Source organism: Heterocephalus glaber, unplaced genomic scaffold (assembly GCF_053883595.1).
Source record: "Heterocephalus glaber isolate CG9 unplaced genomic scaffold, H.glaber_assembly_v1.0 deba00001613, whole genome shotgun sequence".
NCBI classification, from domain to species: Eukaryota; Metazoa; Chordata; class Mammalia; order Rodentia; family Bathyergidae; genus Heterocephalus; species Heterocephalus glaber.
The window spans coordinates 38,028,635-38,605,350 of record NW_028258384.1 but is presented as its reverse complement, the minus strand read 5'-3'; the positions used below and the strand labels follow the sequence as shown (position 1 = coordinate 38,605,350).

Genomic DNA, 576,716 nt, shown 5'->3' with positions numbered 1-576,716 from the left:
TCCTGATTTTAGTGTGAAGGATTTCAGTTTTTGACCATTTGGTATGATATTGGCTGGGTTTTTTTTGATAGATGGCTTTCATCAGATTGAGGTAGAGACTGTCTATTTTGATTTTTTGTAGGGTTTTTATCATAAATGCATGTTGGATTTTGTCAAATGCTTTTTCTGCATCCATTGAGATGATCATATGGCTTTCGTCCTTGGCTCTATTGATATAGTGTATTACAATGATTGATTTGCATATGTTGAAACATAGCTTCATCCCTGGGATGACTCCCACTTGGTCAGGGTGTATGATCTTCTTGATGATCTTCTGCACGCTATTTGCCAGTATCTTAGCAAGGACTTTTGCATCTATGTTCATTAGTGAGATTGGCCTACAGTTTTCTTTTTCAGTTGTGGCTTTCTCTGCTTGGGGGTTCAAGGTGATGCTTGCTTCCAGGAATGAATTTGGGAGTATTGCTTCCCTTTCAATTTTGTGGAAGAGTTTAAGCAGTAGTGGCCTCTCTAAATGTCTTGTAGAATTCAGCGATCAAGCCATCAGGACCTGGGCTTTTCTTGGTTGGTAAGATTTTAATTACATTTTCAATTTCATTGATTGATATTGGATTGTTTAGAATTTTTAGGTCTTCTTCATTCAACTTTGGTAATTCATATGTGTACAGGAATCTGTCCATTTCTTCTGCGTTTTCTATCTTATTGGTGTATAGGTTCTCAAAGTAGGTATCGATGATCCTGTGGATTTCTTCTGGTTCTGTTGTAATTTCACCCTTTTCATTCCTAATTACATGGATTTGGGCCTTTTCTTTCCTTTTTCTGATAAGGTTGGCTAAGGTTGTGTCAATTTTGTTGATTCTTTCGAAGAACCAACTCTTGGCTTCATTGATTTTTTTTTTCTATCTTTCTCTTAGACTCCATTGCATTGATTTCTCCTCTGATCTTTATAATTTCCTCTCTTGTATGAGCTTTGGGTTGTCCTGCTCTTCTTTTTCTAGAACTTGGAGTTCAGCATCAGGTTGTTTAATTGGGCTTGTTCTGTTTTCCAAATGTGAGCATTCACTGCTATGAATTTCCCTCATAAGACTGCTTTCATTGTGTCCCATAGATTCTGAAATGTTGTACTGTCATTGTCATTTAATTATAGGAACAGTCTGATTTCTTCTTTTATTTCCTTTGTGACCCATTGGTTATTCAGAAGTATGTTGTTCAATTTCTATGTGTTTATGAAGTTTTTGTGGTTTCTTTTGCTATTGATCTCCAATTTCATCACACTATGGTCTGATAATATCCAGGGGATAAGTTCAATTCCTTTGCACTACCTAAATATGTTCTATGAGTGAGTATATGGTCTATTTTGGAGAACCACCCATGTGCAGCTGAAAAGAATGTGTATCCTGATTTGGGGGAGTGAAACACTCTGTAAACATCTGTTAAGTTCATTTACTCAAGAGTTTGATTGAGTTCTAGTATTTCACTGGTTGTTTTTTGTCTAGTTGATCTATCTATTTGTGACAGTGGGGTACTGAGGTCCCCCAGTACAATTGTATTAGTGCATATATGACTTTTCATGTCCATTAGTATTTCTTTTATATAGTTGGGTTCACTAGTGTTTGGTGCATAGATATTTATGATTGTCATCTCTTCCCCTTGGATTGTTCCCTTTACAAGGATGTAGTGTCCTTCTTTGTCTCTCTTAATCAGTGTGGGTTTGAAATCCACTTGATCTGCAAAGAGGATAGCTACTCCTGCTTTTTGGGGGGTTCTTGTGGCATGGAGTATTTTTTAAACCCGTTAACTTTCAGTCTATGAGTTTCTTTTTGAATTAAGTGTGTTTCTTGTATGCAGCATATTGTTGGATCTTGCTTCTTACCCCTTTCTGCCAGTCTGTTTCTTTTGATTGGTGAGTTGAGACCATTAATATTGATGGTTATAACTGATACGTACTGAGTTATCATTGTCATGGCTTTTTCCTTTTGTTTGATTCTCCCCCTTTGCTTTTAATTTTGTGTTGTGCCTGAAGCATTCATTCTGCTGTGCTGCTTGGGGTTGTGATCCTCATTCCCCTTTCCTAGGATTTTGTCTAAAATTTTTTGGAGTGCTGGTTTGGTGTTCATGAAGTTCCTAAGGTGCTCTTTGTCATGAAAATATCTTATTTCATCATCAATTTGGGAAGATAGTTTTGCAGGGTACATCAATCTGGGTTGGAGGTTGTTTTCCTTTAGGGCTTGAAATATATCACTCCAAGCTCTTCTTGCTTTGAGGGGTTCTGATGAGAAGTCCTCTGTGATTCTGATGGGCTTTCCTTTGTATGTGATTTGTTTCTTTTGTGTAACTGCTTGTAGAATTTTGTTCTTCCATTCGGTTTCTGGAATGTTAATAATTATATGTCTATGTGTAGATTTCTTTTTGATTAAGGCTAGTTGGAGTCCTATATGCCTCACTTATCTTTATGTCAAATTCTTTTCCCCTGCTTGGGAAGTTTTCTGCCATCACTTCTGTGAACAGGTTTTTTTGTCATCTGCACTCTCTCCTGTTTCTTCATTGACTCTGATCAGTCTTATGTTATTCTTCTTTGCATTGTCTAGCAGCTGCTGGATTGATTTCTCATGGTGCCTTACTATTTTAAAGAAATTTTTCTTTTCCTGGTCACTAATTGCAATCTTATATTCTATATCTGAAATTCTGTCTTCACATTGGTTCATTCTGCTGCATAGACTTTCAGTGGAGTTTTTAATCTCCTGGAAATCTGTTTGGATCTGTTTTATGGATTCCATTTATTATCTCTCTGGTGTGAGAAACTGAAAGTGTAAATAAGGACTAAAACCTATAATAGATAATGTGAAGTAGGAAAAAAAGGGGCAAAAGGGAAGGGGAAGTGGGAGGGGTAGGGGATTGGAAAGAAGGGAATGGAATTAATATGAGAAAATGGAAAACTGGAAACAAAGTCTTGGTAAATAGAGAGGGATGGAGGGGTTGAAGGGTGCACAGAGAAATGGTGAAAAATAAGAACCAAGAGAGATTATATAAAGGTGTAAATTTCCAATGATGCATGTCATTATATTGTATATGTTAAATGTACCAATGATTAGAATGAATAATTGATAATGTGAAATTGGAAGAAAAGGTCCAAAGGGGTAGGGGTAGTGTGAGGGGCAGGGGAAAGGAAAGAAGGGAAAGGAAAAATTATGAGAAATGAAAAATATGGAAACAAAGTCTTTGTAAATAAGGAAGGGTGGAGGGGGTGAAGGGAGGGCTAGGAATTGGGAAAAAATAAGCACCAAGATGCATCATGTAAATGTACAAGTTCCCAATGAGAAATGTAAATGTGTTGTATACCTAAAATGCACCAATAAAAATTTTTAAAAAGACATAAAAAAACCCAAATACTAACAGACATGAAAAATCAAATAAGCACTAATACAATAGTAGTGGGGGACCTCAATACCCCAGTGTCACAAATAGATAGATCAACTAGACAAAAAATAAGCAATGGAATGGAATACCACAATTCATTTGAACTCTTGAAAAATGAACTTAACAGATGTTTACAGAGTGTTCCACCCCACAATATCAGAATATACATTCTTTTCAGTTGCACACTGGTCATTCTCCAAAATAGACCACATACTCACTCATAGAACATGCTTAACTTAGTGCAAGGGAATTGAAGTTATACCCTGCATATTATCAGATCATAGTGTGATGCTATTGGAGATCAATAGCAAAAGAAACTGCAAGAATTTCATAAATACTTGGAAATTGAGCAACACATTTCTGAATAACCAATGGGCCACAGAGGAAATTAAAGAAGAAATCAGACAGTTCCTACAATTAAATGACAATGACAGTACAACATTTCAGAATCTATGGGACACAATGAAAGCAGTCTTATGAGGGAAATTTATAGTAGTGAATACTCATTAGGAAAACAGAGTGAGCCCAATTAAACAACCTCATGCTGAATCTCAAGCTTCTAGAAAAAGAAGAGCAGGACAAATCCAAACTCGTACAAGAGAGGAAATTGTAAAGATCAGAGGAGAAATCAATTCAATGGAGACTAAGAGAACCATACAAAAAATCAATGAAGCCAAGAGTTGGTTCTTCAAAAGATTAAACAAAATGACAAACCCTTAGCCAGCCTTATCAGGAAACAGAAAGAAAAGGCCCAAATCCATGCAATTAGGAATGAAAAGGGTGAAATCACAACAGAACCAGCAGAAATCCATAAGATCTTCAATATCTACTTCCAGAACCTATATGCCAAAAAGATGGACAACACAGAAGAAATGGACAGATTCCTAGATACATATGAATTACAAAAGTTGAATGAAGAAGACCTAAAAATTCTAAACAACCCAATATCAATCAATGAAATTGAAAACATAAATAAAACTTACCAACTAAGAAAAGCCTAAGTCTTGATGGCTTCACTGCTGAATTCTACAAGACATTTAGAGAGGAACTACTGCCACTACGGTTTAAACTCTGCAATGAAATTGAAAGGGAAACAACACTACCAAATTTATTCCTGGAAACAAGCATCACCTTGATCCCCAAAGCAGAGAAAGACCCAAATGAAAAAGAGAGCTATAGGCCAATCTCACTAAGGAACATAGATGCAAAAATCCTTGCTAAGATACTGTCAAATAGAATGCAGAAGATCATCAAGATGATCATACAGCCTGACCAAGTGGGATTCATCCCAGGGATGCAGGGATGGTTCAACATAAGCAAATCCATAAGTGTAATACAGTATATCAATAAAGCCAAGGGCAAAAACCATATGATTATCTCCATAGACGCAGAAAAAGCATTTGACAAAATCCAACATTCATTTATGATAAAAGCCCTACAAAAAATTGGAATGGACAGTCTCTACATCAATCTGATAAAAGCCATCTATGAAAAACCAACAGCCAGTATCATACTAAATGGTCAAAAACTGAAATCCTTCACACTAAAATCAGGAACAAGAAAAGGATGTCCAACATCACCACTCCTGTTCAATATAGTTTTGGAACCTTTAGCCACCAGAATTAGACAAGAGAAAGAAATAAAAGGAATAAAGGTAGGAAATGAAGAAGTCAAGTTGTCATTATTTGCAGATGACATGATACTCTATATAGAAGACCCTAATAATGGCATCAAATGTCTTCTAGACTTGATAAACAAATTCAGTAAAGTAGCTGGATACAAGGTCAACACAAAAATCAATAGCTTTTCTGCATACGAAAAACAGACTCACTGAGAGAGAAATGGGGCAATCAATTACTTTCACAATAGCATCCAAAAAACTGAAATACCTAGGAATCAACCTGACGAAAGAAATCAAAGACCTCACCTCTGAAAACAATAGCACTCTGAAAAGAGAGATTTAATATGATATCAGAAAGTGGAAAGACATCCCTTGCTTGTGGATAGGAAGAATCAACATATTGAAAATCCCATACTTCCAAAACTGCTATATAGATTCAATGCAATTCCAATTGAAATCCCAGCAACATACTTCATGGACCTTGAGAAAACAATCCCAAAATTGATTTGGAACAAGAAGATACGTAAAATAGCAAAAGCAATTCTAGGCAACCTAGACATGGCAGGGGATATCGCAACCCCCAACTAGAAACTATACTACACAGTTACTGTGATAAAAACAGCACGCTACTGGCAGAGAAACAGACCTAAGGACCAGTGAAACAGACTAGAAGATGCAGAAACCACTCCAGACACACTCAGCCACCTCATCTTCAACAAAGGAGCCAAACACCCTCACTGGAGGAAAGATAGCCTCTTTAATGCATGGGGCTGGAAGAATTGGGTTTCAACTTGCCAAAGATTAAAACTAGACCTATATCTCTCACCATGCACTAAACTAAAATCAAAATGGATTAAAGAGCTAAATATTAAAGCAGAAACACTGAACCGGCTGGAACAGAGGTTAGGTAGAACTCTTGAAGACATTGGTGTAGGAAAAGATTTTCTGAAGAAAACCCCAGTTGCCCGTGAACTAGCACAAACAATCAACAAGTGGGAACTCTTCTTCTTAAAAAGCTTCTCCACAGCAAGAGATACCACCAACAGTGTGAAGAGACAACTCATAATGTGGGACAAAATTTTCACCTGCTGTTCCTCAGAGAAAGGTCTACTATTTGGAATGTATAAAGAACTTAAAAAATCAGACCTCCCAAATTTAAAGACCCAGTCCAAAAATGGACATCTGAAATGAACAGACATTTCTCAGACAAAGAAGAAGAAATAGCAAATAAACATATGGAAAAATGTTCAACATCACTAGTCATTTGAGAGATGCCAATGAAAATAACTCTGAGCTTCCACCTCACTCCAGAAAGAATGGGTGCTGTCATGAAATCAAGCAATAACAAATGCTGGTGGGGCTGTGGGGAAAGAGGAACACTGTTCCACTGCTGGTGGGAGTGTAGACTGGTGTAACCACTGTGGATATCAGTATGGGGATACCTCCAAGAACTAGGACTAGCGATCCCATTTGACCCAGCTATTCCCCTGCTCGGTATCTTTCCCCTAAGGAATTAAGAGAATCATACCACAGTGATATATGTGCACCCATGTTCATAGCAGTACAATTTGTAATAGCTGAAACTTGGAAGCAGTCCAATTGCCCATCAACTGGAGACTGGATAAAAAAATGTGGGTTTAAACAAAACAAAACAAAACAAAACCAAAAAAATGTGGGTTTTTAGAAAATAAATGGAATACTACTCAGCCATAAAACCTGAGAAATTAGAGACATTCATAGCTAAATGGATGCACACTGAGGTGATACTCTTAAGTGAAATAAATAGGGCACACATGTGTAAATACCGAACAGTTTCTGTAGTGTGAGAAACAAAGTGTAAATAAGGATTAAAAGGTATAGTAGATAACTTGAAATAGGAAGAAAAGGGGCAAAGGGGAAGGGGGAGTGGGATGGGTAAGGGAAAGGAAAGAAGGGAATGGAATTAATATGAGAAAATGAAAAAATGGAAACAAAGTCTTTTTAAATAGGGAGGGATGGAAGTGTTGAAGGGAGGGCAGGGGAATGGGGCAAAAATAAGAACCAAGACAGATTATATAGAGGTGCAAATTTCCAATGATGAATGTTATTATATTGTATGCCTAAAATGTACCAATAAAATTAATTAAAAATATATTGAGTTCAGGATGTCATTATATTATATGTTGTTTAACTTTTTCCATCAATGTTTTTTAGTTTTCAGTGTATAAATATTCAATCTGTCTGCTAAACTTACTCTTAAATATTTTATTATTTTGTATAATCTTGTAAATGAAATTGCTTTCTTTAGTTCATTTTGGGATTTTTTTTATTGCTAGAGTGTGGAAAGCCACTTCTATTTGACCCTATACCCTGCAACTTCACTGAATTTGTTCATTAACTTTAACTTCAGCAGGTGTATATGTGTATGTATGTGTGTGTGTGTGTGTGTATGTGTAGATTTGTTTGGATTTTCCATATATGATCATGTTATCTACAAATAGAGATAGTTTTACTCTTTCTTTTCTAATTTGTTTGCCTGTTATTTATTTTCTTCCTTAATTGATCCATCTGTATCTCTAGTACAATGTTGAATAACAGTAATGAAATTGGGCATCTGTGTCTTGTTCTTGAGTTTAAGGGAATATTTTCAGTCTTCCAACACTAGGTACATTGTTGATTGTATTTTTCATGAATGATTTTTATTACTCCTATGTTGAGAAAGTTCCTTTCTGTTCTTAGTTTATTAAATTTTATCAGTAAAAGTGATGAGACTGCCAAATTACATTTTCTGCCTTAATTGAAATAATCATGTGGTTTTATTCTCTCTTCTGTTCATGTCATATATTTCATCGATTAATTTTCCTAATGTTAATCCATCACTGCATTAGTGAGATACATTTCACATGCTTCTGGTATGTTGTCCTATTAATATGCCATTAGATTTTGCTTGTTTTTTATTTTTTTATTTTAATTTTCATTAGTATGCAGTATATAATGTTTATGTTTACCATGTGGAGTTGGCACATATATATATAACACATCTTAATTATTAATTTAAACTACTTCCCCTCTCATCCATCCCTTGATACTATTCTTTTTTTGGAAAGGATCTATCTCCTTGTTACCTATTATCTTTTATTTTGCTCTTTAATTTATTTATATTTGCAGTTTATCATGTAAGAGAAATCATGTGATACTTAAAGTTGTGTGTCTGATTTATTACACTTAATATCATACTCTCCATGTGTATATATTTTCCTACAAGTGACTTAAGTTTATGCTTATTTATGGTAGAGTAGTACCCCATTGTGTACAAATAACACATTTTGTTTACCCATTCATCTGTTGTTGGACATATAATCCTTTAGAGGATTTTGTTATTAAGGATTGTGCTGCTACAAACATGGGTATGCATGTATCACTATAATATGATGTCTTTAACTCTTGGGAACATACCTGGAAGAAGCATAACTGGATCAAATGGAATTTCTATTTTAAGTTTTTGAAAAATATCTATACTGATTTCCATAGTGGTTGTTCTAGTTTACATTCAGACCAATAATGCAGAAGAGCTCCTTTTCCATACAGCTTCTCCAGCATTTGTTATTATTTGATTTCATGATAATAGCCACTTTTTCTGTAGTAAGTTGGAATCACAGTATTTTTTAAATATTATTCTAATGGCCAGAGATGTTGATCATTTTTCCATGTGCTTATTGGCCATGTACTTCTTTTGAGAAGTGTTTATTCATTTTAGTCGCTCTCTTAGTTAATTTTCTCACTGCTGGGACAAAATACTTGACATCAAGTTAATAGAGAAAATCTTACAGTCTGTAGAGGTTTCAGTTCATAGTTGGCTGGGTCCAAGACAGGATGGCATGGTAGAGGGGGCATCGCAGTGGAGCAACAATTCATGGTGTGGCAGGTAGAAGACAGGAACAAGAAGCAAAGCAGCAGGCTGCAGCAGCAAGCCTTCCTTCCTTCTCTCCCTTTATATCCCATACAGGCTATAAGTCTATTGATTGATGCCACCCACACCCAGGATGGGGCTTCCATTATCCACACCCAAAACTATGCTAATTCCAATCAGTTGACTAATTTAGTGTCACACACACCTAATCCCAGTATAACACATCCTAGATTCAACCAGCTCCAAAAAGCTCTACCTACAATTGCATGAGGCTTTGGGGGAGGGAGAATCTAGATATGGGCCATAATAGTTGCTCATTTTTTATTGCTTCTTTTATTTGGGGGGATTTAATTTATGTGAGTTCCTTATATATTCTATATAATAGTTCTCTGTCCCAGGAATAGCTGACAAAATTTTTTCCCATTCTGTAGTTTTTCTCTTCACCCTGCTGGCTGTTTCCGTTTCTGTGTGGAAGTTTTTAAATTTGATATGGTCCTATTTGTTGATTCTTAATGTTATTTCTTGTGCAGGTGGGGTTATTTTGAGCAAGTCCTTGCCTATGCCTGTATCTTCAGGAGTTTTATCTATTATTTCTTCCAAAAGATTAAGTGTTTCTGTTTTAACATTTAGGTCATTGATCTATTTTGATTTTATATTGGTACAGGATGAAATATAAGAGAAGATTCTGACTTAATCTGCATGCAAATAGCTGATTTTCCCAGCACCATTTGTTAGAGAGGTGATCTCTTCTCCAGTGCATATTTTTGGCTTCTTTTTTTTATCAAGTATCTTCTAAATGTGTCTGGGGTTGTTTCAGCATGGTCTATCTATTTCATTAGTTCACATATCTGTTTTTATGCCCATGCCATGCTGGTTTTCATTTCTTTCTTTCTTTTTTAAAAATCACTGTAGCTTTGTAATATAACTTGAGGTCTGGGATTGTGATGCCTACTGCTTTGATCTTGTTGCCCAGGATTGCTTTTGCTATTCTGGGTTTCTTCTGGTTCCATATGAATTTCAGGATTGTTTGTTCTAGTTCTGTGAGAAACGCTATTGGTACTTTGATTGGGATTGTGGTAAGGCCATTTTAACAAATATTAGTTCTGCCTATCCAGGAACAGGGGATAGCTTTCCATTTTCTGATGTCCTCTTTGATCTCCCTTTTCATAATAGTGAAGTTTTCACTGTAGAAGTCTTTCATATCTTTGGTTAAGTTAATTCCTAAGTATTTAATTTTTCTTGATGCTGCTGTGAATTTTTTTGGGTGTTTATTTTGCATTCTGCTACATTACTGAATTTGGTTATTAATTCTCAGATTTTTGGTGCAATTGTTTTTGTCTCCCATGTAGAGGTTCATTCAGCTGTGAATAATGATAATTTGAGTTCCTCTTTTCCTATACATATCCCTTTTATTTCTTTCTCTTGCCTGACTGCTCTGGTCAATGTTTCAAATACTATATTGAAGAAGAGTGGTGATAGTTGATGTCCTTGTCTTATTCCTGATTTGAGAGGGAAAGCTTTCAGTCTTTTCCCATTTAATATGATGTTAGCAGTAGGTTTGCCATAAAAACTTTTATTAGATTGAGATAAGGTCCTTTTATTCTTATGTTGGATTTTGTCAAAGGCCTTTTCTGGTTATTTTGAGACGATTATGTGATTTTTGTTCCTGCTTCTGTTTATGTAATGTATTATATTTATTGATTTGTATATTAAACCATCTTTGCATCTGTGAGATGTAGCCTATATTTTCATCATGTATATGCTCTTTTTGATGATTTATTGTATTCTGTTTACAGTATCTTGTTGAGAAGTTTTGTGTCTTTGTTCTTTAAAGTGATTGGCCCAGGTGTTCTCTTTTTTAGTTGGGACTTTGTCTGGTACTAGGATCAGGGTAAAGCAAGCTTCCAGGAATGAGTTTGGAAGTATTCCTTTCCTTTCAATTTCATCAAAGAGTTTGAGGGCTATTGGTGCCAGATCTTCCCTGAATTTCTTGTAGAATTCAACAGTGAATCACTGGGCCCTGGGTTTTTCTTAGGCAGTATATATATTTTTTTATTACTGCTTCAATTTCTTTGCCAGTTTTTGGATTATTCAAGTTTTTGTATCTTCTTTGATCAGCTTTAGTAGTTCATATTTACCTAGAAATCTATCCATTTTTCTGAATTCTCCAATGTATTAGAGTACAGGGTTTCAAAGTAGTTATTAATAATCTTCTGGATTTTGGTGGTATCCATGGTAATTTTGCCTTTTTTCATTTCTAATTGCATTTACTTGAGTCTTTTCTTTCCTTTTTGTTTAGATTGGCTAAAGTTTTTTTACTTTGTTTATTGTTTCAAAGAACCATGTCTTTGATTCATTGAGTCTTTGTAGTGTCTTTTTAGTCTCAATTACATTAATTTCTGTTCTGATCTTAATAATTTCCTCCTCTTAATAACATCTTTGTATTTGTATTGTTTTTGTTTTTCTAAGACATCGGGGTACATCATTAGATTATTTTGGGGGGCTCATTCTGTTTCCTGATGTGCCTACTAGGAGCTATAAACTTTCTCCTTTTATTGTTTCAATGTGTCCTATAAGATCTGGTATGTTGTTTTGATTCTATCATTTGATTCTAGCATTATAATTTGATTCTAGCAACTGCCCAATTTCTTCTTTGATTTCTTTTTGTAACTCATTGATCTTTCATGTATGCATTGTTTAATTTCCATAATTTTTGTGGTTTCTTTTACCATTGCTCTCTGGTTTTATTGTGCTGTTATCTGATAATATTCATGGGATAATTTTGATTATTTTGGGTTTACTTAAGCAAGCTTTATGGGCTAGTATGTGGTGTATTTTGGAGAAAGTTCTGTATGATTCTGAGAAGAATGTGTATTCTCTTATTGTTGGGTAGAACATTCTGTCAGTATCTATTAAGTCCATTTGTTTAAAGGTTTGATTCAACTCTGGTATTTTTTAGTTGATATCATTTCTATTTGGTCTCTTTGTAAAAGATAGGTGTTGAGGTACCCCACTATAATTGTGTTGATAGTTATCTGATCTTTTATTTCCAGTAGTTTTTGTTTTATAAAGTTGGGTGTGGTGGTGATTGGTATACATATGTTTATAATTTTTATCTCTTCCACGTTGAACTGTTTCCTTAGCCAATATGTAATAATCTTTGCCTCTTCTAATCATTTTGGATTGAAGTCCATGTCTGTGTTTAGGAGTCTGCTGTAATTCTAATGTGTTATTCTTTACAAGTACTTTGTTGGTTTTCTCTAATAGTCATTTATTTATTTATTTATTTATTTATTTATTTATTTATTGGTACCAGGGGTTGAACTCCGGACCTTACGTTTACAAGGCAGGCAGTGGCACCACTGGGCTAAATTCCCAGCCCTCTAATAGTCTTTTAGATTCTGTCCTTTCACTTGACTTCTGGAATGTTGCCTATGCTGTGTCATGGAGAGGTTTTTTTGATCATAGCTATTTGGGGTTTTATATACTTCACTTATCTGTATTTTTAGTTCTTTTCCTATATTTGAAAAGTTTTCTGATATTATTTCTGTAAATAGGGTTTTTATGCCATTTCTGATATCTTCTAGTTTTTCACTAATTCCTTATACTTTTCATCAGTCTTGTGTCATGCATGTTGCAGTTGTTGGATCCATTTTTCATATTCTTTTATTGTTCTTAAGATATCTCTGAGTATGGCTTTAACCCTATTTCTGTTTCTGACACTCTTTCCTCACATTGGTCACTTCTGTTGCCCATATTTTCAATGAAATTTTTAATCCCCTGGATTTTTGTTTGGTATCTTTTCATGGACTCCAACTTTTTGCTAAACTGGTCATTCATGTTTTGTCTTGTTCTATTTAGCTCAGCTATTTTTTTATTAGTGTCTTCTCTAAACTCACTGTCTGTTTTATTTATAAAGTCTATATCTTCTGTGAGCATGTTGAGCACCTTATTGATCTGACATTTTAAAATCTCCTCTTTTATCAATTTGAATAATTTAGCTTTATGTTTTTTAATTTCCATGCCCCATGGACTATATTTGGGGGAACTGGGAGTTCTTGGAGGCATTTTGTTGCCTGATCTTCCCATATTTCTATTGTTTTTTATGTTGAAGTTTGCAGATTGACTATAATGGAATGACTTTGCTGCTGTTATGGAGATCTCTTTAGTGTCTGCTTTTCAGTGATGCCCTCTGGGTGTGGCTAACTATAGGCCTTTTCCTCTGTCCCATGATCCAGCCCCTTCCATTAATTTAGGAGGGCAGGGTGCAGTGTAATTTATTTGTTTCTGCACTCATGTTTTTTTGTATGTGAATGCTGGATCCTGCCCTGCCTTTCCTGCCAGTCATGGTCATCAATGGTGTCTTACCTATGGCTGTAGTCACTCTGGAAATTCCACTTTCTGTCTTTCTGTGCACTTCAAGTCACAGTTTCTCTGCTTAGCTTTATGGCCTGTAGCCTTGTGAGGTCCCCTCACCCTCACGCCCATGCCAGAGGCCCCACTGTCTGTATAATTGATTGACAATGTTTATATCTATATTTATGTGGGATATTTATCTGTAGTTTTCTTGTGATACCTTTGTGTGGCTTTAGTATTAGGGTAAAACACTGATCTCATAGAATGAATTACCATGTGTTTTTCACTTTATTTTTTGAAAGAGTTTGAGTAGGATTGGTGTTAATTCTTTTTTGAATATTTGGTAGAATTCATCTGTGAAGCTATCTGGTCTTGGACTTTTCTTTTTGGGGCTTTTAAAAATTATTACTGATTCAATTTTTTATATTTTATAAGTTTAAGATTTTGTTCCTTGAGTTAGTTTCAGTGATTTATGTATTTCTAGGAATTTGTCCATTAGAGCTAAATAATATAATTCCTTGCATATCAAATAAATTTTGATAAAGGCCAAGTTTTCTACTTTTTCTTTTGTTACTTATTTTTATTGTCATGTCTAGGAAATCTTTTCTTAACTCAAGATAATGAGATTCATTCATATGTTTTCTTCTAAGACTTTTATAATTTTAATTCCTACACTTAGGTTTATGACTGATAGGTCTCCCACCACCTCAGCAGCTATTATGTATAGTAGCTGCCCTCTTCCTATGGTGCCTTGCCCCCTCCCCTGTGTGACATCATGCCAAGATGGTTGCTCCCACCAAAGAACAAACCCTTCTTCCCAGTATGCCCCTGTTCCCACCTAGAGAGTAACCTAATACTCGCTCACCTCCTACCACCTAGTGACGTCACCGGCTCCTCCATTCCCTAGTCACTACCTCAGTCAACCCCACCTCAGCCCCTACAAACCCCACCCCAGTCTCTATAAAAGACTCTCCCTACCCCGGCCATATTGCTTTTGTCTCTCCTTTGTTCAGAGACAGCCCGGCAGATCTATTCCCCCAATAAAGGCTTGTTGTGGCCTGGTCTGGTCTTGGTCTTCGGCACTTTTACCTGACAATGACCCATTTGATCAATTAAATTTTTGTGTATGGATTAAAAAAAAGGTTGAGGATTATTGCTTAGTTTATGTCTACATATAACTATCCTACTGTTCCTGTGTCATTATTGAAACTAATATGATTTTGATGTCCATCAGTTTCCCAAACTTGCTGTAGGCTTTAGTATCATGGAAAGGGTGTTGCAGGGAGAATTTTAATTTTCAGTTGGAGGAGAGTAGAGTACAGCTATCTGAGAAAGGTCTTACTTCTGGGACAATTCTGAACAAGGCAGGACATGGTGACATTTCTCTAAGGCCTCAACCCTTATCCATAGGGCAAAAGGGTGGCATTTGTCTTCATGTTGGCATTTAGTGTGCTCCATGCTGCTATCCAACTGTTTGAAAATTGTTTAATATGCAGCAATCTCAATAAACTGAAGCCTGAGCTGCTCATAACCCCAAGCACAGACCGTTTTCTCTTCTCTCATTCTATTCTCTCAGGACTCTATCCTCTGCTTCCCAAAGTGGCTACAAATAATCTGGAACATCAACTCAAATTCCATAGGTGTTGTTGATGGTGTTAGAGGTAGCAGTAAAGCCAGTAGTAGTAGTAGATTATAGGAAGAGGTAGGGAGAAATAAAGCTGTACTTGGAAGGAGGTGAAGAGGAGGAAGAAATAGGTAAACTAGAAAGTAGCTAGGAATGAACAAAAGTCTTAGCACTGAGACTTTAGCTTTTGCAGAGGGGAGAGACAGAGAACTTCAGGAGTGTAACATCTGGCTATGACAACATTTAAGTTGCAGGAAAGTCAGAAGGATGGTGCAAGGAAGATAGGCACTCAGATACATTAATGTAAGGAAAATTTAAAAAAGAGTAGACTCCCATCTCACTGCAGAGAAAATTCAAGATATATGAACATAGGTGGGGTACAATTTCTTCTTCTCATGCAAATATTGCTCAAATCCTCTTGGGGATTAACTTACATCCCTTAGGCCTTGTTAGAAGACCAAAGCCACTAGGATACTCCTGCCTCAATGTAATTTGTCCTTGCCCAGATAGCATGTGTAGGGACAAAAGGAACAGTGACAGGCCTATGGAAAGGATAATTGGATAAGAGTGTATATTTAAGTTGCATCACCCAAATTTGACCCTGGGTGTTAGAAAAATCACAAGCTTTGTAGCCAGACAGACATGGATTTGAATCTTGTTTCTGCCATTGTACTTTTTTTGTGTTTTTGGACAGGTTAGTTACTTTCTCTGAGCTTTAGTTTTTTTTCTCCCTGCAAATTGCAGATTATACATACCTTCTAGGATGTTTGTGAAAATTAAATGAGAGAATGTCAGCGTACTCTGCACAATGTCTGATTGATACACTAGGTTCCATTATGTACTAATTCCTACCATTAGTCTCTGATCACTCACTGCATTTAGGTACAAATTCAAACTCTCTTGTTTGTAAAAGCTTTGGGCCAGTAATCTTACTTCTGAAAATTTCCCTAGAGGCAACAAGCCAGAGAAAAGAAAATATTTTATAGCCAAGGATGATCACTGGGTTTGTTAATAATAAACAAATCTGAGCACCCCAAATATAAAGGAATATTATTTATTTAAAATGACACTCATGAAGAATTTTTGTAACATAGTGACCTGTTTACATTGTAGTATTAAGCTAACAAAATTTATGTATTCAATTCTATGTACAATTATGTTAACTATGTTGAAAAAATCTGTATAGAAAAAATACTGAAGTGAAATATACCACAATGTTAATCATAGTTGCCTTTGGGTAGAGGGCTAAGTAACTTTAAAATTTTTTCTGCCATGTACATAATATTAATTTTATAGTGAAAAAATTAATTGCAGAATAATTTTAAGAGGGTTTTAAGGAAGATAGCAACTAGAATGATTTATAATTACATAGAACAATATGGATAAAGCTTAATGTTGAGCCAAAGAAACTAAATATAAAAGACAACATAGCAAATAGTTCAGCTTCTTTAAAGTACAAAAACAAGCAAAGCTAATTTATAGTATTAGTAGTAGGGATAGTGGTAACCTTGGAGGGGAGATAAGTAATAACTTTTGTACATGTCTCCTTTAGCCCAACATTGAATTTAAGAAATTCATTGTGTGCGTGTGTGTGTGTGTGTGTGTGTGTGTGTGTGTGTGTGTGTCTGTGTTGGGGGGGCTTAATGACTGAAAGGGGACAAAAGGGGGTACTGGAATCTGGTAATATTGTTTCATGATCTGAGTTTGAGGTGTGCTCAGTTTGTGAAAATTTTTCACCCTTAGAAATGGTATGCTTTTCTTCATATGTATGTAGATAGATGATAGAAAATGCACCTGGTGAATGCAAATCATCCTCGGTGTCCTTGCCTCAGGAAATCTTTAGAACAAATGAAAATTTGTTTTGGCCACAAGATGGCAGCATAAGTTGCTTGCAACTTCAGTGCAAACATTTTTAAGAACCAAATATTTGGTATATTTATTATGTTAGTAGAAAGGAACTTACATATTTTATACCCTTACCTCTAATTTTCCAATGAAAACAATAATGCCATAGAAGAAGAATTTGCTCAAGGATACATTGCTGATTAGAAGGCAACCTAGGCTGAAAATTCAGATTTCTGGGCTAATGCCTTGCTCTGTCACACTTATAAACCTCCTATTTTCAGCTTTAGATCCTTGCAACCATGCTCTGAAAGAGGAACTTTACCAAGAAGAAACTCTCTCTTTTTCTATAATTTTAGAAGGCAGATGTCTCAGATGAAATAGAAAATTCATGACTAGAACTAGCAGTATTGACAGGCGGCAGTGTGAAATTTCCTTACATGGGCTTTTAACAATATCACCTGGCCAATTCTACCTAAGCTGACTTAGGCTTCTACTTCCACTGACGTGAAAGATAAACCAGATGGGACCTCACCTCCATCTTCCCCTCTCTTTCTCTCTTTCAGTTTCTCCCTCCTTTCTTTTATTGGGATGGGTTATCCATATTTATAATTTTGCTTTTTAATTTTTTCTTAGGCGAGGAACATTGAAGTCAGTTCCTGAAAAACTGAATCCCAGCCATGCACAAGGAAGGCATAGTAGAGATTCACTAAGGAAGCTGCAAAATATTTGAATTACAAGGTAAAGGGAGTCAAATTTATCCTTCTATTTCTCTCTGCTCTCTTGCTAAATTGATGAAGAAATTTGCATCTGAGTCTCTTCAAAAGAACCATTAAAGATTCCCTGGCATCAGTCATATTTCAGAAATGACCAAAATGACCCCTAATAACATAACATGATTGTCAGGCTGTCCTGCAGCCCACTGACTCTAGACTCCAATTGTCTCCACTGCTTCCTCAGGTCCTGCTTCTTGTAGGTAAAGGACACAGGCAGAAAAGCTTATTAGAGCAGAGCCTCTGGTTATCAGAACTCTTGGCAGAAGAGAGGAAGGTTGTGGTTGATTTCCTTTTCTGGGTAACTAAGGGATAAACAGAAAAAGCACTGTCTTAACCTTTGTGGGAGAAAATCTTTCTAACATATATACCTCTTTTCTATGTCAGAAGTAAGTGAACCAAAAGAACATGGTAAAAGCAGATCCTTTTACTGTGTTAGTCATCATTTTGCTCTTCGATGATCATTTTCCGGGGCTGGAAATGGTAGTTGGCGTATAAGGACTTTGGAAGTAGTCCATTTCCTCATTTTACCAATGAGGGAACTGAAGCTCTGAGAGGGAAGTAAACTCTCTATAATCATAAAGGTCACGGAGCTGGGAAGCTGTAGAATCAGCTTCAGTTGAGCTTATATCTTCTAAAATCAGGAAAGAAAATAGTCTTGCTTAATTTGAAGGTCCTGGCTAGGTTAAATAGAAGGCATGCTTCCCTGCTTTTCATCTTCTTTGGAACTCTACCAGCCAGAACTCTACTGAAAAAGTAAAGGATTGAAGCATTTTTTGGAATCATTTGGACTAAAACCCCATTGCATAGCTATAGCCTTTAAATATATGTGGTATGGCTATAAAGTAATGTGACCAGTTTCCACAAACCACACAAGAAAATTGGGCACACCATTACATATTCATACTGCATACTTTGGATTTTCCATAAATAAAGGGGGTAGGAAATCTAGAAATAACCCCCAAACTTGTTTTGAAACCACTTTATACCTCCACTTTCAGAAAACCTTTTGCAAAAGATCAATAAGGAGAAGCAAAATGATTTATCCATGTCTTCAAATTTTTTCTTTTTTCACCAGCCTGTTTATTTCATCATCTTCTGGTGCAAATACTGAGGCAAATGGCAAAAAAGTCACAAGGAATAGGGGTTATATGGAGATGACAGATGAGTGAGAGAAAAGATATAAATAACAGAACACTGGCCATGATGACTACGCTTTAAGTAAAATAGGATTGGTTGGCTTCTTTTCCTACTTATGCCCAGTAGCCTTGATACTAAAGGTGGAGGGTCGGTCCAAGTCCCAGCAGCACTGCCTTCACCTGAGAGCTTGTTACAAACAGAATCTTAGGACCTTATAATATATATAATATAATATAACTTAAGGGAAGATAATGAAATGCACATACATGAGAGAAAAGCTAAGAACAGTTGTGATGGCAGAACTAAGTCAATTGTCACTTCTCAATGGTCTTTTACAAAAGATTTCCAAGTGATTTGTGTGCACATTGAAGTTTGTGAGGCACTGATGTCGAGTACAGTAAGAATAATTCTAGAAAAGGAATTGAAAATCAGGTTTCTCTCTTTGATTCTGCTACTTAGTGGTTTAATACATTTACCCAAGCTACATTTCCTTTCTGAGTTTTTCATGAGTAAATTGAAGAAATTTGACTAGAAGACCTCTGAGGGTCTTATGCCCAAAAGCTCTAGAATTTTAATGAAGAGTGGGGTGGATGCTCTCTTGTAAATACCTCTCCTTCCATCACATAAGTGAAATTTATGACTGAAAACCAGGTGAGAAGACATTGTGTTTCTTGGCTACTCACAATTCTGCCTTTCAGTTTGCCCCAACTATACTGGCCCTGGCAAGGATTCTGAGATGGGGTGGTCATGGCTGTGGACATTCCCAGTTTTTCAGATTAAGCCTAGGTGAAGCAACAAGAAAAGGCAGTTGTGGTGGTGATGGGAAGGAGCCAACATCTGAAGCCATTTCCCTGGAGTTAGAGCAGATAGAAGTAAATTCTACCCTCAGTGTTTATTTACTTGGTTTTGTTATTCCATTTCTGGGATAAGGTCAAGTTGACTCTACTACATCTGAGTGTTTGGCTGTAGCCTTACTTTTGAAAATGAGCTAAAATGAAATGGGAGAGGAGCATCACCAGAAAGTCTATGTTCCATAGAAAGAGGGAGACTTCGGTGTGGTATTTTGTGTTTCTCTCTGAAAAGATGGAGGGAAAACAACCAAAGTATTTTACCTACTTTCAGGATTTTTTTCTTACCAGCAACCTGTCCTTCAGAGGACAGCAACGGAGTGTTCTATCCTTTAACTCAACACTGACATTATGTATCTGAATATAGCATAATATTACTCAGGTTGAGGTATGAACCTACAGACTGGCCGCCCTTCCAGATTGCAGTTGCAAATGGTAGCTTGTCTCTCTTACTTCTGATTGACTATAAATCAGGAGTTCCTACTATCCCCTCCTCAGGTTCAATTAATTTGCTAAAGCATCTAGCATAACACAGAGAAACTCTGCACTTATACTTACTGACTTGGGATATTAATAAATGATACAATAAGGGATACAGATGAACAACCAGATGGAGAGATAGGACTTATGATAAAAATATGGTTAATAGCTAAATTAGAAAAAGTATTACAGTAAAAATGTTGCCTTTAGTCCACCTCAAAATGCTTGCTCTTACATGTTTAAGTAAATGTAAAAGAATAGAAGTTATCCTGTGTATATTATCAGACCATAGTGCAATAAAATTGGAGATCAATAGTATAAGAAACCATAAAAACCCCACAAACACATGGAAATTGAATAACACTCTCCTGAACAACCAATGGGGCACAGAGGAAATTAAAGAAGAAATTAGACAGTTTCTACAAGTAAATGATAATGCCAGTACAACATAAAGGAATCTATGAGACACAATGAAAGCAGTGCTACGAGGGAAATTCATAGCAGTGAATGCTTGCACTAGAAAAACAGAGTGAGTGCAAATAAACAACCTAATGCTGAATCTTAAGCTCCTAGAAAAAGAAGAGCAAGACAAACCCAAAGATCATACAAGGGAGAACATTATAAAGATCCAGAGAAGAAAGCAATGCAATGGAGACTAAGAGAATAATACAAAAAATCAATAAATCAAAGAGTTGGTTTTTTGAAAGAATAAATAAAATCGATAAATCTTTAGCCCACCTTATCAAAAAAAGGAAAGAAAAGGCTCAAATCCACGCAATTAAGAATGAAAAAGGTGAAGTCACAACAGATCCAGCAAAAATCCAGAAGATCATCAATACCTACTCTGAGAACCTATACTCTAATAAAGTGGAAAACAGAAGAAATGGACAGATTCTTAGATGCATACAAATTGCCAAAGTTAAATGTAGAAGATAAAAAAATTTGAAACACCCCAAGTACAATCAGTGAAATTGAAAAAGTAATGAAAAATTTACCAACAAAGAAAACTCCAGGTCCTGATGTCTTCACTGCTGAATTCTACAAGACATTTAGAGAAGAACTATTGCCATTACTCTTTAAACTCATCAAGGAAATTGAAAGGGAAGCAAGGCTTCCAAATTCATTCCTGGAAGCAAGTGTAACTTTGATTCCAAAACCAGGGAAAGACCTAACCCAAAAAGAGAACTACAGGCAAATCTCTCTAATGAGCATAGTTGCAAAAATCCTCAACAAGATACTGGCAAAGAATACAAAGGGTCATCAAGAAGATCATACACCATGACCAAGTCAGATTTATCCCAGGGATGCAAGGATGGTTCAACATACATAAATCGATAAATGTAATACACTATATTAACAGAGTCAAGGACAAAAACCATATGATCATCTCAATAGATGCAGAAAAGTCATTCAACAAAATCCAACACCCACTCATAGTAAAAAAAATACCCTACAGAAAATTGGAATAGAAGGTCTTTATCTCAGCCTGATTAAGGCCATCTATGAAAAACCAACAGCCAACATCAAACTAAGTGGTCAGAAACTGAAAACTTTCAAACTAAAATCAGGAACAAGACAAGGATGCCCACTATCACCACACCTATTCAATATAGTTCTGGAAATATTAGCCACAGCAATTAGACAAGAGAAAGAAATAAAAGGAATAAAAATAGGAAAAGGAGAAGTTAAAGTGTCATTATTCACTGATGATAAGATACTTTACAGAGAAGACCCAAAAAACTCTGCCAAAAGACTTCTAGACTTAATTAACAGATTCAATATAGTAGCTGGATGCAAGATAAACACTCAAAAATCAACAGCCTTCTTGGACACAAACAACAGACTCACTGAGAGAAAAATTAGGGATCAATCCCTTTTGCAATAGCATCCAAAAAAATGAAATATTTAGGAATCAATCTAACAAAGGAAGCAAAAGACCTCTACACTGAAAACTTCAGCACTCTGAAAAAAAGAGATCGAAGAGGATATAAGAAAATGGAAAGACATCCCTTGTTCCTTGGTAGGAAGAACCAATACAGTGAAAATGGCCATACTTCCCAAACTGCTATATAGATTTAATGCAATGCCAATTGAAATTCCAACAATATATTTCACAGAGCTAGAGAAAACAAACCAAAAATTCATCTGGAACCAGAAGAGACCTAGAATAGCAAAAGCAATTCTAGGCAACAGAGACATGGCAGGGGGTATCACAATCCCCAACTTGGAATTATACTACAAAGCCACTGTGATAAAAAAAAAAATAGCATGGTACTGGCAAAGAAACAGACATGAGGATCACTGGAATAGATTAGAAGATGCAGAAACAACTCCACACATACTCAGTCACCTCATCTTTGACAATGGAGCCAACCACCCTCACTGGAGGAAAGATAGCCTCTTTAATAAATCGTGTTGGAAAAACTGGATTTCAACTTGCCAAAGATTAAAACTAGACCCATATCTATCACCATGCACTAAACTAAGATCGAAGTGGATTAAAGATCTAAATATTAAGACAGAAGCACTAAACTTGCTGGAAGATAAGTTAGGTAGAACTCTTGAAGATATTGGCATAGGAAAAGACTTTATGAACAAATCCTCAGTACCACGGGAACTAGCACAAAGAATCAACAACTGGGATCTCATCTTATTAAAAACTTCTGCACTACAAGAGAAACCACCAACAGAGCTAAGAGGCAACCTACAAGGTGGGAAAAAATTTTTACCAGCTGTTCCTCAGACAAAGGTCTACTATCTAGAATCTATAAAGAACTCAAAAAAATAAGATCCCCTAAATTTAAAGACCCAATTCAAAAATGGGCATCTGAAATGAACAGACATTTCTCAAAGAAGTAAAAGCAGCAAAGAAACATATGAAAAAATGTTCAACATCACTGGTCGTTCTAGAGATGCAGATGAAAACAACACTGAGATTCCACCTCACCCCAGAAAGAAGGCCTGCTATCAAGAAATCAACCAATAACAAATGCTGGCGGGGTTGTGGGGAGAAAGGAACTTTTCTCCATTGTTTGCGGGAGTGTAGGCTGGTGCAACCACTGTGGAAATCAACATGGAGATACCTCAAAAATCTAGGATTAGAGGTCCCATTTGACCCAGCCATTTCTCTACGGGGTATCTTCCCAAAAGAATTAAGAGAATCATACCACAGCGATATATGTGCACCCATGCGTATAGCGGCACAGTTTGTAATAGATAAAGCTTGGAAACAGCCCAAGTTTCCATAAACTGGAAACTGGATAAAGAAGATGTGGTTTTTTAATAAAATGGAGCACTACTCAGCCATAAAGAATGAGAAACTAGAGACATTTATAGCTAAATGGATGCATATTGAGGCCATACTCTGAAGTGAAATAAATAAGACACACATGTGTAAATATCAAATAGTTTCTCTGGTGTGAGAAACTGAAAGAGTAAATAAGGTTTAAAATGATTAAAATGAATAATTGATAATGTGAAATAGGAAGAAAACATCCAAAGAGGTAGGGGAAGTGGGAGGGGAAGGGGAAGGGAAAGAAGGGAAAGGAAAAATTATGAGAGAAGGAAAAAATGGAAACAAAGTCTTTGTAAATAGGGAAGGGTGGAGGGGGTGAAGGGAGGACAGGGAATGGGGAAAAGATAAGAACCAAGATACATCATGTACAGGTACAAGCACCCAATGATAAATGTAAATGTATTATATACCTAAAATTTACCAATAAAAGAATTTAAGGACAAAAATACTTGCCCTTGCTTCGAACACCCTTATCCTTTTTTTCTGTTACTCTCTCAAGCAGTTCTGGAAGTCCTCTTTTTTATATATATATATTAAATTCTTTTATTGGTACATTGTAGGTATACAACACAATTACATTTCTCATTGGGAATTGTACCTTTACATAATGCATCTTGGTTCTTATTTTTTCCCCATTCCTAGCCCTCCCTTCACCCCCACCACCCTTCCCTATTTACAAAGACTTTGTTTCCATTTTTTCCACTTCTCATCATTTTTCCTTTCCCTTCTTTCCTTTCCCCTGCCCCTCTCACTACCCCTACCCCTTTGGACCTTTTCTTCCTATTTGCATTATCGATTATTCATTCTAATCATTGGTACATTTTAGGTATACAACATAATGACATTCATCATTGGCAATTTGCACCTTTACATAGTCTCTCTTGGTTCTTATTTTTCACCCTTGTCCAGCTCTCCCTTCAACCCCTCCAGTCCTCACTATTTACAAAGATTTTCTTCCTATTTTTTCATTTTCTCATATTAATCCCATTCCCTTCTCTCCTCTCCCCTAGCCCTCCCACTTCCTTTCCCTTTGCCCCTTTTCTTCCTATTTCACATTACCTATTATACATTTAGTCCTTATTTACACTTTCAGTTTCTCACACCAGAGAAACTATTTGGTATTTACACATGTGGGTCCTATTTATTTCACTTAAGAGTATTGCCTCAATGTGCATCCACTTAGCTATAAATGTCTCCAATTTCTCATTTTTTATGGCTGAGTAGTACTCCATTTTATAAAAAAAGCACATTTTCTTTATCCAGTCTCCAGTTGATGGGAATTTGGCCAGTTTCCAAGTTTTAGCTATCACAAACTGTGCTGCTATGAACATGGGTGCACATATATCACTGTGGTATCATTCTTTTAATTCTTTTGGGGAAGATCCCCAGCAGTGGAATAGCTGGGTCAAATGGGACTTCCAGTCCTAGTTCTTTGAGGTATCTCCATACTAATTTCCACAGTGTTTGCACCAGTCTACACTCCCACCAGCAGTGGAGCAGGGTTCCTCTTTCCCCACAGCCCCACCAGCATTTTTTATTGGTTGATTTCATGACAGCAGCCATTCTTTCTGGAGTGAGGTGGAATCTCAGCATTGTTTTCATTTGCATCTCTCCAATGACCAGTGATGTTGAACATTTTTTCATGTATTTATTTGCTATTTCTACTTCTTTGTCTGAGAAATGCCTGTTCATTTCAGGTGCCCATTTTTGGATTGGGTCTTTAAATTTGGAAGGTCTGATCTTTTTAAGCTCTTTATAGATTCGAGATAGTAGACCTTTGTCTGAGGAAGAGCAGGTGAAGATTTTTTCCCACATTGTGGATTGTCTCTTCACACTGCTGGTGGTTTCTCTTGCTATGCAGAAGCTTTTTAAGAAGAAGAGATCCCATTTATTGATTGTTTGTGCTAGTTCATGGGCAACTGAGGTTTTGTTCAGAAAATCTTTTCCTACACTGATGTCTTCAAGGGTTCTACCTAACCTCTGTTCCAACTGGTTCAGAGTTTCTATTTTAATATTTAGCTCTTTAATCTATTTTGATTTTAGTTTAGTGCATGGTGAGAGATACAGGTCTAGTTTTAATCTTTGGCAAGTTGAAGCCCAATTTTTCCAGCACCATTTGTTAAAGAGGCTATCTTTCCTCCACTGAGGGTGTTTGGCTCCTTTGTCAAAGATGAGATGGCTGAGTGTGTCTGGAGCTGTGTCTGCATCTTCTAATCTGTTCCACTGGTCCTCAAGTCTGTTTCATTGCCAGTACCATGCTGTTTTTATCACAGCAGCTTTGTAGTAGAGTTGCAGGTTGGGGATTGTGATACCCCCTGCCATGTCTCTGTTATCTAGAATTGCTTTTGCTATTCTGGGTCTCTTCTCGCTCCACATGGATTGTTTTCTCGAGGTTTATGAAGTATGCTGCTGGGAACTCAATTGGAATTGCATTAAATCTATGTAGCAGCTTTGGAAGTATGGCCATTTTCACTATGTTAATCCTTCCTCCCCAGGAGCAGGGGATGTCTGTCCATTTTCTGATATCATCTTCAATCTCTCTTTTCAGAGTGCCATAGTTTTCAGAGAAGAGGTCTTTGATTTCTTTCATTAGGGTGATTCCCAGGTATTTCAGTTTTTTGGATGCTATTGTGAAAGGAATTATTTGCCCTATTTCTCTCTCAGTGAGTCTGTCATTGGTGTAGAGGAAAGCTATTGATTTTTGTGTGTTGACCTTGTAACCAGCTACTTGACTGAATTTGGTTATTAAGTCTAGAAGACTTTTGGTGGAGTTCTTGGGGTCTTCTATATAGAGTATCATGTCATCTGCAAATAATGACAATTTGACTTCTTCATTTCCTATCTTTATTTGTTTTATTTCTTTCTCTTGTCTAATTGCCATGGCTAAAGTTTCCAGAACTATATTGAACAAGAGTGGTGATAGTGGACATCCTTGTCTTGTTCCTGCTTTTAGTGTGAAGGATTTCAGTTTTTGACCATTTAGTATGATATTGGCTGTTGGTTTTTCATAGATGGCTTCTATCAGTTTGAGGTAGAGACCATCTATTCCAATTTTTTGAAGGGTTTTTATCATAAATTCATGTTGGATTTTGTCAAATGCTTTTTCTGCATCTATGGAGATAATCATGTGGTTTTTGTCCTTGGCTCTATTGATATAGTGTATTACATTGATTGATTTTCATATATTGAACCATCCCTGCATCCCTGGGATGAATCCCACTTGATCAGGGTGTATGATCTTCTTGATGATCTTCTGCATTCTGTTTGCCATTGTCTTATTAAGGATTTTTGCATCTATGTTCATTAGTGAGATTGGCCTATAGTTCTCTTCTTCAGTTGGGTCTTTCTCTGCTTTGGGGATCAAGGTGATGCTTGCTTCCAGGAATGAATTTGGGAGTATTGCTTCCCTTTCAATTTCACTGAAGAGTTTAAACAGTAGTGGCAGCAGTTCCTCTCTAAATGTCTTGTAGAATTCAGCAGTGAAGCCATCAGGGCCCAGGCTTTTCTTAGTTGATACATTTTTAATTACATTTTCAATTTCATTGGTTGATACTGGGTTTTTCAGAATTTTTAGGTCTTCTTCGTTCAACTTTGGTAATTCATATGTATCTAGGAATCTGTCCATTTCTTCTGTGTTGTCCATCTTATTGGCGTATAGGTTCTGGAAGTAGGTATTGATGATCATCTAGATTTCTGCTGGTGCTGTTGTAATTTCACCCTTTTCATTCCTAATTGCATGGATTTGGGCCTTTTCTTTCCTTTTTCTGACAAGGTTGCCTAAAGGTTTGTCAATTTTGTTGATTCTTTTGAAGAACCAACTCTTGGTTTCATTGATTTTTTGTATCATTCTCTTAGTCTCCATTGCATTGATTTCTCCTCTGATCTTTATAATTTTCTCCCTTGTATGAGCTTTGGGATTGTCCTGCTCTTCTTTTCCTAGAAGCTTGAGGTTCAGCATCAGGTTGTTTAATTGGGCTCATTCTGTTTTCCAAATGTGAGCATTCACTGCTATGAATTTCCCTCGTAAGACTGCTTTCATTGTGTCCCATAGATTCCGATATGTTGTATTGTCATTGTCATTTAATTGAAGGAACTGTCTGATTTCTTCTTTAATTTCCTCTGTGACCCATTGGTTATTTAGAAGTGTGTTGTTCAATTTCCACGTGTTTATGAAATTTTTTGCTTTTCTTTACTATGGATCTCCAATTTCATCCAACTATGGTCTGTTAATATACAGGATATAACTTCAATTCCTTTGCACTTACATAAACATGTTCTTTGTGTGAGTATGTGGTCTATTTTGGAGAATGACCCATGTGCAGCTGAGAAGAATGTGTATTCTGATTTTGTGGGTTGGAAGACTCTGTAAACATCTGTTAAGTTCATTTGTTCAAGAGTTCGATTGAGTTCTAGTATTTCATTACTTATTTTTAGTCTAGTTGATCTATCTATTTGTGACAGTGGGGTGTTGAGGTCCCCCACTACAATTGTATTAGTGCATATATGACTTTTCATGTCCGTTAGTATTTGTTTTATATAGTTCGGTGCACTAGTGTTTGTTGCATAGATAGTTATGATTGTCATCTCTTCCTCTTGGATTGTTCCCTTTACAAGGATGTAGTGTCCTTCTTCATCTCTCTTAATCAGTGTTGGTTTGAAATCTACTTGATCTGCAAAGAAGATAGCTACTCCTGCTTTTTGTCGGGTTCTTGTTGCATGGAGTATTGTTTTCCACCCTTTAACTTTCAGTCTATGAGTTTCCTTTCGAATGAAGTGTGTTTCTTGTATGCAGCATATTGCTGGATTTTGCTTCTTGACCCATTCTGCCAGTCTATTTCTTTTGATTGGTGAATTGAGACCATTAACGTTGATGGTTATAACTGAAATGTATTGACTTGTCATTGCCATGACTTTTTCTTTTAGTTGGGTTCTCCCCCTTTACATTTAATTTCTTGCCATGCCAGATGGGTTCATTCTGCTTTGCTTCCTGGGGTTGTGATCCTCAATGTCTGTTCCTAGGCTATTGTGTAAAATTCTTTGGAGTGCTGCTTTGGTATTCATGAAGTTCCTAAGGTGCTCTTTGTCATGAAAGTATCTTATTTCTCCATCCATTTTGAAAGATAGTTTTGCAGGGTACATCAATCTGGGTTGGAGGTTGTTTTCTTTTAGGGCTTGGAATATGTCACTCCAAGCTCTTCTTGCCTTGGTGGTTTGTGTTGAGAAGTCTGCTGTGATTCTGATGGGCTTTCCTTTGGATGTGATTTGTTTCTTTTCTCTGACTGCTTGGAGAACTTTGTTCTTCTGTTGTGTTTCTGGAATCTTAACAATTATATGCTTATGTGTAGATTTTTTTTTGATTAAGGCTATTTAGAGTCCTATATACCTCACTTAGCTGTATGTCAAGCTCTTTTCCCCTGCTTGGGAACTTTCCTGCCATTATTTCTGTGAAGAGATTTTTTATGTCATCTTCACTCTCTCCTGTTTCTTCATTGAGCCCAATCAGTTTTATGTTATTCTTCTTTGCATCATCTAGCAGCTGCTGGATTGATTTCTCATGTTCCCTTATAATTTTGAAGCAATTTTTCTTTTCCTGGTCACTAATTGCAATCTTATCTTCTATATTTGAAATTCTGTCCTCACATTGGCTCATTCTGCTGACTTTCAGTGGAGTTTTTCATGTCCTGGAAATCTATTTGCATCTGTTTTATGGATTCCATTTGTTTCTTATGTTGGGATTCCATCATGTTCCTGAGCTCCTCTCTAGATTTATTAATCATGTCTTGCATTAGGGTCACAATTTCTCCTGTTATCTGAGAAACTATTTCTGATTTCATTTTTTCCAGATCCCCTTTTGTTGCCAGTTCAGTGGGTCCAGGTGGTTGAGTATCAGAGTGTTCCATCTCATTTCCCTTTGAGGTTGCTGTAAGTGATATGAAAGTCTGGTTTTGAGACTTATTTACTTGTTTTCTCATTTTGACTGGGGCAGGGGGCTGTTAGCACCTGCACGGATTACCTCCTCTGAGTTGGGAGAGGTGGGACAGGGGCCAGGAGCAGCAGTAGGGATGGTGACCCAAAAGCCCTTTCCTGTGGGCTGGGAGCAGTGGGAGGGATGGTGGCCGGGAAACCCCTTCCTCTGGACCAGGAGCATTGGGATGGTGGCTCAGAAGCCCCTACCTCTGGGCTGGGAGTGGTGGGAGGGATGGTGTCCCGGAAGCCCCTTCCTCTGGGCCAGGAGCAGCGGGACAGAAGGTGGCCCAAAAGCCCTTTCCTCTGGTCTGGGAGCAGCGGGAGTGATGGTGACCGGGAACCCCCTTCCTCTGGACCAGGAGCAGTGGGACGGCTGCTCAGAAGCCCCTGCCTCTGGGCCGGGAGCAGCGGGACTCAGTACCTTGGTCTGGTGTTCTGGTGTCCTCTGTGTCTTTGTAGTGTGGAACCAGGTGGCTGCCTGTCTGCACCGGGGTGATTCGGCGTATTCCACGCAACTCAGGACCTCAGTAGGGCATGCACAGACCTCTGGAAGTCCTCTTTGTGGTGTCTTTTCATGACTGCCTCAATGTCCTGAGTCAACTCAATATATTTATGGAAATTTCTGTCAAATAAAATCATTATTCTGTGTCCTCATCCATCTTAATCACTAGATATGGTACCACATGACTTCTGGTTCTTCCACAAAGTTAAACCATGAAAGATAAACTGTTGAATCAATTCAAGACATTGAGGAAGCCAGAACAGTGCAATGAAAGACAAAAAAGAGGACTTCCATAACTGCTTCAGAAAGCAGCAAGAATAAGATAAGTATTTTTGAAGCAAGCAGAATATTTGAGGGGTATTAGTGGCAATGTGTAATTAACTGTAATAAATTTTTAAAAATTTAAACATCACCATAGGTTTTGATCACACCTCATAGGGCAAAGAATGAAAGGGTTCTGAGCACAGGAGCTTCTGTCTCTGTGGAGCTGGGGTATGCCACTCTCCTCACAGTTGTTTTTGCCAACTAGAAACTCTCTGAGACCTGTCTTTTTAGGGCACTGTGTGTGTGTGTGTGTGTGTGTGTGTGTGTGTGTGTGTGTGTAGGCTTCCTTACATAAATATCATTGATTATGTCATTGGTCATAGCTGATCAACTCAGCTCTTCCCTCCTCCTGGGAAATTAAGAAGTGGGGCTGAAAGTACAATCCTCTCATCACACTGCTGGTTCCCCTGGCAACCAGCTCCTGATCCAGTGGCTCTCCACAAGCCCCCACTCATCAGTCAACTCACTAGCATACAAGAGACATCCCTTTGGAGATGCCAATGATTTTAGAGCTATGTTCCAGAAACCAGGGACAGAGAGCCACTACATATTTCTTATTATATCACACACTTACATCTTAATTAACCATCTGCATATCAATTCCAGTCACAACTGCCTCATAATACATTACCCTGATGCTAGTTTGGCTGGATGATTGTTTTGTTCCTTGTGGTGTAAATTGAGGTCACACAAGTGCGCTTAGCTGATGATTGGTATAGTCTGAAAGATTAAAAATGGCTTCACTCCCAGGTCTGATACCTTGGGGGAATGAACATAAGTCTGGATTAAGGTAGATGGCATTTTCAGAGTAACTAAATGTCTTACAAGGAAACTAGCTTCCCTCCAAGTGGATTATCTTAAAATAGAACCAGGTGGAAGTTGGATAACATTTTATAATCCAATGTCAAAAATCAACGTGTCATTTCTACCATAATGTATTGGTTGAAGAAGTCACAAGTTCACCTTGATTCAAAGGGAGGAAATATAAACCCACACTGCTCAATGCGAGTAGTACTAATGAATTTGTGGCCACTTAAAAAAAATCTCTAAAATATTTAGGATATAAATTTACTAAGTGGTCCATACAAAAGGGCAAGCACAGCAAATGCTGAAGATGTTCTTTGGTTTTCTCTCCTTGTTCCACATCATATCTTAAGTTCACTGGATTGTAAAACTTTGGCCTAAAAGGAGAAATAAGTGAGGACAAGAGAAGTCATAGGAAAAAAGAGGGCATTCTCTCTGTGTCTCTCTCTCTGTGTCTCTCTGTCTCTGTCTCTGTCTCTCTCTCTGTCCTCTCTTCTCTTTTTCCCCACCTCCTTCCCTTTTGCACCCTTCTCTGTCTTTCACTCTTTCTGTGTTTTTCTATTTCTTTTTCTTATCTAATTTCCCCAACTTTCTCCCCTCCTCTCTTTTCATAAGACTTAGATAGATTAAACCACACGTTGTCTCCTTTCCCTCTGAGCTGCCTCCTGATCCTGCTTAAATTGAAAGAACTAAGGAATGTGGCCTTACTGCAATAGCCTTCTGGGGTCATGGAGGGAAAAAAGAGCAAATGATGCAGAAAAAAGGGAATCCAAGAAAGCTAATAGAAAGTGAAGGCTTGGTTCCCTTAGGCCTGTTCTATTTATATTCCCCATATTCCAGCTTATTAGGTTAGACTTACTTGGTGGCTCTGTGGACACCAGAACTCTATTTTATTCTTGACCCACACCAAAATTTTACTCTCTGATTTTGGGTCCCCCACTTTCCTACCTCCCCAGAGTTACAGTGTGTGCCACTGTAGCTATCATTATGACTTACTCTGTGCCAGGCACTGTGCCAAACACTTTGTACCCATTATTTGTTTACGCTGCATAACAACTCTGAGGTATAGAATATTACACCCAAGTCACAGGTGAGGAAACCAAGATTCATTGTGCTAAAATAACTCATTCTGACTCAAAGTTGGTATAATGCAGAACTTAGGTTGGAACTCAGGCAGTTTGACTTTCAAAGCCTGTAAGTCACAATCATCCTGTGTTTTACTCAGCTGAGCAAACAGTTCAATAACAGTGTTCCAAAATCCTTTACATCATTGGGTGTAGGGAGATATGTATGTGTGCTCCCTGGGGTGGGGGTTTCTGGTTATTAGGGCACCTCCTGTTATAGCACTTGGCATTGCTGTTGTACTTTTATAAATAGGACGTTAGTAGGAAAGCAATAACACCCTCTTACAAGTGGATAGCAGATTTGCCTGCAGTGGCTGACAGAGGCTGTGCAAAGATGAGTCCTTGTGAATTCAAGTGACTTTTCCAAATTCTGTGACTACCTGGTCTTACCTTTTATCTTCTTAACTTTCTGCTTTTGCACTCTTTAATTGAGTTCAATCTAAGGACAGTTACTTTAATACTGAGGTTAGAAATCAGACTGCTATTAATTAACCACATTATTTGGTATAACATTTTTTCCTTATAAGTTTGAATTTAGGCTTACCTAATAGACCAATAAATCATTTTAAAGATATTTTTGTAACTTGAGTCACTTCACTTTAACACTGATAAATAGGGATTATTAGGAATCACATTCAGGTTGAGATTAGCACCTATAATTAATCTTAAAATCATGTGTTCATCAGGTACCTGTGGATTAAATCACAGGCTGGGCCAATTTTAAGCTAAATGTCAGTCTGGAAAATAAATGTAACTATTATCTGAAATGCAAATCTTTGTATAGGTATTTTGTCATCTATTTAAGGAAAGGTAAAAACAAAAAATATATGACATATACTGTTAACTTGAGTCCTTCAGAAGTGCATGAAATCCTTTGCAATACCTTATTCAGCCATGTGTTTGTTCTCTTTCTCATTCAGTATAAAGTAGCTTCCAATTTGCTTAGAAAAGAGTTTACTAGAAACATAGAATGTTGAAGTGGGAATATATCTAAATAAATTTGAACACTGTAGGAAGAATTTTTAAAAAGAATTGCAATATGTGATGATCACCTTTAACACCTATGATTAGACTTGATGGGTTTTCCAGCAATGAAAATAAAGCTCTAAAACCAAAGCAGATTTTTAAAGAAAATTTAAATCAACCTTATCCACTATATAGTTTCTCTAAAAACCTTACCTTAAAAAGTAATTTTGAACTAAAACTACATAAAAATTCCATTGCTACTTTAATGTCATAAAATACAATATGAATACTAGTAGTTTAAAACAAACTGGTGTTGGGGTTAGAGAAAGAAATTCCAATTCCAGTCCAAAGCTTTATTTGCCAAGTTTTCTTAGAATGAATTTTACCAAGTTATAAGTTCTTGTAAATAAAATCTATGATGGAAATATTGGAAGACTTTGCCTAAAAGTGGGACTATTGGATGCTACTGTGATGCTACTGTAATGTAATAAATTATTAAATTGTTGCAAAGTGCTGTTTTTGCCTTAAATTTTTATTTTGTGTGTCTTGAAAACTATAATATTAAAGGTATTGAGATTGTGCAAATGCTGGGCACTCCTGGCATGATAATCTGTTTTTATTTTCACAACATTGTAATATAACTGTGCAAGTGTGTTTATTAAAAGGACACAAACTAAAAAAATAGTTATCATAAAGCTACATAAGAACAATATTTTTATAGTCAACACAACAATTGTTAGGGGCTACTTGCAACTAACTGGAATAAATAACTAACATCCATAAAAACAATGTTTAAGGGAGATTAGCTAAAAATAACAATGGCAGTTAACATTACCAAAAGCTTACCATGTGCCACTAACATAATATTTTATCTATATTAACTTGTTAATTACTTACAGCAACCTAGATGATAGGTAGTATTTTTATCATATTTTATCACTGAATAAAATGAGGCATAGAAAAGGTAATTAACTTGGTCATAGTGAAACTCTGACTGACAAACACAGAAAAATTTGAACACAGGACACTTAACCCAGAAGTCCATGCTTTTAACCATTATGTAATATACCCTCTTTTGATTGTATCTGAACTTGAAAGTTGAAATTATAGACACTATTAATCTTTCTGGGAAGATAAAGTTATGTAGCCCTCTGTAAAGACATGTATTAAATATCTGAGTCTAAGAGCTATTTTCGTAAAAGCCATGCATAACCCGGAAAGAAGATCATTTTTCACTTGTTCAATAACAGTGATTTGCACATATTAAATGTTTGACAATTAATTTCTGGTTGATCTTATTTTACTGAGTCAGTTCTATGCAAAGAGGTTTAAGGTCATTTGAAAGAGTAAGCTAAATAAAAACAAAATTATTTCCTTTTTGCTCAAATTTGTTAAGAATCATTAATTAATTAGGCTGTTACTAAGCATTTGGGAAAACATAAGATGTGAAAATAGCCATCAGTAGCTCAATAGCTCCCCTAAAGACTTCATCTTATTATATCTTATATTTGCCCTTTTCCTCTAGAAAGGCTATCTTTTGATATCTGATCCCTTAATCCTGGAGTTCTTAAACAATGAAGTTAGTCTTGTTACCAACTCTTACTTCTACTGCTTGTCTAGGTGTGGTCCCTCACATGAAGATGGCTCTCTGTCTTGCCATATTCCATTCATCCTATATGAACGGTTACAGCTGCCAACTAGCTTGATAGAGGAATGAGGTTGGGAACCCAGGATGACTGCAGCTTGGCTTTCATTCATGTCTGTCTTCAACAAATGCCAACTGTTAATAGTTTATATCCAGATGTCCACCTAAAGCCTCATGCACTCATAGGTGGAGGTTTGACAGGTGATTGGATCATGGAGTGAACAATACTCATTAGTGGATTAACCCTCTGAAAAGTTTATAGCTAAATGTGACACTGGGAGGTGGAGCTTGATTAGAGGAGGCAGGTCCCTGGGGCATGGACTGGATGGGTATATCTCCCTTCTCCTCCACTCCTCCCTTCACCCTCTCTCTTCTTCCTAAATGCCATGACATGAGCAGCGATTCCTCTGCTATGCACCTCTCCATGATGTCCTGCCTTGGAACCACCAGACTATAGACTGAAATCTCTATGAAATTTGAGTCAAAATAAACTGCTCCTTCTTTACTTTGCAGGTGTTGCCTATTGTGTCCCAGCAACAAGGAAAGTGACTAAGATAGCAGCCAATCAGCCTTCTACGTTAAGTAGAAATACTTCTTTCTGATTTTAAAGGTCTTTTATATCTTCCCCAGTTTAATCCAACCTCATCTCTCCCTGTACCTTTATAAAAATCTGCGAGGTAGACCTCTGTCTTCAGAAATCAGACCATATTTATTTCCATGCCTTTGTGTTTTATCATTCAGTTCTTCTTTCATTCTACTCCCATTAGTACTTATGCCAACCAAGCTAACACTTCATGGTATTCCTGTAGCAGATTCCATTATCTCATGTATCACCTTCAAGTTCTGAACTACATTGTGAATGAATATATTTGATAAAAACTCATACCAAACTGCTGTAGCCCCCTCTATCCCTTTATATGAAGGATAACTTTGACTGTCTTTCCAGTCTTAGCTTTTCATTAATGTCAGTTGATGTCTTTCTTCAAAACCCAGATTTATACTATCTACCCCCAGAAAACAAAAAGTACATAGAAATGAATGAAAACAAAAACATAATATTTCAAAAATTGTAGGACATAGCTAACACAGTGCTGAGAGGGAAATTTATAGTACTAAATGCATGGATTGCAAAAAAGATCTCAAAGCCAAAACCAGCAGAAGGAAAGAAATAAAGATAAAAGGAGAATTAATTGAAAGAAAAACAATGGGGAAAAATCAATACATTTGGCAAATGCCTAGCAATACTGAATCAAAAGAGAAAACAAAGGATATTACTACAGGCTCTGCGTCATCAAAAGGATAATGAGGGAATACTAAGAGAAACTACATACATAAATCTGGTCACTTAGACAAAATAGACCACTTCTTTGAAAAACATAAAGTACCATAATTCACCTAGTACACAATAATTTATATAGCCTTATAATTAGTAATGAAATTGAATTATTGATTTTAAAACTCCAAAAAGAAATCTTCAAACCCAGGTAACTTTACTGGAGAATTCTATCACATTTTTTAAAAAGAACAAACATAATTCTACATAGTCTCTTCTAGAAATTGAAACAGGGAGTACTTCCCCATTCATTTTATGAAACCAGAATTATAGGCAGATAGGCAGACATGAACGGTGAGGGATGGTAGGGGGAGCTGAATTTTCCACCCTGGCAGAATATCTGGCAGTAACTATCTGGAATGCCCTTCATTTGGCCTTCTTCATTCATAAATATGAAGGAGGAGGGCATAGAACACCCTAAAGGTGGGAATGTCGGGGGAAAAAAGGAAGCAGAACAAAAGAGCTCATCATCATTTACACTCTAGTGATGACCGGCTTGTCTTAAAGCCATATCCTGCTTTGTAATAAAACTTTGCTTTCTCTAAACCAAGAGTTTGCTTGCACATGGCCTCTCATTGCTTGAGTGTGGTACCCAGATGAATTCTTCTCCCTGGATTGCCAAGAACCAGGACAGTGACATTTTTAGTACTGAAGCCTGGGATCCGGGATCCTCCTCCTTATCTAGAGTCTGGTAAGTTTAGATGACCATGCTACCCTTTGCTCTCCCAGGATCCCTTTCTGTCTGGGTTTCATATACTATTCTGAACCTTCTGAGATGCTAAGTTTGTTTTTCCTGTCCTTTTCCATGTCTATGTTGTAGCCAGACTCATAGTTTCTTTTCTGCTTTTAAAGATCCCTCTAGACAAACCTCACAGTTGATCTGGACCCACAGGTTTCATAACAGACCTTATGTTGTCATGTTTTGCAGCTCCTTGGCAGTCAAAGTGACTAGATCGACTAAAAAAAAGTGACATTCGACTAAAACCTTGGAGTGTTACAGTTGAATGTGTCAATAATAGTCTAGATTCTTGTGTATGATGAGGAAAGAACTGACAAGTGTGTATCCAGTAGTAAGTAGTAAGCAGCTACGTTTATTGAAGTTCATGAGAAGTTGTGCTCTGTTCAAGTCCAAGCCAACAAAGGTATAACACAGACCAAGAAAGGTTCTGGGCCACAGAGAAACACTGCACACAGGTCAAAAGTAGCAAGAGAAACAGAAAAAAGGGGGGCCAATAAATTTAGTTTTCACAATTTAAAGGTCAGACATCTCTGCTTCAGGTGCCTTCTACTAAGTCTCTAGGTGTGATTGACAGGAATGATTGACAGGGTGCTGAACCATCTTAGAGGCTCAAATACATGCTTATTGCAGAATTCACTGTGATCTTAATTATATTTATGAGACAGTGCATATTTATGAACCTGTAATGAGATGGAAGTAGAATAAAGGTGACCAGAAGGTCAGGCTAGGAGATCCAAAGTGCATGTGCAGTGTCCCAGAGCATCAGCCATCTCTTAAGATTTTGTTATTTTATTCTCTACCTCTGTTAGGACAATGGAACCATGAATAATCATAGATTGCTGTGTAGAATTAAATGAAGAGAAGGGGGTGACTTGCTCAGCTCCATTGTTTCTAAGTGTACTAAGAGGATCAAAAATCCCTACAAGTTGAGGAGCTTCCATCGGTCTAGGGCAACAGTTTCACAGCCTGTTCATATAAATCCTTGGAGAGTATCAGACTACTCTTTAAAAAGTCTCTTAAGGCTCCAAAAGATAAGTAATGATTGATAAGAGGGCCCTGACCCATCCCATTTTGGATAACTCTCTTTATAAGCCTTCTGATCTTGATTCTCCTTTGGTGCCTCTTGACTGGCCAACTCCCCAGAGGGTGGAGCCATTTTCACTACCATGCCCTGTGCGAAAATAAAATCAGCATCCAGGGCTTACCTGGAGGTTTTATGTTCCTCTCTAATTCAGTTTCCTCTAGTTTACTCTTAACCTCCTTGTTCATTTTGTGCCTTCATGCCTAGCAGCTGTAAACCTGCAGATGACTTTGAGAACAAATGGCTACCAACTGGCACCAACAGAAAAATGCTTTTGAGATCTCTGGATTGACTACCCACCAACACGGAGCAAAGGGTTTAACTCCTGCCTTGTGGTGCCTTCTCTCAATAAGAAGTAGCTAGATGACTTCATTGCTCCATACTCTAAAGAATCAGGAGCTACTACTCCTTGAAGGGGGATTGAAGAGATAGATAGACATGAACCGTGGGAGATGGTTCAGTGAGGCTGAACTTTCCCAAAGGAAGTCATCATTGTTCACACTCTGGTGATGATCTGGCTTGTCTATGAGCCATATCCTGCTTTGTAATAAAACTTTGTGTCAGGCTTGATTTGGCCATGACCTGGTTAATGAATATGTTGTTTGATTCTAAGCTACATTCTTAGCCTATACAAAAACCCAGAGCCCTCAGCAAAAACACACTGCTCCTTCAGGTGACTAAAAATCAGAGACAGGCTGTGCTGTCTCTGCCCAGATGCAGGCTGTGCTGTCTGCAAGCAGATAGAAGACAGAACGGGATGCCACAGAAAAGAAATAAGACTACAAAGTACAGCACAATATCTTCCCAGCACCAGGTTACCTGATAACATCCAGCACTGCATGGACCCCAACCACAAAAATTTGCTTCAATCCCTGTACATGGCAGACGTGCCAGAGCTCTTCCTCAATCCCCTATAACGTTCCCTGGTTTTTCTTTGTTCACCACTGATTGCCTCTCACCTTCAGTTGACCTGCACCCAGTCTATGCCTCCTTGCCTTCCACTAGCCTGTTCAGCGGTCTCATTCCTCCGCCCTTTGTCACACTTTGCTTTCTCCAAACCAATACTTTGCTTGCATATGGTCTCTCATTGTTTGAATTCTTTTCCTTGGGGTGCCAAAAACCAGGATGGTGACAGAATTACACTGACACCAAAAGAAGGCAAAGATTCTTCACAAAAAGAAGAAAGACAATTACAGGTCAACATTCCTTATGAAGTAAAATTCTTTAAAAAATATAAACAAATAGAATTCAGTAATATATACAAGAATTATACATCATGATGAAGGAAATTTATTCAAGTGTAAAAACAACTACCTAGGTTATTGTAAAAGTCAATAGCTTTTCACTTTTTTTTTTGGTACCAGGGACCGAACTCAGGACCTTGCGCTTGCAAGGCAGGCGCTGTGCTACTGAGCTAAATCCCCGGGTCCTAACTTTTTGGGTTTTTAATTCCTATTTATTCCCTGTGTAATTTTTAAAAATGAGTTAATGAAGTAATAATTATAAATCTATATTAATATATCTGTATTAATATAGAGGAAAAAAAGAAATCTCAAAAGTGAATAGAAAAATAAAGAACCACAAAAAAGCAGTAACTGAAGCACTAAAGAACAGTAAGTTTTAAGATATGAAGAAGACAAAGCAAAATGACAGAAATAACCTTTTCTTTATCAGTAATTACTTTAAATGTAAAAGGTTTTAACTCTACATTAAAAGACAAAATTAGCAGAATGTATTTAAAACTTGATACAGTTTAGATATGCTATCTACAAGAGACCCACTTTAGATCCAAAAGCTGTTGACACATGAAACAAACTAGATGAATCTCCAGAGATTTATGGTGAGTCAAAAATGCCAATACCCACAAAAAATGCACCTTCTTTTTCATTTAAGGAATCTGGGTGATAGGAACACACGATCTTTCTCTACTACTTCTTACAAATTCATGTAAATCTATAGCTATCTCAAAATGAAAATATAGGGCTGGGGATTTAGCTCAGGGGTTTCGCCACCTGCTGTGCAAGTGCAAGGATCCAAGTTCAATCCCTGGTACAAAAAAAAAAAAAGAAAAAGAAAATATAATTTAAAAATCAGAATGTAAAGAAAGAAAGAATTCTGGATGGCAACATACAATCTCTGGGATAGGAATATCTTGGCTTTTATTTTTTCCTTTGGCATTTAAAAGATTTTTAAAATTTGTCTTATATGAACTGTGTTATTTGTGCATTTTTGATGTTATTTCTATAGATAAATGTGGGAATTATGGAAGTAGTTCTTCCTTCCTTTCTCTTGTTGTCTCCTTTCCACAAGATTCCCATTTCCTTAAGCAGTCTCCCTGAAAGATTCCCAACTCCACTTGACCCCACCCCTACCTGCATTTTAGATTTATATTTACACTGTACAGTCTACCTACCTTATAACAGGGATCAAACCTTACATGAAGGATAGGATCTGTGAATGGATTTCAGGCTTTAATTTAGGTAAAAGGACAAGGATAGGACTTGGAGGATTAATGGCGAGGGTACAAGGGTCTTTGCTACATCCCCGATAAAATACACAATATGTAACATCAGAAATGGAGAAGGGTTACTGGGATTTCTTAATTTGCTCTTCCACACACAGCTTTAAAAATGAATCCAGAAATAGGCATCTGCTTCCCTTTTCTTCTTTAAAAATGCTGATTCTTATCTTCTGAGGAATGAACATCTCCATCTCTCCTAAACAATAAATCAATGCCCTAAAATTCATTTGAAAGATGCCAAGTGTTGCAGTTGATTAATTTTTTAAAATTTCACTTTGCTCTTCCTTATATAACACTGAAAGTGTATGTTGTGTTTCAGTTTTGCACTTGAACTTAGCCAAAAGGCCGAAAAGTAATGTGTTTCAGTTCTAAATGAGAGCTTCTGACTTGGATTCTTGGAAGATTTTCCTTGTTATTTACTTATTGTTTTTTGGAGGAGAAGTTTTCAGTTAAAATTTTCTAGCATTTAACCAAGCTTTTGAACAAATGGACTTAATAGATGTCTACAGAATATTCCACCCAACAAAATCAGAATATATATTCTTTTCGGCTGCACATGGGTGATTCTCTAAAATAGACCACATACTAGTGCATAGAATGTTTAAGTAAATGCAAAGCAATTGAAGTTATCCCCTGTATATTATTAGACCACAGCACAATTAAACTGGAGATCAATAGCATAAGAAACAGCAAGAACTTCACAAACACATGGAAATTGAATAACACTCTCCTAAACAACCAATGGATCACAGAGGAAGTTAAAGAAGAAATTAGACAGTTTTTGCAATTAAATGATAATGCCAGTACAACATACAGGAATCTATGAGACACAATGAAAGCAGTTCTATGAGGGAAATTCATAGCAGTGAATGCCTGCACTAGAAAAACAGAGAGAGCGCAAATAAACAACCTAATGCTGAATCTTAAGCTCCTAGAAAAAGAAGAGCAAGACAAACCCAAAGCTCATACAAGGGAGGAAATTATAAAGATCAGAGCAGAAATCAATGCAATGGAGACTAAGAGAACAATACAACAAATCAACAAAACAAAGATTTGGGTTTTTGAAAGAATAAATAAAATCGATAAGCCTTTAGCCAACCTTATCAAAAAAAGGAAAGAAAAGGCTCAAATCCATGCAATTAGGAATGAAAAAGGTGAAGTCACAATAGATCCAACAGAAATCCAGAGGATCATCAATAACTACTTCGAGAATCTGTACTCTAATAAAATGGAAAACACAGAAGAAATGGGCAGATCCCTTGATATATATGGATTACCAAAGTTGAATGAAGAAGATATAAAAATTCTAAACACCCCAATTACAGTCAGTGCAATTGAAAACGTAATGAAAAATTTACCAACAAAGAAAACTCCAAGTCCTGATGTCTTCACTGCTGAATTCTACAAGACATTTAGAGAAGAACTAATGCCACTATTATTTAAACTTTTCAATGAAATTGAAAGGTAAGCAATTCTTCCAAATTCATTCCTGGAAGCAAGTGTTACCTTGATTCCAAAACCAGGGAAAGACCCAACCCAAAAAGAGAACTACAGGCAAATCTCTCTAATGAAAAAATCCTCAACAGGATACTGGCAAACAGAATACAGAGGGTCATCAAGAAGATCATATACCATGACCAAGTCAGATTTATCCCAGGGATGCAAGGATGGTTCAACATACATAAATCAATAAATGTAATACACTATATTAACAGAGTCAAGGACAAAAACCATATGATCATCTCAATAGATGCAGAAAAAGCATTCAACAAAATTCAACACCCATTTGTGATAAAAACCCTACAGAAAATTGGAATACATGTTCTTTATCTTAACTTGAGGAAGGCTATCTATGAAAAACCAACAGCCAACTTCATACTAAATAGTCAAAAACTGAAAACCTTTACACTAAAACAAGGAACAAGACAAGGATGCCCACTACCACCACTCCTGTTCAATATAGTCTTGGAAACAGCCACGAAATTAGAAAAGGAAAGAAATAAAAGAAATAAAGATAGGAAAAGAAGAAGTTAAAATGTCATTATTTGCTGATGATATGATACTCTACATACAAGACCCAAGAAAACTCCACCAAAAGTGGAGACTTAATTAACAGATTCAGTAGAGTAGTTGGATGCAAGATAAACACTCAAAAATCAATAGCCTTCTTGTACACAAATAACAGACTCACTGAGAGAGAAATTAGGGAAACAATCCCTTTAACAATAGCATCCAAAAAAATGAAATATCTTGGAATCAGTCTAACGAAGAATGCAAAAGAACTCTACATTGAGAACTACAACACTCTGAAAACAAAGAGATTGAAGAGGATATAAGAAAATGGAAAGACATCCCTTGTTCCTTGGTAGGAAGAACCAATATAGTGAAAATGGCCACACTTCTAAAACTGCTATACAGATTCAATCCAATCCTGATTGAAATCCCAACATTATATTTCACAGATCTAGGGAAAACAATCCAAATATTCATCTGGAACCAGAAGAGACCTAGAATAGCAAAAGCAATTCTAGGCAACAGAGACATGGCAGGGGGTATCACAATCCCCAACTTGAAATCATACTACAAAGCCACTGTGATAAAACAAAAAACAAACAAACAAACAAAAAAACAGCATGGTCCTGGCAAAGAAACAGACCTGAGGATCACTGGAATAGATTAGAAGATGCAGAAACAACTCCACACATACTCAGTCACCTCATCTTTGACAACGGAGCCAACCACCCTCACTGGAGGAAAGATAGTCTTTTCAATAAATCCTGTTGGAAAAACTGGATTTCAACTTGCCAAAGATTAAAACTAGACCCATATCTATCACCATGCACTAAACTGAAATCGAAATGGATTAAAGATCTAAATATTAAAACAGAAACACCAAACTTTCTGGAAGATAAGTTAGGTAAAACTCTCGAAGACATTGGCATAGGAAAAGACTTTATGAACAAATCCTCAGTACCACGGGAACTAGCACAAAAAAATCAAAAACTGGGATCTCATCTTATGAAAAAGCTTCTGCACTGCAAGAGAAACTGCCAACAGAGCTAAAAGACAACCTACAAGGTGGGAAAAAATTTTTACCAGCTGTTCCTCAGACAAAGGTCTACTATCTAGAATCTATAAAGAACTCAAAAAAATCAGATCCCCCAAATTTAAAGACCCAATTCAAAAATGGGCATCTGAAATGAACAGACATTTCTCAAACAAAGAAGTAAAAGCAGCAAAGAAACATATGAAACAATGTTCAACATCACTGGTCAATTCTGGAGGTGCAGATGGCAATAACACTGAGATTCCACCTCACCCCAGAAAGAATGGCTGCTATCAAGAAATCAACCAATAACAAATGCTGGAGGGTGGTGGGAGAAAGGAACCCTTCTCCATTGTTGGTGGGAATGCAGGCTGGTGCAACCACTGTGGAAATCAATATGGAGATAACACAAATAACTAGGATTGGAAGCCCCATTTGATCCAGCAGTTCCTCTGCGGGGTATCTTCCCAAAAGAATTAAAAAGAGTCATACTACAGTGATATATGCTCACCCATGTTTACAGCGGCACAGTTTGTAATAGCTAAAACTTGGAAACAGCCCAGTTGCCCACCCACTGGAGACTGGATAAAGAAGATGTGGGTTTTTAAAAAATAAAACAGAGTACTACTCAGCCATAAAGAATAAGAAACTAGAGACATTTATAGCTAAGTGGATGCACATTGAGGCCATACTCTTAAGTGAAATAAATAGGACACTCATGTGTAAGTACCGAATAGTTTCTCTGTTGTGAAAAACTAAACGTGTAAATAAGGATCAAAATGTATAATTTATATTGTCAAATAGGAAGAAAAAGTCTAAAGGAATAGGGGAAATGGGAGGGGTAGGGGCAAGGAAAGAAGGGAAAAAATATGAGAAAAAGAAAGAAACGGAAAAAAAAATTGCAAATAGGGAAGGTAGAGGTGGTGAAGGGAGGGTAGAGGAATGGGGAAAGTATAAGAACCAAGATACATCATGTAAAGGAACAAGATCCTGATAATGAATGTAACTATATTGTATCCCTGAAATGTACCAATAAATAAACTTTAAAAATTGTTTTCTAGCATTTTATTGGGAAATTTCAAAGATATGTAAAAGTTGAAAGAATTTTCAGTAACATGTATGCTTATCACCTAGATTCTGCAATTTACATTTAATTTGTTTTATCATATATTTATTCATTATTTATCCATGCTATGTATTCATTCTTCAGTTCGTCTTATTTTGTTGCAGACGTGAGCACATTAACCACATTGCTACCCATGCCATTGGCTAGAGTTCAGTAATTGACTAACATTTTTTTCTCTGATATGAAATTTACATACAACAAACCACAAATCTTAAAGTGGTACATTGTCTGAGTTGACATTTACATTTAACTGTTAATTCAGATCTCAGTCAAGATGTAGAAAATGATGATCTTCATAAGAAATTTCCCTCATGCCCCTTCCTGACCATTTCCCACCCCAACATCTTGCAGAGCTGTCTAACATTCTGATATTTTTACATTATAGCTTAGTTTCTTCAGTCCTAGAATTTCATCTGATACAATCATATAGTATGTGCTCATTATAAAAGGCCTCTTTTACTCGGCATGATACGCTTGAGAGTAATCTATATTGTGTGCGTCAGTATTAGTCTATTGTATATTGTGTATTTCATTGCATGAGTATATCATAGTTTATTCATTCTCTTATTGATAGACATTTGCTCTGTTTTCAGTTTTTTGCTATTGTGAATAGAGCTTTTATCATCACTTTTTTGTGGAATTAATGTACCTAATTTGAGGAAATACTGTAAGGTGGTGATGGTGAGCCTTTTAGAGCTTTCAGTAATAACAAATAGCCAGATACAGCACATGTGCTATAGGTTTGCCACCAGTTACAGAACTGGAGAATGGAGGTGGAGAATATAGTTGTTCCCCACATGGTGACCTGTGAACTGGATTGTGGGTTAATAGTGGTGGGTTCTTTGAGATGATATCAGGCCCTACCCTCCTCTTTGCCCAGCATACAGCTATCCCAATGTCATTGGCTGCAGCTCCTCCCAACTCATAAATTGCCCCTTTGGAGCATCCCTGACTGCCTCAAAAGTTGCTTTCAGTGTTTGATTTAGCCTTCCAAATCTCAAGTGAGTTGATTTTTCTAATTGCCCACTAGCATCACCCTAGTGTGACCTTCCACTTTGTTTAGTGTGGACAAAGGCAGTAGCCACTCATTCAGCATCTCCATTTCCATTCTTGGTTGTCCTCATTACTTTCCCATCAGTGGGACAAAATACCCAACACCCATGACTTAAAGGAGAGGAGCTTTATTTTGGCTCATGGTTTCAGTACATGGTTGGCTGTTTCCAAGGCTGAAATGGCATGGTGGAAGGACCTGGGTGGAGGACAGATGCTCATCCCATGGCAGCCAGGAAGCAGTGAGAGAAGGAAGGAGCCAACAAGGAGAATACACCATTCCAGGTCATACCACCAGTGACCCATCCCAAATCAAGTTCCACCTCCTAACAGGACATTCAACTACTGAATTCATCAGTAGCTGAATCCACTGATGGTATAGTAGCTCCATGATCCAATCACCTTCCATACACAGGAAAATTTGGAGGACATTTTAGATATAAACCATAACATTGGTTATATATTATGACAAAATTACTGTGCAATTTTATTCTTTTTAAATTTTAGAATATAATAACGTAAAATTGACTTGGGGGCACATAGTTCTATGAATTTTAACATTGTGTTTGAATTTGATTTTTAACAGAAATGTATGCATTGTCCATAGAACACCAGCCCAGCCTGTCTGATTCAGTTCTGTTTACTGTTTTGAGTAATTATAAAATTATTTTGCAAGTCGTAGGTAATTGACAGATATGAAACTGTTATGTATGATAATTTTCATTGGCTTTCTCCTCTCTGTGGAAAAAAGATTTTCCTCAATTTACCTATATAACCATGTACTTTTATCACTTTTACTTTGAATCAATTGTAACATCTATTTACATTCTTCATATGAGTAAAATAAATCTTTAAAGCTGTTCATTTTTATATCTGTGTAAAGGTATAGTTTTTCCATTTTCTCAAAATTATATTTTTATCCATTTTTTACAATAAAATAAAAAAATTTTTGGTACCATTGAATTCATCCTCTTAAAGTGTACAATTCAGTGGTTTTTAGTATATTCACAAAGTGCAGTGTCAGGACTTAGAAAATGATATCCCAAAATGTGGCCAATTGGCATATTTGAGTGTTTTATTTTCAGCTGAAGCTATCTAAGAAACCAAAGAAACAGGAAGGTCTCTTTTCCTCTTCCTGCCCCCATTCTTTGGAAGAGGGCCTTAGATACTCTCCCTCCCTTTGTTCCTTCTTCCCTGGCATGTGCCATAAAACCCATGAAGATCACTCTCACCTTCCTCCTCCCTGAAGATCTGCATGTGACAGCTACCCACCCTACACCCATAGGAAAGGAAATGTTCTTATCTCTAAAGACAGAGAGATACAGAGAAGAATCTGAAAAATCAAAAAGCCTTGCTGAAATTCTACTCAGTTCATGACCACGGGATCATACCTCTTTTTTGTTTTCATTAAGTTTATTGGTACATTTCAGGTATACAATATAGTTATATTCATTATCAAGATCTTGTACCTTTACATGATGTATCTTGGTTCTTATTCTTTCCCCATTCCCCTACCCTCCCTTCACCACCTCTACCTTCCCTATTTGCAAATATTTTTTTTCCATTTCTTTCTTTTTCTCATATTTTTTCTTTTCCCTTCTTTCCTTGCCCCTACCCTTTACATTTCCCCTATTCCTTTAGACTTTTTCTTCCTATTTGACAATATAAATTATACATTTTGATCCTTATTTACACGTTTAGTTTTTCACAACAGAGAAACTATTCTGTATTTACACATGAGTGTCCTATTTATTTCACTTAAGAGTATGGCCTCAATGTGCATCCACTTAGCTATAAATGTCTCTAGTTTCTTATTCTTTATGGCTGAGTAGTACTCTGTTTTATTTTTTAAAAACCCACATCTTCTTTATCCAGTCTCCAGTGGGTGGGCAACTGGGCTGTTTCCAAGTTTTAGCTATTACAAACTGTGCCGCTGTAAACATGGGTGAGCATATATCACTGTAGTATGACTCTTTTTAATTCTTTTGGGAAGATACCCCGCAGAGAAATGGCTGGTTCAAATGGGACTTCCAATCCTAGTTGTTTGAGGTTTCTCCATATTGATTTCCACAGTGGTTGCACCAGCCTGCACTTCCACCAACAATGAAGAAGGGTTCCTTTCTCCCTACCACCCCTCCAGCATTTGTTATTGGTTGATTTCTTGATAGCAGCCATTCTTTCTGGGGTGAGGTGGAATCTCAGTGTTGTTGTCATCTGCACCCCTAGAATTGATCAGTGATGTTGAACATTTTTTCAAATATTTCTTTGCTGCTTTTACTTCTTTGTCTGAGAAATGTCTGTTCATTTCAGATGCCCATTTTTGAATTGGGTCTTTATATTTGTGGGGGTCTAATATTTTTGAGTTCTATATAGATTCTAGATAGTAGACCTTTGTCTGAGGAACAGCTGGTAAAAATTTTTTCCCACCTTGTAGGTTGTCTTTTAGCTCTGTTGGCGGTTTCTCTTGCAGTGCAGAAGCTTTTTTATAAGATGAGATCCCAGTTGTTGATTTTTTGTGCTAGTTCCCGTGGTACTGAGGATTTGTTCATAAAGTCTTTTCCTATGCCAATGTCTTCGAGAGTTTTACCTAACTTATCTTCCAGAAAGTTTGGTGTTTCTGTTTTAATATTTAGATCTTTAATCCATTTCGATTTCAGTTTAGTGCATGGTGATAGATATGGGTCTAGTTTTAATCTTTGGCAAGTTGAAATCCAGTTTTTCCAACATGATTTATTAAAGAGGCTATCTTTCCTCCAGTGAGGGTGGTTGGCTCCGTTGTCAAAGATGAGGTGGCTGGATATGTGTGGAGTTGTTTCTGCATCTTCTAATCTATTCCAGTGATCCTCAGGTCTGTTTCTTTGCCAGGACCATGCTGTTTTTTTGTTTGTTTGTTTGTTTTTTGTTTTATCACAGTGGCTTTGTAGTATGATTTTAAGTTGGGGACTGTGGCCCCCTGCCATGTCTCTGTTGCCTAAGAATTGCTTTTGCTATTCTAGGTCTCTTCTGCTTCCAATTGCATTTTTCAAATATTTTTGACCACAAAATCTTCTTTTTTCTTGTTTTTAAAGAATGCTTACTAGAATTCACATAGTTCACACTGGGAAATACTGGCCCTATCCACATCTCTGCTTTCTGATATATATAAGCCAAAAGAGTCATTTATCCTAGGCCGTGTCTTAAAGATATGGGTGGCATCTGGAGTACAGTTGCAAAGCCTGTGCCATTAGAAAATTTCTTTTAAAATCTAATGAAAATTTTTCATACATAAGTTTTATCATCTCATCTAGTCTTACAGCCCTACCAGAAATAAGATGATTTTGAGTTCTGATGCAAAAGCAGTTGTTGCATATTCACTGAATACTTATGATGTGCAAGAATCGAATTTTAAGACATTTGCCTTACTAAAATTTCCATATTTCTGTGCTCTTATTCTTTGATATTTCCCTGCCTCAGACCTGAATAATCCTGATTTTTCAAGAAATGGCTACAATATAAGGCAGTAACACATGAAAGAGAACACAGTAGTGCTAAGGTCCTTATATAGAAATCTGGAGAGCAGCAGCGGGGTGTTGGGAGGGCCTTAACTGGGTAAGATATACAGTTGAGGATGTTCACTCAGTCTATATAGATAGCTTAGGCTTTGCTGAGCCAACACATTCCAGAGAAGAAAGATGATCATTTTTTCCACATAGAGGTATGCTATTAGCTCTGAGCTTCCTGGAAGCCAAGCAAATATGGAGCCATGTTAGTTTAAGATTGCTACATATTGATACACACAGCCTCAGGTGTGAGGATAGTACCTCCTTCCCATTTAGTCTCTCATCTTTCTTTTCTGTCTTATTGTTTGGCCTGACCTACTAATTTCAGTTTGGATACTTCCTTGTTCTTTCAAACATACTTGATATAAAGAAGCCAGTTAGTGACATATAGAGAGTTTGAGGAGAAATCTGTTAATATTTATCTTGCAGGCATAAAATTTACTTCACATAGAAAGATCTTTGTGTTGTTTTTGAACTTTCAAGCTTTCAAAGTTAATCATCACAGACTTCATTAATCAAATTCTTATATCAGCCTAAAAGGTTTTGGGACTTCTTTTCCAACTCTATCTTCCATGAAATTCTAGAACTGTTTTGTCTTGTCTCTTTCCTACTCTCTCTTATTCTCCACTGATTCATTTCAAAAACAGCCAGTTGTTGGATTTATGAATTAAAATGCCTTAAAGAACTTGCAGATTTAATTTTCACTCAACAGAGTTGAAGGCAGAGAGCTACAATTTTTAAGAATCCTAGTTTGGCTATCTGAGTCTGGCCCCCAGGCAGATTAGGCCAAGGTTTTGGCCAAGTGAAATTTCCAATTTTCTGAAAGAAAGGACTAGCACATTGCTCACTAGAGCATTCTGAACTTGCCTATGGAATCTTTTTGTTACCGTGCAATTTCCTGTTGGTTATAAATGAAACCTTTCTAGTTGTTAATGCAGGCTGTGAAAATTTTCTTTAAAAGCATGTAATTAATCATAGGAGGTGGGGTGGGGATTCACTAAGCCTGAGTTATAGAAGAGAAGCTGGACAAGGCACTAGGACCTAGAAGGCATCTATCCACCCTGGCAGGAATTTCTTGCTTGGAGCTCAGACAACAAAGGCATAGAGAGATTGGTTTTCTTTCTCTCAGCATCTCCACCCAACCAGCAGAAAACCGGTGAGTGGGGCTTTCAACTGATTTTCACGCAGAATGTAACAGATGTCAAGTGGGAAAAGCACAAGGCAAAGGGCTCTTGCTCTCTCTTTCTCTTTCTCTCTCTGCCTCCCCTCCCCTTCTCTTCTCCTTGTTTGACTTATTCTATTGGATTTTTTCCTTAAGGCTGTACCTGGAATTTTCCTTTGGAAAAGTGAGTTTGATGTTCCTTTGTTTTCACTATGATGTTAATTAAGAACTTCTGATCCTAAAGCAAAGCAAAGCAAAGCATTATTGGCACCCCTGGGGAAATGCTTGCTACTTGTCTAGAGGAGGTGGGGTCTTACTACTGCAGGTTGTCTGACACAGACAATGCTGAGCTCAGCATAGGTCATGGTGACATTGGGAAAAAAAGGGGAACTGAGCCTGGAAATCCTACCAGGAACTAGTCCTCCTTTATCTCCTGTCCCTCTAGTCTTTTGCAAATATCTTGGTGTGGCAGTGTGTAGCAGCTGAAGCTCGCTTGCTTTGTGAGTCCTTTTATTCCCATCTGTGAGATGCATTTTAATAATTTGGTTCTTAGGATGTCAGTACCTTTGCTAGTATTTGGGGCTTTGGTTGTATTTGGTTTCATGTTTTCATTGTTTTGTTGTTGTTGTTGTTGGGTGGGGTCAGCAGAAGGGGGAAATCAAATCCTGACAGCTGATTATATTTTGCCTCAGTGAATCCACCTGGGCAATAGACACGTTTGGGGTAAATTGCCAGCATTGTGACAGCAAAATGCCGCTTCAGTCAGGGTAGAAACCCAGAACAATGAAAGGTGTGCTTGCTTGTAAAGGTCCCATATGCTGTTCAGGAACTCATCTGGGAATCTTTTGACAATTCAATTATTCCATTAAAAGGTGTTGTTGCTTTGGTGGGGAGATGATCAAACACCTGGGGTGGGAGGATTGTGACCAAATGGTACCAAGAGGAAAGCAGAGCTAATAACTTGTTAAATAACTGATTTTTCTAATCCTTTTCCAGCTTGTTTCTTATGAATGTCGGATAGCTGCACCAGCTTGGTGGGGAGAGGTTTTGATGAATAGCACAAAGACACTGGTTATTCCCTGGAGGCTGTCCCTTTAAAAGAGAATTCTAGTTTATTCTGGGGTAGGGGATGCACACATTAGAGTAAGAAAAAGGATTTGGAATAAAATTAAAACACTCCCCTTCATAGACATTGCACTGAGATGCAAAGACTGCTTCCCTCTCTGGAGATGCTAACCTTGGCTAGCTCCTTCTGTTCTCTTCAAGGGGAATTTTGTCAGGCTATGGATTCATTTACAACTGTTAGTCATGTGTGCATGTGTGAGGAAACAGATGCCAGTTTTAATGTATTTAGCCCGAAGTTACAATTTGGTAGGAGCCACTGTCAGTAAGTTCCAGGATTTAAGCTTTTTCAAAATCCCTCCCTATCCTCTGTTTGGAACAGTGCCAAAAGTGCCTCCCTTTCTGTCTCTCACTCCCCACCCCCGCAACCACCAGCACCCCTGCCCAGCCCCTCCTTCTTCTCTATTAAGATCAATATTCCTGCAGGTCAGGGGCAAGCAGCAGATGGGTCACGGGTTTTTTTTTCAACCAGTTCTTTTCATAAGCAGCAGATTGTAGGTCTCGATCTGGCTAATATTTGAATTCTTTTCTCTCCCCCACCCCCACTCCTTTTTCTTTGCCTCTCCTTACCCCTTTCTCCAACACTTAGGTCTCTGAGGTTCCACCAAAATATGGAACTTGATTTTGGACACTTTGACGAAAGAGATAAAGCATCCAGGAACATGCGAGGCTCACGGATGAATGGGCTGCCTAGTCCCACTCACAGCGCCCACTGTAGCTTCTACAGAACCAGAACCTTGCAGGCCCTGAGCAATGAGAAGAAGGCCAAGAAGGTACGTTTCTACCGCAATGGGGACCGCTACTTCAAGGGGATTGTGTACGCTGTGTCCTCTGACCGTTTTCGCAGCTTCGATGCTTTGCTGGCTGACCTGACTCGATCTCTGTCTGACAACATCAACCTGCCTCAGGGAGTGCGTTACATTTACACCATTGATGGATCCAGGAAGGTCGGAAGCATGGATGAGCTAGAGGAAGGTAATTCAAGTAGTGGGTGGTAGCCCTTGGTGGGAAATGGCATTGTGGTTATAGTTACATTCTCAGATTTCACCGAAAGAAATTAGGCAATGTGTCTTTCCTAACAGGCTGATTGACACTCAGACTTCTGATTCTATAGGCATCAACAGAACCATGAGCCATCCTACTTTATAGCTTCACTCTACTGGGGTTTGAAGGTGGATGGTGGTGATAATGTATTATATTTATCTACCAGAGTATACAAAGGAAAGTCTGATTTGTGGTGTTTAGATCTTGTTCATAAATAACTCTGAGTGGAACTATCAAGGCAGACCCTGAAATCATTAGGAGTGTAACAAGGAAGGACATTTGGTTGGATTAATAGAGAAAATATGCCCAAATTGCCTTTAAACTGTTGAAAAATGATTTGTAAATTGTAACTCATTGGAGATATGCACCCTGAAAGCAGGACTTCCTGGATATATTCACAAGATATGTACTTTTAGGTAAGTGGTTGCTGCTCAGCTGTTGCTTCTTTTTTAAAAAGCCCACTTCAGGGTGTGTCCCTGAGGCTGAGATCATTGGAAGAAATACCAAAGGAAGCTGTAGGTATGACTGGTATTTTAATAAGGATTGTTCCTATTAGAGTGGAACTGACTCATTGAACCTCAATCCTTTTAAATCCTCTCTAGGTTTTGGTATTCAACTGGATTTTTTGAGTAGATTGTTGAAAATCCTGACAACCTTTATACTCACCTGAAAATAGGGAAAATCCCAGCTTTTACCCAAACTCACATAAACATAAAGTCTTTGTGGTCACTTAGACTATAGAAGGATTTTGTTAGTGTTCTACATTATTAAATAAATTATATCGAAGGTAATTTCCTATCCTTTAAATTGGTGGGTATAGTATGTGATCAACTTAATATGATACAGTGCTTTAAAGGACACCAAGGAAGGATAGTAATGAAAATGCTACTCCTCAGACCCTTCCTCATTATTCAGCCCTCTTGCCTCACTTCCTCTAGTTCCTAAACAAAGGTGAGTTTAGCATAGACAGACTGCTAGGAAACTCAAGTTATGAAATGGCCAAGAAAATGCAAAATAGCACATTTAATGATTTGGTTTGAGTACCCTGGCTCCACTTCACTGCTTCTAAGGTTCTTGTACTCCTAGATAAAGGAGCACAAAGGTTTCCCTTCCACAAGACCCTGTTTCCCTAGCTGTTGTTTCTCAAGTGTCAGGCGAAGTGGTTGGGGACAGTTACTTATAGAAGACAGTGACCCTAACATTGTTGTATCTAAATCTCAGGGTTCAAGTCCTAGAGTTTTCTTCACAGCTGACCTTGAAAAGTAGTGCTAAGGAGGCTTGGATTATTTGATTATGTGCAAAATAGACAGTCAGAGGTTAATCCTAGGTCATTTCTGACTATCAAAGACTAGTCATTCGAGTGCATATCTTGAAATAAAGATGAGTCAGAGCAAACTGGAAGGACTTGAGACTAGGCTGAGGGAACTGTCCAACAGAGTAATCAATAGGGTGTGTGCTTTTTGTCATTGTAAAATCCATATCAGTCAAATTTGAAGGAATTCTCTGTAATAACTTTCACAAACAAAGCACCCTGTTTATCCGTTATGTTTTGCTTTCCACTAGTTATGATCTTAGGATGCTAGAGAATTCTGAACCAAGTGACAATGCATTCAGAACAAATATTAGAACATTCTTGCATCTGATATAAAAGAAGTATTATGTATAAATTTCTCTCCAAATCTATTTTTATTTTACATACTGATATTTTTCCTCCCAGATGTGTGTGTGTGTGTGTGTGTGTGTGTGTGTGTGTGTGTGTGTGTGTATTGGGAAACAGTTGGTGATAATTTCAATTCAATATAAATATATTATAAATATAATTTTGAAAAGAATGCAGCTTTCTTTTCAATTGACTTCTCTTAAGTTCTGTTCAATTGAACTCACTCCTCTCATGTACCATTCATGAGTGCAGTAGTACTTACTGGTGAATTCCTGGACAAAGTAGAATGTGAATAAGTTTTAGTTACATTTATTCATATGTAATCTACAACTACAAATCACAGTGGATGTCAATGCTTTTCCATGAGTATTCCAATGAGTATTGCCCATACTGTCAAGGAAACTCAGGGGTATCTCTGGGATAATGTTGGTAAATATGATCAATTTTCCCACTGCTACTGAGCCAAATGGGAAAGGCAACTGGGATAAGAAAGATACAAAAAATGAGTCTTGTACTGTTCTATTTTGACCTTTAGGACTATTCATCAAGAAAAGAAAGACAAAACTCTCTTTCTCTTTGTTTACCTTTAGAAAAGGTTGAATAAAAGATTAAAAATTCATATATATTGTTTCCTCTTAGGCTTCAAATTGAAAAAGTTTGGAAAATTTCCTGAGTGAAGAATCAGGAGGGCCAGGGATTTAGCTCAGTGGAGTTGCGCCTGCCTCACAAGCGCAAGGTCTTGAGTTCAATCCCCAGTACTAAAAAAAAAAAAAGAAGCAGGAGACAGGAGACTTGGGTTCTATTCTTAGAGGCAGCATATTATAATGGAATAAAGAAATCTTTTGAATTAGATTAAGTTCAAATCTGACAGCTTCTAGAAAGCATTAGAAACTCTGAGCCTCGATTTTTCACATATAACTGCTTTGAAAATAAAGTAAGACAATGGACATGAAGTGTTTACTGTTCTTCTGGCACATAGTAGCACTCAATAAAGGGTAGTTTTATTGTACGTATCTGTTTGGTTTACCGCTTGTTAGCTAAGTGATCATAGGTTTGTCCATATCATCAATGTGACTAATATTTTCTCTTCTTAAAATAATTATTTTTAAATGATGTTATTAAGGTATAATTTGCACACTATAAAATTTACCCATTTAAGTTGCAATTCAGTGATTTTTAGATAATTATGCGGTGCAACTATCACTATAATGTAATTTTAGATCGTTTTCATCTCCTCAAAAAGAAATTCTGTACCAATTAACTGTCATTTTCCATTTCCCCAACTTCTCCATCCCTAGGCAACCATTTATCTACTTTACGTATCTATAGATTTGCTTATATTGGCCATTTCTTATAAATTAAATTATACACTATGTGCTCTTTTGTGCTTCTTCCTCTTAGAATGGTTTCAAGGTTTATACATGTTGTACTGTGTTTCAGCATTCTCTTCCTTTTTATTGAGGAATAATATTTCCTTTTATGTATAGACCATGTTTTGTGTGTCTCTTATGTGTAATATTCTTAACTGTAAAATGAGACCAGCAACAATTTGCCTTCTTCATTCATTAGGGTGATTGTAAGGATAAAATAGATATGTATGGAAACACATTGACAAGATAAAACTTTTGTTTTTATTGTTAATGTAAAAATAATAACACTGAAAACCATAATAATGATAGGAATGATGATGCTAGTGTGGAATTGTAATGCCTTGTGTTTCCCAAATGTGCCTGCTTTTCAAAACTTTTCAGAGCTTTAGAAAGAATATAGATTTCTGGGCCACACTTCAGAAATATTAAATTAGATTCCCCAGGGGTAGGGCTTTGGAATTTGTGTTTACAGATCTTGAGTGATTCTTAAGAGCACTTAAACTTGGGAAATAATAGATTTGGTGAACTTGATGATACCTTTTGGCTAACAAAAGTGTTAGGAATTTCTAGGAATCCAGAAATCCTTGTTTTTGATTTTTTGCTTTGTAGATCTTAAAAGAAAAATGGAACATAGAACATACTATGTTTCCAAATGGACACATTATTAAATATTCAACCTAAAATAAAATGAAATAAAAGGCACTTGGTTAATAATCACTCTGACTTTGTGGTATCCCTTTGTCTTGTGCCTCTAGTCAACTGCTTGCTACTACAGGCTGAAAAGTGTCAAGGAAAGCATTTTGAACCTTCAGGTTTCTGATTTCAGCTTTTCCATAGCTCCTTGTGTACACCAAGGTTCTTAGCAACACCACCTAGGATGTGGCCCTCATTAGCCGTATCCCAATAAATCAATGGATGAAATCCACTGGTGATATTGCATTTTGTCTTGTCTTTCTTTTGTCTTTCCCTGTAGAATTGTTCCTCATTCCATTATATCCTGTCCAATCCTTTCTGCACTTTTTGTATATCTAAGAAGCTAGATCCATTTTAGGAGGGTATATTTACAAACCAGTTTTTGAGAATGCAAATTGACACTTGATCTCAGCCAAAAGGCTGAGAAGTGGTTGTGAATGCAAATTGAGGCAAGTCTGAGCATTATTATGCAAACCATGGGACAGAATATTTATAACCAGTGCAGTCTTGGAAAATCTGATCTGTATAGTAACACTGACCCAGTTCCTTTGCCTCAGCTCTTTTGTTCCAATGGAATGAAATGACCTTTTCATTAATTTATTTTCTAACTACTAAAGCAAGTATATTGTCAAGAACAAGGACTTAAAGATACCTGAGAGGTGTGCATTATTAATAGGTAATACAAAAAAGTATCATTTAATATAATAAAATACCATTTAATATTTTCTTTCTTGAGTTAGGAAGCCCTGGAGAAGAAGACAAAACCCAGGTAAAGCAATTTCACAGTGAGAAGATAAAAATTTATTTAATACTTTTGAGAATACAATCCTCTTAAAACTGAAGGAGGTAGACATTAGATCATTTTGAGCTCACATCTTGTTGCATTCTGCTCTTTTAGCGCTCTTCGGTGACTTCATTTCTTTAACTCCTCACTCTAAAGCAGGTTTTCAGTTCCAGCAAATTGTCGCTTTGGTTGACTCTGAAACCAGCTCTCCTAGCTTCCCAGTGGTGGGATGTAGCCCCGGGAAGCTGTGGCAGGGTAGGAACTCAGCCGTGTAAAGGTGCAACACACTTCCCAGGGGCTCCAAGTGCCAAACAGCGAGCCGTGTAGGAAGCTCCAAGCCCTAACAGTAGATATTTCAAATGTTTGCAAAATCAGAACAAAGAAGCCTTAGTCTAGTAAAGCAGCATATTTGATGCCTTTTTAGTAAAAGAGAAAGGTTCTTGGTGGTGGGCACCTATTTCTTTAACATTTGATTACTGTAACGCCTTTATTTCCTCAAGTCTGTTTGAGATGGAAAAGAGAAGAAAATTTCTTCTTATTAACCTTTAGGCCTAGAAGGGACTCAGTTATCATCGAGTAAAATAGCTTCAATTTATGGATGAAAGAATTGAGACTCAGAAGGATTAAGTGCTTTGCCTGAGGTCACACAGCTCCTAAGTACCTGTTGAAATTTGAATCCAGGTCTGCCTGACTCCCAAGTCATTCACTATTGACCACCATAAATATCCTGCCCTCATGAGCCTCAGCAGTAGCTTTGCTGGTTATTAGCTATAGAGTCCCAGCATTTGGCATTTGCAACAACTGGAAGCCTCCTTCCAAGGAGCAGAAGGTCTTTGAGGCAGTGGATCCCAGCAGAGCTGGGTTATAGAGTGATCACAACTCAGGTCCTAGAGGGCTGATCTTGCTGCTCTCTCTTTTCCTGTCTTCAGCTTCAATTCCTCCTCATTCTTTTTCCTTTTTCTCAGCATTTTGTTCATCCTTAGGCAAACACCTTCCTTTTATTCTCCATTTCTTCATATGAGGAGCTTAATAATAATAGGAATTTATAAAATGATTACTATATTTCTCAGCACTTTGTATTTATCATCTGATTTGTGCCCCCACAACAATCCTAATGGTAAATATTATTATTAGAACCTCTACTTTGCAGATAAGAAAGACACGGTAGTCATAAGAGGCTAGGTGACTTACCCAAGGGTACACAACTAGGAGGTGTTGGGGACCCCATTCTGACTGACATCATATCAGCTGTTCTTTTTCCATTACTCTGTATTCAGGCCAAAAAGAGAGTGCAGTGACTAAAATGTACCCTTGGAAGGTGTTCAACATAGATTTGGCTGAAGAATGGGCCCTTTGGCGACTTCTTGGGTGCCATATGATACCATAGTTGTTTCATCATGTCCATTTTCATCTGGGGGTAGTTAATCATATTCATAGTTCAGAGGCTTAAGAGGTTTAAGAGTTAGGGGCAAAAAAGAGTCCAGAGTCCTAACAGGTTTACACAGCTGACTCTCTAGAAGAGACTGTGGATGAGTGAAATCACAAATACATAGCCTTGCACATTTCCATACCACCAGTTGTCTGATAGATGTTTAAAGTGCATGACAAGTTATGGAAAACATTTGACTCAAGGCAGCGTCCTCTTGGAAGGTGCCCATGACTTTGGGGAAGTGCTAAGGAAAGAGGTTGTTTCTAGTGTGGGGGAGATGTTGGTTGTGAATATATGGAAGAATTGAAAGGGCCTCTTTATGCTTTTAAGTCACAAATTGAAGACCCTCGCCTTCAAACACTTGAGTAGGGTTCGATTGGCCAACAAATAAGCCAGAGAAATTCAGGTGTCTCTTAGCTGGTGTTTTTGGCTCTTCTGTCTTGGATGTGCAGGTGTGTACCAAGTAAGGATGGTGCTTGTGCTTACTACAAACCTCCCCTTGGTTCCCTGTCAAAAGAGAACACTAGTGGCTTTTGAGTCTGAGGGCAACTTTGGATGTTGCTCCCCCTCGCTCTCTGCACATATACATAAATGTTCTCAAAAGTGCCCTAGAGACTCTGACTGAATCTTCTCTTAGCACCAACTGAGAAATTTATTAATTAACATAACTTGAAGGAACTGATTTGCTACAGCAATCAATATTTGCAAAAGGAGGGAATTATCAGCCTAGTGTTTCTGAATGTCTCTATGTGGTTCTCCTGCTGAGATCAAGGGAAAAAGAAGAGCCATCAGATTATAATTATGTTTAATGCTCTCTTTGTACTGGCTAGGGTTTATTTATTTATTTACGGTTATTACTGATGGCTTAAGACTGATTAAATCACAGTATTTCTGCAGTTCAACCTCTGGGTGAACTTCTGTATACTGGGAAGCTAGAGTGTTTTACTCTACAAATACAAATTTTTTTCAATATTCTCTCCCCCAGGCTGAGCCTACCTCTTCCTATTTTCTTCAGCTTCTAGTCCCAGGTGTCCAACCCCTTCCTCTTGCCTCCGGCCCCTGCATTTCTTCTCCTTTATTAGTCATTTCCTCCAGCCCAAGGAAAATGTAAAACTTATGCTAGATCCCTCCAATCCATATATCAGGCTGTATAATGTATCTTCACATCTTTACCTCATTACTTGTGGCAGTCAAGGGGAAGGAAGCATTGATGAAGATGGCCTCAAGTGCACAGATCTAGGGTGCAGGATTTGGGAAGCTAGAGAGATGCAAGGGGGTGGCAGAAATATAAGAGTATTTTTGAACCAAGAGCTAGATTGCAAATACAAAGAATTCTGTGTGTGTGTGTGTGTGTGTGTGTTGAATGTCTGCGTGTATAATTGTGTCTTTTACTGCTCATTCCACCTGTGCACACGCACACACACACACACACACACAGAGTTCATATTTCAACATTTGCTTAGCCAAATATTATGTTCAAAGGATGGACTGACTTCTAACCAAGTATGTAGTATACACCTGATATGCAAGGTTACTTGGTTCATTTTAATTTGGAATGAAAACTGTATTAACTTTGAAAGTTCTCCTTGGTTCATAATATAACAAAAGAATGGGGCTATGAGCCCCCAAACAGTACAGGAACATTAGTAAACAGGGACATGTTAAAAGTGTTCCAGTAATGCCTCCAAATGTTAGCAAACATCCTAGTATCTTCATAAAACCACATTAAACTTGAGAAATCCACTTGTTAGATTAAACTTAAGAGTGTTCATTGTCCTTAGAACTCTTAACTGTACAGTGTTCTTTAATAGGTGTGCCATTATATTGAAACATGTTTTGCTGATCACTTTTGAATTTTAATGATCCAAATTGTGAGAGAGCCCATTTAGGAATTTTACCTGAAATTGGTTATTATCACCATTTCTCAAAAGGTCTTACCCCAATCTCACTGTGTATTAGTTTGGTTAGAGTCCATGTATCTGCTGTTGAACTAATCACCTAACCACTTATCTCTTCCCTTAGGGGAAAGCTATGTCTGTTCCTCAGACAACTTCTTTAAAAAGGTGGAGTACACCAAGAATGTCAATCCCAACTGGTCTGTCAATGTAAAGACATCTGCCAATATGAAAGCTCCCCAGTCCCTGGCTAGCAGCAACAGTGCCCAGGCCAGAGAGAATAAGGACTTTGTGCGTCCCAAGCTGGTGACCATCATCCGCAGTGGAGTGAAGCCTCGGAAGGCCGTGCGTGTGCTTCTGAATAAGAAGACGGCTCACTCTTTTGAGCAAGTCCTCACTGATATCACTGAAGCCATCAAACTAGAGACAGGGGTAGTCAAAAAACTCTACACTCTGGATGGAAAACAGGTAAGTATCTTTTCAAAGTACTCATAATTTTTCTAAATCTTTAGATAACCATCTTATACCTAAGCCATTATTTCTGCTTGAGAGACTCGTCTTCTACATCTCATTATCCCTACCTGATATTATATGTCTTATTTGGAGAAGAGGTCTTATCAGCAGGAAAAGGATTGGACCAGGAATCTGAGACCTTGAGATTCAGTCTTCCTGTAATTGACCAAGTATAATGATCATTTAGCTTCAGCTTCCTTACCTGTTAAGAAAAAAATACCTAAAAACTAGATCCGGTACTTATGAGTACAAATTTAGCTGTTATATGATGCAAAGATATTCATACATATAACTGAAGATGAGATTTGCCCACTCAGTTTTTCTTAGACACCCTCCTGTTAGTGTTCTGCACCCAGTTTGATGAAAGGAGGTTGAAGTGACCCTCATATGCTATGAAAGGAGTCAGATATGGGAGAATCATTGAAGCCTCTGGTTCACTGTCTTTGCATTACACCGAAGCTTATTTTTCTCTCTCACTTCTCCATGCAACATAGCTCTCTTAATTTGGTTCCACTGATGGTTTGTGTGAGAAAGGGACTATTTCAGGATCCTAAAATTAGACCAAGAAAGATGCTGCCATCTGTTCTCCTCCAAATCAGGTTCTTTATGTCATTGGTTATACTACTGAAGTGCCACCTATATTAATATCTGAGAAAGAATGCAGCCAGGCGCCTCCATCAGACAGATGCACCCTTCTCTTGAACATAAAGGCCTGTAAATATATGCCAAACAATGTTTCAAGGGAATTGGACAGTGGCTAGATCTATTGACTCTAAAGTGAAGCTTGGTCCCTTATCAGACAAAATAAGTATGGATTGTTGTCAGTCCATAATTCTACCTCTTAACATGCCTTTGGTGTTTGAACAACTATACAGATTCTAAAAATGAAGATTCACTATACATCAAAATGACTGATGATTTCTCAAATGCAGAACCATGTCTCCTTTCATAATTTCTAATCTATAAGATCCAAGATTTTAAGTTTTAGGTCACTCATACCCATATATAGTTGGCAATTTTGGTAAATTTGTGACTTCGATTTATTTCCTATTGTTTTGTGATCTGAAATCTCATCTGGGAGAAATAGGACAGAGGAATTTTAGAATCATTGGATCTCAGGCTAGACAGTGAACTTAAAGACATCACATTTAATTTCCCACCTAAGGCAGGCATGTCCTCTATAATTGTTTCATAAGCTTGCCTAATCCAATGTGATTTTTAGAGAAATTTTCTTTGTTTTGGGCATGAGTCTGCTTGCCTTTACCTTCAGGCTCTCCAAGTAATACAGAAAAAGTACAAATTATGTACATAAGATTGAAATTCAAGAGGTTTTGTTTCTAGTCTTGATATTGCCACTTACTAATACCACCTTGGACTAATCACTTAACTGTGCTGAACCTCACACTTCTCCTTTGCACAGTGACTGATCACACCGCTCCTGTTCATGTTCACACCATTCTTGTGAGGATCAAATGAAATAGTGGATATGAAAGCACTCTGTAAATTAAAACACATGTACATTTGCAGACATTCATCAATCATTTAATTCATCATTAAATGAGATTTAAGGCAATTTACCTATATATTAACCCTCTTCCCTCCATCCAAAATGTTTCCAACATTTTGTGGAAATATATACCATTCCTTGCATTCTTTGATTGTTTCTAATCATATGTAAAAGGACACTTCCACCTCCTAGGTAAGGGATCTCCAGTCCAATGACAACTGGATTTTCAAACTTAGCAGGCAATGAAGGTAGCAAGCCCTCTCCAACACCTTCAATCATCAGTCTTTGTTTCTTTGAGGAACGCTCTATAAAATACCAGCATATGATATGGTGTGTATATACAGAAACCAAAGGGATGACGCTTAATGAAGCAGAACAATGCCCTTTCCAGCATCTGCACATCTGTATATACATATCCTTCTTTTTAAAATGTCTCCCTCTGCCCACCCTGACCCCAGAAGGTCATCTGGTTTAAATGTTATTTTATCTTTGAACAGCTCTGTTTCCATTAGACATATTAGAAGCAGTCCTAACTTTCTTTTAAATGAATGTTCAGCTCCTAGCACACTGCAAAAGCTCAATGAATGTTTGTTGACTGAACTAGCTGACATAAAGAGATTCTCACAGGGCTCAGGTAGAAGTTCTGAGAAGCTCTCCTCTTTCAATGCCCCAGACACTATCCTCATGTCTATCAGAAGAGATTGGGAATTTCCAAAGGAGCACACACTCCACCTGGGCAGCTTCCATCTGCTATTTTACTTGAAAGTCACTGAGGTCAGACATTTAAAGCAATATTTCCTGAAGTGTATTCTAAAGACAATTGTCTCTATCTCCCCACTCCAGGGAGCTCTTCAGAAAAGGGTTCTAGAGTCAAATCAGTTTGTAAAATGTTACAAATTCTGTGCTTTTCTTAGAAATTCACAGTGCTCTCGGCACATTAAATGTTCTGAGAAGTCTTACATCAAAGAAACCTTTGGGTTTAATTATACCCAGGATTTTCCCAACCTTATTTAGCCACAGTTACTTTAAATGAGAGAGAGAGAAAAAGAGCGAGCGAGAGAGAGACAGAGAGACAGAGAGAGAGAGAGAGGAAGAGAGAACAAAGAAATGTTGTTCACAGAAGATACTGAATGTTAGCAGCTATTCTAACCTTAATGTAAGATTGGTATGCATAGGGTAACGCATAACTCAAATACTATTATGTCATTGCAGCATGGACATTAAATAATAGATTCAACCAAATCAAGTAGCTTTGTCCCCTTCATTTAAGCAGTAATCTGCTAAAAGAAGCCAGTTTATTGTATCAAATTTATTGCTACTTCTGCTTGCTTGTATACTAGTTCACTGATTAGCCTATGTTGATTAACAGGCAGTCTGTAGATATGGTTCTCTTATTTTTCTTCATTTTTAATGTTTGAGTGTGTTTTGGGAGTCCTTAATCTTTTGGAGGCTTACGTTTTTCTGGTATAGGAGATTAATTTCCTGACCTCTTGCCTCTGAGATACGTATTTATAGTCTATATAGATAGGAAAGCTAACCATAGCTAGTATGAAGAGGTCCAAATTGATTTCTCTCTTCAATAAAAATTTGCAAATGGAATAAGGAGTAGTTGGTAGAGATCTGGTTAGTCCCACAAGCCAAATGGATTTCTATGAGGTCAAAGAGGCTATGATGGAGCATTGGGCAGCATTGTAATGCAAATGAGGTTGTTCTTGTGATTCTTTGGCTTCTGGAGTGGTGTGGTGTTTTGAACAAAATTACTCAAATATTAATTTCCATAATCAAGCTACATATTGACCTTCATTCATAAAGCTCATATATATATGTTTATATATTGAAAACCAAATTTCTGGTTCCCTTGATAGTAGTTGTTCAATAGATACAAAGTCTAGCCTTACAATCAATTCTGAAAGAAAGCATGAAGCTTCTGTTGGAGGTGCAGAGCTTTATTCACAGGCTACCAGCTCTGGGGTATCATACCCAGGAATACAGCTGGTCCTCACACTATCCATTTTCATACTACACCAATGATTGCCATCTCTAGGTTCAGTTTTATCCATACCCAGGATCTGTTAAAAAAAAAACAGATTTGTTGTTGCCAAAAAATATATACCTGAGACACAACAAGTAAGGAACAAGTATGAACTCAATAAGATCATTTCATTTCATGTTTTTGTCTGCACTTTTCTAGTACCAACTACTTGGATAAGGGATTATAGGTCGCAGAGTAACAGGAGAGGTGTAAGCTGATTACAAGTTTACCCATAGCACTGGATCTCTAGAACAGGAGGTTTAAAGAAATGTTTGAAGGGGCAACCCACTTTCTAGTCCCCCTTCTGTCTCTCTTAGACAGAAGCTATTTTTCTCTCAATAAATTTTTTCTACTCTTAAAAAAAAAAAGAAATGTTTGAAGCATAATAGGAAGATGACAGCATGAAAGATATTTAAGCTGCTACTAAATACTATAAAAAAACTTGATACTTTCATCTTACTGTACAAAATAATTGGGTGCTGTGAGCACAAAGGTAACAGCAGGAAACGCAAAAATACAAATTGGATTTAACCTCGGATATGTTCAGTGCATATGCCAAGATGGATGTCTTTCCTCTGCTCCTATAGCCAGTTTTCCTCTTCTTTATTACCTCTACCTTGTCTAGTCACATCTGGTCTTGTACTTTTTGGCCTCCAGCTGTCCCAAAGCCAACCTCTCTATCCCCCTGTCATGTGTTATGACCCTATAATTTCAAAAAGATCAATAGAAAAGGCCTTGTGGCCACTAATTATGCCCCAAGAGGGAAGTCACTTATCACTGACCTTCACGCGACAAAATCAAGTCTGGGAAGGTGATGTTTATATTACTAAAATTCCCCATCCTCAACTATTCACGAATTCCAAGAGATGGGCTTTAGAATAATGGACTTTGAGCAAGAAGTAAACAAGAACAAAAGTGGAAAGGCAGGCTGGGCTCTGTCAAAAGAGACAGCTTACAAACTATCTCCCCATATATGTTTGTAGATTTTTCACTTTAAAGCAAAGGCTTATGATGGGGTCAACCAAGTTAAATATACTGCCCTCTGGAAATAAAGGAACAAGTGTAACCTGACAATTATTTCTTCAGTAATTTATCCTGTGAGAGTTTTGTTGTTATGGAGATGCTCCTGGATCTGAGCAACAATGGAAGGACCTTAGCCATTTTGATCAAAAGCATTGGCTTAGTATACTAGTCTTTTATACTGACTAGTCTTTCACTGTTTAAATTTAGAAAGTGGAAAGGGTCCTAGATTGGAATTTAGAAAATGAACTCAGATCTTCACTCTGTTTTCCACTACCTATGTGATATGGGGCCAAGCATTTATCTTCCTGGGATATGTTTCAAACTGAGCCTGTATTTGAGGGGACCTTGGTACTCATAGTATTCATTTCAGAGTGTTGCTTCTGCCTAGACATTTTTTCACCAAGATATTGTTCTCAGTGTGCTCCACCTCCATATGCTCCTATAATTGCCAAGGTGATGTACTACTCACCTTGGCAGATATGTTGTTTTCTAGGATGGCCCCAAAATGGTATTTGCCCAGGACTTATATTCAAATCTTTCTTACTATCTGTGATGAGAAAACCAAATAATTTTTTCAAACTTGTAATTGTGATTTGACTTTCTTTTCTTTCTAATGTGGATGTTATGAACAGTAGAAGGTAAAAGATTCACAAATAAGACAAAAGGCAGGCTGCTAGAATTATGACAAACTTTTGGCAGTGCCATTATTAAAGCATCTCCACCACAGTAGTGCTAGTTTCAGTGCTGGGGAAGGATGTTTATTAGTGGGGATGACCAGCACTAGGAAAAAATGCGTTGCTATTTCTTGAGTACCCTGAAGAGACTCATTAATTCAAGAATGATCTTTCCAGGGATATAGACGATTCCATTACCAGCTGTAGAAGTGACTGGCCTCTTGTTCTTAGTTGTTTATTTTAATCTTTTCATTATTATTGTTCCCTCAAATGTCACAAAAAGCATTGTTTGCAAAAAAATTTTTGAACAGCTTTATTGAGATATATTCCCCACACCATGAAATTTACCTATTTAAAGTACACACTTCAATGCCTGTTAGTATATTCAGAGTTCTACATCCATTAGTATGATTAATTTTAGAACCTTTTCATCTCTTCCAAAAGAAACCCTATAACCTTTAGGCACCACCCTCCAATCCCCTGATTCCATCTATAGGCAATCACATATCTACTTTCTTACTCTATAGATTTGCCTATTCAAGACATTTAATAAAAATAGAATCACACAATATATAACATTTCTTCACTTAGCATAATGTTTCAAGGTACATCCATACTTTAACACGCATCAATGTCATTCACTTTTATGGATGAATGATACTCCATTTTATGGATATACCACATTTTTTTATTTGTATGTTGATGGAAATTTGAGTAATTTCTATCTTTTGCTATTATAAATAATGTTGCTATGATATTGATATAAAGATTTTTAAGTGGGAAATATCTAAGAGTAGTATTGTTAGGTTTTATTGTATGTTTGTGCTTAGAATTTTAATAAACTGTCAGATTTCCAAAGTGGCTGCACCATTTTCCATCCTCACTAGTAGTGTACAAGAATTTCACATCCTCACCAACACTTTTTGTCTATCCTTTTTAGTAGAGCCATCCAAATAGGTATCAAGTGATAATTTAATGTGATTTTGATTTGCATTACCCTAATGTCTAATGATGTTGAACATAATTATACATGCATACTGGATACAAAATGGATAAAACAGGTCTATTCAGATCTTTTTAATTGAGTTACTAGGGTTTTTTTTCCCATTAAGTTTGTTGGTACATTTTAGATATAAAATACAGTTACATTCATCATTGGGATCTTGTACCATTACATGAGTATCTTGGTTCTTATTTTTTTCCCCTTCCCCTGCCCTACCTTCACCCCCTCCACCCTTCCCTATTTGCAAAGGCTTTGTTTCCATTTTTTGCTTTTCTCATATTTTTTCTTTTCCCTGCTTTCCTTTCCCCTGCCCTTCCCACTTCCCCTACTCATTTAGAACTTTTCTTCCTATTACACAATATCAATTATACATTTTAAAATTACAATATCAAGATCTAGAAGACATTACCACAGATTTTACAGAATTTAAAAGGATATAGAAAGCATATTACAAAAATCTGTTTTGAAATAAATTTGACAACTTCTAAGAAGTACCTTAGAAGACAAATTAATGAAACTAACTCTGGAGGAAATATAAAATTTGAATAGCACCTATTAACGAAAGTATATTCCTAGCTTGAAAACCTACCTATATGACAATAGCAGGCTCATATACATTTTAACTGATAAATTATATCAAACATTTAAAGCAGAAAAAAGAAGGAACACTTCTATCCTCATTTGAGGAAATCAACATTGTGCTAATCCTAAAATTGGATAAAGATAATAGAAGAAAAAAGTATGAACATAGATAGAAATTTGTTTAACAAAACAAACTATTAGAGGTCAGATCTGGAACTATGTAGAAAGTGGTGCTATTATAGGGATGGCAGTGTTGGTTCAGCATTGGAAGATCCACCCCCAAAAGTCATCATTTTAACAGAGGAAAGGAAAAAGGCATATGATCCTGTCACTAGTTGGAGAAAAAGTATTGGACTAAATTCCACAGCTGTTCATAGTTAAAGCTATCAGGAGACTAGAAGTAGAACAGAACCTTCTCAACACACTAAAGACATGTACTCCATACTTCCAGCAAGAATGCCTTATATGAATGGAGAAGATACAATGCTTTCTCCTTAAGGTGGGGAACAAGGGCAGATATGCCTACTCTTCATCTGTCCATTAAACTTTGAAACATAGGTCTAAACCAAAATAGTCTGGCAATAAAATGACACAACTAGGATAGGATTGGCAAGGTAAAAGCAAAATCTTTATATGTAGATGAAATTATCATCTACAGAGAAAATACGAAGAAATCTCTAGGAGCCCCTAGAACTTGTATTTGAATTTAGCAGGATTAGAAAACACAAGGTATATATAAAAATTCAGGTCTATGTATACTTGCTATAAATGAAGAATTGGATATTGAAATTTAAAAGTTATGTAGGAGTACAAAGGACCTAGAAGAGTTAAAAAACAAAAACAACAAACAAAAAACTAACAAACAAAAAGCAGTGTTGGAAGACATTTAGTACCTAATTTTAAGACTTCTTCTAAAGCTACAGTAATCAAGGCAGTGTTGGGGTAAGGAAAGACATACAGATCATTGGAATAAAACAGAGAATCTAGAAATAGAACCACACATATATGGTTCACTGAGTTTTGAAAGATTATTTAACATTAGCATTTTATAAAATATAAACTCAATTCAAGAGCCAAGGAAGAGATAGTATTTTCAGCAAACGTCACTAGAACACCTGGTATCCGTATATAAAAAATTAACCTCAACCCTTTATTTCCATACATAAAAACAACTTGAAAGGATCTATGAACCTAAATATGAAAGACTAAAAATATAAAACTTTAAGAAGAAATTATAAGGGAATATGTTTATGAATTTAGGGTAGGCAAGAACATCCTAGGATACAAAAATCATGATGTATAAAAGAAAAAAATTGATAAATGAGATTCCATCAAAATTTAGAACTTTAAAGGACATAGTTAAAATGAAAAGTAGTCCTTAAACAGACCATATTTTCAATGCATATAACCTATGACCAAAATATATAAAGAACTCTAACAGCTCATTAATAGACAGCCCAATTAAAAAGTAGACACAAGAAAATGATAAATAGCCAGTACAGCACAAGGAAAATGTGCAACACTAGAACCAGAAAAATATTAATCAGTACAATAACAAGATTGAGTTATACACTCATTAGGAAAATGAAGTTAAAAGTTTTAAAAGCCTTGTCATGACTTTTTCTTTTTGTTGGATTCTCCCCCTTTGCATTTAATTTGTCCCGCCCAATGAATTCATTCTGCTAGGTTTTCTGGGATTGTGATCCTCATTGTCTTTTCCTAGGGTATTGTCTAAAATTTTTTGGAGGCTGCTTTGGTATTCATGAAGTTCCTAAGGTGATCTTTATCATGAAAGTATCTTATTTCTCCATCAATTGTGAAAGACAGTTTTTCAGGGTACATCAATCTGAGTTGGAGGCTGTTTTCCTTTAGGGCTTGAAATACATCACTCCAAGCTCTTCTTGCCTTGAGGGTTTGCATTGAGAAGTCTGCTGTGATTCTGATGGGCTTTCCTTTGTATGTTATCTGTTTCTTTTCTCTCACTGCTTGTAGAAGTTTGTTCTTCTGTTGGGTTTCTGGAATCCTAACTATTATATGCCTATGTGTAGATTTTTTTTGATCAAGGCTAGCTGGAGTCGTATATGCCTCTCTTATCTATATGTCAGGTTCTTTTCCCCTGCTTGGGAAGTTTTCTGCCATCACTTCTGTGAACAGATTTTTTTATGTCATCTGCACTCTCTCCTCTGTCTTCATTGATTCCAGTCAGTCTTACATTATTCTTCTTCGCATCGTCTAGCAGCTGCTGAATTGATTTCTCATGTTCCCTTACAATTTTAAAGCAATTTTTCTTTTCCTGGTCACTAATTGCAATCTTATCTTCTATATCTGACATTCTGTCCTCACATTGGTTCATTCTGCTGCGTAGACATTCGATGGAGTTTTTAATCTCTTGGAAATCTGTTTGTATCTGTTTTATGGTTTCCATTTGTTTCCTATGTTCGGAGTCCGTCATGTTCCTCAGCTCCTTTATTTTTTTATCTGTGTCCTCTCTAGATTTATTAATCATGTCTTGCACTATGGGCACAATCTCTGCTGTTATCTGAGAAATTATTTCTGATTTCATTTTTTCCAGATCCTCTCTTGTTGCCAGTTCAGGGAGTCCAGGTGGTTGAGTATCAGATTTTTCCATCTCGTTTCCCTTTGGGGTTGCTGTAGGTGATCTGGAAGTCTGGTTTTGAGGCTTGTTTATGTGTCTTCTCATTTCCACGGGGGGGGGGGGGCTGCTGACACCCGCACTGCTCACCTCCTCTTCCCTGGCAGAGGTGGAATGGCAGCCTCGGAGCCTCCTCTTGGGCGCTGGGTTTGGCTCACCTCCTATGCCCTGGGAATGGTGGAATGGTGGCCTGGGATCCTCCTCCTGGGTGCTGGGATTGGCTCACGTCCTCTGCCCTGGGAGCTATGGAATGGCAGTCCAGGAGCTTCCTTCTGGGTACTGGGATTGGCTCACCTCCTCTGCCCCAGTTTTTTTTTGTTAAACCCAGGGCCTTCACACTGAAGTGCATCTTTAGCCCTTTTTATTTTTTTATTTTGAAATACGGTCTTGGTAATTTAGAGCTAGGTTTAAACTTGCATTCTTCTGGGCTCAGCATTCCACAGTGCTGGCATTACAGGCATGCAAAACCAAACCTGGCTTACTTATTAATTTTCTTAATGTTGAGTTGTATGAGTTCTTTATATATTCTGGGTATTTATTTGTTTATTTATTTATTTATTTATTTATTTATTTTTGGTGCTAACAATCTAACCCATGGCCTTGTGCACCCTAGGCAAAAATTCTACCATCATATATTCTGGATACAAGTCTTTTTTCACATATGTACAAACGTCTCCTCCCATTCTCTAGCATGTCTTCATTTTCATGACTGTTTTCATAACTTTTCAAGAGAAAGAGTTTTTCATTTTGATGAAGTTCAGTTTACTTTTCTTTTATGTATTATGCCTTGTCTCATATGTAAGAATTATTTACTTAATCCAAGGTTTCAAAATTTTTGTCCTATGTTTTCTTCCAGAATTATCATTTGAGCTCTTATATTTGGGTCTCTGATCCATTTTGTATTAATTTTTGTGTATGAAGTGAGTTAAAAGTCATGGATCTTTTAAGGGGTGGGTTGAAAGGGGACACATAGATATTTGGTTTTTTAGCACCATTGTTGAACAAAAACCATAAAGCAATATATTTGAATTTGAAGTTAATTGGAAATTTAGAAATGCCACTGGGTTATATAATGAAATGCTTTTAAAGTTACTAGAACTTCTAAAAAATGTGGGTGTGAATGAATGTTACAAAGGAGCTTCTTCTCCATAGGTGCTCTGGAACAAGAGCTCACTGTAAGTCCACATCAGTGAGGTTGGCTAAGCCTCCTTCAGTAGGAAAAAAAAGACCTTGATAAGAGAGGCTAAACAGGACTATTTTTCCTTGACAATGTCCCCTATGCTCTAGACTCCAGGGGTTCTGACTCTGACCCAATCAAACCTGCCTGTCCTATGTCATATTTGCTCAGGGTGATACTATCCAGGGTTGGGAGATGGGAGTAGAGGGATCTACAGAATTGTTGGTGTTACTAATTGTTAGCATAACAGCTTGAGATATGGTTTACATACCATATGCTTAGCCCTTTAAAAGTGCAGAGTTCAGTGATTTACACAGGTATGTTAAATCATCACCCAATCAGTTTTAGAATATTTTATCACCTTTTCTATTCTCCAACCATAAGAAACCAGTAACTAATTTCTATTTCTATAGATTTTTCTTTTCTGAAGATTTCATATAAATGTATAATATAATATGCAGTTTTGTTTTTTCTTAATTTTTACTTTTTATTAGTTCGTGCTTGCAGTACATAATAATAACAGTTCTTGTGGGAAATTTATATATGTACATAGCATATCTTAATTCTTTTTTTATCTCCTTCCCCTCCTCACTATCCTCCCTCTTTCTACCTCTTGGTCCCCCCCCCCCTTTTTTTGCCAGAGATTTATCTCCTTGTGTCATATTGTCTATCTTATATTTTACTTTTTATTTGTATTTTGGTTTTCTCATATAAGAAAAACTATGTAATATTTAAGTTTGTGTATCTGATATATTTCACTAACATTATGGTCTCAAGGTACATCCATTTTCCAACAAACTGTTCAAATTTGTCCTTCTTTATGGCAGAGTAGTACTCCATTGTGTATAAATACCACATTTTCTTTATCAGTTCATCTGTTCATGGACATATAGGCCACTTCCAAGATTTAGCTATTATGAATTGTGCTGCTATAAACATGGGTATGCATTTATCACTGTAATATGATGTCTTTAACTCTTTGGGGAAGACAAGTAGAAGGAGAATAGCTGGGTCAAATGGAATTTCTAGATTTAGTTTTTTAAGGAGTCTCCATACTGATTTCCATTGTGGCTATATTAGATTATATTCCTACTAACTAGCATTTGTTATTATTTGATTTTTCTGATGATACCCATTCTTTCTGGAGCAAGACTGAATCTCAGTATTGTTCTAATTTCAATTTTTCTAATGGATAGAGACATTTAATATGTTTTCATGTACTCATAGGCCATTTCTATTTCTTCTGTAGAAGTATCTATTCATTTCAGTTGCCTACTTTTTGATTGGGGATTTTATTTTGGGGGCTCAAAGTCTTCTGTTCTAGGTTTAGTCTTCTATCCAAGGAATAGCCAGCAAAATATTTTTCCCATTCTGTAGGTTGTCTCATCACTCTGTTGCTTGTTTACTTTGCTGTGCAGCTTTTTAATTGGAAATAATCCTATTTGTAGATTCTGACTGGTATTTCTTGGCCACTGGTGTTCTTTTCAGAAAGTCTTTGCCTATGCCTGTTTTCAAGAATTTTATCTATTTTAAACTTACAGGATGTTAAGTGTTTCTGTTTTAACTTTTTAAATCTTTCATTCATTTTGATTTTTTAAAAATTCTTTTATTGGTACATTTTAGGTATACATTTACATTTATCAATGGGAACTTGTACCTTTACATGATATATCTTGGTTCTTATTTTTTCCCCATTCCTCTGCCCTCTCATCACCCCTCCACCCTTCCCTATTTACAATGACTTTGTTTCCATTTTTTCCTTTTCTCATATTTTTTCCTTTCCCTTCTTTCCTTTCCCCTACACCTCCCACTTCCCCTACCCCTTTGGACCTTTCCTTCCTATTTCACATTATAAATTATTATTCCTCTGCTGTGTATCTTCCCAAAAGAATTAAAAGAATCATGCCATAGTGATATATGCACACCCATGTTTATAGTGGCACAGTTTATAACAGCTAAAGCTTGGAAACAGCCCAATTGCCCATCAACTGGAGATTGGAAAAAGAAAATGTGGGTTTTTAAAAAAATAAAATACAGTACTACTCAGCCATAAAGAACAGCAAACTAGACACATTTATAGCTAAATGGATGCACATTGAGGACATACTCTTAAGTGAAATAAATAGGACAAACGTGTAAATAGTGAATAGTTTTTCTGGTGTGAGAAACTGAAAGTGTAAATAAGTATCCATTTTGATTTTTTAAAAAACAACTGTATTTCTAACTGCATTTATGTGGGTCATTTTTTACCTTTTCTTGATAAGCTTGGCTTATAATTTGTTTATTTTATTTATTCTTTCGAAGAACCAGCTCTTCAGTTCATTGATTCTTTGTATGGTATTATTTTTTTCTTTTTTTTACTCTCAATTTCATTGATTTGATTTCTGATCTTTATAATTTCTTTCCTTTTTCTAGCTTTGGATTTGGATTATTCTTCTATTGTAGGACCTTGATGTACATCATTAGTTTATTTATTTGGACTCATTCTATTTCTCTGATGTGGACAGTCACACAAACTTTCACTGTGTCTCATAGCTTCTGATATGTTTTACTGGCATTATTGTTTGATTCTTGATGATGTCCAATTTCTTCCTTGATTTATTCTGTGACCCATTACTTATTCAAAAAAGTATTATTTAACTTTCCCATGTTTGCAAAATTTTTGTGGGTTCTTTTGCCATTGATTTATACTATCATTGTGCTATGATCTTATAATGTACATGGAATAATTTTGATTCTTTTGCATCGACTTAAAACTGCTTTATTGGCTGGTATGAGGTCATTTTTTTTTAGAAAGTTCCATGTGCTTCTGAGAAGAATGTGTAGTTCGGTGGAACATTCTGTAGATTACTTCTTTTTTTTTTTTAACATGCCTTGGAGATTTATTCTTTATTTTTAATTTTTATTTTTTTCCCCATTAACTTTATTGGTACATTTTAGGTATAAAATACAGTTACATTCAACACTGGGATCTTGTACCATTACATGAGTATCTTGGTTCTTATTTTTTTTCCCCTTCCCTTGCCCTCCCTTCACCACCTCCACCCTTCCCTATTTGCAAAGACCTTGTTTCCATTTTCTTCCTCTTCTCATATTTTTTCCTTTCCCTTTTTTCCATTCCCCTACCCCTCCCAATTACCCTGCTCTTTTAGGCCTTTTCTTCCTGTCACACAATATCAGTTATACATTTTTAAAATTACAATATTAAGATCTAGGAGACATTACCACAGATTTTACAGAATTTAAAAGGATATAGAAAGCACATTACAAAAATCTGTTTTGAAATAAATTTGACAACTTCTAAGAAGTACCTTAGAAGACAAATTAATGAAACTAACTCTGGAGGAAATATAAAATTTGAATAGCGCCTATTAAAGAAAGTATATTCCTAGCTTGAAAACCTACCTATATGACAACAGCAGGCTCAAAAACATTTTAACTGATAAATTATATCAAACAATTAAAGCAGAAAAAAGAAGGAGCACTTCTCCCCTCATATTAGGAACTCAACATTGTGCTAATCCTAAAATTGGATAAAGATAATAGAAGAAAAATGTATGAACATAGATAGAAATTTCTTTAACAAAACAATTAGAAGTCAGATCTGGCAGGATGTAGAAAGTGGTTTTGTTATAGGGATGGCAGTGTTGGTTCAGCATTGGAAGATCCACCCCCAAAAGGCATCATTTTAACAGAGGAAAGGAAAAAGCCATATGATCCTGTCACTAGTTGGAGAAAGAGCATTAGACCAAATTCTACAGCTGTTCATGGTAAAAGCTATCAGGAGACTAGAAGTAGAACAGAAACTTCTCAACAAATTAAAGACATGTACTCCATACTTCCAGCGAGAACGCCCTGTATGAATGGAGAAGATACAATGCTTTCTCCTTAAGGTGGAGAACAAGGGCAGATATGCTTACTCTTTATCTGTCCATTAAACTTTGAAACCTAGACCCCACCAAAATAGTCTGGCAATAAAATGACACAACTAGGATAGGATTGACAAGGTAGAAGCAAAATCTTTATATGTAGATGAAATGATCATCTACAGAGAAAATACTAAGAAATATCTAGGAGCCCCTAGAACTTGCACTTGAATTTAGCAGGATTAGAAAACACAAGGTATATATAAAATTCAGGTCTGTGTATACTTGCCATAAATGAAGAACGGGATATTGAAATTTAAAAGTTATTTAGGACTACAAAGGACCCAGAAAAGCCAAAAACGAAAACAAAAACAAAAATAGTGTTGGAAGACATTTAGCACCCAATTTTAAGACTTCTTCTAAAGCTACAGTAATCAAGGTATTGTTGGTGTAAGGAAAGACATATAGATCATTTGAATAAAACAGAGAATCTAGAAATAGAACCACACATATGTGGTCCACTGAGTTTTGAAAGATTATTTAACATTAGCATTTTATAGAATATAAACTTGATTCAAGAGCCGAGGAAGAGATAGTGTCTTCAGCAAACGTCACTAGAATACCTGGTATCCATATATAAAAAATTAACCTCAACCCTTTATTTCCATACATGAAAATAACTTGAAGGGATCTAGGAACCTAAATAAGAAAGCCTAAAAGTATAAAACTTTAAGGAGAAATTATAAGGGAAAATATTTATGAATTCAGGGTAGGCAAGAACTACCTAGGATACAAAAAACATGATGTATAAAAGAAAAAAACTTGATAAATGAGATTCCATCAAAATTTAGAACTTTAAATGACATCTTAAATGAAAAGTAGTCCTTAAACAGACCATATTTACAATGCATATAACCTATGACCAGAATATATAAAGAATTCTTAGAGCTCATTAATAGACAACCCAATTAAAATGTAGACATAAGAAGATGATAAATAGCCAGTATAGCATGAGGAATGGTGGGAACTCTAGAATCAGAAAAATACTAATCAGTACAATAATAAGATTGAATTATACCCTCATTAGGGAGATGAAGTTAAAAGTTTTAAAAGCCTTATCATGACTTTTTCTTTTTGTTGGATTCTCCCCCTTTGCATTTAATTTGTCACACCCAATGGATTCATTCTGCTAGGTTTCCTGGGATTGTGATCCTCATTGTCTTTTCCTAGGGTATTGTCTAAAATTTTTTGGAGTGCCGGTTTGGTATTCATGAAGTTCCTGAGGTGCTCTTTGTCATGAAAGTATCTTATTTCTCCATCCATTTTGAAAGATAGTTTTGCAGGGTACATCAATCTGGGTTGGAGGCTGTTTTCCTTTAGGGCTTGAAATACATCATTCCAAGCTCTTCTTGCCTTGAGGGTTTGCATTGAGAAGTCTGCTGTGATTCTGATGGGCTTTCCTTTGTATGTTATCTGTTTCTTTTCTCTCACTGCTTGTAGAAGTTTGTTCTTCTGTTGGATTTCTGTAATCCTAACTATTATATGCCTATGTGTAGATTTTTTTTGATCTAGGCTAGCTGGAGTCCTATATGCCTCACTTATCTGTATGTCAAGTTCTTTTCCCCTGCTTGGGAAGTTTTCTGCCATCACTTCTGTGAACAGTTTTTTTATGTCATCTGCACTCTCTCCTCTTTCTTCATTGACTCCAATCAGTCTTATGTTATTCTTCTTTGCATTGTCTAGCAGCTGCTGGATTGATTTCTCATGTTCCTTTACAATTTTAAAGCAATTTTTCTTTTCCTGGTCACTAATTGCAATCTTATCTTCTATATGTGAAATTCTATCCTCACATTGGTTCATTCTGCTGCGTAGACATTCGATGGAGTTTTTAATCTCTTGGAAATCTGTTTGTATGTGTTTTATGGATTCCATTTGTTTCCTATGCTGGGATTCCATCATATTCCTCAGCTCCTCTATTTTTTTATCTGTGTCCTCTCTAGATTTATTAATCATGCCTTGCACCATGAGCAAAATCTTTGCTGTTATTTTAGTAATTATTTCTGATTTCATTTTTCCCAGATCCTCTTTTGTTGCCAGTTCAGAGAGTCCAGGTGGTTGAGTATCACAGTGTTCCATCTCATTTCCCTTTTGGGTTCCTGTAGGTGATCTGGAAGTCTAGTTTTGAGACTTGTTTATGTGTCTTCTCATTTCTATGTGGTGGTGGGGGGGTGTGCTTCTGATGCCCAGGCCGCTCAGCTTCTCTGCCCTAGGAGCTTGGGATGGTGGTGGGGGAGCTTCCTTCCAGGTGCTGGGACCGGCTCCCCTTCTCTGCCCTAGGAGCCTGGGATGGAGGTGGGGAGCTTCCTTCCAGGTGCTGGGACCGGCTGAGCTTCACTTCCCTAGGAGCCTGGGATGGCAGTGGGGGAGCTTCCTTCTGGGTCTGTAGATTACTTTTTATGTCCATTTGTTTGAAGTTTTGGTTCAACTTTGATATTTCTTTGATTTTTTGGTCTAATTGATCAGTCTGTGATAGTGAATTATTGATGTTTCCCACTACAATTATGTTGATTTTTATGTCTATTAATGTTTGTTTTCTGAAGTTGAGTGCACTGGTGTTTGGTGCATATGTTTATAATTGTTATCTCTTATTGTTGAATTGTTACCTTAACCAATATGTAGTGACCTTCTTTGCCTGTTATGATCAGTTTTGGCTTGAAATCTACTTTGTCTGAAAATAGGATAGGCTACTCTGTTTTCTTTTTTGGATTCTTGTTGAATTGCATATTGTTTTCCATCCTTTCATTTTTAGTCTATGAATTTCTTTCTGGATTAAATGTGTTAGCTGTATACAGCATGCAGTTGGTTTTAAAAAAATTCATTCTGCCAATCTGCATCCTTTGTTTGGGAAACTGAGATCATACTCATTGAGAATTATTACTGGAAGGTACAGTATTGACTTATTTCTGCCACTACATTATTTTCCTATTTTTGATTCCTTTTTTTCCCTTCCTGTTAACTGCTTACTCTATGAGGTATATTCATTCTATTAGACCTTTTGACATTGCTAGCTTCATTGTCTCTTTCTAGGATATCCTTGAGAAATTGTTAGAGTGCTGATTTGGTGCTCATGAATTTCTTAAGGTGTTCTTTGTCATGGAAAGGCCTTATTTGTCCTTTATTTTTGAGAGACAGTGTGGCAAATGTATCAGTCTGCATTAGAAGTTTTTTTTAGGAGGGTGGGGCAGAGCTTGAAACACTATTCTCAGCTCTTCTGGCCTTTAAGATTTGTGTTGAGAAATCTGCTACATTTCTAATAGGTTTATGATTATAAGTGTTTTATTGCTTTTCTCCAACAGAATCTTATAAGATTCTGTTCTCTGTTGGACTTCAGGGATTTTGACTGCCCTGTGTAATGGAGAGGTTCTTTTGTGATCATGGCCATTCAGGGTTCTATATGCTTCACTTATCTGTAAGTTAAATTATTTCCCCATATTTTGGAAATTTTCTGCTATTATTTGTATAAACATGTTTTGTGTCATTTATGCTATCTTCTGATTTTTTTACTAATTCAAATTAATCTTAGATTAGTCTTCTTTGCCTCATCTAGCAGCTGTTTGATTCACTTTTCATTTTTCTCATCCTGTATTTAAATTATCTCTGAATAACTGGTCACCACAATAGTCCTGTATTCAAGTTCTGACACTCTGCTTTCACTTTGGTTGCTTCTGCTGCCCATACTTTCAGTAGAATTTTTAATCTCCTGAATTTCTGTTTGGTACCTTTTCATGGACTCTAATTCTTTGTTAAACTGCTCATTTGTGTTTTGTAACCTTTTATTTAGTTCAACTAGCTTTTATTAGTGTCTTCTGTAAAATCGCTGATCATTATGTCTATTATCTGTTTAGTTATATCTTCTCTGAGCTCACTGAGCACCTTTTGGATCTGGGTTTTTTTTTTATCTCCTCTTTTATCCTTTTGATTAATTCAGCTGTATGGCTTTTGATTTCCTCCCCCTTGATGCACCATGAATCAGGATTAGGGGAGTTGAAAATTTGTGGAGGCATCTTGTTGCCTTGTCTTCTTGTATTTCTGTTGTTTTTTCTTTGTATTGTCATTTGCAGGTTGGTTATAGTGGAAACACTTTGGTGCTAGCATGGAGACATGTATAATTAGTGTCTGCTTTTCAGTAGAGCACTCTGTGTGCTGTTAACTATAGCCCTTTGCCTCTGTTCCAAGATTCAACCACCTCTGTTTATCTGTAAGTGGAGGCTGCATTATAATTAATCCAGCACCCTGTTCTGCAGGAAATGGCCACAATATTGTTGATTACACAAAGGCAATGCAGATATTGGCATACAGGGAAAAACAATTAATAGCAACAACTATGCTACCCTGGCAAAATCCATCAAATCAACAACAATAGTAGCATCAAAGACAAACTGGATATTTACATACCCCAAGAACTAGTAATATACCATCCTTAACCATAGAAAAGAAATATATAGTTATAGTATAAACATAAAGACAAACCAAATGTGACATACAGTAAATGTGTATTAAATTCAACATTTAAACCTCCATTAACAATAGAAAACTATTCAACAGTAATATCATAGTTAATTGTCTAAAGATTAATAAAGCTTAATCATTATACTAGTAAAGATAAGAGGGGGTAGGGAATAGGAGAATGAAAGAAGTAAAATTTGAAAAATCAATCAATGGAAGATGAAGAGGAGAGAAAAGTGCCACAAAGGATCCTATTGAGTAAAAGTAAATTACTAGAATTAGATGAAAGTAGCAGAAAAGAACAAACACAGGAAAGAAAAAATAAGAAAAAACCAGGAAAATAAAAGAAAAAAGACAAAATAAGAAGGAAAAAATTGAAGAAAAAAGGAAGCCCCACTCCCACAAATAACCAATGAAGAAAAAGAGAAAAAAGAAGAAATTAAATAAGCCCCTAAAATAAAATAAAATGCAAGTTCTCTGTATTTTTGAATGAGTGATTTATTTTCAGGATCTGCAGCCTTAGAATCCAGCAAGTCACAGTTTTCTCTGCATACCTTTATGACCTGTGGGTTTGTGAGGTTCCCCCACCCCACCTCCACTCCAGAGGCTCTTCTGTCCATATATTCTAAACCATGGCAACTGTTCAAGCTGAGTTGTGTCCTCAAATTAGTAGATGAGGAAAGCAATCAGACTACTGGTCTCTGCTATATGTAGGCAGCAGAGTGAGTATTCAAGCAGATCATTGGACTTAATGCCAGAACTTTCAGATCCAGCCATTTCTGAAAGCTGCATTCACCAATCCTGGCTCCTCACCATGGAAGGTGGGGCCCGGTGTCATTCCCAGCCTGAACTTGAACTTCTCAGGGGGTATGTCTAGCCTGCACCCTCTTTGCAGTTATCTCTTGTGGCTGTCTCTTTACTAGTCATGTAGGGGAACACTGGTAACCCTGAAGATCTTGAAGTGATGATGTTCTGTAGTTGTTCTATGGCTCAATCTTGAACAATTAACCTTTGTCTAAAATAGCTCCTAATTAAGCCCTCCCAGGCACTGCACTGGATTTCTTCTTCAACTCTAGCCTGCCATGAAGGAGTCACTTTCAGAGTAAACTCTAAGCTGTTTTTGTATTTTATAATAGCCATGGGCTTTTCTTGGGGCTAGCATTGCTGTTACAGTCTGCCAACTCTCCGAGGCTTAACTTCTGTCCCAGTGTATTGCCCTCACTCAAAATCAGGTCATTTGTTGGTTGGTGCCTCTGTTGCCCTTTGCCAAGGGGAAACAAAATGTAGAGTGGGCTTGGAGTTGGTGAGTAGCCATGGGCAGGGCACAGAATTCATGGGAACAGAGTTGGCTAGGGGCAAATGCCAAGGGAGCAATGACTTTCATGTGTGGTCCTTGGGTGATATGTAGTCTTTTGTGACTGATTTCTTTCACTTAGCATAAAGTTTTCAAGGGTCATCCATGTTCTATCATGGATCTATTTATATTTTGTTCCTTTTAATGGCTAAATGATATTTAACTCTATGTTTTTATTTTTCCATTCATTGTTGATGGACTTCTGGGATGTTTCCTCTTTAACAGATATGGCCATTAATAATTGTGCAGCTATTAGCATTTGTGTATGAGTTTTTGTGTGGATGTATATATTTGTTTCTCTTGAGTATATATATACTAATAGAACTACTGGACATCGAAGTGTCTTAACCTCCTACCCCTAGCCACTAAACTCCTTTTCCTAAACATATACCTCAAGAAATGCTCCAAATAAACAAACTCACTTTCTTTTTCTGTGTAGATATTTAGCCTGGAGTGCTTTTCTAAGTAATACAGAAGGAAATGTGAAGGTTCTCTTATTACCTTTTCTTAACTCTAAGAAAATCCTACAAAATCATTTACTTCTTTTTATGTGTCCCTTCTATTTTCAGAATCAATGCTGTTTTCTAAATAGTAGAGTCTTCCAGTTCCATTAGTCAGACTCTCCTCAAACCACCAAAATTCCTTATTTTCAACCTGGGCAATTTTTCTCTACAGAAGACACTTGTAATATCTAGAGACATTCTTTTTGCTTAAATTCTTTTATTGGTACATTTTAGTTATACAATACGTTTACATTGATCGCTGGGTGCTTGTACCTGTGCATGATGTATCTTGGTTCTTATTTTTTCCCAATTACCTGTGCGCCCTTCACCCCCTCCACCCTTCCCTATTTACAAAGACTTTGTTTCCATTTTTTTCTTTTCTCATAATTTTTCCTTTCCCGTCTTTCCTTTCCCCTTCCCCTCCATCTTCCCCTAACCCTTTGGACCTTTTCTTCCTATTTCAAATTATCCATTATTCATTTTAATTCTAGAGACTTTTTTTTTCTTTTCCTTTTTCTTTCTTTTTTTTTTTTTTTTTTGGTACCGGGGATCAAACTGGGGTCCTTGCACTTGCGCAGCTAGAGACATTTTTGATTGTCACAGTTAGTAAAGAGATCCCACTGATATCTAGTTGTCGTAGGCCATGGGGGCTGCTAAAACATCTTACAATACACAGAACAGCCTCCAAAACAGAATTGTCAGGCTCAAAATTTCAGTGGTCCTATGGTTGAGAAACCCTTCATGAAAAGTAAAGTGTAAGGCAGACGTGGTAGAAGATGAAGCTGAAAGGAAGGCAAAGGGCAAGATCTAGGAATGACCTCAGAAACTGTTAAGTAGTTTGGATGTTACCTGGTGGGAATAGAAGCCATTGCAAGATTTTAAGCAGGGGAATAACATCAGACGTGCAATTTTAGGTAGTTTGTTGTTGTTTTGGTTTTGAGAAAAACAAAACTGGCAGGAGGCTGTGTGGTACAACACAGGAAAGAAAATAGAAGGCAGTGGTAGTGGAGATTTAATAAAAGGAGAAAATAGATGCAAGAAATATTTGTGAGGCAGAAGCTGGAAAATGTAATGATTAATTGAATTTTATGGTGTATTAGTTTTATATTGCTGTGTAATTATCACAAGCACAGCAGCTTCAAACAAGACTCCTTTATTATCTCACAGATGTGTAGGTGAGAGTTAAAGTAGGCTGGGCTTGATTCTCTCTTAGGGTCTCACAAAGCTGAAGTCTAGGAATCATACAAACTAGGCCCTTATCTGGATGCTCTGGAGATGTATATATTGCCAGGCTTATTCAAATTTGGAGCACATTTCAATTCCTTGTGACTGTCAGTCTGAGGTTCTCTTTTCCTGTCAGTTCAGAGCTATTTTCAGCTTCTACAAGTCTCCCACATCCTTCTCCCATTGTACTCTCCATTTTCAAGTCAACAGGTTCACCACATCCTTCTTATACTTAGCGTCTGTCTGAATCCCTTTCTGCCACCAGCCAGAGAAAACTCTGCTTTTACTGGGCTCATATTATTGGTCTCAAGTGTATAATCTCTTCTTTGACTAACCCAAAGTCAACTATAAATAACCTTAACTACATCTAAGAAAACCTCATTTTGCCTTGTAACATAATATAACCATGGGAACTACATCTCATCATATTCATAATTCAAGGAGAGGAAAGTATATGAAGGAAGGTTGATTGGGATCATTCTTAGAATCCTGCCTACCATAGGTGAGGGAGTAGAATTCAGGTGGCTGTGAGGATTATGGCTAAGGTATATGGGTGGACATTGGAACCATTCACTGAAGTTGAGAAATACAGGTAAAGAAGTGGGGTTTAGATATTTTCAGCCTGGGGTACATTGCTACATCTAAGTGGAAACTCCAGAAGTTAGTGGTATATATGGCTTTGGAGCTCAGAAAATTGTTCCAGGCTGGAGATAAAGAGGTGGGATTTATCTGCAAACAAGGTAGTTAAGATCAAGCAGGCAGATGAGCTTACCAAGAGTACATGTGAGAAGTTATCCCAGGAAAAGACTCTGGAAGGATTTGAATTGAAAGAATGACTGAAAGGATGAGCCCATTTTGTTAGACAGAACCATGAAGGAATATATTAAGATGTCCAGAGAGGATAAGAGCATAGTTTTGAAGTAGGAATTGGGCAGCTGTGTCAAATGTAGCAGCCAGGGTCTGTTTCTGATGATGACATAGGCTTGCAATGCAGAAAAATCCAGGGGATTTGAATAGTCATTATTGCTGGAAACAAGAAGCAAAATTCTCCAGTGGAGTGGAGGGCAGGGACTGGCTCAGTAATCCCCCAGCAATGACTAAGCAGGTGGAGCCATGGTTAGGTCAAGCTATGGGGATCCCGAACTTTTTTGGCAACTCCTCATGGTCTATCAAAACTTTCCTTTCCAGTTTCCCATTTTATTTCTGCTAGCTCTTGTGTTAAACATGGTTGGTTGCTAAAATGCCTTTCCTGCATAACTTATTCATGTATGTCTTTAATATATAGAACTAGACTGGTCCAGCAGTGCTCGTCTTGTCTTATCACTTAAAGCCCTGTCACGTATCAGTCTCTTTCTCTCAGAGCCTTGAACTTAGCTTAAAAATTCAGTTGGTCAGGATCTAGCAAATTAATCCTTGGCATAATATTAGTGTCTATCAATTTAGAGCACATTTCCCAAATTGTGTTCATATAACACAAATCTAATCATTGTTCTTTAGTGAAACAAGTTGATTAAAATTACACAGTATATTTTCCTCTTAGAAAACGATTCCTGGAAGCTCTCTATAAAGAAACTTGCTTGGGTTTCCCTAGACCAGTATTCCCCAAACCTTTTTGAATACCAAACCTTAAAAAAAACTGGGACCATATGGTAGAATGTACTTTAGGGATTATTGGCCTCTGCCTCAGGTATGTATTTGCATTTTAATTAGAGAATCTTGAAAAGAAAGAAAATCTCCAGGAGGCAAAGGAGTAATTAAATTGAAAGAAAATGGGGATCATTGCATTTTGACAGGACTTTTAAATAGGAGCAAAAAGGCCTTTGTAGATGTACTCATAACCACCATAAAGGTAACACCTACTTATGCATGAGCAGGGCAGGTCTTGAGAGCATCAAGCTCTGATACAGACTATAGAAGGAAAAGGAAAAACTGAACAAAATGGGTATTATTTCTAGAAGACACTCCAAGAGTCCTCCGAAGTTGTAGGAGATTAGAAAAATCCTTTAGGTCGTTGGCATTAAACTTTGACTCCTCTAACCATGGTGTTAAAGAGGCAGCAACATTAATTGCTAACTCTTAAACCTTCACATTTGATTTAGTTCAATACAAACCAGCACTCCTTCCACTGCTACATGCTGCAGAGTCTCACTGGAGGAATCTGACAGGTTTACTAGTTAGACTTTACTTTTATAAGTAGTGCTTACTATTTATATAGACTGCACACTTTCTGTGCAGTCTGTGCTTCTCCAGCTGGCAACAATTTGACAAATCCTGAATGGCTTAACCAGCATCATAATAATATTTCTCATCAGAAGTTTTGGCCCCAAGACCAGTACCTCCTGAGGTCTCTATGACGGCATACACACACTTGTGCCCTTGTTTCTTTTAAGTATTGGCTGTCTCATCTGATGAAGTTATATATAAATATTTATATTTCAGGACATTTCTGGTCTTATTCACCAGAGATGTTACAGCCTTGATTAAAAAAAAAAAAAAAAAAAACTTCCCTCTGGCAGTATTTGCCTTCACAGTTTATTTAATATGGCAGTTGATAGGTGAATTTCCTCTTGCTGTTTGCAAAAAGGATAGAGCCATGCCTTGGTTAGAATTTCAAGTGTTTGACTTGTCACCTGCTGGGAATTGATGTTTGCATTTTCCCAGATTTTCTTAATTAAAATAAGCAGGGTTTCTCTTGTGGGCTGGCCTACCCTTTATATTTTGGATCTTCAAGAATAGGTAATAGACTTGGAATGCAGTAGTGGGTCCTTGGCACTTTTGTTTTGTGGATTCCTTCCATTTAAAAAAGGCACCACTATGTTACTATAAAAAGGACTATATTAATATTATGTATTTAAACATCTTCTTCAACCTAAAAGTTCATTTTTGTTTCCGATTTTAATAGGAATTAAGTCCTTCTGTGGGCCCATAAAAGTATCCTGGGCCTAGGCACTGGGGCTACTATGTCTAATATATACCCACCTCTGTAAATGCTGGGCTAGTCTGATGCCTGGGCTCATATCGTGAGCTCACATGCACTAAGCAGTGAATAGTAATGCTATGATTGAAGAGCCAGTCTAAGAAAGCGGTACCTTGTTGGATCTACCAACTAATAATTAAAATATACTGCTGAGTGTAGTGCTGCATGCCTGTAATGCCACTGAGTGAGGGTGAGTGAAGCAGGAGGATGACAGGTTGAAGCTCAGCCTGGGCAATTTAGCAGCTTAGTGAGATCCTATCTCAAAATAAAAAGATACGGGGAGGTAGCTCAGTGGGGAGACCCTAGGTTCAATCCACAGTAACACACACACTCACACACACACGCGCACCCACACATACACATTATACCAACAGCATACTACCACTACTCCTGTTCTAACATCTTTTACTCATGATGCAAAAAGCAGTCAATAGTTGGCATTTTCTCTGGTTTGGTAGGGCTCCAGTTTGGGAATAGAGATCTGTCTCCTCAGCATCTCCCACGCGAGGCATCTGAGATTGATGGATGGTATCATTAATTTCCAGGCTGAAATTGCTTCTGTCACTTAGCCTGCAGCCCTGCAGAGAGCATCTATGAAGGTGCAGTGGAAATTGATTAGCAATGAGATGAATTACTGCAATTCATCCAGAGAAAAGAGGGTGGGGCTGATTTTAATTCTTGTATATTTTTAATGGTAGTTAATATAGATGTCTTTATCTTGACCCCAACCATAATCTTCCTTAGCAATAGCCACTCACCCTGGCATAGGGTTATGAGTGTTAGTTATCACTGTTGTTACATTGATTACTGGAGAGTTTATTGGCTGATGGTTGCCCAATAAAGCCCACCTAGAAGCTGGCAGTGGTTGGGATTCGCGATGAACTGACATAGAAGATAAAAGTTAAAATGGAATGCTCTTATGGGGTTTTGCTTTACATAACCAACCTTGATATTAGAATTTCCTCCAGCTGTGACTGTGGCTAGCACATGGACTCTAGAAGCAAGAGCTGACACTGAATAGGCTAAACTATTCTCACATGCACCCCCATTTAGCTTAACAACACTGAGTCTGGTTCAGTTCATTGAATGGTATGGAGTTTGGCTACTCCACAGGGACCTTGTGGAGACTTTGAAGTTAGACAACAATCACTCCCCATCTCTTCTTGCAGAGCAAAAATCTAGTTAAATCAATAGGTTCCCATCCCCCAGCTGAATGTGGCTGGATGTGTCAAGGATGACAGCATCTGCTCCATACTGCCCCTGACCCTGTCAAATCTCAGCCTGAAACAGAACAGAATGGTATGGGGTAGGTAGTTTATGTATGTAACACATAGAGCAGAAATGCAAAATTACAGACCCTGGAAATCCTCAGACATAAAGCAAGGCTAGTTGGGATATAAAACAAGAGTAATCATAGTGAAATATAATTAGAAAGAATTAAGGCTGATCAGAGTTTCCAGGCACTAGGAAATGTGCCTTTGGATTAAAAAGGACAACTTGATTTTCCATTAGTCACAATACAACAAATCAGAGGTCACCAAACTACAGATTATTTTTAAAAAGAAAAATATGCAGCAGAGACCACGTAGAATAAGAAGACCAAATTTTTTATTGACACATAATAATTGTACATATTTATCATGAGAGTGTATTATATATGTATGCCACATCAAATCAGGGAAATTAGCATACCCATTACCTTAAACATTTATCATTTCTTTGTGGTGAGATCATTTAAAATCTTTTCTTCTAGCTGTTTTGAAATACATACTACATTATTGTTAGTTATAGTCATCCTACTATGTAACAGAACACTAAACTTATTCTTCCTGGTCAAAATATTTATTATATGGATTGTGATAGAGTTCTCTAGAGAAACAGGAACAACAGGACATACATAGGGAGATTTGTTTTGTGGAATTAGCTCACATAATTGTGGAAGAGTGTTAAGTAGCTTTCTGTTGCTGTGACAAAATAATTGAGAAAATCGGCTTACAGGAGAAAAGGTATACCTTGACTAATGGTTTCAATCCCTGGGCAGCTGGCTTCATAGCTGTGAGTCTGTGGTGATGCAGAACATCATGGTAGAAGGGCATAACAAAGCAAAGCTCCCCATCTCATTGTGGCCAGAAGCAGAGAGAAAGAGAAAAGTGCTAGAAATATGATATACCCTTCAAGGATGAAACTCCAGTGACCTACTTTCTCTAATGAGATCCCACTTCCTAAAGTTTCCATCAACTCCCAATATCCCATTAAGTTAGGAATCCATTAATAGATCAATCCATTGATCAGGTCAGAGCCTTCATGACTGAATCACTTCTCAAAAGCCCCATATCTGAATACTGCTGGATTGGACACTGTCATAATTACTGTTCTCTGGTTGCTAAGACAAAATACCCAACACCCAAAGTTAAAGGGAAAAGGATTTATTTAGCTTATAGTTTGTAGAGGTTTCTGTCCATAATCAGCTGGCTCCAAGGCAGAGTGGTACATGGCAGAGAGGCATTTCAGAGGAGAAACAGTGCATGGTGCCCACACAGTAGCAAAAGCAACAAGGGAAACTTAATAATGTTTTTCTGCCCCTTTTATCTCATCTAGACTACCAGGATTAGGGCAGTGCCAAACCAATCAGCGTACTGGCTGACTCTAGATTCAGCCACCTCTGAAAAAGCCACCTATGACACCATGAGCCTTTGGGAGACATCTAGACCCAAACCACAACAGACTAAGCCTTCAACAAATGAGCTTTTGAGGGGAACATTTCAGACCCAGACCATAATAAGAGGCTAGCAAATCAAAATTTGCAGGGCAGGTCAGCAGGCTGGAGACCTGGAGAAGAGTTAATTTTTCAATCTAGAGTCCAGAGTTATGGCCTTTTACAAAAACATTCACCAATCCTTGCAACTCAGGAAGGAATAGTAAAAATGAACCTTGTACAACAGACTCAGAGATGTTTGTTTTGTCACTAAAAAGCTGAGCAATCTAGACTAAACCACTGTTCCTTATTGTGGATCTCAATTTTGGGGGGGGTACAATAGGCTCACAAAAAATTCCTTCCACAATCAAAGCATGTTACGTATTCAATCCTCCCTATACTTAAATTTCCCTGATTTCATAATTCAAATTTAGAAGATTCCAAATAGTTAAGCTGAAGTTACTTACATTAATGTCTAGAAATAACTACACTAGCAAGGGTTTCAGACATCAGTAAGTATTAATTATCTATAATATAAAGATAAAAAAGCCCAACTTTTTCCATTGTTATTTATTTTATTAATAGTAAATTCCATTAGTTATAAATGACTCTATAGTCCTTTATAATCATAAGTACAGATGCATCTCTTACTGTACTGCATATAAAGTATTATAATAGGTACTTTGGGGGACACCATGGGTATCAGAAAACAAAGTACCTAGTCCTGAGATGCTTATAATCTAGTTAGAAAGAGTTAATTTTTCAATCTAGAGTCCAAAGAGCATGCTCTAGAATAAAATATTTTAAAATAATATATGGACAACTGTTGGAGAAAGAGGCATTGTCTTGTATATGGATGTATCCTTAAGACCCAGAACAATGCCCATAACCTGGTATATGCTCAGTGTGTACTGTATTTTGAATGAATGAATGAATAAATGAATGGAGGGTAACTTAATTAGTAGTAAATACTAAAGGAATGCATGCACATTTAGATCAAGGCCAGGTGGAAACTAACTCAGATGGGCCTTCTAGTAGAGGAAGAGGTATAGTTAGCTCAACAGAAGATGGCAGTAGCCCAAGGGTGATATTTTTGAATTGTTGAATTCCCATAATGGTATACAGACTAAAGTCTGTGTTAAGAACCATACAGTTTCTGACATTATGTAAACTAACAGGAGCTTTAAATATAACCTCAGGTTTCCAGTAGAAAGACATAGTTGAGGCATCATCATCCACCTTAGAACTGATTTAATTGTTGACATTTGGCAGTCATTAAACCACTTGATGTGCCTCCATTCCCTTACCCATGAAGTGCAAATGATTTCTAGACTCAGAATATCAGAGGTAGGAATGATCTTAGACCTCATTAAATCCAGTGAGTTTCATTCAGGCTGCTCATTAGAATCCTTGGGGAACTTTTAGAAGACCCAATATGTAGGCCTGAACCCAGACAAAGTATATGAAAATCTCTGGAATTGGGACTCAGATGTCAGAATCAGTATTTTTACGAATCTCCCCAGGCAAGTCAACATCCATCCAAGGTTGAAAATCATTGTTTTACTCTACACTACTCATTTTATAGATGAATAAACTGAAGCCCAGAGTAGTTAAAGGACCTTGCTCAAACTATCTCATGGGGCCATAAAGGATAACATTAATTCATAAAACTTAAGAGCTAAAAGGGACATTAGATGTCAAAACATTTGCAAAAGTCCTCTGAATAACATAAGCTATTCATTTGTAAGGAATTATCATGCCAACAGAATGAGAAAATATTAATTAACAACCACATGAAGTATTTCCTCTGTCATCAAATTACACTAATAGGAGAATGGATGAAGCTCACATTCTTTTTTCAATTTCTGGTCTCTTTGAGTTATAAAATGCGTAAGTGTTCCCCTTCAAAAGTTGGAATATGGGTTATTGGACTGATTTACTGGCAATGAAGATGACATACAATGCCTTGAAAATTCATAATTTTTCAAGAAGAAACCTAAACATATTCTAAATATAAGAGCACGTGGAACCCTAGCAGGGGATGTTGTTTAGCTTAGTTCTCACATACTTCTAAGCTGTATCACCTGTTTGGTAGCATACTCATGCTTGGGAGTAAAGAAATGAAGCTTAGCAATTTTAGCCTGGTATGAGGCATTTCTGCCTGAGAGGGCCCGCCTTTGCTCCTGCCTTGAGTGTCTCCAGCTTGCACTGAGCTTGTGAATGCCACATGTTGCAGAGGATGAAAATCCAAGATAATTTCCATTTAAGATCCATGTCTCCAGTCTTACTCTTCATATTTAACCAAATTCACTCTTTGTCACTCATTCTATGCAAAAGTGGAAGGTTGAGCGTTAAGTGCATTTTCTAGTCCCCCTGATTAGTTTCATGTTGCTGAGTTATATTTGTCCTTTGTTTCAAAGATTATTTTGTTGAATCATTTCCTGGGGGGCATGATAAAATGTAAGGTAATGCCCCTTGCATGCCCATAGCCCACCTGTTTTGCGGTTTTTCCAACTCACAAATCTTGTTTCAATATCAATTATACTGAGAATACTAGAGTTTATAATTTCATTGTGTAATTATTTTCATGTGTTCCATCTATCTCCCTAACAGATCCTATCTTGTATTTTCTTTTATCACCTACATCCCAGTATTTTAGCATATTTTTTAAATAAAAAAGTCAATGCTCAGGCCACTTGTTTGAGCATCTTCCAGTTGCTTAATACCTTTCAAAATCCCAGTAAAATGCTTCTCTGCTGAACTCACTTACTACCCAGGGAAATTGCTAGAAGGATAAGATGCGGTTGTGTGTGGGAAGGGGTCGAGGTGAGGGACTGTGATGGAAATATGTTGAGGCATCACTAGTTTACAGCAATATTTCCTAAACGTGGCTTGTGCCTCACAAACAACTGAAACTGAATCTCTACCTGAATAACCTGGAAATCCATAGTTTTCAAAGTTCCCCAAGTAATTCTGATAAGCAGTTCTGGAAACCATTCCTCTTGATGTTCTCTCAGTGCATCTCAAATTTTAACTTATATACAACATTTTGTATTTCTAACAAGTTCTGAAGTGATACTGATGCTGCTGGTTAAAAACCAGGAAAGGCCAAAAGGTAGTGGTTTTCATGTGTGGTTTCATCGGCCAGCATGGGCAGCATTGCCTGGGAACTTGTTAGGAATATGAATTCTCAGTTCCTGTTTGATTTACTGAGTCCACAACTGGGGTAGTGCCCAGCAATCTGAGTTTCAGTAATCTTTGTGGGTGATTCTAATGATTGCAAAGAATGAGAACCACTACTATAAATAATATTATTAAAAAGATACTGGGTAGTGGTATAGTGAATTTGAAAAACTTGAATTCAAATCAGCTCTTTCACTCAGTTATCCCTTATTCTCTCTGGACCATGGTTTTCTCATCTATTAAACAAAACCAAAAATAATGTACACTAATTCAAACATTTATTCTGCCAGGAATTTCATCAGGTTTTGGGAACATATTAAGATGAATATGATATATTCTCAGCCCTGGAAGAATTTACCATTTCCTTGCCTAAAACAAAGAGTATTGTGGATCTTAAATGAGATTGTATATATGAAAATGTTGTGTGAATTATAAGATATGTTGTAAGTGTTAGTTATAATTCTAATTAAAACAATCAAATCTTGCCCCCCTTTCTTACATTAGGTTTCTATAGTAGTTCTCTATAGTATTCAAATTCTAGAAGACATTTCATTGGTAAAAGCTGAAAGGAAGGAATTGAATAGTAGTAAAAATATTTTATACTTATCTTGCACCTCAAACTTTTAGGAGTCCTTTTACTTTTATTATCTGTTTTAATGGTCACCACAACCCTATGAAGAAACTCGCGTGAAAATGATTGTATCTATTGGACAGATGCCAAGTCTGATGTTCCATGATGTGAAGAGACTCACCCAAGGTCACAGAACTGATGAATAACAAAGCCAGAACTAGAATTCAAACCCCTTGGCTCCTAGGACATTGTTTTTCCCTGTAAAATCCTGACTGGCTAAGTAAAAGTCATTTCCAAGATTCACTATGTACTAATTAGGTTACTGCAAGCACAGATGTGAAACAAGCTTTGCCTTCTTTGAAAATCTTAAATCTGTTAAAGCATACAGCAACCATCAGAGAGACAGAGCTAAATTCCTCTGTTTTGAATTCCTATATATTGAAAACCTTATCAACTGATAGCAGTCAGTTGGATTAGATGTACATTTCAGCAATCAAAGGCTTGCATTAGATAGCTACATTAAAAAACCAGAGAGGGGCCGGGGATTTAGCTCAGTGGTTCCAGCGCCTTAGAACCTACATCTTTTAATACAGACTGAAATAGAAGGCCTGTTTTCCTCTGCTCAAGTTTGTTTTTTTGATGCATAGCCCAATTTTCAGAGTAAGTGGATGTTGAAGAATTTCAGCTTTGGACAGCTACAGTTACTGGAACTTACATCTTAGTACAGACATTTCCTGTTTGCAAATAAATGCCAGAGAATGACATATTCTGCTTCAACAGACAACATTGCAGGATTAAATAGGCTTTTTATTTTTTAAAAAAGGGGGATTTCTCTGAAATAAGTTCTGCACAGAGTTGTCATCTTCATAGAACAGATAGAACAAATGACTGCTTGCTTGGGTATCGAGAGCAAGTCTGAACTCTTCTGTGCCAGCCTCTCCACTGTCTCCCATAACTACTTTATACTATGCACATTGTCCTTCCATAATACTATGCACAGATAATTCTCTACCTCCAAAATTCTTTTTGAAGTTCCTTGAATATATATATAGTCTCATGGACCACATGCTTTATTGATACTGTCATTCAACATCGTCTCTTATCCAACCCTTTGGACTATATTTTGTATTTTCCAAATAGATTTTGATCCAAGAAATAAATGCTATACAAATACTTTAAAACCAAATAAATTCAGCTAAAACAAATACAGCTAAAAGCATAAGGACATCAAAAAGACACAGTCAAAGATCTTTCTTAGTAAGTTTGAAACACTGCAAAGAGGACAAAAGGAATTATGTTCCAAGGAGAAACTGAGCATAATTCTTTCAAGAACCATTTAAATTTTTCTAAGAGATAAAGCAAGTATGGGCTGGTAAAAATATCTTTGACTGTTAATCAGAAAGGCTGGGTTTTAGTTGCAGCTCTAATATTATAGGTTGTTCAACCTATACTTAAACTTTCAGGATGTCAGTCTCCACATTTATCAAATGAGGGAAATAAGCTTACTCTAAGTAAATCATAGATTTTAAAAGGTAGTTTCCCAAAAGGGTGAAATCATGACTCATCCAGATAAAAAAATAAAAGTGTTCAAGATTTGAAACTGATAACCAATGAGAGAAACCAGCTGATGCTATAAACATGTTCAGAAGAGAATCGATAGCATTATTAAGATGACAATACTCTGAAAATTGATCTCCTGATTCAATTAAATCCTTGTCAAAGTATTAGTTGGCTTCTTTGAAGAAAGTGATAAACATATGCTAAATTTAATATGGAAATTCAAGGCATTCAGAATAGACAGAATAGTCTTGAACAAGAACAAAGTAGAAGCACTCACACTTTCTGATTTCAAACATATCACAAAGTTGCCACAATCAAAAGAATGTGGTGCTAGTATAGAGATAGAAATGTAGTTCAGTGGATAGAATAGAGAGTTTAGAAATAACCTATCACGTTTATAGTCAATTAAACAAACTGTGCTATACCCAGGCAATTGAATATTATTCAGTCATAAAAACTAATCAAGTATTGATACATGCTCAAATTGGATGAACTATGAAAACATACTAAATGAAGGAAACCATATATAAAAGGATATATATTTCATGACTTCATTTATATTGTGTCCAGAATAAACATGTGCATAGCCACATGAAGTAGATTAGTAGTTTTCTAGGATTAAGAGTTTTGGGGAAATGGGTTTTACCTCAATGGATGTAGGGTTTCTTTGGGGGTGGTAGGAATGTTCTAAAATTGATTGTGATGATAGCTGCACACAAATGTGAATATATTAAAAATGAATGGATTTTATACATTAGTGAATTGTATAGTATATACATTATATCTCAACAAAGCTGTTATTTTTAAAATAAGCATCTGTATTAAAGATATCCAAACTCAGTAATATAATTAATGCATGAATTAAAATTTATGTTTATCAACTAGTCTCCCATTTTGTGCTACTGTGTTATGGCACTCAAAGGGCAGACCAACCAAGAAAGAGAGCGGCACTCAGAGAATTGAAAAGAAAGGCAGGTTTATTCACTAGTGGGCTTAGTGCAAGTCACCTTCCAGAGTCTAAGCCCCAATTCTAAATTTGTTTTCATTTTTATCTTGCTCTTTAGGCAGGGCAAGGATGCAAGCAGAATTTTCCAAAAGCAGAACTTAGCAAAGGATAGGAAGGTGGAGGTAATGTTGCTTTTACAGTTATCTTTAAGACATAGGGAGGGAGGCAGCTGTGTTTCAGCAGTTCCTTTTTGGGGCACAGTGACCTTCGTGGGTCTAGAAGGAGGGGCAAGCCTTGAGACCATCAATCTCTGTCGAGCTTTGAGATTGTTAGTCTCTACTTTGTCTTTTGTTTTTTCATTTCAGCTGAAACAAAATACTTGAGGTTGGATAATCTTTTAGGAATATAAATTTATTTTCTCACAGTTCTAGAGTCTGAGACTACAAGATGAAGGCACTGATGACAGTTTTGGTTATCTGATGGGAACTGCATCCTCCAGAATAGAGGAACACTGTGTCATCACATGGTAGAAGGGCAAGAGGGCTGAATACTGTATGAAGCCCCTCCCTTTGTTGTAGTACTGGGATCTTCACACTGAGCTACATCCCCAGCCTTTTTTTATTTTTTATTTTGAGACGAGGTCTCACTAAGTTAAGTTGCCTAGGTTGGGCTTCACCTTGTGATCCTCCTGCTCCAGCCTCTCAGACTGCTAGGATTACAGGCATACAACATCATGCCCAGATTGAAGCTTCTTTTCTAAGGATCTTAATTCTCTTCAGGAAGGGAGAGCCTTCACTGACTAGTCACCTTTTAAAAACCTTCTCTCTTAATTCGATCACATTGGCAATACTTGAATCTCACAGGAGCTATACTGGAACCAGAGCAGCAGTCAATTCCAACCTTAAGGTCAGTGGACTTGGAGACAGAGGCAAAATGGATGCTTACTAGACAGAAAACTTGGGGATAGTAGTAGGGTAAGCTATGGTAGTAATGCCCCCTGATGAGGCTGTCCTTACCCAGATATAGGTACTGGGTTACTACCTAGTTGCCTATATTAGGAAGCTGGTTATCCTTTATGGGCAATTGACTGGATATGAAAAATAGTTTTTGATTATATTAAAAATGATGTTAAGAGACATCATAAACCAGTATTTTGCAGTATTGTGTATAGAACATCTATATAAAAACCCATGTGGGAAGCTTGTTAAAACTGCAGATTTCCTGGTTCAGGGATTTAGCTCAGCGGCACTATGCCTGCCTTGTAAGCGCAAGGTCCTAAATTTGATCTGTGGTACAAAAAAGAAAAAAAAATGCAGATTTCCTAGACTGTACCCTGCTAAGGCAGATTTGATAGAGAGTGGGACTCAGGACTCTACATTTTAAGTGGCTGACCAGATAATTCACCAAAGTACTAATGTTTGAAACCCACTGAGCTAATACTTCAATGCTGGCAAAATGCAGATGTTCTAAATACTGGTTACATATTCTAAATACCTGGAAAGTTTTAAAATTACAAATGATGGGCTCCTTCCCAGACTAATTAAATTAGACCTTTTCTATAGCTTTCCAATATCTTTGTTTGACTTCTATGCTCCTTGATTCCTTGATGCCTTCCTGAACTTGACCCATCTGTCTGGTCTCAATAATTGATTTTGGAGGCTCTCCCAGGTCAGGACTGCTACTATGCTAGACCTCTACCTTTCATCCTGAGTCTTTCTTTGGTCACCCAATGCTGTCTTCCTACTGCTGCCCACGTGTTAGCACATTGTCAAAAAGAAAAGTTTCCAGTTGTTCAGAGCAAGCCAGGTCCTTTTAGCTCTTTGTGCCTTAGATTCCATGGTTATTTTGTGAAGACAGGTGTTCTAGTGCAGAGAGAGAGAGAGAGAGAGAGGAAGAAGAGGAAGAAGAGGAAGAAGAAAAAGAAGAAGAGGAGGAGGGAAAAGAAGGAATTTAAAGAGGTAATTGAAAATTGAAAATGTGCTCCATTGTTAAAGAATAAACGCCATGTGCACCACACAGAGCATTTGACATCTCTGGGAAACATTTTCATCCCTATCCTCCCTCAGTGCTCTTATTTTCATATGTAGAGGTGGCTGCTGTAGCAGGTGGAGGTGACAGAAACCTGAGCCCCAGCAGTCTGATTTGGCAATTGATTCTTGACGGGAAGGGGCTTCGACTCCTGCTTATTTTCTTTCACTCAAGCATATTAGACTCCAAGACAAACCTCAAATTGATGCATTTCCCACTCCACCATTCTTCTCCTGGCTCCTTTTCTATAAGTCATGTTTTCAGTGTTTAGAGTCTAGCAGCTGCAAGGACTGGTTGCTAGGTAACAATTTCTCAGCACAAAGAACCCTCAGCTGGGAAGGTCAGGCCTGTCAGTATGAAACAGCTGTACAGAATTTTTATTTGTCTTCCTTTTGTTTTGGTTAATCACAGGGCATGCAACCAGAATCAAACTTTTCATAGAAATGAGAAATGCGGGAGTGTACCAGTTCAGCTGCTGTTTTTTTTTTCCTGCTCTTCAAAACACAGCCTTTCTACTCTGTCTCAATAGAGCCCCAGAAAGGTGGGCAGGCTGGAAGTGGAGGAGGGAATAAGAGGGGTTAAGTGTTCCTCACCTTCTTTGCGCCTTGGCCAGGGAGGCCATAGCGGAAGCATAAGTTGAGAAGTGAACTCCCTGCTTTCAAACTGACTAGCAGTTTCTTAGGATTAGAGTTGCCAGATTAAATGCAGGATGACTTGTTAAAGTTTAAATTCAGATAAATAATGAGAAATTCAAATTTACAAATTTAACTGGGCACCCTGTATTTTTATTTGCTAAATCAGGCAACCCAAACTAGTGAGCAATAAATTTGGCATGAATATTGTGTGGGATTGATACTAATAGAGTAATGAAATTGGGGACAGAGATAATTCTAGTGCCATTATAAAGAGTTAGGCTTCAGCCCTGGCTTGGCTATGTTTGACCAATATGTTAGAAGCTGAAGTCAGATGGAGTTTTGTGTGGAATCACATAAAGAAAGGGCACAATCCATTTTTATTGTTCCTTTCCCTTTTGGTTATTCACTATTGCTAGTCTAGTAATTAAACTTGAGTGTGGTCCATGGTAATAAGCACTTGACTACAAATTAAGAGTCTTGGATTATAGGCTTGCATAGGCTTGCATGTATGGATGTATGGATTCTTTTTTTTTTTCCCCCTGTGGTACCGGGGATTGAACTCAGAACCTTGTGCTTGCGAGGCAGGTGGTAGAACCACTGAGCTAAATCCCCGGCGCATGGATGTATGGATTCTTAACCAGATGAGTGACCTTGGACAAGTCACTGCTCTTTTGAGACTCAGTTGCCTTTTCTACACCATAAAGGAATTGGAATAGAGAATGGTTTCTCAAGTGTGGGCTCTCCTTCATCAAAAGTATCAGCAAGCCTGGGAATTTATGAAAAATGCAGACTATCAGGCTACAGCTTATAATTTCTGAATCAGAAAGTGGGGTTTGGGTCCTACAATCTATGTTTTAACAGTCATCCTGTTGATTCTGATGCAAAGTCACATTTTAGAACTCCTGAGCTAGAGAATCTTCAAGAACTATTTCATCCCTTACTTTCACTAGTTCTGAATACTGATTGGCAAGTCCCAGAAGACAGCTGGTTGTTTGAAATGACATATTCTCTTCATTTTCACCCTTCTCAGGGATTTATTTCAAGTTAGTTTTGTGTGTATCTGTGTGTATATCTGTTATAGTGCAGAAGATTCCCTTATATCTCCATCTCCACTTATTCTTTTTTTTCCCATTAAGTTTATTGGTACATTTTAGGTGTACAATACAGTTACATTCATCATTGGGATCTTGTACCATTACATGAGTATCTTGGTTCTTATTTTTTTCCCCTTCCCTTGCCCTCCCTTCACCCCCTCCACCCTTCCCTATTTGCAAAGACTTTGTTTCCATTTTTTTCCTTTTCTCATATTTTTGCTTTTCCCTTTTTTCCTTTCCCTTACCCCTCCCACTTCCTCTGGTCCTTTAGAACTTTTCTTCCCATTACACAATATCAATTATACATTTTTAAATTATATTATCAAGATCTAGGAGACATTACCACAGATTTTACAGAATTTAAAAGGATATAGGAAGCATATTACAAAAATCTGTTTTGAAATAAATTTGACAACTTCTAATAAGTACCTTAGAAGACAAATTAATGAAACTAACTCTGGAGGAAATATAAAATTTGAATAGCACCTATTAAAGGAAATATATTCCTAGCTTGAAAACCTACCTATATGACAACAGCAGGCTCATATACATTTTAACTGATAAATTATATCAAACAATTAAAGCAGAAAAAAGAAGGAACACCTCTCCCCTCATTTTAGGAACTCAACATTGTACTAATCCTAAAATTGGATAAAGATAATAGAAGAAAAAAGTATGAACATAGATAGAAATTTATTTAACAAAACAGACTATTAGAAGTCAGATCTGGCAGTATGTAGAAAGTGGTTTTGTTATAGGGATGGCAGAGTTGGTTCAGCATTGGAAGATCCACCCCCAAAAGTCATCATTTTAACAGAGGAAAGGAAAAAGGCATATGATCCTGTCACTAGTTGGAGAAAAAGTATTGGACTAAATTCCACAGCTGTTCATGGTAAAAGCTATCAGGAGACTAGAAGTAGAACAGAACCTTCTCAACAGATTAAAGACATGTACTCCATACTTCCAGCGAGAATGCCTTATATGAATGGAGAAGATACAATGCTTTCTCATTAAGGTGGGGGACAAGGGCAGATATGCTTACTCTTTAACTGTCCATTAAACTTTGAAACCTAGACCCCACCAAAATAGTCTGGCAATAAAATGACACAATTAGGATAGGATTGGCAAGGTAGAAGCAAAATCTTTATATGTAGATGAAATTATCATCTACAGAGAAAATATGAAGAAATCTCTAGGAGACCCTAAAACTTGTATTTGAATTAGCAGGATTAGAAAACACAAGGTATATATAAAATTTCAGGTCTGTGTATACTTGCTATAAATGGAGAATTGGATATTGAAATTTAGAAGTTATGTAAGAGTCCAAAGGACCTAGAAAAGTAAAAAAAAAAAAGTGTTGGAAGACATTTAGTACCTAATTTTAAGACTTCTTCTAAAACTACAGTAATTAAGGCAGTGTTGGTGTAAGGAAAGACATATAGATCATTGGAATAAAACAAAGAATCTAGAAATAGAACCACATATATAGTCCACTGAGTTTTGAAAGATTATTTAACATTAGCATTTTATAGAATATAAACTCATTTCAAGAGCCGAGGAAAAGATAGTGTCTTCAGCAAACGTCACTAGAACACCTGGTATCCATATATAAAAAAATTAACCTCAACCCTTTATTTCCATATGTGAAAATAACTTGAAGGGATCTAGGAACCTAAATAAGAAAGCCTAAAAGTATAAAACTTTAAGAAGAAATTATAAGGGAAAATATTTATGAATTCAGGGTAGGCAAGAACTAGCTAGGATTAAAAAAAGACATGATGTATAAAAGAAAAAAATTGATAAGTGAGATTCCATCAAAATTTAGAACTTTAAATGACATCATTAAAATGAAAAGTAGTCCTTAAACAGACCATCTTTACAATGCATATAACCTATGACCAGAATATATAAAGAATTCTTAGAGCTCATTAATAGACAACCCAATTAAAAAGTAGACATAAAAAGATGATAAATAGCCAGTATAGCACAAGGAAAGGTGTGCAGCTCTGGAATCAGAAAAATACTAATCAGTACAATAATAAGATTGAATTATACACTCAGTAGGGAGATGAAGTTCAAAGTTTTAAAAGCCTTGTCATGGCTATTTCTTTTTGTTGTATTCTCCCCCTTTGCGTTTAATTTGTCATGCCCAATGGATTCATTCTGCTGGGTTTCCTGGGGTTGTGATCCTCATTGTCTTTTCCTAGGGTATTGTCTAAAATTTTTTGGAGTGCCAGTTTGATATTCATGAAGTTCCTGAGGTGCTCTTTGTCATGAAAGTATCTTATTTCTCCATCCATTTTGAAAGATAGTTTTGCAGGGTACATCAATCTGGGTTGGAGGCTGTTTTCCTTTAGGGCTTGAAATACATCATTCCAAGCTCTTCTTGCCTTGAGGGTTTGCACTGAGAAGTCTGCTGTGATTCTGATGGGCTTTCCTTTGTATGTGATTTATTTCTTTTCTCTCACTGCTTGTAGAATTTTTTCCTTCTGTTGGATTTCTGGAATCCTAACTATTATATGCCTATGTGTAGATTTTTTTTTTATCAAGGCTAGCTGGAGTCCTATATGCCTCATTTATCTGTATGTCAAGTTCTTTTCCCCTCCTTGGGAAGTTTTCTGCCATCACTTCTGTGAACAGTTTTTTTATGTCATCTACCCTCTCTCCTGTTTCTTCATTGACTCCAATCAGTCTTATGTTATTCTTCTTTGCATTGTCTAGCAGCTGCTGGATTGATTTCTCATGTTCCTTTACAATTTTAAAGCAATTTTTCTTTTCCTGGTCACTAATTGCAATCTTATCTTCTATATGTGAAATTCTATCCTCACATTGGTTCATTCTGCTGTGCAGACTTTCGATGGAGTTTTTAATCTCTTGGAAATCTGTTTGCATCTGTTTTATGGATTCCATTTGTTTCCTATGTTGGGATTCCATCCTGTTCCTCAGATCCTCTGTTTTCTTATCTGTGTCCTCTCTATATTTATTAATCATGTCTTGCACCATGAGCACAATCTTTGCTGTTATCTGAGTAATTATTTCTGATTTCATATGTCCCAGATCCTCTTTTGTTGCCAGTTCAGAGAGTCATCCAGGTAGTTGAGTATCAGATTGTTCCATCTTGTTTCCCTTTGGGGTTGCTGTAGGTGATCCAGAAGTCTGTTTTTGAGGCTTGTTTATGTGTCTTCTCATTTCCACGGAGGGAGGGGGTGCTTCTCGTGCCCATGCAGCTCACCTTCTCTGCCCTAGGAGCTTGAGATGGCAGCGGGGGAGTTTCCTTCCAGGTTCTGGGACTGGCTCAGCTTCTCTGCCCTAGGAGTGTGGGATGGCAGTGGGGGAGCTTCCTTCTGGGTGCTGGGACCTGCTTAGCTTCTCTGCCCTAGGAGTGTGGGATGGTTGCGGGGGAGCTTCCTTCTGTGTGCTGGGACCAGCTCAGCTTCTCTGCCCTAGGAGCGTGGGATGGCGGCGGGGGAGCTTCCTTCTGGGTGCTGGTACCTGCTCAGCTTCCTGCACTTATTCTTGTAGCCTTTCTTATTTTAATGTGCTCTCTCCTCCTTAGGCAACTTTGGCAAGAACTTCTAAAAGTCATTTTGTTAGCAGGCTACTGTCAAGTTAAAGGTTTCTGCAAGCATCAGCAAGGACCTGACTGCATCATGCATGCTTACTCTCACTACTAGAAAAAGGACAGTGTTTAAGGGAGTGTTATTGTGCAGGGTAAACTGGCTAAGGACACATTTCAATCTGCTCTAGTCACTTTGAACCATGATTGCCTTCAACTCTGTTTTATTTCCTTAGAAACCTGATGTGTTTCCAAAAGACCCTCCACTGCCTCATTCCTGATTCTTCCTATAAATCATTATAGAACCCCACCCACACGGTCTTATAAAATTCAGATTACTAAAGGAAAGAAGCAAAATCAAGAGAGGAAACTCAGAGACCTAGTGAGTCCCATAGCCTTCTTCCCACAATAGCGGGCACCCAGTAGTGTTGTCCATGGTGCTGAACATGGTTGTGGATCCAAACGTTTGTGGGAAATATGTATAGGCAAAGGAAGAGAAGCTGGATTATTGTAGTAGTCTGTCCTTTGCTTTCTTTGTTTCCCAATGGAGACAACCTAATGAATTTGACAATCAAATCATGCCACTTAGTAAAGATGACCGTGGATATATTATGTTGCTTTATAGGTCAGTGCTTTTCTCTGTTGCTTTTTTTTTCTGGAGAGAAAGGTGCTCCTAACTTGGGTAACTTTTTTATTATGACAGAGAAGATTTTATGTAAAGTGTATATTTCCATAATAGCAAGGGATCATCTCTTAAATACTGCACTGAAAATATAAATGAGAACACTAAGATATGAAGTTAAAAAGACAAAGCCTTGAGTAAGACTCACAAATCATCTTAACTAGCCTCAAGTGTTAGGAGACCAACCATACTGCTTAGGCTACTTAGAGGAAGCTGTTTTATTTTGAAATTTTGAAATAATAATAACTTCTCAGGAAGTTCTACAAAAGTAGAGCCAAAATGGTCCTATTTACCTTTCTCCCAGTTTCTCCCAATAGTAACATCTTACAAAAGAGTATCCAAACCAGGACATTGATAGCATAATCTTATTGAGACCTTATTAAGATTTCACCAAAGTTGCATACATTCATTTGCATTTGTGTGTATATACACAGTTCTGTGTACCAAAAGAAGTTTATCTTGTGTGGATTTGTGTGACCACCTCTATTAGTCAATTTTTTATTACTACAACAAAATACTTAGCACAGGCTACTTAAGAAGAAATGGAGTTTTATTGTTTACATTGCAAAGGTTTGAAATCCAAGATCTGGAAAGACCTATTGGTTTAGCCTTTAGTGTGGGTGGCAGATGGTGTACCATGGTGGGAATGTAGGTAAGAATAAGCAGACAATGGGACGACCAAGAGTATGGGAGAAGCCAGCCTTGCTCCTTTTATAACAACTCTCTTTTGGATAACTCAAGAGATCCCATGAGTATTACCTTACAATACCATACCTCCAATGACTTAATGACCTCCTACCAGGCCCCACCTCCTAAATGTCCCACCATATCTCAGTAGGGCCACCTTAGGGATCAAGTACCCAACACACAAATTTTGGGGGAACATAAACCATATTCAACCCATAACACTACCAGCATATTCAAGATAAAGAACTGTCCTATCACCATAAATATCACTTGTGCTACCTCTTTATAGTCATACTCACCCCCTTCTTCTCAACCCCATCTTTAACCATTGGCAACCACTAATTTATTATCTATCTCAAAATTTTGTCATTTCTAGAATGTTATATAAATGGACTCATAGTATGCAACATTTTGAGATTGACTCTGATCTGTCATAACTTCCTTGAGGGACAAGATAAGTTGTTGTATGTATCAGTAGTTTTGTCCTTTTTGTGTGGTAAACAATATCTAAGAAGCCTAATAAGAGGAGGTGAGGCAACCCATGTATTAACAATAGTAGCAAGCTGCTATTACCCCTCCTAGGACTGGAGAAACAAAAAATTAGTGTCACCAGAGCTCAGGGACAGGGTCACCTGGTACCAGCCGGAAACATGGCCAGGTTTCCCATGAACTACACTTATGTAAGAGGTATGACCACTACAGGGTATATGACTTGAGATGGGGGTGGGGAGGGTGAAGGTTGACATGTACTTTGCCTTCTCCCTTTCTCAAACCTTCCATTCTTCCTCATTTGTTTTCCATTGACTAAATTCAATGGCAGCCAGATAATATGGATTCCCAATATAGGTAACCTGCAGCAGTTACCTTCTGTAAAACTGAGCATATCAGGGGGCAGAAAGGGGTGGATCAGAGGACAAATAGGCCCAAGGCTTGCACAGTAGCATTCAGTGTTCAACTTTATAAATAATGCGACCCTGATTTTCTAAGTGACTGTACTAATATTGTATATCCCCAGAAGCAAAATTTAAAGTAATCCTATGGATTCTATGTTCTCTAATCCTTGGATTGTCTATGGATCTGTTAACAGAAAATTTTTTATTTTTAGACAGGGTCTTGCTATGTAGTTCAGGCTGGGATTAAACTCACTATGTAGCCCAGGCTGGCTTTGAACTCAAGGTGATCCTCCTGCTTCAGCCTCCCAAGTGCTGGGATTACAGGAGTGTGCCACCATAGCCAGCAACAGAAAGTTTCTTTCTGTTTTTTCTTCTTTTTAAAAAAATTCTAATCTGTTAGTACATTTGTGTAGCATATGCTTACATTTCTTGTGTGGAGTTGGTGCATGTACACAACACATCCCACTTCCTTTTTTTCATCTCCTTTCTCTCCCTCCCCTCTTTCCATGCCTTGACGCGCTTCCTTTTTGCAGTACTTAATGTTTCCATTCCTTGTGTGGAGTTGGTACATGTGCATAACACATCCCCACTCTTTTTTTCCCATTCCTTATCTCTTCCCTCCCTCCTTCCATCTATTGGCCCTTTTCCCCTTTGAGATCAGTCTGTCTTCCTACTTCCTACCATCAAGTTTCCATTTTACTCTTTATTTTTACTCTGGGTTTCTCATATAAGAGAAACAATGTCATATTTAAGCTTGGGTGTCTGATTTATTTCACTAACATGCTCTCAACTTGTGTCCATTTACCTACAAGTGACTCAAGTTTATCTAATGGAAAACTTCTTAAAGGCTGCACTGAACTGGGCAGATAGTGGGACCCAGAGAGCTAGAAGGAATAGTCCAACCCTAACATGCCCTTCAGTCATGCTCAGTGCCTCTTGGTTTTCTTCACCTCCTTTGAGGTTCTCATTATGGCATGCACTTTACTTTAATAACTTTTGGAGAAACTCTTGTGTGTCTACAGTGGTGTTTTATTGTGTAATTTTATGGACACTACAATCACTTCGGGGATCACAGGAGGAAAAAGACTGAGGGAGAGCATCACTATTATTCAAAGGCATTTGGACTTGTCTATGAGAGAACAAGGCAGAATGCATCCAATTCCAAATGTTTTTAAAATCTCATATTCAGTTATAGATTGTGATGCTAAATACATTTCTAAGTCTCTGAGACCCTGCTTTTCACCTATAAAATGGATACAATAATACTGAAAAGGTATACACTAGGCACTATTCCTATTTCATGAGGTTATTATGAAAATTAGAATTGTTGTTAAGTACCTGGTGCATAGTAGGCATTAAAAAATGGCATCTGTTGATATTACTAATAACAAATTTACTCTATTTCCAAGGAGCCCTGAATTCATTTGGACCACACATGGTGGATCAGACTCTCCTATTGGCCAGGAGTTGATCCTGTGTAGTGTTACCTCTTAGCATATTTGATAAATATAACCCAAGGATCATAATTATTTCTGAAGACAATAGTAAATACAACCAATTCTTCCCATTTATTGATCCAGTGAACACCATTTTTATGTAGTAATATCCCTGAATGAGGATCAGAGCCATCCCTAAAATACATTAATCTGCATTTAGAGTCAAAGTATCCACACAGGTAAAATCTCTGAAAGGATTGGGCCAGAAAGTCACTGCTGGACAATACATATATAAATGTCTTGTATGTCTTCTGTAAAATAAAGAACCAGGGAAGGGATGTCTTGCAACTTGGTCTTAGTTCCTCTGCTTCTTCAGTCCTATATCTAGGAGTACACAGCCCTTCTGGGGTCAGCAGGATAATGATGGAAAGGCTAGTCTTGCTGTGTTTTGTGCCATAAGTCCAGTAGCTGAAAATGTCAAATTAAAGCAGTGTAAGGACACTAACTCCATAGGTTCTATGATAATAAAACATTGCTCTCCCTAATAGAGAACCTCATTTTATTGCAGCATAGTATCAGTTTCTCACTAGTGGAAAAAAATCTCTTAATCTCTGATTTCATCATAATTCCAAGCACTTGTTTTGCTAAATTACCAGCCATTTCACTTCTCTGGGGGGAAGGGTCCCTGATAAGCCTTGATATAATGAACAAAATGAAGCTTGGCAGTTTAAAATTGCTGTCTGCCTGCTAAACTGAGATTCCAGAGCCTTGAAATTGATTTACCATCCATGTGTAGGCTTCCTGGTGGTGATAAAAACCAAAGTTCTGTTGTTTTCAACTGTCATCATGCTTCCTCCTTATGGCTCAGTTATAGAGTTTACTGCTAGATATTCATCTGCTACTCTTCCCAGAGCATGCCACTCTCTTCTCTTTACCAGCCAACTCATTTCACCCAGCCTGGGAGGGTAGGCAGTTAGACTGAGTGGCCAAATAAGGAGGCTGAGGATAAAACAGCTCCATGTGATGCTGCTTTACTTTGGAGAAAATGGCCCCCAATGTACGTAAGCAGCCACCTTGAATGGGGTATGGATAATTGCCCAATTTAATAGGATTTTCATTGGGGGGAAGGGTAAAATAATGTGGCCTGAGCAAGCCTCAGCCCTGCCCATTTTCTGATTCTGTGAAGATGTTAATCATGCTGCTCTTGGCAAGTCTGTCAGAGCTGAAGCCAATGATGTAACTGATTTTCCAGCAAGCCCTTTGTCTGAGTGACTGCAGCACAGCTGCAGCACAGAGCATCAGGGAGCCGAATGCATTAATGGGAAAAAGAGCTTTGCCCACTTCTTTCTTCCAGAAGGACATTGTCACTGGGGAGGTTTTTGTGTTGGTCAGCACAACTGTGTAGGGGTCTGTGTTGGTGATTTATCTTATTGCAGGTGTTTTTCAAAGTTTGATGCAAAGGGCATTGTTAGGAATACAATAGATACAAATGCTCCTGCCAAGGTGTGGATCAGCAACATTGGGCTGCTGAAATTTCTAAGCATTTTTTTCCTTTGTGTCATTGGCTCTATGTCTTCATTTGGATTCTGCAACTGAATAGATTATACAATTATATATATGTATATATAATATGCATATAATAAATATATAGCATTTTTGGTCTCTAACTGTGGCATACATGAGAAGGAAGTGTGGAAGTGTGGGGGTTAAAAGTGTGGGAACGTGACCCTTAGAGTAAAGCTTCTTAGGGATTATATTGTGGCCCTTCCAATTACTAGCTGCATGATTCTGGGTAAAACAATTTTTTTTATTCATTAAGTTTATTGGTACATTTTAGGTATACAATACGATGACATTCATCATTGGGAATTTATAACTTTACATGATATATCTTGGTTCTTATTTTTTCCCCATTCCCCTGCCTTCCCTTCAACCCTTCCACCCCTCCCTATTTACAGTAAGGGAAAGGAAAGAAGGGAAAGGAATAAACATGAGAAAAAAATATTTTTTGAGACAGGGTATCACTATGTAGTTTAGATTGGTCTCAAATACATCATTGCCCAGGCTGGCCTTGAACTCAAGGTGATCCTCCTGCCTCAGTCTTTTGAGTGCTGGGATTATAGGCATGCACCAACACACCTGGCCAAATTACTTTTTCTAAGCCTCCTTTTCCTACCTGTCATGGAGATCATAACACTAGAGAAGATTACATGAGCTAATCCAGGCCACTGGTTTAGTGCCTAACAAATTGTATACCTTTAACGTTAACTATTTTAGTTACGTTTTCTTAAGTCTTCCAATCAATCTTGTGTGGTAGCTGCTATTATGATACCAATATTATGAGTGAAGATATGGGAACTTATACAGGTTACCTTGCTTACAATCTCAACAGATAGCATTGGCTGAGCTGGATTTGGCACCAAGCTTGCAGACACCAGAGCTGTTTGCCAAAAGGCAGTATTGCCTCAATTACAAAGTGCTAAGGATCTGGAATATAATATGGCTGTCTCCCTTTGAGGGGCTCCTCTCCCGGTCTACAAATTGCAATTACGTGGCAAAAAATCAGAACAGAACAGTGATTGCCTCTCAGGGGATGGGGAATGAGTGTTTACTGGGAATATGCATGAAGGAATTTACTCAATTTTGATAAAGCTTTGCCTTATGCAAGTTTATGCATTTATCAAAACAGATCAAATAGCACACTTAAAATTTCTGCATTTTGCTCTATATAAAAAGTTACTCCATAAAAGGAAATTCAAACAAATATTGAACTCAAATTAATGATATGTCTGAAGAAGTGTTTACATGTAACCTATCAAAGGTAAGATGGACCTATATCTTTCCTCTTTATCTACCTACCAAATTCTTCCTATCTCCAGTCTCACCCTTGCTAAGATCTACGATGTGACTGCCTATTCTGAGAAGCTAGTAAGGAGAGATGGCTGCAAATAGATTAATGTTTCTTGAAGTTAGTGAGGCCCTCAAAATCTGAAGCTAGATGCTAATGTGGATGAGAATTTTAGGAACTAAGCATATCTGGAAAAAGTAGTCTTATTTTTCATATCCCTGGTTCCCAGCACAATGCCTGGCTCAAAGTAGATGACTGAAATATGTTGGTTGAACCACTTGACAAATTACCCATTCCTCTATAGATAGCTGCTAGAACTGCAAAGTAAAGTTATCTACCAAGGCAGGACACTATCATGGACCCTGCCTGTTAAAGCTGAGAAAGAATTCACTTGAGCAACTTTGCATCTGAATGGATAGCTTTAAAATGGATTCTTCCTCTTCGAATACACCCTCTTCCTCCACTCCTAGATGGCAAAAGGATCCATTTAAATACTCACTCTTGTAAGTTAGAAACTTATAAAGCAAGGTGAGTTGAGTGTATGTGTGTAGGAAGCAGACACTTTACCTGTTCTTAGAAACCTTTGTGGTAAAAACTGAAGAGCCAGTTTCTGGAAGAAGGAACTAAGCCTGGGAAAGAGAGACCATCCAACATACTGGCTTAATCTACTGACAGTGTCTTTTTACCCCCTACCTTTGGGTTTTGGAAATGTGTGCTAATAAATGACATGATATAATGTGTGCCAGACATAGGGTCACCCATATTCCCCATATGCCATGTCTTGGGCCTACCATGGTGCCTAAAAGGGACGATTTCATCAACAGGGACAGAAACACTGAAACGAGAGATACAAGGTAGGAATTGGGATTTATCCTAAATTTTTCAACTTTTCATAAACCTATTTCTATGCTCTTGTGTCAAGTTGCCAGTAACCCCAATTGTTATCAAATTGCTCAACATTACATTTTTTTCTTGGAGAAAGTAGCCAGGAAATACTTGAATAGTGAACAACAAAAAGCTAGGTCCCCTAAGATAAAATAATAATAGAATCATTAATAAAGTGTAGAGCCTGAGACTACCCCAGTGTTCTAGAAGCTTTTTAAATTAGATAGGCCACTGAGAAAACTGTTGCTTTTTACAAAGAGTTGCAGGACCTGAGGCCTGAGAAAATTGGATTTTTTTTTTCATTGAAATGGAGACAATGGTTTTGGAAGAGGTAGTGTTAAAACCAAAGTTCTCTCATATGGCTATGTGGCCAATGACTTTTTATGAACCCACTACAATCGATGACACAGTTGCAACATAAATGGCAGGACCATTTTAATAAACTATTTAACAAACAGAAATGGCAGGGCCTAGTACCCAGAACCTGTTTCTAGACCTGAGGTAATGCTAGTTGGATATAGAAGTAGTATGCTTTCAAACATGTGTCACAGTTCATGACTGTGGCATGGCACAAAGGATGAAAGATTACTTGGAGTCAAGGTTCAATTAAAACTCCAAGAAGGCCCAGAGGGACTGCCCTTAACCAAGACCTCTCAGCATGAGAGAATCTCATAAAGACAGCCTCAAACTGAAGTTTCTGTGGTTTTTTATTGAAAGAACTAGGAAGCAAGGATAAAGGACACTGGTGCAGGAATTCATGTAGGGGAAAATGGAAGGACAGGGTTAGGTCAGGGTGGTCTGTTACATAACTGACCTTAGGGCCAATCTAAGTGATAAAGCAGGAAATGAGCAGGTTGAGGGTCAGAGCATTCATTCCTTAAGGCAATGTGTTTTGGTTCTACTTGGACTTGTGGCCCTGTAGGCTATCTTTTAATCTCTAATCATGCATTCCAGGAGGTTTAGGGGGGGGGTGGCTCCAAAAGTTCCTTTCCTCTGCATATCTGTCTCACACATACCTCTGGCCAGTGCCCCTCACAAACATGGTAAAAAAATTCTTCCTCCTTCCAATTTGTGACTTGAAATGCCTTAGGATGAATTGGCACATTTAGCTATTATTACTGTTTAGGTCTTACTGTGAATAAGAGTTCTAAGGAGTAGGTCATGATAGATGGACTAATCTGGGAAAGGACTCACTAGTGGGGGAAGCCCTCACTACTGGGGGCTAATGAAATAAATTTGACATTTTCTTGATCTTGCTCTAGGCTTCCCTTGTATGTGCCTATGGCCAGCGATTCCTGGAGTTGGAAATGAAAATTGAGACACTATTGCCCAGAATTGTAACATCGACCCTAAAGAACTGCTGAATACCTTATTATATAGCACATTGTTCATGATTTGTTACTTTGTTTGGTCCTACTAGTGCTAGAGAGACCCAGGACAAGGGAGAGACTACAGGAAGAGAAAAGGAATAGGCATTTGGTAGAGGTATCAAATATGTATTTCATAGCAAATCATTATCTCCATTGGGTGCCAATTGGAGCTAGTCCAACAGATCCTGGGTACAATAAAACCCTAATTTTAAAGAAAGTATTGTGGAAATTCCTCTGATGGAACTTGTCTCACTTTTCAGAGTACCATCAGTTATTTGCAAAGCATAACAATATCCTGCATGGTTCCCTTCCCTACTAAGAAGAGATTTTATCATCTCTCCAGATTTTACACCAGGGTCACTCTCACTTGGCTCCACTTTTTGTGTCTGCAGACATCAAATAATCAGGGAACATCTTGTCAGGAGAAGGCCAGATGGGCAGACAGGGAAGCGATCCAGCCCCTGAGGAAATGAAATGTTCAACCTATCTCTGCTCCTCCATGGCACTGGGAAGTGAGGAGCCAGACAGACAGAGACACAGTGGGAGGCACTGCCAATTTTGCTTAGAGCAACAAAAACCTAGGCAGATGAGCATTCTTTGGAGTTTGAGGGGAATAGAGAATTTAAATTTCCATTTTGTAAGCTCACATGATGAAATCCTTTAACACCTTCCTTATGCACTGCAAATGAACTCATTTTTCTTGAACTGAAGTTTCAGAGGCAGAGCCTCACATACAATTTGCCCTCTCCCATACCTTTGCAAGTGGGAGGCTAAGTGAAATACTGAAGACATAGGTATAGATACCAATACGTGGTCTAACTAAGTGTTCAAAATTAAGGACTGGAGATTATGTAGTAAATAGAAACATTCCAGAGTCATTTTTGCATCCCCAGAACCTAGTACAGTGCTTGATATGTGGTGACATTAAATCTTTCTTAAAGAGTAGGCCAGACATCTGACATTCACCTCATCCAACCCCTTTAGAATATCAGGATATTAGGGTCTCTGTCTCTTGACTTCATCAGGCAAGTGCCATCCATTCCATGACCTTATATGCCATCTGGATTGACCATGCCTTAGGACTCTGACCAATGTCTAAGTAAAGCAGACAAGGAAGAAGAAAGCACTATTAGCAAAACAACCATGCATTTGATTTGATCCTGAGGTGAGCTCTTGTTGGCTTCCTCTTCTCAGCCTTGACCTTTGGCCCCATGGCTTGGAACCACAGCTGTGTTTCTAGGCTGATTACTTTCCATAGTCTTATTGAGTTTCTATGCTCTGACCCAGGGTCTAGGCGTTCGTTCGTCCACAGATATCAGGGGAAGAGGTTTGGCTTTTACTCTTTAATTGCTTTTGTAATGATGAATCACAGTGCAGTTCTGGATTAAGAAATTCCAAACAAATTTATTTAGAAAAGGAGCAATCACAAAACAAGGTTAGATAATCAAGGAATAGGTTGGATATATACAGATCAGGATCTGAGTGTAAAATAAAGATAGCACACTGCCATTAAGTTTGGAAGCATGGAATAGGTTATAAAGATTTGTATTGTGACATTATGCCAATTATATTTTCAACCAGTGGTTCTCAACATAGAGCAATTTTGCCCACCATTGAAAACACAAGTGCCCACAGACATTTTTAATTGTTATAACTGTAAAGGTGCTACTGGTGCCTAGTGAATAGAGGCCTAGGATGCTGTTAAACATACCACAGTGATTAGGACAGCCCCCCACAGCAAGGAATTATCTGACTCAAAATGTCAAAAGTGCCAAAGTTGAGAAACTTTGTATTAAACAAAGGAGCAAGATACAAATTATAGATCACAATTATATAAATTGTGTAGATGAAATAGATTGGAAGGTTACATAGTGCAGTAATAATAGTGGCTACATCTAGAAAAAAGATTATGCATCTTTTTCTCTGGCTTATAAATTTTCTAATATAACTACATGAAAATTAAATTAAATTAAAAATTTTAATTATGTAATATGGGACTCATCCTGCTTGTAAAATATTGTAGCATGACAGATAGGACTGAAGACCACTTTAAACAACCCTCCATCTCCTACCTCAGTCCCCTCCCCAGAAGTAACCAGTTTTGTGGACCTGGCCTTTAAGAGCTTTATCTATGTTTTTACACAATACTATGTGCAGCTATAAAAAATATGTACTAGACATCCATTTAGTAGCAGGATTGTATGTGCTTCCTTGAACACATTAGTAAAAGGCAGCTTGAAGTAGGTATGGGGATTCAAAATTGCTAGGCTGTGGAAAATGCATATTTATAATTTTATCAACTGCTACAAATTGCCTTCCAAAGAGCTCAGTAATTTTATCTTCTGACACTTGATACTTATCTGTAGTTTGGTGGGTTTTTTTTTTTTTTTGCATTCACCAGTCAGAAAGTTAAAAATAGCACCTTGTTTTTTTAGTTTGTCTTTCCCTTATTACTGATGAGATTGGGTGTCTCTTCATGTATTTGTTGATCCTATCATATGGTCTCTTCTGTGAATAGTGATATTCACCTCCCTTACTCACTTTTGTATCACAATACCTAATATTTTTAAGAACAAAAGAGAGTAAGATCAGGTTTGTATAAAAACACAGAAGTCAGCATACCTAGAATCATGTTTGTCCTTCCTAGTCAGATCCTGAGTCCCAACTAGACAAAAATGACCCTTGTTTGCCATTACTAAGAATCCTTCAATTTAGCAGCAATATTAGCAAACAAATTAGCTAGGCCCATTCCTGCCACTGTTCCATGTCTCTCTGGACCATGAGCCTTTGCTGTGACAGCATCTTGACACTAATGAGCCAGCAGGTACTGCCAGTCAGATTCACTCCAGTCATGTACAAATCTGATATGTGGTAAAGCATAAAGGACCATGAAAGGCAGCATATGAGCTGGATGGTAACTGTGGCCTGTGCAAATGGCAATTAGGACCATTAAATTTCACTTAATCTTCACTAAGAACACCAGTTGTCTAGCCCACATGAAAGAGCCAAAGATGGATTTGGGTGATTGTGAACACTGCAAATAAATTGTTTCATCAATTACTTTTTCTCCACCTTGGGTATAAACTCAAAATGGCATGGCAAAAAAAAACAAAACATACTATATGATATGTAGTGACTAAAGAGTAAAACTGCATAGGAAAGCTTCTTCAAGACTCTTCACTCTTATTTGAAATCAGTATCTTGTAGGGCATGCACCTTTGTGAATAAAATGATTAATTTTGTTATGGTGAATTTTAGTATCAGAAGAAGGGGTTACAAAGATTCCCCCAAAATCAGCCTTTGGCCAGATTGGGTATGGCTAAATTGGGGCATACCAAATCGAGACTTTCTGGTTCCCTCTGGTGCCTTGGTTTACCCTATCCTTGGCACTTTCAACCATGTTCCCTTGAAGCTGTGTTCTTAGCTAAAGGACTGTGGATTTAAAACATTGCAAATCTTTGCAAACATGTCATTTGTCTGCCACCTTTCCCTCCACATTTTCTGCCTGTTTACCCTCTCAGTTGAGTTGTGTTCTGTGGTGGAGCAGACAATCTCAAAAATATTCACGCCATTTCCAGAGGGATGTCCAGGAACAGGGAGAGCTTTCTGCACATTGGCCTGAATTTAGACATATAAGGCTTTTTTTGATCATCAACTACTATGGTGATGGTCTTCCTTTCTAAGTGAGTGGGGGGTCAGGTGGGAGGTAGAAAGAAAGATAAGTGGTTTAAATCATGTTCTTTTGCTACATGTGCCAAGTATCTCACCTCACTTTGGTAGCCTTGCCACAGTTCTAACTTTACTTTTATTTTGGTGACAGTTTTGTTAATATCCATCTTCTATACTACCCTGTCAACAACATGGGATCAGAAACCACATTTCTTTTTGTTAATCAGTGAATCCTCAGTATTTAGCACAAGTGTGCATCACATGCTAAGTGCTAAATAACATTTATTGAATAAATAAATAAATGATTGTGGCTCTGATGTCCTTAGAATGGGACAAGGCCAGGTATCCAGGCAAGAGGAGGGATAACAGGTATTTGGAGGGATAGGGCATCTCATCATCTCTCCTCTCTCACCATAGGGAGACATCTCACTCTGTGACTCCACAGTCCACCTTTGCATTAGGCTGTCCCCAACCATGGGCATCCATTGAGTTTTAAGCAATATCTTCACATAGGAGGTTGAGAATGACTGAGAATGAAGCCTGCTTTTGAAAGTGTACTCTTTTCCTATGATCTAGTAGCTACTGTCTTCTCCAGGATTGATGCCCTTTAACAAGCACAAGCCCATCTTGCTCCTGAGAACCTAGGGGGAAAACTGTACCGGGCAGTTATGAAGCTGGAATGATAGGAGAACTGAACCTACAAACATCTTCAAAGACAAGAAGCTTATTGCTACTTAACATCTTTTTAAAAAAATAAGTAATATATTAGTCTATTATCATTTTTAGGTGATTCTAGTGATCCAAATGTATATAGAGAATATATGACAGCTCTCTCTTTTCACTTTCATCATTCCCTTTTCTATTTCCAGAGGTGACTATTGTTAACTATTTAATGTGTATCCTTCCAGCCCTTTTTTATACAGTTATATCTGTTGTTCTCAACCCCAGCAGTTCCCTGCCTCCTCTGGGGGGACATTTGACAATGTCCAGTGAAACTGAGTTGTCACAGCTGGGGGTAGCATGCTACTGGCACCTAATGGGTAAAAGCAAGGGCTGCTGCTAAATCTGTTAAAATTATCAGGACAGCTCCCCAGCAAAATGAGTTTTCTGGCACCGAATGTTAATAGAAATAAGACTACAAACTCTGATTTATACATATAGAAATATACACATACATATTTTCTTTTAAAGTAAACAAGATCACTCAACCTTAGAGCAAAACCCTGAGCTGCTTTTGCAATTCACAATAGCCGTGGGCTCCTCTTGGGGCCCATGCCACCAGCTCAGTCCACTGCTGTTTCTCCCTAAAGCTTCCAGCCTTGGGCACATAATTTGCTTCTGTGAAACCAGGCTCCCCTCTCCATGAGATGAAGTCTGGGAGAGAGTCCAGATATTTTCATTTTTTTCTCTGCATTGTAGTTCATCTCTCCAACTTCTCTGTAGCTTCTAATTTTCCTGTCATTTCCTTCCTTGGTCCTGGTGATCTAATTCACTAAGTTATTATTTTCCAGTGTCTGGATTCTGGATCTCAGAGAGGCTGGATTTTACTGCCAATCTCCACTCTGCCATTTTCCAAGAAGCTACTACATCTTTTTGTACAAAAGTTTTTAATTTATGCATAATAAAATTCATTATTCTTTTGTTTTATGGAGTCTATATTTTGGGTCTTGCTGAAGAAGTCTTTCTTTATTCAAAGATGATTTAAAAGTTTTTCTGTTTTCTGGAAATTCTTATTGTTTTCCCTTTTGTCTTCCTCTCTGTTTTTTGTGTCTTTGGTATAATCTGGGTACAGCCTACCTGTTTTTCCAAATAGATAGGCAGTGTCTGAATCCAATTAATTAGATAATTCTCTCTCCACTCCTGTCACCTTGACCAAATACTAAACTCCTATACACATGCTTGTGTTTCTGGCTCTCTATTCATCCATAATCTCTATTCTATGGACTTATTCCTTTCTGTTCCTGGTCTACTACCTACTCTGTTTTAAGTGTGATAGTCTATATGATGTCTGGTATTGTAAGTCTCACTTGATATTTTTTTCAAAATATTATTTGCTATTTTTATACATTTTCTCCTCTAATGAGCATTATACTATCAATTTTCATAAAAGTTCTGTTGAGGTTTTTATTTTGACTGCTTTGAATTTTATATCTAATTTCAGAGGGTGAACCTCTTTAAAATATGCTAAAACTTACAATAGTTTTTGATTCTTCAGTAAAGATTGTATAAGTTCTTGCTAAACAGATGCAATGCATTTCTTGTACATTTATTTGTAGGTGTTTTATAATTTTGTTTGCTATTGTGAGTGTGGTATTTTATCACACTTTTATAACTGACTATTGCTGGAGCATAGGAAAACTATTACCTTTGTATGTTGATCTTGTATAGGCCACCTTGTTAAACTCTCTTACTGCAGCAATTTTAAACCTCATTTTCTGAATAAGCTAGCACACACTGTGAAAAGAGTGATAGCTCTTTTGTTCTGTTTTGTAGAATTTACCTCATTTTTTGTTCTTTTCCCAAAATTCTTACTTTATAAGTCTACATATTTAAAAGTTCCTTATGTTCAATCAAAATTTGTTTTGAAAATTTTCTATCCAGAAGTCCTACTTCAATTTTATACAGCTAAAACAAAATAAGACCATTTTTTATAGGATAACACTTCAAATATTTGAATATGTCTGTCATGATCACATCCTACCTTGTCTTCTGTTTTCCAGTATACATAACTCTTGTTTCTTTACATATATTACCTTTAATATATGGTGTGATTTCCTGTATCCATTCCTACCTTTGCTATCTTTCCCTAAATGAATTCCATTTTGTCAATGTCTCTATCAAACTACGGTATCCAGAGTAGAAGAAAATTCAGATATTATCTGAGCATTGCCAAATACAAAGAACCTAATTCCATTAATTGGCACACAATGCTCCTATCCATGTAACTCTAAGATTGTAATGTTAAAGCTAAATGGCTTAAAATATCATATTTTTAAAATGGAGTCCTTCTGTAATTTAAAATGGTTAAAAGTAGAATTTCTTTCATTGAAATAAAAAGAAGAGGAAAGTTTATAGAACCTTTATTTCACCTTCCTTTTTGTCCCACAATGTAGCCCAAGAAGAATCCAAAGATCAGAAGAAAGTAGTTTTAAAACCATGAACTGAGTCCAACTTTTTCAGAGGATAGAGTAGCCCAGAGAGGACAAATCACATACTAAAGTCATATAGTTAGTTTGTAGAACAAATGGAACTAAACTAGGATTTCCTAAATCCCATTTCAGATATCTTTTCACTATTTCTCACTATTAGCCTTTAGTTTAACGATTCTAATTAAACTTGAGATCAACTAAAATCCTATGGCTTCTGTTAATATCCATTTTATTTCATCTTATACAATTGAATTTTGAAAATGTAATTGTAGAGTCTTACATTCATTAAATATATTAAATATAATCTCTCCAGATTTAGAAACATTAAAAATCATTTACTTTGGCCAATCAGCCATGCCTTTTAAATACTTTTCAAAGTTTGAATGTCATCTAACATCAGTCTTTTCATTGATTTTGGTTTTCTAGTACAGCTGTTCAATTAAGTTATAACTCATTGTATCGATATTCAACCCCTCGTTCTTTAGTTTTCCAACAAATGTACAATCAAAGCCTCACTTTTAAAAATTCAAACTCAAATGTTATGGCATTTCTTCTCCTTTACCAGGAGAACTCTAACTCAGTTATTAAAACCCATTTCAAATGTCACTTCTTCAGTGAAATGTTCCTAAGTACTTAGTTCCCATCCTTGAAGCAGAATGGTTAGGTCCCATTTCTGTACTATAACATAATTATAATACCTAACATGCTTCCTATACTATGTTGATGAATTCCCTAAATGTCTTATATATTTTCTGTATCCCCAGGTCTTGAGCCTGGAAAACTTATTGGACTATTGAGAAAAGCTGTGAGGTTGAGTAGCGACTCAGTGGCAAAGAGTTCTGTGAGGAATTAATGATTTCTTTCATGGATTTATGAGGAGGTGTTTGCCAACCCTGATCTAGAGCACAGTCACCACTCAAAATATATTTCTCAATGAACTTTACCCACCCAAGGTGTCTAGTAATTTTATCAGAAAAAAAATTAGCTGGGCCTGGCTTGTATCAACCTTTATTTGGATTTACTGATTAGAATTTCTCTTGAGTACACAAAACTTATTCTAATAATCATTTTTAGATTTTTCTTTGTATCATCATCAAGTTAATTATTGGTTTATATTTCCTGAGATATGCTTCTTTCCTTTTGCAAAAAATTAGGACAAAATTTCCTTGTCTTTAGCCTTCTGGCACCTCTTACATTTTCCAAGAACTTTCCAGGTGGTGGTGACTCATTTGGAGAAAATGGCTTCTTTCACTCGGACCTTTCAACAGCATTGTTTGTAATGGTCAGGGGCCATGACTAGGAAAGCTGTTTCTTGGAAAAAGTATATTTGAATTGGGCAAATCTGAGGCTGAAGTCAGGATGGCCAATAAATGTGTTATTGATAGAGGGCTGGCGTAGAAAGAGAGCCAAGTCTAGGAAGGCAGTTTTCTCTGAACCATGGCCCAGCAAGCATTTCAGATGGCCCTCCCTGTCTTCCTTTCCCCTTCTCTTGGCTCTGTGTTCTCCTCTTTGCTGTACTTTTTCTCCTCTGAGCAGAATTTGGATGGCTAAAGTGTAGCCTCAGCACAAAAATGACCAGAATCCACATTGACTTTGAGTTCCCAGTTAGGGCCTAAGCCAGTAACTGTTAGTGACAGAGATAATGAGCAAAACAAGAGCCAATTTCAAGAAATTAAAGATACTAGGTTAATAATTGATGCATTTCCAGCTGATTGAAAAAGGTAAGATATCACCTAAGTTAATATACAAAAATATAGTAAAATAGTGATGCATTGCAATCCTAAAAGCAACAGACTTTTGTGGATCTACTATGTGCATGATTTTGTGCAAGACACTAGGAAGATGCAAAGACATTATCCTAAAAATGTTGCAATAATTAAATTTTTCCACCTTAATAAGAGAATGATAAACAAGGATTCAGTTTTTAAAAGCCTTTTCTTTAACAAATTTTGGAACAAAAATATAAGTGAAGTTTTTAAAAGACAGGCCTCCAATGACCTGAAAGTGAAATGCTTCCAAATTCTCTGTTCCAATATGTGTTAGTTAAATGATTCTTGTTCTACTGTAAATGTGAAGAAAATGAGATTGAAAAGACTGTAGCTTATCTCCCACTCAGTAATATGGATTGCAACACGCATTTCCATTATTGAGACTGGGAAATTTCATCATGCAAACTGAGTCCAGCTAAGGTTCCTGTCCCTTCAGTGTAGATCCTACAATTTACTTGGGTAAGAGCTACAGGAGGAAAAGACTTTTGACCCACTAAGGTATTGTTCTGTTGCTATAAACCCACTGAAAGTTGGGCTCCTTGTTCTAGCAGACCGCGCAAGGGGGAAATAGAAACAGGCACTGCTTTGCTCAAAGTGGAAAGGTTTGAGTTGAGCTCTTTCCAGGGGATCACACTGGTTGCCATTTCACACAGTCTATTTCTGTCTTCCTGTACACATCCCTCAATTTGCATTCCTGTTGAAACTTGCCACTAGTCCTGCCTCTCTGTGTGGGAGGTGGAATGGATTTGGAGAGTAAAAAGAAAGGCCTTTTTCTGAGAGGGAGAGTACAGAGCTTTCACTAGCGGTTCCTCCCAGATGTCTTCAGAGAAGCATTTTTTCTCCTGGCCTCTGTGAGGTTGTTACACAAACTCTCTTTTAGCCCAGACCCCATCCTTAGTTCTTTATGTTTTTAACTTTTGGCTGAGCTTAAACCCATTTGGCTCATTAAAAAAAGTGATTGGCGTAATACAAACATGAACTAAATGGATGTGGAAATATAATTCTAATTTACATGAAGAGGGTGATTTGGAGTGACCATCTCCAGTATTTTTCACTAGATTTTAAGAGTCATGAAAGGTCTGCTAATAAAACTGTATTCATTCAGACTCAGTTCTGCTCCTCTCTAGGCATCTGTATCCTGCTCATAATTTGGGGAATACCTAGAGAGGACCATAACAACTGAGCTCTCTACACAAATTGCATTATCAAAAATTGCATCAACCAATTGTTGTTCACTGCCAATGTAATAAACCTAGACTTTACCTCCATTCTTTTTGTTTGTTTTTGAGGCAGGGTCTCACTGTGTAGTTCAGGCTGGCCTTGAACTCACTATGTAGCCCAGGCTGGCCTCAAATTTGCAGCAATCCCCCTCCCTCAGCCTCTCAAGTACTAGGATTACAAGTGTGTCTCACTACACCTCATTCTTAAGGAAAAAACTTTTAACTGTATATGGGCACAATCTTAACAGGCTCAAAAGCCAATTGATATAAGTCAAAACTTGGAAGAGCCAAGCAATTTTTGTGATTAAACAAGGTCTAAAAGATAACTTATTTGAATATTAAATGCAGGATATATATACAAGAAGAGAATTAAATTATGACAGAAGCAAATCAAGTGAGAAATTTCTACCAGATAACAGCTTCTTGAGGACAGGAACTATCTCTTATTCTTCTCTGGGCCCCTAATAGTCATCATGGTGGGTGAATTATCATGGAAACTAAATAAAATATATTCAATAAATGAATGAGTTGAGAAGAATTTCTTGACTAGAAGATTGATTCTAGAGTATATTAGTGATTCTAGAAAGTCTTTTCTTGTAGGCATTTTGTAAAATTATAATACTAATGAAAAAGATAGATACTACTGTACCCAGATTGTAGAAGTCAGGTACTCTGTAGCGACAAAAAATACAGTGGATCTCTCTCTCTCTCTCTCTCTCTCCCCAGATCTTTCTCTATCTCTTCTTCCCTCCTTCCTTCTCCCTTTTGTACTCTACCTCTCTTTCCCTCCCTCTCCTGCTTTCTCACTCTACCTCTCTTTGTCTCCCTTTCTCTTTCTTCCAAAACAAGATTTGCTGTATTAGCTTTCCTTTATCTCACCATCTTTGCCTTCATTTTCCCTCAGGTCACATATCTTTTGCAAAGAACTTATAATAATTTGTATTCACACAATACTAGTGACTCTTTCAAAGCAGTTTCATATGCACTATCTCTTTCTGTTCTAAATTGGAAAAAGCCCACTATGAGGCAGTGAAAGAAGCATTTGCTCCATTTTTCAGATGAAGAATCTGAGATGTAGACCATTTAAGTGGCCTGTCAATGATCACACTGTTCAGTGCGACTAAATCAGGGCTAGAAGTCAGTCCTTTATCTCGAAGAACCAAGTCTTAAAATTCAGGAATGGAGATTTGTTAAGAAAATAGCTATTACTTAGATCTACTGCCTTCATGGTCATACTTTTTGTTCTTGTTTCAAAATCTTTCTTTGTACTCCTTTTTAGACATATGAGGCTAACACTTGAGAAATGGACAAACCAGGCATTATCTCAAATGGGGGAGGGTCTCAATTTAATCTCATCTTTCTTGTTCAAATACAAAATTGATGTTTAACTGGCTCTAAAACACCATTGTGTGGGATACCTTTCGATATCTGCTTAAGCCAGTAGACCCAGAAGTCTCTTGAAATGTGTTGTCCCAGAATATATCTTCTCTCTCACCCTTTTTTTTTTCCTTAACAGTCACAGCAGGAAGACCTCTTGTACTAGTTGATAGTTCATTGAGTCATTTCTTTGTTGGTGCTGGCATACTCCACACAGAGCTTCAAGAGGCAGCAGGTCCAGTAATTACCAGCCCAAACCCTATTTAGTTTCCCCAAATGGAATGAGTAAAGTAGTGTTGTAGTGAAATCATGGATGAAGTTGGACCTCAGAACATGGGAAGTATGCCAGGACTAGAAGAGCTTGCAAAAACCAGAGGTCTAGGCAGGCTGTGAGTCATTAACCAGACAAGCAGTTAGGAAATAGAAAATAGGTTTGTATTGGGGTTAAAGTAAGGCCATGGGTCAAAAAGTACATAGCACTGGAAAATAGTAACAGCACCCTGAAAAATGAGATAAATTCTGCCTCAGCCCAGAAACCTACTGAGATAAGGCTGATTCTAGGAGCAGCCAGCCTGGGATCCAAAGGTGGAAGCAAGGAAACCATCTTCAGAGATGGGGAGTAGAGAGCATGGTGATCAGATCTACGATAATTTTTTTAAATTTTTTTGTTTTATTATTAGTACAAATTTACAGTATATAATGATTATATTCCTTATTGGGAGTTAGTACATGTACATGGCACAATTTAATTCTTTTTTCAATCACCTTCCCCTACTCTCCCTCCTCTTTTCTCCATCTTGATTCTCTTCCCATTTAAGAAAGATCTATCTCCCTACTTCCTTTTAGCTATCTTTTATTTTGCTCTTTATTCATACTTTTAGTTTCTTGTAAGAGAAATCATGAAAGATTTAAACTTGTGTGTCTTATTTAAAGTAATGACTTATGGTCCCAAATGCCCCAGGGTATGGCTTCTCAGCCATGCCACTATTAATGTTTTGGTTTGGATAGTTCTTTGTTGTTAGGGGCAATCCTGTGCATTGTAAAATATTTAAAAGCAGCCCTGCTGACCTCTACCCACTAGATGTTAGCTAACATACTGCCCCAAGTTGTTCCAATCACACATGTCTCTAGATAGTATCCTATGTCCACTGAATGGGGGATGATTGGAGACAAAATAGTCTTTGATTGAGATCCATTATTCTAGAAGCTGTGAATTGTGGAAATGTACTGATCTCCAGTCTTCTAGGATTTACTAACTTCTCAATGATCTTCAAATCAGGGAAGCTAAGGTATCTGGTATAGGCATTTGCAATCTCATCCTTCCCAGATGTTCCTTCACATCTGGTGCCTGGCTCATTACTTCCATTAGGCACCATTGCAATTTCTAAGAGTATTGAACTTTAAGAATTTTTCTCAAATCCCATTTAAGTGAAAACTGAAGGGTGGATCTGGTCATGGTTTTCATTTTTGAGCACTCAATAGCTGACTTCCATGCAAATTGAAACAAATGTCAAAACATTTCTTTTTTTACAATTGAATTCTGAAATATATGTTGAATTTCTATTTTATTATCACTTACCTTGAGCTTGTCATTTCCATTTTTTCCTCTACTTTTTAAAAACCGTATTGTTTACACTGGATGTATTTAGTTGATGAAATGATACACCCAGTGTTCCAGAAAGGAGAGAAAAGAGAGAGAGAATATGAAATTTTAACTAAGGCAGTTTACCAACTGCTGGGTCTAAGAACCTCTGCTCTGGATAGTAGTATAGAGAATATTGTTTTAACTTACCTGTCTTCTAATTCACCCTGTCCCTTTGCAAGCCAGTATACTTACTGTTTTCTGAAAATATGAGAAAGAAATCTATGTATTTTTCTCTCTCACCATTGCCCTTGGGTGGATTTTTATATCTAAGGAGTCCTCTGAAGGCCTCTCTAAATAGCTTTGTAAACTGAAATGCAGTACAGAAAAGACAATATGATATACTAGAAATGATTCTAAGACCCAAAATCCAAATTAAAGTTCCAACCTCCATTTTTCTTTTGGTAGAGATTTGATCTTCCAAATTATCTAAGCTTGACTGAGCCTGTTTTCTTGCTTATAAAATAGTATGCTTGTGTGGTAACTCTACGGTTCAGATGAGACAATGGGGTAAAAATTGCACAAAATGTGCAAAGGCTTTTACAAATGTAAAATGATGTTATTATCATTATCATTATTATTATTATTTAATTGCTACTGGCACCCCATCTATATTCTACACTATACCAATAATTCGTTCTTCTTGCTGTAGTGGCACATGTGCTCTCCAGGCCTTCCCTCCTAGAGATACTCTGCACTATTCTACCCTGATCTGTGCTCTCAAAGCTGACCCATATCCACAGATTCCCTTATCTTCTGGATTCCAGTTGTGTTTGGCCAGTGAAGAGCACTGGTAGGTAAGAAAGAGTGAATTAGGCTATCTATTCCTTGGGATCCTGCCTGAGAGATTGCTGTGCATCCTGTGACTAAAGGTCACAGCCCCTACCATGGCATCCTCTCCATATGACTGTCGTACTCTCTCCTTCCTTCTAAGTTCGGGTCACTGCTACTTCCCTTCTCTCCTTCAGGTCTAAGGTACCAGTGGATCCCATTATTATTATTTCTAGTATACTGTAATATCTCCTGTGATTTCTCTATACCCTGTGCATATTTTTGTAATCAATTCTCTTTATTAAACTCTAATCAATTTATCCACTCTTTAATGTTGATGTGCTTTCTACAGAGACTCTGATAAGCCTCCTTCAAACCTCTTTCAAACCTCTTTCTTACCAAACCTCTTTCTTTGTTTGCCCCTGATGCTTTTTCAGGTACTAAAATATATACTTACAAAGGAGGAGATATTATGTAAGGAAATGCAGTAGGTTTATGACCATTAGTGTTCTGTAGAAAATTAGCTTCTAAGTTACCATCTTATGACATTTACAATAGAGCTGAATGTCCCTTACCAACTGAGCAGTCATGTTTTTTGAGGAATATTTAGAGGCCATGACTTTCATGCTTACTCTATCCTGCAAAGTTAGTATCCTTGCTAAATTCCAGCAACCTGGGATACAATGGTCTGATGCATACTCGAGTCTCTAGTTTGCTATAAATCAATGTGCACTCTTTTGCTTCCCTTGGATCCAGTTCGCAGGGAATGAGCTTACATCCTTTTGCTTCCCTTGGACTGGAGTCTAAGGAAGCCTTGTAAGGGGGGTACAGTTAAGCTTCTGGGATTCCACAACAGCTGCCAGTATTCTGGCCTGAGTGTCTCTGCTCTTTAACCATGTCCAACCCAGAATGTTTTGTAGATGATCAGAGTTAGGAGAGACATCAGAAATCAACTACTCCAGAAGCTCTTAATGTAGGATCTTATAAATGAGCTTCAGGGAAATCCTTAAAACCCCCAGAATTTATGTGGAAAATTAGATATCTATACCCATGTGTACATTTGTCTGGAAAGAAGATTTGCAGCTTTCATCAAATTCTCCAAAGAATTTTCAACAGAAAGAAGACAAAAAGCTCAAAAGTTTCCAGACCAGCATCCTTACCATACACTGGAGGTAACTAAGACCCAGAGAAAAGGCACTGAGTCAGTGGCAAATTTGAACTTAGAATGTAGATATTAACTTTCATTTTAAAAACAAGTCTTCTTTTCCTCTACTGAATTCTAAAACTATAACATCCCATGCTTTATATGTAGCATATACCAGATAACTGTTACATGTAATAGATAACTGCAATGGTTCCCACAAACATATTCTCTTATTTTAATTGACTTTACTAAACAGAGCCAGGAGTTGTGAAGGGCCCAGGGCCAATCATAAAGCTTATTGGTGCCAAGGGATCAAGCACCACCCCATCTTTCCACCCCAGTACTCTCTGATGAATGGAGTTCTGTCTCATCTCTGTTTCTCTGAGCCAACTTATCCCCAGGGCCCTGTGGAAGGGCAGGTGTCAGTCCTGGGCATGGACTCAGCAGCCCAACTCCAGCGCCTCTGCAGCTGTTCTCATCCATGAGAGGCCCCCTGTGGGAGCTGCCACAGACGTTTGGATAAATGGCAAAGAAAAACTACGGATAAAACATCCTTGAGCATTGAGGGGGTTGCCAGGCTTCCAAGGCGGTTGGCACTTCTAAACTTCGGTTATTAAATCATGATCAGATCCTGGTAAAATATGGTAGAAAGTCTTATTCCTTCCCAGATCCTCTCTATGCCCCCTCTTTCTCGTACCAATGGCATTTTCATGCTACTTAGAGTCACCCACCAAGGTCTCTCCTGTCTATAAGATATAAGGTCTTTGCTGTATATCTTAGGTATCCAGTGTATCATCGCGAAATAAGCTATTTTGAGCTCTAGTATCAGATCTGTCACCAATTAGCAATATGACCCATAGAATTCACTTAATTTTGATGGGCTTTTAAGCTTCATTTATTTAAAATGAGGCTAATGAACCAAATGAGGTAATAGATGTGAAAGAATATGACAGATATAAAACAGCAAAAGTTATGTAGAGTCATCATAGCCTTTCACCATTAAAAGATAAATTATTGTAAAGGTCAAAACAGATAAATTTGAGGACCAATATTTCAACTGTGATCTGACTGCACAGATTAAGTCTAACTCTGTTGTCTAGAACACATTTAAAAATGGAATGAGTAATGTCACCATTGGCTATGAGGCCAAGCAGACCAATGGAAGGATCAGTTGACAGAAACACAACCTATTCCTAGAGGTACTTTACTACTGAGAGGCCTAGAAGAAGGATTTCTGAGGATCAGTCATTCTTCCCCAGAAAGGATGGAAAAGGACCTGATTGGGACTAGTGCTGGTGAATTCGAGTCAGCCTCAATATGACTTGTTATAGGAATAGGTAAACTTCTGCAGAGGGGTTGGGAATTCCCAGAGAATGAAACAAATAGTGGGTTCAGGATCTCAATTCCTCCCTTGCCGATCAGGTGACATTTTCCTGTGGCTCGAGGAAGCTAAGCACTATGAAAGCAAGACAAAGGAAATCTGAGACACAGTCAATGTTCCCAAGAAATGGGTACTTTGATAAGTGAAAGAGGCAGAAAGGACAAAACCACTAAGAGAGCAAGATGCTTAGAGAAATGGTCTTTGGTTGAGGGATGGATTGACAGTGTATTGTTTTTAGGCAGATAATTAGAAAACAAATAGATCCAGAATTTAATAAAGAAGTCAGTCTTCAACCTTTGTGACTTTCTTTTCCATGTGATGCAGAAGACAATGATCACTAGCAGTCTAGAAGCAACGTTGTTATATTGCAATGTCCTTAATTAAGAATTAAGATTTAATTGTATTTTGTAGACTATTCTTATGCTTAACAATTACTGGTGATAATAATATTTTAAGTGTATGACTTTTTACCTTTGAACTAAGTGGGGATAAAATGTTGAAAAAACAGATGAAGTCTCCACTCTTAGAGAGCTTTGCTTCTAGTGGTCTTGGTAATAGTTCTCGTTAAGACTAGGCACTAAGGAAGATCTCTCTGAACAGGTGAAATTTGACTTCTGCTTTTGCAAGCTGGAAGACTGAATATTCTAAAAAGCATTCCTGCTTCATACAACTAAATCCTGGATAAATTGTAATTAAACATGTTTTACATTTCTCCTTTTTAACAGCTTTATTGATATATATAATTCACATACCACAAATTCAACCATTTAAAATGTGTAACTCAATGGTTTGATATTTTATACTATTGATATTTTAAATTTGGTAAAATATGTATAACATAAAATTTAACATTTTAAATATATATAAAACTCAGCAGCATTAATTATATCCATACTATTGTTCAATCAATGTCTAGTTACAAAACTTTTTTACTACCTTAAATAAAAACTGTATAATAATTAATTAATAACTATTTATTCTTCATTCCTCCCTCCCCCTAGAACCTGGTAACCTCTAATCTACTTTATATCTCCATGAATTTTTCTGTTCTATAATTTCATATAACTGGAATAATACAATATCTATGCCTTTGTTTCTGGCTTATTTCACTTAGCACAATGTTTTTAAGGTCTGTGTTACAGCACATATGAGAATTGCATTCCTTTTGTGGCTGAGTAAGATTTCATTGTATGGATATATTAAATTTTGTTTATCCATTCATCTGCTCTTCTGCTGATGGACACTTAGGTTGTTTTTATCTTTTTGCCATTGAGAATTATGCTGTAACACTGACATCTATTTATGCCTCTGTTTTCAATTCTTTTGTATATACACCTAGGACTAAAACTTCTGGGTCATATGGTAATTCTATGTCTATTTTGTAATGAAACTGCAGCAAACATTTGTAAATGCTTTGCTAATCTTGCAGAAAAGAAAGGCATGAGAGAGGAGAGGAGCCAGAAATTGAAACAGAGTAACAGAGAGTTTGTGAAAGCTTGGGCTTCCCTGGAGCTAAAACCCTATAGTTGGAAACAGTGCTTTGGATATTAGTAGAAATGTAAGACATGCAAGGTCTTTGAAAGGTGAGAAGCCTAAAGTTGTAACCCCCACGTTAACCAAGGACCCTTAAAAGGGGATATACATTAATGAAATAGTAGAAAAAAGGGCCTGACCTGAGGGTGGTAGCACAGACTTGTGATCCTAGCACTTGGGAAGCTGAGGCAGGAGGATTGCCATGAGTTTGAGGCCAGCGTGGGATACATAGTGAGTTCAAGGCCAACCCAAGCTGTATAGTGAGACCCTGTCTCAAAAAACAAAAAAATCCCAAAAAACTAACTAAATAAATACCTGACAGCTAAAGAATCCTATGAGTAACCTTGTTGGTCTCTGTCATAACTTTGGGGTGGAAAACAAAATAAACAAGATCATTACTATTGCTATTGCTGTGGCTGCTCCTCCTGAAGTATATTCTTGAGAGTTTGAAACCTAAAGCTCGCTTTTAAACAAATCTGAACCTCAAGTTTGTATTACTCATGTGGCAAGAAAAATGACAGCAGAGAAATTAAACAGGGGTTTCACACTGTTAGTGCCTCCCTAGGACTTTGCAGAAGCAAATTTACATCATGTCTGGAGGACAGCATTCCCAGTCAGGCCCCTTAGGATTCTCAAAGATTTAGTCTGACTGTAAGCTTATAATAGAAGAGTTACCAGACACAAGGAAACAAGTCACTATGAGAGAGAATTAGTAGAAAACAACAGATTCAGAGCCCAAAGGACTTTAAATAGTAGAATTATCAGAGTCAAGACATAAAACAACTTTAGTATGGATTATTTAAAGAAACAAAACATGGAATCAAAATGGAAAGGGGAAAAGAGATGATTAGCAATGACCAGGAAATTTTGGGAAAAATTCATAAAGGGTTTCTAAAAATAAAAATCATTGAGCCAGGTGTGATGGTGCATGCCTGTAATCCCACCACTCTGGAAGCTGAGGCAGAAGGATTGCTGTGAGTTCAAGGACAGTCTGGGCTACATAGTGAGTTCAAGACCAGCATGAACTACGTAGAGAGACTCTGTATCAAAAAAAATCATTGAAATTTGTTAAATAAGTGGGTTAAAGAACAAATCAAACACATCAGAAGAGAGAAAGACTGAACTGGCAGATTTGAAGACATTTTCCAGAATATAGCATCAAGAAATAAGACCTTTGAAAATGTGAAAAGAAGATTAAGAGACAGAAAGATAGAATGAAAATGTCTAGTCTAACATACACCTAATTTTAAAATGACCCAAAAATAAAGACCTGAGAGTAACAAAAAGTTTGAGAAAATTTACTGGTAAATATATAAGCAAATCTAAATAATATAGAATATATAAAATATTTTAAATAACAATGACTAATTTGTTTGGTTAAAAAAGAGCACAATGGTGAAGAAGAATCAAGATGTAATGTACCTATGTACCAATTCCCCGTGATCAATGTATTTATCATGTATTGTAAATATATGCTAATAAAAATATGCTACTAAAATGTACACACACAAAAGAGCACGATAACATGTAAGTTCAGAGTTAAATGTATCATACTTTATATTTAATTATGAAGAAAATCTAGTCCTGTGAATATAAATCTAGGTAGAGAATCTTCTAGGTTGAGGGAACTCTAAGCAGAAAAGGTCTTAACATGTTGAAAGAAGAGAAAGCAGTCCAATGTGTCTGGAGCAAGCTACCATATGTAATATAAGGGGCTGGATAATAGAAAGCCAAGATAAAAAAGTTTAAATTTTATTCTATCTATGGGCAGGTTTTGAAAGATTTTAAGCAAAAGAGATATACCTGATTAAAATTATAAAATACAGCCTGATGTAGCTCAGTAGCAGTAGTGCTTGGCTAGCATGCATGAAGCCCTTGGTTCAATCCCCAGCACCACAAAAAAGAAAATGATAAAATATTACTCTGATTGCTGTCCAGAGAACAGAATAGCTGCATGGGGTGGGGGGTGCTGTCAAGAGTGAACATGCGGAGACAGACTAGGTATGAGGCTATTGTAGTATAGATCAGACTACGATAGTGACAACAGAGAGTGAGAAAATAGACTCAAAATGATTGTCAAGTTTCAGTTTAGGCAACTGGGAGAATTGTGGTATCATTTATTGAGATGAGGAAAGCAGATGGGATGTTGGATCTGGAGGGGGGAAATAAAAGTTCAGTCTGGGGCACATTAAATTTGGGATGCCTATCAGATAACTAAGTGGAAAAATTGCCAGGCAATTGAATATATATGTCCAGAGTTCAGGGATAAGAAGGATCTGGAGATATCAATGTATCAGTCATCAGAATATGGTGTGTAAAGTCTCAGGACTGGAGTAGATCACCTAGTAAATACATAGAAAGAAAGGAGGAGACCTGCAAATTGAACACTGGAGCTCTCAAATAATGAGAAGTCTGGAAAAGAAAGAGAATCCAGCAAGGGAGACTGAAGTAGGAATAAAACCAGAAGAGTGCAATATCCCAGAAGTTAAGAAGGGAAAATATTTAAAGACAAGGATTTGATCAACTTATGTCATGTTGCTGAAGGGCTGAGTAAGATGAGGCCAGAAAGCGATCATTTGATTTGACAACATGGGAGTCATTTACCTTGACCAGAGCAGCCCTGCTGGAGTGATGGAAATGGAAGCCTGATTGAATTGGATTGAGAAGAGAATCAGAGGTGTTGGAAAAACATAAAACATGATAAATGTAGAATGACTTTGAAAGCAGTAAAAATATTATAAAATTTAAGTAGATTGTTATTATTTCAGCAAAGATTTCAAGGAAGTTCAGAACACTGAATAAAGAAAGGAGCACTGCAGGATGAAGAAGCTGCTTGCTCAGGCAAAATATTGTCATGAGAAACCTATAAGAAAAACTTCAAGATAACCCCAAGAAGATCATTTTGATAGGAAGGCCAGAGTTGTCTCAGAAACATAGCTGAAGCTCACCAAGCCAACTCAATGCCAACCTCTGACTGGAGCCAGACCAGGACTGGCAGGCAGGAAATGTTCCAGAATGAGAGTGGCAATAACTTTTAGAAAAAGCCTCATCTGTAATGTTTACTGACTCTTAAATTAACTCACTTTTCAAAGCTTGCCAGCCACTTTCTATGAGTAGGACACAGTGTTGGCAACACTGGAAAGTCGGTGTGGTTTGTCTACCTCTCCACAGGGGTTCCCTCTTGTTCATCACTGGGGCCACCCCTCCCCACAGACCCTCCTTGTCCTCCACTTCACTCTGAATTATATCAGTAGGCAATTGTATGTTTTGTCTGTGCAGTAGGTTGGCAGATGGGTCTGGACAATTGCGTGCACACAGCTTTGGAGGGTCAGATTGTCTGTTGCTATAGTTAACAACATGCATCTTCTTTTTTCCAGGGCTATTAAGAAAAAGGCATATTCCTGCCTCTCTGCCTTTGTTCATGTAGGGGCCTGAAATACCTCCTTTCTTCATCAAGCTCTGCCCCACACATTCTTCAAGACTCAGTTTTTGTGTCATCTTCTCTGTGAACCCTCCCCCAATTCTTGTAATTACAATTTTTCTTTTTGTCTTCTGTGTTTCTCCTTGCTTTTTGTGTCTCCAGAATAGTGCTAAGAATAGCTTGTCTTATGTTCTAATCATTTGTGTTGTTCTAACTTGCTTATTATGTTGTCAAATCTTTGAAGACAGGGCCTTTTACTATGCATTTGTGTATCTCTTTGCCTCAGTAAGTACTTAAAACATCAATACTGGTGGAATTGGACTTTCAGTGAAAACGTTTTACATGTTGAAAATGAGTCTTGTAGGTTTATACATATGACCTTACTTCTTGAGGTAATATTTCTTTCTGACTAATTAGGTAAGTGAAATGTAGAATCTACTAGTAGCAGGGATGTACAAGAACTAACTTGACAGGATCTTTAATATGTGAATAAAGAATCTAATCAAGCCTAAATCAAGTCACAGAGTGAGTTTTCCATTTGAAGCTAATAGATTCAAACTGCTGCTACACAGTCTTCTGTTGTCTCCATTTCCTGATTTGTACTTCAGCATTTAAGTCATTGGACAATCCACATAATATATGGTTCACACTAATGCACAACACTTGCTGGTTTTTTTAAAGAGCATTGAGTTAATGGTTCCATCTTAATGTGAGTTGGTTTTATTGATTTTGTGCTGGCACTTGATTAATTATAAAGACAGGTGTCATGCTTTTCTGTTCTCTCTTCTCTGACTTAATACCCAAGTATGACTCATACTGAAGCTGATGTCAACAAGACCTTTTGCTCTCTGAGGATGCTATCATTGGCATCATACTGGTTATTGTATTTACTACTTTTGTTGCTGTCTCATGATGGAGATTTTTTCTCAAAAGAACTAATTTGTAAAATCATGCATTTGCAATGTAAGCCAGATGACCTTTGTATCACATTACCTCCACAGAGTTTTATTTTCTTTTATTAGTACATGTTTTCAGTACATAATTATTACATTCCTCACGGGAAGTTGGTACATGTATATAAAGCATCTTAATTATTTTTTTCATCCCTTTCTCCTCTCCCTCTCCCCTCTTTCCATCTCTTGGTCCCCTTCTGATTTGAAAAAGCAAGCATTAAGTGAGTGTAAGTTCTGTGAGAATTATTCTTTACACTTCATTCTCTTCCTCACCTCCTTTTTCTTCTTCATCTTCTTTCATTTCTTCTTCTCCATGTCTTCCTTCTCTATCACATACTCAGTTGCCAGTAATAAATAAGAATTTTCTTGCCCATAAATTAAAAATAGGATTGATAAAGAAACTTATTTTTTCAACCATGTAAAATGTTCTAATATGTATAGGACAAATGGAGGCTCTCCTGTCTAGGCTATATATAAGCCTTTGAAGTCAGGGCCTTAGGAAGAGATGTTCTCTCAGACAACTGAATTGCTTTGTCCTGAATTGAAGCAGGACACCTAAATTCTAGTCTCAACTCTGCCACGAGCTACTTGTGCCTCCATGGACTACCTGGATATTTTGCATATTGGGTTTCTCATATTTAAGACACAGGAAATTCTATTTTCCCGAACCTGTAACAGAAATGTGGGTTGCTGTGTCACAGTATCCAATGTATCTGGGACAGCCATGTAAGCGCATACAAAATGCAAAATTGTGTACATTTGGGAGCCAGTAAAATGTGAGGTGGGAGGGCTGGAGATGTAGCACAGTGGTACAGTGCTTGCCTTGCCTGGGTTCCATCTCCAGTACCATAAAAACTACTGAATAGCTGGATTATTACATGAATGTGTTTGAAGTCAGCTACAACATTGTGAGTTTGTCAGAAGCATTAGGGGACTTTCTTAAAAGCTGCCCAGAGGAAGAGTTCTTCGAAGCCTTTTTGCAGAGCTTGGATAGAGGTGGAAAGCAACCCCCTACCAATCAGTAAGGTTTTGTTGTCCTACAACAAGATATCATAGTATGTGACTGAAATGTAAAAATCATTGATTTCACCTAAATTTTAGCATAATAATATGAGGAACAATCTCCTTTCTTGTTCATAAATTTGTGCTTTTGTTACTTCTCAGAGCGTCTGAATGCTAATATCTATTATCTGCTACAATTGATTCCTTATTCTTCCTTTTCAGTCTTCTTGTAAGTTTACAATGCTTCTGAATGTTCCTTCTTATTCCTTGCAGAAGTTGAAGCAGAAATAGCCTTAGCTAAATTCTGATTATGTCATAAGCTTTATACCAGGATCTATGGGAAGATATAGACGGAGGGATAAGTTTGGTCTTTATATTCAGTAATCTGAAATACATGGAGAGGACTTAAGTGAGTACCCACAGAGGCACAAATAGGGCTTGAAACAAAGTAGCTGTTGCCAGAGACAACTAGTAGAGAGTGAGGCTTCCTTCCATTGTAAGCAAAAATAAAGGTAGCTAGTCAGGCTCAAGGGCAGCCTTGAATAAGAAGACATGGCAGAATTCTTCAGGGTCAAGGAGGTAGCAGGGAATAAAACAATGCAGAGACACTTGGTGTATCAATGCTAAGGACTCCAGATTTTATTGAAGCAACATCCAAGATTTTAGCAGGGAGTCTGCAGCAAGGCTCAAGCCATGTAGCTTGTTATTGGATCTGTTAGTATCATATGCTACCTGAATAATAGGCAGAATCCACATTGGATCACTTAGATGTGATTAACAATAGCTTTCATGTCACCTAAAGATTCTCCATTCATAAGACTAAACTGAAATGTTTCTAAGTAACTCACTCCATGGGACAGTGAGCTTCATGAAATCATAGTCTGTGTCTTATTCATCTCTGTCTCCCTAGTGCCCAAACATTTGTGTTACTGAATGATTAAAAGCACAGTTTTTGAAGTCAGATAGATTTGTGTTTGGATTCATTGCTTCCACTTGGGCAATTTACTTATTGTCTCTGGGTCTCAGCTGTCTCATCTCTAAAACAGTGATGACAATACTAGCATCCTCTAGGGTTTGTTGTGAGGGTAAAATGAGATGACAAATTTGGAAGTACTCAGCAGAATGCTGTCACAGAGAAGTTTTCAACTAGTGGTAGTTCTGGTTGTCATTACATGATTGTGGCCAAGTGGGTTTAAGAAATGTGTTCATCTATTTGATAAGGTTGGGACTCTAGACTGGGAAGAAGCTTAATAAGAGTGACCCTGGAAGTCTTCTAAATCTCCCTTCTCTCAGCATCTCATAGATGTTTGGGAAACTGAGACAATGAGGGATAATCTTTAAGCATCTTTCCCTTTGTGTAAAGATTGCAATCATCTTAGCTGGGGGACAAGGGATTGTATAGACCTTGGGTGCAAGATGATGTCATTAATATAAACATTTTTTAAATGTAACATATTGCTCTCTGCACCCAGCAAGATGTGCCTTGGGAAGCTTAGAATGATTGCTTTGAACACTTACAAGCTAAGGAGTAGGATAAGGATGTTTTGACTCTCCTGGGGTTTCGCTGATGTGTTGGAGTAATTAGCAGATGTAATTAGGGAATCTGAGAAGTGGAGAGACAAAGAGAGTCACCTACATTCCCAGGACCCTCATTTCTTTGCTCAGAGAGGGGATTGGGGATACTGTCTCTACCGTGAAGAAGCAGCAATGCGTAGGATGTCAAAGGACAGGAAAGGTCCTTAGGAACATGGCTTTACCAGAAAAGACTCAAAGTTATATGACTCATTGCTCTTGATGAAGTTTCAACTGGTCAGCACAGTTTCCTCCTCCTGATTTCTCAGTGAAGAATGTTATTCTGTGATACTACCAAGTTCTGGGCTTACTGTTAGCAAAAATCCAGTTGTTTTGTGTGTGTAAAGCAGTTAAGAAATGATGTCTTTCTTTTAGAACAAATGTGCCTGAAGAGAATGATTTCCACCTCTAAATTATCTGCAGGATCTATCCACTGAAAGCTGCAGGAAATCTTTCTCATCTGCCTTGGCCTAGACTCCTGGCCCCAAAGTTGGGCCAGGAGTGCTCTGTCTTTGAGGCTCTGAGAAAAGGTAACATGTGCAGGACCGTCTGCTGGCTGACTTCCATTCAGAGGAGGACATTCCATTTGCACATGGTCTCAATCTTACTCTTGATCAGATGGAAACAAGATACCACACATGACATGCAGAGAGACGATGGCACCTTCATTTTCACTCACTGAGTTGTGGTGCCAACTATGAGTGTGGAAGGTGTTCTGAGAAAAAGAAGATCCTTGGAGGCTGGAAGTGATGGCTTAGATGTGAAGCTTTTCCCTTTACCAATGTGGTATGACCTTCATTGTCACAAGAACATCAAATATCAATCCAGTGTTTCTGCTTTCTACATAGGTAACCTGTCTCCATGATTTCTTTGGTGATGATGATGTGTTTATTGCCTGTGGTCCTGAAAAATTTCGCTATGCTCAAGATGACTTTTCTCTGGATGAAAATGGTAAGCACAATCAGTGGGTTTTATTGCCCCATTGTTCTCTCTTTTATCCTTTAGGATTTCCATGGATGTATGTGGCCTGGAGAACATCCAAACATAGTCCCTCAAGGGCAGATATTGTGTTTCTCTTGTACATTTGGACACATGGATCATTAAATGAGAGGTTGACTGGATGTCCCAGAAGCCCAGCCTCCAAACTCAATAAAATTCACCATCTGTCCCGATAGCAACCATATTTCTTAAACCACATATTACATCACCTGAGCTAACAAGCACCATCAGACCACAGGAAGGAACATTTGGTGTCAGAACTTGGAAATTGTACCTACACATTTTTATAGTCAATATCTTCTAGCTATTTGGCCCATGTTGATGGTTCCATTTTAGAAAAAATTTTGTACTATATTCTTAATATCAAATCCATTTTGTACCTTTGAGCTTGCTGTCCTATTCTCCCTGCTTTGTGATTCAGGATTCCAGACGATCCTTCATCTCAGGAAGGACCTGAGCATTTTCCCTTCTTATCTACCTTTAATTAATTCTAAGCTTCAGGTTTAAGTTAAACGTAAATTAGCTCAAACAGTAACAGGATTGGGATGCTATATAATGAAAAGATACATTCAAAATATTTTCCATTTAGGAGGAATAAAATGTGAGAAAACCAAGAGGAATTTTTCTAGTATATACTTTATAAAAAGCTCAAGTGACAAAGACCCTAAAAAGGTGGCATTTGTGCTATTTTCCCTTTGTTTTTATGACAAATGACCATAAAATAGCTAAAAAATCCAGACTGTATCCAATTTCCTATGCCTTCTACATATTCAGCTCTGGCAGAGATCACTAAACATCATCAACCAAAACAAGAAGTAAAACAAACAAAAATGGACTTTCTTCTCAATTCAGTTTTCTAAAAAGCTCAGTTAACCAGAATAACACTTGATCTTTCTGGTTAATTTAAATTTCAGTGTACTTTTAACTAGTAGGCAGCAAGAAGTTGTCTAAAAAAATGACTATCTTGCTTATCCTACTTACCCAGCTGTTTTATTCCACTTTGCATATCATAGCAAAAGGTTAGGAAAAGTGTAGTGGAAAGAACACTAGACCGGGACTCAGGAAGACTTAGTTTCTAGTCTTATTCTGCAACTTTCTTGCTTTATAGGTCTAAGCAAGAGGCCTAATTAAGGTTTTGTATTCCCATCAGCAAAATAAGTATAATGATTTTCCTAATATATTAACACCATCAGTGCCTCAAATTATTATAGCAGGTGATGCTGAGTGACATGCATAGAAAGAGTGCTCCAAATGTGTCAAACTGGGACTCCAAATGTGCAGCAAATGCAGGAATATTTGGCAGATTCCCATAACCCATGAGTATTCTCAAATTATAAGTGGTAGAGTCATTGTTGGCCCATTTATTCATTAAATCAACATAAGGGATTATGATAACATGCATTAAAATAGAAAAGAACTCTATAAATGCAAGATAGTGCTGGTGGCAGTGCTTATTTATGTAAAATGACATGAAATCATAAGGTGAATGAATATAAAATGTGTGGCATATAAAAGATAGTTATTAACTTCCTAACCATTCTTTAAATTACTCGTGGATGTTTTATCTGTATAGCTGTACCCTCCAAGATGTCAAGCTCTATTGCAAAGGAATTAAACATTATATCCATAGGTTCTATTCTAAGACACCTATACAGTATTTCTCAAATGATTTTGTTGAATTATTACCTACTTGACCTGTTTCTGAAGTCTTGCCTTTATTCCATAATCCAGTGACTTAAGCACTTAGATTAGCCCAAGTGACTTCTGAAAGTTTTCCTCATGTCTCCCTCCACAAAGCCATAGTTCTTACTAACAATGAGCACCACCTTTTAGTCCTGAGACACTTAGGTGCTTTGGCCTGTGGTGATTATTCCAATTCCCCAAGGCTAGTAACATGCTGAGCCTCAATTCCACCCTCTACTAAGATGTCAATATCCTCTTTTGCTCCAGAATGCCGAGTCATGAAGGGTAACCCATCAGCCACAGCTGGCCCAAAGGCATCCCCAACACCTCAGAAAAATTCAGCCAAGAGTCCTGGCCCTATGCGCAGAAGCAAGTCTCCAGCTGACTCAGGTAACGACCAAGACGGTGAGTGCTCTTCTCTTAACTGTGCACGCTCACTTCATTTATGGAGGCTGATGCCCTCTGCATGCAGAGGAATGAGTTTCTCATGTTCAGTCACCCTTGTGTCTCCATGAACTCCAATTCTGTCATTCCAAACACTAGAAGAGCCAAACTTGTTTGGAGTCATGGAGGCACAGCTGCCATCTTTACTCTACTCAAATGGATGCAGACCAGAAATCTGTCCTATTTGTCATGCGTTCTGTAATGCTTATTGTCATGGGGGGTTATTATCACTGTCATTATTTTCAACATCATCCAGTAAAAATACATTCAATGAAATGAGACAAATGTAATTCTGAAATTAAAAATCAGAATCTAGGACAAGAAGGTAAAAATACACATTCAAAATACCAACATAGCTGATACACTTAAGCTTCAGATTAATGAGATGGCATAGCAACAACGACAAAAAAGACAAGTACACTATGTGATTACAGGCATACAATTTTTTTAAATGAGAGATAAGATAAATTGAATCATTCTCACAATGGGAAAGAAAGCACAGATTAGGTTATGAAACCATGCAGAGATTTATCATAAAACATTTAGTGGACTGTGAATAGTCTAAAAATTGTGGTCTATGGATTATTGCCAACACATGAACTGTTTTTTATCAGTCTGTGATGAGATTAGAACTTCTGCCAAATGTAACTTAACTATGCCACTAAGCAAACCATTTAGATCAGCTGACTTTCTTTTCCAAAGCATTATTTCACTAATGAAGTCAGCAATGTGTTGATTTATACTCTGCCAGAAACTCTTTATCTTGTCTTCAACCTGCAGTTTGAATGGCACTGCTCTAAAAGAAAATGTCTTCCTTTTTTTTAAATGACAAACTTTAAAAGTAAAGGCCACAGAAGTCCAAGTTCAGAAGCTTAGTAGACCCATGCACAGATAATTTGAATTTTTCACATTAAATTATGTGGTTCAGAACACTTATAGGTTTGTCCTCCCAAGGCTCAGAGTTCATCATGAGAATTCTTCTAGCCAGAAAGCTTTTGGAAAGTATAAGAACCCTTTAATTTGGGGTAATTTGAACAGTTTATTGACTTTGAAATGCATATGCCTAGAAAACCAGCCTATCCTGCCTGCCTCATACTATGAGGGCTATGTATATCACCAGCCATCTCTTTATTCTCAGGCAAAGGAAACTGAAGTGTTACAAGACAGCCCAGGCTTTTCATATTTCCATGTCTTTGAATACCCTGTTCCCCACGCCTGTAATGCCATCCGTCCAATCTACCACTCCACTTGAAAACTCACATTCATCCTTCAAGACCTCATATAGAGATAGTCTTTCTGTTCTGTGCAATATCATAGCATGCTACTCAAATCTCTGGGATTGTATTCACCATACTGTGTTTTAAATTGTGTGTTTATTTGTCTACTTCCCCAACTAAATACTGAGCCCCTTGAGGGCAAGTTTCCACATTCATTTTTATATCCTCAGTGCTGAGCATAGTTCCTGGCCCCTAGTAGGTGCTTAAGTAACATTTCTGAAAGAATAGATTCATAAATGCACCTATTTCACCAAGCATGCTGCTAGAGACCCAGTGGACATTTAGGCAATGTTTACTGAAGGAATGAAAATACATGTTCTTTGATGACCTTTTGTTCGAGTGCTCAGAAGAGCACATGAATCTATCTAAGCAAGTTTATATTGCTAAAATTATAGTGATTCAGATTTTAACAGTGGAAATGAGAATGAAATTATGTGAACAGTTTCTAAACAGAGACTTAACGAATTTTTAAACATTTGTTCAGGATTTACAAAGACTGGCAATAATTGCTTAATTAATCATTTTTCAGAAATAGCAATATTGTGGGGACTTCTAACTGTTATTCCTTATATCTTGGTGTGAAATAAACTACTCTAAACTTAGTGGCTTAAAATAAGCTTTCATTATCTCACAGTTTCTGTCAGGCAAGGATTTTGGAGTGGCTTACTCAGGTAGTCCTAGCACACTTCTCTCATCATTGCAGTAAGGATTGGGGGGAAACTTCAAATATCTGAAGGGTCAACTGGGACTGTAGAATCTACCACCAAAATGAGTGTTGGTCGGGTCTCTCATTCAAGTGAATGATTCAGGAGAATGAAAAAGAAGATGCAGGGCTTTTTATGATCTAAACTCCAAAGCCAATGTTGTCATTTTTTCTTTATTCTAATGATTAGAAGCACTTCCTAACTCTAGCTTACATTTGAGGGGAGAGGAATTAGGCTCTACCCCTTCAAGGGAGATACTAAATAATTTGTGGACCTATTTTTAAAGACATGTAACTTTACTGAAATCCTCAAATGGCATCAGCCTGAAGTGAATAGATTGTCTCTGCAAACTATTCTGTTGACTACCCAGCACATAGGAACACAACCACCCAGAATTAAATACTGTTTAAGGACCTGTCAAATCATTGATCTCCAGTATGTTGCATATAGGACTTCCCTTCTACAAAATATGTGCCTCACAAACAGAGACAGAACAGGGGCACACTAAGACTAGATGATTATTTGTCAAATTGAAAAGTTATAGTAGATCCTAATCCAGGCCTGGGTAGGCAAGATATGCACTTGTTATTCAGAACTACCTTGCTAAAGAAAGAGATTAAGAATTTATTCAGATTCACAAGGTAAATAGAATACTCAGCTTGGGGTGGGGATGGGACTTGACTTGGTAGATATCAGATTCACAAACAACTCTTATTCCCTATCACCAATCTAGAGTGACATTCTCAGTAGAAATAATTGAAATTCTTATTTTAGTTAGTTCTTGAATATAAACGAAGCTAAGCCCTAGTCTAGAAATCTTCATAGCTGTTTCCAGAATGTTTTGGCTCACCTTGGATATAGCCTCCATATGGTTTCATCCCCAAACGGTAGGACCATCCATATAACATGACCGTGCGCATCCCATAACAATTTGGTTAGAGCCAAGTCCAAGGCATGTCCTCAGTGAACATTCCATAGGGAAAAAGCTGATCTCAGGCAAAATGGTAACTTAGGTGAGGTTGGGGTTTATGGTGCCCATTATCTCCCTTCTACCTCCACCTCACTCAGAATCATTCCAAGTTGAAGTGGAGAGGGATAGGATATGGAAAAAGAGACATTTCTTTAAGAAAGCCAGCTACACCACTTCCTAGTTTTGTGAGTTGAAGCAAATTGCTTTTCTTCTCTGAGATTTGACATACTCTTTGGATAAGCTGTAATTTGCATGTCTATAGATAAGAATAATTCTCTATTGTTATCAGTTATTTACAATGCACAGATTTATAAAGTAGCTTTCACAAGATCAGAATCAGATAAGGAGAATAATAAGCTATAGAAAATGTGTAGTTTTCAGTTGGCATAAATTTCTTCTTATAGAAGATCCAGAGACGGAGGGAAGGCAGAGAGGGGAAGGGAAGGAGAATAAAAAGAATTAAGATATGTTAAGTACCCATATCTACCCCTAAGAAAAGTGTAAACATTCTGTACTACAAACATGTACTAATAAAAAATTTTAAAAAATTCTTACAGACATTTGAGGTTTAAGAAGAAAGAACCATTTCATTAAAAAGTCAAGATTTTTCTGAGCAGTTAGCAAGGGACATATCCAGGTTAGCATACATTTATCCAAAGAATAACTGTGTTGAATGGGGCTGAATATCTTTGTTCTTTTCTAGGACATGCAAGTAATACTACCCCATTTCCATCTTGTATTAATCTGCCTTTGATCTGAAACTTGTGTATGGATCCACATACATTTATTCAAGTTGAATGACTAGAGGTTGTGGAAGATAAGCCATTTCCAGGACATGTTAACTACCTTCATCTAAAGGCAAAAGAAAGCCAAAAGTGTTCTTGTAACAAAGGAAACATTGGCTCAAGTTCAGATAAAGGAATATTTTGATGTTCTGATTCATTAGAAAATATAGGTATACACACACATTTTTGGTTCAGTTTATGGTTCAGTTAATATCTGGGTTAAGTTTGACTTGAAGTATACTAAATTGTTTCTATGATGCTATTTGGTCTGTAATTTGTGTCATAGTTTGATTTCTCAATCTTTAAGTCTTCTTGCTGGTCTGCCCCATGAATAAATCAAAATTCTACTTTCCCATCAAATTTAATTCCCATTTCTGCTAGGATTGAGTTTGTCTCAAATAGAATGTCCGGTGCTAAACCCTAAACTCAAATTAAGAAAGGATTTAGTTGTCTATATAGTATTCCTGTAAGAAGCTCATTCTCTCTGAGTGGAGCTGATGAACTTTTAGAATCCAAGTAGTCATATTAGCCATGTATGTGTTTAAAACAGGCCAGGAAACTGTGGTAAGCAGATAAAATCTGAGCCTACAATAGTTCTACATAATATCTGAAAAATGTTTGTGCAATGCTACATTTTGATTAACCTAAAATTTGCCATTTTGATAGGCAAAGTTAAACCTTGCTTTAAAACTAAAGACATTTCTAGTCTGTCTCTTTTCCCATTTCAGTCATTATAGTGTTAATATTTCCTTTATGCAACTTTCCCCTCAATTGAATTGAGTTGAATTAAAAGGACAAAATAGGTAGTTGCTGGCAAGAAATAACTTCTTTTTCTTTCTTTTTAAGAGCCCCCAAAGAAGCTAATCACCACCCCCCAGGCTGAGAGGATTGTAATGTGATAATTAGTTTGCTATTCTTCAACAGTAAATCATTGTAGTAACTCAATGTTTTCCAACTCTCTACTCCCCCAACTCATGAACACCTATTCCTGAAACTCAAACCTTCCCTGTTCCTAACCTTCCAAGTAGGGATGGGTTCTCTACCAAAATATCACCCATAGGGAATCCATGAGAGAACTGTATCCCAGAGTCCTTCTCTGAACCTGAGCAGGCTGTTTTGGGTTGCCCAAGTTGGAGAGATCTGGCTGTTCTGACCTTCTTGAGTGTGAATTTCTAGTCCAGTTCTGTCCAACAGAAATATAATGTGAGTCACAAACCCAAGCCTTGTATGTAATTTTAAAATTTGTAGTAGTCATATTTATAAAAATTATAAGAAACAGACTAATTTTGATGCATTTTGGCAATAGATTAAAATATTACTGTCTCATCATGTAAGTAAAGGTAAGAAATTATTTAGATATATACTTTCTATGAAATTGAGTTATAATTTACACTTATTAGGACATATGAATTCCAACAATCTCATTTCCAATGGTCAATAGCCCCATGTAAATAGTGATTGTTATATTAAACAGCACAAGAATATCTTTCTTCTCCAGCTAAGCAAGGTTCAAGATAATAATCCTTCACATGAATTAAATGCTGTGCACTTTTCAAAACGTTTCCATTGCCTCCATTGTCCTTCATAATAGCACCACAAATTAGTTTTGAAAATTATGATTATCCAGTTTTCTTTAGATTACAAAACTAAGAGACAATGAGGTTCAGAATCTTGATGTTTTCTTGGTGTCACATAACTATTCAGCAGTTAAGAGTTAGAAGCCAGCTCTCCTTGCTTCCAAGCAAGCATTCTTTGCCATGCGTCACTGACATAAGGCAGGGTGTGGCAAGTCCAATGTCCTGAATGCTGAGGTATCTTTTTGCTAGTCTTCGTTTTTCTGCTTCCTTCACCTTCTCCCACCTCCAGGCCAGGGATGTAGGAGGGCAAGGAACGGTGTGATGTCTATGTCATTCTATTTGTACGCCATTGACTACAGTACTGCAAGTAATTAGGTGCTTTATTTCCAGTGTCCTCTCCTAGACATTCCACCTTGTCACTCCAAGGAAAAGTGGTGCCCTTGGCAGAGCTTTAGGAAGATTAAAAAATAACCTGGCCCCTTCCCACAATCTGATTCTTTCTAAAACTGCAGCTCATGCCCAGTTTAACTGGGAGAACTGCCATATGTCTCAGACAACTTCTGGGTTGTCATTAGAGAATCCCTTAGGAAGTGGTTGGAGCAAGCAGTATAGTGAAGGCTGCTGTGCACTCTGCAATGCATGGGATGCAGTGTTGCCTCCCCTCAACAGGAGTCCAATCAGCCTGCCAAAGCTGAGGATTTGCATTTAAACATAATTGAATCTCCAAAGTTTTGGTGGAGTATGTAGTAGTGCTAAGTTCTTTGAGGAAAAACAATTACACAAATGCTTTGTCACTGAGAAGTTATATTTTATTTAAGGAACCGGTATACATATAAATTTAAATTTTTCATTTAAAATACCTATATGGCTTATATTATCTGTACATATGTTAACTAATTTAGTCTTTACAACAAATTTATGAGTTAGGTACTGTCATTCTCATTTTATAGATGAAAAATAATTGAGACATATAAAAGTTGAGTTACCTGACCAAGATCCCAATTGTTATACCAGACATGTGTTCTGAGAACAGTAACTTCGAACAAGAAATAAATATTGACTGCATCATCAAGCCTGAGAAAACAATCTTGGCACTTCCAGGCCCCTTACATTTATCTGTATCTTGAAGGAAACTCATCTGTGTCAAAATATTGCAGGATTGGGTACATAAATTTGTTTTGCAATAGGCAGGAATCTTCCTCCCTTCTCTCATTGCTGTCAAAGACTGGTTATAATCTATTGATTGAATTTGACCTAAGAAACAAATTAATGACAGAATTATTGAAGAATTGTTTCTGAGCTCTTGGCTCTTGCTTCCCTGATGGATAGATCTGGGGAGAATGGCAGAGGCTTCTCTACCAAGATGAAACAATTAGCCAAAGCAACCCAGACACCCTGCCTAAGGGCTCTTTGGGATGGATGTGTAAAAATAACAGGGTCTGTTTCTTGGCCTTTTTCTGAAGTAAACTGGAGCCACTTTGACTTGTCTTGGATGGCATTCCAGAAAAGTTTCCTGTATATGTAAAGAGGAAACAGGGTGTCTTTGGACTGGAACGAAGGAAAGCTTAGAGCCTCTCAATATGAGAAAATGAGGAAGTAGCTGAATTATGTATTTTGTCTCCTTCTGCAACACATTAGGAAGTTGGAGAGTATGAGATAGAAAATGAATCACTAAAAGATCACAGAGGGAGGTATGTGATATGCTAATCCCTAGGGAATCTTAAAATGGATTCTACGAGCAAATCCTAGAAGCCACCATCCATGGAAGAGAGGTAGAGTTTGTATTCTGGAAGCAACTTGTACCCTCTATGAACCTCTATATCTTTGTTGGTTAAAAGAACACTAATAATACCTGACCACCATTTTTTAGGATTATTTTAAAAAATCATATGAGTTTCTGTTTTGTAAAAATGTTTTCAAAATAACTAGAAATACAATTGCAATGATTAAGGGAGTTATGAAATTATTACAGATTTTTAGTAGGCTGGAGTTATTTTCGGTGAGCAATATCATAGAAAAGACATCAAATCAAATGATTAATTTTGAGTTGAGCTCAAATATTGGAATTAGGATGGTACTCTGCCTATTTGTCTTACCAGGGCTCCTGTTTGGGCTTGTCCTGTTCAATTCTGACAAGAAGGGCTGACAGAGCTAAGAAACTAAAGATGAGTATTGGGGCAAGGACAGACATAATTATTCAGAAAAGCCATTGAGTCAAGAAAGTGCAGGGCCAATCTTGGCAAGGGACTACCATAGCTGAAGGGAATCAGCTAAGGGAAAGTGACAGACAGGACACAGATACCATCTTTCCAGAAAGCCCCATGGCTAAATATATGCCATCCTGGGTTCTCTGTCTTCTATTGTTTTATGGCATTGTGTGAGTTACCAGCCAGATTGGTGAATGAAAAAAGCTCTTGCTAACCACTTTCTAATCTAAACCAGATCAAAGAGAATAGAAGCCTTGAAGATGGGTGTCAGCTCTGATATCTGCTTCTATCTTCTTACTCCTTTCTCATTTCTTTGCCACAACTTTCCTGCTCATCCCTAGGCTATGCCGCAAAACTGGCAAAGGAAACAATCTTAGGAGTAATTCATTTTTAAAAGGAAAGATTTATGTAGCAAAATTGCAAACATAATTTTGGAATCACAAAAACCTACATTTGATTTCTGACATTGCTACCTCTAGCTGGAACAAGTGTGTAAAGTGTGTGTGTGTGTGTGTGTAGAAGGGAGGGAGAGAGGGAGACAGAATGAGAGAGAGAGAGAGAGAGAGAGAGACTCATCATAGACAATTAATAGTATTTCCTTATTTTTATTGATGATATTGACAAAGTAGACTAGGAGACTGAAAAGATTTTGGCATACCTTGTTGCAAAGGGGGAAACTAGCTGTACAAAGTAAAGAAAGGAAAGGGAGAATTTGGATTATGTATAAATAAAAGGAGAGAACAGTGAGATAGTACTGTGGTTCTGAGTTGGGAAATGAGAGACATGTCAAAGAGGAAGGAGACCTCCCCTCCCAAGGCATTTCCAAATTACCAGAGAACTAAGGAATGTTTAGTAAGTAAGAATAAAGGAAAAATAAAGAATATTAAACAGTGGTACCATTTCTATTTCCTCTCAAAATGAAGTGTGACAGCCTTTCTACATGGGCTTACCAATCCAAGAGCACACAAAATTCATCAGACCCCATTTGCATTATTCATGCTTCTTCTTTTACTTGACATTTATATGAATTAGATCCAGAATCCATGTCTAATGGCACCCTTCCAGATTTTTCCCAAAATCTAAGGACAAAATGTGTATATAAATATATTTTTATCTAGGCTGTAAATATAGGGCTGCCTTCAGGTTGGAAGGAATCTACTTTTTCCTATGTATACCTATGTTTTCTCATTTCCCTATGTCCATCTTTGGATTTCATTCCATTACATAACTCTGGGGAAGTATGGAAAAGTATCTGCATTTTTTCAACAGTGCAGTATGGGGCAGTTAAATTATCAAAAACTGATTTCAAAAATACTTCTTGAATGTTGGTGACAAAATACAGTCCATTATTTACAAATAGCTTACAATTGATTCTGTAGGGTAGGGCATGAAGAGCATATATACACATTTACATATATGCAGAGAATAGAGCAAGACATATATGAAAATTAGTACCCCTAATTTTATGGGGTAAAAGAGTTTCACAGAATATTCAGAAAAGATCTGGAAGCTGAAGAAGAGCCTATATTTTCAGATCTGTAGCCAACACATTGAAACTAAGATGCAGACATGCTTGTGGCTACTAGTTTTCCATGTTTTGCAATGCCAGTGGGTTCAATATCAAATAAGTGTGTAGAAAAACAACAGTTTTAATACTGGGAATACAGTAGCTACCCTTCTGTGGTGTGGCTAACGAATGCTGGGGAACTAGAATCAGTGAAGGATATAGTGCCCCTGTGGAACAAAGGGCCAAAACTTACCCAGGGATGGCCATATCTATTAGATCTCAAGGCTATGGTCAGAAAAGCTCTACTATGTCTGCTTTCACAGGTCTCTAATATTTCTCCTTATCCTGAATGTTCTTGGCCAAGTCCTACTGGGAAAGTCCTCCAGCACTGTCAGTGGTCCGTTAACTCTTCCAACTATTAACTCCTTCATTTTCTATTAAGAGTAGTTGTGGGCCCCCAGACTTTTGCCTTTCCTAGAATGCCTCCTTCATTCACCAGAAAGCCCTGGGCATTGGCTCACACATTCTCTGTGATGTCTGACACACATCCTGTTCTTTTGGGTGGCTTACATAGTATGTCAACATAACATTCTCAGTTTATTTGGCCCCTATGTTCTGATCACTGTATTCCTTCTCTATATTCCCACATTGTCATAGTTAAAGGCACTATCACTTATGGACTACTGTAATGTCTTCTAAGCAGCTTCCTTGCTTCTACCCTTAACCCAGCCCAGCCTACCCCAGTCTTCCCACAACAGCTGGAGTAATAGTTTCATAAGGCAATTGATTGCATCACTTTCAGTTTAAAACCTTTCTGTGACTCTCCTTCAGAAATCAAACCCAAACTTCTTAATAGGCCATACAAAAAAAATCTTCCTGTGTACTTATGCTGTCTCCATCTCCTTGAACTCCCTGTCTATGCTTGAGCCACTATGAGTTACTTGGACTCTATATAAACACATTGTATTCATCCACACTTTCATGTCTTTGCCTGTGCTGCTTAGAATACCCTTTGTATTCTCTTTGCTTACCTAGATTGAATTCATCCTTTTAAAAACCAGCTTTATTAAGGTAAATTCACTGAACATATAATTCACTCATTTAAACTGTACAATTCAGTGTTTTAGTTTAGCCAAAGAGTTGTGCAACAATCACAATTTAATGTCAGAATAACTTTTTCTCACCCAAAGAAGCCTTATCTCCATTGGCCAACACTTCCTATCTCCCTGCAACTCCTCTTCCACCCAGTCAGTCCCTGGCAACCTTTAATCTATTTTTGGTCTCTATAGATTTGCCTATTTCAGACTCATCTCTCAAGATTTCTTAAGTGTTATCTCTTCTTGTTTGTTTCCCAGTACCTTGACTTCAAAGTCTGTCCTCTGGACTCCAGTGATACCCTAAGCATAACTCTGTTCACACTTACTCTGCTGTATGCTTGTATGCCTTCCCATAGTAAGTGACTTACTCATCTCTGAAGCCCCAATATCTAGTATTCTGCTTGGCTTATATGTAGTGCTCCATCACTACTGGCTAAATGAATGAATGACAGGGAGGAAAGCTTGTCAATGAGTGGGTGAGAGACAAATGAATATACACATAAAGCCACAGAGTGTGTACCTTAAGTGCCCATGTTTTACATGTTTTAGCTCTCTTGCACTTGGATAAACTCAGTAATCACCACACTGTTGTCTCTTTCATTTCTACCATTAATCTAAATGTTCCAAAAGCTAGGGAAACATTACCAGAAGTGATGCAGAAAAAGTATATTCTCAGGAAATACTCATTATACAGCAGTTTAAGCTTTATCTATGGGACTAACAGTGACATTCTTAGACAACCTTTATACCTATGTGTTTCAATTTTCTATTTATTCTCTCTTCTTTCCCCCTCCCTTTCTCTCTGTGTCACTCTCTACGCACCCTTTACATATTTTGCCTTTCTTTTCGATGTAGATTTCAGAATGTTCCACTTTAACTATATGGGTTTTAAGATTTAAAAATACTTTAGAACATGAATCCAGTTTAAAAGCTGTTTAATTGTTCCATTTCAATGCAACACATTTCTCTTTTATTTTGACTGGATTTCAAAAAGCTCCTTAACAATGGAATATAAAACAATTTGAAAACACAATGGAATAAATATGAAGATGCTAAAAACTAAACCATCTCATGTTCAGCATTTTGTTTACTATAAACACATAGGGATGTATCCACCATTGTTACCTTTCTGTGTCTGTATGCCTTTCTTCCTGCCCTCAACTCTTACAATCTTTACCCTGTCTTTCTTGTCTCCATTTACTCTCTTATTCTCTTCCCTACCCCATTTTTTCTGTTTAAGCCCTTCTTTATGTTTCATTATTTCTTCTCCACTTTCTTTTTCATTCTTCTCGTCCAGCCTACTTTTTTTTTCTTTTCTATTTTTTTCTCCCAGGACAAGGAAGCAAAGGAAGAGATGGTGAGCAGGAAAAGAAGGGAGCAAGATTAACAGGGGGGTTGTCCTGAACCTATACCCTTATCTGCCATCAAATGGGATGTGCCCTTACCCAAAGCACCCATATTTCTTCCCCATTAGTGTAAGGCATACAACATCCCCATACCTCATTTTTATCCTCTTAAAAATTAAAGAAAAATAATACTTTTCCAGACTACCTCCCAGAGGTTAGGGTCAAAACCTGGGAATGAATATAAAAAGGCTTGAAAAGAAACAGATGCATGTGATTGGGAAGCACTCTGGGGAAAGGGTAGGAGGATGAGCTTTGCACTTCTAGAGGATCTGACTGAGGACTGCAGTTCTTGCCCTTTTGAGGAATGTGTTTCTTTGAACCTTTGTTCTGCTCATCAAATCACTTGGTTGTCTTTGTAGCTTGTTTGAATGTTCTTAGTGTCTTCAGAAGGATAGGATAACTTGCTCCTTTGTATGCTGTTGATTTTTATCCCTTCCTTTTCTCTTGCCTTGGGCTAGCAAACGGAACCTCCAGCAGCCAGCTCTCTACCCCCAAGTCTAAGCAGTCTCCCATCTCTACGCCCACCAGTCCTGGCAGCCTCCGGAAGCACAAGGTATTATGTCTCTTATACCTTACTAAATCCCTTTGCACTCAAAGTTTCTTGAATGGCTGGGTGGAGGTTTTCTCTTCCATTCTACTTCAACAGCACATTGAAGAGGTCAGAATTCCTTTTCATCTGATTCCATTAGCTTCAAGTCCTGAGAATCCCAGCAGGGATCAAACTTCTAGTCTCTTTTATTCATTACTCTCAACCCTGCTTTTCAAAACTTCTGGTTACATTCTGGTACCTCTTCCAAAAGAAAAAAGTACAAAGGTCCCAAGTACCTCTTCTGAAGTAACTGTACAACTAAATTATAACTCTGGGCTTGGGTAGGTTGTGGCCTGTCTCTCCAATTCAGAGACATAGCACCAGTAGTGTTGAGGGTAACTTATGTTGCCAAATGGACATAATGGACATCAATGAAAGAGTACTCCCAGTTTTACTATGAACTCTTTGTTATCAGGCATATTTTGGTGAAGTGTATGAAGAAAAAGCAAAAACATATTGAAGTAGACTTGAGAACCATTTACTCCTAAGCTGTCCCAAGTAAATATATTATTAAAATAATAAAAGAATAGGAGCTGCGGTGTAGCTCAGTTGTAGAGTGCTTGTCTAACATGCATGAGGTCCTAGATTCCATCCCAAGCATGGCAAAAAATGACAATCATAATAAAAGTGTACACATTACCTAGTCCCACTTTACAAGCAGACAAGCAGATTTCTACCCAGAAATCACTCCTCTGTAGAAAATCTGGGACGGCCACTGCCTTAAACTTCTTATACCTAAGGTATAGGAAGGATGTGATTTTTCCTGTAATTACCACACTGTAAAGCAGTTTTCTCTAACATTTACTTGTCTTCTCCTGGCTCACAAGATTTGGTGTAAAATGGGAAAAGAGAAGAAACTACCAATATAGCTAAATCCATCACAAATCCAGAGATGGTCAGAGCTAGAAGACCTCTTAGATGGAGATAAATTAGTTTCATTTGATCTTTTCAGTAATCTTATGAGGTTGTCATTTTACAGGTGAAAAAAATGAGACCCAAATGGCTAAGTTACTTACTAGAGCAACATAGTGAGCTGTAGGTCTGGTTCTCTCATGTCATCACCAGTACTATGCTGGAGTCAGTTCACACTAGCTCTTTTCTAAGTCTGTATTTGCTAACATGTTAGTGGCTAGAACTTGTCCATGGTTGGAATATTTAAACCATGGAAATTAGCATTTCCCACAAAATTAAGTGTTAAACATTTAGCAGCACACCACTTTCTCCATTTTCATTTCCTTTTCTCTACATCAGACTTCTAATTTCCTAGTTAATCTGGCCATTGTCTGCCCTATCATTCCTAATGCCTGTTCCATGGCTTTAATAACCTCTTCAACTTCTGATATTAATACTGACCAGAGCTTTCTGATCGTCCTGCTAAGCTATTTGACTTCAAGATTTACTGAACTATCTCTGTAGACTATTACCTGGAGATTGTGAGATGGATGAAAAGTGCTTTCCCAGTCAGCTTTCAGTTATGCTTTGCTGAGTAGAAAAGCTTATTAATATGCACATTCTAAGATGGGAGTAGTCTACCTCTGTTGTCCCAGTGTTTGGAAAGAACTTCCTATACTACACTGCTTCTTATTATATCTTTGCCCTATTCCTTTCTGCTCCCCCCCTTCCTCCTGAGAATATCATCTACCTAAGTACTTTCCATGAGTACCCTCCCCAAAGGGCTAGAGGCAGCTTGGGCATTTGTTCTGCACTCTTCACTCATTCAGCTTTGCAACTGATATGACTAGTTCATTTAGGCTGAGGACTCCTCATCCCTAAGCCCATTGAGGTGAGTGTTAGCATTATTAAACTATTTCTCCTAGTTGGGCTTGCAGGTACTTGTGGCCTGTTTGTTTTCTGACTTGATTCTAAAAAGTGATTTCAACTGTTGAAGAACTAGATCAAGTTCACAAGTGGCAGCACTGTCAGAGCCTCACTGTTTTCTTCACTGTAGAATTTTCAGCTTATCATTTCATTTTTTTAAAAATTACTCTTTCTGAAGACAGTTAAGAAAACAAACATCATCAAGTAATAAACTATACCATTTTCTAGAGCACACTTTTAGAATAAAATAAACAGATTTTGGTATAATATTCTACTTTTAAAACTTGTTATTTTTCAACCATTTCAAACTTACTGAAGAGTGGCAGGAGTAAAGACTTCTGTATTCTCTTTATACAGACTGTATTGTTATTTGTATTTTGCCCCATTTATTTTTTTATGTTCTCTGTGTGCGCATGCATATATATATATATATATATATATATATATATAATTACATTGTATTTTACTATTTTTGGAAACATTGGAGATTAAATTGCAAACAGCATGCCCCTTTACCCCTAAATACTTCAGTATGTATTTCCTAGGAACAAGGACATTTTTTCTCATAACTATGCTATAAGTGTCAAAATCAGGAAGTGTAACACTGACAGAATACTATCAAATATTCTACAGTCCACATTTAGATTTTGCCAATCACCTCATTTATGTTATTTGCCAGTATCTAATCTAGTATTATACATTCCATTCAGTTACAGTGTCTTTTTAATTCTCTTTACCTGCAAAATTCTGAGACTTTCTTCATCTTTCAGTACAGTATATTACTGAAGTAAAGAGTACAGGCTAGTTACTGGGTAGAATGTCCTTCAGTTTAGACTTGTCTGATGCTTCCTTGTGATTTGATTCAGGGTCTACATTTGAGGCAGGACGATCATATGAATGTTACATCCCTCTCCATGCATCCTATCAGGAAGCAATAGCCTCATATTTACACCACTAGTAATGACAATTGAACTAATTTTTCTCAATAAGCTAAAATGTGTCTTGTGACCTCTTCTCAATCCCCTTGGGTCACAGGTCCCAGCTTCATACTCCTCTTTTTGCACAGCCTCATGAGCCTTAGCACCTTCAATATCCCTGGGCAGTGGGCCTGAGCAGGTCTCATCTGAACTTCCATCCAAGTGGACCTGAAAGGTGTGAGTCATGATGGAGACAGGAAGCAGGTGGTTAAGGCCATGACTTTCCTCCTGCACAATTGGAAACAAACTTGAAGTCCCAGCAGCCCTTTGGTAAATTTTGATGGCTGTGGCAGGGCCCTAAGCTGTAATCAAGACTTTTGGCTTCTCCTGTTAAGCAGCTCATGGAGAATCTTCTTTAAAATGCAGCTGCAATGGGGTTAGCCAAAGTCTGCACACTCAAGTGCTACAATATGGACACAAAGTAAATCCTCCAATTGTTAATGAGAACAACATTTTGCATTTCTATACTGCTTTAACTTTATGCATAGTCATTTCCTCATTTACCCTTGTGATATCCCCCGAAACATGATAGGGCAGATAGTATTCCCATTTTACACATGAGAAAAAAGAGGTGCAGAGAGTCAACAAAAATTTATTGAGAACGCCCTTGGAAGATAGTATCATATTAAAAACATTCAAAAATACCTAGAAACACAGGGAAACTTTCATTTAAATATTTTTCCAAGAATAATGATTGTACTCATTACTGTAAATTTGGAGGCATTTTGCCTGCAAAGTTTTGGAGATTGAAGGAACATATATTTGACATATTGTCTGAACTAACATATTGTCTGAATGACTAAATTATTTAAACAACATTTTCCTCTGTTTCCAGATTTCTTTTGTCCTCCTAGAAGTGGTTGGAGAGATAGTTTGATGAATAAAGCAGAGGCTACAAGCACAACTAACTGTAATATAAATGGCTTTGGATACCGTAATCAAGAGCTAACAAAAGGACTGCAGAAGTGCAAAGCAGGGTGGGAAAGACATTTGACTGGGTGGGAGGAGATAGGGAAAGCTTTCCACAGAAGTGACATTTAAGTGGGGCCTTGAAAGCTAAGTTTGGATGGCTGGTGAGAACAGGCATTCCAGCTTTAAACAATAGCAAGAACAAAGCTACACCAACATAAAAGTGCAGCGCACAGTTGAAAAACAGCAAACCCAAAGTGGAAGCCAGCTTTCTTAAAACTCCTCCCTGACTTCCTTTGGACTATAAGCTCCTTGGACCAGAAACCAACTTTTTGTTTTCTCTAACTCAATAGTATCGCCAGCACAGCTGTATTTGTTACAAACATTTTGTTCTGTAGGTCTCCAAGGGACTAAGCAAATGAATTTCAGGTGCAAATTATTTGTATTGTTAAGCAATATGCGTGTTTCTGTATTTCTACATATCAATCAACAAAAATAGAATGTTGCGATAATTCCTTTTCCTGACCATTTTTCTACCCATACAAGAAAATGTGTTTTGAACATGAAGTAAACTGTAGGTCATACAAAAGTTCAGAAGGTCATACCTAGGCCTAGTTTTGTGGATTCTTTCCACATCCTGCATCTCTACCCATTTTAAGTCACAGCAGCTGCCAAGTGGCATCTCCTCACTATTCTATTCTTTGCCTAGGCCTTTGCCTGCTTCCTTCGAGATAAGGCCTGGAATATTATCCTCATATAAGTATTTCCACCAGCCAACTCTACTAAAGTGTCTATTACTCAAACAATTAAGAGCAGAGGTGAATGTTGAAGCCCATTGTTTCAATGTGGTGAGACTCCAAGTGGCCTGCATATTACTAAAAGCTCTGCCTGAAAAATACTCAGGGAGTTCACTAACTTGACAGTGTCTGTTTCATTTCTCATGCTTTAGTGCAGTGAAAGAAAAAAAATGCAATTCTTGAAGAATTTTTCTGTGTGTGTGGTGGTGATACTTAAGATTGAACAAATGCCCTTTGCACTGAGCTATATCTTAAGCCTATATATATATATATATATATACATATAATTTTGAGACAGGCTTGCCCAGGCTGGGCTCGAACTTGTAATCCTTCTACCTCAGCCTCCCAAGTGGTGGGATTATAGGCACACACCACTGCCTGTGGTCTGGAGTTGTATTTTATAGAATCTTTCAAGCTAAAACTAGAGCTAAAATGAGTGTTGAAAGTCTTATAATCCATATGTTCTTCAATTTTCAAATGTAGAAACCAAAGGCCCTGAAACAAGAATGTGAAAGTTTAGGCCTACAATCTAGGCCTCATGATTCTATTTTTTTTTTAATGGTAGCAAAGTTTTGTTAAAGGTAGGAAAATAAACAGGCTCCAAAGAGTAAGTTTGGGCCAAGTAAAAGCAGGAAAAGAAGTACACCTAACAGTATGAGGGTGGGCCACCATATAAGAGAGAACACAGTGACAAAAACTCAATGTTGACTGCTTTTTTAATCACCCACTCCTCAAGATGGCATCAGGTCAGGTCTAGGCTACCCTATCGAAAACCTGCTCAAGTTCTCTCAAGAAGTTCATGAACAGGGTTTTGGGAACTGTTCTGTGCATGTGTTCTGGGCTCTTGTCATGCCTCCTTTGCCAGCCAGTTTTAGTCACGCTCTACTTTCTTGTCTCATTTCCCTCTGAGAGACACATATCCCCATAATTCTGTATGGGGTTCTGAGTGAGTGGAGGTATCTGTCTTCTATAGCTTCTTCCAGCTGGAAAAGGTTGTAGACTCTACCTACTGGGGATTATGTGCTCTCCTACTACCTTGGCCTATTGTGGCTCAACTGGCTGGGTTGAAGAGAAAAACTGTTAGAAGACAGTGAGAAAAGAATTAGCGACTGTTGAGCTGCCTGTTTGATGGGTGAAAGAAAGTATCTTTACTGTTATTTTGGGGATGTAGAACCCAAATATGAGGAACAGGTCAGATATCTATGCTCCTTGTGGAGTCCAAAGTATGGCAGCGAGAGAGGTTAAATAAATTATTGAGAGCCTGAGAGCCATAGCCTGAACAAGATGACTCACATAAGGGATCTAAGTGAAAACGGGAGCCTCGATACAGGTGCCCATCTAAGCTGTGGTAAATTAGGGTCATTAGTGACTCTACTTATTTGCACCTGGAGCAATACTGGAGTCTCGCTTTCTGAAGAGGAGCCTCAGGTCTTCCAGAGGTTCTCAGGAATAGCTTTTTTCTTAGTCCTGTGAAAATTCTGGTGACCATTTCCCATGTAGGATTTTTATAGCTTGTCACTGCATCCTTGAGGAAGGACCAGAATGGGTTCCTCAGGAAATAGAAATTAAAGATAAGGATTTGAGAGGTTGTAGCACTGCCCTTCTTGCCTCCCTATCAGCCTTTTGATTTCCCAAGGAGACTTTAGACTTGTCTCCTTGAGATCCCTTGCAATGAATGACAGTGTAGGTCTCATGATTCTTGATCCTGTGCTTCTTCTATGGTAGTGAAGCTTAATTATATGCAGGTTTAACTGGTGAAATTCATCAACAGTCACAATAGAGTCATACAGTAAAGCTACTATAAATCAATCTCTTATACACATTATTATATCCTGGACATTACTGTATTCATTGTATGTATATATTCTTGTGTATGGCTGCATTCTCAGAAATTATCTGAACATCTTTTCATCAATACAAGGGCCTTGTAAAAGTACACTCAAAAATAACATCTTATTGAAGTATAATTCATATACTATACAATACACTTTTTGAGGTGTTCAGTTTAGTGGCTTTTAATATAATCACTAAGTTGTGCGGCATCTACCACTATTTAATTTTAGAACATATTTATCACCCTTCAGTGAAGCCCCATATCCTTAGCAGTCTCAGTTCCTTCTCTTTCCACTAGAACCCTGGTAACCACGAATCTACTCTCTGTTTCTAAGGGTTAGCATATTCAGAACATTTCATATAAATTTCTTTCTGAGACTGTATTAGCTGCATCCCATAAGTTTGTGTTGTGATTTCATTTTCTCTTATCTCAAAGTATTTTCTAATCGCCCTTTTCATTTCTTCTTTGACCCTTTGATTTCTTCTCGTGTTAATTTCTACATATTTGTGAATTTCCCAGGTATCTTTCTATTATTGCTTTCTAATTCAATTCCATTATAGTTAAAGTACATACTTTTCATGATTTTAATCCATTTAAATGTATCGAGACTTGTCTTACGATTTAGCATCGGACCCATACTGGAGAGTGTTCTGTGGGCACTTGAGTAGAAGTTATGTTCTGTTGCCCTTGGGTAGAGTATTCTATAGATGTGTGCTTGTTTATGGTGTTGTTCAAGTCTTCTATTGTCAATCTTCTGTTCATTTCTATTATTGAAGGCAAGGTATTGAAATTTTCAATGAATATAGTTGAATTATCTAATTCTCTTTTAAATACCACCAGATTTAGTTTTTCTCTCCTTTATTTTTGGTACTGGGGATCAAACTCAGGACTTTGTACTTTCAAGGTAGGTGGTGGCACCACTGAGCTAAATCCCTGGCCCTCTCCTTTTTTGCGGGGTACTGGGATTGAACTCAGGACCTTGTGCTTGCCAGGCAGGCATGGTGCCACTGAGCTAAATCCCCGGCCCTAGCTTTTGACAGCATAAAGTTGGATCCTTCTTTTAAAAAATTCATTCTGCCAATCAATCATTGTCTTTTCCTTTTCTTTCTTTTGCAGTGCTGGGAATGGAACCTAGGGCTTTGTGCATGCTAAGTAAGCATCCTATCACTGAGCCACACCCACAGTCCCCCACTGCTTTTTGTGTGCTTAATGTAACTAGTAGTAAAATAGCAATTGCATCTGCCATTTTGCTATTTTCTGTATGTCTGATACTTTTATTCCTTTATTACTCAATTCTTGCCTTTTGTGGTAAATGCATATTGTTTAGTGTACCATCTTAATTCCCTTGTTGATGGTTTTATTTTGAGGTTTTTTTTTTTAGTGGTCACCTTGAGGATTACAATATCTTAGTACAATCTATGCTAGCTTAATACCAACTTCATTTAAATTATATATAAAAATTTTGCTATAGTGTAGCTGTTTCTTCCTTCCTCCTTTGTGTTCTTATAGTCATACAAGTTACATCTCTATATACAATAAATTAATCAACACATGTTTATAATTACTTGTTCATGCAGTTGTCTTTTGAAGTAAACTGGACACAGAAAGAAAAATGCTATGTGATCTCACTTATATGTAGAATCAAAAGGAAGGAAGGAAAGAAAGGAGGGAGGGAGGGGGAGAGAAAGAGGAAGAAAGGAAGGAAAGGAAGGAAGGAAAGGAAGGAAGGAAGGAAGGAAGGAAAAATATACAGAGATGCAGAATAAAACATTGATTACCAGGGGGACTGTAAAGTTGGAGGGCCTAGGAAGATGTAGGTGCAAGGATACAAAATAGCATGATATGTGGAATTCACAACTCTAGAGATCTAATGACAAAATGAAGACTATAGTTAATAATAGTGTACTGTATTGGGAGTAAGTACATTTTAGCTATTCTTGCCACACACAAAAAAAGTAAGACCATAAGTGTTAATTTGCTTCATCATAGTAATAATCTTATTATCTATATGTATCTCATAACGTCATGTTTTAAACCTCAAATATACACAATTTCTTTTTTGAGATCATCAACTTTCTTTTATTTTTTTGCTTTGAAACACTTTTTTCCCATTTCTATATTTCTTTCTTTTATTGTTACATGTTTTATTAATACATGTTTGTTTATTAATACATGTTTATTAATACATAATGTTTTCATTCCTTGTGTGGAGTTGGTACATGTACATATACATATTAATTCCTTTTTTATCCCCTTTCCCTCCCCTCACTTTGCCTCTCAATCTCCTTCTAATTTGAGAAAAATCTATCTCCCTACTTCCTATTATCTATCTTTTATTTTGCTCTTTATTTATAATTTGGGTTTCTCATATAAGAGAAACTGCCATATTGAAGTTTGTGTGTCTGATTTATTTCACTTAACATTATGATCTCAAGGTGTATCCATTTTCTTACAAATGATGCAAATTTATCTTTATGGCAGAGTAGTACTCCATGGTATTTTAATACCAAAGAAAATAGTTACAAAATTAAGTTTATGCAATCTCTGGAATTACTTATGAATTGATTTTTACTTTTTTATGTGAGTTAGACTGTCTAGTGCCTTTTCATTTCTGAATACTTCTCTTTAGTATTTCTTGTAGGACAGATCTAATAGTAGTGAAGTCTGAGCTTTTCTGGGATTATCTTCATTTCTCCTTCATTTCTGATAATTTTTAATTAAAAGGATAATTTTGTTTGATTTCCTTAAATGCTTTGGTTGGATAAGTCTTCTAGATTTTGCTAATGGGCTCTGTGAATGTGTTGGGGCATGACTTCAGTGCTTTGCCAGACAGTTACAACTCTACTTTTGGTTTTCACTTGCTGCTTGCATAGAGCCTCAAAATCAGTCAGAGACCAAGGCCTTCTGTTTTTGTTTTTGTTTTTCTTTTTGAAAATAGGCCCAAAATCTACCCAATCCTCAATGTGTGCCTGGCCTTCTATATTCCCAGGAATATGTGTTAGAGTTTTCCATAGACCCCTGCAGACAGTTAATTCCACAGCTTTTCCTCATAAGGTTTCTAGAAGTTTTATTTGCTTCAACACTTGCCCCAGATTTAGGCAGCTGCGATTTTTAAACAATTTCAACTTGATTAATGCCCCTTGAAAATACTGTTCACAGTGAGTGTGTTCTGAGTCAAGTCAAATAAAAAAGAACCCTGCAAGCAGGACCTTCCAGGGAGAGCCAAAAAGGTTAGACAGTGACAGTTCTCTGAGAATGAACCCTGAAATGTATCCTACAGTATCGCCTAGGTTGCTATTTTCACAGATGTGGGAAGTAGCTTGTTTTCAAGACTAGACCAGCTTTCAAGCTGGAGAAAGGAAGAATGAAAATAGGACAAGTTAAGTCACCAAAGATCTTAGTATTCTTACAAGATTCAGCCATTTGAATAAACATTTCTTGGATTATTGCAAGCTTTGGTTCATTTCCAGAGTTCTGAAAAAGTTAATTTCGCCAATGTTATTGCATTTATGGAGGATTAGATTTTCAGTCTTACTCCACTTTTCTGGAAGTCTGGAACTCAAAGACATTTTCAACTATGTTCAATTTTCACTTTACTCAAGTACTTGAAAATAAAATCCTTCAGAGATTGAACTCTATTGTCTCAATTCAATTTTACAAGTATTTGTTGCACTTCTTTACATTTCCTTAGCATTGTACAGTAAGTCTCCAACTTACCAATGAGTTTCATTCTGGGAGAACTTTTGTAAGTCACATTCCTTCATAAGTCCAACAGAGTGAGTCTTATACACCTTTGACAAAACTATACAATGTGTATTGGTTTGCGCTTCCTAGCAGTCCCTTCCATACCACCACTGCTTATTCCTCTTGTTTCTGGGAATCCTGGGCTCTGATTGAGCACTGTACTACTATACACTATTGTGCTGTACAGTGAGCACACAACAACACAGCTGTGACAATGTTCAGCAGATACATGAGCTACTTCTGCGATTTGTTCACATCTACCGTTTGTAATGTGAGGAGGTCTGTTAATATCTGTGAAAGTTTGCAATTCAATGTTTGTAAATTAGGGACTTACCGTACTTCCTACCGGTTCATCTATCATATAATTAACTTTTGCTTGTTAGTTCAGACCAAGGGTGCCAAATCCTGCTGTGTCCTGAGTATTTTTGTATAGATAGCACCCTGATATAAATATGGTTTTTGTGTCTTTAAAGGGTTGTAAAAGAAACAAAACCCAAACAAATGAAGAATATGTGACAGAGAACATATATGACCACCAAATAGAGCCTAAAATATTTAGTAACATTTTACAGGAAAAAAAAATGCTACACTCGGGCCAGGGATTTAGCTCAGTGGTTCCGGCGCCTGCCTCACAAGCGCAAGGTCCCGAGTTCGATCTCCGGTACCAAAAAAAAAAAAATGCTACACTCTGATTTATAATGAAGGAATAATGGCATGGTGATGACACATGAATCTATTTGCTACAATTGCCTTTGTTGTGTTTTTTAAGCATTCACTATTTCACTTAGAGTTCCAAATTACAGGCTCAGAGCTGGAAGAGGCATTACACATTATCTAAAGTTTAGATTTTACTGATGAAAAAACCAAGGCTTAAAGAATTTTTCATCTAATTAGCCAGTTCTAAATCCTCAGATTTCTGAATATGTTTTAGCCATCTTTCCATTCTAAGTTGCCTAAAAGTTTTCCAGTCCTATCTTTCTCAGCAAAAAGCATTCCTAATGTTAGATAAGTAAGTCCTACTTCCTACTCTTCTTTAGTTTCACTTATTCCTTTATCTCAAGGGAAAGCTTTGTTCTTCAATATTCTTGGACAGTCCACTACTGAAGTTCTTTTTTTTTTGCCTCATTATACTAAAGGGAAGAGTCTCTTAAATATCTATATAGTTGATTCTAAATTTTTCTCCTTGGCATCTTGCTGATAACATGTGTAAACATAGTGGTTTTCAAATTGTGCTCCATTTGGGGATGAGGAGAAAGGTGGAACTGAATAAGACTCAAACTATTTCACTTCTGGTTCAATTAGAACAACTATACTTTTCTCATGAAGTGGGCTTCCAAGCAAGATTTCATTTGAAACCAGGCATGGTGGTGCATGCCTGTAATCCCAGCACTGGGGAGGCTGAGGCAAGAGGATTGCTGTTTGAGGCCTGTCTGGGCTACATAGTGAGTTCAGGGCCAGCCTGAACTACGAAGGGAGACCCTGCCTCAAAACAACAACAACAACAAAAAGATTTCATTTGAATAGAGGACTTAAATAGAGGAGATAGACGTTGAGTGGGAGGAGGAGGAGGAGAGAGAGAGATTTGAAAATCATTTATTTAGACCATGGATGAAGTCTACCAGGAACCACAAAGATTTCCAAATAAATCTCAGGGAACACTGAGAAAAACTGATGCTGTATCATTCTATCTCCTGGAGATAGAGATAAGGCTTGAGACCATAGTGGAGCTAGGAATCCCAATTCCTTGTGAGAAATTGAAACATCAGGAAATAGGCTGGAAGTGGGTAGATATGATACATATTCTCAGTTAACCATGTGCTGAGAACTTGGCAGTTCTCTGAGAACCTGAAAAGAATCCACATATGTATTCACAATTGACTGACAAAGGTGTAAATGTCAGTCAATGGAGGAAAGAAAGCCTTTTCGCTAAATGATGCTTGAACATTTGGGTATCATAGGTAAAACAAAGAAGCAAACAAAAACCTTGACTTAGAACTCATACTGTATGCAGTGATTAACTAAAAAGTGGAATTTACTTAAATGTAAAACATTTAGAAAGGAAACATAGGAGAAAATCTCCATAACCTTGGCTAGACAAAGAGTTATAAGATTTACCCACAAAAGAAAGTGAATAAATTGGACTTCACTAAAATAAAAATCTTTTGCCTTGCCAAAGACCATACAAAAGGTATGAAAAGACAAGCTCTATAGCTTGCAACCCATATGTCTAACAAAAAATTTTTTTGAAGAATATAAAAATAACATTTTTTTTTTGGTACTGGGGATTGAACTCGGGACCTTGCGCTTGTGAGGCAGGCAGTGGAACTACTGAGCTAAATCCCCAGCTAAAAATAACTCTCAAAACTCTACAGCAAGGAAAAAATGTAATCAGGAAATGAACAAAAGACATGAGGAACTATTTCACTGAGAAAGAAATACAAATGTCATTTAGGTACATGAAAAGATATTTTAACATCATTAGTCACCAGAGAAATGCAAGTGAAAACCACAGTTAGAAATCATACAGATCCACAAGAACAGTAAAAAAGTAGTGAAAGCACCAAGACTGGTGAGGATGTAGAAGCACTGAATCACTAATATTTTGCTAGTGAGAATGGGAATGGTACAGCTATTTTGGGAAATAATATGACAGTCCTAACAAAACTAAATATGCATGTGGGCCAGGGATTTAGCTCAGTGGTTTCGCTGCCTGCTACGCAAACGCAAGGACCCGAGTTCGATCCCCGGTACCAAAAAAAAAAAACAAAAACAAAAAACTAAATATGCATGTGAAACAACCTAGATTCAATCCCTACCATCAAAAAACAAAAACTAAATTATCATATGACTCAGAAATTGTACTCTTGATCATTTATCCCAGAAGAAATGAATATTTTCATTTACACAAAAACCTGTATATGGATATTTATAGCAGTTTAATTTGTAATAGCCCAGAATGGGAAGTATGCCACGTATGCTTCAATGGGTGAATGCTTAAGCAAGTTGTGGTACATTTACACCATGGAATACCACTCAACAATACAAAAGAGAGAACTGTTGACACATGCAGCAACTTGGACAAATCTTCAGGAAATTATGTTGAATAAAAAAGGTCAACCTCAAAAGTTTACACAATATAAGATTCCATTTATAGAACATTCTTGAAATGCCAAAATTATAGAGATTGGAAACATTATTTGTTGTCAGGGCTTAGACACAGGGGAAAGATGGTTGTAGCTATGCAAGGTTGTAGTTATCAGCAAGGGAGCTTTGTGGTAAAGGTGAAGCTTTGTATCTTAACTGTGGTGGTGGGCATACAAATGTGCATGTGATAATATTACACAGAACTACACACACATATACACACATATGTACACACACAAATGAATGCATGAAAAATTGCAAGATGTTAGCTTTGGGAGAAATTGAGTAAAGGTTATACTAGTACCTGAGTGTCTCCCTATATGTGTTTCAACTTCTTAGGAATCAATAACTATTTCAAAATGGAAAATACTAATTAAAAACCTAAAACAACTTTTCCAGAGCTCAAGGTGTCAAGAAAAGGAAAGTTAACAGTGTTTCTTCTCTTCTTATAGGATCTGTACCTGCCTCTGTCCTTGGATGATTCAGACTCACTTGGTGATTCCATGTGAAGGGGGAGAGTATTCAGTCCAGAGTATAAACCCAAGCCTACCGTGACAGTACGGTACTTTTGCTCAAGTGTTCAACAGGGCTATTGGTGCTTTCAAATTTTTATTTGTTTTTGTTATTTTTCAAAACACACTGTAGTATGTTGGGTTTATTTTCCTGTGATTTCTCCGCTGGGCCACTGATCCACAGTTATGAATTAAGAGAGATAGATTGATAACCATCCTTTGCGGTATCTTTCCAGGGATGCAAAATGTGCTAGTCCATGACTTTTCTACTGAATGATCAGACACCTTCATTGTCTTACTTTGCTCATACACTGTAGCCTTCCTTCTGTTGAGGGCTGTTTACCTGCACAGCATTTAAAGTGTTTGTAAGGGGGAAAAAACTCATTGCCAGATCCAAGAGTGGCAAACACAAGTGCCCCTTGTCTCTGGAACTTAAAATTGCTGGAGGATCCCAGGAGGATGTCATGGTAGCTCCCCAGCCTTGCTCTTCACTCCTGATTGAGCCCCAATTTGGTGTCTAGCACCAACTCTGGCTGTCAAAGGGGAGAAACACCAGCAACTTAAGATTGTGACACCAGATGCTTAGAACTGTGGCGTAGGGTTAGCCAAAAGAGGTGAGGCAGAATTGGGAAATTCAGATATTTCAGTAGAGTTTGTAAAGCACAGTGAATTCCTGGTCAACCTCTCTAATAGGCCAATTTTGGAATCAATAAGCAATTGATGAGTTTGGGGTAAAGGATGTCATATAACTGATCCCTCTAGGAGGCTAACATACTAAATCATTACATGAACTGAATGGTATCCATCTATCTCTGTTCTATTGAATGCCTTGTAAACAGCCAATACTGAAAACACTGTGAGAATTTGTTTTCAGGTCTGACACCTTTCAGTTGCTTTTTATAGCAAGAAACCAATATCCTTTTTATATAAACTCATGTCTGTATTTCAGGAGCAAACTCTTCAGGCTCCTTTTTTATAAACTGGTGACTTTTCCTTTGTCTAAAAAACACATGCAGAAAATTTACCAAAAAAATACAGAAGAATAATGTAGTTTAGAAATCATGCTGTCACTGCCAAACAGAAACCTCCAGGAGAAACAAAGTGAATACCAGAGGCCAATTCAATAGAATCAGTCTTTTGATAGCTTTTTAACAGTTATGCTTATATTAATAATTTCAATGTGGACCAGGCATTCTTCTTATATTTTAAATGAAATGTTATGACATATTTTAAGCAACAGTTTGTATCTGTAATCCTAATATTTCATACTGAAGACACAGAATCCTTTCACTTGTCTTTAACATTAGAAATTAGAAAGGATTTCTCTTTATTAAGGACTGATCATTAGAAATAGTTCTCAGTCTTTGAGATACAGGTTCATATCACTGCTTTTAGTCTGTAATCATGACTCATAATGGTAAAGACAACTACATTTAGGTAAAAATCATGCATGCCAATTCTGTGTTTGCTTTTTAGCAGATATAGAAGATTTCCTTTATTTCTTTGTAATTGTTCGGATATTTTGAAAGATGCAGCATTTGAAACCAAGCTCTTGTTTGGCTACTGAATGATTTACAATTGTCCCTCCACTCTAAATGGAATGAGCTTGCTGTGTGTGTGTGTGTGTGTGTGTGTGTGTGTGTGTGTGCAGCTGCTTCACAATTAGGAAATACTATAGGACAACCCAACATGGCTCAGTGGCAACTTGGTGGCATTGCTGATATGCAAGTAAGAACACAGGGTGGAAGGAATAGCTAGATGCCCCTCAACACATTTCAGATGTCCTTAGTTACCAGAAACATTTCTGGTTCAGGAGAAGTGAGATGATGCTAATACTGGTTTCTGGTTAAACTTGTAATTGGAGAGCCACAAATTGCAAAGATGTCCTTTTGCCCTTTCCTTTATTTGTGAGTGGATTTGAAACCATTAATCCTATTTTACTTAGCCCTTATTTCATTCTAGAAGCTCAGGGTTTTTGTAGTCCCTGAAAGAACAGTTTGTAATTAATTGGGAAAAATGGTACTTGGGATTGGGGGGATCTAAATTTCAGGCTAGACTCCTACACAAGAACCCCAATGGTCTTTCTCAAGATCTCATTTAACTCCATATATTTATTTGAAGATGAGAAAATGGAGACCTGGGCACATTAATGACCTGGTGGAATGGTAGGAGCAGAAGAAAAATCCAGGCTTTGTTATGCCCAGGTTCCACACTAGCTCTCGGAACATTTTCTTACTTGTGACATATGTGTCACCAGAAAATACTAAACATGATTTCTTTAGAATAATTTTTGATCCAATAATCCAATACTCTCCTATACCAATAGTACATCTTCCATCTTTCTTTTAATCCATTATAAGGAATGTTTCTGTACTTCCACTTCAGGTGGGCTCAGTATAATTCAAAATTCAAGTCTACAATAATTGTATTTTGAATTGGTCAATTTTTAGTGCAATTTTTTGTGCACAGTTGAGCTCCTTCACCCCTATTATTCACTACCAAATTTACCCAATCCAGTTTTACCACACCTGTTTCATTGTGTTGACTTATGCACAGTCAGAAAACAACAAATCAGCAAGCATTTGCCACCACTCATCATAACTTCTCCCTTCCTCTACATACCCATCACACACACATACACACTCACACACAAACACACACACACACCCCATCTTCTGCTTGTTCCTACCTCTTGAGTTTTCTTCCCTACACAACTAGAAATAGAGACAAAGAAGAGGAAATGTATATATATGAGGGCTGGGCTGAACAAGTAACTTCACAAGTAGTGTTAACTAGAGGTAAATTGAGAGAAAAGCTCCTTTTCATTGTTTTGGAAAGGATAGCCATTAGCATGACTGCTTTGTGTCCTTATGGACTTTAGTATTAGCCTAGACTGAAGCATATAGTTTTTTAGCTGGAAGGAACCTTAAAAATACATCATCTACTCCAAATTCCTCATTTTTCAGGCCAGGAAATAGAGATGCAGAGGTAAAATAATTTCCCTAAGGTCACACAGTTGGCCAAAGGCAGGGCTGGGATTAGAACCCACATCTTTTTCCTCTTATTCCAGGGTCTTTCCCCACTAACCAGTATTGCCTTCCACTAGGCTCCTGAGAATTCTTTCCCAGGGTCACGTAGCATCTTGGAGCCATATGCTGCTGTCCTGATCTCAGTGGGAAATCTACCCCAAACCTAATATGGTCCTTTCTCCCTACATTCACAAGATCTCCATCTACATGGGCTGCAGATGTTCCCAGAGAGGGAAGAATTGAGAACCAATAAGAACAATGATCCGTCCAGCTCAGGGATCACTGCCCCCACACCTTGAGGTGCCCCTCAATAGACTCTAATTTCCTGCTCTGTCAAAATGTTATGGAAGACTAACACCCCTATCAGCTCACCTCATGTCATCTCATACTTGCTGGCCTTCCCAGGCTATAGGAAAGTTTCTTGTTTCTAAAGCAGGGAAAGCAGAAAGGAAGAATAGAATAATAATTTTATTCATCCTGACTTTCTGTAGTGGTTTTTCAAACTAGAGTGGCTACCATTACTACTGGTAATGATTTCTTTTAAAATATGTAAGTAAGGGCCAGGGATTTAGCTCAGTGGTTCTGGCGCCTGCCTTGCAAGCGCAAGGTCCTGAGTTCGATTCCCAGTACCAAAAAAACCAAAACAACAACAACAACAACAAAAAAAACAAAAAATAAAATATGTAAGTAAGACCAGCTAGATAAAATAATTGGTCTTGCTGTGTTTGCCCTCATTCACAGTGTCCCCATAGCCATCTTGCCCTAATGGGGACAATTTCCAGGTATAACCAAGGGTTTGTGTATAAAATGTACCCTGGCTGATGTTAAACACTGGCTCCTTGTATTTTCACTAAAACAGCAAGCATACCCATTTTCTTGTGTACACTTCTCCTGTGGCCTTCCATGGCAGAAGCCAGGGAAAAAAGGTCTTAGCATGTAGTTTTCTCTGCAGCAAGTCTTCTCCAGATCTAAAGTTATTCATCAATTGAGTTCTAAGAGACTGCCTACTAGGCTTTTCCCACTCCTCAGGTATTTCTTTCACCTTCCTGCTTCTTCTCCCCAGTCAGAAGTAACTAAAGAATCTTAAAGGAAATGTCAAGTTATCTCTCAGATTCTTCTTAAAATCACCCCATCTGAATTTTAGACCAGCAATTCAGTGCTTGCCTTCGACAGTATTGTGTCTTCATCCCTAATGTCTATAATATACCGTGTAGAAATGTCCCTAGTCCCTTTCAGATTTGATTCTAAATGGAATTTCTTTAAACACACACACACACACACACACACACACACACACACACACACACACTTCCCTGAGATGGGAGAATAAGCCTGCCCATATCCTCCAAATGAGCTCCAGCACAGTGATGGGAATGTTTCAAAGAATCATCCTACCTAAGAAACATCTTTGTCAAGGGACTTCCCTAGACAAAATCAGTGGGACAGTGTGGTGTGGGTGACCTGTTCCCTATCTTTTTTCCAAAAGGAAGAAGAAAGGAAGCAAAAGTGACTGAAATCTGTTTTGGTCACATGGGGCCATTTGGATCCATGACTAGGTCTCACTCATGTTTTGCCCTCACTGCATTACAAGATTTGGATTTTAGGCTTAGACTAATTTCCTAAGTAAATCATCTGTGGTTTGCAGCTCATCTGGGGCAAAGAAGGGGCTGGGATCCTATGCTTTGGAACATGGAACTCAAAGAGGGCAAAGACTAATGGTATGTTAGGAGTGATCTGGACCCTCTTTTGTAGCAATGGAACCTTGGAAATGGAGACTTTCCTGAGTCTCCAATATGGAATTTAGAAGTTTTCACATCCTCACCTGCCCTTTGAGGGCAGCCCCATCTACTGTTGTGTAGCCCCAATCCATTGTTCTGTGAATCCATGCAGATTTCCCTCTTCCTTGTAGGCATGACTACTTGGAGCAAGAACAGTTCATTGATTCTTCATGTCTACCTTTTGGTTGGAAAGGCACTGGGTTCTCTAGCTTTTGGTGGCCCATACCAAGTAGACTGCTCTTTTACAGCCCTTAAAGGCTGCAGTTATGTACTAAGACAATATAAGACATTTCTTAAAAATGAATTTACAATTTTATTCTTCCTCTGTCTTGCAGAAAATACTATTAGAGTATGTAAAAGCCTAGAGATTCTTGTTACACCATAGCCAAGGCACAAATGTGGGGAGGAAAATGAATTTTTAAACCAACAGAGCACTGACTCCAGTGAAAATCCTACTATGGGCTGAGGCTGTCAGCAGCTCCTAGCCCCTTCCATTTTTTTCTCATCAGAAACTAGCAAACTCTTTCTCCATAAGCCTGTCTTTCAGTATGCCTGAGTAAAGAATATAACCCCTCCTGTTCCTTCAGGAGAAGGTGCCTTTCCACTCTATCTCTCCTACCCTGGTTCCCAGAGCTCGCTTTCATCCCCAGGGTCTAATGTGATCTTTACACCAGCCTCTTGGTGATGCTTCTTGCTTGTTTTCTTTGTTAAAAATCTATGCACATCTCATACTTTGGCCAAGCTAAGTGTGGCATTTAGCTCACATTTGACAAGACTAATTTTGTATCCTTTAGTTTATTGACTTCAACTTCTTCTGGGATTAAAGGCAATTGTTTCTTACCTTGAATGCCTGGGGCTAGGTATAGGGAGTATAGAACTCCTTTTGGGATTAAAACATCTTCCTGTCCCCAATTAGAAGGGCAGGTTAGTTGGGAGAGTTCAGATGGCACAACAGAAGTCAAAACAAACACCTTGTAAACTAAGGCAGACTTGAAGGCATAGAAATGTATTGTTTCTGGAAAATAATCCAAGGGAATAAACGGCTTTTTGCCACTCTGCCTCCTAAGCATCTCTTTTCTTTTCTTTCTCTATCTAGTTCCTTATAATTGTTCTCTGTCTATACTCTATGTTATCACTCTCTTTCCACAGTGCAGACATCCACTCTTCATTCTATGCAATTATTATCTCTTAATTTTTCCTCTTTCTCCTAGCCTTGGCACTGAGGGTATGCATCTTCTTAGCCTGTGATTTTGTCTTGGGATTGAAGAGAATTTATTTTCAGATTCAACCCACCCTGTTCCTATCCCATCCCAGTCAGATATATATTGCTGGGGATCAACCCAATCCTGGCCCTTTCTTCTTTGCCATTTTCAATCTCAGCCTATCTTCTCAACCATTTCCTTTAAGCTCATGTATCTTTGGGTTTTGTCCTTCCAAGCACTGTACAGAATATTCTGTGGTTCCTTTTTAGTCTGCCATTTTGTGGAGCAATGAAGGTGCTCACAGATTGTTAGCTGAACAGAAAAATCCATCCACGAATTCATATCAGCTAGATGCTATTAGTTGATTTATTTACTTTAGTCATAGTTTAAAAAGCTGCACTATAATATAAGGAGAGACTACAGGTAATTGCTCCTGTCATTTGGTTTGGCTGGGTTGCGAGTGGGGAAAATGGAAAAATCTGTTTAAACTTTTACCGCAACTTATTAAATAAGCTCCCTGTAATAACCTTATATTTTGAGTTTACCAGCTGTTGAGTTTTTAAGATAAATTGGTCAGCAATTGGAGTTTATTTAAATGAAAATGGTATTTAACCAATCCATACTATACAAAGAAATTCACTTAATTGCAATGTATTTTTCCTTCAGTTAGGATACTTACCTAAACATTTTACTTTGACAACAACTGTTCATGATCCTGCACAAGCAGTTTACATATGAGCAATTAGTTGGTCTAAAGAAACAGCTTCTAGGTGCTAATTTTACAACAGACTCTATAGCCTGGGAATGTCATTGCTTGGCAATACCATATGGAATGCCAAAGTCTCTAACGACTTTTCATTTTAAGCTCTTTTAAAGGGGTTTGAGCAAGTAAGAGATTATGCCAGAATGTCTCCAATGGATGGTCCTGTAATATATTGCAGCTTGAAGCCAATGATCTCTTATGACTTGTACACAACTAATGCATGTTTTGATTGAATTTTGCATTCTTCACATGCAGTAAGTTCTTTAAAACATTTTTGGTCACATTTTTGTGCCATTAATCTTGTACAGAAAGTGCTTTTCTGGCCATTTTCAAAGAGGGAACGTTTAAAATGGGAACAGCCCACCCTTTCTGCCCTATAGCTGTAGTTAGACTTAAGTAACTGTAGCAAAACAGCTGTAATTGGTGGTTGTAGTGTTAGAAGTGTTAGCTTGCTAGTGACTAGCTTTGGAGAGTAAATGCATGGTATTATACAATCACATTTCTTAAATAACTCATTTTAACCTCTGAAAAGAATATATTCTTCCTTGTAGCCCCTCTTCCCTTTGCCCCTCTCTGCTCCCAGGTATCTTACAATTGTAAATAACTGACTAACGGGCCAATAATTCTCACCAAGAAAAGTCAGCAAAGAACAAATAAACCAAAAAGGGAGAGAAAGGCTTTTCTCAGCAGTCTCTCAGCAGTTATTGACCATTTCTCAAGGAATGACATGATGATCAAAAATTCAGCTCCCCTCTGCATCAAAAAATCACTGCCAAATTGGGAGTGTCTTTGGTCCTTGGATTACATTACAGAATTGAATAATTCTCAGAATTGCACATAATTCAAAGACAATAGACAATGATGTCCCAGTAGTTTTGAGGAATTTGGAGACATCAAAAGGCTCAGCTTGATCAATGACCAATACTTATGTGAAACAAGAAAAGGAAAAGAAAAAAATGCAACAAATACTTAGGGGTTTTAGCCACCCCTTTAGAATAATAATTATAGCCAGAAACAGCAAGGACATGATGGGTTTATATGCATTGCTGTCTATTTCCCAGGTAATGCCTAGCCCACTCTTAGACTGTGATTCAAAGGCAATATTTCAAGGAGACATTCTCCTTTTTGGTTTACTGTTCCCCATTGGACTGGTGGGTTTGGTGAGGCCCAAGTAAACTGAATGGAAAAAACCCTTTTATTTCCTGTGCCTGGTAACATCCCTCTTCCCTTTCCCCCTCCATAATTTGATGAGGGCTCTTTGGTCAGAGGACTTCCAGGTTGTCTAGAGAAGTTACCCATTTGTGTAAGGTGTTGTGAACTGTGAATCCTGCAGATATGCGGTGTTCAACACTGGGCAGCCAAAGAGCTGCTCTTGCAATCATTTTGGCTCTCAACCCCCGTTCTCCATAGCATTCTCATTTCTGTGTACATTTGCAAGATGTATGTAATGTGATTTTCAAAAAATAAACCTTGATTTCAATATTTTTGGCTGATATTCTCTTTTTTAAACCATCAAGTCAATGATTGTATAACCACAACATAATTAACCTGGCAAGAAACAGACATCATATTGTCTAACCTCTCAATTTTATAGATGAGGAAGCTGAGGATCAACGTATAATGGAAAAAATGTAATTAACAGCACAGCATATTTGTAACATGTAAGCTCTTGACTCTCCCTCCAAAGTTGAACAGGAATCAAATAACCTGTTTTGTATATAAAATGCTTTGCCCAAAGTCATTCTGTGTCACTATGATAGGTGACAACTTCTAGTGTGTTTTCTAAAACACAAAAAAAGACCTGCAATTCATTTAACAGTCTAATCTTCCTTCCTCAATAGGTTGATAGTATAACTACTACCTTGAAGGAAGAACACATATATCTTGCTCAGCCTTAGGCACAAATGATTAAATATTTTTCTCAGACTGTTTTAATGAGATCAAGAACACAAGGAAGTAGGCTTGGGAAGAAGTTGATGTAGAGGGTGAGAAGGAAGGGCACAGAAAGAAGAGGCTGGAACCTTGAGAAATGCTTTGGCCAATTCTGTGAGAGCCAATCCTACAGCTCCCACCTGACCTATGTTTGGAGACACAAAGATGCCAACATCCCCGAAGCACTCCCAAGGACTGAGGTAAGTAGGAATTCCTCTTCCATACAGTATGTTATCAATTAGCCTCATAGCCATCACTCTGGTGAAGATGAATATAATAGATGGAGATAGGGCTGCATTAGTTACTTTTCTCTTGTTGCTGGGACAAAATACCTAACACCCAAAGTTAAAGGGGGAGGGATTTATTTAGCTCACAGTTTGTAGAGGTTTCAGTCCATAATCGGCTGGCTCCAAGGCAGAGTGGCAGATGGCAGAGAGGTGTTGCAGAGAAGAAACAATTCATGGTGCCTACATGGTGGCAAAAGCAACAAGGGAAATTTAACAGCGTTTTTCTGCCCCTTTTACCTTATCCAACTAGTTAAGGTGAGTGGCACTCACACCCTTAATCCTAGTGCCCTTAGGCCTAGCATTGCACCATGAATTAATCACACACTCAAGATTCAATCACCTCTGAAAAAGCCACCTATGACCACATGAGGCTTTGGGAGACATCTAGACCTAAACCATAACAAGGGCTTCTTACTGTTCCTCATCTAATCAAAAGTTGGATGTAACAATCAGACTGGTTTGGCTTCTGCATAAAAAAAATTTGTAATAAAAATTTCACCAGACTGTGGTTGGAGGAGAAAACTAAGGACAGTGCAGTTGCTTTTTTTGGTAGAAATAATGTACTCCATTTAATTGATTACCTTTTGTTTTGATATTATATCATTTTCACCTTTTGTAATTAAAAATATCCTTTTTGTGAAATTGTGGCTATGGCAGAAGATGGGTATGTATTTGTTTCTCAATGCCCAGATGAGGCAAATTTTCTTAGTATGTTAGTAATATGGAATGGTAAGTTTTGTTTTGGGAAATTTGTACATGCACTTAACATATCTCAATCATTTTCAATCTTACTACCCCCTCCTCTCTCAGTCCTCCCCCTTTCCCCTTCTCCCTCTCCAAAAGTCAACCTTCTAGTTTCCTGTCATCTCTCCTTTAATTAATTTTTTTCAGGCTTCTCATATAAGAGAAACCAGACCACTGGAATAGAGCAGAAGATGCAGAGAAAAACCCATATACATACCATCATTTAATTTTTGACAAAGGGGCCAAAAAATACACTAGAGGAAAGACAGCCCCTTTAACAAATGGTGCTGGACAGCCTGTAACCCCAGCTCTCAGGAGGCTGAGGCCAGAGGATCACAAGTTCAAGGCCAGTCTAGACTACATCGTGAGTCCAAGGATACCCTGAACTCATAGCAAGACTTTGTCTCAAAAAATTCCATATACATAAACATTGATCTGAAAAATCTAATGTTACCTAAAGAACCAAGATGCAAGATTGTTCATTATAACAGTTATACAATAAAATGTAAAAGTGTAGGGAACAGGGGAAGGGGACGTTACCAGAACCTCTGCAGTGAGTCCTGGTCTCCTGCGAGCCACGGCAGCACACGGCCAATTACAGGAAAGGTAGAAAAATGAGACTGAGAAAAAGCTGAGCTTTGGGTCTGATCAGTGCTGCTCAGGGCAGCAAAGACAAAAGCCCCCAGCTTACTGCACCTTTTATTCAGTACATCGGGAGAAACAAAGGTAACAAATGGCTTGCAGAGAGTTCAGTACATCCGCGTAAACAAGATGGTAAAGGTCCAAGAACAATGAGGAACTGAGTGGATGTTTTGTTCCTCCCAGGATGTTTTCAGCTCCCAGGATGTTTTCAGCTCCCAGGATGTTTCTTGTCCTGGAGAATCACAGCATCACCGGATCATTGAGGTCTCAGTTGTGACCGGAGGCCAAAATGCAATTATGTCTCGGAATTCCATAGCTGGGCTGTAGGCAGGAGACTTAGGCTAACCAAATGATTTTTCCCTAAAATTATGTAGCATTGCTCCCGACATAAAAGGATGCATATCACTTATTGATAAATGGAACAAGTGCATGTAAAAACAGATGAGAAAAGTACAAATGTATAAATTTGCGAGAAAAGGGAATTAAACTGGAGATGGACATGAAAAAAAAAACACAAATGGTGCTGGTAAAATTGGATATCTGCATGCAGAAGATTGAAACTAGATCACTTTCTCTCCTCCTGTACTAAAATCAAATTAAAATGGATCAGAGTCTTATATTTAAAACCAGAAACTTTGAAACTACTAAAAGTTAACATTGGGGAAACATTTGAAGCCATAGGCACAGGCAAAGACTTCCTGAATAAGACTCCAGTAGCACAGGAAATAATAGCAAGAGTAGACAAATGAAACTATATCAAATTGAAAAGGTTCTGCACAGCAGAGGCAAAATCTAAAGTGATTTATCCTGAGAAGGTTCATTCAGTTCAAATGTGTCTATCTTTATTTCTTTTCTTTTTCACTTCTGATGATCTGTGAAGTCTAGAAGTTTAGCGACCACTGGTTTAAACTGAGAGAATGGAGAAATAGAGACACCAGTATGGAGTGCGTTGTAAGAAAACAGGAGTTTTGTATTTGAAGGAAGTTCTTCCCAAGAGCACTCAGTATTTACTATTTCCCTCTCTTCTCTCTCTTCTCAGCTTCTCTGAGTTCCTCCCTCAGACTCCCTTTAGCCTTTTCTGCCTACAGTGTGAGCAGTGGTGCCCACATTACTAAGCAGCTCCACCTAGGAATTTGTCAGAAATGCACATCTCCTAGCCCAACCCCATATATATAGGACTCTGGGTATGGAGTCCAATGCTTCTGTGCAAAGAAGCCCTCTAGGAGGACTCTGAAGCTGGAAATGGTGGTTCATACCTATAATCCTAGAACTCTTGAGAGGCTGAGGCAAGAGGATGTAAGATAGAGCCCAGCTTAGGCAATTTAGTGACTTAGTAAGACTCTGTTTCAAAATAATTTTGAGAGGGCCTGAAGGCCCAGGGTTCAAATCCCCAGTGCCACAAACAGAAAAAAAAAAAAAAAAAAAACAAGGTTCTGGCTCTCTTTCTTGTTTGGAAACTCTGCTCTAGTGAATTCTACTTCCTTTACCCCGGGACTCAGTGAGAATTTATGTAGCATGTGTGATCTCATGGGCTATTTGAGTTAGAGTTTGCATCCGTCCCCAAAGGAGAGACTCAAGAAACTGTCACTTCTAGCAAGATCTTTATACATTTAGTTTCTTGTGGGGAGAAAGACAGCCTTTTCAAGCTTGAGACAAAACTTGTGTAGGTACTAGAATAGAGGTTCACAGCTGTTGCAAGAGTCCAGATGGGAACAGAAGGAGACTGTGTTAAGACCAGAGCTGGGGTAGGGTGGGGTGGGGGTGGAGCGTGGAACCGTCAATATTAAAGTGTCAGAATTTGGTGGGCAAATTGGATACAGGGAGGAAAGAGAAAGAGAGAAAGCCTTGATCTGAGCGATTCAGCCCAAGCTTCTCCCATTCCCAGACCGCCTCTGCTCTGAACAGCTCAGTAGCCTCTCACACACCTCCTCTGACTTCAGCCCTGGCTCTGCAATGCTCATTCACACTTCACTCTTGCTCACAGATCTACCCTTCTTTGCCTGCCTAGAAAAATACCCTCTGAATGCCCTTCCACATTTTCTCCACCTGTTTAAACCTCAAATGTAGCCAAACCCTACCAGCAACAGAACTGAAGGCATATTTATAAGAAAAACAAACCCAAACATAGAGAAAAACTGGCAACTTTCTATCCTGAACTTTCTAGGCAGTCCTGATCTTATGTAATTTTTTCCATTTCCAAATAAAGAAGATTTGTTAAACATATATCTAAAAGTGATTTTGTTTTTCTACCTTTCTAAAAAAAAAATGTATCACAAAGCAGAAAACATCCTTCGTCAGGCCACACATCTGCACTGAGAATTTGGAAAATGGGATTCCTTTCAGGGCAAAGCTTTCCCCAAGTTTCCTTATCAACTTATCTGGCACCTCCCTTTTGCAACTCTTTGCTAGTGTTGGAGAGGTTATGCACCCTTCATTTCCAACACCCTCTTTTCAATACTCTTAGAGGGTTTTTTTACATTGTTTGATTATATCAAACCTGATTGCTTTGAGGAGATTGAGTAAGCAGGTAATTTCTGTTTGAATACTGGAGGCTACTGATTTTCTCCAATCAAGAAAACCTGGCTACAATATTGTAATCTTTTCCCCCCTGCCTGCACAGCCCTGCCTGCCTATGTCAGTATGATTCTGACATACTTCTGTCAACTGAGAGAGGTGTAAATCCTGGAGTTTTGATTAAATGCCCCTATTTATTCTCCCCAGAAATGATCTGGTGCATACAGAATTGCAGAATGTCAAAGGTAAAAGGTCCTTTATAAACCACTTGGCCTGTGTTTCTCAAACTTCTCTGGGGATATAAGTCACATGGAATACGTATTACAAATACCATTTTCAGGACCCCCTCTCAGTCCCACTTCGTTGGTGTCTCAAAGAGAGCAGCCTGGAAAGCTGTATAGTGAACAAGAGCCTTATTGATAATTTCATCTGGGAAATTTACTGCAGCTTCCAAACTTTGCTGAAGATAGCATCACCCAGGAATCTTGTGAAAATAGTCTAATTTAAGAGAGTTGGTATGGGGCACAGATTCTGTATTTCTCATAAGCTACCCACTGACGTTCCATGTTTCTGGTCTGTGGCCCATATCTTAAGTAGCAAAACGCTAAGTTCAAACCCCTCATTGTTCAGAAGAGGTGGAAACAGAGGCTGATGGAACCATTGAGACACTTGATTAGAATCAGAGATGGTTAGCATTGGGGGCTCCTGTCTCCTGGCCCAGTGCTCTCTGCATATTACCAGGTTGCCCATCACCAGCAAGCACTTAAAGCCACCCAACTGCAATAGCACTGTTTCTAATCAAGAGCTAATTAGAAAAATGATGCTTTCTGGAAAGGAAGCAGTCCTGCTTGTCTCAGTAATGAGTGTGGACACACTGGCAGGGAAAAGACAAAGGGTGAGGGAAGGGACAAAACTTATGTCTCATCTTAACTGAAGAAATGAGCCAAGGTCCCCTTACAAGGAGTCGGGTGGGGGGAGAAGTATAGGTTATGCAATGTCCTCCTACATCATCCAGGAGAAAAATACTAAATTAAACAGACAAAAATCCATCCTTCAAAGCCTTATAGAAGTGCTATGAAGGAGCTGGTACAAGGAGCTGAAAGAACTCCGAGGAGGGGCAGCCTAGCTTAGGGAGTGGGATGATGAAGGCTACTAGATATTGGAATTAGTATAATAAAAGATGAATGAAGAAGAATGAGTGAATAATTACCCCGCCTAGAATAAATCTTTATTTTAATGGTCCCCTTCAAGCACAGGTTTCGCTGGGGAGGTGAAACTTGAGCTGAGATTTAAACAAGTTGGAGTTTGTTAGGGGAGAGATGTAGGGAAGGACAAGGGCACTTCAGCCAGCAAGACCAGTTTCAAGAAAGGCAAAGAGGTATATTCCATGTCTAGTGTGTCCAGACTCAAAAAAAGGGTCCAGTGAGATAGAAGAGCCTGAGTTGTGGAGTGCAGTGAAGTGAGTGGATGGAAATGATGTTAGTGAGGTCAAGTAGGACTCATTCCCTTGGCAGGTATGAAGGATGTTCTGTGCCAGGCACTGCCCTATGCTCTACGAAGTAAATGGACACACCATAGATGGCTATTACTTAAAAAAAATGAACAAGTATTGGCAATCATATAGAAAAATTAGAACACTTGTGCTCTTCTTATAGGAATGTAAAACAGTGCAGCTGCTATGGGAAACAAGATGGCAATTTGTCAGAAAAATGGAGATAAAATTACCATTTGACTTAGCAATTTTACTTCTGGGTTTATCCAAAAGAACTGAAAGCAAGGACGCAAACAGATATCTGTACACACATACTCAGAGTGGCATTGTTCACAATAGCCAAAAGGTGGAAGGAGAACAAGTGTCCCTACTCAGATGAATGGATAAATGAACTGTGGGATATATGCACAAAGCAGTATTATTCAGTCTTAAAAAGGAAAGAAATTCTGATACCTGCTACAACATAGATGAACCTTGAACACATGATGTTAAGTGAGGTAATCTAGCCACAAAATGTTACATACTTGTATGATTCTACATATATAAAGTGCATAGAGCAATCAAATTCATAGAATAGATAGTTAAATGGTAGCTACCAGAAGCTGAGGGAAGGGGAAAATAAAAAGTTGTTTAATGAATATAGAGTTTTAATTTTGAAAGATGAAAAAGTTTTGGAAATGTTTTACAGCAATGTGAATATATTTTAAACTACTGAACTAAACATTAAAATGGTTAGGATAATAGGTTTTATGGCAGGTGTATTTTATCATAATTAAAAATTATATGAATTCTTTATAAAAATGGAGGCTGAGATCCATGTTTCCAGGAGGAGAAAGCATCCTCAGGCAACATGAAGAAAGGGGATGATTCTGTGACCAGGATCCTTTTCCCAGCATGGCCAGTCCCTCCTCTTTTGTTTATACCCAGTGGATATGTTGAGTAGATTCTGTGCATGTTCATGGAATGTGCATTCTCAGAGGTACTGGATGAAGTCCATCAATGAGGAGAAAGGTGTGCACAGTTTGTTACAGTTCTGTAGGTTATAAGGAGCTCTGTGCATATCCACCAACAGTATAGCTGTGTAGATTTCAGGCAAGGCCCTGCTTCCTCTAAAATGTTCTTTCAAGTCACACGGAACACGCCGAATCAGCCAGCTGAAGACAGGCAGGTCCGCACATGCCCTACCGAGGTCACGAGTCATGCGGAACACGCCGAATCAGCCTGCACCCCTGCAACAATCCACTGGACACCGCCACCCCCACTCCTCTGTACAGCCACCTGGTTCCACACTACAAAGACGCAGAGGACACCAGACCACCAGAACACTGTACTGATTCCCACCACTCCCGGCCCAGAGGTAGGGGCTTCTGAGCCACCATCCCACTGCTCCTGGTCAAGAGGAAGGGGATTCCCGGTCACCATCCCTCCCGCTGCTCCCAGCCCACAGGAAAGGGCTTTGGGGCCACCATCCTTACCGCTGCTCTCGGCCCCTGTCCCACCTCTCCCAGCTCAGAGGAGGTAATCCGTGCAGGTGCCAACAGCCCCCCCCCGCCCCGAGTTGAAATGAGAAAACAAGTAAATAAGTCTCAAAACCAGACTTCCAGATCACCTACAGCAACCCCAAAAGGAAATGAGATGGAACACTCTGATACTCAAACACCTGGACCCACTGAACTGGCAAAAGGGGATCTGGAAAAAATGAAATCAGAAATAATTTCTCAGATAACAGGAGAAATTGTGCTCCTAGTGCAAGACATGATTAATAAATCTAGAGAGGAGCTGAGGAACATGATGGAATCCCAATATAGGAAACAAATGGAATCCATAAAACAGATGCAAATAGATTTCCAGGACATGAAAAACTCCACTGAAAGTCTACACAGCAGAATGAGCCAATCTGAGGACAGAATTTCAGATATAGAAGATAAGATTGCAATTAATGACCAGGAAAAGAAAAATTGCTTCAAAATTATAAGGGAACATGAGAAATCAATCCAGCAGCTGCTAGATGATGCAAAGAAGAATAACATAAGACTGATTGGAGTCAATGAAGAAACAGGAGAGAGTGCAGATGACATAAAAAATCTCTTCACAGAAATAATGGCAGAAAACTTCCCAAGCAGGGGAAAAGAGCTTGACATACAAGTAAGTGAGGCATATAGGACTCCAAATAGCCTTGATCAAAAAAAATCTACACATAGGCATATAATTGTTAAGATTCCAGAAACTCAACAGAAGAACAAAGTTCTACAAGCAGTGAAAGAAAAGAAACAAATCACATACAAAGGAAAGCCCATCAGAATCACAGCAGACTTCTCAACACAAACCATCAAGGCAAGAAGAGCTTGGAGTGACATATTCCAAGCCCTAAAAGAACACAGCCTCCAACCCAGATTGATGTACCCTGCAAAACTATCTTTCAAAATGGATGGAGAAATAAGATACTTTCATGACAAAGAGCACCTTAGGAACTTCGTGAATACCAAACCAGCACTCCAAAGAATTTTACACAACATCCTAGGAACAGACATTAAGGATCACAACCCCAGGAAGCAAAGCAGAATGAACCCATCTGGCATGACAAGAAATTAAATGCAAAGGGGGAGAAACCAACAAAAAGAAAAAGTCATGGCAATGACAAGTCAATGCGTTTCAGTTATAACCATTAACGTTAATGGTCTCAGTTCACCAATCAAAAGAAATAGACTGGCAGAATGGGTCAAGAAACAAAATCCAACAATATGCTGCATACATGAAACACACAATTCAAAAGGAAACTCATAGACTAAAAGTTAAAGGGTGGAAAACAATGCTCCACGTGACAGGAACCCGAAAAAAAAGCAGGACTAGCAATCCTCTTTGCAGATCAAGTAGATTTCAAACCAACACTGATTAAGAGAGACGAAGAAGGACACTACATCCTTGTAAAGGGAAGAATCCAAGAGGAAGAGATGACAATCATAAATATCTATGCACCAAACACTAGTGCACCCAACTATATAAAACAAATACTAACGGACATGAAAAGTCATATATGCACTAATACAATTGTAGTGGGGGACTTCAACACCCCACTGTCACAAATAGATAGATCAACTAGACAAAAAATAAGTAAGGAAATACTAGAACTCAATCGAACTCTTGAACAAATGAACTTAACAGATGTTTACAGAGTCTTCCACCTCACAAAATCAGAATACACATTCTTCTCAGCTGCACATTTGTCATTCTCCAAAATAAACCACATACTCACACATAGAACATGTTTAAGTAAGTGCAAAGGAATTGAAGTTATCTCCTGTATATTATCAGACCATAGTGTGATGAAATTGGAGATCCATAGCAAAAGAAACTCAAAAAATTTCATAAACAGGTGGAAATTGAACAACACATTTCTGAATAACCAATAGGTCACAGAGGAAATTATAGAAGAAATCAGACAGTTCTTTCAATTAAATGAGAATGACAATACAACATATCAGAATCTATGGGACACAATCAAAGCAGTATTAAAAGGGAAATTCATAGCAGTGAATACACATATTAGGAAAACAGAATGAGCCCAATTAAACAACCTGATGCTGCACCTCAAGCTTCTAGAAAAAGAAGAGCAGGACAACCCCAGAGCTCATACAAGGAAGGAAATTATAAAGATCAGAGGAGAAATCAATGCAATGGAGACTAAGAGAATGATACAAAAAATCAATGAAACCAAGAGTTGGTTCTTCAAAAGAATCAACAAAATTGACAAACGCTTAGCCAACCTAATCAGAAAAAGGAAAGAAAAGGCCCAAATCCACGCAATTAGGAATGAAAAGGGTGACATTACAACAGACCCAGCAGAAATCCAGAGGATCATCAATACCTACTTCCAGAACCTATACGCCAATAAGATGGACAACACAGAAGAAATGGACAGATTCCTAGATACATATGAATTACCAAAGTTGAACGAAGAAGACCTAAAAATTCTAAACAACCTAATATCAACCAATGAAATTGAAAATGTAATTAAAAACTTAACAACTAAGAAAAGCCCGGGCCCTGATGGCTTCACTGCTGAATTTTGCAAGACATTTAGAGAGGAACTACTGCCACTACTGTTTAAACTCTTCAATGAAATTGAAAGGGAAGCGATACTCCCAAATTCATTCCTGGAAGCAAGCATCACCTTGATCCCCAAAGCAGAGAAAGACCCAACTGAAAAGGAGAACTATAGGCCAATCTCACTAATGAACACAGATGCAAAAATCCTTAATAAGATACTGGCAAACAGAATGCAGAAGATCATCAAGAAGATCATACACTCTGATCAAGTGGGATTCATCCCAGGGATGCAGGGATGGTTCAATATACGCAAATCAATCGATGTAATACACTATATCAATAGAGCCAAGGACAAAAACCATATGATTATCTCCATAGACACAGAAAAAGCATTTGACAAAATCCAACATGCATTTATGATAAAAACCCTACCAAAAATTGGAATAGATGGTCTCTACCTCAAACTGATAGAAGCCATCTATGAAAAACCAACAGCCAATATCATACTAAATGGTCAAAAACTGAAATCCTTCACACTTAAATCAGGAACAAGACAAGGATGTCCACTATCACCACTCTTGTTCAATATAGTTCTGGAAACATTAGCCACGGCAATTAGACAAGAGAAAGAAATAAAAGGAATAAAGATAGGTAATGAAGAAGTCAAATTGTCATTATTTGCAGATGACATGATACTCTATATAGAAGACCCCAAGAACTCCACCAAAAGTCTTCTAGACTTAATAACCAAATTCAGTCAAGTAGCTGGTTACAAGGTCAACACACAAAAATCAATAGCTTTCCTCTACACCAATGACAGACTCACTGAGAGAGAAATAGGGCAAATAATTCCTTTCACAATAGCATCCAAAAAACTGAAATACCTGGGAATCACCCTAATGAAAGAAATCAAAGACCTCTTCTCTGAAAACTATGGCACTCTGAAAAGAGAGATTGAAGATGATATCAGAAAATGGACAGACATCCCCTGCTCCTGGGGAGGAAGGATTAATACAGTGAAAATGGCCATACTTCCAAAGCTGCTACATAGATTTAATGCAATTCCAATTGAGATCCCAGCAGCATACTTCATAGACCTCGAGAAAAAAATCCAAAAATTCATTTGGAGCAAGAAGAGACCCAGAATAGCAAAAGCAATTCTAGGTAACAGAGACATGGCAGGGGGTATCACAATCCCCAACCTGCAACTATACTACAAAGCTACTGTGATAAAAACAGCATGGTACTGGCAAAGAAACAGACCTGAGGACCAGTGGAACAGATTAGAAGATGCAGACACAGCTCCAGACACACTCAGTCATCTCATCTTTGACAAAGGAGCCAAACACCCTCACTGGAGGAAAGATAGCCTCTTTAATAAATGGTGCTGGAAAAATTAGGCTTCAACTTGCCAAAGATTAAGACTAGACCTATATCTCTCACCATGCACTATACTAAAATTAAAATAGATTAAAGATCTAAATATTAATATAGAAACTCTGAACCTGTTGGAACAGAAGTTAGGTAGAATTCTTGAAGACATCAGTGTAGGAAACGATTTTATGAACAAAACCTCAGTTGCCCGTGAACTAGCACAAGCAATCAACAAGTGGGATCTCTTCTCATTAAAAAGCTTCTGCACAGCAAGAGAAACCACCAGCAGTGTGAAGAGACAACCTACAATGTGGGAAAAAATCTTCACCTGCTCTTCCTCAGACAAAGGTCTACTATCTTGAATCTATAAGGAACTTAAAAAGATCAGACCTCCCAAATTTAAAGATCCAGTCTGAAAATGGGCATCTGAAATGAACCGACATTTCTCAGACAAAGAAATAAAAATAGCAAATAAATACATGAAAAAATGTTGAACATCACTGTTCATTTGAGAGATGGAGATGAAAACAATGCTGAGATTCCACCTCACCCCAGAAAGAATGCCTGCTATCATGAAATCAAGCAATAACAAATGCTGGCAGAGCCGTGGGGAAAGAAGAACCCTGCTCCACTGCTGGTGGGAGTGTAGACTGGTGCAAGCACTGTGGAAATCAGTATGGAGATACCTCAAAGAACTAGGACTGGAAGTCCCATTTGACCCTGCTATTCCACTGCTGGGGATCTTCCCCAAAGAATTAAAAGAATCATACCACAGTGATATGTGTGCGCCCATGTTCATAGCAGCACAGTTTGTGATAGCTAAAATTTGGAAACAGCCCAAATGCCCATCCACTGGAGACTGGATAAAGAAAATGTGGGGTTTTTTTATAAAGTGGAGTACTACTCAGCCATAAAAAATGAGAAATTAGATACATTTATAGCTAAGTGGATGCACATTGAGGCAATACTCTTAAGTGAAATAAATAGGACACACATGTATAAATACTGCATAGTTTTCTCTGGTGTGAGAAACTGAAAGTGTAAATAAGGACTAAAATGTATAATAGGTAATGTGAAATAGGAAGAAAAGGGCAAAGGGGAAGGAAGTGGGAGGGCTAGGGGAAAGGAGAGAAGGGAATGGGATTAATATGAGAAAATGGAAAAATAGGAACAAAATCTTTGTAAATAGGGAGGGCTGGGCAAGGGTGAAAAATAAGAACCAAGAGAGATTATGCAAAGGTGCAAATTTCCAATGATGAATGTCATTATATTGTATACCTAAAATGTACCAATGATTAGAATGAATAATCGATAATGCAAAATAGGAAGAAAAGGTCCAAAGGGGTAGGGGTCGTGGGAGGGGCAGGGGAAAGGAAAGAAGGGAAAGGAAAAATGCTGAGAAATGGAAAAAATGGAAATAAAGTCTTTGTAAATAGGGAAGGGTGGAGGGGGTGAAGGGAGGGCTAGGAATGGGGAAAAAATAAGAACCAAGATGCATTATGTAAAGTTACAATTCCCAATGAGAAATGTAATTGTGTTGTATACCTAAAATGTACCAATAAAAGAATTTAACAGCAACAACAACAAAAAAAGTTATTTCACTGCAGCGCAAAGACACAGTAAACCACAATTCAAAAAAAAAAAAAAAAAAAAAACAACAAAAAAAAACCTGTCCACCCATTAATGGCACTTTGTAAGCAGGTTAATGTATAACACTTTAGAAAGCCAAGCAGGGAGCATGTTTGCTTTTCCAGCAGAAACCATATCAGGGGTGTCACATGCTAATAATCCCAGGATTCTGTTGTTATAGGCTTTGAATCTGCAGCCAAACTTTGGCGTGGAAGCCAGTGATTTCCCATCTTTTCACTACCAAGGATCTCTTTTATTATTTTCCCTCCATGGGCTGCACAATTGGAAAGATTTGTATTTAGCAAAACTACATTATTTCTGAAACATTCTACTTTCCCAATTTTTTACTCATTCTGAGCTTTTAATCCACAAGAGATAAACACATCAAGCTAATATAATTTCAGTCAAAAGCAAAGAAACATGATATTTTACTTAGCTCTCTGTGGTTATATCTTGGCTAAGTATACAGTTTCTATGCAATATTTTTTAACACTGAGAACTACATTAATGGAACCAGTTACTACCCTCAGAGATCCATAACTGAGAACTGCCAGTAGAAGTTAGTGGAGCATTGACAGGATGACTATCAGTTTAAGAAGCTTTGAAGTCCACAGACCACAAGTAGAATGGAATATATTCACTATGATATCTCCCTGCTTCATTTCATTACTTTGAGTTTAATTTTCCCATGTAAAGGAAATGATGAAATGGATCATGTTTAAAGGAACAACAACAAAAATAAAACCAGATGTTTACCTGGCATCTACCTAGGTGTTTTCTAGTATGACAGGACAAGTCTCAGACACAAGGATCTACCTCTTTCAAGACCTGACTTTCTGGCTGGGGATTTAGCTCAGTGGTTCCACCGCCTGCCTTGCAAGCACAAGGAACCGAGTTTGATCCCCAGTACCAAAAAAAAAACCAAGACCTGACTTTTCCCCAAACTAATGCACCCTCCCTCAGATCAGAGATTTTATGTAAGAAGGTATCTTAGAGGCTTATCTAAGTCACACATTACTTATCACAAAATACACATGGACACATCTATGTGGTTGTCTATGCTGCAATATTCGAAGCTCTCGAGGTCATGAGGCTTATCTGAGGTTTTTCTGTATCTCTGAATACCACCAATCAATGTAGTGCAGTACCTGGCTAAATGAATAGTTCAATTAATGAGAATAAACTAAACTGTGAGCTCCTTGAAAGAAGAGTGTCTTATTTATTTCTGTGTTCCCAATGCCTGACACAATGTGACCACTCAACAAATGCCCAAGTGAAGACAAATGGATAGATTCCATTATCAAAGGGCCAGTACCCTGAGATAAGACAGCCAGTTATTACAGGCACACAGGTCAGGGGCTACAAGTAGAATCCCTTTCCCCACCATTTATATATAGCCATCCAGTCCTACTCTGTCTTTAGCTAATTGTTGGTTACCATGTTACTTTCTGTGAGATTCAAAATAACTTTTTTCTTCCCCTACCTCATCACTTTCCCACCTTGCCATTCCTTGCATACATAGGTCCACATGAACTAGTCCAATGAAAGGACATGGGTCAGAACCACAACACTCCATTTTGGAAAGGTTGCTGGCCCTTGCTCTAAAAGAAGCATAGAATGGACTCTGAATGAATGCAGCCTAGACATGTCTTTCCCTGTGGTGTCACTTGGTGTAATTTAAGAAGAGGCATTCCCGCAGTTGTTACACTTAGGCAAGTGTGGGGAATGAAACAGTTGTCTGTGACTGATTTAAACTGGTTTTTGACAACTGTGCTCTGGATTGAAGTGTCCCATCTGTTAATTTTACTGTCCAAGGGAATGTGAATATGAGCTCCAATAGCAGCAGTGTCAGTTCTGTGGAGCCTTTGACAACTCAGGAAGAGCTTCTATCCTCAAACAAAATTGGACATTTTTTATATCTAAGTGCTGTTAAATTAATAGAGTTATTTCTGGCAGGATCTTGGAATGCAGGAAAAAGGTAAGCAGAACGTAGAAGGGGCATTAAAGGAAATGGGGGGAACATCTTTTCAAATAGTTAAGAAATAAGCAAGACTATCCACATGCAAAGGTCACTAAAAGGCCCCCTTCTCAAATTCATGTCCCTAACCCCGATTTCACCCCTTCCACATCCCACTATCTCTAAATTCAAGGTCCCATTACAGCTTCTGCTTCTAGCAAAGTCACTGAAGGCTCTCATTCATATTTCAACATCATTAAGACATTATTGATTATCAGCATTCATTCTGACTTTGTCTATCAAGTTTGTGCTTAGTAACATGAGGGAAAGTATAGAGTTTGGATCAAGAAAGGAAAGAGGACTAGTAGTGAGAGAAAAAGATGCTTCCTAGGGAAGGTAGTGCCGGATGAGATTAAGTCAGTGAAAGAAGGTAAAGACTCTGTTGGCAGAGGAGCAGAATAGAGCCAGTGAAGTCCAAGGAGAAGGAAGAGCAAAAATGGAGTTAATGGGACCCAGGCTCCACAATTTCACCATAGGTGGAGATGTTCACCACCTCCATTCAGAGGAGCTTGACATGAAAGCAGTTTCAATCATGTTACCTACTCTCAGTGGCAGCCTTCCCAGCTGCCCAGTTTACTAATCCATGACTGTCCTTATCCTATATTTGGCTAGGCAGGCTCCTGTGTCTCCACATATAGGCTTGCAGAACTTATGTAAACGCCTAACTCCAGATTTAGGCTCTGCCCAGTCTGATCTCATTATTTGTCAACACATAGTCTGAGGCCCAGCCCTCCATTCCCTCCTCACTATTCTTCTCTGAAGCCCACCCCAGCACACATCACATTTATTCTTGACTCACGATCTTAAACTCTCCAGAGCTCTTTCCCCATGCCTCGAATGCCTGCTTTCTCTGAAAGCACTATTACCCTTCCAGATCTGGATCAAGTTTCGTCTATTCTATAAAGGAGTGTTATACCATTTAAGTTGGTATAAAATTGTCACACTAATCTTAGAAGAGTTTCTGGATGTTTGTTTCTGTGGGTGTCATGCTCTTCTGGATGGACTGTCTCAGGCTTAGAAGCCTCCAGAGAAGGATAAATAGAATGAAGGAAGAAATTCATTGAGACTACCATCCAAAGTTGGGTCCAGCAAATCATGGCAGCAGGGCACAATGGGTGTGGCCAGGCCTTGTCAGGAGAAAACTTGGGTTTGAATATTAGCTCTGCCTCTGGGAGACCCATCTTACTATTAGAAAAATTAAGCAAGATAATATACAAGAAGCACCTTGCACATGATAGGTTCTCAATGTGAGATGAGTGAGAAGTACTAAGGCAGAGTTTTCTTCCTGTGCTTGGAATATCAGCTCACTTGGCACACTCTGCCTGTGTTCATTGTCTGAACCTGTCACTCCTAGGGCTTCCCCACAGTCCAGAACTCTCATCACTGTATAACCTTTTCACTTTGTTACTTAATTCAAAAAGCCAAGATTTAGCCAGACCTTAGCGTGGCAGCAGACCTCTTGTGTACCATGGAAACACGTATCAGGTCTGCACTCTCTGGGCTTGGGTTTTCTTGTTGGTGATGTACTGTACTCTACTATCTTTTGTCACTCCCATCTCCTACTTACTTCTCCCTAGCTTCATCTTATCAAATCTAGGTGTAAACTTCAAGGCCTCATTCAATGTTCTCATAATCATGAATCCTCCATCCATGCTCTATCATCTCTAATACATCCCACATGTATTCACACTTAATTCCACTACAAAGTGTGTAGTACAAAATGGGAATGTTTTATTTCACTTTGTATTGCTTCCCCCAAGCAGAGTGGAAGCAATCCAATCTGAGAGCTAGGGATAATCATGTTTTTTTTTTCTTTTCCATATCCTCACATTCTATGTATGATACTACGTATGTACTATGTATGATAGCACTGGTGCTACAGAAGCAAACTTGAAATAGTACTTGCCCTCAATATGAGGCAAATACCTGGCTAAGTATGGTAGCAGAGGCCTGTAATCACAGTACTCTGAAAGGTTGAGGCAAGGTGATGGTAAGTTGAAACCCAGCTCAGGCAACTTAATGACTTAATGAGACCCTATCTCTATCAATTAATCAATCAATCAATAAATAAATAGGGCTGGGATACAGTGCAGTGCAAAAGCACTAGGTTTAATTCCCAGTGCCACTAAAAAAAAGACAACTTAAATAAAGAGTTGAACATTTGAAAGGAGCGCTATACCCTTTGAAGTAGCTGGCCAGGGGACAGTATTCAAGGTGGAGAAAAGAGCATGTGGAAAAGTCCAGGGAAAGAAAAAAGCATGACATATTCTGAGATGATTGAGTACAGTATAGTGCACACTCTGGCACGTAGCAGAAAATAAGGCTGAAGGTGAAGTGAGGCCTTCTCTGCAGGGCTTGGAAACAACGGAGAGGCAAAAGATGTTCTTCTATTACAACAGTAATCATATACTTTATTTCAGTTATTTTCCCACTTGTCAGCTTACTCTAAAACAGTGGTTCTCATCTGAGGATATTTTTGCACCCTACCCAGGTGACATTTGGCCATGTGTGCAGATGTCTTTGGTTGTCACTTCTTGAATAATGGTACTATGTTCTAGTGGGTACAGACCAAGATATTGCTAGACATTGGACAAAGCACAGAATGGCCCCTCACAACAAAGTATTATCCAGTCCTATATGTTAGTAGTGCTGAGGTTGAGAAACCCTGTCCTAGAACAGTATTTGATTCTTGAGGGCAAAAACTGTGCCTGTATCTTCATGATCCAGCAGGTTCTTAGATGTCATGAGTGCTTAACTGCTTAATGAATATTAAGTGAATGAAAGGGTGGCTGATATAAGATCTTTTTCTGGAAAAGTATATATCTGAATAGTCACTGCTGGGCCAGGGATTTAGCTCAGCGGTGCCACCACCCTGCCTCACAAGTGCAAGGTCCCGAGTTCAATCAATCTCCGGTACCAAAAAAAGAACTGGCAACTGAATAGTCACTGCTCTAGTTACCTCTTTCCCAGCATATTTCCTGCATGTCTGTTTCCACCTATTAGAATGTAATTCCATAAGGGCAAAAACTCTGGCTTGTTTATTGTTTTCACTCCAACATCTGGGTGAATAATTGGCAAATATTAAAAGTTCATAAATATTTGTTAGACTTAACGGTTGGTCATGGGGATAGAAGACAGGGAAAATCAGAGTTTGAAGTAGGTGAGAGTCTTCCTTCCTCCCTGTTAAGATGCAGAAAGGGGAGACTGACTATAACTTGGTATGGATTTCTTTGAGTTTATTCTGCTTGAGGTTCACTCAGCTTCTCGAATTTGTAGGTTTATGTCTTCACAAATTTGAAAAATTCATAGCTTCTCTTTCTCCAAATAGATTTCCAGCCCCATATTCTCTACTTTCTCCTTTCCGTACTCCATTGGTATGGATGTTAGGATTTGTTATTGTCCCACAGATTCCTGAGTCCCTATTCCCTTCTTATCAGTCTATTTTCACTAGTATTTCTTAACTTTGGATAAATTCCACTGATCTCTCTTCAAGTTCACTGATCCTATCTTCTTTTATCTACTCCACTGATGGGCTCATTTGCACGTATTTTTATTTCACGTATGTGTTTTCCAGTTACATAATTTCCATTTAGTTCTTTTCTATATTTTGTGTTTCTTTGCTGAGATTTTCCATTTTTTATTTGTTTCAAGGGAATTAGTAATTGCATGTTGAAATAAATTAGCCTTGCCTCATATCACCTCGTCCAGCCTATTTGCTACTAGGTGGGAGTGGAGGTTAGGCTTACTGTTGGACTGACACTATTCTGATGGGAGCATTGGAGCACCATTTGTTTTTGCCAAGCAAGATATAGATCAGCTCCCCAATCAGCCCTGCTGAAGCCCCACAGGAGTGGCATGCAGTTGTTTCACTGATATTTAGCTGGAGTAGGATGAGTATTGTTAAAAAGATTTTCCATTGTTAACTTGCACTTTTCTCGGTTTTATGGCTAAGAATTTTGTGACTTTTCTTGGGACAAGCTTGACCATACTTGCTGAAAATTCCAGGTTGGAAGAATTTATAACATGATGTCTGAGATATACAAGAAGGAAAAAAAAACCCAGAGAATTCAAGCTGTGCTGAGGTGCTTTAATTATCTTTTCCCAAACATTCGATCTTCCTGTGTTCGTTTGTCCAGAAATTTTTAGTTTCAAAAAGAGAACATGGGCTGGGGATGGAGAATGGGACTACTCTATCTTGGTCACAATTGCAAGGGTCATACATTTTTAACTTTACTTCTTTCAGGCATCCTTCAGGCCAGCTACCACCTGCTGAGAGAGGTTTAGAGATGCATGAAAAGTTATCAAACTGGTGGTCATTCTGAGATGTCTTACCTATCTACCCACCATGAGAGTTTCAATGTTTTCATATCTATGATTCTATTTGATTTTCACAACAACCTAATGAGAAAACTACTATTGTTATCTGCATTTTACATAAGATGAAACTGACATACCAGAAATTAATTAACACCCAACAGTAAAGGTGGCATTTCAGCTCAGTCCTCAAGACTGTGTTTAGTACTGTGTGTTGTACACATTCAGAATGACCATCAGCCTGTGCTACTTCACACTGGCCTCCTTTTTGCCAGAGGGTACCAGAGTTTTCCAGCCTACCTTTTCCATTTTACATTTGATCTATACAGCTGCTGTCTAGTCTATTAGTCAATGGATAGTTTTGAAGTACCCAGGAGTGTGACTACACAGTGACTAGGTTCCAAAGAGCCACTTGGGCTTCAGTTATCTCAGTCAATGGAGACCAGGAAGGAGGGGCTAGGAAGGCGGTGATGTGGTGGTCTGTGCTCTGTAGATGTCATAGTTGTAGAGATTTAACAGAAACGTTAACTGGAGCCAGGACTCGTATAGTCACACAGTACACTGTGCTTAGAGGAACCTCATTCCTAATTTGATGTTTTGTATTTGCTGTCTTGAAATTCTTAATACATTGTGAACAAGTGACCCCACACTTTTGTTTTGCACTGCACCCCCAATTATTATCTGGCTGGGGTCCATTATAGATAGGTTTCTGGGAGCAGAGTTCATTCTCCCAACAAAGAGCAGAGGAACTTGCAAAGTTATATCCTTGAATTAAAGGTCCCAAAGCCTGAAATCTGTTCCTTCGAATTTCATGCCACAGTTCCATTTCCTTGTACTCAGTCAGGCTGAGTGACATGTGCTGCTCCCTGTGCAATGGTGTTTCAGAGCTGAGAGTTTCACCACCATCTTGTCTCCAAACCTCATCTGAATTGCTCAGACCCACCACCATTATAATTTCATCTTTAGAAAAAGATGTTTTGGAGAGAATTTGACTTATAGAAATAAACTTCCATTAATATCTGTTTGTTTCTTCTTTGTAAGAGAGAATCTCTGTTGTCAATCTCTTGTACTCTGAGTACTTTGAAGATAACGATACACAGTGTATTAACCATTGTCATTCTTTTTTTTTCTCATGAGCTGTTTAATCTTGTAATGAAAGACAAAATGGTAAGAAGGGATAAGCCAAAATATTCATTTATCATTAGAGAAGGAGAGAGAAAGCACTGAAAATTTTGCATTATTTTTCTTAAAACCAAATGCTGGGGTAGCATATTTAAAAACTAACCAACAGCTCAGACATTCTTTGAGTTTAATGCATAATTACAATGGTCACATGCACCTCTTAAAACTAAAAAGTAAAAAGTTATTCCTAAAATCATGTGTCAGTAAAACTTGCCTGGAACTTGTTATACAATATACACAGCATGTATACTACTTGGTAGCACAAAATTTCTCAGAACACACATGAAAAATAGAATAATTTATATTTATAAAAAATACTATTTTATGAACAAAACAACTGAAACTCAGAAAAAAGTGATCAGAATATTATAGGACAACTAATGCCCTGTTTCTCAAAATCCTTTACAAAAGGAGGTAGATTCATAAATTTATAGTTCAAGGTCTGGTATGTTACTTTTTTTCCTTTTTCTTTTCATCTGCTTCCAGTTTAAGCTTAACTTCTTCAGCTGTAAGGGCTCCAAGTTTCTTATTCTTTGCTTTCTTAACCTTTTCCTTGATGGTAGCCACATCAATTTTAGTTTCAGTAGAAGCTTCCTTAGGTTTTGCAACTGGCTTTTCTTTAGGTGGAATAAACGCTTTATTTCTTTCCTCTTGTCTCTTACTGATAGCTTCTGCTTGTTTAGCCTTTATTGCTTCCATTTTCTGTCGCTTCTTCTGATTTGCCTTCAAAAAAGTATTCACCAGTAGCCAATTCTTTGTCAATCTGACTTTCTGGCTGTGGTGGTGGGAATGGTGTATACTCTTTCTTACAGTTTTCTTCTTTGGTTCTTTGTGTTTATTCATATTTTTGTGTTTGAACTGTGGCAAAAATCTTTCCCAACTTTGTGATTGTAATTCAGAATCTTTTGCCAACTCTCGTTTAATCATTAAGGTTTTCATATTATAAATTGGATGAATATTCTTCGTGGTATCTAGAACTACTTTTCAAACCTCTTTTAAGCCACTAAAAGGTCTAATGGCTGAAACTGTGTTTCCCTGAACCATAATGTAACAATTTGTTAAGAGTTCCAATGCCTTCAGAGTAGATCCTTTGGGACCAATAAGTCGTTGTCTTCTCTTTACAAATCTTTCTTTATTTCTTACTAGAGAACCTATTTTAATGATGTCATATGCAATATCATCCCGAAGAATTCATACTGCCTGTTCAAATGAAACGCTTCTTGCTAACAGTTTTATTAGATCTCTGGCCCTGATGATGATGTATGGATCAAAAGTCTTCTTTGTAGTACAAACAGTCATGCTGCCCTCAGTCAGGTCCAGGGTTGCATTAATGTGATGTTCATTTAAAGCCTTCTGCACCAAAGGCCAACACTCTTTCAAGTAGGCCTCTCTATATTTAGGGAACAAAGTTGCAAAACTACTCTCCTGCAAGAGTCCTCTGGGATTGTCCTCTTTAGAAAAAGCTGGTTCCTTCCAACCATCAGGAACAGTGAGGAGTTCTGATTCATCTCGGTTCCTGGCTTCGGTTTCTGGCTGCGAAATTCATTTTTCTCAGGTGCTGCAGACGTCCCGTTCTTCGAGGAGGATGCCATTTTCAAACTGCTTCCAGTCCACCATTGTCATTCTTTTACTATTTTAGTGTGAGATTTTGTTTTATTGTTTGATAAAATTAAAAATGGAAAAGAAAGAAATAACCTTTCTACTACATATCAAGTCTCATAAAAATTTTAATGACAATTACATATTCACGTGCAGTTGTAAGAAACAGTAGAGATCCTGTTTTATCTTTTTCTCAGGTTTCCCCAGTGGTGACATTTTGCAAAACTCTAGTGTAATAGCACAACTGGGGTGCTGACCTTGTTACTATTCACCCACATTATTCAGATTTCTCATTTTACTTATACTCATCTCTATGTACATGTTTAATCCTATAGAGTTTTATCATAATAGGTTCAAGTATCCACTAGCACAGCCAAGAAGTAAACAGTGCCACTATCTCAAGGATCCCATGGTGTTCCCTTTTTATAACCACACCTACCTCCCTTCTGCAACCCCTATCCTAAGCCCTTGGCAAATACCAATCTATTCTCCATTCCCAAAACTAGGACATCTGGGATGTTTTCAGTTTGGAGCAATTACAAATATCACCTTCATTTCTGAACATATATTCTCATCAATTCACAGCCACATAAGTGCTTAATAAAGCAAGATTTATGTTTTTAAAGTCATTGAATCTGTATTAGTCAATGGTTATTTTCAGGTTGGAGGCAATATTGTTTAAGGGAAATCAGAAGATTTATAGAGTTGGAAGAAGTATTTTTATTATTTGTGGGAGCAAGAGTTACTGAGCTACATCCCCAGTGTCTTTTAAATTTTTTTATTTTGGGACAGGTTCCCCCTAAATTGCTAAGATACCCAGGCTGGGTTTGAAATTGCAATCCTTCTGCTTCGGCCTCCCAGAGTGCTGGAATTACAGGCATGCACCATCACTCCAGGATGGAAGAATTATTTTTCTATTTCCTTCCTGTGTGGCCTGAGGTTGGTTACTTAACACTCACCCACATATGTTCCCCTGTGGAAAAACAGTACTTCTTCCAGAGTTGTTTTTGTGATGAATAAATGAGATAGCACATGAAGGCTCCCATTGCTTTGGAGCTTTTCATACCATAATTTCTTCTTTCTTGGATCCAATTGAAGACAGAGGAGTCTAAGACAATGAAAATCAGAACTGTAGATTTTTTTAATGGAGTTTTAATACTCCTAAGTTTTTACAACAAGGGAAAAATAGGAAAAGAATGATTATACAAGCAGGCATTATAATTAGCTTAATGAGGCTTCTAAAGACCTCTGGGAGGGAACTGACAAAACTTCTTTTAACTAAATCACATAAGACTTTCTTCTATCCCCCACTCTCTCTCTCAAGGAGGAAAGGGCTTAATTAGTTTAGCAATTCTTTTTTTTCCCCCAAGATCCTCTTAGCTCAATTTTTCACAAATCCAAAATTAGTGGAAAGAAGATGAATGACATTTTACATGGACTGAAAAAATAAATCCCCCCATGTTGAAAATTTTTCTAATTGTTTGTTTTTGGCCCCCTCCCATTTTACCCTCAGACTTAATGACAACTCAAGACTGCCTCCTTCCATTTTTTCCTAATTCTATAAGCCTTTCCAGCTTTCAAAGGGCTATTTATGGATATGCAGCTCTGACAGAGATACTGTAATTTTCTACCAGACTGCCTCATTTCTCAAGTTTTGAAATACCAGAAAATAGTTTTACTTGATTTTCTAAGTGTCTAGGGAGGTGAGGGGGAGTCCATCTCAAGTATCTTGTTAAGTTGCTACTGACTTTCATTCTGAATGTCTATAGAATTCATTGTAAAGCATTTACTCTATACCTACTTGGTTTCTGACCCTATGCTTCACACTGTGGAGAATGCAAAAGTGTAGAAGTCTGAGCTGCTGCCCTAAAGGAGTCTGCAGTCTGAGGAAATAAAAGCATATTTACAAAACATTGGAAAATAATGAGCTAGAACCCTGAGTTATACAATACTAACTCAACGTGAGATGGTTATTCAGGGAGGTTGGATCAACCAAGGAGGAAGAAAGCTTTCTGGAAAAAGGAAGATTGCAGAATCAAAGAATATGCAAGACCTGGATAAATTGAAAGGTGAAAAAGAATAGTCATGGTAAGGGGAAATCTTGAATAAAAATATGGAATTAGGGTTCAATCATGCCAGGCATTAAACATCCACTTAGAATGAATACCTGATCTTTGTCTAGCCCTGAGAAAGGGGACACAAAGTCCAGCTAGACTGATGCCAAGTAGTGCAGAAACTGATTCCTTGGTAGAGAAAGGGTCTTGATGACCAAGCAGAGCAGTACGGATTTGATATAGTCAGAAATTATCAACCATGCTAATCATTTACTTCAGCAACTCAGGACAGAGGTTTCCTTTGACTAGCACTGAGAAAGCAGAGCCCTTTAGATGACAAGGCAGATGAACTGCTTCCCCTGATTAGAGGAGGTTCTACTGAAGGCCCAGTGTGGCATACTTTCATGTTAAGCAGGCCAACAAGGAAGACATTTGACTTGCCCCCTCCCAAAATATTGGATGAACTCCACCCATACTGGTTCCAGGCTATTTGGTTTGGAAGCTGACAGTCCATCCTCTTAGAGGCTTCTGTTCACTCTTTTACTGGCTTTGGGGGATTGTAAATTCAAGAGTCAGGGACTATAGTTAAGCTGACCAAAACCAAATGGCAGTGTCCCACATTGCTGAGCTATATTACACTAATGTACACCTCACCACTATCACTGGAACACCAGGTGCAACTGCCCCTCCCCTGCAAAGGAACTCAGTTTCATAGTCTTGGAAAGAGCCTAAAATAGGGGAAATAATTTGGCTGGGCATAAAGCTGGAAATTAATAGAATTAATCAGAATGTGTAGCACCTTGGAGACAGCAGCTATGAACCTGCTCCACAAATCCTAGGCTATTGGATGAAAATGTTCCTTCTCACTATCACCACAGGCTTTTCAAAGAAGTCAATTTAAGATGAATTAAATGTACCACTTTACACATATAATGGAACAAAAAGTAGTGCAGACTGAACACTACCATGAAATTAAGTGATTGTTGATCTTTAACTCATTGAGGGCTGAGGTCATGTTTCTTATTGCTCACCATTATATGATGAACCAAGAACCTAGCATAGGATCTCACACAAAATAGGAGCTCAGTAAATGCTTGTTGAATGAACAAATGAGTCACAGTAATAATAAGAGCAAGTAACATTTATTGAGCCTTACTTATAGGCCAGACACTGTTCTGTGTACTTTACATGTATTAATTAGCTCATTTAATCCTCAAAACAACTCTCTAAAATAAGCCTATTATCATTCCCACTTTATAGAGCAGGAAAACAAGGATCAGAAAACTGTGCCTTGTCTTAAGATACATAACTAATAAGCAAAATAACTTGAATAGCTTTTAAAGGAAGGCAGGAACACTCCGGTTCTCTCTTGACCATTTATGATCTCCATGTTCATAATGATCCACCAAGTAAACTATGAAGCAGACCCAATATCCTTTATTATTATACATTATTTCCCCTTTCTGGAGTGCCACTTATGCTCAGAAGCCTCCATTACCATCATCAATATATGGAAATATCACTTCTTTCTTCCTATTGGAATTATAGTCATTCTTCAAGATTCCCTTCAAATTTCACCTCTTTGATGAAGCCTACTTTGAATATTATTAAGGGAGAGGAACTCCCTCCCAGTTTGGAGCTAAGATGGCACAGCACTCATTTGGTACCTGAAAGCTACATAGAATTATGGTTAAAAGCCAGACTTCAAAGTCAGGGAAGGTGAGATTTACATACCAGCTCTGCCAATTTGCTAAGAGTGTGACTTTGGGCAAGTTACTTAACCTCCCCATCAAGGAGCGTGATCTTTGAACTAGAAAGAGAATTAAATCCCAAGATAGGTGAAGAGATAATAAAGGAGTACTTAGCAGCCTTCAATGAGTTCAAGTTTCCAGGCCTAGACAAATTACGTCTGAGGCTACTGAGAGAATGTACAGCTGTAATCACAGCACCAGTCTCAGTAAATTTGAGAGAATTATGCCAAAAGGAAGAGATGAGAGATCCAAAGAAACAAGTAAATATCCTAATTTTTAGTAAAACGTGGTGATATTGGAGGGTGCACAACATAGATCTTTGAAACTGATTATGCTATTGATCATTGGCAGAAGTATAAAATGTGGTCATTTTTGAGGCTTTAGAAAGGGAGCAGAAATCAGTAAGGGTAAACCTGAGCTCACTAAAAGCAAGTCATGGCTAACTAAGCCCATTTCCTTTTTGAAAAGGTATCTAGAAGTGGCTGGGGTCGGTGTGTGTGACAAGAATATCATAGCATAAAATGTAAAACATTTGAAAAAGCCTTATATATCCTCATAGAGAAGATGAAAAAACAGGAGCTGGGTGGTAGTTGAAGTTACATGGATTGTTTTGAGTTTGAACATACTTATTAAAAGTGATCATAATAAGGGAAAAACTCTAAGACTATGCTGCAGTATTCTGTATTGTATCCTATCTCATTCAATATTTTTAGCAGTCTGGCTGATCAAATATGCAAGTAAAATATTTGGTGTGGTAGTCTGCATTTTCAAAAAGGGTAATATTGCATTTGAGGGCAAAAACTGGTACTTGAAGGATAAAAAATACTCTTTTTTTATATAGAGAATACAGATATATGTGTAGCACATAAACATGTTTAGAGTACATCTGTGGTATCAAAATGTTTAAGAAATGTAGTCAGTCAGGAGCCTGCCCAGAGAGGAGCTGCACAGGCATGTGGGCTGCCGCCAGAGGCCCACCATTCCATCAGTGAGTGTGTGTAGATCCTGGGGAGCAGATGTGTGGCTCAGACCAGTGTGGCTGCAGGTGTTCCCAGCCAGGGCTCCACCCCAACCCCAGAGAGTTGGGCACACCTGCCCAAGCCAAAGGCCCACCTAGAAAGGTGCTGCATGGGCACACGGGCTTCAGCCAGAGGCTAGCCATACCATCGGCCACAACCAGGGACCTGCCTGGAGAAGAGCTGTACAGGCAGACAAGCAATACCCAGAGGCTCACCCCAATACCATTGATAAGTTCATGGAGACCCTAGCCAAAGCCTGTACAGACAACAGAAACTGGGGTGTACACCCCTCAATGAAAGGTCCTCCCAGACAATAGCTACATAGGGGTCCCAGTGAAAGGAACACCTAGATACCAACTCAAGTGTGCTCAGACCCCAGCCAGAAGCCCACCCAGACAACAGGTCAGCTCAGAGATCCAGAAGACCACCACTCTGAACCCAGTAATTGGTGTACAGGTGAGCAGCAGAGTAAAGGCTGCTTGGTGGCTTGCTGAGAATTCAAGATCAATGGGTGAGCAAAAAATCGCCTCAACAAAGACACAGTAGGCTGCAACTGGTGAAATGAGAAGACACATAAATAAGTCCCAAAACCAGACTTCCAGATCACCCAAGGGAACCCCAAAGTGGAACAAGATGGAACAACCTGATACTCAACCACCTGGACTCCCTGAACTGGTAATAAAAGGGGACTGGGAAAAAATGAAATCAGAAATAATTTCTCAGATAACAGCAGAGTTTGTGCCCATGGTACAAGACATGTTTAATAAATCTAGAGCAGACACAGATAAAAAAAATAGAGGAGCTGAGAAATATAGAATCCCAACATAGGAAACAAATGGAATCCATAAAACAGATGCAAACAGATTTCCAAGAGATTAAAAACTCCACTGAAAGTTTACACAGCACAAGGACCCAATACAAGGATAGAATTCGATATAGTAGATAGGATTGCAATTAATGACCAGGAAAAGAAAAAATTTCTTAAAAATAATAAGAGACCATGAGAAATCAATCCAGAAGCTGCTAGATGATGCAAAGAAGAATATCAGAGTGATTGGAGTCAAGGAAGAAACAGGAGAGAGTCCAGATGACATAAAAAAAAACTGTTCACAGAAGTGATGGCAGTAAGCTTCCCAAATAGGGGAAAAGAACTTGACATACAGATAAGTGAGGCATATAGGACTCCAGCTAACTTTAATAAAAAAAAATCTACACATAGGCATATAATAGTTAGGATTCCAGAAATCCAACAGAAGAATGAAATTCTACAAGCAGTGAGAGAAAAGAAACAAATCACATACAAAGGAAAGCCCATCAGAATCACAGCAGACTTCTCAACACAATCCCTCAAGGCAAGAAGAGCTTGGAGTGATGTATTTCAAGCCCTAAGAGAAAACAGCCTCCAGCCCAGATTGATATACCCTGCAAAACTATCTTTCAAAATTGATGGAGAAATAAGATACTTTCATGGCAAAGAGCACCTGAAGAACTTCACGAATACCAAACCAGCACTCCAAAAAATTTTAAACAATATCCTAGGAAAAGACAATGAGGACCACAACCCCAGGAAGCACAGCAGAATGAATCCATCAGGCACAACAAGAAATTAAATGCAAAGGGGGAGAATCCAACAAAAAGAAAAAGTCATGACAAGGATGAGTCAATATATATCATTTATAGCCATCAATGTTAATGGTCTCAATTCACCAATCAAAAGACATAGACTGGCGGAATGGGTCAAGAAGCAAGATCCAACAATTTGCTGCATAAGAGAAACACAGTTAATTCAAAAAGAAACTCATAGACCAAAAGTTAAAGGGTGGAAAACAATATTCCATGTGACAGGAACCCCCAAAAAGCAGGACCAGCAATCCTCTTTGCAGATCAAGTGGATTTCAAACCAACACAGATTAAGAGAGACAAAGAAGGACACTGCATTCTTGTAGAGGGAACAATCCAAGAGGAAGAGATGAAAATCATAAATATCTATGCACCAAACACTAGTGTACACAACTATATAAAAGAAATACTAATAGACATGAAAAATTATAAAAGCACTAATGCAGTAGTAGTGTGGGACCTCAATACCCCCAAATAGATAGATCATCTAGACCAAAAATAAACAATGAAATACTACAACTCAATCAAACTCTTGAACAAATGAACTTAACAGATGTTTACAGTGTTCCACCCCACAAAATCGGAATACACATTCTTTTCAGCTACACATGGGTCTTTCTCTAAAACGACCACATACTCGCTCATAGAACATGTTTAAGTAAGTGCACAGGAATTGAAGTTATCCCCTGTATATTGTCAGACCATAGTGCAATGAAATTGGAGATCAATAGCAAAAGAAACCGCAAGAATTTCATAAACACATGGAAACTGCACAACACACTTCTGAAAAACCAATGGGTCACATAGGAAATTAAAGAAGAAATCAGACAACTCCTACAAGTAAGTGACAATGCCAATACAACATATCAGAATCTATGGGACACAATGAAAGCAGTCTTAGCAGAGAAATTCATAGCAGTGAATACTTACATTAGGAAAACAGAGTGAGCTCAATTACTCAACCTGATGCTGAGCCTCAAGCTTCTAGAAAAAGAGGAGTAGGACAAACCCAAAGCCCATAGAAGGGAGGAAATTATAAAGATCAGGGCAGAAATCAATGCAATGGAGACTAAGAGAACAATACAAAGAAATCAATGAAGCCAAGAGTTGGTTCTTCGAAAGAATAAACAAAATTGACAAACCCTTAGTGAGCCTTATCAGGAAAAGGAAAGAAAGGCCCAAATCCATGCAATTAGGAATGAAAAGGGTGAAATTACAACAGACCCAGCAGACATCCAGAGGATCATCAATACCTACTTCCAGAACCTATACACCAATAAGATGGACAATACAGGAGAAATGGACAGATTCCTAGATACGTGTGAATTACCAAAGTTGAACAAAGAAGACCTAAAAATTCTAAATGATCCAATATCAATCAATGAAATTGAAAACATAATTAAAAACAACTAAGGAAAGCCTAGGTCCCGATCACTTCACTGCTGAATTCTACAAGACATTTAGAGAGGAACTACTGCCACTAATGTTTAAACTCTTCAATGAATTTGAAAGGGATGCAATACTTCCAAGTTTATTCCTGGAAGCAAGCATCACCTTGATCTTGAAAGCAGAGAAAGACACAATCAAAAAAGAGAACTATAGGCCAATCTTACTAATGAACACAGATGCAAAAATCCTTAATAAGATACTGGCAAATAGAATTCAGAAGATCACAAGAAGATCACACACCCTGACCAAGTGGGATTCATCTCAGGGATGCAGGGACGGTTCAACATATGCAAATCAATCAATGTAACACACTATATCAATAGAGCCAAGGACAAAAACTGCATGATCATTTCAATAGATGCAGAAAAAGCATGTGACAAAATCCAACACACATTTATGATAAAACCCTACAAAAACTGAAATAGATGGACTCTACCTCTATCTGACAAAAGCCATCTATGAAAAACCGACAGCCAATATCATACTAAATTGTCAAAAACTGAAATCCTTCACACTAAAATCAGGAACAAGACAAGGATGTCCACTATCACCACTCTTGTTCAATATAGTTTTGGAAACATTAGCCACAACAATTTGACAAGAGAAAGAAATAAAAGGAATAAAGATAGGAAACAAAGTAGTTAAATTGTCATTATTTGCAGATGACATGGTACTGTATATAGAAGACCCTAAGAACGGAATCAAAAGTCTTCTAGACCTGATAACCAAATTCAGTAAAGTAGCTGGATACAAGGTCAGCACACAAAAATCAATAGCATTTCTGTACACAAAAAACAGACTCACTGAGAGAGAAATGGGGCAATCAATTTCTTTCACAATAGCATCCAAAAAAAATGAAATACCTAGGAATCAACCTAACAAAAGAAATCAAAGACCTCTACTCAGAAAACTATAGCACTCTGAAAAAAAGAGATTGAAGGGGATATCAGAAAATGGAAAGACATCCCTTGCTCCTGGGTAGGAAAAATCAACATAGTGAAAATGGCCAAACTTCCAAAACTGTTATATAGATTCAATGCAATCCCAATTGAAACCCCAGCAGCATACTTCACAGACCTGGAGAAAACAATCCAAAAATTCATTTGGAACAAGAAGAGACCTAGAATAGCAAAAGCAATACTAGGCAATAAAGACAACATAGGGGGTATCACAATCCCCAACTTGAACCTATACTACAAAGCTACTGTAATAAAACAGCATGGTACTGGCAAAGAAACAGACCTGAGGACCAGTGGAACAGATTAGAAGATGCAGAAACATCTCCAGACACACTCAGCCATCTCATCTTCGATAAAGGAGCCAAACACCCTCACTGGAGAAAAGATAACCTCTTTAATAAATGGTGCTGGAAAAATTGGGTTTCAATTTGCCAAAGATTAAAACTAGACCTATATCTCTCACCATGCACTCAACTAAAATTGAAATGGATTAAAGATCTAAATATTAAAATAGAAACTCTGAACCAGTTGGAACAGAGGTTAGGTAGAACCCTTGAAGACATCGGTGTAGGAAAAGATTTTCTGAACAAAACCTCAGTTGCCCGTGAACTAACACAATCAACAAGTAGGATCTCTTCTTATTAAAATGCTTGTGCACAGCAAGAGAAACCACCAAGAGTATGAAGAGACAACCCACAATTTGGGAAAAAATTTTCACCTGCTGTCCCTCAAACAAAGGTCTACTATCTAGAATCTATAAAGAACTTAAAAAAATCAGACTTCCCAAATTTAATGACCCAATCCAAAAACAGTCATCTGAAATGAACAGATATTTCTCAGACAAAGAAGGAGAAATAGCAAATAAACATACGAAAAGTTGTTCAACATCACTGGTCATTCTAGAGATGCAGATGAAAACAACACTGGGATTCCACCTCACCCCAGAAATAATGGCTGCAATCATGCAATCAACCGATAACAAATGCTGGTGGGGCTGTGGGGAAAGAGGAACCCTGCTCCACTGCCGGTGGGAGTGTCGAATGGTGCAACCACTATGGAAATCAGTATTGAGATACCTCAAAGAAGTAGGACCGAAAGTCCCATTTGGCCCAGCTATTCCCCTGCTGGGCATCTTCCCCAAAGAATTAAAAGAATCATACCACAGTGACATATGTGCACCGATGTTCATAACAGCACAATTCATGATAGCTAAAACATAGAAACCACCCAAATACCCATCAACTTGAGATTGGATAAAGAAAATGTGGTGTTTTTTTTTTAATAAAATGGAGTACTACTCAGCTATAAAGAACAAGAAACTAGAGACACTTATAGCTAAGTGGACGCACATTGAGGCCATACTCTTAAGTGAAATAAATAGGACACATGTGTATATACCGAATAGTTTCTCTAGTGTGAGAAACTGAAAGTGTAAATAAGGACTAAAAGATATAATAGATAATGTGAAATAAGAAGAAAAGGTGCAAAGGGCAAGGGGAAATGGGAGGGGTAGGGGAAAAGAAAGAAGGGAATGGAATTAATATGAGAAAAAGAAAAAATGGAAACAAAGTCTTTGTAGATAGGGAGGGTGGAGAAGTTGAAGGGAGGGCAGGGGAATGGGGAAAAAATAGAACCAAGATGGATTATGTAAAGGTGCAAATTTCTAATGATGAATGTCATTATATTGTATACCTTAAATGTACCAATATAATTTTTTAAAAAGGGAATGTAGTCAGAAAAATGTCTAAAAAAGGCTCTTCGGGGGTACAAAAATGTAAACAAATGGGAGTTGAGAAAGGGTATAGATTGAACTAAACAATATAATCATTTCACCGCCCAGAATCTAAGTTAAATTAAAAGTCAATTGTACAAGCATAGAATCAGCCACACAAGTGTAATTCATGCAAGAAACCACAGAAAGTTTTAATTAAGCTACGTGCTACCCACTGAGGAGGTTTATGCTTAAAGCACAACCAGAGTGGCAAAAGATCTGGAAATTATATCCTATGAGAAATGGTTTAAAAGAACTCATAATATTTATCTCAAAGGAATAATGATGGGGTGATCTGATAGATACTCTAAAGTATGGCCATATAAAAGAGGAATTCAAAATAGCTTGTGTGAAATTATTTTTACTTAATGTAAGGAAGATGCCTTTAACTACTGGGAATGCTCAAATATGGAATAAATTCCTTCATGGAAGGATAAGTTTTCCAAATTATCAGGAAGATATTTCTGCACTGATCAGAAAGGTAGATATAGCCACTAGGTCTCCTTCTAATTAGCAGATTTTATGTTTTCTTACTTATTTTAAAGTTATGTAGGTTGAAAAGATGTCTGAAGATGAGCTCAGTCAAAACATTTTCACTTAGTTTCAAAGCCAAAATTCAGGAATATTTGGTTAAGAAATCTCTCATTTTTGAGCCAATTTGGGTACCAATATTTAAAGCCTTAATTCTCCTGGACTCTGGAATGTTGTTTTACCTCCTAACTCTGGCTTGATTTCCATGTTGCTATATAGGGCACAGAGAGAGCTATGGGGAAATGTCAAGACCGAGGATTCAGAGTTTGAGTTCCATGAATCTTCAGGTCTGTTTCATGAAAATATTGGTATTGGGCCAACAAAATGGAGAGCATATTTCCTTTCCTTGTTAGGCTCTACCTTGCTCACTTGTTCTGGTTCTTCCCGTCTCCCTCTCCTCCTCCTTCCTTCCCTCCCTCCCTTCCTTCTCACCATCTCTTAAATCTTCAACTAGCCAGAAGCAGAGTTGTTTCAGGGGTTGGGGCAAAGGGTAGTAATTTCAGGTTCAAAATGAACAGCATGCTCACTGGGAAAGTGGGTGAATAAGATGGGAGCCTTTATAGTTTGTGAACATGAAACTAGGAAAACTATTTGAGATTCACATCCCCAGAATTGTGTCCTGATGAACATCGCAAGATAAAAGGGACGGACCTTGGCTGGGATGTAGCATAGTTTTAGTAGGGGTCTGAACACCCCACTGAAGCCTCTTGGATAGCCTTTCAAAAGCAAACATAATTATTTGCTCTGCTTTTCATATAGTACTGCTGGGCAGAATCTCAGTTGTGCTGCTGCTAGAAGTTAGGCTTTTTACAGCTACCATGGAATCATACTCCACTTGCCTCCTTCTCTCTGTGATTGGCCAAATGTTACCTGCTCTTTCACAAAATGATCTTTTCTTTCCTGAACCCCGTTAGGTGCTCTCTTACCCACACTCACTCACCAAAGTCCTCATCACTATCAGATATTCCCACAAGGGTCATGTCTGCAGCCTAGCTCATATGAACTTTGCCAACATGTTAATATTTTTCTCTGCATGTTGTCTGTCAAGTAATATCCATATCTGTCATATTAACTCTGGGACAGAAGTCAGAAACCTAGCAGATCCTCTCCTTGAAAGTCCTATTTCTCTTTGGAACAGAAAGACCTTTCAAACGTGGCTTTCTGGGTTTTCCAGTTTGCTGGTGGGTGGATCTGGAATGGGCATCCCATCTGCACATCTGGCAGGGGAGCCTTCCAGATTTTCCTCGTGACTCAGGATCAGTTTCTGGGTGGGGCAAAGTCTCCTGAAGTTGTTGCAAGGCGCCTCCCCCTGTGAGTGGAGCTTGGTACAGCTCAAATAGTTTTCAGGTTAAGAAAGCCAGAATCTTTGTTCAGCTGCACTGACTGAACAGACTTAGTGAAGTTACCTGGCTAAGAGCAGTGATAGCAGCAGCAGCAGCAGCAGCAGCAGCAGCAGCAACAGAAGCAGCAGAGCTCCTGAGATAACTCAGGTGAGTAGAGAGGGTATTCATAAACTTAGCCTAGAGTTGTCTTTGCTAGATAACTTAGCATCTAAGAGGGGTGAAGGAACTTCAACTTTGCAGTCAATCAAATTTGTGGCTGTAATTTTATAATCTGTATCAGATGTGTGCATGTTAATTACAGTTTGAAAACTTCAGAAAAAAAAGGAATTTTTGGTTGGTGGCTTTCAGTGTGGGGGGGTAATTGTGGTTATCTGGCAATAAGACCTTGGGAGGCTATTTGGTCAATTCTGTGTGTATGTGGGAGTGTGTGTGTGTTTGTGTGCGTGTGCACACATGCACATGCATACTTTTTGGTAAATACTTGGTAAGTGAAGACAGTTCTGTGACAGGAATGTGAGGCGAGAAAACTGGATGACTGTCAGGGCTTCATTCTAGCTTCAGCTGACCCACAGCTATTGGCAAATTACTGAAAAGCAGGCAAAATCTTGGAGCCACACTTTATGCAAAAGGCCTGGCAGTGGGGTGTGCAGACTGTACGCTGTTGCACAGGAGGGAGTGGCAGCCCAGGCCGTCTTAATTCCTTGTCTGCACAACCTCAAGGGCCCTTCTGCCCTGGTGACAGGTTGATCTTGGCTATTCCACTGTCAGAACCTAGCCTTGTTTTGTTTCCCTCTTATTTTAGCTTTGGTTTAAATTTTGATTTGTAATTGACCCCCCTACACAAAAGCACACACACACTACACTATGTTAAGGGCTTCACTGGGCTAGTTGACTGGAGGGTCAGGAAAAAGAAATGGCTGTGAATTGCAATTGAAACAATTGGTTCTGATGATTTAGAACTCTAAGTTTGGTGAAAAGTCCATAGGAAAATTCGACAAATTCTGCTGTTCTGACAGTCACTTCTGGCTTTAGGTTAAAGCATCCTGGTTTGTATTAATGTTTTATTTAAATTCAGTTAATGCTTTATTTGTTAATCTCTGTTGTGAAATTAAGGACACTTTACAGTCTGAATGAATAAACAAAAACATTCTTTGGGGACTAATTAACTCTTGGATTTCTCTGGCAGTTGTGTGTGTGTGCTTGTGTGTATGTGCAATCATGTGCACATGTTTGTGTGAGTGTGAATACTTTGGATTTGAATAGCATTCTTTATTAGTCTTCACAGTCCCTAGCAGTCCAGGGAAAAGCCTAAACACTTATGTGGTCAGGAATAGGTTAAAAAACAGGCTTTTCATAACCTTGGGAGTTTTCAGCCCCTAAATTAAGAGCAGAAATAGCCCCTTTGTGACCCAAAACAGTGTTTCTTTGATTAGCCTTGATTTGAAATCATCTCACCTTCTGACAGCTCACAATTCAAAAACAAAAGCCCTAAGCACATTCTTGCAAGAAGAGGACAATGAAAATTCTCAAAACCAAAGTCTTGCTTAAACTTTTGGATTTGCATGCTTTCTTCCACCACCACTTTTTTGAAAAAGAAATTACGGTGAAGAGTCAGTAGGTTCCAGTTTTAGTGCTGACTCTGTCAGTGTATAATCTTCCACAAGTTCCTTCACCTTATAATAAAAGAAATTAGTCATACTAAATGGTTTTCTGAACGTCCTTCCAGCACAATATTCTATAAAACTCAAAATTAGATTCTCAAAGTACTGTAAAATTTAGACTTATAAGATGGGCTTATTCAGCCAAGAGGGTAAGTCAGCCAAAACAGAGGTGGAACAGGGAGTAGAGAATGGCAGAGGGGCCATTTTATATTGGTCTTTCTAATGTCAGTGTGTGTCTTATTTTAAGCATATGATCAAATGTCCTCAGTTTCTACTGAGGACAGAAAAGGGGTATAATTTGCTAAAAATGAGTTTTCTAATACCACTACCCTATGTTAGCTTTATCCTTAGCAATTACAAAGAATCCTCACTCATAAGCGTACTTAATTTCATGAGATCTTCCCAATAACACCCTGAGGTGGGCAAGGCAGCCTTCATGTAACCCTTTGCTTATGGTGAAACTGAGAGATAGAGATGTTAGGCACCTAAGTGGCGTCACTCTTGACTGCTTGTGCTCATTTAATGATTTTGAATTGCCTTTTTATTTTATTTTATTTTTGCTTTTCACTGTTCAACAATGGAATTAAAAAGAAATTATGTTTTCCTTTTTTCTCTTTAAATTTCTTTGAACAGAATCTTCTCTGGGCCTGGTACGTGCATCTATATAAGCTGGTAGGCTGGGTCAGAGGACCTTTGTGGTCCTTCTCAGATTCTAGATTATCTGGCCAACAGTTTGAATCTAAACAGCTGCATCTAAGTTCCCTAAGAGATGCATATCTATAGATGTAAGCTATGACTCCTCCTGTGTAGCTTTCTGTGGAAAGCACTGTTCTCTCTGTAACATGTGTATGTTGAATTTTTATCACTTCTTCCTATCCAAGTCACATTTCTCTCACCATACCACCACCTACTATGGGGATAAAGAACACTGAGTATGTCTAAATTGTGCCTAGCTCATGCCAGGGTAGAGTTGGGGCTCCTATACTTAATTTGTATGTAAAATTTTAGTTGGTTTTACTTCTGATTCTTGTAAAAATTACATAACAAGGATGAAAGCCACTAGGGAAAGGGAAAAACTAGCCAGGGACAATACCCCAGAGCCATGTTCTCTTCCCTTCTCCCCCTCAGGTGCCCTCACTTTCTCTTCTACTCACCAAAATCTAAAGTGATTTGTAATCCACCACCCCCATTTCCAAAATCAGATTTCTTAGAGCAAAGTCTGGTTTCTACTCAAAAGCTGACCTCTAGGTAAATAAGCAAATACTTTTGCCCCAAGAATTTGCCTAGCTCCCCGATCCCTTCAATCCTAGTGAGAAGCAAACATTCCCTCTCCCAGCTGCAGCTTTTTACTCCACGTGGCAGGCTCCCTGGACTTATGGGAATTCCCAACTCTCCATCTTCTGGGTCGATCCCTATCCTTGCCTTGGTAGACATGGTATTCCTCACATTTTTTTTCTCTAGGCAGTGGGCCCAAATTCAAGTAAGGCTGCTTAAGAATATGACCTCAGTGCTAAACCCCATACTCTGCCTCACTTAGCCACATACACCACTAGCCTTCAAGCCACAGGGTCTCTCTTCATAAATGTCTGTATTTCCCTTGTTATCCAGAGTCTCTCTGGATTATACTCAAAGTCCTAGCTTTTATTTTGTCTGGCAACTTTCCTAATATGTGGTCTTTAACTTAAGGGCTCCCCACTCCTTGTCACCATTAGGTGCAGTGAGTCAGTAAAGGAGCATGGTCTTCAGCAACATTCCTCTTCTCCAATAGAGAAATTGTTTATGACAATCCCTTACAAATTTCTGGGTTTCCAGAAGTTTTCTGATGATTGGTGATGAACCCCTGGATATAAAGTGTTCGGATTCTCCATGGTCATCAAATCATGGAAATAAAGAACCTTTTCACTATCCAGCATGGCAATAAATTCTAGGCAGAATACCTCAAAGTTGAGCATCATGTTTTCTTTGGAGGGTTTCCTCAATTGAACTAACAAATCTTTTCTTTAAAAAATGCAGTGACCAAAAGAAGCAACATGGTGTGATGGAAAGCTGCACACCAAATCTGGCAATACACAGACGGGGGTTTTGAGTCAGCCCTGCCAGTTTCTAGCTGCTCTGACTGCCATTTCTTCAGGTAGAAAATGAAAGACACAGATTATGTCTATAAAATATGGCTGCTATGAAAAGATTATTAACTAAAATGTAAAATACAACATGTTTCAACAGTAAAGTGCCATACACTGATTTGCTACTTAAGACATTTATCCATTCAACAAATATTTCCTGAACAATGTTTGTGTACTCAACTCTGTGACAGACCATGAGAGGACTTCAGTGTATATCTTGCATTCCTGGAGCACTTTCTGCTTATTTAAAACTACTTTTACTTACCCATCTCAATCAGTAAAACCACAAATTGTCCCAATGAGAAAATTAAAGTACAAAGAGACCGAAGTAGTAGAGCAAATGGAATACAGTTCTCCTTTTACTTAGTCAGAAATAGGGGTCATTTTACCATGTAAATCCAGCAGAATGGGAGTCTACAATTGTATTCTAATGAAAGTTCAGACTCATAGCCTGCTGTTCTCTATTTAATGAGTATTCCCCAAATATTGGTACCCTCATGCAAAATGCAGTCTATCAAGGTTTGACCTATTCATACCAGTTATGCATTTTGTTTTTGAATGAATCTACTGGGATCATACTGGTTTTTAAAATCAAACCTAACATTTTTTTTAAATTGACACTGCTTCTGTCTGTACTAGGCCCTCTTTACAACAGAAATGTCCTTTTCAGACTCTGGCCTGCCTCACCCTTTGACTGAGTAGCAAGGGAGACTTACAAGAGCAAACAGCTTTCCCAAGAATAGGAAATTCCCATTTATCCAGAATGCTCAGGAACTTGGAAGTTCTGGCAAATTAAGTGTCCTAATTGCCTTAGACTAACCTGCATTTACAGTCCCCAGACTCTGGCAATCCACCAAACCTTCTAGGGAAAGCAAGAGGCATGGTGGTGTTTCCTCCTAAGTTGGAGAGCACGTGAAAATTGATGTCTATTTGTGAGTTCTAAAAGAGGAGACTGAACAAACATTTGGGTTGGCTCTGATGCTGCGTAACTGAAAATTATTTCTGATATTACCCGTGCCTTCAAATACAATACACTAATATTTAAAACACATGAGCATACTTAAATCTGATAAATGGAAAGCACTTCAGTATTTTGCAGTGTCCCCATGGTCCCCAATTTAAAAAGCCACTGTTAATTAATAAGGCTATGGAAAAATTGTGGTTATGTTCAGCTTCTTATTCCCTGAATTCAGAGAAAGAGTTTGTTTTTTGTATATATATTGTACATATCATTGATGAAATATTGCAAACATTTACATTAACATTTTTATGATTTTCAAATGGGGAGATTTCTTTACCCAGGGGGAACTTCAATGTGATCTTGAAAGGATATGAAAGGAGACAGTACAGAAGTCTAATATTATACTTTTTATAAAATATTAACTGTCTCACAGAGAGCTTGTGCAGATACTTTTAAAAGTGCTAATGGAAAAAGCTAGGTTTTTTTGTTTGTTTTTGCAAATTTTGTCCATTTTAAAACCTCCTGTGCTTATAGAATATAGACAGTCTTAAAGTATATTTTTTAAATCATTGACATCATGAAAATTTTACAACTCTCTCATTATTATTGAATGTCAGGAGAGAGTCATTAAAATCATTACACATCTATCTTTGTGAATCAAATAAGTGCATTAAAAAGCCTATTATCCCCCCAAAACTATTTAAAATCAAATTTACCTTTCAGATTATCTTTCTACAAACCAGTTGTTAAGGGAGAATTTGAGTGAGGGGCACTCTGACAGACACTATCTAAAGAGTCACTACATTCAGTCTCTGTTTAGCCATGTGAACTTTTTTTCTTTCCTTCTTTTTTAAGAAAAGAAATCAACAGTGTGTTGCAATGAGATAAGAATCTATGATCCACCAAATTAGTGTAATTGAATTTTGAGGTCTGCCTTTTGATTTCAGAGTCTGCAAATGATTGTACAGTAGACTTTGAAGAAAAAAAGCCATGTACTCTTTCTCTCTTTCCGTGTCTTTGAAGGCCATCTGCTAAGCTCTGTTCCTTGCATTAGGCTTTTTGGCCAATAGTAAAACATGCAAAAGACTTCAAATGATAAAAGGGACTTACGTATGTCAAAGGACTTTTAGAATTGAAAGGGGCTGCTTCTCCCCTTGTGGACAAAGTGTGTGATTCTTTGGACCAAATTGTTCTGAACATAGTAATTAGTTTTTCTTTATCTTAAAATTTAAAATTGTACTCTGCCTTGAACTGTTCCTGGCTAATAGAAGATTTCCCTTTAAATTATAATGACTCATGCTTAACTTTCAATCTTCACATCTTTGTCTATTTTCCCAGTGAGCTTTAAAATTCATACTGCCCCATTTGGCAGAAAAAGAAACTGAAGGCCTAAAATGATTAGATGCCTTTCACAAGGCTCCATATTAATTAGTTGTACAGCTTGGTCCCTTCTTTCCTTGAAAATGGTGACTATTTCCTTTAAAGATAAATTTGAAGCATCTAGCTCTAGGAAAAAGTCATTGGGATGACTGCTGTTTGGGTAATTTTAGGTAATCTTTGAAAAATCTGAGCACTTCTTACTCCAAAGGCATTAACAATTTTTCTTACTCTAGGCATAATTTGACACTATGGGTCCTCCTCTGAAGCTCTTCAAAAATCAGAAGTACCATGAACTGAAGCAGGAGTGCATCAAAGACAGTAGACTTTTCTGTGATCCAACCTTTCTGCCTGAGAATGATTCTCTTTTTTACAACAGACTGCTTCCAGGAAAAGTGGTGTGGAAACGGCCCCAGGTAACTTCCTCACCACCCCCTTTCTCTTTCCTTGACCTCCTTTATCAAAACCTTGCTTAGGCCTGGGATGTAGCTCAGTTGCACAGTGCCTGCCTGGCAAGTGCAAGGTCCTGAGTTTGATCCCTTGTACTGAAAAAAACAAAACAAAACAAAAAACTTTGACCCACTCCATTACAGGGAACTACTGTATAGACCAATTTTGAAGTCAACTTTCTTCCTGCCTCTATCCATTTGTTTGTGTCCCTCTATCTCTCTGTCTCTGTTTCTCTATCGTTTTCTCCATTTCTTCTTCTAACTGTATTGAGGTATAATTGACAAATAAAAAATACATGTACATTTATCATGTAAAACATAATGTTTTTGTATACCTAGACATTGTGAAATGATTACCACAATCCATCAATTCACATAGAAATAACTTTAAAAGAGGAAATTTCATGGATCTGTGTTCTGGGCTTTAAGGAGACTAGAATTTTAGTCAAATTTGTCACATTAATAATTTTTAAAAAGAGCAACAACAGAAGAGAAGATATATCATCCTTATTATATTTGGAAGTTCATTTAAGTAAATATGGTAATTCAAAAAGGAACTATACTCTTGTCTCTTTACTAAGTTTACTAAGCAACTTAAAAACAATCTCACACTAGTGAGGAGAAAAGCTCCTTAAAAAGTGAGCATAAATGAACTCTACAGGGAGAAGATGGATTTTGCATGGTGGAGGGGAGTCTTCTTTGCTGCTCTTTGAATATCATCACCTGTATCATTTCACAATTGGCCAGGTAGGCTCTGCGTAGAACTACAGCTTTTTACCACTTATTAATAGTAATTATTAACAGTTGTCATGGTTCTCTGTGGAATGTAGATACATTGTGTCTCAAAGCAAGTCACAAGACCCCTTTTCACAAGCACTATATGAGTGGGAACTCAGTGTATAATAAGATATAATGATAAAGTCTGGAGAACAAGTATCAACTTTGCTATATCCAAAGAATATAGCTGGATAGAAGAATATTCTAGCTGGGCTTCTTTGAAATGTGGATGACAAGATGGATAGGCCACAGAGGGATATTGTGAAAAGCGAGTTCTTGAGCCTTCACAAAACTCTGAAGACATTTTACAGTATTTAATAAGATATCTCTCTGTGTCTTATAATAGAACCACCTCAGTCACTAACTCATGTTTGCCTTCTTTAACAAGCCAACTACCACTCTTTGTGTTGTGTGTGTGTGTGTGTGTGTGTGTGTGTGTAGTACTAAAGACTGAACCTAGAGATGCTCTACCATTGAGGTAAATTCCAAGCCTCTTTTATTTTTATTTTGAGACAGAGTCTTGCTAAGTTTCCCAGACTGGCTTTGAATATGTGACCCTCCTGCCTCAGCCTCCTTAGTACCTTGGATTACAGGTGTGCTCCACAGCAATTATCAATTTTTATTTGAATTTCCACATTTTGTACTCCCAATGGAGTTCCAAGAACTACTTCAGTTTATGCTGGTTGCCACCAGGTGGTGCCAAGATACATTAGTTACATTAAGTGTGTTGTTTTGTATACAACTCAAAAATCATATTTTAGTGATCCTTCAAAAAGAATGATAGCCATTGAAAGTGTGAGACTGGGAATTGGAGTGCTGCTTATTGGTAGAGTGCATGCTCAACATGAACAAAGCCCTGGGTTCAAACTCTACCAAATAAATAAATGAACAAATAAGGAAGATGATAAAGAAAGCGAGACTAGAAGTTCTTTCCATCAGATCTGTGTCTCTAGTTCTTGAGATCCTTGGAGATCATTTTGCTATCCTGTAATAAAAATCTGAGAAACATTAGCAGAATTCATTAGCCACTATTTGAGTATGCACAAAGTAAGACTATTTTCTTCTAAAAATATATCTAGAAAATTGAGATATTTTGTCTGGGAGCCACTCTGATGAGTCATAATGAGGGGTATCACTGTATTGTGATGCTTGGCTATGAATGAAAGGACACCAGCAGGGTAGAAATAGCTGAAAAAGGAGCAGAAAATTGAAAGAGGTTTATTGATGAGTGTCTTTACAGAATAGGACAGACTTGAACATATTTATAGGCTAAAGGATAGACAGTAAAGAAGAGGTTGAAGAAGATATTGAAGATACAGGAGAGAGAAGTAATATGGTCCTGGAAGAGGTGGGAGGAGGTTGGGTGAAGCAGCAAAATTGCAAGTCAGGATGAAGCCATTCTCCAGACATAAGTCAAGCAAAAAGTGCTTCCTGTGCTGGCCAGTCTTTAAACATATCCTTCCCCCCTCTCGAGTCTCAGCCCTTTGTTCTTTACCATTATTGTAAAATGACTGTGGATTTAAACCTAGATGAATTACCTGGGGTGGAACAAACTTAATAACCAAAACAATAGTCCATTTTTTTCTCTGAGGTAAGTGATACAGGAATGATATAGGGGATGAAGTAGGACCTCTGAATGATATAAGGGAAATATTATAATTCCCAAGCTGTTAGATGTCTGATACACTGAGTTTGTGTTCTCTAAAATCAAAGAATGAATTCTAGAAGTAACAGAGGGTCAAGAGTAGGAAATGTTTATTGAAAGGATAGCTCCTGAGAGTCAGGAGGGCTCTTGAATGGGTAGCCAAGGACCCCATTTTTCAAGGCAAGTTTTATAGAGCAATGGGTACAACGTGGGTTAAAGCTATGAACAACCAATTAGATTACAAGGCAATAGTGATCCAATGGGGGAATAAGTCATGTAACAAGTGTACGTGGAAAGAACAAAGAGTTTTTCTAGGAAATGATGGGTCTAGAGGTCTTGATCACCCACTGGGGTGATTGATGTCTAACTAGATTCATTAGGCCAAGTGTTACCTCTTATCTTGTCCTTTGGGGAAATATGCAAGCCTGGTCATTTCATCTTTACCTTGAGGCTTGGCCTCTAACAGATTTGTCTCTGACCATGGTTGTAATGTGTTTTTATCTTTTGTGTTGACTCTGTCAAGGGCCCAGTCCTATCTGACTGCCTATAATATTTTTACCTAACTTAGCTGTCTATAATATTCCCCCCTCTGAAAAGTTATCCCAAACTGCTATGGGGGGACAGGAGACAATGACCATTCTGGCTACTTCAGGCTGAAAGGGCTGTAGTTGTGATCGAGAGTCAGAGATACTGTCCAAAGTGTCTATCTAAAGGTCCTCAATAGACATCAGGCATTCTTGACTTGGGTAAGCATATAGCTTTAAGACTGGAGGAAACAAGGTTAACAAAACAGTTAAGTACATATGGGCCAAATAATAGGATCAACAAGACTATCATGAATATAGCCAACAAATGTTTCCACTAGGAAGAGCCAGTAATAGCCTTCTACACAGGGATATAGAGAAGGTCCAGGGAATTTCAGAATCTGACATGACCTTAACCTGTTGTTTAATATCTTGAACAGCCATTAAGATATTAGCAGAAGTATTAGGAATTTACACACAATATTTATCTTTTACAGTTGCGCAAGTACCCCCTTGTGTTGCTGTCAGAATGTCTAAGACCATCTGATTTTGGAGGATGGCTTGCCTTATTAATTTTATTTCTTCATTTAGGAGAGAGAGAGACTAGTTGAGGTGTTGTTTAATGCCTGTTGAGTATAGTTAGTCAAGGTCTCAATGTGTTCTATGGCATCTTCTAATCTTAGGAAAGGGACAAAGACAGAAGCCAAATGATCATACCAGTGAAACACACTTCTAGACCATCGATGTTGTAGACAGTGTAAATTTGTAAGTTTGTTGATATTTTTGACACTCTTGCCTTGTAACCACACAAATCCCAGAGTGCATCTCCTTATCTATCCAGGGGATAGCCAGGGCCACAAATTGCTCCCACAGGACCAATGAGTGCCACTGGGGGGCTTCCCATCTAATTCTAGGGCAATTAATTCTGTTGCAAACCAGTCTTTGATTTGTAAGGTTATAGTGTATATACATTGTTCTGGGGATGTCCATCTCAATTATTTAGTAGAGTTAGGCTGATAAGTATGGGAATATTTTTTCTGTTCCCAACATAAGGGGACCTTTCAACTACATTGTTCTATATTTGGAGCTAATCATATATAATCATCTCATATCTGAAAGTAGCCATCTTGATATCTCTGATTGTTGGCTCTGATCATAGGACCTTTATTTTTACTTAATAGAAGTTTTACTAGTGTCTGTAGAGAGGCTTTAGTGGAATTTTTTAAAAAAACATTTGATTATGTCCAGGATCATTAAAAGTGAAGTTTATAGGTCACTCAGTTACCTTCTAACAGTGGGCTAAGCTATGAACCACTGAATTTTTTTGTGTGTCTCATCAATGTAGTCTTGTAGCTTATTCTAATCATCTCCTTGAAGTGGGGATACCTACCAAAGAAGTCCTGATGTACTTGACAAGGGGAGCAAGCCATATATCTAGCAAGATATCTGTTGTAATGACTCTGCATATTCCTATGCCCACACTAGAAAGGAATTTCACTCTTCTTTAAGTTGTGAAGTAATTAGTAAAAGGGCTAAGAGCAACACCTTAGGTTACTTATCTGAAGACTTGACTTTCTTTTTGAACAAGAATTTTGAGTCTTCTATGGGTTTACAGGAGTATTTGGATGATTGTTCACACTCAGTGAGAGTCTGGTTCCCAAGGCTTGAGTCAGGTATGGTGTATGTAGGAGTCTCGGCCTGCTACCTTAACAGCTGATGGAGTTGGCAGGATCACAGTATATGGTTCTTCCCAAGTTGATCCTAGGGAAGGAGATGATGAGGGAAGAGACCTACCAATATGAAGTCTCTGGGGCTGAATATAGGATTTCTTTTCTCTTTAGGTTGAGCTTCTGTTAGCTGTTGAAGAATCTGTTGGAATTTAACCAGTAAGGTGGTGTATTTTAATAAGACATCTATTTCTCTATCAAAGAGAAAAATCATTAGTGAGAAAAGGGAATCTATAAAGCATTTTAAATGTATTGAGGCTTAGAATTTGAGGTGTATTTCTTATTTTGATAACAGCTAATGGTAGTGAAGCCAATGTAGATGAGTTTCCTGAGCCATTTTGTGAAGATTTCTCTTTAGGGTCTCATTTATTTTTCTACCTTTCCTGATGATTGTGGCCTCCATGTACAATGAAAGCAATAGAAAATGTCAAGTGCCTGAGAGACACCTTGTGTAACTGTTGCTTTAAAATAAGGCCCATTATCATTCTGTAAACTCTTAGGAAGTCCAAATCTGAGGATGAATTTTAAGATCAAAACTTTTACCATCTCTTGTGCTTTTTCTGTTTTATAAAGAAAGGCCTCAACCCAGTTAGTGAAAGTATCTACCCAGACCAATAGGTATTGGAGCCCCTTTTTATATCTAGCTTTTAGTAATATAGTATTGTTTTTATACCTCTTTTGTTTATATTTTCTGCCAGGTGTTTAAGATCAAATTAAAATGATAACTGTGTTAATTAAAATTAACCTCTTGATATATATCAAGGTCAGGTAAGTCTTCTTGGGCATTGTTTTTGGAACCATGTACAGAGCCTCTCAGCTCCTCTGTTGGTGTCAGCTGCCAGGATGGGTCATGGTCTTTCTTGACCATGTTATTTTCTGTGAAAGCATGGGAGACCTTTCTCTCCTGGTGACCCTCCTTTGGCATACTGTACATTTGTTGATTTCTGTCCTCTGAGGTCTAACAATCTCCCTGCTCAGGAGGTTGGGTGACTCACCAAAGTTGTAGGACCCTGTAGAAAAGGTTCTCTCATGTCCTGGGTCCTCATTGACCTTGAAGGGCCAGGGCCAAAATATTGACTATTCTCTTAGCCCAGTTACCTCTGTAGTTCTTGTCTCTAAACTTTAGTTGTTGAACACTCAGAAGAGAAGAACAGTTATATCAGTATTGTAGTGGGAGCAGTGAGCTTAACTATTATAATTTAATTTGGATATCAAGCACTTTGAAATATTAAGTACAGCCAGAGGACTGTTATTTTTATCAATTATGGTTGTTTTAGAAGTTGAACCCCTATGGAATGTTAACAGTCAACAATTATAAAGTTTTATAGAGAAAACGTATTTTAGCATGACAATCATGGTATTATCTTTGAAACACATTTAACTGTCTATCTTAGTATGGAATAGCTTTTTAGTTAATCATCTCTAGTACACAAAGAAGTTCTCACCTAATTTGTTATCCTTTAATAAGATGTCATCGAAAAAGTGTATGACATTGTCTGGACTACTCAGTGTCCAAGCATCTCTAAGTGTAGTGACACATATATAGCATACACAACACATATGCATTTTTTAAAACTATCATTTGACTGGTGGTCTCATGGTGGTTTGATATATATCTCTTATCACAAGTAGCTGGAGCACAAAAGAGAGGCAGATAGCTGAGTTCTAAGAAGAAGGTTATCATTCTAAACAATACTAGTTTTACATCTTAGAAGACCTGTATACTCAGAAGGCATGAATACATTTAGTACATCATGAGATTAGCAATAATGAATGACATAGCTATATGGAAACCTTTGTCTCAATTTAGTTTTGTACTATGGGTATCTTTTAATATGAAAATATTGTTTTACCCATAGAAAACTTAACCTTTTGGTGGTAACCAAGGTAAACATAATACAATAATATGTTTAGCAATGTTTATTGGGGTGTATCTCTCATAAAACTATGGAAACTATTGGGGTCTCATTAGTGGATAAAGGCTGCAATAAGATGTTTCCAGGCAGTTGCTCCTTTATTCACCAAGAGGGGTCCTGTCCAGCAGTTTTCCCAATCTTATGGGGTTTCTATTTAATTGTCTTAACAAATTTTAGATGACCTATGAGAACTGGATGTTAACAAATAACATTATTTTTGACCAACAAAAGACTTCCAAGATATTGTACACAGACAACAATATGTATTGTATTTGTAAAACCAGACTTGGCATCATTTCGATCAGCTGGCAACCTGGGTGGAAGCATGTCCTTAACTCTAGTGACACTTATCTACAAGCCAACTTATAGACAATTTTTTTTTAATCCACAAAAGGCAAAAAAGAAAAGTGTTGAGTTTAAATGAAACAGCTGTAAGTGTTGTAACTAGCTATAGATTAGACACACAGATGGAGAAGCACACATAAGATGATTAGTTTATAAACCAGATGGTGCTCAGATGAGTTTGGCCAAGCTGAATTATAATATCACTTTTATTCTTTTAGATTTGTAACTATAAATAAGGTTAGTCAGAACTTTTATAGATCAATTAACAGAGGTCGCCTGTAATAAGAATTTGAAAGAATAAATACCTTTTACTCTGATATTTTTTCTGCATTCCATTTGGTCTTAAGAATCTTGGCAACTTTGTGCTCTCTTCCTTCATTCAGTCTCCAGTTCAGTCATCTCTACATCTTTTGTCATCTACTTAGACCTTTTTCTTCTAATAGTATTTGTGGAACTTTTCCTCCTCAGCAAGGGGCAACCCCAAGGCAGCTTTTATTGCTTTTTTTTTGGGGGGGGGAGTACATTTTAAAGGAGTAAGAGATTTTGACATTGAGTTTCCCATATCTGAAATGCAAGAAAAAGAACTGGCATCCCAATAATTTCTACTTGATTTCTATATTCTCAAGGCATTCCCCGAGGTGACTCAGCCCTAGGGCAGGTGGCTGCCTTCTGGAGAACAACCAGAAGATAGCATGGGTCCAACTATCCACCCTTTTACCAGCACATGATCCTATTTTCCCTGGGAATTCGAGTTTTTAACTCTAGCAAGTGTTTCCAAAAGCACAGGTTACAACTGATTTCAGCTGTAACAATCATTTAAAGAAGGAAGCATTGCTGGCAACACAATAATCAAGAGATCTAAACCACTGTTTTCCAATTATTTGAAAAAGAGTGAAGAAAATAGATCAATGAGCAAATTAGAGCACTTCTCAGCCTGTGAAAGAAATCACCTCCAGAGACAGATAATGGCTCAGGAAGTTTACTTCAGGCCTTAGGGCACAGACCCCAAGGCATTTATATTATCTATCTAATCACCTGAGCAATCTTCTACAGCAGCAGGACAAGGTTAAGATTTATTCAAAATCCACTCTAAAACTTTATGTCCCTAAATCTGTAACACATTTATGAAGTTCACAAGTCAAAACATACTCATGACTCAGCAATCACAACTTACATGTTAGTAAAGGCACACTTATCAGTTTGTATATGTGTCTGAATGAAGAAAAAGGCTGACTAAACCTCTTTCTTACTCCTAGTTGGCATATGTAGAACACAAATGTAAATCACTTCTTGGAAAGCTGTTCTCTTCTATGACGGGCAGGTCATTGTTACAAGCTGCCTTAGCCTGAGACCCCCCATGGAGAGGTGTGGTCTAATGATAAGGTAGCCAAGGAGTTCTAAAGCTAACTCCCAGTGAGTTTGAAAAAAAAAAAATTAGGGTATTTCTCAACTTGGACATTTGTCCTAGAGAAGATTTGTCAGGGTATCTGGTGAGCTGTTTTCATCTGTCTAGCTTACTAGAAGAGAGAGAGATGTCCAAACTTGTGGCTCAACTCTTAACAGAGGCTTAGGAAAAGCCTCTAACAGCATCATCTCAGGTCACTCTGAGATACAGGCTACCTGAAGATCACTGAGACAGTTACCTCTCACTTCACTGAGGAGTGTAGGCAGGGAAGATGGATAAGTGGAGACTTCTGCTGGTTACCCAGTTGGGCTGTTGGGACCCAGCTTCCACTGAGGAACCTTTGGGTATCTGCCAGAGAGTAGCCCTGCCCATGATCCCTCAGTTGTCCCCTCAGCTTCCACCAGTTCCACACAACCAGAGATTTGTCTCTGTAAAGTAATGCAGCTGCCTAGGTGGCCAACATTACATCGGCTTCAATAGGGATTGGCCAGAAGGTGCTGGGGAAATCTGTCCTCTGCCTTAAGGGTGGTAGCTGTCCTAAGGGCATTTAATTTAGATGGCAGAGTAACCAGTTTGTTTTAGCATTCTATAAGAGACAGGTAAAAGCCTGAGCTATTTTTATCTAAGATGATTTCCCTGTCTTCAGTGTTAACAAATGCTCATTTTCTATGGGCTCAACTTAAAGGTTCCTAGTTTTTGAGTAGGAGGGAAAGGTTGGGACACTTTAGGGTTCCTCTCTCCCTAATTTTATATACCTCTAAAACAGAAAGCACAAAATGGCAGGAAAAGATCAGAAATGAGATCAGAAAAAGGAAGTCCTTCTTCTCAAGCTCATGGTGAGTTATTGAGATAATTTGTCCATGAGTCATCACTCTCAGCCTGGAAAGGTGACACTGGGGAATCTCAAGAGCTAAGATTGCCTCCTCACTAGTGGAAGATCAGGCCAGAAAGGAAACTGAGGTAGAAGAGGCTTGACATTCTCTCTAGGGGTGATCGGGGCCAGTTTGTCCCAGTGAAATGGGCTATTGCCTTTTAACCAGCAGATAGGGTCCTGTGATTTATTAAAAGGCATGAATATTTCCTAAATATGAACTAGATTTCATAAAAAAGACTCATTTCACAGCATTTTCTAAATTTACCCTGTAGTTAGTAACAAAGTCCACTAGATAGAGATCTAACATCACTTTTCTTTAGAGCTGTCTAAAGCTAGCAAACCACAGTCAAAGCAAGAAACAGGTAAAGTGAGTCTAAATGCAGTATATACAAAACAGGAATATAAGACCTTGCCTCCAAAAATAAAATGTCTTATCAAAAAATATCCATGTTCTCAACTTAAATTTACCATCATTTTAACAAAAGACAATGCATAAAAGAGAACTAAGACATAAAAATTCAAGGCATACAATTTTTGATTACCTAAGTAAGTCATAATCCAGAATCTATGAAACAAAAAGAAACTCTTACCTCCTTCCAATTATCTCTTATTTCGGTGCAACCTCCAAGATGACACAGGGATGATATAGGAGATGAAATAGGGCCTTTAAATGATATAAGGAAAATATTAGCATTCCCTACCTGTTAGATGTCTGATACACCAAGTTTGTGTTCTCTAAAATCAAAGAATGAATTCTAGGAACAATGGAGGTTAAGAGTAGAAAATTTTTATTCAAAGGATAGCTTCTGAGAGGCAGGAGGGCTCTTGAATGGGTAGCCAAGGACCCCATTTTTCAGGGGAAGTTTTATAGAGCAAAAACCAGATGGGTACAACATGGGTTAAAGCTATGAACAACCAGTAAGGTTACAAGTATATTCGCTTAGGTAATAGTGATCCAATGGGGAAACAAGTCATGTAACAAGTGTACATGGAAAGAACAAAGACTTTTTCTTTTTTTTTTTTTGGTATTAAATTCTTTTATTGGTACATTGTAGGTATACAACACAATTACATTTCTCATTGGGAATTGTACCTTTATATAATGCATCTTGGTTCTTATTTTTTCCCCATTCCTAGCCCTCCCTTCATGCCCTCCACCCTTCCCTATTTACAAAGACTTTATTTCCATTTTTTCCATTTCTCATCATTTTTTCCTTTCCCTTCTTTCCTTTCCCCTGTGCCTCCCACTACCCTTACCCCTTTGGACCTTTTATTCCTATTTTACATTATCGATTATTCATTCTAATAATTGGTACAATGTAGGTATACAATATAATGACATTCATCATTGGAAATTTGCACCTTTACATAGTCTCTCTTGGTTCTTCTTTTTCACCCTTGCCCAGCCCTCCCTTCAACCCCTCCAGCCCTCCCTACTTACAAAAATTTTGTTCCTATTTTTCCATTTTCTCATATTAATCCCATTCCCTTCTATCCTTTCCCTTAGCCCTCCCACTTCCTTCCCCTTTGCCCCTTTTCTTCCTATTTCACATGACCTATTATACATTTAGTCCTTATTTACACTTTCAGTTTCTCACACCAGAGAAACTATTTGGTATTTACACATCTGTGTCCTATTTATTTCACTTAAGAGTATTGCCTCAATGTGCATCCACTTAGCTATAAATGTCTCTAATTTCTCATTTTTTATGGCTGAGTAGTACTCCATTTTATAAAAAAAACCACATTTTCTTTATCCAGTCACCAGTTGATAGGCATTTGGGCTGTTTCCAAGTTTTAGATATTACAAACTGCGCTGCTGTGAACATGGGTGCACATATATCACTGTGGTATGATTCTTTTAATTCTTTGGGGAAGATGCCCAGCAGTGGAATAGCGGGATCAAATGGGATTTCCAGTCCTAGTTCTTTGAGGTGTCTCCATACTGATTTCCACAGTGGTTGCACCAGTCTACGCTCCCACCAGCAGTGGAGCAGGGTTCCTCTTTCCCCACAGCCCCGCCAGCATTTGTTATTGGTTGATTTCATGATAGCAGCCATTCTTTCTGGAGTGAAGTGGAATCTCAGTGTTGTTTTCATTTGCATCTCTCGAATGACCAGTGACGTTGAACATTTTTTCATGTATTTATTTGCTATTTCTACTTCTAACAAAGACTTTTTCTAAGAAATGATGGGTTTGGAGGTCTTGGTCACCCACTGGGGTGACTGATATCTAACTAGACTTCATTAGGCCAAGTGTTACCATTTATTTTGTCCTTTGGGGAAGTATGCAGGCCTGGTCATTTCATCTTTATCTTGAGGCTTGACCTCTAACAGATGTGTCATTGGCTATGGTTGTAATGTGTTTTTATCTTCTGTGTTGACTCTGTCAAGGGCCCAGCCCTATCTAACTGCCTATAATATTTTTACCTAGCTTGGTTGTCTATAATTGTTCTTTACCTTTATTGTCAAATATCTGTGGATTTAAACCTAGATGGATTACCAGGGTAGAAAAAACTTAAAACTCAAGACCATAGCCTATTTTTCCTCTAAGGTAAGCAATACCCATTCTATGGTGAGGCAAGGAAAGGGGGGAAGGGAAGGAGTAGAAAAAGGAATTGACATTAATGGCATGGCGACTGTGGGTCAGATATTGTGTTTGGAGTTTTCTATACATTTTTCTCCTTTATTTATTTTTAATTTTTATTTTACTTATTTCATTTCATCCTTATTACCACTGCCTAGCAAGGTAGGTAGTTTAAAATCACTTTAATGTGACTTTTTGTGCCTGGTTTAAAAAATAGCTGTAGATATGTTCATTTTAGTGTTGAGGGATCTGGGTCTCTGAGAGAAGGTAAGGATTTGCTCAGGGTCAGACCACTAGCAAACTAAAATCTCAATCTAGATTTCACTCCAAACCCATATGAGTTTTCCCTCTCTTGTGTTGTCTTTTTTTTTTTATTTTTGTACTAGGGATCAAACTCGGGTCCTTGTGCTTGTGGGGCAGGCAGTGGAACCACTGAGCTAAATCCCCAGCCCCTCTCTCTTATGTTGCCATGCCAGAGAAATGGAGTCATTTGGTTTCCTTTTTTTTTTTTTTCAAAATAGGTAGCTTCCTTTTAGTCAGTTCTCACGTTCTCCCTTACTGTGTTGATGCTGTACTTCTCTTCATTAACCTATACTCTCCTTTTTGAGGACACTGTGTGAGCTTAGTCATATTGTGCCCAAAGGGAGAATCATTTGAGAAACATTTACTGACCAACTGCTCTATGATAGCCTCTGTACAAGTTACAGATATGGCCTGTAGTAAGGGCTTCCCATTGTAGTTGGGAAGGTGGATATTAAACTATTGAAGAGTTAAATAATAAATGAATGCTGGATATATGAAATACCATTTTATGACATATAAAATATAGTGTTTTCAAATAATGGGAGATCTTCATAGATTGGAATGGTTGGGGAAGGGGCCTCTCATGGGAAGCAGGAGAAAAAACAAATTCTGGACCATTCTCTGAGTCTCTTCCCAAACTGTGGAATCCTTTCCAGCCAGAATGAAGCCAAGCATGTAGTCAAAACCAAGCTAAGAGACAGTATTTGGCCTCACTGAATTGGCTCAGGAAGACCATATGGGTTGTTGCCTTCCTCTATCTCACTGAAAGGTTGAGATCCTGGTTTGCAGGGGAGCTTACAGGCATCTTGTCCCTTGGCATGCCACATAGCATCACACTCATCCAAGGCAATTTTCTGAAGTTTTCAAAACAGCAGAACATGAGCAACCCAGTATTTTCTGTCTCTTTCCTCTTGTATTGAAAACTGCAGCCTTCATATGCCTCTCTACATGACTCCAGAAAGGCCCCCCCGCAACACACATACACCTTCATGGTGGAAAGAGTAAGTTCCCCTCCTTTCCACATGTCACTTCCTTGCTCTATTTTAAGGAGCCTCTTTAGATATACAGGGATTGTTTGAGTGTTTTACAGTTGCTTAGTGGCTAATCATCTTCCCATACCTCGAAAGGAAAATCTTTCTCCTCAGATCTTCTAGTGATCCAATGGCCCCAGCTATTATCTCAGCTCTCAGAGTACTTGGGTATATTGCCCAAGACCATGTGCTCCTGGACTTTTCTGTCCTTCTGGGTCCTTAATTCATAAAGTCTTCGTAAATTGTAAGGGTTGTTATACTAAGTTAGCAATGTGATTGGAAGACAGCACGTAGGGTTCTTAGGCTGAAATTTGTCTGCCAAATTCTCACAAATAATCTCTTTTCCAGCTTTTTCCAGCCACTCTGGCTTTTTTCCTGACTGATTCATATTTACCTACAATAGTGTCTTAGTATCAGACATATTCAATCCCCGATTAGAATGGAATGAGGCCTCATGGAAATGTGCACAGACAGCTATTGGCAGGGCAGGGTGGGGGAAGTGGCACCTTCATAAGATCTTCTATCCAGTCTCCTGGTCAAGTTTTGAGTCCAGCCTCTTACCATTGCCCTGGCTCAATTTTCCCTTGAGGAACACCCTCTTTTGGGCTATTTCACTATATTGTCTAGGGGGCAGTGATGAGATTCTGGATTAAAACATGGTAGTAGGAATGGAAGAGAAATGTTGATGACTAGAACTATCAGAAGCAGAATATATAAACTTAGGTAATATTTAGTAAATGAGGCAGTGATAAAGGAAGAGACACTTCCATCTACCAGCTGAATGGAACACTTTGATATAGTAGTTTGGACCTTGATTGTTTATGAATTTCTTTTTTCCCCAGAGGTCATGTCCTTCCATAGAAGTAGTCCTACATGTTTTCTAATGTTTACACAATCCAAGAAAGTTTAATAAGCCATAATCTTTCTCTGTTCTATTTACTTTAAATTTTGCATTTAAAACTTTTTAGCTTAAAGTACAATTATAAACCATAAGATTCACTTGTTTTAAATATGCAGTGAAATTATTTTTAGTAAGTTTACAAACATTACTACAACTCAGTTTTAGACTATTTGGATGACTCCAAGGAAATGTACATGTACATTTTTCAGTGATTAAAAAATAAATATGTAGTAACTTGGTTGGTAGATTGGAAGTGGAATTTGAATTTAAGGTCTTATTTGCAGGCTCCATAAAAATTTTCCTTAGGGGGATTAAAAGGAGAATGCTTTACTGATGACAAAAACTTCAAGCAGAAATTAAAATTCCCAGTAGATAAAGTGGACTTCTTAAGGCACTGATGCAACATTGGTCCCTGAGCCCATGTCCACCTATAAATACCCCATCTGGAGATGTATACAATTTCTTGGGATAAGATAATAACTACTCGGACCAGCTCACATTGCCTTCAGTTCTCAAATGGCAGTTCTGTGCAAATTAGCCTCTAAGCCTCCTGGAACTACTTAGACTCTTGATGTAGTTGTAATGTACCTACTACAGGGCTACCTTGCCCTTATTCCTATTACTGCTAGGTTGTATGTAGCACTTCTGAAATTGCCTTCAAAACTCAGGGGCCTGGTTTTCTGGGTAGTGTTTCATTTCATTGTTTTTCCTGAGGTTTGCCCTGGACCTCAGTGGTTAATTGTCAGAAAATTTCACCAGTATAAAACACTGCTGACTATTTGAATGTGATCGATGCAAAGGGAACTACATAGACTGACCTATTTAGCACTGCCCTTTCCCCCAGAAGTCTCTAGGAAGGGGACAAGGTAAAGATAATTGAGTGGTCTTTCAATGGTTAGCTAAGAAAACATATTTCTTAAAGGAGTTGCTTTGATTACAGAAGGTTTTGGCTCAGGTCTGCAGGTATATGGAGACTGTTCCAGTTTTACTCATGCTGTTCAGCTTCCTAGTTGTGTGTGTTTCTCCCTCAGAAATTATTTTGCCCTGAAAATCAGTGCAGTTCACGGATCACTTCACCCCTGCCAACACAGCTGGGAGCCATTAATGGCTCAGTACCTCTCCCTCCCACATACACACTCCCAAGCCACCCAAATGTGGATATGTGAGCTGTGACCTCTCCACCAGCCTCACTCTACTACTCCAGCGCAGCTCAGGCTGAAATGTCCCATCTGCACTCTATGTCTGAGCTCTGAGTTACAGAAAAATTTCTCCAACCTTCCCTCCTTAACCCCAACAGGAAAATATCCAGTGTATTCAAAACTAGAGGAAAAGTCACTTAAATGCCCTTTTTAGTATTTTCAAATTATCACCAAAATGTCCATGAACTGTTAGATTTGCACTATTTCATTACCCTTATAATTTCTAACACCTTGGTTGCTTTCCAGTCTTTTAATGCCTCACTTTCTTAAAGAGGTAGAAGATATGGCTTAATAAAGATTTGTCTCCTATGTTTTACAGCATGTTGCATACATATAGTGCAAGCTTGATTCATATTGGGTGGATTAAATTAAGGAGATCAATGCTCATTAGTGATATTTAGCTAGGAACATCTTCCAAATAGTGGAGTGCTAAGCAAAGGGACATACAACACTGAGATGGAATACTGAAAGAGGCGATAGCACCTTTGTCCCTGGGAAGCTACATAATATTACCTTTTATGTGGGGGCCTTTGATAAGCCAACATGCAAAGGGATGAACTGGCTAACGTCTTGAGATTCTGACTCTAACAGTTATGAAGAATGAACAATTTTTATCCCTAGATGTCCTACTAACTAGGTAATCAGAGTGGCAAGCTGTTGCTTGCTCTTCTCTGAGCCTGTTTTCTTCTGTATATAAATAAAGAGGTTGACTAGATAGTCTCTAAATTTCTTCTGGTGTTGACATTCCACTACTCTTATCATGTTTTAAAATTAATTGTTATGTAGATATGATGTACAAAGGATGGTAAGGCAAAACTAGGAAATAAGGGCTTTTTGGCCCAAATTTATATTCTACCATGATTGCACACACACACACACACACACACACACACACACACACAATACATAAACACATCTAATTCAGGTTTTAGGAGAATAATCATTCAGTCTTTCAACTTGAGCTCTGTTTGTGTTTTTTTCACTTATGAGACCTTTATGTATTAAGTAGAAGTTGACATGTCAAAAGTATTGGCGGAGCCCAGAACCCTGGTATGAAATGAGCCTTGCAGAAATTCAAGACACCGTAAAGTAAATCCTACCAATGGTAACTACACAAAACTAGAAAATAATTTATGTTGCTAATCTAAAAGCACAATTTTTACATATTAATGTTCACTTTTTATTTTCATGGTAAGAAACTATGGTATATATCATGTAGATTGAAGAAATCACTGTATAACTTTACATCTTGCTTCAAAAAATATCAACTTCTGACCTAGGGTGGAAAAACTATGCTTAATTTCATTTTAGAAAAAGAAAAGACACAAAGAGGAGACAAAGAACATCAAGATCTAACTGAGCCAACATAACTGCTCTATGCTCAGTAAGTTAAAGAAAAAAAAGCCAGGCAGGTAACAATCCATTAAAAAAAAAACCTTGAAAGATAGTAATGATGAGACACCAGACATTCATCTTAAACAAAAATAGACCAGAAAACTCAAAGCTGACAACACATCTAGCCATCTCCATTTGGCCAAGTTTTGTCTAATTAATCTTCAGTTTGAATTTGTCCCTGCCCAGAATGTCTTTTTCTTTCCAGAATTATTTTGGCTTTTAAAGAATAAAAGGAATGTATCATTCTGTAGACCAGACCATTCATCAAGGAGGATTATGTCCATTAAAACAGAGTTGAGGACCAGAAAAATATAGCTGTCTCTATTTAATAATTTTTAAAAGGCTATATGTCTAGATTTTCTTTCCATTTAAGACTAGGGTTTATTTCTGCTGGGTTAGCAGAATGTCAAGGTATTGGCCAAGAGTCTCCTCCACAAAACTTTCCCCATTCATCAAGATTTTATTTGTATTTCCTGCCTTTGAACTCTGCAAGTGCTCATACTCTGAATCACACAATTATATTTTCAGTTATATGGTGTCATGCATGCTGTTATGCCTTTCTCCACACCCATCTACCTGTTATCTCTTGACCTAACTAGTCAACTCGAGCTTTACCACCACTGTGATATTTATTATACTATCAGGGAAAATTTGGTGATCTTTCCTTTATTGACACTGATTATACTTGAAAATAGTTCCACTGTACCCTCATCACATTTTGCCATAATCATATTATTGGTGTCTCATTTTTCCTACTCACAGTGGGAATGGCAAGCTAATCACATATTGGGATGAAGACATACACATACACTACACTTCAAACAGATACTGCCCCCCCCCCCACTATGGGAAAAGTGTTGAAATGCTCCTGGGCAGGATCTATTAACAGCTCCTATTAATGCTGCTGTCATGTGTATTTATCCAAAGATGACAGAAAGTCTGGTTGCCACTGAAACTGCTGTTGCCTCTATTTTGTGTTAAAAAGGGGCTCCTACAAGGTCTTCTCGCTCATTTTCTTAAAAAGGAAAAAACACTAATGTTCATCTCCAACACATTTTTTCACTTAAATCCAATTACCCCTCCAAGAACAAGTGTTTCAGAAAACTCATCCTGAAAAAATATGGTCAGAATGAAATGTGCTAATCTTTAGTTCTCATCTTTCAAAGTTCACTGCTGCGGTAAAAATTCTTCTAAACCCCAATGATAAGGGCTCACCCACCAATACATGTCATACTTCATCACTGCAGCATCTCTTTCCATTTCTCTAGTCATTTCCCCACATGATCCTTTTCTGTAGCTAGATATCTACTGTTTTATGTTTTTCCTCAGAATCCCCTCAACCTGCCCTTTATCCTATCCATGAAAATTCTAGCCATCTACCAACCATAAACTCATTTCCTCTGTGATGTCTGTCCTGCTAAGCTCAGTTCACAATGACTCTGAAAGCTCTTCCCAGACTCTTATGTAACCAATGATTGCATTCATAGGACATCTGCGATGACCCCCATCTGATTGTAGGCAACATCAGCCACCACCAGCTGATCCAGGGAAGACTGGGGCACAAGTTGATGGTTCCTGCATTTTCCTGTTTGGCTGTCCAGGAATCTCACTGGACAAAGGTATTGTCCCTTATGCAGGACCTCATTCAGCTTCCAGCTTCTTGTCTTCTTTAATAACTTCAAGAAAAATGAGCTCAGAAATTTCTTAGGTTGTTCTATTTTCTGAAGTTACAGTTATTAACTAGTGACTTTCCGCCATCTCATTATAAGAAATTTCACGATCACAGTAAAGTGAATTTTACAACCAACATTCATGTACCTACACAGATTCTACTATTAACATTTTACTCTAATTTCTTTGTCATGTATATTGGTTGATCTTTCATTGTCATTTGCAGTGCTTTAACTTAGTATTTCATTCCGTATACCTATTGAGGTGTAAAACCAGTAAGGAGCCACGAAGTGACTAACACATACATGCACAGCAGAAGAGGTGAGAATAATGGAAATAGATCCTTGAAAAAGTTCTAATAAATTATTAATAGTACAAAAATTCCTTGACATTTAGGTAGAATTTAAGCCAATAATGTGCTAATGTGATTTGGGACAGTTTTAGAATATTAATGTGCAATTAATATATAAAAAAGAATTTCCTAAATGTAATTTATTCATAGTGTGAATAAAGTCTATATTCTATACAGTCAACACAACATTTCTAGAATGTACTTTTTTTTTTTTTTTTGGTACCGGGGATCAAACTTGGGTCCTTGCGCTTGCGCGGCAGGCGGCGAAACCACTGAGCTAAATCCCCGGCCCTAGAATGTACGTTTTTAAAACACTACATTGGCCCTTGTATTTTTATTGGTTTTATCTTTTTAAATGCCTCTTTATGTGTTTAGATATGCAATTATGAATATACTTGTATAGTCCTTTTCTCGTCTAGTTTATAGATTATCTGTGGGAAATATTCAACCCCTGACTGGCTGTCCCAGCCATCCTGTGTGTATTCAGGGCAGGCATGGCAATACCATTCTCAGCAAAAATGAACTGGGGAAGCAGAAGGTGTAGACAAAAATGCCCTACTTAGGACTTTCCAATCTAGATCCAAACCAGATGTATTTGGTATCCTTCCTTTTGCTGTATAGTTTTACTAGGAGTTAATTGTAATCTAAATATCTGAATATGGTCTATTGAATAACACAGGATTGAATGTTCTTACCTGTTCAGACAATTCCCAATCATAAGGAACAGGAATGGGATCCTCGAAAACCAGATAAATATGCTGGAATATTTCGCTTTCGTTTCTGGCATTTTGGAGAATGGATCGAAGTGGTGATTGATGACTTGCTGCCCACCATCAATGGAGATCTGGTCTTCTCCTTCTCCACTTCCATGAATGAGTTTTGGAATGCTCTACTGGAAAAAGCTTATGCAAAGTAAGGGGGGATTGACTAGTCTGTGGTCAGGGTACATAAGGAAAGGAAAACCACATTTGTCTTTGGGAGCTCATTCTCTCCCAACCCACGTGCAGATGCAAAATTGGGTTGGATCCCAGCCAGATGTAAAGCATTGCTTTGAGCCTGGGCCTGGCCCTCCAAAATCCTATACCAGAGAGAAGTCAGTCATTTTCGTTTTTCGTAGGTCTCGTGGGTTTCTAATCTGCAGATCATTGGTAATTAACACCTCCTTTTTTCCTTGTCTAATATTTGCTTATGGAAATAAGTTTCTGCATGGACTATCCTTGACCAACATAGCTTAAGCTTAGAAATCTCTGACTGTAATCTTAAAATATCTCTCATTTCATATCTAGAGAAAGAATAGCTGGTAAAGCCTGGGCAAGGACTGTTTTAATTTTGGGGAACATGATGTCTTTGACCTGGAAAAATAATTTTACAAAGATAACATTACATATTTCTCCCCAGGCTGCTAGGCTGTTATGAGGCCCTAGATGGTTTGACCATCACTGATATCATTGTGGACTTCACGGGCACATTGGCTGAAATTGTTGACATGCAGAAGGGAAGATACACTGAACTTGTTGAGGAGAAGTACAAGCTGTTCAGAGAACTGTACAAAACATTCACCAAAGGAGGTCTGATCTGCTGCTCCATTGAGGTTTGTATTCACCAAAAAAACCACTCTATGCTTGCTTCTGGCAGAAGAAACTGCAAAATTTGGTAAGGAACTCTGCCCTTAACATGGAGATACATGAAAAGCCATTGATGGAATTCTGGAAGTTAACATAGGCATTGCACCCTGGCGAGGGGACTGAGGAGCTTTAATTTTTTATCCTGTTGAACCAGTCATTTCTCTGGAAGCCAGTGCAGCAACCAAGCTGGTGTAAATAACCTCTAGTAAATTATTCCCCTTTTCAGAGCTCCTGGATGTTGAAGTTATATAGTAGTTGGTTGTTCAAGGAATGAATTTTCTCCACCAAATTTTATTACAGTTCATATCAATGTAGTGTAGTCGGTAGTTTGAGTCTGAGTTGCTTTAGTGAGTTGTTATATTGTATTTTTTATTCCTTCTCCTGCACTTGTCTTTGTGATGGGTTGGTTTTCAGGGTCAAATTTCCATCTCTGTGGGAAAACTAGCTTTAACCATGATGGGATAAACCAATCAAGGAAGAAGGGTAGTCGGGATTTTGGTCTCCTAATTCTTATACCCTTATGTGTCTTTCTTTGTTCTCAGTCTCCCAGTCAGGAAGAACAAGAAGTTGAAACTGATTGGGGCCTACTAAAGGGTAATACCTACACCATGACTGATATTCGCAAGATTCGTCTTAGAGAGAGACTTACAGAAGTCTTCAGTGCGGAGAAGCTGTACATGGTTCGCCTGAGGAACCCTTTGGGAAAACAGGAATGGAGTGGCCCCTGGAGTGAAATGTGAGTGGCATTCCACATTCACTGCTACATCTCCAAAGTTCTGTAGTTCTCCCAAACCCATCCCTCAAGACTGCTAGTGGGCATTCAATGTTCAGTGACATCTGTGAGCTCTTGTCAGGCATGGGGTCTGCAACAAAGTCAGAGGTAAGATAAAGTAGGCCTCATCCTCGTGCATTCCATTCTTTTGACAGCCTGTTTACCATAGGAAGTCAATTGTAAACATAATGGCTTATCTTTTTATTCTTTATTTGCCTTTAGTTCTGAAGAATGGCAGCAGCTAACTTCAGCAGATCACAAGAACCTGGGGCTTGTTATGTGTGATGATGGAGAGTTTTGGTGAGGAGAGGTTTACTGCATTAGGGGAGTTACAGTTCTTAACAGGATATGTAAGTATGAAATAATGTCTTTATTTTTTTCCTGCACTCCTTCCATTCAGGATGAGCCTGGAAGACTTTTGCTGCAACTTTCACAAACTGAATGTCTGCCGTAATGTGAACAACCCTGTTTTGGGCCATAAGGAGCTACATTTGGTTCTGGGATGCTGGACTGTGGATGATGATCCGCTAATGAACCGCTCTGGAGGCTGCTATAACAACCGTGATACTTTCTTGCAGAATCCCCAGGTTTGCATCAAATGACTTTCCTTTTCCCCCAAGTAATACAGCCAATAGAAACCTAGGTCTCTCTTTGATGGTCTCTGGAGTATTTTTAGCATCAAGTCTTCCATTTGTAGATGTATAATATTCATCAATTAGAATCCCTGGGGATTGGCTCAGATTCTTATAAAACACAGCAGACTGTCTCTTTGAAGAGACATACCTTAGCAACATTGTCAAAACTGTGTTACCTTCTCTCCATCCATATTGCTTGGTACAACTCTTTGACAATCTCTGCTTCCTTATGATGTTCCCACACTGGAGAGAGAGAGGATCTGCTTCCAGATGCTATCTCAATGCTTTCTCATTTGTCTTTACTGCCCAATTGTTTTCTTGTATACATATTTACTATATTCATCCTCTTTCTCATGCAGATGACTGGCCTGAACCCCATCACTCTGCCTCCTTTTTCTCATCTAGAATCAGGTCACTTTTCTCAGGATTTGAATCAGTGCCCTGTCAATGACTCCATCCCATCCACCTGCCATTCCAATCCTATTCCAGGTGACACATCAGCGGTCAAGCCTAGGCATACCGTGAAATTAAAAAATCCAAATATTCAAAGCCAGAATTTATAATAACCTGGATAGTTTTATCCACAAATGTGCTAATAAGCAAACAAGCCCTATGGAGATAAGAATTCTGACTATATTGCTGCCTCACTGCCCATGGGTGGTCTCTTTGCATGGATTTCATTGGCTAGGCATTTTGGAGAACACTATGGTTGGTGTGCTGATTTACCTAACTCATACTTTTCTTGCACCCCTTTCAACTTAATTATCCCTAAAGAAAAGAAAGCTCTGTTACCCTTGTCCACTTAACCCCCATCTGCAGCCATAGAAATGTTTCAAGTATCAGGCACATGTGCCCAACTGGGGAATGGCTTCTGTATCCATATGCATAAGATTGACTTTGGAGGCTTTGCTTCTGCATTTGTTTTCTGTTTCTTTTTAATTAAAGGGATGGAGGGACACAGAGATACATAGAAAAATCTAATTCCTTTTACTTTTCTCTCCCAATAGCACCATGATTCCCCAAATAATGTTTAAAAAGCTCTGGTACAGGCCTTTAATTTCCCTAAAGTGAGATGGCAATGCATCAATTCCACGAGGAAATGTATCCACAAGCCACATGTCTGGCCTGGCACTATGAGGCTATCCCAGGGCAAAGCTGCAGGATCAAGTTGAATGAAATAAAGATGCTTTCTGTCTTTATGAATTCTAAAGTTTTTTGTATACATATATTTAAAACAAGATAATAATAATAATCCAATAACTTATCAGGAACTTATTAAAATAAAACATACCCTCTTTGGCATCAAAGGCCCAAGAATGAAGTTATCTCTCACCACATGCTGAATGTGCTGTGTGATGGGAGAAGCAAGTGTAATGTTGTAGACTTAGCAAGAGAATGATTTATCCAAGGCTACCTTGTCTGGTCAATAGCAAAGCCCAGAAAACAAAACCAGGCTCTACTTCACAATGTAGCATTTTCTTCCCTGAAAGTTAAGCTGGATTACCTGAAATAGGAGTGCTAACTCAGTTCTTTGTTGGCCCCTTTCCCTTAGTACATCTTCACTGTGCCTGAGGATGGGCACAAGGTTATCATGTCACTGCAACAGAAGGACCTGCGCACTTATCGCAGAATGGGAAGACCTGACAATTACATCATTGGCTTTGAGCTTTTCAAGGTAAGAATGAGTATTTGGAGCAAGGAGAATGAAGGCAAATAGAGTCAAAATTAGTCAAAATTTAGAGTAAATGGAATCATGCAAAACTCAGAAATAAGGAAGGCAGAAGGAGGACCTTTCAGCACAAAAACTATGATTTGAGCAAAATGGAATATTCCATCCTCTTACATTTCTAGGTGGAGATGAATCGCAAATTCCGCCTCCACCATCTCTACATCCAGGAGCGTGCTGGAACTTCCACATATATTGATACCCGCACTGTGTTTCTGAGCAAGTACTTGAAGAAGGGCAACTATGTTCTGGTCCCTACCATGTTCCAACATGGCCGCACCAGCGAGTTTCTCCTGAGAATCTTCTCAGAAGTGCCTATTCAGCTCAGGTTCAGTATCCTTGGGAAGCCCTTCAAACTCCTGTTCTCTGCTTTAGCCTCCTAAACCTTTGACTCATCTCTCTATAAATACTCTTAATGGGACAAACTGTTCCAGTCAGACCTGATTAATTGAAATGATGGCGGTTGGAATACACAGTATTTCTCAAAGTGGGGTTATAGGAAATCCCTAGTGAAGGTCTGAGTTTCAGAGTTCTCAGCTGTCATTTAAGGGGAACAGGACTATAGTCTAAGCTCTTCACTTACATTTTGTCTTCTATCCTCTGACTGACTTTGTCTTTTTTTGTTGTTGTTTGTTTGTTTTTTTGTTGGTACCGGAGATCGAACTCGGGTCCTTGCGCTTGCACAGCAGGCAGCCAAAACCACTGAGCTAAATCCCTGGCCCTACTCTGTCTTTTTTTTAAACAGCTGGTACCCCTCAGTGCTTTTTTATTATGTTCTCAGTGCTGGGTCACCAAAGCTACCATTTTACCTGAGCCCCGCCTACTGTCATTATCTGCTGGTCCTTAAAGAAAAGGTGAAATGAAACCACACTTATAAAATATAAGCCGTTTATGAGAAGGAATAGGCTAGGTCACCCAAAGTCTCATACTTTTCAGCAATGATGTCTGCTTTGGCAAAGCCATCTCATCAAAGGATGTTCATCAAGTGACACATGGTTTTTGCTGTTCTAGGGAACTGACTTTGGATATGCCCAAGATGTCCTGCTGGAACCTGGCTCGAGGGTACCCAAAGGTAGTTACCCAGATCACGATCCACAGTGCTGAGGGCCTGGAAAAGAAAAATGCCAATGAAAGTAAGAAATGCAGGGCTTTCTGTGAAAGCAACTTTCAGTTTCATATATTGCACGTATGGATAGAAAAGATGATAAGAAATTAATTTTTCCAATGATATTTTTAGTCTAGAGAAGTCAAAATAGGTGTCAACCATGGAAGAAAATGGGATGCAATCTTCTTTGGGCAAGGTCTATGCAATACTTATTTTTATATTCTTACATGAAATATAGAGAAGGAAAGGTAAGAATAAACAAAAATGTTAAGTTCTAGGTCATTCTGGTGTTTGGTGTTATGTTAAAAGTCTCAAGTTTGACTTCAGGAGATAGTTTCTTGCCTACCAAGAAAAGGAACATTAACCACTGTGTTTAAAAATTGTCACTTTGTTCCAGCTGTAAACCCATATTTGGTCATCAAGTGTGGAAAGGAGGAAGTTCGTTCACCTGTCCAGAAGAATACTGTACATGCCATTTTTGATACCCAGGCCATTTTCTACAGAAGGACCACTGACATTCCTATTATAGTCCAGGTAAGAACATGAACATCGGGCTGGGGATTTAGCTCAGTGGTTCTGGTGCCTGCCTCGTGAGCGAAAGGTTTGGAGTTCGATCCCCGGTACAGAAAAGAAAAGAAAAAAAAAAAGAACATGAACATCAACTCCTATGAGGGCTCATACACTGTACCAGATACTAGATTATCTCAAGTACCTCACACATGTTTAAGATGCAGAACAAGGGTTATTCTGGTTTTTGTTTGTTTTGTACTCAGAAACACTTCTCACCAAGCACAGACACTGACTTGCTTATTCATTTTCAGCCTAAATCCCTTGCATTTAATTTATGATAGGTAGAAGTCCATAAGCTTACGGGTACATTTGTTAATACGTGTAGTGTAAAATTCCATGAGAGGGAAGAATACAACATTTCAGAAGATGTTTACATTGCTAGGTCAGGATGGACCACTGTAGTCTTCTCATTAGATTGTAGATGTCTCTGGGAGAGGGTCTGTCTCAGAGAAGGCTGCTCTTCTTCACTCCCTTGATTTGTCTCTACAGGTCTGGAACAGGCAAAAATTCTGTGATCACTTCTTGGGGCAGGTTACTCTGGATGCTAACCCCAGTGATTGCCATGAGCTGAAGTCTCTCTACCTGCGTAAAAAGGGTGGTCCAACTGCCAAAGTCAAGCAAGGCCACATCAGCTTCAAGGTTATTTCCAGTGATGATCTCACTGAGCTCTAAACGTCCAATTACAGAGAATCCTGACAGATAGAGTTTTCCATCCTTTTATTTTTAGGTCAGGTGCCAGGTCTTAACTAAGATTTATAATTATTGAAGGAAGGAAATTCACAATAATTTGCTTTTCTCTAATAACTTCTCATACCTCCTGATCCAAATAGCAGCAATAGCTACATAACCTATGTACCTCCAGCAAATGGGCATGGAGAGATGACAGTCAAATCTGGAGATCATACACATGTTTGCCAAGAAAAGATCTTTGGGCATTCCGGGAGTGAGATTCAGGCAGGACAATAATGAGAGCCTGGACACCTTACAGATGTCTTTGCTGTTTTCAGTTGTCCAATACATCTTTCCTATAGGACATGTTGAGGGAGGAGGGATGATCAAGGCCAAGCTGGTCTAGCCTGGCATCCCAGCTCCTGACTGACACTACAGACTTTCCAGCAGCATTTCACCTAGCAGCCAAAGCCAACTTCAAGGTTCCCACCCTTACCCCAACCATCACCATCACCACCACCACCACCTCTGGAAAGTGTAATCCTGCCCTCATCCAAGTCACCCCCCCCCACAGTAAGTTTTACCTTCATGTTGAGCAAGCTTCCTAGGTGCTTAATCAAGAGCTGGAGTTCAATGAGGCTAGACAGTGAGAAGGGACTGATATTGAGCTCAACAGAAGCCAGCTGTATGTCATAAGAGGGAAAAGTGCAAGAAACTGCAGTGGGAGACAAAGTCTTGGTCCCCCACCATCCACACACACCTACACTCACACATGTGAATGTGGGAGCGCATGAACTACCGTTAAGGCTGTCAGTGGGCAAAAGTGAGGACAAGTTAAGTATCACACACTCCGAAAAGATGAGAGGATCCACCCATGAAGAGTACAGCCAGTTTGGGGCCCCTGACTGCAATGTGAAACCTCTTGCTGCTGCTAGGTTTACAAATAAGCCCCCTGTGCTGTGCCTTCGAATACAGGTACTGAAGGCCCCATGTGGGAGCTTGAGACTTTAGGTCCCAGCCCAGCCTCTTCAGGCTTTTCCCTCAGTTGGGAAGCGTCACGCCTTATGGGAAATTTTCTCTAGTCAGTCATTATAGAATGTTCTTCCCTCTATCTTCATCTATCAATATTCTACCCTTCCTTTAAGGCTCAGCATAAATGCCACCTCCTCCATGAAACCCTCACTACTCCTATCCCCATACCCTAACATCAACAATATTTCAATGCTTCTGCAATGATGAAAAAGAAATGTAGTCATAGTACTTAGTCTAGTCTGGCACGCACTCATTTTAAAAATATGTTTTGTAGTTTTTTGTTTTTCACTTCACTCATTTTCTACCACATTTTCTGATCTGTGTAACTTCCACAGTGCCTTCACCAAACTGCCTTAACATAAAGCAAATCACAATAAAGTTCATATTCAATAAATTGACCAGTCTAGACTTCAATTGATGCCACAAGAGAGATGACCAAAATGACCATCTGTTGAGACATATTTTGGAGTTATGGTAAGTGCAGGATTGGGGGAGAAACTTTGTAAAACTTGAGAGCAGGTAAAAGTCTGATAAATTCAGAGAAATTGGCTGTACTTTGATGGTGTAGTTTTTCATCTCTGTGGTGGGATGGCTGGGAGAATTGAGAGGGTTTATCTTTCATTAGACATCCAGGAGCAGTTGAGTGATATATGAGGTTATTTTACTTTGAAACCCCTCTGGAATGGACTCTAGGTCAAAGCTAATGGTGGCCAGACCTTTCAAGGGAAGACTTCTCAACAAGAGAAAACACCAACTGCTCTCTCCCAACATTTCCTTCAGTAACTTGTTTACACCCTATCTGCCATCTGCCCACCCTAGGGTAGGCTATGGAGGAACCAACTCTCATTCCCCCTTGAGCCTTGCTTCTTGACATGAAAGAATGCCTAGGCAAAGGAGGGAGCTCCAAGGGAGTAGCTCAGCAAAACATTTCTCAAACACAGCGCTCTCCCCCGCCGCCCCGCACCACTAGCCTAATGTGTAGTAGGAATTTACATATTGTGTGTTTTTGTTAGAAATGAAGTAGCCCATACAAATATTGTAATCATTTTATATTGTCACCAGATGGCACTATGATATCACAATTAAACGCAAAGACACTGCTACTTTTTTTTTTAAAGGGTGAGAATCTTTCTACAAATTACAAAAGGATAGGAAAGGAACTAACACTCTTTGATTATCTGCTGCATGTCTGACTCCATGTTCAGTGCTTTATACACATGGTCTCATTTGAATGTCCAAAATTGCTGTCATTATTCCTAGTTTTCAAAGATAATTAAGTTAAGGAAGAGAGAGTTAAAATAACTTGCTCAGTTGCTCAGCCAGTGAGTGACAGATTCAGGATAATGTCTTTTGACTCTTGAATCTGGGCCTTTTCCATGAAAAAAATGCTGCGCCCCAGAAAGCAGTGAGGTCTCATCTACATCTGTATTATCAGCTGTGTATCCACAGTTCTGTACAACAACTGTGCAAAGTGAGAAAGGTCTGGCCACCACAGCTTTGACCTAGAGTCCATTCCAGAAGGGTTTCAAACACCACATGTTTTATCTCAGAATCTTTACCTCTAACTTATGCTTCATGTATGTATATAATGTATGAATAGAATTGGCTTTCTGAAAAGGAATCCAATGCATTTATACATACCACATATGTATTTGATACAATGTAAATGAATCTCAAAATAATTATGCTGAGTGAAAGAAGCCAGACAAAAAGGAATACATAGTACTTAATATAAAATCCACAAAATGCAAACCATTCTATAGTGACAGAGTACTATATATTGGTTTATTTGGAGGAAAGAGAGGGAAGAAAGAAAATAAAAGGGTCTGAGGAGTATACTGATGATTGTGTTCATTGTTTAGAACTGCTCAGTTCTTGATTGTTGTGTTGGTTACACGACTACATGCATTTTTTATATTAAACTGAGTTTTACTGTAAATAAATATTTAAAAAACGAAGCCTCATAAACACTTCATACTCTCCTACTGATCTTTTGAAGTTTACATAGGTATATCTAAATATATTAAGAACTCCACTAGACAGTGCTTAGGATATTTGTTTCTAATAGTCACATATATTTTAAGAGGAGGAAGATAATCATTTTTTTAGTCAGATATTCATTATTTCTATTTCTCTATCTTCATTCCCAAAGTTCCAAAATTCTCTCTGGTGTCATTTATGCTCAGCCTGAGAATTTTGCTTTAGTGTTTCTTTTAGAGCTGTTGATGAATTTCCTAGTTTTTCATCATCTAAGAATGTCTTCATTCCTAAAGAATATTTTCATTGGTTATAGAATTCTGGCTAAGTAGTTATTTTCTTTCAGCAATTTAAAGACATTGTTACATTATCTTTTGGCCTCCATGGTTTCTGATGAGAAATCTACAGTATTTCAAATTATTGGCACCATATATATTATGTGCCATTTTTCTCTAGGTGCTTTCAAGATGTTTATCTTATTTATTCATTCATTCATTCATCCATTCATTTTTTACTTTTGAGACAACGTCTCACTATGTTACGAGGCTGGCCTCTAACTTGCAATCCTCCAGCCTCAACCTCCCAAATAGCCAGGGTTGTAGGCATGCATCACCATACCCATCTCAAGATTCTTTTGTTTTTGTTTCTGATGTTCAGCAGTTTTATTATCTGCCTGGGAGTGACTTTCTTTAAATTTATCAAGTTTGAGGTTCACTGTGTTTTTCAATTTGTAAATTAATATTTTTGATAAAATTAGAGAATTTTGTGCAATCATGTATTCAAAAGTTAGTTTCTGCACCAATTCCTTTTTTATCCATTTGGGACTTTAACGACATGAAGGTTAGACCTTTTGATGCTGTCCCAGAGATCTTTGAGGCTCCGTACAATTAAAAAATTTTTTATTTGGCATAATTTGTAATTTTTAAATTTTACATCTGGTGAATTATTTGATAGAAATAAGCATAGGGCTGTATTGGATCCTAAGAAAGTACACCTAGTCCTAAAGATTTAGTCCTAAAGATTCTAGAGAAAGTTTTACTTAATGTGAATCCTGGTGGATAAATACATTTAGCCAAATGAATAAGGGAAAGACCAACAGTTAGTTACAGGCCATGAGAATAAGGTATGCAAGTGTGTGGACTTACAGTAAAGTATGGAATGTTTGCAGAAAAACTATAATGGTTGGAACATGTGATGCAAATGCAGGAGAGACAAAATAATTCTTGAGAAGTAAATGGAACAAATCATGATATATCTTGATAAGGATTTTTTAAAAATTAATTTATCCTGAAGACAGTTGGGAAACAGAATTTTTTTTAAGTATGAATAGTCCCTTTTTCTTATTTTTGCTTTTATGAATTTTCTTCTGTTTCTGTAATGGGTATCACTTTTTATCATAATAGCTTTATTGAAATATAATTTATATAATTATATAATATATCAATTTATAGTGCAAAATTCAATGGAGTCTAATACGTTATACAGTTGTGCAATGAACACCACAATCAATTTTAGAACAATTGGATCACTTCCAAAAAAAAAAATCCTGTATCTTTTAGCAGTTACCTTCCACTTCTTCCCAATTTTCCTTTCCCTACCCCAGGAAAAATCCTAATCTACTTTGTTCTTTATGGATTTGCCTATTCTGGACATTTCCTATAAATGCAACCATATAATATATGGTCTTTTGTGTCGGGATTCTTTCACTTAGAAGTGTTTTCAAGGTTCTCCATATAGTAGCATGAATCTGTACTTCATTTGGATAATACTCCATTGTTTGGATATACCACATTTTATTCATTCACTCACCAGTTGATGGAAATTTGGGTTGTCTCCAATTTTCAATTTAAAATAATGTTGCTGTAAATATTGTGTACTAGTTTTTGTGTAAACATGTATTTTCAATTCCCATGGGTATATAACTAGGAGTGGAATTTCTGGGTCATGTAGTAACTCCACGTTTAACTATTTGACTAACGAGAAGAGTGTTTTCCAAAGTAGTTAAACAATTTTTGGATTCCCATCTGCAGTGTATGAGGGTTCAAACTTGTCTAAAAACTTGTCCATACTTTTTAGCATATGTCTTTTCGATTCTTCCATCCTAGTGAGTGTGAAATGATATCACATTAGTTTCTGTTTTTAAAATAAAATTTGCATATATTTTATGTATGTTGTACAACACAATGCTTTGATGTACATATACATGGTGAAATGATTACTAAAATCAAGCAAATTATATACAACTACTTTTATAGTTATCTTTTTTTAGTGTGAACACGTGAAATCTCTCATATACAGTATACATAACTATAGTCATTATTTTATACATTTGATAATTACACTTATTCATTATGCTAAGTGAAGTAAGATGAATACTGTATAGTCTCACTTATATGTGAAACTAAAAAATGTCAAATATCTAGAAACAGAGTAGACTGGTGGTTACAAAGCTGGGAAGGTTGGAAAATGGGGAGACATTGCTTAATGTCGGTCATCTTTTTTAAGTACCTGTTGGTCATTTATACATCTTCTTTGAAAAAAGTTCTTTTTTAGATCCTTGCCAACTTTTATTTGGGTTATTTGTCTTTTGGGGTTGTTGGTGTTATATAATATACTCTGTATATAAGCCATCTAACAGATATGTGATTTTCAAAGCATTTTCTCCAATTCTGTTGGTTACCTTTTGTATTTCTTGATGGTGTTCTGTGAAGCACAAATGTTTTTAATTTTGTGATGTCAAATTTATCTATTTTTTCTTTGTTACTTGTGGTTTTGGTGTCATATCTAAGAAATCATTTCTTGATCCACAATCACAAAGATTTATGCTTATGTGTTCTTCTAAGTCTTTTGAAATTTTACCTCTTATGTTGAGGGGTTTGATCCATTTTGAGTTATTGTTGTGTATGGTGCAAGCAAAAGTTCAGATTCATCTATTTGCATAAGGTTATCCAATTGTGCCAGCACCATTTGTTGAAAAGATCATTCTTTCCTCACAGAGTGGACTTGGAAGGCTTGTTGAAAGCCAATGCACATCAAATCTGGGATTATTTCTGGACTCTCAATTCTATTCATTAGACCGATCTGTAGGTCTATCCTTATGCTAATGCCATGCTGTTTTCATTACTGTAGCTTTGTGGTAAGTTTTGAAATTGGGAAGTGTGAGACCCCAACTTTGTTCTTTTCTTTCAAGATTGATTTGGTTATTCTGGGTCTGTTGCATTTCCTTGTGAATTTTAGAATCAGTTTGTCAGTTTCCGCAACAAGCCATCTAGGCCCTTGTTAGGAATTGCATGATTCTGTATATGAGTTTGGAGAATATTGTCATCTTAGCAATATTAAATAATATTGAATTTAAAACAACATTAAAATGAATATGAGATTTCTATTATTTTTATGATAAAAGCAAAACAAACATTATTTATAAAATGATGATGGTACATTAGCCCCTTTTTAGCTCCACCTCTTAACTAATGTTCCATTTCCTTCTTTGTTGTTTTTAGGTGATCCTTAAGAAACAGAAACAAAGACTTTGTTATAAGAACAAAAAAGGGGCAGCTCTGATTATTCTTTGTTTTGTAGGCTCACTCTATGTACAGTCTGAGAGTGGGTAGGGAAAGGGAAATATTTATCAAGAGCATAGTGTTTGCCAAACCCTATGCCTTGTATTTCCCCACAACATGGTCTCTCATTCAAACTTATGAAAACATTTTACATTGGTATTATTATTATTCTAGTTTGACTAATGAAGAAGTGAGAGATTGGGAAGGTTAAGGAATTGGACGGAACTCACAGGTATTAGGTAAAGAGGCAGAATTTGTATGAAGGTTTACTTAATTCTAGAGTGCTCGACATTCCCACCTGTCCAAAGTTCTAAGGCCACTGAGAATAGGAAAATATCTCTTCAAATGCCTTCCTTGTTCTGATACCCAGGCCTTGCAGAAGGATCTCATATTCTTTTTTTGAACTCTTTGGCTGTTGAGTTGTTCCCAGATTATCGTTTCTCATGTGAAAGGTCACAAGAAAAGTCCATAATCTGCATCAGAATGCTTATCTAAGCTGACTTGTACCCTGGCACAGTTCATCTCTGTAAATGAGCTCTATGCAGAGAGAGCATCGCCTTTTATTCCATTGCTGGACTTAAAGCTAGACCAACAAAACTCATATTTTTTATTTCAGTACAGAAATGCTTCTCTCCTGCTAAACCACTTGGAATATAATTCCCAATGACAATTGATAATAACTCATCTTACTGTAAAATGAAATATCTCTGAGTCTAGCTCTGCACCACTGGCAGATCGTGTCCAAGAACACTAAATAAATCAAACCTCTTTAGTTGGTAGTTGAGAACCATGCCTTTCTGAGCATCAAAATAAGAGAGTTAGTTAGCTTTACCTTCCAAGATGGGGGCTGATCTGCAGGAACTGGCAAAACAAATCCAAATCCCACAAGATGAGGAACACTGTGTGATTTTTCTGTGATAGACAATGCAAAAATTCCTCCTCCTCCTCATCTTTCTGTGAGTTCTCAGTCTCAAAAATAACTTTAACATTGGGATTTTATGCTTTTAATACAGAATTATTGTAGGGAAAGTTTGCACTCACAAGCTGCAGTTGGTATTCTTCACTACCTATTTTTCATTCTCTTCTAGTTAAAAGATCATCAATTTTGATTTTTAAAATAAATTTATTTATCATCTATCATCTATCTATCATCTATCTATCTGTACTGGAGATTGAACCCAGGGCCTCATGTATGGCAGACAAGCACTCTGTCACTGGTCTACACCCCTAGCCCCAATTTTGATTTCTTGATATAACTTTCATTTGTGGTTCCCATATCTCTCTACAAACCTATAAGCAGGGACTATCTTCCTGTTCAAGAAGTATTCAGGAAACTCTTGAGCTTGAGGGGATGCTCTACATGAGGGAATGCACTGGAAAGCCAAAGGCCCACCCTGATGATGTTGGAGAGTCCATAAAAATTTGCTTTTCAGCAACAACACTATAGCAGCATTGTGAATTAAAAGGGTGCAAAAAGTGGAAGCTGAGGGACCACTTCCTTCAGACTGTCATTATTTCCTGGATTCCTGTATTATTCTCCAGTAGTAGTGTGGACAAAGAGACAGAGATAGTTTAAGAGGCAATTATCACATTCACTACTGGACCCTCGTTTCTTGCTGCCAGGTGGCTCTGATTTGATTTAACCCTTCCTGTAACTTGAATCATTGGTGGTACATATACGACTTTCCCATCAGGCAGCTTATACTGCTTCTCAGGAGGTCTTTGATTACAATAATGCAAAGAAAGGAATTGACTTAGCAGACTGTATGTAATCATATTATGGCTCCTTAAGGAAAATTTTAAAATTGTATAAAAAATTGTAATACAGCTAATTTGTGGTACAGCAGTTGTAAATATATATCATATACACCAGCAATGGGGTACTTGTAAGATTTCTTGTTAAAATTTAGAAAATTAATTACTGATAAACTATTAATAAATATAGATTTCTTTTAATTTAATGAAATAAAATTGATTATAATAATTTTAATTGGTATAAATAGTGTAAATTAACATTTATATTGGGGCAGTAATTATTCAAATTCAAGCAATTAACTAGATTTGGTCCACTTATAAGTTTTTTATTAATTTTACTAGTAAAAAGAATGATAAAAATGATTAGACCCATTTGTACCACCAGTGTCATAAGCCACCCAATGGGACAGTCATGCAGCAAGAGAACTTGGTAAGTGATGAAATGGGGTAAATAAAATGAGGGGAAATTGAAGGATGATGCCTCAATTTCTGACTTAGGTGGTGATAAGAGAATGTGAGGAGAGGAGCTGATATAAAAACGATCATGAGATAATGTATTTAGTTTTGGACAACTTGAAAGTCAAGTGTCTTTGAGACATATTACTAGAGATATTGAGTAGATAATTTTCAGTAGTTTCTGGGGCTTATAGAAGACATATGCTGGAGTTATTAATTTGAGAGTCATGATATAGGTAGAAGCTAGAGACAAGGGTGTGAATAAAATAGACTACGGAAGCATCCCAGGGAACACTCACATGCAAGGAATGAATAAGAGCAGGAGAAAACTAGCTGGAAAAGTGACAAGAACAATGGCAGGACAATGATCAGACAAGAACAGTCACAGAACTGAGAGATGACAGAATTTCAAGAAAGAATACTCAACGTTTACTGAGTGAGCTGGGCATGGTAGCCCGCGTCTATAATCCCAGCACATGGGAGGTTGAGGCAGGAGGATCTCCATGAGTTTGAGGCAAGCCTGGGGTACATAGTAAGTTCAAGGCCAGCCTGAACTACATAGTAATACCCTCTCTCAAAAAACCAAAACAGACAAACACCCCCAAAAACCCCACCACCACCACCACCACCAAACAAACAACAAAACAAAACATAAAAACCCAAACCGAAACAAAACAAAAAAATTCACCCAGTCAACTAAGATTTATTGAGTTACCACTATGTGCCCTGGGGAGCCTGCATTAGTGGAGCTTACTTACATTCATCTGAGAAAAGTCAGACAATAGGCATAGTAAATAAATAAATGATTGAATCTGGAAGAAGTTGATAGGTGTTATGAGGCAAAGGACCAAAGAAAGCAGTTCAGGAGTTCTGGTGGGAGAAATCCAGTTTAAAGGGGATGATCAGGATAGACCTCATTGAAATAGAAAAACGTGAGCAACATCTTGAAGTGAGTAAGAGATGAGGATGTGAATTTCTAAGAAAAGAGTGTCCCATCAGAAGAGGGCACCACAGAGGCTCTGAGTCAAATGCATTCCTGAAATGTTTGTGGAATGACGTGGAACCAATGTGTCCAGAGCAGAATGAGTAAGGAGGCCAGAAGAGATGAGGTAAGGGAGTAGTATACACAGTGGTGGACCTTGTGCATCTTCATTACAAGGATTCTGTCTTTAATTTGAAAGGAATATGGGATCATAGGGTTTTGATCTATGTTGAATGCAGCATTGAGGCTGTAGCTCAGTGTGTGAGTGTAGAAGCAAGGAAATCTGTTAAGAGGCTATTACAACAATTCAAGAAGAGGGGATGATAGCTTGGATCAGTTTGGTTGCAGTTCACTGGTGGTGAACTGGTGGTGGGAAGTGGTCAGATTATACATATGCACTACCATAAAGTTTCTTTCTTAAAGTTTCAGCTTTATTGAGGCATAATTTAAAAATCATGAAAATTACAAGGTTTTAATTGGGGTGCATACTTACCCTGTCTGCATAGCTCACAGTTCACCAAACACCTACTTGGATTTGTCCTACACAGGACCATAAGATCTCTAACAATGAGTAAAGTATTACACAAGAAATTCTTCTGTTTTTCAATCTGCGGCCAAAATTCACTCAGAGTAGTGACTACTACTGAAGGCATTCCAATCCACAATGATTTTTTAAAAATGCTAATAATATATAGTAGTATTGTATCACTGCTCTGTGGCAGAATAGGCACATTGATAGGTTAATTTTTTAAATTCTTTATAAACCTTGATGTATTTTTATTATCTTTTTAAATTGATGAAGCCAATGCTTAGAAATGAAATGTTGCAAATCTAAAATCTAAACTCTAAATTCCATATTTGCCCTAAGGACAATCCATAGCTCAGAGGCGAGAGCAAAAGATACAGTGAGAACCAGCATCAAACATTTTTGCGACAACTGTTGTAGGAATGATGACTTTACTCTTATAATTTTACTTTTGTTGCAAAATCCCACTGCCCAGAGACCTTCTGTATGAGGGAGACATTAGGAGCTGTAGAAACTTATGAAACTGATATAATATGCTGGACTAGTTGAAAACTACTAGAAACATGCAGGTTGGCTTCCAAAGCATTTTGCAATAACCTTGAATGGAATAAACACAATTGTTTTGGTAAGAGTGTGTTGATAGAAACTGTTGAGGAATTAAGAGTCTCCCTAGTGAGTACAAAATGGCTGCCCTGTCTATTGCCAGGGAAAAAATGGGGCAAATTTATCCCTGTGGGCAACAGTGTATACTCCAGTCAATAGGAAATTAAAGAAAAGCTACCAGGCCACCATCCAAATGTTGGCTAACAAAATAAATGCCCCTCAGGTAGAGTTCATTCATTAATTCTCAGACACTTAAGAGGTTGAGGAGCTGCAGGTGCCACCTCAGCTCTAGCAAGGTACAATGATAAGGGACAAGATAACTGGAAATTATTCACTATGGTGCATATGTGGAGGTGTGCTTCCTCAAGTGTAACACCAAGACAGCAGAGGAAAAGCTGGTGGAAAACCTGAAAGCCTGAGGAAGTAAGGTGAATTCAGTTGGGTACATGGCATCCTATGGGTCACTAAGCCTGTAACTATGTACTGAGTCTCACCTTTCCCATCGGCAGAACAATGGCTTGTGGAGGGTTGTAGAGGGTAGAAATATCCTGAGAGCATATTGTTATATATGTACTTTTGATTCAGATGAAAACCAGTTTACCAAACACAGTACAATGAAAATCAAAACAAAAGTCATTGCTGAAGGTGGTAATGGACCATAATACCAGGGATTAAGATTTCATGGAAATAGTTTGGTAATTCCTATTGGAATGCTAGAGAAGTAACTGTATCTTGTTTAAATGAATTGAAATGTCTGAATTAAGTCAGCTACATCAATTTAAGTATGAAAGGAATTTTAACTCCATTTACTAATATTTGTTCAGGATAGTTTAAAAAGAAAATGTGGAAACCCTGGGGGAGCTAGTAACTTGTATGATGCTAGTAACTTGTGATCATTAATGATGGTGATCATTATCAAGAGCCTTTTTCTGTAATATAACATTGCTAGAACTTGACATTGCACTCTTGTCTTTTCAAAGCAATTAAGTTTTATATCTTGTGAAATGAAAAACATTCTTATGAATTTTAATCTTGCTTGACATCATAAGTTAAGGAGCCAGTTGGTCCATGTCTACAGGGGAGAACTCCTAACCAATATTTGAATCCTCTGCATCTCTAGTGAGACCCCAGAGGTACCCCAAGAGAAAGTTGAAAGTCCTGCTATGTAAGGTGGTAGAACTGGTGACAGGTGAAATAAGTTTAATGAGGAACTTTTTGATACCGAGTTAACTGGGAGGTTGGTGGTAGAAATGGGGTGGGATGTAATATCATATGTATCTTATCTGGTTAGTGTGACCTCTGAAATGTCACAAGGGAGGTGCTGTCTACTCCATTGGTTTTCTTATGCAAATTTTGTTGACATAAGTTTATGTCTACATATAGTTGCAAGAGATATTTCATTTTCAATTCAACTCTTTCTCCTCAATGGAAAGATAGTCTTGCTTCTTAGTTTGTGGGAATATATCTCTCTAAGATGTAGGACCAGCGTACTACAGGTAAAATGTTAAAGTCCATGAATAATAGGGCCAAACTGTCATTTTTCTTTTATTACTCCAAGGTTGGCTACTTGGAAGAACATGGAGAGTGTATAAAGCAATAGCTATAGCAAAAGCTGCAAATTAATCTCTATGGGAGTTGGTGGGCTTAAAAAGAGCTGGAAAGCATTGACCAGACAAGCCCCAGGAAGGGAGAGGGGGAAAATGAAGACAAAACTTTCCCCTGTTCCAATGAGTGTGAAGAACTGAAAAACAAGCAACAAAATGGTTCCAAAATGTAACTGAATGGTTTGATTTCATAGTAGGGGTTTCTGCTCTCAGGTAAGGAAAAGTAATAGGCTATGAAACTGCAAGTGAACAAGTTACTCCAGTGCCCCCACGAAGAGCTCTACTGGCACCAGTGAGTGGTGTGGATTTTGTGGACAGGGATATGTAGAGTGGCAAATAGAGTAGTAGAGTTATTGGACAATGACTCTGGTCCAGGCTTAGCTGAGGGCAATAGTAGCAGTGGTGCTTAATATAGCTCTGTGGGAAGCCATCAGATGCCAACCAATGTGTATGTGTGTGTGTGTGTGTGTGTGTCTGTCTGTCTGTCTGAGGCTAAGGCCCCTCAGAAGATTCAGAACAATCATAATTTGGAGAACACTTCTGGTGTTAGCCCCTCGCACTGTGACAGGTGAAGGACTTAGACAAGGTTAAAGTTCCAACAATCAAGCTAGTAGGGCTGAGCTGTGAAATAATCTGTCAATCATTGGTTGGACCTTGTTCCTCCAAGCTATTGTGGTAACAGGAAATGCCCTTTAATTTTTTCTTGTCTGAGGGAACACATTGGTAATTTGCTAAAACATAAAAAAGTATTTCTCATTCATATAATAGGGGTAAAAAATAGTTGCAGAAAACCTGCCAAGGAAGGGTGTGAGGCTGACAGCAAGGCAATAAAGCACTTTATGCACATGGGCATCAGAGATTTTGGCTAAACTCTAGTTGTTAGGATTCTTATTCACTTGCCTGCTTTTACATACAATGTTTCTTTTATTTTCAACATGGAGAGGTACAATAAAAAAAACTAAAGCTTGTGCATAAGTACTGTGAACCAGAAAACAAGCAATTAACATTTATTTGATAAAACATATAATACATTTATAGGGTATACAGTACCAGTATGTATCCAACTACACAAAGGTACAAAATTATACATACATGCTCCAGAAGGAGCACTATGGCCACTGTACAAGTAATATTGGTGGAATAAACCTCCAGCTTGCTAAATCTGGTGTTTTTGAGTGTTAAAGATGCAAGAGAGTGAGCGACAAATTTGACTTCAACAGGTGCACCTAGCAGCTTTCAATGAGCTTTACAGTCATTGAGTCACATTTAGAGGTGATTTTTAATAGAAAATTTATCTTTAGTAGAAATGTCCACAGTGCCTGTTACATAGCAGGAGATCAATCAATACTTTTTAAAGCAACAACTCAACAAGTGAATGAAAGTTCTCAGTGATGTGGGTTTAAAATCTCTTCTGTATCCTGAAGCTCTTCATACCAGATATTAGAAAAAACTAAGTATTATCCAGATGGCTTTATGTATTCAGAATCTTCCAAGTAGAAAGATAATCAAAGTTAAATTATTTATTGTATCTGCATTCTTTTGGGGATTTTCTTCCATCTACCTTTGGGATCTAGTAGGCTTGTGCCCTGCATTGAGCATGTATATTTGTCTTTGAGCTAATCCACATAAAAGCCAGATGGAGACCCTATTATTTAGTGGCAGAATTTGTAGGGCATTTTCTGTATGTCTCACAAGGCCGAGCATTTGCTTACCTTTATGCCCGAAAGACAGTGCTGCCCTCTGACCTGCAAAGTTGCAAAATGGCCAACGCCAAAGTAGTGAGTGGAAAGGTGACAGAAGAGAGAAGCACCAGCTTATTGATATTTGTCATTTTTATTCGCAATACTTTAGGTCCAAGTTTCAAACTGCAATATTTTTACACTCAAGACACAGTCATGCACAATCCATATTTCAATTTTCTATTGCTTCAACCACAATTTAAAGTAATGATATTGGAAACAAAAATCCTTTAAAAAGATTGTATGCTGAGGGCAGAAGGATGGAACCATACCATCAGCAAGTCTACAAAAGAAATAACTTACTCAAAAATCAAACAAACAAAAAGACCATAAATACCTTTAATCCAAAGTTACAGAAGAATTTCACTACACATGGGTTTACAGATAACACATTTTGACAAAAGTAATGCACAGCCAAATGAGATACAATTCTGTGAAACAGTGAAAATGTAGATCCTCCTCTATTTTACCTCGATGTTAGGCGTATAATTCTAGTAGACATCAATACCCTTATAATCTGGCTCCTACTGGCTCATGTATTCATATTTAAAACTCAATCCATTAATGGTTATTGGATTCTTTTAGAGCTCTTATTGTCACAAATGAATATAGTTTATGCGGGTCCATAAAGCACACAGCGCACAAGCACACACATTGAATTTGAATTTCGCCCTCGGGGCTGGTTGGCACTCTGCTGTAGGCAGGCAATTGGGACCATTCACTAACTTCCAGTTTACCTTCTTTCCAGCAGCATACTCACACAACTGGCCAATCACTGTAGGAGCTGTCATTGGAAACACTATCTTTGACTTCCAATAAGTAAATTTGTCAACACTTCTTAATGCCAAAAGCATATATTTGCTTTTTCATTTCTCTCTGCAACTTCCAAATGCTTAAGTCCACTCTTTGTAGTCTCTGCCATTAAAATGCATGAGATCTGTCATTTTGTGCCATTTATGAATTTAAATCTATAAGGCCTAGCCCTGCTTTACAGGAAAGGAGAGGCCCAAGCACAGTTCTATTTTAGCAAATATGACAGTATATTTCTGCTCTCGTAGCAAATACTGACCACAGCTTAATGAAGACCAGATTTTACATACAGAATATTTGGAAAATAAAAACTGGGAACACTCAACAGAGAAAAAAACATTAAAACAAAACAATTGTGAATAAATTGGAAGGCTGCCACGAGTTTTATCAACATTTTCTAGTATTATTAACTTCACTTACTTGAGTTTTTCCATCTTACATAATTCTAGTATTTGACTACACCATAAGAGATCCAGGCTTAAGCATGTGATATTTGCCATCAGTTTAGCAAATTTAATTTGCAAAGCAACTTACTATACGACGGAATATAAAGCTTTGGGAAAGATCTTGGAGAGCAGCTAGTATGATACCTTTATTTTACAGATGAGGAAACAGCAATAGAAAAGTTAAGGGAGTTTCCCAGGGTCATGCAGCAAGTTATTCCTGAAGCCTATATTAGAATTCAGGTCTCCTTTCTAGGCTAATATTCCTTCCACATCTGACTTATTCTCTAGAATTACTGATAACTTTCTTTTAGGTACTAAACCACCTGAACATGCTACCTGCTTTACTGTTAGTATTATGGGATAGAATTCACCTGATGGCAGTTTCTGAAGGAGACTCTGATGGCACTGACTAGATAACTTTATCTTGCAAGTTCCACCAAATTAAGTGTCAGTAAATGCTACAAGTAGTATAGTATACTTATATGCAGAGGCGTGCACACGGAGGTGATATCTCACTTCCCGCATCTGCAGATTCAGATAGATACTCTTTAATATTAAACAGATATTCCAATGCATGAGAAGTTGGGTTAGATTCATTTGGTTACTACAAAGGAACAGGAATGTGGCTCAGAAAAGAGTGAAAAAGTGAAAGCTAACCAACAGAAAGATTATAGTAGAATAAGTCTTTTATGAAAAACTCTTTCACAGAAAAACAATTCCATTATTTCCAAGGTCTCATTTATTTCCTTATCAAGCCACATGCAAATATATGTTCAGAACTGCATGTTAAGTTCACTCAATATCCGAGGCCCATTAGACTGTCAGTTTACAAATGCTGGATTTCAGTCTTTTGCTCAGAGACTGGGAGATGTTTGGTTTGTACCACTGGCTATGCCTTTATTTAATTGACTGTTAATGACAAATAGCTCAGAAAATGACCATGAAAGTCAGCTGCAGATGGCAGGTCTAAGACTTCTATTTTACACTTAAAATGGCTAATGAAAATCCTATGAGTTTTTCTAGGTATAGAGTCCGCTTTTGATGATAAGTAACATATTGTTCAAGTCCTCACCTAAAATTTCTTGGCGAGTTAGAAGGACATTCCTCTCTTTTAGTAGATGGTCTCCCTTTCTCTTAAAATTACAATTACTGCATACAGCCTATAATTAAGCAGTGCAAAAGCACCCGGAGCCCACCTCAAGTCAGAACTAATAGGACTGTAACTGAATGTCACTAGACAGAGACAATCCTAAATATTTGTCTTATTGATTTCAGAATCAGCTTTTAATTGCAAGTCATAATTTCTCTTGACCTCAGTGTGACTTGATCATTAAAAGAAGAATCCTACCCGAATGATATAATATCTTGTTGAGCAAGGAAATGATTGGAAATGGGGACTTTATGCTTTTATTCTTCTAAAATTCAACTTGAAAATTTGCTAAAAAGACCCAGAAAAGTGGTACCTGAAACAAATGTTAATCAAAGGGGCTAAACAAATGGTCACCCCTTCTATCTAAAGTAAACAAGATAGACACTTAGATGCCATACCAAAGCAGAGGGCAGCCTGTTTTAAAGCAGAAGAATGTATTTGGAATTATAGTAGGGACATCTCCCTAGCTTTGACATAGATAACAGTCTCCTAAGAAAGCATGTGCCATACCTGAGCATGTGCCAACCTCAGCACGCAGGCAAGTATAAAGCCTATGGAATAACTGTAACTAGCAAATATCTGTGCCCTGCATGCTCTGGGCTCTGGCCAGAAGGCTTGTCCTTCTGGAGTCTTCTATGTTTCTAGAATTCCCTTTCTGATGTTTATTCACTATAAAGTAAAATTAAGACAACATCAAAGAAAATTTCAAAAAGAAAATCACATAATCCCGCTGCCCTAACACAACTGATTTCCATTATCTGTGTACCCAGTCTTTGCCCATATGTACATTTATTTTTATATAGTTGTGGTCCCTATTTATGGTATTTAAAACTGATTTCATAGAATCTCTGAGAACTGGCAGCCTCATTAGAAATAGCCCACTGAGCAAAGGAATATAGTTATTTACATGATCTTTGAGCTGAGAAATACTCTTTATAGACAAACATCTCAAACTATCAAAACAGTTATACAGACAACAGGAAGCAATTTTGTATTTCTTTTTCTTTTAGCAATGGAATGTGTTTCACAGGGGAGGGATAGATGTGAGGATCAGGTGGTTAAACTCAAACATTGGTGTGCAATTCACAAGCCTGAAAGAAATCTGAATAACACAATTAAAGAATAAATACTTGAGTTAAATTTTCTCATGTGACATGGCCATCCAGTAGCCAAAATGGAACATGGACACACAAATATTTACAGTGACACATAGACAAGATCAGGAAGAACGAAGTCATTACCCAACATGGTAAGTGATTTGAGGGGACTCTGTCATCCCAAAATCCTTATGGGATTATGACAACGCACCGGATCCTTGCTACAACATCAATGTTCTTTTCTTTCTTAAATAAATAATCTCTACTGTGCTTCACACCCTTCCCTGACTTTCACATTGCCCTACTCCTATCTCAGGACATTTTGGAATCAACATTCGATGCTGTGCTCTCATTATCTTGGGGCACACTAGCAACATTAAAGATCTGGATAGACTCACCTGTGTCAAGATGAGCTAAAAAAATGCAAGGAAAGGAAAGAAACTATTAACCATCTGGAGTCCAAGTTGAATCAAATGTACCAAATGTGAATCCTTCAGCATCATTTTGGCATGAGAAACAGCTTCTCTCTAATACTTATTAGAAATATACAGAACTCTTCAACACAGGGAAGGGGCTTTAGAAGCTGTTCTCATCTGAAAATTTACATAGATACAAATAAATTCGTAAGAATAAAGCCTACTAGGATATGTTATCATCAAGTCTTGTACAAAGTGTTGATAAAGTAGTACCTGGCTCCTCATTGTAATATGCTGAAGTAAAAGCATAAGGAGCAGCCATTTCTCTGCCTACAGTGATCTGAAGGATCACTGCTCCAAGGTCTCCAAAATAACAAAACAAAAACAAAACTGCCTTTACAATATATAAGGGATGCTAACTGATGACTAGTTAGTTGCTTCCCAACCAGGTATTGGGTTCTATCACCAATGTACTAGATTTTATTTGCATTCCAGGTATTTCATTGAATTACCTGGAATTATGAGTGAAAAAAACATTTTAAATGAAATAAAAATTACAGCCTGTCTATCTCATTAGAGCAGTGTGGGATTAAAAATTTTAGACCTAGACACCTCTTTGCAAAGTATAACATAATATGCATTAAATTAATATTGCCATTTGATTTTCTTTTCATGTTTGTTGCTTTATCCCAGTGTGGACAATTTGTTTTTGAGGGGGAGGTGAGGGTCAAGACCCTCTCAAATTTTGTAGTCAAAGAAAACAGGAAATTCATCAGTGGTGTTTTCTAAACATAAACATGTGCATTATAAGGTTAGTAGAAACTCTAAAGAAAGTGCTTTCATTTTAAAGAAAGGATGGATGGATGGTTAGATGGATAGATGTACCTTGCAAAGCAGGAAAGAGGGTTATGTCATTAACCTCTTTCTCCTTCTTGCTTAATGAAGATAGGTTCTATTCAGATTTCTTATATACTACAATTTAAGAAGTCTTCTACAGCATAGACTGTTAGCTTTTCAAAGGCTCGGAGAAACAACTTTCCAAAATTTATAAAATTGACAATAAAAGAAGCATATCCTTTTCCATACATACATCTTCCAGGTATTTTTCAACTCTCAGAAGATTCAGGAAGTAGTAACTGTTGCATTTTTAAGAAATAGATATATGGTGAAATAATAGTCAAATTGGTATTTTCCCCAAGCTGCAAAAGGAATTCAGTTGGACTAATATTTCATGGAATATATGATTGCAGGCCAGAATAATTTTCACTGGGGAATTTTAAGATCATTACTGAACAGGCTTTTGAAGTTCAAAAGCCCAAGGAACTAAAAGAACACATCATATCCCAAAACTGAAATTGGTGGCAAACAGGAAAAATGAGAAGTATTTAGAAGCAAATGCTGATTGGGATGTATCTTTCACTGATCTTCCATTTCTTACAGAGCTGAAAGCTTATTATATCTCTGTTCTTTATTTTCAAAAAAATTCCAAAGTGTGATAAATTGTCAAATTAAATCATTTTATCATAAAGAAATGTTGGTTAATGGATATATTTCCTCCTGGTATGCCTGTTTTACAGTGCTTATGTTCCACAAGCACAAGAGAGGCTTAAATTACATGTCTTTACCTTTGTTTACCATAATGTCCAACAAGGATTTCAGTATTACACATGTGTCTTATTTTCCTTTTGGCTCTCAGAGAAAGTCCCATCTTTGTTTAAATAATGGTTTCTCCTATCAGGGTTTCCCAGGTTCAGAACTTGGGCTCACCCAAAAGGGATTCCCTTTTCAGTGTGTCCTTTTTCCAGTGTCACAAAAATTAACAAGCTGGTTTTCATGACAAATCAACCATCTCTTAAGCGCCCTTGTAAAAATATGATAGGATTTCACCATTTGAGCTTTATTTAGATAAGGAACTTTCTAAAGCCCTTCCTGAACACACATATTCCCTTCTGCTTTCAGAAAATGTCTTACAAGAAACCTTTTCCAATACAAATGCAGAAAAATAGGTACACAAACCAAGCCACCACTATAGAAGAAGAATAAAAAATTGCAACTCTATTAGGGCATGGAGTTCCACATGTTCACACAGTACTTGCTCTATTTTTTTTGTTGGTTTTTTGTTTTGTTTTTGTTTTTTTGCTTTGTGTTTTTGCTTTCTTTTTTAAAAAAAACATTTGACATCTTTTTTTCTGGACATCTAATGACAATGCAAGTGAAAAACATCACATTAGGTAAGGGGTTTTGAAGGAGGTTTGAATGCAAGAGGGACTACTCTCTAACTTAAAAACAAACACAACACTATGAAGAGGAAGTGTGCATCTTTGAGAAATCTTTTTCTTCAAAGTGAATGCACAAAATGAGGGGATTCACTACTGGCTCTTTCGCTTCACGGTGGAAATGACCACTTGATGGCCACTTCAACATTGCTGCCCTGTTTGGGCTGCGATTCGGACTTACAAATAAATTACATAATCTGAGGGAATAGGAAAAAAGGCTTATAAGAAGTTTCTATTCATTTGAAAGTTAATGAACCCCCACCCGATTTGACTGTCTTTTCTTTCATCTTTCCTAAAGCAAAATGTTACTTCAGTCTTACTCATGAGGGAGATGGTGAGGGGTAAGGCTTGCAGTCCTAGCGGCTGCTGTTCTTAATCGCTTCTTTTGCAGCGATAATCAGAGGAGTCAGGCTGGAGAGAGGCTTGGCTAGTTTTAAAAATGGATGCTGCAAAAGGAAGAAAAAAGAGAAGCATTACTGAAATTCTTTCCTCCAACAAGTATATTACTTTATATTTTCAAGCTGCTTTTTTGTTGTTAAAATGCATTGTGAGCACCCAATTAAAGATCATGTAATTTAAAATGTAGTGCCAGTTTTCGTCCTTTGAATGCTTTTGTCTTTCAGTGTCATGAAATCCTCTGGATTCAGACTGGCACAATCGGAAACTCTGAGTAGGGAACTTGCAGAATTCCACTGAGTTTCTACTGGTCTGAGTTTCTGATTTTCTTGAAAAGATGAATTTACAGTATCTAGGGCAGCCTTCATTCTTGAAAATGTATCTTCAGATGACCAGTAAAGAATTTTACTGTGAAACCAATGGCTTCCTAACTGCTAAACCCAGTAGCTATGCCTCTACCATTTCTCTTTTTGCTCCTCTGCAGTACTTAATGCAAGTGAATATCCTTCTTTGAATGGTTTCCTCTTTTGGAGCTTGTGACATTGTACTGCGTGGCCCCTCCCCGTCACACTGTGTATGCACGCTGATTACAGTATTTCCTCTCCATCTCTTTCCCTGGTTTGACTCCCTCCTCCTGCCTCCTGCATACTAGAACGTAGCATTTATCATCTTCTTTCTCTAATTTCTCTTTCTTCTTCCTTCTCTTTTCTTCCCGTCTCTCTCCCTCTTCCTTCTTTCTTTCCTTCCTTCCTTCCTATGTCTACTGTTTTCTCTTTTTGGCAGTATTGTGGATGGAACCTAGGGTCTCATGTGTGCTAAGTAAGCACTCTACCACTGAGCCATATTCCCCAGCCCTTTTTATTTTTTATTTTGAGACAAGGTCTTGCTAAATTGCTCAAGCTGGTCGTGAACCTGCATCCTACTGCCTCAGCCTTCCAAGCAGTTGGGATTACAGGCATGTACCACCACGCCTAGCTCCAAATTACCTCAGATTTTCTTTCTTTCTTTCTTTTTTTTGTATCAGGGATCAAACTCTGGACCTTGCATCTGTGAGGCAGGCAGCGGAACCACTGAGCTAAATCCCTGGCCCTGATTTTATTTCTTTTTATGGTTTCAACTTATCATCAACTTTATGGGGAAGACTACCAAATTTATACTGTGTGACTTGATCTCTTGAACTCTAGTTTTTGTTCTCCAATTGCCTGCTGGATATTTCCTCAGTAATGTTCTTCCGTCACTTTATGTTCAACATTTAAAAAACTGTTAAAGTCTCCCAAACAGGATAATCTTGGGTGATATAAGCTACAAGAACTCTGGAGTCAGAACATTTAGGTTCAATCCTCTCCTCTGCTTACTGTAATGGCTAAGTAAGGTAAGTGACAGTCCCTTTTAAACTACACAGGGGCCAAGAAATGTTAACCATTGCATTATCCTCTGTCATGTCCTTTTACTGAATGCCACTGTCAATTTGATATCCTGAAGTCACTTTTTTCTTCCTCTATGTTCTACATGTAAACAGACACCAAGCAACTTCTCAATATCTCTTACATTTGTCTCTTGATTTTCCAAGGTCAGGCCTAATTAATTTAATCTTAAACTATAATAACCACTCCTGCCTGCACTGTTTTTCTGTTGCTAATTCTGACTGCATACTACCAGATTAATCTCCCGAAAGAAAGGTTTCTTTTCATCATGTTTGCCGTCAGATATCTGTAGTGCTCCCAAACTGTTTACAGTCCCATCTCTTTCACCTGGTGTTCAAGACTCTCTCTTCTTCAGATCTTATCTTTTGCAGCTTCTTTGCTTGAACCCTTTACTTTGGCCATTCATTATGTTCCCTTCAACCCTGTGCACACGCCTTTGGCTGTGCTATAACACTCCCATCTGAAACCCATTCCTCTCTTTACTTAAACTTATCTAAAAGTGATTTGTCCTTCAAGGCCCAGCAAACTCCACTATTTGCCAACATGTTCTGATGAACCTGCTTATAGACGTATTTCTCTAACCAAACATTTACTATTTGAGTAGCCACTTGGTTTGTATGATATCTTTTCACATACTCAAGGAGACTGAACTTCTTGTGCATGGGAATCATACCATTTACAGACTTGTGTAACCCACTGGACTTATGCTTTGCAAACTGAAGTTGCTCAATAAACATCAACCGATGGACTGAGAACTAAGGGGATAAAGAAAGGCACATAAATACTCAAGACTTGTGTCTTTCCTCAGGTCTTTCAGTGGCATGAATGTTATGCATCTCTCTCCTTTGTGACCCCTAAAATGGGCAAGGATAGGCTAGGGTCAGAGAATAGAGAGACATAGACTGAAGGAGATAGGCAGGTTATTGCTTACATGTATAAAATCAAAAGATAAACTTCAATTTATACTAAAAATATAGTTTTGCATCAGTTATCTAACTGGTTCAAATAAAAATACTTTTGGAGAATGAATTAAGTTGGTAATTCAAAGATCTATGTAGTTGTATAGCTGCATTAAAAGAACCTGTATTTTCATCCTTGAATAAAATCATAACAGGATGCATACGGTGGGAAGGGTGAAGACTTGGAAGTGAATCAAAAAGTTTAGGTTTTCATCTATAATTGAAGGCTGGATTCAGTAGGGAATTAATAAAAGGTCAGTTATAATCTCCTACAACAACCTGTGAAATGCTGACCGGTAGCAGCATAGAGAAGGTGAAGCATCTTCAGTTCCTGTCAGAAGGTTTGATTCCAGGTATGATTTGAGCTGAGATATGTTTTGTACAGTTGTAGCTCTGTCACTGGAAGGAATTTAGAGGCAACAGGAAGAAACTTTTTCTTTTGATGGTGGTGGGGGATACAAAACACAGTGAATCTGTGTTTAATATTCTTCATAACCAAGTGTTGTACCTTTTGTTGAATTGGCTTATGAGTACAAGTTCACAGAGATAACAGCAGTCATTGTTCTTAGATGTTGAAGATCTTGATATGTTCCCAAGGAACACTCTCCAGAAATGAAGCTGTGGGATAATCCTGGGCATGTGCTATTTTTAAAAATAAATACATCTTTTTATCAGTATTGGTTTTTGTGTGATGTGTGGTAGAAAGTCAGACAATCCAGGGCTCAAATCCAAGCTGTGCCACACAAGAGCTATGTGAGCCTCAATTTCCACATTGATAAAATAGGATAACAGCACCCACCCTATAGAGAGTTATTGTAAGAATTAAATGAGATACTGTATGTAAAAATTTGGTAGATACTATATATTAATTATTATCATATATACTAATCCCTGAGAGCCATAAAAAAGACAAATGGTTACAGAGGCACTCAACACTGGATGGTACTCACCCAGGCAAGCAAGTGCCTGCCAATTGGCATCACCAGCAAAGGGGCTTTGACCAGTAAAGCATTAGAGTAGCAAATGTCATGGAAATAATTGCATAGTTATGTAGAGAATTACCTTCTGCCAAGAACACCTGCATACAACATCCAGGGGCACAAGTAAAGCTTAGAACAAAACAGCAACACCAGAGGGTCACGTTGCTTTTTTTCCTTGCAAAATAAGACTCTGGGAAGAACAAAAGCGATTTCGAAATTAAGCTGCCAACTTCTCAGAAGAAAGGCAACATGTCAATCAATGATGTATTAGATCCATGCCTATATTGATATGCCTGTGGTCTAAAATCAAATGGTAATAGCCTAACTCTAACTACACATATCCTGACAGAACTCTCTTTCTGTCATACATTGAGATGGAAAAGCTCAATATAATAACTCTCTCTTTGTAAGTGTCGAATTTTATTTTCACCTGCAAAAGCTCCTTGGCAGATCCTCGCCTATCCACATCCATCTCAAGACAGCGATTTAAAAAGTCACGGAATACAGCTGACAGCCTCTCAGGATTCTGGAGCTCTGGGGTTCCATTAGTGGCTATCAGGTATAATGCCTACAGAAAAAAATTAGAAAAATCCATTCAGTACATACATGTTAGGATCAGAAGTTGGCACAGAAGGCACAAACCAATTTTCTTCTGTTTTACATTCTGGGTTTTAAAAATTTCATTTTGAAGAATGACACTGATATACATGCCATAGTTTTTCTAAGATTTAGCCTATTAATCTCGGCAGAAACTGAGATGTCCTACTTTCAAAATACTTGGATATAAAAGTATAGGACTGTCTTTTGAGATGTAAGCCAGTAAAAATTCATACATAAAGAATGTGTGATTGAGCACCAAGGAAATGAAGCCAAAGGATTTTCTGTAAATCTGTTGACTCCGAAGAGTTGGGGAGCACACGTACAGTCAATCACAGCAATCTGAGTATAATCTCAGGAAGGGGAAATGGGAAATGTCTGCAATTTACTAACTGCCTATCTTATTTGAAGAAAATTTGTGAGTAGATGTGGGATGAAGACAGTAGATTATAAAATAGGAGAAGTACAAAAAAAAAAGATGGCATTGGCTGGATGAGAAGCAACCCATGGGGCCCAAAGACTCATATACTTCCGTGGCAGCTATAGCTCTATTAAGTCAATTAATTTCTCATGGTTTTACCCATAATAAGAGGTAAAATGAGAAGATTTGATATTACTAGTCTGGGTACATGACAATTATGTCTCTTACAGCAAAAACATAAGTTGTTAATTATTATACATCTTCAAGATTTTTGTCGTGTAAGGCCACCACTGAGAGGCATCAACTCATGATGTGCTGACAAAATCAAGGTCCCTAGCATTCAAGAAAGAGAGTTAGACCCAGGACCATTGCTAAATCTCAAAAGTAAGCGCATTTTTGACGGTTCTTAGGAGAAAAAAAAAAAAGGAAAGAAAAGAAAAAAGAAAAATAGCTGTCTATTTCTAATGCCTCTCTGATAAAACAATTCTGAAGCAATTAGTATGTGCCGGATTTGTACTGAACACTGGAGATCCAAAGATTAAAGGGACAGTTATCTTCTTTTCAAAGGTCACACAATTTAGTCAGGGGAAGAGACATAGACAGTGCTACAATACAGTGAGATTAGAATACCAGAACGTAGAAAGTGCTGAATAAACACAAGAATGAAGCAATTTACACCAGAGCTCAGAGGAAGCTTCAAATAGCAGACTGGCATTTGAAGAGGGTCTTGAAAACTAGATAGGAGTTTGCAGGTACTGCCCCCAAGGTTATGCCTGCTCATGTGATCAACTAACTCCCTAATTCTTATGAAGACATGGTCTCTCTTGCACTTCTTTGGGCTATGCAGCAAATTATCATCCCTTTCCTCTCTTCTGCCTGGCTCCTAATTATTATTACAAGTATTTTTAATAAAGTCCTTTTCCAGGCCAGATTATATAAACTGATGAAGAGAACTCTTCTCTTTTCCAGGAACTCTCACAGATGTACTTTAGAAAGGATCAGGAATGACTGTTTAATGTAGTGGCTATACAACCTGTAGTCCATCAGAATCACGTAGAAGGCTTGTTAAAAACAGGTTCCTGGACAATCCAACAGGAAGAGATGACAATCATAAATATCTATGGGCCAAACACTACTGTGCCCAACTATATAAAACAAATAGTAATGGACATGAAAAGTCATACATGCACTAATACAATTGTAGTGGGGGACCTCAATACCCCACTGTCACAAATAGACAGATCAACTAGACAAAAAATAAGTAATGAAATACTAGAACTCAATCGAACTCTTGAACAAATGAACTTAACAGATGTTTACAGTCTTCCACCCCACAAAATCAGAATACACATTCTTCTCAGCTGCACATGGGTCATTCTCCAAAATAAACCACATACTCACACATAGAACATGTTTAAGTAAGTGCAAAGGAATTGAAGTTATCCCTGTATATTATCAGACCATAGTGCGATGAAATCGGAGATCCATAGCAAAAGAAACTGGAAACATTTCCATAAACACGTGGAAATTGAACAACACACTTCTGAATAACCAATGGGTCACAGAGGAAATTAAAGAAGAAATCAGACAGTTCCTTCAATTAAATGACAATGACAATACAACATATCACAATCTATGGGACACAATGAAAGCAGTCTTACGAGGGAAATTCATAGCAGTGAATACACATATTAGGAAAACACAGTGAGCCCAATTAAACAACCTGATGCTGAACCTCAAGCTTCTAGAAAAAGAAGAGCAGGACAACCCCAAAGCTCATACAAGGGAGGAAATTATAAACATCAGAGCAGAAATCAATTGAATGGAGATTCAGAGAATGATACAAAAAAACAATGAAGCCAAGAGTTGGTTCTTCAAAAGAATCAACAAAATAGACAAACCCTTAGCCAACCTTATTAGGAAAAGGAAAGAAAAGTACCAAATCCATACAACTAGGAATGAAAAGGGTGAAATTACAACATACCCACCAGGAATCGAGAGGATCATCAATACCTACTTCCAGAACCTATACACCAATAAGATGGACAACACAGAAGAAATGGACAGATTCCTAGATACATATGAATTACCAAATTGAACAAAGAAGACCTAAAAATTCTGAACAACCCAATATCAACCAATGAAATTGAAAATGTAATTAAAAACTTACCAACTAAGAAAAGCCCAGGTGCTGATGGCTTCACTGCTGAATTGTACAAGACATTTAGAGAGGAACTACTGCCACTACTGTGTAAACTCTTCAATGAAATTGAAAGGGAAGCAATACTCCCAAATTCATTCCTGGAAGCAAGCATCACCTTGATCCTCAAAGGAGAGAAAGACCCAACCGAAAAAGAGAAACAGGCCAATCTTGCAAATGAACACAGATGCAAAAATCCTAAATAAGATACTGGCAAATACAATGCAGAAGATCATCAAGAAGATCATACACCCTGCTCAAATGGGATTGATCCCAGGGATGCAGGGATGGTTCAATATACGAAAATCAATCAATGTAATACACTATATCAATAGAGCCAAGGACAAAAACCATGTGATTATCTCCATAGATGCAGAAAAAGCATTTGACAGAATCCAACATGCATTAATGATAAAAACCCTACAAAAAATTGGAATAGATGGTCTCTACCTCAATCTGATAAAAGCCATCTATGAAAAACCAACAGCCAATATCATACTAAATGGTCAAAAACTGAAATCCTTCACACTAAAATCAGGAACAAGACAAGGATGTCCACTATCACCACTCTTGTTCAATATAGTTCTGGAAACATTAGCCACAGCAATTAGACAAGAGAAAGAAATAAAAGGAATAAAGATAGGAAATGAAGAAGTCAAATTGTCATTATTTGCAGATGACATGATACTCTACATAGAAGACCCCAAGAACTCCACTAAATGTCTTCTAGATTTAATAACCAAATTCAATAAAGTAGCTGGATACAAGGTCAACACACAAAAATCAATAGCTTTCCTCTACATGAACAACAGACTCACTGAGAGAGAAAGAGGGCAAATAATTCCTTTCACAATAGCATCCAAAAAACTGAAATACCTAGGAATCAACCGAATAAAAGAACTCAAAGACCTCTTCTCTGAAAACTATAGCACTCTGAAAAGAGAGATTGAAGATGACATCAGAAAATGGACAGACATCCCCTGCTCCTGGGTAGGAAGGATCAATGTAGTGAAAATGGCCATACTTCCAAAATTGCTATATAGATTCAATGCAATCCCAATTGAGATCCCAGTAGCATACTTCATGGATTTTGAGAAAACAGTCCAAAAATTCATTTGGAACAAAAAGAGACCCAGAATAGCAAAAACAATTCTAGGTAACAGAGGCATGGCAGGGGGTATCACAATCCCCAACCTGCAACTATACTACAAAGCTACTGTGATAAAAACAGCATGGTAGTGGCAAAGAAACAGACCTGAGGACCAGTGGAACAGATTAGAAGATGCAGACACAGCTCCAGACACACTCAGTCATCTCATCTTCGATAAAGGAGCCAAACAACCTTACTGGAGGAAAGATAGCCTCTTTAATAAATGGTGCTGGAAAAACTGGGCTTCAACTTGCCAATGAGTAAAACAAGACCTATATCTCTCGCCATGCACTAAACTAAAATCAAAGTGGATTAAAGATCTAAATATTAAAATAGAAATGCTGAATCGGTTGGAACAGAGGTTAGGTAGAACTCTTGAAGACATTGGTGTAGGAAAAGATTTTATGAACAAAACCTCAGTTGCCTGTGAACTAGCACAAACAATCAACAAGTGGGATCTCTTCTCATTAAAAAGCTTCTGCACAGCAAGAGAAACCACCAGCAGTGTGAAGAGACAACCCACAATGTGGGAAAAAATCTTCACCTGCTCTTCCTCAGACAAAGGCCTACTATCTGGAATCTACAAAGAACATAAAAAGATCAGACCCCCCAAATTTAAAGACCCAATCTGAAAATGGGCATCTGAAATGAACAGACATTTCTCAGGCAAAGAAGTAGAAATAGCAAATAAATACATGAAAAAATGTTCAACATCACTGGTCATTCGAGAGATGCAGATGAAAACAATTCTGAGATTCCACCTCACCCCAGAAAGAATGCCTGCTATCATTCAATCAACCAATAACAAATGCTAGAGGGGCTGTGGGGAAAGAAGAACCCTGCTCCACTGCTGTTGGGAGTGTAGACTGGTGCAACCACTGTGGAAATCAGTATGGAGATACCTCAAAGAACTAGGACTGGAAGTCCCATTTGACCCAGCTATTCCACTGCTGGGGATCTTCCCCAAAGAATTAAAAGAATCATACCACAGTGATATATGTGCACCCATGTTCATAGCAGCACAATTTGTAATAGCTAAAACTTGGCCCAAATGCCCATCAACTGGAGACTGGATCCAGAAATTGTGGTTTTTTAATGAAATGGAGTACTACTCAGCCATAAAAAATGAGAAATTAGAGACATCTATAGCTAAATGGATGCACATTGAGGTGATACAATTAAGTGAAATAAATAGGACACACATGTATAAATACTGAATAGTTTCTCTTGTGTGAGAAACTGAAAGTGTAAATAAGGACTAAAAAGTATAATAGGTAATGTGAACTACGAAGGAAAGGGGAAAAGGGGAAGGGGAAGTGGGAGGGGTAGGGGAAAGGAAAGAAGGGAATGGAATTAATATGAGAAAATGGAAAAATGGGAACAAAGTCTTTGTAAATGGGGAGGGATGGAGGGGTTGAAGGGAGGGCAGGGAAAAGTGGAAAAATAAGAACCAAGAGAGGTTATGTAAAGGTGCAAATTTCCAATGATGAATGTCATTATATTGTATACCTAAAATGTACCAATGAATAGAATGAATAATTGATAATGCGAAATAGGAAGAAAAGGTCCAAAGGGGCAGGGGAAGTGGGAGGGGCAGGGGAAAGGAAAGAAGGGAAAGGAAAAATGATGAGAAATGGAAAAAATGGAAATAAAGCCTTTGTAAATAGGGAAGGGTGGAGGGGGTGAAGGCAGGGCTGGGAATGGGGAAAACTTAAGAACCGAGATGCATCATGTAAAGGTACAAGTTCCCAATGAGAAATGTAAATGTATTGTATACGTGAAATGTATCAATAAAAGAATTTTAAAAAAATATTTATCAGAAAGAAACCCCCCAAAAACAGGTTCCTGGGTCACTGTCAGATTTTCTGATTCAGTAAATCTGGGGAGGAGCCCAAGAATTTGTGTTCTAACAAGTGCCCTATTGATGCTCATGCTGCTGCTTCAGGAAGCACACTTTGAGAACAACTGGTTTATCCCACCCAGGTGTTTAAATAATGAGCTAAACTAGAGGTTTCCAGACTTGTCTGCACATTAGAATCAGCTGAGGAGAGTTTTAAAATTCTCTGTGCTCAGTTTTCATTCCCAGACCAATTTTTAAAAAAATCTCTGGGAGTAGGACCTGGGCATCAATGTTTTTAAACTTTCCAGGTGATTCTAATTTGCAGCCAGCATTGAGAATCACTGGCTCCTGCAGCTCAGCTCAGACTTAAAAACTCAAAGTTTCTGCCATCATAAATACAGGAAATGCATTTTATAGGAGATTCTCTTGCATAATGATGTCTGACGGTTACAATGCCATATGCTTCTACAGAGTGCCAACGAACTTCTGGGTTCCTCTTCCTACTACATTAAAAACCCACATCTAAATATAACCCCCTCCAAACACCTTCTTTTCTCCCACCTCTCACTCCTTTGTAATTTTTAATTCTTTCATGGATGAACAGGAACTGCAGGTGGCAGTTCTTAGGACTTCCATGCCAAAAACCAAGTCTTGAGTAGAAGGAGATAATGGGATGAAAAGGGGATGCACAATTTACTTTTAGGAAACAACTGAATGAGCTGAAATCAAATGGTACAGAAATGCAGCAGAAATGTTAAATTAAGTTCAGACAATGTGTTTTAGTCCTTGGATTAGTGCTTGAAGCACTTGTCCTTACAAACCATTTTTGTTCCCTTATTAAAAGAAAATGGATTATTTGATACTAAATTTGTTGCCTCCTGAAACTCTTATTTTAGTGGGTTACAACTTCCTCAAATTCAATGTTTTTTATTTACGTTTTTCTGCTCTGTAGCCAAGCCTAGTTCTTAACAAACATCTCTTTGCTCCATTTTCTCTAGGTCTTTTCCATACTCTAAAGGTCTAGATGCATGTTATACTGCTTAGTTTTTTCACTTTTTAAAAATCCAAAGTATAAATAATTTAAGGAGCAAAAATAAAAGTTAGAAGATAGGAAACAGGAAGATGGATTTTGTGGAGATGGGAAGGAGGTCTGAGGATAAGGCGAGGAGGGGGGCAGTAAAAAGGACCAAGATGTGATATGTATATGTACCAGTTTTCCGAGATGAATGCATTTGTTATGTATTGCAAATATCCTAATAAAATTTTTTAAAACTACTCTTAATACATTTTACTCCATGTAATCTTCCTTACACAATACACATGTCTTTGATGCCAAAGTCTTTCTCATCTCTCTTCAATCCATGCGAAATTACCTCAGGAAATATATGTCCCTCTTTGCATTGTATTTAGGAATAACAATGACCTTAGTCAGAGTTGTTAAGCCTAAGTATTGCTTGTGAGATAGTGCACCGAGGAAGAAGAAATGCCTATAATTTGAAGGAAAATCAGAAGCGATAAGGAGCTAGTGCTACCAACTTTTATAGCACTTCAAGGAACACGTGTCCTCTTCAAAACTTCAGCAGAAAGTCTGACTGTGGTTTTTGTTAGGGCTGGGATTGATTATAGAATATACAGATTTATAGTTCAATAGCTGATTCCTACCCTGATTGATTAGTATCAATATGACATTCCCTCATCCCCAACATGGGTATCAAATTCAAGGCTACCTTTTCCTCAACACTATATCAATGATATATTTTGATTTTTAATAAAAAATTGAGAAGGACTGGGGATGTAGTTCAGTGTAAAGGCCCTGGGCTCAATTGCTAATACTGCAAAAAAAAAAAAAAGTACTAAGAAAAAAAGGTTGAAACACACGAACATGTTAAAACGTGTTCTGTTAACACCTGTTCTGTCTTATTGGTGACTTAACTTTTTAAGTATATTTTTCATTTGTACAAATTTTCTACAATGAACATGACTGCTTTTATTTTTAAAAACCCTCTAAAACATTAGTGTAAAACATGTAAAAAGCCACAGAGTTCAATTTACACAAAAATCCGCATCTATTTTGTTTTGTCTTCTGAGGATTCAACCTTCTTTTCATTAAGCACCACCCTGTGAGGGAAACAAAAACCCAAACTATTTCTTTTTCAACTATTGTTTTCATTTTAACTGCAACAGTATTATTTCCAAATAATTTTCATTCTAAAAACCCATACTTTCAGTTATATTATGGGCTAAACTGGCCTTTGTGAACTGGCCTGGGAACCTAATCACTATGCATAATGCATCTTCTATGGGAAAATGCACTCTGAGTTCCAAATAAGTAACTTAAAAATGAACTTTTGGAACACATCTTGTGTGTAAGCTGGGGACACTCTTAGCAAAAAAGAAAATTACTACACACTGTCTTATTAATGAGACACAAATACAATTGTAGTCAACAACAATGACAGCAAAAAGGGTTTTACCAGCAAAGTCAAGTCTTAATGAAGAAAGATTGAGGAAAATAAATTTAGGCATACGTAATCACATGTTGGCTTTATCTGAGCTAGTGAAAATTTAAAGAAAATGATCTGGCTATTAGAAATTAGAGCAGAGATTTCTTATTTAAAGAAATGAGAAATTCTTTTAATGTAAGTAAGCAATCACGGAACTAACCTTGAGATCTACTTCTTCCTCACCCAGCAACCTTCCTACAACCTGATTACAATCTATCAGGTTCTATTAAGGCAACCTTTAGAGATGTCTTTCATACTCATTCACTTCTTTCTTCCCTTATTATCTTTGCTTAAGACATCTCTCAGACAGTTATAATGGCTCTTGGTTTTCCTTACTCAACCATTTTTATTCTTCATTCAATCCCCCCTAATGATCTTAACTCATCATGGATCTCATCATGTCATTCACTTTGCTTAAAAAATTTTACTGGCCTCCTATGGCCCACACATGAGGTTTTCTAACTGTGCTTCCCAAGTTTGCCCTTAGGAAAAGGAGAGAGAGAGAGAGAGAGAGAGAGAGAGAGAGAGAGAGAGAGAGGTTCTAGGACCCTACCTTACACATCTCTGTTTCAATCAAAGACATTTTGCTTTTGTCTGTATTTATTTATGCTTCTAAGCAAAGTTTCATTGGAACCAGGGGATCACTATAGTAGTTTGAAAACCACTGGTCCACAAGATATAGTAAAAATTCCTTAGTGTGGCATACAGGTCCTCCCTGATTTGGCCCCTTATCATCTTTCCAGCTTTGATCAGTTCTCTTTAAGGCCCTTCTCCCTCTAACTCCACACATATGCATGCTTTTCAGCTCACATACTATTCACACAGATTTGTTCAGCATTCCCTGGATAGAAAAAGCTATTTCAATTCTACCTGAAATGCTATTTTTAAAATTAATTTTATTGGTACATTTTAGGTATATAATATGATGACATTCACTTTTGGAAATTTGTACTTTTACATAATCTCTCTTGGTTCTTATTTTTTCCCCATTCCCCTGCCCTCCCTTCAACCCCTCCATCCCTCCCTATTTACAAAGACTTTGTTTCCATTTTTTTCATTTTCTCATATTAATTCCATTCCCTTCTTTCCTTTCCCCTACCCCTCCCACTTCCCCTTCCCCTTTGCCCCTTTTCTTACTATTTCACATTATCTATTATACATTTTAGTCCTTATTTAAACTTTCGGTTTCTCACACCAGAAAAACTATTCAGTATTTACACATATGTGTCCTATTTATTTCACTTAAGAGTATTGCCTGTCAGCCATAAAGAATGAGAAATGAAATGCTATCTTTAAATGCTTTTTGTTTTACACCTCTTTTACTAGTGAATATGGGTTATACAAGAAGATAAGTCAGACATGTTCATATACATGATATACTTTGATTAGCACCTTTCCAACCTCTCGTATCTTGCCCTCCACTGCAGTTGCATATTTTTGGAGAGTTTCAATGCATATATTTTTATCATATCCATTCTCCTATGTCCTCCCTTATATCCATTCCCCCTTATTTCTTCCTCTTGTCTAATGGTCTTCCTCCTACTTTCGTGTCACCTGTTTTGGATTCAACATATTAGGGAAAATGTGCGATATTTGTCTTTCTGAGTCTTGCTAATTTTGCTCAATGTGATAGTCTCCAGACTGAAATACTATCATCTTCATCTCCCTCAAGTGCCTGGAAAACTGCTACTTGCCTTTCAAACTCTAGTGCAAGTGAAATATCTTTGAAATTCTCAATCTCTGCCAGGTAGAGTGGTCAACCACCTTGGTTTTCTGGGGACTGTCTTGGGTTTTATCATTGACTGTCTTGTGTCCCTCAGTCTCAAGCAAACCAGGATAGTTAGTCACACTGCAGACAGAGTTAGACACTCTCTCCTTTGAACACCCAAGAATCCTTTGTTCATATGTCTACTTCACACTGTGTTATGAATATCTGTTACTTACTTATAGGTCTGTCTTCTCTCTAAGACTGTGAGTCCATGGAAGGTAGGATCTGTGTCATGATCATCTTTGAATTTTGTAGCAATTTGTTCAAAATAGTTGCTATTTTGATAAATGTTTTTGTTGCTGAATGAAATGAGAGCCAAACTGTATAAATTTAACTAAGTGGGGGAAAAAGACTGATGGAAAATATTAAACTCAGATTTGAAAGTAACCTCTTAAAAATATAAGAAGATACGCAGAAATGAAAAAGGCACCCTTTCTGAGTTGACTAGGCCTGACATATGATAAGTTTTAACTAGCTACTGCTCCATGAGAAAGAAGAGTGCTCCAAGAGCAGAATGCAAAAGAAGATGCCATCAAAGAGAGGCAGTACTGGAAAAGATGACCACAACTTGTCTGATGTAAACCTAGAGAATGAGGAAGAAAGGGCAGGACTGCTCTCTGAACCTTGAAACATAGTTCAGAACCTTATCTTTTCTAGTTCATTTTGAATAAATAAAATGTGCCTGATTAATCTGTTAGATGATTAAGCAAGATCTGTTTTCCTTCTAAGGGAAGGTATTATAGGCCCCATAACTTACTGACCTTATTTATAATGTGAAAACTTCAATGACTGGCAAAAAATGGTGGCTTTCTTCATTGTAATGTATACATTACCTACACTTTTCTTATGTTCTGGAATTGTGCATCATAACTCTAAATATATTGGCAATAACACATAAACATTGAAGTTTTCACTGACCCCAATGTGCAACCAAATTTACCTAATTACTAAGAGAAAGCTAGTTTATCCAGCTAAAGGAATAATTTAATTTATCTTATTGGGAATTTCCTAGTTAAGAAAGATTAGATCAGTCATCATAGAAGTTACCACATTTCTCCAAAGAAGTCCCAAAACAATTCATATGTGCCCAATAAATTTTCATTAAGGCAGTTTTACAACAGGATTAATCATTTAATTAAAAAGCTTTAGTTTGTGACTTCAGTTAATTGTAACAGTTTATAAAGTTTAGGTTAAGACATCAGAAAACAAAACGGGGGACTTATGGGGTGTGGTACAAAAATCTTTTTGTAAGCTGAGTATTTGGGACTCAGAACATATTTTCCCATGGAAATCGTGTTGTCCATGGTGAGTGGGCTGCCAGGCCAGTGTGAAAATCTACTGAATGTACAATGAAAATGAACTATAGGAGCAGGAGGACTATTCATTCATATCTCAGTATCTGTACGGATAGGTCAATGGTGAGTATTAACAGATAAAGTTTATTGAATGATTACTATTAACTCATATAACCTAACAACAATCCCCTGAGGTAGAGTGTTATGATACCCAAATGATGAAACAATCCTTTGGGGTTAAGAATGATAACTTGCCCAATGTTACATTAACTAATAATGTAGGAATCCATATTTGAATCCAGAGAGTATGAGTCTACAGTACACACTCTTTGACTGTTGTGCAATACCCCCTCTCTCTGTTTCCAGTCTCTGGGGAAGGTGTTCCAGCAGAGTCGGAACTGGCTCATCAAGAAATGAGGCACACACTGCATAGTGGCTTACTTGATCTACCTCTACCTCCACAGGGGAAATGGCCCCTTCTATAACCAGTCATTCTCCACTTGCCAAAAGTGGGGAACAAAGGACAGGTCCCAGTTAGGGGAATTCCATACCATATTCCCTTGTATGTGTGTGTTGACAGTTTATATGCAGCTTGTACCGCAGCTGTTGGCTGCAAACTATGTTGCCCTGGTTCTTTTCTCATTTTAGAATTCTCAGCTAACTTTGAATGTTTTATGAACAAGATTTGGCAACAAGTCACTCGACAGCTTATGACTTAGTTTACTTATGATCTGGGATTTCAGAGGTTAAACATCAGAGTGTACTGCTGTTATTCTGATGAGTTTATGGATTTCATGAAAGGCACTGCCATTTCTTTTTTTTTTTCCTAAGGCAGTAAATAGGGTCCAATCTGCAAAAAGAAATTACTTCATTACAACAAATGTTGTATTCCATACTTTGACTTATTCAACTTAATGGTCCAGTGTGATATCAGTGTGGTTCAATTTAGTTTGCTACTTATTTTACACAGAAGTTCTCATTCTGTTACCAAATTATTTTCTTGTTTGAACCTTAGATCTATCTCCTTATAGCTTGATAATAAATGGTAATTATGCCATGCTGGCTGATTAAGTGCTAACCTGAGTTAGAGTACTGTTTTTAAAGCACAAAGGACTGACCAACACTATAAGATAAATACCAGCTTACTCTAACAATGCATGTGTTTATTCTAATCTCTTATTAAGTAATGTGAGGCAGGCTACTTGTGCTCATGAAGCAGCCTTGGGCAATCCAAGAAATACGCAAGCTTTGGAACTATGAGGATATGAATCTGGGAGTGGAGTTAGGCATATAGATGTGAAAGGAAGGAAGGCAAGATTGTGTAGGAGTTAGAGGCAGGAATCTGTGAGAAGCAGAGGGAGTGGAAGAAAGTTAGGGCAAGGACAATATGAGAGATGGTTATTGGTGAGATGCAGAGGAAGAGAAATCAAAACTAATGGCTAGAAAATCCAGATCAAGGGGACCTGGGTCCTAGGTTCCATTCTGTGATTGCTCCATTTCTACTGCCCTGCAATGATGAAGGAGTTGGAAATTGTAACTACCTTGATTTGACCAGGGTGAGAGAGATCTCTGAGCTGCTTTTGAAGGTCATTTTTCTGAAAGCACTCTCAAAGGCAACACTCACTCAAACTATGGGCCTTTTGGCAGAGTCAGGAAAACTACACCTGTAGGCATAGATTCAAAGTAAGGGACCTATGAATTCCCCTTTTATTTAAATAAATGTCATGTGATAGCCCAATGTAAGACAATGTATTGAAGAGTGATTATTCTGATATACACATGAGCCCTATCAGGTGATCTCCCTCATGGCCCTTTCAATAGCCAAGGAACTCCATGCAACTATAGGGCTTGTAGAGCCCACTGGGAGACAGTAGCCTAGTCAAATTTTACTCATTTGAAGCAAGATGGAAATGGAGGATCCACAAGAAATAACCTACACAAGGTCATGGAGTTCCTGACTGACAGACCTGGGAAAAGAATCTCTCTTCAACTTACATAACAGATAAAGTTGGTAGAGATGCTAGAGAGCTCTTTGTTTAGTCTTCTCACATTCATTGTCTATAACTAGATGAAAAGTGCTGATGAATTTTGCTATCTGAGCTTGATCTCCCCATACCCCTAAAAAAAAAAAAAAAAGAAAAACAAGCAAATAACAACAAAAAAAGAATAGCTATAGCAAAAAGTTTAGTTTGATTCTTGGAATAATGTTAAAACTCTGGTTTTCCCAGCTACATAGCTAAAATTGCCTTAATTTAATTTTCTCTGCTGAGAAAGATATTTCAGTGTATTCTTTTATCAGAAAGCAAATGGTTTTTTTAATGCAGAGTTTTTTATTTTTAAGATTCCTTTATGTTTCTATTCACATTTCTATGACTATCTAAGCAAATGGTTTTTAAAAATGATGTTGCAACCAGTTTAGAAAAAACATACCTCAAAATGACAACAAAGGTTGGAAATTATTATCAAGGAAAGCCCAATTTTCTTGATTAAGTCATTTCTCAATGGCAAAAACACAGACTTCAAAAGTCATAGGCTAAAACATGTGAGTGGACATTTCTGTGGGCAAATGCATATCACACGCCAAGATTTGTCTCTTTAGAATGAACTTTGATTTGGCTCTAGGTATGGTACCTACAAAGGCAATATGCATATGCATTCCTGGGTTATACCAGAGCCATCCTGTAAGGACTCTGAGGAATGATAGGGTAACCACAGCATAAGGGAATATCAGTTTTGGCCAACAGTGTTGCCCTGGTCACCACATTTTAAAACTTCCTTTTCTTCCTCTCTGCTTGGTCAGTTTCTTGGATTTTAGTTTGCTGTGGGATCAATTTCTCCTCTGGCTGTCTTCTGAGCCATAACTCACCAGTTTAAATTGCCTGCTTCTGAATTAACAGTCTAAATGAGATTTGCAGCTTTCCTATGGCTAAGTCCCATTTTCCTATACTGAATTCTTGAAAAGCAATAATTCTTAAGAGCTGTCTATATTTTGACAGGCAATTTTTTTTTATTAAAAAGAAACTCTGTTACTGTTCTGTAATTATTTTAGTGTAATTATACTAATGTGCTCCTCCTTTTAGGCACAGGTCTGCCCTCAAAGTAGAAGGAGTGTCAACAACCCATCAATACACCTTGCTGTTTCACAGTGGCTTATGGAAAAAGATGAGACTGCTCCCAACTCTTCCTGAAATAAATTCAAAACAATATTGACTGAGCACTAGCGAGGTATGCTTGCCTCTTTGGTGCACAGGAAGTTTATGTCTGACTTCAATTCCAAATGAGCATGCACCATCAAATCCAGACATTCCAATCCACAGCACAGGTTCCAGTGGTTGGAGGAAACTAAATGCAGTTTGGCCTTTATTTGCTGTTTTTCAGTAGCTACATATTCTCTTATTCTACTTAACTCTCTAACCTAAAAAATGTAAGCGAATTAGAATGTTCCTGGTTCTATAAAAATGTGTGCTTAAGTGTGGAGTTAGGGAAGGGTAGGAAGACTTAGAGCAGACAACAGGTCTGAATTTAGGTTTCTGTCTTTCCTTCTCCCTGGATATACAAATATTATACTCTTAATTATGACTGGCCAGACCAATGGCTGTATTATGCACCGATATTTGCTAGGAACTCAATCAGCAACTAACACTTGTGAGTGAGTGTGTGTATGTGTGTGTGATACTGGGTGTTGGAATTGAACACAGGGCCTCTGCTCTAAGGTATATTTTAGCCTTTTAATAAAACAGTTTTGAGACAGGGCCTTGCCTAAGTCACTAAGTTCAGTCTGGGCTTGAATTTGTGATTCTCTTGCCTCAGCCTCCCAGAGTGCTGGGATTATAGGCATGCACCCAAGATAGCAGATTTTAATGGTAAACTCTATTTTCAGAAGCAAAATTTTTTAAAAAGGGCATACCATGAGGATATTATTTGCTTAACTAATGTCATTTCTTTTGTGTAACTGGACTGCTAAATCTGAGAATAACACAGAGCAAGTATGGTTTCAACTTGACTTTGATGGTGTTACTAATAACTTTTTAGATAAAATGGAGATATGTGAGTAAAATGATAGTGTGTTATTTTCTGGGTAGACAACTGTGCTCAAGGAGGGCTGATGAAGAATTGTTTCTCAGTGTGGATAATGTCTTATCGAAGTCATGTTACATAGATTTCGGTTTGATCTAGTCCTGTTCACTATTTTTCCATGGGAAAGGACATCTGGCATTATTGGTACTTAAGGATTTAAAGATGATTGCAATGTATAGCCAGATAGGAGAACCATTGATACAGGATCTGTAGTTCACATACACAGTGTTTTCAGCATTGATACCAATGACTGTCTTCCAGTGATCCAATGCTTGATATAGCCTCAAAGACACTTAAAACAAGGTATAAAGAGAATACTTCAGGGCCGGGGATTTAGCTCAGTGGTTTCGCCACCTGCTGCGCAAGCACAAGGACCCGAGTTCGATCCCGGGTACCAAAAAAAAAAAAAAAAAGAGAATACTTCAAAGTTCATTTCACCTTGGACAAGAGTTTGGAAAAGTACACATAAAAAAAAGGTTCCAAAGGGTCTAGTATAAACTTTAAGTGGACATCACAGACATTTCATAAATACCAAATTCTATCAAACCTCATTGATAGGAACAACACTATTATGTGTGAATACAAAGCTAATACAAAGGCACTCTCTTTATGCTGAGACACAAAACAAATAGAAGTTATACAGAAATGATTTTGTCTCCTTTTAGATCATTATGATCACAGATCTTTAAAAATATATCTTCAATTAACAAAAAAGTTGAGATCAGCAGAATATCAATATTTAATTTGCATATCCACAAGGAAAGTTCAATTTTTAACCCCAGTTCCTTTGACAAACTGAAGAAACAAGGCACTTTATTACTGGAGGCTGCATTAAAAATGGCCCTGGGTCCCAGAACAACATGTTCACGGCCAGTTATGTTGAGTGTAAAGACTTCAGGCAGTGGGGGACAGTAAGAAGCTTGTCTCCTCTCTGTCTCTGAAAGGGTACCAACCTCATAACTCATAACATCAGTATAGTTAATAACTCTCTGACCTTTAAAAGGCATTTTATGAGCAAATTAGGTCAATTAGTACAGAACAATTTGCATTTTAAAAGTCTCAACCACTTTATAATTAGAGGTAAACAGCCTCCTTGCATCACATATATGTTAAGGGCCAATATTCACAAAGGGTTTGTTCGGTTGAAATTCAAAGAACAAAGCACAAAAATGCAAGAGTGAAATACAAACAACTTTGAAATGGATAGCATGAGACTTTACCTTGAACCTGTCCTGTTCAGTGTTACCTGTTTATGGTCATTATGCTGAACTTGTACAGAACCTTCCACTCTTTGAAGGGCTTGGGGGTACAAGCCAGTGTGGATTGAGAGTGGTGGGGTTCTTGGGAGAGTGGTGAATTAAATATCCATTCGTGGGTGGTTAAACAGCACTCCATAAACATCCTTCCAGTTTTTCCTTTCTTACTTTTCTAGTCAGACATGAATGCCCATATATATACTTTTTTCTATAATGAGCTAGATACTGTGGTAGATAATTTATAAGCCTTATTCATTTAGTTTTCACACCAACTTACCAAGATAGATGTTGTCTCTATTTTACAGAAAGAAGACAAGCTTACAAAGGATTTGGGTGACTTGAAAGTCACAGAGATTGTAGATTAGAGAATTAAGACACACTCAGATTTTGCTATTGAACCACTTTTTTTCCATGAGTTTATGCCACCCTCAACTATACCATTTATTTATCCTCTTCCATTTATTCCACTTCTTTCCTACCACTTAGTTCCACCTCAAAGTCTAATAGTAGTGGACAGTGGTAGAAATGGAAGGATTTTAAAGAAAAAAGGACTTATCTAGCACTCATGAGAGTTGTAAAACTCTTGATGATTTTTTTGTTTCACCACCACACATGGACTGGTCACCAGAATCCAAGACAATGTAGGCTCCTTACAGGCTCATGTTTTATCTTTTTCTTTCTAATCTCCCAATATTTTCAATGACCACATTTTCAAATCCCAAATAAAGGCATCTATCTTATATTGTGTTTATTTAAGAGAACATGGGGACAGCATATTTGAAGTCAAAACATATAAAGTACTCCTAATGTCTAGGAGAGATAGATTCAGAACAGACCTAGCTCATCGTGGACTTGCTGATTAATTAACTGGAGACTGATCACACAAGGAGAGTAATAAGCAAAGTTAGAGTAAGTCCTTATCAGAGGAACTCAACAGGCTGGTCTTTTGACAGGTCTTTTTGTCAGTATTTTAATATAGGCTTCCTGAACCTTGTGGTTTGTTAATCTGCAAATATTTGTTTAAACATAAGGTTGTGGATTCTAAGAGACAAGCTGTTAATTATGAGTTCTAATCTCAGAGTAGAAGATTCCTATAAGATTAAAACTTTTTAAATTTTTTCTAACAATTAGCAGCCTAACTAAAAAGTGATTAATTATAATTGGGGGACTGAAGAAGGTAATAAATGCATTAGTGAGACAAGTTGCTTTACAGAGCCATTTATTTAATCTTTAAATTCTGCAGGTTGTAAATTATACATTAGAAGGCTGAAAACAAAATGGCTATAATCCATTTAGTGCCTCTAATCTCAGAAGATTTAGAGGAGGAAATCCATGGAAACAACAGGCCTGATGTGTTCTTTCATGTGTAATTTCCTAATGAACAAAGGTAGTTAAATAATAAGAAAAAGCCCATGTAATTATCCTGATGCACTGGCCTATAGGTCAGGGGTGGACTTGATTAAATTTATAGACAGCCGAGCCACAAATAGTGGGAAAATGCCTCTTCTTTTCCACTCAGCCCTGCAGGCGGCTAATCAATGTGTACATCTCACTTTCAGATCTTTTCATGAGACCAGAGCAATAGCCCATAGCATTCATTAGGGCATTTGCTCATATCTGCTGTTTTCTAATCAGTGCAGAGACTAGGACAAGAGGTCAAGTATCAGAGAGGAATTAGAAGGGAACCAGAACGAGGCTGTCCCTCTTTTCCTACATAGGGAATGCAGCTCCAATTACAAAATGTTCAACTGCAAAAACAACTAGACAATTAGTTTGCAGGTTTGTTTGCATATATAAAAAGCCACACATATTTATTTGGCTTGAATATGGATTTTTAAAAGCTTAATTTGAATCCACTTAATTGTTTACTAAGGACAAGAGTTTTTGTATAGCAAAGATAAAATTCAATTGCAGACTCTTGGTGGTAATGATGCAGATAATGTACAGAATGCCTTTGACCCTATGCATGAGTTTTGACAGCAGAATTTGAATAGTGCATATTTCATTCCTCAACAATGTGATGCCCATTATATACACAAAACACAGGTTCTGGCTCACCATTAGGCTATATACAACAAAATGCCTTCTCGCATACTTCTTCCCTGAGCAAGAATTTCTTTAATATCAATTTGCCTTTTTCCCTCATGATCAATGGAATATTTCTCACTAAAGAAGATGGGGTTGGGCTATGAAATGCAGCTTTTTACCTTTGCAGAGGTAACTGGACCACATGGGGATCAAACCTTTGATATGGCAGTAGCAAAATGAGTTATCCAAAACAAACTATTTCCATTCATTTTCTACTTGACAGTCTTCTGATTAAATTTGTGATTTCACCAGGCTGGCACTATGTCTATCTCTGTGTTTCATTCAATACCCACCAAGCTGTTGTTGCTCAATAAATCATTACTGGTAATGAAGGAAAATCCAATTTAAGAAATTACAGCTGTTCTGGAAACGTATTTATTTACTGTGTTAAAGTAATTACAAAGTAAGTGTTTCCTAGATAGATCATTTAACCATGTCATGTGATAAAAATACCCTCTTCCTCATACATCTTTGCTTCCTTCCACCTCTCTAGTTTTATGTAGTACAGTGCTATACTAAAGAATAGTAAATACCCTTTACATTAAAAATATTATCAAGGCACTTTAGAAAATGGTTGAGATATTGCAAGAAAAACTTCTAAAAGCTCACAGTATTTTAAAATAATAACTTGGTGCTTGCTTCTGTGTTACTTGTCCCAGGAAAGAGCCCATTCTGGTCACTTTTGGTGGAAGCAAGATATTTGGTCTTTCCCCTTTCCTGGGGATGAAGTACCTGAATTCTCTTCTGACTTACCCTGAGTGGATTTTCATTAAGGTAAGGGGGTTCACCTTCCACCATTTCAATTGCCATAATTCCCAGAGACCAGATATCAACTTTCGGACCATAAGCTTTTCGAGTCACCACCTCAGGTGCCATCCAATAGGGGGTGCCCACCATAGTGCTTCGCTTACTTTGCTCTGGAGTGATCTGGGCACAGAACCCAAAATCAGCTATAGGGAAGAAAAATCAATTAAAGTAAGCCCAAATTATTTTCATTCAACAACAGATCACTTTTTTGTATACCTGAACCTTCCTTTGTTAGACACTGAGCTTATACAACTGTCTAACTCACATTGTTTTGTTATCTAATCTTTCAGCTGGCCCTGATTTTAAAGAAGTCTGAACTAACTGATCTGATTGATGATATGTCATTTTACTAGATTTCATCACAGTTCTCTCTCTATTTACTGAAACTTACAGGTTCTTCCAGTTTTCCAGTTAGGCATTTGTCATCCATTCATTTTAGAAGCCACTAAATATGCTGAAATAGTATATCCTAAAAATCTGGTCATAGTCTACAAGAACATAATGTTAAACAAATTCTTTAATTCAAATTGGGGTCTAACTGCTTTCAAATAAATTACTTTCTGTACCATTAGCTTCTTAAGATAGACAGGTAAAGAGTAGAAATTCCCTGATATTTTCTCAAACACCATCTGGATCAAAATACCTACTCAATTTAACAGAGCCATCCATCCCAAGGAGAATATTGTCACTTTTGATGTCTCTATGGATCACTTGGTTTGAGTGCAAGAAATCCAGAGCTTGGAGGCACTATTGAATTAGAAAAACAATTCTAATTATATCACAATTTTTTAAAAATCTAAGTTTCATTTCTAGACAAATTTTGAGCATGGGTATAATTTTACATTGTCATTGAAATAGATTACTTAAAGTACTTTAACATCACTTTAAAACCACATTACCATTTACAGCAATAATGCCTCTTCATATTATGCAGTTGATGGCTCTTATAGGTCATAGAGAATGAGGATGTGATAAGCAGCACTAATCATCACTACAGCTGAATTAATCAATCAATTAACTGTATGTTAGCATAGTTAGCTGGAGGATATAGATCCAGTTTAGTCTTATAAAGGTATAGTAATCCTCTCTGTACATTGAATGATTTGATTTACTAGGCCTGGAGTGAAACTCAGGAATTTGAACTTAAAACAAGTACCCTAAGCTATTTCTGATGGACGGCCAGGTTTAAGAATGGCTCCTAGACTATGAAGTAACTATAGGTACTCATTTGGAAATGTTTTGTATTGTAATAGCAGAAGATGGAAACCACAGGCTCAGGGTAGACTTTCTCCCTGAATGACTGTAAGTTTGATTTATTGGAAGTCAAAAGATCCATAGAAAAGCAACTAAAATAAATAGGCCCTGATGAAGGTAGTGTAAGGAAATGCTATTAGGTTAGGACTTAAATTGTTATTTCAGTACAAAAATTGTGCTATTGTTACTTTAATATTATAAACATTTTGAATAAGCAGAAATAAAGAACTGCCAACTTTGGTACCTTTGTCAGCAAGAAATGCTCCATTTTCTTACCTCTCTGCAGACAGCTGCTATCTGTCCTTCATCCATACAGGTCTCTGTGACCACATCAGTCAAAGAGCCACCGGCCAAGTATTCCATGACTACCCACAGTTCATCACCCACTAAGTAGCTATAAGAAGAGAAGAAAAAGTCTTTGACTTGTGACTAAGGAAATGGAGACTTTTAATTTTCCTAGGTCTCAGTTCTGACAGAAGTCTATTGGGACTGAGGCCATGTCCATTATTTTGAGAAATTATTGAGGATCATGTCTCAAGTGATCAAATATAGGGGACAAAAGTCACCAGAGCCCTATAATATAGGCAAAGGGCATGAAGTTATTCAAATCACCTGGAGCCATCTGAAGGCACTTTAGCAGTATTATCAGGTTTCTTTGGCCTCCCACTCAGCAAGAGAGAGGAATTATAAGGCACTGAATCACCCCAATGGGTCCACTCTGCCCTAGGACCCACATCGCTATGAAACAAGACTTTCTACTCAGTGGTACTCAGACTACAGTGCCCACAAGATTAATCTGGAAGCTTGTTAAATATGAAAATTCATAGGTTCCATTTCATTAGTTATAGAAAACAGTCTAGAAATTGGCATTTTTTACAAGTGAAAATGCAATTTTTACAAAACTATAAATGCAGAGTAACTCCACCACTGTGCTATGGGGAGCCCTAAGGGACACTTTATGAAACACTGATCAAGACTCTAAAATTCGACCCTTCTTTTTCCTCCCCATTTTTCCTCTCTCTGTCTACCTGGCCTAAAACACAGATAATAAGATCTTAAGATCATGGAGGTTGAAGGCCTAGCCTTGTTTTTGTATCCCTCAGAGAACACAGCATAGTGGTGTTAAACAAACACTTACTGAAACTGAATGAGACAGATGTTGGCCACAAGTAAAGTGTTAGCACTGCTTTTAAATGGCTATTTATAGCACGCTGTTAATACTTATGATGAAAGAGACATTAATTACCTGGTTTAGCAAAAAAGCTTAAGATTAAAGACTTAGTTCCCCAGACCTCACTGTCAGTTAATCCCAAAGCCCCATTAAAGCAGGGCCAGTGTATTCAGCCTTCTTCACTTAGCCTCCCAGAGATCATATGTGCTTCAAACAAATACTTGCTGAAATGTTTATAATGCCACCACTTTCCCCTGTATACAACAGTCTATTTTCTGCCAACATGGAACCACAATTCTCAAAAAGAAATTATACCAATTATTTATATTTAGAACCAAGTCCATAGAACATTTTCTCAAGTGTTTTGATGGGTAAACAAAGATAAGTGGGGAAAAATTTAGCAATAGATCTCACATTCTACTACTTTGTAGCATTTAAGATGAATTTGTAGAATTACTGTTAAATGAATAATTCCATTTCGCACGAAAATGGCATCCCAAAACAAAACAGGTAGATAATGAAAGAAAACACTTACCTATCCAAATAATTAACAATATTGGGGTTCTTATTTTCCCTCATGACCAGAATTTCATTAATAATTAATTCCTTTTTGGGTTGCTGTTGAAGGTTCATCTGCTTTATGGCCACCTGAATCCAACAATTAAAATATGAGAATTAATTAGATTTGTTATAATAAACACAAATATCAATATTTTGGGGACACAGAGTGAGGGAAACAAATTCTTTACTGAGCTCTTTCTCTGTACTACAAACCCATGCCCCCTTTTTTTTGGTCAATCATAAGCAAACTACCCACTTCAGATGTTGCAGACACCAACGAAGCAAATTCTCATTTCAACCCAGTGCTACCTGCTTTTTTCAGGCACAGATGTCATTAGTGAGAAAACCTGATATAGGGATAATAATCAGGATTGAATGTTAGCATTTACCTCTTGTCCTGTTGCAATATCTAGTGCTGTATAAACAGTACCTGATGCCCTGTGAAAATGAAAATTATCAAATAAATAAGCAATCAAAGTGTTATCAATATATTTCATTTGTCATAATATGTAATTATTTTCAACAGAGGGAAATTAGCAAGTCAAGACTAAAGGATGAAGTAAAATAGGAGAAACTTTTAATACTATTGTGGTGAGAACACTTAATATGAGATCTACCTTCTTAGCATATTTTTAAATACACAATGCTGTAACAATCTCTTTACACAGTAGTTGCACCTGAAACAACTACACTGTGTCCCTTGTGGTGGGCTAGAAACTCCAGTCAGACTTTCTGGCACCAGTTCCTGGACCGTGCACTGTGAATAATGAATTGAGTAAACTGGCCTTGTTCTTCTTAGGAAACTCCTGCAATAGTCCAAATATTTCTTGGATTCGCAACAACCAACATCACAGGCCTCTGATTAAACTGAAATTTTAGGAAAAAAGTATATCATCTTTTGCTTGGGCAAGTGTAAATTAACCTTCACTTTTTGTATTGGGAAAGAGAGGCTCTTTATATATATTTCAATTATTGAGAATATTTTCTAATAAATCAATCACTCTCAGTGCTGTCTGAGTACTGTAGCTACACAAAGAAACAATAATGTGGCTTTACTATGAAGCCATTGTTTTTCTTTTGGCTGAATTTCTCAACAACTTCTATGAGATGGCACTCTAGCCAAATATCCTTTTCAAATCTATCATTCCTTTAGCCTTGGTAATATTTATGCTTTCATTCTAACCTCAATTACAGCATTCCCTTTTGCACATAGAAATTATATAGTAAAGCTGAATTCATGTAATTTTTCGTGAATTGCACCTGCATCCCAAATCACCTCCCACCCACTTGTCCCTCCAAAAAGAAAAAAACCCCAGCCAATTTCATTTGTGGTAAATAAAGGAATTAGTATAGAAATCAGTCCTGTGATTCCTAGGTATTGTAATGCTCCATCACTGTGATCTCACTTTTTGGCAACTGTTTCTTCTTTATTCTTTACCTCCATTTTGCATTCTGAGTTCAGAAATTCTTTTCTTATGTCAGGTATTTCTTTGCAATTCTTCTTACTATATGAGCCAAAATATTTTTCGTAGGCTTCTGAAGTTTATATTACCCTCTCCCAGAAAATAAAATGGGTAGTATAGTTTATGGAATATTTGACTATAACTAAAGATCTAAGTTCTAATATGTGGCCTACTGTCAACAAGCTAGTCATCCCCCCTCACTGAGTTTTAGTCCTCTCACACGGAGATAGTGACAAAAGTAAACAAGTATTGAACACATTGTGTCAGACACTGTGCTAAGAACTTTATATAATTTATTTTTTGTAATTTTTACCATATTTACATATATAGAAGGCCTATTATCCTCATGCTACAGATGAGGAACCTAAGGTTTAAAGAGGTTAAATAATCTGCCTAAGGTTACAGTTTATAAACTATGTTCATCTGACTCTCTTACATGTAAAGTACAGGAAATGGCCTATTCTATTTCTGAAGTTCTTTAATTCTATAATATCTGTAATGAACAACCATACTGCCTTTGGTATTCTGCTTGAGTTTAAAATATGTGTTGGAACTAGGCTAAAACATCTACTGCAATACACTTGGTAGGTGCTACCCAAATGAAGATTTGGAAATTCTAGAAATTTCTCAGGGTGCAGGTTTATATCAAACAAACCATTCTCTCAATTTTGTATTTTCAGATTCTGGGTTTAGAGCACAGAGTTGATGCCCAATAAATATTTGTTGAATGAACACATTGATAAAAATATTCCCAAGTAAATGTACAATTTTAATAAGACTTTCCCTTTCTGTGAAGAAAACAGTTCTTTTACTTAAATTATTAAGAAACACTGGGAATAAGCTATCGGACATTCCTGAGTTCAGGGAGCAGTATGTGATTTGTCCTTCTGACCTCAGAATTGTTCTGAGCTCAAAGGGAATAGATTGTCTGGTGCGTATTTCAGCTGCAATAAGCCTTGAGCAACTACTTAACTGTAATTGCAAAATATGATTTTAAAGCACCTTTTTTGGCTTATTCCTATATACGGAGGCCATGTACACAACTTCTTTAGATGCAAGAGTGTCAACATCTGCAAAATGAGATAATAGTACCAATTTCGTAGGACTGCAATGAATCAAATGGCATAATCTATGTAAACATTTAGCCCAGGGCCCAGATCAGGTTGATGCTTAATATGTAATTGCTATTTTTTATTATTATTATTATTATTATTATTATTATTATTTGCTCTTGCCACTTTTATTAACAGTTTCACAGTAGGGGATGCCCCTCCCAATCACCCAGCCAAACTATCCTTGCTAACATCTGTCTTTATTTTCCAAAGGACAGAGGTTAAGGGTGATCTATTAGAACACTTTGTAGAGGTTCTACATTTTATTTTTTTTCCACATAGGGAAATGGTTTTGATTTCTTTAAAGTTTGAAACACTAATATCAAATGAAACCATATGCTGGAACTCTGAATACATAAAATAAATCAATTGGGAGCTGGTCTAGTTAAAGCTACATAGAGCGGCCCTAAACCCCAGCCCAGGAACTTTCCCCTTATTCATCACCAATGTCCTTCCCATCCCCAAACCTATTTCCCCTGTCCCGGGGACTGAAATTGTGATTGGCTTGAAATGCAAGAGGGGTTACACTTTATCATATCTGGAACTCAACCTTTAAAATCCTTGGATTTCTTTGGCTCCACTCTGTTCAGCATGTTATTGTCTTAAAATTGCCAGAGTCTTAACCCAGTATCCTGAGTTTCATGAGATTTGGTGGTATAGAATTGCCACGAATTCCTAATTCACAGAGGTTCAAAGACCCTGAAACTCTAGGTCATTGATTATTAACTAAAAATGAAGTTTTTTCTTCATTTCGTCTTTTTGTATATGGGCATCTGTTTGGTGGAGCTAGTGCTTTCCCTTCTCCTTCGCCCTTGTTTCCTATCATAAAATGGTGATAGACTTTCCATTCCACCTACCACACTCGAATCCGGGCATGCTGTTAGATGGCTAGAATTCAGTGCTCTGATCAGTAAGTAATTGGTTTGCCCAGCCTCCAGTCTTGCAGAACATTCAACTAAAATGCACAAAGCTATATCTTTAGCATGCCAAGCATTCTCTGTACCACAGTTCTACTGTATTCCTATGTTTCAATAATTTCAGATTCAGCTGTTAAAAATATCAACCTCTCCTTGTAGAGTTTGCAATCTCCTTAAAGAATCATTTATTAAAGCACTTTCATTACTGACTGCTGGACTGAGAACAGTATCCATTCCCATTTATTGAAATCTCCCCTAGTTCAAATTCTACTAGTTGTGTGACCCTAGGTAAATAATTTAATGTCTCTGTGGCTCAGGATAAAAGGGGATTAAATCTATACAATGCTTAAAATATATGTACTCTTGGCCTATAATAACTGCCCAGTAAATATTAACAATAATGATAATAATTATTATTATTATTTGGTTGGTTATTTTGTAATATAATTTAAGTCCCAAATTATAGTCTGAAGTTTCCAAGACATCATAACAGAAATTCAACATTTACCTAAAATAAAAGTAATTCAAACACCATATGTTATTTCCTTTTAGCTTAACTCATGGTTTGTTGGATATCACATGCTGATCAAAAACTTTAAGCAGCAATTTTATGTATCTCTGCTTAATATATTATGAGAAATATACTATTAATACACACAGTATAAATTATTTATAATCTGGAGTGCACAGAGATACTGAAACAGTCTTTGGTGGTGACATTAAGAAAGCCTTATCATGTAATAAATGAAATATAGTAGTGTGTACAGTACATCTTCCAAAGAAACAATCTTTAAGATAACCGTATGTTACACTGATTCCCCCAAAATGAACTTTACAACATCCTGGGGTATACTGAACTGTCTCAATGCATATGTTTATAAAATAAAACTTTAATTCATTTTAATAAAGAGAACCAGGACCTTTCATCATTTTAGGACACAAAGATGCCCAAAATCAAACTGACAAAGATGAAGGTTGAAGGTCTTACTTATCTGGCATTATTGAGACTAGTGTGCTAAAATGGTCACCTTTGTCAATTTGATTTTTATGCTGTCCACTTAATTACACTGATGTTCATTATCCCTCCATTCTGGTTATACTAAAGACAGATTGCTCTAGGGGGATCACTTATTTATGATGAAGATTTTGTTTTCTCCACATGCCAGTCCCCAAATGATGCAAAGAAATTATGCATTATTCAGTATAAAAGGAAAATAGAAGATATACTGTTTAATTTTCTTATTACGGATGAGAAATCTGAAGCCCCCAAAGTGGAAAGTATATGCCCACTAAGACACAGCTAATATGTAACAAAACTCTCCTAACTGAATTAGAGCTTTCTCAGTTAACCTATACAATGGTTAAAGAATATTAAGCCAACAGATTGCTCAACCATTGGGCCTCATCATCAATTACAGCATAATGAGCAGTACTGCTAGCTTCTTGGCATCACATTAGATGCTTTATCAACAGTCTCTCCTTGACATAGCCAACTGCACAATACTCAAAGGCAAACATTGGCATTTAGCCCAGAAGGGCTACAAAGTAACAAACAATTCACTGTTTTTTCTCTTTTCCTCACAAGACAAGCCAGTTTAATTATCAGCACTCTTCATCGGGTTTTAATGTTTTGTGCTAAGAGCCAATGTGAAATGATGATCCTGAGTACTTGCCAAAGTGGCAACATGGTAGATAGTTCAGATAAATCACTGATTTCAGCAAGGAAATGGATTAGAAAAAGGAAAGAAGTCAAGGAATTGAGTACAGGAGAAAGCTCTCAGACAGGAAAAAAAGTTAAAGGCAAGAGTAGAAAGTTCAATGAGGTCCACAATAAGTCCAGTGGGAATAGAAGCGAGGAAGGCTAAAAGATAGGCAATATTCCCATTTAAGGTTTTACAAATATAAATGTGGAGCTAGTGAGGTCACAGTTAGGAATTTCATCTCCATTTAGGTTGTTTTTTTTTTTTTTTCAGCTAGTCTTCCACTTCTAGAAAGGACTATATCGTTTACTGAGATTTTTCTCTGCCAGCTCTTTGTAAATGGATGATCTCATTTAATGCCCACCCTATTATCCTCATTTTACAAATGAATAAATTGAAACTGGGAAAAAGTAAGTGGCTTGCCTATGGTTATATTTTGCAACTCTGCTTAAAAATGCATCTGTTTGATTCCATAGTTTATGTTCTTAGCTCTCATTTTATGTTTTTAAAAATAGATTTTTAGCATTTTTTATCAGTGCTAAGTGCAAGCATGGTACTTCCCCAACACACATTTGTATCTGTTATGCTAAGCTGCCTCCTCAAAATATTTATCTTGCCTCTAATTTTCTGCATACTTAGACCACATGTTCCTTTTAAGCCATTTAGTCTATTCCAGGACATGGTATGTTTGATCCTTTTGATATAACCATACAAGGTGATTCTCCTGTTTGCTGACTCAATTAAGATTTGTTAATATGGCTGACCGTGGAATGAACTTAGGATTAGTTTACAGGACTGAATTTATCTTCTGCTGAATACTTTAGAAAATTATTATTCATAAGACCTTATCTAGAAATTATCTCACTATATTAATGCATTTGATATAAAAATACACAGATAGATATTACAAGTCACTACTTGTTTTGTTGAGACATAAATCCTGTAAACCTCAGAAATGGTGAAGAACAGTGTTAATACCACATGCAATAACTTTTTTGAAAAGATAGTTTTAGAGCGTTTTCTTTTGTGTAATTACCTTACAAAAATTATCTCTAAGGTAAATGAAATAAATTATGTAAAAATAATGTTATCTTACTACTTTTCTAAATATACAGAATGCAGTGGGTCCAGGTGGTATAATCTTTAATTAATAGGCTTATAAATTTTAATAAGGATTTTTCTGTTCATTACCTAGGACATGACTTTTCCCAGAGTATTACTTTTAAATAGAGCTGTTACACATTATGGCTGTGGGATCTGAGAGCTCAGTGGGTTACAATCCAATCATAATGAGGCCACAGTTACAGAACTTAATCCCTGGAAATACCAGATAGCTCTCAACTACTCACGCCAACATGAAGTCTAAGAAGCTGTTTCACAGTCAGAACCACTGGTTTTAAGACAGCCTGGACAAGAAAGGAGAGCGGGTGACTTAATGCAAGCTCATTATCATGTCTAGAAAAAATAACAGGCAAACTCTGCTAATGGCAGTTATGGTACTTGAGTGGCAAAATCTTTCTTCACAAAGAATAGCACACAACATAGTGCCTGTAAGAGCAGTAAGTAGAACAAAGGGCACCGTTCATTGGACCATAAACCTTGTTCTTCACAAGCACTAATGTATTTCCAATCTCCTCCATCACAAAGCTTATTATAGAGCTCAGACTACATCTATTTAGTGCTTTATAGCAGTGCTCTACCGTGTGTGGCGCAAAACATATCCCATGAGGAAGCAAACACTTTTTGGGTGGGTAGTCCTACCCAAAGAATAACTTCTATAAGCACACAAGACACCGCTTCTGCTCTTGCCCATGGTTTCCTCAACAAAAATAACCAAACAAAATCCAAGTCAAATGTTTTATTCTTAGCACTTATCTCTGATTTCCATTATGTATACATTGCTTTGTTAAGTTCTCTAAACCAAGCTGTTAATTATCAAATTCTTTAAGAAACAAGATTCAAAACTATTCACCAATACAGGAACTTATCCTCACTGAGTAGCAGAGATAAATCTGGAATATATCTAATATGATGTATTTGTTTTCAAGTCTTAAGACTTTTAGAGGAACAGTGACTGAGGGCTTGATTACATAAGAGCAAGTAACAATGTTTGTTGGCAATTATCAATGAATTCATTATATTGTTGCTCTATCATATTATGATTGGTCAAGAGCACTAAATTCCTTTGGCCCAATGTATATCTTTACATCAAGAAATGCTTCTATTGTCACTTTCCGTCAAATATACCTACATGGCTAAACTAATTTGTGTAGAAAAAAGACATGCTCTTTTGGCATTATACAGATCCTATGCAGCCATACTAAGTTGGCCAATGAATTCTTTAAGTTTTGCCACACACTTTCTTCTTAGACTTCCTTTCTTCCACATTTTCCCCTTTAAAAATCATGGTAGAAAGGGTTTTTATTATAGTGCTATAATCCCAAATAAATGAATACAGCTCTGTTGGCAAAGATGTGTGTTAATAAAGACACTCATACACTGTTGATGGTATGTTAAGTGGAAAACTCTATAGAGGGCTAACAGGGAAGTTAAAAATGCATATATATTTTCACCCAACAATTCTGCACTTAGGAATTTATCATAATGATAAATTTGCATAGGTATGAAATTGTTTATTCATCAAGATCATCACTGAAGTGTTGTTATAATAGGAAAACATCAGAAACAAACTAAATGTCCACCAATAGGGGCCTTGTTAAATATATCACAGTTCATCCAAACAACAAAACACTGTGCATCTATTAAAAATAATGAGTACTGATAGGAACCATCAAACCACAGGAAAGAAACTACGGGTTAGCACTTGTGATAACTGTATACAAAATAGCTGGGTGCAGTGGTGCACACTTGTAATCCCAGCTACTTGGAAGGCTGTGGGGGGGGATACAAATTTGAGCCCAGCTTGTACAACTTAGTGAGACCCTATCTCAAAAAAAATTTTTTAAAGCCTGTCTGACTCATTGAAAGCTCTAAAAGTGAATGAAATCTACAGTTCTTCAAATGAAATTTTCCATAATCTTCATTTGTTAAATTCCGACACATTCTCATGTCACTACTCAAAGGTACTCTCCTCTAAGATTGTTTACCTGGCTGTAAATCATTTGTCCCTCTTGCAATCCCCTTAGCTCTTTCTAATTGCATTATAATATCCTGCTCTGTGTAATAATTGTATGTGGGTTTGTCTTTCACCAACAATAATAACTAACATTGACCGAGTACTTAACTACATGCTAGGTGCTGTGCTAAGCACTTTAAATGCCTTCTCTTATTTACCAGTTTCACAACCTTAGAAGGAATGTGTGTTCTGCTTTACTATGAATAAGAAAACTGATGTTTAAAGAAATTAAATAATTTGTCCACAGCTTTCTGGTTTCAGAATCTTGGCTCTTTTTTTGTTAAAAATTTCCCCAAACTCTCATTTTATTTCTCTTTGGTCCTCAAAGTTTTAAGCAATTTTGCATGTGTAGGCAAGCGGAGATATAAGGAATAAGTACATGCTGGCACAGGTATAACCTGTAGGGTTCAGGACAGAAGACAAAAAAGATCAATTAGGACCAGGGCAGCTGAAGTGGGATTCATAGGATAAATGACAGCGAAGGTGAGATGTGGAGAAAAAATGGGGGAAAGGCATATGCAAGGGTGTGAGTCAGCTTACTTCTTGATACAGTCTTTTCTCTCATGGACACAAAGGTCACGGTGAACTCCCAGAGCCCTATTCTTTACTATTCTGCATCGCACATAGGAGATGCTATAGTTTAGATTTTAAAAATGTCCCCCAAAAGTTTCATGTGTTCAGAAGTGCAGCTTTGGAAAGTGATTGGATCATGTGGGTTCCATACTCATCAATGGATTAGTCTATTGATGAGTTCATAGCTGAATGTGCTATTAGGAGAGGTGGGGCCTGGTTAGAAAAGGTGAGTCACTGCAGACATAACCTGGAAGGGTGTATTCTTGTCTCTGGCAACTCCCTGCTCTCTCTGTTTCCTGGCTGCCATGGGGTGAGCAGCTTTTCTCCACCAGGGATTCCTCCATGTTGTTTCTACCTTGGAGCCAGCCAACCATGCATGGACTGAACCCACTGAAACTGTGAGCCAAAATAAACCTCTCCTCCTCTAAATTGTGGGTGTTGGGTATTTTGTTCCAGTAACAGGAAAGCAACTAATCCAGAAAAGTAGGCACTCAACAAAAGTTCGCTGAATTGAAAAAGCTGTGTGTTAAACTGGATCTAAACTATATCTTGTAACTTCTTCCTCACAAAAATGTTCCTATTTTATTGTTGAAGAGAAAATATAATATGAACCTGAAAGATCAAAGGGATTTGTTTTACAGTGCATTTTAATTTAAGAAAAGACCTTAAAATGAATTCAAATATATTAATGAGAAATCTGGGAGGACAGCTGCCAACCTAAGTAAATTCAGCCCCCTGTTACATAGATACTGCTTATTCAGGAATTATTATAGGATTGCTAATGATGGTTGTTCACTGAATATAAATATTTGATTCTGTTGTCTCACCTTACCCTATTTATAAAACAAATTATTTTACATGAGTATCCCAGAGAGTGAAGATTATTTAGTTTCCACCAGATATATTTCTGGTAAATTTGAGAGACCACCAGGCTCGCCCCTTTCCTCTGACAGCTCCTTTTTTTTTTGGTACTGGGGATCGAACTCTGGTCCTTTCGCTTGCACAGCAGGCAGAGAAACCACTGAGCTAAATCCCTGGCCCTATTTCTGGTAAATTTATGTTAAGTTTCTTTCTTTCTTTCCTCTTTCTTTCTTTCTTTCTTTCTTTCTTTCTTTCTTTCTTTCTTTCTTTCTCTCTCTCTTTCTTTCTTTCTTTTTTTCTTTCTCTTTCCTTTCTTTCTCTCTCTCTCTTTCTCCCTTCCCTTTCCTTCCCCTCCCCTCTCTTCCCTTTCTTTCCTCCCTTCTTTTCTTACTTCTTTCCTTCCTTTCACTTCAACTTTTTGCGCATCTGCCCTAATTGTCTGATTTGGAGGCTAAGTACAGAACACTTTAGAGCAACTCTAGTGACATGATGTCATTTTTAGCTTTCAACTTACCATGATAGCCTCAAATGATTAGACATAAAATTCTGAACTTGATTTAGGGGTAATAGAGCCCAATTCTCTGGCCCCAGTCCTGAAAGCTGGGATGGCAGAAATCTATACTGGAAAAATTTAGTTTTCCAACTAGATGAGGATGATTAATTAATGAAGAGATTTTTCTCAAATTCTGCTCCAGGAGTGAGCTGTTGTGCCCTCTGAAGCTGAAAATGGAATTACTGGTGTTGATGATTCCTAGTACTAAATGACTATTGACATGAGTGTAAATGTCACCATAAAAATAGGTAAAACAAAAGCAAAACAACAAAAAACCCAAACTTAATAAAAAGAAAACAAAAGCTTTATATATTGAGAGTTGAAACTAGTTTGTGTAACTTAGGCCAATAATTCATGCAAAATTGGTTGAGAGCTATTTAAGTAAAAACAAAGTTAACATAAGTGGCTTTTTTGTCTAAAAAGAAAAAAATTTTGCTCATTCCCTTGAAGACTTAACAGAGAAGAATTTGTTAAGAACAAATAGAAAATTAGTAAATTACATAAGTGATAAAATGATAGTAAATAAATAGATTTAAATTGCTAGCTTATATCTCAAAATTTATTTTTATATTTATTTATTAGGGTTTTTTTTCTTTGCAGACAGGGTCTCACTGTGTAGTCCAGGCTGATCTTGAACTCATTATGTAGTCCAGGGTGGCCTTGAACTCATGGAAATCCTCCTGGCTCAGCCTCCCGAGTGCTGGGATTACAGGTTTGTGCCACTATGCCTAGCTCAAAAGTTATTTTTAAAATATACATTGATTTTATACTATGACCATTTGGCTGGCTACATATGTGAAAATGGATAGTAGGTAAAATCACCATGCATTAAGAAGACAGATACACAGTATACACAAACGCCCAAAGGATAAAGAATTCAATGTGACTACAAAGACTAAGTCATTGCAAGAGACAAAAAGAGATGACACACTGAGGAAACAAAAGAAACACAGACAGAAACAGAGAAAGCAAGACAGACATGTATATACACACAAAATGACAGCGGACACAGAAAAAGGGAGAGGTAGAAAGACAAACATTTTTATTAGTTCAACAAATATTTATTGAGGCAAAAACAGTCCCAGGGGAGCGGCAAACAGGGAAAGCTCTGTAGTTAAACTTTGAGTCTGACCAAAGTAAACCTGGCTATTGATCACGACTGTATACAATTGTTTTGAGGGCCTGCTAAGTGTAAAGTACTGTGCTAGACCATGAAAGAGACAAAAAGAGGAATAAAATTGGCTCTCCTTATCTTCTAAGGACTTATAAAAATGTTTGTTAGGCCTATGAGTGAAATATGGGTTTCAGCATTCTTTAAAATGATGAACTTGCAGAGACAAGAAGGATTTCTGCTTTGATTTTTCATTTTAGATTATAAATACTTTGCAAAGGTACTCAAAAATAAAAACTTTGCTTTTTGTCTTTACAAGTCAGAGATTTAAATAACAGCCAGAAGGAGAAATCTCCTTGGTATGTGAAGTTGCTTGGTGGTCTAATCTTTATTCTTGAAAGAATTAGTCTTGCTTCATTACCTGGGAGATACTTGAAACCATCTCTTATTTTTTTTTCCTTTTTAAATTCAATGCCATTTTTGGCTTAGTTGGGTCTTAGTGGGAATGAACGATCAAAACAGAGTTAAAATAGCTCTCATTACTACCTCCTAAAAATAACAGCTAAAAAAGCACTTTATAAATAAATAAGTGGTTAGAAATCAAAGCAAAAATTGAGCAAATTTGATTTCATCAAACTAAAAAGCTTCTGCATAGCAAAAGAAACAATAAACAGAATAAATAGACAATATATACAATGACAGTAAGTATTTTCAAACTATATATTTAATAAGGGGTTAATATGGAGAATATATAAGTACTCAACTCAATGGAAACATGATCAAATTTAAAAATGGAAAATAGAGACATACAAATGACTAACAGGTATAAGGAAAAAAATGCTCAATATCAGTACTCATTAGAGAAATGAAAATCAAAGCTAAAATGAAGTATCACCTCACTCCAGTAAAAATTGTTATTAACAAAAAGACAAAAGGTAACAACTGATGGTGTAGATATGGAGAAAAGGGAACTCTTATATTTCCTTGGTGGTGATGTAAATTAATATAGCCACTATGGAAAACAGTATGGAAGTTACTCAAAAGTTTAAAAATAGAACTACCATATGGTCCTGGAATCTCATTGCTGGGTAAATAGTCAAAGAAGATAAAACCAGTATGATAAAACCAGTATCAGTAAGAGACATCTGTACTCCCATGTTTATTGCAGCACTATTCACACTAGCCAAGAAATGGAATCAACATAAGGGTCTATCAACTAATGAATAGATAAAATAATATACACCATGGAATATTATTTCAGGCATAAAAAATGAAATCTTATCACTTGTGATAACAGGGATGAAACTGGAAAACATTATGTTAAGTGAAATAAACCAGACACAGAAACACAAATACCACATGGATTCACTCTTAAGTGTAATGTAAAAAAGTTGATCTCATAGGAGTTGAGAGCAAAATAGTGGTTACCAAAAAGCTAGGGAAAGTAGAGGGGAAGGAGAGATGGGGAAAAGTTGGTCAATGGGTACTAAGTTATAATTAGATAGGAGAGGTACGTTTTGTTTTATTGCATAGTATGATGATTTTAATTCATGAAAATGTAATGTACATTTTTAAAAAACTAGAAGAAAGGATTTGAATGTTTTCAGCACAGGATTTTGAATGTTTTCAGGACAAAAACAGTGATAGACAAATGTTCAGGAGATAGAAATACACTAATTTGCACATTATGCAGTGTTTACATGTGTTGAAATATAGCAAGGTTACCTATAAATATGTACAATTATTATGTGTCACTTAAAAAGTAAAAATATTTTTAAAAACAATGTAGCATGCATTATTTTTAAGTTTCCTAGAGCTAGGGCAAGGGATTTAGCTCAGTGGCCCAGCACCTGCCTTGCAAGTGCAAGGTCCTAAGTTCGATCCCCAGTACCAATAAATAAATAAATAAATAAATAAATAAATAAATAAAATTCCTAGAGCTACATTTTGAAAGCTTTAAAAAGTGAAATTAATTTTATTTAACTCAACACATGCAAATATTTGTCATCTCAACATGGAACCAATATATACTTTATCAATGAGATATTTTATATTCTTTTTTCATACTAACTTTCTGAAATTAATTGTGCGTTTTACACTTACAGTTCACCTCAGTTTAGACTAGCCACATTTCAAATGCTCAACAATTAAATATAGTCAACCTATTGAACAACAAATATCTGGAGTGGTGTTTCTAAGTGAGGTACATGTCTCTCCTTTATTGTTAGCTCTGCTCGAGACTCAACCAAATTACAATAAAATCTAAAAGCCACCTTTTGTTTTCCGAGCCCTCTTAGCACATAATATTGTCTTTTCTACCCATCTTGTCATATTTACCTTTTGGGAATGAATAAAATGAGTTGAAGTTTGTGTATGGACTTTGGAAGGTATAGCTCTTTAAACGAAACTTTTCTTTGTTTCAACATTGTTGCCTACTCATACCCTCCTGCATCTCACACTGAGGCCTGAAAAAGATACCTAATTAGAGTTGACTTGCAAAACTGATGACTCTGGTACCTTCAGCCCTAGTGAGTGGCCCAACACTGTGGCTCCTTTGTCTAGCTGATGATCAGGATGATTTGAGGAACTTTTGCAAAGTTTTGATTGCTGGAGTCCGTGCCAGATTTCTGAATCAACTGTCGGGCAGAGGGTCTTGGAAATCTTTATCTTTAACAAGTATACTATGTGAAAAAGACATTCCCCATCCCATTTAGGGATTATTGATCTGGTTCTTCTGTACTCAGAGAGTTAAATCTGCCCACTTTTGGGTCATTCAGTAAGGACTTTCCCCACCCTCGCTGTCACTTTCCAATGTAGTAAAGAAATAAAATCTTAACTGCATCGTGCATATGGAAATTTGTGTGTGTTTGTGTGTAGAGGAGCAGGATAAAGGAAGTTTTCATAGACTGATATTTCTATAATTCCATTCCTTTTCTAGGTAAACTAGTTTGAATCTGTTAACTATATGGGGAATACAATGTCCTTACAAAATTTATTTCCATTTCAATGATACTGAAGATTCCAGCAGGCTGTGTTCCTACACTAATTATCAGTCAGTCTGCCAGCTGGAAAGGCCAAAATTGAGAATGCAACACACAAATATAATCCAGGAAATAAGAAGCATAAATTACCAGGAATCCATTGTTAGTGAATTTTAGTATGCTGCTGGTGCTCATTTTTTGATATTTCAAATAGCAATCACTTACCCTTGACCAATTTTTTCAAATCGTGTGTACTTTTTCTTTGGGTCCCCAACACTTACAATGCTTCCTGGGGGGAGAGATTAAAATAGATTGATCAATTTCCCTTCAATAATGAAGATGAGAAACTCAATAACAAAAACATTAGATAAATACTCCCACATGATTTCTACAAATTATATGGAATGTGTTACTTTTTATTTCAAAAGGCAAATTGCAATACATTAAAGTAGTAATAATACCCCATGCTGCTTTTCTCCAAAATTGATGTTTGGGAAACAAAAAAGGACTGATTATAATCCAAAATTTATAAAAGGGTCTCATGAAATGATATAGTTTAGTAGATAAAATAACCTAAAAACTGTACATGCCTTTTAATATAATTATTATCTTTTTGAATTTGAGTAAAGTTGATCACTACACTACATTCAGTTCTGCTGGATAAATATCTATTGAGCAATTGCTGTGTGTGTAGTTCAGTGTCTAGGGCAATGGGGGATAGAGATGAAGAACAAAGTCTGATAAAAAATAATGAGATTCATGATTTTTAGAAACACAACCATAAACCTAGGGCCCTACTAGGGCTCCAAACATTTGGACAGCATCACTATGAACTTCACCTATTTAAGATGTACAATTCAATGGTTTTTAATATATTTATAGGTGTGTGCAAACATCATTATGATCTAATTTTAGAAAATTTCATCATTCCAAAAAGAAACCTTGTACCTGTTACTAGTTCCTCCCTATCACTCCTCAGCTTCCAAAATTAACCCTGAGCTCAAAAGTTTACCTTCATTACAGGATCTAATTCCTTAGTTGCATGTGGAAGACCATTTATCAGCCAGCACCATCTGGCTCTTAGGCTAACCAGTCTAACTTCACATTTTTCTCTCCCTCCATTCCTCCTCTTTTGTATCTCACTAATGCTATCACTATCCAGTGCATAAGTCTTTGCATATGCTTTCCCATTTCCTTCTTCTCTTTCCCTTCATCCATCTCAGGAAGAACTAATTATCCTTTAAATATAATCTCAAAGCATTCTTTGTAAAGGCTTCTCTGATCTCTCTAATGAGACTTTTTCTTGAGGTCAGAAAATTTGTCTTTTCATCTTTTTAACCTCAGTGTCTAGAACAGCGGCTATACTAAACAAATATTTGTTGACCAAGTGAATGAGAATAAATAAATATGTTTTAAAGCTGGGTGTGGTGGCATATGTCTATAGTCCCAGCACTCTGTGAGCCTGAGGCAGGAGGATCACAAGTTCAAGCCCAGCCTAGCAAACTCTGCAACTTAGCAAGACCCTGTCTCAAAATGAAAAATAGAAAAAAAGGGCTGGGGTTGTAGCTCAGTGCAAATGCTCTGGATTCAATCTCTAGTACCCAGTAGCAAAAAAAATGTATGTACTCAAGTGCTATACTGTAGTACCAGTAATACCTCATGCTAATTTAGACAATTATCTCCTCTCTAGGTTAGTGGACAACTTAATTCAGATCTAATAATAGACATGGACAGTCTACCTTGAGAAAAGTAATCAGTTAAATATTTCACTCATGGATTATTCATCAGGTTGTTGGGGTTTCTTGTTTTTGTTTTTAGTGGTGAATGTCCATGTTTCAGTTAGGTTAAATAAGAATTATAATAATACATTTTCTCTTGTATTTCTAATCTCAGTCAGTGGCACTGTCAATCCACACACTCAGTAGCCTGCTGAGAAAGTCATGGTTGACTCATTCCTTACTTGTACCGCCCCCATGCAGTTACCTGTCAAGTCCCAGCCCCTTACCCTTTATCTATTGACTTCCTAGAGATCTTCTGACTTTATCCTTTCCTTATTGCTGCAGCTTTCATGGGTGCTCATCATCTTTTGCCTGGGCTAGTCCAACAGTATCTTAACTGGACTTTTGTTTCTTGCTTTTGCTCATTCCTTTTCAGACCCTACCCCTCTATCACAACACTCCAAGTACAGACCTGATCAAATCATGTGATTCTTGGTTTAAGATACTTTGATGGTTCCCTAACATCCAAGGACAAGGCCCAAATCCTTGGTATGGAATGCAAAGTTCCTCATGATCTCTCTCCCGCTTCATTCTCTATCTCATCTTTCACCACTAAAGCCTTAGGCTCTGACCTTAATAAACTAACTGTAATTCATGATCAGCTTCTACTTTACAGTTTAGGTGCCTCTCCTATAACTCCAATAAATCCTTCTACCACCAATATTTTATTCAAGTAACACTGAATAAGTTAGAGTTCTTAAACACATGCCTTCAAGTCTTCTTTACCTGGAATGTTCTTCCCACATTTTCTCCAGACAAGCTCCTATTCATCAGCTTAGATGTTGTGTCTCCTAGGAAGCCCTCCTTGATCCCTTGGAATAAAGTTAATAACTCCCCTTTTCTCTAAAGTCTAAACAGAATCATTAATATATTTTTCCTCTCTCTGTTTAGCTCTTGCTGTTTATCTCTATCGTTAATACATAATATTTCTATTGGTTTGACATCCTCTTTCAGAATATGTCTTAAGGACAAGAGGCATATCTTATTCACTTTTGTACCCTCAGTGCTTTTTCACACAATGCTGTGGATGGAGTATATCAGACACTCACTAAATATTTGTTGAATTAAACTCAAATAAAATTTTTAAATGCCATATAGTTCAAGGTAGGTCAAAGAATATATTTTTTGAGCAATATCTATAGAATTCCACCAACTTAGCAATTTCTGAGTCGCTCTTTTATTTTTCAAATTGTCAATCAGATTTCCATATCACTGAAAGTCAACCTTCTGCAAGCCAATTACTAATGGTTAAGTGCCTGGATCATTTCTTTTTAATGAAAAGTTGATTTTTAAAGTCACTTTGAAACCATAGTTTTACTAAGCAGTTTATAGTTTTCTAAAACAGTTTTACCATAAGGATGCTGAACAAACTCTTTTCTATGCACTGACCAAAAGCACATAAACTTCAGCCCAAACTACTTTCTGAATTATGATCACTTCCAATTGGCAAGGTTTCATTTATAAGGCTTTATCGTAGTAAATTATTCAATCTTTAGTTCCACGATATGTGGAGAGAAAATAACATCTGGAAATAAACCCTTTCATGAGGATTACCAAATGACAGCCATTTTGGTGAGATTCTGTTCCTGCATTTAACTGCTATTCAAATAAAATGGTATCCCCACACCCATTACCTTTGACAGGAGAGTGTGTGCTGCCATCTACTGATACTAGTTAAGCAAGTGTACAGTAGGCCTTGTTTACCATTCTGAGTTATAAAATAAGCTTTTAAAGTGGTCTCTTACACTTTAATAATTTGCTTTTAAAAATTACAAAAAAGTAAAGGAAAAACATTGTGACACAATATGAAAAAAGTGGGAAAAACTATATCAAAATCAAAACAAAAAAATGATAGCAATATCAGAACAATTTCCTGCCACAGCAATTTCCTAACTAGAAAACAAATCATTCATTTTAAAGTACAAGGTTTTAAGAAATCACTCTGGTATTGGAAAATAGGATTCATGCTGTGGTTTCAGGGGGAATACTTGGGGAGAGGAGGAGAAAGAGGAGTAGATGATTGTGAGGTCATAGAGGGAGGCTGAGGACAAATTTTCTGCATTGCCCAGTTTTGCTGACAGCACCTTTCAAAATTGTTCACTAGAATATACGGGTTTGTTTATTTTCCAACAGGCCCAGACAGACCACAAGGAACAAGCCAGACCAAGGCTATTTATCTGTGTAAAACGGAAAGATGATCAGTCCATTTCAGCCACTAGTGATACCTTTTTCTGGGCCCCACAGTCAGTGTCTCTATGGAACACAAACAGCCCAGTGGCTCTATGGTTTGGGTTTCCCACCTCCTCCAGGCAAATAGATCCCTGAGACAGAAGGTAAGGAGGCTGCTGTTTCCTCTTCCTCATGTTTGTGGGAGCCACTCTGCTGTGGACTGCTGGCCTTTCCTCCACATCCCTGCCACCATCTCCCTGTCTCCAGCACAGCCACTTCCACTGTCCCCAACCTCTAAACAGCACACTTGATTCCCAGGTCTTCAAGGACTTCTGTACAGGGACCATACATAGGAGATTAGTTTCAATTTCCAACACTCTGTTCCACTGTAAGACCCTATTCTTTCACTTTTTGTACTGAAAAATATAGTTACTTTGGTTTTGTAAAACTAGTATGATAATTTTATGCTACTGTTTAGTGTGCTAGATGTCTTACATATTTTAATTCATTTAGCTTTCATAAAACCCCTGGTATGTAGGTTCTATTATTATCTCCATTTCTCAGATGAAGTAACTAAAGTTCAGAGAGGTTAAGTGACTTGCCTAAGTACACACAGCTAGTCTGTGTTTATGATTCAGATTTTGGTATGATTCATTTCAAAGCTTGTTGCATTGTATTATGTTACTAAGGCTTTATACTCATGCAATAAAATAATTATCATGTATTGAGCACCTACTATGTGCCAGGTACATTTATGAGGTTTTTACATGCATTATTCTTCATTATCAAATGTTATGAAGTTGGTACTATTATAATCTCAATTTTTCTTTTCAGTGGTACTGGGGATTGAATTTAGGGCCTTCACACTGAGTTACATCCCCAGCCCTTCTATTGCAATTCTCTTCCCGAGTCTCCCAGGGTGCTGGGATTATTGGCATGCCAGCACTATGCCTGGATTAATCTCAACTTTTTAAATGAGGAAACAGAGGCTCAGAAAAATTAAATAATTGGCTCAAAGTGATACTGCTAGTACAAAAGGTCTGTGATTTGAATCTGGGTTTTCTGACTCTGACTCTGATACTGTTCTCTTAACCATATGAGGTCCCTAAAATACATCCTGTAGACAAAGCTCTAAAATATAGTTAGGATTCATGTCTCCACTTGACAGCTAAGAAATAGAGGCTCAGGTTAAATGACTTGTCTAAGGTTACCCAGTATTTAAGTGGAAGAGAGAAGGGACCGAGAAGGAAATAGTGGAGTGAGGGCCGGAAAGCCCAACTATGCAGACTTGATAGTAGATCTGCTTGAATCTACTGTTTAAGAAGCTCTTTTCCATTTCTCTGCAAGTTCTCCACTGAGACCCACAAATACAAGGTAAAGTTGGCAGTCATAGGGCTAGAAGGAAAATGATTCTCTCTAAACCCAAACATAAAGTCCAATACAGAAAAAAGCTATATAATTCTTAATAAATATGTAATCTTGCTGCTTTCTCCTCTTCATCATGTTGCTCAAGGCAGAACAGAATAAACAAAAAATCATAAAGGCCATAGCACCAGTACTATTGCAGTTTATGAGGAAAGCAAGATTTCTACTCAGGAAAATAATGCTTGTTTCTCAACTAACTTAAAAAAGTATATAAAGCATTTTCATTATAATAACTCTATTGAGACAGTAGATACTAAATAGTGGTTTCTTCTACTAAAACAAGGCTGCAAAGATTTTAAAAATCAAACATAATTTTACAGATTATGTCTATGTGTACAAAATATAGAAATAAATTTGGGAAATTGTCTCAATAATTGAACTTAAATTATCCAGGTGTTTCTTTCATTTCATCTTTCTATTTTTACATTAATAGTTAGGATATGCAGAAGCAAAGTGGGTTACGGGAAAAGTGTAAGCTTTGAAGGCATACAAATATGAAATCAAACTCTGGCTCTGCCATTCAGTAGTTTGGTAACTTGGTCACTTACATTTTTTAAAGCTTGCTTTCAGTGATCTGTAAAATGAGGACATTCAAATCTACTACAAGGATTATTGAAAAGAATTAACCTTGCAATGTATATAAAGCAGCCAGCATAGAAGGTACTTGGTAAATGAGAATTATTATGGTTGTTAATACAGCAAATGGTTGATGGAAGGATATTTAATTGTGTAAAGTCAGTTTGATAAAGTCCAGGGATTCAAGTTGGGAGTGCTCACTGGCAGATACAACCCCAAACTTTACCTTTCCAGATCCGTGCAGCTCCACAAGTCTCAAGTTCAGGACCACTGACTTTTTGAGCTGAATAATACTTTGTTGTGAAAGGGAAAGGAAGAGAAGCATCCTGTGCACTGTAGGATGCTTAGAAGCACCCTTAGCCTCTATCCACTAGATGCCAGAAACACTCTGAATTGTGACTACAAAAACTGTCTTTAGACATAGTCAAATACGCCTTGGAGAGCAAAATGGTCCTAATACCACCTCTGTAGAGCCTCCCTGTGGCTTACAGTTGGAATTGCTCTCTTGATTTTTTCAGAATTTTTAGCTTAAAAAATTACATTAAAAGAAATAGCCTCTTTTTCTCCAATTGTATTATTCTATTAAATGGTGTCTTTAAAAGACCATGGTATGTTTCTTGATGACAGAGAATTATCTTTCTATTGTGTCTTCCAAAGTTTTTTTTGGCATAGAGAACAGACATTAGGAACTCACTACATTCTCAATGAGCATTTGATGACAGCCTTCATATACAGACACTTACTAGGAGTTGGACATATAGGAAAGAAAGACATAGTTCCTGCTGTGGGGAAGATCACAGACTAGCGAAGGAGACATACTAGTATGATGTGATTTTTTACTATGATAAAGGTAGTAAAGAAGAGAAGCTCTTAACTCAGATGGGGGGAGGCAAGGCAAGCTCCCTTGAGGAGGGAAATTTTAAGCTGAGTTTTGAAGGATAAGTAGGAGTTAGCCTAAGTGGGAGCACTGATTGCTAATATCTAGCAATTCTGACTGAGTTTAAAACATATGATTCACAGAGCTTTAGCTCTTTTTAGCAGAGAACATATTTTTTAACAAATCTTTTTCCCCAGAACACTGACTATAGCATGAGTGTTTGTAAAACTGGGACAAGTATGGGTGCGCAAGCATATACAGACCAATGAGACAAGAGACTGCTAGTATTTTCTAGCTCTGCTTTGCTCCCCACATAGAAATGCTTCTGAATTAATGGGAAAGGTCACAATATTTGTGGTTTCAAGTTTTGATTGACTATGTTTGGCATGAAGTTGATTTTTCTATCATGATCCATTAGTTGGAGCCCTTGTAGTGTGATCATATTTCATCAGACCATTTCATCTCTTTTGATGATATACTCTTAAAACTTACCACTGAGTATGTTTTGTCAAGTTTTCACTGTAATTTACTTTTTCAGGTGAAAGTATTTTGTTTCTGTCAAATTAAGAGTGTGAGGGTGGGAATGATCCTAGTATGTATAATAAGTCCCAAACTTTTCATCTCATGACTGAAGTGACCCTGGAGTTCACACAAACAGATTCAAACTTCTAAAGAATAAAGTCTGCTTCTAAATGGTTTTGGAGAAGCCCTCTCTTGAAGAAAATAATGATGGCAAAAAAACTCACTTAGCTTCTCTAGGATCTCCTCATCTGTCATCTTGGATTTCTTCCTTTGGCGATCTGTATTTCTGTACAAAGTACTGGAATTGGCATTCTCAGCAGAAGGTGGTGTGACTTCTTTATTTGGTGCTGCTGGTGAAGCAATGGATTCAACCACAGAACGAGTATAGATCTAAAAGGAAAAAAAAGTCCTACACTTAATACCAGAGGCCAAAGGACAAGTATAAATTTATGGCACTGTCATTTCAATGAGTTTTCAAAGATAAGTTATTATCTATTTAAAAAGAGCTTCAAGTACATTCAAGTACACTGTCACTGACAGATCTCGAGAGCTAGTCTTTGGAGGTCCCTATACACGGCCCTGTTAGTTCTGGTCTTGGTGCCTCTGTCTATGTCATTCTTCCTGTCTGGTTCACATGGATTTCCTTTCCTATCTTAACTTCTGCAGCAGGTTTTATAACTTACAGCTATTTATGTTGTGTTTTGCTATTATTGTCAAATTATTTTATATGATAAATTTAGTGTCCTTGAAAAGAACTGTCAAAACCAGGGTTGCATCCTATAGTCTAGTTCTCGGAACACAGGAGATATTCAATAGGTATCAGTTGATTTATATTCTATGTTCCAAAAGGCATCTTTTGAATCATTTAGAAATAATGACTTGTGACTTACTGATTTTGTATGCTCTGGTCTTGGTGCAATAACAGGTGGGGGCTCATTGTCATCTTCTTCCTCCTCCTCTTCTTCGTCTTCTTCTTCAGATACCGGAGGAGCTAAAGGAGGCTCAGATGCTGTTTTTGTACTCTTAGGACAAAAAAAGTTTAAAGATCAGATATTTACTCCTCATTGTTTTTCTTCAGAAATTCATGTATGGGATAAAAGAAAACAGCATCTTTTACAAATGAGCAGAACCATCTATAATTTGGTGGGCAGGATCTGCTTACATTCAGAAATAAATTCATGTCATGGTTGAAAGGTCCACAAAATCTAAAGAATTATTTTTATTTTTCACTGAGCTCAAAAACAGTGATATATTTATTCACTTAAATTGTAGAGTTCAATATTTTTGAAATCAATGAATGCATTAAAAATAAATTGACACTAAATATTTGAATCTATATTGAGTACATTGTCAATTTGCTGACTGATAGTTTGTCAATTTGGAAAGGGTAATTTTCTGCCTAAAGGTCAGAGCATGCACATGGATATGGTATTAATACAGCTCTGTAAATACTCACTAAGAACAAGCAAGCCAATAAATGTTTCTTCCCTGTCCAGCCTCCTGGAAAGAAGCACTCAAATAGTAACAGACAAAAAGATCTACGGAATATCTACCTGCATAAATAATTGCTCAATATTAACCTACAAGTTAACAGTAATTTGCAATTATTTGTAAACTGGAACAACACTACCAAATTAACAACCACCATGGTACCTAGGGCCTGTTCTTGATCATTCACATTAATGCATGGGGCACAATGGTTCCAATGTTACATTTTGAAAGAGATATGGTCATAGTTCTCAATGTGTGGTTCCTAGATTAGCACCATCAAGGAACTTAGAACCGCAAATTCTCAGGTTCCATCTAGACCTGTGAATCAGAAATTCTGAAAGTAGGGTACAGCAATTTGTGTTATAACAAGCTTTACAGGTGATACTGATGCATGTTCAGGTTTCAGAACCATCAACTGTGGTATATGTATGCAGTATCCAATATGGCAGCCACTATCCACATATGGTTATTGAACAGTTAAAATGCAGATACTCTGAATTGACATGTATTATAATTGTAAAAAAATCTTTGGCATTGTATATTTGATAGGAACAAATTGTAATATATTTCAATAATTCTTTTTATATTTATATGTTGAGGTGCTAATATTTCCAATGTACCGAGGTAAAACTATACTATTAAATTAATTTCTCCTCTTTATTTTTGGTTTTTAATGTGTCTACTAGAAAATTTAGTTATACATAGTTTACATTATATTTCTGTTGGGCAGTGCTATTATGGGACAGTGTTATTATTTTTGTTTTGTTTTATGTTTTGCTTTCTTTTTTATATTTATCTTTCTGGTATGCCATTGGGTGTACCATCCAGGACAATACTATCATTAATTTTTATTCTCTGAGAACAAAGCTCCTGAAGTAGTTATAAGTATCCTATTAACAGACTTATTACATTGAATGACCTCAGTCCATGGTTAAAAATCTAATATGGATTTTGTATAATCATGTGAATATCAACAATAGAGTAGTACGATGTAAATATGTATTTGATCAGAGCCAGCTAGATTTATTTATTGTGAGAAGGAACAATATGTAGAATGTATCAATAAGTAAATGAAAGAATATTTGACTTCCCTGATACAGATGCTGAGTGGTTTGTAGAATGAAGTGTAAGTATCTACTAGACATCCGTTTTTTATTTATACATCTATATGAAATGTGATTAAAAAATTGTGAAAGTTTAATTTTAAAAATGTATTATAGTAAAAGATATACTACCATTTATTCCCGTCAAAATACTCCCCTTGCTTCCAGCACACTTCTTACATCATTCTTGCCACTTTCTGAAGCATTTCTGAAAGTTCTCTTTTGTAGTTATCATTAGTTGCATTGTAATAGTTGCCTCAATGTCCTGAATTCATTCAAAATGTTTACCACGTATGATCATTTTGACATTTGGAGAAGAGCTAAAAGTCACATTTTGACAGATCCAGTGAATAAAGTGGATGAGGATACATTGTAATGCTTTTATGAGCTTGCCTTTCCATTAGATGGCACTTGACAGCAGCATTCATCATATTTTTGATCACACCTTATAAAGACACTCATGAAAGAACACTTCCAGCACTTCTTCCAGAAAGTTCCAGAAAGTGGCAAGAATAATAGGATAAGTACGTAGGAAGTGAGGGCAAGTATTTTGAGGGGGATTAATGGAAACATCTTTTACTGTAATATTTTTAAAATTAAGCATTCACTGTATATTTTAATCACACCTCATATTCGCTCTTACTATACCTATAAATACTGGGCTATTATATTGCATTATGGCTATATATAGCAACATAGGTTAATGATAACAAGTTTCCAGATTTAAAAAAAAATCACTTTCTTATTGTGAAACATTAACTCTTGAGATTATTTCAATGGGTACCAGGGAGAAATTATTTTTAGACAATTGGTATTTGCTTTGATATTATGCTCCAGAATATTTTGCTCTATCTTATGCCTGCACCTAATCACTGCACCTTAGTAGAAGGGCAGACCTTTCATATAAGCTGAGTACTTACTTACACGAAAAATGGTGCTATTTTACCCAGTAGGCGATATAAACTTTGCCCAGGGATGATAAGGTTTATGTGGGTCTATGAATGTGTTTGAGGCCAGAAACAAATCATCAGCCCCCAAAAGCCACACACACAAAAAAATCTAAATTAACTAATATCTAATTAAATGTCTTTAAGTATAATAATGTGTCAATTATTTAAATCTAGCATTTATAGAAACTACATTAAAATAAATTATATGGTAGATTTTCTTATTTAGAAACAATTCTTTAGTATTCACAATGATTTGTCAAGAAATTAGACTTAATCATAAATTAAATGTTCTTTTAACCAAATAATTTCAAATTCAAAAATCTTTTCAGAAATTTACAGCAAAAATAAGAAAGTGGAATATGGGAGTCCTTTAATGTGTTTGATACATATATCAAGTCTTGATACTTCATTAGATAAGATCTATCTGAAAAACGTCACTATTTCTTAACACTCATTCTTTATTATCTTTACTATTCTATCTCCAAGGATGGACTCTGGAGACTATTAGAAAACCTGAAGGTTTTTGTCCTCTGAAGGTTTGTGGGAGAAGATTGAGATGTATATTTCTGATTACTTTAGATTTAACACAGTCCTGCCAAATTAGCTGGTTGTCTGGAAAGAATGTGCGGACTTCAGTGGACAGTATATTTTTCTACTGTGGTTAGTCCACAAATCATTACCTCCCCCACAATCCACCTAACACACCAATTCTTGGTACTGAGTACTGAAATTAACATAATTTCTTGACTGTGCATTAGAAAGTACCAGGAACAGGCATATATTCCTATTCCTGCATAAATAATCATGCAATGGGACATAATTACTTTTCCTTGTGTTAAATATCAGGACAGACATATTTTACTGTTCTTATGTTAAACAACAGCGAGAATAAACAAAAATAACTTAGCCTGATACTTTGGGAAATACTTGTTTCGAGAAGATTATTGTAAAACAACTAAAAGCATTGATTTTTTTGACTAACAGTTTGTTCATGAAGACTCACCTCAAGATCCTTACCTTGCTATATTCACCAATCCAAAGCTATTTTACTATAAACAGGGCACAATCTTAACTTGCTTCTCTCTTTTCAAGTCCTGCTTCAGAATTGGATAGTCTGGGCCCTAAGAGCCTATATTATTTCCTTATGTCCCCTCTCTAAGACACTCCTAAACCTCCGTATATAATGCTGTATCTTTTTTCTGTACAATTAATAAATTTAGTTTTGCTCAATGAGTTTTCCCAGTGGTTTTTTTTGGAGTCAATGATGTAATATTTCCACACCTTTCCAGGCTGAGAATTACTATACCTAATTTTTAAAAACATTTTTATTAGTACATGTTTGCAGTACATAATGATTACATTCATTGTGGGGAGTGGGTCCATGTACATAAAAATTAAGATGGGTTATGTACATGCACTATATCTAATTTTTTAAACTTGTAAAAACATACACAGATGCAGAGTGACTAAGGGATATTTTTTTTAAAAATTGGATTTTTTTGAGACAGGATCTTGCTATGTAGTTCAAACAGGCCTTGAATTCATTATGTAGCCCAGGCTGACCTTGAACTTGAGGTGATCCTCCTGCCTCCATGTCTGGCTTCAAAACTGGATATTCTGACATGCTTATGATGCCACACATTGATTGGAGCATGGGAGGTAATTCTTAACCTGAGTAGAGTCCTGGACTCTGAAAATTTTGAAGGATTTGGTTTATCTTCTTAGAAAAATACAGGTAGAGACATTTTTCCATGTAATTTCGAGGGTTCATAGATTTTCTAATGTCATCCGTAGACTCCAAGTTGTGAACCCTGCACTACAGAATGCACCAGCTAGAAGAACTACCTTAGGAACCTCTCCTTTCTTTGAGCTGCATTTTTAAAGGCCAAAGGAATTGGAAGGATTTTGGATATTGTAGATAATACAAAATGTGGTTTGGCAACACTGTTGGTACTTGTTTAAAATGCAGCTTTCAGAGTTCCATTTCAGTCCTACTCTGGGAATTTGAATACTGAAATCTGCACTTTAACAGACTCCCCAGGCAATTCTGGCACACCCCGAAGAACCACTAATCTAGATGGACAAAATGAATCAGAACTAGGCAGGGAATTTAGCTCAGTGACACAGCACCTGCCTGGCAAGTGCAAGGTCCTGAGTTCAATCCTCAATCTCCCCCACCCCCTCCCCCCAAAATCGGAACTAGGAACCAAGAAGAGTGATCTGTCAACTGTAAACACAGTTTCTCCAGGGCATAAATCATGACATTCATATTACTGTCTTTATCTTCCACTTAGAATAATAGCTCAGGATTCTAAATACATCACTTCATTCTCAACAGTGTAATCAAAATATGATATTTAAAAATTAGCTTCAAATTGAAGAGTATATCCCTGAACACTATGTGGAATTTAAGATACTAATATCAAAGAGACTATGACAAGTGAGAAGTAAAACATCTGAAGCTATGGGAGGCATCACTGAATTTAATACTAATTGCACAGACATCAGTTTAAAACATTTACAGAATACAAAATTGCTTCTATATTAATTCTTACACTTAATTACATTAATTTTTATGCAGGGTCCCAAAACTTCTCATCAGTTCAGACTGTATTTATACAGATTAGTCAGCCCCATTCAATCAGATCATGTAAGATAACTAGGTCTACTGGGACAGTGTCTAACACAAAAAGGCATACACAGTATGAAGTGCAGTCTCCCTCTAGAACCATAATAAAAAGACAAGGTGCAGTTTTCTATCCCAAGTGACTAAGTCCGATTGAAGTGATCTTAACTGAACTTGAGGGTCCAATTCAATTAATTCAATCAATAAGAACCCAGCTTTAGTCAAATAGTTTAATCAATTATCTCTACTCAGAAGTCGCACCTAGCTTCAAATTCAAACTGTCCAATAGGAAACCCAACATTTCCAATGGGAACCTGCTTCTCCTGAAAGATAACATCTATATCTTTTTATCCATTTTAAGCCTAAAATCACCTTTGATCTCATCCTTTCTTCCAACAGCCAATTAATAACGTAAACATCTCTAGAATTTGGACCTAGTCTCCATTCCTATTGCCATTACCTCACCTCTAGCCCTCATTATCTCTGGCCTGGATACTTGCAATATTTCCCCAACTAGTCTCCCTTCATCTAATCTCACTTTCTGTTCCTAATTCATTCTGGACATTTACTATTAAAATAACTGACCTACAAAAATAATAATAACAATTTCTTTCCTAGGATACTCAACCAGGACTGCGCAAGTATGATATTAATTAGATTAATGAATATAAAGTATGTGTAGGTCATGGAATACTGGCATTCTTTCATACTTTCCTATTTCCTTCCTTTTTGTGTTATTTTCAGTGTGGCCCAGGAAGCTGTCATGGCAAAGAAACAGGAGGGGAAATGAGAGTTGGGTAAGAGAGTCGTATTCTGTTCTATTTTGGAGAATCTCGACAAGATACTGAGTCTCAGACAACCTACATATGTGGAGAGAGCTAGCTTTTCCTCTTGTTGCCATAGAAAAATAAAAATAGTAACAGTTAATGTTTAATAGACACATATTATGTGCTAGGCTCTATATTAAGTACATTATATTTATTGTCACATTCAATATTCACACAAGTCCTGGAAGTTAGATCCCATCATTATTCCCATTTAACACTGAGGAAAAAGGCTCAAGGAAGCTAAGCTACTCTCCCAAAGTCACACAGCCAGTAAGTAGAGGAATCACATTAAATTCCTATGCCCAATTGTTTGCTTTGTTTTTTTAATTTCTTTTTTCCTTTTCTTTCTCTTCATTTCCTTTTTACTTTTCCATTTGCTCCCGTTTTTTCCCCTATCCTTTCCTTCCGTTTATCCTCTAGCTCTCATTCCCTCCCTCCTTCTCTGTGCTGAGGACTGAACCTTGGACATCATGCATGCTAAGCACATGTTGTACCACTAGCCACACTCCTATGCACCTTTTCATTTTATTTTTAACTTTGGTAAGAATATTCACACTGTTGTACAACCATTACCACCATCCATCTCCAGAACTCTTTACACCTTTCCAAACTGAAACTCTTTACTCATTAAACAATTCCCCATTCCCCTGCCCCTAAACTTCTGGCTACCACCATTCTAGCTTTTGTCACTACAAATTTGACTCTATGTATCTCACATAAGTGGAATTATGCAGTCTTTGTCTTTTTGTGGCTGGCTTATTTCACTTAGCATAAGCTTCTCTATGTTTATACATGTTGAATAATATTCTATTATTTGTATATATAACATCTTATTTATCACTTCATCCATTGATGGATATTTGAATTGCTTCTCTTTTAGCTATTGTGAATAGTGCTGCTACAAACATGTGTATAATATTTCTTCAAGACTTTTACAATTCTGTGTATATACCCAGAAGTAGATAAACTGGATCGATGGTAATTCTATTTTTTAATGTTTGAAGAAGTGTCATACCATCTCAGAGATTTTACATTTTGCCACTAATGATCTACTGTTGTTACACTAGCAGGCCAAGATGAGGTCAAGCAGGTTAGTATTCATCATTTATGAGAAGAAAAAAATTCGGTTAGTCATCCATGACCCTGAATAAATGCTTAGGGGACTTTTATTAATTTCAATTATTATAACACTAAGTAAGCAAATGAGACAGGAAATAATTTTTATTAGGATATCAAAATGAAAATCCACAGAAAAGGAAATCTCATCAGAGCTGATTTTGTCTAATATATTTAGTATTCTTTCAGATGCCACAGTACTTCCAAAGATTAGTTTACATATTTTCCAGTACATTTTCTGATAAAAGCATGTGACTTTGGGCAAAGTTCATTTCCCTCAATGTATCTTAGTTTGTTTGAACAAATGACACTAAAAAATGGGATGTCACAAAATAGAACAGTAAGTTTATCTCTCTAAACCTGTTTCTTCATTTGTAAAATGACGACAATGGTTAAGACTTAATTGAATTATAGGGAAGATTAAGTGAATATAAAAATAATATTAGCCCACATTGCACATATACATTCTGTGTTTAATAAAGAGAAGTTCCTATTAATATGATTATTTTCCAAATTCTATATGTAAGAAAAATAAAAACATTTGTGCACATAAAGACAAATGAATATATGTTTTTATGGTAGCTTTATTGGTAAAAGCCCAAAACTAGAAATAGTCTAGAGAATCTTCAATGAGTGAATCATCAGTGGTACAATCATACCATAGTGCACTACTCAGCAATAAGAAAAACAAGCTATTGATGTACACAGCAACTTGGATGAATTCTGAAAGAATTATGCTAAGTAAAAAAAGCCAATACCAGAAGGTCATACAATGTATTATTTCATTTACAGGAAATATCCAAAAAGGAAACTTTTTAAAGGCAGAAACCAAATTAGCATTTGCCCAGGGGTAGGGTAGCAGTGGGTAGGGATTAACTCTAAGTAGTCAAAAGAGATGTTACTAAAGTGCTGGACATGTTCTAAAACTTGATTATGATGAGGGTAACACAAGTATATAAATTTACTAAAACTCATTGTACCCTTAAAATAGGTAAATGTTTATATCTAAATTATACCTTTAAAACTGTTTTAAAAGCATTTTATATCTAAAAACAGCATAAATGCAATTATATTCTGTTGGATCATAGGAAACATTAATCATGAAAAAGTTTTTGATTTTTCACTTACTGAAGGATGTGCTGCTATATATCCATGGGCGCTTTTATCTGAAAAGTGAGAAAAAAGAGGTCATCTTTGTTTCATGAGGACTATCTCATTTAGGCATATTAAAAAAAAAGCAGAAAAATAAACCAAAACCCGGCATGTCTTGAGCCAAGAATACATTCTCCGATTTAGTATTAAATAGATATTATGACAAATGATAGTTTTATCCCTTAAAATAGTTTACACCATTCCATCCTCGCCATATTCTCACCAAGTCATTGTACAAACCTCAGTGAAGTGAACCTCATTTATATGGAGGAATGTGAAGACGACCTACTTCTGATTGTTATCAGGCTATTCATCTGTATTACATTATTTTTTTCTCCTTTCCCCTCTCCCTTTTCTCCTTTCTCCCTCCTTTCTATTCTTTCCTTCTGTCTTCCCTTCTGATTCTCTTCTTCTCCCTGCCCCCTATACACTAGAGCATTCAGAGAAAAATATGGTGAGTTTTATTCAGCTCAGTATAGTGCAATAGGTTCAGATACTGTTGAGTTTTAACATAGTTGTCAGGAGTTGATCTTTGTAAGTTAAGAGAACTTAACATACAAAAATAAAAATGTTAAACAGCAGTGGCAATTCTTTGGGAAAGTGAAGCATATCAATGGTTATTCAGAAATGATTTCTTGAAAACATTTTTGGTTCTTGTCACCTATGATTGTAACTTGAAGCGCACCTCCTGATTTCCTCACATTAAACATTGTTTTATATGTCAACAGGATCTCTTAGACATTTTATTCTACATGGAAGACTAGCATAAAAAGTTTGCCTTGATGGCTTTCCTTTTAGGTTTTCAACATGGTGCAACAGCTAATATCAAATCAAAAAGTCCCATTTAGCATGTGAATTGTCACATATATTCAGTGTTGAGCTTTGATGTTCAATATGGTCAAATCAGACACACCTCTCATTTCAAGTGTGTATATGCACCATTCTCAAACAGACTTCAAGTTGGCCACGTGTAGAACCTGATGCCAAGAAGTAGGAGCTTTTTATGGCTGGGGTATTAATGATAAAATTCCCTTCTCTCTTTAGATATGAAATAAATTGTTCTAGAGACACAACCTAGATCGTATTTTTCAAAATGCAAAAGTATTATTTGGGATATGTTTTTGGTTGCTTAAAGTGCAAATTTAAATATCACATTTCCAAACAAAGGCCACGTCTACACATTAGGCAAATGAAATCAGATTTGGTAGTAACATGGCAATTTCAATCACTGTAAATAATAAGACATGGTTTCTGTTCTTCGGTCTTATTTTGGGATATGATGAAAATAACCTGAAAACCACAAAATTTATTTTGCATCATCATGGTACAAATCAATGAACCTATGGGGTAAATTTACAGCAACTATGGTTTGATTCATCTATTTCTTACTTCATGAACATAAGGCCTGATCCTAAGTGACAGAGGTCTTCATGTCAGTGAAGAGACCAAATAACTGTAATTGCTGATTCAAGTTAATCACTATGGATTCACTGAACAATTTCCTTATTTGAGTTCTAAAAACACCCAATGAATATGTATCTCTTGTCATCAACCTCAAGTTCTAACTTATCTTTCGGTTTAGTTATACTGAGCCCATTTGAAGAAGGTACTAGAACCGACTTCAAATGTCCCACAGGCATTTTATTTTAAACACGAGTCTCTAAGTTTCTAGTTAATTCTTAAATTTTTAAAAAATTAATTTTATTGGTATACTTCAGATACACATAGTGATCACATTCATCATAGGGTATTTGTAACTGTACCTAATGTATCTTGATCCTTCTTTTTTCCCCAATCCCCTCCCCTCCCTCCAATCTCTCTTCCCCTACTTATTTACAAAGCTTTGTTTCTATTTTTTTCCTTCTATTCTCTTTTTTCTTTTTCCTTCCTTCCAATTCTTCCATTTTTGATATTCTAAAATTTCTCTTACCTCCTGATGTAAAGCTCATGTATTTCTGGTTGTTGACTGTTTCTTTGGAATCATAGAATTTGAGAACATCTAAAACAGCTTGTGGGTTCTTCTTCTGTTCCAGTTTTGTTATGTTGGAGGTTTGGAGTAATCGTGCCCATTGTTCAGGAATTCCCTGTGGACAGCCAAAGGGAAAGAAAGGCAGCTCAGAACATTAGGCAGCAGCATGTTCATGTTCCAGTAAAGTTCTTCACCAAGAAGCCCATGCTACCTGTAGGATTACACTTGGGAAACTGAAGTTACATTCTAGTTTTAACGTTAGTAACTTAATAATGCAATCATTCTCTTCTCTAATTCAAACACATAGGTAAAACTAGGATCCAACTTAAAAAGGGTGGGTGGGAGTATGACTGTGATTGAAAAAAAAGTGCATGAAAATCACCTCCATATTGACTCTGCTCATCCATGAAATGATGTTTACAGCTTAGCTTATTTTTTTCTGGTGACTCAGGGCAGACATAGCAAGACTTCTCTAAATTTGTGCACAGCATAGTATCGTGCAGATCAATGGGTTTTCTATGACTGGAACAACAAGCTGTTTCTGGGCATGTTGTAATCAGAAGGTATTTTAGAATAAAAGGAAAGCCTCACCCTTGGTCAGTTTATATTTTGTGATTACAAAATGTAATTTTTTGGGTCCAGAGCTTTAATATACAGCCAAATTGGGAGGAGACAAAAATAGAACTGTGGAGGAGCAATAACCACTGAAATGCTAAATACTAACATTAATACTGCTTTGGAGATTTCCACTGCAGCTTTATCCAGGGCATGCCCTCCTCTGCTCCTCCCCCCCTTCCTCCCCACTTCATTTATTGTCCACATAGAACCTGGGGACTATGAGAACCATGCCAAAGCCTTCTGAGAATTTGCAATAATTTGAAGCATTTAGAGCAGAGAGGAAAGAGTATTTGGCAATCTAACCAAGGAGAATTGCAAAAATTACACAGAGAGGTTAGTTTTATATTGAGTATTCAACATTCTTTCCTACAAGTTCAGCCTACAGATGTCCCCATTTCAAAATTATCCAACCTCCAAGAACAACTTGGAGAGAGAAGTAGACACACTATTCCTGAAGTGCATCCAGACACAATTTACGTGGCTTTGTCCTATGAAGTCTCGGCAAAACAATGTGTGACGTGGGCCTCCAGAGTTTGGGAATGACAACAAAAAAGTGAGATAAGCCAAGCAACAACTCTACTGCACACACATGAACCTGCTGCTGCAGTGCTATGACATCTCAAAGAAGCACTTTGATGCAAGCTTCTTTTGGGCCTGTGACGCACCTCTGGGAGCTTCCCTGGGCACATCTGTGAGCCATAGAGATCTGGCTGTAATGGACGTAAATAAAGAAAGAAAAGAAAGTTAAAACAGAATGTGGGACAACTTAGAAGGTGGGAGGAAATGAAACCAATGGGTCTGAATGGGGAGAATCCCTTTTAAAGTGGGGCGGTTATGAAAATAGGGAGGTATTAACTAAATCAGGGACTGGACAGGCTACAGGACAACAGATTTAAGAGAACAGAGAAAATGGCAATGTTCCAAAGTTTGGATGTATAATTCCACTTTTGGCCAGATGCTTCCTCCATAAATGGGCAATAATAAGAATTACCATTAAACAATTGGAGAAATTTCTAAAAGCAGAAATATGAATTTTGGAGGGAAGAAGGATGGCATCATGAAAAGCTTTGGCAATAATTTGTAAGTTGTTTTTATAACTGGGTGATCACAGGTAGCCAATGGCCATGTGATGAACTTACAAATTTCAGTTCCCAATTCTGGTTAACCAATTTCAATTTCACATTGGAAGAGGCTATGTGGCTAAAACTCAAAGGACAGCTATGTGGCAAGGCTCAATTTTTGTTCTCATTGATGTGATTCTTCTGCATTTTGTTGTTAAAGTCATGGCTGGCTTAGAAAAAACTAGAAAAGGGATGTTCCTACACAGCCAGACTCTATGTTTAAGTTTCTTATACATTTAGACCAGGGAAAGGGAAGCCATTTTATTTCAAAACATATATGAATAATTTCCATTTTAATGCTACAGTACCAAAATCTCACTTCCCACAAAATAAAGTCAGATATACAGTAAAAGTTTTGTCTAAATAAAGATATCTCAAATGCTACAGAAACATGCTTTGACCCAACTGGTTTGATTTGATATGGGATATAGTTCCTTCATTCCTGGCATTTGGGGTTACTCCAAGCACAGTGAAACAACACTTTTACATGCAATCATCACACAGTTTGATGCTAAAGCCTTAAGCCAAAAATTGGAATTCAGGAGCCCATGCATGATCCCAGTTCTGATTCTAAGTGCAATTAATAGCATTTGGTTAATACTGTACTGGCCAAAGGAATTATTAAGTGTTACAAATCCAGGTATGCATTGCACATAGCCACTAAAGCAGACTTCACTGGCATGATCATTACCATAAATCATTATAATATTTGAAGTTATTATACATTTCCATGGCTCTTTGAAACTTTTGTGATAAATAAACTTTTGGTTGGGCTGTATCACTAGACAGCAGCAAAAATGCTGTCAATTGCAGAATATCCTCCAGACAAGTATACTTACCACATGACTACACTGCTGACATAATTTCATTTTTCTAAGTTGAGAAAAACCAGCTTATCGATGAAACTTGACAATCATATTTCAATTTATGCCACAAAGGCACATAATCATAAAACCATCTCATGACTTCAAGTTGACATACAAATCCCAAAGTTAGACAGCTAATAGAAACCTGGGAGTTTAAGCATCAGAAGCAGGAGTACATATCATTGCCTGACCATGTATAGGATAAGAAGTAGATGTACATCAAGCTGGAGATTATCCATTATAGCCCAGGAGAGTGGCAGCATGATATAACAGGCCAAGCATTTATATTATCATAAGAAATGATAGTTTATATCACTCATACCATTTTCCCCTCTGATTGACTTGAAGCGACCGTCACAGGTCTAGAGGTCTGGAAAGGGGAGTTCTAAAGTATGTGGGACAAAAACGGCAATATAAAGGATAAGGACTTGTAATAATTTAGTACTGAAAATCTCACCTCGCGATGTAATTTTAGCTTTAAGGTCCAAGTATATGACCAGATATACAAAGTTATATGGGCCAATTAGCCATAGAATAATCACCAAACAACACACCAAACCAGTTTCCAAAATTAAGAGTAGTAGAACCTTGTAAGGCAACTGGCTAAGACAATTCAACAAATTGCTCAAACTTCAATCTCAACAATCACAATAATCAAATTTAGTAACATCCCCCAAATGCATAATGACTTAATGATACTGTAGCAACTAGGATTCAATTCTAAATTCTGCCAATAAAATGATTTTTAAAAAGCTTATTGTCATTTGGTATTTTTAAGGTTAAACATAATAGCATAGTAAATGTAAATCACAGGTTAAGATAGTAAAAAAGGCAGAATTGGGCATCTTTAAAAATAATGTGTTGACAAGTAGTTACAAAAGATAAAGAAGGCAAAGTACTTCAGATTTCTAAATTTAGCCTCTATCCATCTATCTATCTATCTATCTATCTATCCATCCATCTATCTTAAATTTGTATCAATGGACTGCTTCCAAACAGCTGCTTTACTTCATATTGATTTGGAGGTGAGGCTTGTTTGGTTTGGTTGAGCTGTATCAAATTATATTTTTCATGATTGGAAACACTGCCAATCATATGTCTTACTCCATCCATCTCTGATTGATTCACTGGGTCCTAATAAACAACAAAGTGAAATGGCTGCTGCTGTAGTCATCAAGGTGATGATGATTCACTTTCCTTCATTTCCATCAGAGCCCAGGAAGAACAACAAGAAAAAGACCCACAGATAGACTGAGTCATAAGATGTCAAGTAAGTTGGAAAATGCGGACAGAATAAAAACTTGAAAAAGAAGCTAAATGTCACATAATATAACCAACCAGTGAAGATTTTCAGATCAGAAAAAACAAGGAAGAAAAAAAGAAACAAAAATGTGTAATGACAATAATAAATCATGAGACATGTAAACAAAAGAGACACATAGGGGAAAATAGGTCAAAACAGGTAACACAAAGTTCTTAAAAATAAAAAGACTCAAATTTTGTATGTCCTCCAGAGTCAGTTTCATTAATTTGTCTTCCAAGGTACTTCTTAGGAGTTGTCAAATTTATTTCAAAACAGATTTTTGTAATATGCTTTCTATATCCTTTTACATTCTGTAAAATCTGTGGTAATGTCCTCTAAATTTTGATATTGTAATTGTAAAAATGTATAATTGATATTGTGTAATAGGAAGAAAAGGTCTAAAGGAGTAGGGGAAGTGGGAGGGGTAGGGGAAAGGAAAGAGGGGAAAAGAAAAAATATGAGAAAAGGAAAAAAATGGAAACAAAGTCTTTTCAAATAGGGAAGGATGGAGGGGGTGAAGGGAGGGCAGAGGAAGGGGAAAAAAATAAGAACCAAGATTCATCATGTAAAGGTACAAGATCCCAATGATGAATGTAACTGTATTTTATATCTAAAATGTACCAATAAACTTAATGAAAAAAAATTAAAAAATAAATAAATAAAAAGATAAAAGTTATTAGATAAAACTTCTATAAAGTTTAAAGGATTTTCCTGTTTCAATTTCCAGAAAAACACTTACAAACACTTACAAATCTCTAGTCGTGTTGAGAGCAGGGTTACAATTTCTAAAGGCAGCTAAGAGAATATTCAGACAATATAACAAAGGCTGTGCTCAAACTCAATGGTATTTGAATGTCTCCAACTCTGATGATGAAATTGGTTAAATACTATCTCAATTTTACAGTGGCATTAATTCTTGCATTCTCTTCTGCTTGCTACTGAGAATGAAGAAATAATCTCCCCACACAACTTTAGGAGGCCCAGATGTTTACTTTGTTTCCATTTTTTTCTTATTGTTTATTTCTAGAATTAAACAAATAAGATAATATGTCTGTCAATTCAACTACATGGTTTGCTTCTCCAAATCAAATCGATTTGCTTCTTTTTTTCCCACTTAATCATATGACACAGTCTGTTCACTAACCATCATTTTTGGAGGCAGGAAATTTATTCAATATCTATATTTCTCTCAGGTTTAATAAGCCAGGAATTGATGGTGATAGTCCTAGCAAAGATTTTTTTTTTCTAAATTCATTCAAAACTACTCATTATTTCAGAATATACATTTTAATTAAACTCCTTAATAGCATAGAAAAAAATAGTTGAGCTTCCTTGGGACATATTTCTAGCACCACCTTTTCCCTCTCCCATCTCAAAAAGGAAGTGCCCAATAGTTTTTTTAAAAGGTATATATAAAATGGCATCATACATCTGAGATCTTGTGTTATTTGAGCACTACAAATATCCAAATAATGCCTTGACCTATAGCAGTGATCTATCCAAAGAATTCTTATCAGTATTTCTTATGAATTACTCATATTGTATATGTATCTGCAAAGTAAGCACTAAAACATACATGATATATCCATCAATATTTCTTCCAGAAACATGGGGCTTGTTTTGGATGTCTACAAAATACACATATTAATAATCCTAAAAGAAAACTATGTTTTTGCAATCACAAGGAAGATCAGACCAGTTTTACAGAGATTTTTCATTAGCGTGGTTAGCCAATCTGGAGTAATTCAGGTCCCATTGTAAAACCTGAATTATTCAGATAGATTGTCTTCACTGGCCAATTTGAGTAGATTACTCTCCGATTTACTTCTCATGATAAAGAATAGGTTCAGGCAGGGTCTCCTTACCAAAACTACATTTTCTGTGCCAGGGTAAATGAATATTTTCAATGAAGTTGAAGATTATACAGTGATCAGAAATTTTTGTTAAGATGGACAAAATAATGTTGCCAATGTTGTTGTCACCTTCTATTTTCATCTGTGATTGTGTAGACAGAGCCCATTTTGCTTGGGATCATCAAATAAATTCAGTCTGATATTTTGGGACATGGTCATTCTTGTTTGAAACCTATTTTCACAAATGAATTTACAAAATGAAATAAGGAGCTTACTTACAGTGAATTCCCCGGTGACTGCATCAAACCCCACATGAATCGTATGCTCAAAGTCTGAAGGAAGAGAGATCTCTGGGCGTTCTTTCTCTTTCTTCTTATTGGCTAAAGGCAAAATGTTAACATGTATTTATTTGGGGTACAGTTTTTGCTTCCATAAATTGTACAAGTAGTTCATCAAAACAATTATAAAGTTGAAAGAAAATTGATTCCAACAAAATTTTAGCAATACCTAACTCCAGAAAATTCAATTTTATTTGAAGAAATGGCTGAGCTTGATGAAAAAGATTATGTCCAAATGATGAAAAAGTTCCAAAATGCAATTCAAACAAAACCCTTATCAGACTGAATTATGTCCTTTATCCATGTAATGATGTAATCAACAAATATCTGCATACATTGTGTTTAACTATCTTTGTCGAATCAAAAACCATTTACTAAATAAGAAACTAATCACACTCAAGTCAAGCTAAGGTTTAGTATTAGAAAAAAAGAATAGGAAAGAAAAAATACTTTAGTTATCTATAAGAGTGTTAGGAATTTTTCCATTGTCATCTATAAATTATTATCAAGAAGTTGGAAAGTCTTTAATTTACATGTTTGCAACATGAAGCATATTTAGCCTTCTTTTTAACAAAGATAATATTATAAATCAGGGATGTTACACATCTTTCTTTATCTTTCAAACTATTTTTATTAATTTCTGGTAAAAGTATAGATTGGTGCTTTTTACTGAATTAATTTTATTAGTTTTTAGATACCTCAAATCAGTTCTTTGGTTTACTCTAAGTTCATAACAATATTTATATTCAGTCATATTAGCTATTTGAAATTATTGCCCATTTCAAGTAGCAGATTTTTCATAGTGACATAATTATGAACAAAAGTTTTGCTAGTTAATAAGTCAAAAGCCTTTAAAGATACAATCACTAAAGAAATTAAATTAGGAACTGTAATGAAATTAATATATCTGGAAATAGTCCCCAGGAGGAAAGTACTATGGAAATACTCTAAAATGACATCTAGTAGCTTCCATAAAAGTCATACCAACAGATTTGAGAATGTACCTCTGATAAGACTGAATTCCACACTGAATAAATAATACTCACTTTCCTAATACCAGGCAAGTCAGGATGAACTTGGTTTACCCAGATGAAACTAGATGTTTCTTTGGCCTGAATTGCAGATGACATGGAATTAAACTCATACATATTACATATTTTATAAATTACCATGAGAAATTTTAAATTGAAAATCTTTAATATTTATTATAAATTTTGGTGCTCGTTTACACTTTTAGTTTTTCACAACAGAGAAACTATGTGGTATTTACACATGTGTGTCCTATTTATTTCACTGAAGAGTATGGCCTCAATGTGCATCCATTTAGCTATAAATGTCTCTAGTTTCTCGTTCTTTATGGCTGAGTAGTACTCCAATTTAGAAAAAGAACCACATCTTCTTTATCCAGTCACCAGTTGATGAGCCTTTGGGCTGTTTCCAAGCTTTAGCTATTACAAACTGGGCCACTATAAACAAGGGTGCCCATATATGGCTGTGATATGATGCTTTTAATTCTTTTGGGAAGATACCCAGTAGGGGAATATCTGGGTCAAGTGGGACCTCTAATCCTGGTTTTTTGAGGTATCTCTATATTGATTTCCAAAAGCTACTCTTATGTCTTCTTTGCCCTTTGCACTCTCTCTCTCATTGTTGGGTATGTCTAGCCAGAGGACAGGGAAAACGTGCAGAAATATGGAAATTTAAGTAGTGGGAGGGACTATATAGGAGCAGAAAAAAAAAGTTGGGGGCAGAGGGACAAGAGTCATTGAAAGCCTTTGTCTGGCTATAGGATACATTTAGGACTCATTTTTTAAAAGTTCATGTATGTCATCTCACAACCCAGCACGGATTCTGATTTTATAGTAAGTCTACTTTATTGAGGATTATCCTAACAGTCAATTTAGAGCTTTCTATTGGTGTGCCTAATTCCTCTGCATATGTGTGTATGGCAGTTACCATTTATACTTGTTCAACCATGACTTCTTGTTCAGAAAAGCAAACAGAACAACCAGCTTTCTGTGCTGTCACGCCACCGAAAGTATCCTACTAACTCTCATCATCTTTGTTTTACTTTCTCTGTTCTCCTATCCATACTAGACACAGTTAATTACCTCTCTTTCCACTTTCTTGACCTTTTCTGAGTTTCCTTCCTCCTTGGCAACTATTTTTTCTCTTGTTTTTTTTTCTGCCATTTCTAGTACAGTCTTTGTCTTTCTGCAATTCTTTCTCTACATTCACTTCCCCTGGATTGAATCCACTCCCAGATATTAACTCATGTTAGCTAATTCCCTAATCTATGGTTGTCAGGTGTGGATCCAGATGCTGTGGGACTAGACACTGCATGTAATTTGTGAGAAACCCTCCTTTCACATAAATACAATACAAAATTGGTAGGGGCCTCCTAGGGCTTTGGAAGAGTCCCTGGCAAGTGAGTAACTCTAACAAAGCACCTTCATTAGCTTTGTAATTGCCAGCTCTTGGTAATCTTTTGGGGTTCAAAGTCCACTCTGCAAAATTTGGAAAACAACTGTGAAACTTCTACTCATAAAAAATTCAATATGCACACACACAATTTTGCATATGCTTTCAGAGGTTCATAATTCCCTACCTTCATCTATACTTCCTGTCCTTATACTAGTATGCATTCATGCCCTCTCTTGTCAGCAATAAACTCTTCTAACTTAGTAGTATTTGCTGAACATTTGTAATATATTGACTTAAATGTAAACACTCTACATGGGTTGAGTTATACACAGAATTCGCTTAAGGGTATATCCCTAGAAGGCCACCAGATTGCCAGCCTTACCAAACCAATCATGCCATTCTCTGCATTCAAGATCAAATATAACAGGCAGGAAAATCAAACTTGTTCCCTTTAAGTGTTCCCTATCTCAGTAAAATGACACCACTAACCATCTAGTTGAGAGGCATAAAGTTTCAGACTCCTCCTGCTTTGGGAGGTTCTAAGCACTGAAGAGATTATGATCCTCCTCGCTGATGTATAATTAAAATAAAATTTACATTAAAGCATAAAAAATAAGAAGTCCAAAATATTTTGATATTTCTATGATGACTGAGTCATTTTAAAAGCTATATAACCCAAATCATAATGTTTTCACATTTTCAGCACCTTTAACTTCCTGGGTGCCATAAGCACATGTTTACTCTGGCTACTGGGCAATTAAGCATGGCATAGATGCCAAAACCAAAGATTTGGGAGTCACCTACTTTATTTCTATGTCAATTAGTCACTAACTTTCTCTTTATCTCCTAAACTTGTCTTAAATCCATCTTCTTTCTTTCATTTCCACAAACCACTATTTTAGTCCAAGGCATCAGTATTTCTTGGTCTCATTGTCACCAATTTTGTCCCCTCCAATTAATTTCTCTACTCTATGATCCCTCATTACCCTTATGTTAAAAGTTTATGCTTCTTTATATGATATTCAGGGACCTGCAGGATTTATTCCTAGCTTACCTCTCCAGCCTTTACTCTTACGATGGACCCTGCTATTTGTACACATATCTAAATACTTCATAAATGACTGGGCTTTCTTTTAGCTCATAGCTCTATAAAGTTTTGCTTCTTTCATCTGCCTCCTAATTCAGTGTGGATTGCTCACATAAGGGTCCTCTCTCTCTCTCTCTCTCTCTCTCTCTCTCTCTCTCTCCCCCTCTATCTCTCTCCTCTCTCTCCCTCCTTCTCTCTTTTCCTTCCCTTCCTCTTCTTTCCTTCCTCCCTCTCTCTTCTTTGTCCTCCTTCTCTTCCTGTCTTCTCCTTCTCTTCTTCTCCTTCTCTTCCTCTTCTTCTTTTCTCCTTCTCCTCCTTTTTCTTTTCCTCACCTCCTCTTTCTTGTGGAGACTAAATGATATAACCCTAGACATACTTTGCACATGGTAAGTGTTCCATCAAGCACCTCAAATGTTAGCTAGACAGATATGTAAGGAAGAAATAGCAATCTAGTGCTGGTTAAGCACAAAACCTAGAATATATACTGCTATTTCTATGGGAACATGAAAAGAGCAGCATTTAACTTTCTGCTGAGTGAAAGACGTGTCAAGGAAGAGGAAGCTCAACAGTGAGTCTTCAGGAATAAGGACTGGAATGGATTTGGGGTATAGCTTAGTGATAGAACATTTGCCTTGCATGTACAAGGCCCTGGATTCATTTACTCAGCCTAATCTGAATCTTGGGCTAAGACTCAGCCTGATTAGTTCTACATTTGTATTTAAATAGAACAGAAGCCCAAATGACTATCCTTTTCTAAGTGGATTTCCATATGCTATTGGAACTCTGAACAATGTCACAGATTGTTGACTGGACTACAAAACTGTGAACAACATTTGGCCTTGGGATCCAATGGGTGTGCCTGAGTTTTGACTGTCATTCTACCAACTAGCTAATCTCTTCAGTTTCTTGACAGTTTTCTTTAGTCCACTACGTTGTAAACAAAGAAACATCCTCCAGTCATTTATCATCTCCTTTATACCCCATATTCTTTCCTTTTTATTGGCCAGAACTTGTCCCATTAAGAACAAATTCTCCTACACCTTCACTCTTATTATTAAATGGTCTCTTCATTGCTTGCAGAAATTTCAATTATGAAGCTAGATTTGAGAACAACTTCAAACCCTACTGTCCAATGAGGATATCCACTTCTTGGATAATCCTTGCAGGTGCTCCTCATACTTCCCTATCTCAAGTCCTTAGGGTTGGGGGAATGAAGAAATTAGGATTTCTCCTATTTTAGTCCACATTGTCTGAGATCTAATACTTCTACACTTGTCTAGTAAATCCTTTCCTCTTGAGGTTACGGCCACTTTCTTCTCCTGGCAATATCCCTGCATCTACTAAAGATTTGACTCCCAGTCTTCTTTCCTACATTGTATGTTGCCATCATTCTGTGAAATATAAAACATAAATAGACACCTGCATTATAGTCATACATTTTACTTAGAGTTCCTTCACACCCCTCAACCTGTGAAGTGCCATAATATGTTAATGCCTAAGGCTTTCCCAAAAACTACTATCTCAGGACTTTTGGAGGTTAGACTTAGATAAATGATTTTTTATACTTCAGAGATGTTGTGTAGCTAGAGTGGAATACCACAGCTGGTCCAGATCTTTTCATTACCCAGAATGACTTTTTCTCTCAAATATTCAACCATGTTTTCTTACCTCCTGAGACAATCCTTCAACCTCACTAGGCTTTTAAATGTTTCAAGCTTTTACTTGTGGATTACTTCTTCTGTGATCTCAGGAAAACCTCCATTCTCTAAATGTCTCCATTTCTAGCCAATTTCTCATCTCTTTCCTGGCCTATACTCCATAATCCATCATTAAAATTGCTCTGAAGCCAGTACTCTGCCCTGGAAACTTATCCTTTGACCTCCTCTTACATCTGTTCTACAAAACTTTACCCTTAGAGAATCCAAGCATGAAACTTCACTTTTGAACTGAGGCTGCTGAGTGTTACTGGGGGGAAAATGTCACACAGCAGCACAGATTGGCACTCATAAAGGTTATAGGCCTTAGTTGGATCACTAATAGTTCTTGACATTATTTTCCTTGCCCATTGCCAGCTTCTTTTCCCAATTCTCTCAGCAAATATTCAACTTCACCACTTCACTCAAATTTCTGCTTAACTCCATTCTCCCTTACTTTCGGCGTACTGACCTTCCTTCTATTTCACTGAGGCAAATGGTGACTATCAACTGGAAACTCATCTGATTTCATTTCCTTTCCCACTCCTAGGCATTTATGGGAATCAATAGTATCTTTTTCTCTCCTCCTGTCCCATTGAGAGCATCTGTCCTTCTAACTAAGGTGCATTTCTTCACTGGTGCTCTACATCTCAGTCTCTCTCACTTCTTCAGTGGTCTAACTCCGTCCATTATGTGCTATTTCTTCTTGTTTGTTCAGTCTCTCACTCTCTACTGGCACTTCTCCTGAGGCTTAAACAATATGATAAACTATTTCTTCCTCTTAGAATTTAAAACCCTTTTGCCTCCTCAGATCATTCTCTAGCTGATATAGTCTCTGAAGCTCTACTTCCTTCATTAACTTAAATCTCGTCAAAAAGTAATTTAAAGAGACAAAGAGGGCAGAGAAGCAGCCTCTCTAGCACCTGGAGTTGAGAAGCCTGGAAGACAATAATATTTGTTGAAGAGAAGGAAAGAAGTGGATCTTTGGGAATTTGGAGGGAGTTGACATGAAGACTGAAAACTGCGGAGAAGCAGGAGAGACGGAGCACACAGTGCAGAGAAAGGAATGAGGCAGTCTGGATGGCTCACCCTGGCTCCTGGGGAGAAGGACTGTCTCCACTGACACAAGCTAAGTCTGGAAAGGGACAGCAACTCCAGGGAGTGACCACACTGGCCCCAAGAGAAGCCTGTGGCTATTGTAAACTGCAAAGACAGCATGATGTTTTACTCTGAAAATGACTCCTTTCACAAGACAGACTGGAGTTGGGGAGAAATCCCAGTAAAGTGCCTACCATACTGTATTTGAGAGGATTTAATCAGAAGCCATTTTTGGGAATGGGTTAATTGTTTGGGACTGAGCCACAGAGCAGCTATACTATAGGGTTTCTGGTGCTGCCTGTCACAATGACTGGGTAGGAGACAGCAACAGGAGATAGTTACAAAAAGGATGCTGACTGGACATACATTCCCTCAGAAATTTAAACTCAGGCTTGGAGGGATGCAGAGGCCCCACTCTCCATGATGAGAAGCCTGGCTGGGAGTGTGTGGTTTTCAGAGGGGCCTGTGTCAGAAAGTGCTGGTATTGAGTCCAGCAGATAGCTTAACTGCCTGCACCACCCTGCTGTCTACATCCAGCACAGAACTCAGTGGTCTATTTGCTTTCTCAGTCTACAAATGTGAGCATGGATACAGTTCAGCTTGGATGGTTGCCACAGCCTAGGGTATGCGGACAGAGGAGCCTCTGGAATGGGGGTGGGAGCACTTCACAAACACACAAACAACAAAGTTAGGCAGAGAAAACCAGACTTGGGGTACACAGAGGAACACTGAAGGTGGGAGTTGTCAGAGTGACTACAGCCATAGGGTAAATACCATTGACAGATTATGCCCAGTGGGAAAGGCAGAGCAGGGTCCAGCATTTACACATGAAAATATGAGTGTGGAAACAAAATAGGTCTTAGTAATGAGTCACTATCCTTTCCCTATATTTGCTGGATTCCAAGACTGCAGAATCTAGAAAGAAATCATTCATTCAAAAATGCAAAGGACTTTCTTTTTTTGCTCATTTTTCCCCCCATTGGTTCATTGGGTTTTTTTCGCTTTTTGCTTTTATCTTTTAATTTTTTTTCTTTTTCAGTCTTTTTATTTGTTCTTTTCTGTTACTGTTATCTAATTATATTAATTTCCTTTTACTCTTCCATAGGATGTATTATCTCATTGTTCTCTCCTTTTCATCTACTCTTTATCAAATTTTACTTCTTTAACTCTCCTATTCACCACCCTATCATTACATGTATAACCATTAAGTTTTGTTAATATTTATATAGCTAACACTATGCCATTACTGTTGAATTATTTTTCATTATTAGTGGAAGTACAGATGCTGACTTTAGTAGATATTTACTGTATGTCAACATATAGTATGTTCATACTATAATTACAGATCTTTCTTCTATGGTTAAGGATGGTATATTACTGGTTCTTGTAACATATCAATATACAATTTGTCTTTGACTCTATTATTGTTGCTGATTTTATTGCTATGATTAGGGTGACAGAGTTGTTGCTATTAATTGGTTTTCTCTGTATGCCAATATTGAGATTGCTTCAGTGTCATTAACTATACTGCAGTCCATTCCTGGAAAACTGGGTACTGGGTCAAATACACTGCACTCTACCTTACCAAATTAAAGGAGGGGGAAGGATCTTGGGACAGAGGCAAATTCCGTAGTTAGCCATGACCAGAGTGTATCACAAAAGGCAGGCACAAACTAAAGAGACCTCCATACTAGCAAGAAAGTCTTACCAGTGTAATCAATCCCCAAACCTGAGCACAAAAAATAAAAAACAATTAGAAACATCAAAAAACAAGGCAACAGCATGTCTCCAAAAGATCCTCACTTCCCCAAGGCTAATTTATGGGGAGGAAATGAAAAGCCACACAGCTGAATTATTTGACATGGTAAAAGAAGAGATAGAAACCATACCAACATGATGGAAACAACAGTAAGCCACACGCAAGAAAACACATTTAATCCAAAAGGAATTTTACAATTGCTTCTCAGCCTTTTGGCTAAGATCAAGTGCAAAAGGACTTTTACAGACTAAAAATCAAAAGATGAAAAACAATATTCCATGCAATGGGAACCCCAAAACAAGCAGGAGTAGTTATACAATTTTCAGATAAAGTGGACTTCAAGCCAAAACTGATCTGAAGAGGCCAAAAAAGTCTCTATATATTGGTTAATCAAACAATTCAACAGGAAGAGTTAACAATACAAATACTTATGCACTGAACACTGGTGTACCCAACATCATAAAACAAACATTAGTGGATATAAAAGATTAGATAAATACCAACGCAATTATAGTGAGGGCCCACAATACCCCACTGTCACAAATAGATCAACTAGATAAAAGAAATCAACAAAGAAATAGCTGAGTTGAACCAAAACTTAAAACAAATGGACTTAATGGATATCTACAGAATGTTCCACCCAACAACAGAATACACATTGTTCTCAGCAGCAAATGGAACTATCTCCAAAATAGACCATATATTAGCCCATAAAACATGCTTAAGTAAATAATTATCACACCATAGTGCAATAAAACTGGAAATCAATGGCAAAAGAAATTATACAAACACCTGGAAATTAATGCACTCTCAAATAATGAATGGGTCATAGAAGAAATCAAGGAAAAAAGTAGTTCCAAGAATGAAACAAAAACACCAGTAAAACACACTAGAGCCAAAGTAGTCCTAAGATGGAAGCTTTTATCTGTGAATACCCACATCAGAAAAAAAAAAAAGAGTGAGCACAAATAAATAACCTAATGATTCACTACAAGGTCCTAGAAAAACAAGACCAATCCAAATACAAACCCAGTACAAGGAAGAAAATTATGAAGGTCAGAGCAAAAATTAATAAAATTGATACAAAAACAGCAATACAGAAAATCGATGTACTAAAGAGCTGGTTCTTTGAAAGAATAACCAAAATAGACAAAATTTTAGCCAATCTTAACAAAAAAGAATAAAGAAAAGACCCATATCAATGCAATTAGAAATGAAAAACGGTGAAATCACAATGGGCAACACCAAAATCTAGACATTATTAGTAATCACTTTGAAAGCCTGTACTCTAATACCAGGAGAGTCCAGAAGACATCGATAGATTCCTACATAAATATGAATTGCCAATACTGATACAAAAAGACATAAAACCCTGAATAATCCAATAACATGCAATTAGATTGAAGAAGTAATTTAAAAAACTACCAACTAAGAAAAGCCCAGGACTCGATGAATTCACAACTGAATTTTCCAAGAAGTTCACGGAAGATTTAATGCCAATATCCCCCAAAATCTTTGATGAAATTGAAAGGGAAGAATGTTATTCATGGAAGCTACAATTACTCAGATTCCAAAACCAGACAAAGACCCAAATAAAAGAGAATATACATTAAAAAATCTACTATCAAGATACTGGCAAACAAAATGCAAAATTCATCAAAAAGATTACACAGCATGACCAAGTTAACTACGTCACAGGAATACAAAGGTCATTCAACATGCACAAATAAAAAATGTAATATATCACATAAGCAAGCAAAAAGAAAAATCTCATGATCATCTCAATAGATGCATAAAAAGCTTTTGACAAAACCCAACATCATTTCATGATAAAAACCCAGAATAAAAAATAGGTACAAAAAGTATGCTCAAAAAATTAGAGAAAACAATCCTAAAATTCGTATTCAACCAGAAGAGACCCAAGGTACCAAATGCAATCCTGAACAAGAGATGCAGGAGGCATCACAACCTTAAACTTTAAGTTATATTATAAAGCTACAGTGAGAAAAAACAGTATTGTACTGGCACAAAAATAGACAGGTAGATCAATAGAACAGAATAGAAGATGCAGAAACAACCTCAGGCACATTCAGCCATCTGATCTTTGACAAATGAGGCCAAAACATATTCTGGAGGAATGATAGCCTCTTTAACAAATGGTGCTGGGAAAACTGGCTATATATTTGCAGAAGAATGAATCTAGACCCACATTCTCACCATTACTAAAATAAAATAAAAATGGATCAAAGATCTGAATGTTAAAAGAGAAACATTTAATCTGCTGGAGGATAAAATATGTAAAATTCTTGAAGACATTTGTGTAGGCATGGAGTTTCTGAACCGAAGCCCAAATGCACAAGAAATAACAACAAAAATCAACAAATGGGATTCTATCATACTAAAAAGCTCGTGCATAGTGAAGGAAACGAGTGAAGGGACAACCTACAGAATAGGAAAAAAATTCACCAGCTATTCCTCATACAGAGGACTAATATCTAAAAATATAAAGAACTCAAAAAATTTAGACTCCTCCAAATAAAAGATCCAAACAAAAATGAGCAACTGAAATGAATAGATAAATACATGAAAAAAGTTCAATACCTCTAGCCATTAGAGAAATGCAAATTAAGACAACACTGAGATTTCATCTTACTCCAGAAAGAACGTCCACCATTGTGAAATCAAATAGTAATAAATGCTGTCATGACTTTGGGGACAAAAGAACCCTTCTACATTGTTGATGAGAATGTAAACTAGTTCAACTGAAATTCAATTTAGTATGGTGATTCCTCAAAAAACTAAAACTACAAATTCCATCTGACCCAGCTATTTTCACTCCCTAGATATTTTCCCAAAAGTGTTAAACAAAACATATTACAGTGATACATGCATAGCTAGGTTTATAGCAGCACAATTCATAATAGCTAAATCTTGGAAGGAGCCTATATGTCCATCTACAGATGAATGGATAAAGAAAATGCTGTGTTTACACACAATGTAGCACTATTCTGCCAGAATGAAGGATAAACATGAGTCATTTTTAGAACAATGGATGCACCTTGAGACCATAATGTTAGGAGAAATAAATCAGACACACAAGCTTCAATATCACATGATTTCTCTTACATGAGAAACCTAAAATAATAATAAAATCCAAAATTATGGAGAGATAATAGGAAACAGGGAGATAGAGCTTTTGCAAAAGAGAAGACATTCAATAGATTCAGAGAGAGGGAGGAGGGAGGAAGGGGAGAGAAAGGGGATGAAAAAATAATTAAGTAGTGTTATATACATGCACTAACTCTACAGAATGAATGTAATCATTATGTACTGCAAACATTTACTAATAAAAATAAAAATTTAAAAGAAAGCCAAGTGAATTTAGGGTTTTTCAGCTCCCACTTCCCAAACTACTATAATGACTCTGGGAAGTCACAAATATGCTCTTCCTTGTCCAAGGGCCACATTTTAGTACTTATAACAGTTGTTCTCTCAGTCAAGACACACCATTAATTTTTGAAATTAACTCCTCTCTGCATTCTTTCATATAACTCTTTTGTAGAGTCTATTTCTACATTTCTGGATTTTCTTTCTCAGTCTCATTTTAGGAGCCTCTTTCTTTTGGCTCTTTAGTATATGTGCTGCCAAAGCAAGCACTTTTCTGGCTCTTTAAGTAGTATCTTCCAGAAACTACACTAGGTTCTTATTTTTTCTCATCAAAGCACTTGTCCTTGGGTAATCTCTTCTACATGCATGGTTTCAGACATCATCTATACTAGAGACTTTCATTATGTGCTTTGTGCCCTGACCTCTCTGCTGTATCCCAATCCCCATGCAGTTAACTGGTAACTGAGCTTCTTCTCTATTTTGTTGCCTGATAGGCACCTCGCACTGAGTATTTTCAAAAGTAGTACAATTTCTCATTGCTTTTCTCCACTTGAAGCAATATGAAGCTACAATTCCATCTTTCACCAGTTCTTGTTGTCACAATCTGATTAGTTGCCTACTTCTATTATACTCTCTTCTAAACATTCTTTATGCATTTCCTCTCCTACTCCTGATTCTGGCTCTTAGGCTAAGTCATTTCTCACCCACATGACTCTAATAGTCTGACTTGTCTCTTTCCACCCGCCCACCAATCTGTTCTCCTTCCTATGGCTATAAGGATATTTTAAAATACAAATATGATTGAGGGCCGGGGGTTTAGCTCAGTGGTGCCGCCACCTGCCTCTCAAGCACAAGGTTGAGTTTGATCCCTGGTACCCAAATAAAATAAAATTAAATAAATAAAATACAAATATGATATAATTTCTCTGCCTCAGTGTTCTCTTTCTGTCTTCAGAATCAAATCTGAAGCTCTTAGCATGGCATATATAAATACTTCACAATCTTGTCTAGTCCATAGCTTCAGCACCCCTACCTTACCACTCTTCACACTAGATATTCTGAATTTCTTATAGTTGCATTCAAACAAACCCAATTAACAGTGTATTATGTGAAGTGCTTTCACATAATGCTGCTCTTTCTATATGGTATACCACTCATTTCTTACATGGCTACCTTTACTCTTCCTTTTTTAGACTCACTTCATTCAGTTCTCTGGTCATCTTCTCCAAGAAGCCTCTGTAACTGCTCCCCACTTCAGTCTTAGATGCCTCTTCTGAGTGCTCACTTCTATTTTGAAATTACCATGCTAAACTCAAATCATTGCTAAATTACCTGTGTCTTCTACAAGGCTATTGGTTCTTTAAAGGCAGAGATGGCACTTATTAACCTCTGTACCCCAACACAGTATCAGACTCATTTAATGAAAAAGCAAATGAACAAATGAATGGATGAGTGGATGATCTTCATTATGTGAAATGAGATCCAATATATGGAAACAGACATGCTTATTTGCTGTAATGTGTTCATGGATAAGGAGACAATGATTCAAGTCCACCAAGAAGGCCAGGGGTGATATGCTGTAGTTGTTTTTGTGGTTGAAGTTGTTGGAGACATTGTTTATATTTTTCCACAACAGTGGGATGACTCTGCATTTATTCAGGCACATCTCTTGCCGGGTGCCACTTTGAGACCAGAGGCATATACTGGCAATACAGCTGGGCAAGGCACAAAGTACAGAAAGTCAACCAATTATCCTACAGATGACATCCCTGATGGTGCTATATTTGCCTTCTGAAAGCATTTTAGAAAACTGTCACCTGAGTCTTCCTTGTTGAACGTGTTCTTCTCATCATCTTTTCCTAAAATGCCTGAAAGTTTTGTTGGGCCTTCCTTCTGATTAGATGTCAGATGGTCACATCAGAATTATTTTGGGAACCACTCTCTAGCTCCTTGAAAACAGAGCATGCAGGAAAGAAAAGCAATGACAGAATACAGACATAGAGAAGGCCTTCCCACATCAATTTAGCCTAAAAACTAAAAACGACAATCAAATAAGCAAAAATCAATTTTAAAAGCACAGGGACCCGAGTTTGATCCCCAGTACCAAAAAAAAAAAAAAAAAAAAAAGCAATGGAAAGCATGCAGAATGATATAGTACATATAGTGCAATTTAAAAGGCAACACTTAAAGCCACCTTAGCACAGAAAGCTAAAAGCTAAATATAATATAAAGCATATATTTAAAATGTGAAAATAATTTTTCCAAGGAAAAATATATGGACTGGCTTATTCTAGGCACACATTTCACAACAGAGGCTTTAAGGAACAACTCCTACTTGCTTACTGTCTCAGTTTCTCTTCCTTTGAATCAGTCAATGGGTCAGTTAGCAAGTATACACTGAATTATCAATCAATGTGATAACAGGTTATGTCAGGTTAGAAGTAATATTCTAAACTTACAAATTAATGGGGGAAATAAGCTTAATAAACAAGAAATAGCAACCAACTGTACCATACCAAAGAAAATTAGGTACTAAGTTGGGAAGAATATCTGTCAAAAGAACATAAAAGATCACATAAATCTGTGGTAGACAGAAATCAGGGCTTTTTGGATGAGGAAGAACTTGAAAGATTAGCCATAAAGACTAGATAGGTAGAAAAGGAAAAGGCATGTGAAGTAGAAAAGACAGTAAAAACAGAAGCTTGGAAGTAGGGGTACATATAGCAAATGGCTGCAAAAATGAGAAAACAAGGATAAATAAATAGGGAATTGTCTTAATTGAACATAGTAATAAAGAATGTGCTGAAAAAGATAGAAACAGAGATTTCCAGAAGACAAACAAGTTAGGTAGGAAGGGGAAAGGAAAGGAGGGAAAGGAAAAACTATGAGAAAAGAAAAAAAATGGAAATGATGTCTGTGTAAATAGGGAAGGGTGGAGGTGGTGAAGGGCTCACAGGGAATGGGGAAAAATATAAGAACCAAGATGCATCATGTACAGGTACAAACACCCAATGATAAATGTAAACGAATTGTACACCTAAAATGTACCAATAAAAGAATTTAGGGAAAAAAAACCAAGTTAGGTATGTGGTGCTGAGGTACACATGCCATAGTGAGGGCTTCATGACAGTTGCTGTCTCACTCATGCTAAAGAGAATGAATGATGAAATGCAATGATCTACCTACTACTGCATCCGTTTCCTATTGGATAATCTACCGGGTACTTCCTTTAAACTGTGTGTGATGTATGTTTGTGTGTAGGTGTAGGCATTTCCTATAATCTGTATGAATAGATGCATGTATTATTTCTGTGACGAGATTGAAAATTACCCGATGGTAAGGGACCTTGCCTTAAATGTAGTAGTATCCCTCACAATATTCACCACAGCAATAGGCACATAAGGAGCATGCCCAAATATTTCTCAGTGAAGGAAATAAGCAATTAAAAACATGCTTCAGATTCTGTTCTATATAAACTGATTTCTAAACTGAGATAGCTAAAAAATTAGATCTGTGTTCAAAGAAAGCATGGGGCTCAGAAGTGTGTTGGCTGGTTGTACTTATGCCTCTAATTTGTGCTCCTCTGATACATCCTCTGAAATAAAGGAGGTCTAATTTTCTTAGGAGACTTGTACTGGGGTTGCTGGGCCTGAGGCTTTCCTAGGAGGTACACTTATTCCACAAACCCCCTAGCTTGACACTAAATGCCCTCTTCCCTTTCCCTGCCTTTTGTCACACTTGTCCTGCCTAGGTGTAAACCGTATTCATTCAGTGTTACATGCTCCTGAAGCCAAACAACTTATGCAGACATAGGGGCCATTTCTGGCACAGGTAACAGGGATGACTGGATTCGATATCAGTCATATGAAAAAGCCAGTCTTTCATCTCAATATTCATATATATATTGGTACCAGGGATTGAACTCAGGACCTTGTGCTTGGGAGGCAGGTGCAGCGCCACTGAACTAAATCTCCAGCCCTCAATATTCCTACATTTTGTTCTGAGAAAGCTAGGTTGGAAATATATAAAGTATTTTTAAAGGGCCATCCACATTCTATGAATGACAGCTTTCATTTTTTCTAACAGAAGATCCTTAGTGACTTGGTCACTTTAGCTGGATGACAGAGGTTTTCATGATTTATTGATTTGTTACTAACAGGCTGCTAGTCAGTGCCCTATAATGATTGTTTATAAAATGTTGTCTTTGTGACCTGTAAGAATAAAAATACCTTAGTGTCTAGTTAACTACCAAGGAGAATTAAGTACTGAGGCTGTTGCCTTTTAAATTTTTTTTTAAAAATGTCATTGTGGTCCATCCTCTGATTTGTGGGTCACACTGTGGCATAACCTTCCAGAGCAAAGTCTTCTGAAGATTTCCTTATATTTTGGTAAAAATAAGTATCCCAGAATAGTTCTTCCTATGGAAACAGTAACTCTTTAAGCGGTGTCAAAGGAGCAAGCACCCTTGTGAGAGAGCAATTGTCACAGAGGGACTGATTTTTGCTAAAGTTCTAATCCCTGACACATCTCCATAAACAAATAACCTATTTGCTGGCATAGTATGAAAGGAAACCCACAGGACTTTCTTACCTTCTAGATTTATGAGATGTTATTTTCCCTTACACAGAGGAAAGATTCATTCTTTCTGCAGTTATTGGTAGAATGCCATTGTGTTGGCCTTCAAACATACTTTTTCCCATTGGAACTGTTTGAAAGTACTAATGTGGTAGCTCCATTAGAAAATTAGGCATAAATACAGTTTTTAACTGTTATTTCTACATATTTAAAGAAATAAACCATGCAGGGGGTGTAAAAAATTTTACAAAGATAATCCGCATAACAGTTATATTTCTGGCTTAAATCTAGCATCTTGGACAAAGGATGTACTGATTCTGAGCAGAAAAGGAAGGTGTTTAAGTGAGAAAGAAGCTCCACATCTCTTTTAAATACTGAATTATAAATGAGTATAAGGGAAGGAAATCTCTTGAGTTCTAGTCTAACATAGTTCTTTAATATTTCAATTTTGTATAAGAATCAAATTTTTTGTAATAGAAAATAATTTAAAGGCCTCCAAAATAACAGAAATTAGAGAAAAGGTATTAGTGAGTTTGGGGGGATTTTTGTTCTGGCTTATTTTTATAAATGGTACTTATTTCCTTCAAGTTAGGCTTTCAGGAGGAATAACTTGTAAAGACAAAGGAATGGCTACTATCATAAATTCTGATCTATTTAGGTTTCACCTGCTTCTGTAAAAACATCATTTTACATATCTCACTGGTGAGAACCCATTGTCAAAATATGTTAGTTTGCTTTCATACTATGGTAAGTAGGATAATATTCAGTAACCACTGGTCTAGGAGTTAGAGGATATAAATTCTAGGTATGTCTTGCTTTATTGTTAAGTAGTGGAGGAACTTTGTGGAAGTCATTCAACATCTTCGAACTGCCTTCTATGTAAAATAGGTATAATCTCTGCCCTGGTTCCATCAGAGGAGGTTTGACATATATAATTGATATGAAAGTACTTTAAACATTACAATATACTTTGACACTATAATGGCCTTCCCAAATACATCATCTCATTAGCAGTATACTAAGTAACAGACTATGTTTGCTGGAAAACTAATCTGTGACTTTTTAAACCCAGCGCTTCCATCCTATGAGTGATGTCCTTGGAAATGTAATTACTAAGAAAGAGGATTAAACTAATCTATTTTAAACATTCGCTGATCTTATTATATCTTTTATTATATCAGCAACCCTGGAAGCATATAGTTGGGATGGCCCATCATAGAAAGTTAATTCTCATGTTTTGGGTTAGAACTTGCAAAAGCCCTGAAAGACCCAGTGGAGAACCTAGAAAATTTCATTCTTAGTAATTCATGGTATCCAATTAGCCTATGTAGAATTTCTTTACTTCCAGTCCCATTCCATCTGGTGGAATATTAAGCACGTTTCCTCCTGCTAGGTCTTCAGTAGCTATGGAAAACTGTAGGCACAGATTGAAAACTAGAACTGATACCTGATACTGCAAGAGTAGTTACAAGCCCAAGATGACAGGATGGGGGAAAGGAAGTGACAGTCCCACAGGAGCCCTCGAATCACCCCCACTCACAAATGCAGACAGCCATCACTTTCAGCGGTACCATCCTCAAAAACATTCTGTAACAGTGATTATTCTGGGAAATAATTAGGAAGTTGCCTCTTACTCATCTTTTTCCACTCTCATTTATGTCCACATGCAACAACTTCAATAGAAAATATTTGAAAACAAAAGGCAAAGATGAGGCCAACTAGCTAGACACATACAATCATGTGGACTATTATGTGGGGTATAAGTTTGAGGATAAATGACCTCATTTGTCATTTGCTTTAAATAGAAAAGCAACTTCATACTCCTCGGCTATTGCCAATTTTTTTTCTCTTCTTGAAATACTATAATGTTTGATTACTCTTGTCTTCCCCTCTCTTCCATCCTCAGTATCTTTTCCATCTCCTAATCTTCCTTTCAAACATTACTTCCCCTCTTTACTTTAGCATTTACACTCACTCCCTAGGTGCACACGTCATACTTCTCTTCAATGTAGCTGTCTAGTGGTTTCAGAAGATTACCATATTTGTGCCACATGTCCCTGTCTCTTGGCCTTGAAGTAGAAGTACAGGCCCCAATAGATAGGAACAGTACATCTTTACCCACCTTCTTTGAATTTCAACAGAGGACTTCTAGGACTGAATGAGTAGATAGTAGGAGATGCTTCTCCTAGGGCACAACACTGACTTGGGAAGACATGCAAGAAGCTAGTTCCTCTTGTCTTCCCCAAGGGTCGGGTAGTGATCTCTGAAGAGCACTCTCTATTGAGCTATATAGGCTACATTTGGAGAACCAAGAGGAATTCAAGCACCATCCAGGATGCAGCAGTCTCTGACATCTGGCTTTCTGATAACAAGGCCCTCAAAAAAATTGACACTCTCACACACTGTTGGAGCAATGATAGTCACTTTGAGCTAGTACAAGATGCCAAAGGGTCTTCAGCATCACCATAGAAAGACTGCATATTATTATTACACTAAGCCTATTTTATTGTGCATTAATTAAGTGAAAATTAGTAATGTGCATTGACCAAAATATTTGATTAACAAGACCATTAAGGATAACTGAGAGTATTCTTTAATATACTTGTTGCACAACAGTGTTTCCTACTGTGTAGGGTGTATAGAAGATGGCATACTCTAGGAATTAGAACAATAATATACATTCAACATAATAATAAAACTATATACCACTTTAAGAATTTTTTCATATATATGAACACACCCATTTAGAGTTCAACTTTCTAAAGCAAGCAACATGTAAGCCTGTGAAATACACCAAATGATAATCTAACCTACAAAATACCCAAATCAAAGGTCAGCTTATCTCTATTGTCTATAATATAGTCTCACCATCATTTCTTTCAAAAAATATGAAAATGTATTATTTCCTTCTGAGTGGCAAATAAATCCTCTATTCTGAAATTTGAATACATTTCAATACACTATAAATTTGTTAAGGAAAAATAAGAGCCACAACTGTTTTCTGATGCTAGGAATATAATTTACTACATAGTCCCTTTGTCTCCTTGCAAAGCAATGCAATATAGTAGAAGAAGAATAGGGTTTGGAATTAGTGGGGAGTGGGAGATTTCTTGCTTTCTTCCCTTGCTATGAGATCCTAGGCCTGGGCAGTCAGTCTATTTAAATGCTTTGAGGTTAAGCTGCCTCATATGTTTAAAAAATCAATAATACTGCTTAACTGTAGAGATTAAAACAGTACATTAAAGCACCTGATACACAGATTGACACCTAGCAACTATTCATTAAGTGATTGATCACTCCGTTTGTCTTGATTTGACATATATAAATCTGCCTTCCTTTGCCTCTAAGAGGAACCATCACATCATTCCCTAACTCCCAAATCTCTGTGTATTCTCTACAACAAAATGCACATGAATTGTGTATTCTATAGACAAGGCACTTCACATAGCATTTCATGTCCTCCAAAACATACTTATTACTCAATAGCAGCACAAGATACAAGACAGACACATAAGCACACTTCAGAAGACCTTGACATCACACTGAAAATGTCACCTCCAAATGTAGGCTCACCTGCTTCTTTCTCATATGTTCTTCCACGCTTCAAGTACTTAACATTGGTTACTTTTGGAGGCACTATACCATTTTTAAAGTCCTAGTTGCATTCACTTGCCACATTGTCTTTTCCATGTTGGTTTATTAACGTGTTTATTTATTCATGTATTTATTTCGTATCTTGTTTCAAAATGGATGTTATGTGGCTTAGAAGAATACACAAAATACAGGATAGCATAAATTCAAAGTAGATAAGAAAATAAAAGGAAAAATAGAAAAACATAAAACAAAGACAGGAACATAAAATGAAGCCCAGAACACAGCTAATACAAAGTGCATACATACCATAGTGTCCTATATCAAGTACTATGCACAGATCACAAATTTAGTTCCAAGCTTTCTTCTAGTAGTCAACAAGAGAAACATGATCAGTCTCACACCTCACAGAGCCCATAAAATAAAATCAAACCACTTGTTCAGGTTGTCTTTTTCCTGATCAAAATCCTAAAAACTTTTCTATAGTAAAGTATATACAATGGTGCCAACCTGTCCCTTCTAAATTGCTCTAAAAACATAATTCAGCTCCTGGAGCTGTCTACAAAAAGATACATCCTCAATCCTTAAACTACATCTACTACTTATTTTTCTTCTACCTACCTCTTAAAATTCCATTTGGTCAATGAAATGTAGCTATTAAAGAGAATTCTTTAGAAACAAACAACAAAGAACGGCAATTTTTCCATGTATATAAAAAATGTTGAAAACAATTTTTAAAATTCTCTACTGTCACCAAATCAAATATTTTAAGTAATGAAATAGACTTTGTGATATTATTTATAATGACAAACATTTGGAAATTATCACAAACATCCAAAAAAGAAATGGTTAAATAAACCACTATAACATTATATGATGAAATATTATATACCATCAATAATGATATCTATGGACTTTTAATGTAGGAAAATATTCATGATAAAAATGTTAATTAAAAAGTAGAATACAGAACTATATGATTTTATTTATGTAAATAAATATTTATGTGCATATATGACCATAGACAGACAAGAAAGAAAGCTACCATAATTTTAATATTGTTTTGGGGATTTGTGATTAGGGTGATTTTTATTATTTTCTATGTGCTTATCTTTATTTTTGAAGTATTTGAGATTGATGAGCAATTCCTATATCATGAGAAGGATTATGCAAAAAAATATTAATGCATTTACCTTTGACTTATGAAATTACAAGCATTTTTATAACATTTTGTAATTGACATAAATTCTATTTAGGGAGAAAGTTACTTCAAAAAGAAAAAAATTTGAAAGTATAGTTTTTCTGTTTGTAAGGTCAGAAATGCTACAAATATAATAATACTTCACAATTACCTAGCATGTTTTAATTTTACTTTTAGAAGCACTCTGGTATTTACAATTCTATTTGATTATCACAAATATCTTGTGAAGTAGGCTAGCCAATACTACTCTTATTTAACAGGTAACAAAACTGAAACTCAGAGAAGCTAAATAACTGGCCCAAAGGCACACTCAGTAGTGGCAAAGCTGGACGTGAACCTGGATCTCCAGAACTCAAGTCTAGTCCTATTTTCATTAGTTCAAGACTGATTGTAGTGCAACTCAAGCAGTCACTAACAGGCAGAAACACAGAATTAGTAAGGCAGTGGATCCTTGACTTAGGAACTCACTTCGTTTGCAAGGGCTGGTTGTAACTCAAGTTGGTCAATTGAAGGCTCTACACGGCCTTCAAAGTCTCTCTCTTGTACCCAGGCAGATCTCAGTGTCTTTAGAGAGACATTGGCCCAGGATTTCTCAATTAAGCCCATACAGGAAAGGATGCTCCTTCCAGAACTCTTGAAGGGTTAAATCTGTATCTGAGATTATCTGCAGGCACAAGTAGCTGGCATTCAGGTTGTAACTCAAGACTTTGGTTGTAAATTAAAAGTAAAATTCCAGTTGTAACCCAAGTTGTTTGTATGTCATGCCAGTCATAACTCGAGGGTCCACTGTACCTCCATGAAGGACAGGTTTCTCAGGAAACCCTAAGGTAGAAGAGCTCAGCTAAGGAAATCATAGTTTTAGGAGGAAAAAAATGGGTAGAAGAAATGAGGTCACAAGTGAACTTTTGACAGCCCTTATAAATATTTTTATGTGCAATAAATGAAACAATAACAGTAAATTACATAAAAAGAATTAGTTTATACATTTTAAATTAGTAAAAAAAATTGATAGGGTGTACACAGTTTCCATTTAGATCCTGAAATGATTTCCACAGGCAATGAGGATGTATCTATCACTCATTATGGCACTGGAAAATTGGGGTAACAAGCAATAAATGGAGGTGAACTGTTAGTTTGAATCGCAGATGTCTACAGATGTTCTCAGTCTCTGAAATCCAATCCTGAAGTCGTAACCTTGCTAATGTCTTTAGCTCTATTCAGCAAGTGAATTTCAGTGACACCACTTAATCACTTTGGAACTTCTGAATATGCCTTTTGTCTTCTCAAGCCTTTTTTGAAGACACCTAGCACTTCTGTATACAGTTTGATTAAATCATTCAAGCTTTGTCTTAAGGCAGCCCATCAGCTGTCCAGCATTGGCTTTAAATGACACTTGATAATTTAAGTTCTGTTAAAGATGGTCTCTGTCCAATGTGATTGGTTTTGAAGGCATTATTATAACTCTTTACATAATTCTGCTAAATCATTCATGCTTTGAATAGGTAAGATTTGACATGCACAGGTACCAATTTTTATAATTGTCCTTGGTAGGTTTAATTTTGTTAAAAAAAAACTTGCTTCTATTATTTATAACTGTATTTGTCTCCAGTCCCTCAACTTCACAGTTATTTTCTTGCAGATAATAATCACCTCTGGAAGACTGGAACCTACCCAGGGATCATCCTATAGCAGTATCACAGCACTTGAATTTGTGTGAGCAGGTTTGGAATGTTCACCCTCATTCACAGGTTCTTCTTGATCAAAGACACTTTATTTTGGGGAGGGATCATGGAAAGATATTTCACCATCTCTAGCCAAGTCCTCTCCCAGGTAGCAATAATGGGAGGATCTGTTAAATTATCAAATGTGTGTTTGATTAAGAATACAGGAGTAGTGATGGTGTAACAATCCCATACACTAGGATCTTAAGACAGAGGAACTTTTGTGAGATTTTGAACAATAAAGTTATATTTACTTTAGTATAATATTTCTCCTTGAATGGCTAGATCAAGCACTAATGTAAGGATTTGAGATGTGGCTAGTTATAAAGACAATGTTTATGCTACTATGCACATTGGCAAATGCATGTGAAGCACTAAATGGACTATGAAGAATGAGCAGGACTTTGAATTCAAGTTTTAGTTACTCTCAAATTTCCACAAGAAAGCACTGTTCAAATTAACTCTTAAGGAGAAGAGTCATTTAGGCTCTTCCGTTTGCATGCCAGTACATTGGAAACTTGGCTCGGTGCTTTCCACTGAGAAAATTTGGGCATAGCTTTCCATAGAGCAGCAATAATTTCACTATGAGTTCACCTGAAGTACTGCCACAAAACAGAAATGTCAGCCTCTCTGTTTTTGCTGACCTCATGTCAGCATCAGTTGGCTCTTGCTCTTCAAAAAGGCAATTAGGTTTATTCAAGTGCTCCCAAAGCACAGCGATCTTAACAGTACCAAAGATTTGTGCAGGTACATAATTTTGTTCTTTGATCACTTTCCACAGCTGCAGTGGGTACAACATAGGAGGTCCTCTTTTTGGCACCACTGTCACATAAGACTTGGTGTCTAGATCATGGCACACCTTATATTTTTAAAACAATTCTTAAAATTCCTCCCAGCAATTTTTTCCAGTGCGACTTCAGTGTCAGCAAATATGGCTTTAAAAATTCCTGTTGTATAGTCATAGATCCTTTGCACACAAAACGTTTCAATATTCCTTTGCTTATCTTCAATATAGTAGTTTAATGTTATTTCCATCTTTTCCATCCTGGGGTCACAAGGAACAAAGCACGTTGTTGGTGTATAAGAGGCAATACTGGTACTAATTAGGATTTCAGCTTTCCATATGACAGACCATATCATAGTAATACCATATAAGCCACTTACAAAGCTACCTGATTTATCTTGAAGAAGCAGGTTAAGAATATCCCTTTCTCTAAAGACATTACCTTTCTTGCCCTTTAGGTGACATCTATGATGCCAGTGCCCTTGGACTTACTTCACTGACACCCACCTCAATGGTCAGGTCTATAGAAGCCATGTTTTGTCTTTATGTTAAGTAATATAACCTGACAATTAATTGCTAGAGATTTCATATCCCAACCTGTCACTGAATGTCAACATATGATGTTTAAGCCCCAAATGGTGTTATGAACACCACACAGGTAAATGATATTGTTGTGATAGTTGGTAAACATGGGGCTGATTGTATAGGAAACAACAGGTAGAAGAATAAGAGAAGACAAAATATGGTTTATTCCCACCTTGTGATATAGTCAAACTGACAACACTGTGGTAACTTGTACTAACTCCTATATACTCAATTCAAAATCAAACGTATGCAAAGTAAATACACCTACACTTAAATTTCTAAAAATGATAGCTTATAGTTAGGAAGGAATTACTGTAAATTCTACTCTGTTATCAGAAACAAAGTCACTATTTATATATTCAAGGCAGTACTGTTGCTACGATTTTTCATGACCTAATTCAATTTTATGTGAAAGCAAACACATCATTAGTGTACTTTCTGTCAGCCCCACAGAAAGACAATCTATACATGATCCTCTGACAAAATACATCCTCTGAAGATGGAGATGTAAAGGTCTGGCAGTCCCTGAACAGCCAATGCTCAAGAAACAACTACCCAAGAAAGAAAGTGACAATGAAAGAATAAACTAGCCCCTCTTCAATGCCCGGCCACTGATACTTTACTTTTATCCCCTCCTCCTGGGAAGATGGAGCGAAGCCTGGCTTTCTTATTCTTCTCTTCAGGGGCCATGGGAAGTGGTTTGGAGCTGTGGTTGAGTGCTGAAGAATCCCGGTTGTTACTATTCATCCTCAGTGGAGGAGCTGGGGGTTTTTCTTCATTATCCAGACCGTCAGACATTTTCAGTTCACAGCTCCTAAAGAAGAGGATGAGAAAACAGGAGTTAAGGAAGGAGAGTCCTAAAATATATTTAGCAAATATGGAGATTCTAACACCTTAGAAACAACAGCGTTAATCTCATGTTGTCTCAGGTTGTATGTAGATTATTTTGAGGGGTTTCTCTTCTGGATAGTGGGGATTTGACTTGCCAAAGACCAACAATGCAATTTCCAAAAGAAGGAAACGAAAGCAATAAGTAATGATCTTTCAACATGTATACACAAACACATAAATTCTCTTGCATTTTTAACAATGAAACTCGATTTTCTGCTATCCATTCGCAGTCTTATAGAACAATTGTGTTGCTTCTTTAAAAGTTCTATCCTGGTAATCGTGACACAAACTCGTCAGGGTTTGGAATGAATATGTTTGGCTGTTGATTTTTAATATTTTTTTTGTCATACTGGGGATCAAATGTAGGGTCTTACACATGCTAGGCAAATGCTCTACCACTGAGCCATATCACTAGTGCTAGGTTTTGAGTTTTAATGATCCCAAACCATGATTTGTTAGCTGCTTTAACATTGGGATGCTCTCAGTGTCTGTTTTTTAACCTTTGTATTCCTGATTTACAAAATGGAGATAAAAGAAAAAAGTAGGCTGAATGTCACCGTTAACAAAGAGGAGCTCCAGAACTGAGGGCAGATTGACGGGAGAAATCATAACCTTACTCTGACTTTTGTGCCCTAGAACAGGGAGCTGACTGAAGGAACAGGGTTATAAAACCCTGTCTAGATTTTAGGAATTGTCTCTTAATTTCTTGGGTGTAGAACTAAGTACATTTGTGTTGATCTCACTGGGAGGATGAAGTGAACTAGAAAAGCAGGGACTTCCCAAGGAAATGCACATTTGTATAGGTATTTTCCTATTCTAATCCAACTCTTTCGCTTATACCCTGATACTTACTAGCACAAGTCAAGTGTTAAAAATACCTTCCAAGTGAATCCTAATTTGAATACAAGGAACACCAAGTTCCATTACCATGAAATCTCTAAATTTATCAAGTGTCACTTGGTGCTAATTTAAAAACTCTCCAAACATGACTTAGCATGTTACTTTATTCTAATAACATTTACTATAAGCATACCTAACTAAGTACAACAGCAATGACAAAAACAATGGTCTCCTCATTAACTGTTGAAATAAGAAATAAGTGAAAATAGTTCTTTTTGGCCCTTTTTTGTTACAATCTGTTTATTATTTTCAGTAATGAACTCTAAGTTACTTTATGCTACCTGAAAAATTAAAAAAAATTTTCGTTATGTTGTAAATTCACTCAAATACATATGGTCTATAATTACTGAAAAATACATTAGTGTTAATTAATATCTTCTCATTCTGCACAGGTGGCTGCCAACTACCAATGGTTGGTTTGATCTGGATCTGGACAGGAGATCTCTTTTCTTTTGCCTTGTCATGCCTTGCATTATCTTAATGAATTAAAACCAATTGTGTTTTATTTTCAAGAATCACTATAATGAAAGTACTAAGTAATAAATGCTTTGTCACCACTAACAATTTAATAAGGTTAACATTTTCCTATACAAGTGAAACTACAGCATGAGGCACAATGTAAAAGCAACTGTGATGGCACTGACAAAGTATATGCATAGATACTAAGGGTACTAAGTAAATATTGTAACAAGAATATAAAACCAGTGCTAATGTCTACAAATTATCTTTTGCATTTTGATTTTTTGTTCTTCTAAACTCAGTTTCTCTTTAAATTTGACTTTACCAGTACTATTATTTCATACTGGACAGGCACATGGTTTTAACTTTGCCACTAAGAAAAATTTGCTACCAGACTGACTTTTCTGGTTTTAAAGATAATGCCCAAATGTGAGGTCATTATATCAGATATACAAACTCTAGCTTGCTAAAAAATGAAATTTGAAAGTTGTTGGAAAGAAACTGAGCATTTAAATATAAACATCTAGAAGACTAATCTCTGAAAAATGTGTCTCCCAGGGACAGAGAACCATTATTTTTCAGATAATGTATATTTTCTGATGACATATTGTTTAACTTGAGGTAGCAGAAGTCAGAGGAATACACATACCTCTTTAAAACAAAGCTGATCTTGCATAATAAGGCAAGAAAGAGTCTGGGCCACCCAGGGTTCTGAGGCAACTGCATAATTTAAAATACTACACTCCTTTGTTCTTGATAAACAGGTTTGGCTCGCAACACAGCGGCCTTTTTCATTCCTAATTACATTCACTAACCAGAGAAGCAGGTAGATGCCCTGCTTCTTTTCAGGCTGCCTGATTAACCTGATGTTATTTGACCAGGTAGGTATATTTTAAATTGATAAGGAAAACTACTTGAAATATAAAACTCAAAACATATTCTTTGGCTTTGCACTAGAAATCCCTAACCAAAATTTCAACTATATATATGAAATATATTCATTATGGTCATATCACAGACAATCTGCAAAAACCTACCTTATATGGCAGACCATTTTCATTCCCACTATAGTGTAACTGTTTCAATTCCATTGAAATAAACCTTTTACAAAGAGGAGGAAATGAAACCAAGAAGTGCATGTACAGTTTCACACTGGAAAAGCATGAACCACATAATTTCTTCATTTAGCTAGACATATCAGGTTTGGTTTTGCTTGAATTATCCTCATACTAATTCAGTTCTTTAGTATGCTTTAGAAGACACAATCAATAGTCATTTTCTTCTAATCATTCTAGATAATTCTAATTTGGAGAGCAAAGAATAGTACAGGGGGTTCTTGCTCTCTTTAACCTACTTACAAAGCAAGGGCTTCAAAGCACACGTCTGCACTTGTAAAGAAAGGTTAGGGACCTGTAAGAAGTCTTACTGTCAATGTATTTGTTTTCCAAGGAGAGATGTCTCCCACTCTTCCACAAATGTAGGAAAGGGAATTCTATTTGTAAACAACACCAATTTACTATGCCAGGTCCTCTTTTGAAATAGCTTTGTACAAAGAATACTATTAATGGATGGCTAGTTCAATTTGCCTATGATGTCATTATTTCCAAAATATTGAAAGAGACTATTTTTGGGGGATTACTGTAGGCTGTATTTCAAGAATTGTACAAAAGTATCATTATTCTCCAGAAACTTAATCAAAAAACTGTTTATCTTTAAAGTTTAACTGTTGTTATTCACTTCTGTAAGAGAAAGAAAACTTGGAAGTGAGTAGCACATTAGATATAGCTACAGGCCATTTGTTTCCCTTTTTTTTTTTGTTTCACCCCCTTTCAGAGTACTAGGGCAGATTACCTTTCTCTTTCCCTCTTTCTTTCTTGTCTTTTTATCTCTCTCCTCTCAGCTCCAAATACAAGTTTGAGGACAAGTGTACACAAGTGAATACATAATCACACACTCACACATACACACACTCTCACACATAGCCCTTCGCTGACTTCCCTTAAGACACAAAGGTTTACTGCATAGCATTTTAGAGGAAAACCACTGCAGGATGACTGCAGATTAAATTATTAGGAATGATAAACAATTATCATTATTCTCTCATTTCTCCAAAACACATTCTTTCAATCAGTGCAGTGCCAAATCAGGAATGTTTGGTAAGATAAAAAAGAAAATTACTAATGTGTATGGATCCAAAAGTCAAGGGGAAAGATGGCCAATCAACTATACTCCAGCTAATGTGACCAAAATTCATACTATGGTGTATGGGTTGCCTTGGTGCAACTAAAAATTCCAATTGTGCCCATTTGCCACAGGCACTCTGGGTAGGTATATGAAAGCTGCAAACCCAGAAATCCTGGTCCTGCAGCTTGCAAGGCCATTTATTAAGCCATAAGCAATTGAAACAAATATTTTCATCAGATCAGATACCATCAGAGGCACTTATAGAAACAAGCACATGTTTGTATTATTCTGTATGCTTCCAAATTTTAAATGACTATTTATTTGCATATTTTTTGGTGAAAAATAAATATTGCCTTCCTTTGAAAAACAAAAGCCTAGGCTGGTGGATGCAAAGTGATAGCCTAATGAACCCAGGGCTAAAGGTCCAAAACCACCAGCAATACAGGCCTATTATCACGAATTGGTGAGCATGGCAACATTTTTAATATTCTTTTTATATCAAACTAGAGGATCTAACATAGGATTAAGACGTAACTTAGGACGAGTTTCCAGGGTGAACTTCTTAACGTTTCTGATATAACACATGAAGAATAGGGTTTAAGAAGCCTTGAACAAATGAGATAACAGCTTTATAATAACTCAGATATGAGTACATGTGAAAGATGGGTTATAGGATTTCAAAAGCATAGTAAACTGGTGGTAGAACTTTATTCTAAAACATGAAAGTGTTTCCAATTTTTAGAATCTGGGAATTCTTTTTGTAGAAAATTCTTTATAATAAGACAGCTCTATAGATTAAGAATTAAACTTTTAATAACAGCTTTTAGACTTCAAGGTTTTAAGTAAACATAGACTTAAAGTCAGCTAATGCCTCCCTAAACAATGGGATGAACATTGGGCTCTTTGCATATTATGATGGGGTTGCTGTTTTTACTAGAAGAATGATGTATACCCTGAACTGTACTTTGATGGTGGGAAAAAAGCATTCAAGTGTTACACCTATTGCTTTTATCTGGGCTCTTTTGCATCTTAAAGTACACATTTCCAAGATGGCTAGCTGAGCTTTTAAATATAGACTGGGCTGGGAAACTATGCTTGGCTAACTGTGCTTGGCTATTCTGGCACTCAGACATACTTTATTTTGAAAGCATTTTTAGTATGTAAGATGACTTGTTAAAAAATGTCACAAGAAAAGAAAAATAATCTACCCTCCCACTAAGGGGACAGTGCCTTATGAATTGAAAAGAAATATTATGCACTGCTTTGCATTTCTACAACAACTTGCATCAGAAAATGTCTAGAGATTTTTCAGATATGAGTTCCCATATGACGGCAAAGAGGTCATTTTACAGGGAGGAGAGTGAGCCATGTCTGGGTCTCCAAGAAGCCCTGAGACTACACTGCCATTCTGAGACAAGGTAGATAAGGAATAGCGTGACTACAACCAACTAGATGGGCTCAACTTAGCATTTCCATCATCTTATCTCATATTGCACATAGTCATTGTGCACATCATTCCCCTCATTTAGATAATAAGCTACTTGAGGGTAAGAGCCCCTTTGTCATAATTATATGCCTTCATGTTAGCAAGTACAGTATCTTGTTCATAATTGGCATTACATGTGAGGAGATTAAATTAAACTATGCATTCTACCTAATTGTTGCAACTATGCATAAGCTTTGCCTAATGTTACATAAATTTAAAAGGCTACTTATGGCAGGTCAGAGACAAGAAAGTATGTTTGGAAATTTCAGCACCAATCTAACTGCAAAAACTGTTAGGCATCATTTAGAAGCCAGCTAATATCTCTTTATTAACAGCTCATTTTTAAATATATGACTTTGTAATGTCTAACGCACTTCCATGCCTTATTCATATTTGAGCCTGATAATACTGTGAAGAAGGGAGTGCCATCTCCATTTTCCACATGAAGAATTTACAAAGTATAGAAGTTAAGTGGCTTGCCGAGGGTCACAACATAACTTAAACAATTGAGACTAGAATGCCTTACATGCCTAAACTCTTGTAAGTTCCCTTTTAACTACACACTATACCAATTCAATTATACCCAAATAAACACACAAATGAATATAATCTTCATATATATACTTTTGTCCTCTTAAAATATGATATAACAGGTCTAGCTTTTTCATTTCACCCTACTTCAGGTTGGTACTTACTGTTTTCAATCACTTTTCCCATCCAAAGATCCAAGGGTAGGTGGTTTACTGATACAGCTCCAACAGGTTTTGCTGGACAGTTGTACTAGTTCTTAGATGGCCTTGTTTTGGAGCTTGCCTCTTCTGAGGCACTCACCAAAAGAACTCTGCTATCAGAGCCAGGGGTGTGTTGTTTCAGAGAGCTTCACCAGGGTGATATCATTACAGTGTGTAATGGCGGGTAGCCATTTCTAAGATCATTTGATCAGGAGGAGCTGAGCTACTTGTTAGGCAGGAGATTTGCAAAAGCAGCTGGACAAGCAAGGGAGTCAGTAGCTCCTTTTACAGCTGTCTAGTTTCAATCTTAGATTATGCAAGAGATAGCATACTGCTGACATACACAGAAGCACACTCACACAGAATACATTTATATTCTTGCTCATTCATACAAGCAAATGTGGTCGATTGTACAGTCTTGTTAGCTTTTCAATTTATTTTTATTGGTACATGTTTACAGTACATAATAATTATATTCATCTTAGAGAATTGGTACATGTACATAACACATCTTAATTCTTTTTACTTCCCCTTCCCCTCTCCATCCCTCCATTTCTTAGTAGTCCTATTCTCTGCTAATATTTTTCTGAGTGACTTCCATTGTTTTCAATAGGAATCTGACATTGAGTTCAATAAGACAGCATATCATAGTTGGAAATTTCAATGTCAGGTTGAAAAAAAGGAAATCTATAGATATATCCCAGCAGCTACACCTCATATACTGTGTACATTATGAAGGACGAGTAGCTGTTTTTCAAATGTTTTCTTAAACCTCTAAATATATGCAATACTGTGTTTTACTGTTCATTGTGTATGCTGCATAAGCCAATACTAAGAAAATGCTAATGATTATCTGATGTGTATTTATATTTGCACAAACTGATGCATTTAGCAGGTTTCAGCTTTTCCTTTCCAATGCTGATGCTTCTAAGAGAAAATATGATGTATAAAGAGTAGAGGTAGAGATACTTTTAGGCATTAAAACACAGAAAAAAGTACCATAAAAGATATCTAAAAGAAATAAGTGGGTAAAAGAAAAGGGAAGCCAAGTCTAGTAATAACACATTTCCCAGCTCTTAGAGAATGTAACATTCTTGTAAACATTCAGATAGAACAAAGTAGAGGCATATAAACACCCCAAGTGAGCAGGGTATGGCAAACCAATGTCCTGAGTCTCTGGAGTTCTAGTTGAGGGTACTAGTTCCTATACATGCATGATAATTATATCTGATCCCAGTGAAATATCCACAAATTTCCTCAAATTTAAGCCCAGCAATTCAGTTCCTGCATTTTCAGGGCTTTGTGCATACTATAGAGATGTTTGAATGCCACTTTTCAACCTATGAACCATGGCCCATCACTGTAGGTCTTGTTCTACTCTCAGTTTCTCTGTAACTAAATCGACTTTCTACAAGGAAGGTGTTCATGGGATGTCTGAAGAGAAGAGCTGCAGAGGGGCAATTTAGATCTGATATTTCTAAACCAGGAACAGATCAATTTAGCAAAAGCTCACATTTCACCAAAAGAGTACTTCTCACCAGAACAAGAAGTCAAGAAATTTGAGCTGGCATAAAATGAAACAAATCATCTTCATGTGGTTTTTGTTTTCCCTTAACTAAAGTTAACATGGACACATTTTAAAGGAGCTAAGCATGTGCTTCAGTATCTAATTTGGAGCACTGGGTAAAAATGGGGGAATACCATCTGTAACAAAAATTGGTTTCAATCAAAAACTGACGGGACACATGATAATTGAAGCCCACTGGAAAAGTGAAAATCTCTGCAATAAAGGCACACCAGACCACCATAGTTGGTAAGTTGGAGGCAACACCACCTCCCATCGGAACCTGGACTATCTTTAGGGGAAGGGCAGCTGGAACCTGCAGTAGAACCTAGTAGAACCTTGCAGAGTTAAACCCAGCAGGAGGTCAGAGATCTCAACTTGGGCCTTGAAGGCAGAAATCAGCCTGAACCTCAGGGGACAGCTGCTGGCTTGCTGAGACTAACTGACTTAGATCTGCACATTCCTGCCCACACTGTCTATAGTGACAGCAGAGACATACACTGAAGGAGGCCCTTTATTTTTATTTTTTAATCTTCAAAGTAATTTTTTCTCTTATTTTCAATATTTTTTCTAATTTTTATCTATTCCTTTCTCTTTTCAAACTTTTCCCTTATTTTCTCTTTTCTTTTTTTTCTTTTCTTTCTCTTTCTTTCTTACTCTCTCTCTCCCACCTAACAATGAAATAATAGAACTGAACAGAGCTTTTGAAGAAATGGACTTAACAGGTGTCTACAAAATGTTCCAACCCAAAAAATCAGAATATACATTCTTTTCAGCCGCACACGGGCCATTCTCCAAAATAGACCGCATGCTGGCTCATAGAACATGTTTAAGTAAATGCAAAGGAACTGAAGTTATGCCCTGTACATTATCAGATCATAGGGCAATTAAACTGGAGATCAATAGCAAAAGAAACTGCAAGAACTGCACAAACACATGGAAATTGAATAACACCATCCTGAACAACCAATGGGTCACAGAGGAAATTAAAGAAGAAATTAGACAGTTTCTACAATTAAATGATAATGCCAATACAACATACAGGAATCTATGGAACACAATGAAAGCTGTTCTATGTGGGAAATTCATAGCAGTAAATGCCCTTATTAGGAAAATAGAGTGAGCTCAAATAAACAACCTAATGTTGAATCTTAAGCTCCTAGGAAAAGAAGAGCAAGACAAACCCAAAGCTCATACAAGGGAGGAAATAATAAAGATCAGAGCAGAAATCAATGCAATGGAGACTAAGAGAACGATACAAAAAAATCAACAAATTGAAGAGTTAAGTTTTTTGAAAGAATAAATAAAATCGATAAACATTTAGCCAACCTTATCAAAAAAAGGAAAGAAAAGGCTCAAATTCATGCAATTTGGAACGAAAAAGGTGAAGTCACAACAGATTCAGCAGAAATCCAGAGGATCATCAATACCTACTTCGAAAACCTGTACTCTAATAAAATGGAAAACACAGAAGAAATGGACAGATTCCTAGACACATATGAATTACCAAAGTTGAGCAAAGAAGATATAAAAATTCTCAACACCCCAATTACAATCAGTGAAATTGAAAATGTAATTAAAACTTTACCAACAAAGAAAAGTCCAGGTCCTGATGGCTTCACTGCTGAATTCTACAAGACATTTAGAGAAGATCTATTGCCACTACTCTTTAAACTCTTCAATGCAATTGAAAGGGAAGCAATACTTCCAAATTGATTCCTGGAAGCAACTACTAGTTTGACTCCAAAACCAGGTAAAGACCCAACCAAAGCAGAACTACAGGTCAATGTCCCTAATGAACATAGCTGCAAAAATCTTCAATAAGATACTGGCAAACAGAATACAGAGGGTCATCAAGAAGATCATACACCATGACCAAGTTGGATTTATCCCAGGGATGCAAGGATGCTTCAGCATACATAAATCAATAAATGTAATACACTGTATTAACAGCGTCAAGAACAAAAACCACATGATCATCCCAATAGATGTAGAAAAGGCATTCGACAAAATCCAACACCCATTCATGATAAAAACCCTACAGAAAATTAGAATAGATGGTCTTTATCTCAAGCTAATAAAGGCTATCTGTGAAAAACTAACAGCCAACATCATGCTAAATGGTCAAAAACTGAAAACTTTCAGGCTAAAATCAGGAACAAGACAAGGATGTCCACTATCACCACTCCTGTTCAATATACTTCTGGAAACATTAGCCTCAATTATTAGACAAGAGAAAGAAATAAAAGGAATAAAAATAGGAATGGAAGATGTTAGACTGTCATTATTTGCTGACGATATGATACTCTGCATAGAAGACCCAAAACATTCTGCCAAAATACTTGTAGACTTAATTGATAGATTCAGTAGAGTAGCTGAATACAAGGTCAATGCTCAAAAATCAATCACCTTCTTGTATACAAATAACAGACTGAGAGAGAAATTAAGGAAACAATTCCTTTCACAATAGCATCCCCAAAAATGAAATATCTAGGAATCAATCTAACATAGGAAACAAAAGACCTCTACACTGAAAACTACAGCATTCTGAAAAAAAGAGATCAAAGAGGATATAAGAAAATGGAAAGATATCCCTTGTTTTTGGGTAGGAAGAACCAATATAGTGAAAATGACCATATTTCCAAAGCTGCTATACAGATACAATGCAATCCTGATTAAAATCCCAACAGTATATTTCACAGAACTAGAGAAAACAATCCAAAAATTCATTTGGAACCAGAGAAGACCTAGAATAGCAAAAGCAATTCTAGGCAACAGAGATATGACAGGGGGTATCACAATCCCCAACTTGAAACTATACTACAAAGCCACTATGATGAAAACAGCATGGTACTGGCAAAGAAACAGACCTGAGGATCAGTGGAATAGATTAGAAGGTGCAGAAACAACTCCAGACATACTCAGCTACCTCATTTTTGACAATAGAGCCAACCATCCTCACTGAAGGAAAGATAGCCTCTTCAATAAATGGTATTGGAAAAACTGGATTTCAACATGACAAAGATTAAAACTAGATCCCTATCTTTCACCAAGCACTAAACTAAGATCGAAGTGGATTAAAGATCTAAATATTAAGACAGAAACATTTAACTTGCTGGAAGATAAGCTAGGTAGAACTCTTGAAGACACTGGCATAGGAAAAGACTTTATGAACAAATCCTCAGTAGCACAGAGCTAGCACAAAGAATCAACAAGTGGGATCTCATCTTACTAAAAAGCTTCTGCACTGCAAGAGAACCCACCAACAGAGCTAAGAGACAACCTACAATGTGGGACAAAAATTTTACCAGGTGTTCCTCAGACAAAGGTCTACTATCTAGAATACATAAAGAACTCAAAAAAAAAAAAATCAGACCCCCCAAATATAAAAACCTGATTCAAAAATGGGCATCTGAAATGAACAGACATTTCTCAGACAAACAAGTAAAAGCAGCAAATAAATATATGAAAAAATGTTCAACATCAATGGTCATTTGAGAGATGCTGATGAAAACAACACTGAGATTCTACCTCACACCAGAAAGAATGGCTACTATCAAGAAATCAACCAATAACAAATGTTAGCAGGGCTGTGGGGAGAAAGGAACCCTACTCCATTGTTGGTGGGAGTGCAGACTGGTGCAACCACTGTGGAAATCAATATGGAGATATCTCAAAAAAACTAGGATTAGAGGTTCCATTTGACCCAGCTATCCCTCTGCTGGGTATCTTTCCAAAAGAATTAAAAGAATCATACCACAGTGATATACGCACACCCATGTTTATAGCAGCACAGTTTGTAATAGCTTAAACTGGGAAACAGCCCAAATGCCAATCAACTGAAGACTGGATAAAGAAGATGTGGTTTTTCTGTAAAATGGAGCAATACTCAGCCATAAAGAATGAGAAACTAGGGCCCGTGGATTTAGCTCAGTGGTTTCGCCGCCTGCTGTGCAAGCGCAAGGACCAGAGTTTGATCCCTGGTACCCCCCCCCCAAAAGAATGAGAAACTAGAGACATTTATAGCTAAATGGATGCACACTAAGGCCATACTCTTAAGTGAAATAAATAGGACACACATGTGTAAATACCACATAGTTTCTCTGGTGTGAAAAAGTGAAAGTATAAATAAGGTTCAAATGGTATAATTGATAATGAGAAATAGGAAGAAAAGGTCTAAAGGAGTTTGGGAAGTGGGAATGGTAGGGGAAAGGAAAGAAGAGAAAAGAAAAAATATGAGGAAAGGAAAAAAGGAAACAAAGTCTCTGTAAATAGGGAAAGGTGGAGGGGGTGAAGAGAGGGCAGGGAAATGGGGAAAAAATAAGAACTAAATACATCATGGAAAGGTACAAGATCCCAATGATGAATGTAACTGTATTGTATACCTAAAATGTACCAATAAACTTAATGGAAAAAAAAAAACTGAGGAGACAATGGAATGTAAGAAGACATACTTTCCATCTATCCCACTTCACAAATAGCCACACCCATAATAAAATGTCACACTTTTGGGGCCCCAAGAGGGCAATATATCTCTGTTTGATTTCAGATTTTTTGAGATGAAAGTCAACCAGAAATCAAAAAAGATAAAGCATTGTGACCCCCACCAAAGACAAATGTTTTGCTGTAAAGAAGTCTGACCATGGGTGGAAGACCATTATCCTCTCAAAGCAGTTCTCTAGAAACCAAAAATATGATCTGAAAGGTAACCTCACAATTGTGTATGCTGACTTTTCATGGGCTCCCTATGACCTTCTGACATAAACTCTTCACTGGCAAGTTGTGGATCCACCAAGTAGCTTGCCCATTGCATTCTATCACTATATTTGCTGGCTGCAGCTACCACTATCCACTTATACAATAAATGGCTCATGATTGCTTCATGCTAGAGCAGTTCTCTAACCTAGCATGATTACTTTTGCCTCCCCAGTGCTCACACATATACAAAAAGAAGAATCCTATGAACCCAAGCCTTTCTGTGGCCCTGGGAAGCTCTGAAGCTGAAAAAACAGGGTCCAGCCTTCACCTCAAAGGAAAGAACATGTGGTACTCTAGGAGAATGACAGCAGATAAAGCAAAAAACAAGGTTTCATGCAAGAACTGGAGTCCTCAGGCCTGAGGGGGAAATCAATCAGTAATTCCCATATTAGTCCTGTAGAGTTCAGACTGTGGCTTAGAATAAACACATTGTGATGAAAATATTGGGAAGAGAAAAGGGAGGGAACTTGGGTGTTCATAATAAATATATGAAATTATGTTCATTTCAGAGTGTTCCTTCTCCCTTGAGATTGAGCTTGATAAGTACCTTATGACATAGCACTCCTCATCACATCAGCCAACCACTAGCTTGTTTTATGTCCTTTAGCTGATCACTAGGTAGGATGCATTCTCTTCTTTACAGCTGCTTAATAAGGACTTTTAAGTTACACAGCTGCATGGAGAGAAGATCTTATTTTGGTCTGACATTGTCTTTTACAGGAAAATATAGCAATGCTTTATCCTTTTTGGTTTCAGGTTGACTTTCAAAGAAACTGAGACCAAAGAGAGATACAACACCCTCTCTCAGAACCCAGAAAGTGTGATCTATAGTTAAGACCCCTTAAACAACCCATCTGTATATGCACTCATTTACTTAGGTGATAGGCATAAGGAAATAAATAAGTGCCAAGTAGTGAGTTAGGTTATAGGCTTGAGCAGTAGATTTCATCCATAACTGTACATTATATACAAAATATATCTGAAATAGAGAGACAAAAGTAGAACTACTACCAAATGAGTAAGGGTATGTACATTGCAAATTGAAGAATATTTTTAAAAAGAGGAGCTATAGCACTTCGGAAGAGAGTAAAATTCTTTTTAACTGACTTCTATCCAATTACTTGAGAAGACAGTGCCAATAATCATACTATCACACATAATGACTGTGTTGGGTATTGTTCCAAAAGAGCTTAACAGCCTGGTCTTACCCATGCCACCATTATATGTTCCAGGTATGGCATCACATGTAGGGGGTATAAAAAGTGATGAATAAAGATGAGTTCTTACCTTTAAAGAGCTCACAGAGTGATGAAGAAGGCAGACATGCATAGCTACAATAGGAATACAATGTAATGCAACTGAGGTAGGCATGAGATACTTTGGAGAACAGTCAGGTTATCTAATATTTTCAGAGGGGTCAGGGGATATAATACTTGAAGAGGGTATGAAGAATGTGTAAGAGTTCACTGGGATTTGAAAAGTAGAAAGCACTAGTTTGTCATAAGGTACTATCATTTAATAGTATATCCCAACCAGTGACTACTTCAAGCATACTAGGTAAGGTTTCTTAGCCTAGGGCAACTGTCCCTACTGAACTAAGTGTTGTTGATGCTATATAAGGAAGAAAGCAGAACTCAAACCTGTGTAAGAAAGCAACACATGCAAGACAAAGAGCCAGCACACTGGCTTCTGGTGAACTACAAAAGAAGGGATCAACAGAGTCCTACACAAAGCATTTTCTAGAACCATATATATATATATATATATATATATATATATATATATATATATATATATATATGTGGGCAGAACATTGTGGGAAAGTATTAGGAAAGTAATGCTTGGAAAAATAAACATTTTCTTGTTATATTTAAAAATAAGTTGCAACTTGTTCTGCAGTCTTAATCTGTGAAGTTGATTTTTACTTAGCAGATCATTTATAAACCCAAAAGAATTATCTCCAACAAAGGTAGAAGAACTAATTCTAATTCTAGGTCTACTTATAAGTTATTCTGTTATGTTCAGAAAATTACTAAACCTACACGCATCTACCAATCCACTCAGCATTTACACAGTGCCTATTAAGTGCCCAAGTTGTCAGAGGATATTTTGGAAGGAGGTGTCAGAGGATCTAGCACTTGAGCAGAGTACTGAAGGATGTACAGGAGTTCACTATAAAGTTAGAGATTAACAAGGAACAACCTTAATCCTTGAAGAAATTTAAAATGTAATTAGTGTCAGCCATGACAGTCAGTGCAAAGATGAAAACAGATTTGTATCAAAGGAGGGAGGAAGATAAGAAAGGAGAGAGAGGGAGAGAGAGGGAGAGGAAGAAAGAGGGAGGGAGGGAGAGAGAGAGAGACTCTTTGAACAATGTGAGGAGGCAGCTTCACAGAGGAAGTGCATTTCAGTTGGGTTAGGAAGAACAAGTAACTAAATCATGGGGAAGGCATGCTCCAGGCACAGGGAACAATGTGTGTACAGGCTCAGAGATGAAAGACTAAGGCAGGGATAAAATCAGTAGAGATAAACTAAGAAGGCCCTTGTATGTCTTTTTATGGGATTTGGACTCTGTCCATAGAGGTCTCAATTAGTGGGATAGCATAATTAACTTTGAATTTTATAACTACTATATCACTCAAGTGACAATGTAATAAATATCTACAAGTGAAGACATAATCTTTCCCCAAGTGGTAACATGGAAATAATTTTGAAAAGGAACACTGAAAAAATGAACCAGGAAAGAAGAAACACAAACAATACTGAAAAGGAAGACAGGAGAACAGAAACTTTGAGAAGGGCCTCTATTTCGGACATTGGCCAAAGATAAGAGGGATGATAGTCCTGGTGGAATTAACTGGCTTTGGGACCCCAAATGGAAACCTCAGTAGAAATATCTTTCTATCCCAAGGGGTCCACAGGTGTGGGAAATCTAATAGCTTTTGTAGCCTTTAGTTTGTGTTTGGAATTCCAAAAAGAACTGTGCTTGTTTTGCCATATTTGTGAAATGAATAGCCAACTAGCTTACAGTGGTGATAGAAAACAAATAATGAATTTAGTGTATATATAACAAGCAAGATTATGATACAGTTCCCTTGTATAAGTAGCCATTGGATGATGAGCAATAATTATATTCTCAATAGAATAAGAACAAATTGTTCTAATGCTTTTTGGCCAACAGAACATCCCTTAGAATGAGTTTTGTGGAAAATTCATCTAAATATTTTTAGATGGACTCTACCAACATTCTAAAAAGACTAAATCCTGCAAACAGATATCAAACATGACTTTTATATAATTCAACATACAAGAAAAAGAGGATAAAAACAGTGATACATTGAAAATCTCAGTAAAAATTAAATCAGAAATATTTAGTGGGAGGCAAGGCAAATATTTAAGCTTGTTGTCCTTGAGAGATATAATGCACACAGGAAGTAATAAAAAGCTGAAAGAGTCATCAATTCACCTGTGGTAGAAAAACTTATCTCTAGTTACATCTATTCTCTGTACAGATGACAAGATTAAGACAGTACATGCAATTGCAGCAGTAGCTCTAACACGTTCATTTGGCATTATGGAATTATTCAAAACAGAGCTGAACATATGGGCTGAAGATTTCAATCTGGAGAGCATGAGCATGGGAATGCATGCAATTGCCCAGAAAGACTATACAATAAGAGAAAAGAGATGACATTTGGGAAACACCAACATTTAGGGGCTGGAAAAGGAAGAGGAGCCAGTGATTACTGAGAGAGATGATCAAAGCAGTGGACTACATGATGCTATGGAAACCAAGAGAACAGTTTTTTGAGATGAATGTATTGCTGAGACAAATATTTCAGAAAGGTCAAAAGTATTTCTATCTTTTTGTTCTCCCATCCTCTCTCCAAAGTTTACCCAGCTTGATGTCTTATAATTTTCATGTCAGGAGAAAAATGATCAAGTGGCACAAGATGCCTGTTAATGTGTTTCAGGGTATCTTAAGAAATCTCATACTCTAGATATTTGTTATAAGTAAAGCCACATGAAGTGAACCACTTAGTAGATCTTAAGAAAGATTTTCCTCTTGGTGGCGAACTTCACCACTATGGCCATTACTTGGCCCGGTTCAGAAGAGTACTGTTACGATATCACATTTGTTATGATTTTACAGTGTACTGGGAATTGCTCAGGATACAGAAAAACAGTAGGTTTCAGCTAGTAGATAAAGAGTTGCTATGGGGCCGGGGATTTAGCTCAGTGGTTCCGGCACCTTTCTCGAAAGTGCAAGGTCCTGAGTTCGATCCCCGGTACCAAAAAATAAAAAAGAGTTGCTAGCATTTACATTTTTTCATAGAAATAGGTATGCTCAGTTCAAATAGCTCTTATTTGCTAACTATAGCCCCAGTAGGTGTTGCCAAGAGAAGATGCAAATAATCAGTCTGAACTGGTGCCTATTCAGCCTAGCACTGCTGCTAATGAGCTGTATGACCATGAGTATACTCTCTGGTCCCTCTTAATCTACTGCTTTATCTGGCAAAAGAGACCACCTTACCAGAAGGTTGTGAGGATACTAAGATCCATCCACATGTGGGAGTTGTTCTGAAATAATTTAAGATATTCTATCAATAGAGATGTTTATAATTAAGACATTCTACCAGTGGAGCATGTTTACAATTACTGCTAGAGATTTTAGAAGCCATAGTAAAATCGCCATTATTCATTGAGATTTTATCAGATCCCAGGAAGTCTGCTAAAAGTTACTCATGTATAAGTTCGCATAACTTGCATAACCAGATGAGGTATTATTTCCATTTAAAGACAAAGAAATTGATGTGAAGCAGCATTAAAAGTCACTTGCCTAAGCCCATAGACCTAGTAAATGGAAGAGTATGGCTATACAATCCCATGTCTGTGTGACTTCAAAGCCCATGCTCTTATTTATATTCTCTCAGTCAAACAAAGTTTAATATATGATGTATTCTTAGCCATTCACAGCCTTTGTTTAAACATAAATGTTCTCAAGGCTTTGAAGCATATGAACTATTCCTCCACGACCCCTTACCCAGAAAACAAACATCCAATATTAAGATTGAGGCACCATATTGCCTGTGATCAGAGCCTCCATCAGCATTAGAATTTCCTTCCATCATCCTCTCTTCCAAATTTTGCTGCAGTAAATAAAGGTGGTTTCACTGAGGGCCTCATGGATTTCAAGGCAGAAGTTGGGTGACTAGAAGAATAAGAAACCTTGGTATGGTGGTGTGATAAACATATCCTAAAGTGATAGAGGAATTCAGGAAACTCCATGGATGAATCCTATTTTTCACTCATTTTCTTAGGCGGAAATGAGCTTGTGGTTAAGTAGAAATAAAGATTTAGAGAAAACACGGGTAAGGTTTTGTTTTGTTTTGTTTTTCGGTACCCAGGGATCGAACTCGGGTCCTTGCCCTTGCGAGACAGGTGGCGTAACCACTGAGCTAAATCCCGGGCCCCTACACAGGTAAGTTTTATGAAAATCAGGTCTTTGGCTACAAAAAGCCATGCTTCCTATTATCTTAGGGTCCTGTCCCTTTGAAGGAACCTTTGAAAGGCTCACCTAAGTTATGTCATTTCATCCTCATAATAACTCCATGAAGTAGATGGTATTACATCACTCACATTTTCCAGATGAGTATACTGACTCGTGAGAGAGATACATAATTACTGAAACAAATTATGCAACTAGGAAGTGGCCAAACTGCAACAGAAATGCTGTTCTGGCTGAATCCAACATTGGTGTTCCTAGTGCCTTTGTCATAATGGGAAACTAGGTTATTAATATTTTTAAAAGTATAAAATATCACATAAATGCAAGGAGGGAGGTCTTATTATTTAGTGCTTCTCACTGAATTCAAGTGAACCCAGGTAGGTGTACTTTTCCCCCTCTTAATTTCAGCCAGTCCTGTAAATTATGTAAACTGCCTTCAAAATGAGTCTCGGGGTATTGGCAAGAGACTATCAAATGTAAAACTGCCAAGCTGTTTCTCTAAAGCTGTCTCCAGGAGGAGGCAGTAGCTCAAGCCTAATTAAATTCTTTTCCTACCTTAGGCCCGGTGAAAAAAAGAGTCTGTTACACAATGTTCTGGAAAGATGGCGCACCTGTGTCCTGAGCAAGATGTCTGTGAGGATGTTTACTTTGTCAGGCAAGTAGATTCCCTAAATCCTGACTGCTGTTCCAACCACTTGTGGGCCTTTAAACCCTTTGGATCCTGAAGACTACTGGATCACATGATACAGATCCTTCTGATCCCAAGCTTCAAGCTGTGTACTCCTGCTTCACAGCGACTTCATTTTTCCTGCATAAATGAAATATCTTAAGGACCAAGTATTTGTCTTTCACCCATTTGAATCTCCCTCTAGGTCCAGTGCTATGTGAGGCCCATAGAAAATCCTTAATCTGAGCTGGTAACGCCACTGTAATTCTAAGATTGAGGAAGAGAGTCGTTTGATCTATGCTCACAGCACATTACTGCCCACCTACTCCTTTTGGTTTTTTAACTGAGCTGCTCTGGGCCTAGCCTTTGCTAGGCAGGAATCCAAAATAAATAATATGGTGCAGTTTCTGCTATCAAAGAAGTTCTCAGTCTAATGATGGGAGTCAGAGGGTTGGGTGATGTTCTAAAGCATAAGCTCTTCTCTGTGGCATCCCAGACCCATATCACATGGTACCTTGGGCATATTTTGCCCTCCCCTTTGTTCCAGGAAGACTCTAGCAAGGAAAGCTATGTACTAGAGAGGTTCCTACAAGGTGCTCTCATGTTTCTACATCTCTAGTGGTACACAGCTCTAGCACCAGGCTCCTGATCAACTGGTTCACTCCTGTTTTTGTGCTTATTTTTACCCTCTTGCAAGTATACAGTCTGTCTGGAGAGCAAGTTACTCCCTTAAGCTTGTCTTTACCCACACTTACAGAAAAACTTCCTCTAGTAACTTGTTAGTAACAACTGTTAAGATTTTAGTAGGGTCTATGTATGTGGTATGTGTATGTAAACTCACAGTTGATATTTATGTCAACATCTAGCTAGCTCATTAACTTTTTCTTTCCCTTTCTTCAATGTCATGTTACAGGCATAACAGTAGGCCTGGCTAGATTAGAGGTGCCTCGGAGAAGAAGGCCTACCTTTTTCATGTGTGTAATCATCAGGTAATTCCAAATCATAAACATAAAACTGGAGGCAAGCTCTTTTGCACAGGGAACCATTACGAGTGCCTAAAGAAACATACATATCTTCACTTTCCCCACTCCATAGGAGAGAAATGAGGTGGCAAATTAAGTCACAAATTTTCAGAAAATAAACACACCACCTGAAACCCACTTCTGTTGGACAGGATTAGTTAAGGATCCATTAGAAATGATCTCTGTAAAAAGAAACCATGGGGATAGAAAAGTTTGACCTTTGTCTTTTTAATCCTAGACATAAATTCTGCTCCTTTTAGCTCTGTATGGATCTATTTCCCACTGGCACTCAAACAAGACAAACACTCTTCCTTTGGCCAATGGTTATCAGAAAATCTTTTAAGATGCATAAAAAGAGCATTAGTAGCAAATAGGGGAAAAAAGAGTAACAACCATGATTATAAACTATTACCCGCAATTGGATACATCATTAAGAAAGTATGTAACTGTAGCAATATCAGTGTGGGAGCATGTGTAACAGTTTCAGAAAGTATGCAAGAGGGCCCAGGATTTAGCTCAGTGGTGCTGGGCCTGCCTTGCAAGTCCAAGGTCCTGAGTTTGATCCCCCATACTGGGAAAAACAAAAACAAAAACAGAGTATGCAGGAGTATGTGCATGAGAGTGTGGGTCACTATAGATATGTGAGAAACTGTCTGAATGGATGTGAGTGAATGTTATTATCTTAGTGAAACCATGTTTGTTAATGTCTATGTGACTATCTGTTGGTGTCAATGTGTCCATGTGACAGTCTGAGTAAGAGTGCACGGCAATTTGCAAGAGAGTGTGTGACTGCATGGGCATGTGGGTCAATGTAAGTAACTGTATCAGTGTGAGTGAGAACATGGTGGGGTAAATGTGTGAGTGTTGAATGCCAGTACTTGCCTGCCATGTGTAGATAAGTAATGGCCTATGTGTTAGTATATGTAGTTATCTATGTGAATTGACTGCTATAATGTGAACTATGTGTATCAATGTGATGTGTGAGAGTGTAAGGGCAAGTCAATGACTATACATGTCACTCCATGTGCACTGTGTGTAGCAATGTGGATGAGGGTTGGTCTGTATGAGAATAAGAAAATGAGAAGGTATAAAAATGTGGGTGGTGGTGGCACATCAGCCGTGGTGGTGCACACCTGTAATCCCAGCACTTGGGAGGCTGAGGTTGGAGGATGGCCACAAGTTTGAGGCCAGCCTGGATTACCTAGTGAGTTCAAGACCAGCCTGAATGATATAGAGAGACATCATCTCAAACAAAACAAAACAAACAAAAGAATGTGGGTGTGTAGTGTGACTGGGCTAGTGTAAAAATGTGAGATTATATGAGTGGAAGTTGGCATGTAAGAGGGTGCAGATGTGAATGAATGAGTGTGAGGGAGTGTGGTTGTGTGTTTACGGGGAATGAGCAAGAATGTAGTTTTGAGTTTGTGGTAGTCAATGTGAGAGTGAATATCTGAAAACGTGAGAGTGTAAGTACATGAACGTAGCTGTGCAGCAAATGTGGTTGTGTTAATGTAATTTCGTATGAATAATTAATTTGAATCGGTATATATATGTGTTGGTGTGTTTCAGAGTAAATACATCTGAATATTGTGATTGCATATGAGTGTGAGTGGGAAGAGTGATAGTTGTCAGTAAAGATGGCTTTGTGTGTGGCTTTATCAGGGTGTGTTACTGAGAGTTTGGTGTAGAGTACAATTATATCTCAGTGTGGTATGTAAAAATGTGTTTTCATATACAAGAGTGATTTTGTATGAATGTGACAAGAGAAGGGAAATGGTTTCAATACTGTCTGTATGGTGAAAGAGTATGTAGTTTTGAGTGTAAGAGCACAAGTGAGATGGTATTTATGGTGTGGGCACATGTTATAAACATGAATATGTGAGCACATGTGCACATGTGTGTGTTACTGGGATGAGTTGTGTGTGTGACTGTGAAAAGAAAATAGTGATAACATCAGCAGAAGCATGTTGAAGTATATGAAATTGAGAATGTTTATGGTTGTATGAGAAACAATTTGAAGTGTGGGCAAGGGGAAAGTTAAGCATATGTCGTGTTGTCTGTGATTGTGTAGACATTCTAGTGTCGAAGGCTGATTTTGTCATCTGTATGAATGTAAGCATGAATGTGTGTGACTATGAGTGAGAGAGAAATGTAAGAAAGAATTTAAATGTATGAGTGGACAAGAGAATAAGGGTGGGGAATGTATGGTAAGTGTGAGAGTGTGGGAGTGTGAAAATATATAGTATAGTATGTAAATTTGACTGTACATAAGGGTGAGTGTGGGTTAAATGTGACTCTGCAAGAGTATGAGTGTGCTTATGAGAGTATGTGTGTAGGTGTGTGTGTTTGTGCACATGTGCAAGCACTAAATGGTACCAAAATAACTTGGGAGGCTGAGAAAGTCCAGGAAGTGTCTTTGCTTCCAAAGCCACAGGGTATCTCCAGTTCACTCAAGTTATTTAGCCCTTCTCAATCTCTATCTCAACAATGATAATAATACCTAACTTGTGCTGATATAATTTGTACAATCAGAAGCAAAAACGCCATCAGAGAAAATACCTACCTTGGAGGGTTACTGTAGGAGCAAATAATATCATGCAACTAAAGTGTCTAGCACAAAGCTGGCAACAGTAGACACTCAATAAGTAAAAGTTATCATCACAGCTGTCATAGAACACCCAGGAGAGATCCCAGGGCTTGCTTCTTATTTTAGTCAGTTCTAGTTACCTTTTGTCAGTCAGGGTCTATAGAGGATCTCCTACCAGAACATCTCTAGAAAGTTGAATGCATCAGTATCGGCAAGGCTGTAATTTCATACCTTCAACTCCAAGACTGAAACTCTGGAGTTTCCCTTTCATGAGAAGGCATCACAGAAACAGCTGCCGCTAAGCTCTAGGTTTCCCTTGTGCTGTAGGCCCAGGGCCAGGGTATACTGCACTTACTGTGAAAGGGAATTGGATTGCATATTCCTTGTTTGTTTTTCTTGCTGGGTGTTTTTTTTTAAACTTTGGTTGGTTGTTTTTTACTTAGACAACAGGAGAGATGTCTAAGTAGCTGACAAAGAGATAGAGGACCAAATGGAGACAGAGGGCTAGCAACTTACAAACAGCCAGACTGCAGGAGAGAGGAGAGGCCGGATGGAGAAGCCAACAGAGGAAGCTACAATAACTGCCTGAGAGGAAGACAGAGAGCCAGGTAGATGACTAGAGGGTCAAGGTGAGAAAAATGAAAGTACAGAGGAAGAGAGAAGGTCAATTTGCAAACTGCTGGTGAATTGTCAGACACTTGGAAGGAACACTAGAGACCTGTAATATGTAGTCCCTACCCTTGAAGAACTTATAGTCTAGTTTGTCTGCCCAAATAGGTATTGCAGAAACCATGCAAGAATTATTTGAGGCAGGAGGGAAGCAAATGGCTGTACTGCATGCTACAGACACAGATGTTGTTGGAAGGCTGGGGGAGGACATGCATCCATACCACCTGGTTGGGTGGGAAGGCAGAGGGAAGGTTTGGGATGGTTTAAATGAAGCCTGCCAGGCCCAAAAGCAGGGGTGGGTGGATTGGGTGGGAGTACACTTTGAATAAGGTTAAAATTAAGGTTACGGGGCAATAGAAATCACAGGAATTGATTGGTCGATTTGTGTCATGTGGCTAAAATGGCACGCAGACATCAGGAAAGGAGGAGGAAAGGAAATGACAGCTTGATGGGAAGCATTTTCTGAGTTACACTGGAGCTGTTAGATGATGCTTGACATTTGCAAAGGACTTGGTAATGATTGTTGTTTCTCCTCTTCACCCCGAAATGTAGGTCAAAGCTGTCATTCTCATATTAGACATAGGGGAATCAAAAGACGCAGGGCAGCTGTAAGAGACCCAACTCCCCAGAAAGAAGGGGTCATGCCCTGAGGCCTAGGTAGGATCTTTGATATTGGGAGTTCAGTGGAAAGTAGCATTTACTTGGATTTCAAGAACCCCAACTCCCTGCCCTGAAGTCATTACTTACCTCACAAGGCTACCACTGGGGGACCTCAGCACAGGTGAGTATTGCCCACTGGGAAAGGGTCAAGCTGACTTCAGCCCTGATGGACTCAGTGCTGGGCAGCTGCCACAAGATGCAAGGATTCAGCGGCTCTTTCTTGGGGTAAACTTGCTAAGAGAAGCATGGGGGAGGGGGAACCTCTTTCTCCACCTGCTATGACTCCCCTGTTCAACTGCCTAGATCTCGCTCTCTCTCTCACACACATACACACACACACACACGCACGCACGCACACACACACAGTGTATGTGATTTCAGAAACTCTCTCAAGAAGTCTAGAAAATCAGAGGCAAGAAGTGTAAAAATCATTGTCGTGTGGGTTTCTAGAAAGAGCACTGAACTGGGAGTTAGGAGAGGGAAGGTACAAGTTGAGAACTGCTCTTTGTCACTTCACTACTCTGGAACTACTTAGTATCAACTGGAAAAAAAAAACCTGCCCTAGTTACTCTGGGCAAGTTTTGGAAGGGCTAAATCAAATAAGAGATGTGAAATATTTATATAATTTGCATAACTATGGATAAATTTGCATATTGCAGGAGGCAACAATAGTGTGCAATAGGAAAGAGAGATTATGGACAATTTTGGTTGGCTCTGAGAATATGTAAGCTTCTTGACAACCTAGAATTGCTATTCAGTTCTATTCATCTTTCAACTCCAGATCTCCACCTCCATTTGCATTCCCCTTCCCATCAACTTCTTTCACTTGCCTGGGAGAAAGTCTGTTTCCTAGGCAATAGCACTCTGAGGTCCCTGATCTTCTCATAGCTGCCGAAGGCCTCAACCTCTAATCCTATTTGAAACTTCCTTTTCCTTCCCTTCTACCTCCATTCTCCATCACTAAGATACCTTCCATAGCCTTCCCCAGATTTCTTAGAGTCAGTAAATACTGTTGGTTGTTGTTGCTTTGGTGATAATTTACGCTAATCTCCCCAGAGAGGTTTCCACATCTAACCATGCAGGAGAAAGGGTCTCTGTCTGTCTGTCTCTCTCCTCCTGTGTGTGTGCATGCGCACATGTGTGTTTGTGTGCATGTATGTGTATGTGCATGTGTGCTGGGATAGAATTAGAAACCATGACCTTGTGCATACTAGTCAAGTGCTCTGCCACTGAGTCACATTTCCAGCTGGGAATAAGGTCTCTTTAACCCCTCCATTTTTGGTTCTCTTCCCACAATCACCTGTGTCTCTCAGGGAGAGGGTAGTTTTCCTTTTAGAGTATCCCAAGTTCTGCAACCCCATTCTGCTTCCCCCTCCATCCCTCTCAATGCTATTTATCCTCAGAGAGAAGCTGCAACTATAAGTTTATTTCCAATAGAGCATGACCCAGGCTAACACACATTTTATTAAAAGACACCGAAATGCACACAGTCCTAATCCAAAAAGATGGATAGATGGATATCTCAAAATGGAAACAATAAAACTGAAGCCTTAGGAAGCCAAGAAAAGCTCCATGATCTCCAATTCCCCTTCACAAATAAAAAGACTAAACCATACCCTTGGCTTGCCTATTGCTCTGAGCGAGACTCCAGAGCACGTCTGTCCCCCAGCATCCCTGGCATTCCCTGTGTGCTTCCCACACTTACACTCTAAGCAGGCTTTCCAAATCCTACCCACTGCACCAGTGAGTGATGTACCAACCCCTCCCTTGCTGCATGAGCTCATCTTGCAGGAGGGTGAGGTGGAGAGTAGTAAGGACTGCAAAGCTCCAAAGAGGGGCAGGGCTTCAGAGGGTACAGGAACAATCTCAAGAAGCCTCTGTCCATTCCTGAGGCTGAGGGCTGGCTGGGGAGGCAACATCCACTCACAGTGGGGATCAGTGTGTGTGTGTGTGGGGGGCGGGCAGGCACACCAGCCTGTACTAACCAAGAACCTCCATGTTTTAAAGACAAATCAAAAGTTTTCCTTGAGCCTAGCTTCACTTCATCCCAGTTGCCCCATTTGGAACACCGTTTAGTAATTCCACAAAGCTGGCCATGAATTCACCAGTTGTACAACCTGAGCCGTGCAGAACCAACTGGCCGGAACTAGCCCTCCATCAGACAGTCATACTCCTCTCGCCTGCTTGTATTTTGCTGAGCATGTGTGTGGGTTGGTATGCTGTGTGTGAGCACATGCACACTGTGAGTCATGTGTATCTGTTCTGTTTCCTGCACCATAATGTACTTGTGCATGTGTATGTGCTGCGTCATATCTATACCATGTTCTATGTATAGTGAGTCTGTATCATGTTGGATGTGGGCAGTATTGTGCTTATATTATGTTGTGTATATGTACCAAGTCAGTATGCTCTTGTATATGTACTATGTGTCTGTATTGTTGCATGTGTACTGCATCTCTGTGCTGTGTGTATGTGTCAAGTCTCTAGTTCATATTGTGTCATACATCTATGCCATGCTGTGTATCTGTACTGGTTTGTCAATGTTGTGTGCCTGTAGCATGTTTGGAATCTACAGTGCTTAGCTGCATACCTTCAGATCAGCCTCTTTTTGGAGATCTGGGTACAGATTAGTGCATACACCTTGTATATGCCTTACTCTCCCCACCTCCCTTCCCAGGCTCTTTCATTACAGTTAACTACATTTGGCTTCTTGCCAGAATCCCTGTCTGGGGACTAGAGTTGCCGCCATGGAAGTGTGTGTGGGGTGATCTGTGGACAACTACTGTATCCCATAGTCCTCCCATGGCAAATGCCTTGCTCAGCACTAAGATTTCTGGGAAAGGCATTTTTGGACCCTTTATCAGACTCAAAGAAGGAAAGGGCACTGGGGTGGGGGAAGGGAGTGATGGCTCCCTCTCTAAACCTATCTACGTACAAGAAAAAAGACTTACAGGAAGTGGCAACTGCTTGAGTTTCTCTCTACACTGGATAGAAGCCCTTCTTTGTAGGGAGTAACTGCTGCACAGGTGTACTGGCTGGGTCAAGGGACGGCAACGGGGACCTCTACCAGCATGTCCCCATTAAAGTCACTAGAGGGCGCTATTATGTTGTCAGGATGAGTTTAGGATTCCAAATCACAAAAATTCCACAGGGCTCAGAAGTTGGGGGAGAAAAACACCAAGGAAAAGAATATAATTCTTCATTTCAAGGCCTTCCTGTTTTGAGGCTGAGTTAGGGAGGTAAGGACCACTTGTGAATGTCTGCTGCCTATTAGCCTCCCAGGGTCAGTCTGTAAGGCCACCATTACAAATCTTTTCAGAGTTTTGGTTATACAGCCCCTAGTAGATTCTCAATTTGGACTTCTCTTTTCCTTCCTGCTCCCCATTCACATGAAATAAAAGTAAAGTCGTACCTCCGAAAGAGATAAAATATGTGTAGAGACTGTGTGGTTATTTTGTATTGTTTTTCCCCAGACTGGAGGGCATACAAAAGGGAGTGTGATATAGAAAGGGTACCTTTTCTTCCTAGGGAAGGGCTGTACTTTAGTGTATCTGTCTTCACTATCAAGAATAAATGGGGCCAGGGATTTAGCTCAGTGGTTTTTGTCGCCTGCTGCGCAAGCGCAAGGACCCGAGTTCGATCCCCGGTACCAAAAAAAAAAGAATAAATGAACTCATTTCCTGAAATGTCACCACCATCTTAGAGAACACCTAGTCCAACTCTATCAGTTGAAAAAACAAGAAAACTGAGGTCCAGAGAAGAGTAGACACATTCAGACCAGAAGGCCTGCTTTCTGATTCCCAAGGTTCATTCCTCCTCAGCATCTGGTCCTCCAGCCCTTAAAAAACCTTCTTTCTTAAAATCCACCCACTTCCTCTCTCTCTCATAAAAAAAAAATTCCAGCCCCCACACACAGATACACACTATATGGCCTCTAGGACTGTTCCACTCCATTTAGCATCTAGGGATCAGGCTTCTCTATTTCCACACCTTTGGAAATTTCCTCTCCCCACCAGTCAATTGTTAATTTCTTTTCAACCTTCAAAGTCCACTTTCCCCCATTTTGCTTCCCATCCCCAGACCCAGCTGTGGATGCAGTTTTACCCTCTCACTGCATCCCTTGGGTACAGCACTCATTGCCCTGACTTACAGATAAATAACTGAAGGTGCAAATTAGACACGGATCTATTGCATTGATTAACATTTCCAATTCAACTCCCAGTTAGGCTGTGGGTATTAGTGACTCAAGTAATCACTGAGTATGTAAATGCAAATGCCTTCCTTCTCCTGAGCGCAGTAGGAAGAGGCGCATTTCTGGAAGGAAATGGAAACAGACTCCTGACCTAGAGGCTCATTTGATTCTCCAGTTCCCCTAAACTAGATTTTAAATGCAAGGCTGTTAATCCAAGGCTCAGGCTTCACACTTGAAATGGAGGACTTAGGTCCTGTGCCTCGGTGGACGCCCTTTCTCACCCCCTGCTGGAGAAGCTCTGTAGTGTGGAGTCGGCCAGTGAGTCCATTCTGGCCAGTAGAGGGAACCACCTAGCCCTGGCAGGTGTGTATGTGCGGGGGGCGGGGGGGGGGGGGTGTGTTGCAGCTGAAGCTGAAGATGTGCTCCAGATGCCCAGACAGCTGCACTTACCTTCCAGGATAGAGATTTTCCTCAGTTCCCTGTGTACACAGGGTCCCATGGGGCCCCAGGAAGTTTTTGTTTTTGTTTTTGTTTTAAACAGGGGCCTCAGATCTGGCCCTAAATCATCCATGTAAAAACAGTCAACCTCTTGTCTGGGGTAGATTCATACCACCCCGACTTCCCTTTGGGGCCCTGGTTCCTGCCCACTATCCTTACCCGGGAGGAAAGAGCTAGCTGCTCATCAAGTTTCTCCTGGTTTCCTTGGCCAAAGCTACTGGCTCTTGAAGGTGAGTTATGTAGGTGGAAAAGTAATTGAGCTCCTAAATTTCCCTAGCACTTGGCTGAGCCATAGCTGCCTCAACTGCATTCCCATAATGAAAAACTTTCCCATCTCACTAGGGAAATCAGAGCTTTGGGTTTCTGGTATGACAATGACTTTTCTTCTTGTATGTCTCTATGGCTTTGCTGCTAGCTTCCCCATTTGATCCCATCTTCTCCATCTGACCCTTGCCTACTCCATCTAATCTAGAGCTGATCTTTTTTTGCCATTATCACCTTCAACCTCATATCATAGTAGCAAAGACTCTGATGGCAGCACCTCTCCATCCCTGCAGTTATTCCTCATTTCCCTCACCTGTCACATCCACTATCTACTCTTCCCCAAGACTTCAGCAGACTTGTTGGTTCTGTACAGTATTTTCACATCTGACCAGAACAACCTGTAACCTGTGGATTACAGCTAGTCAGCTCGTCAGAATGTCCATAGGGTATTTTGGCCTTTGCCTGTACCACTTGTACATTACATGTGAACCTCCTTTTTTTGTTAGGTTTCTCCTACAAGGCCCACTTGTCTGTCTAGAGATCTGAAAGTTTGACTCCTTGATATCACAAGGTCTCTCTGGACTAGGGGTTCTCTGCTGTCAGCTTTAACCCAGCATCCCACCCAGTATCTTCCCATTTTGTCTCTTGTATGAGGATGGAGGGGTATCTAGAAACATTTGGCTCCAGAAACACAGGCCTACTTACCCCAAACCCAGGCCTGTTAATCATTCATTACACTCAAGTCCCTTTGCCCAAAGGTGCCTCTGACTGGGAGCCTCAAGTGCCAAATCACAGGTTCTGCCCAATTCTAATTTTGCAAATGGCCCTGTGAAAACCGCACTGACCTTTATACCTTGCTCATCCCAGAACAGGGCCACAGTGTTGTCCCCAACAGGAATGGACCTCCTTCTGTTCCAACATCTCAGGCAGCCACACAGTTGGCCTGGATTTGAGTCTGAAAAACCATGGAGGGAGCAAGACTAACATGGCTAAAGGCTTCCTTGCTGAAAGCCATTTTAAAAAAAATAGCAATGCAACCACCCCTGTCATGCTTCCCAAAGCCAAGCCACTCACCCTTCTCTCTTCTGCTTCTAAGACCACAGCCCAGAACCCTCAAACCCAGAATATGGAATTGGATTCTTGAAAGTGGGACCAAAACAAACAAATAAAAACAACAAAAAAAGGAAATAACAAATGGGACCTGGCTCTCTCCTTGCTGGAGTAGCCACTCCGCCAATCTTCACCCCAGCCCTCAGTCACCACCTAAGGAAAGAAAACCTGCAACAGACAGAATCTAAAGTGTTCAGTTAGCCCAGAAGTGCAGCAGTAATCTTGCCAGTGCCAGTTAAGAAACTGAAGGCAATGCCTCCTGCCAGCTGAGGGGCACAGAGAAGGAGGGAGACAGTAGACCCAATGACCCCACTCCCCAGACAAAGACAGTGCCAATAGAGACTCTGGGCTTTCTAGTGACCTTATTGCATCATTCCAATCCCCACAGGAGAAGAAAAGAGTCCTGCTGTGATTACCATCCCCTACTGAAATAGGGGAGGGGGATAATGAAAAGAAATTTTAAGGGGGGGCGCTGGTTTAACAAAATCGTCACTTTTTCTATTTGCTCTGGGTTCTTCTGCCCTGGACTTGGCCAAATCGCGGCCACACCCCCTCCCTTTCTCTGAGGGGCTGCTGTCACCTGTACTGTGGTTGGAGGGGAGGGGGTGCAGGAAGGTAGTATAAGATTTACAGGCTGGCGTAGCTTTCAGGGTGGATTTTGTCTCAAGCGGCCCAGGCCCCAGTATGCAAGTACCGGGCTTGGCCAAGCGAAGGAGTCCAAGCCCTCCAGGGATGGCCAGGACACACCCACTTGTCCACGGTTGAGAACCGGGATCCAGCTAACTGAGCTCTGGGTCTCAGGGGTCTGGGAGAGCTAAGTAGAAGACTCGAAGCTGGGGCGTCTCAGGAATGGGAGGGGGGCCCAGAAAGACAACATCTGCCCAGCTGCCTCAAAGCAGCACCCGGCCGCCACCCTCTCCCCTGAGCTAACCCTGGTTCCATAAGTCGGGGGATTTACCTGCCTGGGGTTCAGCCACCCCGTCAAGACCTTTCCTCTACTTCCAATCGCTCCGGCTGGCGGGGCTGGGGAGCCGCAGCCCCGCGGCCGCAGCTGCAAACCCGGGCCCAGCCTGCTTCCCCTGGCTCTTCTCTCGCCTCAGCGCACAGGCTCCCGGAGGGGAAAAGCTGCAGCCCCCAGTGCAAGAGCCCAGCTGGTTCACCGCCACAGCTGCCCGTCTGCGATAGAGCCCCTGCTCAGCAACCGCTCCCTAGCCCTTCTCTCCTATGACGTCACCCGGGCTCTGCACCGTACCTAGGCCAATCAGATGGTGAGCATAAAACTAAAATCGCCCTGAGTGGGCTACTGGGGACCAATCTTTTGTTTCCAGGCAGGAAGCGCCCGGGAAAAGGTGGGGGGGGGGCTAAAGAGGAGGGAAAGAGGAGAGGGAAAGGAAAAGGAGATGGGAAACTTCTACAGTCAGGGTTATGTAGAGGGAGGTGGGGCCACCAATAAAGAGGCACCTGACAGGAGGAGGGGAGGGGACAATTCATGTATCTTCTTTACTTGGCCACATCAGAAGAATGGGCTTTCAGATGACTTTTCAAGAGAGGGAATCTAACCATCTACAGGGGCATACTTGATTGGGGAAAATTATTTGAATTTGGGACACCACCTGTCATGCAAGCAGGTTACACGGAAAACTCAGAGGCACATGTGGCAGTTAGACTCAAAGAGCTAGCAATCTAGGCAGGGACACTCCTTTTCTACACATGAAACAAACCTCAAAACACAGCATTATACAAAAAAGAATAATTCTTCTACTTTAAGTTGAGTGTATGTGCGCATTCTTCTGATGTGGCCAAGTAAAGAAGATAAAGTGATAACTTTTAGAAGAAAGGGATATCTCTTTTTGAGTAATTCATTTTCAATTGTGATAAGACAGGGAATTGAGAAAGAACAATGACCAAAACTATGAAAAAACAGGAAAGAGGGAGGCAATTACATAATCCAGACAAGTTTTAATGATCAATGTGAGTTATATTTTCCTTAATTAAAAATCTGTATTTATGCAAACATGCATTACATGAACACTGTAGAAAGTGGTTAGAGCTGGGACTTGTTTCTAAATCTGAGCCCAAAGTCTATGCTTTTTCCAAAAGGTTCAGTGTATTCCTACAAAAAATTAAACATGATATTATGGACTATTAAATGCATACCTGATTTTAATAAACAGAATATACAAAATTGAGGGTTTTTAAAATTCAGGGATTTAAAAGTAGGTTTTTGTTGGTGGTAGTTGTCTTCTTGTGCAAAAATTCCCAATATTCTCCCTCTCATACCCTTGATTAATAGGTTGAATTTAGGATGGTTCTGCTTCAAATGACTTTACAGATATCCTTTTAATTAACTATGGATTAAAAAAAGGTAACCACATCACATTGATTTTTTTACATTGTAAAAGTAACCTAAAGAATATTGCTCGGGCCGGGGATTTAGCTCAGTGGTACCACCGCCTGCCTCGCAAGCTAAGGACCTGAGTTCGATCCCCAGTACCAAAAAAAAAAAAAAAAGAATATTACTCATCTAACTGGATGTTATTCACTTAATGTTAACATCTCTGATTTGTAATATTTATTTGAGTTATTTTAAACAAGAACTTTTTAAATAAAAAGGAAGATATAAACAGATTTTCCCGGATAATGATTTAAATTGGGTCTTTCAAGCTACTGATTTAAATTATAATTAAAAAGTATTTTATTTCACTCTAATCTTCCCATATACCTCAGCTATAACAGAGTCACTGCACATGGTTATTTACTTTTGTCGTGTGTATATTTCTTCTCTCCCTGGTGATTATAGAAACTAGCATGGGAACAAAATCCTATAAAGTGCTTCACAAATTGAAGCATAGTAATGTCATCCAAAAAGGACTGAATTTAGGACCCAAACAACACAAATGACTTGCGTTTTCCTATAAAAAGGTGACAATCTACATTATTCTTGATATCAGAAAGTAGTCTTTATTGCCAATGTGACTTGGCCTCCAAGAATATAGGGCAATTGGGAACTTTCAGGGAAGGGATTTAAAGCTCAAATATCTTAAAGACTTCATCTGTGTAATTTTTTTCACTCAGTTGAGTAAGTTAAGTGTATTCGATGCATTTTCAACCCTACTGTGTTCTTAAACTAGGATATTGAGTAAGTTAAGTGTATTCAATGCATTTTCAATTTAGGATCTTTTCAACTTATGTTGGGTTTATTGGGATATAATCTCACTGAAAGTGGAAGAGTGTTTGTACTTATTGTTTGTATTTTTTTTTACAATGAGCATGTACTATATTGTGCTTGTAAAGACAGCATTGAAAAGGGAAAATATAGCTTTCTTTGGATTAGAATAAAAACAACCAGATAAGCAAAGCACTCTGGCTATCCTGAAAGAAATCTTAGTGCCACGCTAATAGTTCCGAATGAGGAATCAAGGGTACAGTGTGACACATTGAGGTGAGCCAGATGTGGGTAGACAGTGTATGCAAGGCAATAATGTTCAGCCCAATGACCAGCAGCAACCAGAAATTCTTGCATTCCTTCACACCCCACCTTAATTTTCACAGCCAGAAATTGTTCCTGGTAGCAGACTTGTAGTTTGTGCAGCTCTCAGTCTGTACAACTTTTGCTATGGCAGATGAATTTTTTTAAAAGTGCCCCTCCCCACCCATTTGCTCTGAATAGAAAGGAACCTGGCTCTACAGTTGGTGTACAGACACTAGCTAGGAGCACAATATCTACTACTCTGTCACTTGTGGGCTGATCACGACAACCTGTTGCCATCACTGTAGTCTGGCTCTCCTGAGTTCCTTCCTTCCTGTCTCCTCATTGACATTATTAGGGGCTCCGGTTCTTCTGGAGCAGGTAGCATTGGGAGTTGCCTGCTGGGCAAAGAGCAAGGACCCTCAGGGATGCCAAAAGGTATCATCCTAGGCACCTGAAATCCCAGAGGCTGAGGCAAGAGAGAAGCTCATATCTAGAAGGAAATCACCATCCTGTTGGATCCATAGAGCTCTTGTGGAAAATGAGGAGATCCTGATTCTAGTTCACTCTGTGGAGAGGAAGCCTTGAGCAAGGCTCAGATTTCCCTGGGCATTATTTTTCTCTTCTGTCAAACTTGCCTGTCTCTCTGAACTGTTGTAGGCATGCAAATAGCTAATGGAAGGAAAGTGGACTTAATTGTTTTTCAGAGCTGTACACCTCCTTAATAAAATTGAGGAATCTCCATTTACATATGCTCCCAGCTCCCAAAGTGTTGGCCACCTGGGAACGGAGGGTCTGTCTTAACCTTTCCTCACTATAATTAGCCCCTGTTAGAGACCTGTCCTACAGAACCCGTGAGTTTTCTGAAGCCCTTTGCCTCTGCACTTCTCCTTTCCATGAGAGAGTTAGCAGAGGAAAAGCAGAAGACAATTAAATCCAGGTGGCTCTGGGTGAATTAATGAGAATTAAGAAGTTCCTGTCCTCTGACTTAGTTTTAAGTAGCCTTGCTTCTACCATAGTCTTACATATTAAACCACATTATTTAATTGAACTGATGCTCTTTTTTACTTTTCTCCCAAGAGGATCATATTATATATTCCTTTGCTACACACTCTTGATCACTGCACTGCCAAAACCTAAGTCAAATGCAGAGTGAATTGAATTTGGAAAGTTGGTTCTGTTGCCCTCCTCATTTAACTAGGAGAGAGGGAGGGGGAGAGGGAAAGGGAAAGACAGAGAGGGAGACAGAGAGACCGAAGCAACAAGGAGGCAAATAAAAAACCAAATTTTATCTTTTTTTTTTTTTTGGACCGGCTGGACTGTGATGTCATGTTTTCCCGGCTCACCTGTGATTGGCTGCTCAGTTCAGCATCTGCTGAGAGCTAAAGGCTGATTATTTGCCAGAGATACAGACCTTTCAGGGAAGCTTTGAATCATTGCTGGTTGTCGTGACAACCTGGGCAGTGTCTGCTCCTGATAACCACATAATGAGGTTGTCAGGAACAGAAGTGCCCCAGTCCTCACACTCAACCATCTGAGGTGGTGAGCAATGAAACACTTCTCTCAGGAGGTACAGGGGAAAATGTCAGCCAAATGATGACAATCCCCTCTTATATGTTAGTCAAATCCTGGAAACAATGTATTTTTTGTTTGTTTTTTGAGTTAGGGTCCTTGCTTAGTAGTCCAGTATGGCCTAGAATTAATTCTCTATATAGTTGAGGCTGGCCTTAAATTCATGATCCTTCTGCATCCACCTCCCAAGATCTGGGATTACAGGGGAGCCTAGAAACAATGCCTTTCTTTAGGAGTTCCTTATCTACTATCACTGGGTTTATCTAGAACCTATTTGTTATAATGCAGAGACCTGAGGAACCGGTAGTAAAAGGTGAGGTATCTCTGCAACTGGCCAGTAAAACTAAACAAAGGGAGGTGTTAGTGAAATGCCAAATTGATTAGGGTAAGACCCAGTACCTGTCTTCAATGATTTGGCTATTAGAGTGGGCCAGGGGCAATAGGGGCATGTGTCAAAGACAGCAGGTCAGGCTGACATCACAGATCACACTGTGGCTGCATAGATGTCCTCCAGAGTTTGGGCAGTGAGATTGGATATGCAGTTCCACGCAAAAGAAATTCATCTTTTAAGTAAGATAGATCTTTTAAGTCCAAGCCACTTAAATAGCTAAAGGGGTAAATACTATCTCTGAAAAAATAAAGTTGAAAACTCACCACTGGAAGACAATACCTTCCAAAAATATCTTTATATCAATTACATGGTCTCTTTGCCTTACTTGACCTCAACTCTCAGCACTAAAAAAGAGGAAACACAAACACACACACACACACACACACACACACACAGAGGATCATGGAGAAAACAAGGCAACAAAAGATTCAAAGGTAGCCCAACTCTCTCCAGGCAGACTCAAGAAGCATAGATGGAGAGGAAAGCAAACACCAGGTAGCAGAACTTCAAATACTGATGAATTGATTAAAGAGTGAAAGAAACTCAGTGAGTTTAAAGAGGACATTACCCAAAAATTTATGAAATTATCATACAAAATGACTAATTTGGATTAGGAGGAAACAAGTAAAAAATTGGAAAGACTGAACAAAACAGTTCAAAACATGAAAGACAAATTTACTACAGATATAGAATCCATGAAGAGACATCAGACAGAAATACCAAATAGAAAAAATTGCATAGAATTTATAAAATGCAGAAATGACCAATGTGAATATTGAGTTTGTGAAATTGAGAGAAAAATGTTAAATTATGATGAATTACTCACAGAAGCCTTAAAAATAATAAGAGAACAAGAAAAATTCATCCAAATATTACTAGATGACACTAATAAGAGCAACCTAAGGCTAACTGGAGTTAGAGAGAAACTAAGGGAATAAGTTTGTTTTTATAAATCATAACAGAAAACTTCCCAAGTATGAGGAAAGAGTTCAACATACAAGTAAAGGAGCCCTATAGAACACCAACCATGATGACAAAAGAGGCTCTACAGTACACATTATAATAAAAATGACAGATATCCACCAAACCCCCCCCCCAAATTTTAGCAGTGGTCAGACAAGTGCAAAAAGTCATATATAAAGGTAATCCCATTAGAATTACAGCAGATTTCCCAACACACACTTTAAAGGACAGAAGAGCTTGGAGTGAAGTAATTGAAGCTTAAAAGCAAACAACTTCCAACACATATTAACATATCTGGCAAAACTTCTTTTTCAAAATAGATGGAGAAATAATGGCATTCCATGAAAAAAGAACAATTCATCAGATTTATGAACACCAAACCAGCACTCCTGAAAATACACAAAAATATCCTAGACAGAAAAAAATCAAGCCAACAAAGCCAAAATTCCAGATGGCATGAATACATCAAGCAAGGAAATAGATAAAACAAATGAAAAAGAAAGAAAAGAAAAGAAAAACAGAGAAGTAATCAATACAAACAAAGTGCAATGATAGGCATAGGTCAAAATCTCTCAGTAGTAACTCCCAAGATTAATGTCCTCAACTGCCCAATTAAAAGACATAGATTGGGGGCCAGGGATTTAGCTCAGTGGTTCCACTGCCTGCTTCACAAGCGCAAGGTCCCGAGTTCAATCCCCGGTACCAAAAAAAAAAAAAGACATATATTGGCAATTAGATTAAAAACAGAATCCTACAATCTGGTGCATTCAAGAAACTCATCTAATGGATGGACTAAAAATAGACTAAAAATCAAAAGATGGAAAACAATATCTCACGTACTAGGATACCTAAAACAAGCCAAGGTGACAATTTTACTCTCCAACAAACTAAACTCCAAGCTGAAATTGATCAGAAGAGACAAAGCACATCACTACATACCAATTACAGGAAAAATCCAACAAGAAAAGATAACACTTATAAATATACATGCACCAAACACTGGACCAGCTATCTTCATAAAACAAATACTGCTGGACATAAAAGATCAAATAGGGCTGGGGATTTAGCTCAGTGATACTGCCACCTGCCTTGCAAGTGCAAGGTCCTGAGTTCGATCCCTGGCACTGAAAAAAAAAAAAAAAGATCAAATAAACACTAACATAATCATAGTGCATGAAGTCAATATCCACTTTCACAAAGAGATAGATCAAATAAAATACCAATAAAGAACTATCAGACCTGAATCACATACTTGAACATATGGACTTAATAGATAATTGCAGAGTACTTTACCCTACTTCAACAGAATACATATTCTTCTTAGTATCACACAGAACTTTCTCCAAAATAGACCACATACTAGTCAACAAAGCCTGTTTAAAAATATTAAAAAAATATAAATCACCCCATGTTTACTATCAGACCATTGTGAAATGAAATTAGAAATGAATCATAGAAGAAATCACAAAAAATTTAGGACCACCTCTAAATTTAATAACACATTCCTGAACACCCAATGTATCATGGAGAAATCAAGGAAAATTTTCAACAATTTCTGGAAGCAAATGATAATCTCAGTAAAATACACCTGAACATGAGATGCAATTAAAGCAATTACAAGAGGGAAGCTTATTGCAATTAACATTCACATTACAAAACCTGAGCAAGCTCAAATAAATAACCTACTGAGGAATGTTAAGATACTTGAAAAATAACAATCCAAGACTGAAATTAAAAAGGGAAATCATAAATATTAGAGTAGATAATAATAAAATTGAGGCTGACATAATACAACAAAGAATCACCAAACAGAACAACTGGTTCTTTGAAAGAATAACAAAAATATACAAACTCAGCCAAACTTACCAAAACAAAGGGAAAAGAGACTGATGCTAATGCAATGAGAAATGAAAAAGGTGAAATAACAATGGACACTGTTGAAATCCAGAGATATGTAGCAATTACTATGAAAAACTGTATTCCAACAAATTGGAAAATCTTGAGGAAATGGACAGATTCCTAGACTCATATGAATTACCAAAACTAAACCTAGAAGACATACAAATTTTGAACAATCCAATAACAAAGCAATAAAATTGAGGCAGTAATAAAAAAACCCTATCAATTAAAAAAAAGCCCAGAACCTAATGGATTCACTGCTTGAATTTTATAAAATATTAAAGATATTATAAAACCAATATACCTCACACTCTTCAATAAAATTGAAAGTGAAGAAGTGCTTCCAAGCTCATTTCTGAAAGCCGGAATCACTGATCCTAAAACCAAAGCTCCAAATAAAAAGAAAACTACAAGCCAATATACATAATGAACAGAAATACAAAAAATCATCAATAAGATACTGGCAAATAGAATTAAACACATCATCAAAAGCATCATACATCATGACTAAGTACAGGTCATTCCAGGGTTGTAAGGATGATTTAATATATACAAATCAATAAGTGAAATTCACCACATACAAAGAAGCAAGGACAAAAACCACATGATCTTATGAATAGATGCTGAAAAAGCTTTCAATAAATCCAACGCCCCTTCATGATAAATATCCTCATGATAAATATCTTCATGATAAATATCCTGAAGAAAATAGGTATAGAAGAATGTTATCTGAATCTGATAAAAGCCATTTATGACAAGACAATGGCCAACATCATATAAATGGAGAAAAACTGAAACTCTTCCCGCTAAAATCAGGAACAAAACAAGGATGACTGCTATCACCATTGCTGTTCAATGTAGTACTCAAAACGTTAGCCAGAGCAATCAGGCAAAAGAAAGAAATAAAGGGATATATATAGGAAAGGAAGAAGTCGAATTATCATTATTCTCAGATGACATGATACTCTACATAGAAGACCCAATGAAATCCACTGACAAACTCTTAGAATTGATAATCAATTTCAGCAATGTAGAAGAATACAAAATCAACACACAAAAATCAATAGCATTTGTGTATACTATAATCAACTCACTGAGAAAGAATTTAGGAAAAAAGTACTATTCAGAAGAATATCAAGAAAAATTAAATACTTAGGAATTAACTAAGAAGTAAAAGACCTCTACAATGAAAATTACAGTACTCTGAAAAGGACATTCAAAAATGGAAAGATGTCCCTCCCTCATAGATAGGCAGAACAAATATTGTCAAAATGGCCATACTCCTAAACCTAACATATAGATTCAATGGAATACCATTCAAAATACCAACAGCCTTTCTCACAGAACTAGAGAAAAAAAATCCTGAAATTTGTAGGGAACCAGAAGAGAATCAGAATAGCAAAAGCAATCTTCAGCAACATGGGCAAGGCAAGAGGCATCACAATACCTGACTTCTAGTTATACTTAAAAGCAATAGTGATAAAAATGGCATGGTACTGGCACTAAAACAGACGTGGAGCAATGGAACAGAAGATGCAGAAATATTCCCAGACATAGTCAGCTATTGGCTTTTTGACAAGGGGGCCAAAAACATGTGTTGGAGGAAAGACAGCCTATTTAACAAACGGTGCTTGGAAATTGGCATATATATGCAGAAGATTAAAATTGGACCCATATCTATTACCACGTACTAAACTAAAATCAAAATGGATCAAAAATCTAAATATTACAACAGAAACAATGAACCTACTGGAAGATAATATAGGTAAAACACTTGAAGTCATAGGTATAAGCAAGGACTTTCTGAACAGAACTCCAATTGCACACGAAATAACAGCAAGAATAAACAAATGGGATTATATCAAATTGAAAAACTTCTGCACAGCAAAGAAAACAATTAACAGAGTAAACAGATAATGTGCAGAATGGAAAAACTTTTTGCCAGATATTCGTCATACAGAGCATTAATATCTACAATATATAAAGAACTCAAAAAATTAGATCACTCAAAATAAAAGACTCGAAAAACGGGCAAGTGAAATGACTAGACACTTATCAGAAGAAGTACAAATGGCCAATAAACATATGAAAATTTTTCAATATCTCTGGCCATTAGAGAAATGCAAATTAAAACAACATTAATATTTCCTCTTGCATGAGAAAGAATGACAATCATCAAAAAATCAAACAATAACAAATACTAGCATGTCTTTGATGAAAAAGGAACACTTCTATATTGTTGATACAAATGTAAACTAGTACAACCACTGTGAAATCAATATGGAGATTTCTAAAAGAACTAAAAATAGAAATTCCATTTGACTCAGCAATTCCCCTTCTAGTTATGGTCCCAAAAGAATTAAAGATTTCATATTATAGCAATCCATGCATACCAGTGTTTATAGCAGCACAACTCATAATAGCTAAATCCTAGAAGGAGCCTTTTGTCCATCAACCAATGCATGGAAAACAAAAATGTGATATCTCTGCATAATGTAATAGTTTTTAGCTATAAAGAAGAATAAATTTGAGACATCTGTAGGAAAATGGACATATTTGTAAAATATAATATTAAGTGAAATAAAACAGACACACAAGCTTAAATACCATATGGTATCTCTCATTTGAGTAAGGCAAAGTGTAAATAAAGAGCGAAATAAAGGATTGAAAGAAGGAAACAGGGAGATGAGCTTTTGCAAATTGGAAGAGTTTCAAGACACCAAGGATGAAGGAGGAAGGAAAGGAAAGGAAAGATTTAAGATGTCGCATGTACCCATGATTCAAATCCAGGGACATGTAAAAGAATAATAATACAATTAATTCGGGGTAATATGTGGAAGAGTATAAAGTCAAACTATTTTTGAAAATTCTTAACACAAACCTCTGTTTCCACTACACATCTTTTATAGTTTTTGTTTTTTGTTTTAGCGGTACCGAGGATCAAACTAAGGATCTTGTACTTGCAAGGCAGTCACTGTGCCACTGAACCAAATCCCCAGCCCAGCTAAATCACGGGGGCCTATTTTTTTAAAAAAAATTGAAGTAGTTTAGGGCCCACAAGAAGTTATAAAAATAGTACAGAGTTCCCATGTATCCTTCATCAACTGTGCCCAATATTTTGATATACTCTACATTATTAAAACCCTCAATAATGACACTGATGTGGTAGTACTAAAAAAATTACAGACCTTTTCTGGATTTTGCTGGTTTTTAATATATGTCTTCTTCCTTAAATATTTTACCAACTCAATTGTAGCAAAACTTAATGTGAATGCCAATTTTTTTCTGAAAGGAGCAAATACCTGAAAGAGTCAAAACTTGCCTGGGATTAAAAGAATGAAAATTAGTTTAGGTTAATAATAAGCAGTTCCACCAATGGTTAGGCTGGAAGGACAGACAGAAATGCAGCTGCAAAGTTTACAGAAAGAAGTTTCTCCCAAGGTCTTGCAGCAGTTGTAAAATGACTTAAGGATTCCTTCATCCCTTGAGTAACTGCTGCTTTCCTATCAATGAGGCCCAGACATGCTTTGTTATTGTCATCTATTACTGAGATACACATTGGCTAAGCAGGCCAATAAATCTGATTTTTGTCACACTATAGTCTTGTCTCTGGTAGTCTCTGGAACTCAATGGAACTCTTGAACAAATTAACTTAACAGATATTAACAGAGTGTTCCATCCCACAAAATCAGAATACACATTCTTTTCAGCTGCACAGGGGTTGTTCTACAAAATAGACCACATACTAGCTCATAGAACATGTTTAAGTAAGTGCAAAGAAATTGAAGTTATCCCTTGTATATTATCAGAACATAGTGCGATGAAATTGGAGGTCAATAGCAAAATAAACCACAAGAATTTCATAAACACATGGAAATTGAACAGCACACTTCTGAATAACCAATGGGTCACACAGGAAATTAAAGAAGAAATCAGACAGTTCATTCAATTAAATGACAATGACAATACAACATATCAGAATCTATGGGACACAATGAAAGCAGTCTTATGAGGGAAATACATAGCAATGAATACTCATATTAGGAAAACACAATGAGCCTAATTAAACAACCTGATGCTGAACCTCAAGCTTCTAGAAAAACAAGAACAGGACAACCCCAAAGCTCATACAAGGGAAGAAATAATGAAGATCAGAGCAGAAATCAATGCAATGGAGACTAAGAGAACGATACAAAAAATCAATGAAGCCAAGAGTTGGTTCTTTGAAAGAATCAACAAAATTAACAAACCCTTAGCCAACCTTATCAGAAAAAGGAAAGAAAAGGCCCACATCCATGCAATTAGGAATGAAAAGGGTGACGTTACAACAGACCCAGCAGAAATCCAGAGGATCATCAATACCTACTTCCAGAATTTATACGCCAATAAGATGGAAAACACAGAAGAAATGCACAGATTCCTAGATACATATGAATTACCAAAGTTAAATAAAGAAGACCTAAAAATTCTAAACGACCCAATATCAATCAATGAAAGTGAAAACATAATTAAAAACTTACCAACTAAGAAAATTTCAGGTCCTGATGGCTTCACTGCTGAATTGTATAAGACATTTAGAGAGGAACTACTGCCACTACTGTTTAAACTTTTCAATGAAACTGAAAGGGAAGCAATACTCCCAAATTCAGTCCTGGAAGCAAGCATCACCTTGATCCCCAAAACACAGAAAGACCCACCCAACCGAAAAGAGAACTATAGGCCAATCTCACTAATGAACATAGATCCAAAAATCCTTAATAAGATACTGGCAAACAGAATGCAGAAGATCATCAAGAAGATCATATACCCTGAACAAGTGAGATTTATCCCAGGGATGCAGGGATGATTCAACATATGCAAATCAATCAATGTAATACACTATATCAATAGAGCCATGGACAAAAACCATACAATCATCTCAATAGATGCAGAAAAAGCATGTGACAAAATCTAACATGAATTTATGATAAAAACCCTGCAAAAAATTGGAATAGACTATCTCTAACTCAATCTGATAAAAGCTGTCTATGACAAACCAACAGCCAATATATACTAAATGGTCAAAAACTGAAATCCTTCACACTAAAATCAGGAACAAGACAAGGATGTCCACTATCAACACTCCTGTTCAATATAGTTTTGGAGACATTAGCCATGGCAGTTAGACAAGAGAAAGAAATGAAAGGAATAAAGATAGAAAATGAAGAAGTCAAATTGTCATTATTTGCAGATGACATGATACTCTATATAGAAGACCCCAAGAACTACACCAAAAGTCTTCTAGACTTAATAATCAATTTCAGTAGAGTAGCTGGACACAAGGTCAACACACAAAAATTAATAGCTTTCCTCTACATGAACAATAGACTCACTGAGAGAGAAATAGGGCAAACAATTCCTTTCACAATAGCATCCAAAAAACTGAAATACCTAGGAATCAACCTAACGAAAGAAATCAAAGACCTCTTGTCTGAAAACTATAGCACTCTGAAAAGAGAGATTGAAGATGATATCAGAAAATGGAAAAACATACCCTGCTCCTGGGTAGGAAGGATCAACATAGTGAAAATAGCCATACTTCCAAAATTGCTATATAGATTCCATGCAATCCCAATTGAAATTCCAGCACCATACTTCACGAACCTTGAGAAAACAATAGAAAAATTCATTTCAAACAAGAGGAGACCCAGAATAGAAAAAGCAATTCTAGGTAACAGAGATATGGCAGGGGGTATCACAATCCCCAACCTGCAACTATACTACAAAGCTACTGTGATAAAAACAGCATGGTACTGGCAAAGAAACAGACCTGAGAACCAGTGGAACAGATTAGAAGATGCAGAAACAACTCCAAACACACTCAGCCATCTCATCTTTGACAAAGGATCCAAACACCCTCACTGGAAGAAAGATAGCCTCTTTAATAAATGGTGCTGGAAAAATTGGGTTTCAACTTGCCAAAGATTAAAACTAGACCTATATCTCTCACCATGCACTCAACTAAAATCGAAATGGATTAGAGATGTAAAGATTAAAATAGAAATGCTGAATCTCCTGGAACAGCGGTTAGGTAGAACTCTTTAAGACATCGGTGTAAGAAAAGATTTTATGAACAAAACCTCAGTTGCCCATGAACTAGCACAAACAATCAACAAATGGGATCTCTTCTTATTAAAAAGCTTCTGCACAGCAAGAGAAACCACCAGAAGTGTGAAGAGACAACCCATAATGTGGGAAAAAAATCTTCACCTGCTCCTCAGACAAAGGTCTACTATCTCGAATCTATAAAGAACTTAAAAAGATCAGACCTCCCAAATTTAAAGACCCAATCCAAAAATGGGCATCTGAAATGAACAGACATTTCTCAGACAAAGAAGTAGAAATAGCAAATAAATACATGAAAAAATGTTCAACATCACTGGTCATTCAAGAGATACAAATGAAAACAACCCTGAGATTCCACCTCACTCAAGAAAGAATGGCTGCTATCATGACATCAACCAATAAAAAATGCTGGTGGGGCTGTGGGGAAAGAGGAACCCTGCTCCACTGCTGGTGGGAGTGTAGACTGGTGAAACCACTGTGGAAATCAGTATGGACATACCTGAAAGAACTAGGACTGGAAGTCCCATTTGACCCAGCTATTCCTCTGCTGGGGATCTCCCCCAAAGAATTAAAAGAATCATACCACAGTGATATATGTGTACTCATGTTCATAGCAGCACAGTTTGTGATAGCTACAACTTGGAAGTAGCCCAAATGCCCATTAACTGGAGACTGGATAAAGAAAATGTGTTTTTTTAAAATAAAATGGAGTACTACTCAGCCATAAAAAATGAGAAATTAGAGACATTTATAGCTAAATGGATGCACATTGAGATGATACTCTTAAGTGATATAAATAGGACACACATATATAAACACTGAATAGTTTCTCTGGTGTGAGAAACTGAAATTGTAAGTAAGGACTAAAAGGTATAATAGATAATGTGAACTAGGAAGAAAAGGAGCAAAGGGGAAGGGGAAGTGGGAGCAGTAGGGGAAAGGAAAGAAGGGCATGGAATTAATATGAGAAAATGAAAAATGGAAACAAAGTCTTTGTAAATAGGGAGGGATGGAGGGGTTGAAGGGAGGGCAGGGCAAGGGGGAAAAATAAGAACCAAGAGAGGTTATGTAAAGGTGCAAATTTCCAATGATGAATGCCATTATAATGTATATGTAGAATGTACTAATATAATAAAAATTTTCAAAAAGTTTCAACATAACAAATGATGTGATAACCAAACTGGAGTTATCAGAAGTCCCTTCAAGTTATCAGCAGTTAGCCACATTTTCTTGAATCTACCTAGAGACACACAGTGACTAAAATTATGTATTAACATAGCAGACTAATACATTTTCATTGCATTAATGACTGTCCTATACCAAATTTGTTGGAATGGTGCTGGATACAGAAACAAAAGTCCAGAGGGATATTATTACATAGAAATTCTTCATGCAAACTCTTGGATCAAACTACTGCATTCAAGACCCAGATTCATTATTTTATAGTTTTAAGACCTTGGGGAATTTATTTAGCACTCTGAACCTTGTTTTCCTCATTTGTGAAATGGGGACCTCCTTCTTAAGAGTATTTGGATAGATTAAACACCAGTAAAAAAGTATTAGGGCAGGACTCTCAATTTTGATGAACACAGGAATTACCTGATGACCTTTGTAAAATGCTAGTGGCTTGTCCTTTCCACTAGATATTTGATTTAACTTTATTGTGTGAATCTGGGCAGTAAGATTTTAAATATCTCTTCAAATTCTTTTTCCCCTACCCAAACATAACTCAATCACACTTCAAATTAAGTGGTCTGAAGTGTGAATTTTAAAACAAAGTTAATATATGCACACAGCATTGGTTGGCCACCATAAACAAATGGATGCTGACCTCATTGTGCTGTTTTTCCATGTAATTAAGCACGTGTTATACCTGTTGTTCCTCAGTCAATCCTTATTTTGTTATAATGTAGGAACTCCTTTAGAGCCAGTGTTCTCTGGTGTTCATTTGATAAAATCACTTGTGCACTCATGCACTCATAGGTGGGGCTTTTGGGAGTTGACTGGCTCATGGGTGGGTGATACTGGATCTTGGGTGTATGACACTGGATTAGTCCACTGATGAGTTTATAGCTGTGTGTGATGTTGGGAGGTGAAGCCTGATGGGAAGAGGTGGGTCATTGTTGACCTTGCCTAAGGGTATATACCCTCCTCTTCCCTAGATGGCTGTGGCTTTCTGCCTGCAATATCCCTCTGCCAAACTGCCCTGCCTTGGAGGAAGCCAGGACTATGGACTGAAACTTCTGCAATCTATGAGCCAAAATAAACCTTTCCTCCTTTAAATTGTGGAGGCAACAGACACCCCTTTTTTAATCACCCAAGAAAATACATTGCTCAATAAATAATAAATATGAATTCACTGGTGAATTTTAATGTCAGTTAAGATAGAAGTATGTTCATGATAATTTTTTAAACTGACTATCTCCCTCCTCCCCTACATTCCTTGTTCGCTGCAGCTACTGATATGGTAAATTTAATGAAGTCTGACAAGCTAGGCTAAAGTTTACTGCCAAAAAGGGAAGAGGGCAGGTTGCTAGGCAAATTAATACTATAAACATAGAAAAGTGACAGGCTACTAAGGAGTATGCTAACACAAGGTTTTTAAACACTACTCAAAGTGCACTTTGCATTCAAATGACCAATATGCAAATTACAGTCCTTATCAGTTTGTTGCGGGCCTTGAGAGAATCAGAAGCGCAGCATCCAGAACCCAGCTAGCAGTTTGACTGTAGATTTTTAGAAACAATAACATGGCATTTCTTTAACCATATTTTCAAATTCAAGCTCTTACAAATCAAGATTGGCCTTTCCCCCATTCAGGGAATGAGTGAGGCTTAACTGTGTTCACTATGATACAGTCCCCTACAAACCCCTGCTAACAAAGGCTCTAACTCCTACTAGAGCACAGCCTTTTGGGGCAGATTTCCATGGTAATTTGTGGATCTCTTTTGAAAGACATGGGGCGTCTTTGTAAATGTAATTGGTAGCTGGCAGGGGGTAGAAAGGGTGTACTTTCTCACTAATCTCAGGATTGTCTTTGACCTTTTTTAATTTTCACCATCCTTGTAAGGCCAGAAAGCACTCTTAACTGAGCTTTTTGCAATTTAAAGCACAAACAGTTCTTTTCTTAAGACTGAAATAGAGAGACAGAGTACCATTCTCAGTATACTCTCATTGAAATGATAATACATTTATCAGAACCATATTAGAGGTGGGGACTGAGGATTTACCACTTCCCCCAGGCTCCATTTGGATTTGCTTTGTGGAAGCGGGTGATGGTGAAAGTATTCTGTTTATTAACACAACATAGCCTTCAATTCCTTATTTTCTTTTCTTGGATTTTTAGTAAAATAAAAATATTTTTTTAATATTACATAAACAGCAGTTTCAAAAAAGTAAATTTATTACTTTAATGCATTCTTTTTTTAGAAAGCCTCTCTCTCTCCCCCCCTCCTTCCTTCCTCTCTTTCTCCTTTCTCTCTCTCTTTCTCTCTCACTGCTTCTCACTCTCTTTCTCTCTCTCTCTCTCTCTGATATCAGTGTCCTTACAGTTTAAGACAATGATCTGTGGGTATGATAGGACTTTTCTTTTAGAAATTATGAAATTATTATTAGTAGGTTCTTTCCTTTCCTATTTCCTTTCCCATGTGCCATTCTTCTAGGGACTTCCCTTAACCATCAAGCGGCCCAGTGAGGTACATCTTCCACTTTCCTGCCTGGGTCTGAGAGGGAGGCAATCTGATTGACTTCTTTTGCTATGTATAGTCTTAGTGATTTCATTTATAGCTTATTTTAGATATTTGTATATTTTAGGAGGACCCTTCTAGAAGTGAGCAAAAAAGCTTGAATCAAAAGAAAAAAATGCAGAGGTGAAAATGTAGAAGCCACTACAGGCATTTCCGGAAAAGATGAAAGAGAAATATGTTTGTGGAGAAAAATTATAAACCACATTGTTAAAGAGCCCTCTTCTGTTACAAGACTGGTTCTGATGCCCATCACAGCCACATTTAACAGTCATTCACACTGTATTTTCAAAAGAAAGCTTATGCATCCATACTGTAAAGAAGACTTTTCACCAACTCCAAGGAGTTTAAAACAAAATCATGGCTTTTAATTAAAGAGAAATTTAAAACTCCTCATCGAGCTGATGACCCTCAGTCTCTGGTTAATTGCAGTCTGACCATATTAGTAGTCAAAGCATGTCCCTGCCTCATCTTTCCTCCATGCCATGAATTTTCATGTTTTTCCACTTAGGAGGCTGAGAGGGATCGGGGAACAATCTAATAATTACTTTAGCTGAACACTAGGATATCATGGACTAAAACAGAATAGATACATTGAAAAAAATTTTAGCCTGGAAATTTTGAATGGTTCTGATATATTATTGCTTTATTTCTAAATAACATCATTTTAAAATCATCAAATTTTATTATTTTAAAAATAACATCTAGACTAACTTAGCACTTGAAGATCATTTGCGTCCTTTCTTCAACTTTTGAAAACCCTGCTTGTACTAAAATCAAGTCAAATAATTTTCTTCTACAGAGATTTGCTCGTGGCCCATTTTGGGTGAATGGTGAGCCCAAAGCTGTTTCTACATTGGCTCAGAGAAATGGGCTAGGAGAGTTTACTTGAAGTTTGTAAAACTCCTAAAGAAAGTAGTAGTAGTTTAAATAATTTACCTTGCCACTGGACACAAGAAAGGCACAAAAGCAAACATGAAACTCCACTCATTCTCCTGAGTTGGCTAGGGGATAGTTTCAAAGTTTTTTAATCAGAAAGACAAATATATTACAGAAAGGCTTAGAAACTGGTGGACTCGGCTGTTAGACAAGGTAGTTAGAAACTACCTCAAGTGTGAACCATCTACAAGCTAGGCACCAAGAGCTTATCAGTTACTCTGTTCAACTAGAAAACAATTCTGTGCCATCCATCTACATGACAGAAAGGTAGGCAGGCCTAAGGAAGTAAACTGGATGAGATAGACAATATCTGATATGTGAGCCCAGAGTGGAATAAGAAGATGTAGAGGTTATATAATGCACATTGGAAGCTGTCTTACAATTGGGGCTCAACTTTTACAGCCTGTGCTTAGTTTAATTTAATTTCATTTTATCTAACAGTCACTACTTCCCTTCAAAAGCAAAGAGAAATGAAAATTCATTAAATACAATGAATTATTAACCACTTGAACACCTTAGTTCATAAGCAATGGCCTGATGTGTAATTCATATGTGTCTAGGAATCTTATTTCTTCTGAATTTTCAAATTTATTGGTGTACAACTTTGTGAGTTAGTTATTAATGTAATTTTTGTTTTCTCAGTGTCTGTTTTGATTTCACCTTTTTCATTTTTAATTGCACTGATTTGTGTCTTTTCTTTTTGGGGGTTAGACTGGTTTAGAGTTTGTGCATTTTCTTTATTCTTTCAAAGAACCAACTCTTAGATTTATTAATTATATTTGTTGGTCTCAATTTAATTCATTTTTGCTCTGATCGTTATAATTTATTTCCCCATACTAGCTTTTCGTTTGGATTATTCTTGTTTTTCTAGAAACTTGAGGTTCATCGTTAGATATTTTATTTGGGTTTGTTCTGTTTTTGTGATGTGGACATTCATAGCTATAAATTTCCCTTTTAGGACTGCTTTCATTGTGTTCCATAAGTTCTGGTATGCTGTATTAGTGTTTTCATTTAGTTCTGGAAACTACCTCATTTTTTTTCTTGATTTCTTCTGTCACCCATTATTTATTTAATGGTGTATTGTTTAGTTTCTGTGCATAATTTGTGTTTTCTCCTGTTGTGGATTGTAATTCCATTGTGCTCTGGTATGATAATATGCATGGTATAATTTCAATTCTTTTTCATTTGCTTAATGGTAATTTACTGGTTAATATATGTTCTATTTTGGAGAAAGTTCCATGTGCTGCTGAAATGTATATGTAGTCTGTTGTTGTTGAGTGAAATCTAGATATCCATTAAGTCCATTTGTTTGAAGGTTTTGTTCAACTCTGATATTTCTTTGTTGATTTTTTTGTCTAGTTGATTTACCTATTTGTGACGTAGGGTATTGAAGTCTCCCACTATAAGTGTATGAAAATCTATTGGATCTCTTACATCCAGTAGTACTTGTTTTATGAAGTTAGGCCCATCATTGTTTGGTGCATATATGTTAATAATTCCTACCTCTTCCTGTTAGAGTGTTCTTTTAACCAATACGTAGTGACTTTCTTTGCTTCTTTTGATCAGTTTTAGCTGGAAGTCCAGTTTGTCTGAATATGAAATAGTCACACCTGCTTTCTTTAATGTTCCTGTTGTACAGAATACTGTTTTCCATCCTTTGATTTTTGGTTTATGAGTTTTTTTGGCAGGAGGCATAAATATGTTTCCTGTTTAAAGTATAGTGTTAGACTTTGTTTCTTGTTCCTTTCTGCTAGTCTGTGTCTTTTGATTGAGGAACTGAGAGCATTTGTATTTAGAGCTACTAATAATAGGTACTGACTTATTCTGGTCATTGCCTTATTTTCCTGTTGTTGATTCCCTATCTTCTCTTTCTACTTAACGGCTCACTATTCCTGATGTATTTATACTGTTATTCTCTTTATCATGAACATAATTTATTTTTGCATCAATTTTGAAAGATAATTTTGTAGCATATGTCAGCGTGGGTTGGATATTTTTTGGTTTTAGAACTTGAAACACTTTACTCCAAGGTCTCCTGGTTTTTACGGTTGGTGCTGTGAAATTTGCTATAAATATAATGGATTTTCCTTTATAAGTGATTTAGTTTTGCTTTTCTCTAACTGCTTTTAAGTTTCTGTTCTTGTGTTTGATTTCCAGGATTTTAACTACAATGTGTCATGGAGAGGTTCTTTTCTGATCCTGGCTCTACAGGGTTCTGTGTGCCTCACATATAAGTATGTTAAATTCTATTACTTTATTTGGAAAGTCATCAACTATTCTTTTAGTAAACAGGATTTTTTATGTCATTTGTGATATCTTCTGAATTTTCATTAATTCCAATTCATCTTAGTCCTTTATGTATTGTCTAGGAGTTGTTGGATCCATTTTTCATGTTCTCTTGTTATTTTTGAGGATTCTCTTAACTGCTCACTGACAACAGCCCTGTCTTCTAATTCTGAGACTCGGTTCTCATATTACTCACTTCTTCTGCCCATACTTTCAATAGAATTTTTAATCCCCGGAGTTTCTATTTGGAATCCTTTTATGGACTCTAATGCTTTTCTATTCTGGTCATGCATGTTTTGAATCATTTTGTTTAGCGCTTTTTTCTTTTTGTTAGCATGTTCTTTTCACTTGCTGATGATTTTGTTTAATTGGCCCAATATCTGTTTATGAATATCTTCTGTGATTTTGTCAATTGCTTAATTGGACTAATTTGTTATCTGCTTAATACCATTTCTGATAATTTGGTTTGGAGGCTTTTGGTTTTCTACCTTTTATTGCCCTATGGATCAACTTTGGGGGAGTTGGAGTTTTGGAGGCATTTTTTGGCTTATGTTCTCATCATGTTTCTATTCTTGTTTGTTTTGTGTTGAGCCTTGCAAGTTTATTGTATTGGAAATTTTTGCTTCTAGTATGGAAGTCTCTTTAATTAATGTCTACTTTTCAGTGATGTTCACTGAGCATAGCTAACTACTAGCCTTCACATCTGTCCCATGTCAACCTCCTCCATTTGCTTGAAATAGGAGGTTGAAGCATGTTTGGCCCAATAATCAGTTCTCCCAGAATGGGCCATAGTATTGTTAATGACCCCTAGACAATCTGGATATTAGCATATCAAGGAAACCAATTAACAGTAACAGCTATGACACTTTTGCTATTGTATCAAATTCAGCATCAATTATAGTATTAAATACAAACTGAATGCTGACAACCCCTAGGAACCAACAAATTACCAGCCTTGTCCTTAGAAAAGAGATCTATAATTGTAGTATGGACATTAAGACAAAAGTAATTGTTGATGTACTAATGACTTACAGTAAATATCTACTAAATGAAACAACTTTACATTTGGTTACAATAGCACAGTATTCAATAGCAATACCATAAAATTAACTATTTATCTGGAGATTCATAAAGCTTAATAGTTATAAAAGTAGGGAATAGAGAACTGGAGAAGAGAAAAGAAAGAAAAGAAAAATTTGAAAAATTAATTGAAGAATATGAGAAGAAGGAGAGAAAAGTAAGATAGGGGTCTTATTAATGAGTAAAAGGAAATTAATAGTGATAAATAACAGTCACTGGAAAGAATGAACAAGAAAAAAAGAGAAAAAAGGTAAGTAGCAAAAGCAGGATATAAAGGAAAGAAGAAGAAAGAGAAAAAAACTTCAAAAGGAAAAAGACAAAAAAGAAAGTAAATGTAGAGAAAAAAAATAAAGTGGGAGGAAAACTCCTAACCCTGAAAAAAAACCAGAAGGAAAGATAAAAATAATACAAAATGTGAAAATCAAAGAAAAGTTTGAGCTGAAAAAAAAAATTCCTGTGTTATCCAATGAATAGTTTCTTTCCATAATCTGCAGTCTTGGGATCCAGCCAGAAATTCTATGCCTAGCTTTAGGGCCTATGGGTCTTTGAGTTGCCCTCCTTGCACTAGAGGTCACTCTCTTCCTTCTCACAAGACTGTAGTTAGGATTCAAACCATTGCATATCCTTGCTCCCACTGGTAGATGGGGAAGGTGATCAGGCCTCTCTTCTCTGCTGGGATCAGCCCTTTTCTGCTGGATGTAGATCTCAAGGCAGCAGTTAAGGTGGGCTGTTGGATTTAATGTCAACAGTCATGGGATCTAGATGACCCCTTCTCTCCCTAGGTGTTATCCTTTCCAGAATTGTATAGGTTTGTGAGTCTTTGCCTCAGCTGTCCTGTCCGGTGCTCCCCTAGGGGCAGAGTGCCAGTCCTCCATCATGGCCCTGCTCCTCTCATGGGTAGGGGGGACTCTGCTTTAGATCTGCTTTCTCACAAGAGGGGGTGAATTGCTCTGAGTCTACACTCACGTTGGGTGGGGTGCTCTTCTAGATCAGGTCTTCTCTCTTCATATGCACTTTAATAACATACATATTACTGATTTTTGTCCCCACCTGCACAATATAGAGCCTCTATAGCCCTTAAGGTGTCCCTTAGTTATTTCAGGAAGTCCTCAAGAAGTGCTTTCATATTGTTCTTCAATTCCCACTCTTGTTATCAATAATAAATTCATTCAACAAATGTTTCATTATCACAGGTATTTGTTTACTTTTTGGGGATTCAGAGTGGATCATCACAGACAAGAAAATCTCTTTGCTTGGGAAGCTGGTATTTTTTAAAATTGTTTTTTCACTGTGATTGCTCTTTTGCTTTTATTTTTTAAATGAACTTCTTTTCAATTGATAATATTGTATATATTATCATGTACAACGCAATGTTTAGAAATATAATAGCATTAATTGAAAGGCTAAATATAGCTAATTAACATATGCATTACTCCAATACTTTTTTTTGTATTAAATTCTTTTATTGGTACATTGTAGGTATACAACACAATTACATTTCTCATTGGGAATTGTGCCTTTATATAATGCATCTTGGTTCTTATCTTTTCCCCATTCCTAGCCCTCCCTTCACACCCTCCACCCTTCCCTATTTACAAAGACTTTATTTCCATTTTTTCCATTTCTCAGCATTTTTTCCTTTCCCTTCTTTCCTTTCCCCTGCCCCTCCCACTAACCCTACCCCTTTGGACCTTTTCTTCCTACTTTACATTATCGATTATTCATTCTAATAATTGGTACATTTTAGGTATACAAGATAATGACATTCATCATTGGAAAATTGCACCTTTACATAGTCTCTCTTGGTTCTTATTTTTCACCCTTGCCCAGCCCTCCCTTCAACCCCTCCAGTCCTCTCTATTTACAAAGATTTTGTTCCTATTTTTCCATTTTCTCATATTAATCCCATTCCCTTCTATCCTTTCCCCTAGCCCTCCCACTTCCTTCCCCTTTGCCACTTTTCTTCCTATTTCACATGACCTATTATACATTTAGTCCTTATTTACACTTTCAGTTTCTCACACCAGAGGTTCAGCATCAGGTTGTTTATTTGGGCTCATTCTGTTTTCCTAATATGTGTATTCACTGCTATGAATTTCCCTCGTAAGACAGCTTTCATTGTGTCCCACAGATTCCGATATGTTGTATTGTCATTGTCATTTAATTGAAGGAACTGTCTGATTTCTTCTTTAATTTCCTCTGTGACCCATTGGTTATTCAGTAGTGTGTTGTTCAATTTCCATGTGTTTATGAAATTTTTTGAGTTTCTTTTGCTATGGATCTCCAATGTCATTGCACTATGGTCTGATAATATACAGGGGAGAACTTCAATTCCTTTGCACTTACTTAAACATGTTCTATGTGTGAGGATGTGGTCTATTTTGGAGAATGACCCATGTGCAGCTGAGAAGAATGTGTATTCTGATTTTGTGGGGTGGCAGACTCTGTAAACATCTGTTAAGTTCATTTGTTCAAGAGTTCAATTGAGTTCTAGTATTTCATTCCTTATTTTTAGTCTAGTTGATCTGTCTATTTATGACAGTGGGGTGTTGAGGTCCCCCACTACAATTGCATTAGTGCATATATGACTTTTCCTGTCCATTAGTATTTGTTTTATATAGTTGGGTTCACTAGTGTTTGGTGCATAGATATTTATGATTGTCATCTCTTCCTCTTGGATTCTTCCCTTTACAAGGATGTAGTGTCCTTCTTTGTCTCTCTTAATCAGTGTTGGTTTGAAATCTACTTGATCTGCCAAGAGAATAGCTACTCCTGCTTTTTTGGGGGTTCCTGTCACATGGAGTATTGTTTTCCACCCTTTAACTTTCAGTCTATGAGTTTCCTTTTGAATGAAGTGTGTTTCTTGTATGCAGCATATTGTTGGATTTTGCTTCTTGACCCATTCTGCCAGTCTATTTCTTTTGATTGGTGAATTGAGTCCATTAACATTGATGGTTATAACTGAAACATATTGACTTGTCATTGCCATGACTTTTTCTTTTTGTTGGGTTCTCCCCCTTTACATTTAATTTCTTGTCATGCCAGATGGGTTCATTCTGCTTTGCTTCCTGGGGTTATGATCCTCAATGTCTGTTCCTAGGCTATTGTGTAAAATTGTTTGGAGTGCTGGTTTGGTATTCCCAAAGTTCCTAAGGTGCTCTTTGTCATGAAAGTATCTTATTTATCCATCCATTTTGAAAGATAATATTGCAGGGTACATCAATCTGGGTTGGAGGCTGTTTTCTTTTAGGGCTTGGAATATGTCACTCCAAGCTCTTCTTGCCTTGATGGTTTGCGTTGAGAAGTCTGCTGTGATTCTGATGGGCTTTCCTTTGTATGTGATTTGTTTCTTTTCTCTGACTGCTTGGAGAACTTTGTTCTGCTGTGTTTCTGGAATCTTCACAATTATATGCCTATTTGTAGATTTTTTTTTGATCAAAGCTATTTGGAGTCCTATATGCCTCACTTATCTATATGTCAAGCTCTTTTCCCCTGCCTGGGAAGTTTTCCGCCATTATTTCTGTGAAGAGATTTTTTTATGTCATCTGCACTCTCTCCTGTTTCTTCATTGAGCCCAATCAGTTTTATGTTATTCTGTTTTGCATCATCAAGCAGCTGCTGGATTGATTTCTCATGTTCCCTTATAATTTTGAAGCAATTTTTATTTTCCTGGTCACTAATTGCAGTCTTATCTTCTATATCTGAAATTCTGTCCTTACATTGCCTCATTGTACTGTGTAGACTTTCAATGGAGTTTTCATGTCCTGGACATCTATTTGCATCTGTTTTATGGATTCCATTTGTTTCTTTTGTTGGGATTCCATCATGTTCCTCAGCTCCTCTCTAGATTTATTAATCATGTCTTCCACTAGGGGCACAGTTTCCCCTGTTATCTGAGAAATTATTTCTGATTTCATTTTTTCCAGATCCCCTTTTGTTGCCAGTTCAGTGGGTCCAGGTGGTTGAGTATCAGAGTGTTCCATCTCATTTCCCTTTGTGGTTGCTGTAGGTGATCTGGAAGTCTGGTTTTGAGACTTATTTATGTGTTTTCTCATTTCGACTGGGGCGAGGGGCTGTTAGCACCTGCACGGATTACCTCCTCTGAGCTGGGTGAGGTGGGACAGGGGCCAGGAGCAGCGGTAGGGATGGTGACCCAAAAGCCCTTCCCTGTGGGCTGGGAGCAGTGGGAGGGATGGTGGCCGGGAAGCCCCTTTCTCTGGACCAGGAGCAGTGGGATGGTGGCTCAGAAGCCCCTCTCTCTGGGCCGGGAGCAGTGGGAGGGATGGTGGCCCAGAAGCCCCTTCCTCTGGGCCAGGAGCAGCAGGACAGAAGGTGGCCCAAAAGCCCTTTCCTCTGGGCTGGGAGCAGCAGGAGGGATGGTGACCAGGAAGCCCCTTCCTCTGGACCAGGAGCAGTGGGACAACAGCTCAGAAGCCCCTACCTCTGGGCCGGGAACAGTGGGACTCAGTACCTTGGTCTGTTGGTCTGGTTTCCTCTGCGTCTTTGTAGTGTGGAATCAGGTGGCTGCCTGTCTGGAGCGGGGTGATTCGGTGTCTTCTGCTTGACTCCTCAAATACTTATTTTTTTATGGTGAGAACATTTAAATCTATTCTAGCTATTTGCAAACACATTACATAGTTATTAATTACAGTCATCATGTTTTAAATAGATAGCTTAAACTTATCTTTTTCAAAATTTTTTATTTTAAATGTAATAGAAATAGATATTAATAAACAAAATATAAAAACACTCTTCTATAAAAAATAAAACATTTTCTAACAAAATAATTGAAAAATAATAAGTTAATGTACTGTGTATCATGATCTTAATGTCCAAAATATTATTCAGAGCAAACTGTGTACTCTTTGACCAAAATCTCCACAACTCCATCTTCCCCCAGACCTAGTAACTACCATTATATTCTTCACTTCTATGAGTTTGACTTTTTTAGATTGCACATATGAGTGAGAATATGCAGTATTTGTCTTTCTGTGCCTGGCTCATTTTACTTAGCATAATGTCCTCCTGGTTCATCTATGTGTTGTAAATGACAGGATGTACTTGTTTATCCAATAGCCTTTTGATGAACATTTAGGTTGATTTCATAACTTAGCTACTATAAATAATGCAAATAATGGGGGTATAGATATCTCTTCAACATATCGATTTCATTCCTTTTGGTATATGCCCAGTTTGGGGATTTCTAGATCATACTGTATTTCTATTTTTAATCTTCTGAGAGCCTTTGTACCATTTTCCATAATGTGTAGTAATTTATAATCCCACCACCACTGTGCATGGGTTCCCTTTTCTCCATATCCTCACCAACACATCTTTCATCTTTTTGACAAAAGCCAATCTAATCGGTGAAAAATGACATCTCACTGTGATTTTAATATGCATTTATCTGATGATTAGTGATCCACATTTTTATTTATTTGTTGGTCATATGCATGTCTTCTTTTAAGAAATGTCAATTCATGTGATTTGCTTATTTTTAATAGGGTTACATGTTTTCTTACTATTGAGTAATATTTTAAATATTAACCCTTTACCACATATATAGTTTGAAAATATTTTCTCCCTGTCCATGTGTTGTCTCTTTGCTGTTTTTTAATTTCCTGTCCAAAGGCTTTTTCGATTGATGCAATCCCATTTCTTTAATTTTGCTTATATTCCTGGTGCTTTTGGTGTCATATCCAAAAATCATTGGCCATACCAATGTCAAGGAGCATTTCTTTTAGGATTTTCTGGTCGGTTTATCATTTCAAGACTTATGTTCACATTTTTAATCTATTTTGAGTTGATTTTTTACACATGGTTTGAGAGAAGACCCTAATTTCATTCTGCGTGTGGAAATTCAGTTTTCTGAACACCATTTAAGGAAAGATTGTCCTTTCTCTATTGTGTGTTCTTGGCATCTTTGTTGAAAATCAAATGATCTTAAATATTTGTATTTATTTCTCAGCTATTTAGTCTGTCCCATTGGTTTAGGTGTCTGTTTTTTGGGTTTATTTGACAATGCCATGATGTCGTGACTACTAGAGGTTTATAACATATTTTAAAGTCAAGTAGTATGAAGTCTCTATCTTTGTTCTTATTGCTTAAGATTTATTTGGCTATTTGGGACCTTTTATGGTTCCACACAAAATTTAAAACTGTTTTTTTTTCTAGCGCTGTGAAAAATGACCTTGGAATTTTAATAGAAAGTACACTGAACTTGTAGATTGCTTAGGGCTGTGTGGACATTTTAACAATATTAAGTCTTCCAACCCATGAAAATAGGACAGTTTTCAACTTATTTATATTTTCTTTAATTTCATTCATCAAGATTTTATAATTTTCATCATATAGATTTTATTTCCTTTGTTAAATTTATTTCTAAATATTGCATTTTGCCTGCTATAAATTTTATTTCCGGGTAGTGTCCTTGTCTGGGTTTTGGTAATGTTGATTTCATAAAATAAGTGTGGAAGTATCCTTCCCTTTGATATTTTGAAAGAATTTAAAAACGATTGGTATTAGTTCTTTAAATGTTTCCAGGATTCAACACTAAAGCCATCAGGTTCTGGGCTTCCCTTTTATGTGAGATTTTTCATTCTCACTCAGTCTCCTTATCCATTATTATTCTGTTCAGATTTTGTATTTCTTCACAATTTGGTCTTGGTAGATTGTGGTTGTAAGTAATTATCCATTTCTTTTAGGATATGTAGTTGGCTGGCATATAACTACTCATAGTAATATCCTATGATCCTTTGCATTTTCATGATATTGATTGAAATGTCTTTCATTTCTGATTTTATTTGAGATTCATTTTTTCTTAGTCTAGCTAAAAAGCTTGCCAATATTCTTTTTCAAAAAATCAACTCACCTTTTATTAATCTTTTCTGCTTTTTCATCTAGTCTGTATGTCATTTACTTCTGCTCAAAATTTTATTTCTTTTCTTCTACTAACTTTGAGCTCAGTGTGTTTCTCTTTTTCTGGTTCCCTGTCATGTAACATTAGGTTATTTGGGGTCTTCTTTTTTTGATATAGGCATTAATTGCTACAAACTTCTATCCTGAAACCATTTTCGTTGTATTCCACTGTTTTGGTATGTTGTATGTCCATTTTCATTTGATAAAGCTTACATTTCTTTCTTTTCTTTTTTTTTTTTTTTTGGTACTGGGGATCGAACTCGGGTCCTTGCACTTGCTCAGCAAGTGGCGAAACCACTAAGCTAAATCCCCAGCCCATAAAGCTTACATTTCTAATTAAAGAGTCAATGGCAGCTCCTCTGTCACCCTCTAGCTGGTAATGGGTTCCTCTAGCTATGGGAATGTGGAGGCTTTTGCTGGGGATGGCAAGTAAAGGTTGCTAACTTCTCTTCTGGGAGTTTTGGCTGATGGATCTGCTACTTGGACACCAAAACAGTATTGTTTCTAACCTGTGTCTTAGTGAGACCTTTATGAGGTAATTTCAGTTTCTTCCTATGGTAACATCTTCCCAACCCCACTCTGCCCCCATTGCCCTAGCTCAGACTTGCAGACTTGGTTTCTATGGCTGGAGAAAAAGCACTGTGATAGTCTACCAGATTATACTTCCATTTGGACAGCTCTATGTGACACAGTCCTCCTTCTTTTGGAGCCTTTTAATCTTCATGGATCATCTCAAGCCAAAAGACTTCTGGGAATGTTTGCACAGCCATGTGTTCCTGAATCTTAATTTACATTCAGTAGGAATCTTGCTACAAATAATATATTTCCTGTTATCCCTGGAATATCTCATGGGATCAGGTACATGTCTTCACACTATTTAAAATTCTCAAAACCAGTTTTTAATGTTTCCTGATAAAACTTAAAAGGTGATAAAACATCATAAATTAACATCAGACTGTCTTAATGTATATATTTCATTGCAGAAATATTGATCTGATTGATTAGTGAGTAATGTCTCAAATCCCACTGAAAGTGTTGTGCAACATGCAGTATTTTTAAAGTTAAAAAATGAATTGTAAAAGTTATTTGACCATAAAGCTTTCGGATAATGTATTGAGAAATGATTTCTATTCCAATTTTATAGATAAAGAAACTGCCATTTGGAAATATTTAAAAACATGGCCAAGGTCAGAGAGCTAGCAATTGATATAGGCTGGGTCTATAACCAAGGCCTTTCTGATCCAAATACTTTGAAATTTCTAGTATATAAATTTTGCTGGGTGATTTATATAGGAGGTGAGATTTGCAGATGGATGCTGATATCAAGAAAAAGTTAAGACTAGCTAATCAGAAAACATCAAAAAAAACCCCTGCTTTGCAAAATACATGTACCTTTTAGTTAACTTCCTTGGTAATATCGTCTGTCACAATTCTACCTTCAAAATAAATTATTTTAAGGGAGTATGTTTTAGTACTGATTTTATAAAACTAACAAAGAGCTAATAGGAAAGCACCATTTCCCAAAGGTTTCATAGTGTTTACCACTCTTCTCTTTGGCTAGGACATGTAGATTTGAATTAGAAAATTTGAAATAGTACTAGTTGATGAACGATAAACCAGTTATGCTATAGAAAAGGATTTTCTAAATAGAATCTCAATTTCACAAGAAATAACAGCAAGAATCAACAAATGAGATTATATCAGACTAAAAACTTATGCACAGCAAAATAACCAATCAACAGAGTGAAGAGACAACCTACAAAATGGGAAAAAAGATTTTTCCTCAGATGGAGGACTACTATCTACAATACACAAAGAACTAAAAAAAAATTAAGCCACCTAAAATTAAAGAACCAGTCAAGAAATGGGCAAGAGAAATGAGATATGGTGATGACTTCAATACATAAGAGCCCTAACATTAGATTCCAATATTCTTGGGTCGAAAAAGCCCATCCTCCTTATCCCAGTTCATTCTCAACTGGAAAAAAAAATCCCTACTGCAAAGAAATTCCAAAGATTTTTATTTAATAAATATTGTTCAGTCTCAGAAAGGCAGAAGGCCTCTACTTAAGACATGCCCTTTCTTAGACACATGACCTCAAACATTGGGAGGCACAGAGTACTAGTAACCACACTGGAAGAAAAGGCAGTTCAAGATAATCTGCTTTATCTATATACATCATCAAAATCAGCTATATAAAGGTAGGGGCTCTACAATAGCTCTGGGTTGGTGGAAAGACCCTGAAATCTCATCAAGAGGTCTGTGCCTTTGTCTTAAGGTTACCTTGTACCCATAAAATGCAAAATCATTTTATATTGGCTTGAATGGGTAGAAAATTGACCATAAGAAAGTGCTAACAGATAATCTCATGCATTGCATAGGGGTATCTGGCAGCGAGGTTAGCAGAACACAATGTTAGGTCCCGCTTTATTCTCCATTGTCATTAATGATACAGCAGAGAAGAAGAAAAAGGCAGTCCCATTCAGTCTACAAGAGAACCCAACTAAAGGTCCTCAAGAAAACAAAGGCATTAAAAACAATGAATGTGAACATAAAAATGAAACACTGTGCTGCGCTCCAGTTGAGAAGAATAGTTCCAGTTCCATTTATCTGGAAAACAAATCAAATTCACCATTATCAGGATACATATGTGGGGCAATGGTGAGGTTACTGACAGTACCAGTGGGAGAAGGGAGAATTCATGAAAGATGTCAGAAGGAAGCCCCTGTTCTGAGATACAACATATGGACCCACAGCACAAGGTAACAAGACTTTACTCTCACAGATGAACTACAAAGGAAGATGAAATGGTTATCCAAATTGCTAAGCAGGAAAAATAATAACTTTTTTGTTTTGTCTTATTTTGCTATGGAGGTATGAATATATGGTAATATACAATATTATATACCAATTATCTCTTTCATTATGGACACAATGGGTTTGCAGAGAAGCAAAACAATGGTGTTGATTAGAAGAAAATTTAGTCAAAACTCCTAGTCTTTATGGACAAAAGGATAGTTCTTTCTCCAGAAGAACACTTGAAAATTCTCCCTCCTCAATTTCACATGACCTCTGGCATGTACCTATAAATAACCAGTCAGGACTCTGAAAGGTAGCTACAAGATTAAATGAGACAACATGATGGATTAGGGTTAGGGTTGAAGAATCTCTCAGCAGTTCCCCTACCCCCTTTTCATATGTGTTGATGTTATTAGTCTTAGCTCATGTTATGGTGTCTAGTGTTTACATAAATTAGAGTTACTTTCCTGTACACAGTGTATCTTTATTCTTACTTCCCCTTCCCCTCTTCTTCACCTCTCACCCTTGTTCCCTATAGACCACTTCCATATTGCAAGAGATCCAGCCCCCTTTACCCTTTCTATCCATCCTATATCATTTTCTTTGTTTGTACTTTGCCTCACTTAGATGAGAGATACTATGTGGTATTTAAGCTTGTGGGTCTGATTTATTTCATTCAACATTATATTTTCCAGGTGCATCCATTTTCCAGGAAATGTCTCAAATTTGTCATTCTTTATAGCTGAGTAGCATTATATTATACATAGATACCACATTTTGTTTATCCAATCATCTGCCGACGGGTATATAAACTGTTTCCAGGATTTAGCTATTATTGACTGTGCTACTATAAATACTGGTATGCAAATATTGCTATAGTATGATGACTTAAACTCTTTGGGGAAGATACCTAGAAAGGGGATAGCTGAGTTTTATGGAATTTCTAATTTATTTCTTTAAGAACTCACCATACTGATATCTACAATGGTTGTACTAGCTTACCTTCCCAGCAACAATGAAAGAGGGTGCCATTTTCACCCCAGCCATGCCAGCATTTGTTATCATTTCATTTCCTAACGATTCTTTACAGGTTAAGATGGAATCTTAGCATTGTTTTAATTTACATTTCTCTAATGGCCAGAGATGTTGAACATTTTTTTCATGTATCTGTTGACCATTTATATTTCTTCCTCTGTGAAGAGTCTGTTCATTTCTCTTACCCATTTCTTCACTGGGTCTTTAGTTTTAGGTGGTTTAATTTTTTTGAGTTCTTTGTGTATTCTAGATACTAATCCTCTGAGGAGTAGCTGGCAAAATTTTTTCTCATTCTGTAGATTGTCTCTTCAGTCTACTGATTGATTATTTTGCTGTGTAGAAGGTTTTTAGTCTGATATAATCCCATTTGTTGATTTTTGCTGCTATTTCTTGTACAATTGAGGTTCTGTTTAGAAAATCCTTTCCTACAACTATGTTTTCAGTGTTTTACCTATTTTATCTTCTAGAAAGTTTAATGTTTCTGTTTCAATGTTTAGATCTTTGATTCACTTTGATTTTAATTTAGTGTATGGTGAGAGATAATAGTACAGTTTCATTCTTCCGCAAACAGCCAGTTTTCCTGGCACCACTTGTTGAGCAGACTATCTTTCCTCCAGCATATGTTTTGTCATATGATCTTTGTCAAAGATCAGATAGTTGAATATGTCTGGTGAGGTTTCTGTATCCTTGATTCTGTTCCATTGATCCACATGTCTGTTTTTGTTACAGTACCATGCTATTATTATCACTATTGCTTTGTAGTATAGCTTGAAGTCAAGCATTACTATGCCACCTGCTTTGCTCTTATTGCCCAAAATTACAATAATGATAATTTGAGTTCTTCCTTTTCTATATGTATCCCTTTTATTACTTTCTCTTACCTAATTTCTTTGGCTAAAATTTCAAGTACTATGTTGAATAGAAGAGGTGATAGTGGACATCCTTGTCTTGTTCTTGATTTTAGGGGGAATGCTTTTAGCTTTTCTCTATTTAGTATGATTCTGGCTATTGGTTTGTCATAAATAGCCTTCATCATATTCAGGTATGGTCCTTCTATAACTATTTTCTTCAGAATTTTTATCATGAAGTGTTGTTGGATTTTTTCAAAAGCCTTTTCTGGGTCTATTGATATGATTATGTTGTGTTTGACCTTGCTTTTCTTTATGTGATGTATTACATTTACTGATTCACATAAGTTGAACTATCCTTGCACTTCTGGGATCTCATGGATTTGTTATGAAGACTAAATGAATGACAGGCTTTAGCAGTGTTCTCCCTGACATACTATGTATCTGTTAAATGATAGCAATATTATGACTATTGTTATTGTTGTTTTAAAATTGTCTAATTTTCTTCCTCATAAAGTTCTGATTAAAGAGATATGACTCACAGTGTTTTACTCTTTATACAAATAAAAAATTGTTTCTACAGTGCCTTGCTTTCCCATCACTAGCACCAAATACTGATACCCACAACTTAAAGGAGGAGAAGATGTTTATTTTGGCTCATATTTTCAGCCCATGGTCAGCTGACTCTAAGGCAGAAGCAGAATGACAAGAGGGGCATGGTGGAGGAAACGCTGTTCAACTCATGGCAGCCAGAAAGCAGAGAGCAAAGGGAGGAGCCAGAGAGGAAGATACACCCTTCCAAGTCATATGCTCCACTCCCAGACCTGTCTCTGCCCATCAGACCCCACTTTCTAACAGCACATTCTGCTATGAACTGATCAGTGGATTAATCCACTGATGAGTATAGTGCTACCATCATCCAATCAATTTCCAAAAGCTCCTGTCTGAATACATGAAACTTTTGGGAGACACTCTATAGACTTCAACCATAGTATACAGAATAGAGGGATAATTTATTTAAAGCAGGAGCATGTCAGAGCCCAAATTGTACCTAACATCCAATTTCCTTTTAAACAATCAACACACTCTGATGTTCAGAGCAGTAAACATATTAGCATAGCTCAGGGTGCACAAGAGGAATAGGTATCCTCAGGCAATCTTGAATGGATTCTTCCCCTTGTCAATGAAATCACAAGATTAGGAGAATTCTGGAGTTATTCTAGGTGTTAAATCCAGTCAGTCTCAAATGCCAGTTAATCTTGAGCATGGCTGGTACTCATTTGTCTCTTGTTAGGGGTCTAGAGCCTCTTTACATGTTTAAGAAATCACTGCTTTTGTCCTTAATATTAAAGAAGCCTTTGGAGATATATATATATATATTTTCATCACAATGATTTTTTGGTCGATATTTTCATCTTTGCTCGCCTGATAGGAAACTGAGGCATGAAGAGATTAAGTGATTTAGTCCAGTTTACACAGTGGAACTGATACTATAATTCAGGTCTGTGCAGAGCCACTGCTTCTGCCTGGCTACAACTGAACTATGGTAGGTATACATTATTGCTTTGTGCTTTCTAGCTATCTCCCAAAAGTGTGGGGAACAGAAGTTTTTTGGAGACAAATATTCATTATGTATTAGGTTTCATTCTCATATTTTTCCCTCTTTCCCCTCCCCCCTCCCACCTCCCCTGCCCCTCTAGACTTTTACTTCCTATTACACAATATCAAGTACACATTTTTAAAATTAAAATATAGAGACCTAGGAGACATTACCACAGATTTTACAGAATTTAAAAGGATATAGAAAGCATATTTCAAAAATCTGTTTTGAAATAAATTTGACAACTTCTAAGAAGTACCTTGGAAGACAAATTAATGAAACTAACTCTGGAAGAAATGTAAAATTTGAATAGCACCTATTAAGAAAGTATATTCCTAGCTGGAAAACCTACCTAAATGACAACAGGCTCGTGATGTATTAGGTTTCAGTCACCAGTTTTTCCAAGCTAGGATAAGAAGCAAGAGTTTTTTGTTTTTGTTTTTGTTTTCAAGTAGCAGGAGCTAAAGCTGTCATAGGGCATAGCAGACAGTGTGGAATGGCAAAGGGAAAGCCACATAGCCTTAAGCAGTGGCCGCCATGATGACGGGATGAGTCTCCAAGGAAATGGGTTTTCCAACTAAGGTAGTAAAGAACACCAAATAATTTCCTGACCCCTGAGTTTCACAGTTTGGTAGAAGTGTGTGTGTGTGTGTGTGTGTGTGTGTGCGTGCGCACGTGTGTATGTGTTGAAGCAAATCAGTTTTTATCCTCTTCTCCAAATGACTTGATAATCTAAGGCAGGCAGGCAACAGGATCTGCAGCAGGAATCTGATCTTTTGAACCTCCACTCTCCAGACCAGTCTCTTTCAATTTTCTCCCAAGCAGGATCTTATTTTCCTTCTAAAGCTCAGCTTTTATGGTATGCAAAGAACCCTCTCTCTGACAGATTTTTCATTTTTAGTTAATTCCGTAGATATTTGCCTTCAATTTTTAGATTCTTCTTTTCTAGAATTCATTCAACTGAAGCCAATGCTTTCTTCAGCCCAGGGGCCCTTGCTACCTATGCATTCTTTTTTAATGAAGATGATACTTAGATTTAAGTTTGGAGTTACACATAATACACTATATTTTGATGGTGGAACAAATCTTTTAGTAAATTAGCAATATCTTATCTTGATAAACTTATGTACTAGAAACTAATAGCAAGCATACTTCAATGATGAAAATTTCAAACCATCTTCTTTAGAATGAAATAGAAGAATGAGGTTCTCATTAACAGTAACTGTTCCATATGGTATTAGATAGACAAACTAATGCAGTAAGAGAGAAAAGGAAATTAGATTAAAAATGATGTAGAAAAATTATTTAGAGCTCATAGCAGTTTTTAAAGTGTGTACAACATTCACAAATTAATTTTCTATATACCAGCAATAACCAATTAGAAAATGTACTAGAAAAATGTGATTTATGATATCCTAAAGCCTCAGAAATACATTGGAATAAATATCAGTGAAATGACCAAGAATTTTGAGGAGAAAACTATAAAAATCTATTGAACAACACAAAAAAGAAACTATTTATGAATGGAAGATTCTTTATGTTGCGGATTTAAATTCTCACGAAAGTAACCTTGTATGATGAATGCAATGGCATTCAAAATCCCCAAAACATATTTCACAATATTGAAAAGCTCATTCTAAAATTCAAAAGAAAAATGGATATGCAAGAATAGCCATGAAAAGTTTGAAAAGAAATAGACGAGATACATTTACTGACAGGTATAAAACCATATTATGCATCTGAGTAAATGAAACTGTATTTGCACAGGACTAGATAAAAATAACTCAATGGAGCATAATGAAAAGTCTAGAAACTGATCATGCATATATGAGAATTTAGTATATAAGCAGTATAACAAATCAATGAAAAACCCGAGTATTCAACACACAACCTAGACAATTGGCTATTCATTTAAATAAGTAAGATCCTTATCTAAGATACACCATTTGCAATAACAAATTTCAGGCCCCTTACCACTGTGTCATGCAAGGGTAACCCACCCTCTATAGTTATCAAACTGCCAACTCCTGGCTGGCTTCCCATCTTGGTTCCCCACAGCACAGGGGCTACAGAGGTGACTACAAAATAACGGACCTAATCAAGGGTGAGGCTAACTCCCTGGAGAAGAGGTAAGCCTGGAAGAGTTGGCAGCTCAGGGAGAAATAACAGGTAGACCAGGTGTGCTAATACCAAAAAATGCCCACAACTGATCTAACCTAAAAATAACAGCTGGGATTTTACCCTAAGAGTGACTTCTTCATGATGGGATAGAGCTGGGGAAGAAATCCAATGCAGTGTCTGACATATTTCCTGAGACAGTTTAATCAAGTACTATTTTGGGAAGAGGTTGATTGTAGGGAACTGGGCCACAGAACACCTATACTACACTTTCACTCGAGGACTGAAGTGTTACCCTACCACAGAGACTGGGTGAGAGACAGCCATGGTAGACAGAAAGGGAAAGGGAGAGGGTTGGGGACAGACATTGATCCTTTGAGATAACCTGAGAAGTTCAAGATCAGGCCAGGAAAGACACAAGGCCTGCATTCTCTGATGGGAGGCCAGGTTCCAGAGGTAGCTGGATGTGAAGATGATGGCATTGAGTACAGCAGTCTTTCTGAGCCCCCTCCACACTGCCTACACCTAGTGGAGACCAGTGGTCTGATAAGCTATAAAGCAGGGCAGAGGTGAATGTGACTTGCTGGAGTCTAAACACTGCAAATCCTAGAAGGAAACCACACATTTGGAAATATAGAGGATTTTTTTTGAATTATTGTTTTCTCTCCTCCACTATTTTTTTCATTTTTTAAATTATATTTTATTTGTTTGATTTGGTCCTCTTTCTTTTCTTTGCTCACTTTCTTTTAAATTGTTCCTTTGTGACCGAGGTCCCCAGTAGTGCAGAACACACGCCTAATCAGCCCGCTACAGACAGGCAGGTCTGTGCATGCCCTACCGAGGTCCTGAGTCCCACAGAAGACACCAAATCACCCCCTGCAGACAGGCAGCCACCTGATTTCACACTACAAAGACACAGAGGACAACAGACCACCAGACCAAGGCACTGAGTCCCACTGTTCCCGGCCCAGAGGTAGGGGCTTCTGAGCTGTCGTCCTGTCCCACTGCTCCTGGTCCAGAGGAAGGGGCTTCCTGGTCACCATCCCACTGCTCCTGGTCCAGAGAAGCAATGCAAAAAAGAATAACATAAGACTGATTGGGCTCAATGAAGAAACAGGAGAGAGTGCAGATGACATAAAAAATTTCTTCACAGAAATAATGGCAGGAAACTTCCCAAGCAGGGGAAAAGAGCTTGACATATAGATAAGTGAGGCATATAGGACTCCAAATAGCTTTGATAAAAAAAAAAATCTACACCTAGGCATATAATTGTGAAGATTCCAGAAACTCAACAGAAGAACAAAGTTCTCCAAGCAGTCAGAGAAAAGAAACAAATCACATACAAAGGAAAGCCCATCAGAATGACAGCAGACTTCTCAACACAAACCATCAAGGCAAGAAGAGCTTGGAGTGACATATTCCAAGCCCTAAAAGAAAACAGCCTCCAACCAAGATTGATGTACCCTGCAATATTATCTTTCAAAATGGATGGATAAATAAGATACTTTCATGACAAAGAGCACCTTAGGAACTTCGTGAATACCAAACCAGCACTCCAAACAATTTTACAAAATATCCGAGGAACAGACATTGAGGATCACAACCCCAGGAAGCAAAGCAGAATGAACCCATCTGGCATGGCAAGAAATTAAATGTAAAGGGGGAGAACCCAACAAAAAGAAAAAGTCATGGCAATGACAAGGCAATACGTTTCAGTTATAACCATCAATGTTAATGGTCTCAATTCACCAATCAAAAGAAATAGACTGGCAGAATGGGTCAAGAAGCAAAATCCAACAATATGCTGCATACAAGAAACACACTTCATTCAAAAGGAAACTCATAGACTGAAAGTTAAAGGGTGGAAAACAATACTCCATGTGACAGGAACCCCCAAAAAAGCAGGAGTAGCTATTCTCTTGGCAGATCAAGTAGATTTCAAACCAACACTGATTAAGAGAGACAAAGAAGGACACTACATCCTTGTAAAGGGAAGAATCCAAGAGGAAGAGATGACAATCATAAATATCTATGCACCAAACACTAGTGAACCCAACTATATAAAACAAATACTAATGGACAGGAAAAGTCATATATGCACTAATACAATTGTAGTGGGGGACCTCAACACCCCACTGTCACAAATAGATAGATCAACTAGACTAAAAATAAGGAATGAAATACTAGAACTCAATCGAACTCTTGAACAAATGAACTTAACAGATGTTTACAGAGTCTTCCACCCCACAAAATCAGAAAACACATTCTTCTCAGCTGCACGTGGGTCGTTCTCCAAAATAGACCACATATTCTCACATAGAACGTGTTTAAGTAAGTGCAAAGGAATTGAAGTTATCCCCTGTATATTATCAAACCATAGTGCAATGAAATTGGAGATCCATAGCAAAAGAAACTGGAAGAATTTCATAAACACATGGAAATTGAACAACACACTTCTGAATAACCAATGGGTCACAGAAGAAATTAAAGAAGAAATCAGACAGTTCCTTCAATTAAATGACAATGACAATACAACATATCAGAATCTATGGGACCCAATGAAAGCAGTCTCACAAGGGAAATTCATAGCAGTGAATATGCATATTAGGAAGACTGAACAAGCCCAATTAAACAACCTGAAGCTGAACCTCAAGCTGCTAGGAAAATGAAGAGCAGGACAACCCCAAAGCTCATACAAGGGCGAAAAAGGGAATGAAGAAGGAAGTCTGCTCTCATGCATCTTCAGAAGATCTCAGCTCTCCTCCAGTTCATCTCCAGCTCCTTCAGTCTTCCAGTAAAAACTCTTCAGCTTTCCATCACAGACCCATGACTTTCTGACATGGACTTTGACTGGACTCTGCAGTGAGCTCCAGGCATTAAACTTTTGACTGGACCCTCTGGTTCTCCAGTGCAGAGTGCCCTTTTGCATTCTTCCATCCCTGACTCCACAGGCGGCCATGGTAAACCTACTTTGTAAAGTTTTGTTCTTCTAGTGAACCCTAACAGATACATTCATGCTGTGTAAAGAGCAAGTATGGTCTTACTCCAGTTACTATTGTACTAAGTGGCTTCACACTTGTTTGTCAGGGCTACAGATTTGTGTTGGGGACAGAGGGATTTTAGACCTGACAGTTTAGAAGGTCTTTCAAATTGCTGAAAGTGGTATTACAGGTATTGTTTTCCAGTTTTCTCTAATGCTGAAGAGTTGGTGTGGAACCCATAGGAGGGACTAACATGCTCTATCCTATGTCAGTGGTGGCAAACATATAGCACTCATGCCACAGTGGGCTGTTTCTATCAATTAAAAGCTCTAAAAGGTTTGTCATCACTGTCCCAGGTAGACTTGAATCTGGTCATTGTTTGTCTCCTTTTGTAAAGGCAAGTACTGGCTTATGAGGACCTTACTTTATAAGTCATTTCCTTTTCTGCATTTCCATGCAGACCAGATCATAGGTTGTCCAGGTTATGAGGTAGTAAGGAGCAGCAGATGTCAATAAATGAAGAGGAGGTATTTTTAAAATTTTCCACAAGGTATGCAGAGATCAATACCTGCAGTGCTGCCTTATGAAGTGTTTGTTTGAGATACCTCTACTCAAAGGTTGCCTCAAGACAGAGTATATGTAAGTATAGGGGGTGGTGGTGTGGATTAGTGGTTGGTGCACAATGTGTACCAAGTGTTGAAGTCCTTCCTGATTTGGAAGATATTTGCCTAGTAGCATGCATGTGTAGGTAATAGGTCCTGGAGAGCTGTACAATTTTTGGTGTAGTGGTTATAGGAGAGGATAATATCCAAAATATTTAACAACTTATTCTGCACGGGCACTGAGCCATCATTACAAAAAATACTGGAACACAATTCAGGGCTTGGTATTATGTCTTCAGTTGTTAGATTATGAGGAAGACCAGGAATCTTTAGGGAGGATAGAGGGCAGATGGGATAATGGTGGATGCAGTGGGGAAGGACAGTAGGGAGAAGGTTCAGGACTATGACTCTTTATCAATAGGTAGAGAAGTATTTCAATATTTATTGCTTGATATGTCCATACCAGTATATCCTGGATAATATTATTTCTTGTCATAGGATTACTACACTAGGTGAGAGTTTACTAATGCTGTGAGGAACTTTGGATAGTAGCACATGGCTTGAGCACAGCATATGGGGAAACAAAGAGGGCAAGGAAATAATGGGCCTTTGAAAACTCTAATCATTACAAAGATTTTGATGCTCACTTTCCTTTCTGCAATTTAAGTGGAAATAATTCTAAACTATACAATAGATGTAAAAAATACAAAACAACAAAACTCTGAATTTTTGTTATTATTACTACAGTTTTTTTAAATATCATATTTCAAATTCTTTATAAAATTCCTTTGTTGGCACTCTTGCAGTGCTATGGTTAATCACAGGTTTATCTGGCCTTCTGCATCATACAATACTGATTAAAGGCTCTTCAAAGTGGGTACACTGGGCCCATCATAAGATGTAGACACTGATCTGGGAAAGGGGTTCCCTTTCTTTGGGAAAAATGGTGGTATAAAGCCCTAGCAAAAGTGAGAGCTGCTGAGGTCATCCTCACAGGAGACTATCAATGACATAGTCTCTACTTTGTCCCATGGGAAGTGGTGACTGGTGGCAAGGAATGACCTCATGATTTGCCCAGTGGTATCACAGTAATGGATTGGGTAGGGCCAGAATCATTGCACTGGAAAGTTCAGGAAGAGCTCCAATCTGAGTAAGGGTGGCCACACAGAGTAAAGAGGGGCCATGAAGGCTAGGCCAGAGTCAAGGTTGCATAATTGCACAGGACAGGCTGGGAGATCAGATTTATCTTTGTGAATAGCACAACTATAGTGTAATCTCATGAACAAAGCTCTTATTCCATGCACTGCATGTTAGGTATAGCCTCTCATAAGAGCAAAGGCTGTCTGTTGGTGCCTGGAGCACAGGCATGTGCGAGGAGAGGTGCCTTGATACATACACTGTGGTGGTATGGACCTTGGCTTAAAAAGGTGCTGTCTGGGATTATCCAATTCAGTGGACAAGGACTGTGAAAGACTGTGTAAGGACAGAGGAAAGGTGTGTGGGCTCGATTAGGGCTTTCCAGTGTGGTATGGTACATTCTGGAGGGTCCCACATGAGATGAGAGCTACCCTACAGCATGAAGCCTGGTATGAAAGTCTCAGTCTTGGCAAGATCCTGCCTGATGTTATGCAGTGATATCAAAAGGTCCTGGGCCTGGCATGGATCTAAGTAAGGAACTAGTACTCTAGAAAGATTGCATATTGTTGACTGCCCAATGCCTAACACCTTTCTATCATTCAGTGTCTGTACAGACAAAGAAAGAAACAATGTGACAGTTCTGAATCTGTTCCTAAAATCACAGACTTACTTAGCCTTCAATTCTCCCATCTCCACTGGCAGACACTAGTAGTTAGGTGACAAAAAGCATTGGGATGCTCCAGCTTTAGGAACTGTTATGGCCCCAACTGTCTCGTTCACTCCTGAGCCAGCCTGAGACATACCTAGTCATTTTACTTACAAGTGAATTATCACCTTTCATTGCCAGTGGTGAAACTCATTCCTCAACATTTCACAAACTTTATTAGTCAGCTTTCCTGTCACTGGGACAAAATGCCTGATAACCCACAACTTGAAAGACAGGTTTGATTTTGTTCACGTTTTGGGGGGAAATTCAGTGCATGTTTGGCTGGCTGCAAGGCAGAAACAGCATGGTGTAAGGCATGGTTAAGGAAAGCTGCTCACTTCATGGCCACCAGGAAGCAGAACATGAAGAGAGGAGCTGGGGAAGGAGATATACCTTCCAAAGACATGCCCCCAGTAACACACTTTTTCCAACCAGTCACTACATCTTCACAGCACAGTTAGCTACAAACTCATCAATGGATCAATCCACTGATGAGTACAGTATCTCCATGATCCAGGCACATGAGATTTTGGGGGGACATTCTAGATCTAAACCATAACATAAGCACAACTCACTCCATCAAGAATACCTAGAGACTTCATTTCCATTTTTTTTCTTTTTCTTTTTTTTTTAGTACCAGGGATTGAACTCGGAACCTTGTGCTTGCAAGACAGGCGCTGGAACCACTGAGCTAAATCCCCGGTCCCATTTTTTTTTCTTTTCTCATAATATTTCCTTTCCCTTCTTTCCTTTCCCCTTCCCCTCCCACCACCCCTAGGGAAGGGTGAAGGGGGTGAAGGGCACACAGGTAATGGGGAAAAAATAAGAACCAAGATACATCATGTACAGGTACAAGCACCCAATGACAAATGTAAACATATTGTATACCTAAAATGTACCAATAAAAGAATTTAAGGAAAAAAAAAAAAGAATACCTAGAGACTACGCTGCTCTGTATTCTAATTTTAGAGTTCCATTCTAGATGAAAATATATAAAAATGCCATGCCTCAGTTGTCCTCCACCATAGTAGTTACACAGGGTGTTTGTCATATATCTCAGAAGAATATATGTGAATATAAGTAATATAATTGTGTATATGAACTACCTGTGAGGAAATACACACACATATATGTATATATGTATATATAAATTTCTATAATCAAAGCTACCTATGTCCATAGCTTAGTAACAAATATAGTATGATACTTGTAATTCTAGCACTCTGAGAGGCTGAGGCAGAAGGATCGTAGTTCAAGTCCAGTGAGGGTAACTTGGCAATTTAGTGAGACCCTGTCTCAAAATTTAAAAGAAAGAAAGAAAGAAAGAAAGAAAGAAAGAAAGAAAGAAAGTGAGGGAAAGAAAAAGAAAGAAAGAAAGAAAGAAAGAAAGAAAGAAAGAAAGAAAGAAAGAGAAAGACTGGAGATGTATCTCAGTGCAACAATCCTGGGTTCAATCCCCAGCCTTGCAAAAACAAACAAGCAAACAAAAAACACAGTATATAATATACCATCATATGTTTGCCTTTTGTACTTTTTTGACATAGATAAAAGGGTATGACAATCATTAGATCCCTTCTCCTATGAAAGAAGTAAACACTTTCACAAAATTTACCATTTCATTGCCATTCTATCAGCTTTAAAACTTTAGAAAATCATGACTTATATAAAACAGTCAAAAGGAGTAAAATTTTTATGGCACACTGGTAACAGATTTGGCTCTGAGGTTACAGAATCTTGATTCAACTCTGTCTCCATCATGTGGTAGCTATATGACCCAGGAAAACATAGTCACTAATCTGAGCCTCAGCTCCATCATTTATAAACTAGTGACAATAGCAAATGCACCTGGTCCATGGGAATCATTGGGAGGACCGAATCCAGTTGTGAGGTAATGTACATAAAAGGCTTAAGACAGTGGGCCCAGGGTAAACACTTAGTGAATGTTAGTTATTATTATTAGCACAATGAAGTCAAGGAACTAAAAGAAGAAATTTCACCATCACTATCCTTGAGAAGAAAATTCAGCTGCAAAAAATATTTCTTGAGGACCCTCTGGTTTCCACTTCAATATTTGTTCTAAATAACTCTTTGCCTATGTTGCTGAGCTATAGGTTGTTCATGTCCTCTGACATTTGCCTGCTTCTTCAGTTCTTGCTCATGTTAACTTTATGTTAACTTCATTTCCTCAGCAATTTTTAGAGATGGTAGGAGAAGCTGAGGGAGGAGCTGGGAGTACGTGACTAGAGTTTCTGAATTAAACAGCTTAAGGAGCCAGGCTCAGGCAGGGCCAGGGGTAAAAGGTGGCCACTGCTTCCAAAGTTCTCCTCACAGGCAAATGGAATCACTGTTTTATGGGCCTATTTGTCTTCCAGGTTTCTCAGTTTCTTATTTTACAATGACCTAGGGGATGCTGAGAGTGGATTCACCTTCTGTGTGTCTTTGGAAGGTCAACCATTGCCTTGAACTGTAGAGCTCCAGTTTAGGACCAATTTGATTTCTGGTCCCCAATGAGAGTATCTTCTTTTCTCATATTTATAATGGTTCTAAGTGACAGGCTGAGACATACCTAATCATCTTACTTACCAGTGAACCAACACCTTTCATTGCTCAATGTAGTTCTTTTGCTTTTTCCAGGCAATCAAAATTTCTCCCTCTCCCTCTCCCTCTCTCCCTCTCTCTCTCTCTCTCTCTCTCTCTCTCTCTCTGTATCTCTCCATACAACTCACTGATGTCACATTAAGCAGAGATCAGCATGTAAATGGAAAGCCAACTTGTCAGAGAATCAGATCGTCTTAGCAACCTAGGAACTAGGAGAGAAAGAATGGGAGCTTATCATCATTACTAGCTGAGAGGAAAAAAATCTTTAATGTTGAATATGGAAGACTAAGTCCAGAGCAAAACAAAAATGGAGAAAATGGGCACAAGATCATTTAAAAAAGAAATGTATGTGGGGTTTTGGCTTACTGCCTAAACTGTTACACAAAATTAAATTCTTCTAGTGAAAGCTAAAAAAGTTTTCTACTAGACAGGCACAGTTTATCAATATGATTTCTAAGATTTGGGATTTGTATTCAAATCTCTTTTCATTCACTCCCATATCCAATAAATTTTATTTATGCATCTACTATTCTAGTCCGTAATGACACAGAGGTGGACAGGTCAAATAAAGTAACTGCTTCAGCAGTGCATACTCTTCTTTTCCTCCAATGGAAGTTAAATTCTTTTCCAAAATCCAAATTCAGACTTTTCTTGTTCAGATGGTGACAGTCCACTCTGACCACTCTCCTCTCTCTCTTGCTCAAATCCAAAGCCCAGAACTGCAACCACCGTGGGCCACTTGCCACTTTGTCCTGTGAGTCTCTATTTCATAGCCTCCCTTCCACCTTCACCCACCTACCAAGTTTGCCTAGTGGGGTCTAGACATAGGAACTGGACAAATAAATCCTTCAATTGACAACAAACACTCCATATCTTGTCCTCATTAGGGACCCAAGTATATACTCTCCATAATCCCTGATACTGACTGGTGCCTATCTGGCCACAGAAGCAGAAGAATCAGACTCTGATGGGCTTTTGGCTCCCACCAGTTCAAGATGAAGCCCAGCCTGGGGAATGAGGCTTTACTTTCTGACAAAGGGAGAGGGAACAATAACAGTATGACAATGTTGCCAATAACTCCTTCTGAATTGAACTTTCAAACCTGTCTGTGGGCCTCAACCCAGTTCTGCTATAACTTAGATGAGCTGCTTCATCTGGGCATGCCACAGGTCAGCAGTGAGTAAAAATTTTAACAGTAGCACTTCAACTGACTACACCAGAGAGCAAGTCAGCTTTACAAAAGGTTTCCATGTCCGGGAGAAATTGGTGATGTGATTTTATGGGTGTTTATGTGTTAAAAGGTTCAGAATGTGCATTATATTGGAAGAGAAAGCCTGGAGTGATGACTTTACAACTAGACTTCCTCACCATAAGACTTTGCTTATCTAAATATTTGAGTCTTGAGAGGAGGTTCATGACAAGGAGGATCACAGTGCTTCCTCATAGCCCATGCTCAGGATCGACTGCCTGGAAAAGAATCCATAGAGTGGTTCAAAAGAGTATGCAAAAGAGTTATTCAAAAGAGTGTTGAGGAGAGGCTAGAAAAATTGGAGATCATTCTAATTTACATTTTCAAGGTTTACTTCCTGGGATCTAAGACATAATAAACAGATACCTTGAAATAAAGCTTTGCTATATCCTTCAGTTTGTTTGCATTCAAGAGATGGCTCTCCTACTGCTTTGAATTCTGATCTCTAGGCTGATGATATCCACAATCCCTTTTCTCTTCTTCCATTCTTTTGGTCCTTCCTGCTGACTTCTAGACCTATATTGAAACTGTTACCAAGATACTTTAGAAGAGGAGTAAATAATAACATTTTATATCTATCCTGTCTTTCTCTCCTCCCATACTCCAGCAATTATTCTTTCAAACTTTTTGTTTTAATTTAATAGCAAAGGAATTATGAAATCCTTACTTGTCTCTTCCTTCCACTTCTATAACATTCAATCAGCAAGTTCTAGTGAACTACTATTTCTCTTTATTGATTAATCAATGGATAATTACTTATTGCCTTATTGATTTGTGGTCCTAGTTTTGATACTTTTGTAATAGAAATACTGACCTATAAACAGTCTTCTATTGTTTGCAGTATTAAATACCTTCAAATGAAATCTGGGTAAGATTAGTCTAATATTGATTTTTCCTTTCATTTTGCTTCTGCCTGTCACCAATTTAATTAAAGTGCTTAGTGTCTATATTTCTCCAGTAAACACTCTGCTGCAAATTAGGTTATTCAGCATTCATCCAATTGTATACTTAGTGTGTGTCTACTACATTAAAGGCATTGTTCCAGCCATGGGAGATACAGTAGCAAATTCTGTTCTAATGAATCTTACTTTCTAGTTGTGTGTATGGGAGGGTGGAGAGTAAACACTTGAAGATCAAGATAATTTGATAGAGATCAATACTACAAAGAAAATTAAGCAGCCTTATGTGAAAAGATGCTATTTTAGGTGGTCAAGAAAAGCCTTTATGCGGAGTTCACATCTATGTTGAGATCTAAATGACAAGAAGAAGCCTGTTACATGTAAAGATTTAGGGGAAAACATTCTAAGAAGAAAGAAGAGTTTAAGTGGTTTGTTAGCAGAATAGAAAAGACAGTGAATCTAAGATATACTGAGTAAGATGGTGTGTAGTACAAGATGAGACTGAAGTGCACAAAGGGCTAGAGCCTATTAGGGCCCTTACAAGCCATCAGAAGAAGTTTAGATTTTATTGTAAGTGCAACTGGAAACTATGGGATAGTTTCAAACAGGTGAGTCACATGATTTACATTTTTAAAACCCCTTTCTGAAGTCTCTATGATGAATCCATTCCAAGCCTTACAGTTAATAATAATATTATAGAACAACAAAAACAGAGGTGGGAAGACCACCTCCTAACTAGGAGACTACTGCAGTGGTATAGGCAAGAGATAATTGTGGTTTGGATCAGGATGAGAACTGGAGAGCATGGAAGTTTTGATATGTTTTAGAGGGAGTGCTATTAGGGTAAAAGAAAAACGGGGAGGAAATTGGAATACAGTACAGAATTAAAGGTTTCCATTTGTATCGTTTTTTTTTAAGAGTAGGAAAAATTTATTGAAAGATAGCTTCTGTCTAAGGGAGACAGAAGGGGGACCCGAAAGTGGGTTGCCTGCTCACTCTGCTTCTCAAAGGTATTTTATGGGACAAAGCCATGAGGTAAGGAGGGTACAAGGTGGGACAAAACTATAGTCAACTAGTAAGATTGAAAGTACAGTTGCTTAGGTAACATTGATTAAATGAGGATCCAATAGGGAAGCAAATCACTTAGCAAAGATACACGGAAAGAGTAAGGAATTCAGGTAAGGGGCAGATCAAGGAGGGATCTTCCCTGGAAGATCTTGGCCCCGCACCCAGGTGATTGATACCTATTTAGAATATCAATCACTGCTATTCACCCTATATGGGTGTGGCAGTTTCTCTTCTTTTACAATTCTGGCCTTCAGTCAATGTGTCTTGATTGTCCTCCAAGTTAGCTCCTCACAGGCCAGCCCTGTCTAACTGTCTACAAGATATCTAATTAACTTATCTATCTACAAATTGCCTCCTCTAAAGAAGTATCCCTAACTGCCCTGAGGGGGCAAGGGTCAAAGACCTCTCTGGCTACTTCCAGCTGAAGAGGGCAGTAGTTATGATCAGCAGTCAGAGTTACTCTACAGAAGGTCCATCTAAAGGCCCTCAATAGGCACCAGACATTACCACCTTAGGTAGGCATATAGCTTTGAGTCTGCAGGAGACAAACCCAAAGAAACAGTTACCTCAAAGAACTAGGACTGGAAGTCCCATTTGACCCTGCTATTCCACTGCTGGGGATCTTCCCCAAAGAATTAAAAGAATCATACCACAGTGATATATGTGTGCCCATGTTCATAGCAGCACAGTTTGTAATAGCTAAAACTTGGAAACAGCCCAAATGCCTATCAACTGGTGACTGGATAAAGAAAATGTGGTTTTTTTTATAAAATGGAGTACTACTCAGCCATAAAAAATGAGAAATTAGAGACATTTATAGCTAAGTGGATGCACATTGAGGCGATACTCTTAAGTGAAATAAATAGCACACACGTGTAAATACTGAATAGTTTCTCTGGTGTGAGAAACTGAAAGTGTAAATAAGGACTAAATGTATAATAGGTAATGTGAAATAGGAAGAAAAGGGGCAAAGGGGAAGGAAGTGGGAGGGCTAGGGGAAAGGATAGAAGGGAATGGGATTAATATGAGAAAATGGAAAAATAGGAAGAAAATCTTTGTAAATAGGGAGGACTGGAGGGGTTGAAGGGAGGGCAGGGCAAGGGTGAAAAAGAAGAACCAAGAGAGACTATGTAAAGGTGCAAATTTCCAATGATGAATGTCATTATATTGTATACCTAAAATGCACCAATTATTAGAATGAATAATCAATAATGTAAAGTAGGAAGAAAAGGTCCAAAGGGGTAGGGTTAGTGGAAGGGGCAGGGGAAAGGAAAGAAGGGAAAGGAAAAATTATGAGAAGCGGAAAAAATGGAAATAAAGTCTTGTAAATAAGGAAGGGTGGAGAGCATGAAGGGGGGGCTAGGAATGGGGAAAAAATAAAAACCAAGATGCATTATGTAAAGGTACAATTCCCAATGAGAAATGTAATTGTGCTGTATACCTACGATGTACCAATAAAAGAATTTAATCCAAAAAAAAAAAGAAAAAAAGAATACATGGGCCTTGGCCGGGGATTTAGCTCAGTGGTTCTGGCCCCTGCCTCACAAGCGCAAGGTCCCGAGTTCGATCCCCAGTACCAAAAAAAAAAAAAAAATACATAGGGCAAATAATAAAGTCAGCAGGGTTGCTATGAATATAACCAATAAGCATTTCCACCAGGAGGAACTAGTAATAGCCTCCCACAAAGAGGATAAAGAGAAGGTCCAGGGGACTTCAGAATCTGACATAGAAGTCATATTGTAGTTTAGCAGTTATGATCTGTTTACAAGGTCTATCTGGTGGATCCCAGTAAGAGAAGTCTAGCACATTTGTCTTTGGTTCCATTTGTATGACCACTTGGAGTTTGGAAGCCTCTAGGCAAGAATAAACAAAATTTTAAGGAAATTATGTATGTTTTTTTTTCTGAAGGCAGCAGGTTGCTACTGCATATCTTAGGAGAAAGACTGATGGTGTGGAAGAGAAAGATACCAATATAAAAGAAAGATACCAATCACCACTGTGTGAGAGAAAAGTCCTTCAGGGAGCCAGAGGAGATGAATTTTCCTGTACCCTGCTGTCAGAGTACCCTGCTGTCAAACTAAGTTTGGATGAGGCTATTCCTCTGCTCCAAAATTCCCCATGGCACTCTATTGCCTATTAAATAAGCCCAATCTTGTTGCCTGGCATTTAAGCACAGCTCTAATCAAACATTCCAGCTTTGTCAGCCCTCAAGAAGATCTTGTGTGTATCCTAGGTGGAAGCCAATACGAGACACGCAATGGTACCTTCAGACCCGGAGTGTTTCCTCATCTCCAGGGTTTTGCTAGTGCCCTTTGCATTTATTACTGCTTATTGAAAGCCCACTCATGCTTTGGTGCCTTTCATGGTGTTCCCAGCAACAAACGAATCCTTTTTCTATCTCCCACAGCACATCGCAATTCTCAAGGCTTGTACAAACTGCAATTGAATATAGTCTTCTCAGGTTATAAAAAAATAAATATATATTCTTTTAAGCCTCATAATTAACACTATTCTATCTTGCAACATCTTGAATTTGAATATGTGCCTTATCTCTCCCACTAAATGGTCAACTCTCTAAGGTCACGGACTAAATTTTAGTCATTTTTATGTCTCATACATGACATGAAATGTTCAATACATGTTGTCGAGTAATGGAATATCTTTACTTCTTCCTCTGTGTGAAGGTATATAATGCAGGGAACTTATTTGTGAAATTAAAAAGCATCTTGTGTTTATGTAAATGAATCCCATTATAGCATTTACTTCAAAGGTTGACAGTTTTAAAAAGGCCTGTCTCTCATACACTGGGAAGGACTAAGCGCACCCCATATGGTCAGGTGTCATGGCATATGTGTTTTCTAGAACAGGGTTAAGTGTTAAAACTTAGCATGGAGAGAGTTAAATAAAAATATATATGGACTTGTAGAATTAGTCAAGTTCTGTTGCATTAAGGATTATCATCACCAAGACAGTGCATATGAGAAAGGGGAATATACTATAGTATCTAATATATGTAATATTAAATAGTACTTACATTACACTTATTATGTGGCAATACTATTCTGAATGCTTTGTACATATTATCTCATCTTCCTTCCAAAAACCCTATGGAAAGGTATTATCCATGTTCTTATTTTATAGATGTGGTGACTAAGGCACACAGAAGTCAATTTCCCAAGGACACACAAGTGGCAAGTGGGTTGAAATCTGGGATCACCCACCCTATCTGTTGTGTGGCTTATAATCAACACTCTATAATATCTTGCACAATATTTGTTATGGTTAAGACCCAAAATGTCCCCTTAAAGTGTTGTTGTGTTGAAGGGTTGGTGGCCAGCTGATGGGTTTTTGCAAAGCAAATGAATCATGAAGGCTTTAACTTCACCAGTGGATTAATACACTTGCAGATTTTTAATTTGATGGTATTATTAGGAGGTGATAGAACTTAGGAAGTGGGGCCTAAAAGGATAAAGTAAGTCATTAGAGGTATGGCTTTGAAGACTATATCTGGTCTTAAGCCTCTTCATCTTTGGCTCATTCCCTCCGCTCTGCTTCCTAGCTGCCATGAGAAAGGCAGCTTTCCTCTGCCATGTCCTTCCCCCATGATATTCTTGCCACACCACAGGCCTAGAAGGAACAGAGCCAAGTAACCATGGACTGAAACCTCTCAAACTGTGAGCTAAGATAAACTTTCCCTCCCTTTAAGTTGATTTCCTTAGGTATTTTATCACAGCTACCAGAAGTTGACTAACATATTACATTTTATACTTTTCTAAGCACTGTAATCTGTATCACTTGTAATTTCACACGTATATGTGGTAAACTGATCAAATACAATGGGGCTATTTTACAGAGGAATAAACTGACAACCCCCTAAGGAATGTGACTTGTTTAAAGTCATGCATTTTTTTTTGACCACAGGCTAACTCCTCATGGTGTCATCCCTCTCTTACACTATAACATCCCATCTATTGCATGGAAAACAAGTCAGCTTCCCATTCTTTATGGTTGACTATTTCAACCATTCTTTAGCAGACAGCAAATGAGTACAGTCAAGGCATGCAAAGGATCCAGCACAGTGTGCAGCAAACAATCACTGCTCAGCAAGTGACCCTTCTTGACTTTCCCAGCCTCAGCTCCCATACAGCTTCTCTGCCCATCATCAGTCAAGGCTCTCCTCTGTTCCCCCAGTTGAGCAGGTCGGCCAGGCTGGCCTTTGTTAACAATAAGAGATGAGGTTACAGAGTGAAACTTAGATCAGTAAATGAGAAGGACAGGCTACCTGGGATAAGTGAAATAGCAATGGCAGAAACAAAAGCTTAGAAACAAGGTCAAATAGAGGTGACCAGTGTTGTGAAGTTTTTGCCCATTAGAGCCTCAGAGCAACACAACAAATGCAATTGAATGTTGCCTACTGTTCCACATTCTAGCCCAGGCCTGGCCCATGAATACAGCAGCTGAGATGGAGTAAAATCAGCTCTGGATGCAGTTGTACAGAATCCTAAAACCATAACTTCCTGGGGAAGATAAGTGTTGCTCATTACAATAGAGCCTCTCTTGCCAGAGGTATGTGAGAAGCCATTACTTCTGGAAAGACAAGTGCTTCTGAACAGACTAGATCCAATTTTTCTTTAGTGAATCCAACTTTCCAATTATCTTCCATTCTCAACTACCTATTAGCTTCCTTCTTACTATCCTGGGTAAACAAACATCAGGCATTGAGTGCAATCATATCACAAATAGGGAGATGTCAAGCTTAGTGAAGTCTCTTATTTAGGTGAAAAAATCCATAATTGTGTGCTAAACTAACCATAATTCTTCTGAAATATTAACAGAAATACTATGTTTAAATGCCAGAATATATAACTATTTAAAATAAAAATATAATCCTGGAAACCTGGAAATATCTGCTCATAATATAGTGGAAAATGATAGCAGTGTGGTTTTGACTTTCACCAGTTTCAACCACCTTAATGCTTTCAAATTGACATCTAAGATAATTTTATATAGACTTTGGGCACGTTTCCCATTGCTTGCCCTTATTGGCTTCTTCCTAAACATCTGTGCCTGATTATCTGTCAAGAATCCTTGGGAAGAATAGCTAATAGGATCTAAACTCTAAGATGGAAGTCACTTTCATTGGAGAGGGCAGGAGAGGAGGAAAGATCTGGGGAGGTCTATGGCTGGAATATCTGTCCACTGGGCTTCCCTTTCAGAGGCTGTCTATATTACTGCAAGCTTTCATTTCATAAGTCACACCCTGAATATTCCATCTCCCAGCCATTTGTGAATCTCCTAAGCCAGCTCCTCCAAAAAAAAGGCGGAAAGGTTCACAATCTTAATGATCCAGCTTAAGTGGGCAATACAAAAATGGTAGGTTTTCTTGGAGCTTATGTTCCACTAACCCATTAAACACATTTTGAGATCAACTTCTCATAGTCACAGATGATAGCACGAATGAAGAAATTAACACTCATGTGTAAAAGCACTCCAGATCTCTGGTACAAAGCTGCACCTGTGTACTGCTACTACAGGGTGGGAGGCAAGGGTAGATGGCAGAGGAGACTTTACTCATTAGCAATGGTAGTCAGCCCATTTCAGTAGCCAAGAAGGCACCTGTGTATCTGCCATCTGTCAGGCCTCAGAATCACACCCATCTCCCCATTACCAAGGCAACATTGAGGGTATTTGGGTAGAAAGGAAAAGGACTTTGACACTACTGTTTTGGAAAATTTAATTTCCAACTCTTTCTCTAGGGGTTTCTTATACATAGCAGTGTGGTTAAAGACCAAAATGAATGAAACAGGTCTTGCTCTTCAGGAAGAAAGACTATAAAAAATGAGAGAAGGTGGAGGGGAAAGAAGGATCAAGTCAAAGCTACCTTCCTACATTTAGCATATGTGGGATATACCTGCAGGGCAGTGGAAAATAACACTACTCCATTGTTTGGGAATGTAGTGATGACATGTTGTAGAAGCCTGAGTTCTCCTTCAACCTCTGATTCACTAATTCGCTGTGTGGCTCTGGCAAATTAACTTCAAGGAGATTTCTCAGCTACAAAGGTATGTAAATAGATATTAAATAGATAGGCAGGCAGACAGACAGATCGAGTTAGGCTTCCAGTCTACCTGCCTCTTTCAAAGCATGATGAGAGAATTGCATGTGATGTATTTTGGTTTGTTGTAATGGTTGAAAGCAGCTAAAATGACAAAATACATTTTAAACAGCTTAAAAGCAATAAAAAATGTTATAGTAAGTGTTACAAGACAACAGTGAAGTAATAATGAGAACCTGGAGAGCTGAGTGTGAAAGTAGTTACTTTTGCCCTAACAGTAGCTTCCAATCCTAACAAATTTCAACTTCCATGTTGAAAATCTTGATGAGTCAAGGGGGACAGAAATCACAGCCCAGAGCCAATAGAAGGTAAGAAGTCCAATAGGAAATATGCCCTAGAGAAACGTAGGGCTCTTAAGAATTATATCTGCAGGACAAGAGCAAACCACACATGTACCCCGTTGACCTTAAACCTGAGTTTATACTATCCAGAGAAAGTTAAATTATAAGCCGAGGATGGCTCCAAATTAGTGGTACTCCAGGATCCTGATCAAAGCAAACACAAATTCTATTTGAAGAAAGACAACTTTATTATGAGTTACACATTACTCCTAGAAATAGTTTTCAAATATAATGACTAGTGTATGAGAACGTGCAGAAAAGCAAACAACAGAAAAAGACCCTCAGAAACTTCAAATATTAGACTCAGCAGAGACAAGGTTTAAAATGATGCTTATTATATATGAAGAAATGGAGTGAAAAGTGTTCTAAGGTCTGATATTTATGGGAAGAGTAAAATTACGATTTAAAGTCTATGATCATATTAGTCAGCTTTCTCAACATAGAGATAAAATATGGTACCTAACACTTAGCATTTAAAGAATGAGAGGTTAAATTTGGTTTGTGGTTTTGGGAGATTCAGTCCATGATCAGTTGGCTCCAAGATAGAAATTTCATGTTGGAAGGGCATGGTGGAGCAAGTTGCTTAGTTCATAGTGGTCAGGAAACAGAGTAGAACGGTTCTAGAAAGGAACTGGACAGGAACAAGACATAGACCCAAAGTGCACACCTCCATGACCTACCCAGATAGCCCGAGAAGTGTGTTCCAACAACCCCTGGGGTGGATCCTAGGGCCAATCAAGTTGACAGTCCACCTTAACTGCCACAGTGTCATACTCTTCAGTGAGCTTTTGTAGTTTTTAATTGACATATAAGAATTATACATATTTATGAAATACAGTACAATAATTCAATACGCATAAAAATGCTCAATGATCAAATCAGGGTCATTATCATTTCTTTATGTTAGGAATCTTTGAATTCCTCTCTTCTACTTATTTTGCGGTATTAGTAAGAACTTTTAAATTCTTAAACATTCATGGTCTCTGTTGCCTTATTGTCCTGCAAGTATAGTGTTGGATGGGAGAGTGTCTATGTACCTCAGTCTCCAAAATAGCCATGACTGATTCAAATGAAATCAGAACCTGGGAACAAAAGAGACATAAAATAGATGAAACATTTCCTGGACAGTCCAATTTCCTAGGCCCTAGGGAGTGAGAAGCCCAGAGCACAGGCATCAGAACAGTAGAGGCACGAGCAGGGTCTGAGCAAAGGCAAAGCAGGGCAAAAGGAAAATGATCACAGCTACAGTATCTTGGTAAATTAATACAGAATCATTTGGTGTGTGTTTGCTACATGTGAAATTCCTCTGTTTCTTGTTGCAAGGACTTGTGGAGCAGCACAAGGGAATGAATACAGCAGCAGTGCTAGTTTCCTGAAGTGCAACACAACCTGTGCTGTGGCCCAAGGTCCAACACTCACAAGAGTTCTGTGCTTGGTTTAATGCTCTTTTATTGTCATGAAATTCTTAATTCCTTCACAAGAAGGCTCATGTTTCTATTCTTCATTAGGTCCTTAAAATTATGCATCTCATCTTGATGGATAGAGTAGTGAGCAGGAGAGGATAAGGTCAGTGACTACTCACTGATTTTTGCCAGCCAAATGGCTCATGAATGTTGTAAGTAAGACTAAATGAGTGTCCAAGGGTGTCATATGCAGACTGTGTGTGTAGAAATGATGATTGGGGTAGGAAGATGTCAATCAGAAACTATTTGTGGTTGTGAGTTGGGTTGTAGCTCAGTGGTAGAGCACCTGCCTAGCATGTGAAAAGCCCTGTGTTTGACCCCACCACGAGAGGAGAGAGAGAGACAGACAGACAGAGAGACAGAGAGACAGAGAAAGAGAGAGAACACTATGTGAGGGTTATTATAACAGTGTCATACATCTATCCACCAATTACTATAACAAGGCACTGGGCTAAGCCCTTTGTATTTACTAGCTAATTAATTCCTTATGAGCAGGACATTATACTAGGAGCTTTACAACGAGAAAAAAAATTAAAATGCCCCCTTTTGGAGAAAAGCCTATTGTCCTAGTTGAATAGAGACATATAAATAGTAGTAAAAACAATGCAAAAAGCAGTATATGTTTAAGTGCCAACTGCATGCCAAATCTGAGCAGTAATGCAACTGGAGCTCAGAGAAAGAGTTTCCATCCATGTTGGAATGGTCAGAGAAACTTCTTGAAGAAACTGTGGTTCAAGATGTGTCTTGAATGGTAGGCCCTGGATACATGGGACAGTGTTGAAGGAACTCTAAACAAAGAGGATAGTAGGGGAAAGAGAGAAAGAAGAAACACCTGCAGGATGACAGGGAGTGGAAGCAGTCTTGTTGAAGTAGAAGGTACACAGGGTAGAGTGAGAAAAGCAGATGGAGCTTCTAGAAAAGAGTGTGGAAGGCTTCAAATACCACGATTTAAGTTTCATCTGTAGATGGTGGAGAAAAGCAGCAAAGGTTCAGGGCAGAGGTGTGGGCTGCATGATAAAGGGATATTTGGGGAAGCTGAACTTGTGATAAAGACAGGGGACCCTGAGGGAGGTAAGTGGCACTGGAGCTCCCTGAAGAGTGCTAAAAGCATATCTCTAAAGGCGTATGGCCAAATTGTGCCCCAGACATGCCTAGGACAGTCCTTAAGGGTTACCATTCAAGAGGGCAAAGTGAAAGCTATTCTGCATCGTTGGTCCTCTTTTCTCCTACTCTTCCCAGCAAAGGCCTGTTTGGACCCCAGGTCTTGCTTCAGTGCCTACGCAAACACTAATAAGTGCCAAAGCGTTGTCATAGAAACCACTGCTTCATTTCTCTCACAGAGTGCTCTGCAGCCTCAAGGCTTCCGGTTTGGGAAGCTTTTAGCAAATATTTGAAGAAAGCAGCAAATGAGTCAGCCAGGGGTGTACATATAGAACTGGCTGGTAGAGTGGGGGCTGCAGAAAGAGGCTATATTGTGGTACTGGGTCTACTGTGGGGGCCACTGGAAAACAATTACTTTTCAAAGCCACATCTACTGTACTTAATAGGCTGGGTTCCTAACAATGCTTTATTCCCTTTCCAGTACCACTGGGATATACCCTAGGGCCCGACAGTCTCAATCCCAACTGACTATCAATCCCTGCCCATCCGGAAAACCACTAGTGTCACTCTGGACTTCCCTTTAGTATGTATAGCTTAGAATTACAGGACAAAGCCTGGTAGAATCACAATAGGCCTAAGAGTTGAAAAAAGAAAAAAAAACCATAATAATAATAATAACCAGAAATACAGCTTACTCTGGAGAGGGCACTACATGAGCACTTTCGGGGTTTCCTCATTTAATTTTTACAGTAGCTTTCGTGGTTGGTCCTATGATGCTGGAGGCTAAGTGATTTACCCAGACATAGGGAATTGGTGACAAACTGGGAGTGTGAACCATGATTGATCATGTGTGTAACTACCCTATCATAACACTTTTCTTTTTCTCTTTTTAATAATAGTTTTACTCTGAAATATAGTGAGCATCAAGTAATTATATTTATCTTAATATAATTAATATTTAAATAATAAAATTGCTTAATAATATTAAATAGCATTAATATTTAAATGAAATTATGTAATAATATGAAATAGCAGAAATATTTTATTATATATTTCTTTATTTCCAGTAACTTATCCAAAATGATGATGATAATATTTTTTTTTTTGTACCAGGGATCGAACTTGGAACCTTGCGCTTGCGAGGCAGGCACCAGAACCACTGAGCTAAATCCCCGGCCTGATAATAATTTTAATAGTTAGCATTTACTGGGCACTTAGTTTTGGCCTAAGAGTGCTAAGTGCTCACTTACATTCTATCTTATGTACCTCTCACAGCAACTCAATAAATCAGGAACATTTATTATCATCTCTGCTTTAGAGAAGAGGGAATTAAGATTTGAAGAGATTAAGTCACTTACCCACTGGGACTTGTGCAAGCAGGGACATGAACTCAGGTCTCCAGTTCCCAGGACAAACTTGCAGTTGTTCAGTGGCATTCTCTACCTACCTTGAGTCTTGTAGTATAGGCAAACCTTTACCCTCCACTAATCTTATGGTATTTTAGAAGCAATTTTTTGCTACACCCACTTTTCTTGGAGGATTTTAAACAACCCCAGGAGCCCAGCCCTCCTCTAACCCACAGGATGTCCCCTTGGAACCTCAAGGTCAGCAGGCTTGCCTCAGACAAGATCCTAGGAATTTTCTGTCTCAGGGGATCCCTTCTGAGCCACAGGGCACCCATGAACCTATCTTCTCTAGGGAGATATATTCAGCTATGTGTTCATATATTGTCTTGCCTCTGGTGTGTATTCCTGCGCAGTTCAGGGCAGGGAATGCTGATACCAAATTTCCAATCATTAAGCAAACCACTTCTGTGTGGGCTGCAATCTAGCCTGGTTCTTCAAGTAAGAAATAATTTCTGCCCTAGTTCTCCCATTGCCCTCTGTCTACATGGACAATTAAGCATCAGCCTGGTATACTGAGCTTAAAGTAACTTCAGCACTTTTTCTCACAGCCTGTCACTGAGCAACCTCACCTAGAGGCAGACTTTTCTCGTCTTTAGTAAGAATGACAGGTGGTGAAGGGTATATGAATGAATGCTGTTCTCTGCCCAAGGAAGAACTAAAGTCAAATGGCAGATGCAGGTACAGCTAGGTCAAATAAAAAACTGACAAACTGATAGCATCAGTTTTATGACATGATAATTCTCATTTAATAGCAACAGGAACCTCACAAATGGGAGATTGTAAATCAGCAAGTGACATCCAGCACATTAATGAAACAGTTTTCCCAAAGCCTCCTGTCAATCAAATTTGCCCAGGATCTGCCAAGGAGGCAGAAAGTAAAACTGGCTTTCAAAATAATAGCGGCTTTGTGAGGAAGAACAGGGTAGCAAGAGATGCCTGCTCTTTATTCCACTGGGTTTCAGGGATCAATTTTAAAATGTCACCCAACAAAAGACAAACTCAAATGAGGGTGTGAGTAGCATAGGAGGAAAAAGACTAGCAGGGTGACCTTGGAAGGAAAGCCATAGAATTTTTGATCAGGAAGTGATGGTAAAGTCTGCCTTGTCCTCCTCTTTTAATGCTTAAACAGATTTAATACTACCAACCTCTACTGATGCCCTCAGAGTGAAGGGGAGCTCACTACTCATCAAAGGACATCCCCCAATTCTTTTTTTTTTAAATTCTTTTATTGGTACATTTTAGGAATACAATACGTTTACATTTATCATTGGGTGCTTGTACCTGTACATGATGTATCTTGGTTCTTATTTTTTCCCCATTACCTGTGTGTCCTTCACCCCCTCCACCCTTCCCTATTTACATAGATTTCTTTTCCATTTTATTTTCTTTTCTCATAATTTTTCCTTTCCTTTCCTTCCTTTCCCCTTCTCCTCCCACCACCCCTACCTCTTTGGGCCTTTTCCTATTTCAAATTATCAATTATTCATTTTAATCATTTTAATCCTTATTTACACTTTCAGTTTCTCACACTAGAGAAACTATTTGGTATTTACACGTGTGTCCTATTTATTTCACTTAAGAGTATGGCCTCAATATGCATCCATTTAGCTATAAATGTTTCTAGTTTCTCATTCTTTATGGCTGAGTAGTACTCCATTGTATAAAAAAAAACATATTTTCTTTATCTAGTCTCCAGTTGATGGGCACTTGGGCTGTTTCCAAGCTTTAGCTATTACAAACTGTGCCTCTATAAACATGGGTGCACATATATCGCTGTGGTATGATTCCTTTAATTCTTTTGGGAAGATACCCAGCAGGGGAATAGCTGGGTCAAATGGGACTTCCAGTCCTAGTTCTTTGAGGTATCTCCATACTGATTTTCACAGTGGTTGCACCAGTCTGCACTCCCACCAACAATGGAGAAGGGTTCCTTTCTCCCCACACCCCCGCCAGCATTTGTTATTGGTTGATTTCTTCATAGCAACCGTTCTTTCTGGGGTGAGTTGGAATCTCAGTGTTGTTTTCATCTGCATCTCTCGAATGACCAGTGATGTTGAACATTTATTCATATATTTATATGCTGCATTTACTTCTTTGCCTGAGAAACGTCTGTTCATTTCAGATGCTCATTTTTGAATTGGGTCTTTGAATTTGCATTCCCCAATTCTTAATGATCTCTCAATTTTTTTTTTTATGTAGAAAACTCTTATGTCATACTTCGTATATGTCAGGAATTGATCTAAGCAAATCAAACATAATAAACTATTTAATCTTCCTAACAATCCTATAATGTAGAAACTATTAATATCCCTATGACACAGGTGGCACAGCTAAGTTGTCAGAGAGACTAAAATACTTGCCTAAGATCACACAGCTAGTAAATGCCAGCGTCAGGATTCTGACATGGACAATGTGGCTTGTGATTCTATGCACTTAAGCACTGCTCTCTGAAATGCTCTTTTATAAGGCTGAAACCTGTCTGTCTCCTTGTAACTTGTACACCATTGACACCACAGGTCACATTATACTTAACCTCAGAAAGGCCTTTACTGTTTTTATTATGCTTACCTGTAAAATACCTTAAGATGCTGAAGTCATTGCTTCAACAACTGTGGGGCTAACACCCTAGACCAGGTGAGCAAGGGATGGCAGGGCACTTACTGTCAAACTACCAGGTCTACAGAAGGAAAGGAATGCCTCCAAAGTCACAGAGCGGGTTGATGATAAAATGTGAACTTGACTCTATGTGTTGGGACTTCTCACTCAATGCATTTTATGCTATAGTCCCTGAGGCTCCACTGATACTTGCCATCTGTCCCAAATACATAATATACTATTACTGTTGATAATAATTGTAGATATGATTCATGAATGCTTTACCTATTCTATACTTGATGCTTTGCATATATTATCTTACTTTAACCCTCAGAACCACCTGTACCCTATGAGGTTGAGAATGCTATTATCTAAATTTTACAGAGATGGAAATTGAAGCACAGGGGTGTCAAAATAATTTGCCAACAGCTAAACAGCTAATAAGTTGCAGAAATTGATTTGAACTCAGATCTTTATGTTCCTAAAGTCTGGGCTTCTAATCAGTATGTTGCAGGCTTCTCCACAAAATTCATAAGAAACCTGAGGTACCATGTGAGTTCCTTGTTATAGAGAAATTATTAATGTTAAAGACCTAAGAAAAGCTGAGCATGGTGGTGTGTACCTATAGTCCCAGCAGCTACTTGGAAGGCTAAGGCAGGAGGTTCAGTGGAGCCCAGGAGTTTGAGGCCTGCTTGGATAACACAGCAAGATTCTTTCTCAAAAAACAAAGTAAAACAATAAAAACCCTATGAATACCTATAAATATCCTTTTCCCAATGAATTCAGAATCTATACATATTGAAAAGAGTTTGAGGGAAAGAGTAAAAGAAGATGGTTGCTTCATGACTAGGTGATAAAACATAAGGCTACAACTGATTATACTTGATTCTTGGGGAAGACTTATGCTTGTTTTAATTTTTCAACAAAGTTGTTTTTCCTCAGCACCTACTATGTACCAGGTACTATATTAGAATACAATAGATACTCACTGTCTCCTACTTAATAAGCTCACTTTTTGTTTCTTGCCAGGGTTATGCTGTGATTAATCCTATCATTAATGGGAAGATAATATTCCCTCTACTTCTACCCAAAACTTACACATTTGCTTGTCTTGAATGATAAAAACCACAATACCAAGGAAAGATCAGTTTTTGAAAAAAAACAAGGGTTGTGGGAAGATTTAAAAAGCTATCTACCCCAGCCCAAACAAACCACAGAAGGAAATCTTGTCAATTTCAAAACATTTGGAGGGACTCAGTAATCTAAAAAAATTAACACCACAATATGACAGAGGGTTGGTAGCCTTCATATATAAAGAATATATACATTTGTTAAGAAAAACATTGAAACTCTAGTGGTAAAATAGGCAAAATATACAAATAAATCTAAAGGAGGAAGTATAAATGGCTAATAAATATGTAAAACTTATTCAAAGGTATTTTACTTTTTGGGAGGAGAATTTTTGTGAAACTCAGGATTGAAGGCAGGGCTTGGCACAGAGCCACATCTATAGCCCTTTCTTGTGTTTATTGTGAGACAGGGACTCACTGAAAGTGATGGTTGATTGATTGTGTCAATTGAGAAGTTTGGTTAAGAGCTTATCTAAATTGGCTCAGCAATCCCATGCCCTAGGGTATGGGTGATCCACCCTAGGCTCATCCCCTGGATGTTTTAAAGTAGAAATGAGGAAGGATAGGGTTGCTTCTGTTCTTCTGGAGGAGTCAACATCTTGGCCTTGGATATCATCTGGCTTCCAGTGGAGACACTTCGGCTTCCAGCACAGATATGTCAGCCTTCTGGCGTAGACTCTTCAGCCTTCCATTGCAGACCCATGGGCCTCATACTGCAGTGAGCTTCACACCTTCAACTAAATACTTCAGTCTCCAGTGTGCAGACAGACCCTCTGTAATCCTCATCCAACTCTGTGGGTGACCATTGTAAGCCAATCTTGTAAATTCTTATATATTTGTATATCTTGTGTTATATCTCTTTCTCAAGTAAATACTGACTGATAAGTCACTAAGTTGATCAGGCTAGGTTTGAACTTGGAATATTTCTGCCTCAGCTTCCCAGAGTTTTAGGATTAACAGGCCTGCACCAATGTGCTGGCTCCTTTAGTATTTTATTAGTATAAATAAAAATGAAGCAACAGTTAGATGCAAATTTTGTCCATAAGATGAACAAGATTGTTCTTTAAAAATTAGAGGACTTAGTGTTAGCAACAGATTGTCATATGAGCATGCTCATGCATCTCTAGTATAAATTGGACATGTTTTCTATAAAAAATTTTGGTAATAATTATAACAAGCCTATAACTCATTTAGAGCCTTGATATATAATAATTAGCTTTGGCCCTGCGTGAGGCAGCAGCTATCACCTAGGCCATAGGCCAATGTATCTACTTAATAGACACTCAACAAACTATATGGACAGGCAAGTTTAGCATATATATAATTACTAGGATCCCAAATGGACTGGGCTTTATGACCAGTGCCAACTCCTTCAACAATTTCCCTGTACTATTTGTGCATTCAAGGAAAGGTTACCTAGAGATCAATGAACTATGAATCTGGCAATACACTGGAAGCCCAAGCTCTGGGTTTTATATTATACAGATAATTTGGTATTGAGCTGCTCCACTGAGTGGTCTTTTGGCTTTGTGAAAGTCATTCTCTCTGTTTCAGTCTCATGACCTGTAAATTGGGGCTGTTATCTACCTTTCAAGATGATTTTAGGCTTGACAGCCTCTGCCAATTGCAAACATTCTGATCTTGGGAAATCTATTTAAACTTTGTCTCTGAATTTCAATTTTTTCATCCATTTAATGCTTCATTCAAGGGTGGAAGCAAAGATACAATTATATATTGCATGGAAAAGGCATCACATGATGTCCAACACAGACTAAGAATAATAAATCAGTTGCTAAAATGTAAGATCTTACAGTTGTACAGCATTTAAAATTCTATTTTTAAAGCACTTGCTTGCTGTTCTCTTTCTCTCTCTAGGAAAACCTAAAAACATCCAGCTAATAATGTTTCACAGTCGTTAACACAGCCTCTGCCTGCTGACACACCAGTACACTTTCACTCTGCTTTCATGCCAGGCACCATTCAGTCCCCAGCATAATGTCAGCTACCCACAGTAAAGAACAACAGGTGGTTTGGAAGAATCCAGCCAACTGCTTACAACTCCCCCTAGGCTTTGCAGTGGCTAGTGGTGAACAATTGAGGATTGGGGATTTGGGTGAGTTCCTGCAGAGAACAACAGTTGAAACAAAAGGCAGAATCCTTGACCCTTGTAGACCATAATGACTTATGTTAGCATAGCACTGTGTGTATTTCACGGTGCTTTCCTAATTTCTTAGCTGAGATTTCTAGCACAGTTATGCAGTCAGCAGGGCAAATATTACCATTTCTATTAAAAAGATGAAGAAGTGGGGCATAGGGAAAAGGCAGGTTTGCCTAATGTCTTATATTTAGTTAGCAGGAGAGATGAAATTAGAACCTAGGCCCTTCTCTCTTAGTCTAGGGTTCTATCTGCTATAGGACAAGTCCTGTCACAGCTGTAAAGATCAATTTCAAGGGAGTACAGCACCTCAGACAGGATGCAGAAATTGTCATGGGGAGAAGACTAGATGACTAGTCATAGCAAGCCAACCTTTTGACCCCACTGTAATCTACTTCCCTTACTTTGACCTGGGAAATTACCTAAGAACTGAAACAGCAGCATCCATGGGATAATAATGATTGTCTTTAATAAATCAACCAAAGAAGTTTATGTAAAAGTTGGATTTTTATACACTATCAGAGTGGAGGAGCAGTGATGACAATGTGGTCATTGATGCATTAGAGTGCAATTTCTTGCTTAAGGAAGGTGACCTTCATTTGCTCTAAGTGTCATTTTCAAAAATGCACTCTGAGCTTTTTTTTTCCTTTTCATTTTCAATCTCTTGCTTGCTCTCTCTCCATATATATAGTTTAACCCTCTAAGTAGGTTACTATGGCCATCTCCAAGAAATTCAACTTCACACTCTAGCTGCCATCTCTGTGGAAAATGAAAATGAAATGCCATCCCTGTGGCATTCACTGACATGTATGTGTGCACAGACAAGTGTACCTTCCTGTGGGTAAGCAACTAGGAGAAAAAAGACAAGTGCATGAGCATGGGAGGCAGAAATACACAAAATATATACAGGGAAATTTAGAGTTGGTTTGTGTGCATGCATGTGTGTATTTGCATGAGTGGCAGGGGAGGTGAAATAAGAGTGTGAAATTGAGAGCAAGAGAGTATGCAGCTTTACTGAAGTGATGACACTGGGATGGCCTAAGCCTTGAGACTGTGGAAATCTTTTTAAGAGTGTATGAGATTATGCCACTCCATCTGATGTAAAATAAGAACAGAATTAATAAATCAAATTTGTTGAGCCCTCATGTGCCAATTACCCTGCTAAATATTTTACTTATTCCTCATAACTCTGACGTGTTATTATCATTCCAACTTTATAGGTGACCAAAGGGATGCTTAGTGATTAAATAACTAGACTAAGATTACACAGCTGATGACTGGAAATATTACACATGATTCTGAATAGATACAGAGAGATGCACCAAAAAAGACATAGTATTTACTAATAGTTCCTAACAATACCTTTATATTCCTTATTTTGTTTTATCCTTACAGCAGGCATCCTAATCCCCATCCTACAGTAAAGAAAAATTAAGAAAGAAAAAGGAAAATTGCTCAAGGTTCCACAGCTAGCTAATGGCAGAGCCAAACTTGGAAGATAAGATTCCTGATTCCCTGAAAAATACTTTTTTTCATTATATTATTTATGCTCTACAGCTTCTGACATCATTTCCAATGATCTCTCCTCTGGTTTTCAGAGCCATGTGATGTGGACTGGATCTAGTTTGCTGCTAGGAAGTAGATTATGGCAAAATTAACAAGATGTTAGTTCAGTGATTATGTTACCAAAGACTGTTTCACTCTTCTTGCTGGCCCTCTCTTTCCACTGCTTTTCTTCCTTAAACACACTGATGAAGTAAACAGCAACGTTGGAGAAGCCATGTGGTAAGGAACTGAGGGTGGCCTCTGACCAACAGCCAGAAAAGAACCAAGGTTCTGTACCTTAGTACAGTCTGATAACCAATAAGGAATGGGTCTCCTCCCTCCCAGGAACCAAATGAGTGAGCTTAAAAATGGACCCTTCCCTAGTTAAACCTGGAGGTGAACACAGCTCTGAGCAACATCTTGACTGTATCCTTGTGAGATACCCTGAACAGAGGTTTCAGTTAAGCTATGCCTAGATTCCTGACCCACAGAAACTATGGTATTTGAACCCACTGAGTTTTGGGGTGATTTATTAAATAGCAATGGAAATGAACACTATAATATGATTCCAGTCTGCAGCCTTGGTGATCTTCTGCTTATTCCTAGCAAAATGAATCCATGGCACAGTCTGTAAGATGGTGAGAAATATCCAGGTGAGCTTGTAACTCCACAGGAAGCTGGGAATATGAGGATCACTTCTTGGCCTGCTTCAGTGTTTCCTCTGCCCTGCAGGTCTAACAAAGGCAGATAAAGGTAGCTCAGGAGGTTCTAGGGCCTCTTACCCCCTATTGGTCACTGAGCCCAGCATTTCTCAGTGTTCAACTTGTGTTCAAACCAAGTGTCTGGCAACATCAAGTCAGCTTCTCCTCACTGTCACAACTTCTGGAGCTCCTTAAAGCACCCTTTAAAAGTTCCCATGGGGCTCTGACCACCACACAAGGCTGTCTCCATCCTAGTACTGTGATTGTAGTTATTTCCCAGCCATTGTCCCAACCACTGTACTATTCTGGAATTTGTTACTGAGTGTGGGCTGCAGTAAGTGAGGGGTTTTGACAGACTCCTTAAAAGCAATTAGCCAAATGGGAATCACTTACGTTCAATTTTCAAATGGCTAATTTGGTGTCGGGAAATCTTTAAAAGGCGTGGGTGGCAGACACCCAGCGTCTCCTATAAGTAGCTGGGTAGCTTAGCAAAGGGAATTGGATTTCCATGTGTTGAGAAAGTCTTATTGAGGAAGTCCACCTGAGTATTTCCTCTGCCAGCTTGGGTGTCCCTACGAAAATTAGAAGCAAGCCAGAACGTGTGTGTGTGTGTGTATGTGTGTGTGTGTGTGTTACTGGAGGAATAAAACCAGGACCTTTGAACTGAGCTACATTCCCAGCCTTTTAAATTTTTTTATTTTCGGAAAGGGCCTTGCTAAGGTGTAAAGTTACCTAGGTTAACCTCGAACTTGCAATCCTCTGGTCTCAACCTCCACAGTGCTAGGATTACAGGCATGCATTACCATCTGCAAGTTACTTTTTACCACTTCAACAGCAATAGCAATGTGAGCACACTCAAATTGCGACTCTGCAGATCTGCATAGGGCCTGTGAGGCAAAGGTCACCCAACATCCCCCATCCCACCCCGTGTTTCCGTGTCTTGAGTGAATGGCTGTATGAGTTGGGGGTCTGTAAGGGTGGGGAGAGGAAGAGAAGAGGCATTATACATTTGGGAATGTGTGCTCCTCACAGATACAGTATGTATGTTGTGATAAGTATCATCTCTCACAAGTTATAGATACGAGGGTTTCACTCACTGCAAACACAATGGACAATAATATGCAAAGGGAACAGTGGTCATGAAGAATGCATGTGTATCACTCCTGTATGTGAATGTGTGAACTCTACCGAGCTCTCACTATGTAGAGTTGGAATGTTTCAGGACCACCACATCTAAATCGGGGGATAATAAATCAAGTCACAGTGGAAGTTCATATGTATGTATAGCGTGTCTCAAGTTCTCAGTGTGAGTGAGGCATTCACTGACATGTATGTGTGCACAGACAAGTGTACCTTCCTGTGGGTAAGTAACTAGGAGAAAAAAGACAAGTGCGTGAGCATGGAAGGCAGAATCTAACAATGAGCCCATGAAGAGTGCTTTAAGAAGAGGACAAAGAGGAAGATCTGGCTCTTTAAGAACTCACCTCTTTAGGGAGTGAATTAGGGAGCTGAACCAAACTACTTCATTTCCTTGACAATTGAGCCAATTCACCCCTTGTCCTTTCACTTCAGTAATCAGGAGAAAGGAAAATGGAAGGAAATTGCCCCTGTCAGGTGAAATTTACATGTCCTCCATGCCTCTTTCTTTTCTAACAAGTGTCTATGTCAGTGTCTGCCTATTCTGTGCTCAGCACTGGGCAGTCTTCCCTTTTTTTTTCATTATCTTCACTTGATATACACAAGTACATTGTTCACAAGGGCATCCAGGAATGAAGAATGGTTAAACTCAGTACTGTGAGCTATCCAAGTCTCAGTTTCTGACTGTTTACAAATAACAGGAGCAGTAGCTATAAGTAGGACAATAAATAGATTATCTTGCACCCAGAAGTCTGGCAAGCTAAAGAATTGGGCTTGGCTGAAAACCAGAGTTGCTAACATATTAGTCCTTTATTTCGCCTGTAGTTACACAAATACAACCTAGATTTGAAGGTCTTCAAGAGCAATGATCTAAATGTTTACAAGCTTGGGAAAGTTTCTGAATGAAAAGTGCCAATATGGTGGCCAAAAAGAAAGTTTCTAGAATGAATGCTTTGAAGTCTGAGGAAGTGAATGGGTCCCTCTCAGAACAATGTTAACTAGTGTATAGTGTTCAACATATATGATTACTAAAGAAATAAACCCTGGGCCAGGGATTTAGCTCAGCGGTTCTGCCACCTGCCTTGCAAGCACAAGGCCCTGAGTTCGATCCCTGGTACCAAAAATAAATAAATAAATAAAAGAAATAAACACCGAAATTATTGTATTATTAAAAGATATATGATATGGAGGAAAAGACTTTAATAAATGGTGTTAGGAAAACTGGCTATCCACATGCAGAAGATTGAGTCTAGACCTATATTTCTCACCATGTACTAAACTAAAATCAAAATGGATCAAAGAACTAGATGTTCAAACAGTAACACTTAACCTGCTGGAAGAAAAAAATAGCAAAACTCTTGAAGTCACAGGTGTAGGCAAGGATTTTCTGAACAGAAACCTGGTTGTTCAGGAAATAGTTCTGAGAATCAACAAATGTGATCCTTTCAAACTAAAAAGCTTCTGCACATCAAAAGAAAACAACCAAGAAGATGAAAAAGACAATGTTCAGAATGGGGAAAAAAATTTTGCCAGCCATTTCTCAGATAGAGGACTCATCTGAATATATAAAGAACTAAAAATATTAGACCCCTCCCCAAAATAAAAGGCACAATCAAAAAATGGGCAAATGAAATGAATTAGATATTTCACAGAAGAAGTACAAACGACCAATAAATACATGAAGAAATGCTCAACATCACTGAACATTAGAGATTCCATCTTACCCCAGGAAACAATGGCCATCATCAAGAAATCAAATAGTAACAAATTCCAGAGAGGCAACAGGGAAAAAGGAACCTTTCTGCATTGTTGGTGGAAATGTAAACTAGTGTAGCCACTATGGAAATAAGTGGAAATTCCTTAAAAAACTGAAACTAGAAATTCCATTTGACTCAGCTCTTCCCTTCTAGATATCTTCCTGAGTTAAAGATATCATAGTATAGTGATGCATACATAATCATGTTTATAGCAGCACAATTCATAATAGCTGAATCTTGGAAGTCACCTATATGCCCATCAACAGATGAATGGATAAAGAAAATGTGGTATTTACACAAAATGGAATACTACTCTGCCATAAATGAAATCAATCAGACACACAGGCTTAAATATCAGATGATTTCTCTTATATGAAAAATCCAAAGTATAAATACAAGGAAAAATAAAAGATAGGTAACAGGGCATGGGGAGATAGATCTTTCTCAAAGGGTAAGGGGATCAAGAGATAGAGGGAGGAGCGAGATAGGGGATTAGAAAAGGAATTAAGATGTGTTATTTACATGTACTAACGCCACACAAGGAATATAAACATTTTGTACTGCAAACAGGTACAAGAAAAACAAAAGGAAGGGGACCAAGAGATGGAGTGGGGAGGGAGTAGAGGGAAAGAGGATGAAAAAAGGAATTAAGATATGTTATGTACACATACCAACTCCCAACAAGGAGTGTAAGCATCATGTGCTACAAATATGTACTAATAAAATCTGTGATGCAGCCATGTATGTATTTATAAATATGTTAAGCAAAAGTTTTAGCAGCAGATCTTATTAACTACTGCAAATTTGAAGTAATGATACATACAAATGGTATTTCCAGATATTGGCAATAACTGTAATGTTATAGAAAATATTCATGATTTCTATTAATGATAAAATCATAATTACTGCTAATACTACTGTCATTTGTTGCATGCATTCATAATTGAAGAAAAAGTTAAGTTTCAATTAGAGATTAGTAAAAATATAAGTGGACTTTTTTGCATCCAAGTTTGCAGATCCCCCTGAATACAATCCACAGATTTTAAACATATAAATGCACTGGCACTTGAGACAGAAAAAGAGAGCTAAAGTTGAAATGAGGTTATAATAGTAACCTCTAAATAAGAGAATGTTCTAACCACTATTGAAAAGTATGCTGAGAAAGATGGAGACATAGATTTTACTGGAGGTAAAAAGAAACAATAGTAAGTTCACAGTCAGACAAATAACAACAAAAGAAAAGTTGGTTCCAACAACTGTTTGGAAATCAGAACTGTTTCAGCCATAAATACATAGTTACCACAATAACTAAGGATGATGATGGGCCGGCATCAACTAGAAAGAATTAAAATTTATTTTGCTCCTCTTTTTTTCGTTGGTTGCCCTCTTTACTGGAGGGAACCTGATCTTCTTGGTTTGTCCTCCAGGGACCTTCTTCCTATAACAAAGCCTTGTCTGACCCTCTCAAGTAGTTCATAGCCCCTTGCTTCATGTCCCTGGCCCTCTCTACCTATTGCCAATTGAGTATTCATTGTGTTCTAGTTGCCTGTTCCACATATCTATTTTTCACAGTAGACTGTGAGGTCCCCAAACATAGGAGCTGTGTGGGAGACAAATGGCACACCAGAGGCAGTCTATTTGTAAGTGTTGCATGGATATGCTAATGGGTGAAATGTTGTTTTCTCCACTAATGAGTCATTTCAAACAACTAGCTTTGACCACATGGCTAGTTCTCTCTGCAATTCGGTGGAAATAAGGTGAAGATTGGCTTCTATGAAGTTGGTTGTTTACCAGTGGTCAAATTTCTAAGACAATGGAGAGTACAGCTGACTACAGACTGACTTAAAATGTAGCTTCAGCTTTCAATGATAATTAATGTCACTCAAATATACTGAAACTAAGCTAAGATGAAGCATTTGTACAATTGCTGGGCACATTTGAAGCCTTTTGAAAGGAATGGGAAATGCACAGAAAATGCTTCATCATGTTTGAGGCAGATCTACTTGAATGTCAAAAATAATCAGGAAACACACAAAGCAACTTGGTTTTTGTTTCCTCAGTTGAGATATTCATCCAGCCAACCATCTATCCAGCATTCCTTCAATTTTGCATCATTCAGCATCTATCCAGCCTTTTATCCATGATTCAAATATCCAACATGCCCTCACCCATCTACACATTCATCTACTTAATAGCATAACTAGAGAAGTTTAATCTTGGAATCTTAAATGAACTCCACAATTAATTTTTCTCTTGAACTGAGTCCTGTGAAAATTTTGGTAGGGAGCATGGAAATCTGATCTTTAACAATTGTTGGTTCTAACTATGCAGCCTTTCTCTTAAGCTTCCTGGACCTTTTCACTCCTGCCCTTCCCTCTCACACAGTAATACTCATACATCAATCCTACAAATTTTCTATATAAGTATTTTGCCCAGTAAACACTGGAAAGAATCTGGGAGATGAAGCTTTATTCTCAACATCTTTGAAGGTGGGAATTCTGCTGTAATTTTTGATATATGTGGAGAAATGACAAAGGGGTTTTAAAAGAGAAGGTGTGACAAAAGAATCTTCCCATTAAGGCTTACCTCCTCTGCAACTCCCTGAGGCTTCTTCACTGGCTTCCAATTCCTGAGGGAATATAACAGGAGACAATCAACAGGAGAGGAAGAGTAGGTGAAATATCTGAAAGCTGTATGAGAAGTTATTGCCCAACTAAGCCATGTCTTTGACACAAGTTTGCTGATACCACAGGCAAGGAGAGCTGGGCAGTGTGATGTACTATGACTCAATCCTTCATACTGGCATCAGTCTGTTACTCTCAGGAGGATTAAATCAATGCTTTTGAATGCAGTCAATTGGGCCATATTGCCAAGACAGAGCTAGCAGCTTTCCTTCCAACCCCAAAAAAGGCCTTCACTGACTTTTCCTCAGATCATGTCTACCCCGTGTCCTTGAGGTGACTAGACGTATTCTGGAGTCCTGGTATACTACCTCATGGCTAAACTCCATTATTCTGTAGCTGTGATCTTTTACTTCATCATATTATCCGAAAATCGTCTTCCCTGACATACCACTTACTATTCTGGGACTCTTCCAGTTCATGCCAGCTCATAGACAAATCTCCAAGGTAGGATCTTAATGCCTTTATCTGTATGGTTACTCTTTCCCAGAATACATTTCTCTTTTACCTATCCAAACTCTGGCCACTTTTCAGGGTCCAGCTTAAGTCCTACATTGATGACCCTTTTGTTGCCTTCAATGAGTCATTATTGATCCCATCTCTTCTGAGGTCCTACAACACAGAGTCTCAGGCAATCAGTTTCAAAGTTCAAGTATCTTCTCCTCTCTGGGAACTTGAAAGGCAATTAATTGCTTTTACATCTGTTGTATCATAGCATCTTATATACTTGCCTTATAACACATGTGGAATTGTAAAGTTTTACCCATGCCTATAGGTTTCTCTTCCTTGAATAACTGTTATCTCCTCAAAGATGCAGATTGTCTTTTAGAGGCAACACTGTAGATTTCCTATACCAACAGAGCACTTTACTTTCCTCCTCTGTAAAATGGGGATAGTAATACAAGCTCCTCCACAGGTGGTTGCGATTTTTCCTCACAATATTTTTAAATAAAATTGATTGCTCTTATTATTATTATTTGCCTTTCAATTTAATTTTCTTAGCATATGTATCTATTAGGTTTCCATATTGATTGAGTCATACCACAAAACAGGCTTCAGTCTTTGTTTTTTATTAAATTATTATTTTCCCCATACATTCAAATTGTAACTTGAATTTCTAACAGTTCCTGAATTTACTATGGAAATATATACACTCCCATTTTAAGCATATTAAGTTTATGATTTGGTGACATTAAATATATTCATGCTGTTGAACAACCACCACCACCATCCTCTTCAGAATTTTTTCATCTTCCCAAATGAAACTCTATATCAACTACACAACAACTCCTCATTCTCTGCTCCCACTAGTTCCTTGAAACCATCATTCTACTTTCTATCTCTATAAATTTGATTACTCTGAATAAGTGGAATCATCCAATGCATGTCCGTATGAGTCTGCTAACTTTACCTAGCATACTATCTTCAAGGTTTATTCATTGTTGCAGCATATGTCAGATGTTCCCTCCTTGTTATGGAAGAATAATACTCCATTATACGTATTTAACACATTTTTGCTCATTTATATGTTGATGGACACTTGGGTTGCTTCCATCTTTTGGCTATTGTGAATAGCAGAGCAATGAACATGGGTATATAAATATCTGCTCATGTCTGTGCTTTAGATTTTTTGAACCTATACCCCAAAGCAAAATTGCTAGATCCTATGCTACTTATATTTTTAATTTTAAAAGGAACCATTTTCCATAGTGGCAGCACCATTTTACATTCTCACAAGTAATACACAAAGGTTCCACTTTTTCCACATTTTCAATAACACTTGGTATTTTTCTGGGTTTATTTTGTTTTGTTGTTGATTGTGCTCACTATAATAGATGTAAAACGCTATTTCATCTGTGGATTTAAGTTGTATTCCCCTAACTATTAATGATTTTGAGCATCTTTTCATGTGTTTATTGGCCATTTCTATATCTTCTTTATTTTTCTTGTTGAGATTTTTTTTATTCATTAATTTTATTGGTACATTTTAGGTATACAATATGATGGCATTCATTATTGGGAACTTCCACTTTTACAAATATATCTTGGTTCTTATTTTTATTTCTCCATTCCCCTGCCCTCCCTTCAACCTCCCCACCCCTCCCTATTTACAAAGACTTTGTTTTCAGTTTTTTCTTTTCTCATATTTATTCTTTTCCTTTCTTTCCTTTCCCTTAACTCTCCCACTTCTCCTTTCCCTTTGGACCTTTTCTTCCAATTTCACATTATCTATATTATACATTTTCATCCTTATTTACACTTTCAGTTTTTGACAGCAGACAAACTATTCATTACTTACATGTCTGTCCTATTTATTTCACTTAAGAGTATCACCTCAAGGTGCATCTGTTTAGCTATAAATGTCTTTAATTTCTCAGTCTTATGGCTGAGTAGTATTTCATTTTTTTTAAAAAAAACATTTTTCTTTATCCAGTCTCCAGTTGATGAGCAATTGATTGGGCTGTTTTCCCATTTTAGCTATCACAAACTGTGGCACTATTACCATGAGTACACATATATTGCTGTGGTATGGCTCTTTTAATTCTTTAGGGAAGATACCCAGCAGGGGAATAGCTAGGTCAAATGGGACCTCTCGTCCTAGTTTTTGAGGTATCTCCATACTGATTTCCATAGTGGTTGCACCAGTCTACACTCCCAACAACAATGGAGAAGGGTTCCTTTTTCCCCACAGACCTGCCAGCATTTTCTATTGGTTGATTTCTTGAGAGCAGCCACTCTTTCTGGAGTGAGGTGGAATCTCAGTGTTGCTTTCATTTGCATCTCTTGAATGAGCAGTGATGATGAACATTTTCTCATATGTTTATTTGCTGTTTCTATTTCTTTGTCTGAGAAATGTCTGTTCATTTCAGATACCCATTTTTGGATCAGATCTTTAAATTAGCAGGGTCTAAGTTTTTAAACTTTTTTTCTATATTCTAGATAGTAGACCTTTGTCTGAAGAACAGCTGGTAAAATTTTTTTCCCACATTGTGGGTTGGCTCTTCAAAGCTGGTGGTTTCTCTTGCTGTGCAGAAGCTTTTTAATAAGATGAGATTTCACTTGTGATGATTTGTGCTAGTTCACATGCAATTGAGGTAATTTTTTTCCTTAGATTCTTTTATTGGTACATTTTAGTTATACAATACATTTACATTTGTCACTGGGTACTTGTACCTTTACATGATATATCTTGGTTCTTATTTTTTCACCATTTCCTGGTTTTGTTTATGAGATCTTTTCCTACGAGAATGTCCCCAAGAGCTCTAACTAACCTCTCTTCCATCCGGTTTACTGTTTCTGTTTTAAAATGTAGATCTTTAATTCACTTTGATTTTAGTTTAGTGCATGGTGAGAGACATAGGTCTAGTTTTAATCTATGGCAAGTTGAGACCCAATTTTTCCAGCACCATTTATTAAATAGGCTATCTTTCCTCCACTGAGGGTGTTTGGCTCCTTTGTCAAAGATGAGGTGGCTGAGTGTGTCTGGAGTTGTTTCTGCATCTTCTAAACTATTCCACTAATCCTCAGGTCTGTTTCTTTTCCAGTACTATCCTGCTTTATCACAGTAGCTTTGTAGTATAGTTTCAGATTGGGGATTGTGATACCCCCTACCTTGTCTTTGTTGCCTAGAATTGTGTTTGCTAGTTTCTGTCTCTTCTAGTTCCAAGTGAATGTTTGGATTGCTTTCTCAAGGTCTGTGAGCTGTGCTGTTCGAATTGCAATTGGGATTGCATGGAATCTATATTGCAGTTTTGTAAGTATGGCCATTTTCACTATATCGGTTCTTCCTACCAAGGAGCAAGGGATGACTTTCCATTTTCTGATATCATCTTTAATATCTCTTTTCACAGTGCTGTAGTTTACAGAGTGGAGGACTTTGATTTCTTTCATTTGGTTGATTCCTAGGTATTTCATTTTTTTGGATGCTATGGTGAAAGGAGTTGTTTCTCCAGTTCCTCCCTCAGTGAGACTGTTGTTGGTGTATAGGAAGGCTATTGATTTTTTGTATGTTGACCTTGTATCCAGCTACTCTACTGAACTGGGCTATTAAGTCCAGAAGAATTTTGGTGTTCTTGGGGTCTTCTATATAGAATATCATGTCATCTGCAAATAATGACAATTTGACTTCTTCATTTCCTATCTTTATTCCTTTTATTTATTTCTCTTGTCCAATTGCCATGGCAAATGTTTCCAAAACTATATTAAATGGGAGTGGTGATAGTGGACACCCTTGTCTTGTTCCTGATTTTAGTGTGAAGGATTTCAGTTTTTGACCATTTAATATGATGTTGGCTGCTGCTTTTTCATCAATGGGTTTATCAGGTTGAGATGGAGACTGTCTATTACAATTTTCTGTAGGGTTTTTTTTTTTTATCATGAATGGGTGTTGAATTTTCTTCAATGCTTTCTCTGCATGTACTGAGATGATCATATGATTTTGTCCTTGAATCTATTTATGTAGTGTAGTAAATTCATTGATTTGTGTATGTTGAACCATCCCTGCATCTCTGGGATGAATCCCACTTGGTCAGGGTGTATGATCTTGAAGATTTGAATTTTATTTGCCAGTATATTATTGAGGATTGTTGTCTCTATGTTTATTAGTGAGATTGCCTGATAATTCTCTTTTTTGGTTGGGTCTTTCTCTGCTTTTGGGATCAAGGTGATGCTTGCTTCCAAGAATGAATTTGGGAGTATTGCTTCCCTTTCAATTTTATTGAAGAGTTTAGACAGTGGTGGCAAGTTCTTCTCTAAATGTCTTGTAGAATTCAGCAGTGAAGGCATCAGGACCCAGGATTTTCTTAGTTGGTAAGTTTTTAATTACATTTTCAATTTCATTGTTTAATATTGGGTTGTTTAGAATTTGTAGGTCTTCTTCGTTCAACTTTGGTAATTCATATGTATCTAGAAATCTATTTTATCTCTGTTTTCCATCTTATTGGTGTATAGGTTTTCAAAGTAGGTATTGATGATCCTCTGGATGTGTGCTGGGTCCGTTGTAATTTCACCCTTTTCATTCCTAATTGCATGATTTGGATCTTTTCTTTCCTTTTTTTGATAAGGATGTCTAAGGGTTTGTCAATTTTGTTTATTCTTTTGAAGAACCAACTCTTTGCTTCACTGATTTTTGTATTGTTCTCTTATTCTCCATTGCATTAATTTATGCTCTGGTCTTTATAATTTCCTCAATGTATGAGCTTTGAGTTTGTCCTGCTCTTCTTTTTCTAGAAGCTTGACATTTGGCATTAGGTTGTTTATTTGAGCTCGCTCTGTTTTCCTAATATGAGTATTCACTGCTATTTATTTCCCTTGTAAGACTGCTTTCATTGTGCTGCATAGATTCTGATATGTTGTATTGGTGTTGTCATTTAATTGTAGAAAAGGCCTGATTTCTTCAATTTCCTCTGTGACCCACTGGTTGTTCTGAAGGGTGTTGTTTAAATTCCATGTGTTTATGAAATTCTTGTGGTTTCTTTTGCTATTGATTGCCAAGTTCATCGCATTATGGTCTGATAATATACAGGGGATAACTTTGATTTATATACATTTACTTAAACATGTTCTATGAACAAGAGTGTAGTCTATTTTGGAAAATAACCTGTGTGCAGCCAAAAAGAATGTGTATTCTGATTTTGTGGGGCAGAGCACTCTGTATACATCTGTTAAGTCCATCTGTTCAAGAGTTTGGTTGAATTCTAGTATTTTGTTGTTTAATTTTTTGTCTAGTTGATCTATTTATTTATTACAGTGGGGTATTGAGGCCCCCACTACCACTGTAATAGTACTTATTTGATTTTTCATGTCTATTAATATTTGTTTTATATAGTTGGGTGCACTTGTATTTGGAGCCTATATATTTATGATTGTCATCTCTTCCTCTTGGATTTTTCCCTTTACAAGGGTGTAGTGGCCTTCTTTGTCTCACTTAATTAGTCTTGGTTTGAAATCCATTTTATCTCCAAATAGGATAGCTACTCCTACGTTTTTTTGGGTTCCTGTCTCATGGAGTACTGTTTTCCACCCTTTAATTTTCAGTCTATGAGTTTCTTTTAAAATTATGTGTGTTTCTTTTATGCAGCACATTGTTGGATCTTGCTTCTTGGCCCATTCTGCCAGTCTATTTCTTTTGATTGGTGAATTGAGACCATTAACGTTGATGGTTATAACTGAAACATATTGACTTATCATTGCCATGACTTTTTCTTTTTGTTGGGTTCTCCCCCTTTACATTTCATTTCTTTTTGTGCCAGATGGGTTCATTCTGCTTTGCTTCCTGGGGTTGTGATCCTTAATGTCTGTTCCTAGGATATTGTCTAAAATTTTTTGGAGTGCTGGTTTTGTATTCATGAAGTTCTGTGGGTGTTCTTTGTCATGATAGTATCTTATTTCTTCATCAATTATGAAAGATAGTTTTGTAGGGTACAGCAATCTGGGTTGGAGGTTGTTTTCTTTTAGGGCTTGAAATACTTCACTCCAGGCTCTTCTTGACTTGAGGGTTTGTGTTGAGAAGTCTGTTGTGATTCTGATGGGCTTTCCTTTGTATATGATTTGTTTTTTTTCCCCTAGCTCCTTGTAGTATTTTGTTCTTCTGTTGGGTTTCTGGAATTTTAACTATTGTTTGCCTCAGTGTAGATGTTTTTTGAGCATGGCTATTTGGAGTCCTATATGCCTCACTTATCTGTATGTCAAGTTCTTTTGCCCTGCTTGGGAAGTTTTCTGCCATTACTTCTGTGAACAGTTTTTTCATGTCTTTTGCACTATCTCCTGTTTTCCTTCATTGACTTCAGTCAGTCTTGTGTTATTCTTCTTTGCATCATCTAGCAGCTGCTGGATTGATTTCTCATGGTCCCTTACTTTTTTAAAGAAATTTTTTTCTTTCTGGTCACTAATCACTGTCTTGAATTCTATATCTGACATTCTGTCTTTACATTGGCTTATTCTGCTGTGTAAACTTTCAATGGAGTTTTTAATCTCCTGGATATCTCTTTGTATCAATCTTGGGACCTTGCACTTGCAAGGCAGGTGGCGGAACCACTGAGCTAAATCCCTAGCCCCTCTATTTGCATCCATTTTATGGATTCCATTTGTTTCCCATGTTGAAATTCCATCATGTTCCTCAGCTCCTCTGTTTGTTTTTTTTTTACCTGTGTCTGCTCTAGAGTTATTAATCATGTCTTTCACTATAGACACAATCTCTGTTGTTATCTGCAAAATTATTTCTGATTTTATTTTTTCCAGATCCTTTTTCTTACCAGTTCAGGGAGTCCAGGTGGTTGAGTATCAGATTTTTTCCATCTCATTGTCCTTTAGCGTTGCCTTAGGTGATCTGGAAATCTGCTTTTGAGTGTTATCTACATGTCTTCTTATTTGAACAGATGCAGTCTTCTGCTCCTTTGTTGAGACAACTCTTTGCTTGATCAGTGGGCTTTAATTCTCAGCAAGCCTCAGAGAGGCTTTCTCTCTGCTGTTCACCTCTGTGCCAATTCCTGGGTTCAGAATAGTGGCCTCTTGGATCCCTGTCCTGTGTGGTTGTTCAGGTGGGGTTCTGTCTGTGACCTGAAAACACTTAGGATGGTATGTGAGCATGCCTCTGGCTGGGGTCTGCCCACCTGCATAGTTGTTGTCTTGGAGGGCCTTTGACTGGGGGCTGTGCACCCAAGCCCCTGGTGTCTGGGCAGGGCTCTAGCTGGGAACTTGGCACCTGTACTGCTGTTGTCCATGTGGGTTTCTGGCTGGGACTGTGTGTACTTACTGATGGTGTCTGTGTGGGCTTTTTGCTGGGGCCTGCATGCCTGCACTGCTGTTTTCCAGGAGGGCCTTTGTGCCCAAGCTACTGGTGTCTGTGGGGGCCCTGGCTGGGACCTGGACACCCACATCGCCGTTCACAGAAGCTTTTGGCTGAGGTCTGCACCATTGCTGTTATGTTTTAATCGTTCTTCATATATTCTAGAAAACAATTCCTTACCAGACATGTTATCTGCAGATATTTTCTTCCATTCTGTAGGTTGCCCTTTTACTTGAAATTGTCTTTCAATAAAGATTTTTAATTTTAATGAAGTCTAACTCATCTATTTTTCATTTTGTTGCATGTGTTTTTAGTGTAATATCCAAGAAATCATTGCTAAACCTAATGTCATGAAGATTTTCTTTTTTTTTCTGTGAAAACTTTATAGTCTTAGCTATTATAGTTACTTATACCTTGGATTTATTTTGAATTAATTTTGGAGTAGGATGTGTAGTAAGGATCCAGTTCATTTCTTTCACATGAAGGTATCTAATTTCCCCAATATTTCCTGAAATGACTGTCCTCTTCCTATTGAATGATCTTGACATCTTTGTCAGAAATCACTTGACCATTTAGAGAGGGTTTATTTCTGGGTTCTCTATACTACTCCATTTGTGTATATGTCTGCCTTCATGCCATTGCCAAAATGTTTGGATTACTGTTCCTTTGCAGTAAGTTTTGAAATCAGGAAGTATGAATCCTCCATCTTTTTTTATTTTTCAAGATCGTTTTGACCATTTTGGGTCCCTTGATATTCCATATGAATTTTAGTGTAGAATTTTTTATTTCTGCAAAATTTGTCATCGATATTTTGATAATGATTGCACTGAATCATTAGATCACTGTGGGTAATACTTGACATCTTAAATATAGTAATTCTTCCAATCCAAGATTACAAGATTTTTTTCCATTTATTTAGGTCTCTTAATTTCTTTTAGCATTGTTTTTAGTTTTCAGTGTACAAGTCTTTCTCCTCCTTGCTTAAGTTCACTCCTTAGTAACATATTCTTTTTATGCTATTTAACCTGACTTGTTTTCTTCATTTTTTCAGATTGTTTAATGTCAATGTATGTATTTAAATTTATTTTTAAGTAATACATGAAAATATAAAATTATACATATCAAAATGTATTATATACCTAAAATGTACCAATAAAAGAATTTACGGGAAAAAAGAGGGCAATATGATATTTTGATGCTTGTATTCAATGTATAATGTTTAAATCAAGGTAAACTATATTTCCTCAAATATTTGTCATTCTTTGTGGTAAAAACTTTCAAAATTCTTTTTTCTAGCTTTTGAGATGTATAATTAATTATTATCTATGGTCACCTTACTGTGGGACAGCACACAAGGACTTTTTCCTTCTAACTTTAACTTAATACTCAATTGTCAGTATGTATAAACACAACTTATTTTGTATGCTGATTTTGTATTCTGCCACTTTGCTTCATTTATTAGTTCTAACAGTTTGCATGAGTGTGTGTGTGTATGTGTGTGTGTGTGTGTGTGCGTGTGATCATTGGTGTTTTCTACATAGCAAGTCAAGTCGTATAAACAGAGAAAATTTTTCCTTTTTTTTTCCAATTTGAATGGAATTTATTTCCTTTGCTTACTTAATTGTTCTGCCTCAGCTTTTTTTTATTCATTAAGTTTATTGATACATTTTAGGTACACAATGTGATGACATTCATCATTGGGAATTTGTACCTTTATATGATATCTTGGTTCTTATTTTTTCCCCATTGCCCTGCCCTCCCTTCAACCCCTCTATATTTACAAAGACTTTGTTTCTGTTTTTTCCTTTTCTCATATTTATTGCTTTCCCTTCTTTCTTTTGCTCTACCCCTCCCACTTCCCCTTCCCTTTTGGACCTTTTCTTCCTATTTCACATTATCTATTATACATTTTGATCCTTATTCACACTTTTAGTTTCTCACACTACAGAAACTATTCAGAATTTACACACGTGTCCTATTTATTTCACTTAAGAGTATGGTCTCAATGTGCTTCAGCTTTTTAATATTATGTTGATCAAAGATGCCAAAAGATGACATTCTTGTCTTCTTCCCAATCTTTGAGTAAAAGCTTTCATGATTTTATCATGATATCAGCTGTCAGTTTTTCACATATTATTTTGCAGTAGTTTCTTCCTATTTCTACTTTGTTGAATTTTTATCATTAAATATTGTTGAATTATGAAAAATGCTTCTCCTACATCACTTGAGATGATCATGTGCATTTCCCCCTTCATCCTGATTATATAGTGTATTATATTCTTTGATTTTTTTAATATTGAAAAATCTTTTTTTTCGAAAAAGAAAACCCCCTTCTCATAGTGTATAATCCTTTTAATATACTACTGAATTCTGGTTCTTAATATTTTGTTGACAATGTCCACATCAAGAGATACAGTTCTATTTTTTTTTTCTTTTAGAGTCTTTGTCTACTTTGATATCAGGGTAATACTGGGCTCATATAATGAGGTGGTATTATGGTTTAAATCTAACTGTCCCCCCCCAAAGCTTCATGAACTCATAGTTGGGACTTTTGGGAGGTGATTGGATCATGGAAGGATAATACTCTTCAGTGGATTAGTCCACTGATGAGTTTATAGCTAAATATGATGTTGGGAAGTAAATCCTAGTTGGAAGAGGTGGGTCACTGGGGGTGTGGCCTGGAAGAGTGTATCTCCCTTTCTCCTCCCTTGATCTCTGCTCTGCTTCCTGCCGGCTATGGTGTGAGCTGTTTCTCCTCTGCTATGACTCATCTGGCATGCTACCCTGCCTTGGATCCAGTCAGCTATGGACTGAAACCTCTATAATCCATGAGCCAAAGTAAAACTTTTCTCTTTTAGCTTGTGAATGTTTAGTATTGTGTCTCAGCAATGAGAAAGTAACTAAGATAGGTAGGAAGTGTCTTCTCTTCAATTTTTTGAAGACTTTGAGAAAGATTGGTATTTAATATAAACCAATAGTGAAGTCATCAGGTTCCTAGCTTTGCTTCATTGGGAACATTTTGATTACTGATTTAATCCCTTACCAGTTACAGATCTATTAGGATTGCGTATTTTTTTTCTTTTGCTCATTTTGTTTAATTTTTTATAGCACTGGAGACTGAACCTAGGGGCTCAAATATGCTAGGTAAGCACTCTACCACTGAGCTATGATAATTTATTAATGATTTAATAATGGTAAATTATGTATCTCTAGAATTTGTCCATTTCATCCAGGTTAATTATTTTTTAGCATACATTTGTTTGTTATACTCTTATAATCCATTTTATTTCTATAAAGTTGGTAGTAATGCCTTCCCTTTCATTTTTTATTTTAGTTTTGTGAGTCTTCCTTATTTTGTTCTAAATCAATCTAGATAAAGATTTGTCAATTTTACTGAATTTTTTAAAGCACTAGCTCTTGGTTTCTTTTCTATTATCTATTTTATTTATCTCTGGTTTAGTCTTTATTATCTCCTTTCTTCTGCTAGCTTTGGGTTTAGTTTTTTTCTAGTTCCTTAAGGTAAAAATTTAGGTTGTTGATTCAAGAACTTCATTCTTTTTTTAGCACAAGAATTTATATGATAAGTAGCACTCCTAGCATAACATTCCATAAATTTTCTATGTTCTATTTTCATTTTTATTTCTCTCAGTAGTTCCTAATATTCTTTAAGGTTTCTTACTGGCAAAAACAGGTAATACTACTTTGTTGTGTTTTCACTATTTACCATCATGACCCCTGAAGACAATATGAATTTTTAAATAGAGCAATAAATTAGAAAATCCTATCTATCTCCAATGGAGCAGGTACTTTAATCATCTTATAATTATTCCTTCTTTCTTCTCTTCCTTTCCTCCTTCCACCTATCCTTTTTATTTACCTCCCTCCTTCCTTTCCTTTTCCTTCCTTCCCTCCTTCCTCCCTTCCTTTTCTTTAGTACTTAACTGCATATTGAACAACCACAATGGATGGAGCAGTGATGGTATAAACACGAGATAAGTAAGGCATGGGCCCCACCCAAAAAGTTTGCTGGATATGTTTACATCTTTTATCCTCTACTCCACCTAGAGTAATGGTTGCTCTTGGAAAGAATTCAAATGATTAATTACTTTCCTGGTCACAAATCCTATCTGAGTTTTGTAACCTCTCTTTACACTCAAACATGCATGTACACACACACACACACACACGTAGGCAAATTATCAATGTTCTTTCAGCTTTTCCATGTTTCCGTTCAGCTATTGTAGCATTGCTTCTCTTTATTCAAGGCAGCTAGTTCACCCAATGACACCAGGTGACACAGATAGAGAACTTACTTTGCCTGAGACAATGTTCCAATCTGCTGCCACAAAGTTTCTTCTTCCCGACAGGGCCCATGTTCTGTATTTATCCCACATAATGCATTTCTGTCTTTTGATCCAATTAGAAACAGATATCCTTTTAGCTGCCAGTTAAGTGGAAAAATAATTTTGCTAAGCTACTCATAGACGATAATGAATTAATGTGTGTTGGAGATTCAATAACTTGGTCAGTGTACATTTCTGAGAGTACTTATGATGTGCCTGAAACAGAGAATAGTACAACAAGAAATGTAAGAGGAATCACACACTGTCTCTACCTTCAGAAAGCCTCAAATCTCATTGGCAATACAGCATATATGCATAATAAATGATGCTAAGAAACAAAAATAGACAAATGGGACTAATTTAAAAGCTTCTCAAGAGCAAAGGAAATGATCAAGAGTTAAAGGGCAAACCATATAATAAGAGAAAGTATTTGCAAGTCATATATCTGATAAGGAATTAACATCCAGAATATACAAAGATCTCCTATAATTCAACAATAACAAAGTACACAATGGATGAAGTGTTTACATAGACATTTCTCCACAGAAGACATACAAATGGTCAATAAGCACATGAAACTTGTTCTACATCAATAATCACCAGGAAAATTCAAATCAAAACCACAATGATATACTGCCTCACACCCATTAGGATGACCATTTTCATAAAGAAAACAAAGATCAGAGAGAATGGGAGAAAATGGAACCTTTGTGTGTTGCTGGTGGGAATTGTGCAGCTGGTAGGGAAATCAATATGGAGACTTTTCACAAAAACATTTGAAAAGCAGAACTACATAGGCTCATCAATCCTATGTCAGTATATACATCCAAAATAATTGAAAAGGGATCTCAAAAACATAGTTGTACACCTATATTCTATTAATATATTCACAATAGTGAAAAAGAACCCAAGTGTCCAGCAGCAGATGAATGGATAAAGAAAATGTGCTATATACATAAAATGAAATGTTACTCTGTCAAGAAAAACAAAAAACCCTACCATATCTAATAATATGGATGAACCTAAAGGACATCGTGTTAAATAAATTAAGCCAGTCACACACACACACACACAAAACCCCAAATACTATAAGCTTCTGTTTATATGCACTATCGAAATACTTAGAAAATAGAAAGATTTTTGGTCACCAAAGACAAGGGGTGGGAGAAAAGGAGAATTATTGTTCAATAGATATAAAGCCTCAATTTTCCAAGATGAAAATGTTTTAGGGTTCTATTACACAGCAATAAGCACATAGTTAACATTAGTAAACTATAAATTTTAAAATGATTAAGATGGTAAATTTTATGTCATATAGCTTTTAACCCAATTAAAAAAACTGTTACAGATATCAAAAAGTCATTGACATGAACAGAGACCATATATTTTAGGATGGCGCTGATTTCAAATTCACAGTTAATGGATATCAAGCACAGGCTGTGTGTGAATTGAACCCTGCTGATACAGAATTTGAAGGAACCACCTCTCAAAGCACTTCCTTCCCACCTGGTGATTGAGAAATCTGTTTTGCCCTCCACTGGTTGTGCAGTATTCCCTACTTCTGGATCCTCCAATAATCCTCCCCTCAACAGACACCCCACTGCCTCTGCCTTGGCTTGGGCTTTTACATCACTTCATATCATGACTATTGTAATATTAGCTAATATTTATCAACACCTCCTAAGTGCCAAACATTGGGCTAGGAGCTTAACATAATTTAATCCTCAAATAATCTTTTAAGACGACGACTATTATTGTTCATATTTTGCACAGCTAACAAATAGCATAACCCACATTTAATTATCACCCTGTAATCCTTCTCTAGACAGAGGGACACAGAAAAACAGAATAGTTAGCAATTTCTTTTCTGAAAAGCTTCACTCTCATTTTTTTTGTTGTTATTTTGAAGATAATGTCATCACACTTCCAGCAAATGAGTCTCTGTGAATCAAGGAAGCCAAGGAGGATATTTTCAAGTGAACGAGACAAGAGCTGGTCTTTAAAGGGTGAATGCAATTCAGACAGGAAGAGACGGAAGCAATGGGCATTTCAGGTTAGGGAGTATAGCATGGGCAAAGGCAACAAGAGAGGAATGCCTCAGCTCTCTGGGGAAGAGAAGAGACCAAACTCCTGAAGCAAAGGGTTCCTTTCAGGGAGAATTGAAGAGAGGGGTCACATTAGTGCAGTTCTGAATGCCAAAGTAAGGGGATTGAACCATATCAGTGGGCCAATGATCTTCACATTAAGTGCTTTGAGCCTAAGGATTCTGCTAACAGTAAAGGTGAGAAAGCAAGAAGGCTTTGGGCTTTCTAACTTCTTGCTTCAGCTAGAGCCTGTCTACATCTGCTTTCATCCATTTTATATTTTGTGAACTACTTAATAGAACTACTTGGGCTGGGGGTTTGGCTCAGTGGTTCCGTCGCCTGCCTTGCAAGCGCAGGGTCCTGAGTTCAATCCCCAGTACCAAAAAAAAAAGAAATAGAACTACTTAATATTTTGCTTAAAATATTAAGCCTGCTGACTGCAAACTAAAGAATAAACAAAAAAATGAGCAAACTGACTTTTAAAAAGCAAGGCACTAGGCAATGGGAAGTCACCTACGGTTTTTGACTAGAATTGTAACACAACCAGAATTTTGTCTTAGAAACAAAATTCTGCCAGGAAAATACAGGATGGACTAGAGGAGAGGAGTAAGTAGGGAAGTCTTACTAAAGTAGGGAAGTTTTTAGGGACCTTGCTGTAGCTATTTAAGGTGACAAGGCCTATGACAATCGGAATAGTTAGAAAAAGGACAGATGTTATAGACATTTCAGAGGATATGCACAGAGCATGCTCAATAGACCATGATGACTGACAGGATAGGATGCAAAGGGCAGGAATGAGCTAAAGGTTACATCTCTAAAGTGGACATTTCAGCTCATAGGAAAAATACTGGGTCAGAGACCATTCTAACGTTCCTCAAATAATTCTACATTTGATGAGCTGCACTTCTGACTCATCAGAAGAGAAAACTGGCCTCTATTCATTATTTTGGAATGGAAAGCAAACCAATACATTCACCTTCAAAACCTTGTCATGAAAAATAAGAGGTAATTTTTCAGGACCACTCAGAGACCCATTACAGGATATTCCTGACAACAAGAAATTTGTACATGGTTTTAAAAAAAAAAATGGAAAGAAACTAGCTTAGTAAGAAGTAGCCTTATAAGCCTGTTCTATCTATGCAGAGGAGTAGCTATTTCAGATTGGCTTCCAACAAATCAAGATTGTAAAGTAAAGGGCAGCAGTCAGATTGAATTTGATGGTCTCTAGAGTACCTAGTACATTACTGGTGCTCAATCAAGTGTTAAATTAGCCATAAGAAGAAGCATGGATCTCTAAGGCTCAAGTAAAAGAGAAATTGAGTTAAGCCAAGTGAGACTCAAACAGAGGTTTAATGAGGAATGGAATTAGAATCTTCATGTTGTACCTCTCTTGGAATGGAAAACATACTGGGTGGGGACTCCCAAATTCAACACTAATTATATATGTTGCTTATTTTATATATATATATATATATATATATATAGCATTGAGCAAGTCATTTGCCTTTCCAGGCCTCATTCTGTTGTCAAATGAATAGAATACTTTCTGTCATACAAGGCTGCTATAAGGGTGGAATTGGATTGTTGAGAGTGCTTTAAAAAGCATAAAATATCATACATACGGCAAAGCATATTTTGATATAGATCTCATATGCCTCGAAAGTGATATGTGATCAGAATTTTCATAAATCAAACCACATCTTAACATTTTGTTACACAAATTTCAAAGAATTTTCTAGTGAACACCCATGTCCTGACCATGTCCTTGATATTTAAAGGCACTACTCAACAATACTTCTGCAAAAGTAATTCTTTGAGGAAAGCAGATTAATGTTCCTCATTTTCTGTTAAGTGGTGCTCATCTTACAATTCCAGCCCTTTAAATCACTTTGTATTGTCATGCAAAGGAAACTATCTAGGACAGAACCAGAACATGTTTATTGCCAAAGAAATTTATTTTCTTTTTGTTTCTCAAGTTTGGGCCTTGGAAAATCATGCTTAGAAACAGGAGTATGATTTGACTGGATCAGTGAGGAAGGGATCAAGACAATTTGGTCTATTTTGATCAACTACAACCCACCACTTTGTGGTATCCCACTAGAGAAGATCATGCCACTAGATGCCCACTCTTTTTTTTTTTTTTTTTTTTTGGTACCGGGGATCGAACTCGGGTCTTTGTGCCTGCGAGGCAGGTGGCAAAACCACTGAGCTAAATCTCCGGCCCCTCACTCTTTTTTTTGTTATTTACTTTTTGACTTTTATTAGTACATGTTTACAGTACATAATGATTACATTCACTGTAGGGAAATGGTACATGTACATAATACATTTCAAATCATGTTTCCCTTCCCTCTACCCTATTTTATTTTTCCAGCATCAGATTCATTTATTTATAAGACCTTATAAAGCCAATTGTCATTTATACAGATTGAAAGCAAGACTAATAGGCCAAAGAATATATAAAACATGTAAGACAACTGTACTAAGTCAAGGTATACATTTAGATACATTTTATGTGCTGGATTTTAATACCTTTCCTCAGGACAGGGAGAGATATCAATATCTATATATCTCTATATATTGAGTTTTTCATATAAAAGAAACTATGCAATATTTAAACTTGTATGTCTGAGCTACTTCACTTAACATTATGGTCTTAAGGTGCATCCATTTTCCTACAAATGACTCAAGCTTATCTTTCTTTATGGTAGTGTAGCACCCCATTGTGTATAAATACCACATTTTCTTTATCCATTCATCTGTTGATGGACATATAGGGTACTTCCAAGATTTAGCTATTATGGATTGTGCTGCTATAAACATAGAAATTCCATTTAACCCAGCTATTCCCCTCTAGGTATCTTCCCCAAAGAGTTAAAGACAGTATGGATACCCACTCTTTACAAAAGTCCTTTACTATGGGACCATATATTAATTACTATGCAGGCAAATTAAATTTTCTTAACCAACAAACAATGAACATTTTGATAATAAGAGGAATGAGTCAGAATGCTATTATGAGTATAAGCCAAGCAATCTTACCATTAGGTAAATTAAAATGCCTAGACCCAGCAATCTTTCCATAATCACTGGTGAATATGCCTGGATAAATAAAAATACTGTCATTTTTCGTAGGAATGACTACAACCTTCTAAACAACATGAATGTTCATCAATTAATGAATGGCTGAATAAAGCCTGGTACTGTATATTTATATTATGGACTATGATTTCACTATTTGAAAAAAAGTGAGCCAGATCTATAACTATGGTCCTGCTGGGAGGTCTGTGATATACTAAGCGCAAGACCCAAGTTGCAAAGCTGATATCTATATCTATATCTATCTCAGAGTTCCATCCTGGTACAAACAACATCTCCTGTGGATGATCTACACACCTAAATGTATTTCTGTGTACATGTGCACAAAGCAGGCTATGGAAAGTTTCAGCCCAGGCTGCTAATGTTGCTTACTCTGCAGAGGGGGAAGAATGGAGGAGATCACTGTTTGTTGTTGGGTTTTTTTTTAATGCCTGTGCATTATTTCACTGACAGCAGTGAGTACATGGAACATTTACAATTTCTGAAAGTAATAATACTTTTAAAAACTTAATATGGAATTTGCAGACTGCTTTCCTCCACTGCTTCCCTGGCCTTTCTGATCCTCTGTCCTACAAGTCTATATTAAGGAATAATAAAAGTTATCCCTCCCTCAGAGACTCCTGCCTGCTGTGCTGCTAAATCATTTGCATCCCAAGGAGATGAAGAGTGGGGGAACAGAAAGGCCTTTTAAGGGTTTCATCACCTTCTGCCCCTTCCTGAAATTTCTGGGAAACAGAAATAACCTACATGGGAATTCAGTCACTGCCTTGTGCATAAATCCTGTGTGAAGAAGAGGCAGCTGTGTTTTAAAGTCATGCCTATATTTCAAGGAATCAGGAAATTGGCACCTCTGTAATCAAGGACCTCAACTGCCCAAATCACCTGCCCAGTGCTTCAGCCTTTGTCCCTCTTTGCATACTGCTCATTCTCCAAAAATGACAATCCAAGTCACAAAAAGAACCATCACCTTTTGACCACCCTTGTAAGGCAGACACTATCCAGGGCATTTTCAGAGGTATTATCTCAAGTTAATCTGAACCACAACTTCTATGACAACTAGGTTGTGATTATTTTAAATGGAGTGAAATAAATCAGACACACGTGTAAAAATCCATTGTTTCTCTGGTATGAGAAACTGAAAATGTAAATAAGGACCAAAATGTATAACAGATATTATGAAATAGCAAGAAAATGTTCACATTGAAAGACGAACTAGGGAGGAGGGAAGGATAAAGGAAAGGGAAAAGGAAAAAAAGAGAAAATAAAGAAAGCCGGGAACAAAGTTTTTATAAATAAGGATGGGAAGAGGGGTTGAAGGGAGGGGAGGGAAATGGGAAAAAAGAAGAATCAAGATATGTCATGTGCAATTACAAATTTCCTATGATGAATGTGCTCATTACCTATATCTAAAATGTACCAATAAAATTAATTAATTTTTTTAAATGGGGTAGGCAGGAAATATCTTCTAACACTTTCACTGGGTTTATTGAACCCTCTGAACCTCATAGGGTACATATTTTCCCAGTGCTGTTCCAATCACACTTTGAAGATGCAGATACAAAATTAAGAGAAGGTGACTAGTGCTTAAGAGTTTGCATTGTCATGTGAAGCCGAAATGGGAATGGCTTGTCCAGGATTCAATTTAGCCAGAAATGTGCAACTTTCCAAATTTGTAAGAGGTGTTAAGCAGGTCTAGTTTCCCAGCATGCAACTCAGTGGCTCTCACAGAATCTCAGGGAGCCATTATTCATGGTATCGACTTCGGATATTGGCATAGCACTTGATATTTTTAAAGAATTTTTTCCTGTATGTTTTTATCTTCTACTTCTAAATCCAGGGGAAATAAGGCAAGAAAACTGTCCCATTATACAGGTGAAGAGATTGCTTCTGAGAGCTTAGGTGATTTCCCCAAAGTTGAAAAGCTAAGAAGCTCATGAGCCACAGATAAAATCTAGGTAGTCATAAAGTAAGCTACTCTGTGCTTGCTGCACATTTTTTTCCTGTTCTGTTAATTATCTGTGGTGAGATTATGGGGACACTGTATTAAAATGTGCATATATTCAATTTTGTCACTTACTTGCTATGTGGCCCTGGACAAGTCAATCATCAGCTTCATGCCTCAGTTTCTGTATCTGTAAAATTTGTAGATATTAACTATGCCTGCCTCGCAAAGTCATTGTAAGAAGTCCTGGATACATTGTGCACAGAATTTAGCATGGTACCTAGCACACAGGCAAACTGTACCTCTTCCGTTTTAAAACAGTAAGATGCCCATGGGTACACATATAAAGTAGATCTCTATGAGATAGAGAACCCTATCACAGTTATTTTGCAATACTGCAGATGTTTTAATACAGAGCAAGTTTATTCATAACAATGAAGAGCTCAAAGATGGAAAACATGATAATAAGAGGTGACTCTCAGAGGCCATAATTGGTCATAATCCCTTTCAGGTTTTCTGTTGCCCCTAGAGCTTCAAGAAGGCTAAAATGACAATGGGCAGCTGCACTATGCTGCACTTGCTTTCAAGCATGCAAGTCCATGCCAAGGAGTATCATTACCAGCTCCAACTTGCGCTCTTCCAGTGATATCCTTTGGGGTTTGCATCTGTCCAGTGCTACAACATCTCCTATACATAGGTCAGTCAGAGATGCTGACCTATGTTTCTCAATCCAAAAAACAGGGAGGAATAAAGAGAGAGGAAGGCAGGGAGGAAGGGGAGAGAGAGGGAGAAGGTGAGGGAGAGGGAGAGAGAGAAAGGGACAAGGTGGAAAGAACAAACAGGGTAGGAAAAACAAGGTGGGGTGGGAGAGGTGTAGGACAGTGACAGAAGAGGGTCACAAAAGTAAATGAGCCCTGCCCTTTTCTAGATACAGCCAGAAATTCAGAAGAACTCAGGGGCTCTGTTTCCCCCACACTGAGTGTACTAAATGCCACTGAATTGTTCACTTTAAAAGGATCAATTTTGTTATATGAATTTACTTAAAAAAACTTAGGGGTTCATAACACCACAGTCCTGGAGAAAACTGTATGCAGGTGCTAGCTCTAGCCTGGGCTTTAACGGGACTTCTTAGACAATGTCTGTGTCCCTCTTATAAACTGTCCTCTCCACACTGTCCACTCTGCACATGTGTGTATGTTTGTGTGTGCATTCAAGATTTCTCCAAAGATCTCCCAGGATCTTTGTCTGCAGAACCTTTCTCAAATAGCACCCATAATAACGCCCAGCCATTCTGAAGCTCCTACTTTGTGCTCAGCTTTAATCCTCACAACAATCCCCAAAGGTAACAATTATTATTACATCCACACCTCAGATGATGGAATGAAGACTCATGAAAGTTCCAGGAGTTACTACAAAGTCTCTAAGCAAGTCAACTGAAACTGTTGATGACTATGTTTGCAGTATAATACTCTTGGCTTCAAGCATCAAACACCTAGCCTCTACCAGGTGCGGTGGAAACACCAGAAATTGTGCAGAGAATCTAGCCTCTACCCTCAAAGAAATGACAGTACAGATTGGGGAAGTTCTGCAGGAGATTGCAAAGAATCATTTTCAAGGATGTCTGGCTAGTAGATAAATCTGAGAAGAAGCTCAGAGAAGAGCTGACAATAACTAGAACAAATTTGTTAATTTACATTGAGCACATTTCTAGGTGCATGTGTTTTTATACCTGCCTAACCTTATTTATTCTTTACAGCAAACCTGTAAGTTATATACCAGCCTCATTTAAGAGTAAAGAAAATGAGATTCAGAGAGATAAAACAATGTAACTCATCAGGGTTGCATTACTAGCAAGTAGAAGTAAACTGGATGTGAACTAGTCCAGGTATATACATAGAAGAAACTCAGTAAATACCCATTAAAGGAAGAACCATCTTTCACTTATTGAGCTCTTGCTGTGTGTTCTACCTCATATAATACATATAACTCTGTGAATTTAGTATTACATTGGCTCCATGTTACAGATGAAGAACCTAAAGCTCAGAGATGCTAAGTGACTTGTCCAAGTTCACACAGCTACTGGTAGCAAAAATAGGATACAAACTCAGAGCTTGACCAACTCCATCCAAGGCCTTTGTCATTTGTTGTCTAGAGTCTCCCTCTGAGGCTACACGCTCAGTAAAGTACAACTGGCTCTTTCTATGTATCCATGTTGGTTGGCCTTCATTTGAATGTAAACAAGGGAGATACAAACATTGGGCTAGGCTCTAATTCAATGCATGGAAAACAATCACAGCATGCAGGCAGAAGGGAAACGAACTATTGTAGTGGAGAAAGCAGGGAATAAGGCCCAGAAAATTCTAATGGAAACAGAGGCTGTTCTCCATCTGCTCCCACCAGGGGAAAGACATTTTGGCTCCACTTACAGAAGCAACAAATTCAAAGCTTACCACAGCCAGCACAAAATGAGAATCTTCCTTAGAATTCTGTTTCTAATAAATGAATGAGTCCCTACCTAAAGGAAGTGCCTGGGCCCACTCAGCCTGTACCCTAATATCTTATCAGAATTCTTTTGGTCTTCTAAAACCTTCAAGTGGGCTCCAAATGCTATGCAATGAAAGGGACTTAACTTTTCCTGTGACCTGTATCATAGGCTTGCTTTTGAAGAGCACAATTCATATCCTCTTCCATTTGCCGAAAGTCTTTTGTTTATGCTTGTTCTCTTGGGTGTTCTGTTCTGTTCAGTGGATCAGAGTGATTTTCAAAGGGACAGATCATGCTGCTCACAGGGAGTTATCATGATCATGAGCTCAAAATTATGGGCTGCTATTCTATAGAGCTCTGCATGACCACCATACTTCACTTAGAGAATTTCTCTTGCAATGAGCTCTCCATGGGCAGTTCCAAAACATTTGCTGATTGCTGATTTTATTTATATATATAAATTCAGTCCAAGAGCTTTGCCATTCCAAGGGTGGTTCATGAACTAGTGGCACTGGCATCACCAAGGAGTATATTATAAGTACAAAATCTGAGTCCTGAATGGCAGTGCACACCTGTAATCCCAGCACTCTGGAAAGCTGCGGCAGGAAGATCCCAAGTTTGAGCCTTGCGTGGGCAATTTAGAGACATAATGAGACCCTGTATCAAAATTTTCAAAAAATTTAAAAAGGGGCTAGATATGTAGCTCAGTGTAGGTTGGAGTTATAGCTCAATTGTAGAGTGCTCGCCTAGCATTAGCAAAGCAGTGGATACAATCCCCAGCACCACAAAAAGTTAAAAAAAGAAAAAAAGATATAAGGAATCTCAGGTCCCATTGCAGTGTTGAATTAGAAACTGAGTTTTAACCAAATCCCCAGGAGCTTGAGATGAGCACTAAAGTGGAAGAATCAGTAATATAGGACAGGGACTCAGAAAGGCTTTCACTCTCTCCTATCTGTAGGAGGTCACCATTCCCTCTGAGGATTCCAAATGGTTCCAATGGTTTCCAAATCTGGTTGTGCATTATTTCTTCTGGGAAGGTTCTTTTTTAATGGGAATTTTTTTATTTGGAGAAAATTTTAAACTAAAAGAAGTCTAAGAATAGTACAAAAAACTCCTGTATACCCTTCACACAGATTCACCAAATGTTAGCATTTTGCTATATTTGCTTTATACTACCCTCTCTATATTTCTGTATTTTTCATCCCTAATGCATTTGAGTTTGTTACAGACATCATGGCCTTCACCCTTAAATACTTCAGCATGTATTTTCCTCAGAAGGATGTTCTCATATAAAATCACAGCACAAGTTTCTAGGTTCAGGAATTTTTAATTTTCATAACATTACAGTGATACCTTGGTTCAGGAACTTAATTCTTTCCACAATTCTGGTCACAAACCAAACTGGATGAGAATTGAATCAAATTCAATGGTTAGGTTCAATGTTGACTTTATGGGGAAAATTCACTGGGTTCTCAACGAATTCGGTTTGCGACCAGAATCATGGAAAGAATTAAGTTCCTGAACAGAGGTACCATTATATCTAATGTATAGTCCTTATCCAAATGTGGCCAGTTGTTTCAGTTGATGTTCTCTGTGGTAATTTTGTTTACCATCTAAGGAGGTTTTTGTTGTTGTTTCTTTTGCACTAAGGCTTATATCTAGTGCCTCCTAAGGAACTATTAAAAAGTAACAATGCTGTGATCATACCTCATGCCAATTAAGACAGAAGCTCTTACTTCATATAGTAAAATGTTGCATTTTGTTGCAAAGGATAGAATTTCATTTTTTGTGGCTGAATAATATTTCATCGTATATATGTACTACATTTTCTTTATCCATTGATGTACACCTCAGTTGCTTTCACATCTCAGCTATTGTGAACAGTATGGCAATTGGCATTAGGGGTGCAGGTATCTATTCAATATGCTGATTTCATTTTCTCAGGGTATATACTGAGAAGTGGGATAGCTCGATCATATGATAGTTCTATTTTCAGTTTTTAAGGAACTTCCACATTATTTTTTATAATAGGTGTACTAATTTACATTCCCACCAAGAGAGGATAAGAGTCCCCCTTTGTTTGTATCCTCACTAACATTTGTTATTTTTTGTTTTTTTTTTTAAAAAAGACAGAATCTCCGAGAGAGGGGACTGTGGTAAAGCTGTCCAATAGCTTCTAATGTGCAATCAAGGCTGAGAAGTGTTGTAGTAGACTTTTTCAGTGAACCTTGTGTATTATAGGAGTAGGAACTCTTCTCACCAGAATAAATCTCCAACATAAGTTGTTTAGATCCTATGTCTCCTTTAGTCTGAGTTCTGACAATCCTAATGGCCTCTGAGGTTTCCTGGGTCTTTCTTTACTGCCTTGTAATACCACCTTTCTGATAGAAATAAAAATGTTTGTTTTTTTTTCATCCTGTTATTTCCCCTACAGCTTCTCAGCATCATCCCTCTTGCTTTATGAAAACTGAAGCCTTGAAAATAGTATATGCTCTGTGGTAAGTTCTCCACAAAGCTGACTGTAACAATTTAGCTGCACCACCTGGAATTCCAGCAGAGCAAGGGCAGATGGTGGAGGAAGAACACCAGAGGTTTAGTGAATCAATGAAGGCAAGGGCCAAATTTCTTTGGGTTTGCCACATTTTCTTAGTGTCAGACAACTGCTTTCTCAAAACTAGACTGTTCTCACATTCTCTTGACTTGGAAAGCAAGCTGCTGAGGTGAGCAGATGCAACATGCTGGGGCTGCACTGGACAAGACATTAATGTAGAGATGGGGAGCAAATGAAACAACAGCAGGCTAATCCCACCAGCCAGCAGGTTTTGCCATTTCCTGAAAGAATGTGGGTCAATTTAACTGGCCAGTCCACCGCATCAAGGTATCTGCTCTGTTTCCATGCACTAGCAGATGAAGGGGAACCCTGGCAGGTCTGGGAGGGAGCTCACAGTAATTCATGTTACTCAGTCTGCTGGGTGCAGAACTGTTTCCTAAGCATCAAACCAACATTGCCATAGCTACTGTTCACCCCTCACCCAAACATTTGTTTTACTGTGGCCAAAGACAGTCAGCTTTCATTGAAAAGGGTCTGTTAGATGAGGCTGAGTGCAGATTTATATGTGTTTATGAATATTTTCTTGAAGGAAGGTGAAGACAGTGAATGGATCATTTGACTTCAAAATTGCTTTGTAAATATCTGGTAAATTGACTTGTTTTGAGTACACATTGACATATTTATATATCTAAGAGAACTAGCCTACTCAGATGGATTGCTTTAACAAATGCATCTTTGCCGTTAGTCAATGACAAAATATTTATGAGTGGTTAGTGTCCTTCCTCTTCACAGAAACTCAATTATGTGCCAAACAAGATCATTCTCTCTGGCCCAGGACTCAAGAACTTTTTAAATTGTATGCATCCTGATTAGGAACTAATGAATAATCTGGCTATCACCAAAGTCCAAATGGAAGGCACCTGTATTTCTAGGCAACCATTAGAAAATACTTTAACTAGGACCCTGTGTGCACTGCCATTACCATCTTTAATCATCTCTTTCATCAGAGGACTCTGTCTTATTACAGAACTTGGTCTCTACTGGTAACACAGAATGTGTTTAAATTTATCAAGTACAGTATGCCTGAATTGCGCATACTCAAAATTTTCTTACAAAAATGCCAGCTTTGGGAAATATTTTCACAGGATATGATATTTAACATAGCTTAACTCAAGATAACAAAGGATTGTCTCTCACATTAGAATTACAAATACTGGTTAATATTTCCCTCACTGTTATTTTTCATTATCTAGTTATTTGATAGATATATAAGCATCCATTCCAGGTGCTGGTGATCCAAATTCAGGTTTATATGCAATAAGTGGAGGTCAGACATATATACAATCAAATATCTGTCTTTTTGCTACTGCTATAATTAAGATCCGATGGCGTCTGCTTGAATCCATTCTCCAAAAACACATAACCCCTGCTTCACCATAAAAGCCTCAAATCTTGGGGCTGTGGGGGAAAAAGGAACCCTTCTCCTCTGTTGCTGGGAGTGTAGACTGGTGCAACCACTATGGAAATCAGTGTGGAGATTCCTCAAGAAACTAAAACTAGAGGTTCCATTTGACCTAGCTATCCCCCTTCTTGAAATCTTCCCAAAAGAATTAAAAGCATCATACCACAGTGATATATGCGCAACCATGTTTATAGCAGCACAGTTTGTAATAGCTAAGTCTTGGAAACAGCCCAAATATCCATCAACTGATGAGTGGATAAAGGAGATGTGGTTTTTTTGTACAATGGAGTACAGTTCTGCCATGAAGAAGGATGAGCTTCAGACATTTATAGCTAAATGGATGGACCTTCAGACCATACTCTTAAGTGAAATAAATCAGACACACATGTTTAGGATCTTTTTTTTTTGGTACCGGGGATCGATCTCAGGAACTTGCGCTTGCGAGGCAGGCAGTAGAACCACTGAGCTAAATCCCTAGCCCTGACACACATGTTTAAATACCACATTGTTTCTCTAATGTGAGAAACTGAAAGTGGAATTAAGGACTGAAATGCATAATGGTTGTTTGGAAATGGGAAGAAAGTGTTTAAATGGGAAGGGGAACAAGGGAGAAGGGGGAGAGAAAGGATGGAATGGACAAGAAAAAAGTGAAAATAAAAGGAAAAAATGGAAACAAAACAATTGTACATAGGGAGGGGAGGGTGCTTGAGGGAAAAATGGGATAAAATTTATTTTTTTAGAAAACAGATTTTAAAATAAATTACAAAAACTTTAAAGAACAAAAAATAAAAGCCTCAGCAGAGGAAGAGGCTTCCAGGCTGCCGTAGCACCGCTCCCAGTGCAGAGGAGGAGGTTTCCGGGGCCCCGCAGCACTGCTCCCAGCACAGAGGAGGAGGCTTCTGGGCTGCCGTACCACTGCTCCCAGCACAGAGGAGGGGAGCTGCGAGGGCGCCAGCAGCACACACACACACACACACACACACACACACACACATCAAAATGAAAAGACACATAAACAAGTCTCAAAACCAGACTTCCAGGTTGCCTAAGGGAATGCCAAAGGGAAACAAGAAGGAATACTCTGATACTCAACCACCTGGACTCCTTGAACTGACAACAAAAGAGGATCTGGAAAAAATGAAATTAGAAATAATTTTTGAGATAACAGCAGAGATTGTGCTCATAGTGCAAGACATGATTAATAAATCTACAAAGGAACTCAGGAACATGATGGAATTCCAACACAGGAAACAAATGGAATCCATAAAACACATGCAAACAGATTTCCAGGAGATTAAAAACTCCACTGAAAGTCTACACAGTAGAATGAGCCAATGTGAGGAGAAAATTTCAAATATAGAAGATAAGATGACAATTAGAGACCAGGAAAAGAAAAATTGCTTTCAAATTATAAGGGACCACGAGAAATCAATCCAGCAGCTGCTAGACTATGCAAAGAAGAATAGCATAAGACTGACTGGAGTCAAAGAAAAAACAGGAGACAGTGCAGATGACAGGAAAAAATTGTTCATGGAAGTAATGGCAGAAAACTTCCCAAGGAGGGGAAAAGAACTTCACATACAGATAAGTGAGGCATATAGGACACCAAATAGCCTTGATCAAAAAAAAATCTACACACAGGAATATAATTGTTAAGATTCCAGAAACCCAACAGAAGAACAAAATTCTACAAACAGTTAGAGAAAAAAAACAAACCACATACAAAGGAAAGCCCATCAGAATCACAGCAGACTTCTCAACACAAACCAGCAAGGAAAGAAGAGCTTGGAGTGATGTATTCCAGGCCCTAAAGGAAAACAGTCTCCAACCCAGATTGATGTACCCTGCAAAGCTATATTTCAAAATTGATGGAGAAATAAGATACTTTCATGACAAAGAGCACCTTAGGAACTTCATGAATACCAAACCAGCACTCCAAAAAACTTTTAGACAATATCATAGGAGAAAATAACAAGGATCACAACCCCAGGAAGCACAGCAGGATGAATCTGTCAGCCACTATAAGAAATGAAATGCAAAGGGGAAGAATCCAACAAAAAGAAAAAGTCATGACAATGATAAGTCAATACGTATCAGTTATAACCATCAATGTTAATGGTCTCAATTCACCAAACAAAAGAAATAGAGTGGCAGAATGGGTCAAGAAGCAAGATCCAAAAATATGTTGCATACAAGAAACACACTTCACTCAAAAAGAAACTCATAGACTGAAAGTTAATGGGTGGAAAACAATACTCCATGTGAGTGGAACCACAAAAAAGGCAGGAGTAGCTATCCTCTTTGCAGATCAAGTGGATTTCAAACCAACACTGATTAAAAGAGACAAAGAAGGTCACTATATTCTTGTAAAGGAAACAATCCAACAGGAAGAAATGACAATCATTAGTACATATGAACCAAATGCTAGTGCGCCCAACTATATACAACAAATACTAACAGACATGAAAAGTCATATATGCACTAATACAATTGTAGTGGGGGACCTCAATACCCCACTGTCACAAATAGATCAACTAGACAAAAAATAAGTAATGAAATACTGGAACTCAATCTAACTCTTGAACAAATGAACTTAACAGATGTTTACAGTGTTCCACACCACAAAATCAGAATACACATTCTTCTCAGCTACACATGGGTCATTCTCCAAAATAGACCACATACTCACACATAGAACATGTTTAAGTAAGTGCAAAGGAACTGAAGTTATCCCCTGTATATTATCAGACCATAGTGCAATGAAATTGGAGATCCATAGCAAAAGAAACCAAAAAAATTTCATAAACACATGGAAATTGAACAATACACATCTGAATAACCAATGGGTCACAGAGAAAATTAAAGAAGAAATCAGACAGTTCCTGCAATTAAATGACAATGACAATACAACATATCAGAATCTGTGGGACACAATGAAATCAGTCTTACAAGGGAAACTGAAAGCAGTGAATACTCATAGTAGGAAAACTGAGAGAGCCCAATTAAACAACCTGATGCTAAACTTCAGGCTTCAAGAAAAAGAAGAGCAGGACAACCCCAAAGCTCATACAAGGTAGGAAATTATGAAGATTAGAGCAGAAATCAATGCAATGGAGAGTAAGAGAATGATACAAAAAAATCAAGGAAGCCAAGAGTTGGTTCTTCAAGAGAATAAACAAAATTGACAAACCCTTAGCCAACCTTATCAGAAAAAGGAAAGAAAAGGGCCAAATCCATGCAATTAAGAATGAAAATGTTGACATTCCAACAGACTCAGCAGAAATCCAGAGGATCATCAATACCTACTTCCAGAACCTATATGTTAATAAGATGGAAAATGGAAGAAATGGGCAGATTACTCGATATGTATGAATTACCAAAGTTAAACGAAGAAGACCTAAATATTCTAAACTACCCAATATCAATCAATGAAATTGAAAACGTAATTAAAAACTTACCAACTAAGAAAAGCCCAGGTCCTGATGGTTTCACTGCTGATTTCTACAAGACATTCAGAGAGGAACTACTGCCATTACTTTTCAAACTTTTCAATGAAATTGAAAGGGAAGCAATATGCCCAAAAGAATTCCTGGGAGCAAGCATCACCTTGATCCCCACAGCAGAGAAAAACCCAACTGAAAAAGAGAACTATAGGCCAATCTCATTAATGAACATAGATGCAAAAATCCTTAATAAGATACTGGCAAATAGAATGCAGAAGATCATCAAGAAGAACACATACCCTGACCAAGTGGGATTCATCCCAGGGATGCAGGGATGGTTCAACACATGAAAATCAATCAATGTAATACACTGTATCAATAGAGCCAAGGACAAAAACCATATGATCATCTCAATAGATGCAGAAAAAGCACTTGACAAAATCCAACATGCATTTATGATAAAAACCCTACAGAATATTGGAATAGATGGTCTCTACTTCAATCTGATAAAAGCCATCTTTGAAAAACCAACAACCAATATCATACTAAATGGTCAAAAACATAATCCTTCACACTAAAATCAGGAACAAGACAAGGATGTCCACTATCACCACTCTTGTTCAATATAGTTTTGGAAACATTAGCCATGGCAATTAGACAAGAGAAAGAAATAAAAGAAATAAAGATAGGAAATGAAGAAGTCAAACTGTCATTATTTGCAGATGACATGTTACTATATATAGAAGACCCCAAGAAGTCCACCAAAAGTCTTCTAGACTTAAAAACCAAATTCAGTAGAGTAGCTGGATACAAGCTCAACACATAAAAATCAATAGCTTTCCTCTACATGAACAACAGACTCACTGAGACAGAAATAGGGCAAAGAATTCCTTTCAAAATAACATCCAGAAAACTGAAATACCTAGGAATCAACCTAACAAAAGCAATCAGACTTCTCTGAAAACTATAGCACTCTGAAAAGAGAGATTGAAGATGATATCAGAAAATGGACAGACATCCCCTGCTCCTGAGTAGAAAGAATCAATACAGTGAAAATGGCCATACCTCCAAAACTATGATATAGATTCTATGAAATCCCTATTGAAATCCCAGCAGTATACTTTAAGGACCTTGAGAAAACAGTCCAAAATCTCATCTAGATAAAGAAGCAACCCAGAATAGCAAAAGAAATTCCAGGTAACAGAGACAGGGCAGGGGGTTTCACAACCCCCAACTTGAAACTATACTACAAAGCTACTGTGATAAAAACAGCATGGCACTGGCAAAGAAACAGACCTGAGGATCAGTGGAACAGATTAGAAGATGCAGACACAGCTCCAGATGCACTCAGCCATCTCATCTTTGACAAAGGTTCCAAACACCCTCACTGGAGGAAAGATAGCCTCTTTAATAAATGGTGCTGAAAAAATTGGGTTTCAACTTTCAAAGATGAAAACTAGATCTACATCTCTCACCATCCACTAAATTAAAATCTAAATGGATTAAAGATGTAAATATTAAAAAAGAAACGCCGAGTATACCTAAAATGTACCAATTAATATATGAATAATAAAATAAAATAAAATAGAAACACTGAATAGGCTGGAATAGTGGTTAGATAGAACTCTTGAAGACATTGGTGTAGGAAAAGATTTTATGAAGAAAACCTCAGTTGTGCGTGAACTAGCACAAACTATCAACAAGTGGGAACTCTTCATATTAAAAAGCTTCTTCACAGCAAGAGAAACCACCAGCAGTGTGAAGAGACAACCCACAATGTGGGAAAAAATCTTCACCTGGTGTTTCTCAGACAAAGGTCTACTATCTCCAATTTATAAAGAACTTTAAAAAATCAGACCTCCACAATTTAAAGACCCAATCCAAAAATGGGCATCTGAAATGAACAGACATTTCTCAGACAAAGAAGTAGAAATAACAAATAAACACATAAAAAAATATTCAACATCACTGGTCATTCGAGAGTTGCAAATGAAAACAATGCTGAGATTCCACCCACCCCAGAAACAGTGGCTGCTATCATGAAATCAACCAATAACAAATGCTGGCGGGGCTGTGGGGAAAGAGGAACCCTGCTCCATTGTTGCTGGGAGTGTAGACTGGTGCAACTACTGTGGAAATCAGCATGGAGATACCTCAAAGAACTAGGACTGGAAGTTCCATTTGACACAGCTATTCCCCTGTTGGGTAATTTCCCCAAAGAATTAAAAGAATCATACCACAGTGATATATGTACACCCATGTTCATAGTAGCACAATTTGTAATAGCTAAAACTTGGAAGCAGCCCATTTGCCCATCAACTGGAGACTCAATAAAGAAAATGTGTTTGTTTTATAAATGGAGTACTGCTCAGCCATAAAAAATGAGAAATTAGAAACATTTATAGCTAAATGGATGCACATTGAGGCGATACTCTTAAGTGAAATAAATAGGACACACATGTGTAAATACCGAATACTCTCTCTAGTGTGAGAAACTGAAAGTGTAAATAAGGATTAAAAGGTATAATAGATAATGTGAAATAGTAAGAAAAGGGGCAAAGTGGAAGGGGTAGGGGAAAGGAAAGAAGGGAATGGAATTAGTATGAAAAAATTAAAAAATGGAAACAAAGTCTTTGTAAATAGGGAGGGATGAATGTGTTGAAGGGAGGGCTGGGGAAGGGGGAAAATAAGAACCAAGAAAGATTATGTAAAGGTGCAAATTTCCAATGATGAATGTCATTATATTGTAAACCTAAAATATACCAATAAAATAAAATTTAAAAAATAAAAATAAAAGCCTCAAATCTTTATTTTGCCATTCAAAGCCCTTTCTGTCACCTAGTGTCACATGTTACCTCCACTACTCCCAGTCCTGTTACTATGGTTTAGATATAAAATGTCCTGCTAAAGTTTCGTGTATTTGGAAGGTAACTGCGTCATGGGAGCCCTATACTCATCAGTGGAAGTGGGACCTAGTTGGAGGTAGGCACTGGCGACATGATCTGGAAGAGTGTGTTCTTGTATCCAGCTCCTCTCTTCTCTCTCTCTGCTCCCCAGCTGCCATGACATGGGCAGATTTCATCCACCATGCAGTTTATGCTGCGGAGCTGGATACCCATGGAATGAACCCACTGAAATTGTGTGCCAAACCTCTCCCCCTTTAGATTGTGGGTACCAAGTATTTCATCCCAGAGACTGGAAAAGTGACTAATATACCAATTTTCAATGCTCTAAACAAACCATCTTATTTACTATCATAGATTAAAGAAATGTTCTGGAGGGCTTGCTATGTGTCTAAACCTATGTGGTTTAGTTCATATCATTATCCCATTTATTCCTTTTCACAACTCAAGAGGTACATCATATTACTCTCACTTCACAGGGAGTGAAACAGAGACCAAAAAGTGTTAAATAACTTGACCCAAAGCAGGCTGCCGCCAATCTGTAGAGTCAAACATCTTAAACTAATCAGTCTCACTTCAGTTTCTGCTCTCCTGACTTCACCTGCCTCAACATTTTCATGCATTCTGTCCTGCATTTTTATGCCTTCCTCTTTTTATTCATAAGATTCCTCTCTTTGGAAGCCTTGTATTAAGGTTTTCTAAAGGAACAGATTCAATATAAAGTATATGTATGATTATACACGGGGTAGGTTTGTAGGATCAGAAGCAAAGAATCCCAATGACTGTCTGCAGGATCAGAAATGAAAGAATCCAAAATGCCCGTCTGAGTGCTGGAGAGCCAAAGAATCCAGTCTCAGTCGAAAGTCAAAGGCCTGGAAACTCACTGGAGCATCACCGGTATGAGCCTGTGTCAGAAAGTCAAAGAGTCTGTGCTGGAAGGATGAAGGAACTAGAGACCAACATCAAAAGGCAATGGCAAAGACCAGAATTCCTCAAAAAAGAGAGAAATGCTTCCTTTATCTTTCTCTTTTTATTTTGTCCAAGCTCCAAGCCTATTTGGTTGGTACCACACATATACAGGGTGGGTTTTCCACCCTCAGTTTGCTGGCCTATATCATGGAGCTTCTCCTAATCTCTTATGGAGCCATCCCTCCTGGTTCCATGTTCTCATAGCACTGGCTCTAGCATTTCTATTACTTATTTATTATTGTAGTTATTTGTCTATAAGTTTCCTTGTTTTACTTACCTCCACCCTGTCTTATAGGAACCTCAGCTCACTATCACTGTAGTTCTATAATGTTGAAGCCAAGAAAATGCCAGTCGGGGATGCATTTCAGGACAGTGGTAGAGGTGAGCAATGGAGTAGGTCATCTCTAAGCTCCTTCTGCAGAGTAACTGGAATGTCCGGGTGACTACTGAGCTGGTAAAACTACATTCTCTGATGGAGGAGTGAACTAGCAAGAAGTGCTGTATCCTCCCTCTCTGTCTCTTATGTCAATATGTCACTGTCATGTGCATCTCAAGGTGACACTGCTCAGCAGGTCTGGTTCCAGGAGTGCAGTTCTTTTCTGGTTCCTGCTCTATGAGGTTGTCCTTCTTTGTGCCCTGTGAGGTGATGGTCCATGTGCTTATCAATATCTGCAGCATTTGGAGCTCTGTTAGTCTAGTACAGCAGTATTCAGATTCACACATGCATCCAAATCATGTAGAGGGCCTGGTAAAGCATACATTGCTTGGCTCCTGTTCCGGGAGGTCCAGGGTGAAATTTGAGAATTGGTACTTCTAATAGGTCCCCAGGGTACTCCTCTAGGCAATGGCTTTACTCACAAGGAGATGCCTTCTCTCTGACTGCTGCCCACTGAATCTTGTGGGTAAGGCAGGAAGATGAGCTCTGAATTTCAAGCCTAAAGATTAGGACTCCACTGTAGGTGCTGGATCTAGAGATCTGTGTGACTTGGGCAAGTCTCTAGTTAGCTGACGTGCACAAGGTTGGGGTGAAGTTGGCTACTCTAGGTATTTCTAGAATTTAGAGTTGATCAGTTGCTTTTAGCCATAGCTCAGTCTTTCAGGTTGTGTTCCCAGATATCCTCTCAACTGTTCCTCAAGCATTCATTCCTCAAACATCCAAGTGCCCGCTCTTGTCCACCATTACTCCAAGCTGGAGCCGCCTCACTTGCATGAGAGTTTCCCTCTGTAGTCATCCCTGTGTGAGTAGTCTAAAGAACAAAGTTGGTGCCTTCCCTCTTGGAGACCCCAATCTGCCTATACAGGGCATGTGTGCCCTGTGTGTCCTATTTGAAAGACATTTTAGAAGAGAGGGAAAGAATTCTAGAGCCAATGTCCCATACATAATCCTGGTTCTAACCACGTACTGTGTAACTTTGGGTGAACTGTTTAATATCTCTGAGCCTTATTCAGCTTTTAAACGGGAACAGTAATAGTACTTGCCTCATAGGTTGTTCTCAGGTTTAAATAAGATAATATATGCAAGGGATTTATGGAAGTACCTGACACATACTAAATGCAAAAACTTATAGCTATGATTTTCAAAAGTAGGATGATAACTTCATCTATAACACCAGACAAATAAGGAACAGGAAAACACTGTGGCTGTAGATCTCCTTTCTTATATGTCCCAATAGTGCATAATAATTATATATATACATTTTACACTTTTCAGAAGACTATCACTAAATCTTAGAACCTCCTCTCCTCCTCATCTCCTTCCCTATCTCCAAAAGTCTAACTTCTTGTTTTCTACAATCTTTCCTTTATTTTATTCATTTTAATTTCTATTTTAGAATTTTCATAGATGAGAAACCATGCAATATTTAACTTTCTGTGTCTGACTTATTTCTCTTAGCATTATGCTCTCAAGTTCCATTCATTTTCCTGCAAATGACATGATTTCATTCTTCTTTATAGGTGTGTGCCAATAAGTATATGTTGTATGCCAATAAGTATATGAATAAAATGTTCATCATCTTTAGCCATTACAAAGATGCAAATCCAAACAATTCTGAGGTTCCATTTCACCCCAGTTAGCATGGCTGTCATCAAGAAAAGAGAAAGCAACAAATGCTGGTAAGGCTGCAGGGGGACTAAGGAATCTTTCTACATTTGTGATGGGAATGTAAACTAGTACAACCACTATGGAAATCAGTTTGGAGATTCCTCTGAAAACTTAAAATAGAAATTCCATTTGACCAGGCTACACCTCTCCTGGGTATATTCCTGAGCTAAGGACACCTTAGTATAGTAGTTACATACATATACATGTTTATAGGGATGCAATTCACAATAGCCAAACTCTGGGCACAGCATAGATGGCCATGAACAGATGAATAGATAACTCAAGTATCTTTTGATAATATATATAAGCCAAGCCAGCACAACAATGTTCTGGACTTTCCCTCAGTCTTACCTATTAGTCGAAGAAAAACCAGTCCACTCCTTTATGCTACCAATTACACTTCTCATTACTTGACACTCTGCAAAATCAGGATAGTGTCCCAGGCTGCAGTACCAGCTGTACCAATAGGATAAAGTGCAAGAGACACAAAGACTCCTTATGGTATTCAATACTGGTCTGTTTACTCAACAGAAATTAGATAAGGATTCTAGACTAAAGCAATTTCACTTCCCTGCTTTTTTGCTCTTTTCTTTCCTTCCTGTTTCTGTCATCTGTGACAGCTAGAAATAGAAGACGACAGCAGACTCTCCATTTGGGTTCCTTGTTTGACTTCTCCGATCTTTATTCTGAGGCTGGTTCCTTGAGGTGAACTTCAAGACCACAGAAAGAAGCACATTGATCCTGCTTACTCTGTTGTAGCCACGATGGGCCTCCAGCCATTCCTTAATTTTATGAGGCCTGCCATGCCATTCTTGGCATTTGCATTTCCCTCCTCCTGACTCTTGCGCCCCGCCCCTTGGTTCAAATGTCAGTTCCAGCTAGGTAATGGTGAAAAAAATCACTTAGCCTCTCTTGATAGCATTTTTCTCATCTGTAAAATGGAGAAAGAATTTGTCTGAGGATTAATGGTCATAATACACATAAGGAAATTAGACCAGCAGCTAAAATAAGGTCAGCAGAAAGTAACCATTACTATTATTCAGGTTTATATATTTTACAGAACTATATTCAAGAGGTAGTGAGAACTATTTTCATTGACTGGCAAGGCAATCAGCCCTTGGAAAAGTGAAAGGACTTATCTAAGGTCACCTAGCTAGTAAGTGAGACAGCTAGAATAAGATATAGGTCATTGGTTTCCTTGTCCTGTGCTTTGTATTGTCCTGGGAAAAGAGTATGTTCTCACCAATGCTAGCTGTCACAGAATGAAAATTTGGCCTCACACTGACCTCTGGGCATCACATTTTTCTTGTGCTGAACAGGACCTGGGAATCTGCAAATCTTTCAGGATCTTATAATGTAAGTAAGAGAAAGAATATTAAGATAGAGCAGCAAGTGTCTCTAGAGCAATGGGTGTGCTGACACTCATAGGCAGTTTCTACCTTATATAAATAAGACCCACAGGATGGTTGTTTGGAATATAGAAGGCTTTTCCCAAGAGAAGTATCACTGTAAATAATGGTAAATACCTAAGTCAGCCTACCAAATGTACCTAAGGCAGCATACTCCTACTACTGTGGAAACTAGCCCCCAGATTTTATGGGAGAGTGAGAGAGGAGAATGAGACAAGGCTGGAGAGGCAGGCAAAGACCAGATTCTGCCAGGTCTTGGTGACCCAGGAAGAAAGCTGAATTTTATTTCAAGTATGATCAGAAGCCACTGGAAGCTTTCAAACAGAGGAATAATATTATCTGATTTACATTTAAAAAATAAAAGACAGATGCTATAACAGGAAACCATATAGAGTGTGGTTCTTTAGCAAGACAGACTGGACTTGGATCTCAACTCTATCCCTTTGTAGCTTGCATCTCTTGTGTTCAATGGACATATAATAGTACTTGCCACACAGGTGGCTGGTGTAGGTCACTGCAGTGGAAAGTATAAAAATGTCTGTGAAGTGCTTAGTTTAGTGCCTGGCCCATAGTAGGTGTTCAATATGTGTTAGCTGCAATTATTACTGGAATTAGCAGAAGTACTATTTTAATATTACAGTCACAACTTTGAGACAATATATAGGATGTGGCCTACTCAAGTATTATGTCAGTGCTGGTTGAAATGAATGTTTTAGACTCCTAAGACCTAACACCATGACAGAGTCTTGGATTGCAGTAGACAAAGTATGCCTGGGGTTGCTGCCAAATAACAATGAGGATTTCACTGTCTCTTCTTCCAAGTCCAGTATCTGATCTTACTTCTCATTGTGCCCATCTAAGCATACAGTGAGATGACAGAGAAGGCACAGAAAAGGATTTATTTCCACACCCTTGTCATTTCCTAAAATCCCAAAGGCTTCATTCATTCAAAAATGGAGTACTTCCTGTGTGCTGTCTGGCACTGGACTGTACCATCTTTCCAGTGACAGCTGAGTCATGAGAACCACGGAGGAGCCTCACCAGGCCAACCTGTGCCCTTACATTGTGGGGATTGTGCAATGCAGCAACTGAGATGAGACAGGAGCCAAGGCTTCCAGTCAATGCCTGAGCATGAACTTTTCTCTCTGGACTTTGTGCTGAGTTTCCTTCCAGAAAGCAGTGGGAGGCTGGGATGTCAGTGTGGCACGTGCCTCACACACATCCTATGCTGCAGACAGAGCAAGCTTAGAAAATGAGGATGACGCAGAGGGATTTCTCTTTTGGCACAGCCTTGAGCTCTCAGGTCTCTTGTGACTCACCCAGCAGACAAACTGTCTGCACCCAGGAATGAGTGACTACAGAGAACACCTAACCCTAACACTGACCCTCATGGAGTTGTGCCATGCCAACCCATTCTCAGGCTGCCTCAGCCTGGGGCCAGTTTGGTGTGCCAGAAGTACAGCAGGAATGACTCAAACTAAACCCAAGGTGCTCTCAATTCATCTGTTACCAGTATTATTCCTGGTTCAATTCTTTAAAATCTACTTTCATTTATTCATTCATGTGATCATTCACTTATTCAGCAACATTTACTGAGTGCCTACCATGTGTCAGGTACTGTGTAAGGTACTGGGGATGTATAAGGCAAAGTCCTATCCCCAAGAAGTGGGATGCTAGGTCATTCTCATTGGAATATTATTTTTCCCATCTAAAAAAGTCAATAAACCCCTCTCTAGACCCTAATGTTTCTAATTCATCTCCCAGATACTACTTTTGCCCTGATGTTCTTCTCATTTTACTAAAACCTTGAGGCATTCATTTATATCTGTTGTGTCCAAATTCTCTCCTTCCTTTCTCTCTTGAATTCACTCTAATTACTGTTCTGATATAGATCACTGGTGACCTCTATATTGCAAAATTCAATAATGAATTCTCAGTGCTCATCTAACCTGAGCTATCTTCAGTGTATCTTCACAGCTTCACTCTTTCTTCCTTGAATCATCCATTAGTTCTCTTCTTTCTCCTCTAGCTTCTTCTCAATATCCTTTGCTTGTTGCTCTTCAACCCAATCTCTAGACTTTGGAATGCTTTAGGCCTCACCTTTATACTTAATCTTTTTACTCTCTAAATTTACTATTTAGGTGATTATCCAATCTTGGGTCCCAAAGTTCTATCTGCAGACCAGAACTTGCCTATGAACTGTAGGTGGTATATCCAACTCTACTTGACATCTCCACTTTGATGTTAAATGGGCACCTGCCTCAGTCTGTTTGGGTTGGTATTAAAAAAAACACACATTCTGAATAATTTTTTAAAAAACACAAATTTATTTTTCACAGTTCTGGAAACCGTATTGTTCAAGATCAAGGTGCTACTGGTCTGGTGAGTGGCTACTTTCTCACTGTTGGCACCTTGTTGCTGTGTCTTCGCATGATGGAAGGAGTGAGAAGCTGCACTCAGGTCTTTATTATAAAGGTACTAATAACCATTCATGAGGGCTCCATTCTCATGACATAAAGCCACAACTCTCAGTTTCATCACCTTGGAATTAGGCTTTCAACATATGAATTTGGGAGAACACAAACATTCAGACCTCAAACATATCACGTTCAAAACTAAGCCATTAATATTTACCCCTAAAACCTACTCTTTCCACAATCCTTCCCATCTCAACTAAATAGCAACTCCGTGATTCTAGATGATCAGGCCAAAATCTATGTGGTCTCTCATTAGTGCACTTTGTCTCATGCTTAACAGTCTGGCAGCAAATCCTGCATACTCTGTCTTTCAAAACACATATGTACAGATTTGAACCACTTCTCATTTGTTCCCATATCATTGCCATTCCAACCACCCCTTTTGAAGCCACCATCATTTCTCACTTGGATTATTGTAGTAGCCTCCTAGCTGGTTCTGCTGCTTCCACTCTGTATCCTTCAGTTTATTCTCAACATAGCAGATTTAATGAGCCTATTAAAATCTATGTCAGATTATATTACTTTCTGTTCAATGATAGTAATAACTCAACAAAAGCTAAAGCTCTTATGGCAGTTTCACAGCTTCAATTACCTGGCCCCTATTAATTCTTTGAATTTATCTTCTACCACTTTTCCTCTGGTTCTCAAATCTCCAGCTACACTAGATTTCTTGTTGTTCTTCAAAGTTAAGAACACAAATAGAAATAACAGAAGAATGAAGTAAGCATCGAGAAAGAGAGAGATACAATCAATAACTGCTACCATTTTTTTAGCACTCAGTTTATGGGACTACTATGTTGTGTGCTTTATATATGCTTTCATTTAATCTTCACAACAACTCTATGGAGTAGGCAAAATGATAACCCACGACAATGATGATGATGGAAGCAGCTAGCAATAGCTTACAAAATAACATTTACTAAGTGCTTAATATTACCTACTCATTAGACCAAGTGTTTACTGTATCTCACATAGGTATACAGACATTCCTCATTTAACCACTGAGTTCCATTCTTGCTACTAGGTCCTTAAATGAATTGGTCGCTAAATGAGGAATTGCATATACTATGTACACTACAATATTCAGGACAAAGAAATGGTCAAAGGAAACTCCAACTTGATGATTTTGCTTTCATTTGCATAACTCCTGCATGCAGTACTGTAATGTATAACAGAACATAAAACTACAGTACTGTACTCTACAGTACAATCAGCAAAAATTACAGTACAGTAAGTCCCCAACTTATGAATATTCGAGTTGTGAACTTTCACAGTTGCACTGTATGAGACTCATTTTGTTGGCTTACGAATGAATCTGACTTATGAACAGTTCTTCCAGAAATGAACTCATTCATAAGTCAGGGATTTATTATACTGTATAAGCAAGGTATATTGTAACAAAAAAGACATTGAGGCTCTGTAAACAAGATGTATAGAACTGTACAAAAACAAGGTCATAAGTTTCAACTGTAGATGAGGATGACAAGGGCCAGAAAAAATGAATGACTTATTCAAGATCACAGAGGTGTGCAGGTATGCAGGTTTGACTTTCAGGCTCATGTTCCTAAAGTGTTCTAGGACTTCCATGCAGACAGCTCCTACCTTGTTCTGGAAGGTGCATCTGTGCAGGGAGAAAGACCCCATGGAGGAGTAATGTGTGAAAATGAGAAATGAAAGGCCTCCTCATGGTCCAGCAAGTAGCTCTGCTTAGTCAGAGCTGAGGGTGTATAATGGGGGACAGTGCCTGGATGGCAAAGCAGTTCTCCTGTCTCTCCTTGATCCTACTCACCTTCCCTGGGCCAGCTAGGGGTTGCAGCCCCCTATCAAATCTGTCTATCACTCAGGTCTTCATTTTGAAGTGCTTTAGTGCTCTAAAGGCTCTTTGGAATTCAAACAGCTTTAATTCCACTCCAAAGCAAGACAAAGTATAGATTTACGGAGTCAAGCCAAGTTGATAGCTCTCCTACTAGTTCTTTCTTAGGTGAAAGCAGTCCTGTGGCTTTTAGGAAATTGAAAATACTATCCAACTTCCTTCCCCTTTGCCCCTTTTCTTCCTATTTCACATTACCTATTATACATTTAGTCCTTATTTACACTTTCAGTTTCTCACACCAGGGAAACTATTCAGTATTTACACATGTGTGTCCTATTTTTTCCCCATTCCTAGCCCTCCCTTCACCCTCTCCACCCTTCCCTGTTTACAAAGACTTTATTTCCATTTTTTCTATTTCTCATCATTTCTTCCTTTCCCTTCTTTCTTTCCCCTGTGCCTCCCACTACCCCTACCTCTTTGGACCTTTTATTCCTATTTTACATTATCGATTATTCATTCTAATCATTGGTACATTTTAGGTATACAATATAATGACATTCATCGTTGGAAATTTGCACCTTTACATAGTCTCTCTTGGTTCTTGTTTTTCACCCTTGCCCTGCCCTCCCTTCAACCCCTCCAGTCCTCCCTATTTACCAAGATTTTGTTCCTATTTTTCCATTTTCTCATATTAATCCCATTCCCTTCTATCCTTTCCCCTAGCCCTCCCACTTCCTTCCCCTTTGCCCCTTTTCTTCCTATTTCACATTACCTATTATACATTTAGTCCTTATTTACACTTTCAGTTTCTCACACCAGAGAAACTTCGGAATTTACTCATGTGTGTCCTATTTATTTCACTTAAGAATATCAAAGTGGGAGAGCTAGGGGAAAGGATAGAAGGGAATGGGATTAATATGAGAAAATGGACAAATAGGAACAAAATCTTTGTAAATAGGGAGGACTGGAGGGGTTGAAGGGAGGGCTGGGCAAGGGTGAAAAACAAGAACCAAGAGAGACTATGTAAAGGTGCAAATTTCCAATGATGAATGTCATTATATTGTATACCTAAAATGTACCAATGATTAGAATGAATAATCGATAATGCAAAATAGGAAGAAAAGGTCCAAAGGTGTAGGGGTAGTGGGAGGGGCAGGGGAAAGGAAAGAAGGAAAAGGAAAAATGCTGAGAAATGGAAAAATGGAAATAAAGTCTTTGTAAATAGGGAGAGGCGGAGGGGGTGAAGGGAGGGCTAGGAATGTGGAAAAAATAAGAACCAAGATGCATCATGTAAAGGTACAAGTTCCCAATGAGAAATGTAATTGTGTTGTATACCTACAATGTACCAGTAAAAGAATTTAATTAAAAAAAAAGAAAGAAAGAAACAGCCTCTAGACATTTACCACTGTTTTAGTCCACGGAACTGCTATTACCAATTCATACACTGGTGCTCCTCAACAACAGAAATTTGTTTCTCACTATCCAGCAACAAGGAAACTAACTAAGACAGACTTCATTAAAATCCTAGAGCTGTGTTTACATGCGCCCCAGACATTAACTGCAGTTATCTGGTGGAGTGTCAAGACACAGGATTACAGATGGACTTTCATTTTGTAATTTGTATATCTGTGCCTCTTGTTGACCTTTACAAAAGTCCATATTACTTTCATAGTCAGAAAAAAACTATAGTATCATTTTTTCCATTTTGCAAAACAAAAAACCCCATCTTAGTTCATCCTTGTCCATCTTGTCTTTTGAAATGACAACATATTTTGCATTTAGCAGTATTTGAAATTGTCTCCTATTAACTTTCCAGGAGTGAACTAAAATAAGATAGCAAATATTAACCAGATTATAGTCAAATGGACTGACAATTGATTGAACTACTGTACCTAAAGCATAGGTGGCAACCAGCAGAAAGGTCTCAAGAGAAGTGTCATAGGGCTTTTCCTATTTTATTAATAATTTAGATGACATAGAAATTGTACTTACGACTTCTGAAGATAACTCAAAGTTGGCAGGGTATCAAACACGTTGAAGAACAAAACTGAGATTCAAAACAAGGGAAGGTGGGCTGGAATACTGGGCTAAAATTTAAAAAAAAAGAAATTAAAATAAGACAAAGAAACAATACTCATTTAAAAAATTTAAAAGTCCATTCTGAGAGACCAGAAAAGGGGCAGTATGTCTCAACAGCAGCTCAAATAACTAACAAACAACCTCTCCCCAAAAAAGATTTGAGGTTTGAATTGATTCAAAAGAATAATTTGAGCCAATAGTTTAAGGTAATGTAGTTAAATTATTTAGTTGGTAAAACACTAGTGCACAATTTTAGGTTGTATTAATTAAAGTTTCTAGATCCTAAAATATAATCATCACCCTGTAATCTCCACTGGTCCCTCCTGAAGTCTCCTGTTTAATTCTAGGCATCACGTTTTAAGAGTCATTGAGAAAGGAGACTATCTCGAGGACAGGAGACGGACAAAGGAAACTATTCTGTAACAGAAGTAGCTTCTGAAGGGACCAGAGACATGGTTCTAGTACAGGAGAAAGATTGATGGATATATAGAATATTCACCTGTCTTCAAATCATTAGTATTTTCCTATGGAAGGTACGTACTTACTCTAGGCTACTTAGGTGATAGAACTAGGACTACTGCCACCCAGTGGTAGCAAGGAGGCAGACTGTCAGTAAACCTAAGAGCTTTCTGACCTTGAGAAAGTCCTGCCAGAGGCTGAGCAGGCTAGTAAAGCAGGGAGGGTTTTAGGTCAATGCTTGATAGACAGATGCCTAGTGCCACAATGATGTTAGCTGGGTCCCTTTCAAATCTAAGAGACTGCATCTCTTTCCCCCATTCTCTGTGATCACCTCTTTTCTCAGTCCACAGAGTGGTAAGGCTAGCTCTGCAGGACTACTGGGGCAGCTGTCTCTTGTTTATTATTGTCTGAGGCCTAATGTTTATATTAGGGTCCAACAGCTGGCATAAGTCAAATCATGTCCCTCTCTGGAATAGCTTCTTTGTGGTTTTCCATCACCCTGCAAATGAGAGTCATCATAATGATCTAAAGCCCTAAACAATCTGACCCTAATGACCTCTCTGATCTTCTACACTATTACTCTTCCCCTCATTCCATCCACTCCTGCAATATGGGCTTTTTGGTGGGTTTGTTGTTTGTTTGTTTGGTGGTCCTGGGGATTAAACCCAAGGTCTTTGTACTGAGCTGCATCCTCAATTCCCATTTATTTATTTATTTATTTTTTATTCTTTTGGTTTTTTGAGAAAAGGTCTCACTATGAACCCCAGTCTGGCCTTGAACTCACAGCCAGCCTCAACCTCCCAAGTGCTGGGGTTACAGGCGTGTGCCACCACGCCCAGCGCAATTCCCACTTTTAAAATTTGAGACAAGGTCTTGCTAAACTTCAATTGTCCAGACTGGCTGGAACTTGTGATCCTCCTGTCTCAACTTCCCAGAGTGCTAGGATTAAGGGCTTTGGTAGTTTCTTAAACTAGATATGCTCCTGACTCAGAAGTTCTCCGCTCTGAGATACCTGCATGGGCCATTCTCAACTCCTTTTGGGCTGGCCTCACAGATCAACTTCTCAGTGCGGCCTTATCTACCAACCTTTTCTAAAATCACAGGCTGTTAGGGTTCCGCACCCCCCCTCCCCCCCCACACAGACTTTTGGCATTTTGCAACTCCATCTGAAGTACTCAATATCAGGCAAAATAATATCTTATATTTTTATTTTGCTTTCATATGTCCCTCTATTGGCCTTTACATTCTTTCTTTACATGCCAGGTCCTCAGTAAATGTTTAATGAATTGCATCCTAAATCCATGCCATTTTCTACAGTCTTAATTTTTTATTTCAACAAAAGAAATCTATGTCAACAAAAAATGAAAAAAGAAATTTCAGAGGTAAAACTAGATCAAAAATATGAAGACAAGGAGTTACATGTCAGTAGTGAGATTTGGGATGGTTTCGTCCATTTCTCTCAATTTCCCCAATGTTCTGTTATGTGATCACATTACATTAAAAATCAACTGATAGTTATAAAGGCGGTACCTAATATCTACTGATTACCACATACCAAGCACAGTGATAAGCACTTTATTTAGATTAACTCATCTCCAGCATAATCCTTAACTGTTGGCACTACTATCATACTCATTTTAAAGACCAGGAAACTGAAAAACAAAGAGGTAATATGACTTGCCCAAGGTCACAAAGCTGATAGCAGGAAAATTCCAAAGTGATGATAATGATGACAGCTAACATTTATTTAGTACTAATCCTTCACCAGGCACTGTGTGAAATGTTCAACACACATCATCTCAATTAAAGCTATAACAGCCCTACAAGGGAGAAACTATCAAAAGGTCATTTTTGAGTACTAGAACTTCCTGTTACATAATCAACCATACCCACAGTTTCACTTAGCCTCTGCCTTGGTTCCATGAAAAGCATACTTTGATTCTCTTTTATGCACTCCAGGCCAGTGCAAGAATTGGCAATAATCTTCCAGCTGCTACTTGAACTCTCCACTGTAGATTAGACCTTTAACACATGTGATTTCAGCCTTTACTTACCCTGTCCAAAACGTCTTTCTTTTTCCTCACTAGCCCCATCCTGTCAATTACTCCCAAAACACAGTTTAAATGCAACTTCCTAAAGGAATCTTTCTATAGTCTTTCCATCATGATCCCTCTTATCATACAATCTACACATCTCATGCCAATCTCATCATCTCTGGCTTTGCAGTGGGGGGCTCTCTTCCCATTCATCTATGTCCTTCTCAGACTACAAGCTCAAAGAGGCAGCTGAGCCTTGTGCTCCTTGAATTGCTCTGAATCAATGGTACCTTAGCTTGCACATAGTAGGTGCTTAGTAATTATTTTGCTGATTTAATCATTATACTCCACTCTCATAGTTGCAAAAATGTCTTTTCTTTTCTAAGCGCTCTCATACATTTTATCTTGCTTTACCCTCACAGGCAGCCCTGAGAGGTAAGAGAGGCAGATCTTATTTTTCTCATGTTTACAGTTAAGGAAATTGAGGGCCAGAGAGTTTAAATAAGTTGTCTCAGGTTACACATCTAAGAATTGAGCCTAGCTTTCTGGACTTTGAGCCCCAGAGTCTGCACTAGACCATGATTCTACTGGAAAGTCTTCCCTGGTGGGAGTGATGCTAATAACATTCCTATAAAGACCTTGTCTTGATTCTATCACAGGAGTAAAAGCAATAAAGAACACCAAGAGGCAATATCCTCAGTTGAGATTGGGAAAGCAGGTAAATTCATACACTTTGGTGAGAAGTGCCTGGGGCTTATCGAATGGTGATAACTCTGTTATATTCATTATGAGGAGGGGACTAGGGACTGAATGCTGTTCTCTATACAGGCAGATTAGCCCAAGCCTGAACAAAAGGGCAGCAGCCTAGCAGGCAGCATGGTGAATGTGAGGAAGCACTAGGAGGCAAGAAACATGGGGTCAGGACACAGGTTCTGCCATAAGCTAGCTGTGTGGCATGAAGAAGCTGCTGTACTTCCTCAGTAGAAACCCTCAACTTACAAGGTCACTTACAGACCCAACATTCCACAAATCTATGACACAGGTCACAAATTAGTGATCTATGGGCTCATATCCAAGCCACAGATATATTTTCTTTGTTGTAAATAGTGCTAAAAATTTTATTGAATTCTTAACCAACTTTATATTCTTCCCCAAGGTGCTTTTATCAAGGAACAAGGACATTGTAAAATCAGGTGATTTTACAGAAATATTCAGATGTTTGAATTCTCTACAAAAATAAGATCTGGCTTAGAAATGGGAAGATTCACATTATCTTTGATTTCTAATGTTTCAGGAAAAAATGGACATTTGTGGTTACTTTCTCATCTGTTTATTATTTATAATATAATAGTAGGTAATGTGGTAAGTACAATGGGGAAAATATAAAGCAAAATGAGAGGTCGGGAGTTCTGAAGTGGTAAGGTTGGGAGACTCTACAAGGCCTATAGTTTTATACAAGGTAAACAGAGAAAACCTCACTGAAAAGGCGACCACATTGTCACAGGATCACAATGAATGGGAACCATGCAGTGGCTTCTCCTTTAAACAGAGCGTGTGGATAAAAGGTTAAGGGTGATAATGTCCTTAATAAAGCAAGTGCAGAGTAAATAGACACTGGTGTTGGTAGATGTGAATCAAAACAGAATAAAACTAAATATTTGTTCTTTAAAAGACAGTAAAAAGTTTCAGATGATAAAATAAATATCAAAGTCTAGGAGGAGAGGAAAGCAGTGTGCATAGCAGTTGTTTGGACAGGGGCTTGGTACACTTGTACAGAGCACTTACTAACCAAGAGCAAGTAAACACCCCAATAAACCCAAATGCTCTTTCTGTGTAATGGGGTCAGTACAATTAGCCTGAACCCTGTAGCCATATCCCTGACTTGCCCTTACATCTCAGGCCAGGACCGTTACATGGTATTGGAGCTCACTCTAATAACAGAACAACCAACTCTGTTGACCCAAGTATAGCATGGAAGAGATGAGGACACAAGAGGAATTGAGCGAGTAGTCACTTCTAGAGGGACTTGCCAGATTATTTCTCTGCTGTTTGTTTAATAAGAAATGAGTATTTCAAACATTTTTGATTATGACCTACAGTAAGGGTAAATATTGATATATATATAATTTTCTCTGTATATAACCATATATAAGTATATATAAAGAAACATTTCATGAAGCAATAGTCACCATTATTGTGTAGAGTGCACACTGTTATTTCGTATTCCATTTCTTTGTTCTTGTTTTTTTGAGGGGGGTTATTTTATTTTATTTTCCTTTTTTGTTTTTGAGACAGGGTCTTGCTATGCAGTTCAGACTGGCCTTGAATTCACTATGTAGCCCAGGCTCACCTTGAACTCATGGGGATCCTTCTGTCTCAGCCTCCCTAGTGCTGAGATTACAAGCATGGGCCACCACACCCAGCGAGTTGTTGCTGTTTGTAATGCTGGAGACCTACCCACTGAGTAGATTTCCCGAGCACTGGATAACAATCAGCAGCTTGAAAATTACTGCCCTAGAACAAGTGTTTCAAAATCTGTCCCCACATCACAATCTATTGGAGTCTTTGTTAAACACATATTTGTGTGTGTGTGTGTGTGTGTGTGTGTGTGTGTATGTGATGTTGGGGATGGAACCCTCACACTTGTGAGCATGAGTGCCCTACCACTGAGCTACATTCCTACCTGCAACACATATTCTTGTGCTCTTTTCCAAACCTATGCAATCAGAATTTCTTCAGGGTACACCCGAGGGATCTATCTTTTAACCAACAACCAGATGTGCACTGACATTAAGAAATCACAGGTGTCCTCAACAACAGACACACCACCAAAACTTAATATTATCAAATGCACACTTCATGCCAGCACTGTTTGCAAAAGAGTTTTCCATACATTATTTCACTCAAGTCTTCACAACAATTCCATATTATAGATGACAAGGCTGAGTTTCAGACAGCTTCAGTGAGCTGTTGAAAGGCACACGCAAGGAGGTTAAGGGAGTGGCAGGGCTGTGATCCATAAAGGATCAATCCTTTTGAGCCCAATGTTCTACCACAGTGATTCTCCCTCACCTCTCCACTCCCTTTTGTACCTCCAGAGGCCTTGAATCTGTTCTGGAATGTTCTATACCAATCCAAATTCTGGGTCATACACCAAAATCGTCCAACCACAAGAGGCAAGGAGAAGACATAAAATAGTAATAATATTTTGGACATATATTGAGGTTTCCTGCTTCCAAAGCATATGTGTATCTACTTTCTCCACATTTGTAATTTTTAGTTATGCTGTGACAAAAGTGTGGATGAAAAAACAGACACTCAAAGGGGAGAAGCAACTTATCCAAAGTCTCCCAGCAAGTTCACAGCCAAGCTGCAGCACTCTGACTCCCTCTGGCAGGGTCTAATGCTATACTTGGGCTAGCTTTCTCCAGAGCTCCCAGATCCACCTTAATTTCCAGTCTTTCAAGTCTAGCTCCCTTTAAGGCAGAAGAGGAAGAGCTGGCTTGCTGTCTGCCTCTCTCTCTATAGAATTTACTATCAAGTGCAGAAATGAACATGTTCTCCATACACAGTGCCTGAGGGACAGGTTGCCACGACCTCCACAGGAATGTGCTGAGGACTGGCTGCATTTCTATTTTTGCCATGCAACTTGAAAAAAGCTCTGTTCTGTGCTTCAAAGAAAAATAATGGATTTCATGATGAAAGGGAAATGTGCCATCCCTCTCATGGAGGCTAAATGCCAGCAGCCACTAGCAAAGCAGCCTTTGAAAGTCTCTGCCCAGCAAAATGTTGAGAGCCCATAGGTAGAAAACCTAGATGTTGGATTCAATCAGTCTCTGTGATTGGCAGAAAGGGGCTTAGGGATGAAGGGCCTCCGTTTAGCCTCTTCAGCTGAGGCCCTCCCTCCACTGAGAACATTCTCCCTGTTTCTGCCGTAGAAGTGTGTATATGATTTCTGCAATGTGTATATGATTAAGGCACAAATGACTGGTTATTTATCAAACTGTATTGATTCTAATATTTTTCTTCACCCATTCCCCTTCATAATGCAGATCTTTTTGTTTCTCCCTTCAACAGCTCTTGAGGCAACCTCCCACTCATCCAACACACACACACACACACACACGCACACACACACGCACACACACACACACACACAATTTGTTGAAAATAAAAGCAAGACTCTTTTATCTTGGCCTCAGTCACCTGATCTTTAAAACAAATAGGCTGAGCCATATGGTCTGTTAGGCATTTTCTCTGGTTCTAGGATTCTAATAAACTATATGAGGAAAGACCCCAAAATTGCCCATGAATTTGTGATTCAGGTGCCAAACAAGGAAGAATAAATTGGCTTCAAGTTATGTTTTAAATACTCTTCTCTCATTGAAAGGAGTGAAAAAGTGGGAGAAAGAAAAAAAAACATTTATACTGTGCCCATGAGGAGGCTGGACATAATACTGTAGAGTTTTGTTGCTTCAAAAACATATCTCAGCATTTGGATGCTGACATCCTAACAATGAGGAATACACTGCCTTTCCCCCCCTCTTGTTTTCTTTTTCATTCCCTTGTTGGTAAGCCATGGCTTTAAAGCCCGCCTAGTCAATTGCCTCTTCCCCATGTGCCAATTTCCCATACCTTGTGAAGGTAGTGGGTGCAATCCAACTCTAATAGCTGAAGTTTCAACCCCATACAGCTTCAAGCTAATGCCATTTTCACCTCAGTTGAAGCATTCCATTTGATGTCAGAAAAAATTTAAAGAGGTGTTGAATTTGTTTGAGCCTGCAACTCCTTTTTAGTTTGGGAAAGCTGCCTTTGGATGGTTTCATAGATTTCAATATCAGAAAGCACAAAAATATCTCAGCTTTTTAATTTCTATTGTTAATCACCAAAGTAGTTCTTTCCTTTCGGGGATGCTAACTCAATCTGCACTCACTGCAACTTGTCAACATAGCACATGCCCCTTCCCTACCTGCTGCTCAGGGCTAGCTTTAAGACATGAGACTTCTCAGGGAAGGAGGGGGATGCTTCCAGGGTATTCTGCAAAGGAAATGAGAGAAAATGAAGAGCACTCTCACCCTTCTACAGTACAGCAGAGGGAGTCACATCAAACTGCCTGTGTCTGAATCCAAGTCACTGAATCTTCTGGGTCTCAGTTTGTTCACTGTCAAATGGAAATAGTAGTATGGGATAGCTCACAAGGTAACTGTGGTGAATAGATGAGTAAAGAGCTTAGAGCTATGACAGCACATGCTACTATCTCCTAACTGCTGGAGATGCTTATTATTATTCCTCCTGGCTAAACCAATCCTTCAGCTCTCTAGTGTTTAACTGCCTGCATTTTCTGGACATCTTATTTCATCAGAGGATCCAAAAGCACAGTGTAAATTGGACTGAGATACTTTACATCTTAGAGCCAAAGGAGCAGTGGTATAAACACAGCTTATTTTCTTGTTAATTTATTTATTCATTCTGCAAATATTTACTGGCTCCCTATTACACAGAAGGCACTATGTTAGGTGCTGAAAATATTAAGATAAACAAGACGAAGTTCTTGCTTAATAGAGTTAGCACTCTTGAAGTAGGGAGGTGGGAGAGGGAGGAGAAAGGCAAATAAGAAATATGATAAATGGGACACAAATGAGCTTGTTGAGTGTGAGACAGAAAGTATGGCTAAGGTTGAAAGTGGGGCACATGAAGGAGGGCAAAATTAGATGAGGCTGCAGGGGAAAACAGATCACTGAAGCTTTGAAGGTCAGGTAGGAAGTCTTGTTCTTTATCCTAAGAACACTGAGAGATAAATGGCAGGTTTGAAGCAAAGAATCAATATGCTGAAATGTTTGTTACAGTTCTTGCTGACTGTTGTATGGAGTTGAGATTTTGGGGTCAAAACGCTTGTAATTTTATACAAAAAAGATACCCGTTCCTCAAGTTAGGAACAAAAATAGGTGTATTCATCAGCTTTTCCATTGCTAGGATACAATATCTGACATCCATAATTTAAAGGAGAGGTTTAATTTGGCTCATGGTTTCAAGGGAATTTCATCCATAGACAGCTGTCTCCAAGGCAAAGGGCATAGTGGAGCAAAAATGCTTAGTTCATGGCAGCCTGGAAGCAAACCAGGGAACCAATGCCTAAGGAGAAGGGGCAAGAGACCAGACAGATCCTGAGGCCATGCCTCCATGACCCACTCAGACACACATAAGTGCGCTTCACCAATCCCAAGGGTGGATCCCAAAGCAAATCAAGCTGCACCTCCCCCCTTAACTGCCACATTAGGTTAGTCTTTTATGGTACAACCTAATCAAATTTAAGTTCTGCCCAAAGGAGTTCATCAGAATTATGTCAGATAGCAGCCTGGGCTATGTGCACCCACATTCTTTTCACTTGTTCATTTCTTGTCACTGAACATATATATCATCAACATCACTTTCCTCCCCTCTAACATCATTTCCAACCCACTCTGGGTGGGAGGAATGGGACTTCAGTCTGTGAGAGCAATGGTCAATGTGGGAAAGAAGGGAATTCAGAAGACACCCAGGGCCTGAGCAAGACAAAGTTCACTTGTGTGTGCCACTGAGTGTGTGCATTTATGTGTGTATAAGTGAGTCATGTGTTTTCCTGAGTCTGTGCAAGACTGTGTGCATAGTTACAGTTTTACACAGGAACAAGCTGTCTTCCATTGCTCTCAGACTTGGGGCCAAGAAGCTGAAAATATCTGCACCCATCTGCCCATTCATATGTAAATTAGTATATATGATATGCCCATAGCTATGGTGCCTTGTGTAGTACACAACCTGAACCTCCATATATGGCAACTGTCACAGCAAGTGTGGAAGCAAGTAGGAGGCTGTTGTAGTGGTCTGTGAAAGAGATGGTGTCTGATACTAGGCTATAGCTGAGGAGATGGTGAGAAGCGTTCAAAATTAGAATGCAGTTTGAAGGTAGGTCAATAGGATGTGCTAATGGCTAGGATGTAATGCGGAAGAGAACAAGAGAAACTAAGAGTGATGAAGAGTTTGACCTAAGCAACCAGGTGAGGAGTAGTACCATTTGCTTCAACATATTTGTAGAGAAAATATCACAAATCTTGCCATGGGCAGTTTCCATTAATTCCAATCACCCACGTAAGTGGCAGCTTTACTCTCTGTATCTTAAACTCCTCCTCACTGAGGATCTCAATGCACCTTATTCAAGGGGACTCTGGAAAATTAGTAATCGATCATACTCATCTTTGCCTTGGTTGCTCTTTTTCTTTTCTTCCTTTGACCTGAGATAAAATAATAATGCCCAGGGCTGGGGATTTAGCTCAGTGTTTCTGCTGCCTGCCTCGCAAGCACAAGGTCCCGAGTTTGATCCTGGTACCAATAATAATAATAATAATAATAATAATAATAATAATGCCTAGAGTTTGCTCCTATCAGTGTCTCCAGATTTATCCTTTATTTACAAGATCTCTCTCTCTCTCTCTCTCTCTCTCTCTCTCTCACACACACACACACATACACACACACACACACACACAGACACACACTCACTTTGTTTCTGAGACTGCTTCTTTTTGTCAAAACCCCAAGGCCTCCCTTTTGGGGAGTATGCATTCATTCAAGGACAGGGATTCTCCATCTACCAGTCAAGCAGCCTGCAACTCCATGACTTCATCCAAACCCTCTCTTCCAGAGAGGAAAAAGGTACCTGAGGGATGGAACTGAGCCAAGGGAGCTAAGAAACTGAGCCATATGCTGAGAAATAAAAGAAAGTAACGATGATGGAGGTAGTCAGGAAATCTTAAGGTCACTATGATCTCTTTGATTGAATTAACAAGAAGTCACAGAAAACTACAGATGCTAGGCAAGGGCTCTACCACTGAATGACATCCCCAGACCTGAGTGACATCCCCAGCCCTGCCTTCCTTTATGTTGCCAGAAGAGGAAAGGAGTCCACATTTTTAGTGACAGCTTATGGATCTGCTCTCTATAAGTCAAAGATGTCACGCTACCCCATCTCATACTGTCCAGAAAAAAAATAGATGGCTTGAACTCTGAACTGTGAGGGGAGCTTTTTTGGAGAAGGCTTCCTAATGCAGACAAGCACATAAAAGAAAATACCCATAATAATCATAGCCCAATCTCTTTAGTTCCACCCATGTGCCAGGCAACATCTAAGTACTTACAGGTTATCTCATCCAATCTGCACAGCAAGGGAGGTTGATTAGTGACACCATATCACAGCAGAAAAAATAGGCTCAGAGAAGATTAGGTACTTGTTCAAGGTCAGAGCTAAATCCTAATTTAGCTAAATCCTAATCCTAGCAAAGCTAGGATTTAGACACAGATTTGTCTGGTGGTAGACCTAGAAACATCCTTCTATTTTCAGTCACTTCTTCCCCTTACAACAAGTGGTTTAAATATCTCCCAAGCCATTGCGATGACTCCCAAAGCTCTGGCTCCACCCCTGAACTCTATTCTTCTTCTTCAATCTTTAAGCAACTCCTTTCTCCTAGATGGTTCCTTCCTACTCTTGTACCCAATTTACTCAAACTACTCAGACCCAAAACTTAAATTTTCTCCCAACTAACTATGCTTTGATTTGCCTCTTCCTGACAGCATTATCCCAATTTCTAGGTCCCCAAGTTCAGGATCATCCTCAATTCTTCTCTCTCTGACCATCTAGTTAAGCACCAAATTATGGTGATTTTTCTCTCTGTAATATCTCTTGAATCTACCCTTTCTTCTGTTTCAACTGTTTCTCACTACCAAAAAAATCTTACTTCAAGAAACTATACCAGTTTATTTCCTAAAAAGATAACCAGATCCAGAGTGCCTGAGTCTTCTGATCTTGGTCTTACTAGGCTGAAGTTATTGTGTTGGTCAAGGGCTGTGATTCTCAAAACAAGCTCTATCAGTATAAAGTCTATATATAGGATAAAGAATTCCCACATACCTTTCACTCAGATTTTCCAAATGGTGACATTTTATAAGATTTCCTTCATTATATTCTTTATTTCTGTACACAGTTATATATACACACACACTTTTTCTGAGCCATTTGAAAGTAAAATGAAGATCACATCCCTTTATCAGTAAGTGCTTCAAAAATCTAAAATCAGGGCATTTTTCAGAGCTACAAGATGATTATCAGAATCAGGAAGTCAATATTTACATGAAATTTTTATCTCATATAAACAATTTTTTTCAAATTTCACTAATTATCCCAATAACATCCTTTAGAACAAAGGAACAAAAATTACTCAGTATAAAATTCAAGCATGATTCAATCTTTGAGTCTAGTTTCCAGGTCGCTTTAATCCCCTTTAAAAATTGAGAACAGATTCTTACTTTTCTGTGTCTTTCATGACCATGACGTTTTTGAAGAATACGCTGGTCTCTGATTTTGTTATATTTCATATCACAGTGGACAAGAAAGCAGAAAATTCCCTGACTTCTCAATTTCAAAGTCACAGAGTTCAGAAGAGTCCAAATTTAGAGCTACTTCACTGGGTCCCAAACTGTTGTCATGCACCTCCTGAAATTTTGGTCACACCATTTACCCGAATTTAAGGTTTAAATTACTTTAACCTTTTAAATTTAATTACAATATAAGGCAGAATTCTAAATATGACCCCAAATAACCCTTACTCTTGTATAAATACCCTCCTCTTTGAATGTGGATTGAACCAATCAATATGATGATGAGAAATTACTCCAGTGATTAAGTTACATTATGTAGTAGAATGGAGATCATTTGGGTGGGTGTAATCTCATCACATCTCATCTCATGATCCCTCTAATAACAGAGTTTTCTCTTGCTATTAAGCAGAAGAGGAAGTCAGAGAGATTTAAGGCATGGAAGAATATGACATGCCAGGTTCCCAGGGTAATAGTTCTAAGGATAAAAATGGTTATATATGAAAGAATGTAGGAGAACAGGGTGGAGGTTTACATCTGTAATTTGTAATTACATCTGTATTATCACCACTCAGGGATGAGTCAAGAGTATTGTAAGTTTGAGCTCAGCCTGTGTAACTTATCAACCTGGCAAGGCTCTGTCTCAAAATTTAAAAAAAAGTTTTTAAAAAGGGTTGGGGATGTTGCTCAATGGGTACCGGTTGCAATCCCCAGTACCACAAAAGAAAGAAGAGGAGGAGGAGGAGGAGAAGAAGGAGGAGGAAGAAGAGGGAGGAGGAAGAGGAGGAGCAAGAGGAGGAGGAGGAAATGCAGGTGGTCTCTAGGAGCAGAGAGAACTTATGGCAGACAATCAGGAAAGAAATAAAGCCTTCAGTTTTACAACTTCAAGAGACTCAATTCTGTATACATCTGAATGAGCTGAAATAGATTCATCCAAAGAACTTCAACATAAGAGCCCAGACCAGCTGACACCTTGAACAGAAAATCCTGTCTAGTCTTCAAAGATCTAGAGAACAGACTGAAAGTGAAAATATAACATAGTAAGATTTGTGGGACACAACTAAAACAGTGCTGAGAGGGAAATTTACAGCATTAAATGCATAGATTAGCAAGGAAGAAAAATTTCAAATCAAAAATCATGCTCCCACTTCAAGAAACTAGATAATGAAGAGAAAAATAAACTCAAAAGCAAGAAGGATGAACTTAATAAATATATGAGAAAAAAAGTCAGTGATGTTGAAAACTGAAAAAAAAGCAAGGAAGAAAATTAATGAAACAAAAAGTTGATACTTTGAAAAGATCAAGAAAATTGATTAAATTGATCTTGCAAGGCTGACAATGAAAAAGGGAGAAGACAGAAATTACCAACATCTAAATGAATATATCACTGTGGCCTCCCACAGACATCATAAGGATAGTAAGGGAGTACTACAAACAATCCTGCACACATTACTTTAACAATGTAGATGAGACAGACCATTCTTTGAAAATTATAAACTAGCAAAAATGACTCAATATGAAACAGACAACTTATGTAGACTTTAAACTTTCAAGAAAATTAAATTCGTAATTTAAAAGAAACATCTCCAGGACCAGAAGTTTCCCCTGGAGAGTTATATCAAGTATTTAAATAAGAATCTACACCAATTTTCTACAACATCTTCTAAAACACAGAAGAGAACACTTTCAAATTCATTTTAAGAGGCTAGTATTACCTTAACACCAAAACAAGACAAAGACAGTACAAAGAAGAAAGGAGGACAGGAGGGAGAGAGGGAGGGAAGGAGACAGAGAGAGAGAGAGAGAGGGAGAGAGAGAGAGAAAAGACTACAAAGTAATATCTTTCCTGAATATAGATTCAAAACTTCCTAGCAACACATTAGCAAATACAACTAACCATTTGACCAAATCTAATGCTCATTCAAGATAAAATAAAAACAAAAATGAGCCATCCTCTTAGGAAACTAGAGAGAACTTCCCCAACTTGATTTTAAAAATTAGCAAAAATAAATAAATAAACCCAAATGCAAAAATAAAATTTGAATCCAACAGTATATAAAAAAGGACTGGGACTGGGATTTAGCCCAGTGCCACCGTGCCTGCCTCACAAGTGCAAGGTCCTGAGTTTGATGCCCAGCAACACACACACACAAAAAAAAAATTAAAAAAATTAAAAAGGACTGTTCACCATGTCAAATTGAGATTTATTCCAGCAATGAAAGTTTGGTTTTACATCTGAAAATCAGTGACAGTATTACTTCAATAGAGAAAAATATTTGGCAAAATTTAACACCACTTTGTGATAAAACAGTCAACAAACTATAAGTAAAACAGAACTTCCTCAACATGGTTAAAAGAATCAGTAAAACACTCACAGCTAATATCATACTGATGGTCTTCAACATAAGGTGTGGTTATGTTCTGATAATGCATCATAAGTTTAAAATGTGATCAGTCAAAAATGCATTTATCACACCTAACTTACCAAAAATCACAGCTTAGAGGATCAGTTGTTACCTCTCATGATGACATGGCTAACTGGGAGCTGTGGCTCACCCGACATCCTGAGAGAGTATCATACCACATACTGCTAAGCCAAGAAAAGGTCAAAATTTAAAAATCAAAGTTACAGTTTCCACATATCATTGTAAAGTCAAAAAATCATGAGGCAAACCACTGTTTGGAACCATCTGTACTTAACAGTCAGCTATCAAAAGTTTTCCTCAAGATCAGGAACAAGCCAGGAGGTCTACTTTTGCCATTTCTATTCAATATTGTATTGAAAGTTATAGCCAAGGCAATTATGCACAAAAATGAAATAAATACCATTCTGACTGGAAAGACAGAAACAAAACTATCTCTAATAGCAGATAACATTTTTGGTGTCCAAAAAGTCCTGAACAATCTGCTGAAAAGTGATTAGGAGCAGTAAGTTCAGCAAGGTTTCAAAATACAAGATAACAGGCAAAATGTTAATTTTACTTCTACACAGTAACAATGGGCAAAAGCAAAATAAAATCAAGAAATTCGTTCCACCTATAATACACCAATCAGAATAAAATATTTAGAAATAAATTTAACAAAATATGTACAAAATTTATACTCAAAAATATAAAAATCATTGAAAGTAATTAAAGAAGATCTAAGTATATGGAAACACATGCCATATTCATGGATTGGCAGACATAATATTAAGATAGTAATAGTCTCTAATTCATATAAAAATCCAAACAATCCCTATCACAATCTCAGGTGCCTTTTTGGTAGAAATTGACAAGTTAATCCCAAAATAATATGGAAATACAGGGGTTCCAGGTAGTTAAAACAAGTTCAAACAAAACAAAACAAAGTTGGAGGATAAGTATTGTACTTCCCAACTTTGAAACTTCACTAAAACTATAGTAATTATGGTAGTGAAGTACTGGAAAAGAATACACATAGAGAGCAATGAAATAGAATTCAGAGTCCCCAGAAAATGAACCTTTATGCTAAAGGTCATTTAATTTTTGAGACTGGTGCTAAAAAATTTCAAAAGGCAAAGAAATCTTTTCAACACAGTTTTAAAATAACTGCATCTTGGAATCAGTCCACGATGTGGCAGCAACCCACTGGACACGCTCCCCCAATCCTCCGTACAGCCACCTGGTTCCACACTACAAAGCCGCAGAGGACACTGGACCACCAGATTACCGTACTGGGTCCCACGGCTCCCGGCCCAGAGGTAAGGGCTTCTGAGCCGCCGTTCCACTGCTCCTGGTCCAGAGGAAGGGGCTTCCCAGCCACCATCCCTCCCACTGTTCCCAGCCCAGAGGAAACAGTTTTTGGGCCACAATTCCTACCGCTGCTGCCGGCCCCTGACCCACCTCTCCCAGCTCAGAGGAGGTAATCTGCATGGGCACCAACAGCATCCCCCCAGTCAAAATGAGAAAACACATAAATAAGTCTCAAAACCAGACTTCCAAATCACCTACAGCAACCACAAAGGGAAATGAGACGGAACACTCTGATACTCAACCACCTGGACCCACTAAACTGTCAACAAGAGGGGATCTGGAAAAAATGAAATCAGAAATAATTTCTCAGATAACAGGAGAAACTGGGCTCCTAGTGCAAGACACGATTAATAAATCTAGAGAAGAGCTCATGAACATGATGGAATGCCAACATACAGATGCAAATAGATTTCCGGGAGATGAAAAACTCCATTGAAAGTCAACACAGCAGAATGAGCCAATGTGAGGACAGAATTTCAGATATAGAAGATAAGATTGCAATTAATGATCAGGAAAAGAAAAATTGCTTCAAAATTATAGGGGAACAGGAGAAATCAATCCAGCAGCTGCTAGATAATGCAAAGAAGAATAACATAAGACTGACTGGACTCAATGAAGAAACAGGAGAGAGTGCAGATGACATAAAAAATCTCTTCACAGAAATAATGGCAGGAAACTTCCCAAGCAGGGGAAAAGAACTTGACATACAGATAAGTGAGGCATATAGGACTCCAAATAGCCTTGATCAAAAAAAAAATCTACACATGAGCATATAATTGTTAAGATTCCAGAAACTCAACAGAAGAACAAAGTTCTCCAAGCAGTCAGAGAAAAGAAACAAATCACATACAAAGGAAAGCCCATCAGAATCACAGCAGACTTCTCAACACAAACCATCAAGGCAAGAAGAGCTTGGAGTGACATATTCCAAGCCCTAAGAGAAAACAGCCTCCAGCCCAGGTTGATGTACCCTGCAAAACTATCTTCTAAAATTGGTGGAGAAATAAGATACTTTCATGACAAAGAGCACCTTAGGAACTTCGTGAATACCAAACCAGCACTCCAAAGAATTTTACACAATATCCTAGGAACAGACATTGAGGATCACAACTCCAGGAAAGAAAGCAGAATGAACCCATCTGGCATGACAAGAAATTAAATGGAAAGGGGGAGAACCCAACAAAAAGAATAAGTCATGGCAATGACAAGTCAATACGTTTCAGTTATAACCATCAACGTTAATGGTCTCAATTCACCAATCAAAAGAAATAGACTGGCAGAATGGGTCAAGAAGCAAAATCCAACAACATGCTGCATACAAGAAACACACTTAATACAAAATGAAACTCATAGACTGAAAGTTAAAGGGTGGAAAACAATACTCCATGCAACGGGAACCCGAATAAAAGCAGGAGTAGTTATCCTCTTGGAAGATAAGTAGATTTCAAACCACACAGATTAAGAGAGACAAAGAAGGACACTACATCCTTGTAAAGGGAAGAATCCAAGAGGAAGAGATGACAATCATAAATATCTATGCACCAAACTCTAGTGCACCCAACTATATAAAACAAATACTAATGGACATGAAAAGTCATATATGCACTAATACAATTGTAGTGGGGGACCTCAACACTCCACTGTCACAAATAGATCAACTAGACAAAAAATAAGGAATGAAATACTAGAACTCAATCGAACTCTTGAACAAATGAACTTAAAAGATGTTTACAGAGTCTTCCACCCCACAAAATCAGAATACACATTTTTCTCAGCTGCACATTGGTCATTCTCCAAAATAGACCACATACTCACACACAGAACATGTTTAAGTAAGTGCAAAGGAATTGAAGTTATCCCCTGTATATTATCAGACCATAGTGTGATGAAATTGGAGATCCATAGCAAAAGAAACTCAAAAAATTTCATAAACACGTGGAAATTGAACAACACACTTCTGAATAACCAATGGGTCACAGAGGAAATTAAAGAAGAAATCACACAGTTCCTTCAAATAAATGACCATGACAATAAAACATATCAGAATCTATGGGACACAATGAAAGCAGTCTTACGAAGGAAATTCATAGCAGTGAATACGCATATTAGGAAAACACAATGAGCCCAATTAAACAACCTGATGCTGAACCTCAAGATTCTAGAAAAAGAAGAGCAGGACAACCCCAAAGCTCATACAAGGGAGGAAATTACAAAGATCAGAGGAGAAATCAATGCAATGGAGACTAAGGGAACGATACAAAAAATCAATGAAGCCAAGAGTTGGTTCTTCGAAAGAATAAACAAAATTGACAAACCCTTAGCCAACCTTGTCAGAAAAAGGAAAGAAAAGGCCCAAATCCAGGCAATTAGGAATGAAAAGGGTTATGTTACAACAGACCCAGCAGAAATCCAGAGGATCATCAGTACCTACTTCCAGAACCTATATGCCAATAAGATGGAAAACACAGAAGAACTGGACAGATTCCTAGATACATATGACTTACCAAAGTTGAATGAAGAAGACCTAAAAATTCTGAACAACCTAATATCAACCAATGAAATTGAAAATGTAATTAAAAACTTATCAACTAAGAAAAGCCTGGGCCCTGATGGCTTCACTGCTGAATTCTACAAGACATTTAGAGAGGAACTGCTGCCACTACTGTTGAAACTCTTCAATGAAATTGAAAGGGAAGCAATACTCCCAGATTCATTCCTGGAAGCAAGCATCACCTTGATCCCCAAAGCAGAGAAAGACCCAACTGAAAAGGAGAACTATAGGCCAATCTCACTAATGAACACAGATGCAAAAATCCTTAATAAGATACTGGCAAACAGAATGCAGAAGATCATCAAGAAGATCATACACCCTGATCAAGTGGGATTCATACCAGTGATGCAGGGATGGTTCAACATATGCAAATCAATCAATGTAATACACTATATCAATAGAGGCAAGGAAAAGAACCATATGACCATCTACATAGATGCAGAAAAACCATTTGACAGAATCCAACATGCATTTATGATAAAAACCCTACAAAATAATTGGAATAGATGGTCTCTACCTCAATCTGATAAAAGTCATCTATGAAAAACCAACAGCCAATATCATACTAACTGGTCAAAACCTGAAATCCTTCACACTAAAATCAGGAACAAGACAAGGATGTCCACTATCACCACTCTTGTTCAATATAGTTCTGGAAACATTAGCCATGGCAATTAGACAAGAGAAAGAAATAAAATGAATAAAGATAGGAAATGAAGTCAAATTGTCATTATTTGCAGATAACATGATACTCTACATAGAAGACCCAAAGAACTCCACCAATAGTCTTCCAGACTTAATAACCAAATTCAGTCAAGTAGCTGGTTACAAAATCAGCACACATAAATCAATAGCTTTCCTCTACACAAATGACAGACTCACTGAGAGAGAAATAGGGCAAATAATTCTTTTCACAATAGCATCCAAACAACTGAAATACCTAGGAATCAAACTAACAAAAGAAATCAAAAGACCTCTTGTCTGCAAACTATAGCAATCTGAAAAGAGAGACTGAAGATGATATCAGAAAATGGACAGACATCCCTTGCTCGTGGGGAGGAAGGATTAATATAGTGAAAATGGCCATACTTCCAAAACTGCTATATAGATTCAATGCAATTCCAATTGAGATCCCAGCATCATACTTCATGGACCTTGAGAAAACAATCCAAAAATTCATTTGGAACAAGAAGAGACCCAGAAGAGCAAAAGCAATTCTAGGTAACAGAGACATGGCAGGGGGTATCTCAATCCCCAACCTGAAACTATACTACAACGCTACTGTGATAAAAACAGCATGGTACTGGCAAAGAAACAGAACTGAGAACCAGTGGAACAGATTAGAAGATGCGGACAGAGCTCCAGACACACTCAGCCATCTCATCTTCGATAAATAAGCCAAATACCCTCACTGGAGGAAAGATAGCCTCTTTAATAAATGGTGCTGGAAAAATAGGGTTTCAACTTTCCAAAGGTTAAAACTAGACCTATGTCTCTCGCCATGCACTAAAGTAAAATCAAAATGGATTAAAGATCTAAATATTAAAATAAAAACTCTGAACCTGTTGGAACAGAGGTTAGGTAGAACCCTTGAAGACATCGGTGTAGGAAAAGATTTTATAAACAAAACCTCAGTTGCCTGTGAACTAGCACAAACAATCAACAAGTGGGATCTCTTATTAAAAAGCTTCTGCACAGCAAGAGAAACCACCAGCAGTGTGAAGAGACAACCCACAATGTGGGAAAATATCTTCACCTGCATTTCCTCAAACAAAGGTCTACTATCTCGAATCTATAAAGTATTTAAAAAGATCAGACTTCCTAAATTTAAAGACCCAATCCAAAAATGGGCATCTGAAATGAACAGACATTTCTCAGACAAAGAAGTAGAAATAGCAAATAAATACATGAAAAAATGTTCAACATCACTGCTCATTTGACAGATGCAAATGAAAACAATGCTAAAATTCCACCTCACTCCAGAAAGAATGGCTGCTATCATGAAATCAACCAATAACAAATGCCTGCAGGGCTCTGGGGAAAGAGGAACCCTGCTCCACTGCTGGTGGGAGTGTAGACTGGTGCAACCACTGTGGAAATCAGTATGGAGATACATCAAAGAACTAGGACTGGAAGTCCCATTTGACTCCACTATTCCACTGCTGGGGATCTTCCCCAAAGAATTAAAAGAATCATACCACAATGATATATGTGCACCCATGTTCACAGCAGCACAGTTTGTGATAGCTCAAACTTGGAAACAGCCCAAATGACCATCAACTGGAGACTGGATCAAGCAAATGTGGTTTTTAAAAATAAAATGGAGTACTACTCAGCCATAAAAAATGAGAAATTAGAGACATCTATAGCTAAATGGATGCACATTGAGGTGATACTCTTAATTGAAATAAATAGGACACACATGTATAATACCAAATAGTTCCTCTGGTGTAAGAAACTGAAAGTGTAAATAAGAACTAAAATGTGTAATAGGTAATGTGAAATAGGAAGAAAAGGGGCAAAGGGGAAGGAAGTGAGAGGGCTAGGGAAAGGATAGAAGGGAATGGGATTAATATGAGAAAATGGAAAAATAGGAAGAAAATCTTTGTAAATAGGGAGGACTGGAGGGGTTGAAGGGAGGGCTGGGCAAGGGTGAAAAATAAGAACTAAGATTATGTAAAGGTGCAAATTTCCAATGATGAATGTCATTATATTGTATACCTAAAATGTACCAATGATTAGAATGAATAATCGATAATGTGAAATAGGAAGAAAAGGTCCAAAGGGGTAGGGGAAGTGGGAGGGGCAGGGGAAAGGAAAGAAGGGAAAGAAAAAAATGATGAGAAATGGAAAAAATGGAAATAAAGTCTTTGTAAATAGGGAAGGGTGGAGGGGGTGAAGGGAGTGCTAGGAATGGGGAAAAAATAAGAACCAAGATGCATTATGTAAAGGTACAATTCCCAATGAGAAATGTAATTGTGTTGTATACCTACAATGTACCAATAAAAGAATTTAACAACAACAAAAAGATAACTGCATCTTCACATGCAAAATAATTACATTGAACTCCTACTTTTCATTGTATAAAAATTAAGATAAATAAGAAATGTAATTGTAAGGGCTAAAGTTATAAGATTCTTGCAAGAAAACATAGGTGTATCTTTAAAATGACACTGAAAGCATAAGCACCAAAATTAAAAATAGGTAAACTGCTGGACATCATTAAAATACAAAACTTTTGAACTTCAAAGAACAATTCTAAGAAAGTGAAAAGGTAAACCAAAATATGGGAAAAATATTTGCAGATCACGTTTCTGACAAGGAATTGTATCTCGAATACATAAGGAATTCTTATAATCCAACAGAAAAAGACAGACAACGAGTGGAAACAACTCAAATAAGTGGATAAACAAAATATGGTGTGTATATGAAACAAAAAGACGTGAGGTACTGACACATTCTAAAACATGGATGAACCTTGAAAACCTTACACTACACCAAACAAGACTGTCTCAAAAGATCACATATTATATGATTTAATTTATATAAAATAAACAGAATAAGCAGTTCTATATAGGCAGAATGGAGAGTTGTGGTTGTCTAGGACTGGACTGGAGATGAAGCGTTGGATGGTGACAGAAGAAGAGTATGTCATTTCTTTTTTTAAAAATTCATTTATTGGTACATTTTAGGGATACAATACATTTACATTTATCATTGGGAACTTGTACCTTTACATGATGCATCTTGGTTCTTATTTTTTCCCCATTCCCAGCCCTCCCTTTACCCCCTCCACCCTTCCCTATTTACAAAGACTTTGTTTCCATTTTTTCCATTTCTCAGCATTTTTCCTTTCCCTTCTTTCCTTTCCCCTGCCCCTCCCACTTCCCCTACCCCTTTGGACCTTTTCTTCCTATTTTCACATTATCGATTATTCATTCTAATCATTGGTACATTTTAGGTATACAATATAATGACATTCATCATTGGAAATTTGCACCTTTACATAATCTCTCTTGGTTCTTATTTTTCCCACTTCCCCTGCCCTCCCTTCAACCCCTCCATCCCTCCGTATTTACAAAGACTTTGTTTCCATTTCTTCATTTTCTCATATTAATTCCATGCTCTTCTTTCCTTTCCCCTAATCCTCCCACTTCCCCTTCCCATTTGCCCCTTTTCTTACTATTTCACATTACCTATTATACCTTTTAGTCTTTATTTACACTTTCAGTTTCTCACACTAGAGAAACTATTCAGTATTTATACATGCATGTCCTATTTACTTCACTTGAGTATCGCCTCAATGTGCATCCATTTAGTTATAAAGGTCTCTAATTTCTCATTTTTTATGGCTGAGAAGTACTCCATTTTACTAAAAAACCCCACATTTTCTTTATCCAGTCTCCAGTTGATGGGCATTTGGGCTGTTTCCAAATTTTAGCTATTACAAATTGTGCTGCTATGAACATGGGTGCACATATATCACTGTGGTATGATTCTTTTAATTCTTTGGGGAAGATACCCCACAGGGGAATAGCGGGGTCAAATGGGACTTCCAGTCCTAGTTCCTGAGGTATCTCCATACTGATTTCCACAGTGGTTGCACCAGTCTACACTCCCACCAGCAGTGGAGCAGGGTTCCTCTTTCCCCACAGCCCTACCAGTATTTTTTATTGGTTGATTTCATGATAGCAGTCATTCTTTCTGGGGTGAGGTGGAATCTCAGCATTGTTTTCATTTGTATCTCTCGAATGACCAGTGATGTTGAACATTTTTTCATGTATTTATTTGCTATTTCTACTTCTTTGTCTGAGAAATGTCTGTTCATTTCAGATGCCCATTTTTGGATTGGGTTTTTAAATTTGGGAGGTCTGATTTTTTAAAGTTCTTTATAGATTCAAGATAGTAGGCCTTTGTGTAAGGAAGAGCAGGTGAAGATTTTTTCCCACATTGTGGGTTGTCTCTTCACATTGTGTGTTGTTTCTTGGTGTTTTCTCTTGTTGTGCAGAAGCTTTTTAATAAGAAGAGATCCCACTTGTTGATTGTTTGTGCTAGTTCATGGACAACTGAGGTTTTCTTCAGAATATATTTTCTGACACAAAGGTCTTACAGAGTTCTACCTAACCTCTGTTCCAGCCGGTTCAGCTTTTCTATTTTAATATTTAGATCTTTAATTCATTTTGATTTTAGCTTAGTGCATGGTGAGAGATATAGGTCTAGTTTTAATCTTTGGCAAATTGAAACCCAATTTTTCCAGCACCATTTTTTTTTATAGTTCAAAAATATCAAAGTATTTATTCAATAATGAATGGAAAAACTCCTATACCAAAAGGAATACAAATTCTTAATAAAAATATTATAGTATATTAAAATTATATGGAAAGTTCTTAAAATATACAACATGTACAGTAGCCAAAGTCCTACAGAAATTCATACAGAAAATTCTACAATTAGTGACTTGGGCATTTTAGTAACTCTGCAGTTTCTTCAAACATTTTTTTCATCCTTTCCATTTTCTGGATTGTTGTTTCATCTGTATCTTTCAAACCACAGTATGTAATATTTGAGGCTCTGGGAGTTAAATTTGTTCATTTTGTATTATAACCAGAGGACAGAGGAATATTTGCTGGCCTCTTCATTTTGATTTTTTCATCAGGAGTCACCAGATCTATGTCACTACTGGAAACATAGTAGTCACTCATTGCATTAAGCTCTACATATTCATTCTTTTTAGACAAAAGCATTTCTGTTTCAAGAAGAGTGATCCGACTTAAAAGATTAGTCCAGGTTTTTTCATCTACTATCACTTTCCCTTTCATTGTTTCTTCCAAAGAGTGTAGACTTTTCTCTATCCAAGTCAACTTATTAAGTTTTTCTTGACATTCAGCAAGCATAGTTTGTAGTGTAGTAATCTCTGGATTACTTTTTATATCTTCCTGCTCAGCCTTGGTTTCAAGGACCTGCACTTCAATAACCTTTATTTCAGAAGGCTTTAAGTCTGATGCATCACATACTTCATTATCATCTGTTACTGAACATTCTGTATCTTCCGGAATGTTAGCATTGTTTTCATTATACAGGTGACGAATCACCACGGCTTTCTTCTTTCCTGAAGTCATAAATCTGCCAGTGACATCAAAGCCAACGGGTTCTGCAGGTGCTTTCTCATTGCTTGATGAAGGCTCTGAATAAGCAGAAATGATTTTTTTTCTTGATTGTGAAGGAGTCTTATTAACACCAGTCAATTCCTTGTGCTTTTTCATCAAACAATTCAAAATATCACAAATAATCTGGATTTTCCATTCTGCGAGCCCATGCTGCATAAATTGCACTTTTGTCAAAATTGGTTTATAATCAAATTGATCACAAAGAAGCTTATAGACAGTATCTGTAAAGCGCAGGTCATTCTTTCCTAGGAGCTCTACATTACATTCCATGAGATGTTCTGTTACAAAGAGTGAGTACGAGGTAAGAGAATAGCTGATGATGGGCAAAGTTGCTGCTGTGTCTCCCTTTATCAAATCAACATAATCCACCTCTCTAGGATAATTTAATAAGTGAAGCACTTGTTCTAGTTTCCGTAAGCTTCTTTTTAAGTCACCTGTTGCCATTATTTAACATTAGATTCAGCTCCAACTCTTGCAATACAATTTTTCACCTGATAATTTGCCTGCTCCCGGGGTCTCCGTAAGGACAGCAGAGAAGCGATCTCTGAACAAACTAGGGTGCACTCCGGCCAGTTCCCTCGGGTTCACCAGCAGTAACTGAAAAATGAAGGGTCCTCACAAAGGCTCCAGCAGAGGCCAGCACGGAGGCAGGGAAGGAAGCATAAGTAACCAGAGGAACCAGCCTCCAGCTGCTACTCCCCGCGCCCCTCCAGCTCCATTTATTAAAGAGGCTATCTTTCCTCTAGTGAGGGTGTTTGGCTCCTTTATCGAAGATGAGATGGCTGAGTGTGTCTGGAGCTGTGCCTGCATCTTCTAATCTGTTCCACTGGTCCTCAGGTCTGTTTCTTTGACAGTACCATGCTGTTTTTATCACAGTAGCTTTGTAGTATAGTTGCAGGTTGGGGATTGTGATACCCCCTGCCATGTCTCTGTTACCTAGAATTGCTTTGGCTCTTCTGGGTCTCTTCTTGTTCCAAATGAATTTTTGGATTATTTTCTCAAGGTTCATGAAGTATGCTGCTGGGATCTCAGTTGGAATTGCATTGAATCTATATAGCAGTTTTGGAAGTATGGCCATTTTCACTATATTAATCCTTCCTACCCAGGAGCAGCGGATGTCTGTCTATTTTCGTATATCATCTTCAATCTCTCTTTTCAGAGTGTTATAGTTTTCAGAGAAGAGGTCTTTGATTTCTTTTGTTAGGTTGATTCCTAGGTATTTCAGTTGTTTGGATGCTATTGTGAAAGGAATTATTTGCCCTATTTCTGTCTCAATGAGTCTGCTGTTCGTGTAGAGGAAAGCTATTGATTTTTGTGTGTTGACCTTGTAACCAGCTACTTGACTGAATTTGGTTATTGAGTCTAGAAGACTTTTGGTGGAGTTCTTGGGGTCTTTTATATAGAGTATCATGTCATCTGCAAATAATGACAATTTGACTTCTTCATTTCCTGTCTTTATTACTTTTCTTTCTTTCTCTTGTCTAATTGCCATGGCTAATGTTTCCAAAACTATATTGAACAAGAGTGGTGATAGTGGATATCCTTGTCTTGTTCCTGATTTGAGTGTGAAGGATTTCAGTTTTTGACCAGTTAGTATGATGCTGGCTGTTGGTTTTTCATAGATGGCTTTTATCAGATTGAGGTAGAGATCATGCATTCCAATTTTTTGCAGGGATTTTTTTTACAAATCATTGTTGATTTTGTCAATTGCTTTTTCTGCATCTATGGAGATAAACATATGGTTTTTTTCCTTGGCTCTATTGATATAGTGTATTACATTGATTGATTTGTGTATGTTGAACCATTTCTGCATCCCTGAGATGAATCCCACTTGATCAGGGTGTATGATCTTCTTGATGATCTTCTGCATTTTATTTGCCAGTATCTTATTAAGGATTTTTGCATCTATGTTCATTAGTGAGATTGGCCTACAGTTCTCTTTTTTGGTTGGATTTTTCTCTGCTTTGGGGATCAGGTGATGCTTGCTTCCAGGAATGAATTTGGGAGTATTGCTTCCCTTTCAAGTTCATTGAAGAGTTTAAACAGTAGTGGAGGTAGTTCCTCCCTAAACATATTATAGAATTCAGCTGTGAAGCCATCAGGACCTGGGCTTTTTTTAGTTGGTAAGTTTTTAATTACATTTTCAATTTCATTGGTTGATATTGGGTTGTTTAGAATTTTTAGGTCTTCTTTGTTCAAATTTGGTAATTCATATGTATCTAGGAAACTGTCCATTTCTTCTGTGTTTTCCTTCTTGCTGGCATATAGATTCTCCAAGTAAGTATTGATGAGTGTCTGGATTTCTGCTCAGTCTTTGTAACGTCACTTTTTCATTCCTAATTGCATGTATTTGACCCTTTTCTTTCCTTTTTCGGATAAGGTTCGCTAAGGGTTCTTCAATTCTGGTGATTCTTTCGAAGAACCAACTCTTGGCTTCACTGATTTTTTGTATCGTTCTCTTTGTCTCCATTGCATTGATTTCTCCTCTGATCTTTGTAATTTCCTCTCTTTTATGAGCTTTGGGCTTCTCCTGCTCTTCTTTTTCTAGAAGCTTGAGGTTCAGCTTCAGGTTGTTTAATTGGGCTTGTTCAGTTTTCCTAATATGCATATTCACTGCTATGAATTTCCCTCATAAGACTGCTTTCATTGTGTCCCATAGATTCCGATATGTTTTATTGTCATTGTCATTTAATTGAAGAAACTGTCTTATTTCTTGCTTAATTTCTTCTATGACCCACTGGTTATTCAGAAGTGTGTTGTTCAATTTCCAAGTGTTTATGAAATTTTTTGAGTTTCTTTTGCTATGGATCTCCAATTTCATCGCACTATGGTCTGATAATATACAGGGGATAACTTCAATTCCTTTGCACTTACTTAAACATGTTCTGTGTGTGAGTATGTGGTCTATTTTGGAGAATGACCCATGTGCAGCTGAGAAGAATGTGTGTTCTGATTTTCAGGGGTGCAACACTCTGTAAATATCTAAGTTCATTTGTTCAAGAGTTCGATTGAGTTCTAGTATTTCATTACTTATTTTTTGTCTAGTTTATCTATCCATTTGTGACAGTGGGGTATTGAGGTCCCCCTCTACAATTGTATTAGTGTATATATGACTTTTCACATCCGTTAGTATTTGTTTTATACAGTTGGGCACAGTAGTGTTTGGTGCATAGATATTTATGATTGTCATCTCTTCCTCTTGGATTCTTCCCTTTACAAGGATGTAGTGTCCTTCTTTGTCTCTCTTAATCAGTGTTGGTTGGAAATCTATTTGATCTGCAAAGAGGATAGCTTCTCTTGCTTTTTGGGGGGTTCCTGTCACATGGAGTATTGTCTTCTACCCTTCAACTTTCAGTCTATGAGTTTCATTGTGAATTAAGTGTGTTTCTTGTATGAATCATATTGTTGGATTTTGCTTCTTGAGCCATTCTGCCAGTCTATTTCTTTTGATTGGTGGATTGAGACCATTAACATTGATAGTTATGACTGATACGTATTGTCCTATCATTGTCATGGCTTTTTCTTTTTGTTGAATTTTCCCCTTTCACATTTAATTTCTTGTCAACTCCAATGCATTCATTCTGCTGTGCTTTCTGAGGTTGTGATCTTCATTGTCTGTTCCTAGAATATTGTCTAAAATTTTTTGGAGTGCTGGTTTGGTAGTCATGAAATTCCTAAGGTGCTCTTTGTCATGAAAGTGTCTTATTTCTCAAGAAATCTTCAAAGCTAGTTTTTCAGCATACATCAGTCTGGGTTGGAGGTTGTTTTCCTTTATGGCTTGGAGTACATCACTCCAAGCTCTTCTTGCCTTGATGGTTTGTGTTGAGAAATCTGCTGTGATTCTGATGGGCTTTCCTTTGTATGTGATATTTTTCTTTTCTCTAACTGCTTGATCAAGGCTATTTGGACTCCTGTATGCCTCATTTATCTTTATGTCAAGTTCTTTTCCCCTGCTTGGGAATTTTTCTGCCATTACTTCTGTGAACAGTATTTTTTATGTCATCTGCACTCTCTCCTGTTTCTTTTTTGACTCCAATTAGTCTTATGTTATTCTCCTTTGCTTCGTCTAGCTGCTGTAGATTGATTTCTTGTGGTCCCTTAGAATTTTGAAGCAATTTTTCTTTTCCTGGTCACTAATTGCAATCTTATCTTCTATATCTGAAATTCTGTCCTCACATTGCCTCATTCTGCTGTGTAGACTTTCAGTGGAGTTTTTGATCTCCTGGGAATCTATTTACATCTGTTTTATAGATTCCATTTGTTTCCTATATTGGGATTCCATCATGTTCTTCAGCTCCTCTCTAGATTTATTAATAATGTCTTGCTCTAGTAGCAGAATCTCTGCTGTTTTCTGAGAAATTATTTCTGATTTCAGTTTTTCCAGATCCTCTTTTGTTGCTCGTTTAGAGAGTCCAGGTGGTTGAGTGTCAGAATTTTCCATCTCATTTCCCTTTGAGGTTGCTGTAGGTGATCTGGAAGTCTGGTTTTGAGACTTGTTTTTGTGTCTTCTCATTTTGACCTGGGGTGGCAGGTGCTTTTGTTGCCCAGGCAACTCACCTCCTCTGAGCTGGGATAGGTGGGACAGTGGCTCAGAAGCCCCTTCCTCTGGGCCAGGAGCAGCATGATGGATGTCAGCCTGGAAGCCCCTACCTCTGGGCCAGGAGTGGTGGGAAGGACAACAGCCCCTCAGCCCCTTCCTCTAGGCTGGGAGTGGTGGGAAGGCTGCTCAGAAGCCCCTTCCTCTGGGCCTGGTATGGTGGGACAGATGGCAGCCGGGAAGTCCCTTCCTCTGGGCCAGGAGCAGTGGGATGGCGGCTCAGTAGCCCCTTCCTCTTCACCAGGAGCCAGGTCAGAACAAGTCTTGGAGAAGGTAAAACTCCTTCTTAAGGAATTGATTCCTTGGTAGACCCATCCAGAGTGAGAGGTGATTTCTTTTGTAGGTAATGAAAATGCTCTAAAATTGATTGTGATGATAGATGCAAAATTCTGTGAATATACTAAAAGCCATTGTATTTTGTACTTGAAATGGGAGAATTGTATGGCATGTAGATTATTGTCAACAGAAAAGATAAGTTTAGGCTAGCATCAAAATGGTGAAATATTGAACATTTTCCCCTAAGGCAATAATTTCTACTGGGAACAAGGCAAGAGTCTCTACTCTCACCTCTCCTTTTTAGTACAGTAGTACTCAATGCAATAAGAAAAGAAAGGAAATAAAATATATATGGGTAAAAAAGATATAACCTTGCCCCTATTTACATATGCCATGATCATCTACATAGAATATATCATGGAATCTATAAAAATCTGCTTCGATCTAACAATGGAATTGATTACATTTGCAGGACAAAATGTCATCATACAAAAACCAATTGTATTTATACTGGAAATACACATGAGAAAACAAAAGTTCAAAAATATAGTACCACTTATAAGCACTTAAAAAACAAGTGCTTAGATATAAATCAAATGAAATTGATTATAAGAATTATAGGCTGAAAATTTAAAAGAAAAGAAAGAATTAAAGATCTGAATAAAATTCAACATAGCAAAAATATTAATTGTCCCCAAATTGACATGCATATTTAATCCAATACCTATCAAAATTCTAGCAAGATTTTTGTGGATATAGTCAATATTTCTCTATCATAGATTGTTCATAATTTATATAGTATAAGATATAATATAAGATAAAACAATGTTGAAAAAGAATAACATGAATGGAACTGAGTATTCGATATTAAGGTTTCTACAAAACTACAGTTGTCAAGGAAGCATCATATTGGTGGAGAGATAAACATATGAATAAAATAGAATAGGTAACTCAAAAATGATTTTACACAAATATGCCCAACTCATTTTTCCTAAAAGTGTGAAAACAATTCAATGGAAGATTTGCCTTTTAAACAAATAATACTGGAGCAACTGAACATCTATAGGCAAGTTTGTTCTAAACCTCACACCTTACACAAAGTTAACTCAAAATAGATCATAAATATAAATATAAAATATAAAACTACAAACTTTTAGAAGAAAATAGAGGTGACTATCTTAGGGACCCAGGGCTTGGTAAAGAGTTATTAGCTGTGACACCAGAAGTACAATCCATAAAAAGAAAACTCAATAAACTGGACCTCATAAAAACACAAAACTGCTCCATGAAAGACAAGCTAGTGACTGAGAGAAAATATTTGCAAACCATGTGTCTGACAAAAAAGATCAACACCTAGAATATATGTTTAAAAGTCTCAAAATTGGAACTGGAGCTTCTCTCAGTGGGTGGGCCAAGCAGCGTGGGGCTCCTCAGCTGTGCTCCGGATCCTGTCCACAGCACAGTGAGGTCCTGGGAGCAGCTTGGAGCCCCGCCTTCATCCAGTACTCCACTTAGCTGTGCAGGTGCCTACAAGGCCCTACAAGGCCCAATTCCATCCCCCCCACTCCCCCCAAGCCTTATGGCTCTTCTGCTACCTGGTCCCTCACTACAGAGGCACAGGGGATTATACCTCACATAGTTAAATGTGATAGGTTAATAACGACCACAAATTGTCATTTCCTAAGCTGCGCTTGATGCTATGGTATTACTGATTGTAACATTTGTCCTAACATGTTGTAATTGATCTAATCAGTTTTCCTTCCTGGTATAAGGAAAATAAAATAGCTTCAGAGTCGTTAAAGCCTCAAAACCTAAACACAACCCATATCTGGAAGACACCTCTGAAAAGCAATCATTCCACAAGGGTTTTAAAAACAAGCAACAAAGATACCTGCATTAAGCAATTTTGAAATATCAACTCAGGAATGAAACCAAGGACAGTACCAAAAACAAAAATGAGAAGACATTTAAGCAAGGCACAAACACAGGCTTCCATGCCCCAAAAAGGAAATTTTTGGGGAAATGAGGTGGAAAAGTAGGATAATCAACCACCTGGACACCCTGAACAGATAGCACAGGAAGTAACAAAGCAGATACATGAGGCTCTAGAAAAATTCAAAGCAGAAATAACCTCCCAGATAAATACAGAGATGGTGAAAGACATGATTAGAGGCTCTAGAGCAGAAAAAGACAAGAAAATAGATGAGATCAGAAAAATGATGGAAGCTATGAATGCCCAGCATAAGAAAGAAATGGAATCCATGAAACAGATTCAAACAGATATTCAGGAGATTAAAAACTCCATTGAAAGCATGCAGAGCAGACTAAGAGAATCTGAAGACAGAATATCAGATATAGAAGACGGGATCGCAGTTGAGGACCATAAAAACAGAGATTTCTTAAAGATAGTAAGGGACCATGAGAAATCAATCAAACAGCTGCTAGATGACGCAAAGAAGAATAACATAAGACTGACAGGAGTCCACGAAAAAACAGGAGAAAGTACAACTGACATAAAAAAACTGTTCACAGAAGTAATAGTAGAAAACTTTCCAGACAGAGGTGGAGAATTGGACACACAGATAAGTGAGGCATATAGAAATCCATCCAGCCATGATTAAAAAAAATCTACACCTAGACATATAATAGTCAAGATACCAGAAACCCAACAGAAGAACAAAATTCTACAGGCAGTTAGAGAAAAGAAACAAATCACCTATAAAGGAAAGCCCATCAGAATCACGGCAGACTTCTCAACACAAACCCTCAAATCAAGGAGAGCCTGGAGTGAAGTATTTCAAGCCCTAAAAGAAAATAACTTCCAACCTGCAGTGTTGTAACCTGCAAAATTATCTTTCAAAACCAATGGGGAAATTAGATACTTCCATGACAAAGAACACCTGAGAAATTTCATGAAACTAGCACTACAAGCAATTTTAAACAATATCCTAGAAAAAAACAATGAAGGTCACAACTCCATGAGGCCCAACAGGGGCAAGCCACCAGGCAAGGTAAGACACTAAAGGGAAAGGGGTAAAAATAAGAAAAGAGCCAACAACAATAAAACATCATGGCAAGAATGAGTCAATATCTGTCAATTATAATTATCAATGTTAATGGCCTCAATTCACCAATTAAAAGAAACAGACTGAAAGAATGGATTAAGAAGTAAAACCCAGCAATATGCTGTATACAAGAAACACACCTAACTCAAAAAGAAATTCATAGACTGAAAGTAAAAGGATGGAAAACAGTTCTCCATGTGACAAGATCCCAGAAAAAAGCAGGGGTAGCAATCTTATTTGCAGACAAAGTAGATTTCAAACCAAAACTAATTAATAGAGACAAAGATGGTCACTACATCCTTGTGAAGGGAACAATCTACGAGGAAGAGATGACAATCCTAAATATTTATGCACCAAATACGAATGCCCCCAACTATACAAAACAAATATTAATGGACATGAAAAACCAAATAAGCACTAATACAATTGTAGTGGGGGACCTCAACACTCCTCTATCACAAATAGATCATCTAGGAAAAAAATTAACAATGAAATTCTAGAACTGAACCAAGCTATTGAACAAATGGACTTAAGAGATGTTTATACAGTGCTTCACCCCACAAAATCAGAATACACATTCTTTTCTGCTGCACATGGGTCATTCTCCAAAATAGATCACATGCTAGCTCATAGAGCAAATCTAAGTAAATGTAAGAGAACTGAAATTATCCCCTGTATATTATCAGACCATACTGCAATAAAATTGGAGATCAATAACATAAGACACCGCAAAACACCCACAAACACATGGAAATTGAACAACACTCTCCTGAACAAACAATGGGTCATGGAGGAAATTAAAGAAGAAATTAGACAGTTTCTACAAGTAAATGATAATGCCACTACAACATACAGGAACCTGTGGGACACAATGAAAGCAGTTCTATGTGGGAAACTCACAGCGGTGAAGGCCCATATTAGGACAACAGGGAGAACTCAGTTAAATCACCTAATGCAGAACCTCAAGCTCCTAGAAAAAGAAGAGTATAACAAACCCAAAGCTCGAACAAGAAAGGAAATTATAAAGATCCAAGCAGAAATCAATGCAATGGAGACTAAGAGAATGATACAAAAAAATCAATGAATTGAAGATCTGCTTTTTGAAAGAATAAATAAAATCAATAAACCTTTAGCCAACCTTATCAAAAAAAGGAAAGAAAAGGCTCAAATCCATGCAATTAGGAATGAAAAAGGTTAAGCCACAACAGATCCAGCAGAAATTCAGGGGATCATCAATGCCTACTTTGAGAACCTATACTCTAATAAAATGGAAAACACAGAAGAAATGGACAGATTCCTAGATACATACAAATTGCCAAAGTTAAATGAAGAAGATACAGAAATTCCAAACACCCCAATTACAATGAGTGATATTGAAAATGTAATAAAAATTTACCAACAAAGAAATGCCCAGGTCCTGATGGGTTCACTGTTGAATTCTACGAGATGTTTAAAGAAGAACTATCACCATTACTGTTTAAACTCATCAAGGAAATTGAAAGGGAAACAAGACTTCCAAATTCTTTCCTGGAAGCAAATGTTACTTTGACTCCAAAACCAGGGAAAGACCCAACCCAAAAAGAGAACTACAGACCAATCTCCCTAATGAACATAGATGCAAAAATCCTCAAAAACATACAGGCAAACAGAATACAGAGGGTCATTAACAACATCATACACCCTGACCAAGTTGGATTTATCCCAGGAATGCCAGGATGGTTCTACATCCATAAATCAATACATGTAATACACTATATTAACAGAGTCAAGGACAGAAAGCATATGATCATCTCAATAGATGCAGGAAAGGCATTTGACAAAATCCAGCAGCCATTCATGATAAAACCCAACAGAAAATTGGAATAGATGGTCTTTATCTCAACCTGATTAAGGCTATCTATGAAAAACCAACAGCCAACATCATACTAAATGGTCAAAAACTGAAAACTTTCATGCCAAAATCAGGAACAAGACAAGGATGCACACTACCACCACTCCTCTTCAATATTGTTCTGGAAACATCAGCCATAGCAATTAGAAAAGAGAAAGAAATAAAAGGAATAAAGATAGGAAAGGAAGAAGTGAAACTGTCATTATTTGCTGATGATATGATACTTTACATAAAAGACCCAAAAAACTCGGTCAAGAGCCTTCTAGACCTAATTGACAGATTCAGTAGAGTAGCTGGATATAAGGTCAACACTCAAAAGACAATAGCCTTCTAATATGCAAATTGAAGACACATTGAGAGAAATTCAGGAAATAATTCCTTTTACAATAGCATCTAAAAAAATGTAATATCTAGGAATCAGCCTAACAAAGGAAGCAAAAGACCTCTACACTGAAAACTGCAGCACTCTGAAGGAGATCGAAGAGGATATAAGAAAATGGAAAGACATCCTTTGTTCCTGAGTAGGAAGAATCAATACAGTGAAAATGGCCATACTTCCAAAACTACTATATAGATTTAATGCAATACCAATTGAAATTCCAACAATATACTTCACAGAACTAGAGAAAACAATCCAAAAATTCATTTGGAAGAGAAGAAACCCAGAATAGCAAAAGCAATTCTAGGCAACAGAGACATGGCTGGGGGTATCACAATCCCCAATTTGAAAATATACTACAAAGCTACTGTGATAAAAACAGCATGGTACTGGCAAAGAAACAGACCCAAGGATCAGTGGAATAGATTAGAAGATGCAGAAACAACTCCAGACATACTCAGCCACCTCATCTTTGACAAAGGAGCCAATCACCCTCATTGGAGAAAAGACAGCCTCTTCAATAAATGGTGTTGGATAAACTGGATTTCAACCTGTCAGAGATTAAAGCTAGACCCATACCTATCACCGTGCACTGAACTAGATTGAAGTGGATTAAAGAGCTAAATATCAAGACAGAAACAGTAAACTTTCTGGAAGATAAGTTAGGTAGAACTCTTGAAGACATTGGCATAGGAAAAGACTTTATGAACAAAACTTCAGTAGCATGGGAACTAGCACAAAGAATCAACAACTGGGACTTCATCTTATTAAAAAGCTTCTGCACTGCAAGAGAAACTACCAATAGAGCTAAGAGACAACCTACATTGTGGGAAGAAATTTTTAGCAGCTGTACCTCAGACAAAGGTCTACTATCTAGAATATAAAAAGAATTGAAAAAAATCAGACCCCCCCAAATTCAAAGACCCAATTCAAAAATGTGCATCTGAAATGAACAGACATTTCTCACACAAAGAAATAAAAACAGCAAATAAATATATGAAAAAATGTTCAACATCACTGGTCATTCAAGAGATGCAGATGAAAACACCGAGATTCCAAGTCACCCCAGAAAGAATGGCTGCTCTCAAGAAATCAACCAATAACAAATGCTGGCGGGGGTGTGGAGAGAAAGGAACCCTTCTCCATTGTTGGTGGGAGTGCAGACTGGTGCAACCACTGTGGAAATCAGTATGGAGATACCTCAAAGACCTAGGACTACAGGTCCCATTTGACCCAGCTATTCCCCTACTGGGTATTTTCCCCAAAGAATTAAAAGTATCATACCACAGCGACATATGTGCACCTATGTTTATAGTAGCACAATTTGTAATAGCTAAGGATTGGAAACAGCCCAAGTGCCCTTCAACTGGAAACTGGATAAAGAAGATGTGGGTTTTTTTTATAAAATGGAGTACTACTCAGCCATAAAGAACAAGAAACTAGAATCATTTATAGCTAAATGGATGCATATTGAGGCCATACTCTTAAGTGAAATAAATAGGACACACATGTATAAATACCGAATAGTATCTCTAGTGTGAGAAACTGAAAGTGTAAATAAGGATAAAAATGATTAAAATGAATAATTGCTAATTGGAAATAGGAAAAGGTCCAAAGGTGGAGGGGTGGTGGGAGGGGAAGGGGAAAGGGAAGAATGGAAAGGAAAAATTATGAGAAAAAAAAATGGAAACGAAATCTATGTAAATAGGGAAGGGTGGTGGGGGTGAAGGGCACATAGGTAATGGGGAAAACAATAAGAACTAAGATACATCCTGTTCAGGTACAAACACCCAATGATAAATGTAAATGTATTGTATACCTAAAATGTACCAATTAATATATAAATTTTTTTAAAAGTCTCAAAATTCAACATTGAAAAACACAAAATTCAGTAAGAAAAAGACACAGACTGGCAATGGATCCAGAAACAAAATTCAAAAATATGTTATATACACGAAACACATGTAACCCCTCAAAAAAGCCTCATTGACTAAATATCAAAGGACAAAAAACAATATTCTATGGAAATCTGAAGAAAAGCAGGTGTAGCTATTCTACTTTCAGACAATGTGAACTTTAAGCCAAAAATGATCAAAAGAAGCAAAAAAGGTCACTAAATATTGGTTAAGGGAAGAGATAACAATTATTAACATATATGCCCCAAAGAAAAACACTTTTAACTTCATAAAATAAGTACTACTGGACAGAAAAGACCAGATAAACACAAACAATTATACAGAGGTACCGCAATACCCCACTATCACAAATAGATAAATCAGACAAAAAAAATTAGCAAAGGAATATCAGAGTTGAACAAAATCTTCAAACCAATGGACTTAATATATATCTATCATGTTCCACCCAACAACAACAGAATAAACATTCTTTTCAGCAGCACATGGAACTTTCTCCAAGGTAGACCACACACTAGCCAGTAAAGAAAGCTGAAGTAAATGTAAAAGAGTTGACGTTATATCATGCATATTATCAAATAATAGCACAATGAAACTAGAAATTAATGACAAAAGAAAACACAGAAATTATGCAAATACATGTAAACTTAACAGTACACTCTTACATGTACAATGGTTTACAAAAGAAATGAAGCAGCTTCTACACCTAAACAATAATACAAGTACAATATACCAGGAGTTATGAGATGCAATGAGAGCAGACTTAGGAGGAAAGCATATAACTGTGAATGCCCACATCAAAAAAAAACAGAGCAATGGGGCCGGGGATTTAGCTCAGTTGTTTTCGCCGCCTGCTACGCAAGCGCAAGGACCCAAGTTCGATCTCCGGTACCAAAAAAAAAAAAAACAACAAAAAACAGAGCAAGCCCAAATAAATAACCTAATGATACACCTCAATGTCCTAGTAAAACAAGAACATCCAAACCCAAAACTATTACAAGGAAGGAAATTATAAAGATCAGAGCAAAAATCAATGGAATTGAGACCAAAAAATAATACAAAGGATAAATGAATTGAACAGTTGGATCTTCAAAAGAACAAAAAATTTAGACAAGCCCTTAGCCAGTCTAACAAAAAAGGAAGCAAAAGACAAGTCAATGCACTCAGCAATAAAAACTGAAATCAAAACAGACACTGCAAAATTAAAAATGTTATTAACAACTCCTAGGCACACCTATATGTCAATAAATTGGAGAATTCAGAAGAAAGGAATAGATTTCTAGATATGTAAGAATTACCAAATCTGAACCAAGAAAACTTAAAACTCTCGAATAATCCAATAAGAGGCCGTGAAATTGAAGCCATAAAAAACTTGCCAACAAGAAATGCACAGATGTAGACAGGTACACTACCAAATTTGACAAAAATTTCAGGTGAGGTCTAACAGCAATACACTTCAAGCTTTTTAATGAAATTGATAGGAAAGGGGTACTCCTAAAGTCATTCATGGAAGCTACCATTACCCTAATTCCAAAACTGAACAAAGATCTAATAAAAAAAAAAAACAGAACTATAGGCCAATTTCTTTAATCAATATATATGCAAATATCCTCAACAAAATCCTTGCAAAGAAGATGCAATGAATCATCAAAAAAATCATTCATTGTGACCAAGTAGATTTCATGTCAGGGATGCCAGGATGATTCAACAAACACAAAGCAATAAATGTAATACATCGCATATACAGAAGGACAAAAATCACATGATCATCTCAATGGATGCAGAAAAAGCCTCTGACAAAATCCAACATCCTTTCATGATAAAAACACTAAAGAAAATAGATATAGAAGGATCTTACCTCAATTTGCTAAAAGGCATTTAATACATACATACTGCCAACATCGTATTAAATGGAGAAAAACTGAAAGCTTTCCCTCTAAAATTAGGTAAGCATTTCCACCATCACCATTCCTGTGCAACATAGTACTTGAAATATAAACAAGAGCAATTAGGCAAAAAAAGAGAAATAAATGAGATTTGCATAGGAAAGGAAGAAGTCAAATTATCATTATTTGCAGATGACATGGTCTTCTACATAGAAGAACAAAAACATTTACCAAAAGACTTAGAGCTAATAACAAAATTTAGTAATGTAGCAAGATACAAAATCAACACACAATAATCAACAGCATTCCTGAACAGTAATGATGAACCCACTTTGAGAGAAACTAGGAAAAATATAATTCACAGTAGCACCAAGAAAAATTAAATACTTAGAAATTAACCTAAATAAGGAAGTGAAAGACCTCTACAACCACAACTACAGTACTCTGAAAAAGAAAATCAAAGAGGACATTAGCATATTGAAAGATATCCCCTGTTCCTGCATAGGTAGAAGAAGTATAATCAAAATGCCTATACTTCCAAAATTGCTATACAGATTTAATGCAATCTCAATCAAAATTACAATAGCATTTTTCACAGAACTGGAGAAAACAATTCTAAAATTTAGATGGAACCAGAAGTGACCCAGTATAGCAAAAGCAATCCTATGTAAAAAGAGCCAAGCCGAAGGCATTGCAATCCAAGATTTGAAATTATATGACAAAGCTACTATGATAAAAACATCGTGGTTCTGCCAAAAAAACAGATATGTGGATCACTGGAATAGCATAGAGGATGCAGAAATAACCCCAGGCATTTTCGGCTGTTTGATTATTGACAAAGGAGCCAAAAACATACACTGGAATAAAGATAGCCTGTTTCATAAATTCTTTTGTTAAAACTGACTATCCACATGCAGAAGATTGAATTTGGAGCAAAATCTTTCATCAGTATAATATCTATAATATGCTAATATACTAATATTAATCAATATAAATAATATAACTAATATAAAAATCAAAATGGATCTAATATAAAATACTAATATAAAATCAAAATGGTTTAAAGAATTAAATGTTAAAACAGAAACAACTTGCTCAAAGACTAAACAAGTGAAAACTCTTAAAGTCACAGACTTAGGGCAAGGACTTTCTGAACACAACCTCAGTTGCATAGGAAATAGTATTGAGAATCAACAAATGGGATTGCATCAAATTGAAGTTTCTTCAAGGCAAAAGAAACAGCCAACAAAGTAAAGAAACAACCTACAGAATGGGAAAAAATGTTTGCCAACCAACCCCCAGAGGACTATCTAAAATATATAAAGAACTCAAAATAATTAGAGCCCCCAAATAAAAGACCCGATCAAACAATGGGCAACTAAAATAAATAAACACTTCACAGAAGAAGTACAAATAGCCAATAAATGTATAAAAATGGCTCAATATCACTGGCTATTAGAGAAATGCAAATTAAAACAACCCTGAGATTCTCTTACCCCAGAAAGAATGGCCATCATCAAGAAATCAAATAACAAATGCTGGCAACATTGTGGGGAAAAAAACTTTCTACACTATTGGTGGTATGCAAACTACTACAACCACTTTGGAAATCAGTATGGAGATTCCTCAAAAAATTGAATGCAGGAGGCCCATTTGGCCCTGCTATTCCCTTCTAGGTATCCTCCCGAAAGAGTTAAAGCCACTATATTACAGAGATACATGGATACCTATATTTATGGAAACACAATTCAGAAAAGCTTTTTTCTCTTTTTTTTTCTTTCATTTGTCTTCCTTTCTTAATTAGCATATACAGAACAGTAGGTTAAGTTTTGTCATATTTGCGCATACATATCACATACTCTGATCTCTGTCGTCCCATGATTTCCCTTGCCTTTTCCTCTCTCCAGTCTTCATTCCCTTCTCTACTACTTTCCCTTCTACTTTCATGTCATCTCTCTTTTTTTAATCTGCTTATTTTGGATTCATTCCATATATGAGAGAAAACATGACCTTCTTCACTGAAAAGTTCCTGCTGTGTTTGCTTTTACCCCCTTAATCCCATTCTAGGCAAGCTTTCAGGATGTTAACTGTACCACTGGTTCCTGAATCACAGTCAGGGATGCAAGTGGTCCCAAATGGGCAACCACAGGTCAAGACTCACTGGGCAGAATGATCAGAAACACTTGGAGTGGACTGAGGGCCAGCTTATGCTTCAAAGAGCTATATGGACCTGTTGAGTAGCCTAGCTTTCCCTTGCACACATGGAACACTCTCTGCCAACACACAATGGTCACAATCATTGCCTCTAGTACAGGGTATTCTTGGGAGCAGGATTCATCACTTACACATTCTATCTCAACTTTCTTTTCTTTAGAACTTGTTTTAATTATAACTCATTTATATTTATTTAAAATTCAGGAAAATTATGGAAAATTTTTAAGAAGAAAAATAATCCACAACTTCATTACCTACAGATCATTACTGCTAACAATTTGGAATACTTCCATATTCTGTTTCTCTCTCTGTTTGTTTCTCTCTCTCTCTCTCTCTCTCTCTCTCTCTCTCTCTCTCTGTCTCCCCTCTTCAAAATGGTGTTGTACTATGTATTTTGTATACTGCTTTTCTCACTTCCTAGTATATTATGGATATATTTGTCAATAAATATTCTTTTTTTTTTTCTTTTGGTACCAGGTATCAAACTCGGGTCTTTACGTTTGTGATGCAGGTGGCGTAACCACTGAGCCAAATCCCCGACCCTAATAAATATTCTTTTAAAACAGCTGCCCCAATCTATTTAAGGTTAAATAAGAATAGGACTGTATTAACTACATTTTCTACACATTTTTCTCAATTATGTACTATATTAGTACATATTAATTATACAGAACATTTGGATCTATTGTGGCATTTTCATAGATACTTTGGACATATCTATATCATATCCCCTTTGTCTTTTTTTCCCTAGATTCTACATATTAGGAAAAGTATGTGGTACATGTCTTTTTGAGTCTGACTCACTTTGCTTAACATGATGGCCTCCATTTTCTCCTAAAATTTCCCTCTCTCTCTCTCTCTCTCTCTCTCCCCATCCCTTCCTCCTTTCCTTCCTTCTTTATTTTCTTTTTGCTCTTTGACATACTAAGTAAATCAAATTCACAAGGGAAAAGGTTTTGGGGGACAGCAGTGAACCTGAAGAATCTATAGAATGAAGAGGAGGAGGTGTAGAGTTGAAAAGCTGCCCTGGGCATCAAAATTGGTCTGCCAAGCTAAATGGCAAAATAAACTGTGCTACTCTTCTTTGTGTGAGTGAATGGAGCTAGAGCCTGGGGGCCAACAAAGACCATCATCCTTTCTCTTAAGCAAACTCCAGTTGTGGAAACCCATATTTCATATTTAAAATATACTCATACATATTCATCTATTTGGACATCATTGTATTACAGACAGCTAAGCTAGACAAACATACTATAGGCAGTCAGACAGGGCTAGGCCCTCGAGAGAGTCAGGACAAAGGTAAAAACACATTACAACTGTGGTCAGAGGCACATCTGTTTGAGGCCAGGCCTCAAGATAAAGACAAAATGACCAGGCCTACGATAAGTGGTAACACATGTTCTAAGGAAGTCTAGATAGACATCAGTCACCTCCATAGGTGGCCAAGACCCTCAGACTCATCCCTTCCTGAAAAATTCTTTGATCCTTCTATGTACATTTGCTACATGACTTGCTTCCCCATTGGATCAATGTTACCTAAGCGACTATGCTTATACTCTTATTGGTTGATCATAGCTGTAAGCCACATTGTACCCACGTGATTGTGCTCTATAAAACTTCCCCTGAGAAGTGGGGTCCTTGGCAACCCATTTCTGGGTGCACTTCTTCCTCTCAAGAGCTATATCTTTCCCCTCAATAAGTATTTCCTACTCTTAACCTCTCTTGTTCCTTAGAATTCATTCTTTAATTTTGGGGAACATGAACTTGGTATGTCAGACATCTAGCAGGTTTGGAGTTATAGTACTTCCCCTATATCATTTAAAGGTCCTATATTATTTCCTATATCAAGTGAAAGAGTGGCATTAAATCAACTTAATGAATCAAAACCATCCTCGTTTACCAAGAACTTCCATGTGCCTGGCATTGTGCCGTTCGCTCCGCTTTGAGTTTATACAGTAAAGAACAGTGACTACGAGGCAGCCTCTGGAGCAGACTACCTGGGTTCAATTCCCAGCTCTGCCCCTTGCTAGCTATGTGCCTTGGGTAAGTTACTTAATCCCTTTGATCCTCAATTATTCATCTACAAAATGTGAATAATGAGTTCCTCTCACCTGGGTCATTTTGAGAATTTCATGAATTACAGTATATAAAGTACTTACAAGAGTGCCCAGTCTTCAGGAGTTGCCCTATCTGTGTGGACCTTTAATACTTAATGGTAAGTCTCAGAACAGCCTCATAAGGGAGGTACTATAATGACAGGTACAATTAAGGCTTGGAGAATGGTTTATACAGCTAGGAACGACCAGATTAAGATTTGGATCTATGCTATCTCACCCTGGAGCTGGTCTGCATAAGCACCTTGCTACAGGGCTTCTTCCTTTGGGTGACAAAAAGCAGACTGTCTTGTTGCTTAAGCCTGGTGCTGAGGCTGAGCAGAGGAGAAAAGGCCCAAAAAAGCCAGCTGGCCTTCCCTTGCCCTTGGCCACTGCCACAGACCTCAGACAGGATAGGGCTCAAGGCAGCAGCCCTTGCACAAAGAAGGAGTATTTGAGGGTAACTCAGTAGATTTTGATCCGCTTGGGGCCTGTATAGGAGGTTTAAGCTCACAAATCTTTTGATTCTTAGACCCTCTGACCTGTCCCAGAACAACTGCTTACCTGAGTCTGATTGTCCTCAGACCTATTTCCAATGAAGACCCACCTCCCTGAGCCCCATGTGGCCTTCAGGGCAGTCAGTTTCCTTGTGGCCAGAAGAGACAGCTGTCTTGAGGCTGGCCGCTTTGTTCCGGAGAAGCTGGTAAATCAACAGTAATCCCTGATTCACAGTGATAATCAGCTCCCTGTCTGGATAGGCAGGGCTGTGCAAAATAACAAGTAGGGCCAGCACCTGTTCTGAGGGTCTGGCACTCATAAAGCAAGCTGCTTTGAATGGCCCAAGCCCTGACACAAGCAGCAGCTGCAGCCTGGAATCAGGACTTTGTTAGCATAAGAATGGGGTCAGCCAAGCCAGCCAGCCAGCTAGCTTCCTTCCCTCCCTCCTCTGATATTGCCTTCAACACCAAATGGGCCACCCTCATTGTGGGAAGGCTGGCTTTGCATTTCTTTTGCAACTGCACCAATCAATTTTTCATTTGTGGAGGAAAGAATACCTTCTTTTCGTGAGAATGGCTCAAGTGAAGGAAAATTCTGTAGATCTACTCTTTAGTCACCATATTCTCACTCCAAGGCAAGGAAAACAAACGCAGGACACAACTCTAGGAATCACACTATACAAAGACTATGATGTAAACATTGAAGTGCTGTGCACTTGAGTTGTGTAATGCACGGCCTATGCAATCTTGCTCCAGGGGGAAATGTTGGCCAGGGTATTCCTGTATAAAGACCTCTAGCCTCTTTGGCTCAAAGTGTGATCCATAGATGTATTACACCAGCAGCACCTGGGGGCTTGTTAGAAATTCAGAGGCTCAGGCCCCACCCAAAATTTCTCAAATCAGCAATCTAAATTTAGCAAGATCTCCTGGTGGTTCATGTGCACATTCAAATCTGAAAAGTACTGGGATAGACAGAAAGACCTTAGATTTCACATTTTCTCATACTTCAAAATGCTTGAGCTTTCAAATAATGAAAATCATGGCTCAAATTTTAGTTTTATCAACTACTAAGGGGCTTCACTTCAACCAAGTCACTTAACCTCCTTGAACCTCAGTTTTCTCATTTGTAAAAGGGCGAAAATAATGATACTCACTATGAGCGTGAATAACAAAAATGTATATGAAAGTAACTAGCATATTTCTTGGTGTTGTCATGTTTCAATAAATAATAGTTCTTATTATTTTTCTCCCTAGTAAAAAGCACTACTCTGTCAACTTCAAGTGACTCAAATGTTGACTTGCCCCCACTCTGTATTAATAAGCATGACCTTTTTACTTCTTTTTCTGCTGTGGAAACTTAAATCCGGTTTAATTAATGATAACTCCTCACATTATATGGCACTTTGAATTTCTAGAAGCTTTTTCACTCTGATTATTTCCTCAATGTATCAGAGTTGAAGGGCTTCTGAGAGATGATTTGGTCCAACACTGTCCTTTCCTTGCTCAGAGACAGTTATTCATTGACTTGCCAGGTGTCACATAGTACACTGAGAGTTCAGTCAGCATTAGAATCTGATGAAAACCTTATTCCCACCTTGGAGATTCTACTGCAAAGAAGTTTGGATAGGAATGTTTGCTTGGGGAGAGATGGCACTAGAAGCTCAAGTCAAGCCAGGGCATGACCACAGACTTGATTCACCCATGAACATCCTCTAAACTGAACAAATTAGAATGGTAGTCTAGCATGTAACCCTTGTTATAGGTAAGAGTGATATAGGAAATGATATAGGGGGAAATATAACTCCAAACCAGCTAGATGTCCAAAACGCCGAGTTCATGTTCACCAAAATCAAAGAATGAATTCTAAGGAACAACAGAGGTTAAGAGTAGGAAATATTTACTGAGGGGAATGATACTGCTCTTGAGAGGCAGGAGGAGACATGAAAGAGGGTTGCCAAGGACCCCACTTCTCAGGAGAAGTTTTATAGAGCACAATCACGTGGGTACAATGTGGCTTACAGCTATGATCAACCAATAAGAGTATAAGCATAGTCGCTTAGGTAACATTGATCCAATGGGGAAGCAAGTCATGTAGCAAATGTACATAGAAGGATCAAAGAATTTTTCAGGAAGGGATGAGTCTGAGGGTCTTGGCCACCTATGGAGGTGACTGATGTCTATCTAGACTTCCTTAGAACATGTGTTACCACTTATCGTAGGCCTGGTCATTTTGTCTTTATCTTGAGACCTGGCCTCAAACAGATGTGCCTCTGACCACAGTTGTAATGTGTTTTTACCATTGTCCTGACTCTCTCGAGGGCCTAGCCCTGTCCGACTGTCTATAATATTTCTACCTAGCTTAGCTGTCTATATAAAAAGAGTATGCATATTCCCCTTTCCAGACTGTAAATTAAAAGCCTATAGCCTGTGCTCAATCACTATTAGAAGAGTAAATAAGGGGCCACTAACTGCCACTGAGAATTAAGAGCGCTCACTGAGACTCAGTTTCCATGGTGAGGGTACAGTGTAGGGTGGGGCTGGACAGGATGTCCTAAGGTTCTCTTAGTTCTGATAAAGGAACAGAATTTCACTTCACAGAGTAATGATATAACATTCTTTGAATCATGGAATACTCTGCAGGTTTAAAAAGACTCTAATCACTTGTGAGGATATTAGAGATGTTAAGCAGAAAATGCAAGTTATGGAATTATGTGCAATTTGCTATCTGAGGCTACTCAGGCATAAGCCTGCATCAAGTTCATGTGTGTTCTTCAGGCACAGTTCTGCATTTCATATCTACAACAGGCACTAGTAACTCTGAAAGGTATAAGAAAGGCCTTAGAATGCTCACAGAAAGTCACATCAAGCAAGAAAAGGCCTCAATCTGGGCCTCACAACCAAATCAACACATCTGGAAGAGCTGTATTTCCTAAACACAAGGTCTGTGAAGCTTTCACACTGTTGATGTGAGAGATACTCTTCCATTCCTGATAAACAGTGAATTTGTTAGAGTTGTTATAAAGATCAATGTCAGTGGTATTCAAATTTTTCTTCTGGCAGTAGAATTTTCACTTGAATAGAAAATATTGTCAGGGGCTTGGGATGATAAACACCTACAGTTGCCCTAGTTAAATGAGGGAATCTGACCTTTTTGTGTGGTCAGCCAACTCAGCCTGCTGATCCACAGCATAACTTTACTCCAGAACACACACTGAGATCCACGAAGCATAATTTCAAAGTCACTGTTATAAGTCCCCAAGGAACATTAATGGCACACAAGAAGATAGGTAACTTGGAAAGTTTTATACAGTTAGAATGATTATTCAGGTTCAGAAGACAGTTTGCAGGAGGCTGCTATAAAGCCAGGCAATCCAAATAGGAAGATACTATTTTGGTCCAGATAAGAATTGAGGAGAACATAGAAAAGTAATAACCAAGAAGAAAAAGCACAAATAAGTAACAAGGAATTAGGAGATGATCTTCGGAGAACTGGATGTTGCAGAAGGTAAGGAAGATGGTGGAAGAATCTTAGATGACTCCAGTTACTGGTTTAGTGAAGTCAATAGTATATAAAAAGTCAAGTACAGTTTCAGTCACATTGATTTTGGGGTGCTTGTGGCATTTCCATATAAAAACAGCCCATGGGTAGTTAATAAATGGGCCTAGGGCTCAGTAGAGATCTGTGGAGGGAATATATATCTAGGAATCAGAAATATATAGATGATAAGTGAAGTCATGGGCATGTGTAAAATTGCCAAGAAAAATATACAGTAAGAAAAAAGAGATATTCCTGGAGATATACATATATGTTAGGTCTGGGAAAAAGAGGAACTCAAGAAACAGCCAAAGAAGTAGATAGTGAATCAAAAAAAGATAGTATCACTGAATCCAAGGAATAACAAATTTTCACAAAGGAAGGCAATATAAGCTAATGACTCAGAACCACTGAGTAAGGTAAATAACTGAAAAATGTTCATTAGATTTGCCAGTTGAGGAATTACTGATGCCCATGGCAAAAGATGTTTTATGCAAGCAGAAACCAGATTCCACTGGACTGAAGAAATGGAATGTGTGAGAATAGAGATAGGCCAAATAGACTTCTTTTACCAGAAGTTTGGCTGTGGAGGAAAGAAGAGACATAGGGAGTAGGTAGTGAGGGAATACATAGGGTTGAAGAGAAGGGTTTTTTAAAAGACAAAAGAATGTGTAAATATTTTTGAAGGGAGCCACTGGTGAATAAGATGTCAAGGATCAATAAAAGCAAGAATAGTTTTGGAAGAGCTGGGAGAATAATTGATCAGTTATAGGCACAGATACCTCTAGGTATGAGGAAGCAGGTCAGGAGGTTGAGGCTCTAGAAGCCTCCACTTTATGAAATGGGAAAAATGTTATCTTCTAGAAGAAACAAGGACAAAAATGCGTTTGAAGGCTGCAGGAGGTGGTATAGGTTGGTTTAATGTGATATGTAGCTCAGTCAGGTCAGTTTGTAAAATTTCTAAGCACTTTGTGGAGAGCAGTTGAGACTGATTTCCTACTCAAATGTTCAGATATAGAAAGTGAAGAGACAGATGTTAGATTATTCCAGAGGCTTTCAGCCTGTCTTCTCATTAGAACTACTGGAGGAGCTTTTAAAATCCCTGTATCTGGGCCTTTCCTAGATCAGTAAAATCAAGCATCCACATTTTTAAAAGAATCTCATATCATCCTTATATGAAGCCAGTACCAAAATGCACTAGAATGATCTATGGTGTGTATTTTTCTGAACCATTGCACTACAGGGATAGCCAGGCAAAATAAGTTGGCACAAGGGAACTGCTAGAAAATATGCAATGTGAGGTTTAGGAGGAAAAGAAGAAGGAAAGTCAGAAGGGAATGATATCCAGAACTTCAATAAACCAGTGAGAAATTTAGATGAAGTAAATGAAAAAGTATGATTAAAATCAACTTGTTGTGTGTATAAGCTTTTGCAATCACAATAGTGGAGTATAAAATTTCAGAGATGGAGCAGTTTGAGGCAGTAACAAAACCCAGGAATTGGGGCAATTGGCTAAAACAGAGTAGAGATGAAGGTAAGTGGAAATAAGTGATGTCAAGGAAATTTAAAATATACGTTAGTCCCCATGCCATTCTCTACCTACAGTCATTCCCCTAGTGGCTCACCATCCCATCCAGAGTAAGATTCTATATTCCCATAATGGCCAATAAGACATTACCAGCTATACTTGCCTTCTCACGGGTAGGTACACTCTGTCTCAGCATACTTTCACATGGGGGCTTTTCCTCTCAGTAATCCATAGGATTTCTACATGACCAGCTCAATGAAGGCTATATTTGTTAAAATTCATTCCCTCATATTTAAAATTGATCCCCCTCTCCCACCTCTCTGTCCCTTTCTTAAATACTTTGAAAGGCAATCATTGGGGTAAAGTAGTCCTAGAGTTGAAACCAACTGGGAAGGTATTGATTCCCATAAAGAATCAGACAGAAGTACCACCGCTCCCAGTGCAGAGGTAGGGTCCTCCAGGCTGCCCTTCCACCTCACCCAGCAAAGAGGAAGGGGCCTCCGGTCCTCTGTTCCACTACTCCAAGAGCAGAGGAAGGGGCTGCTGGGCCACCATATCACTGCTCCCAGCCCAGAAGAGGTGAGCCACGCGGGAACCAACAGCAGCCCCACTGTGTCAAAATGAGAAGACACAAAAATAAGATGCAAAACCAGACTTTCAGATTACCTACAGCAACCCCAAAGGGAAATGAGATGAAACACTCTAATACTCAACCACCTGGACTCCAGGAACTGGCAATAAAAGAGGATCTGGAAAAAATGAAATCAGAAATAATTTTTCAGATAAAAGCAGAGATTGTACTCATAGTGCAAGACATGATTGATAAATCTAGAGAGGAGCTGAGGAACATGATGGAATCCCAACATAGGAAACAAATGGAATCCATAAAACAGATGCAAGCAGATTTCCAGGAGATTAAAAACTCCACTGAAAGGCCCTACGGAGGTCGCGAGTCACGCGGAACATGCCAAATCAGCTCGCAGCAGACAGGCAGGTCTGCCCATGCCCTACCGAGGTCGCGAGTCATGCAGAACACACCGAATCAGCCAGCTGCAGACAGGCAGGTCTGTGCACACCCTACTGAGGTCACCAGTAGCGCAGAACAGGCTGAATCAGCCCGTGCCCGGCAACAATCCACTGGACACCCCCCCCCCCGGCCTGCACTCCTCTGTACAGTCACCTGGTTCCACACTACAAAGATGCAGAGGACACCTGACCACCAGACCACAGTACTGAGTCCCGCTGCTCCTGGCTCAGAGGTAGGGGCTTCTCAGCCGCCCTCTCACTGCTCCTGGTCCAGAGGAAGGGGTTTTCTGTCCACCATCCCTCCCCCTGCCACCAGCCCAGAGGAAAGGGCTTTTGGGCCACCTTCTGTCTTGCCGCTCCAGGCCCAGATGAAGGGGCTTCCCAGCCACCATGCCTCCCACCGCTCCTGACCCAGAGGTAGGGGCTTTTGGGCCACCATCCCTACCACTGCTTTTGGCCCCTGTCCCACCTCTCCCAGCTCAGAGGAGGTAATCCGTGCAGGAGCAACAGCACCGCCAGTCGAAATGAGAAGACACATAAATAAGTCTCAAAACCAGACTTCCAGATCACCTACAGCAACCCCAAAGGGAAATGAGATGGAATATTCTGATACTCAACCACCTGGACCCACTGAACTGGCAACAAAAGGAGATCTGGAAAAAATGAACTCAGAAATAATTTCTCAGATAACAGGAGAAATTGTGCTCCTATTGCAAGACATGATTAATAAATCTAGAGAGGAGCTCAGGAAGATGATGGAATGCCAACATAGGAAACAAATGGAATCCATAAAACAGATGCAAATAGATTTCCAGGACATGAAAAACTCCACTGAAAGTCTACACAGCAGAATGAGCCAATGTGAGGACAGAATTTCAGATATAGAAGATAAGATTACAATTAGTGACCAGGAAAAGAAAAATTGCTTCAAAATTATAAGGGAACATGAGAAATCAGTCCAGCAGCTGCTAGATGATGTAAAGAAAAATAACATAAGATTAATTGGAGTCAATGAAGAAACAGGAGAGAGTGCAGATGACATAAAAAATCTCTTCACAGAAATAATGGCAGAAAACTTCCAAGGCAGGGGAAAAGAACTTGACATACAAATAAGTGAGGCATATAGGACTCCAAATAGACTTGATCAAAAAAAATCTACACATAGGCATATAATTGTTAAGATTCCAGAAACTCAACAGAAGAACAAAGTTCTGCAAGCAGTCAGAGAAAAGAAACAAATCACATATAAAGGAAAACCCATCAGAATCACAGCAGACTTCTCAACACAAACCATCAAGGCAAGAAGAGCTTGGAGTGACATATTCCAAGCCCTAAAAGAAAACAGCCTCCAACCCAGATTGATGTACCCTGCAAAACTATCTTTCAAAATGGATGGAGAAATAAGATACTTCCATGAGAAAGAGCACCTTAGGAACTTTGGAAATACTAAACCAGCACTCCAAAGAATTTTACACAGTAGCCTAGGAACAGACACTGAGGATCACAACCCCAGGAAGCAAAGCAGAATGAACCCATCTGGCATGACAAGAAATTAAATGTAAAGGGGGAGAACCCAACAAAAAGAAAAAGTCATGGCAATAACAAGTCAATACGTTTCAGTTATAACCATCAAGGTTAATGGTCTCAATCCACCTATCAAAAGAAATAGACTGGCAGAATGGGTCAAGAAGCAAAATCCAGCAATATGCTGCATACAAGAAACACACTTCATTCAAAAGGAAACTCATAGACTGAAAGTTAAAGGGTGGAAAACAATACTCCATGCAACTGGAACCCGAATAAAAGCAGGAGTAGCTATCCTCTTGGCAGATCAAGTAGATTTCAAATCAACACTGATTAAGAGAGACAAAGAAGGACACTACATCCTTGTAAAGGGAAGAATCCAAGAGGAAGAGATGACAATCATAAATATCTATGCACCAAACACTAGTGCACCCAACTATATAAAACAAATATTAACGGACATGAAAAGTCATATATGCACTAAGACAATTGTAGTGGGGGACCTCAACACCCCACTGTCACAAATAGATAGATCAACTAGACGAAAAATAACTAATGAAATGCTAGAACTCAATCGAACTCTTGAACAAATGAACTTAACAGATGTTTACAGAGTCTTCCATTCCACAAAGTCAGAATACACATTCTTCTAAGATGCACATTGGTCATTCTCCAAAATAGACCACATCCTCACACATGGAATATGTTTAAGTAAGTGCAAAGGAATTGAAGTTATCCCCTGTATATTATCAGACCATAGTGTGATGAAATTGGAGATCCACAGCAAAAGAAACTGGAAAAAATTCAAAAACAGCTGGAAATTGAACAACACACTTCTGAATAACCAATGGGTCACAGAGGAAATTAAAGAAGAAATCAGACAGTTCCTTCAATTAAATGACAATGACAATACAACATATTGGAATCTATGGGACACAATGAAAGCAGTCTTACGAGGGAAATTCATAGCAGTGAATACACATATTAGGAAAACACAATGAGCCCAATTAAACAACCTGATGCTAAACCTCAAGATTATAGAAAAAGAAGAGCAGGACAACCCCAGAGCTCATACAAGGGAGGAAATTACAAAGATCAGAGGAGAAATCAATGCAATGGAGACTAAGGGAACGATACAAAAAATCAATGAAGCCAAGAGTTGGTTCTTTGAAAGAATCAACAAAATTGACAAACCCTTAGTCAACCTTGTCAGAAAAAGGAAAGAAAAGGTCCAAATCCATGCAATTAGGAATGAAAAGGGTGACATTACAACAGACCCAGCAGAAATCCAGAGGATCATCAGTACCTAATTCCAGAACCTATACGCCAATAAGATGGAAAACATAGAAGAAATGGACAGATTCCTAGATACATATGACTTACCAAAGTTGAACGAAGAAGACCTAAAAATTCTGAACAACCCAATATCAACCAATGAAATTGAAAATGTAATTAAAAACTTATCAACTAAGAAAAGCCCGGGCCCTGATGGCTTCACTGCTGAATTCTACAAGACATTTAGTGAGGAACTGCTGCCACTACTGTTGAAACTCTTCAATGAAATTGAAAGGGAAGCAATACTCCCAAATTCATTCCTGGAAGCAAGCATCACCTTGATCCCCAAAGCAGAGAAAGACCCAACCGAAAAGGAGAACTACAGGCCAATCTCACTAATGAACATAGATGCAAAAATCCTTAATAAGATACTGGCAACCAGAATGCAGAAGATCATCAAGAAGATCATACACCCTGATCAAGTGGGATTCAACCCAGGGATGCAGGGATGGTTCAACATATGCAAATCAATCAATGTAATACACTATATCAGTAGAGCCAAGGACAAAAACCGTATGATTATCTCCCTATATGCAGAAAAAGCATTTGACAAAATCCAACATGCATTTATGATAAAAACCCTTCAAAAAATTGGAATAGATGGTCTCTACCTCAAACTAATAGAAGCCATCTATGAAAAACCAACAGCCAATATCATACTAACTGGTCAAAACCTGAAATCCTTCACACTAAAATCAGGAACAAGACAAGGATGTCCACTATCACCACTCTTGTTCAATATAGTTCTGTAAACATTAGCCATGGCAATTAGACAAGAGAAAGAAATAAAAGGAATAAAGATTGTAAATGAAGAAGTCAAATTGTCATTATTTGCAGATGACATGATACTCTATATAGAAGACCCCAAGAACTCCACCAAAAGTCTTCTACACTTAATAACCAAATTCCGTCAAGTAGCTGGATACAAGGTCAACACACAAAAATCAATAGCTTTCCTCTACAAGAACAATAGACTCACTGAGAGAGAAATAGAGCCAACAATTCCTTTTTCAATAGCATCCAAGAAACAGAAATACCTAGGAATTATCCTAGAAATCAAAGATCTCTTCTCTGAAAAGTATAGCACTCTGAAAAGAAGAGATTGAAGATGATATCTGAAAATGGAAAGACATCCGCTGCTCCTGGGTAGGAAGGATCAACATAGTAAAAATGGCCATACTTCCAAAACTGCTTTATAGATTCAATGCAATCCCAATTGAAACCCCAGCAACATACTTCATGGACCTTGAGAAAACAATCCAAAGATTCATTTGGAACAGAAGAGACCCAGAATAGCAAAAGAAATTCTAGGTAACAGAGGCATGGCTGTGGTTATCACAACTCCCAACTTGAAACTATGCTACAAAGCTACAGTGATAAAAACAGCATGGTACTGGCAAAGAAACAGACCTGAGGACCAGTGGAGCAGATTAGAAAATGAAGAATCAACTCCAGACACACTCAGCCATCTCATCTTCAATAAAGGAGCTAAACACCTTAACTGGAGGAAAGATAGCCTCTTTAATAAATGGGGCTGGAAAAATTGCATTTCAACTTCTCATAGATTAAAACTAGACCTATATCTCTCACCATGTGCTAAACTAAAATCGAAATGCATTAAAGATCTGAATATAAAACAGAAACACTAAACCTTCTGGAACAGAGGTTAGGTAGAACTCTTGTAGACATTGATGTAAGAAAAGATTTTATGAACAAAACCTCAGTTGCCCATGAACTAGCACAAACAATCAACAAGTGGTATCTCTTCTATTAAAAAGCTTCTATACAGCAAAAGAAACCACCAGCAATGTGAAGAGACAACCCACAATGTGGGAAAATATGTTTAACTGCTCTTCCTCAGATAAAGGTCTACTATCTGGAATCTATAAAGAAGTTAAAAAAACAGACCTCCCAAATTTAAAGACCCAATCCAAAAATGGGCATCTGAAGTGAACAGACATTTCTCAGACAAAGAAGTAGAAATAGCAAATAAACACATGAAAAAATGTTCAACATCACTGGTCATTCAAGAGATCCAAATGAATTCAATGCTGAGATTCCACCTCCCTCCAAAAAGTATGGCTGCCATCATGAAATCAACCAATAACAAATGTTGGTGGGGCTCTGGGGAAAGCGGAACCCTGTTCTACTGCTGGTGGGAGTGTGGACTGTTGCAACCACTGTGGAAATCAGTATGGAGATACCTGAAAGAACTAGAACTGGAAGTCCCATTTGACCCAGCTATAGGTATCCTCCCCAAAGAATTGAAAGAATCATACCACAGTGATACATATCCACGCATGTTCCTAGCAGCACAATTTGTAATAGCTAAAACTTGAAAGCAGCCCAATTGCCCATCAACCGGATACTGCATAAAAAAAAAATGTGTTTTTTTTAATAAAACGGAGTACTACTCAGCCATAAAAATGAGAAATTAGATACATTTATAGCTAAATGGATGCACACTGAGGCAATACTCTTAAATGAAATAAATAGGACACACATGTGTAAATACGGAATAGTTTCTCTAGTGTGTGAAACTGAAATTGCAAGGAAGGACTAAAAGATATAATAGATAATGTGAAAGAGGAAGAAAAGCGGCAAAGGGGAAGTGGAAGTGGGAGGGGTAGGGGAAAGGAAAGAAGGGAATGGAATTAATATGAGAAAATGAAAAAATGGAAACAAAGTCTTTGTAAATAGGGAAGGATGGAGGGGTTGAAGAGAGGGCATGGGAATGGGGAAAAATATGAACCAAGAGAGATTATGTAAAGGTGAAGATTTGCAATGATGAATGTCATTATATTATATACCTAAAATGTACCAATAAAATAAAAATTTAAAAAAAACCCAGACAGATCTGTATTTGGGAATGGAAGAAGACACAGCAAGGACCAAGAACGATGTTAGGAATCATTATTGCCTGCAAGCTCCTCTTGGTGGCTTTGAAAAGCAGAAGGTGAAGTCAATCTCTTGATGTCCTTTGCTGTAGTCTGTGAGTTCTGCAATTGATGACTAAATTAGTCTTAAGTCTCCACTAGGACAAGTAGATGACAAGGAATTGAGGAGTCATGATGATGGAGCTGCTTAGAGTTAATCTCTTGGACATTTGGAAGAAAATAGGCCCCCATGGCATTCATACTATTGGAGGTATAACCAAACAAAGTTTGGTTAGTTCAGTCATTGAGCTGGCTAGACCAAGACGAGGTTCCCAACAGTTCCCTGAAGGGAGGGTACTTCCAGTTAACCTAAATGTCATTGAGAACCTAAAGCCATACTCATCTTCCTATAAAACATCTGGCTGAGTGCTACAATACAAAGCAATACCCAACTCAGTTCATAAGAAAAGGAACTTCAGAAGTTTACAGGTGCTAGGCAGGGTGCTGCCTTTGCAAACTATCATAGAGCACACCCTTGAAGCTTTTCCTAAAGTGGACCTGCAGATCCCAGTCAGTTATCAAATGTAGCTGAAATATTTTGAAATCTGACCTCTGGGTTCTTTCCACTCTGGTTGTAAGGAATGTTACACTTCCTTTTCAGTGACCCATGCACATATCTGCATGTAAAATACCTGTGGTTTCTGGGAATAATTCCAAACTTTCCCCAAAGGAAGGAACAGGGATGAGCTGAGCTGTTCTCAAAGAGCTGGCTGTAATTGCTTTCAGTTCCAAGGTTGAGTTCAAAATGGGTCACCTTCATCATAATGTTTATAAGTTTATAAACATTCAGATTTCTGGGTTTCCACTTCTGAACTGCAGAATCAGCAATTCTCTAAAGAATCTTTTCAGGAATGTCATAAAAGTTGCCATAGAGCAACTTTTTTTGCTCTATGTTGTTTTGTTGTATTTTATTTTATCTTATTTGAGTGCAGAAGTCAGCAATATTTTATCTATTTTGTGGACAAATCTGAGACTCCATAGCCTGCCATCTATGGCATGTGCTTCCAGATACCATATGTTGGAACCCATGGCCATGAAGCCCCACACTTGCCTGAAAAACTCAAGCCCTTAGACCATGTCAGGCCTTCTCTGCCCAACCTAAGCTAGCTACGAATTTCCATGAGACCCTGCTTCTGTGACCACATAACCTTTAGTGCACAGCTGAAGGGTGCTCTGCAGATCAGAGTTTACTTGCACCCTGTGTATCATGTAGACATAGCAGTAACTGTTCAAAAGGTGAATAATGGTTAAATAAATTTCAAAGTCTGTTTCAAAGCACACATATCTGAATATGTCAAATTTGTTTTTCCTTAGAAAGCTTAATTCAGGTCATTTCACATTCCTTAGTGAAAAAAGTAAAGTTGAAAGAGAAAGGACTTCCTTTAGTCAGCATTCAATACATCATATTTTAAATGCTTTATGGGATACAGAAATGAATAAGACATAGTCCTCAACAAGTTGAACCCCTACCTAGGAAGACAGAAAATACCTTCATGTTAACTATCAGCAAAACAAAGTCATATTGTATAGATGCCAACTGAGCATTATAGACCAAAAGTGGTTCAAAAGAGCTGAACTCTGAATCTGTTTTAGGATATACATACCTAAGTCCATAAATGGTATCACCATCCATCAAACTGTTCAATCCAGAATCATGGATGTCTTCCTTCATTCCACCCTCCCCTCAGCTCTCATTTCCAGTTCATTATTATGCCCTTTTTGTTTTAGCTCAAAAGTGTATCCTGAATCTGCTCACTTCTGTTCATGGCTACTGCTACCCCTAGTCTAACCCACTAAGTTTCTCTCTTTCTGAACTACTTTCATGTCCTCCTAACTTGCCTCTCTTTTTTTTTTCTTGCCACCCTCTAGCTCAATTGTGATATTAGTCAGAGTGATATTTTAAAAATACAAATTACATTAGTTTAACTCTAGATTTAAATACTTCAGTAGCTCCCCACTGCACTCAGCTTAAAGAGAGAACTCTTTACTTTGGTCTGCAAGGCCCTATATTGTCCAACTTCACTTGGTTCACTGTCTCTTTTAGTCTCTTCAATATAGTAAGCACCCACTTCAAGTTTTTCCCTTTGCCTGAAGTACTCTCTGTTAATATTCATTCATCTTTCAGTCCTCAAGTAAAACATCATTTTCTCCCAAAACACGTTTTTTTTTTTGTTTTTGGTACCGGGGATCGAACTCTGGTCCTTGCACTTGCGCAGCAGGCAGCGAAACCACTGAGCTAAATCCCTGGCCCTAAAACATGTTTCTTTATGCTTCCCACCCCCATCTCACTTAGGTCTTCCTTGTTACTGTCCCTTACCACTCTGTTCTTTTCTTTCACAGATCTTATAACTATATATATGAATTTGTTTACTTTGTCTCCTCTACTAAACGATGCACTTCATGAGAGCATAATCATACTCTAAGGGTCTAGCACAATACTTAATATATAACAGATGATCAACATGTGTCCTTGGGAATGAAAGGATGCAAGAGAAAAGGAATAAAGAAGTGAGACGATATTAAAAGGATTTTTGGAGAAACCTCAGTAGGAGAACGCCATGAAGAAGGGTATGACAATTTGTGTGAAAAATAAACTCTTGGGGATAGAGGTATCCTACTATGGCTGTGGAATGGGAGCTGTGTTAAATATATACCATTAGAAATATATGTTATAGCTATTTCCAGTGATATAGTAAAAAGCTTAAAACTACAGCCTAAGTGTAAATTTTATTTGACCCTTCACCATGCTTCTACTCTAACCTGATGCCAGCTTGGGATCAGAAAGGCTCTTTAGATATCAGAGGTTTTCAGATTTTTGGAATACTGTATTTGTATATGCTTTACCAATTAAGCATCCCTAATCTGAAATACAAAACCCAAAATAGTTCCAAATCTGAAACTTTTTGAGCATCATGTTGGCATCATGTCAGAATTCAAAATGTTTTGGATTTTGGAGCACTTCTGGTTTCAGATTTTTGGATTAAATATACTCAACTTGTATTCCCAAAACAACCTGGGGTGATAGGATATAACATTCCTGTTCAGCTGCAAGCAGTTAGGGATGATATGGTTCTCCTATGTCCAACTATGCCAAGGGGCCCAGCAGGATTCAGAATGAGTAATGTCTACTGTACCCAAACACTGTATGGTAGTAGAAGAGGTACTAAAGAAAGACTTTCAGTGAAAGTATATCCAAAGTCTTCCCGGGTCATACAAACTCTTCTGAATACTCCATAAAAAAAAAAACTTCTCATGTGGGACCTTACTACTCAGGGCCGTAAGGTTATTATGAAGATTAAATGAGAAAATATATATATAGGCAGTTAGTATAGTGTCTACTAAATAGTAAGCATCAATAAATGTTAACTGCTAATATTATTCCTCCTCTTAAATAGAATAATAGTGTTTACCTCACAGAGTTATTTTGACTACTGAATGAGATAATACATCGAAATACTAATAACAGTGTAACACATAATAAACACTCAATAAGAGTTATTACTGTTATTTATAATGTTAAAAGCAGCAGCAATAGAGCCCAGCTTGGTGTACACAATTGTAATCCCAAAATTCTTGAGCTGAGTCAAAAGGATTGCAAGTTTGAGCCCAGCCTGGTCAACTTAGAGACGTAGTGAGATCCTGTCTCAAAATAAAAAAGGGGTGAGCATATGGCTTACTGCAAAGGTCCTAGGTTCAATTCCCAGTACAAAAAAAGCAACAGCAATAATAATATTGTATAGTTCAGGCTAGAAATAAAAGCTCGAAGTAAGGTAAAGACATTGGGGAACCCAGTGAAAGCACAATTTCCCGACATGGTTGCTTTGGGGCCTCAAGATGTATAAAGAGCCAGAGATTGGTACACATCCCAGGGTGGGCAGGGAAGATTGGTCACCAGGCTGAGGCGGGTGATGTGCTGGGAGGTGGCCAACCTCAAGGCAGGCCTTGTCACCAGGGCTCAATTCCCAGCCTTATGGATAAGGTAGGAACTGTCTCTATGGCAGCATCTAGTTGCCATATTCTATGTATTACTTAAGGAGGAGACAAAGTGCTCTCAAGCCGTTGTCTTGGAGGAATGCCACAAGGGAATTACATAGCTGATAGGGATGGCAGAACAGGTTTGGAAATGGGAGGGGGAGCAACAGAACTTCATGCTGCCTGGGGCCAGTCTCCTGTAGGAGTTGTTAAGCCTAGTCTGTTTTGTCCCATATTCATGATTTTGTGAATCATATTCAGGCCTCCAGAATCAGAGGAGCTCCACATACAAAAAAGCTATCTTCTCAATTTATCTCAAACCATCTATACTTCTCAGGCATCAGAAATCTTGGCTGCAGTGGGAGATAGGCCTAAGGTGGTCCAGACACTGAAAACCAGGGGATCAAAGAACCAACAGGGTCATGAAAGATGGCAACTGACTTATCAACAATACCTAGTCAAGCATTTCTATGTTCTAAGCAGTATCCTAAGAATTTTTCAGGAATCATCTTGTTTATTCCTCAAAAAACATGAAGAGGTTGCTTCCCCATTGTACAGGTAAAGAAACTGAGGTCTAGAGAGCCTAAACGACTGTCCAAAGTGCCTCAGTCAGAACACAAACATCTCCTTGGAGCTTCATGCATTCACAATATAAATAAAAATTATCTACTATAAATGGCAGTACATAAATGAGCACTACCTTTGCAGCAGAAAGATATTATCTCCTTGATTTCTTGCCACAGCTTTATGGAGGTAGGTACTGATATTACTCTTTCCAATTCGCAGAGCTAAGACAATCAGTTGATTAAGAAGCTTTCCAAGACCATACAGCTAGTAGGAGACAGAGTAGGGATTTAAACTTAAGAAGGTGATCACTTTAACCTTTTCAATGCCTTCTCTTTTTCTAACAAACAGCATGTTTTTGCAGGGAAAAGCTGAAAACACATTTACATATAAATAGTCCCCAATTTAGAATGATTTAACATACAATTTTTCAGCTTCACGATGGTATTAAAGGGATATGTATTCAGTAGAAACCATACTTAGGGTTTTGAATTGTGGCTAGTGATATGTGGTGTAGTAATATGTAGTCTGACACCCCTCTTGTAATCTTGGGCAGAGGCAGCAATCTCTAGCTCCCAATCATCTATGTGACTGCAGGAGAAAACAACTGATACTCTACAGTGTACTTCATTGCCATCTTATTTTGGATATGGGTATTCAATAATTACAAGGTATTCAACACTTGATTATAAAAATAGCTCTGTGTTACAGGACTCTGCCCAAGTGTAAGCTAATGTAAGTGTTTTGTACACGTTTAAAGTAGAAGACTAAGGTATTATGCTCAGTAGGTTTTGTGTTTGAAATGCATTTTTTACTTATATTTTCAATTTATCATGAGTTTATCAGGACATTACTCCACTGGAAGTCAAACAGCATCTGTATCTTGGAACATTTTCCTTTCAGAGTATTTGACTGTTCTAGTATCTCCATGGAGAAAGGACAATGAGGATCATTACATATGGAAGAACAAGCTTAGAGAGGCAGAGCAAATTGTCACCATTAGTCATGGAGCAAACAACTGCTTTACAAGACCTTGGGACCTCGGCATCTATTGACTTTCATGATGGAAAATGACAACAAAGATGATAGGCACTGCAGAAAATTGGAACTCTCTTCTTAGGGCTCCAATTTGAAGGGGATTTTTAGGGAAGGTAGAGCCAACACAAGATCTTTCCTGGATAGAGCTCAGAAAAAAAAAAAAAGAACACAGTCTGTTTCTGTGCAGCAATGTCAAATTGCTCCATGTCCTGCAATACGGTCCAAGTGAAAAGTTAGTCTCCTCCAAACAAGGATTAAGGTTAAGGTTCAAGCATGAACTCACCTGCATAGATATATTCTGGAAACTTCAGGGCATGGTTTTGCGGTGCTCATGAATTTAAATCATATCAATTCCAGTTCAAAGTCTGTACTGGTGGATGTCAAATACCCCTTGCTGCCTGTTATAAATTTGATGATGACAATCATACAGGAAGGACTCAGGAAAACCGCAAACCCAAAAGTGCAAGCCAACAAGTGATGTTCACCCTATCTTGGGCTCTCCTCTGAATTGCTTCCCTTTAACCCACTCCCTCATTAGCTGAGAATGTCCAAGAAGTCACTCTACCTTCCAGAGATCCTCTATACTTTTGGCACCAGCCTCCTGATGACAGTAGGAGAGGAAAGCAAGAAGTATGCTTATATTCCCTTACTACTCTATGAAACTAACAATAGTCTCAGGAATCGCAGTAATTTATTTCTCAGTGCCAATATTTACAGGTTTACTGGGTTATCAACTGTCAAGGCTCAAACTAGTCTCCTAGCCCCACCCCCAACAAAGATGCATAATAACTCTGGCAACATTATGTTGCCATTGAAATGAACCCCTCCCTTTCTCATTATTTAAGTTACTTCAGGGCTTAGACTCTTCATACTCAAGAAAATCTGTTGCTTCATACATTCACCTTTGGTGTAACACAGTCTTATTACCGTGGGGAATACTCTGCTTAACCATTCTGGCCCCAGGACCAGACTCACTTTGCTCCTCACCTTTTGAGAGAACCTGTGCAAGTCACTTAGCTGCTCTGACCCTATTTCCTTCTCTGCCAAATGGAAATCAAAATAGTATCAGCCTAGTAGAGTTATGGAGGGGATTAAATGAAACATGCAGAGAGTAGCACAGTATGTGACACACAACAAATGCTCAACAAGTGGTAGCTATATAACAAAGGAAGTCTTGCTGTCTCTGAAAGTCTGCTTTACAGAAGCATTTCCTTAGCTCCAGCTTCCCTATAATAAAAGAAGAGCTGAAGGCTGGGACATAAGAAAATATGAAGGGCAAATGGATGCACATTGGTGCTGACTCCTTTCCTTTTGGCATTTAGAAGGCAGGATAGCACTGAAAGAGTATCTGAGGATGAAAGAAACAAAATCAGTGATGTGACCAAGTACAGAGGGCTGTATTATTGAATATGTCCAAAGCAGGCTGTGAAGAGTTAACCCCACAACTGGCTTGTTTATACAAGTGAGTCTGGCTGAAAGCCATGTGCTGATGTGCCAAGGTCAGAGTAATTCGCACCCAAATTCTGTTCCCACAACTAAAACCTTCTGACTAGAAGGACAATGTTCTAATTACAATAATATATTTTGTTTATTCTGTTTCTAATTCAAGAATGCTTTGTCTTGTCCTTTCTGAGCCTTGTTGACATTAATTTCCATAGAAACCACACGTCACCTTTACCCCAACTGATGGCCAATAAGTCAGTGCCTGGGACTGGTCAGCCCCTTTGTGGGTTACACCGGCATTGGTCATCCTAGCACCCCACTTTCTCTCTTAGTTTTGTCTCTTAGTGTATTTTTTTCTCAGGCTTGCGTTGCACACTGGGCAGGTGGGGACTACAGACTTACTGCAGGAGTCTCCGGCAACCAGGGAGAGGGTGAGGAGTGGGGAGAAAATATTTAAAGTGTAGTGGAGACTGGGGAGGGAAGGGCATAAAAAGCGAGGTTGCTGAGATCCCTTGACTGGGATTTTAATGAAGGGAAGAAAACTCAAAGTGGAAAAAGTCAAAGGAGGAAATAGAAACTTGAAATGAGAATCAAGGGAAAGCTTAGGCTAAAAGGGTAGGGGTTCTAGATACTACTTTGTCCTTTCTCAGTGATGCTTTTATTGAAGGTTTTATTTAAAAAAACCCCTAAAATATGTTCACTGTCAAATAACTGGTCAGTTCATCCAAATTGCCAATATTAAAAAGAACTCTGCTTTCTCTTTCCTTCTGCAGAAACCAGCCTCAGGGAAACAGATAAAAAACCAGCCTCCTCAAGTGCAATCTCATTGGTTCCTAAGCAGAGCTACTGGGAGGACAAGACTTTTCCACTCTGGAAAATTGTTTCATTCCCTCAGGCCAGAAAACCCAGGAGATTTTGTCTCCTGCAAGCTACCTCAGAAGAGGGTTAGAGTCTCCTCTAGAATCACCTAAGTAGCTAACAAATACATTTATAGAGTCCACCTTTAGGGTTTCAGATTCATTTGGTTGAGGTGGCACTGCTTGTATATTTTCTTAAAGTTTCCCCAAGTGATTCTGTTACAAAGTAAGCTCTCACTTTAGAGATAAGAATACTTTATTTAAATTGAAGGAACAACAATACAGATTATCTATTCCCAACTATTTCCCTCATTTTGTATGTGAGAAACTGAGGCCCAGAGAGATTCAAACACTTGTTCAAGCTCACAGAGCAAATTAGTAATAAAATCAGAACTGGAATCCAGGTTTTTGCCTCCTGATTTATCATAAACTCCATTAACCAACTGTCTTTGCCTCTTTGTTAATGAGATTTTTGGGGGGATTAAGTACAGAGACAAGTTCTTATAAGAGTTAAAAAACAGTACCACTTTCCAAGAATAATTCATTAGAATGAATAAAAAAATGGAAATTCCCAGTTCTACTGAAAGCACCAGTTTTAAAAGAAAAGGTGGCATTTCCTCTTGTAATCATCATAAAGGAGAAATGTATCATATGACTTATGTGTAGAAACCATATTTATAGCAATAAATTTTATTACACTTCATCAGTTTAAGTTTTTAAATTTTATTTTACAACAGTATTTTGGTACTGCAGATTCAACACAGGTCCCTCAAATCATACTACATTCCTAGCTGTTTTTATTCTTTTTTTTTTTTTTGAGACAGAGTCTCACTAAGTTCCTACATTGTGTAAGCTGGGCTCTAATAATGCTTAAATTTTAAATCATTCAGCACTGAAGAAGAGACTTCCTAGATTGAAAATAGTACATTCCTCAATTCATAATTGTCAATAGTTCAAATAAATCAAATAATTCCCTTGAGGACAATAGCCTATCCATCTTTTGACACTCAGAAGTATCCCAGGGGTAGGCCGTGCCAGCACTACACTAGGTAAAGTGAACATCAGGTGAGTATAAAGGGCGTGATTAAATCTATTATATTAGAAAGCTTTACTTGAAAGCCATATATATCCATCCCTAGAGGAGATAGGTTGCCAAATTGTTAGTTAGCAGTGTTAGTGGGTGTTGTGAGCCTTTTTTAGAAATGTCCAACTCAGTATTACTCCTTTTCAAATGTGTTCTCCATCTGAGAAACAGGCAAGAAAAAACTACCATCACTCTTTCATATGCCTCATTCTTGTGGCCCCTAAAGGATTTTAAGGTTGATACTGTCCTCTTCAGATAAAAGATATTCTTAAGGCACATAAACAAACACTATGATTTTCATCTTTTTCCTTATCCATAGACCCTATCCTAAGCTTAAAGCAAAATCCCTTTGACCATATCTTATATTGGCAGAAAAGAGACACAAGAAGATGAAAAGAAGATGAAGCAAGCCTGGCCAGAGTGAGAGAAAAAGATACACCTGTACCTATTTGCTACTATTCCCCCTGCAGAGTGACATCATTGTTTATTTCTATTAAAATAACTTCCCGGGCCTGGGATTTATCTCAGTGGTTCTGGCGCCTGCCTTGCAAGCGCAAAGTCCTGAGTTCGATCCTCGTAGCAAAAATAAATAAATAAATAAAAATAAAATAAAATAACTTCCCATGGGAGGGCCTCAAACTTGTCCTCTTTGCAGGAAGCCAAGCTAGACAGAAGCTGATTCTCATTCAACACAGCATTCAGAATTCTGGAGCCAACCTTATTAACCTCAGAGGTCAGTAAAGATGCAGCAAGTGCATTTACCTAAGTGTCTTAAAATATGGTAGAGTTTTAAAGTTACTCTGTCATTGCCTGCTCATCCAACTGCTGCCAGCAAAGATGACCCTAAATCGCTACTCATTTCACAGTGAATTTAAAGAGATTTGATGTTGAATATGATTTTCACACAGCTCTGGTTTGAAATGAATTAAAAACCATGTTTGCTTAAATAATTGAAGATGAAACATGTATTACATGTGTTTCTCATGCAGTTAGCAATTTCTGCTTCTAGCCTTTCATGGTGTCTTAATATGAACTCTAGCCTAGCACTGGATTACAAGAAGACATCAAGAAGGGGCCAAATGTGCTTTTCTACACTATGATAGAAGTGTAATTTGAAAAAAATTTAGAAAGCAATATGGCAACATGTAGAAAAAGTTGAATAGATCTAATCCTAGAAATTTGTCTTATAGAAATGAGCCAAATCCATATAACATAGTACCAGTGTGTTGAATTGTGGCATCATTTGTATCTTCATAAAGGAACAGATTGACTAGTATGATTTTTAAAAAGCATGAACGTTTTTGGGCCAGGGATTTAGCTCAGTGGTTCTGCTGCCTGTCTCGCAAGTGAAAGGTCCCAAGTTCAATACCTGGTACCAAAAAAAAAAAAAAATCATAAACATTTTTGTACAATGAAAGACACTCAAATCAAAGTTAAAAGACAAACAGTAAACTGTTTAATATATTTATAACATAGATAGCAGTTAGTTATCATCCACAATAGAAAGAGATTCCATTATCACAATGAGAAAGAACAACTCAACAGAAAAACAGGCCAAAGATATGAAATACCAACACAGGAGAAGAAATACAGGTGGTTAAAAAAAAAAACAACCCAAAAAACAAAACAAAATAAAAAAAGAATGATGTTCAACCTTGCTAGTATTCAACAAAATACAAATAAAAAGATTATTTACAGCCTTCACATTGTCAAAGATTTAAAAGATTAATGCCTGAAATTGGTGAGGAAGAGCATGGAGAAATGGCCATTCTTGATGAAAATGTAAATTTCTATAATATTCTTGGGAGCTAACTTGGCAGGCTGTATTAAAATCAGAGATGTGCAAACTAAACTTTTTGAACTTGCAATTTTACTACTGTGAATTTATATGAAAAAAGTAATTTTCCATAGCATGCCAAGATGCATGTACAAAGAAGTACATTGCAACAATATTAAAAAATATGAAAATCAGAAATAATGCAAATATTTTATCAGTAAAGTTTAGATTAAAGAAGTGATGTCACAATTATATAATGGAATACTATGCAGTTATTTAAAGGATTAAATTACTAGGTATATACTGGTAGGAAAAGACCCAGGCACAAAGTTCAGTAAAAAACATGTTTTAGAATAGTATGTGTAGTAGCCTGGTCTCATCCTTGATTATCTTATGCATATAAATACATATGTGAATATTCATAAAAATAGGTACAATGTGATACATACAAAACTGTGAACACGGTGGAGGATCAGTGTTGGAGAAGCCAGGAACATTCTACTTCATATTTCTGTTTTTACAAGGACAAATGAATATGTGCTCTTTGGATAATAAAAATGCTTTTTTAAAACAAGAAGTGAGGCATTCATTCTGTGAACTCCCCCACAATGTCCAGCTCCCACTCTCATCCTCTAAAGATGTCCTTTTCAAGGACACAGTATTCCAGCATCTAAGGCAATTTCTAATACCCAGAGCCATAAGCGTTTATTATTTAGAGGTTAAACTAGGGTGAAAAACACTGGAGAAGTGGAAGGGTTGTGTCATTCTTTTGGAAAAGTTTTCATTTTGTTTAAATATAGTATGATGAACACCCTTTCTGGTCTTAACCCCCTCACCATCCTCCCAAGTCTCCAGCCATCCTTCCTGTCATACTTTGTCCACCCTGGCCCTCCCTCTCTATCTTCTAAAGGTTAAACATGGTTAGTTTGTTTCAATTCCTTTTCTGTTTTGACGGCAATTTCAACACTCAATCTCATTCTTTTATCTTAAAGAAATTTCACCATAACTTGTCCTCCAATGTGTCAATTTGGCACATCCCGGTATTTCCAATTCCTTCCAAGCTATGGTTGACAATTCCACATCTGGGAATGTTTAGTATTTAGGGAGGATGTATATGTAACCCTAGACTGTGCTGGAGGTCTGGACTGAGATAGCACTGAAATCACACACACATGTTCATCAATGTGTGCCTTTCTCTGGAGCTGCACCAGTAGCTTTCATCAGATTTTTCATGGGCCTTGGCCCACAAAAAAAAGTTAAGAATGACCAAGGTAGAGGCATTGGAATGGTCAAATGGTCCCCTGAAAAATACCCATTCCTTATTCTTGTTCAAACCTATACACTCATGTAGAAAGGAGAGTGACAGAAAGAAGCATGGCTTTTCAGGTTCTGCTAGAAACCTGTTCTGCTAAATCTGTCATATGAGAGCCTACACAGCTCAGACCTAGATGTGATCTCCAAGTTGAATTGAGCAAGCCAACCCACAAAAAGGCAGCTACATCTACTATATGAGCAATAGGATACAGCAGATATAATTTTTAGCTATTAGGATGACTCTGTCATGTAGTAGCTGTGTGACCTTGGGGCAACTCTATTCACTTCTCTGGAACTTATTTCCTCATCCAAAAGGAAGGTTTGCATCAGATGAACTTCTAAAGGCATGTGTAGCTTTACCATTTAGAGATCTCCCCCTCCTGGACAGGCATCTCTACAAAGCTCTCCAGAACAAGGTGTGAGTTCACTTTCACTTTCCAGCATCACACAGTCTTACACAGCTTTCTCTTGTGGCTGACAGAAATCATTCCTACTACCACTGCAGCTGGCTGCTTTCATGCTGACAAGAGCTAATCCATACACAGAGCACTCTAGAGCTACTAACTCCAATAACTCTATATCAGGCTCTTCCTCAAACCCAGTTTGCTATGGTTATTTGCCATTGATTGTCAAAAGCTCCATCCTTCTTTTCTGAAAGTTTGCTAAGAAAAGAGGTTGAGAAAATTTACATGAGTATGGGTCAACAGTCACTTGAGTGTCATTTCTTTTGCCTTAAAATTTCCTTTAAAATGGCCTAAGCCTTAACAAATTGGACACCTAGAAGCTGCCCCTGCAAACAGGACACCAGCCCAGAATAGACTTTGGAGCCATTGAAGAGGAACCCTGCCACATGGAGCCCTTTAGAAATGCTCCTAAAAGATAATGAGTGTGAAGGATAAAAGCAACACGCAACTAAACTGAATTCCCACTTCCAGGGTTCTCTGGTCAGCAGGATGTGTTCATATTGATGGGCTTTTTCTAAAGTCTGTGCTGATGATAATTCTGGATCAGGAAATTAAAAGGCCACACTGAAATCTTCAGAATGTGTAAGGAAATAAGCCCAGAGAACTGTCACCCAAGGTTGAATGAGGATACGCCTTTGTAGTCAAAGCTGAGCAGAGAACCAAAGAGGCCTGCCCAGTAACTCAGCAGAAAAACAGGATTTGGGCCTGAATTATCAGGATAATTGCCTTAATTCTTCACTTCCCTTTCATAATAACCTTGAGTTTATATAGAGCCTTTCTTCTAAGGAACTCAAAATACTTGCAGAGATATTATCTTAGTTGTCATCATACCATCACAGTCAGTGAGAGCATGAGAACAGTGATTATTATCAGCTTAATTTTACTGATGCAGGAAGGAAGAAGAGACTTACAGAGGCAAAGTAAGTCATCCAAGTTTATCTTCCATCCAAGTTTACCCAGCAAGATACCGACAACCCAGAAGAGAATGCTCTTGCCCAGCATTTCCCAGAGAGCTTTCTTGTTAACACCGGTCCAGCCACCTGCTTGTTGGAACACCAGGTTCTGTGGACAAACATCTGAGGAATGTTGAGTATTTTGCTCTCCTGGAGAGACACAATATACATTAGGCTAAGAAAGGCTTTTAGGGGAAAAAAAGGCTTTTAGAAGCTCTGCAGTAAACAAAACTGTTTCTGTTCAAGCCAGAATTCCAAACTTAATTTGACCACAAAACTGTGTGTGTCCTACTAGCAGTCTACCTTCTTTAGAACCCATATTGAGAACCACTGGTCTAGCCATTAGACTGATAAGAGTATCAGCACAGTAAACAGATCAGTTCCATTCTAGCCCAAGTTGTAGGGTTTTTTAAAAAAATAACTATTATATAATATCAACAATCAGTGAACCAAGGATCTTGATGAGACAAAAGAACCATAAGGTCATCATCTTCTTTACCACAGGGCAGTGGCCAGACTAGGAAGCAAGTTATTCAAGAAGTCACCTACTTCTACAGACTTTCCTCTCAAATAGAACGCAAGACTATTTTTGGTCTTCATTTAAGGAAGGATAGGCTTGATACTGATTCATGCCCTCTTAGTCCACACTCTTAACTAGCATAATTTTGTGCCTACCAGGCACTTCGAGTAGAAATCATCAGTCTCTAGGCTCAGTCCTGGTACCACTCATAAATCTATACAGCCAGCACCAATAAAACAAAATAGGAGACTCCGAATGTGCCCCTGTTCTGGCTTAATTGCATGAGTATTAGTCATTATATATCCATCTCAAAACTAATAGACAGCACAAAAATGTAGTGCTACTGTATTGTTAATTACCAGGGACACTACCAAAAGTATCTAAAATGGAAAAGTCCCCAAGGATCCTGTCCTGGTTAATTTGCATTTTATATGCAATTCAGGCAACAGATTTAATTTTTATCACTATCATTTTCATATTTTCTCTTGGAATTTATTAAATATCCACAGCATATGGGGAAATGTCTACATTGAAACTGGGAACTTCAATGAAAAGTAAATGTAACACAGGTTTACTTGTCATTATCCACTGGTTATGTGAAAAATTGTGGGTCAGCAATTTTGTGTGAAACATATTCACAGTAAAGGTCATAGATGCACTGTTATTTAGACTATCTGATTATGAATTCTTTTATAAAGCAACAAATTCTGCCATGTGGTACTATCCATTTCATTCATTTGCTTTGCAAATCCACATTCAAAGATATCAGATTTGCTTAAAGCAAAACACACTAATATTAATAAATGAGCTGGACCTTTCTTAAGATAGAAGTGTGTTCTGACCCTGATCAGTCTGCATTACTGGGTCCCTTTGGATTCACCATTAATCATTGTCCAAATTAAGAAAGATTTATTCTTGATTTGTTGAGAATTTGACAGTAATACTTCCAGACTCTCTATAGTCTTATTTAGCTATAACCTCTCTCTGCCTTTATACATGTTTCATCAACTTAGGATGCCATTCTTCACTTAGCTATCTAATCAATTACTTCTTCAAGATTTGACTTAAATGTCACTTTCCCTGTGAAGCCTGCCTCGATCATAGCTCCCATCCCCAGCCACGCACCCCTCCTCAGTGTTCCCACAGTACCCTGCCCATCGCTTGTCATACTCTGTTTACTCGCTCCTATCCTGCACACCATGAGAGCTGAGATGATATTTTATTTACTTCTATACTTCCACTATGTAACACTACTATGAACAACACAGCAGGTGTGTAATAAAAGTAGGCTGTTTAATCACTATCCTTAAAAGAATATTTTTGGACCATGAAAAGCAATGCTTTATTAAAACCACAAATTAAAATGTCAAAGAAGAAATTAAAATCTGTTAATTTGTACTGATCTCTTTTTTCTTTGATTAAAAAAAAATGACCTTGTGGTTTAAAAAAGACAAAAAGCCCTATAAAGCAAATTCAGGACTAATATATAGGTTCATTTAGTCTGTTCCCCTTTCCCCAAACATACAGCTATATTCTTTTTTTTTTTTTTTTTTTTTTTTTTGGTACCGGGGATGGAACTTGGGACCTTGCACTTTCAAGGCAGGTGCCGGAACCACTGAGCTAAATCTCTGGCCCCATACAGCTATATTCTTACACATCACAAACTTCACTGTAGTAGGAAGTCATGAAGATCCACTAACTAAAGAGTTGGGGGGGGAGGGTGCTGCAAGGGTCACTGTAAGTGCTTTGGGTCACTATTGGCTGAGAGAGGAAAACTCGCTAAGAAAGTTGGGCATCTTTGGGGGAATAATAAAGATGTTCAGCAGGGCTTCATCAACCTGGTTGGAAATTCCACATACAGAGAGTACTACGCAACTGCCCCAGCTGGGGGGATTTCTGGCACTTTGAAACCATCATTACCCTTCCAATGTGGGCAGAACAGGTTGGACCTGATCTGCCTGCATGTTGCTGCAGTCTGACTTGGCATAGGATGAGACTCAAGAACATGTAATGCCAAGAGTAGCCCAGCCCCGTGGTGCAGACAGACAGACAGGCACACACACACACACACACACACAAACCCACACACACACACACACACTGCTTCAACTCACACTCAGGGAATCCCATGCAAAATTTGCACCATCTCCCAACACACACCACTGCATTCCTGTCCAATCATCATACACTGGGAGTGCCCCTTCACATTCTCTCACTTCCCCACCCGTCCAGCCGACAGCAGCCCAGCCTGGAGCTGGTAGCTAGTGAGGACTGGTTTTTGTCCTATGTAACAAAGCCCCAAGCACCCAGGTGCCCCGCGGGATCAACTCCATCCTGTTCTCCCCGCCCCCATCCCTGAGCTGCCAGAACAAGAGAAAGCTCAGCTCTTGGAAGTGGATGCGAGATGTGGGGGTGCAAAGAAAGAGAGCTTTGGGGAGGGGCGGGAACCGGGAGTCCGGGCAGCTTCAGTGTTCTCTCCCCAAGAGTCAAAAGAGAAGGAAAACTGACACCGGTACCCAATTGCCTTTCCACCCTGTCGCCTCTCCCTCATTTATTCATGAAGCAAGACTGAAAATAGATTAGTCTACCCTCTAGTACGCCGCAGGCTCCTCCCAGGGGCTCTCGGAGCCACCGGTGCCCCAGTAAACCGCAACAAAGCGCCCCCTGCACAGACCTGTTCCAGCCTCTTCGTGGCCCGAGAGAGGGAAGCTGTTGTCGAGGATTCTGCCCTCCGTCGCTGGGGAGAAGGAACCTGGGATGGGAGGAGGAGCAGGAATGGGGAGAGGAAGAAGGATGAGAGGGGATAGGAGCAGTGGCTGCTGCTGCGGCGGCGGTGGCGGCGTTGTCGGCGGTTGGAGGAGGAGGAAGCAGAGAAGGAGGAGGCTGCTTCTGTGGCAGCTGCTGAGGATGCTCTGGCGAGAGGCAGGGCTGGGTGCCTGGGTGTGGGCTCACGTGCGCCCCACGGCTCGGCGATGCGCTCACGTCTTGGTGTATTTAGAGTGTGATTATTCCAATTCCGACCTAGTGTGAAACTTGTGGTTCCTGCAGCCAGGCGGAAGTGAAACCTTTCCAAACTCCTAAGGGGGGTGGGGGTACTGGACCCCCCTTTGTCAGTGTTCTTTCTGGGCACTGGTGGTTTGGGTCCTCACCTATCCCTGCAAACACTATAGTCAAGGAGAGAAGAAAAAAGAAAGACTAGGAATAATCACCATCATCACATTGTATTGAGTCAGGGCTCACATGGTGCTGGGGGCTGTTTGAACTACTCAGAAGATAATTTCTGTTCTAACTGGGATTGACTTTCATGAGTTGGGGTGCCCATATCTTCATACATGACCTGCGTTCTATCTTTTCCCCTGTGTCTTGTTCCAATTCTACATCTCTGTACTTGTAACCAAGGTGGCATACAATCAGTTCTCTCTTCTGTCCGCTCACCCAGTCAGCATTTTCCAGTCCCTAGCTTCTTTAGGGTCAGAGAGTCACTAAATCCTCCTGCCAATTGCTTTCTAGAAATAAGGTACTCAGTTTAGATGAGAACCAAAACTGGTTTTCCACAAATAAGTGGGTTGATGATCATCATAGATTCAGCTGGAGACCCAGTTTGTACATTCAGCTCTAAAGTTAAGAAACCAGTTGTGAAAACACAATTGTTTTTCATGATCCAACCCTCCAAGAACTCCTTGTTTGAGGCCATGGTGAAAGTCACCTTCTCATTGTTGAGCTTTTGAGAATTTTGCTTCATCTTGCCTAATGGCTTATACTCACACAGCACTTTGAGATTTAGGCCAGGAGTGGTGGCATGTGCTTATAATCCTAGCATTTGTGAGGCTGAAGCAAGAAGATCACTGCAAACTGGAGGCCAGCCTGGGATACATAATGAGTTCAACTACATAGTGAGACCTTGTCTCATAAAAAAAAATAAATAAAAAGATTTTGAGATTTACAAAGCCCTTCCTAATAAACAAATTCCCTGCAATAACATTTCTGTGAGTTACCCATGGGAGATGTCATTATTCCTATTTGATAGATAAATAACTAAGGTTCAGCAAGGTGAAGTGGACTTGCCTATATGTTGGTTGATCCAGAATTGAGACCTAGATCTTCAGATTTCAATGCCAAATTTCCCTTTTAAAATTGTATCTCAAAAAAAGAAATTTCAGATTCATTTATTGATCTTCACATTGGAGGTAAATGGTTCTGCAATAGAAGTTGAAATTGTTAACTGAAATGAGACTTTGAATAAGTTATTTTGTATTGTCTATACACTCAAGTGAAACCTTCAAGTTGATGGACAAAACACAGTTAAAGACTTAGGCCTCATTCTCCAACCAGCATACATAATCACTCCTTTGATTTTGCTACCAGTACTGTCAGATTAATTTGAAATGAAGGTGCAGAAAGGACAATGAGAAGAGAATCTATTTGAGTTTCCTATGGTAACAACCTTGTAAATGGTTTCCCCACAAGTTGATCGCCTACTCCAAGACATGAGAATGAATCATTGTTTGTCACCAAGAGAGGAAATTTGCCTCCTACATGCTAGCCTGTACAGTTCCAAGAGTGTGGATATCAAGAAAGACAAACAAGCTAGTGCACTGGACAAAAAAGCTCAACTCTGGAGCCAGACAAACCCTATCTGGAAAACCTTAGAGAGTGGCCCAGTATCAGTAATTCATCTGTAAAAATGGGTATAGAAGTGTGAGAATGAATTAGTGATTCAAGTGCTTATGTCATAGTAAAGTTCATTAAGTGTTAAATGTTATTATTAGAGAATAGAAATGCAATATCTTATTTAATGAATCTTCATTGAGGGCAGAAATCCTTTACTAGCAGGATTGTTTCAATATTGCAAGAACAGAGGAACATATTGTTTTTGTCCAGAACAGGAGAGATTAAATACTGGTGATTTGAAATAGGCATAATAAGCTTATACAGATGAGAGATTCTTTGTAGTTCGCAAGACTAACATGGAACTTAGAAAAGAAGAGAACCAGAAGATGATGACGAAAAATAACCACTTAGGATTAGGCTGTGGATGGAGACCCAGATTCTTGCCACTCATGGTTACTGTGATTGATTGGGAGGATATACTTGTTAACAGTTTTGAAACAATGTACATGTTTTATTCAAAGGGATGTTTTGGCTCTTCTAAACAATTTCCTGTTTATCAAAAGACTTAATAAAGAACTCCATTCAAAGTCTATGAAAAATACCTGAATCTGATACTCAGCCAGGGACTCTCTGTTCCAATCTGGTACCAAATAATCTCTTCTTGTTTGAGCCTTGCCAAGCACAGAGAAGTTGAATCATAACAATGGTTAGAGCCAAGCTGCAGAAGAATTGTGAAATAAGTAAAATGTGTCTCTGACCCTCTTCCATTCTCCCTTTGTGCACCCTTTCCTTCCCACTTCCAACCTCTTGATGTCAAAATCCCTGCATTTCCTAAGCAGAAAGAAAATGACCTGAGTAGTTCATTCACAATGAGTTGTCTTTATGTGCCTTTTTTTCCTCAGAAGAAGACTAGCAGTGGGAGACAATGCTAAACACAACATAGTGCATCACTAGTGAAAGAAGCTCAGTGATTGTTGGTGGTAGAAATGGTAGGGGCTTACAACAAACATTGAATGGGAGACTATAAATAAAACTAGACCTTAGGAATTCTAGTTTATGACATAAGAGAAGATCATAACAGCAAGAGGCATTAGTTATTGTCTCCACTCTAACCCTTTGTTTCACAGGTGATTGAACCAAGGCTCAGAAAGGCTAAGTGACTCTGACAAAAGTACATAACTCCCAAGAAGGAGAGCTATAGCATAAGTTCCAAACACAGGGCTCTTTCCACTACACTGTGATACTCTGTAAACCAAGAAGAAAACCAGGAACAATTGCTTGGAAACTGGTATTTGAGACTTTTTCCTAGGTACAGAGAAATGTCACAAACATAATAATGCAGTCAAGAAAGGAAGGTGCACAGGTCATTTTTTCCTAGCATTTTTTAGAGGCTGTTTCAAAAAAGTTGACATGAGAAATGGTCTATGTGACACCAAGCACCTAAAACTGTAAGTGGTATTAGAGGTATGAGACTAGGCTGAGAGTGGATAGAGTCAAAATTACTCCTTGAATCTTGCATTTTCAAAACAAATCCCTGTTATGAGCAGATTATAATGAGTCACTACTCAAAATAGAGTATCAAAACAGTATCTAGTTAGCAAAGGTTTCTGTTTACAGGGATCTATTAACTAAAGTTTTATTGAAAACTTAAAATACAGAAATGATTTTAAATTATATGACCTATACAAATAGAATATAAAACCCAACCAAGTTTAAATTTGCTTTCCTTTATTTCACTTCCCCTCTTCTTATCTAAAATGTTGATAGTCATTTAGGATTAAAAGATACACAGGGAAGGGAGAGGAGGGAAAGACAATGAAAAAGGAATTCAGATGTGTTATGTACATGCTCCAACTCCACACAAGCAATTACGTATTGCAAACATGTACTGATAAAAAGAAGAAAAAATATGCACAAGCTTTATTAACTAGCTCTCTGTGCTTCTGTGAATGTTTGATATTTTTTATAATACAAGTGTGGAAAAAAGACCTGGTACTTTCCTCTATGAACTGGAAGGAACTCAGCATTACAATGATTGTAATATTCAAGTACTGTTATATTTAAATTAATATAACTTTCCGTGAGGGCTAGGTGTCAATGCATATGCAAAATTTTAAAAATTGGTATGCTTCACAGTTAGAATGGCTATTGTCAAAAAGACAAAAAAATGTTGGCGAGGATGCAGAGAAAGGGGAACATATGCACTATTTGCAGGAATGCAAATTAGTGCAGCCAATATGGAAAACAGTTTAGAGATTCCTATAAATCTAAAGGTTGAACTACCGTAAGATCCAGCTTTCCCAGTACTCGGGATATACCCAAAGGAAAGGACATCACTGTGCCAAAGAGATAGCTAGTACTTCTATGTTTATTGCAGCATTATTCATAGAAGCCAAGACAGGGAATCAAACTAACATCGGTTGGAAGATGAATGGATAAAGAAAATAGAGATTGTGCAATGGAATATTATGCAGCTATAAAATGAAAAATCCTGTCATTTGCAGCAACATGGATGGAACTGGAGGACATTATGTTAAGTGAAATAAGTCAGGCCATGGAAAAACAAATACTACACATTCTTACTTATACATGAAAGCTAAATACGTTGATCTCATAGATATAGAACGTAGAATAGAAAGTCTTACCACAGACTCAGAAGGGGGTAAGGGAAGAAGGTTGATGATTAGGTATAAAAAACAAAACAGGTAGAAGAAAACAGCTCTAGTATCCTATAGCATATTAGGGTGACTAGTGGTAACAATAATTTATTATTAATTTCAAGATAACTAGAAGAAAATATTTGGAATGTAAAAATGTTTGAAATGATAGATATGCCAAATACTCTGATTTAATCATTACACATCATATACATGTATTGAAATGGTACACTAAACCTATTAACATGTATAATTTTTATGTATTAATAAAAATGCCTTAAAAGCTTAAAAAGAAAAAAAATATATGTGGAAAAAGTATTTTCCCAGGCAATCTATCGAATGTTATGATTAGAGAAACAATCAGATTCCAAATTATATTACAAAGCTATGGTGATAAAAATAGCATGGTATTGGCACAAAAACAGACATTTTGACCAGTAGAACAGAACAGAGAATGCAGAAAGAAATCTAGACACAGTCAGTCATGTGATCTTTGGCTTAGGAGCCAACAAAATACACTGGAGGAAACACAGACTCTTTAGCACATAGTGCTAGGAAAATTGACTATCCACATAGAGAAGATTAAAGCTAGACCCGTATCTTGCACCATGTACTAAGCTAAAATCAAAACGATTCAAAGATCTAAATATTAAAACATAAATACTTAACCTGCTGGAAGATAAAACAGGTAAACTTCTTGAGGCCATAGACAGAGGTGAGGACACCCCTAATGACACAAGAAATAAAAAGAATCAACAATGGGATATATGGAATTAAAAATCTGCACAGCAAAGGAAACAACTAACAAAATGAACAGACAATCTACAGAATGGGGAAAAGATTTGCCAACTACAACTAAGACAGAATACTAATATCTAGAATATATAAAGAACTCAAAAAAATTAGACCCTCCTAAAATAAAAGACACAATAAAAATGGGCAACTGAAATAAATGGATGATTCTCAGAAGAAGTACAAATGACCAATAAAAACATGGGGTTGGGGATTTAGCTCAGTGGTTCCGCTGCCTGCCTCGCAAGCACAAGGTAATGCGTTCGATCCATGGTACTGAAAAAAAAGCACATGAAAAAAATGTTCAACAACTCTGGCCATTAGAAAAATGCAAATTACATCTCCCCTGCCACCATCCCAAGCTCCTAGGGCAGAGAAGGTGAGCCTGTCCCAGCACCTGGAAGGAAGCTCCCCACCGCCATCCCACACTCCTAGGGCAGAGAAGGTGAGCCATGTGGGTGACTGAAACACCCCCCCACACCATGGAAATGAGAAGACACATAAACAAGCCTCACAAACAGATTTCCGGATCACCTACAGCAACCCCAAAGGGAAATGAGATGGAACACTCTGACACTCAACCACTTGGACTATCTGAACTGGCAACAAAAGAGGATCTGGGAAAAATGAAATCAGAGATAATTATTAAGATAACAGCAAAGATTGTGCTCATGGTGCAAGACGTGATTAATCTAGAGAGGACACAGATAAAAAAATAGAGGATCTGAGGAACATGATGGAATCCCAACATAGGAAACAAATGGAATCCATAAAACAGATGCAAACAGATTTCCAGGAGATTAAACACTCCATCGAAAATCTGCACAGCAGAATGAATCAATGTGAGGATAGAATTTCAGATATAGAAGAAAAGATTGCAATTAGTGACCAGGAAAATAAAAATTGCTTTAAAAATGTAAAGGAACACAAGAAATCAATCCAGCAGCTGTTAGACGATGCAAAGAAGAATAACATAAGACTGATTGGAGTCAATGAAGAAAGAGAGAGTGCAGATGACATAAAAAAAAGCTCTTCACAGAAGTGATGGCAGAAAACTTCCCAAGGAGGGGAAAAGAACTTGACATACAGATAAGTGAGGCATATAGGACTCCAGCTAGCCTTGATGAAAAAAAATCTACACATAGGCATATAATAGTTAGGATTACAGAAATCCAACAGAAGAACAAACTTCTACAAGCAGTGAGAGAAAAGAAACAAATCACATACAAAAGAAAGCCCATCAGAATCACAGCAGACTTCTCAATGCAAACCCTCAAGGCAAGAAGAGCTTGGAGTGATGTATTTCAAGCTCTAAAGGAAAACAGCCTCCAACCCAGATTGATGTACCCTGCAAAACTATCTTTCAAAATTGATGGAGAAATAAGATACTTTCATGATAAAGAGCACCTCAGGAACTTCATGAATACCAAACTGGCACTCCAAAAAATTTTAGACAATACCCTAGGAAAAGACAATGAGGATCACAACCCCAGGAAACCCAGCAGAATGAATCCACTGGGCGTGGCAAATTAAATGCAAAGGGGGAGAATCCAACAAAAAGAAAAAGTCATGAAAAGGCTTTTAAAACTTTTTAACTTCATCTCCCTAATGAGTGTATAATTCAATCTTGTTATTGTACTGATTAGTATTTTTCTGATTCTAGAGTTGCACATCTTTCCTTGTGCTATACTGGCTATTTATCATCTTCTTATGTCTACTTTTTAATTGGGCTGCCTATTAAGGAGCTCTAAGAATTCGTTATGTATTCTGTTCATAGGTTATATGCATTGTAAATATGGTCTGTTTAAGGACTACTTTTCATTCAAAAGATGTCATTTAAAGTTCTAAATTTTGATGGAATCTCATTTATCAATTTTTTTCTTTTATACATCATGTTTTCTGTACCCTAGGTAGTTCTTGCCTACCTGAATTCATAAACATTTTCCCTTATAATTTCTTCTTAAAGTTTTATACTTTTAGGCTTTCATATTTAGGTTCATAGATCCCTTCAAGTTATTTTCATGTATGGAAAAAAAGGGTTGAGGTTAAGCTTTTATATACGGATACCAGGTGTTCTAGTGTCATTTGCTGAAAACACTATCTCTTCCTCAGCTCTTGAATTGAGTTTATATTCTATAAAATGCTAATGTTAAATAATCTTGCAAAACTCAGTGGACCATATATGTGTGGTTCTATTTCTAGATTCTCTGTTTTCTTCCAATGATCTATATGTCTTTCCTTTCATCAACACTGCCTTGATTACTGTAGCTTTAGAAGAAGTCTTAAAATTAGGTACTAAACATCTTCCAGCACTTTTTTTTAACTTTTCTAGGTCCTTTGTACTCCTATATAACTTTTAAATTTCAATATCCAATTCTTCATTTATAGCAAGTATACGCAGACCTGAATTTTTATGTATACCTTGTGTTTTCTAATCCTGCTAAATTCAAATACAAGTTCTAGGGGTCCTAGAGATTTCTTCGTATTTTCTCTGTAGATGATCATTTCATCAACATATAAAGATTTTGCTTCTACCTTGCCAATCCTATCCTAATTGTGTCATTTTATTGCCAGACTGTTGTGGTAGGGCCTAGGTTTCAAAGTTTAATGGCCAGATAAAGAGTAAACATATCTGCCCTTGTTCCCCACCTTAAGGAGAAAGCATTGTATCTTCTCCATTCATATAAGGCATTCTAACTGCAAGTATGGAGTACATGTTTTTAATCTGTTGAGAAGGTTCTGTTCTACTTCTAATCTCCTGATAGCTCTTACCATGAACTGCTGTAGAATTTAGTCCAATACTTTTTCTCCAACTAGTGACAGGATCATATGGCTTTTTCCTTTCCTCTGTTAAAATGATGACTTTTGGGGGTGGATCTTCCAATGCTGAACCAACACTGCCATCCCTATAATAAAACCACTTTCTACATATTTCCAGATCTGACTTCTAATAGTTTGTTTTGTTAAACAAATTTCTATCTATATTCATACATTTTTCTTCTATTATCTTTATCCAGTTTTAGGATTAGCACAATGTTGATTTCCTAAAATGAAGGGAGAAGTGTTCCTTCTTTTTCTGCTTTAATATGTTTGATATAATTTATCAGTTAAAATGTATATGAGCCTGCTGTTGTCATATAGGTAGGTTTTCAAGCTAGGAATATACTTTCTTTAATAGGTGCTATTCCAATTTTATATTTCCTCCAGAGTTAGTTTCATTAATCTGTCTTCCAAGGTACTTCTTAGAAGTTGTCAAATTTATTTCAAAACAGATTTTTATAATATGCTTTCTATATCCTTTTAAATTCTGTAAAATCTGTGGTAATGTCTCCTAGATCTTGATATTGTAATTTTTAAAAATG

At 37.7% G+C, this 576,716-nt stretch overlaps 3 protein-coding genes and 2 pseudogenes across 16 annotated transcripts; 2 read left to right on the top strand and 3 right to left on the bottom strand.

Annotated features, from left to right (window-relative positions):
- Positions 1 to 50,075: 50,075 nt before the first annotated feature.
- On the top strand, positions 50,076 to 172,708 carry Dcx (doublecortin). Of its 4 annotated transcripts, none has more exons than XM_004861427.4 (7): positions 50,076 to 50,205; positions 51,923 to 52,308; positions 60,336 to 60,676; positions 136,323 to 136,425; positions 138,424 to 138,546; positions 150,589 to 150,683; positions 164,395 to 172,708. In XM_004861427.4, exons 2-7 carry the CDS (start codon positions 51,945 to 51,947, stop codon positions 164,449 to 164,451), a joined length of 1,083 nt encoding a protein of 360 aa, XP_004861484.1. In that variant the 5' UTR covers positions 50,076 to 50,205; positions 51,923 to 51,944; the 3' UTR covers positions 164,452 to 172,708. The 4 variants fall into 4 exon arrangements, with proteins under 4 accessions (XP_004861484.1, XP_004861485.1, XP_087052892.1 ...); XM_004861428.3 differs by having other exon boundaries at positions 138,424 to 138,561; XM_004861426.3 differs by lacking the exon at positions 50,076 to 50,205 and adding an exon at positions 50,247 to 50,395 and having other exon boundaries at positions 138,424 to 138,561.
- A 21,142-nt stretch (positions 172,709 to 193,850) lies between these two features.
- Positions 193,851 to 194,992, bottom strand: LOC101704985 (KRR1 small subunit processome component homolog pseudogene; annotated as a pseudogene).
- A 12,470-nt stretch (positions 194,993 to 207,462) lies between these two features.
- Capn6 (calpain 6) lies at positions 207,463 to 241,249 on the top strand. Of its 2 annotated transcripts, XM_021241628.2 has the most exons (14): positions 207,463 to 207,643; positions 211,171 to 211,288; positions 213,855 to 214,034; positions 232,183 to 232,314; positions 233,422 to 233,630; positions 234,117 to 234,309; positions 234,886 to 235,079; positions 235,338 to 235,415; positions 235,516 to 235,702; positions 237,303 to 237,425; positions 237,602 to 237,804; positions 238,488 to 238,609; positions 238,979 to 239,115; positions 239,641 to 241,249. In XM_021241628.2, exons 3-14 carry the CDS (start codon positions 213,870 to 213,872, stop codon positions 239,821 to 239,823), a joined length of 1,926 nt encoding a protein of 641 aa, XP_021097287.1. In that variant the 5' UTR covers positions 207,463 to 207,643; positions 211,171 to 211,288; positions 213,855 to 213,869; the 3' UTR covers positions 239,824 to 241,249. The 2 variants fall into 2 exon arrangements, with proteins under 2 accessions (XP_021097287.1, XP_004861486.1); XM_004861429.3 differs by lacking the exon at positions 211,171 to 211,288 and having other exon boundaries at positions 207,503 to 207,643.
- Positions 241,250 to 260,136: 18,887 nt separating this feature from the next.
- On the bottom strand, positions 260,137 to 568,309 carry Pak3 (p21 (RAC1) activated kinase 3). Of its 10 annotated transcripts, XM_013078346.3 has the most exons (19): positions 567,969 to 568,105; positions 496,136 to 496,230; positions 453,180 to 453,222; positions 379,877 to 379,986; positions 350,614 to 350,804; positions 326,026 to 326,126; positions 321,269 to 321,313; positions 319,947 to 320,100; positions 317,993 to 318,030; positions 309,642 to 309,773; positions 308,976 to 309,141; positions 301,630 to 301,693; positions 287,387 to 287,435; positions 286,972 to 287,084; positions 285,542 to 285,659; positions 284,659 to 284,758; positions 283,958 to 284,154; positions 264,439 to 264,576; positions 260,137 to 260,695 (listed from the first exon to the last, which is right to left on the bottom strand). In XM_013078346.3, the coding sequence occupies exons 5-19, from the start codon at positions 350,786 to 350,788 to the stop codon at positions 260,606 to 260,608; spliced, it is 1,680 nt and encodes a 559-aa protein (XP_012933800.1). In that variant the 5' UTR covers positions 350,789 to 350,804; positions 379,877 to 379,986; positions 453,180 to 453,222; positions 496,136 to 496,230; positions 567,969 to 568,105; the 3' UTR covers positions 260,137 to 260,605. The 10 variants fall into 10 exon arrangements, with proteins under 10 accessions (XP_012933800.1, XP_004861488.1, XP_087052889.1 ...); XM_004861431.3 differs by lacking the exon at positions 379,877 to 379,986 and having other exon boundaries at positions 567,969 to 568,208; XM_087196763.1 differs by lacking the exons at positions 321,269 to 321,313; positions 379,877 to 379,986 and having other exon boundaries at positions 567,969 to 568,309.
- Positions 519,336 to 521,639, bottom strand: LOC101701413 (centrosomal protein of 44 kDa pseudogene; annotated as a pseudogene).
- Positions 568,310 to 576,716: the final 8,407 nt, after the last annotated feature.

Coding starts and splice junctions, on each gene's coding strand:
- Dcx (XM_004861428.3), top strand. CDS start 51,945: ATGGAACTTGATTTTGGACACTTTGACGAAAGAGATAAAGCATCCAGG. Junction 60,677..136,322: donor ACACTCTGGATGGAAAACAG/GTAAGTATCTTT, acceptor CTTTCTACATAG/GTAACCTGTCTCCATGATTT. Junction 150,684..164,394: donor GCAGCCTCCGGAAGCACAAG/GTATTATGTCTC, acceptor CTCTTCTTATAG/GATCTGTACCTGCCTCTGTC.
- Capn6 (XM_021241628.2), top strand. CDS start 213,870: ATGGGTCCTCCTCTGAAGCTCTTCAAAAATCAGAAGTACCATGAACTG. Junction 214,035..232,182: donor TGGTGTGGAAACGGCCCCAG/GTAACTTCCTCA, acceptor TTGCATTCATAG/GACATCTGCGATGACCCCCA. Junction 238,610..238,978: donor AAAGAAAAATGCCAATGAAA/GTAAGAAATGCA, acceptor ACTTTGTTCCAG/CTGTAAACCCATATTTGGTC.
- Pak3 (XM_004861431.3), bottom strand. CDS start 350,788: ATGTCTGACGGTCTGGATAATGAAGAAAAACCCCCAGCTCCTCCACTG. Junction 285,660..286,971: donor ATTGTTAATTATTTGGATAG/GTAAGTGTTTTC, acceptor CTCTTCTTATAG/CTACTTAGTGGGTGATGAAC. Junction 284,155..284,658: donor GGATGGCTCTGTTAAATTGA/GTAGGTATTTTG, acceptor TCTTCCCTATAG/CTGATTTTGGGTTCTGTGCC.